General features: G+C 48.1%; 1 non-coding gene across 1 annotated transcript; it reads left to right on the plus strand.

Annotated features, from left to right (window-relative positions):
• The first annotated feature begins 384671 nt into the window (after positions 1-384671).
• Positions 384672-384743, plus strand: trnae-uuc (transfer RNA glutamic acid (anticodon UUC)). The gene has a single exon. It is a non-coding gene; the product is annotated as a tRNA-Glu (tRNA).
• The last annotated feature ends 191973 nt before the right edge of the window (positions 384744-576716 follow it).

Raw genomic sequence — 576716 nt, forward strand, 5'->3', positions numbered from 1 at the left:
GGTGAATGCTGATGAGCACGCACCTCAAAATGTTTGGTGCATGATCAGACCTGTCAAACAGCCTGTTGTCACTATCAAGAAACATGGAGGAGACCTGCTCCAAGTTGACACAGAGTTTCATGTGCAGCTTGGAACCCTTCCCTTCCATCGCGGAAATGGCGGCCAGCTATCTGAGAACAATTGCAGCCCTATCTATGAGGCACAGTATGATGGCCAATGTCTCAGCAGAGGCAGAAGCCACCCAATGTTCAAACGCTATAGTGAAGTCTCAGATTGAGATCACGAGTCTATGCTTGATGTAGTTCAGACTGCTGCCATCGGGGCTGCACAATCCAGTGTTCAAAGTGTCATGCCAGCTCTCACAGCATTTCGTAATCTGTCCCCCAAAAGATTACTCGGAGGTCCCTCCCACGGGAAAACCAGTTTCTCCATGGATCAACAACCTATTGTCTTTTTTCAGAATGACAATATCTCTGCTCTTACTATTGCCACTCTGCCCACCTTGCCAGTTCCTCTCAGCCAGCACAGCCTGCTGCTTACTGTGCTGAGGCGGTACAGTCTGGATCCAGGCCTAAAAGGCCCAGAGCTACCTAAGGTCATCTTTCTGAGGCTTTCTGCAGTCTCCACCAGGAAGGTCAGCAACTTTCCACTAGCCATGTTGCAGTCACTGAGGGTAGCACTGTGTCGGAGCAGGAGGACAGACAGTACTGTAAGAGGACATAGTTAATTTTTGTATGGATCATTAGATGAGTCTCAGGATAAAGCCAGAAAATGCTAAGAGGCTGTTGTGATGGTGTGCAGAAAATGGATTTAAAGATGAACGGGCCAGAACGTCCATGGAGTGGCAATCACTGACAGACTTTTACTGTCCCAGGTCGACAGCTGCACATTTCTCGCCCGATTTTACTGAGCCTGGGAGAGTCAGGAGGGCACTCAAGCGGTGGAGGTAGTTAGGATATTGGGGGTAGTTAGGGGTGCTTGGGGTAGGTGAGGCAGATTGGGAAGTTAGAATGGGTCTCGGGATAGTTGGTGGGTTGTGAGAATAGTCAGGGGTGTGGAAAATGGAGGAATTAGAAATATTGGCTTCTAAATATGGGGACAATTACACAACATGTGATGAAAAAAGATACGGATAAGAAATCAAAAATTTGTCATTTTGTTCGTGGGAAGAAAGAACTAGTCTTGTTACCAATGGTTGGTGAGCCATGAAAAGCATCATTTAGTTGGCCTTATCAAATTGAAAGAAAATTGAATGAGGTGAATTATTGATAAGCACACCAGGCAGAAGGAAAACTCACAGAGCGTGTCATGCTCATATGCTCAAAATGTGTTTTTATAGAGAAGGAAAGAAAGAGGAAGTGTTAGTCGTGCAGCTCTGGGAGAAGAGATAAATCCAGACGATTCTGAATCTGACATTCCTCAAGTTAAATTGAATAATGAGGAAGTATTAAAAAACTGGGATAAATTATTGAGTTACCTTCCAGAGAAAAATAAAAATGACCTAAAAGAGTTATTACAGTCACATAGAGCTGAATGTGGGAATAAATTGAGAAGTACAAAAGTAATTGTGCATGATATAGATGTAGCAAATGCTATTCCCATTAACCAGAATCCATACAAGCTCAATCTATTAAAGTTAGCACAGGTACAAAAGGAGATCAACAACATGCTTCAGGAGGGTATCATCGAAGTGAGTTGCAGCGATTGGAGCTCACCGATGGTCATGGTACCAAAACTGGATGGAACACAACGATTGTGTGTAGACTATAGAAAGGTAACACAGTTATTTTTTAAAAATAAATTTAGAGTACCCAATTCATTTTTTCCCAATTATGGGACAATTTAGAATGGCCAATCCGCCTACCCTGCACATCTTTGGGTTGTGGGGGCGAAACCCACGCAAACACCGGGAGAATGTGCAAACTTTACACGGACCGTGACCCAGAGCCGGGATCGAAATGTGCTTGTGGAACAAGCACATTTTATTACCAAACTTAACTTACTGGGAGGATATTGGCAAGTACCTTTATCAGACAGTGCAAAGGAAATTTTGGCTTTTGAGATGCCAAATGGTGCAGTATCAGAGTTGCCTATGTTAAAACGAAATCACTGGTGTGTCTTTAATGTGTTCCATGTAACACTTGAGGTAGTTTTTTCAGTGGAAAACTGGCAGGATTAGAATGACAATTATCGGGTTAGGGTCTGTAAGGGTTAATGCATGGGCCAATGTAAATAGCACACCCATAATGATGATCTGAGGGATTACATGATGCGGAGTTGAGGGGGAGAATGTTCATGCAGTCAGCAGTGTAGCACCTAGTCATGTACAGCTAGCTGCACATAGTTCAGTTGTATCAAATAAAACAATTATTGTTCAGACACACCAATATCTCTTGTTATGGGCCCCTGGGCGAATGCGTGGTCAATTCCAATCCCACAGACCCCGGAGTCCTAACATAAATGAATTAACCAATAATTCTTATATTTCCCAGAGATCTTTGACCCTTGACTACTCCAATAACGTAAGAGTACCATATTTGTAAGTAAAACATTTTTAGAAAACTTCATTTGTAATAGGAGAAGAGAGAAACGTGTAATGGAAATAGTAGTAGAACAATGGTGTACTAATCTAATTATTCCCTAAAGCCTGTCCCACCCTCTACCCTGATACACAGAAGAAAGGCACACAGTGGGCAGATAGGAAAGATTCAAAATAATAGGGATTAAACTGCTGAGGGTGTGGCATTTGTCGGCGATGATCTTTTCTGGACATGAAGGGCGGGATTCTACGATCCCCCACCGGGTCAGAGAATCGCCGGGGGTCGGCGTGAATCCCGCCCCCACCGGCTGCCGAATCCTCCGGCGCCAGGGATTTGGCGGGGGCGGGAATCACGCCACGCCAGTCGGCGGCCGCTGGCAGCGGCCCCCCGGCGATTCTCCAGCCCGCGACGGGCCGAGTGGCCGTCCGTTTTTTTGCCGGTCCCGCCGGCGTAAATTAGAGTAGGTTCATACCGGCGGGACCTGGCAGCGCGGGGGGATCTGGCCCCAGGGGGTGCCCCATGGTGGCCTGGCCCGCGATCGGGGCCCACCGATCCACGGGTGGGCCTGTGCCGTGGGAGCACTGTATTCCTCCGCGTCAGCTGCTATTCCTCCGCCATGGCCGACGCAGAGGTGAACCCCCCCTACGCATGCGCTGGGATGACGCCAGCACACGCTGGCACTCCAGCACATGCGCCAACTCGCGCTGGCCGGCAGAAGCCCTTCGGCGCCGGTTGGCGTGGCGCTAAGTCCCTTCCCCGCCGGCTGGCGCGACGCAAACCACTCCGGGGCCGGCCTAGCCCCTGAAGGGGCGGAGGATTCCGCACCTTTGGGGCGGGTCGACGCCGGAGTGGTTCACGCCACTCCTCGGCGCTGGGACCCCCCGCCCCGACGGGTAGGCAGAATCCCGCCCGAAGTGTTGAAAACCATCGGTTGGTTCGGATTTTTTTGTATCTGCCTTCAATTAGAGATCTCAGGCTGTAAGACTTCCTCTGGGAAGTTACTTTCACTTCCACTGACTTGGGCTTTCACAAGGAAGATTCCCCTCAGATCTGTGAAATTCTAGCTTCCTTCCACCAGATGGACTAGCAGTCTCACTGAGCTAAATCTACAATTCTCAACATGACGGGTTTAAATGGGTTTTCAAACAGTCCCTCTCTTAGTCCTGAACCTTCAGGAAGAACTCAACAGGTGAGAGAGAATTCAGAGCCTAGGCCTCACAGTTACCTAATCAGAACAGTAAAGGCGACTTGCCAACAGATCCCAAGTTGTGCAGAAAGACGAAGGTACTTGGCCAAAAGCCCTCCACTGAAAGAGATCTGCTTTAGCTTTCAGTGGACCTCTCACAAGCTGGCTGGAAGCATTTTAAAGCACCAGACAGAGATGACAGAGCTCAGACTTGCTGTGTGCTGTCTTCTAGGTCAAAGCAGAGACTGAAAGTCAAAGTGGAACTTACCTTCTTTTCCAGAGAAATTCCAGAAACTTCTGAAGGGCTCCACCAATCACAACCAAAAATCAAACAAGACCTGGAATTCCAGAAGAGCTGATTGGCTGCGGCCATGTCCATCAAAATGACATCATAGGACCCTGACACACAGCACACTGCACGGAGGGGAATTCTCTTGGGCCAGTTCAAATAGCAGCTTGCAGCGGGGCGGGGGTGGTTCAATTCAAAACCCAGTTTGCAGTTTAAAAGCAGCCAGCAAGACTGGAATTAAGAAAGAAAACCAGGATCAGGCAAGGATTTAAAACCAGTTCCTTGCACTCTGCAATTGTTCCTTAGCTAGACTAACCAACACATAATAACTACCACTCCCTTGCTGCAGTTTGATACTCCGTTCATTTACTTGACAATGGAAAATGAAATCAAACATCATGCAAATCGGGGAGTAATCCTCTCATGCCAGTTTCCAGATGACTAGGTGACCACATTGTTCATTTGCAATGTGTTATAAACAATGCATATGTGTATCCAAGTTTCGTCATGCAGATATCGCACTTTATTAAAAATACAAAACAATTTTGGAATTAACTGTAATTAGGAGTTGGAGCCTGAAACTGAAATGTGTTCCAATTTATAAAGTTCCTGATCAAACAATCATTAAGCTTTGATCAAGTTAAGAGTTGGTTTATTTAGCACAAAGATGGATGTTGTTCAAACTTGACAACAGAATAATATATTAAGCACTATATGTTTCACCACAGCCCTTCATTGCTTCTCAATCCATCAACATCTCACTTTTATAATTCTCATCCACATGTTCAAATCCCCTCCCACTCCCCCCACCATCCCCCCCATGGCCTTAAATCTCCTGTCCTCTGTAACATCCTCCAACTCCACAACCCTCTGAGAACTCTGCATTTCTTCCACTCTGGCCTCTGTTATCCCACCACCTCATTGTGCTTTTTTTCATTCATTCAGAAGATGTGGATGTTATTGGCAAAGTCCATCTCTAATTGTACTTGAGAAAGGTAGTGGTAAACCATGACGATCTTGATGATGATTATGCCTTCTCATGGTATCTTGCTAAACCGTTACAGAGGGCAGTTAAGAGTCAACCACATTGATACAGGGCTGGAGGCACATAGATAGGGATGGGAGGTGTTCTTCCTTTAATGCCATTAATGGACAAACCAGATTTTATACCAATTCAGTAGTTATATTATCACCACGAATGTCTTTTAATTCCAATTAAACAAAAACCTGAATTAAGTGAATTCAAATTCTCCGGAGTCCTGGAGGATTTGAACTCTTGTCTCTGGATTATCCGTCCACTATTAAAATTCCCTCTTCAAACCCCTCTACCTCTCCTCTTTAAGAGGTTGGTTAAAAGCCAAGTTTTTTGACCAAGGCTCTGGTCACCTGTTGTAATGGTTCCTTCTTTGCTTCAGTGTCAATTTTTGACTTATGCCTTGGAACATTTTAAAGATGCTATAGAATTGTAAATTGTTGGTGATATTTTGAAATCACCATCATCATCTACAAGTGGAATATTGAATGTGGCAAATGCATCTCTTTTTGCGAGCAAAGTAGCTTGGCCATCCAATATTGACCTAACTCAGACCCATTTCTCTGGGTCACCAATCATTGATTACAGTTACTGGTTTCCCAGACAGATTTCTACCATCAAATATCGCCCCTTACTGTCCAAAAGATTAGTAGGGGTTATCGGAATAAGGTAGGGTGCTCTTTCAAAGGGTTGGTTCAGACTTGATGGGCCAAATGGCCTCTTTCTGCACTGTAGGGATTCTATGATCATATCAAGGAGATCTGACTTTTATTCCAATATTCCAACGAAATTGTTTTTTTTGATCAAAGTACAAGTAGTAAATGGGTCGGTCTTTAAGGCGAAGAGCATTAAAAGTTGCTCCCCCGTAGTCACTATCAAGGAAAAACATCTGCATCCAGAGTGAAAATAGATTGCAAAATATTGGAGTATGTACAGTGAACTAGTTAAAAAAACATTAAATCTGCAAGTTGACACCGTCACAGAGCAGGATTTTTTAAAAATACAAACAACTGCTGCAGCATCTGTAATCCAGGAATTATAGTATTAAGGCTGTCATGGTGTTGGCAGTGTAGCTTCTGACTTGATTGTAAATCTATCAGTTACTGACTACATAAAAGTTAACAAGATGAGTGAGCGATCTAATTACAAGGTTATTATGAGGTTATGTCCTTTCTGGCTTAATAATTCAGAGATAAATTTGTGCCCCGGAGACCAATCTGGTAACTACAATTCTAAAAGATATCCCATTAGCATCTACAAAACATTTTATAATTTTCCAGGCAGAAAGGAATTGCTGGCATTATGCCTTCATGCCCATATCTCAGCTAGTTAGGGCTGCACAATCAGTCACAATCCACAATGGATATATCTTCTCAGTGTGAAGAAATATTCCATTAAATATGTACCCATCTGGACATGAATGTTGTGCTAAAAAAAATCCACATGACATGTAATCAGGGCTATATATGGTACTTCTAAATTAGGTAATGAATTAAGTATGTCTCCAATGCAACTGGAGTCTGCATGTGCATATAGAATCTGTGTATAATTCAGCAAAATCTGAATTATATTTATTTACATTATTAAACAATAATTACTACCAAAATTGTGTTTAAACTTTTTCACTTCACTGAAAAGCTAACAAACTTTAGCCATCAAATATTGTGTTCAAGCAAGCCCAAATAATGGGCTTGATTTTATTTTCCTTTCCTGACAGTAACAGTGATGTTGGTGCAAATTAGGAGCATCAGAAACATAATACAGTTTTTCCTCTCAGTGTAACACATGTTTTGTCCTGATTTTAACTTGCTATAACTGTTATTACACAGGTAGGGGGCTGGTAAAATGGGGTGAGTGGGGTCACGTGATGTAAGCGTGGAAGCGGCTGCGTTTTCGCAAGTTCTGGCTCTGCTTGTCTTTTAATCCTGTATTTTATCCAAATACACATCTCATAATTACTAGCTTTGTAGATATATGTACTATGCCCCTGGAAGATCCTGGCTGGATTTTGGCGATGAGGATCTGAGATAAATCAAAAAATCCTCATTTGATTGAGGCAGTTGGAAGTGGCAGGGGTGGGACCAACTTGCAGTGATGGTTTTATTGGTGAGCAGGCCTGTACCTCGGCAGTGCTATCATTCTCAAGATAATGATTGCCATTGCGAATGATGTTCGGGAAAATGATCTTGACTCTGTGAAGCATGTTTTTGGTGCTCACTTTGATGAACTGCACAATATATTTCAGGGAACAGTGGAGGTGCAGAAGATAATCCTGTTATTGGATTGAGCAATATTCACAGTGAGAGCCGGCCTTCGGTTCTTGGAAATCCTGTTACATGGTGTGTCATCGATCCTGACCGACTCGGGTAGTAGGGGCCAGAGAGGGAGTATTTGCGTACCCGGTCTCTAGCGAGGAGTGGAGCGGCGAGTTCCTGACTGGTTTTGAGAGTTGGGTGCCATGCTTACGCATCTCAATTTGAAGGCTGCACGTTTCAGGTTCGATGGAGCATATTGTACCAGTCTTCAAGGCCAGGGTCGGTCGGAGTCCCTGAACACTGGTTTTATGTTGTTCTCGATGTTCATTGTGAGGGGTTGGAGGCACTTAATGTATCGAGCCATCCCCCTGGCCAGGGCCTAGGTTCGTTGTTGTCTGGGTGACGGCGTGGTGGAGATGAAGGTGCTTTGTTTGATAGAACTTTGGAAGGATCCTGTGGTTTGCTTGATGATTCTGTCATTGCTTTTCCCTTACCAAGCACCATAGATTGTGTTATATTCCTACAGTTCATCAATAACTGGTCTTTATTCCCTTGTGAATATGCTGTGGATTTCAAGTTAAAGGACATGACTTAATGGAAAAAAGTTGCGTCTTGGGAACGTCTATCGGGGTGTTTCCCAGCACTTGCAATGCCCCGCTGCAGCTGCACTTTAACTTATATCCTGCACTATCGTACTCAGCACACCAGTGCAGGAAGAGATCAATGGCGCCACGATCTCTCGACCCTCCCCTACCCCATGACCTTTGGACTCCCTCCAATGCCTCAACTTACTGATTAGGGAGTCCTCAAGCCTTTGCACCCCATCTCGTAAGGGCAGTGCACCCCCGGCCCGATCTCCTGCACGGGCAAGATTCAACCTCTGAACCGCCAGCCTAGCACCCTGGCAATGCCCCTGCCAGCCTGGCAGTGCCATTTGGAAACCCTGGAATAGCCAGGGTGCCAGGCTGGCAGTGCCACGGTGCCCGGGTGTCAATGGGATTGCCAGAGTGCCAGGCAGCCCGACCACCCAGGGTCCCAGATTACCTGGGAGACCCACCAAGTGCCATTATGCCTGGTCCAAATTTGTGGTAACTGGTGCTAAATGGCCCAACAGCAGGGTCTCCAAGGCAAGGCAATTCGTTCACGCGCTTTGGGTAACTCTCTAGACATATTTAAGTGAATATTATGACAAGATTAACTACTCATTTGAATGTGCAAATCTGAATCATGCCCAGTGAGGACAAAATCCAGATCACGAAGTCTCATGAGATCTCGTTAAATTTCGCATGGCAAAACAAGTGTCACAAATCCCGCGAGAGGCCTCTCGTTGCATCCCGAATGTGACACGTCCTTTGTGCACAGTCTTGCCCTTTGTTTTTAGGTGCTGTAATCATTGCATATATGAAAAGGGAGTGCATTTTAGACACCCCTCAACTCGTTTGTAGAGATATTGGCTCGTAACCTCCAAGTATCGGCAGAAAGCCACTGCCCACCGATATTGGAAGAGAAAACTGAACACTTACCTGTGCTTAGAAATCGCAGCGAACCTTCCTGTTCCAGTGGAAGCCTCGGGCTTCCAGCACGACGGTCTGCGCTGGCTCCAGCTGCAAAGGTTCGATATAGCAATGCCCCCTTGTGACGCAGCAGCTGTGGGAACGCCAATTGAGGGCAGGCATTTAAACTACAGATTTATATTGAAGTCAAGAAGCAACAAGTTTTACAAGTGTTTTAACGGTATGCAGATGGTTTTTTTAACAGTTTGTTTTGCTTTGTCTTTTATACAGGATTGTTATTGCTATTTGTTCCTTTAAAGTAATTTTTTACTGAATAGTAACCTATTTCAATCTGCACTATATTATTATATAACCTTATGTGTGGTATGCTTAAAACTGTTTGTATGTTTTAATTTAGATTATGGCCTGAAGATTTTAAAAGCATCCCAGAGCTTTTGGCTTTTATTTGTGTTTATAGAATCATAGAATCCCGACAGTGCAGAAGGATGTCATTCGGCCCATCGAGTTTGCACCAAAGCTCTGAAAGAGCACCCTTCGCAGGCCACTGCCACTCTCCCTTTACCCATAATCCCACCTAACATGTGGACACTAAGGGGCAATTTAGCAAGGCTAATCCATCTAACACGCACATCTTTGGACAGTGGGAGGAAACTGAAGCACCTGGAGGAAACAACGGCGACATGGTGGCAAGTGATTAGCACTGCTGCCTCACAGTGCTAGGGACCCAGACTCACTTCTAGCTTTGGTGATTATCTGCATGGAGTTCGCACGTTATCCCCGTATCTGTCTAGACTTTCTCCGGGTGCTCCGGTTTCCTCTCACAGTCCAAAGATGTCCAGGTTAGGTGGAATGGCCATGCTACATTGCTCCTTTGTGTCCAGGAATGTACAGGTTAGGTTCTGGGGAAGGGGTGGTGGAGTTGGCCTAGGCAAGGTGCTCTTGAGGGTCAGTGCAGACTCGATTGGCCACATAGCCTCCTTCTGCATTGTAGAAATTCTATGATTCTATTCTATGGTCTAGGAAACCCATGTAGACATGGAGAGAATGTGCAAACACCACACAGTCACAGTCAACCAAGTTCCAAATTGAACACGGATTCCTGGTGTTGTGAGGCAGCAATGCTGACCAGTGTGCCACTATGTTATCCATGCTTTTATATTTCTGCCTTGTTTACTTCAACTATCTTATTCACTTATAATTATCTCATAATTAAATGTTATGTTTTGATGTTTCAGTAAGACATTTGTGGAAGCTTTTTAAGTTTAACACAAAACATTTATTAACAAAAATAATTTTATAAATATCAAACTTTGCAACCAGTTAACATTTAACTTAATGTTTAACTTTATCAGCTGAACAATGACATTTTGTGTAATAACAACCTCAACCGTTGCAAATTTCTTGCAATAAAATATATTTTCACACTTAAACACAGCGGTCAATAAAATATATTTTTTCCACATAAACACGTTTGTCTATTTGTAAAGGAGAGGGGAGGGGAGGGGTGAAAGGGAGGGAGGGGGAAGGAAGGGAAGGGGGAGGGTGGGAAGGGGAGAGAGGGAGTGGGTGAGATGAGGATGGAGAGAGATTTTTGACATATCAATTGTTAATTTTACAAGCTCAAACTCTGAAAGCAGTAGCTGCTGAAGCATACATCTCCTCTAACATCATTTTGGTATATCCTTTGCCTGTACAATCTTAGAAGTGGGTAATTGATTCACTTTCTCACCAGACGGGGATGTAGCCTGACTCTTCTCTCATGATCCCTGCGACGATGTTGAAGCCTCCAAAGACGTTCAGGGATTTTAAGAAGCAAAGCAATAAGTGTGATGCTCCAGCAGAGGTGAAGCATGATTACAGATTTTGATTCTGCAAAACTTGTCAGAGAGATAGTTCACATTAGCTTACAGGAGGCTTGCATACGCCATCTAATACAATGAACTTTGTTAAAGCTTTAAATTAATCACGGAGGCTTTTAAGGATGAACATTACATCAGGGAGACTCTTAAACAACTCAGCTTAAAATACATTGTAAAATCCAAATATACTTCAGTTCTGAATCAGCTGGGAGCACACGTGTACCTTGAAGAATTCCCGGGACCTAGCATCCAAGAACCTATCCCTCATTTTGGAAACCCTTGGCAAGTGAGTGGTTGAAGATGGAGCTCCACAGATCAGGTGCATCAGTCACGCAAGGAGCCATAGAATGCGTGACCAGTTACACAGAGTATCTTAGGTGGACAATCATACTCATTCGCAAGGGATCACTGAAGATTACATACACACCAAAACGATTGTATCCATTATAGTTTCTTCACTGGAATAACACCCTCGTGACAAAGCAAAGTTGAAAAAAAATCTTTCTTTCACTTTCTGTGACTCCAACCTCACTTTATACATTAAATACCTTTTTAATGGAATTATCAGCCTCATGACATACCAAGTTTTTAACAAATTAAAAATATAGCTTCCTTTCACTTTATTTGTATTTTAAACATATTTAAATGCTAAACACTAATAAATTAAAATATTAACCCGCTAAAAAAAATGTCTCCCAATATCTCCTGCCTCTTCTCGATGATTATGGACCGAGAAAAAAAGTGCAAATAAAAAAATGTAAAAATTCACCTGACATTGGAGCAAGCTGGCCAAGTTAGCGCCGTCCCTGTATTGTTCATCTGTCTCTTCAGCGCAGCGGTGGAAGGAAAGCAGGTGAAAAACACTACACTGGGATTTTAAACGTGGCGCGCACCCAGTGAGCACGACCGTGTATCTACACATTGGCTGATCGCGATGCGCATGTGCGGCGGACAATCACCTTAAGTCCGAATACAGACAAGAACTTACGGGCCGATGAGTAGAGCCACTGCAGAGTGGTGGGTGGTAGGGTTAGGCAAGTCCTCACTTCGTTTGAGGTTGGCATCTCTGGAGTTGTTGGAGTCAGGGGAAATGTGTGATGGCATACGCCTGGGTGTGGTTAGTTCGCTTGATTTGTTGGAGTGAGAGTCGGGATACTGTGGATCTGGTTTGAGGAAAGCCCCAGTTGGAGTTAGAACATAGAACATAGAACATAGAACAATACAGCGCAGTACAGGCCCTTCGGCCCACGATGTTGCACCAAAACAAAAGCCATCTAACCTACACTATGCCATTATCATCCATATGTTTATCCAATAAACTTTTAAATGCCCTCAATGTTGGCGAGTTCACTACTGTAGCAGGTAGGGCATTCCACGGCCTCACTACTCTTTGCGTAAAGAACCTACCTCTGACCTCTGTCCTATATCTATTACCCCTCAGTTTAAAGTTATGTCCCCTCGTGCCAGCCATATCCATCCGCGGGAGAAGGCTCTCACTGTCCACCCTATCCAACCCCCTGATCATTTTGTATGCCTCTATTAAGTCTCCTCTTAACCTTCTTCTCTCCAACGAAAACAACCTCAAGTCCATCAGCCTGTCCTCATAAGATTTTCCCTCCATACCAGGCAACATCCTGGTAAATCTCCTCTGCACCCGCTCCAAAGCCTCCACGTCCTTCCTATAATGCGGTGACCAGAACTGTACGCAATACTCCAAATGCGGCCGTACCAGAGTTCTGTACAGCTGCAACATGACCTCCCGACTCCGGAACTCAATCCCTCTACCAATAAAGGCCAACACTCCATAGGCCTTCTTCACCACCCTATCAACCTGGGTGGCAACTTTCAGGGATCTATGTACATGGACACCTAGATCCCTCTGCTCATCCACACTTCCAAGAACTTTACCATTAGCCAAATATTCCGCATTCCTGTTATTCCTTCCAAAGTGAATCACCTCACACTTCTCTACATTAAACTCCATTTGCCACCTCTCAGCCCAGCTCTGCAGCTTATCTATATCCCTCTGTAACCTGCTACATCCTTCCACAATATCGACAACACCACCGACTTTAGTATCGTCTTCAAATTTACTCACCCACCCTTCTGCGCCTTCCTCTAGGTCATTGATAAAAATGACAAACAGCAACGGCCCCAGAACAGATCCTTGTGGTACTCCACTTGTGACTGTACTCCATTCTGAACATTTCCCATCAACCACCACCCTCTGTCTTCTTTCAGCTAGCCAATTTCCGATCCACATCTCTAAATCACCCTCAATCCCCAGCCTCCGTATTTTTTGCAATAGCCTACCGTGGGGAACCTTATCAAACGCTTTGCTGAAATCCATATACACCACATCAACTGCTCTACCCTCGTCTACCTGTTCAGTCACCTTCTCAAAGAACTCAATAAGGTTTGTGAGGCATGACCTACCCTTCACAAAGCCATGCTGACTATCCCTGATCATATTATTCCTATCTAGATGATTATAAATCTTGTCTCTTATAATCCCCTCCAAGACTTTACCCACTACAGATGTGAGGCTCACCGGCCTATAGTTGCCGGGGTTGTCTCTGCTCCCCTTTTTGAACAAAGGGACCACATTTGCTGTCCTCCAGTCCTCTGGCACTATTCCTGTAGCCAATGATGACATAAAAATCAAAGCCAAAGGTCCAGCAATCTCTTCCCTGGCCTCCCATAGAATCCTAGGATAAATCCCATCAGGTCCCGGGGACTTATCTATTTTCAGCCTGTCCAGAATTGCCAACACCTCTTCCCTACGTACCTCAATGCCATCTATTCTATTAGCCTGGGGCTCAGCATTCTCCTCCACAACATTATCTTTTCCCTGAGTGAATACTGACGAAAAATATTCATTTAGTATCTCGCCTATCTCTTCAGACTCCACACACAATTTCCCATCCCTGTCCTTGACTGGTCCTACTCTTTCCCTAGTCATTCGCTTATTCCTGACATACCTATAGAAAGCTTTTGGGTTTTCCTTGATCCTTCCTGCCAAATACTTCTCATGTCCCCTCCTTGCTCGTCTTAGCTCTCTCTTTAGATCCTTCCTCGCTACCTTGTAACTATCCATCGCCCCAACCGAAACTTCACACTTCATCTTCACATAGGCCTCCTTCTTCCTCTTAACAAGAGATTCCACTTCCTTGGTAAACCACGGTTCCCTCGCTCGATGCCTTCCTCCCTGTCTGACCGGTACATACTTATCAAGAACACGCAGTAGCTGATCCTTGAACAAGCCCCACTTATCCAGTGTGCCCAACACTTGCAGCCTACTTCTCCACCTTATCCCCCCCAAGTCACGTCTAATGGCATCATAATTGCCCTTCCCCCAGCTATAACTCTTGCCCTGCGGTGTATACTTATCCCTTTCCATCATTAACGTAAATGTCACCGAATTGTGGTCACTGTCCCCAAAGTGCTCTCCTACCTCCAAATCCAACACCTGGCCTGGTTCATTACCCAAAACTAAATCCAACGTGGCCTCGCCTCTTGTTGGCCTGTCAACATATTGTTTCAGGAAACCCTCCTGCACACACGGTACAGTTATCTGTATCGGGTTTTTATTTTGTATTTTTGTTACTTCATGTCTTGAGAATCCATGCTTATCTCGTAGGATCTGCATTATTGGAGCCCTTCTTCAGTTTGAGGGTAGGCTAGATGGGAGGGATAGGCATCCTGCTATATGGTGGCTCCCTGAGTGCCCTCCAGGTTGTAGTTGGGTCTTCCATGGGGAGGCAGTGATTTTTGTTTCTGACGAGGAATCGCTGCTCTGCCCCTGGTATCCTCTTTGCAATGGCGCTCAGTGCTGGTCTGTGTTTGACGTTCTTTGGGTATTCTGGGCCTTCCTCCCTTATGGGGATTTTCCGCCTTTTCTGAGTAGTCAGCGTGCTGTTGCAGGTCCCGATATGCTCCCTTGGGATAAGAGGGGGCCCCTTCACCTATTGGTGGGGGGATAGAATCAGCCCGCTTACATGATGCCCAATTGGTGGGTATCTTGACGATTCTCACTGGTGGGGTCTCCTTGGTTGAGAGTGACGTGGCTTTTCTAGTGTCAATGGAGCTGCTGCACTCCCTTGGGTGCAGTTAGTGAGGGGTGAGGCCGGTTGGGTGGTGTGTCTTGGCATGTGCTGGGCATCCTTGGGGTACTAACGTAAGCGTGTGTGAAACTGGGGCAGGTCCGGTGCTGTGGCTGATATCCTGTTGCCCCCTTATGTTTGGAACGTCCCATCTCAAAGACACTTATTAAGGATATCCTGAGTGACCGAGTCGTTGAAATGTTCTGAGCATCCTTGGTTTGCAGAGTCCTTAGTGCACAATTATACAGGACCGAGCCAGGTCTTGTGCTGTGGTTGGTATCCAGATGTTTGGGAAGTTTCTTATTAGCCACGATGTCAAGAGGGGCTGAGTGAAATTTGAACAAGTCGCTTTTTTCTCTGTATAGTCAGTGGAGTGTGCCAGTGGATCATGAGCTTATGTCCGTATCCTGGTTCTTTTTATCCTATGCTCCTGGTAGTTTTTCCTTTTTATCCGGTCTCAGTTAGTTCATTGGAGGGAGCTGACCGCACTGACTATAATCTGAACCTGTTGTATGAATATTTTCTGGTCCTCTCTGCATAGGTATGTTGGAATGATGATCATTCTGCACAATGCCTGAGTTTGGGGTTTTGTTGCGTCTTATGGCACATGTAAAATATCCTCTTAGAACTGGTGTCTCCATGATTTTTCTCTGTAATTTTTTATTTCTGTTATTGTGGGGTTAAAGAATCCATGAATGGATCCTACGTGGGTACAGACAGGCCTGATATCCGACACAAGGATGTAACAGCATGTTATTTGTGCCTCTGGTATGGAGAGATGTTCTGGTGCGCGGCCGACCACGGCGCAGAAATCCAATTCTGAATTCTCGTGGTCATTGCGAGCGCAATCGCCACAGGGGAAGGTGTGCACCATTTTACCATGTTTTCATGGCGTTGTCCTTCTCTCCCTTGTTCTCTACAGGTGCATATAGAGGTGCCAAGTTAAGTTTCATGATTGTACGGGAGCAACTGTATTGCTGTTCTTCCATCTTCCTCTGTATATATGTATGTTGAGACTTTTTGATATGTTGTACTATTCCTGTCGTTTTGTTTCATTTTTTGTTAAAATGAAAAGAACTTCAATAAAAATATTTTAACAATTAATGTGATGAGGGTCCTATTCAGTTTTTTCCCAAGAACTTATGTCTGCAGTTTCAAACCAATGCGGCCCTCTTCAAGTATGCAAACATGGTTTGGATTACATCACTGGTAGCACTGGTCTACTATCTTAATTGGAAGCCTGATCAATGGTGCAGTGTCAGGGTCCCTGCTAGGCCAAACCCATCGAAAACTTAATTGTGAGTCAGAAGAGGGTAGTTTTTTTAAAAAATCTTTGTGTTTCCTTGTGGGTCAGGAAAGGATTGGAAAAATCTCATCTCACAATAAGATTGATATCTTTGACCCAGCATTGTGTTTGAAAATACGCCATTGTATAATGAATAAAGGCACTGTTCCATGAGTCTTTTAAACAAATACATTCCCAGGTTTCATTCCATAGTCTGCACTGAGTTAGCTGATCACAGCTTGTTTGGCTATGGGGCCTCTATAATTAGTCTCAGTGCCAAACTAAGGGAAGGGAGAAATTGACTTGGAGTCCTCCACTCGATTGCTCTTTTTGATGGACTTAGTCATGTAATTATGAGGATAGCTTGCATAAACCCAGCTTGGAAACCCTTGAGCGAAGAAGATTGAGGTGTGATCTGACCAAGTTGTTTAAAATGTTGAAAAGATTCAATAGAGTAGATTAACATAGAATTTACAGTGCAGAAGGAGGCCATTCGGCCCATCGAGACTGCACCGGCTCTTGGAAAGAGCACCCTACCCAAGGTCAACACCTCCACCCTATCCCCATAACCCAGTAATCCCACCCAACACGAAGGGCAATTTTGGACACTAAGGGCAATTTATCATGGCCAATCCACCTAACCTGCACATCTTTGGACTGTGGGAGGAAACCGGAGCACCCGGGGGAAACCCATGCATACACGGGGAGGATGTGCAGCCTCCGCACAGACAGTGACCCAAGCAGGAATCGAACCTGGGACCCTGGAGCTGTGAAGCAATTGTGCTATCCACAATGCTACCGTGCTGCCCCTAGATATTGAGAAACAACTTCTTGTGGGATAAATCAAGAGCAAGGAAATATAATCCTAAAATTAGAGCAAACCATTTGCAGGGAAATTCCAGAAAGTAACATTAGAAATCTGGAATTGTCTCCTTGAAAATGGCATGGGTGCAGAGACAATTGAAATTTTCAACATGGTGATTGATAGATTTTTGTTAGGCGGAGGGGAGGGAATTCCAAAGCTCAGGACGTGGAAGCTAATGACATGTCCGTCAAATGTGGAATATTTAAAACCAGCGGTGCACTAGAAACCAAAATTAAATGAGCACTGATATCGCAGAGGGTTGGAGGGTTGTGGGGCTGGAGGAGATAACAGAGATTGGAAGGAGTGAGGCATTTGAAGAATTTGAAAACAAGGCTGGGAATTTTAAAATCAAGGCGTGGCTTGACTGGCAGCCAGCATAGGTCAATGAGCATATTGATAGGTGATCTTGACTTGGCCTGTGCGCAACCAGTAGAGTTTTGAATGACCGCAATTTTAAGGAGGGTAGAATGTGAAAGACCAGGCAGGAGTGCATTCGAATAATCAAGTCATGAGGAAACAGAAGCATGAGTGAGGGTTTCATCAGCAGATGTTACAGAGATAAACATAAATGGCACAGATGTGTGGTTAGAAGCTCATATCAGGGTAAAAAATGACACCAAGGCTGTGAACAGTCTGGTTTAGTTTCAGACAGTTCTGATGAAGACGGATGGATTCAGTAACTAGGAAATGGAATTTGAATCAGTGACTGAGAGCCGAAAACGGGCTGAATTTTCTCTTGACGGTGTGGGCTACAGTGGCAGCACCAGAACCAGCTGCTATTTCCATTTAGGCTTTAGGCGGCCAGCCAATTAAGAAACAAAAGGCATACGGGTTGTCCAATTCCGGGACCGGAGCAGCAAGAGCTTCCGACCCCCACTTCACATGGATTCCACCAAGGTCAGCTCGGAGTGTATACCACGAGAGGCAAGGGTAAGGTTGATGTGCAATAAACTCAACTGCTTACCTCGGTCACAATCCCATTCCCCTTCCATGGTGACCAGGAGGTGGAGCCCATTTCATTTTACTCTAGCTTTGTTCCTGAAGCATAAAAGCATCAAAAAGTTTCATTAGTTTGCTCTGCTTCTTGGCGCTTTCTAAGTGATCATTTTTATTAATTTTGTTTCTTAAATTATCAATTTAGCCTCTTTGAAATTTTTTTTCAACATTTTTAAATTCATGTTTCATGTTGTGCAAAACCAGGTCTCGGGCAGCTGCTCCTGGGTTTCTTGCTGAAGGGAAATGAGAGGCTCACAAGAAGATTACTTTTTGGAGGGCCGGTAAAAGGGGTTATATTTTCTCCAATAGAAATGGGATGTGTTGGATGTCTGGCGGCAGCTGTGCAGAGAGAAACAGAGGTCAGCGACCCTTTATGAAAACTGCAGATCGTGGACCTAAAGCCTTGAGCCTGCTTCTCTCTCCACAGATGCTGCCTAACTTGCTGAGTATTTCCAGCAACACTATTATACGCTCCACGCTGGGCATTTCAAAGTGCGGTTAGTTTCAATTTAAAACAAGAAAGTATTTATCACTCAAGAAAAGTGTAATTTTTCTGTTAACAAAACCCATTTGTGTGGATAGTAATAGTACATTATTGCAGAAGCATTGGTTGATGCTAATTTACTGGAGGTTTTGCCATTTTTAAACTTGGAATGTGACATCCAAATAGGTCACTGTTAGGTCAAGATATTCTCATTTGTACATACATGATTGTTGTAATTGTAAAGTTCAAGTCTTTTGGATGTTACTGTCCAGATATTGCAAAGGACCAGATTCAAAGAAGCAGAGCTGGTTACATAATACGATCGACAAAGTTGTGGGTAATTGTCTGACAAAGCAATGGCGAGAAGTATATCACGCAGAAATCTGAGGTAGAATTCTCCACTCCGCTGTACCCGTTTTCTAGTGCGAGACGCCCCCGCCAGCAGCAGAGTACTCCGTCATGGCAGCCGGCCCACGGGATTTCCGCATTGTGGACACCTCCATGCCGTTGGCAAATCCGCGGGCGTGAGTGCGATGCCAGCGAAATGGGGGATCCCGCCAAAGGAGAATCCAGCCCCTGAGCTTTCAATGGGTTTTATAAATATAGGCACAAAGTTCAAAAGCCAAGGGGCATGAGTCTCCGAGCCCCGCGGCGGGCCGGAGAATCGCCGCAACCGCGCCACGACGCCGGCGCGCGATTCTCCGACGTGCGGAGAATCGGCGCCATTTGCGCCGGCGCGTTTGATGCGGCGCCAGCCGCGGGCCGCTGGAATCGGCGGGGCTGCCGATTCTCCGCGGCCGCGCTGAAAAAGCAGAGTCCCGCTGGCACCATTCACCCCTGGTCGCTGCCAGCGGGAACTCTGAGCAAAGGGTCGGGGGACGGCCTGTGGGGCGAGGAAAAGCGCTCCTTCACCGGGGGGGTCTGGCCCTCCGATGGGGTCTGGCCCGCGATCAGGGCCCACCAATTGGCGGGCCGGCCTCTCCTCCCCGGGCCTACTTTGTTGTGTGGCCGGCCCCTGAACCCCCACGCCATGTTGCGTTGGGGCCGGCGCGCTGAAGAAGTCCCCCGCGCATGCACAGGTTGGCACGGCCCAACTGCGCATGCGCGGGTTGGCGCAACGATCATTTGGTGCTGGGAGGGGAGGCTGGAGTGGTGTGAACCACTCCAGCACCATGCTGGCCCCCTGTGAGGGCCAAAATTGGTTGTCCCTGTGCCCATTTCGCTGCGTCGTGAAACGCAACGGCGTTCACGATGGCACGAACACTTTGTCTCCATTTTGGAGAATCGCCCCCAAGAGGTTTTGCTAAAATTACATAAACAGTTTGACCCCACGGTTCTCAATTCTGGGCACCAAAATGATGAGGGCAAGAGTTAAAGGAGGAGGGAAGGAGGGTGGAGGAAATGCGGAGCCCAGAAACCAGAGAGCCCATCATTTCTCTCTCTGTCCTTGATGATTACTCTCTACCTCATTTCCCGTTGGGGCTTGCTTGTAGTAATGTGAGGGGGATGGCTCAGTAAAGAGGGCTTCAACACATGGGGTTAAACAGCAGCATATCCTATCAAAGGCATGGCTGCATCTTGGCGAGAGATATCCATCTGTCATTGCTGACCACCACAAGGTACCTCAAGAGTGATTGTATATATGTGGCATTTGTGATTCCTCATCATGGACTGTTGGATCCCCACCAGCATAACTTGTGTTTGTCTCGACGGGGAAACTAACAGTCTCCTTTTTTGTGATTTCAGGAAAAGACAGCACATAACATTAAACAGAGGAACAGGGGCTGGTGAAAGGTATCGTACCTCCACATCCTTGCCCCCATGGAGCAGATGGCCTTGGAGTTGACCAGTCACCAAGATGGCCTTGCATTTGCTGATAGGGAGGTGTGAGTACAAAGTCATAAGCATGAGTTAATAAATGTGTGTATGCATGAGCTTTACCTCATGCACACAACGCGTAGTGCCCATGCAACCAACGCTTCACAGCAAGCATGGTCAAAATGAGGAAATGGGAAGGCCTTAAATGCCCTTATATGTTTCTCTGTTCTCATGCAGGTCAGAGTCAAGCTGAGGATGGACCTGGGGGCCAGCCAGCTATATCTGAGGAGGAAGAGGGATCCTAAGATTATGTAGCATCACATTATTGCCTCAAACCCCCCCCCCCCACCAGTGCAGATACCTCACATCAAAGGTTATACACACATGAGAAGAGTCAGGGTCATAAGCTAGTGAGCACAACGCAGACACACCTAATAAACTGACGAGGCTGTGACAGCCGAGGGCCTGGACCACCAGACTCATGCTGAGCCTTAAGCTGAGGGACACGTCTCAGGAGTCATTGGTAAAACAGCAACTGCTGAAGATTCAGCGAGAGGTTAGGGCTAAGGTGCCAGAGACCATGAGCATCCATTGCAGAGGAATCCATCCATCCATGCACTGAATGACACCATGTCATAAGCATGTGACCACTTGGCTTCCTTGACAGAGGGATTGGCAACTCACATGGAGAGTTTGATCCAGCAGATCAGTCAGTACATGCCATAGATACATGCAGACCTGCATGTCATCGTCTTATCAGTGATCATTTGACAGCAGTGCAAAGGGGAGTGGGGACGATGAGTCTGGAGTCTCCATCAGATCTTGGGAGGTACAAATGTCCCTTTCAAGGAAGGAGTAGCAGCCGACTACTGTTTCTGGTTGCTTGTATTAAGCTGCTCCGAGTGTGGACAGTGGCTCCTCAGCCCCACTGCCAATGACTCCAGTAGCCACAAAGACAGAGAGGTGAGTTGCACCTTTTCAGGAGTCGTTCAACATGCCAGTGCCCTCCAGGCCTCTTACAGCCAGAGGACAGCTACCAAAATCATCCCCACCAGCCACAGGACAGTCATATCTGCAGCCTTTCTTCATCTAAGATCAGTACAAGCTTGAGGTTCAAAGGTAATTAAAATATTTGAATGTTAATTTCCTTTCTGTTACGCGCATCGATAAATCTTGCGATCAAACTTTCTGCTTCTTATAATTCTTGCGGCACTCTGAATTCTTCTCTCTTGCCTTCCTCCCTCAATGGGCTTGCAGCCTTGGAACAAGGCATGTCCATTCTGCTTCTCAACCGTGCCACGATGTACTGTGTACTTGGGAAATGGGTGGTGAAGTGAAAAATGAAGGGCGGACAGAAGGATTGATTGAAGGTAAGACTTTTGGAATCTTTTTGAAAGGGTAAAGAGATCACTGGAATGGCTCTGCATTACTCATTAGACCTCAGCTCTTATCTATTGGATCCCTCCTCATTGACACTTAGTCAGGAGCCACCTCCACATCTTTGTCATCGGAGAAGGCATCACAATCAACAATATCCTCTTTGTTCAATGTCTCCCCCCCACACACCACACTGTCTCCGCCCCCCATCCTGCCTCCCCCCCCCCCCCCCCCCCCCACACACACACACCACACTGTCCCCGCCCCTCATCCCCCCCCCCGGTCCATTATAATACACAAGGCTCTCACTGGAACACTCTCAAAGGCTCCTCTGAACAGTCTTGGCACCTGAATCGCATCTTCAGAAGGCCATTGGCCTGCTCAATGGTCACTTAAGTTGACCCATGGTGGATGGGCAGGAAACAGCGAGTGGGGATATGGGGTTCTTTTTCAGATTGGCGGCCTGTAACCAGTCGAGTACCACAGGAATCAGGTCTGGGACTGCAATGTTTACAATGTATATTAATAACTTAGAGGAAGTGAATGTGCTGTAGTCAAACTTGCAGGCCACACAAAAGTAGGTAGAAAGGCAAGTTACGTGAGGGATATAAACAGTTTGCAAAGAGATATTGATAGGTTAAGTGGGTAAAAAGTTGGCAAATGCAGTATAATGAGGGAAAATGTGAAGTTGTTCATTTTGGAAGGCAGAACATAAGAACAGAGCATTATTTAAATAGTGAAAAGTGACAGAAAGCTGCAACACAAAGGTATTTGGGGATACTTGTGCATGGAGCACAGAAAGCTAGTACACAGGTGCAGCAGGTAATCAGGAAGGTGAATGAAAAATTGACCCTTATTTCAAAGGGGTCAGGGTATAAGTCTAGGGAGATCTTGCTGCAAAGTACTGGTGAGACCACTTCTGGAGTACTGTGAGCAGTTTTGGTCCCCTTATTTGAGGAAAGATATTGGGCCTGATTTAACCACCACATTGTGCCCAGCGTGGATCTGGTAGTGTGGATGGTTAAATAGTGGGAAAGGCCAAAATCAAGATTTGTGCCAGTTCAGTTTGCTAGCTAACCAGCCGGCTCCCGATGGTGAGTTCCAGGTCACATCCAAATATGGCGAGCATATCATTAACTCTCATTTGCATTAATTTCCATCTCATTCGCGAGATTGAAGTAAAATGCAACAGCTCCCTGGGAATTAACCGGCTCACCAGCGAGAAATCACGTGGATGTCGTTAAGTACTGCTTTTTAAAAACGCGGACCTGCCTCAAAGGCTGCTGAGGGGAACTGAGGAGGTGAGTAGCCACTTCCATTAGCAAAAAGAGAATGCAAATTATTATCTGAATAGCTATAAATTGAGAGAGGGGAATATGCAATGAGACCTAGGTGTCCTCGTACACCAATCGCTGAATGTAAGCATACAGATGCAGCAGGCAGCAAAGAAGGTAAATGGTCTGGTGGGCATCATAGCGAGAGAAATCAAGTACAGGAGCAGGAATGTCTTGCTGTAATTATACAGGGCCTTGGTGAGACCACACTTGGAATATTGTGTGTAGTTTTTGTTTACTTATCTGAGGAAGGATGTTCTTGTTGTGGAGGGAATGCAGCGAAAGTTACCAGTTTGATTCCTGGGATGGTGAGACTGATGTATGAGGAGAGATTGAATCAGTTAGGATTATATTCACTGGAGTTCAGAAGAATGAGAGAGGATCTCATAGAAACCTACAAATGTCTAACATGACTAGACAGGGCAGATGCAGAAAAACTGTTCTCGATGGTGGGGGAGTCCAGAACCAGGGGTCACAGTCTAAGGATTCTGAGTAAACCATTTCGGACTGAGATGAGGAGACATTTCTTCCCCCAGAGAGTGGTGAGTCTGTGGAATTCGCTACCACAGGAAGTAGTTGAGGCCAAACCATGGTATGTTTTCAAGAATCAGTTAGATATAGCTCTTGGGAGTTAAAAGAATCAAAGGATATCGGGGGAAGGCGGCGTCAGGCTAGTGAGTTGGATGATCGGCCATAATCATAATCCTATTTTCTATGTTTCTATATTTCTAAGATCAGTTTTGGTACTGCGGCAGGCTGAAACCATGATTGGAGGGAGGCAAACATAGCAATCCAAGAAGGGTAGGCACAGATTTGGGAGTCACCAACGCATTCAAGAACTTTGGTGGAAATAGCAATTAAATATCCTAACAATTGTAGGAAAAAGATTGAGGAAAATAGCAACTGTGATAAAGGAGGCATTAAGTTGTAAGCATGCGAATACCTGTAATGTGGATTGGTAAGTTGCAAGGGTACAAATTGCAGCATGGGATGTGACATGGTTGCACTAATAGACACATGGGATGAGATCTCACTGCTATTCATGCCGGCAGGATCCTATGGTCCTGCCGATGGCGCACCGCCACCATGGGTCTCCCAGCAGCTTGGGGTGGATTCAATGGGAAATTCCATTGACAGCAGCGGGACCAGAAGATCTCATTGTCGGGCAACGACAGGCTGTATCCCGCTGCTGAGAAACATGTTGCAGAGAGGCCAGAGAATCTCGCCCATGGTTCAAACAAGACCTGGAATGGTTTCTCAATATTTCAAATCACCAAATACTATGGAATGATAGAGAAAGGGGTATGGCAATATTGAGTAAAGATGATGTTACAGTTCATAACAGAAGGGATATATTCGATAATAGGACACATGGAGTTTGTTACAGAACGAGGTCACTGGACAACGGAGATGCATTTAGGGTAATTATGGAAAGAAACTAGAAAATATCTACGGTAAAAATGTTGAATTGTGAAAATGCTCATTTCACCGATTGAGGAAGGAACCTAGCACAGGTAGGTTGGAGAAGACAATTACAGGACATTCAGGGACGAGATTGCAGGGTCTGCGGTCCCATTCAATTGTGCTGTTATGTGTCAGAACAATGCCCTTGAGAGTGACAAGGCTGGCACTAAAGATCATTGTCATGAATATGTAGTGATATTACAGATTTTGTGAAAATGGACAAAAGGCAAGTCATCTGGCCTTTTACAACTGTAATGTTTGTCAAGCTATTAGGAGGCTCCAAGTAGATTGTCTGCAGGCATATCCAAAAATGTGAAGACATTTGAAATTCAATGTATTATTTTAAATTAATTTACAAGACGTGGGCGGTGCAGGCTAGGCCAGCATTTCTACCATTCCTAGCCACCCTTCAGAAGATGGTGGTGAGCTGTCTCCTTGAACTGCTGCAGTTCCTGAGGTTGTAGGCACATCCTCAGTGAGTTTAGGGAGGGAATTCCAGGATTTTGACTCAGTGAAGGATCAGAGATATATTTCCAAGTCAGGATGGTGAGTAACTTGGAGAGGAACCTCCAGGTGGTGGTGTTCCCATATATCTGTTGCCCTTGTCCTCTTAGATGACAGTGGTCTTGCATTTCAAAGGTATTTCCTAAGGAACCTTGGTGAGTTCCTGCAGTGCATCTTGTAGATGGTACACATGGCTGCTACTGTTCATTAGTGGTGGAGGGAGTGAATTCTTGTGGAAAGGGTAGCAATCAAGCAGGCTGCTTTGTCCTGGATGGTTCAAACTTCCTGATTGTTGTTGGAACTGTAGTCATTCAGGCCAGTGGAGAGTATTTCATTACACTCCCGACTTGTGCCTTGCAGATAGTGGACAGGTTTTGAGAAGTCAGGAGGTGTGTTACTCACCGCAGGATTCCTAGCCTATGACCTGTTTAGGTAGCCACAGTATTTATATGGCTAGTCCAGTTCAGTCTCTGATCAACGGTAATCCCCAGGATGTTGAAAATAGGGGATTCAGCGGTGGTAATACCACTGAATGTCATGGGGTAGTGGTTAGATATTCCCTCATTGGAGATGGTTCTTGCCTGGCACTTGTGTGGCACAAGTATTACGTGCCACTTATCAGTCCAAGGCTGGATATTGTCAGATATTGCTGCATTTGGACATGGACTGCTTCAGTATCTGAGGAGTCGTAAATGGTGCTGAACATTGTACTGTCATCAATGAACATCTCCACTTCTGACCTTATGATGGAAGGGAGGTAATTTATGAAGCAGTTGGGCCTAGGACACGACCCTGAGGAACTCCTGCAGTGATGTCCTGGAGCTGAGATGATTGACCTCCATATACCACAACTGTCTTCCTTTGTGCCAGGTATGACTCCAAACAGTTGCGAGTTTACCACTGATTCTAATTGACTCCAGTTTTTCTAGAGCTCCTTGATGCCATTCTCAGTCAAATGCTGCCTTGATGTCAAGGCCAGTCACTTTCACCTCACCTCTGGCATTCAGTTCTTTTTGAACCAAAGCAGTAGCGAGGTCAGGAGCTGAGTGACCCTGGCGGAATGCAAGTTGGGCCTCCATGAGCAGGTTATTGCTGAAGAAGTGCCACCTGATAGCGCTATTGATGACCCCGGCCATCACTTTTCTGATGATGGAGAGTAGACTGGTAGGGTGGGAATTGGCTGGGTTGAATTTGCCCTATTTCTTCTTCTGGATAGCACACACCTGGGAAATTTTCCATATTGCCGGGTAGATGCCAGTGTTGTAGCTGTATTGGACCAGCTTGGCTAGGGGTGCGGCAAATTCTGGAACATCAGTCTTCAGTACTATTGCAGGGATATTGTCAGGGCAAATGGCTTCCCTCGAGGTGTGAATAGCTATCTCCTATTACGCCAAACCAGAAGAATGGGAGCCATTCAAGTTAAAGGCTGAGATATTTAAAAGGTCCCCAGACCTAGGCAAATCCAATAAGTAAAAGTGAATTAGTCAACAGTTTGGGATAGCAACCATTTTGAGTTCTGAAATGTTTCAAGTCTGGCTGAGTACAGTTATTTGCCCAGTGATCTCCAGAAATCAATGCCAACCCACAACTCTCAGCTGAACTAACTGTGAACAGCATGTAAGAGCTGGGTTTCTCTCTGTCACGCGAAGTCACAGAGGAAGTTGTCCAGAAATCACATTGTTCTGCTGGTAACAGAATACAGACAGTCTTCAAGTGTCATACCAGAAGAATTAGTAAAGAAAAGGGACTTTCACTCACTCCCCAAGGACGCACTACCTGTTTTATTCACCTGAAAAGACAGACACCATATAATCGACCACAGAAGCTATCACAGCTGCTGAACACAACCCTTCACTCAAGGCAACCAATACTTCAACTGCAAATTATAAACCTACAATATCTTAAAGGACTGAACTGCATTTCATCTTTATCTTATCCTTATCTGCATTTAATCTTCATATCTGTATTTTAGTTTGTGACTTTATCGCTTTTATTTGAGCAACTTACAGCGGTAGTTTGTATTAAACAAACCTTTATCTTGTTTAGGACTAAAGCTTTGCTACTGGCTATTTTTAAATAGTTAGCTCATAGGCCACTTAGGGGAAATGCTTTCTTGCATGACTGCGACAACTTATAGAAATTGAAACATAAATAGTGTTTAGTGCAACTTGAGCTTCCAGAATATTTTGCACTGGTTTATTAAAACATCATATTGGAAGCAGTAGCACCGTCCACAAAACTGGCCATGCCCCAGAACATATTGATCACCAATGCGAGTTTCCACTAATTATATATTTTCGGAGGCTATTGAAGAGTCTCCAAATATTAAGCTGAATCTTTTCAGCTCAAGGACAACAAAAGGTCAGCTTTGAAAGGTTAAAAACACTACTGTACCCTGACCTAATTAGATAGTAATTGTGTATTTTTTTTTAAGAGCCATTTTTAGTAATTGGAAATGTAAGTTACTCACAGACACTGGATTAAACTAATTTAAAATGTGCATTTTCTGTGATAACCCATTTTTAGCTGCATTAGTTAAAGGTTATTAAGTTACTTTAATGTATCAAGGAATATTTTCAAAGGATTTATTTTCCTTCTAAATTACACATTAACATGCTGCCGACTGCTTTGCTTCACGGCAGATTTTACATTTGTTGGTGCATATTTGACTGGAAATCCAGGAAGATGGAGAAACGCTTTGCAAAAAGAGCAGATTTTTTGGTCCATGAATGCTAAATGGACATATATCATTACGTCGAGCAGGAGAAATTAGGAATTCAAAAGTTACAAAAGAGAACACTCTGCTAGCTTTGGGCAACAGAACTCAGACTTTGTGGCACCCGAGAGATGGAGTGGGACTCGGTTCGATTGTTATGCTTGTGGCCATTGAATTGGTCAAAAGGCCGTATTCTGCACATTAACAGGTGGTGATTGAATCCTACCTGAGTGGGATGATTTCCAGATACCTAAGGAAAGCAGCATTGAGACCTAGGCACACAGAAAAAAGGACCTGCGCTCTTTCTCTCTCTCGTGTTTTCTCCTGGAAATTTGCTGCATTTCTGAAACTGCAGAGACCTGGGCCAGGATTCTCCCTTCTGGGGACTAAGTCCCCATGCCAGAGGGAAGACCGGCGCCAACGACTCCGACATCAATGTGCCCCTGAGGTGAGGAATTCTCACCTGCCTCGGGGGCTAGGTGGATGCCGGAGGGGTTGGCACCACTCCAGCCGGAGCTAAAAGGACAGCGCGAGTTCGCACATGCGCCAAAGGGCCAGTGTGATCTCACGCATGCGCGGAACTGCCGGCATGTTTTGGCGCATGCGCTGGGGGTTCTCTTCTCTGCGCCAGCCATGGCGAAGCCCTATAGGGGCTGGCGCAGAAGGAAGGAGTGCCCCCACGGCACAGGCCCGCCCACAGATCGGTGGGCCCTGATCGCAGATTCCCCCCCCCACCCCACTCCCGAGGACCGCCCCTGCCGACTTACCTGCCAGGTTCCGCCGCGTGGGACCATACGTGACCCACGCCGGCGGGACTGGCCAAAAACGGACGGCCGCTCGGTCCATCGGGGCCCAGAGAATAGCCGAGGGGGGTGCTGCCAACGACCCCCGACTGGCGTGGCGTGAACTCTGCCTGAAAAACGGCATCAGGGCGGCGGGGCGGGATTCGCGCTACCCCCGGGGGGTTCTCCGACCTGGCAGTGGGTTGGAGAATTCCGCCCCTGAATGAATATCTCGTGAAAATCATTGCAGACTGGAAAGCAGAAATCTCGACCTGAAAGCCTGGTTTGTGGGAATGTACACTAAAAAAAAGATCTGAAACAAATACTTTTATCTTTTACTTATTACTTTCTCCCTTCTCTTCCCTCGGTGTTCGTCTAGTGTGTGTGTGCGTATATAGAGGGTGGGGTAAGTTAAAATGGGAGATCAGGAATCTGCTAAAAGTTATCCAGTTGTGTTTGCTGCATATTACATTCTAGTTCCTGTCATAAATAAAAAGTAATTGTATTTAAATTTACACACTGGTGACTGTAGTTATTGGGCAGTTAAGGGCCAATGTCTCTATGTCTCTAAGAATTATTTGTTCATTTAATTATGTTGCAACTCTGGGTCAAGGGGAGGGGGAGTTGACCCCGCTCTCGTCCAGGGTGTCATAACCATAGGGAAAGAAAAGCAAGGTTTTGTGTGAAGACTAGGAGGAAATATTAAATTGAATTCAAATATATTTTTAAACATATAAGATGCAATCCGAAGGGATAGCTTCTGTACAGGCAGGGGACAGGGCCAGAGTATTAATTGAGTACTTTGCATCGTAAAGGAAGTGGATAGGAGGGTCAAGGCTTGAGAGGGAAGTGCTGGGCAGGCCAGTAATGGAGAAGATATCTAAAGCGATTTGCATTACTGAAAGTTGATAAATAACCTGGTCCAGATATCTTGCATCCGAGTTGCTGAAGGAAGCAACGGTAGACAAAACAGAGATATTGGTCACAATCTTTCCAATCTCATTCAGTGTAAGATTAATGGTTCAGGGCTGGAGAGTTGTTCATGTTAGCCCCCTATTCAAGAAAGGGGAGAAGGATAAACCAGGAATCTATCAACCAGTCAGCCGAACATCAGTGGTGACAAAGTTATTGGAAACAGTTATCACGGACAAAGTAAACAATAATTTGGAAAGGTATAGATTAATCAAGGACAACCAGCATAGATATGTTAAAAGTGAATAATTTCTGACTAACTTGGTTGAATTATTTGACAAAGTAAGAAAGAAGATTAATCAAAGTAGTGTAGAAGATGCTGTATATATGGACCTTTGGAAACCAATTGATGAAGTACCATACTGGCGACTTGTTAGGAATATTGAAGAGGAAAGTAACTGTATTGATACAGAATTTTCTCAGTGACAGGAGGAAGAGGATGGTGGTTGTTGGATGTTTTTCAGACTGATTTGAAGTGGTGTTCAGTTTTGAAACTATTATGCTTCTGAAATATTATAAAACAATCTAGACTCGGGTATGAGGGAAACATGGTGAAGTTTGGAGTTGATGCAATACTTTGCAATGTAGCAGATAATGATGGAAATAGTTATCCAATTAAGGATGGCATAACCAGGATGGTGAAATGGACAGAAGCAATGGGGCAGATAAAATTCAATGAGGAGACGTTTGAGGTAATGCACTTTGGAAGGACTATTATGGAAAGACAGTGCACTATAAAAGGCATAATTGTGAAAAGTAGAGATAAGCAGAGAGATCTTAGTGCATGTTCACAAATCGATAAAAGGTGGCAGCGGTTTATGAAATGAGTTACTTGAGCTTATAAACATAAACTAAGCATTTGGGTCCAAATTAAGTCAGGAACAAAGGCAGACAAGGCACAAAAAATGTTGTGACCAGCCAGTGTTCTCCTGCGTGATTAGTTCAGTCAACGGGGGAACCCAAGAGTTGGAAGAATACCACCGACAATTGAAAGGGCAATTAAGTCCTTTAAGCACGAATCTTATGCAGCAGTGCACTTTTACGCTTTGTACACATGCCATTCGCCAGGCAGCATTCAAGTTTTTTCACTTTTCACAGAGCCCCCACAATGCAGAAGGAGGCCATTCGGCCAATCGAGTCTGATCTGACCGTCTGAAAGAGCACCCTACCTCAGCCCACACCCCCGCCCTATCCCTGTAATCCTGTAGCCTTACCTAACCTGTACATATTTGGACTGTGGGAGGAAACTGGAACACCCAGAGGAAACCCATGCAGACACAGGGAGAATGTGCAAGCTCCTCACAGACAGTCACCCAAGGCTGGAATCGAACCCGGGTCCATGGGGCTGTGAGGCAGCAGTGCCAACCACTGTGCCACAATGCTTCCCATTCCTGATCCAAGGCGGGATAAAATGTCTGGGAGATAATAAAATAAAATAAAATGTTTGAGGGTTGAGATGTTATGTATTAGGCTGCCAGTTGCTTGATTCAGCATGAGAAGTGAGAGCTGGAAGCATTGTTTTGGTGCAAATGTAATTGGAACAATACCGCAGCTCCTTGAAGCAGCAGTCAGCCTACAGAGAGCTTATTGAAAACACCCATCAGCACCCTCACTTCTCTCAGTGCCCGCCCTCTTCCTGGCCTTCCCGGCAAAATTTCAGAGTACGTGTTTCACACTGGCTTGCCGTTAACTGGCCAGCCAGTCTGAAATTGTGCTCCTGGTTGATCGTGGCTGGAAGCACATTTTGCTCCTGTTCCCAGGCCTGCCCAAGTGCACATGCCCAACGGATGAAAAATTCAGCTTCACGAAACCGCCATCACTGTAAAAATCCAACTGATTTGTTAATGTCTTTAGGGTAGGAAATCTGTTATCCTTACCTGGTCTGGCCTGTGTGTGACTCCAGACCGATTAACTGCCCTCTGAAATAACGCAGCAAGCCACTCAATTCGAGCGCAATTAGGGATGGGCAACAAGTACTGGCCTTACCAGTGACACTCTCATCCTATGAAAACATAAGTTTAAAAAAATTGGAGGCCAACGAAGATTTCCCAGTCGGCCTCCAGGTTCCCAGAGGCAGCAGGGGGAATGTATAACTGCCTGGAGGTGGCCACCTAGTGGCTGACCAGCAGGCGAGTGCTCCAGGCACTCCGAGAGGTCCTTCTAGCCTGCCAAGGTGCAGTAGCAGCCTCAGGCCACCAATAACTGGAGTTCCTCTTCCACAGTGGTAGTCCAGCTGTAAAGGCCATTTTTAATTTAAAGTTTGAAAATATATCTTCATTTTGAAGAGCCCTCTCACGTACCTATCAGCTCTTGCTTTAAGCTAGAAGGACCAGTTTAGCCCTCCAGCTTTGAGAGTGCTGTGTCATCCTTAATTGGACAGCGAGACCACTTCCTAGCCATTACTGATTACTCTGGGAAAAATCATACTCTGTGACTGCATCCCACAGATTCCAGGCCTCTGACGCCCATTACAGTCTCATGTGATGGTGTAGAAGCCTGCAAAGAAAATCCGGCTTTCAATGACTTTTAATTGAACACCAGTAGGATCATGAAAAGAATTCCTGAACATTTTTCATGACACATTTAAACTAATGGGTCTGCAATTCCTCATTTTGTGGAGCTCCCAAAATATTAACTGGAACATTGTTTCACTTGTTCAAAAGCAGGGGTTTGCTGGGTATGCAGTTAGATATCGTAGAGTTGCTGGGAAACATATAATCTGAACTGGAGGCAATTCAATCACCATAAAAGCTGAACTTGAACTTCTGTTGTCCACAATCTGGACTTCTGACCTTGACTTAAATCTAGATTACTTTAGATGCCAGCCTAAGCATCTACCGTGCTTAATTATAATTTCCTACGCTACAATAGTGACTGATGTGTTGGGTGTTCTGGATCACATACAGATCACCAACACTTGAAGTAGTGCAACACTATTTTATTATCAGGTTAACTATTTAAACATACTTGAACTGTGGGTAAATACGATACGAGCTTTAACTAAAGACCTTTGCCTTGTCCTAACCAGTTGATGCACTCAGCACATGGTGAATGTCTGTGTTGCAGGCTGTGAGCTCTGTGCTCCTTGCTAGCTGCTACATGAATGAGCGGGAACTCTGATGTCCCCTGTCTTTATAGTGCGTGTGCTCTCACTGGTGATTGGCTGCGGTGTTGTGTATGTTGATTGGTCCTACTGTGTGTCCAACAGTGTGTGTCTGCACCATGATATACTGGTGTATATTATGTCAGTGACTACATTTGAGAAGTGCTTCATTTGCTGTAAAGCACCTTGAAATATCCAGTGACCATGAAAAATGCTATATAAGTGCAATTCTTTCTTTCTTTCTTTTTCGATTTGTGGGCCTGAAAAATCCTACCATTCTGTGTAGATCCATGGGCTGGGATTCTGCAGAGGTGAACGGCAGGACTGGAGTCTCATTTTGTAAGAACCAGTCAGCTGTCACCAGCTCCGCCACACTATTACACATGATGGCCGACTTCCAAAACCTGTTGGCCCAATCTGAGGGTCAGCAGCATCAGCAGCACCAACAGTAGAGTGGGTTACACCTGGAAGATAAGGCTGCATTGACGGCCGTGAATATTTCAAGTCAAGCGGGGGGGGGGCACTGGGTACAAGATAAGTTGCACCCTGGGGAGGGGGAAGAGTGTGTGCCAGTGGACAGGTAGTGTTGATGACACAGGAGCAACCATTGCTGATGGGGGTGGGGGAGTGGGGGGGTCATCCTTGGGTCAAAATGGAATGGTGACGGGAAGGCATTGGGCATGTCACCTGACTCCTCCTCCTGTAATTCTCCCAGCCTGCCTCCTCCCAGCCCATCTCCAAAGGACTGGCAAAATTCAGCTCACAGTCTCAAAACTGACAATTTCTGACCTGTACTGAAATTTTTCAAAATGCTTTTGGACTTGGTCATTTGTAAGAGCAGGTCGCCTGGATAACCGTCAATCTTATACAAACATTGGCTGAATTTCCATGTCGCCAACCCTCCTTGCTGCTGCTAAGGAACCATTGAGGCGGCAGGGGTTTTAAGGAGAAAGATATACATCTGTCTTAATTGTATTTCAGTACAGAATCTTTGCACTGACTGCAAGGTTAGGCACTTAATCACGCCCTAGAAATTGTCCTATAAATTTAGCATTCGTCGGATATAAAAGGGAGTTCATTTCTGGGAACCAGCTGCTTTTAGGACAAGCTCAATGAGCAGAGACTGGGAATTGAGGAATTGTTTCTCATTAAGATCAGCTCTCATTTTCTTGGCTCGGTTATGAGCCTCCACGACCACATGCAGTTCGGCTGCCTGATTTTGAACTTAAATTAATCATTTCTTTTCAAGGTCAACCCTGACTTCATAATCAATGGCTGTATTTGGATTACACAACAGGGGAATACAGCAGATTTTAAGGACTAAAATGTCTCCATTTGTACTTATTTTAAAAATATTCAAACCTCATTTACATATTTCCTTGCATCGTTCTACTGTTGTCTTTGCTGAAGGATAATATTATCATTTAAGATGATGCTTGCTTCATTAAAATCAGCAATGATTTGATATAATTGAGGTCAGAGCTGAACACTGAGTGGGTAAAGAGAAGATGAAATAATGAGTGCCCCTTGATTAAAATATTCTTTGGATTAAGTGAGGCTGATTGATATGGCCTAAAATTGGATTAAAATATTAAGAGGTAATTTTGGAATGCAAGCAAGAATGGCATTAATGTGACATGTGGCAAATGTCCAAGTTGAACATTGAAGGATTGCACTGGCATTTTGGAATGGGGAGAATACCCCTTTCCATTGTCTTCTTCGTGCACATGAAGCCAAAACGTACTCTTAATCTAAGTCTGGGTGTTAGTTAATAGAGTCCAGACAGGTCATTTCAAATCTTGACTCATAATTAACTTCCATATTTGATTACTCTTTGGGCCTGATTTTCATCTCAGCCCAGGAAATGTGAGTCAGGCCGTTTCCCAACTTCTGAATTCTTAAGCCCATTGCATCTGCCAATATGCAAAATATGTTCGTTTCCTGGTGATGTGGGCGGGTAGACATCAATTTACCTGGGTCTCGAGGCAGCATTGGAGGAGTCCATGTCCTGCGGTGGACTGGTTAGAAGGCCCATCTCGCTTCGCTGGGACATTGGCAATGCAGTTCTTATGTCCTATGACCCTCAACACCCTCTCCCTCTACCCACACCTCATTCCCTTCCATAGCCTCCCATATTCCCTGTATCCTACCCTCTCATATTCCCTCTATCCTCTCCATGCAGCTGCAAAAAGTTGCAAAGTCCCAGTGTCCCTTCATGTACCCCGTGTATCCCTAATAGCCATTCACTCAGTTTATACTATGTACAGTCCTCATGAGCCATGTAACAGCAATGGGAATCCTTTGAAATGGAAATTAAAGAAGTGCACGTCTAACAATCTAATAGAGCTGCCTGTCAAATACACAACCATCATATTTATTAATAAAAATCCTGACCAAATGAAAATAATTAATCACGTGGTCAATCTGTCGTAAAACATTTACCCAGTAACCACGTGAAAGATAGAGAATCCTTTCCTAACCTCTTAAAACTATCAACCAAACTGAACACAGCTCCCTGCTGAGATACAATGTTATGTAACATTTGAAACCCAGCTGAGCATTCATAATGATATCAGCTGTCAAAGCAAACCATCAAAGCTCACAGACAATGAAGCCTATTAAAACTGCAAGAACAGATTACCCATTTTTTCCTCCGCTACACCAGATGTCGGTCAATCAAACAGTCTCGGAGTATGTGGTTGTTTCTTTCTCAAAAGGAAAGCTGTAGACCCATTTTTTTTCTCCAAGTGTTATAAGTGCATGGTTGATTACTTTTAAATCAATTCTGATCATGACTTTAGAGTTCTGAAGTACCATTTTCTCTCGTGCTCAATGCATAATCACACTTTTTCAAATGGGAAACATACGCTAATGTATTTCAGTACTCAAACAATGCTGATCAATGTAACTGTCAACTTACCTTTGCAGGGCAGAGTTCTATGGTCAAGTACTGTAGTAGAAGTCCATATAACTTATAAGACAGGTCTAATAATGACATTTGAGTCTTTCACACCATGTAACACTTACCTGTCAGAATGTTCTGGATTCCTCAGTAAGCTTTTCCCAATGTTCATGAACTGTCAAACAAGATAGGTTTTCAGAAACCTCCATAACTGACTCCGTGTAACCTGATGAAAATACCGTGGGATAAGGAAAAAAAATCCCCAAGGTCTGTCAATGACAACCTCACTGCCATAAAACATGCATGTGGGGTTACAACACAAACCTTTCCCAGCTGGCAGAAAGGCAACGTGATAATAGCTTGCAGTTGGGTGGTCACTGACAAGGCCACTTTACCAGGACCACGTAGTCTTCCCCATAATCCTTTTGGTAATATCTCATGGGCTAGTGGCATCATCGTGGAACACTAAAAAAGTTCCTGAAATAAAATGAACCAAATAAATATTACATGTGTGCTATTGTTCTCCTCATCAGTTCAGGTTAGTGCAATGAGAATGGTTGCTATATAGTTAACCATATTGGTCCTAGAAGTTAGTTACACCACTTGATCATAACATGCAGCTATTACTGAGGCTTAATTGGTCTTTCCGATTCCAAATCCCAAATGATCAACAGCAACCTATCTGTGAATTTCACTTGGATAAAACAGATTGCTTAAAGGAGACACCATGGGGAGTTTGTTCAATGTAATGTATTCCCATCTAACTGAGGACCAATAAATAAGTAAATATACCTCAGGCTATTCACCTTCAAGGGATTCTGCACTCTGAACAACGAGTTTTTAAAGTTTCAGCTCACGTATCATAACCAAAAAGAAACCCTAACATTCCAATAACAAAGATACCAAAGTGGTCACAAGAATTTTATTGCACTGTTGACTCTCACCAAGTTTCCTTCAACAGCACCCTCCAAAACAGCAAGGTCAAGGGCAGCAGATGCATGGGAACACCATTGCCTGCAAGTACCCCTCCAAGCCACGAGCCATCGTGACTTGGAAATATACCGTTGTTCCTGCACTGTCACTTGGTCAAAATCTTAGAATCCCCTCTCCCACAGCACTGTAGGTGCACATTCTAGAATCACAGAATAATACACTGCAGAAGAGGCTCTTCGGCCCATCGGGTCTGTACCGCCGCATGAAAGGCATCTGATCTGCCAATCCTAATCCCATTTGCCAGCACTTGGCGTGCCGGGTGCTGCTCATCCAGGTACTTTTTAAAGGATGTGAGGCAACCCGCCTCTACCACTCACTCAGGCAGTGCATTCCAGACCATCACCACCCTCTGGGTAAAAATGTTTTTCCTCAAATCCCCCCTAATCCTCTTGCCCCTGATTTTGAACTTGTGTTCCTTCATAACTGACCCTTCAACTAAGGGAAAAGCTGGTCCCTATCCACCCTGTCCATTCCCCTCATAATCTTGTACACCTCGGTCAGTTGTACATCGGTCTTCTCTGCTCCAAAGAAAACAACCCAAGCCCATCCAACCTCTCTTTATAACTTGAACGTTACGGGGGCGATTCTCCGATCGCGGGACTAAGAGCGTTTCGCGACGACATGAACAGGCTCCCGCCGGGACTGATTCAGTGCCAGAAAGGGGGCCAGCAGCGGCGCCGTGAGAAACGCGGTGTGCGTTGCGCAGGAACAGCGGCGTCATCGCGCGACGTCAGGATGACGCCGCGCCACGTATAAGGACGTGCACACACACACACCGGGGTCCGACATGGAAGAGCCCCGTTGCGCCACACCCCCGCTTCCAGGACAGCGACCTGGAGGCAATTTTGGAGGGAGTGGAGGAGCGCAGGGCCATCCTCTTCCTCCGACGTGGACACCGGCAGCCAAGCAGCACTGTAAGGCGTGGATGGCGAGAGGTGGGGGCGGCAGTCAGCGCTGTGGGGCACATCCCCCGCACGGGAGAACAGTGCAGGAAGAAGCTGCATGACCTCACAAGGGCAACGAGGGTAAGTACCCTGACACTCTCCCCAGGCAACGCCCCCCCTTGCCCCCCGCGGGGGTGGGGGTGGGGGCTGGGGCACCACATGTGAAACCCCCCACCCCTCCCATGGGCAGGTGCCATGGAGTGGGTCGCAGTGTCCCCACCTTGTGATAATGTTGCGTTCATGTGTGCGTCCTGCCAATGTCCGCCTAACCCTGTGCTTCATTTCCTTATCACCCTCCCCCCCAAGGGAAAGACAGCTCACAATTAAAGGGAGCATGCAAGAACAAGAGGGGGATCTCCTCAGCTGCACACCCTGACCTACTCTGAGCAAAGGGCACTGGACCTTGCTGAGGGAGCCGCCAGCCGGGAGGTAGCGCCGTACCAGGTCGGAGGCGAAGCTCCAAGTGAGAATCCACTGTATGCATACAATCCGTCATCCCATCACAGCTACCCACCATCACAGCTTCCGAAGTCAGATTGGCCTTCCTGAAAGTGAACCCTCAGAAGGCGACGGGCCCAGACGGGATCCCTGGTCGTGCACTCGGAGCCTGCGCGGACCAGCTGGCAGAGGTATTCACGGACATCTTTAATCTGTCCCTACTCCACTCCGAGGTCCCCACCTGCTTCAAGAAGACCACCATCATACCGGTACCAAAGAAGAACCAGGCAACGTGCCTCAATGACTACCGACCAGTGACCCTGACTTCAGTCGTAATGAAGTGCTTTGAGAGGTTGATCATGAAGCGCATCACCTCCATACTCCCAGAACGCCTTGATCCACTGCAATTCGCATACCGCTGCAACCGGTCCACATCAGACACCATTTCCCTGGCCCTACACTCATCCCTAGAGCATCTCGAAAACAAGGACTCCTACATTAGACTCCTATTTATTGACTACAGCTCCACCTTCAACACCATAATCCCAGGCAAGCTCATATCAAAGCTCCAAAACCTAGGACTTGGCTCCCCACTCTGCAACTGGATTCTCGATTTTCTGACCAACAGACCACAATCAGTAAGAATGAACAACAATACCTCCTCCACAATAGTCCTCAACACCGGCGCCCCACAAGGCTGCGTACTTAGCCCCCGACTCTACTCCCTGTACACACATGACTGCGTGGCAAAACTTGGTTCCAACTCCATCTACAAGTTTGCTGACGATACGACCATAGTGGGCCGGATCTCGAACAACGATGTGTCCGAATACAGGAGGGAGATAGAGAACCTAGTGGAGTGGTGTAGCGACAACAATCTCTCCCTCAATGCCAGCAAAACTAAAGAGCTGGTAATTGACTTCAGGAAGCAAAGTACTGTACACACCCCTGTCAGCATCAACGGGGCCGAGGTGGACTGGTCCACCCACGTCGACGCTACCACCAAGAAAGCACAACAACGCCTATACTTCCTCAGGAAACTAAGGAAATTCAGCATGTCCACATTGACTCTTACCAACTTTTACAGATGCACCATAGAAAGCATCCTATCAGGCTGCATCACAGCCTGGTATGGCAACTGCTCGGCCCAGGACCGCAAGAAACTTCAGAGAGTTGTGACCACCGCCCAGTCCATCACACGAACCTGCCTCCCATCCATTGACTCCATCTACACCTCCCGCTGCCTGGGGAAAGCGGGCAGTATAATCAAAGATCCCTCCCACCCGGCTTACTCACTCTTCCAACTTCTTCCATCGGGCAGGAGATACAGAAGTCTGAAAACACGCACGAACAGACTCAAATACAGCTTCTTCCCCACTGTCACCAGACTCCTAAATGACCCTTTTATGGACTGACTTCATTAACACTACACCCTGTATGCTTCATCCGATGCCAGTGCTTATGTAGTTACATTGTATATGTTGAGTTGCCCTATTATGTATTTTCTTTTATTCCCTTTTCTTCTCATGTACTCAATGATCTGTTGAGCTGCTCGCAGAAAAATACTTTTCACTGTACCCCGGTACACGTGACAATAAACAAATCCAATCCATCAGTGTCCCCAGCCCCCACTGCCTGACACTGCACCACCACCACAGTCCACACGCTCACACGACACCGCCTGACACTGCACCACCCCCACAGTCCACACCCTCACACGACACCACCTGTCATTGCACCACCCCCACAGTCCACACGCTCACACGACACCGCCTGACACTGCACCACCCCCACAGTCCACACCCTCACACGACACCACCTGTCATTGCACCACCTCCACAGTCCACACCCTCACAATGCCCCCCCACCCCCTCACATATGACCATGCAAGACTAACAAAACCTGCCTTACTGTGTTCTCCAGGCCCACACGAACAACGCCGTGGAACTGCCCGTTCACCACGCCGCCGTACAGCCCCAACCTCTTCCAGCCACAGGTTCGAACCGGACAGCGGGGAAGGATCACGGGCAGGAGGGCCATCCTCTGAGGCCGGGACATCGAAGCTGGGCACACAGAGGACAGACAGAGATGTCAGGACGGACGATAATGACTCTTAAGACAGTCTGATGGACGAGGAGGGGACAGCGTGCCCGGACAGTGACGCACAGAGGACGTCGCGACATTCGAGGCACAGGGGCACGGCACCTGGCATCGGCGTGGTCTCAATGCAATGGGCCACGGTTCCACACAGGAGACAGAGCTGGAGACAGACGAGGACCAAGCGGCTGCCACACTGCTGTCACCCACACACTCCAACATCGCAGATACACTCACCTCGGTTGGGCAAGTTAGTGACAAGGCTTCTGGTTCACAGACTGGTGCTCACCACACAGCCGAACCGGTACAGCAGGTGGAGGTAGGAACAGCCGAGGGGCTGGACGGTCGGAGGACAGGCCAGGCCCAGCACCCAGCTGCTGCCCAGACGGCTCCCGGGTTCCTGGACATTCCAGGCCCACCGACAGACTTGATGCATTCGCCACCCCAGGGACCAGACGACGGGATGATGGCTATCTTCCGGCAGCTGCAGACGCAGCTGGAGGAGTCTATCCGCGTCCACGAGCAGGGAGTGGTGCCGGTCTTGGCTGCAACCCAGGCCGACACCGCACGGGTGGCGTCCGCGATGGAGGCAATGGGGGAAACGGTTTTGGTCATGGGTCAGGTTCTTCAGGGCGTGGGGCTTAGTGCGCACGCGTCATCCGTGGCCCATGACAGGGCTGCCCTCTCACAGGCAGCCATGCTCTAGAGCCACATGGACATTGCCGCCATGCTCCGAGCTCTGGCCCAGTCTCAGCAGGCCATCGCTGAGAGCATCGACGGCCTTGTCCATGTGATGGACGGTGTCGCCCAGACCCAGCGGGAGGTAGTGCTGTCCCTGACAGGGATGTCGCACTCCCTCAGCTCCATCGCTGGGAATGTTCAGACCCTGGTCGATTCCACAGCGGGCCTCCAGGACTGGCAGCGCCAGGTGCCGGTGGTGCAATGGGCTTGCCTCCACGTGCACCACCTTCCCATAGAGAGGTCCAGGGGCCACCGGGCTCCCCGAGGGAGGAGGTGGTCCCGGTGCCTGTCCCAGTTACACCAGCAAGGGAGGGATCGGAACATTCGTACTCCCCTCGTCCTGTCCCTGATGCACCTGATGGGCAGCGGGCAGAGGAGAGTGGCATCATGCCATCCAGCATGCCCGCCGGGCCCATCCAGGCCGGGCTGCCCCAGGAAGCGTGCGCCGGCGGGGAGCCACGTCGAAGGGCAGAATTCTCAGCAGTCCGCCTCCACTCCTGATGTACCAACTGGGGAGACACCTAGACGTAGTGGTAGGGCCCGTAAGGCCAAACAGTTAGACATGTAGTAAGTTGGCACGGGTGCAGGGCACGGATTAGTTATAGGGGCTAGGGCACGTGTGTTTCAATGTCACAATAAAAGTAGCTGCACCAAACCTCCATACATCTGTCCTATTTCCGGTGCCTGGGGGGAGGGGGGGGGGGGGGAAAGGTGGGGGGGGGGGGGAGGTGAGGGTGCCCGCTGACAGTGGCTCTCGGGGATCATCGCAAGGGTGCGGCTGGGATGGACCCAATGGGCATTATCCTCTGCTATGACCTCTGTCCAGGTTGCCATGGTCAAAAGGGAGGAGGGCTTCTTGCTGCCATTCTGCCTTTGCTGGAGAGCCGGGAGGGAGAGTCTCTCGGGACACTTCACTGAATCATGGGGTCATAAGTTGTTTCTGTTTCTTTGACATCCTGGAAGAGTAATCTGGAGCTCCTGGTGGCCGGCAGTCAGTGAATGACTGTCCGGGTTCATTTTAAATGTGACATCCGAACCTTTCACTCATGAGGTAATAGAGGGGAGGATAGCTTCCTGCCTATCCCCGCTGTGAGAGTCACAGTGCTCTGCACAAATGCATAAATAATGAACTGAATAGCGCAAGATCACGTATGTTCAGTCGTCCTACCCTCCCTTGGATTCTACTCCTGTCAGCACACTTTAGGGTGGCACGGTGGCACAGTGGTTAGCACTGCTGTCTCACAGCACCAGGGGCCCAGGTTCAATTCCAGTCTTGGATGAGTGTCTGTGTGGAGTTTGCACTTTCTCCACGTGTCTGCATGGGTTTCCCCTGGGTGCTCTGGTTTCCTCCCACTGGTTAAAAATGTTAGGTGGGTTGGCCATGCTAAACTTTCCCTTAGGTGTCCAAAGATGTGTGAGTTAGGTGGAGTTATGGGGATAGGGTGGGGGGAATGTACCTTTCAGAGGGTACATGAAGACTCGGGCTAAATGGCCTTCTTCTACGCGATTGGAATTCAATTACTTCAGAAAGGAAGATTCCATTTGTAGTTACTGTTGCAGGGAATGTGGTAGCCGATTGCTCACAGAAGATCCCACAAATATCAGTGCGATAAAATCCAGATAATCTCTTTTAGTGCTGTTGGTTGAGAGGGATGAACTTTGGGGACTTCCCTGATTATTTGAAACGGTCCGTGGCTCTTTTGTGTCTAATTCCTAGTTTAACTTGAGGCAATCAGTAAAACACATCATACTGCTAAATCTTCCTGAAATCAAGTTTTATATTGAAAAGATCATCTTGTGACTCCTTTTCTAGTCCTTGTTTCCTTTTAATGCCTGTCCTGCTGGCTGGTTTTAAAATCACAAACTTTTGGTTTTGAACTGAAAACAGTCTAATGTACTGACCCAGGCCTCACCTTGATGCTCTGTGGCCTGGCATGTGATGTCATTTTGATGGACATGGCAAGCAGCCAATTGGCTCTCCTAGTGTTCCAGACAAACCCTGTTACCGATTGTGATTGGTGGAACCTTTCAGACGCTTCCAGATAAGCAGGCTGGCTCTCAGGTTTCAGTCTTGTTCCGGGGCAGAGGTGAAGAAGGCTTTAAGTTCTCACTTCCTGAATGGGGTGGATCTCTCTGGAAAACCCCAGTTGGAGGCTCTGTTTTCTCCTCAGCTGAGCTGGTAGGCATTCTCTGTGAGACTGTTTCTCCAAGTCAGGGTTTTATTTAGAGGTGCAGAGCTGAGCAGAATCCTTTAGAATCTCTTCCCCAGAAGGGGTGAAATTCTCTCTCAAATCTAAGCTGGAACTCTCTTCAGGTAAACAGCGCAGTTAGTGAGCATTCAAAGCCTAAAGACAGAGCTGGGGAAGGGGACCTTGCTGGATTATTCTTCCATTAAAGGTACCAGGCCACTCAAAGGTCTCACAAAAAGTCCTCTGATATTCTGTATAACTCAGACGAGCTATTGGTGATTCACCTGAAGCTGAATACATATCAGAGACTTTTGTGGGTAAGGCTCAGTTCAACATAAGTTGAAGCATTTTCCTAGAGAGGCTCCCACAGCCTGAGAATCCGGCCTGAGTGGCCCAGTTTGAAGATCTAAATCAACCTTGTTTCAACACCTTGCATTCTTGCCTACAAAGATCTCAACCTCAGCAGCGAATTTATCAGAGCCCTTAATCCCTGTTATTTTTGAACCTTTTCTACCCTTTCCACCATGTGTCTGTCTTATGTCTGTTTGGGTGGAGGGTGAGACGGGGTTTGGGGAATAGTTAGATGAGCAGACCATTGATCCATTCTTATCATTATATATTCATCTTTTTCCCTGTTATAAATAAACAGTTGTCTTATGTTTTACTTGTAAATCTGGTACCTGTAACTCACTGGAGCAGTCAAGTGTTAAAGATCTCAGGAAAATACACAAATTATTGGTTAATTCACTTGTGTTGGGAGTGTGGAATTTGACCGCGCACTCACCCAGGGTGTCGTAACCATATTCAGTGTTGGAGACTAGCCAGGTGTGCACTGGAAGTGACAAAAACCAGGATACAAGGCATTCACCTCCATACTGTGCTGAGCATGGCAAAACAGCAGCTTCACATTCAGAGAGTAGAACCTTTTCCAACTGCAGTACCACTCTGTATTCAGCTGTGGGATCTGCAAAGCCATATGCGTGCAGTCAATTGTGGGTTTATTTTGGGATTTGTTGGCTTCTGTCTTCAGAAGAGATTGTTGTAAGCAATGGTGGTTTCTTTAAATTTCTTGGCATTCTAACTATTCACAAAGGTTAAATGACACCAAGACATGGCTGGAGCTACTCTCTGAGATGTTTCACATTCACCTCCTCTCAACGGGTAACATCACTGTGATGTAGCTCCTTATTCACATGCTCAGTAACGATCATTAGAGTTGACCCTTTACTCTATGTGCACCGTTCTGGAGAAGCCGCATGTAAGACATAAGACAATGTACTCACCTAGAATGGCATTACGAGCATCATTAAGAGCCCCTTATATAATAGGATATATAATAGGATATGGTGAACTTGCAAATGTTACAGATGCTCCCTGTTTCAGCCCGGAAGGATTCAGACCAAAATTATAAAGGGCCTGGCCCTTCACAGCCATTGGCAACACCATCCTTGCACTGCTCTGAGGATATGGATCTATTAGAGATGGCAGATTTCTTCTTCATATAATACAGTCAATGTACACAAGAAGAAATGTTCCTTGAAAACCCTGAGATAATAACAGAGCACCTCTCCCAATCCTTCTCCTCTGCTGTGCGAGAGCAGTTTGGCATCTTCAGTGTTGGACTGCTTGATCTCCATGTCTTGCTGCGAGTCAAGGGGCTGGTTCTTGGAGCAGCAATGACTGGATGAAGTGGGTCCACTAGAACACTTGAAGTCCAATCCAAGGCCTTCTTCACGTACAACACAACTCCCTGTCAACATCATCAGCTTGAAACAACTCTGGAAACTACCATGCTTCCTATAAATTCAGACAGAGATAGAAGAAATTGAACAGCAACTAATTTGAGAATGGTTGATGATCTTTTAAAATAATGCCTTCCTGCCCCTCAATGCATGTTCAGCTGTATGTGATTAAAAAAGAGTGATAGCGATAGCGGTGTGAAAATGACACCGCTGGTGTTAAATCAGCATTAAACTCTGATCGACATTACGATCCATCTTAAATAATAACAAAAATGATGGGAAAACTCAGTAAGTCAGGCAGCACATGTGGCGGGAAACAGAGTTCACATTTCAGGTCCATGACCTCTGTTCAGAACTGTTCTGCTGAAAGGTCATCGACCTGAAACATTAACAACTGTCAGTCAAATAATGAAGAAGAAAGACATTTATTAAATAAAGCATTCGATTTGATGGCTGTTTAGGTTTCATCAATTTATTTCTTCCTGTCTTGTTAGAGACAGCAGTCACAACGATACAACAGTTTGCTTCCACTGACGCACTTAAGGAAACAAATAGCATTCATTGGTGCCTCTGAGTCTACCCACAGCCCTTTCAGTTCTGCTCGCGCATAGTTTGTTTTTACAATCAGTGCCTGCACTGCCTGAAATGATCGTAAGTAGGCACAGCTTTCCAACACCAAATATAAATATGTATATATATAAAACAAAGAAAAGGTTCTGAACCAAATTCATTTTTATGATAATTATTATCTGTGGTGTGATTGCAATATAATGTCTGACCCGAAAGATAGCACTACCAATGCAGCACTTCCTCATGATGGCATTGAAGTGTCAATCTATATATTTCTCAGGAGGAAAATTTGAACCTACAACTCTCTGATTTAGAGGCAATGAACCACAGTCTCTCACATGATATTGGCCATTCCGGCAGCCAGAGACACCTGGGACTGTTAACTGTGGATTCTGCCAGCCTTCCATTCGGGTTACACTGGGAGATTGGCAAAATTCCCACTGGAATTCAGGGCCAAAACGTCATACGCTACAGGTGGGATTCGCCAGCTTCTCCATGGCGTATTTTCTAGAGGCAGAGGTGGCATGCTATTTGCCGCCGGTGGGATCTTCTGGTCCCGCTGGAGTTTATGACGTTTTGCGTGGCTCATCCATCCGCCACTGGAAAACCTGCTGCAGTGTGGGGGTGGTGGGGATCATCTTCGACAGCACCAGAAGATCCCGCCAGGGATCCTGCAGGGCCGGAAAATCTGGCCTTATATCATTCCTATTTCTTGCACTGTCTCCTCTTTTATTTCTCTGCCATTTTAATTACTTTCACCTTGCATTCCTTTTATCTTCTTTGTATTGTTTGTCAATATATATTATCAATAAATACCAGATTTACATATTATTCTTTGTCTCCAGCATCCCAACCTACTTGTTTGATGTTGGATCCACCTTTTTCCAAAATGTTCCCTGGTTGGCTGAAATCAATCGCTCAAATTTATTGAAGCTTTCACTGAAATGTTTTGAAAGTCAGATGAGGAGAACTTCCATTTTTGTGCACAAGGAGGAGGTTGGCCAAGGCGACAGTTCAGGCACAACGGAACAAGTCGACCTGAGGAGGGAGTGCAAACCTCTCATCCATACAATGGCAGGAGATGTTAAATGTTTCAATCAGGTCAGGCAAGAAGAGATCTGATAAACTAAGCGCTGAACATTTTTGTCACTGAAAACTAAACCCCCCCCCCACGCTCACCCCTCAATATGTTAAAGAGCTTCAAGAGTTTACAACTGACATAACAAAAGATCCATGGGGCCTTTAATCAATATTAATCCCTACAGTGCAGAAGGAGGCCATTAATCTCTACAGTGCAGAAGGAGGCTATTCAACCCATCGAGTCTGAACCGACCCTCCGAAAGAGCACCCCACCTAGGCCCTTTCCCCCGCTCACCCAGCACTATCCCCAATAAGCCCATAACCTAACCTGCACACAAAGAGGCAATTAAGCATGGCCAATCCATAATAAATGATTAATAGGCATTTTGGACTGAATTAAGGAGTTTATCATAGATCATAGAATTTACAGTGCAGAAGTGGCCATTCGGCCCATCAAGTCTGCACCGGCTCTTGGAAAGAGCACCCTACCCAAGTTCAACACCTCCACTTTATACCCACAACCCAGGAACCCCACCCAACACTAAGGGCAATTTATCATGGCCAATCCACCTAACCTGCACATCTTTGGACTGTGGGAGGAAACCGGAGCACCCGAAGGAAACCCACGCACACACGTGGAGGATGTGCAGACTCCGCATAGACAGTGACCCAAGCCGGAATCGAACCTGGGACCCTGGAGCTGTGAAGCAATTGTGCTATCGACAATGCTACTGTGCTGCCCCATAGGAGGAATTTCTTCACTCAGTGGGTGGTGAATCATTTGGAATTCTCTGCCTTAGTCTGTGAGTATGTTCAAGATTCAGATCACTAGATTTCTACACGATCAAAACATTAAGAGGTATGGGGATAATGCAGGAAAATGGTGTTGAAGTAGTAGATCAGACATGATCTCATTGAATGGTGGAGTGGGCTCAAAGGGAAGAACGGTCTACTCCTGCTCCTAGTTCTCATCTTCTTAGCTTCTTAATGCTGCAGCCTTCACCTGCAAGTGTGCCTTCACTTGCATTCTGAGCTTTCCAAATCTCACAAAAAGCCTCATATTGTATGAAATGGCTTGCTTCAGGCACATATCAATACTCCCATTACAATCTCTTTCCTGACACCCGAGTTGAACTGCATGGCAACTAGGAAGTATTTACACGGCCTACATTCCTTTAAAATAAAAGCACAGCCCATAATGAGAGAGCGAGATTAACCACTGTAGGTGCCTGCTCCCCATTCACGAGCTCAACACAGCATAGAATGAGGAGGCCGTTGCGTATTTTGGGGTGGGCTGATACACAGAAACCGAAGACTGCAATGGGCAACAAAATTATTCCCACTTTTCATTGCACCCGGCAACACTTGATTGCCTTTTGCATACAAACCACCACAGAGACCTAATGAATTGAAATGCCATCACCTCGTTACTGAAGCTTTTAAATTCCTTTATTGGAACCAGTACTTCTGATGTCAAAAAATACAACTGCAAAGATGGATAATATCTGGTTAAATGTATTCTCACCCTTTTCATCCAATTTTCTATTTATATCCCTTGGAAATTTTTCCTAAGATTGACTGGTAAAACAAAACAAAAAGCTAGGCTTCTCGCTGTATTCCCAGCCCATCACTGTAAGTAGTGCACAGATAGGGCAACTTTTGGATAATATTTTAACTGCATCTGACTCCAATGTGTAAACTACATTGAAACATGGGAATCAATAAGTAGTGTTTAAAAACATCTACAGAGATACTCCAAGAAATGGTTTAGTTCTGTGCTGAAGTTAGAGCTTTAGGGCTAATTCCACTCTGAAGATTTGGATAGGAACCACAAATACAGCAGCATAATTTAATTTATTTGCTGTGTGCATGACTGGAATGATATTTTGTGCACTGTTGCTGCAGCGTTAACAGAAATAACTGATATCTAAAAGCTATAAAGCATTGCAATCGGAGAAAGAAACCTGAGTCACTAAGAGCCCAGGGGATGGATTACATCATAATGAGAATGAGAGAATGCACAATTTTTTTCAACTTGATTTTGAAATCAACACAAATTGCAGTCAAACACAAATTTAGTGCAGTATATATTTTTTGGTCGTTCCCAGGATGTGGGTGTCATTGACAAGCCCAACATTTATTGCCTAATCTTAATTGTTCCTGAGAAGGTGGTGGTTAACAACTGAATGGCTTGCCTTATTTCAAAGGGAAGTTAGAGTCAACCACTCTGGGGTCACATATCGGCCAGACCAGGTAAGCAATTTCCTTCCCTAAGAGAGATCAATGAATCAGGTAAGTTGTTAGAACAATCCATTAGTTGCATGACTCATAGCAGCCTTTTATTTCAGATGTAGTTAGGTAACTGAATTTAGATTGCACAGCTCTCATGGTGGAATTTGAACTCCGGTATGTGGATAACCAGTTCGGTAATATAACCACTATGTTGCGTATCCTACTAAATAATATGAAGACTTCATCTTCGTGCTCGTGTGATTTTTCTATCAAGTGCATTAGGAACTCGTATTAAATGCCAACCTTATTATTGGTTTGGCAGCTATCTTATATGGATCTTACATGCATACAGTGCCTTTCTATTCTTTCATGGGTTGCGGATGTCGGAGGTGAGGCCAGCATTTGTTTCCTATCCGTGGTTCTCCTTGAACCAAATGGCAGAGGGCGATTAAGAGTCAACCACGTTTCCATGGGTCTTGAGTCAATTATAGGCTGGAAAAGGATGGCAGATTTCCTTCCTCAAAGGGTATTCGTGAACCAGATGGGTTTTTACAACAATCAATGCCAATTTCATGTACACCATTATGAAGGCGAGCTTTCAATTCCAAATGTTCTTAATTCAATTTAAATTCCACCACCATCAATTGAAATCGAAGCCATGTCCCCAGAGGATTAGTCTGGGCCCCGAGATTACAGGCCAAATGACATTAATACTAAAGGCACCATCTTCCATTCAATTAGCCTTCATCTTAAACTTTTGTCTAAGCTTCGGTTCAAACATTACTCATGCTCGAGAGAAATCACAGGATGCAGCTCAACAGCACTGCGTTTGATCATTTAAAACCATTCCCTCCTGTGATTAATAGTTCTAAATAACTAATTTTCAATACTGATTTGCAACTTATACCTACCAATAACTGTTACCATGCAAATTGAGGCACAAAATCTATTCCTAGTGTAAATTACTTACGTTGTCTTTGATATATTTCCAGCAGGATATACCATTCGCGGCCATAAAATTCTGATTAGCCGTAACATAGGTACAGGGCATTACGGCACCTATTTGTTAATTTATTAATAAAGCACTTTACCAGCATTTGCTGCTGGAAATTTAGTAACGTTGGTTAAGCAAAATGCAATATCTTCCTGCAATAGAACACTCGACAACAGCATTTATCCAACTCCTGTAGTGAAGGTACTTGTAGCCCCACTTATGGGGCACAGGATAGATAACCCTTCAATAGTTGTTTAGGTTTCACCCATTTACCTGTTAAGTACTTTTTCTTCTTTGTTAGAGTACTCAATTCATTTATTTTCAATTGAAAGGCAATTTAGTGCGGCTAATCCACCTCCTCTGTACATCTTTGGGTTGTGGGAGTGAGGCCCGTGCAGACATGGGGAGAATGTGCAAATTCCACACGGACATCGACCCAGGGCCGGGATCGAACCTAGGTTCTCTACCCCATGAGTCAGCAGTGCTAACCACCATGTCCCCTCGATTTACTTGTTGAGTTTTGCTTAAAAAACACACACGCTGTTGAAGATTTTCAACTTGAACTGAAAAGAACAATTTGCAAGAATGCCTATTGTAAAGGGAACAACAATTTATACCACATGAGAAGAGAGTCCTGATTGGTTGGAAAGTGGACTCTCATTGGCAGACACATTGTCATGGAGAATGTATTAATCAACTGATAACTGAGAGTTAATTACCAAGCTTTGCGCTGGTCAAGGAGTCACAGCCTGAGTGAGTGAGACACAGACAGAGTGAGAATTTGGTAATTTGGTGCAGTGAGGTAATTCGGTGAAGAGTGGGAGAAGGTGCTTTTTCCCGACTGTTTTGTTCTCTCTCTTTCTTCGGGCATAATTTTGGGAGCCGTTCGGAGGAGGAGGAGCAGTCTCTGTGAGTATAAAAACCTAATGGTAACTTCCTGTTTTCCAGTTTTTTTTCAAAATGTGACATCAGAGGGAAGCTGTGATCTGATTGGTTGATAGCAAATCTGCCCAAAATTTTTTTAAAAACACAGCTAAACTCGTAAACTTAAATTAAACGAATTAATTAATTATTGATGGCTGGTCAGGTGATGGGCTTGAGCTGCTTGATGTGGGAGCTGGCAGATCCCATTGCGAGCTGCAGCGACCACATCTGCAGTAAGTGTTGTCTGCTCAAAGAGCTCCGGCTCAGAGTTGATGAGCTTCAAACACTGAGGCACATCCGCGAGGGGGAGACTTACCTGGACACTGTGTTTCAGGAGGCAGTCACACCTGTTAGAGTAAGTAGTTTAAATCCTGCCAGTGGCCAGGAACAGCAGGGTGTGACTGCAAGTCAGGCAGGTAAAGGGAACCAGCAGTCAGGAACTCAGGAGCCTCAGCCCTTGACCCTGTCCAACAGGTATGAGGCACTTGCTCCCTGTGTGGATGGCGAACAGGGCTGCAGGAAGGATGAGTCAGCTGACCAAGGCACCATGGTTCAGCAGGCCATTCAAGGGGAGGGAGTAAATAGGCAAGTTGTCGTTGTAGGGGATTGTATTATCAGGGGGATAGATAGTATCCTTTGTGAGCAGGATAAAGAGTCCCGCATGGTATGTTGCCTGCCCAGTGCTAGGGTGCGGGACATCTCTGACCGGCTTGAAAGGATACTGGAGAGGGAGAGGGAGGATCCAGTTGTTGTGGTCCATGTCGGTACCAACAACATCGGCAAGTCTAGAAAAGAGGACCTGTTTAGAGATTATAAAGAGCTAGGATTCAAATTAAAAAACAGGTCCTCAAGGGTCATAATCTCCGGATTACTGCCCGAGTCACGTACAAATTGGCATAGGGAGGCAAGAATAAGGGAAGTTAACACATCGCTGAAAGAGTGGTGTGGGAAAGAGGGGTTCCTTTTCATGGGACACTGGCATCAGTTATGGGACAGGGGTGACCTATACCGTTGGGATGGTCTCCACCTGAACTGAGCTGGGACCAGTGTTCTGGCGAAAAGAGTGAATAGGGTGGTCAATAGGACTTTCAACTAGAGATTGGGGGGGGAAGGGAAAGTCAGGGAACCAAGAGGTGAAGTAATCAGTGGGAAGCGTAGCTGCTGAGGAATACAAAAAAGCACGAAAAGACAGAACTCAGGAGAGGTTACGATAGTCCCCATCCCACAAAATATGACACAGTGTATGGAAAGGCTCAGTAAACCAAGGTCTACCACACTAAGAAAACAAAAAGGGACGGTCAATAGAGAATTAAAGGTGCTATATTTAAATGCGCGCAGTGTACGGAACCAGGTAGATGAGCTTGTGGCCCAGATTGTGACTGGCAGGTATGATGTGGTAGGCATCACAGAGACGTGGTTGCAGGGGGTTCTGGACTGGCATTTAAACATCCAGGGATTCACAACCTATCGAAAAGACAGAGGTGGGCAGAGGGGGCGGGGTGCCTTGTTAATTAGGAATGAAATTAATTCAATAGCACTAAACGATATAGGGTCAGATGATGTGGAGTCTGTGTGGGTAGAGTTGAGGAACCACAAAGGCAAAAAAACCATAATGGGAGTTATGTACAGGCCTCCTAACAGTGGTCAGGACCGGGGGCACAAAATGCACCACGAAATAGAAAGTGCATGTCAGAAAGGCAAGGTCACAGTGATCATGGGGGACTTCAATATGCCGGTGGACTGGGTAAATAATGCTGCCAGTGGACCCAAGGAAAGGGAATTCATTGAATGTTTACAGGAGGGCGTTTTGGAACAGCTTGTGATGGAGCCCACGAGGGGACAGGCTATTCTGGACTTAGTGTTATGTAATGAGCCAGACTTGATTAAAGATCTTAAAGTAAGGGAACACTTAGGAGGCAGTGATCATAATATGGTAGAATTCAATCTCCAATTTGAAAGAAAGAAGGTAGAATCAGATGTAAAGGTGTTACAGTTAAATAAAGGTAACTACAGGGGCATGAGGGAGGAACTGACGAAAATCGACTGGGAGCAGAGCCTAGTGGGAAAGACAGTAGAACAGCAATGGCAGGAGTTTCTGGGAGTAATTGAGGACACAGTACAGAGGTTCATCCCAAAGAAAAGAAAGGTTATCAGAGGGGGGATTAGGCAGCCATGGCTGACAAAGGAAGTTAGGGAATGCATCAAAGCAAAAGAGAAAGCCTATAATGTGGCAAAGAGTAGTGGGAAGTCAGAAGATTGGGAAGGCTACAAAAACAAACAGAGGATAACAAAGAGAGAAATAAGGAAAGAGAGGATCAATTGTGAAGGTAGGCTAGCCAGTAACATTAGGAATGATAGTAAAAGTTTCTTTAAATACATTAAAAACAAACGGGAGGCAAAAGTAGACATTGGGCCGCTCCAAAATGATGCTCGTAATCTAGTGATGGGAGCCAAGGAAATAGCTGAGGAACTAAATAAGTACTTTGCGTCAGTCTTCACAGTAGAAGACATGAGTAATATCCCAACAATTCAGGAGAGTCAGGGGGCAGAGTTGAAAATGGTAGCCATCACAAAGGAGAAAGTGCTAGAGAAACTAAGAGGTCTAAAAATTGATAAATCTCCTGGCCCAGATGGGCTACATCCTAGAGTTCTAAAGGATATAGCTGAAAAAATAGTGGAGGCGTTAGTTATGATCTTTCAAAAGTCACTGGAGTCAGGGAAAGTCCCAGGGGATTGGAAAACCACTGTTGTAACCCCCCTGTTCAAGAAGGGAACAAGGAAAAAGATGGAAAATTATAGGTCAATTAGCCTAACCTCGGTTGTTGGCAAGATTCTAGAATCCATTGTTAAGGATGAGATTTCTAAATTCTTGGAAGTGCAAGGTCGGATTAGGACAAGTCAGCATGGATTTAGTAAGGGGAGGTCGTGCCTGACAAACCTGTTAGAGTTCTTTGAAGAGATAACAAATAGGTTAGACCAAGGAGAGCCAATGGATGTTATCTATCTTGACTTCCAAAAGGCCTTTGATAAGGTGCCTCACGGGAGACTGCTGAGTAAAATAAGGGCCCATGGTATTTGAGGCAAGGTACTAACATAGATTGACGATTGGCTGTCAGGCAGAAGGCAGAGAGTTGGGATAAAAGGTTATTTTTCGGAATGGCAACTGGGGACAGTGGTGTCCCGCAGGGTTCAGTGTTGGGGCCACAGCTGCTCTCCTTATATATTAACGATCTAGATGACGGGACTAGGTGCATTCTGGCTAAGTTTGCCGATGATACAAAGATAGGTGGAGGGGCAGGTATTATGGAGGAGGTGGGGAGGCTGCAGAAAGATTTAGACAGTTTAGGAGAGTGGTCCAAGAAATGGCTGATGAAATTCAACGTGGGCAAGTGCGAGGTCTTGCACTTTGGAAAAAAGAATAGAGGCATGGACTATTTTCTAAACGGTGACAAAATTCATAATGCTGAAGTGCAAAGGGACTTGGGAGTCCTAGTCCAGGATTCTCTCAAGGTAAACTTGCAGGTTGTGTCCGTAATTAAGAAAGCAAATGCAATGTTGTCATTTATCTCAAGAGGCTTGGAATTTTAAAGCAGGGATGTTTTTCTGAAGCTTTATAAAGCATTAGTTAGGCCCCATTTAGAATACTGTGAGCAATTTTGGACCCCACACCTCAGGAATGACATACTGGCATTGGAGTGGGTCCAGCGGAGATTCACACGGATGATCCCAGGAATGGTAGGCCTAACATACGATGAACATCTGAGGATCCTGGGATTATATTCATTGGAGTTTAGGAGGTTGAGGGGAGATCTAATAGAAACTTACAAGATAATGAATGGCTTAGATAGGGTGGATGTAGGGAAGTTGTTTCCATTAGCAGGGGAGACTAGGACCCGGGGGCACAGCCTTAGAATAAAAGGGAGTCACTTTAGAACAGAGATGAGGAGAAATTTCTTCAGCCAGAGAGTGGTGGGTCTGTGGAATTCATTGCCACAGAGGGCGGTGGAGGCCGGGACGTTGAGTATCTTTAAGACAGAAGTTGATAAATTTTTGATTTCTCGAGGAATTAAGGGCTATGGAGAGAGAACGGGTAAATGGAGTTGAAATCAGCCATGATTGAATGGTGGAGTGGACTCGATGGGCCGAATGGCCTTACTTCCGCTCCGATGTCTTATGGTCTTATGGTCTTTGCTTAAATTCAAACCAGGCATGTTGACTCTGGTTGGTCAAGGCATTACCCTGGGGAATGAATCAGGGAATGGCAATTGCCTATTTTGTTTCGTTGAGAAAGGCACAATGTGTGCACATGCTCCTTCTGTGTGCGGAGGACAGGCCCCTGTTGTATTAATATATGTACCTTCCAGCATGGGTAAGTCAGCCACACTGCTAGCCAGTATAATTCTTGGCGCACTAAGGATTGTTTTGTAAATGTTGTACAATCGCGGAATCACATCTAATGTTGGACATTGTATTTTGAGTTTTGCAAGTACGGACTGGTTAGGTACGGTCAGAAATTGCCTATTGCGCACAGTTGAATACAATCCGCCAATCATTGGGACGCACGGCGTACGTACCCAGAATCAATCTGGCACTAAAATTCTTTCACCACATTATACATTTGTGGGTCAGGCAAAATGCATTTTTTGCTTGAAAGCAGCATCTTGTCTACAGCAAATACTACCCATGATGACACTGTCTACTAGCAATGCGAGACAGCTGGCTCCACCAATTGCTCAAAATTTTGAAGTATCTTACCTCCCAGGGTAATCTAAGATAGATTCACAAATTTAAAGGACTGAAAGTGGTGGCATTAAGCACATTCAAGAGTGTGCACGATACACAGTGAGCAATGCTCTGATCAGGCTAGGTATTATCCTACAGGGTGGCTTTGATGTGCCTTATTTCAGCACCAAACTTGCATGGTGAACAAATGGCTTGGGCCTTATTTGTGTGTTAGCTAATAGGCTAAACTTACGGCGTGAGCAACTATCGGAACCCCAATTCATATATCGACCAGAGAAGGTTGGCTTGTGGTAGGCAGTACCACCCACTAGCAGGTTTCTCAACTAGTGTGCCAAGGAAAGGGAATTCATTTGATTACCCCATTTCAAAGGTGAATTTGCGTGCAGGGTGGAGCCTATTAAAGTGTGTAAGGGAATTCTTACATGCAGCTGCAGATTCAATCAGCAACCAATGACCAGACTTTTCTCATGCAGCATAAATTTTTGTTCCTTTTGCAATTTAGTATTCTTGCAAATTGTTGTTGAGTACAGCATGAAAAGTTTCAAAAGCTTGGGCGAAATTCTCCCGAAACGGCGCGATGTCCGCCGACTGGCGCCCAAAACAGCGCCAATCAGATGGGCATCACGCCGCCCCAAAGGTCCGGAATGCTCCTCCGCATCTTTGGGGCCGAGCCCCAACATTGAGGGGATAGGCCGACGCCAGAGGAATTTGCGCCCCGCCAGCTGGCGGAAACGGCCTTTGGTGCCCCGCCAGCTGGCGCGGAAATGACATCTCAGGGTGGCGCATGCGCGGGAGCATCAGCGGCCGCTGACCGTTTCCCACGCATGCGCAGTGGAGGGAGTCTCTTCCGCCTCCGCCATGGTGGAGACCGTGGCGGAGGCGGAAGGGAAAGAATGCCCCCACGGCACAGGCCCGCCCGCGGATCGGTCGGCCCCAATCGCGGGCCAGGCCACCGTGGGGGCACACCCCGGGGTCAGATCGCCCCGCGCCCCCCCCAGGACCCCGGAGCCCGCCCGCGCCGCCTTGTCCCGCCGGTAAGGTAGGTGGTTTAATTTACGCCGGCGGGACAGGCAATTTATCGGTGGGACTTCGGCCCATCCGGGCCGGAGAATCCAGCGGGGGGGCCCGCCAATCGGCGCGGCCCGATTCCTGCCCCCGCCGAATATCCGGTGCCGGAGACTTTGGCAACCGGCGGGGGCGGGATTCACGGCAGCCCCCGGCGATTCTCCAACCCGGCGGGGGGGGTCGAGGAATGACGCCCCAGGTGTCTGTTTTCAACAATGCTCTAGTTCAGACGCACTAAACAACAATTTATTTCTTCCTATCTTGTTTTGTTTTTTATTTCAATAAAGTCCTGGTGTTACAAAGAACAAGGAAAGAAACCAAGAAAAGTACAGCACAGGAACAGGCCCTTCGGTACTCCAAACCAGTGCCGACCATGCTGCCTGTCTAAACTAAAATCTTCTACACTTCCTGGGTCCGTATCCCTCTATTCCCAACCTATTCATGTATTTGTCAAGATGCCCCTTAAATGTCACTATCGTCTCTGCTTCCACCACCTCCTCCGGTAGCGAGGTCCAGGCACCCACTACCCTCTGTGTAAAAAAAACTTGCCACGTACATCTCCTCTAAACCTTGCCCAACGCACCTTAAACCTATGCCCCCAAGTAATTGACCCCTCTACCCTGGGAAAAAGCATCTAACTATCCACTCTGTCTATACTCCTCATAATTTTGTAGACCTCTATCAGGTCGCCCCTCAACCTCTGTTGTTCCAGTGAGAACTAAGCAAGTTTATTCAACCTCTCCTTATAGGTAATGCCCTCCATGCCAGGCAACATCCTGGTAAATCTCTTCTGCACCCTCTCTAAAGCCTCCACATCCTTCTGGTAGTGTGGCGACCAGAATTGAACACTATACTCCCAAGTGTGGCCTAACTAAGGTTCTATACAGCTGCAACATGACTTGCTAATTTTTATACTCAATGCCCCGGCCAATGAAGTCAAGCATGCCGTATGCCTTCTTGACTACCTTCTCCACCTGTGTTGCCCCTTTCAGTGACCTGTGGACCTGTACACCAAAATCTCTCTGACTGTCAATACTCTTGAGGGTTCGACCATTCATTGTATATTCCCTACCTGCATTAGACCTTCCAAAATGCATTACCTCACATTTGTCCAGATTAAACTCCATCTGCCATCTCTCTGCCCAAGTTTCCAAATTATCTAAATCCTGCTGCATCCTCTTGACAGTCCTCATCGTTATCCGCAATTCCACCGACCTTTGTGTCGTCTGCAAACTTACTAATCAGACCAGTTGCATTTTCCTCCAAATCATTTATATATACTACGAACAGCAAAGATCCCAGCACTGATCCCTGCGGAACACCACTAGTCACAGCCCTCCAATCAGAAAAGCACCCTTCCATTGGTACTCTCTGCCTTCTATGACCTAGCCAGTTCTGTATCTATCTTGCCAGCTCACCTTTGATCCTGTGTGACTTCACCTTTTGTACCAGTCTGCCATGAGGGACCTTGTCAAAGGCCTTACTGAAGTCCATATAGACAACATCCACTGCCCTACCTGCATCAATCATCTTTGTGACCTCTTCGAAAAACTCTCTCAAGTTCGTGAGACACGACCTCCCCTTCACAAAACCGCACTGCCTCTCGCTAATACGTCCAGTTGTTTCCAAATGGGAGTAGATCATGTCTCGAAGAATTCTCTCCAGTAATTTCCCTACCACTGACGTAAGGCTCACCGGCCCGTCGTTCCCTAGATTATCCTTGCTACCCTTCTTAAACAAAGGAACAACATTGGATATTCTCCAGTCATCCGGGACATTATCTGAAGACAGTGAAGATCCAAAGATTTCTGTCAAGGCCTCAGCAATTTCCTCTCTTGTCTCCTTCAGTATTCTGGGGTAGATCCCATCAGGCCCTGGGGGACTTATCCACCTTAATACTTTTGAAGACGCCCAACACCTCGTCTTTTTGGATCTCAATGTGACCCAGGCGATCTATACACTCTTCTCCAGACTCAATATCCACCAATTCCTTCTCTTTGGTGAATACTGATGCAAAGTATTCATTTAGTACCTCGCCTATTTCCTTTGGCTCCACACATAGATTCCCTGGCCTATCCTTCAGTGGGTCAACCCTTTCCCTGGCTACCCTCTTGCTTTTTATGTACGTGTAAAAAGCCTTGGGATTTTCCTTAACCCTATTTACCAATGACTTTTTGTGACCCCTTTTAGCCCTCCTGACTCCTTGCTTAAGTTCCTTCCTACTTTCCTTATATTCCACACAGGCTTCGTCTGTTCCCAGCCTTCTCGCCCAGACAAATGCCTCCTTTTCCTTTTTGACGAGGCCTACAATATCTCTCGTTATCCAAGGTTCCCGAAATTTGCCGTATTTATCCTTCTTCCGCACAGGAACATGCCGGTCCTGAATTCCTTTCAACTGATATTTGAAAGCCTCCCACATGTCAGATGTTGATTTACCCTCAAACATCCGCCCCCAATCTAGGGTCTTCAGTTCCCACCTAATATTGTTACAATTAGCCTCCCCCCAATTTAGCACGTTCACCCTCGGACCACTCTTATCCTTGTTCACCAGCACTTTAAAACTTACTGAATTGTGGTCACTGTTCCCGAAATGCTCCCCACTGAAACTTCTACAATCTGGCCGGGCTCATTCCCCAATACCAAGTCCAGTACAGCCCCTTCCCTAGTTGGACTATCTGCATATTGTTTTCAGAAGCCCTCCTGGATGCTCCTTGCAAACTCTGCCCCGTCCAAGCCCCTAGCACTAAGTGAGTCCCAGCCAATATTGGGAAAGTTGAAGCCTCCCATCACAACAATCCTGTTGCTTTTACTCCTATCGAAAATCTGTCTGCCTATCTGCTCCTCTATCTCCCGCTGGCTGTTGGGAGGCCTGTAGAAAACCCCCAACATTGTGACTGCACCCTTCTTATTCCTGATCTCTACCCATATACCCTCGCTGCCCTCTGAGGTGTCCTCTCATAGTACAGCTGTGATATTCTCCCTAACCGGTAGCGCAACTCCGCCACTCCTTTTACATCCCTCTCTATCCCGCCTGAAACATCTAAATCCTGGAACGTTCAGCTGCCAATCCTGTCCTTCCCTCAACCAGGTCTCTGTAATCACAACAACATCATAGTTCCAAGTACTAATCCAAGCTCTAAGTTCATCTGCCTTACCCGTTATACTTCTTGCATTAAAACATACGCACTTCAGGCCACCAGTCCCGCTGCTTGCAGCAACATCTCCCTGTCTGCTCTTCCTCAGAGCCATACTGGCCCTATTCCCTAGTTCTCCCTCAATGTTTTCACCTTCTGACCTATTGCTCTGGTACCCACCCCCCTGCCATACTAGTTTAAACACTCCCATGTGACACTAGCAAACCTCGCGGCCAGGATATTTATGCCTCTCCAGTTTAGATGCAACCTGTCCTTCTTATACAGGTCACACCTGCCCCGGAAGAGCTCCCAGTGGTCAAGATAATGGAAACCCTCCCTCCTACACCAGCTATTTAGCCACGTGTTTAGCTGCTCTATCTTCCTCTATCTAGCCTCACTGGCACGTCGCACAGGGAGCAATCCCGAGATTACAACCCTAGAGGTCCTGTCTTTTAACTTTCTGCCTAGCTCCCTGAACTCCTGCCGCAGGACCTCATGCCCCTTCCTGCCTATGTCGTTAGTACCAATATGTACAATGTCCTCTGCCTGTTTGCTCTCCCCCTTCAGGATGCCCGCTACCCATTCTGAGACATCCTGGACCCTGGCACCAGGGAGGCAACATACCATCCTGGAGTCTCTTTCACGTCCACAGGAGCACCTATCTGTGCCCCTGACTATCGAGTCCCCTATGACTATTGCACGTCTGCGCTTTGACCCTCCCTGCTGAACATCAGAACCAGCCGTGGTGCCACTGCTCTGGCTGCTGATGTTTTCCCCTGATAGGCTATTCCCCCCAACATGATCCAAAGCAGTATACCTGTTCGAGAGGGGGACAACCACAGGAGATTCCTGCACTGACTGCCTGCCCCTTCTGGTGGTCACCCATCTCTCTGCCTGCACCTTGGGTGTGACCACGTCTCTATAACTCCTATCTATGATGCATTCCGCCACCTTTAATCTGTCCAAGTGCTTTACCAAGGCTCCTTCACGGCTTTCCTACACGACTCCCATAAAAATCAAAGCAATGTTTCCACAGTTCACCGAAATAGAACATGAGGTAGGCTATCTTGCCATAGACACTCATAACACAATGCACATAATGAGGCACTCACTGTTACGAAAGTAAACACTAATTACTTTACCAAATCCTTGGTTTACTTCATGTTTAGATGTACAATGGAGAGAAAGGTGTTCTTCTGTTAGTAACTTCCGTGAGCAGAGATAGGCGATCATTTTCAGATGATTACAAAAGTTACTTTGTTATAGTGCTGGGCTGCTGATGGAGGTCTGTGTTAGACTCCATTGAAAATTTCATTAAACTCTGCCTAACAAGGTTGGCTGAGCAAGTGATGAACTATGAACTCCATCCTTTGCTTAATTTCTCTGGGGCCAGTGCCCACCCATTGCAACAACTCTTGTCAGGGAAAGCTCCAGATGAGAGTGACAAACTGGAAGTATTTTTCCAAGTCCTCCCAAGCCCAGCACGAAAAATATATTTTAATATCACAAAGGGATAATTGATGGGCAGTATGATAGCATAGTGGTTTGCACTATGGCTTCACAGCGCCAGGGTCCCAGGTTCGATTCCTGGCTTGGATCACTGTCTGTGTGGAGTCTGCACATTCTCCCCTGTCTGCGTGGGTTCCCTCCGGGTACTCCGGTTTCCTCCCTTAAATCCTGAAAAATGTGCTATTAGGTAATTTGGACATTCTGAATTCTCCCTCTGTGTACCTGAAAAGGCGCCGGAATGTGGCGACTAGGGGCTTTTCACAGTAACTTCATTGCAGTGTTAATGTAAGCCTACTTGTGACAATAAAGATTATTATTATAATGGGGTACATTTGGAGTGTCCATGCCTGCTGGCAACAGCTTCAAAATGCGATATGTAATCGTGTCTGACAATGCGACTGGCTCCTTTTTGAAAGCAGCCACCAGGTTTTGTGGTATTTTTAAAGGGTAGGCTTTCAGACCACGAAGGTACAAACAAACAAGAGCTTTATTGGAAAGGTGTTTACTCTACAGTCTGTAAAGATCGACTGGCAGTTCGACTGCCCAAACTGCTGATGACATCATCAGTACATCACAAGATCGAGCTCTTAAAATGACCTTATTCCAACCAGGAACAAACATGAATATACAACACTTTCCTCCCTCTTTACATTAGAGGTTCTTGCAATGAAACACAATGTAACATTAACAATCAACATTTACAACATGTACAATTAATAAACACAACAGTCAATAAGTGAGACGTTTGAGGATGTTGATTCCTGTGTGGTTGTCGGCGAACCTCAGCTGTCTGCCTTTTCATGTTGAATGTAACCTCTGGTGTTTTGGGTTGAGTTTGGATATCGTCCATTGTTGTCTCACCCCATGTCGACATCGGAGATTGAGGTTGACTCGCTGTTGAAATGTCCTCAACTGAGATACTATCTCCCACAGTTGTGGCAGGCATTGCCAGGTTCTCAGCTATGTACAGACCTTCACTTGGCACAGTTTGTTCAGGATTCTCAGTTGACTCTGTCTCTGGCTACCTTCTCTAAAAGTTGTCCAGCTTATCTTCTCCAAACATCATCGGCCCGAGTTTGAATGGTGTAGGAGACCAGTCTTGTCGATTCCAATATGATGGCAGGTATCCACTTCTCACTGGTGGTATGGTTCCTTGCCAATAATTCTTGGCCTTTATGAAAAACATGGTGGTTAGACCTGTTCACATGCTGTGCAACCTGATTCTGTTGCTTATTCAGAGCGCTTCCACTTCAAAGACTACCTTCTTCTTCTTCTCTATCTCCCGGTCGTATTTCCTTTGCAGTTTTCAAGAATGTTTACACTGCTAAGCATGGTGCACGTAGGATAGATCTTAGCTGGAGTAAGGTGGATCTGGAATTCTGCAGGTGTTGGAGTTCTTCGACTTCGTTCAAGCTCCGTTTCCATTTTCTTTAGTTCTTGTCCCAGGCTGTTGATCTATGTTTTGATTGCCAGCTGCTGCCTCTCAAGCCTCCTTTATCTGAATCTCGTGGCATAGCCTCTGAAGTACCTTCTCGTGGCATGCCTCCATCAGACCTTGTGTCTCTCCCCTCGAGGTTTCATTCTCACCGCATTCATCCTCGTGTTTTAGGCCTTGTTTCTGAAATGCAACTTCTCGCCACTTCAGTTGAAGCTGTTGTTCCAAAGGATTTCCAAAAGGGTTTGTGCCCTTTTCATCATGTCGTTGTTTATGATCAGCAAACTTTTTAACTTGTTGCCCCTTGAAGCATGAAGGGAGTCAGCAGCCCTTTTTCCAAACTGAATGTTCTTTCCAATGAACTTGAGTGTTTCTTCGTCAGGCATTGAGAGATGCGCCTCAATTTCTTGTTCCTCTATGATCAGGAATTTACAAAGGAGCACATAAATGATGATGGACATCCTCGCCGAATTATTCAGTATTCTTTTGGCCTTCATTTTTCACAAAGCTTTCATCTTCCGTAAACTCTTCATTCTTTGTTTCTCAATACTGAACCACATTGTTACAGTATGCTGAGCCTTTGTCGTCTTGGTCCCAGCACTGATGGTCTGAGCTTTGACCACAGCTGCATTTAGAGCTTTTTCAGCAGCTTCTACTTTCTGTTAATTTAACATTTTGATAAACCTGCTTCAGACACTGACATGAGATTCATCTTGGCCCAGTTTAGCTTGATTCTCTCCAGCCAGTTTCTCCCTAATAGGGCTGAATAATTACCTTTAATAACATGCATAGACACGTCTGCAGGCTGCCCGTTTAGCTGCACTTTTGCATCGATACGGCCCCTCAATGGCACTACCTCCCCATTATATGTTTTCAATGTGAGCTTCGAAGGTTTTAAGGCAAAATGTCATAGTTTCTCTTAGTAAACAGTTTCCGATACCAATAAAATGGCTGCTCCAGTGATAACCTCCATTTTCACCGATTGTCCATCCAGTAAAGGAGTGACCCAGTAATGGTTTGTTGCACCCCCAACAGCCAGAACGTTCAACGACAATTTGTCATCGGACTGTGACTCTGGTCTTTTTTGTTTCATGTGGATCTTTTTGGCTCTATTTAGATTTCCAATTGATATTCTTGCTTTCTATAGTTTTTGTTCCAAACACGTACATTTGGTGTGCATCGCTTTTCATCACAATTCGTACATTTTGCATCTTTGCACCTGCAGTCTACTGCCGCGTGACAGGTTTTGCAAATCTGTGGAAATTTTGAATCTGTGTCTGTGTTCGGGTCTCAACTGACATTTCATGGATTTTAATATTCAAACTTAATTGTTGGGCTTCCTTGTCGGTTAATTCCATTGAGATTGAGATTTCTAAAGCCTTCTTTATGTTTCAGTTGCTTTCTGTTAACAGCCCTTTCTGGGTAGCTTCGGTTCTTAGCCCACACACTATTCTGTCTCTAATGGTGTCGTTCAAGGTATCTGCAAATTTACATAATTCAGATAATTTCTTGGAAGTAGCTACAAATTGTGCGATTAATTCACCACCTTGTTGGTTATGGTTTGGAACCTGAATCTCGTGGCAATGACCAAGGATTTAGGTGGGAAATGGCCCTGCAATATCTCCACAATCTCATCATAGGTTTTCAAACTTGGTTGTTCTGGCTGCACCATACTTCACAGGAGATTTTCCTCATTTGTCCTCAGGAAAGCTGGGATGACAATGTCTACCACAATTTTGTTCACTTGAACAAAATAATCAAACCTTTCAGCGTATAAGTTCCACCACTCGGTGTTCTCATCAGGAAGTCCCATGGTGTCAAATATTCCAGCCATTTTATTAAGGGAAGAACTTGTATAAGAGCTAAATTCCATAAAATGTTTAGCATGGCCTTGCTTCTTTGTTCAGACAAGGTAACCCTGAACTCAAGCCTGTTTTGGAACACCCCTCCCCCCCCCCCACGGTCTAAACTTTGTTGCAAGGTACTTTGTTACTCACTGTAGAGGGAATACTGTCCACAACTTTCTGGGCAGAGCACGTGGCCAGCTTTTTAATACTTTTTTCCCCAAAATCTTAATTTACATTTTGGTTTTGATGACTGCTGCTATTATTCGGCACCCGTCCATTGCTAGCTTTGGTGTTTCTTAATCCTTTTCAGATGTCTGCGCATGGATTGATATTTTTTCGATACTTTTTTCTTCTCTGGGCATCTGCCAGTCTGGTAATCACTTCCTCGTCACGAGTTTACTTTGTGGCATTTTTAAAGCATAGGCTTGCAGACCACAAAAGTACAAACAAGGGGCTGGATTCTCCGCTGGCGGGATTCTCCATTGCACCGGAAGTGCACCCACACTCGGCGGCGAGGGGCTGCCCACAATGGGAAACCCCATTGGCTGGATAGAGAATCCCACTGCCGGCGAGGGCATGCTGTACTAGAAAACTGGTGCCACGGGATGGAGAATCCCGACCAAGAGCTTTATTGAAAAGGTGTTTCCTCAATAGGCTGACTGTTAGTCTGCCCAAACAACCAATGGTGTCATCGGTATGACATGTGAGCGAACTCTTAATGTGATCTTGTTCCAACCAGAAACAATCATGACTATATAATATCCAAAGAAATTGGCTGATTCAATGATAAGCTCCTTTTAAAGTGAAGATTGGAGTCCTTTGATGGGATTCTGCGCTCCCTGAGCTTCCTCCTGATTAAACAATTTAAAAATTCTTATCCCTGTTTCCAAATCCTTCCACATTGCTTTATCGTCATAATTGCTTTTATTCCTACAATCTTCCAAGAATTCTGCTCTCCTCCAATTCTGGCCTCCTGAGAATCCATGATTTTAAATTTCTTCACAATTCGTGGATATGTCTTGGTTGCTTCGGCCCTAAGCTCTGAAACTCTCTCCCTATATCTCTCTGCTTCTCTACTTCACTTTAGACACTCCTTAAAATCTGCTGTTCCAACCAACCTTTTGGTCATCTGATTAAATATTTATTTATGTGCGTGTAAAGGTGTCTGGCAAGGCAAGAGTTACTGTGGGACTGGGGAACAGTACTGCCCACATTGTGATGTAAAGAGACACATGATCCGAAACAAGAATCTGGGGCGAAATTCTCCGGAAGCGGCGCGATGTCCGCCGACGGCCGCCCAAAACGGCGCAAATCAGATGGGCATCGCGCCGCCCCAAAGGTGCGGAATGCTCCGCATCTTTGGGGGCCGAGCCCCAACCTTGGGTCCCCAAGGGGCTAGGTCGGCGCCGGACGAATTTCCGCCCCGTCAGCTGGCGGAAAAGGCCTTTGGTGCCCCGCCAGCTGGCGCGGAAATGACATCTCCGGGCGGCGCATGCACAGGAGCGTCAGCGGCCGCTGACGGCATTCCCGCGCATGCGCAGTGGAGGGAGTCTCTTCTGCCTCCGCCATGGTGGAGACTGTGGCGGAGGCGGAAGGGAAAGAGTGCCCCCATGGCACAGGCCCGCCCGCGGATCGGTGGGCCCCGATCGTGGGCCATGCCGCCGTGGGGGAACCCCCCGGGGCCAGATCGCCCCACGCCCCACCCCAGGACCCCGGAGCCCGCCCGCGCCGCCTTGTCCGGCCTGTAAGGTAGGTGGTTTAATTTACGCCGGCGGGACAGGCATTTTAGCGGTGGGACCTCGGCCCATCCGGGCCGGAGAATCGAGCGGGGGGACCCGCCAACCGGCGCGGCGCGATACCCGCCCCCACCGAATCTCCAGTGCCGGAGACTTCGGCAACTGGCGGGGGCGGGATTCACGCCAGACCCCGGCGATTCTCTGACCCGGCGGGGGGTCGGAGAATCTCGCCCCAGTTGTGGACTGGACAGAGACCTGTGTAGAAGCAAACATGGGCTATACCCTGTATATGTGAACATTGGGCAGGCTTTTCCCATCTATGCTCAGCGTGGCAGGCGTCAAAATCACCAAAGTAAATCACTTCATCACTCTCACCTCACACACTCACCAGGCCATCAGACATTCATATGCTGCAAACTCAAGGGACCTCGCCACCCTTCTCACGCACACCTTCAAATCTTCACCTGGCCTCATAACCCCTGTAGCATGTGTCCTCATCCCATTGATGGATTCACTCAGCAACCACACATGCCTGGCATCCTTATCATCTGCCCTGGCATGTGGCCTGCTCACACTCTTTCCTTTTGTCTTCATGCAGGGCAAGCTGACACACAATTGGAGCGAATGATCTCAGCCCAGGGTTGGAGTGGCCGAGATCAAGGACCTCACTCCCTACAAGACATTATCCTTTGCACTGGCTGGAGAGGATGTGAATAGTTTCTGTGGTGACGCTGAGCTTGGTAACTATCACCCAAGCGGGGTCCTGCAATAGCTCATCCCTCAGACAGCCATATTATGAGTTGCCTGCCATGTACTACCATTTCTACTTTCTTGCACAGGCACTTCACAGCATTCATAGCCAACACCTAGCCCGGCCCACAGCTCAAGCCCCACAACAGCTCAGATGAAGATCGTGGGGACAGCACCATTGAAGACCCAACACAGTGCTCATCTCGATGCCCCCAGCACCACAGACACAGAGACACATTGTTTCCTAGTTCTAGAGCAACTTACGGGGTCAGAATCTGGTGATCACAGCACACAATCTGGTCCACAGCTGGCGGAGATATCCGAGCTTGCCAACACTTGGACGACTGCTGGAGACCAGGGATCTGCTGAGTCCAAGTCAAGTGACGAGACCACAGGCTCCGAACTTTCAACACACTTGGTGGCACTGCAGCGACAAATGTGCAAACTCCACACAGACAATCAAGGGAATGTCAGAAAGAGTTGTCATCTGCATTCCACAGGATGCCAAGCATGATGGAGGAGTCCGCTCATGTTCAGCCTGAGTTAATAGCGGTGGCATGCCAGCATCGGCCTTAGTAGCATCCAACAGTGGCAATGCAAGAGGGAGGCTGGGCAGCTCCATTTCACTCCATCTGCCACTTATCCTCAAGGAGTCAACCAGGGACATTCAAACACCCATAAGGAGGAGGACCAGCAGTTGGACACTGTGGGGCCATTTACCCAGGTGACTGGCAGTATACAGCCAGTTCCATTCCCATTTTCCTGCTACTCCATCAGGTTCAGCTCCACAGACCGAGGAGGGTGCAGCAGCCCCACAGCAGGAGACTCAAAGCCAGCTGGGACTCTCCAAGTCTCGGCCCTCCAAAGGACATCCACCAAATTCATCACAGACATCAGGGCATGACAGTCAGCTGGGTGCCTCCACCTCTACTGTGGATGTTGGGGAAGCACCCAAACGTAGCAGCAGGGTTGGGAAGGCAAAAGTATGTTAAGATCACATCAGTGGCATGGATGTTAAGCACCTGTATATAATGTTCACAAATGAAAATAGAATTGCACCCATTTCACATGCACACTGTGTACACCTCTTTGTGATCACCTGCGTTGTTGTCAGTCATGTGTGACATCGTAGTCCCTCCCCCCAAATGTTGCAGATGTCACTTTCATGTGCCTTTGGTCAATTAAAAAAAAAGAATTAATTTTTCTCAATTAAGGGGCAATTTAACATGTTCAATTCTCCTAGCCTGAACATCTTTGGGTTGTAGGGGCGAAACTCAGGCAAACAGGGGGGGAAATGTGCAAACTCCACACAGACAGTGACCCAGAGATGGGATCGAACCTGGGACCTCGGTGCCATGAGGCAGCAGTGCTAACCACTGCACCACCGTGCTGCCCCCTGTTAATTTTTAAATGCTTTGAACAGAGCACACCGTATGGCCCTTCTCAGATTATTCCCAGCATCCTTAAAGTAATAAGCACTTGTGGAAGGGAGCTTGTTCTTTCGCTTTACTGGGTCATGTAATGTTAGATATTGGCTGTGTGAGATTCAGGCTGAGATGTTCAGCCATCTCCTTAGCATTATTGAAAGGTCAAGTTTTGGTGTGCAAGGAAAGAGGCTGAGGCACATTGAGAAGGTTCACACATACAGGAACTCCCTGTTCTCTCTGTTATGGGGAAGGGTTTTCAATTAATGAGCCAAAAGTCACAGCCTGCTTGCGTTCCTGTTTGCCTTGAGTATTGTCCAATCTCCAAGTGTACATCTGATAAGCTCACCCATATGTCTGATCACCTTCCCAGCCCAATACGTTGGAACGTTGCCCCTCACAGCCATATTACAGGCATGGTGCGTGAAGCTATAACTTTGAGCATTTCCCACCTTGCAGTAGTCTGCACGGCACACACAAGACTCTCATCACAATGTAGGGAAGCAACATTGTGTCAGCCATTGTGCAGAATGTCCCCTCAGAGTTGCTGAAGTCAGCAATGGTAACTCTAAATGATGATATGTCATGGCCAATGGAGGCTTTCAGCATCCTCTGAATGCGTGTATATGACCTTGATAAGAAGACAATGTTGAGGGCAGCAATGGCCTCGGAGCCAGGATGCTCTTTAATGTGAACCAAGTCTCACCCTCAGATATCCAGACTGTTGCTGCTGTATCAAGGTCACAAGGGCCAGGGATGGACATTCGGCAAGATTGCCTGTGTTCAAGAGGAGGCATTTTAATGTCCAGCAGGCAAGTGTGTGATCCTGGTTATCCTCAGGTAGTCAATTTATATGGAAAGATCAGGCTAAATGTAGGCTCGCAGAGTGCTGGATATCAATGTTATGGAGATGAAGGAATCACAGCACTGAGTCATCTCAAAATGCATGAGGGCCTGCGTAACACCCTCAGCAGCTATTGCCCAAGTGCCATCTTTCAATATCAACTTTGAGGTGCTTCATAAAGCGCTCTGTTGCTGGACATAGATCTCCTTGAAGAGCTTTGACAGACTGAGACCATTCATCGATGGTCGCACTGAGGATTATAGAGTAGTTCCTGCCTCCACTAGGCTGCTGTAGTGAGTGGGATGATGGAAAGAAGCTTGACGAGGCAACACCTTCTGATGTCTGATACTGGGCCACCCGCCTACAGTTTGCACCTCATCTCAGCAAGGAGACGTTCTCGTGAGGCCTCATTAACATTTAAAACATCAGGCCGATGCAAGCCTGATGTTTCAGTGCTCACTCTCTGATTGAAGTGGGCGCTTGAACTGAGAGGGAGAGACATGCTGATGTTCATTTGGGTCCATGATGGAGGGCACTTGTCCAAGAGGCAACCCACTCTTAATCATTATCCTCCTTGCAAAATCTGGTTGCTATGAGGGCCTCATATGCACATCTGCCTTGTCTGGCCCATGCAATGCCATCTTCCCGTGCACCCTCAGCTTCTTCGACTTCATCGTCCTCGACCCTTTCAATGTCCTTCACATCTGAGGGGACGCGCAGCACCTCCATGTCGGCATCTAACAGGTCCCCCCACTTTGTAGTGCCAGGTTGTGCTACGATGATCCATGACACTCTCTGGCAACCATACTGGAGTGCTCTGCCACTTCTGCCCAGGCATCACAATCGCAACATTAACATGCCAATGTTGTATTCCAACATTGTTTGCATAGCAGTGTGAGCAGTACGAGTTGTACCTTCCCTCAGCTGACTTTTGTGGCCGCCACACAGGCAGTCATATCTGTGGCGAACACTCTTTATAACCGTGGAGCTAACCCTGGATCCTGAGTGGTCCCAAGAGTACGTCCAGGATCTGCGACCTACTAAAGATGGAGGAGTTGAGGCAGCTCCCTGGGTATCTGGCGCAAACCTACAGGATTTGTTCCTTGTGGTCGCAGACAAGTTGGACATTGATCGAGTGAAAGCCTTTCCCTTTTGTGCTTCAGTGTTGCTGCCAAGACAATTTTATAGCCACATGAGTCGACGACACCCTGCATCTGTTGGAAACTAGAAATCACAGTTCGGCCCAGTGCTCTGGCATCCTGGCTGGCTTGATCTCTATCAAAGTTACTGGAATTGTGGATCTTGGGGAAAAGAGGATGTGTTACCTCCTGTATGCACTTATGCATGGAAGCTTGAGAAATCCCACAGAAGTCCCCAATGGAGGTCAATGAGCCAGTCACATGGAAGATAAGAGCAGCAGTGACTTTCGCAGCAACTGGCGATGGATGACCTCACCAGTGGCATCCTCACTCACTAACTAGACACTTTGGAAAGGACAGAGGGATAAATGTTGAGTAAGAATGTGTGATTATTTGATGGGTAGGTGGTGTATCTGGTCAGTTGCCAGCCTCTGCATTTTGAACTCCTGTCTTTAAGGGACAGTTCTAGCTTGTCCAGTCGCCCAATAGACCTGCACTTTGTTCTGGCTCTGGGAAATGTCAGTGCTTGCATCAAGGGATTCATACAAGGAGTGCCTGGAATGGGGATTCATCGCACGCGAATGTGCCTCAGTGCTTAACTCTCCTGATTCTCTGCATTGTCACTGAGAGGCTTCTAAATTGTCTCCGGTGTGTATCTCCCCTCTTTTGGTGAAACACTATTCAGGTGGGTGCGGCCTCCCGGTGTAGTAAACCAGTTCTCCTATCGGCCCTCAGAGCCTCAACATTACTGTGTCATCGCTTTGTAATTTAGTGCTGCAACTTTGCTTCAGGTTGGAACATGGAGGTGCTGAGCTCTCACTATTAGGCCAGCTTGAATCCCCCTGTGTGACGTCAAAAAAACCCTCCGCAGAGCTGGCAAGAGATCATTTTCCAGGTTTCCTGCATCCAACAACGATCATTCCTGCCCCTCCAATCCTTGAATCCTTTTTGTTTGTGGTAGGACGGTGGGTGTACAGTGGTTAGCACTGCTGCCTCACAGCGCCAGGGACGCGGATTCAATTCCAACCTTGGGTGACTGTCTGTGTGGAGTTTGTACTGTCTCTCTGTGTCTATGTGAGTTGCCTCCAGGTTCTCCAATTTCCTACCGCAGTCCAAAGATGTGCAGGTTAAGTGGATTGACATAAGAACATAAGAACTAGGAACAGGAGTAGGCCATCTGGCCCCTCGAGCCTGCTCCGCCATTTAATGAGATCATGGCTGATCTTTGTGGACTCAGCTCCACTCTCCAGCCCGTACACCATATCCCCGAATCCCTTTATTCTTTAGAAAAGCATCTATCTTTTCCTTAAAAACGTTTAAAGAAGGAGCCTCAACTGCTTCACTGGGCAAGGAATTCCAGAGATTCACAACCCTTTGGGTGAAGAAGTTCCTCCTACACTCCGTCCTAAATTTACCTCCCGTTATTTTGAGGCAATGTCCCCTAGTTCTGCTTTCCCCGACCAGTGGAAACAACCTGCCCGCATCTATCCTATCTATTCCCTTCATAATTTTATATGTCTCAATAAGATCCCCCCGCATCCTTCTTAAACTCCAATGAGTACAGTCCCAGTCTACTCAACCTCTCGTCATAATCTATTCCCCTCAACTCTGGGATCAACCTAGTGAATCTCCTCTGCACTCCCTCCAGTGCCAATATGTCCTTTCTCAGGGAAGGAGACCAAAACTGAACACAATACTCCAGATGCTGCCTCACCAACACCCTACACAATTGCAGCATAACCTCACTAGTCTTGAACTCCATCCCTCTAGCAATGAAAGACAAAACTTGATTAGCCTTCTTAATCATCTGTTGCACCTGCACACCAACTTGTTGCGACTCGTGCACCAGCACACCCAGGTCCCTCTGCACAGCAGCATGTTTTAACATCTTACCGTTTAAATAATAATCCATTCTGCTGTTATTCCTCCCATTTTGAATTGTCCTGTGGTGCCCAAAGGTTAGGTTGGGTTATGGGGTTACAGGGAGAGGGCAGATGAATCGACCTAGGTAGGTGATAGAGTCTAGTTTCATTCATAGTTTTATTCATATAGGTGCTATTTGAATGCATGTAGCTAAGAGGCAAAAATATTAAAAATGTCTTGACTGTGGAAACATTGGATCCTCCAGCCTGTGGTGATATACATCACTGTAAGTACACAAAGGGTTAATGTACATACACTACACCTAGCTAGACACTAGAGAGAACACCAGAGACATGACACACAGACAATCAACCAATAGGTCAGTAAAATAGGGCACGACCAATGGGCAGTCACGATACACACAGAGGTGACACTACCACAAGAGGGCATTACACCAACCCATATAAAAGGACACAGCACACATGATCTTCCTCTTTCCAGTGGAGACACTCAGTGAGTACAGACTTAGGGTTGATTGAGCATCACACCCACCACGTGGATTGTAGCAGACTGGTTAGTCAGTCTGTGTGGCTATAGAAGGATTAACAGTAGCGTCGAATCCAAGTAGGAGAATTGTTAATAATTTAATAAATGTGTTAAAGCTATCTCCAAGTCTGAACCTTCCTTTGTTAGAGTGCACATCAAGGAAGCAGCTTATGCTACGACAAGAACATAACAAAACATGGTTCCAGGAGTGAGCTGTTTCAATCCATATAGTTAAAACTCAGCGAACAGTGACAACCAGCAACAACAGCCAGGCAAGATGATGTTCAGGATTCCGGTTCCACAACCACTCAAGTACCAAGGCAATCTCAGTGAAAACTGCCGTTGGTTCAGGCAGAGATTCGAGATCTACCTGGTAGGTCTGCCCTAGATGGCGTGGCGGATGCAGAGAAAATTAAGCTTCTACTTACCATCGCGGGTCCAGAAGCAGCTGAAATTTTCCAGACCTTCAAATACTCAAATGGGCAAAACAAGAGGGACTTCCAGGCAGTCCTGGACAAATTCCAAGAATTCTACGAGGAACATACAAGAGGAAAAGGTAAAAGGGGCGCCAAAACTCACCGCGAGGGAGGCTTGCAGCAACGAATGGCAGATTTGAATTGCAGCCACCTTGGAAAAGGTGCTGCACATGCGCAGTTGCATGAAGAGCGCACAGAACGGTAAAGTCCATTTGCGCATGCGCGAGAAGCTGCGCATGCGCAATTGCGAAAAAGGCCCCAAGTAAAGGAATAGCGATCTGCGCATGCGCAATCGCTTCCTACGCTCCACGTCACAAGCGTCGTGACGTCAGAGGCCCTGGACCACGCCCACTTAAAGAGGAAATGTCCCAAAACACGGGGAAAAAATTTAAAGCCTCAAAACCAGATTCTTTCACCTGGAACAACAGCACAATGCTGAACTTCGACCAGTAGCTGAAAGTAACCTCCGCAGAACCCTGCAACAAGCAGTTAGCACCGCCCAAAGAGATGATACAGTCCTTGAAGACTATGACTCAGACCTTGAATTCTTCTATGGACATCGCGAGCACAATGCCAGCTCCGACACAAAACGTGATGATATGGTCTTGGAAGACAACGACTCAGACAAAGCTTTCACCTTGGGAGGCTACCCCAGTACCAAATCCGAACCGCAACTAGACGTGTTGCACATTGACGACCCCGATGACGAGTTCTTCTCAATGCAATGCCACCATCAACATCACCAACTCACCAACCAAACAAGAAAGCCACTCAACCATAATAATTAATGAAGTTTGGACTCATGCATATGATTTGGACTTACTGTTTAATGATCACTGTTATCATAACTTGTACAGAGCATCACACATCTACCTAGTTTGTTCAATTTTCATTAACACTGTACAGAAAATATGTAACACGAAAAAAGGGGGGATGTGGTGATATACATCACTAAGTACACAAAGGGTTAATGTACATACACTACACCTAGCTAGACACTAGAGGGAACACCAGAGACATGACACACAGACAGTCAACCAATCGTTCAGTAAGATAGGACACAACCAATGGGCAGTCACGATACACACAGAGGTGACACTACCACAGGAGGGCATTACACAAACCCATGTTTAAGGACACTGCACACATGATCTTCCTCTTCCAGTGGAGACACTCAGTGAGTACAGACACAGGGTAGATTGAGCATCACTCCCATCACGTGGATTGTAGCAGACTGGTTAGTCAGTCTGAGTGGCTATAGAAGGATTAACAGTCGCATTGAATCTAAGTAGGAGAATTGTTAATAGTTTAATAAATGTGTTAAAGCCATCTCCAAGTCTGAACCATCCTTCGTCAGAGTGCACATCAAGGAAGCAGCTAATGCTACGTCAAGAGCATAACAAAACACAGCCAATGCACAAAGGTACAAGCCTATGCCAAGAGAAGTTCAACTCCAAGGAGCAGGAAAAGCATATCAGAAGAGGGCAATCAAGTGCCAGAAATACAGACTACAACACAAACTCCAAATCACAAAAGTTGCCCAAATCAACCGAGCCTACAACTCCTCTGAATGTGATCAGAATGAGATCTGGAGGAATTGTTAAAGCCTTCAGCATGTCTGAAATTATAAAGTCAGAGACGTAAACATGGTGATATGCCTGTGAATAATACTGCATTTTCCAGCAATGCGACCTCCCCACAAGCAGGTGGCGGTCAAGAAGAGTCATGTGACATCTGGCTAACGACAGTTGGTAGTAAGGCGTACACAAGGACCATCGCTCATCGGGTAGTTCCTGAGAAACCCACTCTGTATAGATTCTGCATGTTATGCTTCCACGCGTTAAACAATAAATCATCATTCTGAGTCAGTCACCAGTCGTTCTGTATGAAATTTTGCAAGGACAAAGACAACAGAACACAACATAAAAGACAGGAGAAGGGGTTGCATGATTGTAATACAAATACATTGAGTAAGGACTTAGAGAGAGGTGTAATATAAGGGCATCTAACATAGCGAGAGTTAATGTGGGACTGGGAAACCGTATCAGTTTGCATGATCTGAGATTAGAGTCAGTTGTGGACTGGACAGAGACCGGAGTCGAACCAAGACTGCAGTTAGCTCATAGCTTGGGCAATACCCTGTATGTGTACTGTTATAGACAGAAGGGGATTAATTTAAAAACACATATTTCTATACTCACCATCATCCATAAAAAGAGAGGTGATTTGATTTACTTCCCCCTTTTTAAGTGGTGGCGTATTTCCCAACGACTCAGTTTTGGTGTGATCCAATTTCTATTAATAATAGAACTAATAATGAGAAAATTTGCGATAGGATGGTCATAATATCCACTCATGTATATAATGAGATGTAGACACGCAGTGATTGACACACAGGATGACCAGTAAGCACACAACACAGTGCAGCCAATCACCGGACAGGACAATACCATTATAAAGCCAGGCGGCACTAGGTTTCCCACACTCTCGGGACCCAGCCACTGAGACAGTCAGAGTCCACGAGCTAGCAAGTGCAAACAACATGCGGTAGCTAGTAAGTCTGGTCAGGCTACTACAAGGTCTCCAGTCAGTTCAATCTAGTGTCGACCCACAGCTGAATATGTATATCAGTTCTATCGTTGAATAAAGCAGTGTTTGATCTTCTCCAGTGTTAGATGTCTGTTTCTAGCTTCCCTGCATCGAGTGCAGTCCACATCGAACCTACCTGCCTAACATATCATGGTACCAGAGTGATATTGATCTTGACGGACCTACCTCGAGTGAATCAGCATTGACCAGCAAGCAGCCATCCGGTGAAATGGAAAACATCCAGCCTCCTCCGCAGCTCCGCATCTCCAGCAACCTCGGTGCCAATTGGAAAATCTTCAAGCAAAAGTTCCTCTTGTACATCGAGGCCTCCGACCTCGAAGCAGCATCGGATGCCAGGAAGATCGCGCTATTTCACTCCACCGCGGGGGACCACGCCATCCACATCTACAACTCCCTTACGTTCGCTGACGGCGAAGACAAAACAAAATTCAAAACAGTCCTGCTGGAGTTTGACAGCCACTGTGACATTGAGGTGAATGAGAGCTTTGAACAGTACATTTTCCAGCAGAGGCTTCAAGGAAAGGATGAACCGTTTCAATCCTTCGTGACCCATCTCTGCATCCTAGCATGACTCGACGGCTGATTCCATAATCCTGGATCAGATAGTTTTCGGGGTCCACTCCGACTCCCTTCGGTAGCAGCTCCTGAAAGTCAAACAGTTGACCCTCTGTCACTATCGAGACATGCGTTGTCCATGAGCATGCTAAGAATCGTTACTCCCACATCAGGATGGCAGAAACTGCGAAGCTGGCCTCCCACGAGGCGGAACAGGTGCAGGCCATTGCACAAATGCAGGGCCTGAGCATCGAGGAGAGTGGCCGTTTCGCATGCTTTTCCCGGATCCCTGCGTATGCGCGCCATGACCGAGTGGACGACAAGCCCGACAACCCGACTTTCCAGGTGCGTACGTCGACCGACCGCACTGCGCATGTGCGATGACGCACGGAACGTGCTGACGTCGGAGTCATGGCGTGTCCAAATTGTGGCTCCACCCATTTAAAGCGGCAATGTCCGGCAAAAGGACGCCGGTGTCTACAGTGTGGCAAGCTTGGCAGCTATGCAGCCCTTTGCAGATCTGCTCAACCGCTCAGCAGCCAGCGATCCCAGCTGCGGTGCAGAAGTGTCCGCTCAATACAACAAGGCATGCCAGATTCCGATCCCGTCAGCCCAACGGACCCTGATGCTGAGTGCCTCAAGTCCCCATACCAGGTGGGCATCATAACTACACATGCGCTGCCTTCCACCACAACGGCGAAACGCCTCTCGATCCTCAGTGTTGGTCCCGACAACGAGTGGTGTGCTGTCCTCACAGTTAACAAGGCTCGCATCCGATTTAACCTGGACACCGGCGCATCAGCGAACCTCATCTCAAAATCCGACCTCGACACCATCCGCGCCAGACCAAGCATTCTTCCACCGGCCTGCCAGCTCCTTGACTACAATGGCAACGCCATAGCTGCCAGTGGCTCCTGTCAACTAGGAGTATCCAACAAGGTGAACAAGGCAACACTGCGGTTTGAAATCGTCGGGCATGACAGAGGGTCCCTGCTCGGTGCTCGAGCCTGCAAGCTCCTGAACCGGGTTCAGCGAGACCACACCATGTCATCATCACCGGCGACTGATTGAAACGGTTCATCCTTTCCTTGAAGCCTCTGCTGGAAAATGTACTGTTCAAAGCTCTCATTCATCCTGATGGAAACCTGCAAGCCGACATAGATGACATTATCACGCAGTACAACATCGTATTCGATGGAATGGGCACACTCCCATACAGAGATAAAATCTTGCTCAAGCCGAACGACACCCATGTAATTCATGCACCACGCCGTGTGCCAGCACCCCTCAAGGATTGTCTGAAGAAGCAATTACAGAACCTCCAAGACCAGGGCATCATATCGAAGGTCACAGAGCCAACAGACTGGGTCAGCTCCATGGTCTGCGTTAAGAAGCCGTCAGGGGAGCTTCGCATTTGCATTGACCCTAAGGATCTAAACCGCAACATTATGCGAGGGCATTACCCATGTGGAAGGGAAGTTAATGAGTTACCAATTTAGAAGCATGCTGGGAATATTAACTATATTTTAGCACTGCTTTTGAGCGAAAATAAGGAGGTCAAGTAATGTAAACCAAATACTGCTTAGTATGTGGTACTGGCCTTATTATGGTAAGTTGTTCTTCCGAAGGACAACAAAATGAGTACTCGAATTGTTTTTCAACCAAAGGCAAGACATTCATATTTCCTCTTGTGTATGTTCCCAAGCTTTATCTCTTCAAAGTTGTTTATTTCAACCTATAAATATAATGTTTTTTGACTGCATAATTCAGAGTGCAGTGCCTTGGCTTTGCAGCTAGATCACTCTCTCTCCACAAGTATATTTGTGAAAATAAATTTCCTTAAATCGAACCTCGAGGAATTTGTGTTTATTATGATTTCCACGACAAACCAATACCAAAACGTGAGGAGTTGACCAGTGAGATGGCTCCTGCCAGATTCTTTACTAAGCTGGATGTCTCCAAGGGTTTTTGGCAAATACAGCTGGACGTGTCCAGTCGCAAGCTGTGCACGTTCAACATCCCGTTTGGTCGCTACTGCTACAACCGGATGCCTTTTGGGATCATATCTGCCTCCGAAGTATTTCACTGCATCATGGAGCAGATGATGGAGGGCATCGAGGGGCTGCGAGTATACGTTTATGACGTAATTATCTGGTCCACAACTCCCCAGGAACACATCACTCGCCTTCAGAAGGTATTCCAGAGAATTCATGAACATGGTCTCCAGCTCAACAGGGCCAAGTGCTCATTTGGTCAATCGGATGTTAAGTTTCTTGGCGACCACATCTCGCGGCAGGGTGTGCGGCCAGACGCCGACAAGGTCTTGGCGATCAAAGCCATGAAGACCCCAGAGGACAAGAAGGCAGTCCTCCCCTTCCTCGGGATGGTCAACTTCCTCGCGAAATTCATTCCCAATATGGCATCCCACACCACGGCCCTCCGTCATCTCGTCAAGAAGTCGACGGAATTCCAGTGGCTGCCCACGGATGAATAGGAATGGCGTGAGCTGAAAGCAAAGCTCACCATGGCCCCGGTTCTGGCGTTCTTCGACGCAACCAAGGAAACCAAGATATCGACTGATGCAAGCCAGGACGGCATTGGGGTGGTGCTCCTTCAGCGAGATGACTCCTCGTCCTGGGCTCCAGTGGTGTATGCCTCCAGGGCCATGACGCCCACTGAGCAACGGTATGCTCAGATTGAGAAGGAGTGTCTGGGCCTCCTGACAGGGAGAGTCAAGTTTCACGGCTACGTTTACGGCCTGCCAAAATTCACGGTAGAAACGGACCACAGGCCTCTAGTCCATATAACCAGAAGGATTTAAATGACATGCCACCTCGGTTACAGTGAATTCTTCTTCAGCTACGCCGCTACGACTTCGAACTTGTCTACACGACAGGCAAAGAGCTGATCGTTGCAGATGCCCTATCCAGGTCCATTACCACACTGTGTCAACAAAGTGAATTCATCTGCCACATAGAAGCAAAAGTGCAGTTGTGTGCCACCAACCTTCCGGCCTCTGACGAACAGGTGGTCCAAATTCGTGAGGAGACGGCCAAGGATCCTCTGCTGCAGCGTGTGGTGCAGCACCTCAGCAATGGCTGGCAGAAGGGACAATCTCCCCAGTTCTATAACGTAAAATACGACCTGACGGTGGTGGAGGGAATCCTTCTGAAATTCGACAGGATCGTAATTCCTCAGAGCATGCGGGCAATGGTGCTGGGCCAACTGCATGAGGGTCACCTTGGGGTCGAGAAATGTCGACGCAGAGCTCGGGAGGCGGTCTATTGGCCGGGCATCAGCCAGGACATTGCCGAAACAGTCCTCAACTGCCCTACCTGTCAGACGTTTCAACCAGCTCAACCCAAGGAAACGCTGCAACAGCATGAAATCGTGACCTCTCCGTGGTCCAACGTAGGTGTAGACCTTTTCCATGCCAAGGGGCGTGACTACGTACTCCTGGTCGACTACTTCTCCAGTTACACAGAATTGGTGAAACTGTCCGACCTCACGTCGAAGGCGGAAATCAAAGCCTGCAAAGAAACATTAACCAGGCGTGGGATTCCGCTCACGGTAATGAGCGACAACGGTCCTTGATTTTACAGCCAGGAATGGTCTGATTTTGCACAGTCCTACAACTTCCGTCACATAACCTCAGTCCCCACTACCCGCAGTCAAACGGGAAAGCCGAGAAAGGGGTCCATATTGTAAAGCGGTTGCTTTGCAAAGCTGCAGACTCAGGCTCCGACTTCAACCTGTTGATGCTCGCATACCGGGCAACCCCACTGTCCACTGGGTTGTCTCCAGCGCAGATGCTCATGAATCGCACTCTGAGGACCACAGTTCCAGCCATCCACGTTCCAGACCTTGACCACCTCACGGTCTTCCAGAAAATGCAGCAGTCATGGGCCCAACAGAAGGCCATATACGATGCTCATGCCACGGATCTACCTGAGCTGGCCCCAACTGATCATGTCCGTGTCCAGTTGCCTGAGGTCGGCTGGTCAGCCACAGCTGTTGTGATGAAACAAGTGGCCCCAAGATCGTTCCTTGTCTGCATGGCTGATGGCTCCCTGCTATGGCGCAACAGACGTATGCCCGCTACCTGACCGAAGTGCCCCGCCGCCGATGATGCTTCCTCCGGACGTACCCTGCCATGAGGCCACCGATCTACCAGCAATCCTGCCGGACCATGCGACCACCGCGATGGCACGATCCCGCCTATCCACGTGCAGGCGGCTCCTGATTCACCTCTGCGGCGATCGACAAGAATTCGTCACCCACCACAAAGACCGAATCTGTAGACTGAACTTTTGTACATTTTGTGACTTCATCGATTTAACCTCTGTAAATATTGTTTCGTTTGCCATGTGTCTGCACTATCGACACTTTCCTATGTATATATGTTCATTTAGACATCTTTTGTATATAGTCAGGCATATATATATATATATACGCACGTACACCTTAATATTTATTTATCTTAAAAAAAAAAGGAAGATGTCATAATATCCACTCATGTATATAATGAGATGGAGACAGGCAGTGATTGACACACAGGATGACCAGTAAGCACACAGCACAGTGCAGCCAATCACCAGGCAGGACACCACCACTATAAAGCCAGAGGGTACTAGATTTCCCGCTCTCTAGGGACCCAGCCACTGAGACAGTCAGAGTCCACGAGCTAGCACAGTGCAAACACCATGCGGTAGCTAGTAAGTCTGGTCAGGCTACTACAAGGTCTCCAGTCAGTTCAGTATAGTGTCGACCCACAGCTGAATATGAATATCAGTTCTATCATTGAATAAAACAGCGTTGGATCTTCTCCAGTGTTAGATGTCTGTTTCTAGCTTCCCAACATCGAGTGCAGTCTACATCGAACCTACCTGCCTCACACATCAAGGATAAAATCAAAGTGTTAGCTTATTTGCACACACTTAAAGCACTGAGGTGGGGATGGTTTTCACAATAAAGTCCTCTTTGCATTTATCCAGTTGAAGAGGATTAGAGAAACAAAAGATTTGCAGAGAAAATAAATATTGTTCCAAGTCAAATGAGATATTCCTTCATGGAGGTTGGTGGGTCGACAATCAATGCTGTATAATTCACTGAGGGGCTGGTTTAGCACACTGGGCTAAATCGCTGGCTTTTAAAGCAGACCAAGGGAGGCTAGCAGCAGGGTTCGATTCCCGTACCAGCCTCCTCCAACAGGCGCCGGAATGTGGCGACTAGGGGCTTTTCACAGTAACTTCATTTGAAGCCTACTTGTGACAATAAGCGATTTTCATTTTCATTTCATGTTGACTTTACATGATGGTAGCATGGGTGGTTAGCGCTATTACTTCACAGCTCCAGGGTCCCAGGTTTGATTCCCGGCTTGGGTCACTGTCTGTGTGCAGTTTGCACGTACCCCTGGTGTCTGCGTGGGTTTCCTCCGGGTGCTCCGGTTTCCTCCCACAAATCCCGAAAGACGTGGTTGTTAAGTCATTTGGACATTCTGAATTCTCCCTCTGTGTACCCGAACAGGCACCAGAATGTGGCGACTGGGCGATTTTCACAGTACTTCATTGCAGTGTTAATGTAAGCCTACTTGTGACAATAAAGATGATAACATGACTTGTAACATCACATGAGATAGGCATGCAGAGATAACGTAGTCTTGTTAATGATAGTACAGATGTTCCATCCGAAATAGTGTAGATGGGCAGCACGGTGGCGCAGTGGTAGCACTGCAACCTCACGGAGCCGAGGTCCCAGGTTCGAATCCGGCTCCGGGTCACTGTCCATATGGAGTTTGCAGATTCTCTCCGTGTTTGCGTGTGTTTCGCCCTCACAACACAAAGATGTGCAGGTTAGGTGGATTGGCCACTCTAAATTGCCCCTTAATTGGAAAAAATGAATTGGGTACTCGCGTAGATGGGCCAAGAATCCCATCTGGGCAGAGCCTGGTTTTTTTTCAGGCTGATTGTAAGATGGTAAACAACGGATTGACTTTGCAATTCTACAGGTAACATCACTGGTTCCACAAGCTAGTGTTCCATGTCACATGACTCTCATCTCTCCACAGTGGCTTTGACAAAGGGTGTGTATCCCTCCTCTGGGTCCTTCAGATATTTAAATGTCTCAACCATTAAAAATTGAAAGGAAGGTGGTGGAGTTCTTTGTCCCAGCAGGCAAATAGACTCCAGGGGTCAGACTCGGTTATGAAATGCAGCTGGCCTTTGAATAGCTCTCCCTTTGACTTTGGTCTTTGCAGCCCACAATGTGTGTTAGTGTCACTTCAGAGATAACAATGCACAAGGATGTATTTATAAATGATTTAGAGGAAAATGTAACTGGTCTGATTAGTAAGTTTGCAGACGACACAAAGGTTGGTGGAATTGCGGATAGTGATGAGGACTGTCAGAGAATACAGCAGGATTTAGATCGTTTGGAGACTTGGGCGGCTAGATGGCAGATGGAGTTCAATCCAGGCAAATGTGAGGTAATGCATTTTGGAAGGTCTAATGCAGGTAGGGAATATTCAGTGGATGGTAGAACCCTCAAGAGTATTGACAGTCAGAGAGATGTTCGTGTACTGGTCCACAGGTCACTGAATGGGGCAACACAGGTGGAGAAGGTAGTCAAGAAGGCATATGGCATGCTTGCCTTCATTGGCCGGGGCAGTGAGTGTAAAAATTGGCAAGTCATGTTGCAGCTGTATAGAACCTTAGTTAGGCCACACTTGTAGTTCAATTCTGGTCGCCACACTACCAGAAGGATGTGGAGGCTTTAGAGAGGGTGCAGAAGAGATTTACCAGAATGTTGCCTGGTATGGAGGGCATTAGCTATGAGGAGCGGTTGAATAAACTCGGTTTATTCTCACTGGAACGAAGGAGGTTGAGGGGCGACCTGATAGAGGTCTACAAAATTATGAGGGGCATAGACAGAGTGGATAGGCAGAGACTTTTTCCCAGGGTAGAGGGGTCAATTACTAGGGGGCATAGGTTTAAGGTGCGAGGGGCAAGATTTTAGAGGATACGTACATGGTACGTTTTTTACACAGAGGGTAGTGGGTGCCTGGAACTCGTTACCGGAGGAGGTGGTGAAAGCAGAGACAATAGTGACGTTTAAAGGGCATCTTGACAAATACATGAATAGGATGGGAATAGAGGGATACGGACCCCGGAAATGTAGAAGATTTTAGTTTAGTCGGGCAGCATGGTCGGCGCAGGGTTGGAGGGCCGAAGGGCCTGTTCCTGTGCTGTACTTTTCTTTTAAAAAAAGGTTTTCTGATGCTTTCAGGTAGCTCCTTTTGTTTGAGGGTCACAATCATAGATTCAAACATTTTTAAGATCTTTATCCAGTTTTACATTTTTAGAGATAACAATTAGCACATCTCTATACACTTTATGAAAATATTCAAGGGGAGGTCTTAAGTCCCTCATATTACATAATTATATGTTATCAAATAAAATGTAATGTTTAGCCATACACGACTGAAAACCTCTTTGTGAAACCTACTAAACATACAATAATATGGCTCAGTGCATCATACTTTGATTTAACATACAATATTTTAGATTTAACATTCCCTAAAATGAATGGCTTGGATTGCAAACCTCTTTGTAAATACTTGACGCAACAATGCTTTGGCTTCAGCAGCTGTAAAACAGGAGGGGACATTGATTGTTCTGCTCCCTCACTTGCCTGCACTAAAGGCTCCCATTTGTGTTATCGTAGCCTGCTACTTCTAAATCCCCACTGCTTTAACTATATCATGGGCAATTGATGAGTTTGGATTTCTTCCAGTGCACTTCAGAGGTTTACTGAATCTTGCCTCACTGCTTTGATATTCTCCTGAAATATATTCCACTCCTTTACATTTTATTCACACAGTTTCCCTCTCCCATTGTTTGTGCCCTAATCTTGTCTGAGGTTTCATACTTTATTGAGAATAATTATGACCCAATATTTCATCAGACCTTCTCCCACTCAACACCACAACTTTAGCAGACGCGCAGTGAAAACACCGTTGCAGAGAAGGAAACTGAAAGAAAATAAATCACTCATCTTTTCCTGAAATGTCCGCTTGCCCCAGAGAGGTGCGCAGGAGTGCTGGGAGGAGGGGGAGCAACAGGCCAAATGTTAACATTGCATTTAAGCTGCAATAACATAATTGGAGTCCAATCTGCATTTTAATGAGGGGTTCTGCTGAGAGGCATCCCTCTCGCTTGCTAAAAAGAATAACTTAACATCGCAACCCATGGGAAGGCAATGGGTTCCGAATAGGTAAAAGGCATGAGTCACTTTAACTGCCCACCTGTCTGATTATGTTGGGATAAAAGCAAAATACTGTTGATGTTGGAATCATAGAAGAATCACAGTAGCTCTACATTACAAAAGGAGGCCATTACGCCCATTGAGTCTGCACCGACCCTCTGAAAGAGCACTCTATCGAGGCCCACTTCCCCCGCCCACGCTGCCCTATCCCCATAACCTAACCTGCACATCCTTGGACTGTGGGAGGAAACCGGAGCATCCGGAGGAAACCCTCGAGACATGGGGAGAATGTGCAAACTCCACACAGACCATCAACCAAGGCCGGAATGGAACCTGGGTCCCTGGCGATGTGATGCAGCAGTGCTAACCATTGTACCACTGTGCCACCAATCCGAAACAAAACAGCAAATTTCAAAACAGCGACCGGTGGCCCTGACATCTGTTACCATGAAATGCTTCAAGCGGCTAGTCATGAGATGAATCAACGCCAGCCTCCCAGAAGGCTGGCTGGCGGGCAGCACGGTAGCATTGTGGATAGCATAATTGCTTCACAGCTCCAGGGTCCCAGGTTCGATTCCGGCTTGGGTCACTGTCTGTGCGGAGTCTGCACATCCTCCCCGTGTGTGCGTGGGTTTCCTCCGGGTGCTCCGGTTTCCTCCCACAGTCCAAAGATGTGCAGGTTAGGTGGATTGGCCATAATGAATTGCCCTTATTGTCCAAAATTGCCGTTAGTGTTGGGTGGGGTTACTGGGTTATGGGGATAGGGTGGAGGTGTTGACATTGGATAGGGTGCTCTTTCCAAGAGCTGGTGCAGACTCGATGGGCCGAATGGCCTCCTTCTGCACTGTAAATTCTATGAAGGTCGCGATCCATTGCTGTTCACCTATCGCTGCAACCGGCCCACAGCAGATGCTATCTCTCTGGCCCTACAATCAACTCTCGAACATTTCGGCAACAAATACACCTACGCCAGACTGCTGTTTATAGACTGCAGCTCCGCCTTCAACACCATTGTCCCAACAAGACTAATAACCAAACTCTGCAACCTTGGACTTCACCCCTCCCTGTGCAGCTGGATCCTTGAATTCCTCACCAACAGACCGCAATCTGTCAGGATAGGTAACAACACCTCCTCCACAATAGTCCTCAAGACCGGGGCCACGCAAGAATGTGTGCTCAGTCCTCTACTGCAGACACACACGACTGTGTGGCGAGATTCAACTCCAATTCAATCTATCGTTTGAAGATGATATGACTATGGTGGGTCATATCTCAAACAACGACGAATCAGACTACAGAAGCGAGATAGATCACTTGGTTGCATGGTGTACCGAAAACTACCTTACTCTAAATGCTGGAAAGACCAAGGAACTAATCATTGACTTCAGGCAGAATAGCACGACACACGCCCCCATCTACATCAATGGCTCCGAAGTAGAGATGGTCGATAGCTTTAAGTTACTGGGGGTCTCCATTACCAACAGTCTGTCCTGGTCCACTCATGTTGATGCAACAGTCAAGAAAGCCAAACAACGTCTCTACTTCCTACGGAAGCTAAAGAAATTCAGCATGCCTGCATCGACTCTTACAAACTTCTACAGATGTGCCATAGAGAACATCCTATCTGGCTGCATTACAGCTTGGTATGGCAACTGCTTGCCCCAAGATCGCAAGAAACTGCAGACTGTGGTAAACTCAACCCAACACATCACACAAGCTTGCCATCCTCTCATTGATTCTATATACACCTTCCGCTGCCTCAGAAAGGCAGACAGCATTGTCAGAGACCCCTCACAACCAGGCTTTGCCCTCTTCCAGACCCTTCCAGCAGGCAGAAGATACAGAAGTCTGAAGACCCACACATCCAGACAAGAACAGCTTCTTCCCCACAGCTACAAGATTCCTGAACGACTCTCCCTCGACTGATCTGTTCCCTGTAAGAATACTATTCACGACACCCTATGCTGCTTTTATTTGGCCTTGTTCCGCACTGTAAACAATCACAATTTGTTGATGTACCACTGTCAATGTACTGTGTCGATTATTCTTTTGTCTACTATGTACATACTGTGTACGTTCCCTTGGCCGCAGAAAAATACTTTTCACTGTACTTCGGTACATGTGACAATAAATATCAATCAATCAATCAAATGCTGGAAAAACTTAGCAGGCCTGGCAGCATTTGTGGAGAGAGCAAATGGAGTTAATGTTTCAATTCCGTATAACTCTTCTTTAAAGCTAACTTTAGTTCTGAAGTAGTCATATAGACTCAAAAAGTTACATCTATTTTCTCTCTCCAGAGAGGCTGCCAGACCTGCTGAGTTCTTCCAACATTTTCTGTTGTGTGACCCCTTGAATTAATAATGATCCTATTTATACTAATCTGCCTAAGAGGGTATGAGTAACCTTGTATGACAGTACCAAATTAATATAACAGATTTTTATACTGTTCTGACCCCCATAGGTACTGACAGCTTGTCTTCAAGGAAAGGAATCTACACAAAGCCAACAGAAATAAATCCAATGGACGATATATTAAAAATTTTTTTTATCATAGACCAAATGAAAAAAAGCTCATACATTAATTAACAGGTGAAGGATATTTCAAATTAGAAAGTTAAAATTCACTTTGAATAGATGATACAACAAAGATATAACTCATATAGTTACAAGCACTCACATTGCTTCCTGCACACATCTGGCACTGCATGCAATATCATATTCATTCCAACTTTGCCACTGTTAGGTAAGATATTTCACTTTCCAGCCAATCATTTTGCCCCTTGAGCCACAATCACCGGCAGCTGTATTGCATCCAAAACCTCCATACACTGATAAAATGCACATCTATGAACCCTTTCTCAATCGGATCATGGCAGCCCCGATGGCACTGATATCCCCAGAGAATCCCTTCTCCGACCCCTTTAACCCACCTGGTGGGCTTTAGCAAAAATGAAATCGCAGCAGTGGGTGTTATCCAATCCATAACCCCCTGTTCCCCCCTGTCTACTGTTCTCTGTCCTTTCCAGATGTGCAACAAAAAAAATAACACAGCCCCTGCTCCATTCTCAGAGTCAGCACCATAATCTGTTCTGAACTGCATGCCACAAGGCAGGCTGGAGTAAAACACCATTGTCATTAGTTTTCTATTTACTTTTTGCATCAAATTTCATTACCACTACAACCTCAGGTCACATGGGCTTTTCTTGGAACCGGCTGATGTCATAACCAGAAACCAATTGCCCATCACCCAGAATATTCCCCAGTTTTGTTTCAATGGGGTAATGCACCAAAAGAAAATATAAACATCACACATGCCCCCTCATTTTAAAAAATACATTATTGAAGTAAGGACTTTTCACAACTCTTTCAAAATACAACACATTTTAATGACACTTTAACAGTCACCTTATTACACACTGCCCTGAGAACATTTTCCTTTTGTCACATTTTACAATCAAGTGTATCAGGTGAGATACTCCGGAAAGATTTCTAAGTATTGTAGCGAGTGAGAAGTGCCGCAAGCATTCCCGGCGCTCAGCTCAGCAAGGCCTGCAATGCTATTCAACGTTACTTAAGAGGCCGCACAGGCTTCTCGCCGCAAATGACGGCTCGCCAGCCGGTTCGCCGACACCGCACTCGACAGCCCCCCACTAACAAGGTCGAGCAGCACTAAAGCTGCACTTGCTCAGCCACGCCCAATCAGCTCGCTACAATGGCGCGGAGGAGACCAGCCCCAAGATACAGTGATACAGATCTGGGGAGGCTCCTGGATGCAGTCCGTCCAGGAGAGATGTCCTGTTTCCCCGAGGGTCTCGGAGAGTGAGCCACAAGGCAGCCAGTGCTGCCTGGGATGAGATGGCAGCGGCTGTGAGCACTGTGAGTGTGACCAGGAGGACTGGTCCAGTGCTGAAAAAAGATCAATGGCTTACAATGGGCAACACAAGTGAGTTGACACCAATGACACCCCCCCCCCACCACAGACCTTTTTGCCCCCCCACGCGACCATCCACCCTCCCAACACTCCATGCAGCCCCCAACCCTTCCTGGGATGTTACCCAGTACCAGGCTGACCTTGATGAGGTTCTGCGGGACATGAGCCTCTCTCAGATGAATAGCTGAGGCGCTGCACGTATCCCAGTCACAGGTGGGCATTGACAACTCACTGCAGAGCATGGTCCAATCACTGAGGAGCATCGCCGAGTGGGTCGACACCATGGTGCAGATATCGGGGAGTCGCCAGTACAGAGTCTGTTAAAATGAAATAAAGTTGTTCGTGGAAAAGGAGCAGAACCTTTGACTCTTTATACAACGGCAGCTAAACGTCTAACAAATGGTAGCAGAGGATGGTTTCTGTGAAATTGTGAAGGGTTGAAAGATACAACTTTTCGAGACCAAACCAAAGATTGAGTGAGAAAAAAAAAGGATCTATGGCTGAACCTAGAATAAAGATGGCCGGATATGACTCTCCCCCCTTATTTTCAAAAAGGGGATCGTAGTTATGTGGACTAAGTTAACTGCCTTGGGAAAGAGAAAACAAGGTATGGTATTGGCTCTTTCTCTACCTTATGACAGTAAAATCCAAAGCAACGTGTTTTCTGAGCTGGAATTGGAAGACTTAGACTCAGAAGAAGGTCTGGAGACTCTATTACGTTACATGGATAAGATTTATAAAAAGGATGACTTGTTAAGTGCGTTTGAAGCATGGTCGGATTTTGATTGGTTCTGGAAAATAAGAGGATTTCTCCATTGAAGACTACATAATGGAATCTGGCAGACTATATAAAAGGCTGCAGAAACACAACCTGGAATTTCCACAGTCTGTGTTGGCCTTTAAATTACTTGACTGTGCTAAAGTGAGCAACATGGATAGGCTCCTGGTTTTAACAGGAGTTCAGTTTGCGGATAAGGATACCTTTTCTATCAGATGACAGAAGCTTTGAAAAAGTTTCTGGGGAAACATTTGATTCCAATGGCTCTGATGACTCAAATAGGTCAGTCTGCAATAAAGCAGAATATGGAAGATACACTACTAACAGGATGGCAAAATCGTACGGTTACGAAAAGGTTCCAAGACTATAGAAGGAGATCGGGACCCAGAAATTATGAAGACAGAAACCCAGTTAGAACCTACAATAGGAAGATGAATCCCAGAAATGCACGGGGCATGATAAATCGATGTTTTCGATGTGACTCTCAACACCATTATGCTTTCAACTGTCCAACACGTTATAATAGAGTATTTGAAGCGACACATGAAGAGTCAGAAGAGGAAAAAGATAGTGACCAGAAAGAACGCATTGTCCTATTAACAAGCAGTTTTACGCCGGTAATGAGGGTGTTGGTTGCAGAATCGTTCAACTGTGCTGTATTGGACAGTGGCTGCACATCTACTGTGTGTGGAATTGACTGGTTAAAATGTTACCTGGACTCCTTGAATGCTGAAAATCGTAACAAGGTTAAGGAATTTGAAAGTTCCACAAGTTTCAGGTTTGGGGATGATAATACTCTGAAGTCGCTGAAAAGAGTGGTGATCCCTTGCAATATTGCCGGGGTGAATCATTTAATTAGCACGGATGTTGTATCAAGTGAGATACCTTTGCTTCTGAGCAGACCGTCGATGAAGAAAGCACACATGAAACTGGATATGGAACAGGATAAGGAAACAGTTTTTGGAAAGACGGTGAACTTACAATTTACACAGTCGGGACACTATTGTATTCCATTACTGACAAATAATATTTCAAGTACAGTTGTTAAGGATGTGTTAATGGCAGTTGAAATTGAGACTTTAGCTGATAAAAAGCTTGTTGTATTAAAACTGCATCGGCAATTTGCGCATCCGTCTCCTCGGAGGCTGAAAAATTTATTAAAGGATGCAGGGGTAAGGGATGACGACTATTCTAAACTGATAGAACAGGTTAGTGATCGCTGTGAAGTTTGTAGGAAGTACAGAAGGACACCAGTACAACCGATAGTCACCCTACCTTTGGCCAGGGATTTTAATGACATTGCGGCCATGGACCTTAAGATCTGGGATAAAGCCAATAATATATTTATTTTGCATTTTGTAGATTTAGCAACCAGATTTAGTCAATCAACGTTTGTACGAAGTAAAGAAAAGAGAGATATTCTGGATCAAATCATGGAAAAATGGATAGGTACAGGAATGGACCCACCGGCAAAATTCCTTACGGAAAATGGGGGAGAATTTGCTCATGATGAGTTTAGGGATATGTGTGAAAACGTGAATATCACAGTTATGAATACAGCTGCGGAAAGCCCATTGAGTAATGGTGTGTGTCAAAGAAACCATGCGGTAATCAATGACATGCTCCGGAAAATTTTGGCAGATCGACCGAATTGCAAGTTAAATTCAGCTTTAGCATGGGCGGTACATGCAATGAACATGAGAATTCATTGCAGATGGTTGGGGGCTATAGTCCCTATCAAATAGTGTTTGGTAGAAATGCTGAAATTCTGTCCATTTTGGATGACCAGCCTCCAGCTTGGCAAGGGACTACAATTATCTCTGCCTTTGCTGAGCATTTAAATGCATTACATAGCAGTAGAAAAGCTTTTCTGGAAGCAGAAGTCTCTGAAAGAATTCGCAGAGCTTGAAGGCATAATGTATGGCCATCAAATACCGTTTTCCAGCAAGGAAACATAGTATACTTTAAGAGAAACAATTTTAATGAATGGAAAGGCCCAGGGAAGATCATAGGCATAGATGGAAAAACAATTATTTTGCAATATGGCAATCAAACTGTTAGGGTACATTCATCAAGGATAATGGGTACAGATTACAAATTTTCAAATTCAGACAGAGCAGACAGACATGACGTGTTACAGAATTATGAGGACCAGTTAACTAATATAGACAGGGGGCACGGTTCTCCACTCCCACGCTGGTTGGGAGAATCGCCTGGGCCGCCAGAATTTCCGGGGACGCCGGTCCGACGCCCTCCCGCAGGCGGGAACGGCCCGGTCGAGTTTCACGGGCCACAGGCCGGAGAATCGCCGGAGATACCCAAAATGGCGATTCTCCGGCACCCCCGCTATTCTGAGGCCCGGATGGGCCGAGCTGCCAGGCCAAAACGGCGGGTTCCCCCCGGCACCGTCCACACCTGGTCACTGCAGTCGTGGGCGGTGCGTGAACGCTGGGGGGGGGGCGGCCTGCGGGGGGGCGAGGGGGGATCCTGCACCGGGGCGTACCTCAGATGTGGGGTGGCCCGCGATCGGTGCCCACTGATCGTCGGGCTGTCCTGTCTGAAGGAGGACCTCCTTCCTTCCGCGGCCCCGCAAGATCCGTCTGCCATCTTCTTGCGGGGCGGACTTAGAGAGGACGGCAACCACGCATGCGCGGGTTGGCGCCGGCCAACCCGCGCATGCGCGGATGACGTCCGTTATGCGGCGCCGGCCACGTCATCTATGCGGCGCCGCTTTTAAGCGGGCGATAAGGCCTGGCGCGGGTAGATGACGCGGCCCCGATACTGGCCCATTGTCAGGGCCTGAATCGGTCGGGACCGGGGCCGTTCCGCGCCATTGTGAACCTCGACGGCGTTCACAACGGCACGGCCACTTCGGCGTGGGGGTGGAGAATCCCGCCCAGGGTTTCTGTAGAGGAACACAACACTTCTGATGAATTAGAACAGGCCATTTTTCTGAAAGGAGAACTGCCAAAAGTTGGTGCAAAAGTGACATACTTGCCTGAAGGGTCTAGTCGATGGAAGGATGCAACTGTTATTAATAGAGCAGGGAAGGCCACTGGAAAGTATAAACATTGGTTGAATGTGTAGCATTCAGGAGAGAGAGTCAAGACAATGGATTGGGAACATGAAGTTCAAAAATGGAGGGCACAGAAATGCAATGCCAATTCAGATAGTCCATCGGATAGTGAACAGGTCCGCAGGAAAATGTCGATAACTATTGAAAGGACATCCCACAGCAGAAGGGAAAGATCAAGCAGTAGCAGTACAGAATGAGATACCAGGCGGGAAAGGGGACGTAGATTATCGAGGTCTCGGAACATGAGTAAGACTACGAATACTAATAGGAGTAGAAGCCCACATGCATGTGAGATTTTGATGGCTTCCAATAAATTAGATGAAAAAGTTATCAAAGATACCAAACAGTAAGACCTGCATAGTTGGAGTGAATTTGAGGTATACACGGAAGTACCGGATAGGGGACAAAGAGCTCTATCCCACAGATGGATTTGCACGGAAAAGTTTCTTCTGGATGGAACTTATAAGGCAAAGACCAGGCTTGTGGCAAGGGGATTTGAAGAAAACTTAGAAGATCACAATTTAAGGGTAGATTCACCTACGGCAGGAAAGGTTATTTTAAAGATCTTCTTGGCTCTATTAGCCACAAAGGCATGAAAATGCAAATCTATAGATATAAAAGCTGCTTTTTTGCAGGGGCATCAGCTCCAGAGAGACATTTTCTCCATCCTCCTAAAGAGGCAGCTAACACAGAAGGGGTACTCTGGAAGTTGAACCAATGTGCATATGGATTAAATGATGCGTCTAGAGTCTGGTATTTTTCGGTATGGTCAGTTTTGTTAAAGTTAAGCTGTTGCCAGTTGAAAGCAGATCCGGCAATGTTTTCCTGGCACTATAAAGGAAATCTTTCTGGCATCTTTATGATGCATGTCGATGATTTTTTGTGGGGTGGGACGAGTGATTTTGAAGCTATTGTAATCTGTGGTTTGAGGAAAGAATATAGTGTTGGAAGTCAGGCTTCCGGTGCATTTTAAGGATCGCGCCGGAGTGAAGCGACTCTCTGTGAGCTCTCCCCAACCGATTCACTTTTTACTTAACTTGTACTGTTCTAAACTTTAAAAATTAATTCTAAAACAAACATTATTACTCACCTCTCTCTTTTATCTTCTTTTGCAGGCTTGAACATCTTCCGAGGCCCTTGGAGACTTTTGAACCGACCCGACCTGACCTTCGCGACCTGGAAGAAGATTGGGCCCAAACCGGAAGTGAAGCCCCGACCTCGATTTGGAGCCGACCCGGACCTCAGAGCTCCCAACCCGGCCTAACTACCGACGCCAGTCCCCGGATCGCCCGGCCCAGTCCCCGGATCTCCCGACCCGATGGCAAGACCTGGCCCAACGCGACCCCGAGAGACCCGCCCAGCGACCCGACCCGTAGAGTCCCGCCCAACAACACGATCTACCTGGTGATGGAAGAAAGAAAAATCCACGTGGAGGCCCGACCGGGCCTACTTCAAGATCCGACCCCAGGAGCGCCCAGGGAAGGAACAGACCATGGGACCCAGCCCAACCTGCCTCAGGAAGCCCCTGCCCATGACCCAGGACCCCAGAAATGGCGGAGACCCCGCGCGAGGACACGAACGCACTGCAAGGTATTCCCATGCCCACAGAATGCCGGGACCCATCTGGATTGCAAACATGCCCGCCTAACAACCCCTCTACCTCAACCGGCGCCCAGGAACCTGCCAGATGCGACCACGGATATGTAACCAGCGCCCTGGTCCCCACCAGCGCCCTGGACTCCGCCAGACACAACCACCTACTTTCCACAAGGGTTGACGTCTCCCATCAGATCCTAGGATTATCCAGCAGCAGCCGCCGACTGAGGAAGCGAGTGAAACGCGGCGGTCTGCAGGTTAGACTGGAGGAACGCAGTTTCACGACCCCTCTCCCTAGCATACTCTTGGCAAACGTCCAAGCGATCGAAAACAAGCTGGATGAACTTAATGCCAGACTTACCTCTCAGAGGGAAGTAAGAGAGTGCTGTGTGCTCTGTTTCACAGAGACATGGCTCACCCCTGCCTCACCGGACTGTGCCATACAACCTGAAGGCTTCTCAATTCACCGGGCGGACCGCACGGCATCAGCAGGCAAAGTGAAGGGTGGAGGAGTGTGCTGCCTCATCAACTCCTCCTGGTGCTTAGATGTGGTGACCCTGGCGACCTACTGCTCCCAGACATGGAATACCTGACCGTGAAGTGCCGCCCATACTACCTTCCACGTGTGTTCACTTCAGCCATTATCACAGCGGTCTACATCCCACCCCAGGCAGAAGTGAGGAAGGCGCTGGACGAACTGTGCACAGTTATAAACAACTACGAAACAGAACACCCGGAGGCCTTGTTCATCGTGGCCCGAGACTTCAACAAGGCCAACCTCAAGAGTGTACTGCCAAAATTCCACCAGCACATCTCCTGTCCCACCAGGGGCAACAACACTCTTGAACACTGCTACTCAAAAATCAAGGGCTCCTACCGTTCCATCCCCCGACTGCACCTTGGGAAATTAGACCGTACGACGATGCTCCTTCTCCCGGCAGACAAGCAGAAAAGCGGGAGAATCCAGCTAAGAAGGTTGTGCAGTGCTGGTCCGAGGAGACAGAACAGCTCTTACGTGATTGCTTAGAGTCAGTGGACTGGTCCATATTTAAGAACTCAGCAACCAACTTAAATGAGTATGCCACCACCGTCACAGACTTCATCAGCAAATGTGTGGACGACTGCGTGCCAAAGAAAGCAGTACGTACGTTCCCCAACCGGAAACCATGGCTCAATCGCGAGATTGATTCCCTACTGAAGGACAGATCTGAGGCGTTCAAGGCAGACGACCCTGACCTATACAAGAAATCCAGGTACGACCTCCGCAAAGCCATTTGAGATGCCAAGAGAGAATATCAAACCAAGCTAGAGTCACAGACAGACTCTCGGCGGTTGTGGCAAGGACTAAACAACATAACGGGCTACAAAGCGAAGCCGAGCAGTACCTCTGGCAGCAGTGCACCCCTCCCCAATGAACTCAATGCATTCCATGCTCGGTTCCAGCAGCTAATCAACAATCCGCTGTCGAGTGCCCCAGCAGCCCATAATTCACCCATACCCACCATCACAGCTTCCAAAGTCAGATCGGTCTTCCTGAAAGTGAACCCTCGGAAGGTGACGGGCACGGACGGGATCCCTGTTCATGCACTCCGAGCCTGCGCGGACCAACTGGCAGAGGTATTCGCGGACATCTTTAACCTGTCCCTACACCACTCCGAGGTCCCCACCTGCTTCAAGAAGACCACCATAATACCGGTACCAAAGAAGAACCAGGCAACGTGCCTCAATGACTACCGACCGGTGGCCTTGACGTCAGTCGTAATGAAGTGCTTTGGGAGGTTGATCATGAAGCGCATCACTTCCATACTCCCAGAACGCCTTGGTCCACGGCAATTCGCATACCGCTGCAGCTGGTCCACATCAGACACCATTTCCCTGGCCCTACACTCATCCCTAGAGCATCTTGAAAACAAGGACTCCTACATCAGACTCCTATTTATTGACTACAGCTCCGCCTTCAACACCATAATCCCAGCCAAGCTCATATCAAAGCTCCAAAACCTAAGTCTTGGCACCCCTCTCTGCAACTGGATCCTCGATTTTCTGACCAACTGACCACAATCAGTAAGAATGAACAAAATCACCTCCTCCACAATAGTCCTCAATACCGGGGTCCCACAAGACTGCACACTTAGCCCCATACTCTACTCCCTGTACACACACGTCTGCGTTGCAAAATTTGGTTCCAACTCAATCTACAAATTTGCTGACGATACGGCCATAGTGGGCCGGATCTCGAATAACGACGAGTCAGAATACAGGAGGGAGATAGAGAATCTAGTGGAGTGGTGTAGCGACAACAATCTCTCCCTCAATGCCAGCAAAACTAAAGAGCTGGTCATTGACTTCAGGAAGCAAAGTACTGTACACACCCCTGTCAGCATCAATAGGGCCGAGGTGGAGATGGATAGCAGTTTCAAATTCCTACAGGTGCAAATCTCCAAAAATCTGTCCTAGTCCACCCACGTCGATGCTACCACCAAGAAAGCACAACAGCGCCTATACTTCCTCAGGAAACTAAGGAAATTCGGCATGTCCGCATTAATCCTTACCAACTTTTACAGATGCACCACAGAAAGCATCCTATCAGGCTGCATCACAGTCTGGTATGGCAACTGCTCGGCCCAACACCGGAAGAAACTTCAGAGAGTCGTGACCACCGCCAGTCCATCACACGAACCTACCTCCCATCCATTGACTCCATCTACACCTCCCGCTACCTGGGGAAAGCGGGCAGCATAATCATAGATCCCTCCCACCCGGCTTACTCACTCTTCCAACTTCTTCCATCGGGCAGGAGATACAGAAGTCTGAGAACCCGCACGAACAGACTCAAAAACAGCTTCTTCCCCACTGTCAACAGACTCCTAAATGACCCTCTTATGGACAGACCTCATTAACACTACACCCTGTATGCTTCATCCGATGCCAGTGCTTAAATAGTTACATTGTATATCTTGTGTTGCCCTATTATGTATTTTCTTTTCTTCCCTTTTCTTCCCATGTACTTAATGATCTGTTGAGCTCCTCGCAGAAAAATACTTTTCACTTTACCTCGGTACACATGACAATTAACAAATCCAATCCAATCCAATCCATTTAAATATATTGGACTGGAAACCGGACAGACTAAGTTAGGGGCAACTTTACGTCAGCAATCTTATTTGGAAAGCATCAGCCCAATAGCAATTAGTCGTGGCCGGGTTTCATAAAAAGACGCAATGAGTTCAAAGATGGAAAAAGAGCAACTGCAAAATTTAATTGGGCAACTGAATTGGTTAGGTAGACAGACTAGACTGGACGTGAATTTTGATGTCTTAGAGTTGAGTACAAAAATGAATGATCCCGAAGTGGAAGAAATAATAAGAGTAAATAAAGCATTGGCCAAACTAAAAATGCAGGAATGATGTTTTGAGATTCCCGGTTTTAGGTGACCTTTGTCACTTGAAACTCATAGTTTATAGTGATGCGTCCTATGCAAATTTATGTGATGGGGTTTCAAGCGCAGGAGGATTTATAATTTTCCTTTTGGGGAACAATGGTAAATGTTGCCCTCTTGTGTGGGAAACAAAGTTAATAAAGGAGAGTGGTCAAAATCACTTTGGCTGCTGAGACGTTAAGCCTTGTAGAGGCGGTGGATATGGCCTTTTAGATATCTCAAATATTGACAGAAATTTTGGGATTAGGGGATTTGGGTAATATACCTATTGAATGTGACAATGATAATAAATTCCTGTGGGAAAATGTGCACTCTACAAAAAGTGTCAATGATAAATGGTTAAGGATAGACATTGCAAGTTTGAAGCAGATGTTGGACAGAGGGGAAATAGCAAAAATTAAATGGGTCGACAGTAGCTATCAATTGTCAGACTGTTTTACAAAAAGAGGGGCTAGTTCACAGAAACTTTTGGCTATTGTTAATGAAGGGCGCTTGTTTCTGTGACTGTTTTTTTTTCTTCCAGAACAAAATGAAAAAAAGAAGGGTGGAAATTACGTGTGTGTTTTTGAGTTTCTTGTAATTTTGTTTTCACCTCATTATTATTTTTTCTCCAAGGAAGGGGGACTGTCAAGTAATGGTTTAAGAGACATTCCAATTAGTTGTCTCATTTATGTTAAGTATCCAATAATTGACACTGATATGTAAAGGGGCTTCAGGTGGACTTTGTGTCAGGTGATGTGATGATAGAGTTTTGTGCGGAGTCTGTTAAAGTGAAATAAAGGTGTTTGTGGAAAAGGAGCAAAAACTTTGACTCTTTATATACAACAGCAGCTAAATGTCTAACATCACTGAAGACACCGATGGAGGAAAACACCCTTGAACACAACCTGTATGACACCTCTGTCATTTGTTTTCGCAATGCAGGCCAACTTCCGAATCCTTGGCCCATCTCTCCAGGCATCTCCACCCACCCCACACCCCACCACTCCACCAACCCCGCTCTCCTCCTCCCGGACACACCGCGTGCAGGTGATAGGTGGATGCGCGCACTCAGAAGACCGACAGGGGTCAGACTATGGCATAGATTAAGGAGTACTGATGCTCACTCTCTGTGGGGTATCATCACACCGCCCCCCCCCCCCCTCGACAGTGATCCGCTTGACAGGGCCGACACAGTCCCAGCACCCTAAAGAGTGATAGGACACAGATCCTGGATGTTCGGATGTTGGCTGCTGCATGTGTAGTTTTGCCATCTGCAGTGCACAGTGTCCAGGCATCACAGCCTGATTGGAATGCAAAGCATTGATCCCACATGTTACATGGCCCGCCCACCCACGGGAATCCACTTGGGTTATGTGAAGCGCTCACTTAACCACGATTGCCAATTACCTATTAGCCATAGCTTTCAGCCGTATGGCCAGAGTCCTTAACAGTTGGTGGGGATTATAGGTGATTGGTGGGGCAGATGGGAAGGGACAAAGGTTGCTCCCTGAATGGATACACACAATCTAGGGGTTGGCATGGTGGTGCCAAATGTAGTTGCACCCCCCTCCCCCCCCCCAGCGCCTACCCCCCCCCTCCCTTGGCTGTTCATCACTGCAGAGGGCCCCCAGTCGGGGTCCCCCACCAACCATGGGCCCCCAAATCCCACCGCTAAGCACTGTGGTGGCAAGCCCAGCATCCCAGGATGCTTGCCTGTGAGCAATGATGGCTACTCACCTCTTCGGCTCCCCACTGAAGCTCTTCTGCTACATTCATGTCTTTCAAAAGGAGTACAAATCAGTGCCAGCGTGCCCGCTTGCTGGGGAGGCCAATGAATCACGGGAGGGTGTTGGATAAGGGGTAGCTCCCGTTAATTGTATGGAAATAGGGCTTAAGCGGTGACAATTGGGTTCTCGCCATGCTAAGCAGGATCTTGATATCACCTATGGGAGAGTCCCGGTCGTATTGCAAACTATTTGGCGCCTCGTGCGGTTCTCATTTTTGTCCTCTCCCGCCATTCACTGGCCTCGTTTCACTCGAGCGAGAGCGCAACGAGGCCGGAGAATCACACCCAGCATTTGTGATTGGTCCAAAGGTTTTACAATTTGTTTGATTTGGTTAACTTTGTCATGAACAGCTTGGCTAATGGCTGGTCATCCATCTGGCCTTTTGGTACTAGCTGTTATGAATGGAAACTTAATGATGTCATGTGAACTCACCAATTATCCATCCCTCTCAGAATACTCCCTAATTTCACTTTGGATTTAAAAGGGACATTGCACAAAATGAAAATACAGACATTACCCAAAGCACTTCAGTCATTCCAGTACTCTAAAATCGTACACTTCAAAAAAAATAAAGGTATTATTTTACTTTTATTCCACAAATGCCATTAAATCTAAAACACTAACTGCAGATTTAACGATCAGTTTTGCAACAGCGAAAACACTCTTGGATCTGAGGTAGAAGAGAGTGGGTTCAAGCCCCATTCCAGAGATTTAATCTAAGATGACACTCGAGTGCAGCGTCAAAGTGTTGCAATGTCAGAGGTTACATATTTTGAATGCAATGCAAATTTAAGGCATTGTCGGTAGATGTAAAATATTGCCTGGATAATTTGAAGAAAAATTGAGGCATTGCCCTGGTCTCCTGGACAATATTATATCCTTTAAACAACACAAAAGGCTGATAGGTTATTTATTTAATTGCTGTCTATGGAAACTTGCTGTGCGTAAATTGCCATGTTTGCTGCATTGCAAAAATGACTAAATGTCAAAAGTACTTAATTGTTAAAGTACTTTAGGAATTTATTGAGGTCATGAAAAACACTATATTAGTACAAGGTCTTTATTTACAATATTTAGGATGATGATGAGAAGTTTATCTGAAGCATTTTGCTGAATTACTTCCAACTCATCTGACGTATTTGTCACATATAATTCACACATTCAACAACAGAGAAAATTATAGTTGTATAGATGTTGAAGCTGTCAGAGAGAAGATGACTGATCATTTAAGTGTTACTAAAAAATACATTAATTTGCAATTATCTTGTCGAGGTTGTTGTCCCATTTCATCTTGTTATTAAGAATAAATTCATAAATGTGTATAATGGTTAACCATTCATTTCTTGACATGTATGGATTACAAATTTTCTGTAGAGAAAAAAGTGACAATATCAGAGTAAAAATATATATGCAATCTTCTTGACCAATACTTAGTTTGTTAATCCATCATGTGACATATCAGTAACACGGACAGGCAAAGATCAGTGAATTTCTTTTTTTTTTGTTCCTTTTTTTATTTTTAGAGTACCCAATTCATTTTTCCAATTAAGTGGCAATTTAGCGTGGCCAATCCACCTAGCTTGCACATTTTTGGGTTGTGGGGGCGAAACCCACGCAAACACGGGGAGAATGTGCAAACTCCACACGGACAGTGACCCAGAGCTGGGATCGAACCTGGGACCTTGGCTCCGTGAGGCCGCAGTGCTAACCCACTGCACCACCGTGCTGCCCTGATCAGTGAATTTCTGAGTGACGGACATAATCATGATGGCAAAGAATTGTTGCTGTCATTTAGTTCACTGAAGTACACTAATATTATCTCTTATCCACCAAGAAAGTTTTGTTCAATAACTTCACATGTTGTTTTCTGGTGATAATCATTCCACTTTTCTTTATAAAAGCAAATTACTGCGGATGCTGGAATCTGAAATGAAAGAGAAAATGCTGGAAAATCTCAGCAGGTCTGGCAGCATCTGTAAGGAGAGTAAAGAGCTAACGTTTCGAGCCCAATAACTCTTTGTCAAAGCTAACAGACAGAGAAAGTGGGAAATATTTATGCTGTGGAGTAAGAATGAGCTACAGAAACCCAGGGAAATGGGGTGCTAATAGCCACAGGAATCAAGGGAAAAGAGTGCGAATGACAGTCCCCAGAGAGAACAAAAGGTGTGAGGCCAAACAGCAGACTAACATCAGAGGCTAAACTGTGACAGATGGAGAAGTGGGGGGAGGGGGAGGGACAAGCAAAGGGGAGAAGAGGTCAGGAAAGGTGGATAAGATGGGGTGGGGGGTGGAAGTCTTCAGTACTATTGCTGGAATGTTGTCAGGGCCCATAGCCTTTGCAGTATCCAATGCCTTCAACCATTTCCCAGGTAATTTTCTGGCACTTACTCAGAACAATCAACATCCTGGGGGTTGCCATTGATCAAAAGCTGAACTGGACTAGCCATATTAATGCTTTGGCTACCAGGGCAGGTCAAAGGCCAGGAATCCTATGGCAAGTAACTCACCTCCTGACACCCCAAAAGCCTGTCCACCATCAACAAGGCACAAGTCAGGTATGTAATGGAATACTCTCCGCTTGCCTGGATGAGTGCAGCTCCAACAACACTCAAGGAGCTTTACACCATCCAGGACAAAGCAGCCCCTTCTACACACATGAAAGAAAACCTCCACCATCGATGAACAATGTCAGCCATGTATACCATCTACAAGATGCACTGCAGTAACTCGCCAAGGTTGCTTAGACAGCACCTTCAGTATCCACGACCACTACCACCTAGAAATACAAGGGCAGCAGATACCTGGGAACCGCAGTACCTGGAGGATATCCTCCAAATCATTCACCACCCTGAATTGGAAATATATCACTGTTCCTTCATTGTCACCGGGGCAAAATCCTGAAACTCCCTCCCTAACAGGACAGGTCCAACCACCTTCATCTTCTTCATCAATGACATTTCCTTCATCATAAGGTTGAAGTGGTGATGTTCCCTGATGATTGCAAATCATCTAGCACCATTCAGAACTTCCAAGATACTGAAGCAGCACATACGCAGAAAGGACTGGACAATATCCAGGCTTGGGCTGATTAGTGCCAGTAACATTCAGTAACATTCGAGCCACACAAGTGTCACACAATGACTATCTCCAACAAAAGAGAATCCAACATCTCTCCTTGACATTCGCAGAATCCCACACTAATCAACATTCTGGGTGTTCCCAGTGACCCGACACTGAACCGGATGAGCCATCTAAATACTGTGGCTAGAAGAGCAGGTCAGAGGCTGTGAATTCTGCGACGATTAACTCAACTTATGACTCTCCACCATTCACAAATCACAAGCCAGGAGTGTGTTGGAATACTGCCCACTTGCCTGGAAGGGTGCAGCTCTAACACTTAAGAAGCTCAACACCATCCAGGACAATTTGATTGGCACTCCATCCACAAACTATCACCAATGCACAGTGGCAGCTTGCGTGTACCACCTACAAGATGCACTGCATTAGCTCACCAAGGTTCCTTCGACAGCACCTTCCAAACGTACGACGTGTACCACATACAGGACTACCCGCAGCAGATACCCGGAAACATCACCACTTGCAAATTCTCCTCCAAGCCACCACATTTGGAAATATTTCATCATTCCTTCACTGTCGCTGTGTCAAAATCCTGGAATTTCTTCCCCAACAGCGCTGTCAGTGTAGCTACACCACATTGACTGCCGCATTTCAAGAAGGCAGCTCACCACCACCTCCTCGAGGGCAATGAGGGATGGACAATAAAAGTGCTGGCATAGCCAGTGATGCCCACGCCCTGTGAAATAAAGTTTTAAAAAGCTAAAAGAGAACAGGTCAGGAATTGTACCACATCAGTATGACTCGGCTGTTCCGTGGATATGCTCACTGAGGCATTGGGCAAACTTTGGCTCTAACAGCTTTAATCATGGAAGTAGTTGAGCCATTAGGCAGCTGGCCTGTTAAAGTTTGTATAAATAAGTCAAGTAATCACTCTCTGAGGAACATCATGCTATGACATATTGATCAGAAAGGCTATGATCCAAAGTATTCATTTATCCTGATGCTGTGCCAGTCATTGACGTTCCTGCCTATTGATGCTCTCCAGCACTGACCCTGCCATGAATCCTGAGGACAGTTTGACATTGCCAGAGCCGGACTCAAATGCATGTAATAATTCTGGGCTGGGTGAGAGGAATAGATATTTCAGACAAGAAGTCAATTGGCTACAACGTTCTGAAGTAGGGGGCGGCATGTCATTAATAAATGTGTTGCCAATCTGAAGTGAATGTCAAGGCTATGTAATCAAGGGAAACTGTGAGATTTTGTGGCATTTTCAGAAGGACATGGTCAAGGCACCCAAAAAAGAAAGCAGGGCATTGGGGATGAGGCTTAGAGGAAGGCCAAAAAGGGCCAAATTTTCCCCATTGAGTCTGGGTCTGGGGGTCGGGCCATTACTTGACATCGTATTTTTGCCACCAGAGTGTTTGTGCCGCATCCATTGTATTTTCACCCAGCAGATTCGGACATGGGCTGACGTTGGAGCAGCTGCCTCCCGAGTCAGGGCAGAGGCAGAAATGGAGGCAGGCAGATTCACACTAGGACTCCATAGCCCAGCTGTATAATCAAAACCTCTGGAGCGGAATATATTAATAATCTTTATTATCACACGTAGGCTTACATTAACACTGCAATGAAGTTACTGTGAAAAGCCCCTAGTCACCACACTCTGGCGCCTATTCGGGTACACAGAGGGAGAATTCAGAATGTCCAATTCACCTAACAGCGCGTCTTTCGGGACTTGTGGGAGGAAACCGGAGCGCCGGAGGAAACCCACACAGACACAAGGAGAACATGCAGACTCTGCACAGACAGTGACGCAAGCTGGGAATCGAACCTGGAACCCTGGCACTATGAACAGTGCTAACCACCGTGCTACCGTGCAGCCAATTAAATTAAAATAATTGAAAGTCATTGAGAAATATCAGCCATCTGTTTCAGCTATAAAGAAGGGAAACAGATATCTAAACTGCCATTCAATTAAAGGATGTAATCACAGGGGGCTTTGAATGTCACTTTCTTTCAATGCAGAGGAGCATTTTATTCATGCTGCAATGTACTCTAATGCATCTGGAGACTTTCCTCTTTCACAAGGCTGGTCAATTTAATGGCTCCTTATATTTGCAAAAGAAGTTCAATCATAAATGATTGCATTAAAACATATTTCACTTAAAATACAGCATTGCATTATGACATGAAAATTGTCAACACCGCTTACACTTCCAACTTCAGATTAGGATTCTCCCTGGGTTCAATGTGCCTCTGAGCTAGTATGAACCATGGCACCTTCAGAAGTCAGCTTGAGTCCACGGAATGGTGGTGGGGGTGGGATCTAAAATGCCCACTCCCACAATGGAGCCGGCAAGGTTGGGAGCGCTACATGTGACCTCATGACATGCCCCATTCACATGTCAAGTACCAGAAGCAGGAATGAGGGTGGGACGTCCACACACTTCCTTTTCTGCACACCTCAAGCAAAATTGCCCTGTTTTGGGATGGGAAAATCCAGCCCATAATGTCAGTGAGGTGACAAACATTTTCTGAAAGAGATATGGCAAAGACAAGAATAATGGCTGGCTGCACAGGGGAGGAAGCCAAATGAAAGTGCCCAATGTCCAGGGAAAGAACACAAATATGCTGCCTCTCTTACCTCATATCCGCTGATCAGTATTGGAAGACGTTTAATGGTCTGATCATTGCAGGCAGCCACAATGCCTTTTCTCTTACCCCATATCCGCTGATCGGTTTTGGAAGAACTTGAATGATCTGATGATAGCAAGCAGCCACCAAGCCTTTTCTCTTACCCAAGATCTGCTGATCGGTGTTGGAAGAAGTTGAATGATTTGATGATAGCAGGCAGCCGCAAAGCCTCTTCTCTCTTGAGCATCAATACAATAATCAACAGTTTCAGACGCAAGGCTTCACACTGCACTGTTGTTAAGGATTCACACACTCCATGAGACAATTTATGTCACCATCCAAATTAGCAGCAATTACCTTGTCATATATCTGGGAATACATTCTTGCTGGCGCTGCATTACGTGATATGTGGTCATGTCAGCAGAGTGTTTACGAGGGCTTTGGGAGATCGCCATCTTGGTTGTTTGAGCAACACCCTGAATAAACCGCTCATCATAAGACCATGAGACATAGGAGCAGAATTAGGCCACTCGGTCCATCGAGTCTGCTCCGCCATTCAATCATGGCTGATATTTTCTCATCCCCATTCTCCTGCCTTCTCCCCATAACCCCTGATCCTCTTATCAATCAAGAACCTAGCTATCTCTGTCTGAAAGACACTCAGTGATTTGGCCTCCACAGCCTTCTGCGGCAAAGAGTTCCACAGATTCACCACCCACTGGCTGAAGAAATTCCTCTTCATCTCGGTTTTAAAGGATCGTCCCTTTAGTCTGAGATGGTGTCCTCTGGTTCTAGTTTTTCCTACAAGTGGAAACATCCTCTCCATGTGCACTATATCCAGGTCACCCAGTATCCCATATGTTTCAATAAGATCCCCCCTCATCCTTCTAAATTCCAACGAGTACAGACCCAGAGTCCTCAACCATTCCTCATATGACAAGCTGTTCATTCTAGGCATCATTCTTGTGAACGTCCTCTGGACCCTTTCCAAGGCCAAGCACATCCTTCCTTAGATACGGGGCCCAAAACTGCTCACAATACTCCAAATGGGGTCTGACCAGAGCCTTATTCAGCCTCAGAAGTACATCCCTGGTCTTGTATTCTAGCCCTCTTGACATGAATGCTAACATTGCATTTGTCTTCCTAACTGCTGACTGAATCTGCACATTAACCTTAAGAGAATTGTAAACAAGGACTTCCAAGTCCCTTTATGTTTCTGATTTCCTAAGTATTTCCCCAGTTCAAAAATAGTCTATGCCTAATTTCCTCCTTCCAAAGTGCATAACCTCACGCTTTTCCGCATTGTATTTAATTTGCCACTTCATTGCCCACTCTCCTAGTTTGTCCAACTCCTTCTGCAGTCCCCTTGCTTCCTCAATATTACCTGTCCCTCTACTGATCTTTGTATCATCTGCAAACTTAGCAACAGTGCCTTCAGTACCTTCTTCCAGATCATGTTTTACAAGAATCCAGAGTATGGACACCTCCTTAACTTTTCTCTTTGCGGCAACAAAGAAATATATCAACACTCTTCTAGGTGCCTGCCAAACTGCTGTGGGTATATCCTTCATCACCAATACTCACTTTTCTTTATCCCTCTATTCCATTGATATCTCAACTTACCTTGCTCCCTCATCTCTCTATTCATCACCCTCCTGTTCCCCATAAACCCTCCATCCATATTACCATATTCACAGCCACCCCCTCAGCCTGGACATGTCTAGAAGATGGCGCCGGAGCGAGGCGACTCTCTGCGAGCTCTCCCCAACAGATCCACTTTTTACTTAACTTATACTCGTTCTAATCTTTTAAAATTTAATTCTAAGACTAACATTATTACTAACCGCTCTCTTTCATATGTTCTTGCAGGCTTGAACATCCTCCGAGGCCCGTGGAAACCTTTTGACCCGACCCGACCTGACCTCCACGACCTGGAAGTGGATCGGACCCAAACCGGAAGTGAAGCCCTGACCTCGATTTGGAGCCGACCCGGACCTCGGAGCTCCCAACTCGGCCTAACAACCGACGCCAGTCCCTGGATCGCCTGGCCCAGTCCCAGAGCTCCCTACCCGACCCCCGACGACGAGACCCAGCCCAACTCGACCCCTAGAGACCTGCTCAGCGACCCGACCCGGAGAGGCCTGCTCAGCAACCCGACCTACCTGGAGATGGAAGAAAGAAAACTCCGCGTGGAGGCCCGACCGGGCCTACTTCAAGACCCGACCCCAGGAGCACCCAGGGAGGGAACTGACCACAGGACTCAGCCCAACCTGCCTCAGAACGCCCCTGCCCACAGCCCAGGACCCCCAAAATGGCGGAGACCCCACGCGAGGATCCGAAAACGCTGCAAGGTGTTCGCGTGCCCGCAGAACGCCGGGACCCATCCGGATCGCAAACATGCCCCCTAGCAACCCCTCTACCTCAACCAGCGCCTGGGACCCTGGCAGATGTGACCCCGGAAACATAACCAGTGCCCTGGTCCTCGCCAGCACGCTGGACCCCGCCAGACGCAACCACTGTGTGGTAATCCACTGAAATAGGAGATGTAAGGTAGGACCTGCACTACAGATTTGCCGGTAGCTCCTGCTGGCTGGCTCCGCCCAGGGAGGACTGTATAAATATGCATGACCTCCAGTGCCCTGCCATTTCGCCAGCTGCAGCAGGAGGCCACGCATCTGACTGTAATAAAGCCACAGTTGTACCCAACTTTAGTCTTTGTGCAATTGATCGTGCATCAATTTATTACAGTCAGATTTTCCACAGAATGGATATCCGAATTAAGCCCGATCGCCTGCAGTTGGATCCTTACTCGCCCGACGCCAGGAAAGACTTTACTCACTGGCTAGCATGTTTTGAGGCCTACGTCAACGCGGCAGACCCTGCGCCAATGGAGGCTCAGAAGATCAACGTCCTGTACTCCAGACTGAGCTCCAGCGTGTTCCCGTTGATCCAAGACGCCACGACTTACACAAAAGCAATGGAACTCCTCAAAGAACACTACGCGCAGAAGGCGAACACGCTCTTCACCAGGCATGTACTTGCCACCTGCTCGCAACTAACTGGTGAGTTCATCGAAGACTTCTGGTGGGCCCTAATTCCACTCGTCCAGGACTGTGACTGTCAGGCCATCACGGCCACCGAACACGTGAATCTCCTCATGCGCGATGCCTTCGTGACTGGAATTGCGTCGGACCGCATCCGAGAATGATTACTGGAAGGGGCCATGCTCGAACTGGTGGAGACGAAAACCTTGCCGCTCTCCATGACGGTCGCATCCCGTAACGTACAATAGCACCTCTCCCGCCGCGCTGCCCACCCTTCTACCCCTTCCTACCCCTCCTGGACCACGCCGATGACCTCCTCAGCCGAGGCCATGCCTTCGCAATACGCCTGTGCCGCACGCTGATCCGCGCACCCCGGGAGTCCCAGCTGCTACTTCTGCAGTCAGCAGAAGCATCTCCGCCAACACTGCCCGGCCCGCACTGCAGTTTGTAAAGCCTGCAGTAAAAAGGGCCACTTCGCGGCTGTGTGCCAGGCTCGCGCAGTCGCTGCGATCGCCCCCTCCCCCACACCAGACGCACAATGGGAGCCGCCATCTTCTCCTCCCGGATCCATGTGCGACCAATGGGCGCCGCCATCTTGTCCCCCTTCGGCTATGTGTGCCCCATGGGCGCCGCCATCTTGTCCCGACCTCGCAATGTGCGCACCATGGGCGCCGCCAACTTGTCCCGACCCCGCAATGTGCGCTCCATGGGTGCCGCCATCTTGTTCCCCACAGGGTCGCCGGACATCCCGACATCGGAACCGCACACGCTCGCTACCCGAAGCATCCGATGGCTACCCGCAACTCGCTTCGATGACGCTGGACCAATCTCGCCCGCACAACCTGGCCACCGCATCGACGACGGTTAAAATCAACGGCCACGCGACCTCGTGCCTGTTGGACTCTGGGAGCACCGAAAGCTTTGTTCACCCAGATACGGTAAGGCACTGCTCCCTCGCGGTCCACCCTGCCAATCAAAGGATCTCCCTTGCCTCCGGATCCCACTCCGTCCCGATCCAAGGCTTTTGTACAGTCACCCTCACGGTCCAGGGCGTAGAATTTAGTAACTTCCGCCTCTATGTCCTTCCTAATCTCTGCGCTGCACTCCTGTTTGGCCTGGACTTCCAGTGCAACCTCCATAGCCTCGCCCTCAAATTCGGCCCTTACCCCCCCTTACCGTTTGCGGCCTCGCGACCCTCAAGGTCGATCCCCCTTCCCTTTTTGCCAATCTAACTGCGGATTGCAAGCCTGTTACCACTAGGAACAGACGGTACAGCACCCAGGACAAGACCTTCATCAGGTCCGAAGTCCAGCGGCTGCTTAAGGAGGGTATTATCGAACCCAGCAACAGTCCCTGGAGAGCACAAGTGGTAGTGGTTAAAACTGGGGAGAAACACAGGATGGTCGTGGACTACATCAATGTACACGCAGCTCAACGCGTACCCCCTCCCATGCATATCTGATATGGTCAATCAGATTGCGCAGTACCGGGTCTTCTCAACAATTGACCTGAAATCCGCCTACCACCAGCTCCCCATCCGGAAGTCGGACCGGCCATACACTGCCTTCGAGGCAGACGGTCGCCTCTACCACTTCTTTAGGGTCCCTTTCGGTGTCACAAATGGGGTCTCGGTCTTCCAAAGAGAGATGGACCGAATGGTCAACCAGTACGGTTTGCGGGCCACCTTTCTGTACTTAGATAATGTCACCATCTGCGGCCATGACCAGTAGGCCCACGATGCAAACCTTGCTAAATTCCTCCGCACTGCCATTCTTCTCAACCTGACCTACAACAAAGAGAAGTGTGTGTTCAGCATGACCCGGTTAGCCATTCTCGGCTATATAGTCCAAAACGGACTTCTCGGGCCTGACCCCGACCGCATGCGCCCCCCTCATGGAACTTCCCCTCCCCCACTGCCCCAAGGCCCTCAAACGCTGCCTGGGGTTCTTTTCCGACTACGTTCAGTGGGTCCCAAACTATGCGGACAAGGCCCGCCCACTCATCCAGTCCACCCAATTCCCCCTCGCGGCCGAGGCACAACACGCTTTCGCCCGCATCAGAGCAGACATCGCCAAGGCTGGGATGCACGCAGTGGACGAGTCACTGCCTTTCCAAGTAGAAAGCTACGCTTCAGACGTCGCCCTTGCCGCCACTCTAAACCAGGCAGGCAGCCCCGTGGCATTCTTTTCCCGCACCCTTTATGCCTCTGAAATTCGACACTCATCCGTCGAAAAGGAGGCCCAAGCTATCGTTGAAGCTGTGCGGCATTGGAGGCATTACCTGGCTGGTGAGAGATTCACTCTCCTTATGGACCAACGGTCGGTAGCCTTCATGTTCAATAACACACAGCGGAGCAAGATCAAAAATGATAAAATCTTGCAGTGGAGAGTCGAGCTCTCCACCTATAATTACGAGATCTTGTATCGCCCCGGTAAACTCAACGAGCCCCCAGATGCCCTCTCCCGAGTCACATGTGCCAGCGCACAAGTGGACCAACTCCGGAGGGCCTACACACCAGCCTTTGTCACCCAGGGGTCACTCGATTGTACCATCTGGTCAAAGCTCGCAATCTGCCCTACTCCGTCGAGGAAGTAAGGACAGTCACCAGGGACTGCCAGGTCTGTGCAGAGTGCAAGCCGCACTTCTACCGGCTGGGCCATGTGCGCCTGGTGAAGGCTTTCCACCCCTTTGAACGCCTCAGCATGGATTTCAAAGGGCCCCTCCCCTCCACCGACTGTAACACGTACATTCTCAGTGTGGTCGACAAGTACTCCAGATTCCCCTTCGCCATCCCATGCCCCGATATGATGTCTGCCACCGTCATCAAGGCCCTCAGCACCATCTTCGCCTTGTGCGCTTTCCCGCCTACATCCACTGTGATAGGGGATCCTCATTCATGAACGATGAGCTCCATCAGTTCCTGCTCAGCAGGGGTATAGCCTCCAGCAGGACAACCAGCTACAACCCCCGAGGAAACGGGCAAGACCTTCCCCTTTTTCGCACAAGAGGACGAAGAGGACTTCTGCACGCTCCCAGAGTTCCCCAATGACTGGCCAGCATCAGCATCGCCATCGCTGCCACCTCCACCACCGCCAGCACCGACTTCGCCGCCACCGTTACGCCGCTCCCAACGAAGCACCAAAGCATCGACCGGCTGAACCTTTGACGGACTCCGGACCGTCAACATGGACTTTTCTTTCCCTACCACTGTACATAATTACACTAATTGTATATAGTTTCACGTCACCCCCACCGGACTCATTTTTAACAGGGGGTGAATGTGGTGATCCACGGTAATAGGAGATGTAAGGTTGGACCTGCACTACAGGTTCGCCGGTAGCTCCTGCTGGCTGGCTCCGTCCAGGGAGAACTGTATAAATATGCATAACCTCCAGTGCCCTGCCATTTCGCCAGCTGCAGCAGGAGGCCACGTATCTGACTGTAATAAAGCCACAGTTGTACCCAACTTTAGTCTTTGTGCAATTGATCGTGCATCACACTGATTTGCCATCAATGAACACAGGACAAATGGTGAACGTAACTGAGGCTTTAATAAACTAAACGGAAAGCCTCCTGGACTTGGACCCCGAACTGAGGCAGCGGCAGAGACTTGCCACTTTTATACAGAGCCCGAGGGAGGCGGAGCCAGCAGGCAGTAATTTACCACATTACATATAATACAGTGGCAATTTACCACAATATACGTATTATATACTACAGTGGTTCGGACCCAGCAGGGACAAGCCCAGGCATGTAACAGTACAACAATACAATACAATACAGTGGTTTACCACAATCACCTGCCTTCCACAAGGTCAGACTTCTCCCATCGGATCCCAGGATCATCCCGCCGCAGCTGCCGACAGAGGAAGCGAGGGAAACGCGGTGGTCTGCAGGTTAGACTGAAGCAACGCGGTTTCAAGACCCCTCTCCCCAGCATACGCCTGGCAAACGTCCAAGCGATTCGAAAACAAGCTGGTTGAACTTAACGCTAGACTTACCTCTCGGAGTCAGTAAGAGACTGCTGTGGTCTCTGTTTCATAGAGACATGGCTCACCCCCGCCTCACCGGACTGTGCCATACAACCTGAAGGCTTCTCAATTCACCGGGCGGACTGCACCGCGTCATCAGGCAAAGCGAAGGGTGGAGGGGTTTGCCTCCTCATCAACTCATCCTAGTGCTTGGATGTGGCGACTCTGGCGACCGACTGCTCCCCGGATCTGGAATACCTGACTGTGAAGTGCCGCCCATACTATCTTCCATGTGAGTTCACTTCAGCCATTATCACAGCGGTCTACATCCCACCCCAGGCAGAAGCGAGGAAGGCGCTGGACGAACTGGACACAGTAATAATCAACTACGAAACGGAACACCCGGAGGCCTTGTTCATCGTGGCCAGAGACTTCAACAAGGCCAACCTCAAGAGTGTACTGCCAAAATTTCACCTGCACATCTCCTGTCCCACCAGGGGCAACAACACTCTTGACCACTGCTACTCAAAAATCAAGGGCTCCTACCGTTCCATCCCCCGACTGCACCTTGGGAAATCAGACCGTACGACGATGCTCCTTCTCCCCGCATACAAGCAGAAACTCAAGGGGGAGAATCCAGCTGAGAAGGTCGTGCAGTGCTCGTCTGAGGAAACAGAAGAGCTCTTACGTGACTGCTGAGAGAAAGTGGACTGGTCCATATTTAAGAACTCAGCAACAACTTAAAAGAGTATTCCACCACCGTCACAGACTTCACCAGTAAATGTGTGGACGACTGCGTGTCAAAGAAAGCAGTACGTACGTCCCCCAACCGGAAACCATGGCTCAGTCACGAGATTGATTTCCTCCTGAAGGACAGATCTGAGGCGTTCAAGTCGGACGACCCTGACCTATACAAGAAATCCAGGTACGACCTCCGCAAAGCCATCCGAGATGCTAAGAGAGAATATCAAACCAAGCTAGAGTCACAGACAGACTCTCAGCAATTGTGGCAAGGACTAAACAACATAACGGACTACAAAGCGAAGCCGAGCTGTTTCTCCGGCAGCAACGCAGCCCTCCCCGATGAACTCAATGCATTCTATGCTCGGTTCGAGCAGGTAACCAACAATCCACTGTCGAGTGACCCAGCAGTCTATAACTCACCCGTACCCACCATCACAGCTTCCGAAGTCAGATTGGCCTTCCTGAAAGTGAACCCTCGGAAGGTAACGGGCCCGGATGGGATCCCTTGTCGTGCACCCAGAGCCTGCGAGGACCAGCTGGCAGAGGTGTTCGCAAACATCTTTAACCTGTCCCTACTCCACTCCGAGGTCCCCACCTGCTTCAAGAAGACCACCATCATACCGGTGCCAAAGAAGAGCCAGGCAACGTGCCTCAATGATTGTCCGGTGGCGCTGACTTCAGACGTAATGAATTGCTTAGAGAGGTTGATCATGAAGCGCATCCCTCCAAAATCCCAGAATGCCTTGATACACTGCAATTCTCATACCGGCGCAACCAGTCCACAGCAGACGCCATTTCCCTGGCCCTACATTCATCCCGGGAGGATCTCGACAACAAGGACACCTGCATCAGACTCCTATTTATTGACTACAGCTCCACCTTCAACACCATAATCCCAGCCAAGCTCATATCAAAGCTCCAAAACCTAGGACTTGGCTCCCCACTCTGCAACTGGATCTTCGATTTTCTGACCAACAGACCACAATCAGTAAGAATGAACAACAACACCTCCTCCACAATAGTCCTCAATACCGGGGCCCCGCAAGGCTGCGTTCTTACCCCCCTACTCGACTCCCTGTGCACACACGACATGGCAAAACTTGGTTCCAACTCCATCTACAAGTTTGCTGACGATACGACCATAGTGGCCCGGATCGCGAATAACGACGAGTCAGAATACAGGAGGGAGATTGAGAAACTAGTGGAGTGGTGTAGCGACAACAATCTCTCCCTCAATGCCAGCAAAACTAAAGAGCTGGTTATTGACTTCAGGAAGCAAAGTACTGCACACACTCCTGTCAGCATCAACGAGGCCGAGGTGGAGATGGTTAGCAGTTTCAAATTCCTAGGAGTGCACATCTCCAAAGTTCTCTCCTGGTCCACCCACGTCGACGCTACCACCAAGAAAGCACAACAGCGCCTATACTTCCTCAGGAAACTAAGGAAATTTGTCATGTCCACATTAACCCTTACCAACTTTTACAGATGCACCATAGAAAGCATCCTATCTGGCTGCATCACAGCCTGGTATGGCAACTGCTCGGCCCAGGACCGCAAGAAACTTCAGAGAGCCTTGAACCACCCAGTCCATCACACGAACCTGCCTCCCATCCATTGACTTCATCTACACCTCCCGGTGACTGGGTAAAGCGGCAGCATAATCAAAGATCCCTCCCACCCGGCTTACTCACTCTTCCAAACTCTTCCATCGGGCAGGAGATACAGAAGTCTGAGAACATGCACGAACAGACTCAAAAACAGCTTCTTCCCCACTATCAACAGACTCCTAAATGACCCACTTATGGACTGACCTCATTAACACTACACCCTGTATGCTTCATCCGATGCCGGTGCTTATATAGTTACATTGTATACCTTGTGTTGCCCTATTATATATTTTCTTTTATTCCCTTTTCTTCCCATGTACTTAATGATCTGTTGAGCTGCTCGCAGAAAAATACTTTTCACTGTACCTCGGTACACGTGACAATAAACAAATCCAATCCAATCCAATCCAAGCCTTGCAATTTTACGTGGCTTCTCTATTCCCATCGTCTCAATCACTGATAAGATTATCTTTGATTTCTTCGTTCTTTCCATGAAAAATTAAGAGTCGACAATTTAACCCTTTGAACATGTCCCACCATTTAATTAGATCATGACTGACCTGAATCTGGACTCTGTTTATGCCTTTTGCCTGATAAAAATCTATCAAAATTAGTTTGAAATTTTCCATTGGGATGGCCTAGTTCTTAACTTCCACAATGCTTTGTCAATAAATTATTTCAGACTTCACCCGTTTTTGCGTCACTTTAATTTTAAGGTGATGCCCCTTGTTCTCCTGTCAGAGGAAATTGATTCTGTCCAACTGCCCTATCAGTTCCTTTCATTATCTTCAACACATCAATTAGATTATCAGTTAATCATTTATATTTGAGGGAATACAAGGTTAATCTATACAACCCGCCCTAACAATTTAACTTTGCAGCCCTTGTACAATTCTGGTTCTGGATCCTCTCCAAGGCCAGAATATCCTTCCTGAAGTGTAGTGCCTCGAAATTGATGCAGGTTTCTAGCTGTGATCTAACGATCTTTATATGACTGGAGCACAGCTTTCACCCCCATTGTAATCCAGATCAAGGTTAGAATTCAATTTGTTCAGTTCATTTTGTACCATTTCAGTTGGTTTTAGGGATGTCTTTCCATAGACCACGAAATCTCCCCCCATACTTCCTTGATTCTTATTAGTTAGTGAATAATTTGATCTATTTAGCCACAGGGATAACCTTGCACTTCTTCATGTAAACTCCATGTGCCACGGTTTTGCCCATTCATTTTTCTATTAATGTCTCTTTGCAACTTTATGACCCCACTTACCTTAGTTATTATGCCAACTTTAAGTCATTAATAACGTTGTTACATCACTTTCTGTTCCTTCATCTAAGTCATTTATAAACATAATTTTCCAGTACAGATCACTGTGGGAGATCTAGTCACATCCTGCCAATTCGAGTACATATCCCTTATCCACCCTCTATGTCTCCCACCTCTTAACTAATTGCCTATTCATGTCAAAAGGTTTACCACTAATTCTATGCACGTCCAATTTCGCTAGTAGTCTCTTGTCCGAAACCCTATAAAATGCCTTTTGGAACTCAATATAAATAACATTCATAGACACCATGTTATCAACCGTATCAAAAGAAAACTCAACTAGGTTAGTCTGACATGATTTAAACTTACCAAATCCATGCTGATGCTCTCTGATCAATTTCCATGTTCTGAAGTTACCAACAAAATCAAAAACATTTGTACGATTTCCAACTTCCCTTCCTGGCCCCCGTGCTTGCTAATATTGTAAATGGTTTCCTATCCTTCGGTATTATAAGCCATTCTTTCAAACCTGTTATCATCATTCCCCTCCTCAAAAACACACACTTAACTCTTCCATCCTTACGAACTACTACCCAATCTCCAACCTTCCTTTCCTTGCCCAAGTCATTGAACATACTGTTGTTTCCCAGATCATTGCCCATGTGCACCTCTCCAATCAGGTTTCCACCCTTGGTTAAAACCTGGAATATCCTTAATCAAATTACAAATAACATCCTTTATGCTCTACCCCTTCTCAGCCTCTCAACCATTCTGCACCCTTTTCACAGGTCACCACACCATCCTCTTCCAGTGTCTCCTCCTCCTGTTCTCCATTGGCCAGCTGAGTGGGCGATATCCTTGCCTGGTTCCATTCTTGCCTATTCAGTCATGACCAGGAAATCTGCAGGAAGACTCCTCTTCCTGATCCTACCCAGTTACCTCTATATCTATTCTTGACCCCCTCTGGTTTAGCTGGAGGGCCGATTTTGCTCAGTTGGCTGTTCAGCTGGTTTGTGATGCAGAGCCAGGCCAACAGCGTGGGTTCAATTCCAGTGCCAGCTGAGGTTATTCATGAAGGCCCAGCCTTCTCAACCTTGCCCCTCACTTGAAGTGTGGTGATCCTCAGGTTAAAACATCACCGGTCAGCTCTCCCCCTCAAAGGGGAAAGCAGCATCGGGTCATCTGGGACTATGGCGACTTTATCTTACCTCTTGACCCCCTCCTATTTCTCAGCTACATGTCGCTGCCAGAAGCAAGGAATATTGAATGCGAGACCCAGTAGACCAGCGGTGTTGTGGACGGAGCTGGGGAGTGGGAAGGCACACCGTGCACAGAGAGGATGTCATTATACACAGTGATGACATAATCAGGCATGGAGATGACACCATCCAGCGCACAAGCTTGTATCTAAAAGATGCTCCAAAAGCCACCTGTGAGTATAATGCATTAATTTTAAATGAAAAAGAAAACTGAATTGCACTTATTCCTGGCCGGTCATTGGCCTTTCGATGCCTGTATTTTCAGAAATGCCTTTAGTAACATGCCACTGTAAGTATTCTTCCCTCATAATTGAAGTAAACTGGACAGAAACGTATCTGGAACTGGACAAAGGACAGACTGGCTAAAATCCTGACTATTCTGTATAAAAACAGGGGGAATGGCCATCCTATGCATGCTGCCCCTTGACAACATCACCTGAAGACACAACATGTACAACGGCAATATCCAGCTCTACTTCACCACCTCCTCTCTCAACCCCAATATGTGTCTCACTCAACAGATGATGTGAGACCTGCTGGGGTTGTCCACCATTTTCTAGTTTTGATTCAAGTTGTGGTTGTTCTCACAATCACCAAAAAAAAGTATTACCTTGTTGCTTTGGCCGGCCTCATGTAAATGTTGAGGTGCTGTTAGGGCGGATCCTGTGGAAGTCTTAAGTTGTTAGTATTCATAAATGGTCGCTTTTACTTCGGCTGTGCTGGATTTGGACTCCTGCATCTGGAAAATGCAGAACTGGAGAGCTGTGAAGGCAATGCCAGCTGCAAATATACCCATAAAACTGTTCCTTATTGGGGGCAGAATAACACTCTCCATGAAATCAACTTTTTGGCTGCACGGTAGCACAAGTGGGTAGCACTGCGGCTTCACAGCGCCAGGGTCCCAGGTTCAATTTCCTGCTGGGTCACTGTCTGTGTGGAGTTTGCACGTTCTCCCCGTGTCTGCGTGGGTTTCCTCCGGATTCTCTGGTTTCCTCCCACAGTCCAAAGACGTGCAGGTTTGGTGGATTGGCCATGATAAATTGCCCTTAGAGACCAAAAAGGTTCGATGGGGTTATTATGGTATGGGGATAGGGTGGAAGTGGGCTTAAGTGGGTCGGTGCAGACTCGATGGGCCGAATGGCCTCCTTCTGCACTGTATGTTCTATGTAACTGAAGTTGATTTGGTTATCAGTGGTTCATAGAAATTTGGGCATTTTTGCTCCTGTCGAAAAAGGCTCACACAATTGTGCCCATCACCTCTTCCCTTCAGTGGTCCTAAGCTTCCCCTCCATGTGATTTTACAGAGTTTTATTGATTTGACGGTATAACAAATTTTAGTCATGAATTTGGAATTGATTATTGTAACCATTCAATCAGAATCAATCAATATAGGTCATTTGTTCTTCATGTGTGGTCTGATCTTGTCCTCTCGTGAGCCTTGCTGCTATCCCCCCTGACCCTTGCTGCTATCTCTAAGGTCTCTGAAAAAGTGGGAAGTTAAATTATGCTAATGTTAGATTTCTATCATATTTGGCACCTGTATTATAAGCTCTTGGATTCTTTCATAATGTCTTCCATAAATTCTCTTAGTGTGAGTGACAGAGAGTTGAGACATAAACGTCAGGGAATGGTACAATGATTATTTTCATATATCTGCTATATTATCAGTCACTTACCAGTAAAGCGTTCAAACAGTCAGTGCATGCGCAGCACCAGGGGCCTACAAGCTTCATGATTTTTAATTTTGTATTCCATTTCCAGGCAGCTATTATTTGCTTGACGTATTACAATGTCACATATATTCCAAATATTAAATAAGGTGATTTAGTTGAATTTCCATTTGAACTAAAGATTGCGTTTGGACGTTGACACGAGACAAGCCCCTGATCATGACAGATTTATTAAATACAAGTGATTTATTAGAATCAGCAATGTTATATTTTACACTACATGGGAATTAAAGCCATAAATTCAGAGTGAACTCAGATGAGATTGGACTTAGCAAACAATAAGCACTTGCATTTTAATTTCCTTCAGTAGATTGTTTCATCATGGCCGGCCTGGAGAAAGATTACAGCTGTCCTTAGTACCAACAACTGCCTGGCAATTTGTTCATTAGGGTCCAAGATTTTTGATTGCCACAACACAAGATAAACTGTTTTATTAAGAGGAAATGATAGCATTGGTCCTTCCATAATTGAATCTGGGATATGAATCTACTTTTCTTTGGAGTGACAGTTTCTGGAAGCTACATAATCAACCTCTGGGGAGTGAAGTGAATTCTTTCATGCTGCACCTCTTCTTCATGCCAAAGCATGAGTTTGCAGAGAAAAAGTCTGAATCTCTGACAGGAATATTCCATAAATAATCATATCATAAAGAGAAATGCATTCTTTGCAAACAGAAATTGAAAACACAATGTTGGAGGCGCGAAATTCAATATAATAGGGCAATATGTTATAGTCACAATAGTGACTTAAGGTAAACTACTAATATTAGCAGCGATGTATTATTAAAATTATTATTGAAGTCAACAAAACCACACAAACAGCTGATGAATTAAATTACTCTTTTTTAATAATAGCTGATGTGAAAAAACAATTTAGTCAAAAGGTTCAGCTATTCATTTTTGTGGCTGGTTCTCTATTCAGTGTAAGTAGACAGACTATGAATTTTGCATCATGTGGCTGGCTAGCCAGTGGGCACTAATCCCTGGTACGGTCCTGAATTCTAAGAGCTCTATTCAATGAATGCTCATTGAATTTGAAAGCAGCACAATGAGCAATCGGTTGTCTATTAAGGGTTACTGCAAAATCTTCAGCAGTTATTATTCTGAAATCAGAGGACTCAACAAGATTGAAACCTTCTGTCACTTAATTATTCTGCTGTCCCTTGTTCCAGTGCAGGAAATTGATCACACTATTTATTATTCATTTATAGAATGCGATATAATCACAAAATAAACTCATTGCAGGAATGGTGGTCATGTAATTTACGACTATTCTGTGTTGTTCCACAACTGTGCAGTGTTCTTTTCTATCAAATAATTACCCACTGCATGCATTCTGAATAGAGAAACCTTTCTTAATGGATGATGTAATGAAACCACATTCATGTTAAACCAGTTGTTTTGCAGGTATTATCTGCTGGAAACTTTAGGTTACAAAGAAAACTAAGAGACCCATTCTTTGAAAGAAAGAAAGATTTGAATTTATAAGTACTTCACAGCCAACTAAGTACTTTTAGAAGTGTAACCATTGTTGTAATGCACAAAACATTAAATGAGTTTGAATAACGAATAATGAAGCAAACCTACGGTTTCATTACTTAAAATGGCATTACATCACCAACAACAAAAACAAAATGGTTTAGGACCAATAAAAAAAGAAAAATGGTTGTGATAACTTTATTATGATGTCTGATTATAAAAGCGTGTGCAGACACAAGAGCTTGGATCACAATGCTCCTCTATCAGCTCCTGGAATTGTTTGTCCATTGTCACTTTTCTATTCAATATTTTTTCCCCCATGTCAAATTTCCACAATTGAACTATCTCAATATTGCGTTTGGAACCTCAGTCCATCACCTTCTCAACTACTTGCGAAGTTAAAGATTTTTTATGCCTGGGCACACAATTGCCTTGCTTATTTCAATTCTCATGCTTAACCGCCATTATTATGGTCTAACCCATCTTGTCATTATTTTACATTGATTTCTGCCTTCATCATTGTCAACACTCTGGATCATCTGTAAATGGTAATCGGGACTCTGACTCCACAAATTGTCCTTTATATATTTTACAGTAAAACACTCATCCCCAAAGTAGTTTCCAGCTACACGATTAAAGATCTTGGGCGGGATTCTCCGATCCACCTACTCTTCCCTGTACAGCATGCCCTCGCTGGCAGCGGGATCCTTCATTCAGGCAGCCGGCCAATGGGATTTCCCATTGTGGCCATCCCATGCTGCTGGTGGACTGGAGGATCCCACTGATGGAGAATTTCACTGCTTGTATCTCACACGTGTTCAAGGTTCCCCATCTCATAAAGGGGTCACACTTGAAGCATGTGTTATATATGTACAGTACATGCCAAAATTCATGATACATCTAGATAATCATTATCTGTTAAATTAATCATGCTGATAAGCTCCAGTATTATACTGGCCAAATTCAGTTATCAAAAACAAGTTTGCTCTACAAAACAGATCAAGAGCTTCAAACGACCAATGAACAAACACAAAAACACCCAAGTAAACTCTTTTCCCCAAAATTGAGAACCTGGAAAACAATTGTCACAAGCCAAGCAAATCAAAATTTTTACACATTTCCTCAAATTTTCAGCTCACATTTTCCTTTTTCAAACAAGTCGCAATGTACTGTCAATAGTAACATCTATATTAAAAAAAAATACAAGGCAAATTCCACCTTTCCAAAAATAGATGTTGAACTTACTCATAGCATTTAGTTCAGGAATGTCTCATGGAAGCTTTTCCCAACAAAGGTTTTCTCTATTATCTGTGGCCTGATACTCCAAAATGTCATCTGGGTCTTGGGCTTTTAGACAATTTCTAGGAGTATGGTATAAACTCTTCGGGAGTGAAATTGGTCTTTCATGGTAGGGCAAATTAGGTGATGATTTTACATCCTGCCTGATTTGACTTTTGAGTGACTTCATTGATTTTCTACTACCCGTGACCGATTTCATCCCATCTGTGTTTTCATGCTGCTTCTGTGGAATTACAATGCTAAGAGTGCAGCAGGGCCAACCCGGTACATGGACACCATGTAAAAAAGGACCAAGGAATTAAACTTTCTGTCAGGTATGGGAAGGAAATGCAATGGAGCAGTTGCTATTTTACTGTAGAGCAAAAATAGTGTACCATGACAACAAGGTCACCAGACAGAAAGAGAAAGAATGGCTGCGCTCTTTGCGGGATTTTAATTATTTAATTTTGTTCTTTTATTTATTCTTTTATTTTTCTTTCTTTTAATTTATTTTATGTGGGCATCGCTAGCCAGGCCAATATTTATTGTCCATCCTTAATTGCCCTCGAGAAGGCTGAGGAGATAATATCTCAGGCCTGACACAAGATACAAGGCACCAATTGCTCATAAATGAATGAGTAAACAAATTGTGGGTTTATTTATTAAGACCAGAGACACAAGAACAGTTATACATAGATATAAAGTTGAAGGCGCAGAGCAGTTTAAGTGCTCTGCTCAAAGTAAAAGTGAATATAGGACAGGATCACATGACACACTTCCTTTTTAGTCATGCAATGCTGATATCCCTTCACGGCAGACTAAAATAAACATTTACCCTTCCAAAGAAGTATAATTGTTTACAATAAAAGCAAATTACTGTGGATGCTGGAATCTGAAACGAAAGAGAAAATGCTGGAAAATCTCAGCAAGTCTGGCAGCATCTGTAGGGAGAGAAGAGAGCTAACGTTTCGAGTCCGATGACTCTTTGTCAAAGCTAACAGAGAGAGAAAGTGGGAAATATTTATACTGTGGAGTGAGAATGAAAGATGAGTCATAGCCACAAAAACCCAAGGAAACCGGGTGCTGATGGCTACAGAAACCATTGGGAAAGAATGCTAATGGGAGTCCCCAGAGAGGACAAAAGATGTGAAAGGTTAAACAGCAGGGAAACTAACATCAGAGGATGAACTGTAGGTATGGGGGGAGGGGAAGGGGGAAGCAAAGAGGAGAAAGGTGCAGGAAAGGTGGTAAAGATTGGGGGGGGGGGGGGAATTAAATGTATATTAAGAAAGAAAGAAATGGTAAAAGACAGTTAAAATGAAATGAAAACAAATGGGTCGAGATGGGGCTGATCATCTGAAGTTGTTGAATTCGATGTTCAAGCCGGAAGGCTGCAGTGTTCCTAACCGGAAGATGAGATGTTGTTCCTCCAGTTTGCGTTGCGCTTCACTGGAACATTGCAGCAGGCCAAGAACAGACATGTGGGCATGGGAGCAGGGTCTTTTGTTAAAATGGCAAGCAACAGGAATGCGCACAGACCGAAGATGCTCAGAAAAGCGATCACCCAGCCTGCGTTTGGTCTCTCCGATATAGAGGAGACCACATTGGGAGCAGTGAATGCAGTAGACCAAATTGGAAGAGATGCAAGTGAAACGCTGCTTAACCTGGAATGAGTGTTTTGGGCCTGGAATGTTAAGCATGGAAGAGGTAAAGGGGCAGGTGTTACACCTTCTGCGATTGCATGGGAAGGTGCCATGGGTGATGGGAGAGGTACTGGGTATGATGGAGGAGTGGACTAGATTGTCTCGGAGGGAATAGTCTCTGCAGAATGCTGACAGAGGGAGTGAAGGGAAGATGTGTTTGGTGGTGGCATCATGCTGGAGTTGGCGAAAATGGCGGAGAATTATGCTTTGCATACGGAGGCTGGTGGGAAATGTCAGAACGAGGGGGACTCTATCCTTGTTCTGGGAGGGGGCGAGGGTAGTGGCGCAGGAGATGGACCGCACACTGTTGAGGACCCTGTCCACAACTGTAGGTGGGAAATCACGGTCGAGGAAGAAGGAACACATTTTCGAAGCACCATTTTGGAAAGTGGCATCATCGAAACAAATGCGATGAGGCAACGGAGTTGAGAGAAAGGGATGGAGTCCTTACAGGGTGTAGGGTGCGAAGAGCTGTTGTCCAGATAGCTGTGGGAGTCAGTGGGCTTGTAGTGGATATTAGTGGATAGTCTATTGCTGGAAATGGAGGCAGAAAGACCAAGGAAGGGAAGGGAAGTGTCTGAGATGGACCAGGTGAAAGTGATGGAGTGGTGGAAACGAAGCGAAGTTGATGAATTTTTCCAGGTCCGGGTGAGAGCATGAAATGGCACCAAAATAGTCATCAATGCATCGGTAAAGGAGTTGTGGCAGGGGGCCGGGATAGGCCTGGAACAAGGAATGTTCCACATATCCCATAAAAAGGCAAGGGTAGCTAGGACCCATGCGGGTACCCATTGCTACACCTTTGATTTGGAGAAAGTGAGATGAGTTAAAGGAGAAGTTGTTGAGAGATAGAACGAGTTCAGCCAGGCGGAGGAGAGTGGTGGTGGATGGGAATTGTCCGGGCCTCTTTTCGAGAAAGAAGTGAAGAGCTCTCAGGTCATCCTGGTGTGGGATGGAGGTGTAGAGAGATTGCACATCCATGGTGAATAGAATGTGGTTAGGGCCCGTGAACTGGAAGCTGTAAATATGATGCAGGGCATCAGAGGAATCCCGGATGTAGGTGGGGAGGGAATGGACCAAAGAGGTGAGGATGGAGTCAAGATAAGAGGAATTCAGTTCGGTGGGGCAGGAGCTTGCTGACACAATGGGCCTGCCGGGACAGTCGGTTTTGTGGATTTTGGGAAGTAGGGCTGTCCAGGGTTGTGAGTTTATGAGGTTGGAAGCCATAGGGGAAGGCATCCGGAGGAAATGAGGTCACTAACGGTGTTGGAGATAATGGCTTGATGTTCAGTGGTTTGGTCATGGTCCAGGGGGAAGTAAGAGGAAGTATCTGAGAGTTGGCGCTCAGCCTCTGCAAGGTAGAGATCAGTGCACCAGATGACAACAGCACCCACTTTGTCGGCAGGTTTGATGACAAAGCTGGGGTTAGACCTGACGGAATAAAGAGCAGAAAATTCGGAAGGAGAGAGGTTGGAATGGGTGAGAGGGGCAGAAAAATTAAGACGGCCAATGGCCCATCGACAGTTCTCAATGAAAAGATCAAGGGCAGGTAATTGTCCCGGCGGGGGGTCCAGTTGGAGGCAGAAGGTTGGAGGAACATGAAAGGATCAGTGGAACGGGGGGAGGATTCTTGCCCAAAGAAGTGGGCACGGAGACGAAAGAAGAGTTCAACGTCATGTTAAGCCCGGAATTCATTGAGGTGGGGACGTAAGGGTAAGGTGAGAACAGCACGCTCAGCCCCTCTCGGTCAGTGGGTCTAGTGAACACGCGGCAAGGGCTGGGGTTGGGAGAAATGAGGTGAGAGGGATTGGGACGGTGGAGGGCCTGGGATGTGTAGTGGTGTTGATACTGGGAGAAATAGGGTACGAGGGATTGGGACTGGTGGAGGGCCTGGGATGTGTAGTGGTATTGATGAGTTGTTGAAGCTTGCGTTCCTTACCATCTGTAAGAAACAAGAAAAGATTCTTGTTTAGACGTCGAATGATGCGAAGGATGAAATGAAACTGGGGACAGAGACAGCTTTGAGAGAGAGTAAGATCAGTGTTCTTCAAACTTTTTTTCCGGGGACCCATTTTTACCAGCCGGCCAACCTTCGGGACCCAACCCGGCTGACTTTCGCGACCCACACCGGCTGACCTTCGTGACCCACGTCGGCCGACCTGCATGACCCACCATTTTCTCTTACCTTGTTTGCTGCTGACAAAAATGGAGGAAATGGTTTTGTGTCCCTTTGACCCTCGTACACGCTCCTCTAATGGAACACGTTAGATAAAGGGGAAGCCTTCCGGTATCGGAAAGTATGGAGACTCCATCTGTCCAAAGTTCTGCATTTTTTTCCTGTAAGATTTTATCAAATAAACCCCCCTCCCGAACTTATAAGAAATAAATTAAATTAAATTAATAAGATAAATGAAAAAAATAAAAATTAAATGAATAAAATACATGAATAAAATGAATAAAACCCCCCTGAACTTGTAAAACAAAATGCTGCAACCGTTTTTAAAAGACGGCCGCACTGCACATGCGTGCCCGAACATCGGCACGCATGCGCATAGTTTTGCGCATGCGCACCGATGATCAGGCTCGCATGTGCAATGCGGCCGATTTTTAAAAATGTGTTCGCGGCCATTTTGAAGGCTGCTTGCAGCCGGTGTTATTAAAAGCCGGCAGCTGCGGCTGATTCATGCGATCGGGAGTGCCGTGAAGGACGGCTCCGCGACCCTCCCGACACCCGCCCGCGACCAACCCGCGGGTCGCGCCCCCGAGTTTGAAGAACACGGAGTAAGACGGTGCTGCTGAAGAGAGATGTCGAGTGTTTTCATGTGGCGGCGCATGGCACCGAGTGTGGCATTCAGGATGCAGCGAGAGCAGCAGTTGGAATAATGTTGTATATCCTGGAGGTACCTGTAATCCTGGAGGTTACATGCAGAGTGGAATTTAAGTTGAAATCCCGTGAGGTAAGTCAGAGACAAAGACAGTCACTGAGGAAGGAAATATGGCTGTGGAAGCGAGTCTTGGTAAATACCTTGTCCAACACTAAGAGAGAAATAGAAAGCAGTGAAGTTGGATAGTGAGGGAGGGACTTACGGAAATACTGTCGGAGCGAAGAGCAATACTTCTTCAGGGTAGGCATTCCTGGAAGAGGTGGCAGTGAGTCTTTCTCGACCGTGATTTTCCACCTGCAGTTGTGGACAGGGCCCTCAACAGTGTGCGGTCCATCTCCCGCGCCACTACCCTCGCCCCTTCCACTCCCTCCCAGAATAAGGATAGAGTCCCCCTCGTTCTCACATTTCATCCCACAGCCTCCGTATGCAAAGCATAATCCTCCGCCATTTTTGTGAACTCCAGCGTGATGCCACCACCAAACATATCTTCCCTTCATTCCCTCGGTCAGCATTCCGCAGAGACTATTCCCTCCGAGACAATCTAGTCCACTCCTCCACCATACCCAGTGCCTCTCCCATCACCCATGCAATCGCAAAAGGTGTAACACCTGCCCCTTTACCTCTTCCATGCTTAACATTCCAGGCTCAAAACACTCATTCCAGGTTAAGCAGCGTTTCACTTGCATCTCTTCCAATTTGGTCTATTGCATTCGCTGCTCCCAATGTGGTCTCCTCTATATCGGAGAGACCAAATGCAGACTGGGTGATCGCTTTGCTGAGCATCTTCGGTCTGTGCGCATTCGGGACCCTGACCTTCTTGCTGCTTGCCATTTTAACAAAAGACCCTGCTCCCATGCCCACATGTCTGTTCTTGGCCTGCTGCAATGTTCCAGTGAAGCGCAACGCAAACTGGAGGAACAACATCTCATCTTCCGGTTCGGCACGCTACAGCCTTCCGGCCTGAACATCGAATTCAATAACTTACGATGATCAGCCCCACCTCGACCCATTTATTTTCATTTCATTTTAACTGTCTTTTACCATTTCTTTCTTTCTTAATATACATTTAATTTCCCCCCCCCCCCAATCTTATCCATCTTTCCAGCATCTTTCTCCTCGTTGCTTCCCCCTTTCCCTCCCCCCATACCTACAGTTCATCCTCTGATGTTAGTTTCCCTGCTGTTTCACCTTTCACATATTTTGTCCTCTCTGGGGACTGCCATTGGCACTCTTTCCCCTTCGTTTCTGTGGCCATTAGCACCCGGTTTCCCTGGGTTTTTGTGGCTTTGACTCATCTTTCATTCTCACTCCACAGTATAAATATTTCCCACTTTCTCTGTCTGTTATCTTTTACAAAGAGTCATCGGACTCGAAACGTTAGCTCTTTTCTCTCCCTACAGATGCTGTCAGACTTGCTGACATTTTCCAGCATTTTCTCTTTCGTAATTGTTTACAATTCATGTACAAACATGATATATGTTTTTGTAGACCACAAACAAGTCCGGACCGAGTCTCACCGGATTATACTAGTGAATTTATGAGTCTCTAAAAAATAAAAGTAATCTGTCTGTCAGGCAGTGAGAGTCCCTGATGTAGTGTCACTTATGTTTGGAGCCATATTCGGGATGTAACCGGAATGAGTGACAATGACAAGCAACATGATAAAACCACAATTTTACTAAATGTTGAATAATGATAATTGTAAAAACAAAATCGTGAGAAAACAATTATAATTGATCATATAAAAAGAATTTAAAATGTTGAAAGAAAAAAGGAATTTATATATTAAAAGAAGAACATTCTACTTGCAGACTATATTACAGACATGTGCTATATTGTAAATGTTGCCAACATCTTCTCAAAATGGATAATCCCAAATTAGTCTGTTGTGTGACAGGAGCCTAATTTGGTAAAGTTCCTCTGTGTCCATATATCACCAAGTCTCCGGATAACCTTTCACGGGTTAACACTTTAGTCAGCCACTCCGTTCCCGGACCTCCCTCCCGTAGTCTCCAGCGGTTGACTATTTCACTCCAGCTGCAGCAGCAAATCTTGGAAGCAGTGTACATCTTTAAGCCAGATTTCTGGCTCCATTCCAGCCTTTTAAGGGTTTACTCTTAGGGCAGCATGGTAGCACAAGTGGATAGCACTGTGGCTTCACAGCGCCAGGGTCCCAGGTTCGATTCCCCGCTGGGTCACTGTCTGTGCGGAGTCTGTACATCCTCCCCGTGTCTGCGTGGATTTCCTCCGGGTGCTCCGGTTTCCTCCCACAGTCCAAAGACGTGCAGGTTAGGTGGATTGGCCATGATAAATTGCCCTTAGTGACCAAAAAGGTTAGATGGGGTTATTGGGTTACGGGGATAGGGTGGAAGTGAGGGCTTAAGTGGGTCGGTGCAGACTCGATGGGCCGAATGGCCTCCTTCTGCACTGTATGTGCTATGTTCTATATTCTATGTACTCAGATTTTCTCAAACCAATGAGTCTGGAAAAACATGAATCCCTAATAATTCTCCTCACAAGCACTTCAAAGCTTTGCAATATTTAAGTTATTTACACATCCTTTGATTGTGTCTCCCATCTGACATCAGTCAGGTTGTCTGTTCATCGATCAAACACCCATCTCCTATGAATGCAGTAATTTGAATTTAAAAAAGCAACTTTAATTTCAATAGTTGATCTTAGAAAGGGAAAACAGAGATGGAGACCAAACACCAGCTATGAATGGTAATTATGGATAACAAAGTCACAAACAATTGGAAAACACATTGCTACTAATTGTTATTGATTACTTAGTTGACTTAATAAAAGCGCAAATAATAAAGGTCCACAAAAGTAACTTTAAATATTCAATACAGGCTTAAAATGCAAAAATACAAAATTGCAAAAATTAGTAGCGGCAAGCCTCAGGTCTGCAGTTGGCATGCCCTGATCTTCTGATGGGCACCTTGTCTGGATGTTTCCAAATTGCTTACAGTGATCTGTGGGGTTGCATTTCTTTGATATTGTTCCTGGTTACATTTGGGATCTTGTCCTCGATGCAAGAGGACTGTGCAGTGGTCAACAAACGTACTTGTCCTCAGTCATGCCAGACGATTGTGTATATTGACTTCATAGGAGCATGGTTATGAACAAATCTTTATCGCCTTGGCTGGGTGCCACATACATCCTGTGGGATCCTGGTTTCAGACTTGTCCCAACTTAAACTTGGCATTCCTGCACCTGCATTTTTATCATGCACGTTGGTCATTTTCTCATGTTGTTTAAAAGGTTGCTCTCTAGTTTTGGAGTAGAATGGGTAAAAGAAGGTAATTTGGTCTGCACTGGTCTGCCAAACATGAGCTCTGTTGGCAATGCAACAGTTTCACTTAAAGACATCGCCCCCAGGTGTAACATTGCAATGTACAGATCTTGTTTGTTCAGTCTAAATTGTAAAACTAGGAATTTCACCATGCAAATCATTTATTCAGCTCGGACATTAAGGTTGGGATTCTCCGGATCCAGTCGAGGACGGAGAATTTGGAGAATCCCACTGCCGTGAATGGATGGTGAATTCCGCCCTAGATCTAGAGTAACAAAGAGAAGTAGTAATATGATCAATATTCCATTTCTCACATATATCCTGAAATGGCTTACCAATAAATTGCGGACCATTTTACAAACTCCCTAGGCACACCAAATAAAATGAAAATAACTCCTAGGGTATACCCGACAATTGTTCTTGATCTATCGTTCAGGGTGCCTGGTTAAGTAATCGATGATTAGGATAAAGTTAGTGTCATGGACATGAAAAGAAGTCAGATCTTATTGTCTTTCAATGGTTTTTGCCAAACCATCGCCAGTGGCTTGTGTTTGTTGTTACCACAAATCTTTTGCGAACTAGATAAACAAGAGTTTTGTGGCATCATGCTCCCCGACATTTCTCTGAGGCATCTATCTCTAGGGTAGTTGTCTCCCTAGAATCATTAAATTGAAATGTTGATGCTTCTGAAAATGATTGTTCAGTGCTTCAAAATCGTATTGCTGGTCTTCATGCCACAAGAAGGGTACATCCTTTCTTAACAATTCCCTTTGCAATGAACATTTTTGAGCAAAATTAGGGTAGAGACTACTTGGATTGGGACATATGCCAGCACTGGAATAAATAGAACTGAAGAAATTGATGTGCTGCATGTTGATGCCACATTTCATCTTGTTGAACACTAATCCTTCCTTACATACTAGTTGCATCAATAAGTGCAGATTATAGTCATGTTCTTGCTGTGTTCATCCCACAACAGCTGTGTCATCTGTGATACCAATGCATCCTAATTCAATATATGTAATGCAGTCCATGTCAACTTGAAAGAGATCTTGGATAACTGATAGCCTGAAAGAAAGTTGTTGAAAACGGTATTTTCTGAATGGGATAGCAAAATGTAATAAGCTCTTGGGACTTCTCCGCATGATGTATGGCCAGTAACCATGCTTGACATCAAGATTAGTGAAGAATTTTGCAGATGCAAATCTCAGATTTAACTCTTCTAATGTGCGTATTTTACAAGACACATTTCAAAGTTGCATTTAAAATGTTGTGGAGCAGGCATGCTCCACCCTCCTTTATGATGCATTGAGCTGCACCAATGTGCTCTTGTACTCTTCTAATGGTTCCGTCTTTCTCCATTTTATCCAGTCGAACCTTAACATTTGTCTTATTTGTGGATCCTGCACTTACATGTTGGATCAATTACAGACTTGCATTCTCCTGCAAGTGCAATGATAAAACTTATTTGAAACTGCCAGTTTTGTTGAAACATTCTGGATACTTTGACATTGTTTTGTGAACTAAGGTGAAACAAGTAGTTTCTGAGATTGATCGGCCTTGTGATGTCTGACTTATTTCATGGATCGTTACTAGTATTCGGTCGTGAGATACAGGCAGATGTACCATCAGTGGGCCTTAAATTGCCATGTACAAAACATCTGTGACATCTAGGAGTATTGTTTGTGTTTGCACTCGAAGACTGTAGATCCTGGACATGGAATTAGTAACTCGCTGTACACTGAAGGTTTTACAACAGTAGGTTTCACCATGGTCTTCCCAGTCTGTGGGAACATGTATTTTAGAATTTGCAGAGGTAGCGTGTTGGCACTTGTTCTTGTTTCAATCTTGGCCAATAACTTTCTTAGGTCAGATATTTTGAATCTTGGCAAGTACTTCAGAAATTGTGATTGCATCTATATTTTCCAGATACTTATTATATGAAACATTTGTTGACCGGCCTTCATCTCATCATCATTTACTATTTTGTCAATTACCTAATGTATATGTTTCTGATGGGATGTCATATGGTCATTCTTAAAAAGGTACCCATTGCATATGGCCTTTTTAGATTGGTGCATGGCTCCCGTCTTTGCTCTAGTGCACTGCCAATGGATCTTTGACACATTTCTTTCAGAATTGATGAAATGCCGGGCATTTTCATGGACATATAAAAGCCCATACCTTACACCAGTCTTGCTGCAAGAAACAATCCTTAACACCATTTATTCAAAGCTTTATCCCTATTGCTTTATTAAAAAATGGATTTCCTGCATAATAAAGATGACTGCTACAAGTCACATGGCCACAGGTCTGGTCTGGGATTTATCTCCAGAATTTCAAAGAATTCTTGTCTCCGCTTCTGGAATCTCACACACCATTGTTCAAATCCACTTTCAAAGGGAACTACAAAGGATGTAACTTGCATTTGATAAGATATCCTAGCTGGTGGAGCCAATGGGTCTGCCTACATAATGGCTTTCCAAACACCAGAATCTCAACACAGATGGTACCTCTTTCAATGGCTAATTGACTAAGGTAGGATGAATCCTGAAATCAAAGCCAATTCCAGATGTTGGAGAAATATTCCTTTTCAAGTTGTGGGGAACAAAGTTCACATGACTTAAGTGACCATGCTGAAATCTCTAAATGCCTTTGAGGACAGATTCCTCCAGGCAGAAAAGGAACCTGCCCACCAAGCCTGCTTTTGCCAGAAGATTTTTAATTATTGCCTACAGAACTGACTCAGCCTCTGCATACTAACCTCATCTTGTCATATCAGCAACAACTTAAAAGTAAATCAGACAACTCCATTCGTTGACCAGTTGAATTTGAATGAGTCTGTGAAAGAATTCATCATTGGACTCTGGAACTCGCATGAAAAAATATTAATTTCTGTGATTTCTCATACTGAAAATCTCTTCTCGACAGCTTTGCTGACTGTGTGTGGGTGTGTGTACAAAGTATGCTTCAGCAAACACTTTTTCCTGGATTCTGAATGTGAAACCTTCTGAGTTGATCTTAACTCGCATTTGCTGTGGTTTATTAGTATATTAGTAAGTTTGAGCACAAAGATAGAGAGACTTGGAAAAGACAGCACCATCTCTTTTTAAAAACAAATTCAAAACATCTTCTGCGAACAGATATGTGGTCAGAGGAAATAAGTGCAGTTTGACTGTCTCTCTCCTGTTATATAACAATAGGTTGGGTGTTCTAGTGACTGTGCCAACAATTAGCGTTCTATCTGGCACCTGTAAGCTTTGTCGACGTGAGGATTGCTTCTGATTTACTTTCATCCTAAAGTACCTCATCGATACTACATGTTTTGTATTTGCTAGCATATATTTATGGAATGCTTTCATGGGAGTGGATGTGACCACTGACTCAACATTTCTGTCTGCTAGTTCTGTGTTTGAAAAATTGCACTCTGCATCTGCTGCCAAATTGGTTTATAACAGTAATCTTTATTGACATAAGTAGGCTTACATTAACACTGCAATGAAGTTACTGTGAAAAGCCCCTAGTTGCCACACTCCGGCACCTGTTCAGGTACGCAGAGGGAGAATTCAGAATGTCCAAATTGTCATGTGAGAGTACCTTTAAGAAATGGATGTTTATAAATGGGTGTGTATATATAAGTATCTGTAGTGAGAGTACCTTTAAGAAATGGGTGTTTATTACTGCAGTGATGTCAGAGAGTGGGTGGAGCCAGGCTGTCTGTCAGCTTTTTACTTTCGTTTTAGGCTGTTTGCTGCAGGGTGTGTTTTAGTTTCATTTTCAGAGCTGGATAGCTGCAGTCACAGCCAGAAGGTATATTAGAGTCTCTCTCTGTAATCTAAAGACTGTAAATCGATCCTGGTGATTTAAAACTAATAACAGTAGTGACTTTAACCTGATGTGCTTCTGGTAAAAGGTGTTTTAAGTCTTATGGATGTTAAAAGGAAAGGATTACTTAGTGTTGTATTCTTTGGGTGTTGTATTGGAATTAATGGTTGTTAAGATGTTCACTGTATGTTTTAAAAGGGTTAACTTGAGTTCATAGAATAAACATTGTTTTGCTTTAAAACATATTTTTCCATTTCTGTTGTACCACACCTGTAGAGTGGGCAGTGTGTTCCCAAAACCACAATCTAGTAAAAGTTGTAGGTCAGGTGAACTCCTATGATACACTTTGGGGTTCTCTAAACCCTGGCCCATAACAAAATTACCTAACAGCAAGTCTTTCGGGACATGTGGGAGGAAACCGCAACACCTGGAGGAAACCCATGCAGAAACAGGGAGAACGTGCAGACTCCGCACAGACAGTGACCCAAGCCTGGAAAAGAACCTGGGACCCTAGCGCTGTGAAGCAACAGTGTTAACCACTGTGCTACCGTGCTGCCCATTTATAGATTCTGTTGGCTGTTGTCAAAATGTCATGAACACTAATCAACGAATATGAAAGTTGAAACAGATTCTGAACTAGTCCCCCAATGTAGCCCTCGAGGGATCCTTTAGCCCTGCTTCTGTTCATCTGGACGTGTTGCGCCCATTTAGGCCTTCATTCCCAATTCTTATGCAAAACCTGATGGCTTGCCTGTCTGGTTCAGATGCACTTGAATCAAGAACCCAGAACTCTGTATATTGTTGAAACATTTTGAATTTGGATAGTAGGTCAACTGCATCCCGGTTCAAGCGGGGGAATTTTGTGGATATTGTGACAGTATCCCTTTGACCTTCCTTCTTCTGTAATACCTGGGTTGATTGTTACTTTTGCCCCTTTGACACGCTTTTTCAAAGCTCTGCCCACAAAGAGAAGTTCTGGTGGTAACGCACCATGTGGTAATGGTGTCTTTGCTTTATGTTCAATTGATTGTTGAACAACTCCTGAAGCCACCCCATTATAATTACAATCTTCTTCAGCCTGATTTTTGTGATGCATGTTTTTTGTTTGATTCTCCTGTGCTAACTATTTCCCAGCACACAACCTGGCCACTCACCTTTTCTGACTGAGTTATCCCAGTGCTGGTCCTCTCAACACACTGTCCCACACATGAAACTGACAGGCTATGCACTGAAATTCCTCGATGAGAGATCCATCTGCTGACCAGCTCTTTATTTGAGCATTAGCTCAATGCTGTATCTTCAAAACATTTCTACGCACCCACCATGCTCTATTTTTAATGATCCCCAATGCTGCGACTTCATTGCATCCTTATCATGACAGTCACATGATCTGAGGCTGTTCAGCATGTTTCACCTGCATTTAATCTTCCTGCAAACTATCTTACCACCGCTCACCCTGCTGTGTCATTACAATGATATAAACCTTGGGCTTAATTACTGTACAAGACACAAGGCACCAATCATTCATAAGGGATTGGTTAAACACGTGTTGGTTCATTTATTAAGACTACACACATGAGAACACATGTAGGTATAAAGCATGAAGAAATCAAAGCTATGTGGGTGTGCCCTGCTCAAAACAAAAATGGAACGAAGATGAATCAAAATGACCCATTTTCCTCCTTGCGATATCTTGTTGCTATCCCTGAAAGGTATATTGCAACAGTGGTCTTCAACTGCTGTAGCTCATCCATAGTGCTGTTGGGGAAGATAATCCAGGATTTTGAGCCAGCAACAATGAAGGAACAACCATATAGTTTCAAGTCAGGACGGTGTGTGGTTTGGAGGGGATCCAGCAAGTGGCGGTATTCCCATGCATCTGCTGTCATTATTTTAGGCGGTAGAGGCCGTGGGTTGAAAGGTACTGTTTAAGGAGACTTGGTGAGTTGCTGTAGTCTACCTTGTAGATGGTACACCCAGCTGCCACTGTGCATCAATGGTGGAGGGAATGGATGATAAAGGTGTGGTATGGGGTGCCAATCAAGCAGGCTGCTTTGTCCTAGATGATGTCAAGTTTGAGTGTCGTTGGCAAATGGAGAGTATTCCATTATATCCCTGACTTGTGCTTTGTCAATGGGAGACAGGCTTTGGGTAGTCAGGAGGTAACGTCCTGGCTGCAAAATACCCAACTTCTGTCCTGCTCTTGTAACCACAATATTTATTTGGTTGGTCCAGTTAAGTTCCTGGTCAATGGTAACCACCAGGATGCTGATAGTGGGAGATTCAGTGATAGTAATTCCTTGAATTTTAATGGGAGATGGTTGGATTTGTCTTTTTAGAGATGGTCATTGCCGGCACTTGTGAGGATGAATATTGCTTATCAGCTCAAGCCTGAACATTTTCCAGTTAATATGCGTATGTGCACAGACTGCTTCAGTATCTGAAAAGTCATGAATGGAGCTGAGCACTGTGCATTTATCAGCGAGCATGCCCACTTCTGAAATCATGTTCGAGGGAAGGTCAAAGAACAATACAGCAGTCGAACAAGCCCTTCAGCCCTCCGAGCCTGTACCGGTCATGATACTAACCTTGGCCAAAACTCTCAGCACTTCCTTGTGCCTTATAACATCGGTGAAAGATCAGAAAATGGTTGAGCCTCGGACACTACCCTGATGAACTCCTGAAGTGATGTTCTGAGACCGAGATGATTGACGTCCAATAATCACAACCATCTTTTTTTGTTTTGTTTTGATGTGCGTCTTTTCGCACATCTGAGAAGAACCAAACAGGATACAAGTCATCCATTTTTAAAGTATTTTTATTGGTTAGCTTGCATGTTGTGAGAGGAAGTAATTCAATGGAACAGGGTGTCTGCACCAGCTGCAAAATGTAGTATCTTTGGACAAATCAGGCAGTTAGTGTGAGATAAGCAGAAGTAAATGAAGCTGAAACAGTTACTGCTTAGCAATATTATAGACAAACTGCCAGAATGAACAATAGGATTGATGAGACTTATTTTTTTTTAATAAAGTAAGAATTAGTACAATTAACAGGAAGTAGACTAATTTAAGGATAATGGGAAAGTTGTGATAAAGAAGAGATAGGAGATTCTTCTTCGGTGATTACTCGCTAATGAGTATATTGTCCACCCATGAAACTTGGTGTTGCTGGTTATGGGTTCGCTGGGTTCTTGCATGGCTGTTGAGCCCGATCTTAGAGCTGTATCTTCGACCGCACTCTTGGCAGGTGTTGAAGAGAGGTGGGATCGGTCCTTGGACTCTGGATCACTGGTATTCCTTTCTCAGGCTCCTTGTCTGGGTCTCCTCGTTCCGTCAGATGTCGTCGAAGAATTGTGTCCCTTCAGTCAGGAGATTCTTCCAAGTAGGACTCTTCTGAGCAAGGGTAATCCACATACTGAAATTCCACGAGCGTCATTTTCTTCTTGGATTTCAACAGGTTGAGGTTTAACGTTTTCTGTCAATCCTGTTGATGATGTCCACTCCACTGAGAAGCTGGTGTCGACAAGATGAAGGATGGTGGTGATGAAGATCAAGATAAAGTTTGGGGTGATGACACATTCTTGCTTGAATCCAGTCTTAGCCTCAAAGGTTTCTGTCTAATTTCCATTGGTGAGGACTGTCACCGACTTCTTGCTGTGGAGAGGTTGGAGGATGTTGATGAATTTCTCGGGACACCCGGCCTTTGATAGGGTCCTCCATAGCACTTGTTGATTGACGGAGTCAAAAGCTTTGATCAGATCGATGAAGGCCATGTAGAGTGGTTGACGTTGCTTCTGGCATTTCTATTGAAGTTGTTGAGCAGTGAAAAATATGTCCATTGTTCCATGGTTTGGTAGGAAGCCACATTGGAATTCTGGAAGGATTTCTTCAGAGACTTGGAGATGGTGGTGAATGAGGATTCTGGCGATTATCTTCCCAGAGATGGAGAGTAGGGGGATCCCCTGGTAGTTTCCACAGTCCGCTTTGGCTCCTTTCTTGAAGATGGTGACAATGATGGCAGGAATTTCGTCTGCGTTCCAGTTTTCAGGAACAGCTGATGGAGATGACGGGTGATCGCTTCTCTTCCTAGCTTGAAACTCTCTACTGTAATCGAGTCCATTCCTGCAGATTTTCCATTCTTCATGTTTAATGACAGCTTCGACTTCGTCTATGGTGGGTGAGAGTCCAAGATCATCTTTGGTGGGGAGTTCGGGGATTTCCTCAAATGTGTCGTCACCTATGATTGTATCGTGGAGTTCTTTGAAATGTTCTCTCCATCAAAGACCGATGTTTTCTCTGTTTCTCCAGAGCGTCCGTCCTTAATTTGCACCGGTTTGAGGTCTAGGGTGTTGGAGCCATATATTGCCTTGGTGGCACTAAAGAAGCCCCATATTTTATTATTGTTATTAATATTTTTTTTTATATAAAAAATTTAATTTAGTTGTTAGCCAGATCTTGGTAGAAAGTTAGAGGGATGGCAGGGAAGGGAGTGCAATGTTCCTCCTGCAGGATGTTTGAGGTGAGGGATGCCGTTAGTGTCCCTGCTGATTTTACCTGCAGGAAGTGCTGCCATCTCCAGCTCCTCCAAGACCGAGTTAGGGAACTGGAGCTGGAGTTGGAAGAACTTCGGATCATTCGGGAGGCAGAGGGGGTCATAGATAGCAGCTTCAGGGAATTAGTTACACCAAAGATTGGAGATAGATGGGTAACTGTAAGAGGGACTGGGAAAAAACAGTCAGTGCAGGGATCCCCTGCGGTCGTTCCCCTGAGAAACAAGTATACCGCTTTGGATACTTGTGGGGGGGGGGACTTACCAGGGGTAAGCCATGGGGTACGGGCCTCTGGCACAGAGTCTGTCCCTGTTGCTCAGAAGGGAAGGGGGAGAGAAGCAGAGCATTAGTAATTTGGGACTCGATAGTCAGGGGCACAGATAGGAGATTTTGTGGGAGCGTGAGAGACTCACGTTTGGTATGTTGCCTCCCAGGTGCAAGGGTACGTGATGTCTCGGATCGTGTTTTCTGGGTCCTTAAGGGGGAGGGGGAGCAGCCCCAAGTCGTGGTCCACATTGGCACTAACGACATAGGTAGGAAAGGGGATAAGGATGTCAGGCAGGCTTTCAGGGAGCTAGGATGGAAGCTCAGAACTAGAACAAACAGAGTTGTTATCCCTGGGTTGTTGCCCATGCCACGTGATAGTGAGATGAGGAATAGGGAGAGAGAGCAATTAAACACGTGGCTACAGGGATGGTGCAGGCAGGAGGGATTCAGATTTCTGGATAACTGGGGCTCTTTCTGGGGAAGGTGGGACCTCTACAGACAGGATGGTCTACATCTGAACCTGCGGGGCACAAATATCCTGGGGGGGAGATTTGTTAGTGCTCTTTGGGGGGGTTTAAACTAATGCAGCAGGGGCATGGGAACCTGGATTGTAGTTTTAGGGTAAGGGAGAATGAGAGTATAGAGGTCAGGAGCTCAGATTTGACGTCGCAGGAGGGGGCCAGTGTTCAGGTAGGTGGTTTGAAGTGTGTCTATTTCAATGCCAGGAGCATACGAAATAAGGTAGGGGAACTGGCAGCATGGATTGGTACCTGGGACTTCGATGTTGTGGCCATTTCGGAGACATGGATAGAGCAGGGACAGGAATGGATGTTGCAGGTTCCGGGGTGTAGGTGTTTTAGTAAGCTCCGAGAAGGAGGCAAAAGAGGGGGAGGTGTGGCGCTGCTAGTCAAGAGCAGTATTACGGTGGCGGAGAGGATGCTAGATGGGGACTCATCTTCCGAGGTAGTATGGGCTGAGGTTAGAAACATGAAAGGAGAGGTCACACTGCTGGGAGTCTTCTCTAGGCCTCCAAATAGTTCTAGGGATGTAGAGGAAAGGATGGCGAGGATGATCCTGGATAAGAGCGAAAGTAACAGGGTAGTTATTATGGGAGACTTTAACTTTCCAAATATTGACTGGAAAAGATATAGTTCGAGTACATTAGATGGGTTGTTTTTTGTACAGTGTGTGCAGGAGGGTTTCCTGACACAGTTTGTTGACAGGCTAACAAGAGGCGAGGCCACATTGGATTTGGTTTTGGGTAATGAACCAGGCCAGGTGTTGGATTTGGAGGAAGGTGAGCACTTTGGGGACAGTGACCACAATTCGGTGACGTTTACGTTAAGGATGGAAAGGGATAAGTATACACCGCAGGGCAAGAGTTATAGCTGGGGGAAGGGAAATTATGATGCCATTAGACGTGACTTGAGGGGGATAAGGTGGAGAAGTAGGCTGCAAGTGTTGGACACCCTGGATAAGTGGAGCTTGTTCAAGGATCAGCTACTGCGTGTTCTTGATAAGTATGTACCGGTCAGGCAGGGAGGAAGGTGCCGAGCGAGGGAACCGTGGTTTACCAAAGAAGTGGAATCTCTTGTTAAGAGGAAGAAGGAGGCCTATGTGAAGATGAGGTGTGAAGTTTCAGTTGGGGCGATGGATAGTTACAAGGTAGCGAGGAAGGATCTAAAGAGAGAGCTAAGACGAGCAAGGAGGGGACATGAGAAGTATTTGGCAGGAAGGATCAAGGAAAACCCAAAAGCTTTCTATAGGTATGTCAGGAATAAGCGAATGACTAGAGAAAGAGTAGGACCAGTCAAGGACAGGGATGGGAAGTTGTGTGTAGAGTCTGAAGAGATAGGCGAGATACTAAATGAATATTTTTCGTCAGTATTCACTCAGGAAAAAGATAATGTTGTGGAAGAGAATGCTGAGCTCCAGGTAAATAGATTAGATGGCATTGAGGTACGTAGGGAAGAGGTGTTGGCAATTCTGGACAGGCTGAAAACAGATAAGTCCCCGGGACCTGATGGGATTTATCCTAGGATTCTCTGGGAGGCCAGGGAAGAGATTGCTGGACCATTGGCTTTGATTTTTATGTCATCATTGGCTACAGGAATAGTGCCAGAGGACTGGAGGATAGCAAATGTGGTCCCTTTGTTCAAAAAGGGGAGCAGAGACAACCCCGGCAACTATAGACCGGTGAGCCTCACGTCTGTAGTGGGTAAAGTCTTGGAGGGCATTATAAGAGACAAGATTTATAATCATCTAGATAGGAATAATATGATCAGGGATAGTCAGCATGGCTTTGTGAAGGGTAGGTCATGCCTCACAAACCTTATCGAGTTCTTTGAGAAGGTGACTGAACAGGTAGACGAGGGTAGAGCAGTTGATGTGGTGTATATGGATTTCAGCAAAGCGTTTGATAAGGTTCTCCACGGTAGGCTATTGCAGAAAATATGGAGGCTGGGGATTGAGGGTGATTTAGAGATGTGGATCAGAAATTGGCTAGCTGAAAGAAGACAGAGGGTGGTGGTTGATGGGAAATGTTCAGAATGGAGTTCAGTCACAAGTGGAGTACCACAAGGATCTGTTCTGGGGCCGTTGCTGTTTGTCATTTTTATCAATGACCTAGAGGAAGGCGCAGAAGGGTGGGTGAGTAAATTTGCAGACGATACTAAAGTCGGTGGTGTTGTCGATAGTGTGGAAGGAAGTAGCAGGTTACAGAGGTATATAGATAAGCTGCAGAGCTGGGCTGAGAGGTGGCAAATGGAGTTTAATGTAGAGAAGTGTGAGGTGATTCACTTTGGAAGGAATAACAGGAATGTGGAATATTTGGCTAATGGAAAAGTTCTTGAAAGTGTGGATGAGCAGAGGGATCTAGGTGTCCATGTACATAGATCCCTGAAAGTTGCCACCCAGGTTGATAGGGTGGTGAAGAAGGCCTATGGAGTGTTGGCCTTTATTGGTAGAGGGATTGAGTTCCGGAGTCAGGAGGTCATGTTGCAGCTGTACAGAACTCTGGTACGGCCGCATTTGGAGTATTGCGTACAGTTCTGGTCACCGCATTATAGGAAGGACGTGGAGGCTTTGGAGTGGGTGCAGAGGAGATTTACCAGGATGTTGCCTGGTATGGAGGGAAAATCTTATGAGGAAAGGCTGATGGACTTGAGGTTGTTTTCGTTGGAGAGAAGAAGGTTAAGAGGAGACTTAATAGAGGCATACAAAATGATTAGGGGGTTGGATAGGGTGGACAGTGAGAGCCTTCTCCCGCGGATGGAAATGGCTAGCACGAGGGGACATAACTTTAAACTGAGGGGTAATAGATATAGGACAGAGGTCAGAGGTAGGTTCTTTACGCAAAGAGTAGTGAGGCCGTGGAATGCCCTACCTGCTACAGTAGTGAACTCGCCAACATTGGGGGCATTTAAAAGTTTATTGGATAAACATATGGATGATAATGGTATAGTGCAGGTTAGATGGCTTTTGTTTCGGTGCAACATCGTGGGCCGAAGGGCCTGTACTGCGCTGTATTGTTCTATGTTCTATGTTCTAAGTGTTGTGCTTTCAGCAAGGAGTTGCAGGTCCTTCGTCCACCATTGGTTCTGGATTTCTCTAGTTCTTCTTTGTACCTCCACCTTGGCTGATTAATAAGCTCTCCTCTTTCCCTTGCTGGTTATGTCACGGTCCTTTCTTTGTATTCCCACCTTGACATGGTGGAGAGGCTTGAACGTCCCATTGATCACAAGAGCAATGCACTGGAGTGTCTTCTGGCAGATCACCTAAGACTTTAAAGTCAGAGGGAAGGAACTAGACAAAGCACAATCCAAGGCAAGTGCCAATGACAGATCAGGCAGAAGATACTCACATGGGGCGGTATTTTCCCTTCTGGGGATTAAGTCGCCATGCCTGCCGGAAAATGGGCGAGAATCACTCCAGATTTCTACCTCGAAGGTCCGGGGTGATTCTCCGTTATCCAAGGGGCTAGCAGAGACCTGGCTTGCGTCCCGCAGCTCTGGCTGCCGGTGGGCCCTGCAAGGGCCGAGCATGCGCGTGGCCCACCTCGGTGCGGGCACTGCCGATGTGGCAGAGCCAAACAGCGGGCCCGCGCGGTGTAAGGTAGGTCCCTCCCAGATCTCGATGGCCCGCCGATCGGTGGTCCCCGATCGCTGAGGCCCCCCAGAGTCAGATACCTTCCGACCCCCAACAGGACCGCCACCGCGGGTCCCAGCTCCCGCCGGGTGGTACCACGCCAGAGGGAGTTCGGCCGGTCGACCGTGGAGAATCGCCATAGGGGCCTATTTCAGTGGCCCCCGACCGGAGCCGTGTTGACCATGCGCGCGGTACTGGCGGGTCCGCGGAAGTGCCGTCGCGCCGGATTTCCGGCATGAACGGCTATTCTCTACCCTCGAGCCGGGGTCAATTCTGGCAGGGAGGGTCGGAGAATCCCACCCCTGGTATCAATGGGTGCAATGTGAAACAAAGGCTGCAGCAGTCGGGAGATCTCCAGTTATCAAGGTTCCCCTGCCAATGGCAGGAGACTGAACTATAAGGAATAGCATATAACAACCTTAATAGCTAAGAGTGGGGTCTTTTGTTTTCATTCATAACATTTATTTTTGTTTTCATTTATGAATCTAGTCACTTTCTTCTGAAATATTTCTCAATGACATCCTTATCTTGTGAGTAACATGGAACATACAGTGCAGAGGAGACCATTCGGCCCATCAAGTCTGCACTGACCCACTTTAAGCCCTCACTTCCCCCCTAGCCCCGTAACCCAATAACCCCTCCTAAACGTTTTGGACATGAAGTTATTTTGCATGTCCAATCCACCTAACCTGCACGCCTTTGGACTGTGGGAGAAAACCGGAGCACCCGGAGTAAACGCAGGTAGACATGGGGAGAACGTGCAGACTCCACACAGACAGTGACCCAGCGGGTAATCGAACCTGGGATCGTGGCGCTGTGAAGAATCTTTGCCTTAATCCTGGAGTGTTGTGAGATTTCCCTTCTTGGTCTATTTTGCACAAGCATACCCATTCACTAAGCATCTTGTTGTCACCAACCTTAATCAGGTTGATTTGATGCTCAGCACTGTGTGACTCTACCAACTTAATGTATTCTGCCTCATTACAATTGCCTGCCAGGACACACAAGTGAGCCTGGCGTATGTCCAGGATCTTGTTAGCTTCCTTGAAGACCACAACACAAGCTGTGGTGGATATCCGCAGTTTTAAGCAGTTATGTATTCCTCGGCTATTGTGCTGCTCATTGTCCCAGGACAGGACGGTTCCCTGCACAAGCTGACAGGTTGGAATTCTGCAACAATGGAGTGAATACTTTAAGTTTGTAATGAGAACAGCTGCCACCAACTGGGAAAAGGTGATGGAATTATTGCAAGTGTATAAAAACTAGTTCACAATGGGGGTTGGGAGAAATGAATAAATCTGTGCTTTCTCCCTATATTCTTGGAAATTAACCTGGATTAAGGAAAAGGCTGCTTCAGTTTCATCCTGTGCTCATACATTGAAGAGTGACTTGAATGGGGTCTCTTGTAATTTTAGTGTGAATGGACGTCTGTGAGGAGTTATTTACTTATGGACATAAAGCTTTGGGAGTGTGTTGCAGTCCATCTTGATTGTCCGAACCAATTGAATGTTCTGAATCTTGAGAATGATTTATGGCTTTATGGCATGTTCCAAATAGGTTGCACCTAGTGGTACCCAATACTTTGCCGATTCTTATGAAGACTTGATAAAAATATACACAATGCTAAAATTATTTGAACACCACACATTAGTCCAAGAGAAATGTCACAAAATGTGGAAGCATAGCTCCTTTTAAAAAAATGTTTTTGGGTGTTGTATCAGATCCAAAATAACATCTACTCTTTTATTCACTTTCTACACCAAGACCTCCAGTGCTCCATTTGGAGAGCCTTGGAGTCAAGTTGTGCAATTGTGATGTCTTTCTCAGGTCAAACTTGCCTCCAAAATGATTTTACCTGCATGCTTCAGTAAAAATGCACCTCCCCTTTAAGAAGTGCAGCCTACCTTTCAGGATTGTACACCTCCTGCTCAAGGAGCAGCCACTCAATGACATGTTTAGTGTTGGCTGCACACAGCAATTATAGGAAAGAGCAAGCAGAGCAAAATTTGTGTACTGTCTGCATTGGAAGGAACAGACCAGGATTAATCGTGATTTAGAATTATTCAATTTTCCTCCAAGGTATTTGAATTCTCTTGAAATAGGATACTTGGATGCAACACAATTGAAGTCAGTGCAGCTTAAGAAGCAGTTTGTTATGTTTCAGAGCTTCACAGAGAACTGAGGAGTGATGAGGTTAATAGAAAAATGTCTGGGCTTGTTCAATTAAGCAGGTATATGGCTCATTGCTGGATGAGAGAAAATGCTCTACTTACCAAGGGCTGGATTTTCCTGTGGGTTTCTGAACCCTGTCGTCAGGCTCAAATGGGCATCAACAGCCTGCAGCCAGGTGAGTCACTCATCTCTAATTTATCCTGAGGTTAGACAATTAGTAGCTACAGGGCAGGCTCAGTGTCCAATTAAAGATGGTAGGCAGGCTCTTGAAGTTGGACAGCCAATAGGAAGCCTTCTAGCTTGAACGCAACAGAATGCTCTGGCAAGTGTGGCAGAGGGCACACCAAAAGAGAGACACCCTTTCCCCAGCTTTATCAAATTTCAAACAAAAAGTGGTTTCTGTAACTGGGCCCTCGTCACCTGCAGAGACATGGAGGCCAAGTGGCTTTGGGGAAGAATAGAGCTTGGGAATTGGCATGCCAGTCAGCGGTGCTATTTTTAATGCCCACCCGCTTCTATTTCACCCACATTTGGGACCAAAATCCCTCCTCAACCTGTGTACTTACTGCATCTAGAAGTGTTTGAGGTAGGTTGAACTTAGGATGTATCAAATGCAAACTAGATGCTTGCATGAGCATAAAGAGAAGATCTATTGAAAGGCTATCATGACAGCAGTAAGAGGAAGTATTGGTCACAGGTAAAGCCTTAAATCTCACAACCTGTTTCTACCAGCAGGAAAACCACTAGCGCTCCCTCAAATATTTATCTTTCAAGTGAATCCGCAGAGCAATGGCAACTTGGAGGGAGGCCACAACTGTATTCATCCTTGCTACATGTAATTGCCAAAAGGTAGGCAGCACGGTGGCGCAGTGGGTTAGCCCTGTTGCCCCACAGCGCCGAGGTCCCAGGTTCGATCCCGGCTCTGGGTCACTGTCTGTGTGGAGTTTGCACATTCTCCCCGTGTTTGCGTGGGTTTCACCCCCACAACCCAAAGATGTGCAGCTAGGTGGATTGGCCATGCTAAATTGACCCTTAATTGGAAAAAATTAATTGGGTATTCTAAATTCATATTAAAAAAAATTTTTAAAAAGTAATTGCCAAAAGGAGGGGCCGGTAATGAATAAGGAAACCAAGTATATGGATTTCAGATAGTTTTACTCTGGACAGTCTTTGTACTGTCCAAAATATCTGATGAGGGAAGAACGACGAGAGCAAACTGATACAGATCACCTTACCCTTAACTGATGCAGAACACCTTTGCAGTGTTCAACCCTCTGGGCTGGTGCTGGATTCTGGACAATTGTGACCCTTGCTGTGACCCGGGCTGGGGTTTAGGGCCATCCGCCTCTCCTCCACATCATCCAACATGGTCTTCAGCTCAGTGTCTCTGAATCTTGGGGCTGCTCTCCTTACAGCCATCTTGTTGGCTGGGATGGTGTGCGTGGGGGAGAATCATTTATGTGCGGCTGCAGCTCATCAGCCTGGAGTATCAATCACGGCGAACCCGGCACAGTTTTTAGTGGAATTGATTGTGTTCCACATGGCGCCAGTGCTAGCCCATTAGTGGTATCGGAATCGAGGCAGGCGTGGCGCTGATTTTTCTGTTGTGAAAATCCATACATACTCCGCTGGTATCAATACTTAGTCTCTGAAATGGAGAATCCAGCCGATTGTGTTCTGACTAAGAAACCTGGTGACTGTAATTATTGGCCAGCCAAGGGCCAAAGATTTCAGGAATTTTTCTCAGAATTATTGGTTAATTCACTTGTGTTGTGACTCCGGGAACGTGGGGCTGGAATTAACCACACATTTGCCCAGAGTGGCATAACTTTTGACATTGACTGTGGAGAGGCGTGTTAAGAGTGTGTGCTGAGTGTGTGAAGTTAGTACGACAGTTGGAACTTGTCGGAAGCCAGCTAACTTCTTGCAGCACTGCAACCAAGTCATTGGGGCTAGAATAGTGACATTGACTGCTACGGCTACCTGGTCCCACTGCCTTCTCAAGAAGGGCCTTCGGGTCCACTCAGGGAAAAGACCCTCTTTTTTCTTGTCAACCCCCAAAGTCTCCAACATGTCATCAAAAATCCATTAGGCTCATCTCTGGTTTCTTGTTCTACTTTTATTCCTTCCTCAAGGTTTGAAGTCTCTAAGTAATTTCAGCCTCTGCTGCAGCCAAAATGTCCATTTTCCTTATGGATAGCAGCCTGGCTTTAAGTATTGCAGGTTACCTTTAAGTAATGCTAACTTTGTACGGACTTGGGTCCTGTGCTGAGACAGGCAGCCTCCGACAGCATAATCAGCGCTGGGCTCGAGGCCACAATATTCAAATATGCAGGCAGCACAAAGTTTGCTTGTTTCCTGCGTTCCTTTGAATTGGTATGGGATCATCATGCATCACGTTCGCTGCACCCAAGATTGAGGTCTATTCTATTTTGCTCCCAGTTGATCTAATTTCCTGGTACTAACCATGAAAACCTCCTGCTCCTCTTTGAATAATGCTGTGGACCCTTCAATTCCCACCTGAAATGGCAGACTGGGCCTTGGTACAACATCTCATCCCACAGATTGGTGGCTTTCTCCGTCCGTTCGCTGGTTGCAGGATTCTCTGGTCCCACCAGCAGCGCAACCCAGTCCGCAGGTTTCCTGACGATGTGTACTGGCATCAGTGGGAATTCTCATTGACAGTGGTGGCAGCAGAGAATCCCAACGCCGGTGAATAGCGCGCCTGTTGCCGAGAAACACGCAGCTGGGTGGTTGGAGAATCCCACCAACAGACCAATGTCTGTGAAACTTCAAAAATCTTCTATATAAACTAATTCTGTCATGAAGAGAATTTAACTACAGTAACATGTGCTACTTAACCTTGCGTGCAAACTATTAAATTACATATTAAATTCACATTCCAATTAACTGATGAGTGATATCATTGCTTTATTATAAGATAGAAACAAATTATTTTAATTATCACAATTGATCTGATTAATTGGTTGTAACTTGTTTTATTCAACATATTTTTTCAACATAAGTAAACAAATTAATGACTGAACACAATCTTTATCTGTTTATTAGTTGCTTTTGTTTGCTTTAAATGTGTTCTTTCCACACTTCATTATGTTACTGTTTCATGTTGGTCTGGGCTCTATGTCATTAGCCTATTTATCTTCCTCAGTTCAGTTCTTGTGATTCTATTTTAATAGCCCAGCAGTTTTGCCTTATTGATCGAATAATAAAGTTTATCCATTTTATCCCGCATTCTGCTTTTATTTACTGTGCATCTCCACCTTTTTTTTTATCTGTCCTTCACAACTTACCAACTAGACTTCTCATGTTTTATGTTCTGCTACTGAACTCTTCCAAAGATTTCACTTGCTGCCAATTCTTTAGTCAGCTATCGGGAAACCTTCACCACTCCCAATGGCCTTTCCTCAGCTCTTCTAACTGCTTATTTATATGCATCATTTATATTTATTTATCACTAATATAATCTAGATTTTTTTTCCCTTCAAGATTCTGCTCTCCTCTCCTGTCGGTGCTGACTAATTCTGGGGTTCATAGTAACTTAAGCATTGCTAGGTGATAAAGAAGACCAAGGTCCATCTAGTTTGCCTTCCACTATCCTGGTAGTAGCATGATACAACAATAACAGAGTTGTTGATGAATTATTGGAGTCAATCTTGATCGGCACCAAGTGATGGATTTTACAGCCACACCAACCTAAAATTTGGTTGGCACCTCGTGGAAGTGAAATCTGACTGCCCCACAGCAACAATGCACAGAGGGCGATCTTAATTAGTGCAGATTGGGACTTCTGCCCCTCAGGCCCACTGATTAGCACTGCTACCTCAGGCGGCAAGGAACTGGGTTCGATTGCGGCCCCGGATCACTGTCCATGCGGAGTTTGCACATTCTCCCTGTGTTTGTGTGGGTCTCACCCCCGCAACGCAAAGATGTACAGGGTAGGTGGATTGGCCACACTAAATTGCCCCTTAATTGGAAACAAAGGGAGAATTGTCTAAATGTTTTATTTATATCAAAAAAAGATCAAGGCTCAAGCAACAACCACAGTTCATCCAGGGGGACACAATAGCTAATCTCAATGGTGTCCTCACTAAACATAGTACTTTTCATTCAGCATTGCTGGATAGCAATTGAAAAGGTGGTTGTCATAACCTGGGCTTAAACAGGTCATGGGACACTTATGAGAGTGGGGGATTGATATTCCCAAATTGGGAATATGCACTCCGCCATTTGAGGGGTGAGGCATCCTGTGTAAAACCGGAGGGCCATGAACCGGGAGCTGTCTCTGGTAGTAGAGTAATTGCTCTGTACTCTTGTTCTGCTGCATTAAACTGTTTTTCCCTTTGATTCAAAGTGTTCAGTGTGGACTCTTTTCCAAACCTTATAGTAGTGGTCTTGGCTGATTTTTTCACACCACAGTCTAAGGGCATTGAAGCCAATTGGGACTTCTCCTGGCACTCTTGCTGTCTACAAGTAACAAAGCAAAATCCTGGAATCTACCAGGATCCGTAACTTGTAATTTTGAAGCTTGAATTATCAGTGTGCATTCTTTTTGTTTTTAACCAGCTGCACTGCTCCCCCATTCACAACTGATTTATTTGACTTTGCAACTTGAAAAGGTACATCAACAGCACACGTCAATGACCCTTTTCCATCTGTTTATCACAATTATTACTGGGTGAACTATAAAGGCAGAATGTGCAGCCTGGTTGGAATTTGCAAAACCTTTACTTATGATGATCAATGATTTAAAAGACCAATGCAACGTTTATTTATCAGCTGCCGGTTTATATTAATTTCCCTTTCACATATCATCTAAATTTTTTACCTCCTATTTGACGATTACTCTTCGATTCTACAGCATGGAATATTTATCCCAATTTACTTTGATTATATTTTATTTATTATTCTATTATATCCTCCGTTAGCACCTAACCAAAATCAGTTCAACGCATCAACCAACGACACTGAATATTTTTGTTCAATTCTGCTGCATCTCTATTTTTTATTTAATGCTTTGAATTTTCAAATTAATATTATAGTATTTTGTTATTTTGATAGATTAAAATTGTTCTTAAAATTGAATACAAAAGGAATTGTACGCTGGAGGTGTTTAAGGCAATTGGTAAAAGCTCTATCAAATTTGTAGAAGAAAATGTGCACCTTTGTCCTTTCCAACCTGTGCAGCTTGGGTTCAATTTTCAGTGCCTTCACCTTGGATTAAATGAGTGGCAATGGCTTTAAAATAGGATTGGTAACCTTCCCGCCTCATTACCTTGGTGATGAAGCAGGTTCCAACTTGAAAGGAGCCTACCTTGAGAAGGGATATTGTCACTGGACTAGTAAGCGAAAGACCCAGGGTACTGCTCTGACATTAAAACCATAACACATCGGAGCAGAATTAGGCCACTCGGCCCATCGAGTCTGCTCTGCCATTCAATCATGGCTGATATTTTCTCATCCCCATTCTCCTGCCTTCTCCCCATAACCCCTGATCCTCTTTTTAATCAAGAACCTAGCTATCTCTGTCTTAAAGACACTCAGTGATTTGGCCTCCACAACCTTCTGCAGCAAAGAGTTCCACAGATTCATCACCCTCTGGCTGAAGAAATTCCTCCTCATCTCTGTTTAAAAGGATCGTCCCTTTAGTCTGAGATGGTGTCCTCTGGTTCTAGTTTTTCCTACAAGTGGAAACATCCTCTCCACGTCCACTCTATCCAGGCCTCGCAGGATCCTGTAAGTTTCAATAAGATCCCCCCCTCATCCTTCTAAACTCCACGAGTACAGACCCAGAGTCCTCAACCGTTCCTCATCCGACAAGTTCTTCATTCCAGGGGACATAGTTTCAAACCCCACCATGGTAGATGGTGAAATGTGAATTCAATAAAAATTAAAGTCAAATGTTGACCATGAAATTGTTGTTGATTGGTCCAAAAATCCACCTGCTTCACTAATGTCCTTTAGGGAAGGACATTTGTTGTCCTTATGTGGTCTGGCCTACATGTGACTCTAGATCCACAGCAAGCCACTCAGTTCAAGTGCAATTGGGGATGGGCAGTAAATGCTGGCCCAGTCGGCGATGCTCACATCCCATAAATTAATAACATTTAGAAGCAATCAAGTTTCCAAGGCTTTGATCGGTTTGAGGCTATGGGCCCCATTTTGATTTGGAAATCTGAGTCCCATGACAAATAGAACAGTAAGTGCCATTTTAGATCAGAACTGTCCGGAATGTTTGCTGTGCATGGTGGAACTTGAGTCACCACAATCCCCGTTCGCATGGATCCAGTACGGTCCTGGAATTATCACAATCCTAACTCCGATAATTCTAGATTCATCCTGGTTCTATCAAAGTTCCAATTCTGAAAGAACTGCCAAAAAAACAGAATTATCACAATACCCCAAAAGAACAAGAATAAAACTCGTGTCTCGGATAAAGCCAGGATATAACTAGAATCATCATAATTTTATTTTTGATAGGTTATATTCTTGGAATTATGCCAATTGCCACCCACACTAGAACAGTGCAAACATATCAAGGAAGACGCTTTTTATCTGCACTATGAAATTGCCACTGACCCTGTTGGAGCAACGATCACAGCCCACTCAAACAATATCAGTGGCCGTTGTAACCTAACAAAGCATAACAAAATACAGGAAGCACCTTCGTTTTTTAAGCGTTTGATCTGTCAGTGGTAATCATTAACTTTGTTTTATCAACGGAAGGAACATGAGTTGTGATGGAGTTGAATGTTATGGAACTAGTTCAGTGTTGACATTGCTGTGGAGAGATTTAGCAAGTGTTTGTGTTCTAAGACCTCCCACACAGAATTGGTGCTTGCACTCATATACCAAAGTCAGGTGCAAAGTATATGAGGCAGAAATTCCATAGGAGGCCTCCCAACTGTTCTCTGTAGCTTGAGTGGAAAAGCCATGGTGCAGATTTGAGTAGCAGTAGCTACATATTTTTTATTAACATGATACAAAAGGCGACATCTCTGACCAACTCCATCCTGATGCCCACTGATAACCCCAACTTGGCCTCAACTCACCTGCCTAACATTTGCTGAAAGTATTGACTAGTACCAACTCAAGCTGGAACCCCAACCTGGATCATGGAGAAGTCAAAGAGTCATAGAGGTCTGCAGCACAGAAAAGGCCCCTCGGCTCATCGCATCTGCGCCGGTCAAAAACAGCCACCTAACTATTCTAATCCCATTTTCTAGCACATCGCCCATAGCCTTGTATGTCTTTGCATCGCAAATGCACATCTAAATACTTCTTAAAGTTATGAGGGTCTCTGCCTCCACCACTCTTTCAGGTAGTGAGTTCCAGATTCTCACCACCCTCTGGGTGAAAAGATTTTTCCTCACATCCCCACTAAACCTTCTGCCCCTTATCTTAATTCTATTCCCCCTGCACCCCCTCCTCCCCCCCCCCCCCCCCTCCCCGGTCATTGATCCCTCCACCAAGGGGAAAGATTTCTTCCTGCCCACTCTATCTGTGCCTCTCATCATTTTATACCAAGCGATTTCCTGATGGTGGCTCTGATTCAACACAGCTCATGGATGGGCTAACTCATACACTCAAATGATCCTTCAGCTAGCAAGTCAGCCATACATTCATTCATTTTAGCATGTACTTTCTTTCTAATTCCGTAGAATCGGAAATAGCTGAACCGTATAATTTCAGCTTTTGAAACTATTCATTCCCTGTATACGCCTTGCCTGCTACAAGTTCTTTTGAATGCGTGAAATGTCAGTATGATTCAGATTGAGTGAGATTGCAAATAGGAGATGGGTCAGGTTACATTTGCTGGGAGTACTAGCGGCTGCGCTAAATCAGGACTGCCAGTTAGAGTCGGCAAAAGAGAGACCTACAGACCTATTCCCTTAAATCGATCATAGCTTATAGTACATAGACATGTCAGTCAGAAAGATCTTCACAGTACATTTTGCTCGTATTATCTGATAGGTCCTCTATATCACAATCTATGTTTCCCCATTTCAATTAAGTTTAGTGCACTCTACGGTTGCATATACAAAACATTTGCCACTTGTGTTGCCATTTATAAAATTAGCAAGTGTGAAAGCAGCAACATTAAGTGGGTTTTGATTTGCCACTTTTCAGTTATTAGCTCTAATGGATTGAGACAGAAAGACAATTAAAATGACATGTGCCCAAAGTTTTGATTTCAGATTTTAATTTCCTACAATGCACTGACAATTGACCCTTAATTTATAAGATGAACAACAATTGCCCCTAGAAGTGTGTTTCAATTACCCAATGCAATAGAAGGTCACTGATTCAGGATATTGTTTAGTCAGTTGGTTTGATTTTGATTTGAGATTTCTTTGAAAGGTAATATAAACTACACAACATAATGGTTTACAACTAGAAATGTTAAGGATACAGATATATACAGTCAATGACTGTAAATACATTTGTTTTTATTCAGTCATTTGGTCGTACAGAACTTGAGTATCAAAGCTTTTCACCTTTCACTCAACAGTACAGATACGCAAGAATATCAATTGTAAAGGGGAACAACAATTTACACTGCATGAGAAGAGAGCACTGATTGGTTGGCATGTGAGCTCTGATTTGTCGAGGTATTGCTTTGGAGAATGCACCAAGGAATTGTTAACTGGCTAACTTTGTTTAAATTCAAACTCGGCAACTTGACTCTAATTGTCAAGGCATTGCCTCCATTGTTTATATTTCCTTGAGTTATAGAATATTGAGGGATGGTCTGATCCGTGTTTAAATTTTTAAAACATTTGATAGGCCAGGCAAAGAAAAACTACTTCTTCTAGTGCGGGATACAATAAGAACGCGACTGAATCTTAAAATTTGAGTTCAATTATTCATGAATGAAATCAGGAATCACTTTGTCACACAAAGGGTAATAGAAATCTGGAATTAGTTTCCCCAAAAGACTGAAATAGTTACATTTTTGTTAGGAATGGGTAAAAATAAAGGGAAATGGAACAAAAGTAGATGGAGTTGAGATGCAGATCAGCTGGGATATGTTTGAGTAGTGGAATAGGTTTGAGAATGGCCGATTCCTGTTTCTAATCTTCCTGCCTACTGATACATAATTCAAATTTCTGCTAAATAGCCATGTGGGTTATTTCCTGCCAATATCCTTCCAAACTGCTACCATTGTGATCACAATGCATAAATTCATAGCTAGTTTCAGTCTCTAAATTAATCACTACATTCCGACAGAATGTTACATTTTATAAACTGCATGCAACCTTTGGTTTTGCAGAAGAATTATTACTTGTAGCTTTGTGCAGCCAGCTGAGCGTAAAGTATTAACATTAGAACTGGTAGCTTTCAAATCCTGCCCCAAAATATTCACGTATTGCTAACCAAGCACAGAAAACATTTTGATAGCTGAACACACAAATTTGTGCATTTTATGCTAAATATAATCTGCCTTACTAGCACAATATGTCAAATAACAATCCATGCGTAAAGGATGCTGCATGCTCGATCATTTTATACTCTTATCGTTCAGCTATTTGCACTGGCCAACCTTGTGAAATAGAATCATGCAGCCCAGAAGACCATTCAGTCCACTGTGCCTTTGCTGGTTCTTTGAAAAAGCTATCCAATTAGTTCCACCCCTTGCTCTTACTCCATAGCCTTGCAAAATATTTCCTTTATTCAAACAAGTATTCAATTTCCCCTTGAAAGTTCCAATTGAATTTGTTTCCATCACTCTTTCAGGCAATGTATTCCCGATCACAGTGTAAAATAAAAACTCCTCACCAACCCTGTGATCCTATTGACAGTTATATGAACATACAAAAGTATGAATTAGGAGCAGGAGTAGGCCATTCAAGTCCCTCAAGCCTGCTCCACCATTCAACAAGCTCATGACTGACCTGACTGCGGCATCAACTCAACATTCCCTTGTTAGTCAAGAATTTACCTCCCGCTGCCTTAAATATATTCAATGACCCTGCCTCCACTGCTCTCCAGGGAAGAGCCTCCCGAAGATTCACGACCCTGTGGGAGAAATCATTCTTCCTGCCTCCATCTTAGATGGGCCACCCCTTACTTTTGAACAATTTTAAACAAGTTCCAGTCTCTCCATCAAGGAGCAACAACCTTTCAGCATCCATTCTGTCAAATCCACTCAGGATCTTATGTTTCAATAAGTTAATGTCTCATTCTTTTAAACTCCAATGCATATATGCCAAGCCTGTCCGACCTTGCTCGTAAGACAACACCCTCCCCCATCCCAGGTACCATTCGAGTGAATCTTCTCTGAACTGCTGCTGCCACATATATATCCTTTCTTAAATAAGGAGACCAAAACTGTGCTCTGTGCTCCAGATGTGGTCTCACCGACCCCCTGTACAACTGAAGCAAAATATTCCTACTCGTATATTCCATTCCCCTCACAAAAAATGATACATTCCATCTGCCGTCCTAATCACTTACTTATCTTAACACTGTGTCTTTTGTTTACAGATCCAAGTGCCATTGGAAACAGTTTTCTCTTATTTACTCTGAACTATCAAAACCTTTCATAATTTTGAACACTGCTATTAAATCTCTGCTGTAAAGCGGTTTCCTTAATATTTCCGATGGACATGGTGATTCTGTTGGTTGCCGAGGAAACCATGTCAAAGGACTACACACCTGACTGTGTTTTTAATACCGGCTCATGATTTAGAGCAGCAGATTATTTGTTTTCTCCATTGTCAATTGCATAGAGTTTTGACAATGTGTAAATGTATCTGCAAAATATTAGGATAAGCTTTGGGGTTGAATGTGGAGGTTCCAAAACTCCACAATCAGATCTTGCACCTAGGATTATGTGGGCTTGTTTTGGGTACCGGCAAGCGATGCTCTGGATGAAATCCAGCAGCTGGCAGCTTGAAAACACTCTGGAGTTCAGCAATAATATGCAGAGACAGTTCTGACACCATCTGCGCAGACGGTTTAATCTAATGGTACTGTGGTTAAGATGGTGAACTGGAGGCCTGGATGAGCACTTCAAAACATGTTAATCTTAATCCCCCCACGGTAATGGTGCAGTTAAGAAAAAACTAGATTACCTCAAAACAGGCAAAGGAACAGCAGGAGATGATGAGGGGCTGGATGGAGTGGTGGAAGGTAGTTTGTGTGGGACATAAACACAATTATTGTTGGACCAAAAGGCCTGCTTCAATGCAATAAACGTTGTGACAGTTTGAGAATTTGTATTTGGTTGAAAGCGTCCTCAAGGGTATTAAATTGCTGTAAAGATAAAAGAACAACTGATTCACTAATGTCCTTTGGTGAAGGATACTGGCTGCCTTTACCCCAGCTGCCATATGTGTGACTCCAGTCCCAGACTAGAACCGGAATTTCCTTTTAAATTGGCCAGTCAAGCAAGTTGTATCAAAAGACAGGAAGAAATTGCACCTCTTTTCGGAGAAGGTTCATCATCAGTTCCCCAATGCAATTAGAATTAAGCAACAAAGGCTGGCCTCTGGATTAATTGTTACAATTTGAATTTTTAAAAAAAAATCCATACTGAGCCACCATTCTCCATGAAGAGGTGTCTGTAGAACCTGAGTTTGATTCGATTGCCAAACATCACCAGAGAGGGGAGGATTAATTTAACCTGAACCTTCTGGGTTGGAAACTGATGGTGTCAGGTTGGCTGTCCTGCCAGGTCTTTACTCTCCATCGATTTTAATTAGAGTATAAAACTAGCATTCGACCCAATGCTGACAGTTTGCCAATGAACAGGTCAGGTTAAAATGACAAAAAAACAAAATACTGCAGAGGCTGGAAATCGGGGGTGCGATTTAATGGGAAAAAACAGAGTCCCGTTAAGCACCGAGAACGACCACACTATTAAAAGGGGCACTGTCTTTTTTTGCCATTGGCAAAGAATGCCCTGCCGAGGCTGCCCCTACTTTTATTTTCACACGCCGCCCTGATCTCTCAACCTCCCACCTTGGCCTCCGGACACTCCTAAGGCCCCAACTTGCTTGTTAAGAGATCATGAGCCCACCCTCACCCCTCCTCATAAGTGCAGGGCACCATCGAGCTTGATCCCTGGCATGGGCAACCTGCAACTGGGCACCTTGGCACTGCCATTCCAGCCTCGTTGTGACACCCAGGTGGCACTGCCAGATGGCAGGGGTACTGTCAAAGTGTCCGGTTGGCACTGTCAAAGTGCCAGGCTGGCAATGTCAGGGTGCCTGGTGTCACCAGCAGTGCAAGGGTACAATACTGGCCAACGGGCATCCACCTGGGGGCCTCCGATTCCCTGCGAGACCCAGATGTGCAGTTCCATCTGGTCCCCATTTGTGGAGACTAGTACTGAATGACACTCGCCCAAGTTCTCCGTTGCTAAGGGGATAGATCCCAACGGGTGGGGATGGGGTGGGGTGGGGGGGGGGCGGCGACCCTCCCATGGAGCGGGCCTGGGGACCCTCCCATAGTGCCTTGGGGTTTGGGGGAGCATTGGGGATCGCCTCAGGGCTCCAGATATCGGGACACCATTTAGAAATGGCGTCCCGATCGCACACTTCACTGAGGCATTTTGGCGAGCAGAGCTGCTCAGTGCACAAAACGGGGATAAGTGTGGTTTTGGCAAGGCGTTCCCCGCTGAAGCCCCCTATTTAACCCGGGTGCCATTTTATAGCATTGTGTTCTCAACGCTGCGAGCATCTGGAAACAAAAGGCCCGCTATTTGACTTTGTTCCCTTTTAATTAAAACCTGCTCTGCATTTCAGGCTACAATGACCCTGGTTTTCTGAAAGTCACCATGGCCTTGAATTTTCACACAGCTGATCCTTTCAAATTCCATCAGGGAACACCTGCCATGTCAGCCAGTCTGCAATGACCTGCGGCATACTCAGGATTGCTGATAACGTGTTTGGCAGAGTGCATGAATATATCACAGTTAATCCACCAAGTAAAGGATATGGAATGTAGGAATGGCTTTGTTTCGAAGAACGCCCAGCCTAATCAATAGTACCCATGAAGTAATATGGCTTCTTTTTTCAATGTTATGAAGAAGTTGTAAAACAAATCAATAATTTGTATTTATATAGTGCCATTCATGACCACAGAAGGCCTCAAAGCACTGAACAACCAATTAAGTACTCCTGAACAATAGTCACTGTTTCAAGTTAGAAAATGTTGCAGCCAATTTGCACACTGCTATGTCCCACAAACAGAATATAAGAATGATCAGGTCGTCTGTTTAAGGTGTAGCTTGAAGGATAACCATTGACCAGACACGGAGGACAACCTATAAGAACAGAAGAAGTAGAACAGGAGTATGCCATTCAGCCTTCTAACCTGCTCTGCCATCCAATAAAGACCATGGCTCAGCTGATTGTGGCCGTCACTCCACTTTCTTGCCTGCCCCCTCACCCTTGACTCACTGACAGATCAACAATCTGACTAATTGAGCCTTGAATCTTTCACTGATTCAGCTTCTACTGCACAACGGGGAAGAGGATTCCAAACACCAAAACCCTTTGACAGAATAAATTCCTTCTTATCTCTATCTTAAATGAGAGACTCTTTATTTAAAACTGTGCTCCCCAGTGAGGGAAAACATCCCCATTGCATTTCTTCTGTCATGCCTCCTCAAAATGTCATACGTTTCAGGATGTTGTTCCAGCGACAGTGAAGGTACAGCGATATATTTCCAAGTCAAAGTGGTGAGTGACTTGGAGGGGAAGCCCTCCAGGTGGTGGGGTTCCCAGATATCTGGTGCTCTTCTTCTTCTAGATAGTATTGGTCGTGGGTTTGGAAGGTGCTGTCCAAGGAGCCTTGGTGAGTTATTGCATTGCATCTTGCAGATGATACACATGGCTGCCACTGTTCGTCGGTGCTGGAGGGATTGAATGTTTGTTGAAGGGTAGCAATCAAGAGGGCTGCTTTGTCCTGAATGGTGTTGAGCTTCTTGAGTGTTGTTGGAGCTGCACTCATCCAGGCAAGTGGTGAGTATTCCATTACACCCCTGACTTGTGCCTTGTAGATGGTGGACAGGCTTTGAAGGGTCAGGATGTGAGTTACTCACCGCAAGATTCCTAGCCTTTGACCTGCCCTGGTAGCCATAGTATTAACATGGCTAGTCCAGTTCAGTGGTAACGAACAGGATGTTGATTGTGGGGGATTCAGTGACGGTAATGCCATTGAATATCAAGGGGCGGTGGTTAGATCCTCTCTTGTAGGGATGGTTATTGCCTTGCACTTGAATATAACTTGCCACTTGTCAACCTAAACCTGGATATTGTCCAAGTTTTGCTGCATTTGGACATGGACTGCTTCATTACAAGAGGAGTCGCGAATGGCGCTGAACATTGTGCAGCCATCCGCAAACATCCCCACTTCTGACCTTATGATGGAAGGGAGGTCAGTGATGAAGCAGCTGAAGATGGTTGGGCCGAGGACACTACCCTGCAGTGATGTCCTGGAACTGAGGTGATTGACCTCCAACCATGACAGCCATCTTCCTTTGTGCCAGGTATGACTCCAACCAGCGGAGAGTTTTCTCCTGATTCCCATTGACTTCAGTTTAGCTAAGGCTCCTTGATGCCATACTCGGTAAATTTTGCCTTGATGTTAAGGGAAGTCACTCTCACCTCACCTTTGGCATTCTGCTCTTTTTTCCATGTTTGACCCAAGACTGTAATGAGGTCAGGAGCTGAGTGATGCTGGTGGAACCCAAACTGAGTGTCTGTGAGCAGGTTATTACTGAGTAAGTGCTGCTTGATAGCACTGTTAATGACTCCTTCCATCACTTTGCTGATGATGGTGAGTAGACTGATAGGTTGGTAATTGGCTGGGTTGGATTTGTCCTGTTTGCACACATGGGCAATTTACCACATTGCCGGGTAGTTGCCAGTGTTGTAGCTGTACTGGAACAGCTTGGCGAGGAGTGTGGCAAGTTCTGGAGCACAAGTCTTCAGTACTATTGCCGCGATATTGTCAGGGCCCGTAACCTTTGCAATGCCCAGTGCCTTCAGCCATTTATTGATATCATGTGGCGTGAATCGAAATTGACTGAAGACTAACATCTGGTGGGGACATCTGGAGGAGACTGAGATGGATCATCCACACTGCACTTCTGGCTGAAGATTGTTGCAAATGCCTCAGTCTTGTCTTTTGCATATATGTGCTGGGCTCCTCCATCATTGAGAGTGGAAATATTTGTGGAGCCTGAGTTGTTTAATTGTCCACCATCATTCATGGCCCGATGTTACAGGACTGCAGAGCTTTGATCTGATGCATTCGATGTGGAATCGCTTAGCTCTGTCTATTACTTGCTGCTTGCGCAATTTGGCACACAAGTAGTCCTGTGTTTAGCTTCACCAGGTTGATACATCATTTTATGGATCTCTGATGTTGCTCCTGCCACACCCTCCTGTGCTTTTCATTGAACCAGGGCTGATCCCCGGCTTGGTGGTAATGGTAGAGTGTGTGATATGCCAGGCCATGAGGTTGTAGATTGTGGTTGAGTACAATTCTGCTGCTGATGGCTCACAGCTCCTCATGAGTGCCCAGTCTTGAGTTGCTAGATGTGTTCGAAGTCTATTCCATTTAGCAAGGTGGTAATGCCATACATCACGATGGAGGGTATCCTCAATGTGAAGATGGGACTTTGTGTCCCCCTTTAAGTCTCTCGCTTTCAACCTTTCCACACCCTGACGGTGCATAGGTCAGCTTATAGCTTGAGGAACATTACAACACATCAAACATAGCCACACTCAAACACAGGCAAACTAAGGGGCAATTTAGCATGGCTAATCCACCAAACCTGCACACCTTTGGACTGTGAGAGGAAAGTGGAGCACTCGGCAAAAACCCACAGAATCATGGAGAGAACGTTCAACCTCCACACAGACCGAATGCGGGCCGGAATCGAACCTGGGTCTCTGGCATTGGAGGCAGCAATGCTAACCACTATTCCATCTTGCTGTCCCCTTAAATAAGGTGGGCAAAACTATACACTCCAGGTGAGGCTTCACCAATGTCCTGTCCAGTTGTAGCAAGACTTCCCTACTTTTATATTCTACCCCCTTTGCAATAAAGACCGACATTCCATTTGCCTTCTTAATTACTTGCTGAAGCTGCATGCTGACTTTTGCAATTCATGGACAAGGTTCCCCAGGGCCCACTGTCCTACAGCATTTTGCAGTTGCTCTGCATTTAAATAGTATTCTGTTTTTCTATTCTTTCTGGCTAAGTGGATATTATATTCTATCTGCCAAATGTTAGCTCACTCACTTAACCCATCTGTACGCCATTGCAGATACTTTGTGTTGAATTTTAAACTGCTCAATGGTGAGTGAGATTCCCACCCGGAGGTGGTGGGTCACCAAATCCCACCACCACCACTGGAAGACACCCCAAAATGCAACTTTTATCCAATTAATGGCCATCCTGCGGGAAGGCTGGCAATCCCCTCGAGGAATGGTGAGCAGTATATCCAATCAGCAAGGGAAATGCCATCCTGGGGTCCAGGAGGCAGGCCGTCAACCCGAAGGCGGTGATGGTCAACCCCGCAAAGGCACTCTTGGCACAGAACTATGGCAACTGCATACTGCTCAAAGCAGTCTTTGGAGGTGGAAGGTTTCTCCGACCAAAACTTTAAATCTTTTGAATTATTATAGCAGATAAGAGCTTGTTGTTAAATGTGACTGACTTCTGTGCTAGTAATGAATCATTCAGGCCCCTTCAAATGTCGGAAAAGACATTTGAATTTCCCTGACCCATTCCCCTTATGAATAACAAGTGTATGTGAGAAGACTGAAATTCAGCTTTTTAACTCTCTTTATCTCTCCACAGATTGGGGAAAAACATTTAACCACCAGCTGGCCAGAGGTCCGAACCCAGGATGGCCTCACAGTTTGAAGATGACTCTGCAAGTCCTCTTCCAGGTTATATGTAATAGGTGGTAGGCCATCATGCCCCAAGATGGAAAGAGGAGACAGACCAGCCAAACAAAAACAACTTGGTTGCACATAGTAGCAGAGGCCAGTAGTGTGGGGTCATCTCTGGGGCATCTCTCAGGGCACTTCTGAGGCCTTTATCCCTCTGCCATTGACACAAATGTTTCTGGGTGCTTTGGCGACAGCTGTGCAGGAGACTTTCACCAAGGCCTTCACAGCCTCGGGTGACAATAGGACTGCAGCCAAGGTCACCGTAGGCAAAGGGGCATAAGAATCAGCAGCCTGTCTCTGCCACAACTGACAGTGAGGGAGGAGCACTCTGCCAAAGCACCAGCAAAGTATAAGAATCACATTGGACACATATGGGTTCACATTGATATTTGTCATTTTTGCTTTTTCATTAATGCTATTCAATTATGTTATGAAATGAGTTGTCTTTGTACATAATGTTCTGGCTGAACTGCCATTATCTGCGTGTGATGCAGTAATTTTCAACTGGATGGACTAGATTGGTATTTGTCAAACTTTCTTTCCCAGGACCCACTTTTGCCAACCGTGCAGCCATCTTTCGCGACCCAAGCCACCCGACCTTCATTTCCCAAGCCGACCTTCGCAACACATGTTACTTTTGCTTCCCTTTATTGTGAAAGGGGAGCCTGTTTGGTCCTCACCATCTCACTGGAATCAGGTTCACAGAGGGAGCGGGCAATGCGCATATCAGGTGCAGACTTCAGCCAGTTCCTTTGTGCCACCTTCATCTTTATGAAAATGGAAAATCCAACCTCACATGTAAGTCACCATGAAGGGCAATAGCAACAAAATGCTTGCTTTACTCAGCACTGGATACTCCTCGGAGATGCTACTCCAGAATGCTGACAGCCTCAAGGGCTTTTGGCATGTCTTTAATGTGGTGTCACAGGTCAGGTACAGCAGCGTCCTCTTTTAATTTGGAGTCAGCTGTTAAAAATTGATTCTGGGGTCTCAACCTCAAAAGACATTTTTCACCCACTGCTTATTTTTCAAAATTTTGAATCTTCTCCTCTCATTCATTAGTACTTCCCTGCATATAAAACACACTGGGTCTCCATCCTTCTTTGTATTGGCACAATTGACAAAACCATACCTCAAGAAATTATCTTTATACTGCCATGTTCCTGAGTTATGTTTCTTCTTTGTAGGCTGTTAACCAGAGGCCCTGAGCTCTGTACAGAGCTAATACCAGCACTCCTCTGTCCTGCCCGAGACACCAGATAGGTGGAGGGGCAGGTAGTATGGAGGAGGTGGGGAGGCTGCAGAAAGATTTAGACAGTTTAGGAGAGTGGTCCAAGAAATGGCTGATGAAATTCAACGTGGGCAAGTGTGAGGTCTTGCACTTTGGAAAAAAGAATAGAGGCATGGACTATTTTCTAAACGGTGACAAAATTCATAATGCTGAAGTGCAAAGGGACTTGGGAGTCCTAGTCCAGGATTCTCTAAAGGTAAACTTGCAGGTTGAGTCCGTAATTAAGAAAGCAAATGCAATGTTGTCATTCATCTCAAGAGGCTTGGAATATAAAAGCAGGGATGTACTTCTGAAGCTTTATAAAGCATTAATTAGGCCCCATTTAGAATACTGTGAGCAATTTTGGGCCCCACACCTCAGGAAGGATATACTGGCACTGGAGCGGGTCCAGCGGAGATTCACACGGATGATCCCAGGAATGGTAGGCCTAACATACGATGAACGTCTGAGGATCCTGGGATTATATTCATTGGAGTTTAGGAGGTTGAGGGGAGATCTAATAGAAACTTACAAGATAATGAATGGCTTAGATAGGGTGGATCTAGGGAAGTTGCTTCCATTAGCAGGGGAGACTAGGACCCGGGGGCACAGCCTTAGAATAAAAGGGAGTCACTTTAGAACAGAGATGAGGAGAAATTTCTTCAGCCAGAGTGGTGGGTCTGTGGAATTCATTGCCACAGAGGGCGGTGGAGGCCGGGACGTTGAGTGTCTTTAAGACAGAAGTTGATAAATTCTTGATTTCTCGAGGAATTAAGGGCTATGGAGAGAGAGCGGGTAAATGGCGTTGAAATCAGCCATGATTGAATGGCGGAGTGGACTCGATGGGCCGAATGACCTTACTTCCGCTCCTATGTCTTATGGTCTTATGGTCTTCTGTGCAGCTCGTTCCAGAAAATTCTGTTGTGAGATCCTGTCCAGTAAGTACACTGCCTATTTGTGTCTCTGGCCATATCTTATTTATAAGACAATGATTCATGTTCACAATCCTCTTGCCTTGCTTGCCAGCAGCTAGAAAGTGGAAGCAGTTCTCCTCGGTGATTTGGTGCCAAAAGAATGTTCAGGGTCCTTAGCATCAAGTGGACGTGCAGGGTGTGTGATCTTCTCACTGCTGCCTCTTCTGGCCGGAAGACTGCACACAGCCTAATTTATTTTCATTTGAAAGGTAGCAGCGACCACCATTTTCAATTTAAAAGCCGGTAGTGGCTGTTGGGCACTTCTCCCGTGATCAGGACCACAGCAGGAATGGCGCGACCGGTCGCTCCATGACCCGCCTGACACCCGTCTGCAACCCACCAACTGGTAGCGACTCGCACTTTGAAAAACCCTGGACTAGATGATGTTAAAGGAATTGGTATTCATGTAGGTTCCTCTGTGTGGCTTTATTTGTTGATTCATCATAATCCTTAGCAGTTACAGCCCTGTTTTTCATAAAGGAGACATAAGACAAGAGGTAGCACGGGCTAAGAAGGCGTTTCTGTGTTGCAGACACATTGCTCATAGTATCTATTCATAATGAGTGCATCTCCTATCTTTCTGACATTCAGACCCTCCTGCAGACCAGCATGCACACCTACCTCACCCTCCTCTTTGTACAGAATCATCATCAGAAGACAGGGCTGTCTCCAGGAGATCATTCTCAGCCAGTTAAGGCTTCCCCTCTCTTTAGGGTCAGGTTGTGAATGCCCAACAGAAACCAACCATTGGTGACACTCTCGTAGGTGCATATTGCAGACCACCACCTGATTGGTCCAGATAATGGAACTCCATTTTGATGGTCTGCTCAATGAGGGCACTTGCAGCTGAGTGATTCTCAGCCTTCATCCATGGAATTCGTACTGGTGCCATCATCCATCTCTTAAGAAGGTATCTTCAGTCCCCCAAATTCCAGCAATCCAAAGCTTGTCGACCATTGAAGAACTCTGGCACCTTGGCGTCCCTCAGTATGTAGCTATTGTGGCTGCTGTCCTGCGTAGCCCGGATGATGCATTGCATGTTATCAAATACCCAGCTGCACTTTTAAGGGAATGGTAATCCTTCATGTTTATGAATCCCCCTGGCTGTCCAGAGGTGTTTATGCATGCAGTGCATTATTCCCTATACCCTTGTATAATCGGCATTACTCTCTGGCTCTTTCAGCCTGGCTGGTGTTGTTTCAGCCTGGCTGGAATTGTCATCAGTTGAATAAAATAAATTCATGAGCATGCCTGAAGAGGATATCAGTCACTACCTTGATGCAGTGGCTGGCAGCTGACTCTGTTAAACCAGATAGGGCAAATTGGAGTGTTCATTCAATGAAAAATAAATGCACACACTATACCAAAGTGTCCCAGCCCTGTACTGGTAAATCCGATCATAGCCTCACTTGTAGCCTTTATATCCACATTTGCAGCACTTTGCATTGAAAAATGTAACTCCCACCAATTGTGTTTTCCACGCACCCGCCACATTATGGCAACAGCTTATTGGGTCAATTGCTTTGTTAACACGGTCAAGTACCCTTGACATCGTTTTTTTTTAATGGATGGCAGGCTGCTGATTCCCGTATTATATGAAGCTGGAGTGTTAAAATCAGGATGACCTGACATTATCACATCAGATTACACACATAGCGATCCTGACTTTCACATGTAAAATTCATCCCACTGTGTCAGCCTCATAACTTGCATTCCTGCCTATTACCATGCCATCAACTAATTTGGCTACAATTACGGTTGGTCCCTGAATCCAAGTCATTAAAATAGATTGTAAATAGTTGAAGCCTCGAGCATTGATCCATGCTGTGCTTCATTAGTTACATGTTTCCATTCTGAGAGTGATCAATTTATCCTGACTCTGTTTCCTGTTAGTTAGCCAGTCCTCTACCCATGCTAATATATTACATCCAACAATAAAACCTTTTACCTTGTGTAGTAAATTTTTATGTGGCACCTTATTCAAGATCAGGTCAGAACAGTTTGCTGATCAGATCCAGCAGAGCCATCAGAGACATCAGTTCAGCCAGTCTGTCAACCAGTCTCAGAAACTAATTGAAGCAAAATACTGCGGATGCTGTAAATCTGAAATAAAAACAGTAACTGCTGGAAACTGGTTGCAAGGTATCAGGCAACCAGAGTGTTTAACTGGGTTCCTGCTTTCAATGTTCAGCTGAGAACCTGGATGTTCAACTACAATAAGTCTCCCAACCTGCTGTGAATCCTTGACCATACAAACTCCTTACTCTAAATCATTGAAATAATTCAAGCAACCTTAAATCTGCAACATGGGAGACCAAAAATTGTAAATCATAGACTGAATTAACTATCATTATCTGTATTCAATCTTTCTCCGTATGTGCGCATGCTGAGATCGAGTGTGTGACATTGTGTAAATTTTGGGTAAGTGTGTGAGAATAAATAACCTTATTTATGTTAAACTCATGAAAGCTTGCTGCTGCATTATTTAATTGGAATACTCTCAGGATAAGAAAAGACACATCCCTTTCCTTGCAAACATACTAATTGAGGGCAGTAGGAGAACAAATACATTCTGTCAGTGACACCTATCTTCATCAGAGGTGTTACAATTGTGGTTTTCCAATTAGCTGGGATCTTTCCCAAATCTATGGAGGTTTGAAAGCTGACAAACAATGCATGCATTATCTCTGTAGTCACTTCTTCTAAGATCCTAGGATGCAGGTCAGCAGGTCCTGGGGACTTGTCAGCCTTTAGTTCCATTCATTTTCCCAGTCCATTTTCTCCATCGACAGTGATTATTTTCAGTTCCTTCCTTCCTTTGCCTCTTTATATCCTACTAACCTTGAGAGTACTCAGCAAACCAAGCCGCATAGGTGGAGAGAGAAACAGAGTTCTTGTCAGATGTCACTAACCTTCCATCAGGCCTGAAAATCAACCGTTTTGTTCTCTTGCTAGACCTGGCGAGTATTTCCAGCATTGAAAAAAACATCAAATTTCCAACAACTGTCATGCTTTGTTGCGGAGTTGGAGTTGAACCCACAATCTCTAACTCCGAGATATCAGTGCAATCACTGAACTATCATTGAGACATTTAGTATGCTGGCACGTGTGCAGCATATTTGACTGCTCTGTGGAACTTCCGTTCACTGGGAATGTGTTGCCACCTCAACACATGGCCGCAGCAGAACCTCCTTAATAAATGGTCAGAACACAATGTAGGTTCTCTTTGGAATGTTGAAATTTGTGTTTCAAAAATGCTGAGGTGCAATTGAGTGTGTTCTTGTTCTTGTTCTGGGCAGCAGCTCAACAAGGCAAGGTTTCATTGCAGCCCTGCAATCTGCTCCAAATGGAATTCTGGAAATGCTGAGGGAGTGCCAGACAACAGAGGCATGACAGGAGCAGGCTTGGATGAGGGAACAGTATCTCGGGTGATTTAATATCTCTCCTATCCACTGTCCTGCACAATGATCCATACCGAGTCAGGAAGAGGAATAGCTAAGATAGTAACAACAGCATCAGAGGTACCATTAGTAACTGCCAAGAAGAAGCAGTATGTTAGATAGTAGGACACATTCGCCATACACTGTAACAAAAGGGGAAGCACCAGGGAAAAAAACACTAATTTAAAGCACACTAAGTATCGGTAGGGTAATAAATTATTTTAACTGCACTTCTACTTTGTGCAGAGAAGTAATTTGTAATTGGGCGCATTACTGCAGCAGAAAATGAATGGATTGTCGTATGTAGTAGCTAGAGTCAACTTGCACTTCAGGGACCGAGTACATAATCTAAGACGACATGTCATTGCAATACTGATGGAGTGCTGCACTATCTGATGTACTTCCCTTTCAGATGAGACATTAAACCAGCCCTGCCTGTCCTCCAAGGCAGCTGTATAAAATTGCACAACACGATCCGAAGAAGAGGAGGCAGGGGTGTCCTGGCCAACATTTACTCTGTAACGAGCATTCCTGAAACAGGTTATCTGATCATATTATTTGATTGCTGTTTGTGATACTTTGCTCTTTGTAAATTGGCTGTTTTGTTTCCTACCTTAAGGCAGTGACCACATTTCCAAAAGCACTTCATTAGCTGAAAGTACTTTTGAACATCGAGATTATGAAAGGTGTTATATTAATGCAAGTTCTTTTTTCTTAATAAAACATTTCACATGCCCACGTATGGACAATGTTGAAGGAGAAAGGTTTATTTTGTATACACTTGGAGAGTGCCATCAATCACAGAACAAAGCATTTGAGAGTAACTCTGAGCAGGAGCTTTCGGATTGCTCCTGTTTCCACTCCCTTCTCCTCATTCAAGCTTTTGTAATCCACTCGGTTCTTCCACCTGCAAATCTAACCCAGATCATCATGGTGTGGATGTGCTGGTGCCTAGGAATAGTGTTGTGAGTAATGTTGGGCTGGCTGAAGAGCCAAACTCTGCTCTGGAGCTTTAGGGTGGGTGTTTCACTTCCTGTTGCTTGTATCTCGCGTCTGTAATGGGGCTCATGATTGAAAGGCCCTGAAGTAGCAACATATACAGAGATGGTGAGCTGAATTTTTCCACCCATTGGCAAATCCCGCCACTGGGGCTGAAAGCTTCAGGTGACCCCAGTTTGGTCAGTGGCAGAATTCTAGGTGGTATTTTGCCAACAGCACCCAAACAACAGGCCACCGCTGGCCACACATAAGATGTACTAGTCCAATCAGAGGACCAGAAGCTTGGCAGCCTCAGCAATGCCATCATCATTGGTGGCCATTGCTGAAGCTGCAACACCAGGGAGAAGGTGCTTCAATAGCGGGAAGTCTTCAAAGAGAAGTAAATTTGATTCATTGATTTCATTGAATTTACAGTGCAGGAGGCCATTCGGCCCATCGAATCTGCACCGGCCCCTGGAAAGAGCCCCCCACTCAAGCCCACACTCTACCCAATCCCCGTAACCCAGTAACCCCACCCAACATTTTTGGACATGAAGGGCAATTTAACATGACCAATCAATCTAACCTGCACATCTTTGGACTGTGGGAGGAAACCGGAGCACCTGGAAGAAACCCACGCAGACACGGGGAGAACGTGCAGACTCCGCACAGTCAGTGGGACAGTGACCCAGATGGGAATCAAACCAGGGACCCTGGAGCTGTGAAGCAACAGTGCTAACCATTGTGCTACCGTGCCGACCGGGGGAAGTCAAGAACTGCGATTGGGGCAAGGAGATGTGGGGGCTGTGGTGCATCAGTGGCATTATATCAAGCTGTGCCCAACCAGGTGGTCACCCTCACCAGAACTCACTGCGAAGCTGTTCAGCTTTACCTGGTGGTCTCACCACTTGTTAGCCCTTCAGAACCAGACAAAAGCCTGCAGAGGTGTGAAGTGACTCTTAATTGGCCACTGAGTAGCTCAATTGGCCATCACTGGCAATATGGCAATGCTGTGGGAAGACTACAGGCTTCCACACTGATGCCTTCCCCGACCAAATTGTCAGCCTTCCTGTCACCAAACTGTCTCCAATGGGCCTGGAAAATTCAGCTCATTATCCCCCAAACTTGAACTGAGATACTGAGTATGCTGCGTGCAAGTTACTGCCTTGTTAAATTATTAGCAGATTTACTTTGAAGAAACTGTTTGTTTTTATACAACTCCTTTCATGTCTTTGGGATGCTCAAAAATCATATCTCAGCCGATGAGATATCTTTGAACTGTAGGTATCTTTGATATTATGGTTGCCAACTTATACATAGCAAAGTTCCAAAAACAGCAATGAGGTCAATGAATTGATAAACGTTTTGTTCAGGCTGCAGGTTGACGGGTTAATGTTGGTCAGGACATTAGATTGTTCAAAAACTGTCATTGTTTCTTTTCCATCTACCTGAATAGACAGATGGAATCTCAGTTAATCACCTGATCGAATCTGCATAGTCTATCAATATGAAGTGTTTTGTGGTAGTGTGCTTTAAGAAATGTAGACATCAAAAGCCAAGGTTTGAAGTGAAAGTGTTTGTCGAAGGCCATCTCTTATAGTAACTTACTGGATTTGTTTGTTTCCACTCCCGAAGGGTGGAAGATTTCCTCCATATCTAAGTGACCATTCTCCCCACCAGCTCAGGACACTGCCTTGATCCATGATGCCCATGGATACCTTGTTGGATTCTTCACAGGAATCCCAAGATGACAACCTTCCTTTGCTGTACCACCCGGAACACGAACTGCAAGGCCCACTTTATAAACAGAACAGGACAGTGCGCAGTTTCGAACTTTTTACCCAAAAGAAGACCTGAGAGAAAGTGCAACAAAAACTTACCAGGCTGGTTTCCTGTGATGAGGTCATTGTCCTCTGAGGTGAAATTGGGCAGACAAGGTCTTAAGTTTAGAAGAATGAGATGTGATCTAATTGTAACATGTTAAGGGCTTAGGAACATGGAAATATAAAATGGTTGCAGCACAGGAGGACGCAACTAAGCAGATGCTGGAGGAACCATTTACTTAGTTTCACTTCCCAAGCCTCTCCCTATCGGCTGACAATTATTTTTCTTTCTTAGCCAATTCGCTTTTGTAAGCGACAATTGAAACTGCCTCCACCACACTTTTGAGGCAATGCTTTCAAATCAGGGTCATGGGGCGTCATTCTCCGACCCCCCAGCGGGTCGGAGAATGGCTGTTGGCCGCCGTGAATCCCGCCCCCGCCGGTTGCCGAAAATCTCCGGTACCAGAGATTGGGCGGGGGCGGGAATCGGGCCGTGCCGGTTGGCGGGCCCCCACCGCTCGAGTCTCCGGCCCGGATGGGCCGAAGTCCCGCCGAGAAATTGCCTGTCCCGCCGGCGTAAATTAAAGTAGGTATTTACCGGCGGGACAAGGCGGCGTGGGCGGGCTCCGGGGTCCTGGGGGGGGGGGGGGCGGGGGGCGGGGGGCGATCTGGCCCCGGGGGGTGCCCCCACGGTGGCCTGGCCCGCGATCGGGGCCCACCGATCCGCGGGCGGGCCTGTGCCGTGCGGGCACTCTTTCCCTTCCTACTCCGCAACGGCCTCCACCATGGCGGAGGCGGAAGAGACTCTCCCCACTGCGCATGCGCGGGAAACTGTCAGCGGCCGCTGACACTCCCGCGCATGCGCCGCCCGGGGATGTCATTTCCGCGCCAGCTGGCGGAGCAACAAACGCCGTTTCCGCCAGCTGGCGGGGCGGAAATCCCTCCGCCGCCGGCCTAGCCCCTCAATGTTGGGGCTCGGCCCCCAAAGATGCGGAGCATTCCGCATCTTTGGGGCGGCGCGATGCCCGTCTGATTGGTGCCATTTTGGGCGCCAGTCGGCGGACATCGCGCCGTTTCCGGAGAATTTCGCCCAAGGTTTCAAAATAAGGAGTTGGTTATTTTGGATTGCGATGAAGGGAAATTTCTTCATGCAGGATGACTCTTTGGAATTCTCTACCTCAAAGAACTGTGAGTGCTTAGTTATTGAATATATTCAACATGAAGATCAATAGTTTTTTTTGAAATGAAGAGATTAAGGGAAGTGGGATAGCATTGGAGGGTGGTGTTCAGTTAGAAGATCAGCCATGATCTTATTGAATGGTGGAGCTGGATCAAAGGTGCAGAGGCTTGCTTCTATTTCTTAAGGTCAGTCTTCGCTCTGCCTTAGTGTTCTGTTCACCTGTGCACTCTTCCTAAAGTGGTGATTCAACAGTTAAAACAAGAGTCAGTTCCCCGTTAAAGCACAGCAACCTTAAATCTGCACTTCTGCTTAGTATCCATCCCCATGTTCAACTGTGTACTGTGCACAATGTTCAATTCACATGCCCATGAATCATATTTACCCCAGCACATCCTGTCAGACACTATTAGACTTTGATTTATGACAATTGCATAAACTGCATTCATTTATCAAAAGCTGCAGTGGGACCAAATAATGTCGCCCATTATTTTGTTCCTTAGTGAAATTTGAATTCATCAAAGAGACGGAAATGGTTATCAGTACTAGAAGTCTCTCTACTGATTTGACCCGACCACTGTAACATTGTTGAGTGAAAATTCTTTGAACAAGTAATTCTGAGGAAATTCCTCAGCAAGGTGCTAGCATCAAGTACTTTTGTTAGTTGCCGAACAATATCCATTTAACTGTAGAAATAAAATACAAACTGTACCAGTGTGATACTGTTTTTGCACAGCTTTGCACACCAATTGTCACATGGAATTTCCTGTAGGGCCATAATTGGGAAGTTATGCCCCAAATCATGCCCATTCCAGCAACCACATTACTAATATTAATTTGCACTTAAATTTCCTGCCAATCTAATTTACATAAATCGATGTAAACAAGTGGAAGTCAGCTTAAGCAGTTGGGACCAAAGCAAGTGTTTGGAACTCACAACATGGGCGGGATTTTCCCAGTGGATGTGCGAATCGAGTGGTGGGTCAGATTCCGTATTGTGATCCCATCTCTGTCGCCTGCTTGCCAGAATGCAGGATTTTCCATAGAACTTAATTGGTCTGCAGGGGAATCTGTTATCCTGAAAGGTAGACCCATGTTGGGAGTGGAGGCAGGCCGCACTAAAGCAAACAAGTATAAAAGGACTGCTTCCATACCCATCTCTCCCCAAATACATCAGCTTATTCCTTCCAATGGAATTAGTAGTGAAAGTTGTTCTGCATCAGGAAGGCGAAAAAATGTATTTAAATTTATCTGATAGTCCGCTCCACTCCACCTCACTAATTTCTTTTAATCAGAAAAAAACTCCCATTTTGTAAGTTAGACTGCCAATATTCATATATTCCGACAGATAAGCAGCTGGCCTGGTATTGCTGTGTAATTGTCCAAAAAGGCGCATGCAAGCAACAAGGTTGCTGTTCATTGCTTTAGCATGCCTGATAACAACAGGTAATAATTTGGAAAAAGCATTGATTAATGGGTAGCTAAATCTTTGATTCACAACACTATCATAGCCTGAATGAACAAGGATGCATCATACTCTAACATTCAGGGTAAGTAGGATATATGTCTTAATCAACAGGTAAACTGGTCAAAGATACTACACTACAAAATAAATGCAAATGCAACCTAGACAGAGTCCATGGATTTCACAACAGCCCATCCAGATGTTACTAACATTGTGATTCAACCAACCACTTCACTTTCAAAGATCTAACATGGGAATTTTTCTCTAAATGTCAGTCCACCTCACACAGCAGCAACAACAATCCATCTCGCAAGGTTTCAATCTCCTCTCCCGAGATTCCATTCCACTAGATTCCAAAGTATGTACTCAAACATCAACTCACAGCACAACTTCAGCTAGGCCAAAGAAAATAGAGCTGCTCCTAAAGGGTATCTTAGACCTAATGATCTGCAGCATAGAATCAGTAAACTTCAGTTGCCTTCTTGGGTCTTCAGGCTATCTCCTGAGCCATCTTCAATTACCTGACTCAGATTGGCAGAAAGAACATCCTCCGACGGAAGGTTTCAATGTCGTCTCCCAAGGTTCCTGTCCCCGGTTTTCTCGGGTATGCACCCGGGCACCAACTTACAAGCACAACTTCAATCTTTGGCCATGCTGAGCAGAACATGACTGCCCATAGGAGTATCTTTGCCCCTACGGCCTGCAGCACAGAGTCACCAACCTTTCGCTGCCTACTTTCTTTAAAGTATACTCCTGCAGCCATATTCCTGTTTGGAGCCTATATCCCTGCTCCCCTATTTTTTTAACAGAACTCAATGTTTTCCTGTTCCTGGGCGGGATTCTCTGGTCGCTGATGCTGAAATTGCATTCGCCGATCAGCCGGAGACTCTCTGTTTCCGCCAATATCGGAGGCGGTGCCTCTTTTCCAATGCATCGCCCCCTCAAAAGCACGGCCTCAGGACGTTGCCGGAGGACCACCCCCCCGATGCTCCTCCCTGACCGGCCGAGTTCCCGACGTTGTGGGTCTCTCATGGTATTACTTGTCAGGAAGCCGGCTTGGCGGCTGCGGACACAGTCCAGCACCGCCACAGTCGGGAGAGAGCCGATCCGCGAGCAGGGGGAACTGTGGCAGGAGCTAGGGGCATTGTTGGGGAGTGGTCCGGGACTCGCCAGTTGGCAAAGGGGGGGGCACTATTTTGCAGGTGGGGTCCGCGCAGCCTGCGCCATGTTGCACGGCCCGGCTATTGCAGGCCGGGTGCTCTACGTTGACTGCATGCTAGCCCTCAGCCAAACAGAGGATCGGTGGCCGGTGTGCGCCAAACGTTTGGTCGTTAAACACCACCGTTCCCACACCGGCGTCAGGACATAGCCTGAAAATCGGAGAATCCAGCCCCTATCTCCTCTCTCGGATTTTTTATGGAACCTCTTTCGATTCCCTCTCACTTTCAGGAACTCTCCCAGTCCTCTATCCCTGTGTGGTACAATGGTATTCCGTTGTGCTCTAGGCCTGGTCAGCTGACCCGGGGCGCGATTCTCCGATGCCGCGCCGGTTGGTAGAATCGCCTGGCGCGCGTTTTTCCACGCGACGCCGGTCCGACGCCCTCCCGTGATTCACCCAAGCGGCGAGATCGGCTCCGTCGAGTTCTACGTGGCGCAGGCCGGAGAATCGCCCGAGACACCCAAAATGGCGATTCTGCGCTACCCCCGGCCCGGATGGACCGAAGTCCCGACGGCGTGAACCCAATTCACGCCGTCGATGTTCACACCTGGTAAATAAAGTCGTCAGCCAGTCATGCTGGCTGACGCTGAGCAGTGAGGAGGTGAGCGGACTGTTCCGGAGCTCCTGCAGACCGGGTCGGCTTAAGAACGCTACGGCCAACGGGGGAGTGGGGGGGGGGGCGGGGGGAGTGTGGAGGTGGCGGGGGGAGGGAGAGTGTGGAGCTGGGAGGGGGTGAGGGAGGGAGTGGAGGTGGGAGGGGGGTGAGGGAGAGTGTGGAGGTGGGAGGGGGGTGAGGGAGGGAGTGGAGGTGGGGGGGTGAGGGAGGGAGTGGAGGTGGGAGGGGTGTGAGGGAGAGTGTGGAGATGGGGGGGTGAGGGAGAGTGTGGAGGTGGGAGGGGGAGGGAGAGTGTGGAGAGGGAAGGGAGAGTGTGGAGGTGGGAGGGGGGTGAGGGAGGGAATGGAGGTGGGGGTGTGAGGGAGGGAGTGGAGGTGGGAGGGGGGTGAGGAAGAGTGTGGAGGTGGGGGGGATGAGGGAGAGTGTGGAGGTGGGAGGGGGAGGGAGAGTGTGGAGAGGGAAGGGAGAGTGTGGAGGTGGGAGGGGGTGAGGGAGGGAGTGGAGGTGGGAGGGGGGAGGGAGGGAGTGGAGGTGGGAGGGGGAGGGAGGGAGTGAAGGTGGGGGAGTGAGGGAGGGAGTGGAGGTGGGGGGGTGAAGGAGGGAGTGGAGGTGGGTGAGGGAGGGTGTCGTCCATCCGCGGATGCCCCATGTCAGCTGCCCTGATATGGCAGGACGGTGACGAGGACACCTCGTGTGGCTGATGGGCACAGGCGACTGGCACACTGGTGAGGAGGATGGTGTGAACTGACCGTTGGGCGCAGACAGTGACCAGGTGTTAGGCTGGCTGCGTATCTGCAGCGCGACCAGGCTACTGGGGCACCCAGGTATCCCATGCAACCCGGCTGGCGAGGTGTGGAAGAACCTCCGTGTAACATGTTGTTTCTCTGCCCCCCACCACCCTCCTGCAGGTCACCATGTATGGCAACCAGACAGCGATGTTCACTGCCGTTGTTGGAGCCGCAGCTCTGCAGGTGGCCATCTGGCAGCGTAGACTGCGATGACCCACAGTGGCTGCAGATGCAGCAGTTGCTGCTGCAGCAGAGGGGGTGGCCGCGCAGGCCGCAGGCGCTCAGGCCCGGAATGTCCAGGGGGATGCCGAGGGGAACATTGACCCCCCCCCCCCGACGGCGAGGAATGTACAGGAGGCGGGCACTGATATTGTGCTTGGGGCGGAGGAGGAGGAGGAGCCACTGATGGTGGTGCCAGAGCACCACAGGCGTCCAGCAAGGCCTAGGGTGTACCGTGACAGAATGTCGTTCGAGGCCCTACCAGACATCACATGCAGGAGGAGACTACGGTTCAGCAGGGAGACGGTCGCACATATATGCCACCTCGTGGCGCACCTCGCACCACTTGGAATGGGTGGAGGACATGCTATATCAGTTCCTGTCAAGGTAACTGTGGCCCGAAAGTTTTACGCTACCGGTTCCTTCCAGGCGCCAAGCGGCAACCTATCCGGGATCTCACAGGCATCGGCCCACAGGTGCATCAGGGCCGTGACCGACGCCTTGTACGCCATCGCGGACAGGTACATTCAATTCCCCGTGGACCGAGCACAGCAGGAAGCACGGGCACGTGGATTTGCCAAGGTGGCCGGGATACCGATGGTCCAGGGTGTCATCGATGGTGTGCAGATCCCCATGCGCCCGCCTGCAGACAACAGGGAAGTGTTCATGAATAGAAAGGGCGCATACTCCGTGAACATTCAGGTGGTGTGCGACCCCCCACATGAAGATCATGCACGTGTGTGCAAGGTACCCCGGGAGTGTGCATTCTGGCACAGTCGTTCATCCCCGCAATGTTCGATGGATGCCCCCCCTCGGCTGAGGGGCTGGTTGCTGAGCGACAGGGGCTATCCGTTGAGGTCATGGCTGCTGAAGCCAATACGGAGGCCTCAGACGCGGAGAGCCTATACAACAAGGCCCATGCAGCAACCAGGGGTACGGTGGAGCGGTGCTTCGGCCTGCTGAAGATGCGATTCAGATGCTTGGACCGCTCCAGAGGGGCCCTGCAGTACCAGCCCGACAGGGTCGGTCACATAGGTCTGGTCTGCTGTGCGCTGCACAACATTGCCATGCAGAGGGGAGATGCACTGGTGGAGGAGTCGGAGGGAGGACCCGACGGCACCGGAGCTAACGCAAGCGAAGGGGAGGAGGAAGAGGAGGAGGAGGAGGAGGAGGATGGTGTGCATCAGGGTGGGGGGAGTGGCGCAGGACGCAGACGATGCCCGGGTGCTGGTTACATCCAGGAGGCTGCACAACGGCACCGTCGAGGATAGCGGGCACGCGACGCGTTGGTGGCCGCATGGTTCACACACTGTGGGGGAGGGATCCGCTGAACACTGTCGCTTGCTCCGCCAGTCCTGCACACGGGCACCACACAGCAGCGTACACGGCACCAATTCCACATCACCTTACCACTGCGGCACTGCGGGATTGCACAACATTGATGATTGTGTAAGCGGGTGTGATCAGTGCCAGGTTGAATGATGACAGCCCGCTCTGCGATGAGCTGTGAGCTGAGATTCGCCAGCCAAGGTCTGACTCATGGCTATAGCTGAACCATGCACTCCGGTGGTCACAGCCTTCGTAACGGGCATTTCATCACGTGCCCGTGTGGAGTAGCTGGTGTCCGAGTGCCGAGGACTACGATTTTGGGAGGCAGGGGGGAAATGGACAGCATATCCGGGACCGACGTTGAACCGCTCGTTCACCCCAGCGCCACTCGGTCACCCTCACGAGCCCCCTGGCACCGGACATCGCACAGCGTCTTACAAGTTAAGTGCAACAGTGAGTTTAATTGTGACATTCACATACAGATGCCCTACCCCCTACAACTAAACTGTGCCCTGCACCCATGCCAACTTATTAGGTGCCTAACTTCTTTGCCTTACGGGCCCTACCACTACGTCTAGGTGTCTCCCCAGATGGTATAGCAAGAGTGGAGACGGACTGCTGAGAATCACGCCCTGCAACATGGCTCCCCGACGGCACGCGTTTCCTGTGGCGGCCCGGCCTCGATGAGCCAGGCTGCTCGGCGGGCGTGCTGGATGGCGTGGTGACACCATTTCCTGCCTGCTGCCCACGAGATGCGCCAGGGACAGAACGGGGGGAGGCCAAGTGTCCCGGGACGTTCCATGCTGGAGGTACGGAGATGGGCCCCAGAACCACCTCCTCCCTCGGGGAACCCGGTGGCCCCTGGGCCTCACTGTGGGACGGAGATGCGATCGGAGACATGCCCCGTCGCACCACCGACACCTGGCGCTGCCAGTCCTGGAGGTCTGCAGCGGTATCGACCACGGTCCGAATGCTCGCAGTGACGGAGCCCAGGGAGTGCGACATTCTTGCCAGGGACTGTGCTATCTCAACCTGTGAGTGCGCTACGCCATCCATCACGTGCGCCAGGCGGTCTATGCTCTCCGCGACTGACTGCTGGGACTGTGCCATCGCCTGCTGGGATTGGGCCATGGCATGGTGAGACTCGGCGAGGGCCCGGAGAGCGGCGGCAATGTCATGTTGGCTCTGTGAGATGGCTGCCTGTAAGAGGGCAGCCCTCTCCTGGGCCATGGATGACGCTTGCACGTGAAGCCCAACGCCTTGCAGAACCTGACCAATGGCCAAAACCGTTTCACCCGTTGCCTCCACCGCGGACGCCACCCGTGCGGTGTCAGCCTGGGTGGCTGCGATGAGCGGCACCACTCCCTGCTCCTGGACGTGAATGGACTCCTCCAACTGCATGTGCAGGTCCTGGAAGATGGCCCTCATCCCGTTATTCAGTCCCTCGGTGTCCACATGCATCGGTTTTCCGGGTGGGTCAAGTACATCCAGGAACCATCTGGGCGGCAGCTGTTTGCTGGGCCTGGGCTGCCCTCCGACCATCCAACCCCTTGGCTGCTCCAAACTCCACCTGCTGTACCTGCTCGGCTGAGTGGTGCGCACCAGACCGTGACCCGGGAGCCTCATCACTTATCTGCCCAACCGAGGTGAGTGTCTCTGCGATGGTGGATGGTGTGGGACACAGCAGTGCCGCTAGCTCAAAGTCATCGTCCGTTAGGAGGTCTGGTGTGTACTGGTTCCCCTCATGGCCCGGCGCAAGGTGCATGCAGCCCATGTCATGTTGCCCTCCAGGTGAATCCGTGGACTGTGTGGCCGTTCTCTGTGCGTCATCATCACTGTCCATCCTGTGCCCCTCAGTATTGTCTCTGTCCGTCGTATGTGCATCCCCGTCCAGCGTCCCAGACTGAGAGGATGGCCCTCCTGTCCGACCGACTGCCACCCTCTGGCGTGCGTCCCTGTGTGAGCTTGAGGTTGGAGATGGTCGGCTTTGTCTTGGCCGAGACGACCCTGGATGTTCGGCGGCTGTCCCTGGGAACACAACGATACTGGGTTCGTTAGACACGCTGGGCCGGGTGTATGGTGGTGGTGGGGGCAGTGTGTGAGGGGGGAGGGGATCGGGGGTGCAGTGGCATGAGTGTGAGGGGGGAGGGGATCGAGGGTGCGTGGCCAGTGTGAGGGGGGTGGAGATCGAGGGTGCAGTGGCCAGAGTGTGAGGGGGGCGATGACGGGTTGGGGGGGGGGGGGGGTGAGGGACATGCAGGGTTGTCTCACTTGGTTCTGCGCCTCCGACATGGCATGTCGCGACCTCCCGGGTGGAGGATCCCCCAGCGAGTTCCAGGGCCCTCTGCTCGTGAACATTTAGCGGGTGCAGCGCAGGAGAACCCCCTCCGGTTCTCATACGCTCACGTTGGTTGTGAGCTGTCTTGTCCTGGGGGGGGGGGGGGAGGGTTGGATTAAACATCACAATTAGGTGGGTATCAGCAGGGCGTGCAGATATAAGCTATATTAATGCTGGGTGAGGAGACAGTTGGAGCCACGCCATGGCATCTATCCAGGGGGGGTCCTGCTGCTCATGTGGGTCAAGTACAACGTTGTGCACCCTGAACCCCCCCACCCCTCCACCCCACTTCCCCCCTTCGTGCACGGGGGGGGGGGGGTGTTGGTTGTGACCCAAGGGCACCCTCATGGCACTTACCCTCGCAGCCCGAGTGAGGTCTTGCAGCTTCTTCCGATACTGCTCCCCGGACCGGGTGGGGGGGGGGGGGGGTGGGGGGGACTGTGCCCCATAGTGGTGCCAACTTCACACCAACCGCGCGCCTCACCATACTGGACAGCTGGCGATGTCCATGTCTTGGGCAAAGGGTGGCCCTTCGGCTTTCAACCTCATCGAGGAGGGTGTCCAGGTCCGTGCCCCGGAACCTTGGTGCGGCTCGTCGGGGCTCAGCCATCTCTCCTCCTTCTCCTCCTCCTGGGTCCTTCCGTGCGCGGATTGCGCCATTTATGGCGCAGTGCCGCGTCATTCGGGCGTTGCGCGCTTACGACGGTGCTTTCGCGCCACGCCCCCCTAAGTTCCTCGCAGCCCCGCTCCTAGCCCATTTTCGGGCCCTGAATCGATCGCGATCAGGGACGTTTTGTGCGCCGTCGTGAAACTCGATGGTGTTCACGACAGCGTGGGCATTTAATCGCAGGAGCGGAGAATCGCACCCCCGGTTTGTTCTTCAAGCCCAGGCACACTGGGCTCAAGGAATTTAAAAATTATGATCTGCGCATGTGTAATCTGCTCCCAATCTGTGCATGCCCAAAAGCTCTGAGTGCCATCGGGAGTTTAATTCCCCAACATCTGCTCTCAACGCCAAGATAGGACTGGTTTTCATAATATCTTATCCCTTTCCTTGGAAGAAATAAAGCTTCTCCACAGTGAAGATTTCTCTACAATTTCTTCATAAGTACTTAACATCATAAACATCTCACTAATGGCTCATCATGCAGGTAGCCTTTTAATATTTCTGCAAAATTATACGTCATAGTTAAAAGTTACAAACTTTTGTCCAAAACAAAAACCAGGCCATGTAATATGGATTTGCAGAATTTAGACATCATAGAATTATAACCCAGAATTTGTCTTTTCACCTACACCTTTTGGCCATAATCTTTTCATGGTCAACCAAAGGTAGGGACAATACATTAACAGTTTCTTTCGAAACATCTTGACTAGTTTGTCTCTATTTTGCATTGGAGATTTAAACCTTGCTGGTGTGACTGCAAACCAGTAATCTGGTCGTCTTTCCCTCTTCTTGTATGGATTCATTGTAGTCACACTCTGTGCTACAAGTGACTTTTGTGTAGGTTGCTCAACTTTGAATCAGAAGAACATGCTTTGGACCTTGTATGTCTGATTGACAACTAGCTTCAAAATGATCTTCTTCATTCACTTCCTCGAAACAACTTTTCTGTTTTCCTTGTTTTGGTGAATAAACTTGGCACGGAGGGAGTTCTCTCTTTACTCAAGTCATTTTCTCATTTATAGAAGAGTTATTCTACAGTCTTCTGCACACATTCAGTTTATTCTCATTGACATTTCAAAAATGGGACCCTCAATTCCATTTTTCTCTTTCACCATTTTAGCCAAATATTTGTTCATTCTCTTATTTTCCAAATTGTTTTCAAGCATATTTACCTTTTAATTCAGCTGAGGAACTGCTCTGGTCAGTTCAATTGCATTTATTTCCGAGTTATCTACATAACTTCCTGTGGGCACTCAATTCATTTTGGAATCTTTCTTTCATAGCTACTGACTGCTCTTTGGACCTTTTAATTCACTTGTTAGGTCCTCAAAACTGTTTCTTAGAATTTTCCTTATTTTCTTTCATTGTCTGGATTTGCTCTTTCATATCAAACATCTCCTCTTTCATGTTCTCCAGGTTGCACTGAAGTTCGAGACTGTCATTGCTCTTTTCACAATGAGCTTCCAACAGATCTTTAGTTTCGGTTTTTAATTCTGCATTCAACCAACTGATTCATCAGCACTTCCTTCTTTTCTCAAAGTGCACTTTTTCATTTATTTTTCTATTTCAAGCTGCTTCATTTGCAATTGAATTCTAGCCTGCTCAACTGAATTGCTATCTGGGTTTACATTCTCTTCTTCCAATTCCATATGGCTTGGGAATTCTTCTCCACAAGTCACTCCAACTCAGACATCAACAACAACAACTCATCTTGCAGGGTTTCAATCTCATCTTTCCTTCCCATGGTTTTCCAAGTGTGCATCCGAGCACCAATTCACAAGCACATCTTCAGATCTTCGGCTGAGCAGAACACTACTGATCAATAGGGCTATCTTTGCCGCAAAGGCCCAGAGTAGTGTATCGCCAACCTTTAACTGTCTTCTTCAATTAAAGTCTGCCCCCACAGCCCGCATCCTGTTTGGCAACTGTTTCTCTGCTCATCCCTTTTTAACACAACTGAGACCTTTTCCTGTCCCTGTCCCCTCGCTGGGACTCTATTTTTCTCACCTCTCCCTGTCCACCCTGCCTTTTGGGATCTCTTCATGTCCCCTCACCCTATCCCCTGCCTGGGACTTCCATGGCACTCTACTTCCGTTCACTTGTCCCGGGTTTTCAGCTTTTATCTTCTGCCACGGTAACACTAGGTCCAAAGAAATAGAAATGTCTATCTGCGCATGTGCAGCCCGTTCCAGGTCTGTGATTGCGCCACAGCTCCTCGGCTTGTCAGGAATTGAAGTTCTTATGCTGAACTGTAAAGAATGCAAAACCATTTTACCTTCTTTTTAAAACTCACTTCACCTCCATCTCAAGGTTCTCGCCTCTATGCATTTGACGTAAAACTTGAGAGTTGCTGAACCCCACAGTTCAGGTGGCAGAGGCAGTGCAATGCAGGGAAATGTGAAGTTATTAATTTCGGTACTTCGAAGTGAAAAGCAAAGTGTTTTTTAAAGGGTGTGAAAATTCTAAACGTTTGTGTTCAGAGAGATACATAAAAGAAACAAAAAGGTTATCATGCAGGTCCAGCAAACAATTTAGGAAGGCAATTGGCATTTTGACCGTTAACGCACAGGAATTGTAATACAAGAACAAGGAAGCCTTGCTACAATTGTACAGGTCTTTGGTGAGACCACACCAGGAATATTATGCACATTTTTGGTCTCAATATCTGAGGAAGGATACACTTGCGGTTACAGCAAAGATCCATTAGATCCTAGAATGAGAGAATGTTGTTGTAATGAGAGACTGAGTAAATTGTGCCTAGAATTTTTGGAATGAGCGGTTCTCATTGACACATATAAGATTCTTAATATGCATGATGGAGTAGATGCTGAAAGGTTGTTACCCCTTCCAGGGCAATCAAGAACTCTGAGGTGTCAGAACTCTCAGAATAGGGCATTCATTATTTAGGACTGAGATAAGGAGAAATTTCTTCTTTCAAAGGGTTGTGAATCTTCTGAATTGCCGACCCCAGAGCACTATGGATGCTACATCGTTGAATATATTAGGTTGATAGCTAGATTTTTATTTTTCTCAGGGAATCAAGGAATCTGAGGAATGGGCAGCAAAGTGGAATTCAGGCAGATGAGCCATAAATCACTTGAATAGCAGAAACGAGAGGGCCCGTATAATCTACTTCTGTTCCCATTTCTAAATGTCAACAGGAAGTGCCTAATTTTACTGACAGGGGCAACATTAATCAAGAGTCAGAAGCTAATGGTGATACAGCATCAGAAAGATTTCAGGGACTAGTTTGAGATTGCTGTCAATCATTGTTCCATTGAGGATCCTTATATCTACAGCATAAAGGAAACATTTATTCCATCGACTCATTCTGGATTCAAACTTGGATTTAAGAGGTGAAAGGCCTCATTTGAGTACAAAGTGCTTCCTAGTCTTGCTGAAGACCAATAGAGATATGTATATTTCTTTAAGCCCCAGAAAACTAGAAAATACAAGAGCCACCTTACTTTTGGATGAATATCCAACGTCATTTAAATCAAAAATGACAATGAAATCTTATATTAGATTTGAAAATTACAAGTAACATGCATCCTTGCTTTTCTGCAAGATCAGGTAAGGGCATTTTATTTCATTTTTCATTGAATGTAGGGATTGAGCTGCCTGATCCAAATGATTGCTGATGCAATGTTGAACATATCTCCCAAAGCGACCATTATAATGCTGATTTGCAGATTCAGAGGTCTTAGTTGGTGGATGAGTGTAATGGTAAAGTGGGAAGAGGATATATTCAGAACTGATATTTTAAATTCTTCACATGTTTCTCATAGGACACATTTTTTTTCTCTTCTTCTGATGGTAATTTAGCTTTCTGTCAAAATGTCAGTCCCTGACTTCAACTTGGGGTGCTAGTCTGATGTGTGGGGACTGGAGTGTCCGGGAAAGCATTATTGGATTCTGAATTTTGCATATTAATGAAGATTATCTGCCTCTGGTAACCACTTTCCCTACCACTGGAAACAGCATGGTTAAAATGGCAGCGAGTGAGAACATTCAGGAAGCAAGCGTCTGTCTTTTACCCATCTGTTCCAACTGGGCAAGCAGATTTAAAATTGATCCTTAAGTTTACGTGTTCTGCTAAATCTAAACAAAATTATTCACTGATGCACCTGACTTCTTTTTTCAAATACATTGTGGTTACAAGCAAACTTGTTGATTAGCCATCTGTTCTTGCTAACGGCCTCTCGTCTGACTCCATTATTAATATTAATGTGTTTTCACAGACTCTGCTTGTCATAGAGGTTCACTGGGTAGGAAATTATAGAATTAATAGAGGATAGATTTCCTCACCATTTTGGTGCACTTACTGAGCAGCTGAGTATTGCTACAGGTCTTTATGTTGCAGCTGATAAAGAAGTTCGATTACTTCTCTGAGGGATATAGAAATTGCTAGATGAAGAAAAGTTAAGGTGCATCTATTGCATCTTCAACCATCCAAGATAGAATGATAATTAAGTTCATGACTAATAATGGAAATCAATTTCTGTCAATAAGTTTATAACATATCTAAACAGGACATGAGGAAAAGCCCAGCGATGGAGAGTTTTTGGTAGCAATGTCAACGTTTGCCTACCAAGCATATTGCACTTGCTGCAATCATATCTCAAATTACTCATGTGCCATATCCGAAAATGTTTGGCCGTAACTTGTAACTTCCACGCTCCCCAGCATTAGGCCTGATCCCCCAACACCCGGAACCCCTCAACACAACCAGCAACCACTCCCCACCTGTCTGCCTGAACTGACCCAACCAACCTGCTCCCGCTGACCGATCCTACCCGACAACAACCCCCCCAACTTTGCGGTCCAACCTCTACCCCGATGTCCGACCACCAATATTCCTCCGAGGTTCAAGTCCCTGCCACCCCCAGCACCGAAGTTCAGCCCCACCCACCCCGAGGTACTATCCTCCCCCAACCTCTGACACCCTGCTCCAGATCTCCGATACCCTCCACCCGCCAAATGCTATCCAATTACCTTAGGCATTTAACCGTGTGCTCCTTCACTTCAACTGAGCAAGAGTTTGGCACTGGGCCTTGGGAACAAACTGCACTGACTGACCCTTGCCTAGCCTAAGTCAGAAGGTCGGGAAGAAAGAATCAGATGAAAAATCACATAAATAACTGGATACAGAATGGCATTCCAACACTTATTGCCACCCCGACAAAGTTACGGATTTGGGGGAACCCATCTTTCATGCCCAGAGGCTTCTAGACCTCACTCCATCTTCCCTGTCATCCTTTGCGCAGTTATGCCACCAATTTCACATTTCGAGATGCTGCAGTTTCAAGTATCAACAACTTAGATACCAATGAAGGCCAATCTCCACTCCAACAGAGAAAGGCCCCCACTCGAGCAGCCTCCTGCCATTTAACCGACTCCACAGTGAGCGGTCATGCGGGCACCCTTTAGCACAACTATTTAAAAATGTGAAGCTAGCATAATGGCTGCTGTATGGATCGTATGAGGTGAGTATGCATCATGGAAACCAAGCAATCAGCCCAGGGTCACACGGGGGGGGGGGGGGGGGGGGTGGGCGGGGGGGGGGAGAGAGGGGGGGGGCAGGGGGGGTGAGGTGGGAGGGGGTCGCCCCTGGGCTGGGTGGGGGTGGAGAATAATAATATTCTTTATTGTCACAAGAAGACTTACATTAACACTGCAATGAAGTTACTGTGAAAAGCCCACAGTTGCCACATTCTGGCACCTGTTCGGGTACACAGAGGGAGAATTCAGAATGTTCAAATTACCGAACAGCACATCCTTCAGGATTGTGGGAGGAAACCGGAGCACCCGGAGGAAACCCACGCAGACATGGGGAGAACGTGCAGACTGTACAGTCAATAACCCAAGCCTGGAATCAAACCTAGGACCCTGGTGCTGTTAAGCAACAGTGCTAATCATTGTGCTACCGTTCCACCCACATGTTCCTCAGCTGGTCCAATATGCCGCCACCAGGATTCTGTATACCCACAACAAGGACAACTTCAGCTCTTGCTTGTTCGGTCCCACAGAACACCCCCAGGACAGAGCCTCGTCCATGGTACTATGGTGAAGGTCACTTTAATTCCCACTGATCGTGGCGGCACAGCTGATGGCTATTGCCAATAGGGAATTGATATGGTTAGTGATGTGAGAACTCCACAGTTCCCAAGTGGATTCCCGTGGGTAGACATGCCATGTTGCAGGCGAGCTTTACTACCTAGCATCCCAATCAGGCTGCGAGGTCTGGACACTTTGCTGAACACTGAAGGTACCAACACCACGGAGGCAGCAGCCAACAGTCAAACACCCAAGAGCTGGCCTTCAGCACTGGTGATATACCTGCGACCAGAGGGTGGGTGAGCGGATCAGGGAAGGATCTGCACCTGGTCCAAGCAACGCTACTGGCGGGTGTCTGGGGTCTGGTGTCCAGGGGCCTCCACTGTGGCCTGAGGTGCACGGGCAGGGTGGAGTCCCCCAGCACCACTGGCTCATTACGTTTGGCCTGGGGAGAGGTTAGGGATCGTTTTAGCGGCCTCGGAGATCAGGATGCCTTAAAAATGGCTTCCCGATCTCGCGCTGCAATGGGGAGTTCTGGCGAGCAGAGCTCCCTGCTGTACAGAATGGGGCTATGTGCAGCCTCGGGCCCATTCCCCATTGACGCCCCTTATTCAAAGGGCATCGCATTGAATAGCCATGTGGTTCACGTCACTGCGAGTGACAAGAATCATGCGGCTCAACACGCTCGCGAGAGGACTTTGTTCCCTTTTGGGAGAATCGTGCCCTGTGTTTCGTGTCTTGAGGTAATAGATCATTTCATGCTGAATTTTGTAACATGTTTCTCTCATTTGCTATGAAGGAGACCATGGTCTTCAACTTTTATGAATGACAAATTTCTTAGAATTCTTTGCGGTGGTAATGAGCAGGATGGATAAGGGTGAACCAGTAGATGTAATATACTTGGATTTACAAAAAGCAATTGATAAGGACCTGCATAAAGGGTACTTAATAAGGTAAGGGTCCATTGTGCTCAGGGTAGTATATTAGCACGGATAGAGGCTTGTCTAACTAAAAGAAGACAGAGAGTTGGGATAAGAGGAACACTTTTAGGATGGCAACTGTAACTGGTGGATGCCTCAGGAATCAATGCTGAGGCCACAATTATCGACAATATATATTAATGACTGGGACGAGGGAAATGAATGTTTGATTGCCAAGTTTACTGATGACACAAAAGTAGGTGGGGGGGGGGTAATACCCCCAACTCTCCATACGACCACCAAACCTCCCTACACGCCCCTCTCCTTTCAAACACCCCCCACTCCAACTCTCCCTTCACACACCCCTTCCCACCACTGTGCACCACACATGTGGCTACTGATGCCCTCTCTATGTCTCCTCAGTAAAAGCTCTCCCATAATCATCGGGATAGGGCGCTGACTGGCAGAGTGGTGCCGGACTTAGGAATCCTTACCTCCTCGAAGGAGCATGCCTTGGAGGTGACTGGGGTGGCTGAGATAGGGGGTCACCCATGCGGAGGCTGGTGGACGCCGCAGGTATGAGAAACCACCAGGCTCCACCCGAGGGGGGTGGGGGGTGGTGGGAGCTGACAAACGTGAATTATTATTGCCTTACTGACTGATCCATCCCTCCGACTGACTGGTCCATTCTCAAACAGGTTCTCCAGCCAACGGCACCGGCTCACCCCGGCTGGCCCATTCTCCTGCCTCCCATGAGACCACCTCGGAGGAGAGCTCTGAGGAACCATTATAGTCATGTCACAGCTTACATCCACACCCTCCACCAACGCAGATACACAAGCCTCGGTGGGACATGTTAGTGTGCAGGCTTCAGGGGCACATTCTGGTGAGCATTACACTGCTGCTGATGCACATCAGCTGGAGGCAAGTGACCCCAGGAGAGATAGCAATTGGAGGCCTGCAGGATCCCAGGACCCAGCTGGGTCCCAGTCTGATGCTGAGCCCGTGGTACAGAGGCTCAGGAGATGTCGCCGGCAAGGCGTGGCACTGAGGCCAGCACTGGTAGGGTGATGACCACAGTGGAAAGCCTGGTGCACAATGTTGGCACCATGAGTGAAGGTCCAAGGCATGCGCAGTCGGCGTAGGCCATAGCCCAGAGTCTCAGCAGAATGTCCGACTCGCTGGGGATGTCACCCAGTACCCTGACCTTGATGAGGTTCTGCGGGACATGTCTCGCACTCAGATGGGAATGGCCGAGGGGCTGCGGAGCTTGTCACAGTCGCAGGTGGGCATTGCCGAGGCACTGCAAAGCATGGCCCAATCACTGACAAGCATCGCCAAGGCCGTCGACACAATGGTGCAGATCATGGGAAACCGCCAGGGCTGGCAGAGCCAGATGGTGCAGGGGCAGCCGGGATTTGAACAAGCTGCCCCTCTAACCCAAGGTGAACCCCAGGGCCCTATGGGCACTGGCTGGGATGGGGGGGTCAACAAGTGAGCCAGGGCCCTCCGGCCCCATAGCCCCCAGGGACACCTGCCAGAGGCATCGATGTGCTAAGCAGCTGGCTGTCTCCACCTCAGATGTGCATCCTGGGGAGACACCTAGACGTAGCAGTAGAGTTGGGCGGGCCAAGCAAGCTGAGCAGAGCTGAGGGCACTGGGGGAGGGGGGGGGGGAGTGGGTGGGGAGTTAGGTCGGTGGTGGGGTGGGTGGGTGGTAGGGTTTGAGGATTGGGGCGGCGACACCATCGGGAGAATGGGCAATTGTAAAACACATAAAATACCCTTGTACTCAACCATTATGACACCCCTGCCACTTTCTTCCATAATGTGGGCTGACCTTTGATCCCTTGGCCCATCTCTCCAGGGATCTCCCCCTCCCCATGACACCTCCGCGCCCTCCGGCCGTGGACATGTCTCTGGAGCTGTGTCCCATCCCCTGGGTGTTTGGATGTTGGCTGATGCTTGTGTGGTGTTGCCTCCCGCAGTGTTCAAGCACAGTGTCCAGGCATTACGGTGTGATTGGGTTGCTAGGCAATGACTCCCACATGTGATGTGGTCCACCCACCCACAGGAATCCACTTGACATCTGTGAAATGCTCACTTAACCATGATTGCCAATTCCTTCTTACCAGTAGCCTTCAGTTGCACAGCCAAAGGCCAGAGGTTCTAAGAGCAGTCGAGATCAGGTGTTTTCAGACTAGTATGGCCATAGGCAAGAGGCCAGAGGTGGGGGTTATGTGTAGTAGTTGGGGCAGATGAGCAGGGATAAGGGTTGCTTCCAGAATGGGTAAACAATCCAGGGGTTGACATGGTGGTTCTGCAAGTGGTTACCCAGTTGGTCCTCCAGCGCCTCCCACCGCCCCCCCCCCCCCCCCCCCCTGCCCCGCCACCCTCCCATGGAGACTACCCCTGCGGAGGGTCCCCTATTAATTATATGGAAATAGGACTTAGGTGGTGATAATGGGTTTTTCGCCACCCTACGGCGAGATCCCGATTTAGCCTACGGGAGTGGGCCGGTTGCATCGCAAACTGTTTGGCGCCTGGCGCGGTTCTCGTTTTTGGCCTCTCCCGCTATTCACCAACCTCGTTTCGCTTGAGTGAGTACGTAACGAACCCGGAGAATCACACCCAAAATTTCCAGCCTGCGCAGATGGCGAGTGCGCATTCAAGATCACGACCCATGTTTTACCGCTGTTTGACTTCAAAGTTTTTCACCAGTCCGGAAGCCATTCTGTTGCTGTTGTAATTCGTTACGTGCCATCCTCTCCCCATTTCAAATTACACTTCACTAAAATGCTACTTGCTTTGAATTGCAGATAATTCACAAGACCTTTCGGGAATTTATTAACAATCAGGAAAAATGTGAATTCCACTGCTTTGCCTCAGGAAGCTATTCAATTATCACTTCTTCTGCATTTATTCATGTTCCCTGGCCTCGTTGTTTTAAGTGTTCTTATTTTGCTTTCAAACAAAGTCTTGTGTTGCTGAATTCAGCATGAGTTATTGCAGATGTTGAGCAGACTTTAGCCCCAAGTTATCTGTCAAAGAATTACGACAAAGACCTGAAGGTAATAGATTCATATTTGTCTCCTGTTAGTGCTTTGAGATGAGAGTATAAATACCCTCTTGGTAAATAGGGAATATTATTTGTTTCTGACAAAGAACTGACATATACATTAACCTATCCTTCGGAGATCTTTATAAATTGTTCTCCTTGAGTTCCCAGCCTGAAGGTAAGTCCATGGTGATTATTTGCCAAACCACAACATATGGTGTGATTGTTACTACAGATAGGGCATGGGAGGCAGGTCCTGAATCTACCTCAGCCAGGACAGGGAGCGATGCTGTTGGCACAAACCTGTCCAGACACTGGCAATCTAGTCAAGTGAGCCAAATAGCCTCAGATTAATAAGTTCCAATATTTTATCCTTTAATTTCAGATTCATGTTTTATTTTTCTTCATGTGCCGCCTATTCACCTACTTTCATACAACAAAGTCTATGAGGGCTGAACTTTACATTTCTCTGAGGAAGAGTCGGCAAGCGGGCAGGGACTGTAGTGGCTTAATGGCATGAGCCAGCCTACCCGCCCACTCTGCATTTGGAGTCATTGTACCAATTGAGGCCCATAAGTAACCAATTAATGGCCAATGACAGGCTTTTCCGGCCCCCGCTGCAATTTTTCCCATTTTGGTCTGTGGCTGGCACCAACTTGGAAACCTTGCGGCTTTCATTGCACAGGTTGGTGGCGAGCAGGAAGGAGCAGCGGGTTCCATCAGAGGTCCTGCCCCAATGTCTAATATCCCCTCCAGGTTTCTTCGTCCCTCCCGACGCACCCTTGGTCTATTTATCCAGGTCCGCAACCTCTCATCCCCACAGGCAGCATACCACCCCGCCTTGCCTCAGTGTCAGACTTAAGAAATGACCTCTATTGGTAACTGCATGCAATTCCAGCACTGGCTACTGTTTCCAATCAGGCTGCTGGGATCAAAGGATTGCTTCCATTGATTGACTGGCAGCTCTCGGAGGAAGAACTTCCTCATCAGCTGGGGCAGCAAGTCCAGCTTGAGTTAATTAATGGCCTACCGCCGACTGTTCAACTGCTGAAGAGCAAGTTGCCAGAGCTGGAGTGGGTTCACCCCAATCATTATACCAGGAACGCTCTGGTAGAGTGTTAAATTCCACCCAATATTTCTAACTCTATTTATGTCTTTATCATCTGTGGCTACTTTAGGTGTAGTGGTTATGTAATAGGACTGGTTAAACAGGTTCTGAAACAATAGTCCAGAAATGGAGAGTTCATGTTCCACCATGGCAGTCTAAGAACGAATTTACATGAAAAATCTAAAAATAAAATGTTATATGAGTGAATATAGGGAGTGCTAGATGATTGAAGACAAAGATCCATTTAGTTTGCCTTCTACCATCCTGGTAGTCATATGATTAGACACTATTGTGTCCTAAAATGTTACTTTCAGAAAGAAATTGAACTAATTTGCAGAATGAACCAATTCTAACATCTTCTGCCATTTCCCGAGCGAGTCTATGCAATATATTGACCACTCACTCATTGCAAGTTGTAAGATGAGCTTGAATCTGTCAGATTGTTCACTAATGTCTTTCGGGAATGAAACCAATCATTCTTACCTGGTCTGGCTGTATATGCGATTCCAGTCTCATACCAATGTTGCTGACTCTTAGCTGACAAGAAACTCAGTTGTATCAAACTAGAGCAATTAGGAATGGACATTAAATGACGGCCTTGTCAGCAAGGCCCACATCCTGAAAATGAATAACCATTACTTGCGGAAAGTTTTCAACATTGTCAACACTGTAAGACCCTACAGACCATAATGTTGTGAAACAAATTTTTAGGCAACAGTTTATACTGCTGAAAATACAGATGATCTCAATACTATTGGTGTAACCATCATATAATGCTATTATTAATGCATAATTAAATCACCACATATGATCTTAATAGCACCAAGGAATCTGTTGAATTTGTCAATTGTGAATTGCTATATGGTTTCCAGCAATGATACGAAAACTGCTTATTCAATGGCACAACAAATAATGCCCATTTGTTCATGGATACAACAACCGTGGCAACATGGCCGAAAGCTTTGCCATAGCTTGCCACTAGAGACTGAGGAAATAAGGGACATAAACTCATAAACTCACAACAGTTTTGCTTCTCTGAATCGTCTGGCTCCAATGTTTCTGCTACGCCCAGTTCGCCAGATAGTTACCCGAGTAAAGTGGCAATGTAAAGATGACCTTGGAATCTGAGTTTCCCATAAAGCCAAAAGTTTACAGGAAATAGAGTGGGAGGTCATTCTGTGATTGGTCAGGTGCGAACTAATGGTGAAAGAGGCAGCAAGAGTTTGTTGGCAAAATTAGCTGATTCCTGGTGTGTCTTTAATGTTTCCTAATAATCCTCTGGTGAACTTACAGATAATTAGTAAACATAAACATGGACTTGCATCCTTCTCATCTCACTCATATTTGTTTGGAATGCAAAGCTGCTTATATTGTGCCAAGTTCTTGCAGATGAATAATATTTTATGGACTAAGTCTCGTCCTTTCTGAGCCAAAGCTTGAGGTTTTCTGCCAAGCAACAACATAGTAAGGCAATCAACAGGCCAGATGGTGATTAAAGCATGCTTGGCATCCTCAAAAAAGAGACCATTTCAAAAATCATTCAAAAGGTTCATGATCAAAGCTTAAAAACTGCCTACGCATGGAAACAAGGACATACCCGCGACCACCATGACAGGCACTATTAGAAGAACTACTGGATGCAGACATCCTAGGCAGAGGGAACTGTAGTGACATATACGATCGACTGCTAGAGAGGGCCGACGCCGAAGTGGACACGACAAGGAGGAAATGGGAGGAAGACTCGGGGTTCGAAATAGGGTGGGCATTCTGGAGCGAAGCACTGCACAGGGTCAACTCTACCTCCACATGCGCAAGGCACAACCTAACGCAGCTAAAAGTGGTACATAGAGCCCACTTGACCAGAACCCAAATGAGCAGGTTCTTCCCGAAGGTGGAGGATAGATGTGGATAGTGCCAAGGAGGCCTGGCCACCTACGCCCATATGTTCTGGTCTTGCCCCAGACCTGCTGGGTAGTGGACAGCCTTCTTCAAGACAATGTCCAAAGTGGTGGGGATGAGGGTGGAGCCATGTCCGAAAGTGATGGTCTTCGGGGTATCAAACTAGCCAGATCTCTTCATGGGGAGGAGGGCGGATGTCCTTGCCTTTGCCTCCCTGATAGCCCATCATAGATCCTGCTTGGTTGGCGATCAGTAGCACCACCTAAAACTGCAGACTGGCTGTCCAACTTATCAGAACTTCTCCAAATGGAGCTAATCAAATGCACCACCTGTGGGTCGGAAGAAGGCTTCCACAAAACATGGGAGCTATTCACCCAACTGTTCCGAGTCCTGTTTGTGGCCATCACATAAATAAATAAATAGCCAGTAGCCAGGGAGAAATAGCCAGGACAAGACTGAAAGAGGAAAGTGATGGAGGACCAGGGGTGGGGGGGGAGGAAGGTGAGGTAGCAAAACCCAGCAAGAAAGAATGGAGGGCAGCGGTGCAGAAGGGAGAAAAGGAGGGAGGCGGGGTCAGCGAGAGGGGAGCTGGAGGGGGTGGGGAGGATTGTACGCTGAGCCAGACGGCGACAGACTGTAAATAGAGAAACCTAAGAAGAAGCCTTTGTGTGCTGTGCAATAAATGAAAAAGAACGGCAATGTATATAATTTTGAAAATGCCAATAAAAAGATTTTTAAAAAAAAATCATGATTATGTTACCACCAAGAGGATCTGCTAGCTATGATGAAGATAATGTGTGTAACACAGCCATGTAACCAACCATGAGGGGTGAGTTGACCAGTAACTGGCTTACTGTGTGGAGAAGATGCAATAAGAGTCCATCACCTGTTAATGGGCATAGTCAATGAGGTTGCCACTTTCATTCGGAACTACTTCACATTCCCATGAGTATTTGTCATGGTGAGCCCATAGGTGGGGTGTTACCCATGTTTTTATGTTATCGCCGATTCAATTACTTATCAAAAAATTAATTTGCCATTTTATAAATAGGTACAGAAGTGTGTCTCAGTTAGACCAGGTAATCCAAGTAAGTAGTCACCAACTCCAAACCAGATTTGAATTCAGAGGGCAATGTTTCAAAATAAAATACTGCTGGAACTCTGAAATAAAATGAAAAAATATTGGAAGCACTCAACATGCCCAACAGCATCTGTGGAGATAGAGTCAGAGTTAATATTTCACAGTTTATGATCTTTCATCAAATATATTTAATGCTGCAGCAAGTATATGAAATGAAAATCGCTTATTGTCACAAGTAGGCTTCAAATGAAGTTACTGTGAAAAGCCCCGAGTCGCCACATTCCGGCGCCTGCTCGGGGAGGCTGGTACGGGAATTGAACCGTGCTGCTGGCCTGCCTTGGTCTGCTTTCAAAGCCAGTGATTTAGCCCGGTGCTAAATCATTTCTGTACTGATCATAAAGGATGATCATTTCTGTCCCAACCGATGATTGGATCATTCAGAAACACTCGCAATAATATTGGGTAGATTTTCTGCTTTCGGTTAGGACCCTGATGTCAGTGTCAAATGCAACCAACATTGTTCTTTGCTAGGTTGGAAAATGAGTGCCCAGAGGACGCACTTGGCATCCAAGTAAGGATGGTCATAAAGTGGAGTCATAAAGCTTGAGGATTAACAGGTGGTTCTCCAAACTATGACACATCAGCAGCTTCATTCTCCGACGTGGGGGTTGTCAATGCCAGAAGAGGGGGAGAGAGAGAGAGAGACAGGACCTAGCAATGGAGGAAACCTCTCAAAACTAGGCAAAAATAATGTGATCATAATGTGCATATATACATGACATAGGAATTCAATTAAGAACTTAGAAATCAAAATAAGAAGTGAAAACTGGTAATTTTATACATATATATATATATATGTGTGAATCATAAAATAGTAAGAACATAAAGTAGTAAAAAATACATTGGTCGTAGGGGTTGACAGTATAACTGCTAGTAAATCAGAGAATTGTTTTTCTTGAAGTTCAAGAAGTTTAATGAAATGATGACTTTTATCTCAATTAGATTAAGTTACAATGGGAGAAAATTATGTTTCATCTGTGCAGAGCATTGGTCAGGCCCACTTAGAGTGCTACATTCAGTTCCAGCCACTGTCATCATGGTTGTGTTATCCACCGACTGACCACTAGGAGTCTCATTGGTATATAAGTGAATGTTAGAGTCAGGTGACCTCAGACTGAACAGGGAGCTGGGAGAGAGATAGTGGTTTGTGCTTGTTCATACTGTTATTCATCTGTTGTTTAGTATATATTTGACCCACAGTTAATGTTAATAAATAATTTATAGCTTTAGCTACAAGTGTTCTTGGGATATAAATCAGGCCATCCGACAAGAACATTACAGCCACCATGTTTCAGGAAGGTTATATCAGCCTTTGAGTGCCACAGTACAGATTCAACAAAATAATACTGAGACTTAGAAAGTTAAATTATGTTGATAGGTTTCTTAAATATGGCTTGTATCCCCCTTCTATTCCCCAACTCTACCTCCTCTGTACCCGTCCCTGGATAAAACTCTTTCAATTCACTTACAACTACACTTCAAAGTCCCAGTTATCTCCCCTCTGTTCACCACATTACTGCAGCTACTGATTTACACAACCACACACCCTCACCTTTGATGTCCTAGCCTCCAATAAAATCATTACTCTCTCACCCTGGCTGTTCGCTTAGTATGGCCCTGATCTCTGCTTGCTTAAGTCTAAGGGGCGTAGAGCTGAAAGGTTATGGCAGACAGCTGATTTAACCATTCGGATGTTGTTCCTCTCTCTCTTTGCAATAATTTCTCCCCCCCAAAAAAATAATCCTTTGATTCCTCTGTGGTTGCAAACTATAGTCCCATCTCCAACATCCTTTCCCTGTCTAAAGTCCTTATACATGTTGTTGCTGACCAAATTTGTTCCCATTTTTCTCAGAACTCTATATCTGAATTCCTCACAGGTTTCAGCCTCTGCCACCGCATTGAAACAGCTCTTATCAAAGTCACAAATGATATCCTATGTGACTTTGACCAAGGTAAACGTTCTCTCATCTTCTTGATCTGTCTATGCAGGTTTTGACATGGTTGAGCACATCAGCTTCCTCCAATGCTTGTCCACTGCCCTCCAATTCGGTGGGACTACTCTCAGATATTCTTAACTATCTAATCATTGCCAGAGGCTCTTTTCCAATGACTTCTCTTCCTGTTCCTGTTCCTGTACCATTGCCTTTGGTATCCCCCAAGGATCAATCCTTGCTCTCCTATTATTCGTCTAACAAGTTGCCCACAGGTGATATAATCCAAAGGCACAATGTTAGTTTTCACGGGATGTTGATGACATTCAGCTCTATTTCACTACTGTCTGCCTCAACCCCTCCACTGCTGCTGAACTATCAGACTGTTTAACTCACATCCAGTACTGGATGAGCTAACATTTCTGCTAATTAAATATTAGGAACGCTGAAACTTACTTTTGGGCCCTATTCCAAACTCTGCTCCCTAATCACCGACTCCATCCCTCTCCCCGGCAAGAGTTCGAATAAACTAGTCTGCTTGCAACCTTGGTGTCACATCTAATGCCAAGATGAATTTTCAGTCTCATATTTAGGCAATCTCCTGCCTATTTCCATGTCCATTACATTGCTCGACTTCGCCCCTGTCTCAGTTCACCTGCTGCTGAGACCCACTTCCATGCCTTTGTTACCTTGAGACTCCACTATTCCAATGCACTCCTGGTTGGTCTCGCACATTCTACCCTCAATAAATTGAAGTCATTCAAAACTTTGCTGTACAGGACTAACTCGCAACAAATCTCATGCCCCACCCATGTGCTCACTGACCTTCATTGGCTCCTGGTCAAGCAATACCTCGATTCCTAAATACTCACCCTTGTTTCCAAATCCCTCCATAACCTAACCCCTTGCTATCTCTGTAATTCCCTCCAATCCATTGTGGTATCTGTGCTCCTCTAATTCTGCTCTCTTCTGAATTTCCAATCAGAACTGCTTCACCATTGGTCGTCATGCCTTCAGTTGCCTCGAATCCAAGTTCTGAGGTTGCCTCCGTATACCTCTCTGCATCTTTACTTTGCTTTCCTCCTTGGAGACATTTTGTCACACCTTCCATTATGACCAAGCTTTTGGTCATCGACCTCATATCTCCTTGCCTCGCTCTGTGTCATACCTTGTTCTCTAATGCTCCTGTGAAGTGTCTTGGGATGATTCATTACATTAAACGTACTGTATAAGTTATTATTGTGTATGAAAGATTGAGCAGAGCTTTAAGGTGTTAGAAGGATCCAATAGCATAGATCTGGAGGAATCCTGATGGGGAAATCAAGAACAAGGGAATATAGTGGTGGATTCTTCGCTGCCCGCCACTGATAGCAGAGTTATTAATGCAGCGGAGAATCGAATATTAGCCAAAATTAGAATTGGCGTCTTTTCGAAGCTCTAAACCCCCACCGGCAGCGGCAGTGAGCCACATGCTCTGCGTCGGTGGGATGATGCAAATGGGACATTTGAACCCATTTGCATCTGATTAACATGCTGAACACCAGATTCTCCATACCTCTGTGATGCTCCGGCCCTCTCGGCTGGAGTCTGTGCAGGCCTGGATTGATGCAGGTATTTTTAAGCGTGGCCCTGACGTGGTGGACCTCGCCGTGTGTCAAGGGAATAAGGGTGTCATGTATGTTCTTCCAAAGTCCATTGGAGAGCCCCTTCACAACACAAATCTTGCCCACTCCATGTTCCAGACCCCATTCAGTCCCCACACATCAGACACTCCCCATCAAAGACCCCCATCAGACCCCATATTGGATACCCCTCGTATTAGATACCTCCTCCACATAAGTGACCCGCCCCCCCATATAGGTGACCCCCCATGTCAAGAGACACCCCATAACAGAGAGCCCCCCATAACTAAGAACTCCCCCAGCAGAGGCCCCACCATAACAGAGAGACCACTATATCAGAGACCCCCTCCTATTAACAGAGAGCCCCCCCCCCCATCTCTGCTTGGAAGCTAAAGAGCAGTGCAAGCTGAAACAGTTAAAAAAAACACTGCTTGAATGCACCTCTGATATGCTGCAGTAAAGCTAACCAATTTTTAGAAATATCGAGGAGATAAGGGGCAGGATTCTCCGACCCCCCGCCGGTTCAGAGAAACCCCGGGGGGCGGCGTGAATCCCGCCCCGATGCCGGCTGCCGTATTCTCCGACGCCAGTTTTCGGGCGGGAGCGAGATTCACGCCAAGCCAGTCGGGGGCCGTTGACAGCAGCCTCCACGGTAATTCTCCAGGCCCTAATGGGCCACCTGTTTTTGGCCAGTCCTGCCTGCGTGGATTGGACATGGTCCCACATGGCGGGACCTGGCAGGTAAGTTGGCAGGTGTGGTCCTCGGGGGGGGGCGGGGGGGGGGGGGGCGGGGGGGGGATCCAACCTGGGGGGGGGGGGGTGGCCCTACGGTGGCCTTGCCCGCAATTGGGGCCCACCGATCTGTGGGTGGGCCTGTGCCATGGGGCACTTCTTCCTTCTGCGTCGGCCCCCGTAGGGCTGCGCCATGGCCGATGCGGAGAACACACCGGTGGTTCTGCACATGCGCTAACATGCGCAGTCCCTTCAGCTGGCACAGCGCCAAGCCCTCCAGCACCGGCCTAGCCCCCGGAAGTGTGGAGAATTCTGCTACTTCCAGTTGGCCTGACGCCGGAGTGGTTCGCGCCGTTTTTGACACCGCCGTCGGGCCATCGCGCCGATCACGGAGAAATCCGCATAAGTGCTTTCACTTCCTCTTTTTTCTCAGCAGAAAGCACTTAATTGCTTTTGATGTGGTTAAGTCCTGTCAATCATAGCTATTTGTTTATAAATATTGTGGTTAGATTAACCAAAGGGTACTTCAAATGCATTCAAGCATGAAGGGACATGAAAATAAACAATCCAGGCACCTGGCTGACTGGAAGCTATTATCCTGTGAATTACAGCTGAGTGAAAGTTATTTATCTTTGAAAGTTAATGGAAGACACTCGAATCAAAGGATCAGATTTAAAGCCTAGTGATGTCTCTTGGCTTTCTATGAAGTAACAGCAGCTGATTTTTGCACACCTGAGGCAGCAGGTGTAATTAAGAGAAAGAGCAGTGGTTTCTCACTGTTTCTGCCTGGACTGCTCTTTAGCTTCCAGACAGGAGTGAGTGATGGGGAATGGGGGGTCTCTCATATGGGGCGGATCTATAATATGAGGCAGTCTCTGACATGAGGGATCTCTGACATCGCGGGGTCTTTGATATCGGAGAGGTCACTGATATCAGGGCATCTCTGCTATAGAGGGTCTCTGATATGGAGAGTCTCTGATGGTGGGTTGGGTCACCATCATGCGTACATGCTGTGGGGGAAATGACCCACCAAAATGCTTGTGGTGGGCTAGGGAGGATCCCCTACTTATCAATGGAGGGGGGGGGGGGCAGGATTTGCATTGTGGGGAGGAAGGTGCCAGCTGCCAGAACTTGGTATCAGACCAACCGCTCAAAATGGTGGCCTGATAGCAGAATTCAGAACGGACTCCTAGGAGCTTCTGGCATGCATTAATTTGCATGACAAAGGAGAGTGAATCGCTCCGTGTGCCACTCCGTGCGCCAGCGCAGATCAGGAGCGATTCTATTCCAGCAGGAGAACCTAGTCTCCCAAATGGAGAATCCTGTCCGTAATCGTAAAATTAAAATAAGGCTATTTAAAAAGGAAATTTCAGGGCATCATGGTGTGGCACAGTGGTTAGCACTGCTGCCTCACGGCACTGAGTCCTAGGTTCGATCCCGGCCCAAGTTCACTGTCTGTGTGGAGTTTGCACATTCTCCCCATGTTTGCACGATTCCCACCGTCCCAACCCAAAAGATGTGCAGGCTAGGTGGATTGGCCATGGTAAATTGCCCCTTAATTGGAAAAATAAAATAATTCGGTACTCTAAATTTGTAGAAAAAGAAATAAAAATAAAAAGGACATTTGGAAGCACTTTTTCACAGATCGGGTAGTGATGTCTAGAATTCTCTGCCAAAAGACTGTGCATATCGAGATAATTTGAGCTTTTGTTGACCAAACCCTGCTCAATTTGCATACAGAGACACACTAAAGACACTTGACTTTAGTATAACTATAATTTAATCAAAAGAGCGAGTCTAATCGTGATTTCTGAGAAAACTCAGACTCACCACTGAGATCTAGGTATTACCCGCATGGGTGAGGGAGCTGGCCAGGCTTCAGTCACTCAATATGGATATCTTCTCCTTTGAGTTCCGAGCTCAGGGTTTTCTTTCCATAATGGTTGTCCTTCTTCTCTGAGCTCTGTGTTCAGGGTCCTCCTTCTGTAACAGTGGCTCCTGAGTTGTAACACTCTCATTTTTCTTCTTTCGTGCTCTGAGAGCCCTTCTTTTATACAGAGTCAGCAAAGTGATCAACTTCAGCATGCCCGCGACTTGCCTCTGTCAGGTTTCCGCTTTGGACTCACAAGACGTCCTTAGTTACCACTTTTCCTGCTATATGCCCTGTCCGCCTGTTACATTTTCAAGACTGAGATCATAAGATTTTTGTTATTTAGGGTATCAAGGAATATAGAGTCAAGGCAGATAAACTGAGAGATAGATCAGCCATGATCTAATTGCCGAGCACTGTAGGCTTGAGCAGATGAATGGTCACCAACTCTTTCTATGGTTGAAGGTTCTGTTTAAATGGGAAAAAATGTCTACAAGCCTACATTAGTGGTACCATACGTATGTTATTGGCCAAATATTATGTACCCACCTGTTATTATTTTTATTTATTTCACCTGTCCTCCTCCATTGGATTCATAGTTATACCAGAGAACACAGTTCTTTGTGTCCAAGTGTGATATTAGATGATCTCCATCTGGCAATTTAGAGTAGCACATAAATGACGTGTAAAAATTCTGAACTCACATTATTATTGGCACTGCGTCGTCTTCCTTGATCTGCGCAGCAAAATCATTCCTAAGAAAACCTCACAACCTGTCCATATGCACACATTAGCTGAAAGGCACAAACTGTTGTCAAGGATACAAGTGCAATTTCTTTTTACAGCAGAGAGAGATCATGGAACCAAATGCAAGAACTTATTGTAGTGCTTATTGTAGATTTAAGTAAAACTTATTTTTTTGAATGGACGAAATTTGAATAAAGTATAACACAATTTTCAAAAAATAAACTTCCCGGAAAAAGCATGTGGGAATGCCTAAATATATTGCATTTTATTCAAGATGTATTTCAATAGACTTAACAAGGCAAAGAGCATCTATCTGAAATGCAATTGATCATTCTGTAATATATGGGCGGCACGGTGGCACAGTGGTTAGCATTGTCGCTTCACAGCTCCAGGGTCCCAGGTTCGATTCCTGGTTTGGGTCACTGTCTGTGCGGAGTCTGCACGTTCTCTCCGTGTCAGCGTGGGTTTCCTCCGGGAGCTCCGTTTTCCTCCCACAGTCCAAAGACGTGCAGGTTAGGTGGATTGGCCATGCTAAATTGCCCTCAGTGTCCAAAAGGGTTGGGTGGGGTTGCTGGGTAACGGCAGTGGGGTGGAGTTGTGGGCTTAAGTGGGGTGCTCTTTCCAAGGGCCGATGCAGACTCGATGGGCTGAATGACCTCCTTCTGCACTGTAAATTCTATGTTCTATATGAGGAAAGGTAGGGGTGCTGAATGAATTGGATCACTCTTTCAGATATTGAGTATTGGTACAGTAGGTTGAATGATTTTATCAAACATGTCCAAAACACAGACATAAGTAAACATAAAATACCAGTTAAATTATTTAAAAATACTAATATTTTGACCCTTATCACATGGAAAATTGCCTCACCAATAATTCTAGTGTAGTTCAATCATTGTTGTGTAAGCAAATTGTTCAGTTGAATTGTGGGTACAGCATCAGAGTGGTTTTATCATCAGACTATGAGACCAAATGTCTGGACTAGTAATCCAGAGTTAAAATCAAACCATGCAGCTGGGGAATTTATATTCAGTTAACTTAGTAATGGTCATTATGTAGCTACCAGATAGTTAGAAAAACTCAGCTTGCTGTCTGACCTATATGTAACTCTGGACCTAGAGCAATGTGGCCGTGCCTTAACACCCTTCCGAAGTGGCCTAGCAAGTCGGTCAAATGTAATCGAAGTGCGATGAAAAGTCAAATAAGATTAAGACAGAAGCAAAATGGTGCAGATGCTGGAAATCTGAATTAAAAACAGAAAATGATGGAAATACTCAGTTTGTCTGGCAGCATCTATGGAGAGACAAACAGGGCGGAATTCTCTGGTCCGCCAGCCACGTTCTCCGGCACGCCACGCCCGCGCCGGCAGTGGGATCCTCTATTCCTGCAGCCAGATAATGGGCTTTCCGATTGTGGCCACTCCCACGCTGTCGGGAAACCCGCAGGCATGGGAATGTTGCCAGCGGACCGGAGGATCCCGCCGACGGAGAATTCTGCTGACAGTGTTCATAGGTTGGATTCTCCCATCCTGAAGTGGGTCGGAATAGGGACAACAAGGTTAGAAAAATGATTGCTCAGCCGCAGCTCCAGAGGTTCTGCTGGCCGTTTTCAGGGAAGGGCACAGTGTGCTGAAATTGGGCGCCTGCCCACCATATTTAAACAGATAATCAAGGGTTAATTAGGCTTGTTGGCAAGCAATTGAAGCTGATAATATGCTGGCCACTTCCTAAAATATTTGACATGGGAATTCGGCGGGAGTGAGCAGCCTAATTATTTTAAATAAATTCTTCAAAGGATGGGATGGAAGTGGAGTGGGGTCTATTTTGGGGGGGCTACCATTTGCAGTCCCGAGCCCCCTCCTCCACTAACCAACATAGAACTCCCCTTTTCTTCCAGCCACCTGTTGACTTTGAGAGACAACAGCCTTGCATAATCAGACTCACTGAAGAATAGCTTCAAGCCAAATTCTGAGTCTTCTCCATCCCCATCCCTGGATAAGCCCTGTCCCACTGGACAGACAGGCCAATCATAAGTAATGGCATAGAGGGAGAGTCCGGATCACTTAACATTGACTCGATGACCCCATAAAGTCTCATGGCATCAGGCCATATATGGCTAATGAAATCGCCTGCGAATTGCTAGCTACTGCTGCTGAATGAGCTGATCAAGTCCTAAAAGGTCTGGCTGCCAGAGTTGACCTGCAGAAGATGGTGGGGGAAAACATCATCATCTTGTCCTCAATCATCCTTCTGATTCAGATACATCTGTCCATGATAGTATTAATAGGAGAAACAAATTCTTCAAGAGCAGTCAGGGGCTGGAAATTCTGCAGTGAGTACCTCATCTCCTTTCTCTGCAAAATCTGTCTACCTTCTGCAAGGCACAAGTCAAGAGTGTGATAGAATATTCTTTGCTTGCTTGGATGAGTGCAGCTCCAACAACACTCAACAGGCTCAACAGCATCCAGGACAAGAATACAAGAACACAAGAAAAAGGAGTAGGAGTAGTCCATATGGCCCATCAAGGCTGCTCCATAATTTGGTGTGATCATGGCTGATCATGGGTTTCAATTCCAGTTGCATGGGGCTGGTTTAGCACAGGGCTAAATCGCTGGCTTTGAAAGCAGCCCAAGGCAGGCCAGCAGCACGGTTCAATTCCTGTACCAGCCTCCCCAAACAGGTGCCGGAATGTGGCGACTAGGGGCTTTTCACAGTAACTTCATTTGAAGCCTACTTGTGACAATAAGCGATTATCATTTCATTTTGTTTTCATGTCCACTCCCAATATTCTTTGATTTCCTGAAAGATCTCTCAATCCCAGTCTTAAATATATTCAACTCCATGACCTTATATTTGGTCTATTAACCTTTTGTAATGAACCTCATTGAATGAATTCTGGAAATTTAGCTATCTACACCGATTGGTTCCCCTTTATCTACCCTGTTAGTTACATTGCCGAAAAACTGTAAAGAATTTGTCTAGAAGGACTTTTCTTTTAGAAGATCATATTGACTTGTTCTAATCAGCTATTACTTTTTTAAGTGCAGTGTTAAGACCGCCTTAAAAATACATTCTCGCATTTGCCCAATGGCTGATGTTCGGCTAACTGGTCTGTGGTTCTCTGTTTTGTTCTTTCTCTCCTTCCTTGAAAAGTGACATTACATTTGTTAATTTCCAATTTAATAGGACTGTTCCCGAATCTAAGGAGTTTTGGCAAATCAAAGCTAGGTAATCCACAGTCTCTTTTTGAACCCCAGAGTGCAGGCCATCAGGTCCCGTGGTCATGATGGCTTTTAGTCCCTCAGGTGTCTCCAATATTTTGTTTCTGCTGATATAATTACCTAATTACCTCACTTTTGTTAGCCCATAGGTTATCCTCTATTTCTGTTGTGTAACTGATGTCTTATACTGTCCAAAGATGTGCAGGTTAAGTGGATTGGCTATGCTAAATTGCCCTTTGTGTCCAAAAAAAAGGTTAGATGGGGTTATTGGGTTTGGGGGATAGGGTGGAAGTGAGGGCTTAAGTGGGTCGGTGCAGTCTCGATGGGTTGCAAGGCCTCCTGCACTGTATGTTCTATGATCTATGAAAGCTAAAGATTTATTTACACTACTTAATTGGATTTGACACTTACTCCTATACAATAAACAGTTAATAATAAACATACAATCTACACTCATCTACTACTACTACTAATCTCTACACTGATACAATAACTATGATCTGCTTCCACTCATACTATCTTTCTGACAGTCTGTCTTCTCGCCTTCTCCTCAACCTTACACACAGAAGGCTTAGCATCGATGCCTTATATATTTTTGCATCTAGCTCCCTCTAGTGGTTGATTTAGAAGTAGCATTCACCCTTACAGTCCTGTACATTTATCATAATGTCACAAGACCAATAATGCCCGTACCCCTTAGGCCGTGGCTGGTGTCCGCCTCTGGATTCCTCCTCAACCTGATGGCGGCCGGGTTTTCAAGGTGTGCCATGGCCCCCTGCACATGGGGTGCCACCTCCAGCCTGCATCGTAGATGCTGCTGTCTTCTCCAGCATCTGGATGCCTGGACTGCCATCAGCACTGCGAGGGCCTCTGCGGGGCCAACATAATCAGCCACACTGTTATATCAGTAAGGAATTGGAGAAGGAGAGAGACCAATAATCAGTTAGGCATTCGACCCCTGGACCCTCAAATGCCACAAGCCTCCCCCCGCCCCCCCTTGTGTGCCCCACCTTCTGTCCGAGTACCATCCATCAAGCCAATTATGCTGGAAAGCTCATTCTGCACACTCTCCCCCGGCCACAGCCGGAGCCCCCTGTCCCCAGACCACTGCATGACCGTGCTCAGGTGCCCTCCCCTGATGCATTCACTTACCCTATGGTTGCAAAGATATTCCCAGTGCTGAAGCCCAGGTCCTGAGTGTTTTATTGTTGACTGCTGCCTCTATAGTGCTGATGCTTCTTGAGGTTAGGCAAACTGTTCAGGTTTCTAAGTTTGATTGAACTGCAATGCAATAATCATCGTCTGACGCATAGCATGTGTACCCGTGAGAAGTCACTTGAGAATATTTTATTGTCCAGAACCGTCAATCTTAATAAAGTTTTGAAAATCAATTACAATCATTAATCAACAAGGAAACATCACTGTTCCATATTGGTAGCAATATAAAGCTATATCAGTTCATTTTCACAAAGAAAATTGACACACGGTATCACCCCTCGCAGATTCCTCAACAGAAATGTAGGATAAGCCTGAGAATGTTCTGAACTCTGTCATGGAAATATCTGTCCATCAATGTTCCGTGTGTCAGTACCATTCTCTATCCAGGAGCTGCTGCTGTGCAGGCCCTTCCACATGACCAAATCTCACCAGAACATATTCCACTGATGCACAAGGTGCAGTTAAACATCCTTGACTTCCAGCGTGTGTAACCCGCGGTGACGTCCCAGTTAAATGTAGCGCGCACCACACCAGCAACAAAAGCATCAGCAACCTGTGAAAGCATTTCTTCAACATCATCATTAGATGGCCCATTTGGATCAATGTTGCACCTCAGGTCCCGTAGCAACTTCTTGCTACAAACTGATTACCTTCTGGACTTGTACGTCCCCTAAACCCAATGTTCTGGGTCCCGCTTATCTTAGAAAAATTGTCTTTCTTCCCGGTTACAGAAAAGTAAGGAGACAGCAGCCACCAATAGGAGCAAGTAGCAAACACAACCTGCAGCTGTGATGTATTCTCACAACTAACAAGGCCAATTCCTCACTAGCAAAAGCCTTCAGCTGTGAAGCTAGAGGCTGCTCACAGATGAAGAGAGTGAAAGTGATCATCAGCATAGAACCAAGAGCAGGGTACTCTCCTATGAGTGTCTGGTACGACAGACAGGCATCAGCTGTAGTTGCCGCTGTTATGGGTATTCTAAATATTTAAAGATGGCTTGAAGGCCTCACAGATGAAAAGTCACTACCCCCCACCCCCCGACGTCCCCATCCCAGGGGTGATTCCCAACTTGGAAGGGTTCAGCACTCGACCATGCCCTTGAGTTCCGTTCCCGCCCCCCTCCCAGACCGAGCACTGGGGGAGTAGCTACAGTGCCCTGGAGCTGCATGCTGGTAAATAGAAATGGCTATTCACCTCCTCAATTCCCCTCAGCAGCCATTGCTTTTAAAAAGGAGTACTAAATGATGCTCGTGTGATTTCTTTCTCGGGAGTCGATTAATTCCAGGGTGGCCATTTCATTCGACTTCAAACTCGTGACTGAGATGGAAATTAGTCCAAATAAGGATTACTGATATGCTCGTCATATTTGGGTGTGCTGCAGAACTCGCCATCAGGAATGGGCTAGTTAGATAACAAACTAATTTGCGTCCAGCACGATTCTCAATTTTGTCCGAAACCACTATTAAATCGATGCGCCCAGGCGCAACATGATGTTTAAATCAGCCCATAGTCCGTATGAAGGGACCTTTTAAAAAGTAAGTTAAAGGTCCTCCTTATGCCCCTCTATCAAATTATGCTGCCCTCCCAACCCAAGGCTCTTTATGCCCCCTCTGTAAACTATGCCCTTCCACCTACCCCCTGTTGCCTCTCATGTCCCCAATGCCAAACTATGGCACTTCCATTCCCATTGATATACCATACACTATATAGAATAAATGGACCATATAATGAGAGTAGGGTGCGCAAAAAAAGCTTTAAAAAAGTAATTCATTTAAAGTTTTCTACCATGTTAAAAAATGTCATTTTGGGCAGCATGGTGGCACAGTGGGTAGCATTGTGCCTCATGGCGCTGAGGTCCCAGGTTCGATCCCGGCTCTGGGTCACGGTCCATGTGGAGTTTGCACATTCTCCCAGTGTTTGCATGGGGTTTGCCCCCACAACCAAAAGATGTGCAGGTTAGGTGGATTGGCCACACTAAATTGCCCATTAATTGGAAAATATGAATTGGCTACACTAAATTTATATTTTAAGAAAATTTAAAAATAAAAACATTAATGTCATTCCGCCAGAAGGCAATGAATGTATCAATCATCTAAACTGTTAAAAGAATCTATAACAAAAAGCTTAAGCCCTTGAAACTGCTTAACCTTGTGTAAATAAACATCGTTAATGACCTCAAATTAAACGACATTGGGGACAATCCTATGGCTGCACTGTGGTGGGGGAGGAGCTAGAACAATATGGTTTGTCATTCAAGACTCCACTGATTTCAACAGAGCCAGAAGATCCAGCTGGAGGTGGAGCCACCAAATTCCACCTAATGGCTGGAAATGTGCCCCCACCACCTTACCCCCCAACCCCCACCCCACCACACACACACACACACAACCGCTGTTTATCGAATACCTAACATGGAAGCGTGAATCAACAGTTTGGGATAGTGTCATGTGAGAGTATCTTTAAGAAATGGGTGTTTTTCAATGGGTGTGTATATAAATATTTGTAGTGAGAGTACCTTGAAGAAATGGGTGTTTATTTCTGCAGTGATGTCAGAGTGTGGGTGGAGCTGGGCGTTTTACTTTTGTTTTAGGCTGTTTGCTGCAGGGTGTGTTTTAGTTTCATTTTCAGAGCTGGATAGCTGCAGTCACAGCCAGAAGGGGTATTAATCTTTCTCTCTGTAATCTAAAAATTGTAAATCGGTCCTTTGGTGATTTAAAACTAATAACTGCTCTCAGTAGTGACCTTAACCTGATGTGCTTTTGTTAAAAGTTATTTTTTAAGTTTATGGATGTTAGCAGGACAGCTTAAGGATTGCTTAGTGTTGTATTATTTGGGGGTTGTATTTCAATTAATGGTTGCTAAGATGTACACTGTATGTTTAAAAAGGTTAACTTGAGTTTATAGAATAAACATTGTTTTGCTTTAAAAAATAACTTTTCCATTTCTGCTGTACCACACCTGTATAGTGGGCCATGTGCTCCCCATACCACAATCTATTAAAAGTTGTGGGTCAGGTGAACTCCATGATACACTTTGGGATTCTCTAAACACTGGCCCATAACAAATTGGGGGCTCAAGGGGGATAAAAGTCTATCTATTGGATTGGCTTAGTAAACTTAAAGACAGTGAGGGGTAAGCATATTGTGATGCTTTTCAGGTGTGGTATTCTAGTTTAATAGGGAGTGTGTTGTGGACAATGGCTCTTTCAGAGACTCAGACGTTTTGGGGGGTGGAGACGGTCACATGCAGTTCCTTATGGACAGAGACTAAAAGCAGACTGTTAGATTTGGCAAAGACATTGCAGTTAACATTACCTGACAAAATGCGAAAAGGTGAGGTCATTATGGCGGTGGCTAAGCATTTAAAGTTGCCTGAGATACAATTTGACTCATTGGAAATGGCAAAACTTCAGTTACAAATTAAACAAATGGAACATGAGAAAGAATTAAAGCAGCTTGAATACGAAAGAGAGAGAGAGGAAAAAGAAACAGGGAGATACAGATCAGGGAAAAAGATAAAGAGAGAGAGTTTGAACTTCACGAAATGGCCATGAAACATGACAGTCAGTTAAAATTGGCAGGCGTAAATGGAAACGTACATTTGGATGATAGTGATGAGGATAGTGAGAAAGAGCGTCATAGTCGAAGGCTTGGTGTGGATCTATTTAAATATGTCAAAGCATTGCCAAGGTTTTACGAGAAGGAGGTAGAAGCCTGTTTCATTTCAATTGAGAAAGTAGCTAAACAAATGAAATGGCCACAGGACATGTGGGTATTATTGATTCAAACAAAGCTGGTACGTAGAGCTAGTGATGTGTTTGCATCACTACCGGAAGAGGTATCTGGGACGTACGAGGAGGTGAAAAAATCCATCTTAGGTGCATATGAACTAGTGCCTGAGGCCTACAGACAAAGGTTTAGAAATTTAAGGAAAGAACCTGATCAAACATGCATGGAATTTGAAAGGATCAAACAGAGTAATTTTGATAGGTGGATAAGGGCTTTGAAAATAGACCAAACGTACGAAGCTCTCAGAGAAATTATACTTTTGGAGGAGTTTAAAAGTTCAATTCCTGATGTAGTGAGAACTCGTGTGGAAGAGCAGAGGGTTAAAACTGCGAGATTAGCAGCAGAAATGGCAGATGATTATGAATTTGTTCATAAATCAAAGTGTGGTTTCCTACATCAGTTTCAGCCTGTGAGGGATAGAAACTGGGGACATGAACATAGAACATTCAGTGCAGAAGAAGGCCATTCGGCCCATCGAGTCTGCACCGACCCACTTAAGCACTATCACTGTAACTCAATAACCCCGCCTAACCTTTTTTATTGGTCACTAAGGGCAATTTATCATGGCCAATCCACCTAACCTGCGCGTCTTTGGACTGTGGGAGGACGGAGCACCTGGAGAAAACCCACGCAGACACGGGGAGAACGTGCAGTCTCCGCACAAGAGAGTGACCCAGCAGGGAATCGAACCTGGGACCCTGGTGCTGTGAAGCCACAGTGCTAATCACTTGTGCTACCGTGCTGCCCATGAGAAATACTCAAGTGGTAAAGGGCAAGGTGATCTGGTAGGAGATAATAAGGAGAGTGTACCTCAGATTAAAAAAGAAATCCAGGAGGGTGGAAAAGAAATGAAGTTTCAAATGTTTTCACTGTAACACACTAGGCCATGTAAAGCCACAGTGTTGGTGGTTGAATAAAAGCACTCGGAAGGCTGATGTGGTAAAACAGGATAAGACAGTGGGGTTTGTTAAAGTGGTCAAGGAAAGCCTAAGTGAAGCGAAGGAGGTGCAAAAGATTGTACAGCTTGATCAAGAGGTGATTGATAATAAGGTGCCAGATCTCTTTAAATAATTTACTTGTGTGGGTAAAGTTTACTTATGTGTATCAGGAGGAGCAGGTAAAGAAGTCACAATTTTAAGAGATACAGGAGCTAGTCAATCTTTAATGGTAAGGTATGAGGAGTTATGTAGTTTGGGAAGAATGTTGCCAGAAAAGGTGGTAATATATGGAATTCAGGGTGAGAGGAGCAGTGTTCCATTATATAAGGTAAGGTTGGAAAGTCCAGTGAAGAGTGGTGAAGTGGTAGTAGGAGTAATAGAGCAACAATCTTGTCCAGGAATACAATTTATCTTGGGTAATGATATAGCTGGATCGCAGGTGGGAGTGATGCCTACTGTGGTTGATAGGCCAGTGGAAAATCAGACAACTGAAGAGTTGAAGGACGAATATCCTGGGATTTTTCCGGATTGTGTAGTAACAAGGTCGCAAAATCACAGGTTAAGACAAGAGGAGAAATCAAAGAGTGAAGATGAAGTTGAAGCGCAATTATCAGAAGCGATTTTTGATCAGATGGTAGAACAGGTGGAGAATGAGGCAGATATTTTCAGTTCAGGAAAATTGGCAGAAGTTACAACAGAAAGATGTAGAAGTAAACCGGATGTATCAGAAAGCATACACAGAAGAGAAATCTGTGTGTATACCCGTGTGTTATTACCGTAAAAGTAATGGCTTGATGAGAAAATGGAGACCTTTACATATGCAGATGCATGAAAAGTGGGCAGAAGTTCATCAAGTAGTATTACCGGTAGGGTATAGAAAGGAGTTATTGCGAGTTGCACATGAGATACCAGTGGGAGGTCATTTGGGAATAAGGAAAAATCAAGCTAAAATCCAGAAACATTTTTATTGGCCTGGACTGCATAAAGATGTAGTTAAATTATGTCAATCATGTCACACATGTCAAGTGATAGGGAAACCTCCAGCAGTGATAAAACCAGCGCCCTTAATACCCATTCCAACATTTGAGGAACCTTTTACAAGGGTCCTAATTGATTGTGTAGGACCGTTTCCTAAAACAAAAAGTGGAAATCAATATCTTTGAACTAATTTTTGGTCATGAGGTAAGAGAACCACTTAAATTGATTAAGGAAGAATTGGTGAGTATGAAATCAGAAATTACATTATTGTATTACGTGTCAAATTTTAGGGAACGATTAAATTGAGCAGGTGAATTGGCTGGACAACATTTAAAAGTTGCACAAAATGTGATGAAACGGGCAGCGGACAAGAAATCCAAAGTTCGTTGTTTTGCCAGTGGAGATAACGTTTTAGTATTGTTACCAGTGGTAGGTGATCCTTTAAAATCTAGGTTTTGTGGACCTTATCAGGTTGAAAGGAAATTAAGTGAGGTGAATTATGTGGTAAAAACACGAGATAGAAGGAAGCCTCCCCGAGTGTGTCATGTAAATATGCTTAAAAGGTACTTTGAAAGGGAAGGAAAGGAAAAGGAGGCAGTTTTAATGATTCTAACTCAAAGTGACGAACCAAACCCAGATGACTGTGAATTTGACATACCTCAAATTAAATTGGAAAAGGAGGATGTTCTTAAAAATTGGGACAAATTGTTGAGTTACCTTCCAGAGGAAAAACGAACTGACCTGAAAGAGGTATTGATGTCATATGGGCAAGTTTGTAGAGATAAATTGGGATATACTAAAATGGCTATACATGATGTAGATGTGGGAAAAGCTGTTCCAATCAAACAACATCCAGATAGTCTTAACCCTTTAAAATTGGCACAGGTTAACAAAGAGATTGAGAGTATGCTTAAAATTGGCATAATTGAAGTGGGTTGCAGCCAATGGAGCTCACCCATAGTGATGGTACCAAAACCGGATGGTACCCAACGGTTGTGTGTGGACTATAGAAAGGTTAATGCAGTTACAAGAACGGACTCTTATCCTATCCCATGTTTGGAGGATTGCATTGAGAAAGTGGGACAATCAGCTTTTATTTCCAAACTGGATTTACTTAAAGGTTACTGGCAGGTACCTTTATCTGAAAGGGCGAAGGAGATTTCAGCTTTTGTGACACCAGATGGTACATACTAATTCAAAGTTATGCCAGTTGGCATGAAAAATGCCTCAGCCACATTTTAACGGTTAACTAACAAAGTTGTTTCAGGATTACTCAATTGTGCAGTACGCATCGACAATCTGGTAATTTTCAGCCAGACATGGAAAGAACATTTAAAACATTTGATGGAGTTATTCGATCGATTTCAGGAGGCGGGTTTGGTGATAAACCTAGCCAAAAGTGAATTTGGAAAAACCGAAGTCACTTCCCTTGACCATACAATTGGATAGGATTGAATGGTCACACAGAATGTGAAATCAACAGTTATTGAGGAGTTTCCGATACCCTCAAAACGAAGGGAAATAATGCGATTTCTTGGCATGAGTGGATTTGATCGAACATCGGTGAAAAACTTCTGAAGCGTGGTTGAAGTCACTGATGGACTAGCTGAAGAAACGTCAAAAATGTCAGTGGTTTGCAGACTTTCAACTGGCAGTTGACTGCCTGAAAGCGGTGATAACCAATGCGCATGTGTTGGAGAATTACAAGGGACTCTGTGATCAGATTGAACTAAAGTATCTGACTTTAAAGAGAAATGCCGAGGCGTAGAGAAAAGGACGGATCATGCAGAGACCTTCTTGTTCAAAGAGACTGTCAATTGAGAAGGATTCCAGTTGGAGGAAAAACAAAAAATGGACTATATTGTTGTACCTGTCAGTGTGTGTTTTTTTTTAACGAAAAAGTATATTTACTGTGTGCATTTGTTAAAGGATAGTGATAAGGTGAAAAATGAAACCATCTTGAAATTGATGGGTTGTTTTTTTTTCTTGGGGGGAGGTGTCATGTGAGAGTGCTTTTCAATGGGTATGTATATAAATATTTGTAGTGAGAGTACCTTGAAGAAATGGGTGTTTATTACTGCAGTGATGTCAGAGTGTGGGTGGAGCTGGGCTTTTTACTTTTGTTTTAGGCTGTTTGCTGCAGGATGTTTTTTAGTTTCATTTTCAGAGCTGGATAGCTGTAGTCACAGCCAGAAGGGGCATTAATCGTTCTCTCTGTAATCTAAAAATTGTAAATCGATCCTTTGATGATTTAAAACTAATAACTGCTCTCAGTAGTGACTTTAACCTGATGTGCTTCTGTTAAAAAATCTTTTTTAAGTCTTATGGATGTTAAAGATTACTTAGTGTTGTATTATTTGGGGGTTGTATTTGAATTAATGGTTGTTAAGATGTTCACTGGATGTTTTAAAAAGGTCAACTTGAGTTCATAGAATACACATTTTTTTGCTTTAAAAAAAACGTTTCCATATCTGCTGTACCACACCTGTAGAGTGAGCCGTGTGCTCCCCATATCACAATCTCTTGAAGTGTGTAAAGGAGGCTGTAAGGAGCCATGTTGTGTGACAGTGTGAGAGATATTAGTAGCACACAACTCTCAGTTGAAACAACCACATGAGAGCTGGCGATTCCTTGCCATGGGGAGTTACAGAGCAAGATATCCAGAAAAACATCCCTAGTCTGCTGAGAAAAAGAAATGGCAATCTGCAACTGTCAGTACCTCCAGTACTTTTCCTGCAAGGAAAGGAGCATAAACTCTTTCACTTCTCTACCTATCGAGTCCACCAATGAAGGAAAACTCCAACTCTTCAACTTCCAAATTTGTGGATCTACCTTTGTTGTTGTTTCTCACAAAGACCACAACAGTTGGATTATCACTCTCCCACTCCAAGTTCTGTGGGGAGCACAGTAGCACAGTGGTTAGCACAGTTGCTTGACAGCTCCAGGGACAAAGGTTTGATTCCCGGCTTGAGTGACTGTCTGTGTGTAGTCTGCACATTCTCCCCGTGTCTGCATGGGTTTCCTCCGGGTGCTCTGGTTTCCTCCCACAGTCGAAAGGTGTGCAGGTTATGTGGATTGGCCCTGCTAAATATTGCCCTTAGTGTACAAAAAGGTTGAGTGGGTTACTGGGTTACGAGGATAGGGTGGAGGTGTGTGCTTGTGGGGGGGGGGGGGGCTCAATGGTGCAGACTCGATGGGCCGAATGGCCTCCTTCTGCAGTGTAGATTCTATGATTCTTCTCCAGCTGCAAATAGATATTCTTAACCTTAACACAGGGCAGGCAACATAATCCTCAGAGATACAGATTACAGCTGCAGAGAACACTATGTTTTCCCCATACAGTACTGCCTCCTATCATTACCACATTCCATTTCTTCAGGCCGAAGGGCCTGTTACTGTGCTTTATTGTTCTCTGTTCAACCCCTGACCACCACTACCACTTGGATAGCACCTTGCACCATGGTCAGCCATTTATTCACTTGCAGTCCTTCGCTTCATCTGCATAAGTAATAACATTTCGTACCCTGACAAAATCAGGAACAGAACCTCTTGCATCATTACATACCAGGTCCCCATATCTTCCTTCTCTGACCATTGACCAACTCTAAATTTTTGCCTCACCCAAAGACTGCCACCTAGAGCAAAGTGTCGAGACAACTTTCCCTCTCCTTGATATCCCAGAATGTTTACAACTCAGACTCCAGTTCAGCAACTCTGAGCCAAAGGTGTTCAAGCTGCAGACACTTACTGTAAATCTGGTTGACTGGGATCACAGATTCCCACATGGTTACCGCGCACCACAAACCCTGCCAGGTCTGTCTAACTTTATCTATTTAATTAGTCAATTAGTTAGCCATTCACCTAGGCAAAAAAAACAATGTTACACTCGCCTAGCTATTGGAGGCTAACAACAGGTAGAAAAAAGAGCATCTTTTTCTCCCTCTGCACCAAATTTCCAATGTTGCACTCAGTCTACATTACTCTAAGCTGTTGTCTTCCCTCCGTGCTTCCCCTTACACATAGCTTGGCAGTGGTGTTTACTCTACAGCCCATCCACCACCTTAAACAGTCACTCCTTCCACTGCAGTGTCAGTGTCATCATTGTGTACCATCTGCAAGATCGACTGCAAAAATTTGCCAAGCCTCCTTCGCCGGTAACTACCAGACAGACAGCTTCTACAATGCACAAGGATAAGGGCAGCAGACACCACCAGCCATAAGCACCCCTCCAAACCACACACCATCTTCACTTGGAACGACACCACCCTGCCTTGACTGTTGCTGAATCGAAGATCTGGAACTTCCTTCCGAACAGTATTTTATGTGCATCTATACAGTAGGACAGCAGAAATACAAAAAGACAGTTCACCATCACCTTCTCAAGTTCAGTTAAGAATGGGCAACAATTTGTCATACTTTTTATGGAAAGGACATACCTCGGCAACTTTCCACATTGTTAGGTAGATGTTGTGTTGGAGTTGTTCAGGAACAGCTTATCTGTTGTTCCTGCTAGTTCTGGAGCAGGACAAACTGAAAATGAGGTGCCAGCTTGGTGAAACTACAGCAGAGAACTGCATGCATGCCAAGCAATGGAAGCAGCATGCAGTGGAGTGGTTCCACAAGCAACAGATCAGATCAAAGCTCTTCAGTCCTGCCATATCTAGTTGTAAATGTTGGTTGACAGTTAAACAATTAATCTGGAGGAGAAGATTACATAAAACCTACCCACTGTCCAGTGCTTTCAAGCATTTCTTGCATTCACATGAAGTGAAACAAATTGTTTGAAAACTGGCATCAATGATGGTGGGAATTTCCAGAGATGACTGAGATGGACAACCTACTCAGCACGTCTGGCTGAAGATTATCGCAAATGCTTCAGGCTTGCTTTTTGCACTGCTGTGCTGGGCTCCACCATCACTGAGGGTGCCAGTGTCGGTGTGACTGAACCTGTAGCTCCTTATGATTTGGATGCATAAACTGTTTGAATGTTGCAGTGAAGGCTGACAAAACTGAAGTTCAGATCAGGGTGAGTAAAGTCCAAGGTACATGAAACGACTTCCAACAAGTTGGAAATCCCAAGTGGGATGCAGTGAATCTTTACTAATGATTGTTGCCCATTCATAATAAACTGCACCATGCAGACTTTGCCAACTGGGGAATATGGACAAAATGAACCTGAATTACTGCAGGAAATCTATCTACTTCACATTAGACTTACTGTCCACAGAGTTTTAGCTCTGGTGGTTTTAAATATTCATTTGATCTTGTTACATAGAAAGCTGTAGAATTATTCAGACTGCAAGACCGTGGAAGACCTTGTGCTGCATCAGGTGCTTCAGGAGATCTCAGCGAGGCTGCAACATTCAACCAGCAAGGCATTGGTTACTCCTTCATTTTTGAGTCGGTTTGAAGAAACTTAATGTAAACACAACTGGTTTGTGCACCTTTTATGTTTTAGTCAAAGTTTGGTGGTTATTATTTCAGTAATTCACCAGTGATATTGTCCTCTGGGAATATGCTCCCTTTCCAAATGGCAGGCCTCTTAGAAATGTTGATAGTGTATTTTAATGAGTGTGCTGTCTAACATAATAGACTCAGTCGGTTTGCAGTTACCTGTGTATCTACTGACTGACAAGCAGACAGGGGCTGCATTTTAACTCTGCCTGCCCAGCAGAAGCCAAAGGGATGGACAATTAAAATGACCATTGCGACTTGCCCCCTCTGAACCCACTTCTTCCACCCTTTACCCATTCTACGTAACAGCTGAAAGGGACTCCTGCCCGAAGGTTACAGGCCCTTCTTCAAATATTCAGATGATTTCTGATAATGTTATCAGGGACTGACTGCAATTTTAACCAGAAGCTATTGTGACTTCCTCAGGTCAACAAGTTGGGAAGACGAGCTGAAGAGTCTGAGGGAAGGGAGTAATTTTTATTTATTCTTTTGTTCTGATATGAGCCAGAAGGAGCAGGACTGCATCAATATTCCAAAAATGAGGCGAAAACAACTGCTTGGCCTTATATAGAGCCATCAATGCAATAAAACATTGCAGAGATGGAAATTCAAACAGGAGTTGGGACAAGTTAAGGGAGATGGCTAAAGGTGTGTAGTACTTATCTGGGAAAGAATATGGAGCATGGCAGAGGTAATGGGGTGTTAGACATTTTAGTTGCTGTGAAAATGAAGAGTCTAAAGTTCTTGTTTCCTTCTCACCAAACACCATTTATTTCACTTCCACAGCCTCTGCACAAAACTCTTACCAACACACCACCAGACAGAGGCCACCTGAAGCCCCTTTACATATCAGTGTCAATTAATGGATACTTAACATAAATGAGACAACTAATTGCAATGTCTCTTCACCCATTACTTAACAGTCTCCCCTTCCTTGGAGAAAAAAAATAATTAGGTGAAAACAAAATTTTAAGAAACTCAAAAACACACACATGATGTCCCCCCCTTTTTTTTTGTTTGGACGAGGATGAAAAAAAAAAGACACAGAAACAAGCGCCCTTCATTAACAATATCCAAAAGTTTCTGTGAACTCGCCCCCTTTTCGTAAAACAGTCTGACAGTTGATAGCTCCTGTTGACCCATTTAATTTTTGTTATTTCCCCTCTGTCTAACATCTGCTTCAAACTTGTGATGTCTATCCGTAACCTCTTTTCATTGACACTTTTTGTAGAGTGCACATTTTCCCACAGGGATTTATTGTCAATGTGACAGTCAATAGGTATATTACCCAAATCCCCTAATCGCAACATTTCTGTCAATATCATACTTATATAAAAGGCCATGTCCACCGCCTCTACAAGGCTTAATGTCTCAGCAGCCAAAGTGCTTTTTACCACTCTCCTTATTTTCTTTGTTTCACACACAAGTGGGCAACATTTACCATTGTTCCCCAAAAGGAAAATTATAAAACCTCCTGCGCTTGAAACCCCATCACATAAATTTGCGTAGGCCGCATCACTATAAACTATGAGTTTCAAGTGCTTAAGGTCACCTAATACCGGGAACTTCAAAACACATTCCTGCATTTTTAGTTTGGCCAACGCTTTATTTGCTCTTATTATGTCTTCCACTTTGGGATCATTCATTTTTGTACTGAACTCTAAGACATCAAAACTCACGTCCGTTCTAGTCTGTCTACCTAACCAATTCAGTTGCCCAATTAAACTTCGCAATTGCTCTTTTTCTATCTTTGAAACCATCACGTCTTTTTGTGAAACTCGGCCACGACTAATTGCTATTGGGGTGATGCTTTCCAAATAAGATTGCTGACGTAAAGTTGCCCCTAACTTAGTCTGTCCAATTTCCAGTCCAATATATTTAAATGCACCGGAAGCCTGACTTCCAACCCTGAATTCTTTCCTCAAACCAGAGATTACAAATAGCTTCAAAATCACTAGTCCCACCCCATAAAAAATCATCGACATGCATCATAAAAATGCCAGAAAGATTTCCTTTATAGTGCCAGTAAAACATTGCAGGATCTGCTTTCAACTGGCAAAATCCTAACTTTAACAGAACTGACCTTACCGAAAAATACCAGACTCTAGATGCATCATTTAATCCATATACACATTTGTTCAACTTCCAGAGTACCCCTTCTGTGTTAGCTGCTTCTTTAGGAGGACGGAGAAAAATGTCTCTCTGGAGCTGATGCCCCTGCAAAAAGGTAGCTTTTATATCTATAGATTTGCATTCCCATGCCTTTGTGACTAATAGAGCCAAGAAGATCTTTAAAATAACCTTTCCTGCTGTAGGTGAATCTATCCTTAAATCCTGATCTTCTAAGTTTTCTTCAAATCCCCTTGCCATAAGCCTGGCCTTTGTCTTATAAGTTCCATCCGGAAGAACCTTTTCCGTGCAAATCCATCTGTGGGATAGAGCTCTTTGTCCCCTATCTGGTACTTCCGTGTATACCCCAAATTCACTCCAACTATGCAATTCTTGCTGTTTAGCTTCTTTAATAACTTCTTCATCTAATTTATTTGAAGCCACCAAAATCTCACATGCATGTGGGCTTCTACTCCTATTAGTATTCGTAGTCTTACTTATGTTCCGAGATCTTGACAAACTATGTCCCCTCTCCCGCCTGGTATCTCGTTCTGTACAGCTACTGCTTGATCTTTCCCTTCTGCTGTGGGATGTCCTTTCAATAGTTCTCGACCTTTTCCTGCGGACCTGTTCACTATCCGATGTACTATCTGAACTGGCACTGTGTTTCTGTGCCCTCCATTTTTGAACTTCGTTTTCCCAATCCATTGTCTTGACTCCTTCCCCTGAATGCTGTACATTCAACCAATGTTTATACTTTCCAGTGGGCTTCCGTGCTCTACTAATAAAAGTTGCATCCTTCCATTGACTAGACCCTTCAGGCAAGTATGTCACTATTGTACCAACTTTTGGTAGCTGCCCTTTCGGAAAAATGGCCTGTTTTAATACACCAGAAGTGTTGTGTTCCTCCACAGAAACCCGGTCTATATCAGTTAATTGATCCTCATAGTTCTGTAACACATGCGTACCAGATGACTCTGGTTCCTTTTCATGTCTGTCTGCTCTGTCTAAATTTGAAAATTTGTAATCTGTACCCATTATCCTTGATGAATGTACCCTAACAGTTTGATTACAATGTTGCAAATTAATTGTTTTGCCATCTATGCCTATGATCTTCGCTGGGCCTTTCCATTCATTAGAATTGTCTCTCTTATAGTATACCATGCCTCCTTGCTGAAAAACGGCATCTGATGGCCATACGTTATGTCTTAAAGCTCTGCAAATTCTTTCAGAGACTGCTGCTTCCAAAAAAGCTTTTCTCCTGCTATGTAATGCATTTAAATGTTCAGCAAAACCAGAGCTAATTGTAGTCCCCTCCCAAGCTGGAGGCTGGTCATCCAAAATGGACGGAATTTTAGGATTTCTACCAAACATTAATTGATTAGGACTATAGCCCCCAACCATCTGCAATGAATTCTTTGCATGTACTGCCCATGCTAAAGCTGAATTTAGCCAGCAATTTGGTCGATCTGCCAAAATTTTCCAAAGCATGTCATCGATGACAGCATGATTTCTTTCACAGACACCATTACTAAATGGGCTTTCTGCAGCCGTATTCATAACTCTGATATTCATGTTTTTACACATATCCCTAAACTCATCATTAGCAAATTCTCCCCTGTTGTCCGTCAGGAATTTTGCCGGTGGACCCATTCCTGTCCCTATCCATTTTTTCACGATTTGATCCAGAATTACTCTCTTTTCTTTACTTCGTACAATTGTTGATTGACTAAATCTGGTTGCTAAATCTACAAAATGCAAAATAGTATATTAATTGCTTTGTCCCAGATCTTAAGGTCCATAGCCACAATGTTGTTAAAATCCCTGGCCAAAGGTAGGGTTACTATCATTCGTGCTGGTGTCCTTCTGTACTTCCTACAAACTTCACAGTGGTCACTAACTTGTTCTATCAGTTTAGTATAGTCGTCATCCCTTACCCCTGCATCCTTTAATACATTTTCAGCCTCCGAGGAGACGGATGTGCAAATTGCCTATGCAATTTTAATACCACAAGTTTTTTATCAGTTAAAGTCCCATTTTCAACTGCCATTAACACATCCTCAACCACTCTACTTGACAAATTATTTGTCAGTAATGGAATACAAGTGTCCCGACTGTGTAAATTGTAAGTCCACCGTCTTTCCAAAAACTGTTGCCTTATCCTGTTCCATACCTGTTTAGCACACTGGGCTAAATCGCTGGCTTTGAAAGCAGACCAAGGCAGGCCAGCAGCACGGTTCAATTCCCGTAACAGCCTCCCCGAACAGGCGCCGGAATGTGGTGACTAGGGGCTTTTCACAGTAACTTCATTGAAGCCTACTTGTGACAATAAGCGATTTCCATTTCATTTCATTTCATATCCAGTTTCATGTGTGCTTTCTTCATTGACGGTCTGCTCAGAACCAAAGGTATCTCACTTGATACAACATCCGTGCTAATGAAATGATTCACTCCGGCAATATTGCAAGGGTTCACCACTCTTTTCAGCGACTTCAGAGTATTATCATCCCCAAACCTGAAACTTGTGGAACTTTCAAATTCCTTAACCTTGTTACGATTTTCAGCATTCAAGGAGTCCAGGTAACAGTTTAACCAGTCAATTCCACACACAGTAGATGTGCAGCCACTGTCCAATACAGCACAGTTGAACGATTCTGCAACCAACACCCTCATTACCGGCGTAAAACTGCTTGTCAATAGGACAATGCGTTCTTTCTGGTCACTATCTTTTTCCTCTTCTGACTCTTCCATGTCATGTGTCGCTTCAAACACTCTATCATAACGAGTTGGACAGTTGAAAGCATAATGGTATTGAGAGTCACATCGAAAACATCGATTTATCATGCCCCGTGCATTTCTGGGATTCATCTTCCAATTGTAGGTTCTAACTGGGTTTCTGTCTTCATAATTTCCTTGTCTCGGTCTCCGTCTATATTCTTGAGCCCTGTTCGTAGCCATACGATTTCGCCATCCTGTTACGAGTGTATCTTCCATATTCTGCCTTATTGCAGGCTGACCTATTTGGGTCATCAGAGCCATCGGAATTGAATGTTTCCCCAGAAACTTTTGTAAAGCTTTTTTCATCTGTTCGAATAAGGTATCCTTATCAGTAAACTGAACTCCTGTCAAAAACAGGAGCCTATCCATGTTGCTCACTCTAGCACAGTCAAGTAATTTAAAGGCCAACACAGACTGTGGAAATTCCAGATTGTGTTTCTGCAGCCTTTTATATAGTCTGCCAAATTCCATTATATAGTCTTCCGTGGAGATATCCTCCATTTTCCAGAACTTATCAAAATCCGACCATGCTTCATACGCACTTAACAAGTCACCTTTCTGATAAATCTTATCCATATAATGAAAAAAAAATGTAATAAAGTCTCCAGACCTTCTTCTGAGTCTAACTCTTCCAATTCCAGCTCAGAAAGTACTTTGTTTTGGATTTTACTGCCATATGGTAGAGAAAGAGCCAATGCCATACCTTGTTTTCTCTTTCCCAAAGCAGTTACTTTAGTCCACATAACTACTGCACTTCTCCATTGGTCGTATGATTCCCTTTCAGAAAATAAGGGAGGATAGTCATATCCAGCCATCTTTATCCTGGGTTCAGCCATGTATCTTTTTTTTTTCATTCTCACTCACTCCTTGGTTTGATCAGGAAAAGTATCTTTCAAACCTTCACATTTGCACAGCTACCATCCTCTGCTACCATTGTTAGACGTTTTAGTTGCTGTGAAAATGAAGAGTCTAAAGTTCTTGTTTCATTTTCACCAAACACCATTTATTTAACTTCTACAGCCTCTGCACAAAACTCTTAACAACACACCACCTGACAGAGGCCACCTGAAGCCCCTTTACATATCAGTGTCAATTAATGGATACTTAACATAAATGAGACAACTAATTGCAATGTCTCTTAACCCATTACTTAACATGGGGATGGGGTGCGGGAGTGGGCCTAGGTGGTGTTGCTCTTTTGGGGGTTGGTGCGGACTTGATGGGCTGAGTGGCCTCCTGCATTATGATTCTATGTTCAGTGCTGTGATGATGGAGCACTTGCTGATAATCTGGGCAGTGAGGGTGCAGGAAAAAATGTCAGATTCTAGTCTGGATTTGGCGAGTCTGAGGTGGGCAGTGGAGCTGGATAATGGAGCGAGGCATGGAATGATTTGTTATTAAGGATGAGGACACTGAAATTGATTCACTGAATATGTTTTGGTTTAGGATAGGAAATAAACATTGGAATCCTGGATGATATTACATAATAGGAGAAGGCCATTCAGCCCCTCAAGCCATTCATTCAGATCATGGCTGATAGGGCACCACGGTAGCATAGTGGTTAGCGCAATGGCTTCACAGCACCAGGTTCCCAGGTTCAATTCCTGTCTTGGGTCACTGTCTGTGCAGAGTCTGCACGTTCTCCCTGTGTGTATGTGGGTTTCTTCCAGGTGCTCCGGTTTCTGCCCAGAGTCCAAAGATGTGCAGGTTAGGTGGATTGGCCATGCTAAATTGCACTTAGTGTCCAAAATTGCCCTTAGTGTTGGGTGGGGTTACTGGGTTATGGGGAGAGGGTGGAGGAGGTGTGCACTTGAGTGGGGTGCTCTTTCCAAGGGCCGATGCAAACTCGATGGGCCGAATGGCCTCCTACTGCACTGTAAATTCTATGATTCCATGATGTATCTCAACTTCAGTTACCTTAATTCCATGTCCCTTGATATATTTTCCTCCCAAAAGCTTATTCTTTTCTTAAATGGCCAAAATCTAATTTTACGATTATTTTAATCCCTCATTCTTGATTCTCCCACCAGAAGGAGGAGTTTCTCTCTGCATCTACCATTTCAACTCTGATTATGATTGTAAACCTGTGCACTTCATCACTTCATTACTTCCAATACAAATAATAAATGACATTTTGCAAATACAATAAGATCAATATGCAACTGAGCTTTGTACATCTTTAGCCTCAGAGGTACAAATTAATTGCATATTCTCAGTGCAAAACCTTTCACCTAAATCCTTTTAACATTTAAGCAGCTCAATCAGACCACTCCACAGTCTTTGATATTCAAAGAAATACTAGCCCAGTTTGTATACCCTGGTCACATAATTTAACTCTCCAAATCATGGTATCATTCTGGTGAATCTATGATGCAGGACTAAACACAGTATGCCACACAGCCTGCCACATTCTTAGCCATTTACAATTGGAGTGTATGTAGGGTGAGATCAGAAAGCAAGATAGGAGTGTAGTTACAGCCTTGAGTCCGAACAAAGACGTGGATGGCAGCTTCAATGGGATGACGTAATAGCAGAGACATGTTATATATAGAGAGATGGAAAGAAGAAACCGGGGTGGTGGACAGGATATGGGGGTTGAGGCCCAAATCAGGGTAAGATAGAGCACTGAGACTGCGCATCAGATACAGCTGATGGTTGAATTGCTTTTCAGCAGATTTTTGGACAGGAGTCCTGTTCTCCAGTCTTGTGGGCTTCTTCATTATCAGTGATATAATGTGGTGCAGAGAGTTACAGAGGATAATGTGGTGCAGAGAGTTACAGAGGATGAAATTGCTCTTCATTCTGCAGCCAAGGGTGATAGCCAATCAGCCCATTGTAGAATCTGCTCGATGTTCTGTTCCACAACAACCTGGATATAAATGTGTTGTGGCTTTACCTGGTCTTATCCATTGAAAATGATCTTCACCCCATAGCATGTGGCCATCAAAAAAGTACCCAACAATATATTTTTACGGATGTTAATTTAGGCATGTTTACTCCCATTTACTGACAGCACTTCCTGAGTATCTGGTAACAGTGCCCTCTGTTGGTTAGTGACCCTGCTATTTGCACAGACTGAAATAACTTTGAAACTCAAAACCCACCATTACCAAGTCTAATGTGTGACAGGTTTTCCACAATCTACCTTGTGTCCAGCTTTGTTATTTTAGAAATTCAATTTGGTATATTTAATTCTCTTGCGATCAAAATAACATTACTATTGAAGAGCAAATGATCACATTGTGCAACTGTCTTTTTGTAGTTGTTGTGGACAGTTGTGTTCTATCACTAATTATATTTCTAGATGAGTAATCCAATAGGCTGAAATAATAATTATTAGTCCGGCATGACAGTTTGAGGATTTGATTTCAGTTTAAATCTGGAAATAAAATGCCTGTACCATTAATAATAAGCCTGTGGTTGTTGGATTGTTGGAAGAAACTCAACTGCTTCACCAATGCCCTTTAAAGGAGGAAAGTTGACATCCTTATTCAAACTGGCCGATACGCAACTCTAATATAAATTCAATGTGGTTGACTCGTAATTGCCCTCAGATGAGCTTGAAAAAGTCATTCTGTTGTAGATGGTAATTAGGGATGGGCAATAAATGATGTTTATATCCAGAGAATAATTTAACAAATAAGTAAATAAATGAATGGTGAAAACAGAATGCAGTTCAACTGTGATGCAGTCTACCCACGTTCACTGACTGCTGACACTTTAATACTTCCACAGCAATGAAGGCGCAAATAGTCTCCTTCTGTGCTGTACGATTCAATGGCTCTATGAAGAATGGACACTCAGACAAGAGAGCAGTGGGTGACCAGGCGATGAAACTATAGTCCAGCTCAAGCTGAAAGCTCTCAGAATGAAGAGGAGAGAATAAAAAGAAGAAATATATATTTTAAGGCATGGCTGGATAGATTCTTGATCAGCAAGGGGGTGAAAGGTTATCAGGGTTCGTGGGAGTGTGCAGTTGAGGTTACAATGAGATCAACCTTGATATTATTGAATAGCTCGAGGGACCGAATGGCCTATTCCTGCTCCTAATACATATGTCTGTCCATCTCAATTTTTTTCATTTTTGCAAATATGAAGTTTATAAGATTTTGTAACTGTCTCTCTAATTGAGGGTAAAACTGTGGGAGGAAGAAGGGATCACGTGCCCTGTTCTGAATTCTGTCCAACAACAAGCTTGGGTGACTTGGTTATTAAAGGTTTAAGGAGGACCCAGATGGTCTTACTGAGAAGATAGCTGAAACTGTAAACAATAAGAAGTCTTACAACACCAGGTTAAAGTCCAACAGGTTTGTTTCAAATCACTAGCTTTCGGAGCACTGCTCCTTCCTCAGGTGAATGGAGAGGTAGATTCCAGAAACATTTATATAGAAAAAGTCAAAGATGCAAGACAATACTTTGAATGTGAGAATTTGCAGGTAATTATGGGGGCGATTCTCCGATATGGCGGCCAAGTGTTCGCGCCGTCGTGAACGCCGTCGTGTTTCACAACGGCGCGAACAGGGCCCGGGCACGTCCTATTCTGGCCCCACAGGGGACCAGCACAGCGCTGGAGCGGTTCACACCACTCCAGCCTCTATACGCGGCGCCAAATGGGCGCTGCGCCAACTCGCGCATGTGCAGTTGGAACAGCTCAATCCTGCGCATGTGCAGTTGGGCCGCGCCATCCTGTGCATGCGTGGGAACGTCTTACGCGCGCCGGCCCCGACGCAATATGGAGTGGGTGTTCAGGGGCCAGCCACGGCGAAATGTAGGCTCGGTGGGGAGAGGCCGGGCCGCCGATCTGTGGGCCCCGATCGCGGGCCAGGCCCCTTCGGAGACAACCCCCCCCCCAGAGAGAGGGGTAACCCCAGGTTAAAGAGGGGTGAATTGTCTCAAACCAGGATAGTTGGTAGGATTTCGCAAGCCCAGGCCAGATGGTGGGGGGCTGAATGTAATGCCACATGAATCCAAGGTCCCAGTTGAGGTCATACTCATGTGTGCGGAACTTGGCTATAAGTTTCAGCTCTGTGATCCTGCGTTGTCGTGCTTCCTGAAGGCTGCCTTGGAGAAAGCTTACCCGAAGATCAGAGGCTGAATGCCCTTGACTGCTGAAGTGTTCCCCGACTGGAAGGGAACATTCCTGCCTGGCGATTGGCACGCGATGTCCGTTCATCCGTTTTCGCAGCCTCTGCATGGTCTCGCCAATGTATCACTGTAAACAATGACCAGGACATCTGAGCTGATGATGGATGGACTATCCAAATAACAAGGAGGTGTTAGGAATGTCTGGTTTATAAAAACATGGAAAATACAAGCAGCAGTAGGCCATTTGGGCCCTCAAGCCTACTCTACCATTCAACATGATCATGGCTGATCCTCTATCTCAGCACCATATTTCCGCTCTCTCGCATACCCCTTGACACTTTAATGTCTAGATATCTATTTATTTCTTAAATATATTCAGTGACTTGGCTCCCATGGCATTTTGTGGTAGAGAACTCCACAGCTTCACCACTTATGAGTGAAGAAATCTTTCCTTAACTCAGTTCTAAATGACTTACCCGTATCCTGAGATTGTGACGCCCTTGTTTTAGACCCCCAGCCAGAAGGAAATATTGTCCCTGCATCTAATCTGTCCGGCCCTGTCCGAACATTATACATTGTAATTAGATACCCTCTCATTCTTTTAAACTCCAGTGAATACCGACCGATCTAGTCAATCCAATCTCTCCTCATACAACAATCTTACCATCTCAGGAATCAATCTGATGAACCTTTATTGCATTCTCTCTGTGGCAAGTATATCTTTGCTTAGGTTAGGAGACCAAAAGTGCGTACTGTACACCAGGTGTAGTCTCACCAAGACCAAGCTGCAGTAACATATCTTTGCTTACCTGGTGCTCAAACAGTTGAACATTTAACTGTTGAATTAATTGCAAGATAGAATGGAGTTGATGAGCATTTCTACCAGATGCTAGACCCAAATACTTCACATTGACACGGAGATAGACTTTGAGAGGGGATGATCCATCGCAAGCCACTGTAGTATTGGGTTATTGGGTTTTCCTTAATATATCTCTGAACCTCACAGGTTTCGCTGCAAGAATCTGGACGAGAGCAGAAAGATAGAGGCAACAGTCTCTATTGTTCACCACATAGAATGCATGTGGCAACGTATGCCCAGATTGAAGAGTTTAGAAGGAGTTAAACTGGGCTGGATGATTTGCCTGGATTTGGCTGAGAGGGGAATCTCCATAATAACCTTTAATGTGAAAGTCAGTTTGGATATTATAAGTTATGCGGCTGGAAAAGGAAAAAGGGAAGCAAGCTTTCAGGAGCTGACTATAGCTTTGGACTGGTTCTCAGAGAATAAAATGTTCTTTACGGGATGGAGTAAAGTCGAAAAGTGGAGGGGGGGTTTTCAGTTGTTTATAAAAGTTAAATGGGACTGAATAGAGTTTACACATTTGCTTTTCGTTTGCTTATTATTGTAAACGTTTTAAAACTTGAAATCTTGCAGTGTGATGTTTTCAGTCAGTCATATTGAAATACCTTTGCAGAGTTATCGGTCTTTCCAGGGATTGTAATTTCAAACGCATGCAAAACATTTGTTATAGGCCTTTACATTTTAATATGTAAAATACACATTGGAAATAATTTAAATTCAAAATATTATCAAAATTACAAAATCCTGTAGTAACCCCAATCTGCCAGATAATCCCTCTGTAATTTCTATTGACGTGGATTGTTGTCTCCCCAGGAGGAGAGAAAATAATAATTTGAGAAATCAGCGACTGGAGACAATTAGAAGACTCTGACTGTATTTATCCAGCCATTGATTTTTGGAAGTGTTTCTTGATGATCTTCTCCTTTTCTTCTTCAACGCCTTCAAAGTAATGCTGCAGTCATGATTCTAACTTAGCATCACTTGTCGATGGGAGGAGGAACCTGTGGACCATTAAATTCCATTATGTCAGAAATGTTTCTCTCCCTATTCCAGTTGAAGATATCTTTCCTTTCAGCACTTTCACAAAATAATGTAAAGTAAGCAGATTCATACTTATCGCAGAAAATAGAATTAGCGAAATTGCATTTACATAGCATCTTTCACTTTTTCCAAAGTGCTTCACGGGTATTCTTAGATGATTTAGATGAAATTTAAAGAAAGATAATGTTTGCCAAACTGAAGGATTATTATCATAGAATGCTTTCCTCTCTGTTTTGGGATTGTTAGCACTGATGCAGCAGTTAGAAATGATTCAAAGCCTTTCACACAAGTAAACAGCCAAGTGAATGTTCAGCTTTGGCAATGTGTGATTTTAAGACCTAACTGGACTTGTTGCAGAACTCCATTTGATTTGAGAAAGTTTGACAGCGAAGGGTATGAATCTCAAGGAATGTTGCCATTGATCTGTACAGGAAGGGTGTCGTTAATGAGCAGAATCTTTACCAACTTAGAAGATTTTCTGAAGGTAGGATAAAACAAACGGGTAAGAACCCCACTGGTAATGCCTGACTGCCCACCTGTGCAATCTTAGCAGAGAGAGCCAATTAGGAGACTGCTTCCAGGTGTGCCATACAGTTAAGGATGATGGGCAGAACAGGCATCTTGCTGACCAACAGGAGGGGCCACTGCAAAGTCCTGCAGGCAGCTCCATTCAGGCAATGGAGACACCCTTGGAAGATGTATGAAATGATTCAAATTATTTGTGGCAGCAACTGCCAGACTATTAGTGTGGAGGGGTTACCCCTGCATAGGATGGACTGAGGCATCAGAAGTGACCTTGTGGTACAATAGTTACAAAAAGGGGGATAAATAAAGGGGAACTTGTTCATGTGACAAATCGCATGTAGGAAGCTGCCTGGGTCTTATCCACAGCTTGGGACTTGTCCCCTGCCACTGAGATCCTGATAGAGTCTCCAATCTAGTCCCAAATTGCCAGTTAATTTCCAGAAGTGTGAACACATTGACCTGCCGACCAGATGTTGATCCATCAGATTTCCTTCCTGGTCCACATTCCAATCTCATTCCACCCATTGTGCCAAGATCATGAAGGCCTTTTTGCTGGATGAGTGATTTTACATAGGAGGTAATACATATTTTACTAAGCAGATACTTTGTGCTGCCTAATGGCAGTTAATAGTGCGCAGTGCTGCCCAGTCAATATAATATTAATGACTTTCTTGCTGATGTCGATACGGTTCTGAACATTTTGAGGGGTGTTTGTTAGTGGCAATGTGAAACCACCACTCTCAACACTATCCCTGTACCAAAATATGGGGCGAATATGAGGTATTAGATTAAAAATAATACAAACACTCAGCAGCATTGTAAAAGGACTAGTGATCTGTCAGAGGGAGAAATATGATTATTACTTTCTGATGGCCATTTGGGGATTGACCAGGCAGAATGTCATGGGGTTCATTTTCAGCTCTGAGTGAGGAAACATAATAATAATCTTTATTATTGTCACAAGTAGGCTTATATTAACATTGCAATGAAGTTACTCTGAAAATCCCCTAGTCGCCTTACTCCAGCTCCTGTTCGGGTACATTGAGGAAGAATTCAGAATGTCCAAATTACCTAACTGTAGGGGCTGGATTCTCCATTTTGTGGATTATGTCCCCACGCCGTTGTGAAAATTGTGGGGCGGGATTCTCCGATAATGGGGCTAAGTGATGCCGCTGTCGTAAACGCCGGAGCATTTTATGAAGGCGTCATCTGGCCACTAGGAACAGCGATCCCCCAACCCACAGGGGGCCAGCACGGCATTGGTGCGCTCCGCGCAGATCCAGCTGCCGATACATGCCCCAGCACGGCCGGCGCGGGTCCGCTCATGCGCGCCATGGCCGGCGTGGGTCCGCGCATGCGCGTGGGTTACTATTTCCCCGCAACATGGCGGAGCCCTACAGGGGCCCGGCGCGGAGGAACATAGCCCCCTCCCGGAATTAGTGCGCCCACCAATCGGTAGCCCCCGATTGCGGGCCTGGCACGGTGGAGGCCCCCCGCGGAATCGGATCTCCCCTCCCCCCCACCAGGATGGCCCCCGCAGCCAGAACGCCTAGGACCCGCCGGGTACGACCACACGGGCGGGCACTTGGTCTGTCGAGAACAAAGAATCGCCATGTAGCCCCCGACCGGAGCCGCGGCTGCCGCGCCGGCACGATTTGCACCAATCCTCCGGTCACCGGAGAATCAGCGGCCCGGCATCAGAGCGGCGGCGGCGAACGCCCCCCGCGTTTCTCCGACCCAGCGCGGGATCAGAGAATCCCGCCCGTAGTCTTTTACACCAGGAAACCTGGTGTCAAAAGGCGACAGATTCACAGTCTTGAAGGCGGCTAGCAGGCAGCTGTCGTGGAGCTCGCAGCTCCAGCTACCGATACGGCCCCCCACACTTCCGGGTCAGAGGCTGTGCATGCGCATGACGATGGCCTCAGTGGCCGTACCGTGCTCCATGGCGGACTCAGCCCTCGGACCTGGACCGCCGAAGTAGTGCTCCCGATCGGCCACTCATTCCACCCAGACCATCCGCACACATACCCCCCCAGTCTCGAGCGAGGCCCCCACTGCCCTCCGATCGGCCCGCCCCCGATTGTGGCGGCCGCGGCCTGAGTTGGCAGCCGCCGCGCGAGATTCCCTAATGGCAGGACCACATTAGAAACACGCCATCGGGAATTTGGCCGGCCGGGGGCGGAGAATAGCAGGGCGGGCCTCAGGCAATGGCCTGAGGTGGTGGATACTCGGCGGGGCGAAAAATCGCGGGAACCGGCGCTGGTCCCGATTTTGTGCAGGATTACACATTCTCCACCCCATCGCCGAACGCGATTTCGGTATTGCGGTGTGGAGAATCCAGCCCCAAGTCTTTCGGGACTTGTGGGAGGAAACGGAGCACACCAAGGAAACCCATGCAGACACGGGGAGAATGTGCAGACTCCGCACAGACAGTGACCCAAGCCGAGAATCGAACTTGGGACTCTGGTGCTGTGAAGCAACAGTGCTAACCACTGTGCTATCGTGCAAGTACTCAGCTGGGTATTTTGTATTTAAAGGAAGGTAACATTGAATTAATCTGTATATATAAGGTACTGATTGGGCATTGATACACCAATGAAAATGCTAACGGAAAGCAACAAAAACAAACCAGATTTGGCCATGATTAAGGAGAACTATCAGGTTGCAACACACAAGTAAACTGATATAATGTAAGAAGATTAAGAAAGCTTAGAACTTTTATGAGAACAAATGAGAACAAAGACCTTTGTGCTGATAAAACAGGCCAAGCAAGTGAGAGCTTAGGAAAATGGTGTGCCATTTTTCTGGAATCGTGCTTCTTTTGGGAGAGTCAGCAGAGTCCAGTTGATTACTAATTAGTTTAGTGCCTAGTTTTAAAAAAAAACAGGGGCAGTGGCTTTTCATCTGTTAACTTAGATGGGATAGAATGAAAGATTCACATCGCCAGCATGAAACGATTAGTCTTTAATTAAATACCCGCGTATAAAAGCAGTAGTCTAGATATGGGGGTTCTCTGTGCATTCCCAAACTGTGTGCAACAAAGTTTAGAACAAGTTTACTCGACACTAATTAACAAATTGTTGGCACACAGCTATGTCCTGAGACCATGAGAATTTGATCCAGTGCCAACACTCACTATTCAACAGCTTCAAACAACCTCAGTTCTATTACATTTTGTTCTGAAGTGTCTTGAATGCCCAACACTTCAATGCATCAAGTAGAATCATTAAGAGACGGGCATTATTGTTCATAAAGAAAAACAAAGAGTACCTTTGTGACTTAGGTGGTATTTGCTAACACACAATGGGGCATCTGGGCTGCTGTGTACATGTTCACGTTGAATTTCTGCTTCGAACTCCAGTATACACAGGAACGGAAGTAGATCATTCAATCAGGTCATGACTGACCTGTACCTCAACTCCATTTACCCGCTTTGGTGCAAATCCCTTGATATCTGCTTTTTAAAAAAAAACACAATGCGAAGATCCTGGGCCAGACTCTCCATTTCTGAGTCGAAGTGTTGATGACGATGGAGAATCCGTGGGCCTTAACGTTAGACAAACTGGTGCCACACCTGCACCGGTGAAGGGCTGCGCCGGCGCCGCGTGGAGCACCATCAAAACACATGAAAAACGTTGCGGGAATCGCGGGGTCCCTGATGGATACCCGCAGGGCTGACGAGCTGCAGCTGTGCTTGAACAATACAACCCACACACACACACATTGATCGCATGAGAAAAGATGGGACAGGTTGTGCTGGAGCACCCAAAAAGCTGATGGGTCGGCTGGGGCCAGAGTGCACCCAGGGGCGGAGGGGGGGTGGGGGTGGTCACCTATAACCCCCAGTACACCCCCCCCCCCCCCCCCCCCCCAGCTCTGGCGGAAGCCCCCCTGGCCAGTGACACGGCTGTTGGCAAAGTATGGCAGTGCTGGACACTGTCCGTATGCTCTCTCTCTCTCGCTCAGCAGCCACCACGCCAGCACGATTTGTGAGAGCACAGGTAGACTGTGCCGTTGGGAACTCAGCCCATTGGTGGGCCCACGAATGATATGCAAACGCTGTTGCAACTACACGCAGCATGCGTCGCATTGATGCTGTTTTCGAGGAGACGGAGATCGCAATTGGTCGTCAAACTGGTGCCAGCCACAATTTCGGCATCGGGAACTATTCACTTCCCGATTGCACGCCTCGATTTCAGCGTTGGCCAACGGAGAATCCCGCTCCAAATTTTCCTGTGCAGCTAATGGACAATATTTATTAACAAAGCATACATTATGAAAAATCTATCTGACATATCAATCTACACTTGTCACAGATTATATGTACTCTACCCAAATTATTTAAACTTCTGAGTGTACCATCTGCGTAAATATTCCCTAATCACCAAACATAATTAAACAAAACATCAGCATATTTACCCATCCACATTAATTGGGTCTTACAGTCCTCCCCCAATATCTATTGTGCTCAATGGATTACTGTACTTGATCATCTCCCTCTCCTGTCAGCTTGAATTTAGTTCCCAGTCAAATACTTAGCCAGTTCCCTTTTGAAGAGCTTAATTGATATACTGATGCTGAGGAGAGAATGTTGTTTAATAGTGTCCAATCATTTCACACATTAGTTTGAAATTCCGTGCTCTGCTATTTTAATAGAGGCATTAATCCATTCATTTTAATGTGTTGATGCTGCTAAACAAAATGGAGAAATTACTAGTAGAAGAAAGCAGCAAGAATTAGTTTTGCTTGTTATTTTTTACCGTGTAGCTTCAGCATGCATATTAACGGGCAATCAAAGATTACAGAAAACAGTGAGGGTAATATTAAATTTAATTGACAGTGCAAGGTGAATGATTCTCAATCCTGTTATATATCTCTTCTCCTTTTCAGTCCAACAGAGAGTTTCTTAATGACAGGCTAATCTGATCCATTTTACATTACCGCTCAGTCTACTTTGCCCCGGTGGCTTTTATAATAATAATCGCTTATTGTTACAAGTAGGCTTCAGTGAAGTTACTGTGAAAAGCCCCTAGTCGCCATATTCCAGCCTCTGTTCGGGGAGGCCGGTACGGTTTCTGAGCTTATCAGAAGTGAGCTCAATTTATTTAGTTTGTTACACTTGCTTTATTTTCCCCTTTCATGTTAAAAAGACCTTGGGCCGGATTTTTGTCTCGATACTGAAGCACGTTTTGGTGAGCAAATAGCCACGCATTGATTTTAGAAAATCCGATTTTCCTCCACCTTCCCAAACTAGCGCTGATTTTGTGTGCCTTTTTCATGGGCCGGACATGCCTCCTATGTGAAGTAGATCAACCCCCACTGACATCGTGTTCCCCAGTATAAGAAGCAGTGATGCAACCAATCTCATGTTCTACAGAGCAGCAGAGCTCCCCGCCCTCCTGTATGCATCAGAAACATGGACAATGTACCACAGACACCTCAAATCCCTGGAGAGATATCACCAACATTGCCTCTGCAAAGTCCTGCAAATTCTCGGGCAGGATCGGCGTACCAACATGAGCGTCCTCTTCCAGACCAATGTCCCCAGTATCAAGGCACTGGTCATGCTTGACCAGCTGCGATGGGCGGGCCACATTGTGTGCATACTTGACACAAGACTCCTGAAACAAGTGCTCTACTCTGAGTTCCGCAATGGCAAACAATCTCCAGGAGGGCAGGGGAAATGCTACAAGGACACTCTGAAAGCCTCCCTAAATAAATGCAACATCCCCATTGACATGTGGGAATTGCTTGCCTTAGAACACACAAACTGGAGAAGAAGCATCCTCAAAGGCGCCTATCACTTCAAGCGACCCAGGGTGAAGCACGCGGAGGCCAAGGGCAAACAGTGGAAAGAGAGCATATAGTTCAGAGCGTCGCATCAACACACCTCATTAATCACCACCTGCAAAACCTGTGGCAGATTCTGCGGATCCAGGATTGGACTATTCAACCACCGCATAACCCCACCTGCCGGGTTTCCTCCGGGTGCTCTGGTTACCTCCCACAGTCCAAAGATGTGCAGGTTAGGTTGATTGGCCCTTAGTGTCCAAGGATGAGTAGGTTAGGTGGGTTACAGCGATAGGGTAGGGAAGTGGTCCTAGATAGGGTGATCCTTCAGAAGGTCGGTGCAAATCCGATGGGCCAAATGGCCTCATTCTGCACTGTAGGAATTCTATTTTCTGAAAATGGATCCCTCGCACTGCGAGGCAGCCGTGTTAACCACTGTGCCATTGTACCATATGTGCCCTTTGGTGCAAGGTATAGTGAACTGTACGCATGTGGTGATAAGGGAACTCCATGTGAATGCTGAGAGGCACATCAGCTGACTCCTTAATATGCAAATCCTCTGTGAGCATGACAAGAAGCTTTTATAAGTCTTTGCCTGCTATCTGGCAGTTGCCATGATTCGTTTATCCTCAAGGATTATGGACTGCCCACCCCATGGTGCATGGCTGAATACTTGGAGATAAGAGCTACTCCTCTGAACACATGACTTCTTAGACCCCTGCAACATCCCAGACCCAACTACAGAGAAGGTTCACTGAGAGCCACCTTCATATTCATTAAACAAGTCATTGCCCTTCTAAACATTAGGTGCCTGGATGCTCAAGGGACTCACCATGTCTGCACCTCACAGAGTTTCCAGACTCATTGTGGTCTGCTACATGCTCCACACCCGAGTACAGAGCGAACCCAGAAGATGAGGAAGAATGGGGCTTTTCCTTAGATGAGGAAGAGCAGGAGGAGGAAGCATTATGGATGTTTGAAAAATGTGAGGTGGAAGCCAACAGGAGGGATTCAGGAGCTGAGGGAAGGATTTTCCACACACATGCTCCATTATCATTATATGATTTTTTGGCACAATTATCATTGCCAAATACCTTTTCATACAATGGTGCTTCATGTGATACGACCATGCCATGATGTTGAAAGCTGACCAGGAGGTCCAAGATAGTACTTGACTACACCACGGCATCCTACGCTCCAACCTGATAGAGGTTTGATGAACCATTGGCGGACTTGCAACTCTGGCTAGCTGAAACAATAAAGTCTCGACTGCATCAACAGGTTTGAAAATCTGTAACAATATTGTACATAGTTATTATTTTCCACAGAAAAAATAATTTGTTTGTTCTCTTTATATATCCCTAGTTTTTTACTTAACACATCTAAACGTATCTAAACATCACAGTAATCCCATTAGTGCTGTACCAGATACATCCTCAACAATCTCCAATTTTCGATGTTCTTTAGTAGTGCAACCTTGTTGCCAAGGAAGAGGCTGACGGCTGCCCACATCCCTGACAGGATGGCAATGAGTTTCGTGGTGATTGGTCCCTTCATGCATGGACCCATTGTGTCATAACTCAGACTGTCTACATTTCTGCAGGGGCAGTCTCCCTCGCTTGGAACCATCTTGCACATGGAATGACAGAGGAACCAAAAGACACTGTGATTTCCTTCAAAAGCATGGAAGCCTTTGATGCACGATCAATGACCACTAAAGCGAGGTTGTAGTACAACTGAAGGCTTTAATAAGCTAGATGTTTCCCCCAGAAGCTCAGGTACAGAAAGAAGGCTGCTGGGGCAGCACGGGCTCTTATACCCCGCCTTGCAGGGCGGAGCTACCATACAGCTTGACCAATAGGAAACATACAATATCTACCAATGGTGTTCCAGCATTACCAGGTACCGTAATACCGCTACATAGACTACCACACCCTTGCTTCCTCTGTATGCTTTGTCGCTGAGGTAGTGTCCTGATGCTTGACAAGCTGTGCCCTGATGACTGGCCAGCTGTGTCCTGATGACTGACCAGCTTTTTCCTGATGACTGACCAGCTGTGTCCTGATGGCTGACCAGGCTGTGATACTGGAGTTCAGCTGCCAATTCTGCTAGCCACCGATCTGCCACCCTTGAAATAGACCCATTCAGTAACTGTAGCTCCTTGCCCATTACTCCAACAGAGCTATTGCTACTAAACAAGAGCTCTTGCATGTCCTTTGTGCACCTCATGTGCTGGTGCATGTGGCTCACCCACTCTCTCGTGGTTGCTTTTCATGCACCTCACAACCTGCGACATTGCCGAGGTCATCATAGAATTTACAGTGCAGAAGGAGGCCATTCGGCCCATCGAGTCTGCACCGGCTCTTGGAAAGAGCATCCTACCCTAGGTCAACACCTCCACCCTATCCCCATAACCCAGTAACCCCACCCAACAGTAAGGGCAATTTTGGACACTAAGGGCAATTTATCATGGCCAATCCACCTAACCTGCACATCTTTGGACTGTGGGAGGAAACCGGAGCACCCGGAGGAAACCCACGCACACACGGGGAGGATGTGCAGACTCCGCACAGACAGTGACCCAAGCCGGAATTGAACCTGGGACCCTGGAGCTGTGAAGCAATTGTGCTATCCACAATGCTACCGTGCTGCTCCCGACCGTCATGACCCAGAGTGCAGAATCTCACAATGCCTCGGGAAATAATTGCTGTGGTGTGAGAGGGTCTGAATTGGACTGAAAGCTGCCAAAGATTTAGTCTGCTGCTGTGGCAATTAGCTCAGTTTTGTGAGCTGCTGCATGCTTTTTGCTCAATGATCAAATCAAAGGTCAGAGACTAACAGAGGTATGCATCACAAGACTAGTGCAGAAGGAAAGTGATAAGAGTGGCAACATTGGCATAAAGCAATAAATGAGGGAATACAGCCAATGGTCCACAGGGCAACAATGCAAACAAATACTTGTAAGTACACATATGTCACCTCCAGCAATGTGTCAAGGCTGATCTGTGGGGATTTCCGGTGGCAGCCATGGAGTAGGAGGTCGTACATTTGGTAGCTCCCGCTCGTGACGGACCTATTGGACCTTTTTCCCTGACTTTTTTCGAATTTTATTTAAAAAATCGGGAGTGGATGGGATAGTGAGAAGGAATCCTACACCAGTGTATGGAGACGTGGACCAGAAGTGGTCGTATAAGAAGGAAAAATCGAGTAGAGAAGGCATGTGTAAAGCCCACAGCACAGAAAAACATGGTGGAGGTGCAGGGTACTGGCTCAGCGGCCCAGTGGTCAAAGGAGCAGCTGATGACATTTATTCAGGAGGTTTTGGCCATGCAAAAGGAGGAAATCTAGACCCGATCAAGGCATCGATCGACCAGGTGGAGCAGGGGCTGGAAGCCCAAGATTGGGCGATCCAGAAGGTTGAGGAGAAGGTGGTCGAACACGAGTAATACCTAACTGTGCTGGAATTACAGGTGGGACTGATGAGGGATCAGCAGAAAAGGCTGCAGGAGAAGGTGGAGGACCTGGAGAACAGGTACCGCCAACAGAACTTGAGGATCGTCGGACTTCCTGAGGGCTGAGAGGGAACGGAAGCAATGGCCTCTGTGGCGAATATGCTCAAGAAATTAATGAGTGATGGGACGTTTGCTTGACCCTTGGAAGTGGATAGAGCGCACAAAACGCTTGCGAGGAGACTGCGTGTGAACAAGCCACCGAGGGCGATGGTGGTGTGAATGCACCGGTTCCTGGATAAGGAACAGATTTTGCATTGGGCCAAGCAGACATGGAGCTGCAAGTGGGAGAACAGCATGTTGCGAATCTACCAGGACTGAGTGCGGATCTGGCCAAAAGAAGAACGGGATTCAACCGAGTAAAATTGGCCCTTTTCAAGAAGAATGTGAAGTTTGGGCTGCTATATCCAGCACGTTTATGGGTCCCTTTTGAAGATCAGGAACTTTATTTTGAGTCGCCAGACAAGGCGATGGACTTTATTAAAAGTAAAGGGCTGGCAGGTGACTGAGGAGACTGAACGCTTGGGACGGATAATGCTGTATCGATTTTGTTAAAGTTATTCTCGCTTTTGAGCTGTATGTGAAATGTTTTATATATTGAATCTTGGGCTATTGCTCAGTTTTGTAAGTTAACCAGGTGCTGGTGGGGGGAGGATGGATGGATCTTCTTTGTCTTTTCTTTGTGTTTGGTTGGAACTGTGCTTTTTGAATGTGTATGTCCGAGCGGGGGGAGGGGGGAACAACAATGTGTAGAATGTGTGGCACAATGGGGGGGAAGCTACCAGGCTAGCTGGGTGGGCTAGTTCACAGAAGCGCAGTGGGGGGTGAGCAGATGATAAGTTTGCTAAAGGGGATTGGAATTGTTGTTCTGTGTGCTGTTAATTGGGGGGGCGGGGGCTGGGGGAATTGCTCTGCTGACAGGGGAGGGATTGTTGCTGGGAGACAAATGGGAGGTCGAGGACAGAGGGTGCCAAAGGGCGGGCCTGGGGGGGAGGGGGGGGCGCGAGCTGGAGGCTGGCCTCAGAAGGGTGATGGTTGATCGGCAGGGTGGGGGTGGGTGCGAGATGCCTCCCAGTCAGGCTGATCACATGGAACGTTAGAAAGCTGAATGGGCCGGTTAAGAGGGCTCGCGTGTTCATGCATTTGAGGGGATTGAAGGCGAGTGTGGCAATGCTACAGGAGACACACCTGAGGGTAACAGATCAGACCAGATTGAGGAAGGGGTGGGTCGGGCAGGTATTTCACTCGGGGTTGGACTCTAAGACTAAGGGGGTCGCGATCCTGGGTGTCATTTGAGGTGGGAAAAATAGTTGCGGATACGGGGGGCAGGTATATCATGGTCAGCGTTAAGCTGGAGGGGATGCCATTGGTGCTTGTGAATGTCGATGCAGCAAACTGGGATAATGCGGAGTTTATAAGACGGGTGTTAGGGAATATCCCGGACCTGGATTCACACAAGCTTATCATGGCGGGGACGACGACTTTAATACGGTCATTGATCCAAGGTTGGACCGGTCGAGTTCAAAGACAGGGAGGGTTCCAGCAATGGCGAAGGAACTAAAGGGTTCATGGAGCAGATGGGAGGGGTAGACCCATGGAGGTTTGGTCGGCCAAGAGTGAAGGAGTTTTCTTTCTTTTCACATGTACATAAAGTATACTCCCGGATCGATTTTATTATCCTGAACAGGGCTCCACTGGTTAGGGTGTTTGATACCCAGTATTCGGTGATTGCTGTGTCGGACCATGGCTCACATTGGGTGGATTTACAGGTGTGCAAGGAGGGGGGGCCAGCGACTGCAATGGAGATTGGACGTAGGACTGTTAGCAGATGAGGGGATGTGCGGGCATGTGAGGGAGTCCATCCAGAACTATCTGGAAATAAACGGCACGGGAAGTCTCGGCAGCAATGGTTTGGGAAGCGCTGAAGACCAGTGGTTAGAGGGGAGCTACTATCGATACAGGCCCACAAGAGGAAGGTAGAGAGAGAAGAGATAAATAGGTTGGTTTTGGGAAATACTCCAGGTAGACAGGAGGTACGCGGAGGCAGGGTTATTGAAGGAGCGGCGGAAGCTGCAGATGGAGTTTGGTCTGTTGTCTATGGGGAAGGCGGTGGAGTGGCTGAGGAAGGCGAGGGGAGCAATGTATGAGCATGGAGAGAAGGCCAGAAGAATGCTTGCACACCAGCTAAGGAAAAGGGAGGCAGGTAGAGTGAAAGACAGAGCTGGGAACACGGTCTTGGACCCAGCAGGCGTGAACGGGTCGTTTAAGGAGTTTTACAGACGGCTATATGAGTCGGGACCCCCAGTTGGGATGGAAGAGATGAGGCAGTTTCTGGGAGGGCTGGAGTTTCCGAGAGTGGAGGAAGGGTTGGTGGATGGGCTGGGAGCCCCGAACGGGATTGAAGAAATAGCAGAAGGTCTAGAGGCCATGCAGTCGGCAAAGGCCCCGGGACTGGACGGCTACCCAGTGGAATTTTACAAAACCTTCTCTGAGATGCTGGGCCCAATGCTGGTGAGGACATTTAATGAGGCAAAGGAGTGAGGGTTCTTCCCCAACAATGTCACAGGCCTCGATCTCACTGATCCTGAAGCGGGAGAAGGACCCTGAGCTATGCAGGTCAGACAGGCCAATCTCCCTATTGAATGTTGATGCCAAACTATTGGCTAAAATCTTGGCCTCAAGGATAGAAGATTGTGTCCCAGAGGTGATAGGGAAGGACCAGGCGGGGTTTGTTAAGGGCAGGCAGCTAACGGCTAACGTTAGAAGGCTCTTAAATGTGATGATAATGCCCCCAGAGGGGAGGGAGGTGGAAGTAGAAAAGGCCTTTGACCAGGTGGAATGGAACTATTTGGGGCTGTTTGGGTTCGGGCGGGGCTTTATTTATTGGGCATGGTTGTTGTACCAGACACCGGTGGCGAGGGTCTGAACGAATCAGGTGACGTCGGACTATTTTAAATTGCACTGGGGGACTAGGCAGGGATGCCCCTCTTCCCACTGCTGTTCGCTTTGACCATAGAGGCACTGGTGATGGCGATGGCGCTCAGAGCTTCAAGGGACTGGAAGGGGTTGGTCCGAGGGGGGGGGGGGGGGGTAGAGCACAGGGTCTCGTGAAACACCGATGACCTGCTCCTGTATATTTCTGACCCGTTAGGGGGGATGGGAGAGATTTTGAGGATTTTAGGGGAATTTGGCAGTTTTCGGGGAACAAATTGAATATGGGGAAAAGCGAGATGGTTGCGATCCAGGCAAGGGGGCAGGAGAGGAGATTGGGAGAGCTGCCGTTCAGAGTGGTGGGAAGGAGCTTTCGTTATTTGGGAATCCAGGTGGCACGGGACCGGGGGCTGTGCATAAACTAAATTTGACCCGGGTAGTAGAACGGATGAAGGACGTATTTTGAAGGTGGGACATGCTCCCGCTGTCACTGGCAAGAAGAGTACAGACCGTGAAAATGACGGTCTTTCCGAGGTTTCTGTTTGTTTTTCAGTGCCTCCCCATCTTTATCCCAAGGGCCTTTTTTAAACGAGTAACAAGGTGATTTGGGGTTTTGTGTGGGTGGGCAATACCCCGCGAGAGAAAAAAATGTTTCTGGAGCGTGGTCGAGGGGAGGGTGAGTTGGCGCTGCCGAACTTAAGTAACTATTACTGGGTGGCAAATATAGCCATGATTAGGAAGTGGGCAGTGGCAGGGGGGTCGGTATGGGAGCGATTAGAAGCTGCATCATGCAAGAACACAAGTTTGGGGGCATTGATAACGGCACCTCTGCCGTTCTCACCGACCCGATACTCCACAAGCCCCGGTGGTAGTGGCAGCCCTGAGAGTCTGGGGGCAGTGGAGGAAGCATATGAGAGAGGAGGGAACATCAGTGTGGGCTCCAATTGGCAAAACCATCGGTTTGTACCGGGAAGGCTGGATGGGGGGGTTTCGGAGATGGCAGAGAGCAGGGATTGAGAGGATGGGGGATCTATTTATAGACGGGAGCTTCCCCTGTTTGAAGGATGCAAAGGAGAAATTTGAGCTGCCAGCTGGAAATGGATTCAGACATCTGCAGGTACGGGATTTTTTGCGAAGGCAGGTTTCGACCTTTCCGCTCCTACCGCCATGGGGGATACAGGACGGGGTAGTTTCCAGAACGGGGGTGGGAGAGGGGAAAGTTTCAGATATTGATAAAGAACTCATGTGGTCGGAGGAAACGCAGACAGAGGAGATAAAGCGCAAATAGGAAGATGAGCTGGGGGGGGGGGGTGGGTAGATAGAGGCAGGTCTTTGGGCGAATGCGTTGAGCAGAGTCAACACGTCCTCATCATGTGCCAGGCTCAGCTTGATTCAGTTTAAGGTCGTTCACTGGGCACACATGACGGTGGCCCGGATGAGCAAGTTTTTTGGGATAGAGGACAGGTGTGCGAGATGTGCGGGAGGGCCAGAAAACCATGTCCATGTCTTTTGGGCATGTCAGAAGCTTAGAGGATTTTGGCAGGGTTTTACAGATGTCATGTCCACGGTGTTAAAAACAAGGGCGGTGCCGAGTCCAGAGGTGGCGATTTCGGAGTGGCGGAAGATCCGGAAGTCCAGGGGGTGAGAGAGGCTGACATCTTGGCCTTTGCCTCCTTGGTAACCTGGAGACCATGGAGGGAAGCCCGCAAGTTCAGAGATCTGGCTTAGTGACATGGCTTGGTTCCTCAGACTGGAGAAAATAAAGTTCGCCCTAAGTGGGTCAATGCTGGGGTTCGTCCAGAGGTGGCAGCCATTTGTCGACTTCTTTGGAGAAAACTAATTGTCAGCAGAGGTGGGAGGGGTGGAGTTAGATTATTGTTTAGAGGAGGCGGGACTTGTGAGGGAGGGAGGCGGTCTTTTCACTATGTTTATATTTGTACTGTTTACTGCTGTTTTTATAAAATTATAAACGCCTTAATAAAAATTTTTTCAAAAAAAGAGGCTGATCTGTGGGTGTTGTGCCATTCGGTACTCTTTCATGGGCAGCACTCAGGAGGACCCCGCCTCTGACTTTGTAACGCTCTGACTCCGAACATGAGGTCGAACGTCAATGCGGCTCACAAAATGCACCCAGAATCAGCCTCCTGGCAAAATTCATGAAAATGGCAGGTGAAGTCAGACACAATTCATAGGTGCAGTTCGCGAGTTGCGAAATTAGCCAACTTGCGGCAGCCTCAAGACAAAAATTTAACCCCTTTTATCTCACATTTTCCTGACCGAGATGTTCAGGCAACCTACTCCTATGTTGCTGCTGATGTTGTTCTGGACTCAGGTTGACAACAAGTAGCTCTGAATGATTCATCTGTTTCTTATATTCCTCAGCCTCACTTAACGAGTTGCTTTACCTGCACTCATATCAGAGTATCTCCCTCTGCAATCCAGCCATAATTAAGAAAACACCACATGATTGGAGTCTAAATGCAAGTATTTGTTTGCATTGTTGCAGTCCATTGACTGTATTCCTTTAGCTATTCTTGTGCTCATTGTTTTATGCCAATGTTGCTACTTTATTGACTACAGCTCCGCCTTCAACACCATAATCCCAGCCAAGCTCATATCAAAGCTCCAAAACCGAGGCCTTCGCTCCTCCCTCTGCAAATGGATCCTCGGCTTTCTGACCCATAGACCTCAATCAGTAAGAATAAACAACAACCCCTCCTCCACGATAGTCCTCAATACTGGAGTCCTGCTAGGCTGCGTAATTAGCCCCTACTATACTCTCTATGCACACACAACTGCATGGCAAAACTTGGCTCCAACACCAGGTACAAGATTGCTGACAACCCGACCATAGTGGGTCCGATCTCGAACAACGACGAGTCAGAATATAGGAGGGAGATCGACTACCTAGTGGAGTGGAGTAACAACAATCTCTCCCTCAATGTAAGCAAAACTAAAGAGTTGGTCATTGACTTCAGGAAGCAAAGTATTGTACACACCCCTGCTTCACAGCCTGGTATGGCAACTGTTCGGCCCAAGACAGTAAGAAACTACAGAGAGTCGTGAACACCGCCCAGTCCATCACACAAACCCGCGCCCCATCCATTGACTCTGTCTATACCGCCCGCTGCCTTGGAAAAGCGGGCAGCATAATCAAAGACCCCTCCCACCCAGCTTACTCACTCTTCCAACTTCTTCCATCGGGTAGGAGATACAAAAGTCTGAGAACACGCACTAACAGATTCAAAAACAGCTTCTTCCTGCTGTTAGCAGACTCCTAAATGACCCTTTGATGGACTGAACTGATCTCTTCACACATCTTCTTTTCTTAGCTGTGCTACACTCCTGTATGCTTCACCCGATGCCTGTACCGATGCATTTACATTGTGTATTTTATGCTTGCCCTATTATGTAATTTATTTCATGTACAGAATGATCTGTCTGAGCTGCACGCAGAACAATACTTTTCACTGTACCTCGGTACACTTGACAATAAACAAATCCAAATCCAAGCCAATCGTAACGCTTCCCTGCTGCACTAGTCTTGTGATGCATACCTCTGTTAGTCTCTGACCTTTGATCTGAGCATTGAGCAAGAAGCATGCAGCAGCTCACAAATCTCCGCTAATTTCTACAACAGCAGACAAAACCTGTGGCAGCCCTCAGTCCAATTCAGACCCTCTCACACCACAGCAACTACAAAACCTGCGGCACAGCACATTGGTGAACCTGGGCAGGGCACCTCGATCTTGTGCTTTATTAATTGTACAAATGAATGATTACTCTGCTTTCCAGCCACAACACCATGTCATTAAGCATGTTGATGATAGTGTTATCCTGGGATTCATTAGTAAGAACAGTGGAAGGCCAAATAGGTACAAGATTGATAACTTGGTATTTACCGATGATAGATGCAATTTAACATTAAATACAAAGAAATGGATGTTTGACTTTTGCAGCTGGTGATATAACTTAACTTCTGTTGTGATGATCCAGGAAGATGTTATCTTCCTTGAGCACTTAGGAATGGTTCTCAGTTTGGGCTTAAAATGATGTGACAAAGAGTGCAGGAAGGTACTAAATCACCGCAATAGCTACATTTCCTGAGGATATTGAGACGAGATCAAGCTGACAGAAATGTCTCGCTTAACAGTATATTTGACGGATCAAATGTCTTTCACTAGAAAGGCAAGTGCATCTTGAGTCTCAACTTTGCATCATATTAAGGGTCTAAAATAAAATAAGCTTAAATTATCATCACTTTCATGCGTGTGAATCCAAAGTACATAATAGAGCTAATCCCGATTTTTCATGTTGGATGGTGTGAGAAATGGAAAATTTAAAATGAGTACCATAGGGTTTCTTCTTCTGAGCTTTAAGTATTATTATTCTTTATGGAGCCAGAGCTGTTTGTGACGTACAGCAAGAAGTGGAAATATTTCATCCTTCAGCAATGTCATTGTGCTTGATGAACAAAGCTTAAAACACACAAATTGTCTTTTCCCTAACACCCATTGAATTATATTTTGTAACCTAGGCATTTAAAAATTTAAACAAAATATTTCTAATATATTGCACATCTTCATATATCAATAACATTTATAAAAATAATTATCAGTGGTATCTCTGATACATTTCTTGATAAACATATGTTTGACCTTATTCACTATTATGTATACTCAGAGAGCAAGAAGAAAACTAATTGTGAATAAACTATGCAGGCGGCACGGTGTCGCAGTGGTTAGCACAGCTGCCTCATGACGCCGAGGACCCGGGTTCGATCTCGGCCCCGGGTCACTGTCCGTGTGGAGTTTGCACATTCTCCACATGTCTGCGTGGCTCTCAACCCCACAACCCATAAGATGTGCAGCGGAGGTGGGTTGGCCATGCTAAATTGCCCCTTAATTGGAAAAAAAGAATTGGGTATTCTCAATTTATTTTTCTTAAAGTGAATAAACTATGAAACATCCATGTCAGTTAATAGTTGTTATAAATAGTCAAACTAACATATTAAGAGGCAAAAGTATTAGGAATGTTGTTTGGCTGTAACCTACAGTAATCTGACAAATGAGAACAAGGATATTACGGTTTCCACCCACAGTCCAAAGATGTGCAAGTTAGGTGGATTGGATATGCTAAATTGTCCCTAGGTGGTGTTACAGGGATAAGATACTGGATTGGGCCTGGGTTGGGGTCCCCTTCCAGAGGGTCAGTGCAGACTCGATGGGCCGATTGGTCTCCTTCTGCACTGTTGGGATTCTATCCTTCTATGTGTCATGATATCCATATTAACATATCATGGTGCAATCACACACACACACTGATGGACAGGTAGTTGGACCAACCAACAAACACACATCGCAGCCAATCACCAGTGAGAGCACACGCACTATAAAACAGGGAACACCACAGTTCCCGCTCATTCTACCAGGAAATAGCTCAGAGCACAGAGGGACGGGATGCGCAGGCGCGCTCTACGAAGGATCGCACCGCGCATGCGCAGTGGCGCAACGAACGCCATGACATCACGACTTGCGGCAACTGTGGATCCACACACTTAAAGCGGCAATGTCCGGCCAAAGCGCGACAATGCCTCCGCTGTGGCAGGATGGGCCACTACGGTGCCTGCTGTCGAGCAGCTCAACCTGCCAACTCTCTGCAATTCCACCAGCCTCGCAGGGACGTGCGGGCCATTCAGCCCCCATACACCGAGTCATACCCTGACGACGTGCAGACCGGTGATACCGACGACCGGGAACCCTTCCGTGTTGCGGTAATAAACAAGAACCGGATGTCCCCATGTCGGACCCACCAGCCGATGCCAGTGCACAGCATTAATCCCGGCGATGAATGGTGTGCCACCCTAACGGTCAACCGATCACCAATCGCATTCCGCTTAGACACTGGTGCCTCTGCCAATCTCATTGCATGGTCAGCCTTCCACACCTTGAAGGTTAAACCACCGATTCGGCCATCCCACTGTCAGCTGGTTGATTATAACGGAAACGTTATCCCAGCCATCGGGTCCTGCCAGCTCGAGGTTGCACACAATTCACATACAGCTACAGCCACACTGTCTTTTGAGATAGTTGGATCCTCGAAGGACTCCCTGCTAGGCGCACAGGCATGCAAGGTTCTCCACCTCGTTCAGCGGGTACACACTTTGTCTCCAAACGGCAAGTCCGATTTCCCGGATGCAGACTTTAGGGCGCAGCTCCACTCGCTCCTCGCCCACAACCAGGAGGTTTTCGAGGGCATGGGCATACTGCCCTACACTTACAGAATACGGCTCAAACCGGACGCCACCCCGGTCATTCACGCACCTCGTAGAGTCCCAGCACCACTCAAGGACCGCCTCAAGCAGCAGCTGCAGGACCTGGAGGACCAAGGAGTGCTTTCCCGGGTCACGGAGCCAACGCCATGGGTCAGCTCCATGGTGTGCGTAAAAAAGCCCTCCGGCGAGCTCCGGATCTGCATCGACCCGAAAGACCTGAACAATAACATCATGAGGGAACACTACCCCATACCCAAACGGGAAGAAATCACGAGCGAAATGGCCCGGGCTAAAAGTTTCACCAAGCTTGATGCCTCAAAGGGTTTTTGGCAGATTCAACTGGATCAGTCCAGCAGGAAGCTGTGCACTTTCAACACTCCCTTTGGCAGATACTGCTACAATAGGATGCCGTTTGGCATAATCTCGGCATCCGAGGTGTTTCATCGCATCATGGAACAGATGATGGACGGCATCGAAGGGGTGCGCGTCTATGTTGACGACGTCATCATCTGGTCCACCACACCACAGGAGCACATCAGTCGTCTCCAGCGTGTCTTTGCATGGATACGAGAACACGGCCTGCGCCACAACGGAGCCAAGTGCTCTTTTGGCCAAACTGAGCTAAAGTTTCTGGGGGACCACATATCCCGGTCAGGGGTGCGGCCGGATGCCGACAAAATGGCAGCTATCTCAGCCATGCCGCAGCCGGCAGACAAGAAGGCAGTGTTACGCTTCCTCGGGATGGTCAACTTCCTAGGGAAGTTTATTCCCAACCTTGCCTCGCACACAACAGCTCTTCGCCACCTGGTCAAGAAGACTACGGAGTTCCAGTGGCTGCCCGCACACCAGAAGGAATGGGAGGAGCTCAAGATCAAGCTCACCACCGCCGCGGTATTGGAGTTCTTCGACACCACTCGGGACACAAAGATCTCGACTGATGCCAGCCAGTCCGGCATTGAGGCGGTACTCCTGCAACGGGACGACATTGCATCATGGGCCCCGGTCGCCTATGCCTCGTGGGCCATGACCCCCACAGAACAGCGCTATGCGCAGATTGAAAAGGAGTGCCTGGGTTTGTTGACCGGCATCGACAAATTCCACGATTATGTGTGTGGTCTTCCGCAGTTCACTGTGGAGAACGACCATCGCCCCCTGGTCGGCATCATTCAGAAGGACCTCAACGAGGTGACCCCTTGCCTCCAGCGCATTCGGCTCAAGCTCCGGAGGTACGACTTCCAACTTGTCTACACCCCAGGAAAGGACCTCATCATCGCAGATGCCCTGTCCAGAGCAGTGAACACACCGCCCGAATCGGAGGCGTTCGTTTGTCAGGTCGATGCACAAGTAGCCTTCACATCGGCCAATCTGCCGGCTACTGATGCACGTCTGGCCCACATTCGCCGTGAGACTGCGGCTGACTCCCTTCTACAACGTGTGATGCGCCACATGATGGAAGGGTGGCTCAAGGGGCAGTGCCCACAATTCTACAATGTCCGGGGCGACTTGGCCGTCATTGATGGTGTCCTCCTAAAGTTGGACCGGATTGTGATCCCACACAGCATGCACCGGCTTGTCCTCGAACAATTGCACGAAGGCCATCTCGGAGTTGAAATGTGCAGGCGGAGGGCCCGAGAAGCTGTGTACTGGCCGGGCATCAGCGACGACATCGCTAACATGGTGCTCAACTGCCCCACCTGCCAAAGGTTTCAGCCGGCTCAACCCCCTGAGCCACTTCAGCCCCATAAGTTGGTCACGTCCCCCTGGGCAAAGGTAGGTGTGGACCTCCTTCATGCGCTCGGCAGGGACTACGTCATTATAATTGACTATTTTTCAAATTATCCGGAGGTCATACGCCTGCACGACTTGACATCATCAGCTGTCATCAGAGCATGCAAAGAAACCTTCGCTCGCCATGGAATTCCGCTCACCGTCATGTCTGACAATGGGCCCTGTTTTGCGAGCCAAGAATGGTCTTCTTTTGCCGCTTCATACGACTTCACACATGTGACGTCCAGCCCTTTGCATCCCCAGTCGAATGGCAAGGCGGAAAAGGGCGTCCATATCGTGAAGTGGCTCCTCTGCAAGGCTGCTGATGCCGGATCTGACTTCTGTTTAGTCCTGCTGGCCTATCGCTCGGCCCCACTGTCCACGGACCTCTCGCCAGCCCAGCTGTTGATGGGTCGCACCCTCAGGACCACTGTGCCTTCCATTCATGTTCCTAAACCCGACCATGCTCCAGTACTGCAAAGGATGCGACAGTAGTGTGCTCAGCAGAAGGTGGCACATGACGCTCTTGCAACTGATCTTCCTGCCCTGGCACCTGGAGACAACGTCTGCATACACCTACCAGAGGGTGGCTGGTCGGCAACCGCCGAGGTTCTCTGCCGCGTGGTTCCCCGCTCGTTCCTGGTTTGCCTGCCTGATGGCTCCATTCGCCGGCGTAATCGGCGGGCCCTTCAGCTGCTTCCGCGCTCGCTACATGATCATGCACCGGTGCCACGCCCTCCTGTTGTCCCTGATGTCGACTTCGTTGAGCTTCCTGCCACTATGCCTATTCCTCTCTCGCCCGTGGCCAGGCCCATTCCTCAGCCGGTGGATCCTGACCCACCCTTGAGGCGGTCAACCCGAATTCGTCGCCCACCTAATAGACTGGACTTATGAGCCTGTTGGCACATTGGACTCACTGAATTGTTTTGAAATACTGTTAACGTGTTTCTTTCTTGTCGTTCCAGAAGTTCTCTTTCAATATTTGTTGATTGCACTTGTTTTGTTCGTGGTACAACCTCGTTGCTCTGTTGCACCTGACACCTTGCGATGTATATAGTTTAGCCTCATGTACATGTTGTAAATATTGCACACACATACTCAGATGCACTCAGTACACACCAATATTTATTACCATGTAGGCACATATCCTTGTGAAAAGGGAGGATGTCATGATATTCACATCAGCATATCATGGTGCAATCACACACACACTGATGGACAGGTAGTTGGACCAACCAACACACACACAACATCGCAGCCAATCACCAGTGAGAGCACACGCACTATAAAACAGGGAACACCACAGTTCTCGCTCATTCTACCAGGAGATAGCTCAGAGCACAGAGATCACAGCGTGCCACTCAGACATAGACCATGTGCTGAGTGCCTCACCAAGATAGTGCTAAGGCTGGGTCCACAGGTTAGCTGGTGAAGTACGAACCACAGCCAGAAGTTAATAGTTATTATTGTACAGAATAATAAAACAGAGTTGTACCATCCACAACCGTGTTGGTTCGTTTGTGTATCGGAACACCCAACACGACACTATGTTTCTAAAAGAAAGGGCAGCACGGTGGTGCAGTGGGTTAGCCCTGCAGCCTCACGGTGCCGAGGTCCCAGGTTCGATCACGGCTCTGGGTCACTGTCTGTGTGGAGTTTGCACATTCTCCCCGTGTTTGCGTGAGTTTCGCCCCCACAACCCAAAAATGTGCAAGGTAGGTGGATAGGCCACGCTAAATTGGCCCTTAATTGGAAAAAATGAATTGGGTGCTCTAAATTTATTTTAAAAATGAAAAAAAAAATGTTTCTACAAGTTTAAAGTGAATAAGTTATTGAAAAGCTAAGTACGTCCATCACCATTTCTCCACATGGTTTCAAAACAAAATATAAATTGAAGGAGCAGAAATGAAAACCACACACATAATAAAATGCAAGTTGCATTCTGTGAAACACGTAATCGGTGAGATGTCTAATAGTTCTGTGTTTACTGCTAGAAACTGGCAGTCTTGGTTGAACCGCGTAATCAGGACTACTAGGATATGAATGCTGGGTATGGTATGATCAGATCATGATGCATGATTGTCTGTATGGAGGAAAGGAAAACTTGCATTGTATTTCATTTTTCATGGCCACAGGATGTTGTAGAGTATTTTACAGCCAATTATGTTTTTGAAGTTTACTTACAGTCCTAATGTAGCAAACACATCAGCCAATCTGCAAAGAGGGTTGTTGGAAAAGAGTAGGGTGGCCCATTGGTTAAGGAGCATGTGTGTAATGAGACCGTGTGGAGCTTTGGATTTAGGATCGGTTAGGGTGATTATGAATCAGAAATGGTTCTGCATCGAAAAGAATGTTGCAGTGGTCACATGTCTCTATGTGAGATATCTGTTTCTGGCCATGGAGTTTGCAGATCTCAGCCAGCGCTGCCATCTCAAGGGAATTAAAATATAAAGTCATGCTCCCCCTCCAGCACTATGTCCTCTGCCACATGTTATGTGCTATTTTCTTTTCCTGGAAGAGAAATATTGGGCACAATCTACTGGCTGCATTGTGGCTGGAACGGGTCACGACGCAGCTGGTAAATGCCGGGAGAGGCCTCACCCAGTTTCCCAACAGCTGATACGCTTCGGGAGATCTGGTTAAATTTTACGGGATGTTGTGATCTGGATCCTGTACACAATGGATGGGATCCAGTCTTGCAGAGTGAAGTTGGCTTAGAAGCTGACTTATCTCTGCCTTCACTGGATCGAACGGCCACTGGGCATCTACCGGCCTCGACTGCCGGGCACCTTCAGTACTGGTCCCCACAAAGGGGGACCAAGCATAATGGTACCTGAGGGAGGGGTGGATCCCATGTGATCGAAGGTTCCCAGGCAGTTGCCCCCCAGGCAGAGTGGTACCCTGTCATGTCTGGTGCTACCAAGACACACTGGCATTGCCACCTGGGTACCAGCCTAGCACTGCCAGGGTGTCCAAGTCACTCTGCCAAGCTGGCAGGAGCACTGCCAAGCTATCAGGCTGACATTGTGCCCAACCATGGATCGGGCCCAGGGATGTCCTGCCCATATGTGGTGAGGTGGGTGAGGCCTGAGGACGCCCCGACAGGTGAGCTGGTACTTTGGTGAGAGTCCGGGGATGGGAGGTGGCCATGAGATCCGGGCACCATTTAAAAATGGCGCCCCGACCCCTTCCTGCACTAGGAGCTCCGCTCGACAGAACTCCGTTGTGCAGGAAATGCGGCTAAGTGGGGCTTCAGTGGGGCATTCCCCACCAGGGTACGAATAGAAGACAGAGTGCCAGTGTCATAATATGCACCCATGCACATCATGAGGTAAAAGCAGGCAGTGACAGACACCCAGGTGAGCCAATCAACATACAGAACAGAACACGACCAATCACCAGACAGAACACCAGAGGGGGGGCTTCCAACTATAAAATACACGAGGCATCAGCACTCTGCCTCTTTCCACTGGTGACAACTGTAGTGACAGTCAGGGTGTACAAATCATTCAACACCTTCTACACGTGGATCAGAGCTATCCTGGTCTAGATAGTTAGGTTAGTTTACTTAGAGTAGTAGAGAGTCAACCCATAGGCAGCTGTGTGCTTCGTTACTGAAGTTCAATAAATCTTATTGAACCAACGCCTAGGTTTGGTGTATGCTTGATCATTTAACTGCATCGTGTTGCAGTCCGTGTTACCCAGGATGAATAACACGACATGATACCAGGAGTGGCTACTGCTTCTAAGTAATTTACCTTCGAAAATTCACTGACGACCAGCAACTGCTTTCCAGCGGCATGGAAAAGATCCAGGCACCTCCACAGCTCCGGATCTCCGGGAACCTTGGCACCAACTGGTGGGTCTTCAAGTAGAAATTCAGTCAATACCTTGAGGCCTCGGGCCTCGAAAGTGCGTCCAATGCCCGAGAAATCGTGCTGCTATTGTCGACTGCGGGGGGCCAGTCCATCCAAATCTTAAATTCGCTCACTTTTGCCGACGGTGAGGACAAGACCAAGTTCCAGACCGTCTTAGCCATAATTCGACAGTCACTGTGAGGTCGAGACGAACGAAAGCTTCGAGCGTTATGTCTTCCAGCAGCGCCTTCAGGGAAAGATTGAGCCTTTCCAGTCTTTTCTCACTCATCTTCGCATTCTCGCGCAATCCTGTAACTACGGTGACACTGCTGACTCCCTCATCAGGGATCAGATCGTGTTTTACCTCCAACCCGACGCCATGCGGGCGCAGCTCCTAAAACTAAAAAATATGATCCTGCCAGTGGCCATCGAGACGTGCAAAGTCCACGAACAGGCAAAAAGTCGCTATTCCCGCCTTAGGCCGGCAGAGCAGGACCAACTTGCAAGGCTGAGAGTGTACAGGCCATCGCCGGAATGTGGCGCCTGAGCATCGATGCAGGAGCCCATTTTGCACGCTTTTCCAGGTCCCATGCATGTGCACCACGGTCGGGAGTACAAAGCAGCCGAAAACTACACTGCGCAGGTGCGAGCGGTGGTTGACCGCACTGCGCATGTGCGACGACGCACCGAGCGTCACGACGTTGACATGATGATGTGCCCCAACTGCGGCACCGCCCATTTAAAGTGGCAATGCCCTGCAAGAAGCAGGCGATGTCTCAACTGCAAGAAGCTTGGCCATTATGCGGCTTTGTGCAGGTCTGCATCTCCGATAGGGGACCAGCGATCCCAGTTCCAACGCAGACGCGTTCGAAGTGTGCAGCAAGGGCTGCTGGATTTGGAACCTGATCCCGTCACGGATCCATAGGACGACTGCCCGGAGTCCCCATCTCGAGTGGGCATCCTCGCCATGCATGACAAGGCCTCCTCGCATTCAGCAACACACACACCCATCCTCAATGTGGATTATGCGGACGAGTGGCGTGCCACAGTACAAGTCAATGATTGTAGCATCCGGTTCAAGCTGGACACCGGTACTTCGGCCTATCTAATATCCCGAGCAGATCTTGCTCGTATCCAAAAGCAGCCAACAATTCTTCCGCCGGCCTGCCAGTTGCTCGACAATGGAAATGCCATCACTGCATTAGGCATGTCACCTGCATGTATCCAACAAGGCCATCAAGGCCACTTTGCGGTTTGAGATCGTCAAGCCCAGCAAGGCTTCTCTGTTGGTGCCCATGCATGCAAGCTACTCCATCTCGTCCAGCGTGTACATGCCATGTCCTCTGCCAACAGCACTCTTCAGGCCGACACTGAGGAGCTACTATCGCAATACCCGGATGTGTTCAGTGGGATGGGTACGCTGCCCTACCGGTATAAAATTCTGCTCAGACCTGATGCCACACCTGGCATCCATGCGCCACGCCGGGTGCCGGTGCCCCTAAAAGACCGTTTAAAGGCACAGCTGCAGGAGCTCCAAGGTCAGGGAATAATATCCAAGGTGACGGAACCAACTGACTGGGTCAGCTCGATGGTCTGTGGCAAGAAGCTCTCTGGAGAACTGCGCATTTGTATCGATCCCAAGGATCTGGAGCGCAACATTATGAGGGAACACTACCCGATCCCGAAGCGGGAAGAGCTGACGAGTGAGATGGCACTTGCCAAATTCTTTACAAAGCTGGATGCATCACGTGGCTTCTGGCAGATACAACTGGATGAGTCCAGCAGGAAGCTCTGCACGTTTAATACACCCTTCGGCAGATATTGTTACAATCGCATGCTGTTTGGTATTGTTTCAGCCTCCGAAATCTTTCATCGAATAACGGAGCAAATGCGAGAGGTCATTGACGGTGTGCTGGTTTATGTTGACGACGCATCGTATGGTCCACGACCCCGGAGGAACATATTTCTCATCTGCAACAAGTCTTCAGGTGCATACATGCCAACGGCCTGAAATTAAATAAAACCAAATGCTCCGTTGGCATGTCGTCAATTAAGTTTCTGGGTGATCAGATCTCCCAGCAGGACGTGCAACCAGACTCAGACAAAGTCAAGGCCATCAACACAATGAAGACCCCAGAGGACAAGAAGGCAGTCCTCCGCTTCCTGGAGATGGTAAATTTTTTGGGGAAGTTCATTCCCAACCTCGCGTCACACACCACGGCCATCAGGCACCTGGTGAAGAAGTCCACCACTTTCCAGTGACTACCCGCACATCAAGCAGAGTGGCTTGAGTTGAAAGCGAAGCTAACCACCACTCCTGTTCTAGCTTTTTTTGACCCAGTGAGGGAGGCTAAAATCTCCACAGACGCCAGCCAGGACGGCATAGGGGCAGTGCTCCTCCAGAAGGACGACACCTCGTCCTGGGCCCCAGTGGCCTACGCGTCAAGGGCCATGACCCCCATTGAACAACAATATGCTCAAATAGAGAAAGAATGCCTGGGCCTTCTCACTGGCATTGTGAAATTCCACAATTATGTCTATGGTCTCCCGACCTTTACAGTAGAGACGGACCACAGACCTCTAGTGCACATTATACCCAAGGACTTAAATGACATGACACCCAGGCTCCAGCGCATTCTCCTTCGACTCCACAGGTATGATTTTGAAATGGTTTATATACCTGGAAAGGAACTAATCATCACGGATGCCCTGTCACGTGCCATCACCTCGCCATGTGAGCAAGTAGACTTCATACATGACATTGAGGCACAGGTGCAACTGTGTGCCAGCAGCCTCCCGACATCCGACGAACGACTCGTCATCATTCGAGAAGAGACCGCCAAGGAGCTTCTTCTGCAGCGGGTCATACATCACCTCACGAATGGCTGGCAGAAAGGGCAATTACCCCAATACTATAATGTAAAGGATGACCTGACTGTTATCGAGGGGATCCTCCTGAAATTGGATTGCGTCGTCATTCCGTGCAGCCTCCAGAGCTTGGTGCTCACGCAGATACACGAGGGACACCTCGGTATTCAGAAGTGCAGGTGCAGGGCCCGGCAGGTAGTCTATTGGCCTAGCATCAATGAGGATATATCAAACATGGTCCTCAATTGCGCGACCTGCCAGCGCTTCCAGCTTGCTCAGCCCAAAGAAACGCTCCAGCAGCACGAGATCGTGACCTCTCCGTGGTCTAAGGTCAGAGTTGACCTTTTTCACGCCAACGGGCGTGACTACATCCTGATAATTGATTACTTCTCCAGTTACCCCGTGGTAGTGAAACTGTCTGACCTAACATCCAGGACTGTCATAAAGGCCTGCAAGGAGGCATTTGCTAGGCATGGAATCCCGCTCACGGTTATGAGCAACAACGGTCCCTGTTTCTATAGTCAAGAATGGTCCAACTTCGCAAAGCAATACCACTTCCAGCACATCACCTCGAGCCCGCATTACCCACAATCTAATGAGAAGGTCGAAAAAGGGGTCCAATCGTGAAGCAGATGTTCTGTAAGGCTGCAGACACAGCTTCGGACTTTAATCTTGCTCTTCTGCGTACAGGGCAACACCTCTGTCCAAAGGTATGTCTCCGGCACAGCTCCTTATGAATCATAACCTGCAGACGACTGTTCCGGCCATTCATGTACCTGACCTGGATCACCTTCCAGTGCTGCAGAAGATGCAGCAGATCAGAACCCGGCAAAAGCTGACATATGATGCTCATGCTACTGATCTGCCCGTGCTCTCTCCGAAGGACACTGTTCGCGTCAAGTTGCCTGGTGGAGGCTGGTCAGCTCCAGCTATTGTTGTTCGACAGGCTGCTCCCAGGTCGTTTGTGGTTTGCATGGCTGATGGGTCTATTGTCTGGTGCAACAGAAGGGCACTACGGCCACTTGCCTGCCCACCACCGGATCTCACATTCCCAGATGTCATTCTGCCTTATCCGGACACCTCGCTCCACGAGGCCACCAATCTGGCTGCATGCCAACCTGTCAAGACACCATCATCCCCGACTTCCACCTCTCATGCGGTCCACAAGAATCCGACGACAGCCCCAATGACTGGACTTATAAATAGTTCCTTTGGAAATATACTGTTATGTTTCTGCACGCTAGACACCTTACATGTACATATCCATTCACTCACCAATTGCTGTAAATTGTTACTTGTGTAAATATGTTGTCTCTGCCCTAAGCAGCCGACAAATGCTTTAAAAAGGGGGAATGTCATAATATGCACCCATGCACATCATGAGGTAAAAGAAGGCAGTGACAGACACCCAGGTGAGCCAATCAACATATAGAACAGAACACGACCAATCACCAGACAGAACACGAGAGGGGGGCTTCCAACTATAAAACACATGAGGCATCAGCACTCTGCCTCTTTCCACTGGTGACAACTGTAGTGACAGTCAGGGTGTACAAATTATTCAACACCTTCTACATGTGGATCAGAGCTAGCCTGGTCTAGATAGTTAATGTTAGTTTACTTAGAGTAGTAGAGAGTCAACCCACAGGCAGCTGTGTGCTTTGTTACTGAAGTTCAATAAATCTTATTGAACCAACGCCTAGGTTTGGTGTATGCTTGATCATTTAACTGCATCGTGTTGCAGTCCGTGTTACCCCAGGGTGAATAACACGACAGCCAGTAGATATCTGGCACCAGGAATGACCCTGCTAATCCAACCCAAACGGAACTCTGTTTTATTTTGGTTAGATAGCGCCCTACATGAATGAGTATGTTTTCAGTTGTCTTTGTCTGCCCAAGCCGCACATAGTTGAAGAGCTGTGCGATGTGCCTGATGCGTAAATAGGTTGAGATGCTGGTGCTGGTGTAAATATTAAGAAGTGTTTTTGGGAAGGGATCTTACTTTGAGCACTTATGTCAAGCCATTAAATTTCTTACGGCCCTGGAACAGGGCCGCAAGCTCCTTGCTGTCACCTCCCAATGTTTTGGACTCTTAACTGCCTTCTTCAGTGGCCTAGCAAGCCACTTCATTCACGGAAAATTAAGGATGGCCAACAGATGCTGGCTCTGCTAGCGACTGTGGTAGTATGCATTGGGGGTCATGTGGGACTGGAAGCCCTAATGTCATTGGCTGACAGATCCCGGGTCCTGGTTGGCCGTTGACCTCAAGCTCCGCCCTGAAGGCGAAGTATAAGAAGCCGGAGTCTTCCCCCGCAGGCCAGTTTACTATCGAGCTGCGGGGGAACAGACACGCTTAATAAAGCCTCATCGACTTCACTCTATTCGTCTCACGGAGTCTTTGTGCGCTACAGCGACACCCACATCCCATCAAAGATTTAAAAAAAAGAAATAATCTCAATGTGTTGCAAAAAATACTTCTTTGGCCTCCTTCCCTCCTGCCCATAAAGGACATCCCACCTCCTCTTTAGGTGCTCCAGCGGGATTTGCATCACACCATCAGAGACTCTGGATGCCCCCTCTCTTGCTTCTTGAGGCACCCTTCTACTTTTAGCCATTGCACGCCGCACCTTCGTGGACGTGGCTGAGTGCAGCCAAGTTTACAGTTCCAGATAAACTGTGTTTCATCAGCTTTTTGAATGCTGAAAGCCAGTTGTCTATTCCAATGCCTGCAACCATGTTTAAACCATAATTATTATTATTTTTTTAAATAAATAATTTTTATTGGGGTTTTCACAAAATATCAACAACAGAATAAAAAGGGAACCCAATAGAATTAAACACAGAACAAAGTAAAACAACCCCCGTGCCCCCCTCCCCCTATACATAAATAATAAATTAACACCCCGAGTTCACACAAAGCAAACATAGCAAGTATATACACCCCCTCAGATCCCCCAGGGTAAATAAACAAAAATAAAATAGAACCCCCCCACTCCCCTCCCCCCGGGCTGCTGCTGCTGCTGGCCATTGTCTACCGTTCTGCCAGGAAGTCCAAGAACGGTTGCCACCACCTAAAGAGCCCTTGTGCCGATCCCTTTAAGGCGAATTTCACCCTCTTCAATTTAATAGACCCCGCCATATCGTTGATCCAGGATTCCACGCTTTGGGGCCTCGCATCCCTCCACTGAAGAAGAATCCGTCGCCGGGCTACCAGGGACGCAAAGGCCAGAATACCGGCCTCTTTCGCCTCCTGCACTCCCGGCTCCCCTGCAACCCCAAATATTGCGAGCCCCCAGCCCTGCTTGACCCTGGATCCTACCACCCCCGACACCGTCCTCGCTACGCCCTTCCAAAATTCCTCCAGCGCTGGGCATGCCCAGAACATATGGGTGTGACTTGCTGGGCTCCCTGAGCACCTAACATACCTGTCCTCTCCCCCAAAGAACCGGCTCATCCTTGTCCTGGTCATGTGTGCACTGTGCAGCACCTTAAACTGTATGAGGCTGAGCGTCGTGCACGAAGCGGAAGAGTTCACCCTCCCTCGGGTATCTGCCCACGTCCCCTCTTCGATCTCCTCTCCCAACTCCTCCTCCCACTTACCTGTCAACTCCACCACCGAGGCCTCCTCCTCCTCCTGCATCACCTGGTAAGTCCCCCCCCCCCCTCCCCCCCCGAGAGCACCCTGTCCTGTACTGTGCGTGGCAGCAGCCTCGGGAATTCCACCACTTGCCGCCTGGCAAACGCCTGACCTGTAAATATCTAAAGGTGTTCCCCAGGGGGAGCCTATACTTCTCCTCCAGCTCACCCAGGCACGCGAACTTCCCGTCCACAAACAGGTCCCCCAATTTATCCCTGCCCTGTGCCACCCCAAAAACCCTCCGTCTATTCTCCCTGGGACAAACCGGTGGTTCCCCCGTATTGGGGTCCACACCAAGGCACCAACTTCCCCCCTGTGCCGCCTCCACTGCCCCCAGATTTTGAGGGTAGCCGCCACTACCGGGCTCGTGGTATACCTCATTGGAGGGAGCGGCAGCGGCGCCGTTGCCAGCGCCTCCAGACTTGTACCCTCACAAGACTCCGTCCCCAGCCTCCCCCATGCAGCCCCCTCCCCCTCCATCACCCACTTGCACACCATCGCCGCATTGGTACCCACAGAGATTGGGCAGTGCCAGCCCCCCCCATCCCTACTCCGCTCCAGGAACACCCTTCTCACCCTTGGAGTCCCTCGTGCCCACACAAACCCCGTTATGCTCCTGTTGACCCGCCTAAAGAAGGCCTTCGGGATAAACATGGGGAGGCACTGGAACAGGAACAAAAACCTTGGGAGCACCGTCATCTTAACTGACTGCACCCTACCCGCGAGGGACAGCGGCAGCGCGTCCCACCTCTTGAACTCCTCCATTTGCTCCACCAGCCTCGTGTAATTAAGTCTATGCAGGGCCCGCCAACTCCTGGCCACCGGGACCCCCAAATACCTGAAGCTCCTCTCCGCCCTTTTTAGTGGGAGCTCACCAATCCCCCTCTCCTGGTCCCCTGGGTGCACCATGAACAACTCACTCTTCCCCATGTTGAGCTTGTACCCTGAGAAATCCCCGAACTCCCTGAGAATCCTCATTACCTCTGGCATTCCCCCCATCGGGTCAGCCACATATAGCAGCAAGTCGTCCGCATAGAGTGACACCCTACGCTCCTCCCCACCCCGCACCAACCCCCTCCAGTTCCTCAACTCCCTCAGTGCCATAACCAGGGGTTCAATCGCCAGTGTGAAGAGCAGGGGGGACAGGGGACACCCCTGCCTTGTCCCTCGATACAACCGAACGTACTCAGACCTCCTCTTGTTTGTGGCCACACTCGCCATCGGGACCTCGTACAACAGGCTAACCCACCTGACAAACCCATCCCCAAACCCGAACCTCTTCAGCACCTACCACAAGTACCCCCAATCTACCCTATCAAAGGCTTTCTCAGCGTCCATTGCCACCACTATCTCCGCCTCCCCTTACAATTCCTGATAAAAGTCCCTGAAGACCCCATTGATGCCAACCACACTCTGCACCACACTCCCTCCCCTATCCTTTACTCCACCGATCTCCCTAGCTGCATCCCGCTTCCAAAGCTGATGCGCCAGCATCCGACTTGCCTTTTCCCCATACTCATAAATCGCCCCCTGGGCCTTCCTCCACTGCACCTCTGACTTCCTGGTGGTCAACAGGTCGAATTCGGCCTGGAGGCTAAGCCTCTTCCTCAACAGTCCCTCCTCAGGCACCTCTGCATACCTCCTGTCTACCCTCACCATCTCCCCCACCAGCCTCTCCCTCTCCCTCTGCTCCCTCCGCTCCTTGTGGGCCCTGATGGAGATCAGCTCTCCCCTAACCACCGCCTTCAGCGCCTCCCATACCATCCCCACTTGGACCTCCCCGTTATCTTTGGCCTCCAGGTATCTCTCTATGCTTCCTCGGACCCGCTCACTCACCTCCTCGTCCGCCAACAGCCCCACCTCCAAGCGCCACAACGGGCGCTGGTCCCTCTCCTCTCCCAGCTCTAGGTCTACCCAATGCGGGGCGTGATCCGAAATAGCTATCGCCGAGTACTCGGTATCCTCTACTCTCACTATGAGCGCCCTACTCATAATAAAAAAGTTGATCTGGGAGAAGAATGAAAATTCCCTGCCCCCGGCCTTGCAAATCTCCAAGGGTCCACCCCTCCCATCTGATCCATAAACCCCCTCAGCACCTTAGCCGCCGCCGGCTTCCTACCCGTCCTAGACCTGGAGCGATCCAGTGCCGGATCCAACACCGTGTTAAAGTCCCCCCCCATTATCAGGTCCCCCACTTCCAAGTCCGGGATCCGACCCAACATGCGCCGCATAAAACCCGCATCGTCCCAGTTCGGGGCATACACATTGACCAGCACCACCCTCTCCCCTTGCAGCTTACCACTTACCTTTGCGTACCTGCCGCCATTGTCTGTCACAATGCTCGACGCCTCAAACGACACCCTCTTTCCCACCAAGATCGCCACCCCCCGATTTTTGGCATCCAGCCCTGAATGAAACACCTGACCTACCCACCCCTTCCTCAATCTTACCTGGTCTACCACCTTCAGGTGTGTCTCCTGGAGCATGACCACATCCGCCTTCAGCCCCTTCAGGTGCGCGAACACCCGGGCCCGCTTGACCGGCCCATTCAGTCCCCTTACATTCCAGGTTATCAGCCGGATCAGGGGGCTACCCGCCTCCCTACCCCGCCGACTAGCCATATCCCCTCCTTGGCCAGCCACGTGCACGCACCCCATTCCCGGCCCGTTCCCCGTGGCGGCAGACCCCCGTCCCAACCCCCTCTACTCGCTCCAGCTCCCCCTTGACAATAGCATCAGCAACCCGGTTCCCCCCCCCCCCCCCAACCAAACCCCCTCCCCCCCAGCTAGGACCCCTCCTAGCTGATTTACTCCACCCATTGCACTCCCGCAAGTCAGCCGACTCCTGCTGACCCCGGCTACTCCCGCCTCTCCTACGACTCCTGCCATTGTGGGACATACCCTCCTCCTCCATTACCCATCCACAGGCTCTCCGCCTCCCCCTTCCATCGCAAGCGCAGGAAACAACCCTCGCTTCCCCGCCCCGGCCCCGCCCCCTCCAGCCTTCAGCGCGGGAAAAAGCCCACGCTTTCCACCTGCCCGGCCCCGCCATCTCTGACGCCACTCCTTTTACAGGCCCAGTCCCCTCACCCCCGACTTGGGCCTCAGCCTCCCCCGCGGGGCCCCAACCCTCCTACCGGCCATCTACCCCTACTCCATTTACTTACCCCCCTCCACGAGCCTACCCGACAGACCCAACCAAAACAGTGCCCAACCCACCCTAACCACCCTCACCGAACCAAAAAGAAATAAGAGCAAAGAACCCCCCCATAAAATGTAACATCCCAACTGCAATCCCCGACCACCCATCCCGACCCTCAGTTTGTGTCCAGCTTCTCGGCCTGGCCAAAGGCCCACTCCTCCTCCGGAGACTCAAAATAATGGTGCCGGTCCTTGTAGGTGACCCATAGTCGCGCCGGCTGCAGCATGCCAAACTTCACCCCCTTCCTGTGCAGCACCGCCTTTGCCCGATTGTACCCGGCCCTCTTCTTCGCCACCTCCGCACTCCAGTCCTGGTATATTCGAACCTCCACATTCTCCCACCTGCTGCTCCTCTCTTTCTTGTCCCACCTGAGCATGCACTCCTGATCAGCGAACCGATGAAACTGCACCAGCACTGCCCGCGGCGGCTCGTTAGCCTTGGGCCTCCTCGCCAGCACTCTATGGGCCCCTTCCAGCACCAGGGGCCCCTGGAAGGACCCCACTCCCATCAGTGAGTTTAACATGGTGACCACATAAGCCCCCACGTCCGTCCCCTCCAGCCCCTCCGGGAGGCCCAGAATCCGCAAATTCTTCCGCCTCGACCGATTCTCCATCTCCTCGAACCGTTCCTGCCATTTCTTGTGGAGCGCATTGTGCGCCTCCACCTTTATTGCAAGGCCTAAGGTCTCGTCCTCGTTGTCGGAGATCTTTTGTCGGACCTCGCGGATCGCCACGCCCTGGGCCGTCTGGGTCTCCACCAGCTTGTCGATAGAAGCCTTCATCGGCTTCAGCAGGTCCGTTTGATCTCCCTGAAGCAGCGCTGGATAAACTCCTGTTGCTCCTGCGCCCACTGCATCCACACTGCCTGGTCCCCGCCCTGTTGAAACCATAATAATCCACCATCAATCCAAAACCTGCATGCTAAATCAAGACTTTTATATAGTCACCTCTTATTAGCACAGCCCTCACTTAATGCCTGTTTTCATCCTCTCGCTAAGGTTTTATTTTAAACCTCTTGTAAACTTAATGGACAGATAACTAAGTCGCATAATTTTTTTAAAAAAGTTTATTATTAATATGGTGACTACTCAATTTGTTAGAATTCCTGTACTTATTGATCTGGCCAATCATATGGGTAATAATAATAGCTATATACTTACTGATCAAGCTGATAAATTTATAGATTCCCAAAGCTGTGTTCATTTCTTGATATGGAGATGCCGGCATTGGACTGGGGTGAGCACAGTACGAAGTCTTACAACACCAGGTTAAAGTCCAACAGGTTTGTTTCGATGTCACTAGCTTTCGGAGCGCTGCTCCTTCCTCAGGTGACTGGAGTCACCTGAGGAAGGAGCAGCGCTCCGAAAGCTAGTGACATCGAAACAAACCTGTTGGACTTTAACCTGGTGTTGTAAGACTTCATTTCTTGAGGCATGTAAAAGTTGTCCAAACATCTATGATGTTTAATCATGAACATGTGGACATGTAGACAAAATAACTTTTGATGGTTTAAATCACAAATGGAATGTGATTATCTTTCTTTGTCTCGTTGGAAACTTGAGGAACCATGATCACTGGCCGTAATGTATTTGTACTTTGCAAAAATTGGCAGCTTGTTGAATGTCGTTGAAGCTAGTTAACTACTGCTAGCTTACATACCTTTAAGACTAAATAAGCCAGAAAGGCAAGATAACGTGGTTACTCTCCAAGCAAATGTCTGTGTGTGCACTAATGTTGTGATATTAGTTTATTATTTACTACTAATTAAAGTGAATTAAAGGCTTGTTCCGAGACTGCAATGATTGGAGCTGTATTCCACTGAATGTAATCAGGAGACTCCTTGTTCCGTTAACTGAATTGGAATATTTTTTCACCAGCCAAGTGAGGGGTTCGTCTGGTGAGTGTGGCTACTGTGATCACTGCCTCTCTTAGTCATACTCGAAATCATTACAAAAAAAACCCTCTGATACTTTTATCCTTAACTACCCTGTCATGATAACATTTATTGTAATAATGGAGTCAATGGGCTGCAAAGCCCTCACAATAGGATCAGCAGCCTTATCAGCCTGTTAACACCAGGCAATGCGCCAGTTGAAGGGGGCCTGTCACTGGGCATCCAAAGTGCCCACATGATTCACATAATAGGTCCCTTTCCATACAGATATCCAGGTCCTATGATGTAAATAGAAGATTGACTGCCATCTTAGGTTAGAACTGGTCAGAAGGTGTTCTGTACATGAGTGATGGAACCAAAGAGACCTTTAAAGATATGTTCTAAATTATTTCTGTGGGCCCCAGGAAAATAGAAGTACACCTGCGGGTCCCACAGAGAAAAATGGGCCATTTCCAACTCAAAACCCCTGCTTTCTACAGTTGTGCAATATTCCTGATTCACTTCTAAAAAAGAAAATATACTCAACACTGATGTAGCAGAAGCAAAAACCAGAAAGTCCTGGGAATACACAGCATCTGTCAAGAGAAATGTGACCATTTTGGGTTTTCTTCATTTGACAACATGATTAACTCCAGGAGCTGCGTGTGGCAACATCATCTAAACTTTGAAGGGGTCAGGAATATGTTTCATTCATGTTTATATCTGGGCTGTCTTTGCACAAAGCTGACACACGTCGCCCAGTGGGCTGAACCTGAATACCGTTTTGCAGAAACTGCTGAAGGCAGATCTGACGAAACACAGCAAATGAGAGGATAGCATCAAGAGAAGGTAAGCACACTGGTATGGGCAAATGGTCGACACAGTCTGCAGCCGCCATGCAAAGTCCCCGAACGTTGTGAGGACACGTGGCCCACGCCGTCAGGGACTCGGCTCATCGGGGGCGGAGCATCGGGGGAGGGCCTCAGGTGACGGCGTGCGGCGTACTCCTCACGTATGCCGTTTTGAAGGGGCGGAGCGTCACAAAAAATGGCACCGCCCCCGATTCCAGCGTAAAAGTGGATTCTATGGGCGTTCGGCAATTGGAGAATCCAGTCCAATGTGCTGCCAGTGGAGAATCGTGATAAATCCGTGCTTCTGCTAGGAACGCCAGCGAGGAACAATTCATGTCACGCAAATGGGCCAGCCCGCAGCCCTCATGTAGCCTACCCCAGTCCCGGTCCCTCAGGCGTCTAATTCACTGTGGTCAGGATTCGCGATCAGAGTCTGGCAAGTCGGAGCATCTTTTAAACATTGCACTTAGCACAGACTGTCTTTCCAGCCAAGAAGATGGCTGCACGAAGACCAGCATCAAGGTTCCTGGATGCTGCCAATGAACATGAGCTGGACACCTTTGAGGCGAGGAGGGACAAACTCTTGCCCAGGATAGAGCGCAGAAACAAAATTGCTATACGAAACACTGCTGCCAGCCTCACCAAGAAGATCAGCCTGCAATACCATAAGAAGATGAACAACCTTCTAAGAGCAGTTGGGTGCGTAACCAACTGTGTCCCTGGCATCACCCCCGTCCTTCATTCCTCAAAACGGCCCCCAATTCCCAAGAGGCCAATAACATCCCATATGCCTGCGTCTCTCTGACAAACCACCCCACACGAACCCCCAACACATGTATTGTCCTCTTTAATCAGGAGCCCTTCAAAAACATTCCACCAGTTACAAATCCCCCATTAAACTCCCATCCCAGCATCTCACTATGTCCTTTCTGTGTCTTCAATGGGTTAGAATCACTGGGTGTGCCAGAGTATGGGAGGGGGCATCTCAGATATTTGGGTCCACACCCCCTCTGAAGAAAGGGCTCTGCAACTCATGGGGATGTTGAGGAGAGGGCAGTGACTGCGATGGAATACGATGTGCGGCAAGCATATGAGAGTCCAATGCAACACAGAATTCTCTATAGCACGTGGGTCACACCTGTCCCACAGACCAGTCCTTCCCAAGATCTAGCACCATGTATTTTGTCTTGCAGGGTCACCATCAGATGAAGCCGGGCCGTCCGAGGTCGCTTCCCCTCATCCAGACCCTCAAACACCCCGGAGCGCGAAACCGGAGAAGACACCGATGTCTCGGCAATGCTTTCACCAGCACCATCCACCATCGCAAGGATTGGGTAGATACTGTTAGGGATCAGGCTCCTGGGTCACTCTCTAATGAGCACCACATATATACTGCAGCATATTAGGTGGAGGCAGGGACTCTCGTGTGTGCGGACAGTCGGAGAGCTGCCCAATCCCAGAGAACGATGTTGTCCAGACAGATCTTGCACTTCTGTAAAAGCTGGACCCATCACTGGTGCAGTTGCAGTAGAGCCAGAATTTACAGGAGAGGGTGTCAGCAACATTGCGGCACCTGCAAATCCATTTGGAGGAGACCGACTGCCTTCAGACACAGGAGACAACAATGCGTGGCACCCAGACCAGCACTGAGAGGGTGGCGTCTGCGTTGGAAGGCCTGGGAAAAGACGTCAGGGCCATGTGTCAGAACACCCAAGGCTTGGAGCTGTCCATGGCTTGGGATGCGGGACAGGAGAGCTCAGTGACAGGCACACATGCCCGAGGCGTGAATGGATATTGCTGCGGCGCTCTAGAGCTTGGCCCAGTCACAAAGGGTCATGGCTGAGTGCATCGAGCATATTGGCTGAGGGCTGACTAAAGCTAGCTAGTCACAGAGGTACATGTCGCAGGAAAAGAGGGACATGACCAAGGCTATGAGGAACATGGCTCACTCGCTGAGGGACATGACCCAGTCTCAATGCACCATGGCTGAGGGTATCAACACCATAGTTCAGCTGAGGGCGTCCGGCCAGGACTGGCAGCACCAGATGATGGTGGGGCCTCCGGAGCTCATTCCAGCCTTCCCTCTGTCCCATGGAGTAAGCGGAGGGCCAGTGAGCACATTGAGGGAGGAATGTGACGGAGCCTCCCGCAGGGGTGGTACTGGAATACCTCAGCCCTCCTGAATCCCCCCCACCTAACACTGGGGCATCTCATGGGCAGTGGACAGAACAGTCTGACATGTTATCACCTGTGACACTCAAAGGCTGGTGGGGCCCATCTAGGCCCCGGCCCTCCAGATTAAATTGGCAAGGGTGTAGTAGAGAGTAGACAGTAAGGGAGAAAGGCGCACATGTTGTAAGTCACACAATTGAACACCTTTTCTCTGCCAGTCTGATCTGCCTCTCACCTCTGTCTACGGGTGCAAAGGATGGGGTGGGGCAGGGTGTTGTGCGATGGCCAAGTGGGCTGAGGGGTTGGGGAGGAGGGGGCAGGGTGCCCATGACACATGCATGTCCCAGATGGTTACACCCTCATCGAGAAATGGCAGGGAATGGGGGCAGCAATGTGAGCCTGCCTTGTTTGACAGCATTTCCAGTGAGTGAGCTCTAACCATTCACCATCTCCAGCAAACCTCCACCCCTCCAACACATTTGGGCCCGCAATACGTACTCGCCAGCACATGTGCAGGGATCACCTGAGTGGACAGTGGTATGTTATCTCAAGGTCAGGAGTCAGACATTGTCAGAAAATGAGAAGCACCAAAGTTTATCTCACAGCGAGTCGTCATCATCCTCCATCCTGCAAACAAGACCCGCTGATACTGCCAACACCGGTCCATCACTCTGTGGTGATGCTAGTTTGAGCCTCAAAGGGAGGAGGGGGAGGTGTGGTGGTGGGGTGGGGTAATGGGCTAAGGCAGAGGGAAGGGTTAAGAGGCTCAGGGGAAGGTGGGTTGTGGGTGGTGAGGTGGATGTTGAAGTGGAGGAGGTGGACCACCTTTGGGCACAGGTGGCACAGTTTCCCTGGTGAGCTGCAGTTGTCGGCAGCACAAGTGGTCTGGCAGCTCTTCAGAGGACAAGGACCAGTGGCTTACGTGTGGTTTAATGTCACACTGCCTTTGCATCTCCTCCTTGGCCTGGTGGGCGGCCGGCACTTAGGCCTCACCGGCTGACCCCTGTTCTTTTCATGCAGGGTCTTCCCTAGGCTGGCCCTGGTGTTTGGCCACCGATCATCAACGTTGTCAATAGCGGCCAGGTAGGAAGCATTGCTGGCTGTAGTCTGAAATTCATGTCTCTGTGGGTGGAGGGGGGGAGAGACAGAGAATGTCAGTAAGATGAAGATTCCCTTGACCATCCAATGCCAGTTACATGGTTACCCTGAGTCATACTGCTGCGCCGCCCTCAACATGTTCTCCCCCTCCATGCCTCCCAACGCAGCCCCCCCCCCCCCCCCAACAACCGCCCCCCCCCCCCACCACCCTTTCAATGCAGTCCGCACTGCATCCCTGACCCCCATCAGTGACTGGCACCTGGCCTGTGATGTGGGAAGCCTCTATCCTCACCACCCGCCCCTGCCAACAGGAGTAACAGTCATGACTGTTGTCAGTGATGGGCTTTGTGGACCCTTTCCTGTTTCTCCCAGTGGGGTCTACAGTGGGTCTTCTGACTGGGTGGGCCTTTTGCTCTCCCACCAGAAGGGGGGACAACTGTTTGTATGATGGAGATGTTCATACTTTGCAAGCATGCGACTCTATGCTCAGAGACGGGTGTGCGGCAGGCTCTACAGATGGGGGGTGTATGAGGGATGTGTGCATTTGCTGAGACCTCAGCTGCAGTGTGATGTGGAGCTCGGGTTCTACACACAGATTGTGACAGGGAGGTGGTCAAGTTTTCTGGCCGGGGACGGGAGGATAGGATCAGGGTGGACAAACAGGGCTTGGAGACATCTCATGATCCTCACAGGTGGGCGAGCTGATTGTGTCGCTGATGATGCTTTTACTCTGAGACGGGCTTTGTGCCAGGGAGGGTTCCAGCGGCGTCAGTGCATGTATCCTTTGTTTGGGGTGAGCTCTGCTAATCCCTTGGTTCCTCTGCTGTGGGGCTGCACTTCTAAGGAGTGCCAACACCTGGTGGGCTGCGATTGAGCCTGGGAACGCCCATCCCCTTGTTGATACTGCTGAGACATGAGGGTGTCCTGAGGGGTGGGCTGGGTGGGTTGCCACATGCCCAGTAGCCTTCAGAATATTCTGTGAGCAGCAGTCTCAACAGCCAAGAGCCTGTAAGTTGCAGCTAATGGGGGGGTTAAATGAATTTATGCAGCAATGGCGATCTCAGCTAGGGCACCCCGATCTCGAGAGGGTCACTCCAATTCCATACACTTGCCAACAAGTCCCTCCCTGCTATTCCCTGAGGTCCAAGCTTCGATCCCCCTAGCAAACCCAAAAAATTTCAACGGTGCGCTTACCTCCTTGCTCCCCGTCAAAGTCCATGGCGCCTGGGCCCCACTTGTAAAATACTTGCACCAAATCACACCCATCTGATTCCCGGCTGTGAAGAGTGGAGCATGATGGGAGGGTGGAGAATTGGGCTTTCAGCCCGTTAATCAGATTTAAATACATACAAATCGCAGTTTCACGTGGTGCCGCCAGTGTGGGGCGGGTAGCTCGCTGCCTTCACCAACAGGGGACCGGAGCATTGAAATAGGGTTGGCAACCGGTGCCAATCACATTTTCAGGGATTTTCCATTCTCCAACCAATCAGAAAACCCAATATTGCTATCGGGCAATGGAGAGCCCACCCCAGACATTTTGATAGAGTAAGTAAGAGAAACTGCTTCCTTTTACAAGTAGGTTGGGAACCCAAGGTCAGAGATTTAAAACAATTGACAGAATAACTAGAGGGAAATGAGGAGAAATATATTCACACATTAAGTTGTTAACATCTGGGACACACTGACTAAAAGAATGGAGGAAATAGATTCTGCAAGACCTTTCAAAAGGACATTGAACATGGATGTGAAGAAGACCAATCGGGGGGAATCGGGGAAACCTGGGCATGGAGCTAGGTTTGCTGACAGGTCCTGATTTTCATATTTGGAATCTGTCTCCTGGCTGCAACTAACCAGATTGGTTGATGGGCTTGAAACTTGCAACCGCAGCTCACATCCTGGGAGTGTAGAAGAGGTCTGAAGGGATCGACACAAGGGATAGAAGATTGTCGAGGGCCCAGAATGGAAGTGCGTGGGGGAGGGGTTAGGAGGAGATAGTGGGCCATGGTGACTGGTGGGTGGATATCGGGTGGGGCAGGGGCAATGGGATTTCAAACTCTGAGGAGGCTAATAGATTTACCTGGTGGGCCAGAGGAGATACCCCTGCTGCTCCAAGCTGACAAATAGTGCTGGACTGAGAGCATTTAACTGTCCCATGCAATAGTCCTTCACTGCTTTTAGCTTTTGAGTTTCCCAAGTCTCGGGAAACCTGGTCAGCCAGCACTAAAGCTTGAACAGGGAAAGATATTTGAGGCGTTTGGCATCCTTAAAATATTTAAATGAGAGAGCTGTCTCCTGTCTCCCCATCACCATCCTTCGTTAAAAATGGGAAGTTTGAAGGCTGGTTGGCGTCAGGTTTGAATTTGTTTTTACATTTTAACATCCCATCCAACCCAAACCTACTTGATTTTTATTTTGTAGTCATAATTGCCCTCATTGAATTGTGTAGCACAAAACGAGGCAACTTGCCCCATCATGCCTATTCTGGATATTTGAAAGTACTATCCAATTAATCCCACTCCTCTGGGCTCTTTCCCCATAACTTTACAAATTTTTACCTCTCTAATATGTGTACAATTGCTTTTTGAAAGTTATTATTGAATCTGCTTCCAGTACCCTATCAGGCATTGCAGGCATTCCATATAATAATTTTCTGTGTAAAATTTAAACATCTCTTTAATTCCCATCTTTTTTGTCAACCAGTTCTATCAGAAACATCTTTAGAAACTATTATCAAGTTATTTCTGACTAATTCTGAAATCCTTTTTCTCAGTTTCCTTCGTCATCATCATGATGAAAGGTGCAAGAAGTAATTCAATTTCCATTCGTTTGGACTAACAAGCATTTATCATATTTCAATCCAGCGAGCAAAATTGTTAATAAGGTCGCTGAAATCAGTGAATAAATTGTTTGAGTAAATAGCTATTATTCCTTTTTTAATTGTGCTCACTAGGGTTAATCTGGGCTGTAAACTATAGCTGCTGAGCTGCACATTTCAGATACTTTCCAAAATGAAATTCTGCAGGTCTCTCACACTCTCAAAAACACATTGTGGACCCAAACAGCTCATGGCAAACAGAATACTGATATGAATGAATCAGCATTCTCACGAGGCATATGCAAGATTAGTTAAAGCTGCACGCAGCCCAAGATACAATGCAAATGTCATTGGCTGGAACCAGAAGATAAAAGTGGCAATAACAGTATCACAAGCTATTTGTTAAGGTGGAGTAATTTTGTGTGGAGCAGCCATTAGCTTTGGCTCATATTTCAAGTATTGTTCTTTGGAGTAAATTTATGCAATAAATCCTGATGCAGTGATCCTGCCCACTCCTGAGCAATTAATGGATTAGCCTCTGAATTTCCCTTTTCACTTTTAACCCAGAAAGGCATGCCAGCTCAGAGGTGACATTACAGCATCAGATGGTACTGGAGAGTGAACACATTGAACTGAATAAGGCAAAAGCAGGACAATAGAAATAAGTGCATTGTGAAAGATACGCACCAATTTCCAGAGTGAAATGGGCAGCTTGTCTAAAACATGCACCTGATGTTGAAAGTTCAAGACTTGCTGCAAATCGGCCTCTGGCTTTATCTCCATAATAGAGGTGACAAGCTCCCGGCGGTCCTGTCACCAGCTTCTATAGCCACATGTGGTGTGCATTGCATCCAGATCATGGCCTGGTTCAGGTACAATCCAATTTCTAGACCGTTGCCTACAGCAGACAATCAGGGTTTTAAAACAGTGACTGAAACATGGCTGCAGCTGTGTCAGGATTGGCAATTAAAAATCTTTATATGAAAAGGAGGACAGGTAAATCATAATACTGTTTACACTTTTCAGCGGCATGGTGGCGCAGTAGTTAGCACTGCTGCATCACGGCGCTGAGCACCTGGCCCAAGTTCAATGTTCATGTGGAATTTACACATTTTCCCCCTGTCTGTGTGGATCTCAACCCCACAACCCAAAGATGTGCAGGGTAGGTGGATTGGCCACGCTAAATTGCCCCTTAATTGGAAAAATTGAATTAGGTACTCTAAATTTAAGAAAATACTGGGTGAGATTCTCCGTTGCCCGATGCTAATATCATAATCGGTGATCGGGCGAAGAATCCATTCTGACGACCAGCCACGCTCCGGCCTCACAGAAGTGACGTCATGTGGCGCACGCCATAGGAACGGCATTGGAGCATCACCTGAAGGCCCCCCCGCGATGCTCCACCCCCGATGGGCCGAATTCCCGACTGTGCGGTTGGCGTTTTCTCTGAGTGATCTAAAACTTGGCGTGGCGGCTACGGACTGTGTCCAGAGCTGCCACACTCAGCCGGGAGCCGTGCCGGGTGGGGGGGTGGGGGCTTCTGCGAGGGCTGGGGGACTGGTGGAGGGGTGGTCAGGGGATGGCCAGGGGGTGGCCTGTGGGGTCGCGGATGGTGGGTCAGGTCCGTGTACTGACGGCGCCATGTTGTGCAGCGCGACCGCCATGTGCATGCGCAGCCAAAATTAAACAAACAGTGAGTCAGGGAGAAGCAAAGACACGTGGATTTACTGTGGAGTGGCCACATTGATAGGGAGACAATTAAAAAGTGATAATCAAGGGGTTGAGTTAAAAAACGAGCTTTTCCGTGTGCAAAGAGCAATTACAGGAGTGAGTTAAGGATAGTCTAAGCCAATTTATACATAAATCAATTGCCCTGAGTGATTGAGGGAACAGTTCTGAAATTTGTTGAAGTCACTAAATTAATGATGTGAAATATTATTATGACTGTGAAACACGATGAAAAGACATGGTGAAGATCACGAGACAGGCAGATAGGAAGCAAATGCATATCAATGTGGAAAAACGTGAACGAATCATTTTAAAACAAAGATTAGCGTGGAAATACACTTCCTAATGGTAAAACTTTCATGCTTTAGAGGGCCCATAGAACCTTGCTTTATTGATGGACAGGTCATTAATTCTGATAGCACAAGTCAATAAAGCCATCAAATAGTCTTACTGAATCTTTGGTTTTATATCCAGTGGCATTAAATCCAGGAGAACAGAGGTCATGTTGGGCAGCATAGTTCCATAAACGCTCAGAGCAAAGAAGAAGTCATTTAGACCATTGCACCGATGCCGGGTGTTTGCAGGAGCTAATTAGACCCATCGCCGTGACCCTTTCACATAGCCCTACAAATATTTTGTTTTCAATTATATATCCAATTCTCTTTTGAAAATGACTCACCTGCCACTGGAAACAGTTTTTTCCTGCTTGTTATATGGGTGGAATTGTATACTCTGGCACTAAGTCTGGTGATGAGAGCAGGGAGTCAGTGTGATTTTGGCTGGACAATGGGGCAGGTGAATATGTTGACTCTTTCGATGTTCAGATTATGTCGCCATGAGGGTCACCTTGAATCGTGTTGTGGGGCAGGCAGGAAATCACCTACCCTGCCGTCATGTCCGAATGGGCACCATATTTAAAAGGTACCCGGGCAGCCATTCAATCACTGTGCCAGAACTCTTGGATACTGGGAGAGAATGTCTATGAAAAGGCAGAAAACTGGCCCACAGTGCCGTGACGTCTCCCTGGAAAATCTCCTTGAGGTGGTCGAGGAAAGGAGGGTGGTTCTCCTTTCAAGTGAAGGGTGCAGGAGGCTCTCCTGTCTGAGCACAGCGACCCACAAGGATGTCACCAGGATGGCACAGTGGTTAGCATTGCTGCCTCACAGCCCCAGGGTCCCGGGTTCGATTCCAACCTTGGGTGGCTGTGTGGAGTTTGCATGTTCTCACCGCGTCTGCATGGGTTTCCTCCGGGTGCTCCGGTTTCTTCCGACAGTTCAAAGGGTTAGGTGGATTGGCCATGCTAAATTATCCATTAGTGTTCAAAGGTTAAGTAGGGTTCCTGGAATAGGGTGGGGCGTGGACCTGGGTTGGGGTGTTCTTTCAGAGGGTCGGTTTAGACTAAATGGGCACTGTAGGGATTCTATACATCTATGATCAGCAATTGTTGGGTCCAAAGGAGGACAGTCCTGCAGTGCTAGGATAAGTAAACCTCAACAAACTGCAAACTCGCACTCTCATAACTCTATGCGTTAGAGTCCATAAAGACATTGCATACTATTGGTCAGCAGATGGGATATTGGTGATGTATTTTTTGCATTTTTCCATGGGACATGGACATTGCTGGCTAGACCAACATTTTTGTCGCACATCCTTAATTGCTCTTAAAAAAGTGCAGGGAAGCTGCCTTCTTGAACCTCTGCAGTCCATGAGGCACACCCACAATGTTGTCAGGGAGAGGCTTTTGGATTATCGCTCAACAACAGTCGAGGGAATTTGTTGCAGTTCCAAGTCAGGATGGAGTATGGCTTGAAGGAGAACATTCAGGTGGTGGTATTACCATGCACCTGCTGCCCTTTTCCTTCTAGGTGGTAGAGTAGGTTTGGAAGATGTCATTGAAAGAGGCTTGGTGTGTTGTTGCACAAACTGCTGCTACTGTGCATCGGTGGTAGAGGGAGTGAACGTTGAAGGTGGTGGAATGGTTGCCAAACAAGCAGGCTGCTCGATCCTGGATGGTGGTGAGCTTCTTAAGTGTGTTGGTGTTACACTCATCCCGGCCAATGGGGAGTATTCACACCACACTCCTAACTTCTGCTTTGTAGATAGTGGGTAGGCTTTGGGGAGTCAGGTGATAAATTACTCACCAAAGAATTAATAGCCTCTGGCCCGCTCTTTCATCCAACTCGCATCTCTCTTTTTGCAGGAGAAGGTGGCCCACAACAGAGGGAGAGGGGGAAGATGGGAAGTGGAATGCCATAGCTAAGAAACTTGACACAATTTGAGCAGTAGGCTGTAGAGCAGGCAGGGAAGTCAAGGGTCACACCTGTGCTGAAGTGAAGTTGGCCTCTCCCAAGAACTCTGTGAGGAAGCATCCGTTATACAGCGAACTGCAGAAAATGAATATGAATGATGTGAGTGATGTTTGAACCAGCCTAGACAGTTAGTTACACATTCTCTCCTTTCTCTATTTGAGGTGTCAACAGGAAGATATGGAGGTCAACGTCCTCCTCAGAAGAAAACCCCAGCCCCAGACCACCTTGGAGGAGGAAGAAGAGGATTTCACACTTGTAGAACCATCACAGCATTCCTCTGCAGCTGGATCCGCACACAAGCGAGGCCAGAAAGGACTTCCAGCACTGGCTAGCTTGCTTCGGAACGTATATCAACGAAGCACCAACCCCTGTTCCGGAGGCTCAGAAGATTCAGATTTTATATTCTAGGTTGAGCTCCAGCGTCTTTCCGTTAATCCAGGACACGCCGAACTACGTCGAAGCCATGATTCTACTCAAGGACTACGCACAGAAAACGAACACGCTCTTCGTCAGGCACGCACTTGACACTCGCTCTCAACTCCCTGGTGAGTCCATAGAAGACCTGTGGCGGGCCCTAATCCCACTAGTCCGGGATTGTGACTGTCAGGCCGTTACGGCCACGGAATACTCAGACCTCTTTATGCGGGACGCTTTTGTGACTGGAATTGGGTTAGATCTCATACGCCAGCGACTTCTAGAAGGGGCCACGCGCGATCGCGCAGAGACTAAAATGCTAGTGCTCTTCATGACGGTCGCCCTGCGCAGCATCCAGTCTTACACCCCCAGCCGCGCGGCCCACCCCTCCTACGCTTCGTGGACCCCACAGACAGCCGCCCCAGCGGGGGCACTGCCCACCCAATACGCCTACGCTGCACGCCAGCCAGCGAACCCCGGGGGCCCCCGATGCTACTTTTGTGGCCAACAGAAGCACCCCCGCCAACTCTGTCCAGCCCGCGCTGCCCTTTGTAAAGCCTGCGGGAAGAAGGGCCACTTCGCCACGGTGTGCCAGGCTCAGTAGCCGCTATCGCCCCACCCCTCTCGGTCACGGACAATGGGCGCTGCCATCCCCCCCTCAGACCACGTGCGGCCAGTGGGCGCCGCCATCTTCCCCTCCACGCAACATGTGCGTTCCGTGGGCGCCGCCATCTTGTTCCACCCCGCAACATGCGTTCCATGGGCGCCGCCATTTTGTAATCCTCAAGATCTTCGGGCGCCGCCATCTTGTCTACACCTCAGCACATGGGCACCACCAGTGTTCCAGGATCCGTGCTCACCAGCCGCCCCATTACCCACGGACCAACCAAGACTCGCTTCCATGTCAATCGACCAGTCTCGTTCGCATAACCTGACCAACGGATCCACCAGCGTGAAAGTCGACGGACATGTAACCTCCTGCCTGCTGGACTCCGGGAGCACCGGAAGCTTCATATAACCGGATACGGTAAGGCGCTGCTCCCTCACGATACACCCCGCCAACCATAAAATCGCCCTGGCCTCCGGATCCCATTGCGTAGCGATCCGGGGGTACTGTATGGTCACGCTCTCACGGTCCGGGGCATAGAATTACGCAGCTTCCGCCTCTACGTCCCCCCTAACCTCTGCTCTGCACTAATCCTCGGCCTGGACTTCCAGTCCAACCTCCAGAGCCTAACTCTGAAATTCGGCGGGGTCTTACCACCCCTTACTGTGTGCGGCCTCGCGACCCTAAAGGTCGACCCACCTTCCCTCTTTGCCAATCTAACTCCAGATTGCAAAACCGTCGCCACCAGGAGCAGACGGTACAGCACCCAGGACAAGACCTTCATCAGGTCCGAAGTCCAGCGGCTGCTTCGGGAAGGCATCATCGAGGCCAGCAACAGCCCCTGGAGAGCTCAAGTGGTAGTAGTTAAAACTGTGGAGAAACACCGAATGGTCGTGGACTACAGCCAGACCATCAACCGGTACACGCAGCTCGACGCGTACCCCCTCCCACGCATATCTGACATGGTTAACCAGATTGTGCAGTACCGGGTCTTCTCAATGGTAGACCTGAAATCCGCCTTCCACCAGCTCCCCATCCGTAAATCGGACCGTCCATACACCGCCTTCGAGGCACACGGGCGCCTACACCACTTCCTTACTGTCCCCTTTGCCGTCACAAACGGGGTCACGGTCTTCCAAAGGGAGATGGAACGAATGGTCGACCGGTATGGGTTGCGGGCCACCTTTCCCTACCTAGACAACGCACCATCTGCGGCCATAATCAGCACGACCATGACGCCAACCTTGTTAAATTTCTCCACACCGCTACTCTCCTAAACCTCAGTTACAACAAAAAGTGCTTGTTCAGCACGAACCGCTTAGCCATCCTCGACTATGTGGTCCAGAACGGAGTTCTGGGGCCCGATCCCGACCGCATGCGCCCCCTCATGGAGCTCCCCCTCCCCCACTGCCCCAAGGCCCTCAAATGATGCCTGGGGCTCTTTCCGTACTACGCTCAGTGGGTCCCAAACTATGCGGACAAGGCCCGCCCACTCATACAGTCCATCCAGTTTCCCCTGATGGCCGAGGCCCAACAGGCCTTCGCCCAGATCAGAGCTGATATTGCCAAGGCCACAATGCATGCTGTAGATGAGACACTGCCTTTCCAAGTAGAAAAGGCACCCGCACCCTTCATGCCTCAGAAATTCGGCACTCATCCGTCGAAAAGGAGGCCCAAGCTATCGTTGAAGCTGTGCGGCATTGGAGGTATTACCTGACCGGCAGGAGATTCACTCTCCTCACTGACCAAAGGTCGGTAGCCTTCATGTTTAACAACACACAGCGGGGCAAGATCAAAAATGATAAAATCTTGCGGTGGAGAATCGAGCTCTCCACCAATAATTACGAGATTATGTATCGATCCGGCAAACTCAACGAACCTCCAGACGCCCTATCACGCGGTACATGTGCCAGCGCACAGGTAGACCGACTCCGGGCACTGCACGACAGCCTTTGTCACCCAGGAGTCACACGGTTGTACCACTTCATTAAGGCACAAAATCTGCCCTACTCCATCGAGGAAGTAAGGACAATCACCAGGGACTGCGAGGTCTGTGCGGATTGCAAGCCGCAATTCTACCAGCCGGACCGCGCGTGCCTGGTGAAGGCCTCCCGCCCCTTTGAATGCCTCAGCGTGGACTTCAAAGGCCCCCTCCCCACCACTGACCGTCACACATATTTTCTCAGTGTGATCGACGAATACTCCAGATTCCCCTTCGCCATTCTGATTTGTTATGTTGTTGGTGTAACATAAGCGGCTTCCTTGTGGTGCACTTGACAAAGGAAGGTTCAGATGTGGAGATGACTTCAACACGTTTATTAAACTATTTACACTTCTATTACTCAGGTTCGATACTACTGCCAATCCTACTATGGCTACCCAGATTGACCAACTAGTTGCTGCAATCCACGTGGTGGGTGTAATATTGAATCAACCCTGTGTCTGTACTCACTGACTGTCTCCACTGGAAAGAGGCAGATCATGTGTGTGGTGTCCTTTATATATGGGTTGGTGTAATGCCCCCCTGTGGTCGTGTCACCTCCTTGTGTATCGTGAATGTCTATTGGTCGTGTCCTATCTACTTGATCTGTTGGTTGAGTGTGTGTGTGTGATGTCTCTTGTGCTCCCTCTAGTGTCTAGCTAGCCTACATGTATTTACATTGATGCACATCACCACAATCCCATATCCCGAGATGACGTCTGCCACCGTCATTAAAGCCCTCAACACAATCTTCATTCTGTTTGGTTTCCCCGCCTGCATCCACAGTGACAGGGGATCCTCATTCATGAGTGATGAGCTGCGTCAGTTCCCGCTTAGCAGGGGTATCGCCTCCAGCAGGACAAGCTATAACCCCCTGGGAAATGGACAGGTAGAAAGGGAGAATGGGACGATATGGAGGGCCGTCCAGCTGGCCCTACGGTCCAGAAACCTCCCGGCCTCCCGCTGGCAGGAGGTCCTCCTTGATGCACTCCACTCCATTCGCTCATTACTCTGCACTGCCACTAACAATACACCCCATGAATGCCTTTTTGCCTTCCCCAGGAAGTCCACATCTGGGGTGTTGCTCCCAACTTGGCTCGCAGCTCCGGGAACCGTGCTTCTCCGTAAGCACGTTCGACTCCACAAGGCGGACCTGTTGGTGGAGAGGGTGCACTTGCTCCATGCAAACCCCCAGTACGCCTACGTGGCGATCCCCGATGGCTGCCAGGACACTGTCTCCCTCAGGGACCTGGCACCTGCAGGTTCCACCCCCACACCCCCTCCGCCCCCAGTGCCACCCTACCCTCCCCCATTGCTCCCAACAGCACCTCCCCCAGGACCAACCCCACCCCCCCACTCTCCCTTTCCCCACTCCCCCCCCCCCCCCCGCACCCCCCCACCCCCCACCCATGCCTGACGATGAAGAGGATTTTGGCACGCACCCGGAGTCACCATCGACCAGATCAGCACCAACATCGCAGACACCACTGCGTCGCTCCCAGAGGAACATCAAGGCCCCGGACCGGCTAAACCTCTGACCAGACACCGGACATCAAAGGGCATTTGTTTGCTCAAATCTTGTAAATATTAACTCATTGTTGTATGTAGTTATCCACCACCCCCGCCGGACTCAATTTTTAACAGAGGGTGAATGTGGTAAACCACTGTTGCACCTGTAGTAGGTGACGTACGGTAGGACCTGTACTACAGGTTCGCCGGTAGTCCCTGCCTGCTGGCTCCGCCCAGGAGGCAGGGTATAAATATGCGTGTCCTCCAGCCAGCAGCCATTTCGCCAACTGCTGTGGGAGGCCACACATCTGATAGCAATAAAGCCTCAGTTGGATCGTCTTTGTCCAATTGATCGTGCCTCACAGAGACAATGACTGAGTCAACGTACCAAAGAGCATCTAGTTCTAGACTAGTCAAATTTATTATTGTATAACAAACTGTGGGGTGGAAACCAATGCTAACAAACTGGAACACTCACAAACACAACTAACCACGACAAATTCTCCTCCAGACTCCCCCTAGACTACCATGTCACATGGTATTACTTGCCTGACACCTAGTGGTCGGAGGTCAAACATACTTACATGTACAATTGATTATGCATATCACTACATGAGGGCAACACGGTAGCATAGTGGTAAACACAATTGCTTCACAGCTCCAGGGTCCCGGGTTCGATTCCAGGCTTGGGTCACTGTCTGTGCGGAATCTGCACGTTCTCCGCATGTGTGCATGGGTTTCCTCCGGGTGCTCCGGTTTCCTCCCACAGTCCAAAGATGTGCAGGTTAGACGGATTGGCCATGCTAAATTGCTCTGAGTGTCCAAAATTACCCTTAATGTTGGGTGGAGTCACTGGGTTATGGGGAAAAGGTGGAGGTGTGGGCTTGGGTAGGGTGTTCTTTCCAACAACCGGTGCAGACTCAATGGGCCAAATGGCCTCGTTCTGCACTGTGAATTCTATGATTCTATGATACACCTGGGACACCCGAGGAGAGGATGAGCGTCAACTAGAAATCCTGGGACCATCCATCTAGGACACTCCAATGGCGCCATGATGCTCCAAATACCCTCTGTCTATGAGCCAATTAACTTTGCTGGTCAGGCTGTGGAGGGCACGCCACATTTGCCATTCACTAGCAAGCCCCTGTTCGGCATCCATCTCCCTCTCTCCCTGAACCCCGAACTCTGATTGCAACTGATGGCAAATGGTTCAGAATGAACAGCAGCTCAACACGTTGCTGTGATCTCGTTGTTATGAGAAGCCGCTAGCTGCCTTGTGGGTGCACCAGACAGTGAAAATTTCAATTGACCATACCCACCATCCAGTTTCCACATGTTTACTAGGGTGCCCCCTTCAGTTGTCCAGTTTTGCTGATCTTGTGCTCCACCCACCTGAGAAGATCTCCTCCCACCTCGATGTATCGCAGTTCGACATCGAGCAATGTTCAATGTTTCCTGCCAAACCCACTCCACCATCTTTTACCCTCCTCCTGTCACCCACCAACTTCCTGCCCATGACCATTGGCCCATCCAATGTGACCTCTACTCTTCCCTTTGGAACCCTAGAACCGCCATCATCCTGGACCCTATCACGATCAAACTTCACATCCTTCCCGCCCATCAGAACTCACACCAGTTACCATGCCCGTACCCACCTGATCCTGCCACCTTGTTTGTCCCCCTCAGTAACCCTTCTGATGAACGACACTTGCCAAATATTCACTCTGACCCTCCAACTTTACTGCATCCCACTTTTTCCCCTTCAATGTGACCATTCCTTCATAACATCAGTACTATCCGTTTTGGCCCCACCATCAATTCTACAGACTCTGCCGTATAAAACATTTTGACCAGCTGCCCCCGCCTACTGGGACACTGCAATCCCTGACAACCTTCCACAGCCCTTTGAGCCTTTCACCCCCACTTCATGGCTTCCCATGTGCATCATCTCCTATGTTGGCATGTCCTGAACCCCGGTCATTGTGAATGGAGATGGCAGAGTCGAGTGCCCGCTGAATCCTGGAATGCCCCCCGCTGGGTGCACGTCACACATGTTGAGCCATGAAACAGAATGGTCCAAATTCCCACTGGCAGGGCGGAAGATTTTATGGACAAATAAGATTCTGGTATGTTGGCCTGATAATGAGCATTCGTGAGATGCAAAACAGATTCACAATGTTCATTGGCGGGAAAGTTGACCCACCATTCACCCGCCAAGAAAGTCCAGGTTGTAAACTGCTTTTTATTGACTCTCGCCCACCACGATTCCCATTGCTGACGGAAGGGGACGATTCTGCCCAGTGAAGCTCCGCATAATTTTCAACATCTCTTTGCAATCTCCCCTTCACCTTCTTTGCCTCAAGGAGAACAATACCAGCTTCTCTAGTCTCATCACATGACTGAAATTCCTCATTGCTGGTATAATTTTAGAAAATCACCAATGCACCTTCTCAAAGCTCGACATCCTTTTTGAAGTGTGTTGCCTAGGATTGGACTAACACTCAAGTTGAGTCTGAGCCAGTGATTTATAAAGGATTAGCATTATTTGCTTGCTTTTCCACTCACTACCTCAGTTTATAAAAGCTTGGATTCTGTAACAGCTTCTGCAGGATCTTAGATCCTAGTTCAGTAGCATACTGTGTGTTCTGCGAGATAAGGACTTGCAGTTATGAAGAGAGCCTAGAGAAATTAGAGCCTTTTACACAGTAGCTGGGAAGGTTCAGAGAAATAACTGAATTAATCACTGAAATTGCAGTTGGAATTCAGAAAGACTCAGAGTCAGATTTCTGTGGAGGAGTCAAGAGGGTGCAACAGAGGCTGGCAAGCTAGAATGGCTATCTCCATTTACTGGGATACAGGCCACTTCTTAAAAATGAATGTCAGGTGCAATCCCTCACCCACCCAGATGTTCCCTCAATGGCCTCCCCATGATGCACATAATGACCAGGCCCCTCTATGCTCCCACATGAGTCCCTTGCCCCCTTGATGCTCCACCATATCACCATTCTCCCTTCATGCCCCCAATGCTTCCTCATACCCCCATTCCTCTTCCATGCCCATTCCATATCCTCCCCCATTATGGCCCTATAGCCCTCCATGTCTCCACATAATTACCACATCCCCTCATGCTCACTAATATCTTCTGGGCCCCTTCATCGCCCCTCTTATGCCCATACCTCCTCAAACCTCTCTATGCCACCACTGCCCTGCCCTCTCCCCATGTAGCCGCTGTAGCCACTAACCCAGTATCCACTATGGGAAGATCTCAGGAGCCATGAACTTGAAATTTGTTTTATTCGTTCATGGGATGTGGGCAAGACCAACATTTATTGACCATCCCTGAGGGCATTTAAGATCCTGTGGATCTTAATGAACAGTGCTGTGGATCTGGAGTCACATAGAAATATAGAAACATAGAAAATAGAAGCAGGTGGAAGCCACTTGGCCCTTCGAGCCTGCTCTGCCATTCATTATAATCATGGCTGATCATCAAGTTCAATACCCTGATCCTGCCTCCCCCCCCCTATCCCTTAGCCCCAAGAGCTATATCTAATTGCTTCTTGAAATTACACAACGTTTTGTCCTCAATTACTTTCTGTGGTAGCAGGTTCCACAGATTCACCACTCTCTGAGTGAAGAAATTTCTCCTCAAATCAATTCTAAAAGATTTACCCCTTACGTTCAAACTATGACCCCTAGTTTTGGACTCCCCAAAATCGGGAACATTCTTTCTGAATCTACCTTGCCAATCCTCTTAGAATTTTGTAAGTTTCTAGGAGATCCCCTCTCACTGTCCTAAACTCCAATTAATATAATCCTAACCAACTTAGTCTCTCCTCATATGACAGTTCCTCCATCCCAGGAATCTGCTTGGTAAACCTTTGCTGCACTCCCTCTATAGAAAGAACATCCTTCCTCAGATAAGGACATCAGAACTGCACTTAATACTCCAGTTGTGTCCTCACCAATGCCCCATACAACTTCAGTAAACCATCTCTATTCCTATTCTCAATCCTCTCGCTATGAAAGCCAACATACCATTTGCCTTTTTTCCAGCCTGCTGTACCTGCACGCTTACTTTCAGCATGAGGACACTAAACTAAGGTCTTGCTGAGTATCCACCTCTCTCAATTTACACCCATTCAAATAATAGCCTGCCTTCCTATTTTTGCTTTCGAAGTGGATAACCCCACATTTGTCCACATTATACTGCATCTGCCACGCATGTGCCCACTCACCCAGCCTGTCCAAATCCCGCTGCAGCATCTCTACATCCTCCTCACAGCTCACCCTACCAACCAACTTTGTATCATCTGAAAATTGGGAGATAATGCACTTAGTTCCCTTGTCCAAATCATTAATATATAATGTAAACAGTTGGGGTCCGAGTACAGATTCCTACGGTACCTTACTAATCACTGCCTGCCAATCAGAAAAATATTGCGAACTAGTTTTCCATCCATTTCAAGACACCACCCCATGCGCATTAACTTTACACATAGATTTGTCGAGCATGACTTTCCTTTTGTAAATCCATGCTGACTTTGTCTGATTACACGACTGCTTTCCAAATGCTTTGCTATGAAATCCTTGATAATGGACTCCAGCAACTTCCCTACGACCGACTTTAGGTTCACTGGTTTATAGTTCCATGTTTTTGCTCTACCTCCCTTTTTGAATAACAGGGTTACATTCGCTACCCTTCAATCTGTAGGAACCATTTCAGAGTTCAAAGAGTTTTGGAAAATGACCACCAATGGATCTATTATTTCTAGGGCCATTTCCTTAAGTACTCTGGGATGAAGATTATCAGGCTCTGGAAATTTGTCTGGCTTCAATCCCATTAAGAATAGCATAGAATAGAACATTACAATGCAGTTGCGCCGACCTGTGAAACCAATCTAAAGCCCATCTACACTATTCCATTATCATCCATATGTTTATCCAATGGCCATTTAAATGCCCTTAATGTTGGCGAGTAAACTACCGTTGCAGGAAGGGCATTCCACGCCCTTACTACTCTCTGAGTAAAGAACCGACCTTTGACATCTGTCCTATATCTATCTCCCCTCAATGTAAAGCTATGTCCCCTCGTGCTAGCCATCACCATCCAAGGGAAAAGGCTCTCACTGTCCACCCTATCTAATCCTCTGATCATCTTGGATGCCTCTATTAAGTCACCTCTTAAGCTTCTTCCAAAACAATTTCCCCAAAACAATTTCTTTACTCATACTAATTTCCTTCAGTTCCTCATTATAACCTGTGCTTCTCAGAACTTCTGGTACATTATTCATGTCTTCCTTTGTGAAGACAGAAGCAAAGTACAAATTTAGTTCCTCATAGGGACCCCCACATAGACCGCTTAACTAAAGGAAACTTCCAGAGAGACCCCCCCCCCCAACTAAAGGAACGTTCCATAGGGACCACCTCACTAAAGGAACCATGCTCTGGGACCCCCTAACTCGACTTACCCCCAGAGGGTCCCCCAAACTAGAGGGAACCCCCCATGGACACGCTAAATAGAGGGATCTCCCACAGATCCCCAGAAAAAAAACCTATCTGGGAGCTAGAGTAAGAAGTCTTGCAACACCAGGTTAAAGTCCAACAGGTTTGTTTCGAATCACTAGTTTTCAGAGCACTGCTCCTTCCTCAGGTGAATCGCCTGCAGAAGGAGCTGCACTTTGAAAGCTAGTGATTCGAAACAAACCTGTTGGACTTTAACCTGGTGTTGTAAGGCTTCTTACGGTGCCCACCCCAGTCCAACACCGGCATCTCCACATCATGGGAGCTAGAGAGCTGGTCAGACATGGGCAGTGACAGAAATTAAAGTTGTGACATCTACCTGGAGGTACCACGTGTTCTGGAAAGAGAACAGCTGTGACTTGTATTTAAACCCCTCTGATCCATTTGCTGCAAGCCATTCATTCATTTCTAGTAATGGGCTGTGATTGACAGCTCCCACAAAACAGCTGCAGCCTTGATTCATTCATCTCCCTTCATGGGTGAGTGACTTCAAGTGCTGAAACCCCAATGTTTACAAACATCGACCACATCAAAGAGAAGTAAGTGCATTCCAATCACTCAAGCCTGTTATTATGGTACAGTAGCAGTGTGAAACAGGCAGCTTCACCTGTTACTTAAACTTCCTTAAGGAGTTACCCCCTTGGCCTACCATTTGACAAAGCTTTGATGAGCTTTGACAAAGAGTCATGAGACTCGAAACGTTATCTCTTTTCTCTCCCTACAGATGCTGCCAGACTTACTGAGATTTTCCAGCATTTTCTCTTTCGTTTCAGATTCTAGCATCTGCAGTAATTTGCTTTTATTTATGAGGACTAGGATATCAGGCACACGTTTGGTGAGACCTGTAGTGATGCCCGCTCATGTGATTTCCGGCCCAGGGGATCGGAGAATCACAGAGAATCATTAAGACCCATATGCATTCATTCACATCCCCCCACTGACGTACGGGTGCGTACCCCGATCCTGCCGCCAGCAGGAGGTCAGAGCATCGTGATCAGACCGGCGGTCAGTGACAATGCCACTTTTCCGATTCTCCGCCACATCGGGGACCCCGCTACCGAAGGCGGGCAGCGGAGAATCCAGGCCAGCACTAACAATTGAGACTGAAAGAGATTTGATTTTTTATTTCAAAGCTTGTCAATGAAGGAATTCAAGGAGCAGGTAGCTAATTTTTTTTCTTTTTAGATTCCCACTTAAGATACGGTTCCCCTGACTCCTATGAACCACGTTTACTTTTAGAAGCAGCCCGGCTGCACATAAATTAAACAGAGGTTTAAACTGCCCACGACTCAATGAAACCAGCAAGGGTGGGAGTGCTCCGTGTGGGATGGCTGCCCACAATCTTATCCCACACCAGCAAAGATTGCCGGAAACAGGAATGTTGCGGGAATCCCTGGATTGATTTCTGCCCTCCATTTTTAAAAGGCTCTTGAGTAGGCCCAGCTTGGTGAAAATCTGGGCCTCAGCACTGAACAGGATCCACAAGCGGACATTAAATGGTTGGACATAATGTGCACGGATAAGGAACTGAAAATCTTCCACAATCAGCGTAATGAGTTGTTATGTGAACAGGGCTCCATCAAGTGGGCCACAGAATGGCAGTACTTAGTTCTTTGAGGGATAGGGTTCTGACAGAATTCAATACTGAACAAATAGTCAGTGTCAAATCCATAGCAAAAGGTTTTATTTACTGGTTTAGTCAGGACAGTGATCTAGAATTAATGGCATGTAAATGTACAATTTACTTAATTTATACATATAAGTCACCAAAATCTCCTTTGCAACCATGATCATGTAAATATCTCCAGAAGATTTTGTAGACCTGAGTGAAGAGGTAAACAAAAGATTGCAACTGGAATTGAACCAAGGAGAGGAGGAAGATTTAAATGACATGAAAGCTAATTATGAAAAGTAATTAACCAGGAACTGTGCACTCAAAACACAGGCTGTTAATAAACTTGATGAGATTATGAATTGCACAGACATAAAAGTGGATCGAAAAAGAGCAATTACAGCAGATGTCCAAAAGAAAAGAAAGAGGATCTTCTGTGAGTCCTGAGTGAGAGCCAAACAGTCCAAAACCCGATTCTGCAGCAAAACCTGGAAGGAGATCAACAGCTCTTTGTAAACTTCGTACTGCATTTGATTTTACAATTTGTAATCGCACCAAGTGTGTATCTTCACAAAGATTTGGTTTTCAGTGTTGAATTTGCATTGATAATGAAATTGGAAATGGTTTATTTTTTAAGGGGAAAGTAGTATAACGTATTCACCATCTGTTGAGAACATGCAGAGTGAGCAGTGACATAATTAAACATGTGAATGGACCACCTTCGTGCCTGTCTTTCTTTGTAAGTGCCTCTCTATATCTACCACCATCTGTACAAAGGGAGTAGAAATAAAGCAAAGTGGCCACCTTTCACTTCATATGGACATATTTTTCAGAGGCCTGATTATATCAGAAGTGTAATTATTGGTGATAAAGGAGACTTGCTGTTGAAGCTTTTCACCTTGTACTCATCCAGACCAGATTCACAAGAATATCAAGTCTCAAAGGGAGCAACAATTTATGCTGCATGAGAAGAGGGTGCTGATTGGTTGGCCAGTAGATGTGTTACCATGGAGAATGCCGACCTCAGATTACTTTGGAAGGATCAAGTGTCTCAAAAATTTAAGTAACAAGTGAAACTCCCTGCTTCACACCGCGACTGTACAGTAATCACATGAGTGGTATTCACCACTAATAGAACGTGGCCGTTCAGTCTGTCTACCATACAAATGAGTACTTGGTATCTAAATTTCAATGCCAGTGTGATGCCAAGTATGTATGTCGCAATGACTGGGAAATCATACCAAGCAGCACATCCCTTAGGCTTACAGCAGGGAAAATACTGACTCAACTAGCCTGGGTTTGCAAAACTCTTAACATAGTGACCAACATGAGCTGTGATTCCGAAATTAGACACTTATTGAACGATCCAGATTATGCTAAGAATTGCACTGACAACCAATTTAAGATTTTCAGTCAAGTTCACAGTGTGGCTCACTTAAGCAGGCTAGAAACTACATATATTTGCAAACAGAAAGGACATGTCCACCCATTGGGCCTTTTTCATCTAAACAAAAAATTTGGGGACGGCAATTCCCAGGTTCATTCGCTATGGCAATGCCTTGACCAATCAAATTCAATCTGCCAGGTTTTCATTTAAACAAAAGCTTGTCAGTTAACTATTCTAGGAGCATTCGCATGGCAATGCCTCAACCAATCTACCAAAGGGCAGCACGGTAGCATTGTGGTTAGTACAATTGCTTCACAGCTCCAGGGTCCCAGGTTCGATTCCTGGCTTGGGTCACTGTCTGTGCGGAGTCTGCACATTCTCCCCGTGTGTGCATGGGTTTCCTCAGGGTGCTCCGGTTTCCTCCCACAGTCCAAAGATGTGCAGGTTAGGTGGATTGGCCATGCTAAATTGCCCTTAGTGTCCAAAATTGCCCTTAGTGTTGGGTGGGGTTGCTGGGTTATGGAGAAAAGGGTGGAGGTGTGGACCTTGGGTAGGGTGCTCTTTCCAAGAGCCGGTGCAAACTCGATGGGCCGAATGGCCTCCTTCTGCACTGTAAATTTTATGAACCAGAGTCTGCTTGCCAACAAATCGGCCCTTTTTTCCCATTGTTCTTCCCTTTGAGATTCCTGCCTATGGGTCTTGATGAGCGCAATCTTGTCTCCTATTTTTCGACGATACTCATATTCTGTTCTACTAAGTGGTTAGAAGTGTAAGTATTTGGACACTGACAACATAACAACTACTTTAATCTCCTGTGCAAGTAGTTCTACTGGAGTCCACTGGGGGCAATATTGATTTTGGGCAGTTGACAGATGAACTGTGTCGCCATTAAGGTCAAGTCCGATCTGTATCCTAATGTTTACGCCTGTCTTGGTCCCATATCTCATAATACACATAGCTGGCAAAACTCCATCACTGGCAAAACCCTATCGATCTTAGACTTAAAATTATTAATTAGACGAGAACTTATTCCTTTTTGTGGAGCAGAGATCCACACTTCTACACTTGTGTAAGAAAATATTTCCCAATTTCTCTCCCAAATGACCTGGCTTCATTTTAAGGCTATTTCCCTTGTCCCAAAATTCCACTGGCAGAAGGAAAATCCATCTAACCTTTTAAATGCTTTCAAAATCCTAAATGCCTCAATCAAATCATCCCTTAACTTCCTAGATTTCAGAAAATACAAGCTTAGTTTCTATAATTTCGACTCCTAATTTAAATTTTGGAGGCCTTACATTCTGGTGAATTTGTGTCACATTCCTTCCAAGGCCAATGTATCCTTTCTGAAGAGCCATGCCCAGTGTTGTGTTTGGTCTTCTATAGCTTGCAAAGGAATCCACCAAACACCTTGACTTGTCCAAACCAGGATCTTTATTTAATCACACGTGGTAAGATAGCGATCTGTTACAGAGAAAGTTATCATGGAGTTTCCTTGTACTCCTCTGGAACTACACCTAACACGACTGTTCACCTGTATGTCTTACTGCCATCTCCTACAACCATCTGGTGATGGCCGGATGTGTCTCCACTTATATGGGAGTCCCCGATCACATGACCACAGTCTTGAGACTGCATGGTGTTTCTGCACCGCCACCTATTGTTTGGATGTTGCGCAACATCCATTTATGATATTGCTTACAGGCATATCACCACACCCAGTACTCCAGATTTGCTCTAAGCAGTGTTTTTTATAACTGTAGCAAAACCTCTTTATCATATATTCTTCCCTGTAATATTCCATTTGCCTTTTTGATTATTCTTGTACCTGACTACTCGATCTTAGTGATTCTATTAAAGGATCCTTAAACCCCTTTGGCTCTCAATCTTCCTAGCTTTTAACCAGTTAAAAAAAAAAAATTGTTGATCCAACATGGATGACCTTACACTTCGGCATTGAAATATTTCTGCCATTGGCTTGCTCTATTGATGTCTCTTTTTAATTTTATGGTTCCGTCACTATTCCTACTGCACCACCGATTTTTATTTCATTGGCAGACACGGATGTATGGCTCTCTATTGTGTTACCTGTGTCTTAATAATTAGAGTGAACAGTTGAGGCCCCAGCATAGATCCTTATAGGACATCACTTGTCATTTTTTTTGCCCATTTTAGAAACAATCTAATTCCTACTCTCTGTCTTCCAAGGCCAAAGCAACCTGCTAACCAGGCCAATAACATTCCTCCAACTCCATGAGATTTAATGATAGTTAATCATCTGGAACCTTATTGCGCGGCTCCTAGAATTCCATATAGATATATCCATATGTTACGAAGGTAGCAGACTATTATGACCCAAGCAATTGGTTATCATGCAAAGATACTGTTTTAACATGGCTGAATGAATCCCGGAGGACTCTGTAACCAGCTTTTTGACATGTCTCAGGAAACTGACTGAGTTTTGTGAGTATGGCCCTTCTCTGTCCAAAATTCTACGGCACAGATTAGTCTGTGGGGTGAGTAATAGGAAGACTCAATGGAGTTGCTCGCCAAGCCACTGCTGGACTTAAAGAAGGCAGGGAAATCTCTTTGTCGGGAGAGATTGCAGAGAAAGGAGTACAACTGGTGCAAGGAATGGAAGTCAATAGTGTGGGGCAAGCCCCTTCCCGGCTTCTGACGTCCCTTAAAATGGAAACCCCAGGAACCCCCACCCTGGACAGAACACTGCTGAGATCAGGGCCGAAGGTCTAGGACCTAGTCGACCAGACAGGACATGTCCCCCGAAACCAAAGTGGAAGACCATAGGCGATTGGGGCGTGCATCTGGAGAAACCGCAATGAGCGGAAAGCACAGGGAAAACAGGCAGCCCGTCACTCCACTAGACACTCCCCAAGAATGTCCAAAATGAAAATACTCACTCACAGCTATGTCTGGTGGCCAGGCCTGGATGTGGAGATAGAGCAACTGGCTCAAAAATGTGATCTGTACCAGGAACTGCAGAAGCTTCCACCTGCTGCACCTCTTTATCCCCGGGAATGGACAGTATGACTTTGGATATGGCTTCATGCTGACTTTGTCGGCCTCTTTCAAGGCTCCAGGTTCCTGATCATAATCTATGTGCATTCAAAATGGCTGGAGGTCTACAGGCTGTTGTCCACGACTTTGAGGCCCACTATAGAGAAACTGCACCTCTCATTTAGCACACACGGCATCCCAGAAATGTTAGCCACTGACGATGGGACATCATTGTGTGGAGTGAGGAATTTGGGGGTGGGGTTCATGCAAACTAATGAGGCATGACACATTCGCACAGCCATGTGTCATGTGAGAGTACCTTTAAGGAATGGGTGTTTATAAATGGATGTGTATATAAATATCTGTAGTGAGAGTACCTTTAAGAAATGGGTGTTTATTACTGCAGTGATGTCAGAGAGTGAGTGGAGCTGGGCTGTCTGTCAGCTTTTTACTTTCATTTTAGGCTGGTTGCTGCAGGATGTTCTTTAGTTTCGTTTTCAGAGCTGGACAGCTGCAGTCACAGCCAAAAGATGTATGAATCTCTCTCTGCAATCTAAAGACTGTAAATTGATCTTGGTGATTTAAAACTAATAACAGTAGTGACTTTAACCTGATGTGCTTCTGGTAAAAGGTGTTTTAAGTCGTATGGCTGTTAAAAGGAAAGCTTAAAGGGTTCCTTAGTGTTGTATTCTTTGGGGGTTGTATTTGAATTGATGGTTGCTAAGATGTTCACTGTATGTTTTAAAAAGGTTAACTTCAGTTCATAGAATAAACATTGTTTTGCTTTAAAAAATACTTTTCCATTTCTGCTGTACCACACCTGTAGAGTGGGCCGTGTGCTCCCCATACCACAATCTAGTAAAAGTTGTGGGTCAGGTGAACTCCATGCTACACTTTGGGGTTCTCTAAACCCTGGCCCATAACACGTGTCACCTGACTTCAAATGGGCTAGCCGAAAGAGCGATGCAAACGTTCAAGATAGGACTGAACAAGCAGACCATGGGATGCCTCGACACACACCTCACCAGATTCTTATTTTGTTATTGAACCACTCTATATGCCACAACTGGCATTGCACCGGAAGAACATCTGATGGACTACAGACTTTGGACCCGCCTCAGTCTTGCTTTTCCAGATATTGGCTGGAAAATACGCCATAGTCAAGAGCAACAATAGTGTTGCGCAGACAAGTGTAAACAGACAAGCGTAAACAGGGGATGTGGTTTATATTCGGAACTTAGGCGACGATGCCAAGTGGGTACCAGGCACAGTAGTTCGACAAACAGGATATCGTACCAGGGTCCGGGTACAGGACCGCAAAATGATGAGGCACCAGGAGACCAGCAATATGCAAATTAATCCAGAGGAATCAGCTTCGGCTCAGACAGTCTCGGCACCAGCAGCTTCGACGGTGTTGCTCCAAGGGGGACCCAATGCAGAAACGAAGGAGGTTGAGGGTTCCAACATGGAGATCTAGGCATTGGATGTTTCTGACGGTGAACAGACCAAAGAGCAATCACCAGAGGTTTTCTGACCATGGGAATCAGCAAGGAAACTATGCAAGGTAAGGTTGAAGAGTCTGGTGAAAAGTGGTGAAGTGGTAATAGGAGTAAGAGAAAAATTACCTTTTTCAGGAGTAGAACTTATCCTCGGAAATGATATAGCTGGATCACAGGTGGGAATGCAGCCTACAGTGGTTGAAAAGCAGAGAATGTTCAACCAATTAAATGTTGCAAGAAGTATATCTGGGCGTATTTCCTGACTGTGTGTTAACTAGATCACAAAGCCACAGGCAGAACAGGAGGAAGAGAACTTGAGGAGTGCCGAAGGGGGGCTGAGGTCCAGTTGTCAGAAACTAAATTTGATCAGATGGTTGGTAAAGAACAAGAGCAGGTGGTGTGTGAAGTGGATATCTTTAGTTCAATAAAATTGGTGGAGTTATAACAGAAGGATTCAGAGATAAAGCTGTTGTATCAGAAAGCATATACGGAAATAGAATCTGAGTGCATATCAGGCTAATCATGGGCGGAATTCTCCGGTTTCCCAGCTGTGTATTTCTCAGCAGCACAGCATTTGCTAGTGGAGGGATTCTCTCTTCCCGCTGCTTGTCAATGGCAATTTCCATTGAAACCACCCCATGCCGCTGGAAAACCCACAGATTGGGGTGCGCTGCCAGCAGGAATAGAGACTTGCAACAGCCGGAGAATTCTACCCCTAGAATCATAGAATTACAGTGCAGAAGGAACCCATTGGGCCCATATAGTCTGCACCGGTCCTTGGAAAGCGCACCCTAACTAAGCCCACACCTCCACCCTGATAGACGTTTAGCTGCTGTTGTACAAAGAGTCAAAGGTTCTGCTCCTTTTCACAAACACCTTTATTTCACTTTAACTGACTCTGCACAAAACTCTATCTTCACATCACCTGACACAAAGGCCACCTGAAGCCTCTTTACATATCAGTGTCAATTATTGGATATGTAACATAAATGAGACAACTAATTGGAATGTCTCTTAATCCATTACTTAACAGTTACCCCTTCCTTGGAGAAAAAAAATAATTAGGTGAAAACAAAATTACAAGAAACTCAAAAACACACACGTAATTCCCCCCCCCTCTCTTTTTTTTATTTTTGGAAGAAAAAAAAAGTCACAGAAATAGGCAGTTCACAATTAACAATATCCAAAAGTTTCTGTGAACTAGCCCCTCTTTTTGTAAAACAGTCTGACAATTGATAGCTACTGTCGACCCATTTAATTTTTGCTGTCTCCCCTCTGTCCAACATCTGCTACAATCTTGCGATGTCTATCCTTTTTTTTTCATTGACACTTTTTGTAGAGCGCACATTTCCCCACAGGGATTTATTGTCAATGTGACATTCAATAGGTATATTACCAAAATCCCCTAATCCCAAAATGTCTGTCAATATCTGACATATATAAAAGGCCATATCCACCACCTCTACATGGCTTAACATCTCAGCAGCCAAAGTGCTTTTGACCACTCTCCTTATTTTTTTTGTTTCCCACACAAGAGGGCAACATTTACCATTGTTCGGCAAAAGGAAAATTATTAAACCTCCTGCGCTTGAAACCCCATCACATAAATTTGCATAGGACGCATCACTATAAACTATGAGTTTCAAGTGCCCAAGGTCACCTAAAACTGGGAACCTCAAAACACACTCCTGCATTTTTAGTTTGACCAACGCTTTATTTTCTCTTATTATGTCTTCCACTTTGGGATCATTCATTTTTGTACTCAACTCTAAGACATCAAAACTCATGTCCGGTCTAGTCTGTCTACCTAACCAATTCAGTTGCCCAATTAAACTTCGCAGTTGCTCTTTTTCCATCCTTGAAACCATTGTCTATTTTTGTGAAACCTGGCCATGACTAATTGCTATTGGGCTGATGTTTTCCAAGTATGATTGCTGACGTAAAGTTGCCCCTAACTTAGTCTGTCCAATTTCCAGTCCAATATATTTAAATGCACCGGAAGCCTGCCTTCCAACCCTGAATTGGAAATCTCAAACCAGAGATTACAATAGCTTCGAAATCACTAGTCCCACTCCACAAAAAATCATCGAGATGCATCAGAAAGATGCCAGAAATATTTCCTTTATAGTGCCAGTAAAACATTGCCGGTTATGCTTTCAACTGGCAACAGCCTAACTGACCTTACCGAAAAGTACTAGACTCTAGACGCATCATTCAATCCATATACACATTTGTTCAACTTCCAGAGTACCCCTTCTGCGTTAGCTGCCTCTTTAGGAGGATGGAGAAAAATGCCTCTCTGGAGCTAATGCCCCTGCAAAAAGGCAGCTTTTTTATCTATAGATTTGCATTCCCATGCCTTTGTGGCTAATAGAGCCAAGAAGATCTTTAAAATAACCTTTCCTGCTGTAGGTGAATCTACCCTTAAATCCTGATCTTCTAAGTTTTCTTCAAATCCCCTTGCCACAAGCCTGGCCTTTGCCTTATAAGTTCCAACTGGATGAACCTGTTCTGTGCAAATCCATCTGTGGGATAGAGCTCTTTGTCCCCTATCTGGTACTTCCGTGTATACCCCAAATTCACTCCAACTAGGCAGTTCTTGCTATTTGGCATCTTTGATAACTTTTTCATCTAATTTATTGGAAGCCACCAAAATCTCACGTGCATGTGGGCTTCTACTCCTATTAGTATTTGTAGTCTTACTCATGTTCCGAGATCTTGATAAACAATGTCCCCTCTCCCACCTGGTATCTCATTCTGTACTGCTGCTGCTTGATCTTTCCCTTCTGCTGTGGGATGTCCTTTCAATAGTTCTCTACCTTTTCCTGCGGACCTGTTCACTATCCAATGTACTTTCTGAACTGGCACTGCGTTTCTGTGCCCTTCATTTTTGAACTTGGTGTTCCCAATCCATTGTCTTGACTCCCTCCACTGAATGCTGTAGATATAACCAATGTTTATACTTTCCAGTGCCCTTCCCTGCTCTACTAATAACAGTTGCATCCTTCCATTGACTAGACCCTTTTGGCAAGCATGTCAGTTTTGTACCAATTTTTGGCAGTTGTCCTTTCGGAAAAATGAACTGTTCTAATTCATCAGAAGTGTTGTGTGCCTCTACAGAAACCCTGTCTATATCAGTTAACTGGTCCTCAAGGTTCTGTAACACATGTGTACCAGATGACCCTGGTTCCTCGTCATGTCTGTCTGCTCTGTCTAAATTTGAAAATTTGTAATCTGTACCCATTATCCTTGATGAATGTACCCGAACAGTTTGATTGCCATGTTGCAAAATAATTGTTTTGCCATCTATGCCTATGATCCTCCCTGGGCCTTTCCATTCATTAAAATTGTCTCTCTTATAGTATACTATGTCTCCTTGCTGAAAAACGGTGTCTGATGGCCGTACATTGGGCAGGATTCTCCGACCCCCCGCTGGGGGGGCACTCTTTCCCTCCACGCCGGCCTCTGTAGAGCTCCGCTACAGCCGGCACGGAGAAGAAACCCCCAGAGCATGCGCAGGAACCACGCCGGTGGTTCTGCACATGCGCCAACTCGCGCCGGCCCACGGTGGCCCTTCAGCGCCGGTTGGCGTGGCGCAAACCACTCCAGCGCCACCTTAGCCCCCGGAAGTACGGAGGATTCTGCAACTTCCGGGCGGCCCAACGCTGGAGTGGTTCGGGCCGCTGTTGGCGCCGGCGTCGGGCCATCCGGCCAGTTGCGGGAGAAACCCACCCAGAATGTCTTAAAACTCTGCGAATTCTTTCAGAGACTTCTGCTTCCAAAAAAGGTTTTCTACTGCTATGTAATGCATTGAAATGCTCAGCAAAGGCAGAGCTAATTGTCGTCCCTTCCCAAGCTGGAGACTGGTCATCTAAAATGGACGCAATTTTAGGATTTCTACCAACCACTAATTGATAGGGGCTGTAGCCCCCAACCATCTGCAATTAATTCTTTGCATATACCGCCCATGCTAAAGCTGAATTTAGCTTGCAATTTGGTCTATCTGCCAAAATTTTCCGGAGCTTGTCATCTATTACCGCATGGTTTCTTTCACACACATCATTACTAAATGGGCTTTCCGCAGCCGTATTCATAACTGTGATATTCACGTTTTCACACATATCCCTTATCTCATCATTAGCAAATTCTCCCCCATTGTCCGTAAGGAATTTTGCCGTGCGCCCATTCCTGTCCCTATCCAATTTTCCACGATTTGATCCAGAATTACTCTCTTTTCTTTACTTCGTACAATCGTTGATTGACTAAATCTGGTTGCTAAATCTACAAAATGCAAAATAAATATATTATTGGCTTTATACCAGATCTTAAGGTCCATGGACACTGTTGTTAAAATCCCTGGCCAAAGTAGGGTTACTATCGCTCGTGCTGATGTCCTTCTGTACTTCCTACAAACTTCACAACGATCACTGACCTGTTCTATCAGTTTAGTATCGTCTTCATCCCTTACCCCTACATCCTTTAATAAATTTTTCAGCCTCCGAGGAGACGAATGCGCAAATTGCCTATGCAGTTTTAATACAACAAGCTTTTTATCAGCTAAAGTCCCATTTTCAACTGTCATTAACACATCCTTCACAACTGTACTTTAAATATTACATGTCAGTGATGGAATACAATAGTGTTCCGACTGTAAATTGTAAGTCCACCGTCTTTCCAAAAACTGTTGCCTTATCCTGTTCCATATCCAGTTTCATGTGTGCTTTCTTCATCGACGGTCTGCTCAGAAGCAAAGGTAAAACAACCGTGCTAATGAAATGATTCACTCCAGCAATTTTGCAAGGGATCACCACTCTTTTCAGCGACTTGTGGAACTTTCAAATTCCTTAATCTTGTTACAATTTTCAGCATTCAAGGAGTCCAGGTAACATTTTAACCAGTCAATTCCACACACAGTAGATGTGCAGTCACTGTCCAATACAGCACAATTGAAGGATTCTGCAACCAACACCCTCATTACCGGCGTAAAACTGCTTGTTAATAGGACAATGCATTCTTTCTGGTCACTACCTTTTTCCTCTTTTGACTCTTCCATGTCATGTGTCGCTTCAAACACTCTATTATAATGTGTTGGACAGTTGAAAGCATAATGGTGTTGAGAGTCACATCGAAAACATCGATTTATCATATCCCGGGCATTTCTGGGGTTCATCTTCCTATTGTAGGTTCTAATTGGGTTTCTATCTTCATAATTTCCGGGTCCCGATCTCCTTCTATAGTCTTGGAACCTGTTTGTAGCCGTGCGATTTCGCCATCCTGTTAGTAGTGTATCTTCCATATTCTGCTTTATTGCAGACTGAGAGGAGAGGAGCCACCTCCTCTAACTTAAGGGGTTGAGTGAATAGCAGGTAAGCTCTTTCTTTCTTTCTTTTTCTTGTTTCATCCGCAGGTTATCTAGAGAGGATGGCAGGGAAGGCAGTGCAATGTTCCTCCTTCAGAATGTTTGAGGTGAGGGACACTGTCAGTGTCCCTGCTGATTTCACCTGTGGGAAGTGCCCCCATCTCCAGCTCCACAAAAACCATGTTAGAACATAAGAACATAAGAATTAGGAACAGGAGTAGGCCATCTGGCCCCTCGAGCCTGCTCCGCCATTTAATGAGATCATGGCTGATCTTTGTGGACTCAGCTCCACTCTCCGGCCTGTACACCATAATCCCGAATCCCTTTATTCTTTAGAAAGGCATCTATCTTTTTCTTAAAAACGTTTAAAGAAGGAGCCTCAACTGCTTCACTGGGCAAGGAATTCCAGAGATTCACAACCGTTTGGGTGAAGAGGTTCCTCCTACACTCCGTCCTAAATCTATCTCCCCTTATTTTGAGGTTATGCCCCCTAGTTCTGCTTTCCCCGACCAGTGGAAACAACCTGCCCGCATCTATCCTATCTATTCCCTTCATAATTTTATATGTCTCAATAAGATCCCCCCGCATCCTTCTAAACTCCAATGAGTACAGTCCCAGTCTACTCAACCTCTCGCCACAATCTAATCCCCTCAACTCTGGGATCAACCTAGTGAATCTCCTCTGCACTCCCTCCAGTGCCAATATGTCCTTTCTCAGGTAAGGAGACCAAAACTGAACACAATACTCCAGATGCGGCCTCACCAACACCTTATACAATTGCAGCAGTTAGGGAACTGGAGCTGGAGCTGGATGAACTTCGGATCATTCAGGAGGCAGAGGTGGTCATAGATAGAAGCTTCAGGGATGTAGTTACTCCGAAGAATGAAGATAGATAGGTGATGGTGAGAGGGGCTGGGAGGAAGCAGTCAGTACAGGGATCCCCTGTTGTCGTTCCCCTTAGTAACAAGTATACTGCTTTGGATACGGGTGGGGGGGCCGACTTACCAGAGGTAAGCCACAGGGTACAGGTCTCTGGCACAGAGTCTGTCCCTGTTGCTCAGAAGGGAAGGGGGGAGAGGAGTAGAGCATTAGTCATTGGGGACTCCATATTTAGGGGGACAGATGGGAGATTTTGTGGGAACAAGAGAGACTCGCGGTTGGTGTGTTGCCTCCCAGGTGCCAGGGTCCGTGATGTTTTGGATCGTGTTTTCGGAATCCTTAAGGGGGAGGGGGAGCAGCCCCAAGTCGTGGTCCCCATAGGCACCAACGACATAGGTAGGAAAAGAGATGGGGATGTATGGCGGGTATTCAGGGAGCTAGGATGGAATCTTAGAGCTAGAACAAACAGAGTTATTATCTCTGGGTTGTTACCCGTGCCACGTGCTAGCGAGATGAGGAATAGGGAGAGAGAATGGTTGAACACGTGGCTACAGGGATGGTGCAGGAGGGAGGGATTCAGATATCTGGATAATTGGGGCTCATTCTGGGGTAGGTGGGACCTCTACAAACGGGATGGTCTACACCTGAACCAGAGGGGTACCAATATCCTGGGGGGGAAATTTGCTAATGCTCTTCAGGAGGGTTTAAACTAATTCAGCAGGGGGATGGTAACTTGAATTGTAGCTCCAGTGTACAGGAGGTTGAGAGTAGTGAGGTCATGAGTAAGGTTTCAAGGTCACAGGAGTGTACCGACAGGCAGGAAGGTGGTTTGAAGTGTGTCTACTTCAACGCCAGGAGCATCCGGAATAAGGTGGGTGAACTTGCAGCATGGGTTGGTACCTGGGACTTCGATGTTGTGGCCATTTCGGAGACATGGATAGAGCAGGGACAGGAATGGTTGCTGCAGGTTCAGGGGTTTAGATGTTTCAGTAAGCTCAGGGAAGGTGATAAAAGAGGGGGAGGTGTGGCATTGTTAGTCAAGATGTGGAGATGCCGGCGTTGGACTGGGGTGAGCACAGTAAGACGTCTTACAACACCAGGTTAAAGTCCAGCAGGTTTGTTTCAAACACTAGCTTTCGGAGCACTGCTCCTTGGTTTCACCTGAGGAAGGAGCAGTGCTCCGAAAGCTAGTGTTTGAAACAAACCTGTTGGACTTTAACCTGGTGTTGTAAGATTTCTTATTGTTAGTCAAGTACAGTATTACGGTGGCAGAAGGATGTTTGATGAGGACTCGTCTACTGAGGTACTATGGGCTGAGGTTAGAAACAGGAAAGGAGAGGCCACCCTGTTGGGAGTTTTCTATAGGCCTCCGAAAAGTTCCACAGATGTAGAGGAAAGGATTGCAAAGATGATTCTGGATAGGAGTCAAAGTAACAGGGTAGTTGTTATGGGGGACTTTAACTTTCCAAATATTGACTGGAAATGCTATAGTAATTTAGATGGGTCAGTTTTTGTCCAATGTGTGCAGGAGGGTTTCCTGACACAGTATGTAGATAGGCCAACAATAGGCGAGGCCACATTGGATTTGGTACTTGGTAGTGAACCAGGCCAGGTGTTAGATTTGGAGGTAGGTGAGCACTTTGGTGATGGTGACCACAATTCGGTTACGTTTACTTTAGCGATGGAAAGGGATAGGTATATACCGCAGGGCAAGAGTTATATCTAGGGGAAAGGCAATTACGATGCGATTAGGCAAGACTTAGGATGCATAGGATGGGGAAGGAAACTGCAGCGGATGGGTACAATTAAAATGTGGAGCTTGTTCAAGGAACAGCTACTGCGTGTCCTTGATAAGTATGTACCTGTCAGGTAGGGAGGAAGTGGTCGAGGGAAGGAACCGTGGTTTACTAAAGTAGTTGAATCACTTGTCAAGAGGAAGAAGGAGGCTTATGTAAAAATTAGACGTGAAGGTTCAGTTAGGCCGCTTGAGAGTTACAAGTTAGCCAGGAAGGACCTAAAGAGAGAGCTAAAAAGAGCCAGGAGGGGACGTGAGAAGTCCTTGGTAGGTAGGATCAAGGAAAACACTAAAGCTTTCTATAGGTATGAAAGGATGACTAGGATAAGAGTAGGGCCAGCCAGGGACAGTAGTGGGAAGTTGTGCGTGGAGTCCGAGGAGATTGGAGAGGCCCTAAATGAATATTTTTCGTCAGTATTCACACAGGAAAAAGACAATGTTGTCGAGGAGAATACTGAGAAACAGGCTATTAGATTAGACGGGATTGAGGTTCATAAGGAGGAGGTGTTACCAATTCTGGAAAGTGTGAAAATAGATAAGTCCCCTGGGCTGGATGGGATTTATCCTCGGATTCTCTGGGAAGCTAGGGTCGAGATTGAAGAGCCTTTGGCTTTGATCATTATGTTATCATTGTCTACAGGAATAGTGCCAGAAGACTGGAGGATAGCAAATGTTGTCCCCTTGTGCAAGAAGGGGAGTAGAGATAACCCCGGTAACTATAGACCAGTGAGCCTTACTTCTGTTGTGGAAAAAGTCTTGGAAAGGATTATAAGAGATAGGATTTATAATCATCTAGAAAGGAATAATTTGATTAGGGATAGTCTACACAGTTTTATGAAGGGTAGGTCATGCATCACAAACCTTATTGAGTTCTTTGAGAAGGTGACCAAACAGGTGGATGAGGGTAAAGCAGTTGATGTGGTGTATATGGATTTTGATGGGAAATGTTCAGCCTGGAGTTCAGTTACTAGTGGTGTACCACAAGGATCTATTTTGGGGCCACTGCTGTTTGTCATTTTTATAAATGACCTGGAGGAGGGCATATAAGGATGGGTGAGTAAATTTGCGGATGACACGAAAGTCGGTGGAGTTGTGGATAGTGCGGAAGGATGTTGCAGGTTACAGAGGGACATTGATAAGCTGCAGAGCTGGGCTGAGAAGTGGAAAATGGAGTTTAATGCAGAAAAGTGTGAGGTGATTCATTTTGGAAAGAGTAACAGGAACACAGAGTACTGGGCTAATGGTAAGATTCTTGGTAGTGTGGATGAGCAGAGAGATCTCGTTGTCCATGTACATAGATCCCTGAAAGTTGCCACCCAGGTTGATAGAGTTGTTAAGAAGGCGTACGGTGTGTTAGCTTTTATTAGTAGAGGGATTGAGTTTTGGAGCCATGAGGTTATGTTGCAGCTGTACAAAACTCTGGTGCGGCCGCATTTGGAGTATTGTGTGCAATTCTGGTCGCCGCATTATAGGGAGGATGTAGAAGCATTGGAAAGAGTGCAGAGGAGATTTACCAGGATGTTGCCTGGTACGGAGGGAAGATCTAATGAGGAAAGGCTGAGGGACTTGAGGCTGTTTTCGTTCGAGAGAAGAAGGTTAAGAGGTGACTTAATAGAGGCATACAAGATGATCAGAGGATTAGATAGGGTGGACAGTGAGAGCCTTTTTCCTTGGATGGTGATGGCTAGCATGAGGGGACATAGCTATAAATTGAGGGTAAATAGATATAGGACAGATGTCAGAGGTAGGTTCTTTACTCAGAGAGTAGGAGGGGCGTGGAATGCCCTGCCTGCAACAGTAGTGCACTTGCAAACATTACGGGCATTTAAATGGTCATGGATAAACATATGGATGATAATGGAATTGTGTAGATGGGCTTTAGATTGGTTTCACAGGTCGGCGCACCATCGAGGGCCGAAGGATGGTACTGCGCTGTAATGTTCTATTGTCTATTGTCTCTTGACCTATTTGGGTCATCAGAGCTATCAGAATCGAATGTTTCCCCAGAAACTTTTTTAAAGCTTCTGTCATCTGATCGAATAAGGTATCCTTATCCGCAAACTGAACTCCTGACAAAACCAGGAGCCTATCCATGTTGCTCACTTTAGCACAGTCAAGTAATTTAAGGGCCAACACAGACTGTGGAAATTCCAGGTTGTGTTTCTGCAGCCTTTTATATAGTCTTCTAAATTCCATTATATAGTCTTCCATGGAGAATTCCTCTATTTTCCGGAACTTAGCAAAATCCAACCATACTTCATACGCCCTTAACAAGTCATCCTTTTTATATAATGTAATAGAGTCTCCAGACCTTCTTCTGAGTCTAACTCTTCCAATTCAAGCTCAGAAAACACTTTGCCTCGGATATTACTATCATAATGTAGAGAACGAGCCAATGTCATGCCTTGTTTTCTCTTTCCCAAGGCAGTTACTTTAGTCCACATAATTCTGCACTTCTCCATTGGTCGTATGATCCCCTTTCAGAAAATAAGGGGGGGCTGGTAGACATATCCAGCCATCTTTATCCTAGGTTCAGCCATATATCTTTTTTTTTCTTCTTCTCACTCACTCCTTGGTTTGGTCTGGAAATGTTGGATCTTTCAATCCTTCACAATTTCACAGAAACCATCCTCTGCTACCATTTGTTAGACATTTAGCTGCTGTTGTATAAAGAGTCAAAGGTTCTGCTCCTTTTCCCAAACACCTTTATTTCACTTTAACAGACTCTGCACAAAACTCTATCTTCCCATCACCTGACACAAAGGCCACCTGAAGCCTCTTTACATAATCAGTGTCAATTATTGGATGCTTAACATAAATGAGACAACTAATTGGAATGTCTCTTAACCCATTACTTAACACACCCTATCACCACACCTCCACCCTATCCCTGTAACCTCACCTAACCTATTTTGGACACTAAGGGCAATTTAGCATAACCAATCCATCTAACCTGCACATCTTTGGTTGTGGGAGGAAACCGGAGCACCTGGAGAAAACTCAGGCAGACATGGGGAGAATGTGCAGACTCCGCACAGACAGTGACCCAAGTCAGGAATCGAACTTGGGACCCTGTAGCTGTAAAGCAACTGTGCTAACCACTGTGCTGCCCTAATTTTGACCTTTCATCTCAGATCCCTTCGACACATTTCAAGATGATAGAAACCAACAAGAGACGCGATTATTTTATTCCCCACGTGGGCTTTTGTGTATTTGTTGAGTGTATCTTGTTGGTTAGCAACTCCCATTATCTTAACAAAATTGCCATTGGTTCAGCACTTTGCATTTTAATGCCTTCCATTCAAGAATCCCTGTCTGAAGTGGACCTTGACACCCCAGCTCTGAAATTCAATGCAATATGTCAGGGCACACCTGCAGCGCAATCCATATAGGAACTTTCCAGAAAAGTGGTTAACTTGCAATACCATACAACAGATGACTAAAGGTAAGCATCTTTATTCAGTGTCTTTTCTTGTATTTTTTTAAACAGTTCAATATGTTTTTGGTTAGCCAGTGAAATTTGAGGTCGATCTTTTGCAGTCACTATTTCCTGTCCTCGTGACAATGCATAGAAAATAAGTCATGAATCTGACATGCTGACATCAGTGACTAATTGTCCAGTTTCACTCCTGTCAAGTAGAATCGTTTATGAAGAATGATGCATGTTGTGTATTTGAAAGGAAAGATGTTTCAGGCTAGGATATGGAAATGGTTGGTATATAGCCTGCATGCTGGTGAGATTCATCCTGGTGACAAGGAGCCCGATTTTACTTTTGATATTGGGAGTGACACCTCGTCTGGTTCCGGATCCTGTTACTGCTTGGCATGGGGATTCGAGAGGTTGGTTCTTCGTGAAGGAGGAAGAAGTCACAAGCCTGTTTTTTCACAGGTCTGGCCAGTTAATTGGTTGGAGGGTGTATTGGACAACCAATTGGACAATTGCAGGAGCCAGAATAAAGGTGAAATTGAGCGAGTGCAGGCCTGATTTAAACAGATTTTGGTAGCCATTATCGTGGCTGCCATTTTACTCATTAACTCACCTCTTGACCCCCCTCCCCCCCCTCAAAGCCTGTCCACTACACCCCGTCAATGAATTTTAAAAATGTAGTTGCAGAAGCAGACGTAAAGCAGGTTAGGCACAGGATTGCAACCAGAGACACAGCAGCCCCTAACTTCAGAGATATGGGCATGGAGGTCTTTTTTAGGCAGTCAGGGAAAATAGGGTGGTCCTCTTTGAAGACGGTGATAGGGGAAGGCCACATACCCTCTCAACCCAAGCATGTCTGGATAGGGGTGACTGAAAATATGAGCAGATGGCATGTGGTGAGGAGCAACTGGGTACTGTGGAGGGGATGGTTCAATGTTAGTGCACTCAGATCCTCAGTACAGGCCTCGGGTAACCTCCAACAGATACTGAGCAGCTGGAGGGTGCATGCTGCTCCTAAACATGGTAGGAATGTGTGGCCAGGGCGCTTACTGATCCCACAACATGACTCAGAGCTGCTGAGAACCTGCTTGCTGACACTCCAGTGGATTCGGAATCTGCTAAGAAAATGAGAAGGTGCAAACTCTATATTCAGCCCCACTGCAAAAGCAGGAAAGATCATCAACAGTGTCAGCAACATCACGAACCAGGGAGACAACATTAACAGCATCATCAACAAATAATGTAACATCAAAATCACTCTCAAATGACACAACATTAGGAGCAGTAAGCATGATGTGTACAACGCCAGGAGCAACATGTCAAACATCAGTTTTGTGGTGTACCAACTCATCACTGGGAGCGATGCCTGCCAAGTCTACAAGATGGAGGCACAACGTCCAAATACCTAAGCAATATACTGTGAATATTGACCCAGAACCTCCATGGCGCAGCAATCATCATCAAATTGCCACTCCATTCAAACATTGCCATGTCCGGACCTGCTCCACCACTCCTGCTGAGTCTTCCAAACTCCAGATATACGGAGCACAGTGTCCATCAAGGAGTTTCATTGCAGTGCTGTAGAGTTGGGAGTAAGATTGGATGTGTACCCTTTTCATGGCACTAACTTATCTATGGTAAGTTTGAAGGTCCAATTTAATGAGTGGGTAGATGAATGAGTGAACGGATAGGGTAGTAGGTGGGTGAAGTAAGTGGGTAAGTGGATAGGTAGGTAAGGTGGCAGCTGGATAGGGTGGCAGCTGGAGGAGTTGCTAAGTGCAGAGGGTGATATGTGGGTAGATTGGCAGGTGGGTAGGATGGCAGCCAGGGTGGTTAGCAGATGTACAGTGTGGCACCAGGATATGGTGGCAGGTGGGTGAGGTGGAAGTTGGGTAGGGTGACTGGCGTATGAGGTCAGTGAGATGTGTAGGTGGATGAGGTGAATGAGGTGGGTAGGTGAGTGAGTGGTTAAGTGGATCGGTGGTGTAGTCCGGTCAGGTCAGAATGGTCAGTCATGTCTCGGATGAGTCAGATCAGGTTGTGGGGGGGAGCGGCGGTGGTCAGGAGTTAGCATGGTCAGGAAGGGGAAGGGGATATTAGGGGAGAGTCAGGGGTCAAGTGAGGGATTGGTGAGAAGGGGGGGGGGGGGATCAGTGATTGGAAAGTTAGTGCCGAAGTTACCCAGGATTGTGACTAGGGTTTTTCTATCTACCATTTCCTGGGTAAGTACCCTGGTAAGTCCGATGGAACTGTTCGAAGTTTCAAACTCTAACTCAGAGTTGGAGACTTTAGCAGAGGGTGCTTGGGAGCAGGGGAATTGTCAGTTGGAAGATCAAACTTCCCGAGCATTTCCCACAGAGATCAGAGCATCATGACTCCGCAAGGTCCCGATGCACATCTTGCGTGGCATATTCGGTCTCTGATGATTCTGAAACCGGAAGATCTGGGCCAAGATCTTCAGGCTGCACATTGGCATAGTAGTTAGCACTGCTGCATCACAGCGCCAGGGTCCCGGGTTCAATTCCGATCTTGGGTGACTGTCTATTTGGAGTTTGCACTTCCTCCCGTGTCTGCGTGGGTTTCCTCCTGCTCCTCCGGTTTCCGTCCACAGCCTAAATATGTGCAAAAAGGTTAGGTGGGGTTACTGGGTTCCAGGGATAGGGTGGAGGCTCTTTCCAAGGGCCGGGGGCAGACTCGATGGGCCAAATGGCCTCCTTCTGCATTGTAAATTCTATGATTCTGTGAACTATAACAGACTCTAAAGTTGTTCAGTTTTTTAATGATAAACGTTGATTTTAGTGTGCTTTAATTTGTTTAAAAAGAGTACAGGATTGGAACAGTTATATTGATTTGGAGGCTTTATAGGCTGGATAATTGCGAGAAAGCTAAAATCGCGTTTTACGTCGGCATGAAAGATTGCCACCATTGTCCACGACCCCATAAGAGGCAGGTTGTGTTTCCCGTTGTTCAATGTTGGAACCTTATTTGAATACATCTGCATCTCAATATTGGACCCATATGGTGGAATCATGTGCACCCCCGCATCAAAAAATCCATCCATGGCAGTGTGATGTCAGAACGGTGCAAATTCTAGCTGGCTTCAAAAGGCATGTACCTGGCGAGCGCCCTTCCAAATAGAGCTCGGAGGTGAGCACAGCACTCAGGGAGCAACCTTAAACAAGGCGGACCAGCCTTTGTCTCGAGGGGGAACTGGGTAACACAGGAGTGAGACCAGGATAACAGTGGAAGGGTACTGGGGACCTAGTCACGAAGACAGGGGGTGGAGGAAGACTCCAAGGTGGGGAAAGGCTCCAAGGTAACAGGAAGCTAGTAGGGGGAGCTCGGGGTGGCAGACTTGGGAAGACCAGAGGATTAACTTGGGCGGGAGGAGGTGCTGGGGTGAAGACAGTCACATGTGAAAAGCACCGTTCCAGATATTGTCTTCTGCTGGTGGGCCGAGGGCTTCTTGGAAGGGCAGCACACAGAGAATAGAAGCCTAGAGCAGTGTGGTGGGTGGTTAGGAACATTGCATAAAGCACATGGAAGAACCCCTGGACAGAGGACTCTGCTATTTCTGGTGCAGGAATTTAGTTTTCAGGTCAGGACTACAAGAATGCAGCTCATCAGAACAAGGAGCCATAGAAAGGGTAAAATTAATCAGAGTTTATTTACTGAGGTGCAACCAGAGCGTCTTGACCTTTCTAATCCTGCTGCTATGTTTGTTGCATCCTCAACATCACAGCACAGGTGGAGGCAGCCCGCTGTCTGCCACACCCTGTTGTCTGTGATGACCTTGGCAGGAGTTCTCTGGAGAACCAAGACTTGGAGGGCTCCAACCCTGATTTTGGGGTGCTGCTGTGTGGCAGTGCCACCCTCCTTGTCCTGTATAGCTGGAGCTGAAGCGGTCACAGAAAGAGGGGATTCAGATGGGTGGGATTCTCTCAAAGTTATTGGGCAGATGGTCCCGGACTGTGCACCAGCTGATCCTCCTCCCTATGGGTGCCTTAGGGCCCCTGGCTTCTTCCTTGGGATAGATGGGCTGCTGGAGTGAGCTCAAAACCCTGCCATCCTCTGTCATTGGCACGCATGGAACCCAGTAAGTGCCTGCACCATGGATTGCATGTCCTGCACCATGGATTGCATGTCCTGCACCGTGGATTGCATGTCCTGCACCGTGGATTGCATGTTCTGCATTATGAATTGCATGTCTTGCAGCAGTGCAGGACAAAAGTTTTGCACTAAGGCCTCCACGGTGGACACCATCCTAGCTGTGATGACCTCATTGCTTTGCAGTGCTGGAACAATCACCTCCGATATAAGGTGGACGAACTGTGCCAAGCAGGCTTTCAATCCAAGGATGTACCAGACATCCCTTCCTGATATTCCAAATTTTCCTTTGGTGCTCCAGCAACTGAGGAATGACTGAGCCCAGAGGCTTATCATCTGACTGGGACTAAGCAGATTCCCGGCCTCCAGCAATCCTTTGAGTGCCAGCACCCTGGGATGCCCCTGCCTCTGCCTGCTCTGGTTATGAAAGTGTGCTGTGCTCACCAGATTGTAACCCCAAGGCTGCTCTAAAACTAGTTCCAAATGAGGTGTGTACCTCTGAAAGTGTGGGCGAGCCCTGTGATGGGTCTTCAATATCGGACTCTGTAAATTCTTCTTCTGCACTGCTCTCTGGGCTGTAGTTGAGGAACTGGCTGGTGGTCTCCCTGAGCTGCTTCCCAGATGTGCCTGCGACCGAAAGGAGACATCATGAGTGCATGACAGGGGCCTTTAGAAACAGGGAACATGACTCACAGCATTGTTGTTTGATGCAGTGCTGGATCCTCAGTTGGTTTATCGCAGCCAACCTCACCATCAGCAAAGGAGTTGTCAACATCCATCTGTCCAGCTGGATGGCTCCATCTTCAAAATCCATGAGGACCTTCAGCTCTGGCATCCCTCCACCTGTCTTGGATCTCTCCCTCTTGTGAGCCAACTTTTCACGCATGAAAACAGGTGGCGAGAGTGCAAGCAGACATGTGCTAGGGCAGATGATATGGATGCCTGGCATGTGTGCATGGTGAGGTGATGAGGGCCTGACCCACAGGGGAGATGAAGATGTGTGTGGGAGAGCGAGTGGTGGCATTCCTTGAACTGGCAGAGAGTGAGATCCTTGTGGATGTGCAAACGGTGCATAAGCGTGTGAGTTGTCAGTGATTTGAACAGTGATTTACCCTGGCAGAACAGAGGAGATCATTAATTCTCTTCCTGCACAGGATGGCTGCCTCCTGCTGTGGGGCATTATTTCTGACCACCGGTGCCACAGCCTCCCATGCTGGGTTGGTGACCTTGCTGGTTGGTTATCTTCCTGTGCGCAGGTAGAGGACATCATGTCAGGTCTCTACTGCATCGAGCATTCTCTCCAGGGAGGTTTCCGAATACACTCTCCGGCAACCTACAAAGCGTGGCTGATGTGCCCTGGGGTGGCCTTTCAATGTGGCACCCCAATGAGGTGATGGCGTTGAGGTGATGGTGGGGCGGGCAATTAAGCATGGAACCTGTGCATGAAAATCTTTGCCACCAAGTGCCGCACAATACGTCAGGAAAAACCGCCATTGCTGTCAGCAGGCTCAACACCGCCTCTCCCACGTCAGTCTTTTCCGATTTCTGGGAAAAGCTCGCCCATATGTATTTTAAGGAATTGAGATGTTACTTTGTTATATATTTGTAAAAGAGCAAGGAACTAATTGTTATGTGGATATTTGTCCAGCGTGCCATATTTACTGGTGCACTACAATTAGGTGCCGAGCAATAATGTATCAGTCACATAGAGAGCTGGGAGAAAAACACCCGAGTGTAGTAATATCATAACTATCAGCATTGCAAGTGTTAATCTAGTGTCGAGAATATCCACTAGATGGAGCTACAGATACAACTATATAAGGCAGTGATGATGGACCTTAGGGAAAGAGTGTATGCAGGAGACAGCTAGGGAAGGTCATAGGGCAGATTGTGTGAGCAAAGTTAGATTATAGTTTATACAAGTAGTGAGATTAGCAGTAGATGAGTGTAGTTAGATGTTGTTAATCAGTTCCGTATTCTTAAAGACTAAGTGTTGAATCCCAGTTTAGTAGTGTAAATAACATCATAACTTTGTTTAAGTAAAAGCTCTACTGTGGTCTTTGTGAATACTATGTCAACCATCCTGAAATAAGCAACACAAAGAACACCACACCCATTATCAGTCTAAAAATGTGACTATTTTGAAACTCTGAGAACTAGAAGACATAACAGTTTCTATCCTTCAACATACTCTTTCATTAACTTTCAACCACAAGGTGCAGATAACCAGTATCAACTATGCACAGACTTCAATTACTTTGCACAAAAGTTCATAATGCTGTTGCAAAACATATACACAAAGTATAGGGAAAGGAATAGTTCAGAACCACAGTGAGATCATTTAATCTGATCATTGATTGCCCAATTTGCTAGATTTGATGATGGCAGTGCGGCATCAATGACAGTGACCATGTTCAAATTCAGGATTCAGTGACCTTGCAGTGGGTATACAAACTGAGGTCTGCCTGTTTGTCCCTGAAGCAAAACTCAGAGCTAAAAGATTTTAATATAATGTAATAAATAAAATAAAACTTACTCCATAAGTTATGAAGTGATGTGACAGATTTGTGTTTAATAAGTTAATCACATGAAAAATCCTTCTGCATTTTTGACATCAATTATAAAGAGACTCAGTTTCTTTGGATATGGACACCCATTTGCTTGAATATATTTATCATACGGAACTCACTCAATCTATGTGAGCCGGGAGGGCAGTAACCCTTCGTTCTTCAGAATGACATGGCTGACCTGTAGCATAAAGCAAGTGGAGGCTTATGTAACACGTCCAGAGAGAAAATTGCTGTTAAGTGGTGCATCCCATTGTACTTAGAATCATTGATATCACTTTATAAATTACACTTATCTTACAAAGGGCTGACATTCCTCTCCAGGCTCCAGCTGGGCACTAGATGAGTGAAGTGTATGCATTCAAAATTAATTTTTAACATTAAAAAAAGACCACAGCTACCATAGCACCATATCGGTGCAGGTGGACTTATGATAAGGTAAAGGCAAAGCTGCAATAATCCCAGATGACTATAGGCTACTTTCCCCTTTGAGGGGGAGAGCTGACTGGTGGTCATTTAACCTGAGGATCACCTGAGGATTAACCTGAGGATCACCACACCACACCTCAGTAAGGTTGAGAAGGTTGAGAAGGCGGACTTTCATGAATAACTTCATGATAGGGTTATGCACATAGGTTAGGAAATAGGGCAGCAGTGGGAACACCATCACCTTTAGGTTCCCCTCCAAGTGAATCAGATCCAGACTTGGATATCTATCGTTATTCCTTCATGGTGGCTGGGTCAAATTTTGAACTGCAATAGTTGTCAGACCAACTGTTCAAGAAGAAGGTCCAGGTCCATTTCTCAAAGGCAACAAGAGATGGATAATAAATACTGGCCCTGCCAGCCATGACCATATGTCAAGGTGGAACTTTCTGCAGAGAAGCAGACAAGTAGATGTATGCTACACTCCTGAATACCAGTCTGTTGAGATCAAGCAGCCTGAAAATAATTCAAGTTGAGTTGCAGGGAAGGGTGGGGGCTGCAGTAGTGACGGAAAAATCAAAGTATTTGCTGCAGAGCTGGTCAGGTAGAATTGAGGTTGAGATTTGAGGGGCTGAATGGGCTGCTCCTGTTCTCATCTTAAAGTCAAGATCTTTTCCCAAAGGTAGGGGAGTCTAAAACTAGAGGGCATAGGTTTAAGGTGAGAGGGGAGAGTTTCAGAAGGGCCCAGAGGGGCAATTTCTTCACTCAGAGGGTAGTGAGTGTCTGGAATGGGCTGCCAGAGGTAGTAGTAGAGGCGGGTACAATTGTGTCTTTTAAAAAGCATTTAGATAGTTACATGGGTAAGATGGGTATAGAGGGTTATGGGCCAAGTGCGGGCAACTGGGACTAGCTTAATGGTAAAAACTGGGCGGCATGGACTGGTTGGGCCGAAGGGCCTGTTTCCATGCTGTAAACTTCTATGATTCTATACCTTGATATTTCTTTGTTTCCAGAAATCTCAGGGAACTTCCTGAGATCACGGCAGATTCTCTATTTAACAGAGGTTCCAGGTATAAGCCAAACAATGTAAAGGGATGATTTGGACAGACTTAGTGAGTGGACAAGGATAGATGGAATATAATGTGGAAAAATGTGAGGTAACCCACTTTGGTGATTCGGATGTATGGAGTATTTCCGAAAGGTAAGAAACTAGAAAGTGTAGATGTACAAAGGGACCTGGGTGTCCTTGTCCATAGTCACTGAAGGCTAGCATGCAGGTGCAGCAAGTATTAGGAAGGCTGATACCTAGGCCAAATCCAACACCCTATCCCCACAACCCCAACAAACCTTTGGACTTTGGTCCAATTTAGCATGGCCAATCCATCTAACCTGCACATCTTTGGACTTTGGACCAAGGTGAGGAGAAATTTCTTGACCCAGAGGGTTGTAAATCTTTGAAATTCTCTACCCCTGTGGACTGTGGAAGCTCAGTCATTGTGTATGTTTAAGGTGGAGGTTCATAAATTTCTGAAGGGTTATGGGGATAATGTGTGTGAAAGACATTGACAAGTCTGATCAGCCATGATCATATTGAAGTCGGAGCAGGCTTGACGGGCTAAATGGCCTACTTCTGTTCCTATTTTCCTAATAATAAGGTGGGAATTAAGGAACGCTCCCTCTCCTCCACTTCATTTGCATCCTGAACTGACCTTGTGCTAAATGGAAGTGCAGGTCCAATTACATTGAATTGGCGAATGTCTGGAATCAGCTTCAGCCCCAATCTCCACTTTCCTTCACCTGGGAACTGAGTGTTTTCCCAGGCACAACAAAGAACAAAGAACAAAGAAATGTACAGCACAGGAACAGGCCCTTCGGCCCTCCAAGCCTGTGCCGACCATGCTGCCCGACTAAACTAAAATCTTCTACACTTCCTGGGTCCGTATCCCTCTATTCCCAACCTATTCATGTATTTGTCAACAAAGTGGAAAATTTGTTCCATATAACTGGCCGGGATTTTCCGACCACACGCCAGCTCGGAGAATCGGAGGTGACGCTGAGGTGGCCCGCGACGCCGATCCGACGTCGGGACGCAATTATCCGGCGACTTGAGAATCGCTGCGAGTCGCGCGCGTGCGGTCGACACGGCGCCGGTCGGGGGCCGTTGAAAGAGGATGACCGGCCGAGTTCCAGCCGGTGTGGTTCTAACATGGTTCCACCCGGCAGGAGCTCGGACAGGCGGTGGCCGTCCTGTTGGGGGTGGGGAGGTGGGGTGGGGGGCGGGGGATCAGACCCCGGGGGGTCCTGCAAGACAGCCAGGCCTGCGATCGGGGGGGGGTGCCTATCTTCTTCCACGCCAGTCTGCTGTGTGGCTTCCCCACGTTGTGTGGGCCCGGTGCGGAAGCAGCCACTGCGCGCATGTGCGGACCCACGGCCGGCAGTGCAGGACTGTGTATCGGCACCGGCGCTGCGTGCAGCACTCCACCGCCATGCTGGCTCCCTGTGGGCCACGGAGTAGCTGGGCCAGGAGGCACGTTGATGCCGGCGTAAACACTTAACCGTGATTTTAGAGAATCCTGGCCATTATTGTTTCTTCCATGTCCGCATACACTACAATTTTTCACAATAGCCGTCAATGGCTTCTCTTCCCACTCCCCCCATTGTTTATTTCTTATGTCCCCCAAGGACCTATTCATGGAACCCTGTTATTTTTCATCTACATAACACCTCTTGCTAATATCCTCGTTAATCACATCAATTTCCACATGCACACTGACAACAGTCAGCTCTGCCTCATCACTGTCTCTCTCGACTCCTCCACTGTCTTTAGATCAGAAATGAGCTGGAATTTCCTCCATTTACATATTGGGAAGAATAAAGCCATGGTTGTGATTCTCCATTTCTGAGACTAAGTGCTGACGTCAACTCAGGATTCGTGGAGTTCCATGACAGCAAACCGGCGCCTCACCTGGACTGATTCAGCTACTGTTAAGAGCCAGTCACAGGCGCCATGTGGAACACAATCGATTCCAGTGAGAATTCATCGGTTTCACAATTGACACTCAGGAGGCTGATGAGCTGCAGCCACATATACACACTTCAGTCCCCACACACACCATCCCAGCCAACGAGATGGCAGTAAGACACGCGGCCCCACGTTTCACAAACGCGGAGCTTGACTCCTGTCATAATGTCCACTCATGTATATAATGAGATGCAGACAGGCAGTGATTGACACACAGGATAACCAATGAACACACACGATACAGAACAACCAATCACCAGACAGGACACTACCACTATAAAACACACAAGGCATTAAGACTCTCCCTCTTCTCACAGGATACAGCTACAGAGATAGTTAGAGTGCACAAGGCCATGAGCACCGTCTCCATGTGACAGAGAGCTAGTCTGGTCAAGCCAGTCAGAGGTTATCAGTTTAGATTAATAGAGTGTCAGCCCACAGCAGATTATGTACAGCAACCTGCAGGTTCAATAAAACAGTGTTGGACCATCTCCTGTGTCGAAAGCCTGTTGAATAGTCTCACTGCATCCAGTTGCAGTTAATGTTAAACCAACTCACATAACACATCATGGTACCAGGGAACTATTAATTCTAACAAACCTACCTCAAGTGAATCTGCATCGACCAGCAAGCAGCCATCCCGCGGCATGGAAAAGATCCAGCCTCCTCCGCAACTCCGGATCTCCGGTAACCTCGGCGCCAACTGGAAGGTCTTCAAACAGAAGTTCCTCCTGTACATCGAGGCCTCCGACCTCGAGGCAGCATCGGATGCCAGGAAGATCGTGCTGTTCCTGTCGACTGAGGGGGATCACGCCATCCTCATCTTTAACTCGCTCACGTTTGTCGATGGCGAAGACAAGACGAAGTTCAAGACAGTTCTGCTGAAATCCGACAGCCACTGCGAAGTCGAGGTGAATGAGAGCTTTGAACGGTACATCTTCCAACAGAGGTTTCAGGGTAAGGATGAACCTTTTCAGTTCTTCTTGACCCATCTCCGCATCCTAGCGCAGTCATGTAATTATGACTCGATGGCTGATTCCATGATCCGGGATCAGATCGTTTCCGGGGTCCAGTCCGACTCCCTGCGGGAGCAGCTCCTCAAAATCAATCAGTTGACCCTCTCCGTCGCCATCAAAACGTGCGAAGTCCATGAGCATTCCAGAAATCGCTACTCCTGCATCAGGGCGGCAGAAACTGCAAAACTGGCCTCCCACGAGGCAGAAAGGGTGCGGGCCATCGCAAAAATGCAAGGCCTGAGCATCAAGGAGAGTAGCCGTTTCGCACGCTTTTCCCAGGTCTCTACGCATGCACGCCACGGCCGGGAGGGCGATGAGGCCGAAGACCCTACTGCGTATGTGCGAACGTCGGCCGACCGCACTGAGCATGCACGACGGCGCACAGAACGCGCTGACGTCAGCGTCATGACGTGCCCACATTATTGCTCCGCCCATTTAAAGCGGCAATGTTCAGCCAAAGGCAGGCGATGTCTACAGTGTGGAAAGCCTGGGCATTGTGCGGCCCTCTGCAGGTCTGCTCCACCGAACAACAGCCAGCGATCCCAGCTGCAGCGCAGACGTGTCCGCTGCGTTCAACAAGGCATGCAGGATTCTGATCCCGACAGCCCAACAGACCCCGATGCTGACTGCCTCGAGTCTCTATATCGGGTGGGCATCATCACCACACGAGAGCTGGTCTCCACCGTGCCTGCAAACCGCCTTTCAATCCTAAGTGTGGATCCTGACAACGAATGGTGTGCTGTCATCACGGTCAACCAGTGTCACATCCGGTTCAAATTGGACACTGGCGCGTCTGCAAACCTCATTTCACAGTCGGACCTCGATAGCATCCGACACCAACCTAGCATTCTTCCACCAGCCTGCCAGCTCCTTGACTACAATGGCAATGCCATAGCTGCCAGTGGATCGTGTCAGCTAGGTGTATCTCACAAGGCAATCAAGGCGACGTTAAGATTCGAGATTGTCCGGCCTGACAGGGCATCGCTGCTCGGTGCTCGCACATGCAAACTCCTAAATCTGGTCCAGTAAGCCCATGCCATGTCCTCTACACCTGCGACTGCCTTGCCATTTTCGTGGACCTACAGGCTGAGATAGATGATATTCTCACGCAATACCACAATGTGTTTGATGGGATGGGCACGCTCCCATATCGCTACAAGATATTGCTCAAGCCGAATGCCACCCCAGTCATCCATTCACGACGCCAGGCGCCGGCTCCTCTCAAGGATCGTCTGAAAACGCAGCTCCGAGAGCTCCAAGACCAGGGCATCATTTCAAAGGTCACGGAACCAACAGACTGGGTCAGCTCCATGGTCTGCGTCAAGAAACCCTCTGGCGAACTCCGTATTTGCATCGATCCCAAAGACCTGAATCACAACATCATGCGAGAGCAATACCCGATCCCGAAGCGAGAAGAATTAACCTGTGAGATGGCTCATGCCAAATTCTTCACCAAGCTGTACGCCTCACATGGTTTCTGGCAGATACAGCTGAATGAGTCCAGCAGGAAGCTGTGCACGTTTAACATTCTTTTCGGCGGGTATTGCTACAACCACATGCCTTTCGGTATCATTTCAGCTTTCGAAGTATTTCATCGGATAATGGAGCAAATGATGGAGGGCATCGAGGGGGTGCGAGTCTCTGTGGACGACGTGATCATCTGGTCCACGATGCCCGAGGGTCACATCGCTCGCCTCAGACAGGTTTTCCAGAGGATCCACGAAAATGGCCTCCAGCTCAACAGGGCCAAATGCTCATTTGGTCGGTCTGCTATCAAGTTTCTGGGTGATCACATTTCACAGCAGGGTGTGCAACCTGATGCTGACAAGGTACTGGCAATCAATGCCATGAAGACCCCAGTGGACAAAAAGGCTGTCCTACGTTTCTTTGGGATGGTAAGTTTTCTCGGAAAATTCATTCCTAACATGGCATCCCACACCACCGCCCTCTGGCATCTCATAAAAAAGTCCACAGTGTTCCTGTGGCTTCCCGCACATCAAGCGGAGTGGCTTGAGTTGAAGGCGAAGCTCACCACAGCCTGAGTACTGCCGTTCTTTGACCCGACCAAGGAAACCAAGATATCCACAGATGCAAGCCAGGACGGCATTGGGGCGCTGCTCCTCCAGAGAGATGACTCCTTGTCCTGTGCTCCAGTGGCATATGCCTCCAGGGCCATGACTCCGACCGAATAACGGTATGCCCAGATTGAAAAAGAGTGCTTGGGTCTCCTGACAGGAATAGTCAAGTTTCATGACTACGTATACGGTCTGCCAAAGTTCACGGTGGAAACAGACCACAGGCCTTTAGTCCACATAATCCAGAAGGATTTAAATGATATGACACTCGGCTGCAGCAAATTCTTCTTTGCCTCCGCCGATATGACTTCGAACTCGTCTACACACCGGATAAGGAGCTGATCATCGCGGATGCCCTAACCCGATCCATCACCACGCCGTGTAAACAGGGCGACTTAATTCGCCACATTGAGGCACAGATACAGTTGTGTGCCAGCAATCTCCCAGCCACTGATGAACGAGTTGTCCAAATACGCGAAGAAACTGCCAAAGATCCTCTACTGCAGCATGTGATGCAACACCTCGCCCATGGCTGGCAAAAGGGGCAGTGCCCCCAGTTCTTCAACGTTAAGGACGAGTTAACGGTTGTTGAAGGGATCCTTCTTAAACTGGATAGAATCGTCAAAGCATTCCCCAAAGCATGCAAACCATGGTGCTCAGACAGATCCATGAGGGTCACCTTGGGGTCGAGAAATGTTGACGCAGAACTCGGCAGGCAGTTTACTGGCCTGGCATCAGCCAGGACATTGCCAACACTATCCTCAACTGCACAACATGCCAGAAATTCCAACCATCACAGCCCAAGGAAACACTGCAACAGCACGAGATCATGACCTCTCCGTTGTCCAAGGTGGGGATAGACCTCTTTCACGCAAATGGGCGTGATTACGTGCTTTCAGTCGACTACTTCTCCAGCTCCCGGAAATGGTGAAACTGTCGGACCTCACGTCCAAGTCAGTCATCAAAGCCTGCAAAGAGACGTTTGCCAGGCACGGGATACCACTCACAGTAATGAGTGACAACGGTCCATGTTTCTGCAGTCAAGAGTGGTCCAACTTTGCACAATCCTACCACTTCAGGCATATCACATCCAGTCCCCATTACCCGCAATCAAATGGGTAGGCCGAGAAGGGGGTCCTTATTGTCAAGCGGCTGCTTTGCAAGGCTGCAGACTCAGCATCTGACTTGCACCTTGCGCTGTTGGCATACAGGGTAATCCCTCTGTCGACTGGCTTGTCTCCAGCGCAGCTGCTCATGAACCGCAACCTGCGGACGACTTTTCCAGCCATCCATATTCCAGACCTTGACCACCTCACGATGCTGCAGAAAGTGCAGCGATCCAGGGACCAGCAGAAGATCACGTATGATGCTCATGCCACTGATCTGCCTGCGCTGGCTCCAGAAGATGTTTTTTGCGTCCAGTTGCCTGAGGGAGGCTGGTCAGCCCCAGCTGTCGTCGTCAGACAGGCTGTCCCCAGGTCTTTCATTGTTCAACTGGCTGATGGCTCCATTCTACGGCGCAACAGGAGGGCGCTGCGCAAAGTTCCCTGCCCACCACCTGGCCGCACTTCTCCGCATGTCATCATGCCGCCTCAGGACATCTCACCCCATGTGGCCACCAATCTGGCAGCAATCCCGCCTGTCCAGGTGCCGGCGTCTCCCCCTCCACCTCTGAGGCTATCAACAAGAATTTGTCACCCGCCACAAAGACTGAATCTATAGACTTAAATCTTGTAAATTTTGTTCAGTTTGCTCTGTATCTGCACGATAGACACCTTCCCATGTACATATGTTCATTCACTCACCACTTGTACGTAGTCATGCATGTAGATACAGCCACATTCTATAAAATTTACTTCAAAATGGGGAGGTGTCTTAATATCCACTCAAGTATATAATGAGATGCAGACAGGCAGTGATTGACACACAGGATAACCAATGAACACACACGACACAGAACAACCAATCACCAGACAGGACACCACCACTATAAAGCACACAAGGCATTAAGACTCTCCCTCTTCTCACAGGATACAGCTACAGAGATAGTTAGAGTGCACAAGGCCATGAGCACCGTCTCCATGTGACAGAGAGCTAGTCTGGTCAAGCCAGTCAGAGGTTATCAGTTTAGATTAATAGAGTGTCAACCCAGAGCAGATTATGTACAGCAACCAGCAGGTTCAATAAAACAGTGTTGGATCATCTCCTGTGTCGGAAGCCTGTTTCTTGTCTCACTGCATCCAGTTGCAGTCAACGTTAAACCAACTCAGATAACACATCAACACCCTCCTGGACGCCGTGGAGGAGAGGTGGATGGCCCTGTACCCCAGCCAGGGAAGGATGCTACCAGCCGCCGCCAATCACCGTTCCTGAGCGCAGGTGGCAGAGGCCGTGAGCGCCATTGGCAACCCCGTCCAGACCAGCCAGCAGTGCCGCAAAAAACTGCACGACCTCCTCAGGTCGGCCAGGGTGAGTAGGCAGCACTGTGCCCCTGGCACCAACCCCTAGTTTAGCACAGGGCTAAATCGCTGGCTTTTAAAGCAGACCAAGGCAGGCCAGCAGCGCGGGTTCAGTTCTCGTACCAGCCTCCCCGAACAGGCGCCGGACAGTGGCGACTAGGGGCTTTTCACAGTAACTTCATTTGAAGCCTACTTGTGACAATAAGCGATTTTCATTTCATTTCATTTCACATGCCCATAACACCCCCCCCCCCCCCCCCTCCCCCGCCCCACCCAGAGGGTGGCTGAACCTCCACCCTTCACCACATGCCAGCATCCTTACCGGTCGCCATGGCTGGCTGCCCTGGCCACTGAGGCCACCAGCTACCCACCCCCTGGGCTGCATGCGCCAGACTGTCTAACACTGTGTGTTTTCTGTCTCCCCCACCAGAAGGCTGACCACAACCGCCGGGAGCGTGAGAAGGTGAGAAGGCAGCAGGGGGACTGCCAGACTTGCAGCCCCTGACCATGGCAGAGGCCCCTGGACATGGTCAGCGGCCGAGAGTAAAGGGAGGTCACTGAGGTGGCGCTCAGCCACGGGTGAGGAAGTCAGACCCTGCTAAGTTGCGGTTCCCTGTGACACGTGTGTTAACACCCCACACACCACCCTCACCCCCACACCACCCTCACCCCTACACTACCTCACCCCTACCCTCACCCCCGCATAACTCTCACCCCCACAGCACCCTCACCCTCATAACCCCCACCCACAAACTCACCCCCACCGTCCCCCAGCCCATGGTCTGATCATGCATCTGGTCTTGTGTCTTGCAGGACCTGCCGGAGATGGGACGGGTCCATCTGGTGTCCCCGGCCCCCTGCCACTGCCACAGCCTGACACCCCCGTGAGCCGAGCACTCATGCTGAGAGCAGCTCGGATAGAAGCCCTCCATCCGAGACTCAGGAGACCCCGGAGCTCAACCCGAAGGATGACATGATTTTCCGTCTGTCACAGGTGGAGGTAGGAACTACCGAGGGGTGAAAGGTCAGAGGGCAGGCCATCCCAGGCACTAGCTGCCATCCAGATGGGTTTTGGGCTCCTGGAATGGACAGTCCCAACGATTGTAAAGATGTAGTAGAGCCAGGAACTGCATGAGGGGTTGTCGGTGAGCATCCAGCACCTGCAGGTAAGTTGGAGGAGTCCAAACGCGTGCATGAGCAGGAGGTGGTGTCGACCATGAGTGCCACCCAGGCCAAATCCACACAGTGGTGTCCGCAGTGGAGGCATTGGGGCGACGGTTTGGCTCTGGAACAGCATGTCCAAGACCTGGGGCATTCTGTGCAGGCACTGAACGAGAACCAGGGGCGCGATTCTCTGACCCCCCACTGGGTGCGTGCCGGGGAGGGGGACGGGAGGATGGCTGCCGGGGAGGGGGACGGGGAGGTGCATGCCGGGGAGGGGGACGGGAGGGTGACTGCCGGGGAGGGGGACGGGGAAGTGCTTGCCGGGGAGGGGGGGGGGGGTGCATGCCGGGGAGGGGGACGGGGAGGTGTTTGCCGGGGGGGAGACTGGGAGGTGCATGCCGGGGAGGGGGACGGGAGGATGACTGCCGGGGAGGGGGACGGGGAGGTGCGTGCCGGGGAGGGGGACGGGAGGATGACTGCCGGGGAGGGGGACGGGGAGGTGCGTGCCGGGGTGGGGGACGGGGAGGTGCGTGCAGGGGAGGGGGACGGGAGGATGACTGCCGGGGAGTTGGACGGTGAGGTGCGTGCCGAGGGAGCGGGACGGGAGCATGACTGTCGGGGAGGGGGACGGGGAGGTGCGTGCAGGGGAGGGGGAGGGGGACGGGAGGATGGCTGCCGGGGAGGGGGACGGTGGGGTGCGTGCCGGGGAGGGGGACGGGGAGGTGCGTGCCGGGGAGGGGGACGGGGGTGTGTGTTCCGGGGAGGGAGCGGGGAGTGTGCGTGCCGGGGAGGGGGACGAGGAGATGCGTGCCTGGGAGGGGGATGAGGTGATGCGTGCCGGGGAGGGGGACGGGGAGGTGCGTGCCGGGGAGGGGGACGGTGAGGTGTGTGCAGGGGAGGGGGATGGGAGGATGACTGTCGGGGAGGGGGACGGGGAGGTGCGTGCCGGGGAGGGGGACGGGAGGATGACTGCCGGGGAGGGGGACGGGGAGGTGCGTGCCGGGGGGGTGCGTGCCGGGGAAGGGGACGGGGAGGTGCATGCCGGGGAGGGGGACTGGGAGGTGCGTGCCGGGGAGGGGGATGAGGTGATGCGTGCCGGGGAGGGGGACGGGGGTGTGTGTTCCGGGGAGGGGGACGGGGAGGTGCGTGCCGGGGAGGGGGACGGGAGGATGACTGCCGGGGAGGGGGACGGGGAGGTGCGTGCCGGGGGGGTGCGTGCCGGGGAAGGGGATGGGGAGGTGCGTGCCGGGGAGGAGGACTGGGAGGTGCGTGCCGGGGAGGGGGCCGGGTGGGGTGCGTGCCGGGGGTGTGTGTTCCGGGAAGTGAGCGGGGGGGTGTGTGTGTCGGGGAGGGGGATGGGGGGGTGCGTGCCGGGGAGGGGGACGGGACGGTGCGTGCCGGGGAGGGGGGGTGCGAGTGCGAGGGAGTTTGTCCGCCTGGCCAGGTGCCATCCTCCAACAGTCACACCCATGCGGTCCTTGCCACCTGGCTGGGGGGAGGAGGGTGTACGGGCAATGATGACACGTCGTCGTTCCCCCCCCCCCCCCACCCCGCGCAGGCCGTCATGTTTTCCGATCAGCCAGCGATGTTGCCCGCCGTGGCGGCAGCCACTATTGTCCATGTTGCCCTGGAGGAGGAGGAGCGTGCCAGAGAGGCGGCGCAGGCTGCCGCAGAGGGGCAGGCGGCAGCCGCACATGCTGGAGGGACACGCGCCCGAAAGGACGAGGACGGGGAGGAGGACGTTGCGGCGCCAATGCAACGGAGGAACCCGAGGAGGCCCCGTGTGTACCGGTCCCGGCTGTTGTACCAGGACCACACGGACTGGGAATGCAGGAGGAGACTCCGGATGAGCCGGGAAACCGTGGCACACGTCAGCCACCTGCTGGCACACCTGGCACCGCGTGGCACTGGGGGGGGGGGCACCCTCTCCCCGTGTCCGTCAAGGTTACGGTGGCCCTGAACCTTTATGCCACGGGGTCATTCCAGACGCCAGATGGGGACCTGTCCGGCATCTCGCAGACATGGGTGCACCGGTGCATCCGAGCAGTGACAGACGCCCTATATTCCATTGCGGACCATTACATCCGCTTCCCTGTGGACCGGGCCAGCCAAGATGCCCGGGCCGTGGGCTTCTCTGCTGTGGCCGGGTTCCCCATGGTCCAGGGCGCGATCGATGGGATGCACGTCGTCGTGCGGCCACCTGCAGATAACAGGGCCGTGTTCACCAATAGGATGGGGACCTATTCCATGAACATACAGGTGGTCTGCGATCACCGCATGATTATCCTGCATGTCTGCGCCCGGTACGCGGGCAATGTACACGACTCATACGTGTTGTCGCGGTCATACATCACCGGCATGTACGAGGGACGCCATCCCCGGCTGAGGGGCTGGTTGCTGGGCGACAGGAACTACCCATTGCGGTCGTGGCTGATGACGCCTATACGGAGGCCACGGAATGACGTGGAGAACTGCTACAATGATGCCCATGCAGCGACAAGGGGAGTGATAGAGAGGTGCTTTGGCGTGCTGAAGATGCGTTCCAGGTGCCTAGACCTCTCTGGGGGCACCCTCCAGTATCGGTCAGATAGGGTCGGCCGCATCATTGTGGTGTGCTGCGTCCTGCACAACATAGCCCAGCAGAGGGGCGATGTGCCGCAGGCAGAGGAGGGCGGAGTGGAGGAGCAGCAGGAAGAGGCGCAGTCCTCCCCAGATGAGGGGGATGGGGGCAATGGTCAGGGCAGACGGTCTAGACATGGGCGGGTGGCTGTCCACCGTTACCAGCGGGGTCAGCGGGCACGGGACAGGCTGATAGACGCCCGCTTCACTGACTAGAGGGGAGTGGGAATTGGCTAGTATGGCCACATACCGCACATCATGGCAACAGCCGACCACCCACACCACCCACCCATCCACCCACCCATCCACCCATCCAGCACCCTCACCCCCCCCAACCCCACCCACCCCACCCGCATGCACACCACCCCCCCATTGCAGATCCACCTGCGGCACAACGGGCCGGGCTCTCACAGTTGCGGGTGGACGCGTGTCTATCGCAGGCCATGGAGGATGATGACAACCCGCTCTGCGATGAGCTCCTGGCTCCACATCGTTGGACTATGTCTGACCCATGGCCACAGTACCACCATCCACCCGGACCATCCCTGCATGCGGCTGTGACACTGCAGCGCACGGTCCCGTCCTCTGCCCAGGGGGATGGTGAGGGCGGCCCAGGGGGAAGGGGGCAGACTCACCTGGGGCTGAGGTAAGACCACCCCTCACACACACACTTGCGCTCAACGTACATGACACCCCCGCACGCTTTGGACAGAGCACAAAGGCAGCTTCCGAAGGTGTAACATTGACTTTAATATCAAATGCAGTGCATGCACGTGCCCTAGCCCCTAAAACTCATCTGTGCCCTGCACCCGTGCCAACTTACTCAGTGTCTAATTGTTTGGCCTTACGAGCTATTTGACTACGCCTAGGTGGTTCCCCAGATGGTACAGCAGAACTGGAGGTGGACTCCTGTGATTCCTGCCCTCTGACTCGGGATCCCTTTGGCGGCCGTTTCCTGGGGCGTCCTGGCCTAGATGGGCCAGGCTGCAGCCCGGGCGACTGGGATGGCGAGCTGCCAGCCTGTCCTGCCCGTTGCCCACCCGATGCACCTGGGACAGAAGGGGGGGAGCCAGAGGTGTTGAGGTGTTCCGGGACCTCCCCTACAGGGGGACCCGGGACGGGCCCCAGCACCTCCTCCTCCCTCGGGGTGCCCGATGGCCCCCGGGCCTCTACATGGGTGGGGGATGCGAACGGACTGGCCATCCGACGCCCCTCCGACACCTGGCGCTGCCAGTCCTGGAGGCCCGTGCTGGTATCAACAAAGGTCTGCATGTTTGCAGCCATGGAGCTCAGGGAGTTGGCAATCCCTGTCTGTGACTGTGTGACGCCGGCTAGCACATGGGCAATGGCACCGATGCCCTCAGCGATAGCCTTCAGGGATTGGGCCATTGCCTGCTGAGACTGGGCCATGGCATTGAGCGCCTCTGCCATCTGCCGCTGGCGCTGGCTCATGGCCTCCTGTGAGAGGGCAGCCATGTCCTGGGCCACAGATGCCGCCTGCACGGAAAGCCCCAGGCCTCGCAAACCACTCCCCATGTCTGACACCGTCGCACCCATTACCTCCACCGCGGACGTCACCCGTGCGGTGACGGCCTGGGTGGCATGCATGACCGGCACCACTCCCAGCTCCTGGACGCAGGTGCACTCCTCCACCTGCGACTGCAGCCGCTACAAGCCGGCCGTCACCCTCTTCGCTCGTCCCAGGTTCGGTGGTTGCATCGGGGCTATGTGTGGGTGTGGTAACTCCAGGAACCCGGGATCCATCTGGGCGGCAGATGTTCACTTGGGCTGGGCTGCCCTCCGACCGCCCGGCCCCTCTGCTGCTCCTACCTCCACCTGCTGCACCGGGACGGCTGTGTTGTGCGCACCAGTGAGTGTCGCAGACGCCTCATCAATAAAGTGCCCAACCGAAGTGAGCGTCTCTGCGATGGTGGAGGGTGTTGGAGACAGCAGTGGCGTTGTGTCGTGCGCATCGTCCCACTCTGAGTCCATGGCACTTTGGGGTGGCGGTTCGTCTCCACCCATCCACTCTGTGTCACCGTCCTGTATTTCAGTTTCCTGGGTAGGGGTGTCCTAGGTCGGGGTGTCCTGGGTAGGGGTGTCCTGGGTAGGGGTGTCCGGGGTAGGGGTGTCCTGGGTTGTGGTTCCGTGGCTCGGCTGCGACGGGGGCCTGTGGCTGCCCCCCTCGTCGCTGGGTGGCACACGCCTGCGTCGCCGCACCCGCATGAGACAGGGGTGTCGTCTCCCATGGTCTCCGTGGGGCATCCTGCGGGCGTCGCGTGCCAGAGGGTCCGGGTCTCTCCGTCTCCCGTGGTCTCCGAGGGGCATCCTGCGTGCGTCGCGTGCCAGAGGGTCCGGGTCTCTCCGTCTCTCCGTCTCCCGTGGTCTCCGAGGGGCATCATCCAGGCGGTCTGCAACTGCGGGGATGGGTGCCTCAACATTTGCTCCTGCGATACACAATAAAGCATGCATGGTTAGACACGCAGGCAGTGATCAGGTGATACGGGGGAGGGGGATATAGGGGAGGGGGGATATGGGGAAGGGGGATATGGGGAAGGGGTATATGTGGGAGGGGGATATGGGGACAGGCTGTCGGTGGCTCACTTGCCGGTGGGCCCCCGACCTCTGCATCAGCAACCTCCCGGTCCTCAGGTCTGCCAGCCAGTTCCACGGCCTTTTCCTCATTTTCGGTCAGTGGTCTCTCATCAGCGGGGCCTCCTCCAGTCCTCACATGCTCCCTATTGTTGTGTGCATGCTTCTCCTGTGGGGGGGGGGGGGGGGCAGGGGTAAAAGGCAACAGTGTTAGACAGGTATATGAATGCACACCATCGGTTGCGCGTGTATTGCAGAGGTTAAGGTTAGGGCTTGATTCACTTGGGGAATACGGGGGAGGGGGCATATGGGGGAGGGGGGATATGGGGAGGGGGGATTTGGCGGAGAGGGGAAGGGGGGTTATTGGGGAGGGGGGATATGGGGGATATGGGTGAGGGGGGATATAGGGGATATGGGGGAGGGGGGATATGGGGAGAGGGGGGATATGGAGGATATGGGAGGGGGATATGGGGAGATGGGATATGGGGAGGGGGGATATGGGGGAGGGGGAGCTGGGGGATATGGGGAGAGGGGATATGGGGGAGAGGGGATATGGGGGCGGGGAGATATGGGTGATATGGGGGAGGGGATATGGGGGATATGGGGATATGGGGAGGGGGATATGGGGGATGTGGGGGTTGTGGGGGGGAGGGGGGATATGGGGGATATGGATATCGGGCAGGGGGGGGGGGAGGCTCACCCTGGCTGCCCTGACAAGGTCGTTCACCTTCTTGTGGCACTGGGTGCCTGTCCGTGGTGTCAGAGCCACAGCACTGACGGCCTCTGCCACCTCCTTCCACAGACGCCGGCTGTGGCGTGGGGTGACCCTGCGGCCGTGTCCGGGATACAGGGACTTCCTCTTCTGCTCCACTGCGTCCAGGAGCGTCTCAATGTCACGGGACTGGAACCTCGGGGCTGCGCGGCGGGCGGCCATCCGGTCGGGTCTTCTGGTCGGGTGGGGGGAGCAGCGCGTCTTTTGAGCCGTCACGCCTTGGGGCGTGAATGATGCCACAAGGCGTAAGGCACGTGAGCCAGCGTGAATAGCGTCACGCTGCTGCTAGCCCATTCTGGGCCGGAGAATTAACGATGTTTGGGGCGGCGCGGTGCCGGACTGATTCGCGCTGTTTTTGGCGCCGGTCAGCGGACAGCGCGCCGTTTGCGGAGAATCCTGCTTCAGGACAGGGCTACCACCTCACAGGCAACCATGTGCCAGGACCACCTGTAAATTGCAGAAGCACATCTGATTGTGGCCCAGTCAAAGCAGGCCATGGCTGGGAACGTTGGCAGCATTGCCCAGGCACTAGATGCAGAGGGAGGTGGCACAGATGCAGATGGAGGTGGCCCAACCCCAGAGGGAGATGCCACAGTCACTGGCTGATGTGACACAAACCCAGAAGGTGGTGGCACTGTCAATGGGTGATGTGGCACAGACCCAGACGGAGATGGTCCACTCCTTGTGCTCCATGGCTGCAAGCATGCAGACCCTGGCCGAGGCCAGAGCGGGCCTCCAGGACTAGCAGCGACAGGTGGCAGGGTTGTCTCCATTTGCACCCCCATCCCATGGAGCAGACGGGGGCCATCGGGAACCCCGAGGGAGGAGAAGGTGATGGGGCCCATGCCGGTGACTCCCACAGGGGAGGTGCCGGAATATTGCAGCACATCGGACTCCCCCCTCCCCCACTTCCTGTCCCTGCTGCATCTGATGGGCAGCGGGCAACACCATGGCACTGGGACGCCGTCGCAGCAGATGGGCCCATCCTGGCCCTGTTGCCCCAAAAGACACCCGCCAAAGGGGACCCAGGTCGCCGGGCGGGAATCACAGTCGGTCACCTTCACTCCTGCTGTACTGTCTGGGGACTCACCTAGTTGTAGCATTAGGGCCTGTAAGTCCAGAAAGTTGGACACTAGTTAAGTTGGCACTGGTGCTGGGCACAGTTTAGTTATAGGTGCTAGGGCACAAAACTGTATACACGTTGTCACTGTAAACACCTGTTGCCACTATTACTACCTGTCTTGGTGCCCTGTCACATGAGTGTGATGGATGGGCTGATCTGGACTGGCAAGAAGGCAGATGCGGGGAGGAAATGGGTGGATATTGTGGCTGGCCTGCACTCCCCACCTCCCGACCGTCCCCACCACCATTGCCTCAGGGGTTTGATGGGACCATATGATGGAATGAGTATAGGTAAATATGGACCCACAGCCTGCTACCAGAATCAACAATGGGTTGGATCTTTAGCTGCCGATTTCTCACCAATGGCCAGCATACCAGTTTGTCAGCATGCTCCCACTTCCAGGCCATTTTAATTCCAAGAAAATTGGGGTGCAAGGTGATAGTGACAGCTACCCACCTATAAGCAGCGGCCGTCTATTTGTTAAAGTCGTATTAAGGCCATTCTCTACACACTGAATGCCCTCCACTGAACCAAAAACATGGCTAAGATGTTAGGGTGGACTCCTGGTGGCAGACAGAAGTGAGGGCAGTGCTCCATTCATCTATAGGACACCCCTAGCACTCGTCTTAGCAGTTGATGCTGCAGCTGTGGCCTCTGGTGACCCAATGGAGGGTTGCCCCAGCTGATGGCGGTGGCATTTTTAATGTTAAAAATGTTGAAACTCTCTCCGGAGAACCTTCATCTTGAGGTGGCATCCCTCTCTCTCTCTCTCAACGGCATCATCATATTGGCGCTCCAGCCTTATGAGCCTATCTACTGAATGGTGAGTGTTCACCCTGACCAATATTTGGCCTGCCAATCAAATATTTTGTGGGGCATTAGGCACTGACATGGCATTGGGTCAGTGCCCAGAAATTTACATGATATTGGGATTCTAACCCCAAAACAAAAATTCAGTCGAAGGCTACCTTGTCAGATTCCTGGCTGACACACTGAAGGTCACTGCCATGATATTACAATATGTGCTATGTGTAGCATTTTATAGCACTAATCCAACATGATTGGAGTGCTTTAAGAGGCTTCTCTTTGTCCAAATGTACATCAATAAACAACTATCTATCGGCAGAAAGAAAAGCCTGAAATATTGGCATCGCTATAGCCACGGTGATGTAATGCACACGTTTTGTTCTGGATGATCTGATGCTGCAGTCAATTTTCAACAGGTAGTTATCCATCTAAAGATGATGATAAGGGTGCTCGGACTGCTTCCAAAATTGGATTGCGGTTTCACTGTTCCTCCCTGGAAGTTGGCTCAACAGAACTTTGGGTCCTCTCTCTTGTTAGGTATCCAATGCATCTGCCTGAAACCATGACATTGAAGTACCGATTTAATATAGGCAAATGTGATTTTTGCAACTGTTTCAGAACCATTTTGAACAATGAGCCCACAAATCACAGATGTGAACAGTCAGGTGTGCAACATTACCATTGGTATTCAAAGAGATCAGCTACTGTTCTCAGGCTAATTTGCTCATTTTGACGGCTTGTGTGCTGCTGTATGCCTGTATGTACAGCAAAAATAATGATCGAGCACAATGCAGTTAAAGACATTCGATAAAGATTGATCCAGCGCATCTAAGGGCTTTCCATAAATTCCATCCATACCTTTCTCAAAGTCCATGGAAAATACAACAAAGGCAGGCTCCAAATGTCAGGCTCTGTCGATCAAGCTTTTACACCCATGAGCATTATCAAAGTTTGTTGTCCTTTCACAAACAGTGCATCAATTTTCAAGCAGCTTTTGTCAAAAGTAAGTGGATTTTTAATATTAGATATCAGGAAGCATTTCAGCAGCCATTAAAAGAAATACTGCAAAATACTTCAATAACATGCTTCCAGTTAGAATCACTCATATAGATTCCGACATCGATTCATGTTGTACCAGCCAAGCAAAGGCACGTTGGTATTTTAGTCTGAAAAGATCTGGTAGAAGAACAAAAAGATTCACAAATATGTTATGTCTATAGTGGTGGCGTTAATTAAGATTAATGTGCATTGTGTATATGTTGCGGGGTTTTCAGAAATTCATTATTGTCATACAATTTTCCTCGTGATGCCACTTAATGTTATGGCTGTTTGGAACACATTTGAATATCTAACTTGAAGTTTAAATGTCAACAGCAGACACTTTTAAAATTTAATTATTTTCTTATCGCTTGCATTATACAATGAAATGAGTGGGTTATAAACTACAATGGCAGTGACGGCAGAGATGACAATTTGCAATTTCATCAGGAATATAAACTCTCGCAGCTCAATGGTGGTAAACTGCCAATATCACTGGGTAGACTGATGAAAGCCTTTTAGTCTTGCACACTACTGCTGAGGCACTACTCTAACCACCGTGGCCAACCTATTCTGTAATGTGTTGGTATGCCAACGTGCTGTGATATAAAGCTGGGAGGACAATACATTTCAACACACTGCAACTTCCTGACCACTACAGGGTGTTACTGAGCATTCCCCCACAGAGACCTGGTTAATTATCTTATGAATTTGTATGTGGCCTGTTACAAAGTGGAAAGGTATATAGTGCAGAAGACTTGAAGTTGCATTTAAACTAGAGAAAAAATGTTTCTAAAATGATGAGGCAGTGGCGGAGTAGTATTGTCACTGGACTAGCAATCCACGTTTGAATCCCACAAGGCAGATGGTGGAATTTGATCAATAAAAATCTGGAATTAAAAGTCTAATAATGACCATGAAACCATTGTCGATTGTTGTAAAAACCCATCTGGTTCACTAATGTCCTTTCGCGAATTCAATCTATCATCCTTACCTGATCTGGTCGAAATGTGGCTCCAGACGCACAGCAATGTGGTTGACTGTCAAATGCTCTCAGGGATGGGCAACAAATGCTGACCCAGCCAGCGATGCCCACATCCCACAAAACAAATTTTTAAAAAATTAACAAGAGTATTGCAGAGGTAGGAGATCTTGTGGTACAGTGATAGCATTCCTGATGGTCAGGAAAAGTGCATACATAACGTGGCCAAACAGGTTGAGTATACAACTTGTAAATCCTTCCTATGCCAATGGTAGGTGGTAATTCCTGGTCAGCTGTGTGACCAGGCTGGTGTGACTCAACACAACTGGAATGCAATTGAACATCAAGGGGCAGTGGTTTGATTCCTTTCCTTGTTGGAGTCATTATCTGACTCTTGTGTGGCAAGAATGTCGCTTGTCAGATTTCAGGCACAGCTTGCATTAAGTCACAAATTATTTCATTTAACATGCAATCTAGATTTGAAACATTCGCCATTACAACTTTCCTTCTGTGGACAATAGATTAAAATGAAAGCTACAATTTCTACTTTGATATTATTTGTTTTTATCCGGTGGCTAGTGGACATGAATTAATGGCTGTGCTGTTATGATGCTCCTTAATGAGTAACCATTAATGTTTTGAAAACTATCCTATACCGGAACAAGGTGTGCAAGATTCCTAGGTCTCTGTACTTGTGTACTGTGATTCTAGATTTCTGTGATCTGTCTATCTCTGTAAGCCTCACCGTTCGACGTATGTACCAGGAATGGAAAACCCATGCTAGGTTGTGTCAGGCTACATGACCTCTTAATAATCTGCCACCTACTCAGGAATAATAGCTGTTGATTTCATTAGCACCAAAAACAGAGCATGCAACTAAGGTGTTTCAGAATGCACAGGCCAAAGGACCATGCTCCCAGGTCTCATAATTATAACTGTGATGAGTTGCGGGTGTCAATCAGTCCGTGCTCTTCAAATTTTAAGGTTATAATGTTGGCTGATTGGAATGTCGCCCTGCAGTGATTTTTGAGTACCCAATTATTTTTTTCCATGGCCAATCCACCTACCCTGCACATCTTTTGGGTTGTGGGGGTGAGACCCACGCAGACAAGGGGAGACTGTGCAAACTCCACATGGACAGTGACCCGGAGTCAGGATCGAACCTGGGTTCTCAGCGCCGTAAGAGAGCAGTGCTAACCACTGCGCCACCGTGCCGCCCTCAACCCTGCAGTGATGTTAACCAGCTTCACTCTCCAGTGGAGAGCGTTAAAGTCACCCCTTATATCAAAAGCAGCGAACACCAGAGCACCTTTTTTAATGGCCGGTTGCATAGCACAATAGAATTTGAAATATCTTGGGCTGGATTCTCTGGTCCTGAGGCTAAGTGTTGACGCCGTCGTAAACACCGTCGCGTTTCAACGTGGCCTCAGGACCAGAAATTCTGGCCCCTACAGGGGGCCAGCACGGCACTGGAGCATGCACGGTGGGACCGGCGCGCTTTCCGCGCATGCGCGGTGTCTTCCTTCTCCGCGCCAACCCCAATGCAACATGGCATAGGGCTACAGGGACCAACGCGGAACAAAGAAGACTCCAAGCCCGAGAGGCCGGCCCTCCGATCGGTGGGCCACGATCGTGGGCCAGGCCACAGCGGAGCCCCCCCCCCCCCCCGCCCCCCCCCCCCCCCCCCCCCCGTGGGGTCGGACCCCCCCTCCCCCCCCCCCACAGGCCACCCCCGGATCCTTCAACGCCGAGGTCCCGCCGGGTAAGACCAGGTTAGAATGGCGCCGGCGGGACTCGGGTTTTTTGGTACGGCCGCTCGGCCAATCCCGGGTGGAGAATCGCCGGGAGGGCCCCGTAGAGCGGACCCCGGCCAGCATCGCGCCGACCACGCAGCACCAATGGCGCCGATTTTCATCGCGTCCCGGCGGCGTGGCGCAACTTACGCCAGTCGCAGCAATTCTCCGGCCCGGCCCCCGGACTGAGAGAATCCCGCCCCATGGCAGAAGAAGTGCTAATCACTGACTGAGACGAGTTGGATTTGCAGACATGCAGAATGATGCTCAGTTCCACGGACATCTCCCGCCCTAACCCGCTTCAGTCTTTTTTGTCTTCATTTGTCTTCCACTAACATTCAACATTCCGTAATCCACAACTGATTTGTTTCTTATTCTGCACTTCCGGCACTAGATAAATGGCAATTTGGTCAGTTATTGAATCAGAAGATAGCATTGTTACAAGGACTAACTGGTTGCTTAACAGTGTTACATATAACACCTTCAGTCCCACTGAAGGCAATTGTATATTCTGAATGTTTTGAGAAAAACTGAATAAATTAACCATCATTTATTTAACTTTTAATTAATGAATTAAAATTAATTCCTGATTCTTGACTTTTCATGATCTGACACAATCTCTGTCCCTTGAGTTTTATAATCCTATTGAATTTCTAAACCAAAAGGGTCTACGCCCCAAATGTTTCTCCCTATTGACACTGACAGATCAACTGTTAATTCCAACATTTTGTGAATTTTGTCATGATTGCAACATTTGGATGTTTTTCTTGCCTTGATGTTTATTGTACTGCCTGTACTTAGAACAATTTCCCCCTCACTAAAGTCCTGTTACTGACTGGCTGACTACACTTAGCCTGAATACAAATAATAGTTTGCACAGGCACGAGCTCTTGTATGCATGGCACAGCTTCAGAGTTAACATGCTGCATATAAATCAGAAACTAAAGCAACCTGGGCATGGCATTTTCAATTAAAGCAGCCAATCTGTTTCTTTTTGCATGTGCACTGAACTGTACTAGCTCCAGATAATGCAATTGAATTTTTCAGATCGTTCAGTTGAATTTACTATAAAGAATGACAAGCAAGCACCATTGTATGCTGTTACATTACATTACACCAACTTAGAGTTGCACAAATACTCTGTTGTGTTATGTTATGGAGGTAACCTAATCAGGTCAAATAGATGGTCACATTTTTGTTGGAAACACAGTTTTAATATAAGCCATGTTTTTGGAGTTTAATAGTGTAATGCCTGTGGAAAAATCCATTGGTGCTTTGGGGTTGGTGATGTTCTTTGTGTATAGTGTCAGGACCAATATCCTCAAGGTTGGGTTTGGGATGGATGATATTTCATGCAACTTTACACCAGTTAAGTGAGACTTTATTGATCCTACTAATAGGAGTTCACTGAGACTGTAAATATTGCTATTATACTTGTGTGCATTTAATATGGACTCCGTAATGTAGTTTTCCAGATTCAGATCTTCAGGAAATATGTCAATTTTAACCGTTGCTTGGACTTGCATCACCAAGGTATCAATCCAGATCAGAGATCATAGAATTCTCCAGGGCAAAAGAAGGCCATTCGGCCCATCTGGTCTGCGCTGATCTTTGCTCCAACAGAGCACTTTGTCGAGGCCCAAATCCCCACTCCTAAACCCGTAATCCTACATAACGTTTTGGGCAATATTAGCATGGCAATTCATCTAACCTGCATATCTTAGAACTATGGGAGGAAACCGGAGCACCCGGAGGAAACCCACGCAGACACAGGGAGGAAGCGCAAACTCCACACAGACAGTTATCCGAGGTTGGAATCGAACCCGAGTCCCTGACGCTGTGAGATAGAGTGCTAACCACTGTGCCAAATCCCAGCAAACCAGAACAAGTTCAATGAGTAACCTAGATAGGATAGATCTTTGCAGTTTAGATCCTTCCTTAGAGAGTGAAGGAGTATCCCAAGGTGCTCAGCAGAAACTAAATGTGAGTTAATGGGAAAGTGCACTAGTCCAGGTTGCAATAATAGTTCTGGTTTGCTGGGATTTTCCTCAGAGATGTTCCCGTTCCAAAAGGTAACTTCACCAGATGTGAATCAGAAATTGGATGTGCATGTCAACAGGGTTTTCCATACATTTCCAGGTACAAAATGGGAGAACCTGGCCACACATGACTCAAATAAATAAACACCAACTTCACAAGCATAAACTATGGCTGCAGCTGAAGATAAAGAACTCAATACTGTTGATTCAACCTCCTCCCGCTGCTGGTTCTCAACAACATGCTTCAACACTTCTGTGGTAATAGCAACAACTTACCCTTATAGGGTGGATTTTGATTGCTTGATGTCGGTATCGGGATTCCCAATCAGGTGGAGAATGGTGTGCCCAAAAAACAGGGTTGGCATTGGGTGCCAGAACTGTTACAAAGCTTTGCTGCCCCTCCGCCAGCCGTGGCCTGCTACCCGCCCCGTGCCAGTGTGAAAATGCAAATTCAGGTATGCAATTAACGGTTGGAATTCTCCCCGATTCCCCGAGATTCCTTCCCACCCCAACCCATCATGATGCTCTGACCCACACTGCAGGAAATTCACCCGGAAGGCTTTGGTGTGAAGTTGGCCAAACACAGCTCTGGCACAATGGAATCTGGTGGGGGGTGGGGGTCAAGGTGGTCAGGGTACTGATAATGTGGCCCTCTGTCACTGCCAGGCTGCAGAGGGAATCCCCCAAGTGTCTTGGGGCTTGATGGGTGAGGACTTTAATAATTGGATGAGCGCTTGACTCCTGGCCCCCTAATGGATGGGGGTCCTGTGTCTGGTCTGCCCCTCCCATCCCTCGGCAACCTGAAGATCACTCTTGGTATGGTCAAAAGCACCCTTCTGGTTTGACATGGCCGATGTTATACACCAGATACATTGATTTTTTTTTTCCTTTGGACCCATGGTGACGAATCACTGAAACGACTACACAATGACATCAATAAGTTCCAACCCACCATCAGACTCACCATGGACTACTCTCCAGAATCAGTTGCATTCTTGGATACACTCATCTCCATCAAGGATGGTCACCTCAGCACTTCGCTTTACCACAAACCCACGGATAACCTCACAATGCTCCACTTCTCCAGCTTCCACCCGAAACACATTAAAGAAGCCATCCTCTATGGCCAAGCCCTCCGTATACACAGGATCTGCTCAGACGAGGAGGAGCATAACAGATATCTACAGACGCTGAAAGATGCTCTCGTATGAACGGGATATGGCGCTCGACTCATCGATCGACAGTTCCAACGCGCCACAGCAAAAAATCGCACCGACCTCCTCAGAAGACAAAAACGGGACACAACCAACAGAGTACCCTTCATCGTCCAGTACTTCCCCGGAGCGGAGAAACTATGACATCTTCTTTGCAGCCTTCAACACGTCATTGATGAAGATGAACATCTTGCCAAGGTCATCCCCACACCCCCACTACTTGCCTTCAAACAACCGCGCAACCTCAAACAAACCATTGTTTGCAGCAAACTACCCAGCCTTCAGAACAGCGACCACGACACCACACAACCCTGCCATGGCAATCTCTGCAAGACGTACGAGATCATCGACATAGGTACCACCATTACATGTGAGAACACCACCGACCAGGTACGGGGTACATACTCGTGCGACTCAGCCAACGTTGTCTACCTCATACGCTGCAGGAAAGGATGTCCCGAAGCGTGGTACATTGGGGAGTCCATGCAGACGCTGCGACAACGGATAAATGGGTATTGCGCGACAATCGCCAGGCAGGAATGTTCCCTTACAGTCGAGGAACACTTCAGTAGTCAAGGGCATTCAGCCTCTGATCTTCGGGTAAGCGTTCTCCAAAGCGGCCTTCAGGGTGCGCGACAACACAGAATCGGCAAGCAGAAACTGATAGCCAAGTTCCGCACCCATGAGTACGGCCTCAACCAGGACCTTGGATTCATGTCACATTACATTCACCCCCCCCCCCCCCCACCACCATCTGGCCTGGGCTTGTGAAATTCTAGCAACTGTCCAGGCTCTTTAACCTGTGATTATCCCTCTCTCCAGTTGCTCTGTTTTGACCTGTAAAGACTTAATTACCTGCAAAGACTCGCATTCAAAGTATCGTCTTGCATCTTTGACTTTGTCTATATATATGTTCCGGAACCTATCACTTCATTCACCCGAAGAAGGAGCAGTGCTCTGAAAGCTAGTGATTCGAAACAAACCTGTTGGACTTTAACCTTGTGTTGTAAGACTTATTATTGCTCTCAGACAAAAACCTTTCAAACAGCAGTTGTTAAAAGCGCCAGAGGTTTCCTCGAAATCCCACAACAGTTGAAAAAGCTTCAAATCTCCTAACAGCCTTTGAAATACAAAACATCCATTAAATTTCACAGAGTAATACCTCACTAGCTTGTAATTGACAGTTTCAATGTTCAGACACAGCTGCCAGGTTGATTGTTTATTTATTTTCCCTTCACGCTTGAATACATCTCAAGTACCTTCTTTGATGCTAACCACAATGTTGATAAAGACCCTTGTTATGATTGACACCCCTTTTATCACATTAAAAGCAGCTAAGTGCTTTCTGCTGTGAGAAAAGAGGAAGCAAAACCACTGAGCTCTTTTGATGTGGTGAAACAGCCAGTGTGGTTCTGACCACAATCTTCCCACACTTAGTCATTTTGTTTGGGGATCATTTGCACTGTTACTGAAATATGCGGGTCTGGTAAGGCCGGATTCTCAGAGATCAGTGCATCATTTTTGAAGGTCGTCCCAATCTCAGGATAACACATCAGAATCCTCCTCCCTTCTCACTGGCAAAACTCCCTCGCCAATCACCGGAAATGACCCACCCCCATCGCCAGGATCAGGCGCCGCCCAATCACCAGTATCAGGTTACCCCCTGCATTACCGGCACCAGCTGATGTCAGGTTGGCATTGCCAGGGTTCCTGCACTGTCCTGGGATATCCCTGGACACCCAGGAGCTACAATAGCTCCCGAGCCCCCCGTGTCATAATATACACCAGTATATCATGGTGCAGATACACACACACTGATAGACACACAGCAGGACCAATCAACACGCACAACACCGCAGCCAATCACCAGTTAGAGCACACGCACTATAAAGACAGGGGGCATCAGAGTTCCCGCTCATTCGAGATGCAGCCTGCTAGTAGGACAGAGCTTACAACTTGCAGCACAGATCTTCACCATGTGCTGAGTGCACAGACTGGTTAGGACAAGGCATAGGTCTTTAGTTCAATCTAATATCGTGTTAACCCACAGTGAAAGTATGTTCAACAGTTTTTGACTTAATAAAATAGTGTTGCACTATTTTAAGTGTTGGTGGCCTGTATGTGTTCCATGGATCCCGAGCACCCAACACATTATAATACCAGGAGTTGAGGGATTTTAGAACTTCTTAGACCCACCTGCAAGTGATCTGCCTGTAGTGTTGGGTGTTCTGATGTACAGATGAACCAACACGGTTGTATTTGGTACAACGCTGTTTTATTTCAACTTGTTATTTACAGTTGTCTTGATATTCTGCACGTGGTGACTCCCTGTGTGTGATGTTAATCAGGTCCAGTCCTTGTCCTGGTCTCCAGATCTACTGGCCACCAGGTGTTGTGTTTCTTCTCTTAAACTGTCTCTGTCCTTGTCTATGATTGGTTGTCGTGTTGTGTGTACTGATTTGTCTGTTGGTGTGTCTATCATGATGTGTGTGTTTGAATATCATAACATCCCCCCTTTTTTACAAAATTATGTGCCTATGTGGTTATAAATACGAATGTGTCGTGAGTGCATCTAAAAGTGTGTGTTCGTGATATTTACAGCAGGTGCATGCGGCGTAACTATATACATGGGGCGATGTCGGGTGTGTCATGCTAACGAGGTTGTACCATAACAAAACAGGAAGACGAAAAACTTTGAAGTGTGGTCCGGTCAAACGATATCTGTAATGATAAAACAGTAACATGTTACAATACAATAGTGTTTCAACTTTAACGTGTGAACAGTCTCATAAGTCCAATCTAGTAGGTGTGCGACGAATTCGGGTTGACCGTCTCAAGGGTGGGTCGAGAACCACCGGCTGAGGTGCGAGCCTGGCCACGGGTGGCGATGGAAGGAGCATGATCTGTGGCAGCTCCACAAAGTCATCCTCAGGAACCAGTGGAGGACCCGGCGTGTGTGCACTGTTCGGTTGCGAGCGTGGAAGGCGGCAAAGGGCTCGCCGATTGCGGCGACGCACTAATCCATCCGGCATGCGTACCAGGAACGAGCAGGGAGCCACACGTCGGAGAACTTCGGCAGGTGCTGACCAGCCACCATTTGGCAGATGAATGCGGACTTTATCCCCGGAGGACAGGGGGGGAAGATCAGTCGCCCTTGTATCGTACAGACTCTTCTGGCGATCACGCTGCAGTTGCATCTTGTGCAGTGCCTTAGCATGGTCCGTTGTTGGTGTCAGGATGGAAGGCACAGTTGTCCTGAGGGTGCGACCCATCAGTAGCTGTGCTGGCAAGAGACCCGTGGCTAGCGGGGCCAATCGATAGGCCAGCAGGGCGAGGTGAAAGTCCGATCCGGCAGCAGCAGCCTTGCAGAGGAGCCACTTGGCAATGTGAACGCCCTTTTCCGCCTTTCCATTTGACTGTGGATGTAGAGGGCTGGATGTTACGTGTGTGAAACCATATGATGCGGCAAAGGACGACCATTCACGGCTGGCGAAATAGGGCCCATTGTCCAACATGACAGTCATCGGAATGCCGTGGCGAGCAAAGGTGTCCTTGCAGGCCCTGATGACTGCAGACGACGTCAGATCGTGTAGGGGTATGACTTCTGGGTAATTGGAGAAGTAGTCTATGATGATAATATAGTCCATGCCAAGCGCGTGAAATAGGTCGACACCCACCTTCGCCCATGGGGACGTAACCAGCTCATGGGGCAGAAGCGTCTCAGGATGTTGCGCTGGCTGAAACCTCTGGCAGGTTGTGCAATTGAGTACCATGTTGGCAATATCATCATTAATGCCCGGCCAATATACCGCCTCTCGGGCCCTCCGTCTGCACTTCTCGACTCCCAAGTGGCCTTTGTGTATTTGATTGAGAATCATCTGGCGTATACTGTGCGGAATGACGATCCTGTCTAGCTTCAGAAGGATCCCATCAATGGTGGTTAGGTCATCTCGCACATTATAGAACTGCGGGCACTGCCCTTTGAGCCAACCTTCCGTCATGTGGCGCATCACTCGCTGTAGAAGGGGGTCGGCCGCTGTCTCTGCGCGTATGCGGGCCAGACTGGGGTCGTTAGCTGGCAGATTTGCCGCTGTCAAAGTCACGTGTGCCTCAACTTGACATACAAACCCCGCCGCATCTGGTGGTGTACTCACTGCTCGGGATAGGGTATCCGCCACGATGAGGTCCTTCCCTGGAGTGTAGATCAGTTGGAAATCATACCTCCTGAGTTTAAGTAAGATGCGCTGGAGGCGAGGGGTCATGTCGTTCAGGTCCTTGTTTATTATGTTGACCAGGGGGCGGTGGTCAGTTTCGACCGTGAATCGTGGAAGACCATATACATAATCGTGGAACTTGTCCAAACCAGTTAGCAAGCCCAGGCATTCTTTTTCAATTTGCGCGTAGCGCTGTTCCGTAGGGGTCATGGCCCATGATGCATAGGCAACCGGGGCCCATGACGACGTGTTATCTTTCTGCAGGAGCACTGCTCCAATACCAGATTGGCTGGCATCAGTTGAGATTTTGGTGGGACGAGACATGACGAAGAACGCCAACACTGGTGCCGTGGCAAGTTTGTGTTTGAGCATCTCCCATTCCAGCTGGTGTGTATGTTGCCACTGGAACTCTGTAGATTTCTTTACGAGATGGCGCAGAGCCCTTGTGTGGGAAGCAAGGTTGGGAATGAATTTCCCGAGGAATGTTGACCATGCCCAGGAATCGTAGTACAGCTTTCTTGTCGGCCGGCCGCGGCATGGCTGTGACGGCGCTTACCTTGTCCGCATCGGGACGGACCCCTGATCGGGAGATGTGGTCCCCCAGGAACTTCAATTCGGTCTGGCCAAAGGCACACTTGGCACAGTTGAGGCGCAGGCCATTGTTTCATATGCGGGTGAAAACGCGTTGGAGATGATGTATGTGCTCCTGCGGAGTGGTGGACCAGATGATGATATCGTCCACATCTACGCGTACCCCTTCGATGCCTTCCATCATCTGCTCCATTATTCTGTGGAAGACCTCGGATGCCGAGATGATGCCAAATGGCATCCGGTTGTAGCAGAATCTGCCGAAAGGGATGTTAAAAGTACATAGCTTTCGGCTGGACGGGTCCAGTTGGATCTGCCAAAATCCTTTGGAAGCATCCAGTTTGGTGAATATTTTGGTTTGGGCCATCTCACTGGTGATTTCCTCTCATTTAGGTATGGGATAGTGTTACCGCATAATGTTATTATTTAGGTCTTTAGGGTCTATACAGATGCGGAGCTCGCCAGAGGGCTTCTTGACACACACCATGGAGCTGACCCATGGCTTGGGCTCCGTGACCCTGGATAGGACCCCTTGGTCCTGGAGATCCTGCAGCTGCAACTTGAGGCGGTCTTTAAGTGGCGCAGGAACCCTGCGAGGTGCGTGAACGACCGGGATGGCGTCCGGTTTGAGGTGAATTTTGTATGTGTATGGCAGTGTCCCCATGCCTTCAAATACCTCCTGGTTGTGAGCAAGGAGGGATTGGAGATTTGCGTTGAAGTCAGCATCCAGGAAGTCGGATGTGTCGTCTGGAGAGAGAGACAAAATTTGCTGTACAAGGTGAAGAGCCTTGCATGCCTGTGAGCCCAGCAAGGAATCTTTCGATGATCCAACAATTTCAAAGGGGAGTGTGGCCGTGTGCGTTTTGTGTGTCACCTGGAGCTGGCAAGATCCCATGGCCGGGATGACGTTCCCGTTATAGTCAACCATCTTGCACCGGGATGGCTGGATAGGTGGTTTGACCTTCATGGCATGGAATGCTGAATATGCTATGAGGTTGGCGGATGCGCCAGTGTCCAGGCAGAAAGTGATCTGCGATCGGTTGACTGTCAGGTTGGCACTCCATTCATCGGCCGGATTGATGGTGTTGACCCTGTTCACATCAATGACTGAAACCCGGAAGCCATCTTGGTCATCTGTGTCATTTGGCTGGATGTCCTGATGTACGGGCTGGACGGTCCTGACGTGTCTGCGAGGTTGTCGGAGATGTGTAGGATCCATCGGTTGAACCGCTCGACAGTAGGCAGCGTAGTGGCCCATCTTGCCACATCGTAGGCATTGTCGGTTTTTAGCAGGACATTGCCCTTTTAAATGTACAGCTCCACAGTTGCCGCACGTCATGACGTCACGGCGTTCGTTACGCCACTGCGCATGCACAGTTCGGTCTTGCATCGGGCGCGCCTGCGCAGTGCGTCCCTCGATGTTGCTGTTGGTTTTGGCGCGCACAAGCGCGGGAGACCGCGAAAAGCGCGGGAAACGGCCACCCTCGTCCGGGCCGCGGGCTGGGAGACAATCAACTGCCTGGATGCGTTCGGCCTCGTGGGCGGCCTGGCTTGCCGATTCGACGGCTAGGGACCCCCTCCGTGCCGATTCGGCAGCCCGAAATTGGGCAAAACGGCTGATTGCATTTTCATGGAGGACACAGGCTTCCACCGCGGACGCCAAGGTCAGGCCTTTAATTTTAAGAAGCTGCTGGCGTAGGCCACTGGAGGCAACGCCAAAAACAATCTGGTCCCGGATCATGGACTCTGAGGTGTTGCCGTAACCGCAGGACTGCGCGAGTATGCGGAGGTGCGTCAGAAAGGGTTGAAAGAGCTCATCCTTACCTTGCAGGCGTTGCTGAAAGATATACCTTTCAAAACTTCCATTCACTTCAACGTTAAAGTGCTCGTCTAGCTTGAGGAGGATCGTGTCATACTTGGATTGGCTCTCGCCCTCCGCGAACACCAGTGAGTTGAATACATCGATGGTGTGCTGACCCGCGGTGGTAAGGAGCATCGCAATCTTTGTTTCGTCCGAGACACTCTGTTTCTCGTTGGCTCGCATGTACAGTTCAAATTGCTGCTTGAAAAGCCTCCAATTGGTGCCAAGGCTCCCAGCGACCTGCAATGACTGCGGTTTGTTGGTGATGTCCATATCTCAGGATGGCAGGTTTGCCGGCAGGTATCGATCCACTCCTGTACCATGTAGTGTTGGGTGTTCTGATGTACAGATGAACCAACACGGTTGTATTTGGTACAACGCTGTTTTATTTCAACTTGTTATTTACAGTTCTGTCTTGATACTCTGCACGTGGTGACTCCCTGTGTGTGATGTTAATCAGGTCCTGTCCTTGTCCTGGTCTCCAGATCTACTGGCCACCAGGTGTCGTGTTTCTTCTCTTATACTGTCTCTGTCCTTGTCTATCATTGGTTGTCGTGTTGTGTGTGCTGATTTGTCTGTTGGTGTGTCTATCATGATGTGTGTGTTTGAATATCATGACACTGCCTTCCACCAGCAAACTGTCATCCTGCAAAATGGGCAGGATCTGCCCGCCGCCGCCGCTCCGCATCACCGGTAACCTGGGGGCCAACTGGAAGATATTCAAATAACGCTTCCAGCTCTACCTTGAAGCCACAGACCGGGAGGATGCCTCGGACACCAGGAAGATCGCTCTCTTCCTATCCACGGCCGGGGACCATGCCATCCACATTTTCATTTCTCTCACCTTTGCTGATGGTGAAGATAAATCAAAATTCAAAACTGTCCTCCTCAAGTTTGACAGTCACTGCGACATCGAGGTGAATGAAAGTTTCGAGCGCTATGTATTCCAACAGCGTTTGCAGGGTAAGGATGAACCTTTCCAGTCCTTTCTCACCCACCTCCGCATCCTTGCGCAGTCCTGTAGCTACGGGCCCACCTCCGACTCCATGATACGCGACCAGATCGTTTTTGGTGTTCAGTCGGACCCCCTATGCCAGCAGCTTCTCAAGGTAAAACAGCTCACCCTGGCGACCGCCATCGAGACCTGCGTGCTACACGAAAACGCCACGAGTCGGTATGCCCACATCCAAGCGGCTGAAACGGCACGACAAGGTCGCCACGAGGCAGAACGGGTCCAATCAATCGAGCAACTCCAGGGCCTCAGCCTGGATGAGGGCGGCCATTTTGCACGCTTTTCGCAGACTCCCGCGCTTGTGCGCACCAATCGAGGGGATGGCGACGTCGACGAACGTAATGCGCAGGCGCGCACCATGTACGACCGCACCGCGCATGCGCGGTGGCGCAGCGAACGTATTGACACTTCGACGTGCGGCAACTGTGGCTCCGCCCACTTAAAGCGGCAATGCCCTGCCAAATGCCTGAGGTGTGGCAAACTTGACCACTATGCTGCTTTATGCAGAGCAGCTCAGCGTGCCAACTCTCGCCGTTCCAGCCAGCCTCGCAGAAATGTCTGGTCCATTGAACCCACGGTCACCGTGTCCGATGCGGACCTACTACCCAACATTGACACCGAGGACCCGAAGGCGCCTTTTCGAGTTGGCATCGTTACAAAAAACAGGGTGTCCCCGAAGTAAAGAATCCAGCCTCTATCGGTATACAGCATCGATCCAGACGATGAGTGGTGTGCCACCCTGACGGTCAACCGGTCCCAAATACGATTCCGCCTGGACACTGGTGCCTCCGCCAATCTCATTGCGTGGTCTGACCTCCAAAGCCTTTGTGTCAAACGAGCCATCCTTCCATCAGCCTGCCAGCTATTAGATTACAATGGCAATGCCATTGCTGCCAGTGGCTCGTGCCAACTTGAAGTGACGCACAGGTCACGCAAAGCCATCCTTCCCTTTGAAATCGTGGGCTCCTCGAAAGCTCCCTGCTTGGCGCGCAGAGTTCATTCTCTCTGTCTCCTGCTGACATGTCTGCCTTTAAGGACACCGACTTCAGGGCGCAGCTCGACGCCATTATCAACCAGTACCACGACGTCTTCGAGGGCATGGGCACGCTCCCAAACACTCACAAGATCTTATTAAAACCGAATGCCACGCCTGTGGTGCACGCACCTCGCAGGGTCCCAGCACCCTTTAAGGACCGCCTCAAGCAGCAGCTGCAGGACCTCCAGAACCAAGGAGTGATTTCCAAAGTAACGGAACCAATCGACTGGGTCAGTTCCATGGTATGTGTAAAAAAGCCTTCCGGCGAATTGAGAATTTGCATTGATCCCAAGGATCTAAATCGCAATATCATGAGGGAGCATTATCCAATTCCCCAGCCGAAGAGCTCACATGTGAGATGGCTCCTGCCAAGCTCCTCACTAAACTCGACACCTCAAAAGGATTCTGGCAAATCCAGCTCGACAAATCCAGCAGGAAACTTTGCACATTTAATACCCCCTTTGGCAGATATTGTTACAACAGGGTGCCGTTTGGGATCATATCTGCTTCAGAAGTGTTCCATAGGATTATGGAACAAATGATGGAAGGCATTGAAGGTGTTCACGTCTGTGTCGACGACATAAGCATTTGGTCCCCCACCCCGCAGGAACATGTTAGTCGCCTCCAGCGCGTATTCGAATGTATACATGGGCATGGCCTCTGCCTCAACAGGGCCAAATGCTCTTTTGGTCAGACGGAACTCAAGTTCCTCGGGGACCACATCTCCAAATTGGGTGTGCAGCCGGATGCGGACAAGGTAGCTGCTATCATAGCTATAAAAACACCAGAGGACAAGAAGGCGGTCCTCCGATTTCTGGGCATAGTCAATTTTTTAGGGAAATTTATCCCTAAACTCGCCTCTCATACCACGGCTCTCAGGAACCTGGTCCAGAAGACGACAGACTTCCAATGGCTCCCGGCGCACGAACGCGAATGGAGAGAACTCAAAACAAATCTGACCACGGCCCCGGTCTTAGCTTTCTTTGATCCAGCAAAGGAGACCAAAATTTCGACCGATGCCAGCCAATCTGGCATTGGGGCAGTGCTCCTGCAATGTGATGAGGCCTCATCATGGGCCCCCGTTGCATATGTGTCACGCGCCATGACCCCCATGGAGCAGCGCTACGTGCAGATAGAAAAGGAGTGCCTGGGCCTTCTGACCGGTGTGGTTAAGTTTCACGATTATGTCTACGGACTTCCTCAATTCACCGTCGAGACCGACCATCACCCGCTGGTCAATATAATACAAACAGACTTGAACGACATGACGCCTCGCCTCCAGCGTATTCTTCTCAAGCTCCGGCGATATGACTTCCAGTTGGTATACACCCCAGGAAAGACCTCATCATTGCTGATGCTCTCTCCAGGGCAGTCAACACTCCATGTGACCCAGCGGGATTTGTCTGCCAGGTTGACGCTCATGTGGCATTCGCGGCCTCCAATCTACCTGCCACGGATGAACACCTCATACAAATTCGCCGCGAGACGGTGGCTGACCCTTTGCTACAGCATGTCATGTGCCACCTAACAGACAGGTGGCTCAAGGGCTAATGCCCTCAGTTCTACAATGTCAGAGATGATCTGGCGGTAGTAGACGGGGTTCTTCTAAAACTGGACCGCATTGTCATCCCGCATAGCATGCGCCAGCTTGTCCTGGAGCAACTACACGAGGGACACATTAACGTGGAAAAGTGCTGTCGACAGGCCCGAGAGGCAGTGTACTGGCCCGGCATTAATGAGGACATAGCCAACACAGTGCTCAACTGCCCCACTTGTCAGCGCTTCCAGCCGGCCCAACCACATGAGATCCTGCAGCCCCATGAGTTAGTCACGTCACCATGGACCAAGGTGGGCATCGACCTTTTCCACGCGCTGGGTAGAGACTATGTCCTGATCGTGGACTACTTTTCAAATTACCCGGAGGTGAGTCAGTTGCACGACATCACCTCGTCTGCAGTCATTAGTGCCTGTAAAAAAACCTTTGCTCGACACGGCATCCCGCTCACGGTTATGTCAGACAATGGCCCCTGCTTCGCCAGCCAGGAATGGTCCAACTTTGCCAGGCGGTACAATTTTGCCCATGTGACATCCAGTCCCCTCTACCCCCAATCCAAAGGCAAAGCGGAGAAGGGAGTACATATAGTCAAACGGCTCCTCTGCAAGGCTGCCGATGCTGGGTCCGATTTCTACCTTGCCTTGCTGGCCTATCGCTCCGCCCCATTGTCCACTGGCCTGTCGCCAGCCCAGTTGCTTCTGGGTCATACCCTGAGGACGACGGTGCCGTCCATTCATGTCCCAGACCTCAACCACGATCCGGTCCTTCGCCGGATGCAGCTGCCTCGTGCACAGCACAAGGCGGCTCATGACTCCCATGCCGCTGATCTCCCTGCTCTGGCTCCAGATGACAATGTCCGCGTCCATCTTCCGGATGGTGGCTGGTCTGCAACCGCTGTTGTCCTTCGGCAGGTGGCCCCCCGCTTGTTCCTGGTTCGTCTACCGGATGGCTCCATTCTGTGCTGCAATCTCGTTCCACGTTCGCTACGTGATCCTCCACTGTCGCCCCGCCCTCCTGCTCACCCTGCCACGGACTATGCAGAGTTCCGTGTCACTCTGCCTCCCCCTGACTCTGACGCTCTTGAACCGGCGGCTCTCGACCCACCCTTGAGGCGTTCAACCAGAATTCGTCGCCCACCTCAGAGACTTAATTTATTAACTTTGCGGACTTATAGACTTTCTGAATTGTTTTGTTGCTTTGTTTGATCGTTTCCCTGGTTTGTATATAGTGTTGATCTTGTTATTCTTGTTGCATACTGCTTCTCTGCATCAGGCACCTTCCGATGTAAATAGCTTAATTCTCGTGTACGTAGTCCTGTAAATATGTCTTCGCACCCCACACGTAATTAGGAACATTCTCACCATACATTATTTATTGCCACACACATACATTCTTTTATAAAAGGAGGGATGTCATAATATACACCAGTATATCATGGTGCAGACACACACACTGATGGACACACAGCAGGACCAATCAACACACACAACACCGCAGCCAATCACCAGTTCGAGCACACGCACTATAAAGACAGGGGGTATCAGAGTTCCCGCTCATTCAAGATGCAGCCTGCTAGTAGGACAGAGCTCACAGCCTGCAGCACAGATCTTCACCATGTGCTGAGTGCATAGACTGGTTAGGACAATCTAATATCGTGTTAACCCACAGTGAAAGTATGTTCAACAGTTTCTGACTTAATAAAATAGTGTTGCACTATTTTAAGTGTTGGTGTCCTGTATGTGTTCCACGGATCCCGAGCACCCAACACATCAGCCCAGTGTATTCATCGCATCTGCTCTCCGTTTATGGAGACCAGTAGTGATTCATGTCAGTTTCACGTTGTGCCAATTCTGAATATTTAACTTGGATTTTTAATATGCTAATCTGGTTCATGCCCAAGGAGGGTGCGAACAAGATTATGTCTGCTGGGAAGGCGTAGGAACATCACGCATTGTTTGATGCCCTGCACAAATCGCGTTTCACGGCTCTTGCGGTATTTTCCCAACATAATGGGATTTGTGCTGGGAAATCCCCCCCGTTTGACCAAAGAGGTAGATTTAAAGAAGTGTCTTAAAGGAGGATGGTGAGAGGAGAAACGGTGGAGCGAGGGCATCCCAGAGCTTAGATCCGAAGTAACTGACGCTATGACCAACAAAGGTGGAGCAATTATGATTGAGAATTAACAAGAGGCCTGAATTAGAGGTGTAGAAGCATCTCGGTAGGTTGTACGTTGGAGGAGATCACAGAGATAGGGAGGGGTAAGGCTGTGGAGGGTGTTCAAAATATGGATGAGAATTATGATATCACGATGTTCCTTGACTGTAAGTCAACGAGCACAGTGGGGTGATTGGGGAACAGAGCTTTGCGTGAGTTAAGACACGGTTAGCAGAGTTACGGATGACCTCAAGTTTATGGAGGGAAGAATATGGGAAACTAAGAGTGCATTGCAATAGTTGAGTGTAATGGTATGAAGGCATGGATGAGGGTTTCGGCAGCAGGTGAGCTGAAACAGGGAGAAAGCCAAACAGTTTGGAGTGGAAAGCAAAAACAATGGCCGGAATTTTACAACCCCTCCTGCTGATGGCATCTTCTGGTCCCGTAAAACTCAATGAATGTTTGAATCCGCAGGGTATCCCATTGTGGCGGGCCTGGAAAATTCTGGTCACTGGCTATAGTCTTCCCAAAATCTAATTGGAAGAGAATGGTGTGGTCAGCTGTTGAAAAGCAAATGACAGGACAAGAAAGATGAGGAGGGAAAATTTACCTTTGTCACAATTGCGTAGGATCTCATTATGACTTAGATTTGGATTTGTTTTATTGTCACATGTCCCGAGGTACAGTGAAAAGTATTGCTCAGCATACAGTTCAGGCAGATCATTCCATACATGAAAAGAAAAACATAGGACACACATAAATATACAATGTAAATACATTGGCACAGTTAACGGTGAGCATACAGAGTGCAGTACTACGCAGTACAGAGGATGTTTGGCGAGATCAGTTCAGTCCATAAGAGAGCCATTCAGCACTCTGGTAACAGTGGGAAGAAGCTGTTTTTGATCCTCAAACTTTTGTATCTCCTGCCCGATGGAAGAAGTTGGAAGAATGAATAACCTGGGTGAGAGGGGTCTTTGATTATGTTGCCCACTTTCCCAAGGCGGTGAGAGGTGTAGACAGAGTCAATGGATGGGAGGTGGGTTCGCGTGATGGACTGGGCTGTGTTCAGAGTCAATCCGGTACTGTGGGAAGGGCTGAAACCTGAAGGAAATTAAATGTGGAATTCTGGAAAGATGGGAAGAGATTTGGGAGGTGAATGCAAATTCAAGAACTTTAGTGAGGAAATGGAGGTTGGAGATGGGATGATAGTTTTCAAGCATGGAGGGATAAAGGATTGGCTTTTTGAGGAGACAGGTGATGGCTGCAGATTTACAAGAGAGAGGGTCAACACTGAGGAGAGAGAGAGCCATTAATCACATCTGTTAACGTGGGGGCCAAGAAGGGAAGTTGGGTGGACAGCAGTTAGGTGGGCAGAGGAACGCAGGAACAAGAGGTGGGCCTCATGGACAAGATGAGCTCAGAGTGGGCATGAGGAGAGACAGGAGAGAAACTGGAGAAGGATGTGAGCTCAAAGCAGGGCCAAGGAGGAGCATGAAAGGAAGTTTGGCCAGATGGGCAAATGGAAGGGAGAAATGTGGCAGAGGCAGCTGATCAGACTAGCTCAATCTGAGTGGCAAAGAAGTCCATGAGCTCCTTGCACTTGTTTTTGGAAGTGAGCCAAATGGAACGGGGAGCCAGGTTTAAGGAGACCATCTGCAGTCGAGAAAAGAAACTAGGGATTAACTTTGCATTCCAGGATATTCCAGGAGTAGTGGGCAGTTTTAGCAGCTGAGAGTAGAACTCAGTGTTGTTTCAAATGGTCCAGTCAGATCTGGCAATGAATGATTAAAGCAATTGTCTGCCATATCCTTTCAATCCTAAATCCCTTTGAATAAGTGAGTGAAGGTGATGGGGAACAGCCAGGGTAATGGCGAGCAATGGTTTTAATGGGGATTAGGTTATCAAAGGTGGAGGTGAGAGTATGCATGAGTAAATCAGTAGGTGCAGAGATATTTTGGTGAGTTCGGATTTTGAAACTTCAGTTGTAAGTGAATTGAACGGTAGTTTTTTCCAGGGATGAGGCAGGGTTGGGGCACGGAATGGGGAATGTTATGGTGGGCAATGCAAGGAAGTGATCAATGATGTCCTTATCTGTGATTGAAACTAGGGAAGTAGCAAGATCACTTGAGATGATAAAGACAAGGAGGTGCCCATGAATATGGGTTGGGGTTTTCCAAGGAAGGAGAGATTTCAGGATTGGAGTGCAGGGAACTCAGAGGAGAACATGATGAGTCAAGATAGAAGTTGAAATCACCAATAATGAGAAGTCATTCAGTGCTGAGACTGAAGGTGGAAAGCGATGAAGAAATCTCAGTGATAAAACTTTTATCATACTTGGGAGGTCAATACAAACCAAAGATTTTGAAAGAGATGTAAGAAGGGTGGAATACGATGAGATGCTCAAAGGGGGAGAAATTGCCAGCGAAGTCGGAGGTCAGGTCAAAGTGAGACCGTGTTTTAAGTACTACACCACACTATGACGGTCTTGACAATATAGCCAGGTGAAAAGCTTCATTAAGGGCGAAGGTGTCATCACCCCTCAACCAGGTTTCTGTTAAGGCCATGATGTTGATACAGTCACCTATAAATAAGCTCATGGAAGGCAAAGACTTTGTTCATATCACAAGATATACGAGACAGCATGGTGCTGTTCGGAAGGAACTTGAAGAAAATAGTTCAATGGTTAGGAATGTAAAGGTTTGAGGAGATGGATTGGAAGAAGGACATTATGTATAACATAATAGAGAACCTCATGTCCAATGAAGAAGTCTAACAAGCCACCAAGCAATTATAATAAACACATTAACTTGATACTATAGCTATACAGTCTGCCCTTTGATCCTGGAACTAAAAAAAATGTCATAACACTTCCTGCTGATAATTTTGTCTTTCCTTCAACTACATTATCAATAAGATTATCAAGAGACATTATTCCCCAAAATAGTTGGAGCTATGCTTCAAGGGCATGCCAACCATTAACTTTTTAAGTCGGGGAAATTATTGCCTACAAGGCGTGCAAAGATAGAAAGGAGAGGGTTGCGAGGCAAGAGATGGTCAACTCCATACTGGAGGTGGACCGGCGATAGTCCATGGCCCCGACCGCAGAGCTACTGGCAGAGTGAAAGAAGCTACAAGTGGACTTTGACCTGCTCTCCACAAGGAAAGCTCTGCACCAACTCCACCAGACGTGGAGACAAAGCCACGAGGGAAATACGAGAGGCAAAGATTCCGGCAAAATCCTAACAAAGAGACTGGGGAGTGTGTGCCAGAGGTAGTCGCGGAAGATCAGACGGGCTTTGTCAAGGGCAGGCAGCTAACATCGAACATCAGGTGCCAGCTGAACATGATAATGACCTCATCCGGGGAGAAAGTACCAGAGGTGATCATGTCTCTGGACACAGAAAAGGCCTTTGACAGAGTCGAGTGGAAGTATCTCATAGAGGTACTGGAATGGTTTGGGTTTGGGCCAGGGTTTACCTCATGGGTGAAATTACCGTATAGTGCTCCCATGGTAAATGTGCAGACAAATACCACCAGCTCTGAATACTTCCAGTTGCACAGAGGCATGAGGCAGGGTTGTCCGCTGTCCCCGCTGTTTGTTCTGCAATCCAGCAACTGCCAATCGCCCTCAGAACGGCAAAGGGGTGGAGAGGTATTCAGAAGGGGAACAGAGAACATAGAATTTCACTCTACGTTGATGATCTGCTCCTCTACACCTCGAATGCCCGGGCCAGCATGGACGAGATGAGGAAACTTCTAAAGGAGTTCAGAGCCTTCTCGGGCTACAAACTAAACCTAAGCAAAAGTGAGACCTTCCCGGTGAACCTGCAGGGGGGAGAGACAGAGCTAGCGAGACTACCGTTCAAACAAGCCCAGACAGCGAAAGGTGGTGAGCACACCTAACCCGAACCCGCATAAACAGGTCTTTCTGGAGGTGAAGGCCCGGCCAACCACACCCACTTGTTCTGGACTTTCCCCAGACTTGTCGGGCTCTGGACGACCTTCTTTGAAACAATGTCCAAGGCTGTGGGAGTGAGGGTGGAGCCATGCCCATAGCTGGTGGTCTTCGGGGTATTAGATCAGCCACAACTCTTTATGGGGAGGTGGGGGGGGGGGGGGGGGGCGATGCCCTAGCCTTTGGCTCCCTGATCGCCCACCAGAGAATCCTGCTTGGCTGGCGATCGGCAGCACCACCCAAAGCTGCAGATTGGCTGACTGACCTGCCGGAATTTCTCAGGCTGGAGAAAAAAAAAAATTGCCACCCGGGGGTGGGAAGAGGGCATTCACTGGGCGTGGAAGTCATTCACCAAATTGTTCCAAGATCTGTTCGTAGTCAGCAACCGGTAGAGTAAGGGCGGGGTGGGGGGGGGGGGTGGGGGAAGACACAAAAGAGCCACAGGACAAAGAGGAAAAGGAGAGCGAGAGAGGGAGCGAAGGCACGCAAAGAAATCGAGAGAGACAAGGGTCAAAGCCACAGGGAACTGGTCGAAGGGCAAGCTGAAGCCCAAATTAAACTGTAAATAGACACCTGTAGATAGGTGCTGTGGCCCCGCTAGGGGTTATAACAGAGATATGCCAACTAAAGGGGGACCATTGCCATAACAGGAGGGAAGATAATTGCCTGTAAATACATGTGCTGATTTCTGATTGTCTTCTTTATTTTACCTTTTAGTACGGTTATGCAATATGTAACTTTTGAATTGTAAAATAAGATCTGAAAATCCAATAAAAGCACTTTAAAAAATTTAAAAATAAGTTATGCATTTTACCAGAAACATTTTCATTTTTTCCCTTTCCCACTGAGACTGGCGGTTGTATATATTGACCAATCAAATTGTGTATACAGCGAATTGCAAGGCCTTGAAATGCAATGAACCAGGTTTTACTTGTTCCCATTGTCAGTTGTAACTGGATCTGAACCAGAAATGTTTCCAAATCTGCTGATTGTGACATTATGATAAATGTACAGAACTGTAAGGGTTAATGTTATGTCCAAATCAACCACTGGAGGGAGCTAGATGCAGAACTAGCCTTCTGGGAGAGAGGTTGAGGAGAAGGCTGGAAGACAAAATGTAGGAAATATAGTATGAGTGAGGACAGATCATAGTTCTTGTATTAGTGTAGAGATTAGTAGTAGTAGAGTGTAGATTGTATGTTTGCTAGCAACTGTTTATTATACAGGAGTTTGTGTCGAATCAAATTAAATAGTGTAATAAATCTTTAGCTTTGTTCAATATAAAAGCCAGTTGTGGTCTTTGTGAACACTACGTCAACCATCCTCGGATTAGTAGCACAAAGATTAGTAGCACAAAGTACCACACTGATGTTTTCTGACAGCTGGAATTACAAATGCATTTGCTTTGTTTGTGTCTTTGATTGAATTATCTAGAACAAGGAAATTGATAATATTTTAAATATTTTTTTTCTCCAAGGAATTACCTGGAGCATGTTCAGATGTTGCTATACTTTAAAATTAAACAGAATGATTCTGTTTTCAGATGAGAAGGTTGTTCTGCTTTTTGAGCATGCCTGTCACTTGCAGAATTGCCATGGTTTGAAATTAAAATACAGAATGGGGTTGGACGGGCGATGAACTTTATTCCTCCTTGTGTCACAGGTCACATTCTTACAATACACCAGTGAGTGAAGCTGTCAACATTTACTAAGGAAAGGTGCAGTGTAGTACTAATCAATCAAGATAGTAGTTTGCAAATTGCAGTCAATTTGGGTCAGTCAGGCACACCTGCGAGACAGAAGTTACCCTTCAACCTCACTGTAGCAAACCGTGCAATTTACCTTTTTTAAGTGATTGCCGTATGCAGTGAATTTTATATCCAGGACAAGATAATAAACTTCCGTGATCAGGCCAAAAGATTAATGTAGGCCATAAATGAAGATAATGTAAAATGTATCCTTGCAAATGATCCTAACTCTCCTCTGTCCATTGCGTTGTGAAGGATCTATTTATTTTAAATTGATTAACCCCTCTATTCATAAAGCTCATAAGAGCCCATCGTGCCCCTGCCATTCAATATCATCATGGAAAATCTAATTTTGATCATAACTCCACTTTCCTGCCTGTGAAATGAAATGAAATGAAATGAAAATCGCTTATTGTCACAAGTAAGCTTCAAATGAAGTTACTGTGAAAAGCCCCTAGTCGCCACATTCCGGCGCCTGTTCGGGGAGGCTGATATGGGAATTGAACCGTGCTGCTGGCCTACCTTGGTCTGCTTTCAAAGCCAGCGATTTAGGCCTGTCCCTCATAATGTGTAAGTCCCTTGTCAAACTCCAATCTGTCTAACTCAGCCTTGAATGTATTTAATGACACCGCCTCCACTGCTTGCTGGCAGACAATTCCGAAGACCAACAAACCTCTGAGAGAAGAAATTTCTCCTCATCTCAGTTTTAAATCGGAGACTCCATGGGCGGGATTTTCCGCCGGCAGGATTCTCCATTCCATCGGCAGTGCGCCCACACTTGCAGGTTTGTCGGCGGTGCATCCCGTCCCTATTTTTAAACGGTGCACCTACTTCTAGCTTCCACCAAGGGAGGAAAGATTCTCTCAGCACCGACCTTCTCAAGCTCCTCAGAATCTGATATATTTGAATCAGATCATCTCTCATTCGTCTAAACCCCTTCATCCTACATACCGACCTATTTTATTTTTGGTTCCAATGCATGCACGGTAGCACAGTGGCTAGCACAGTTGCTTCCCAGCTCCAGAGTCCCAGGTTGGATTCCGGCTTAGGTCACTGTCTGTGTGGAGTCTGCACGTTCTCCCTGTGGCTGCGTGGGTTTCCTCCGGGTGCTCCGGTTTCCTCCCAGTCCAAAGATGTGCAAGTTAGGTGGATTGACCATGCTAAATTGCCCTTAGTGTCCAAAAAGGTTAAGTGGGGTTACTGGGTTACGGGGATAGGATGGAAGCATGGGCTTAAGTAGGGTGCTCTTTCCAAGGGCCGGTGCAGAACCGATGGGCCGAATGGCCTCCTTCTGCACTGTAAACTCTTTAATTCTAAGCTTATCCTTCCTGAAAGGAAGGAGGCCAGAACTTTATGCAAAAGTCCAGGTATGGTCTCAGCAATGCACTGTACAGTGTTACAAAATTTCATGACTTTTTTACTTCATTACCCTTGCAACAAAGGCCAACATTCCATTTTTCTTCCTAATTACATGCTGTACCTGCACACGAACCCTTTGTGATTCATGAAGAAGGACACCCAGCTTCTCTCTGATTAAAAAATATTCTGCTTTTCTATTCTTCTACTATAGTGGACAACCTCACAGTTTCTCACGTTATACGCTATCTGCCAACATCATCTACAAATTTGGCTACTACAGTTGGTCCTTTCATCCAAGTCATTAATATAGATGGTAAATAGTTGAGGCCATGCACTGATCCCTGTGGCCCTCCACTCGTTACATCTTGGCAACCTGAAAATTACCCATTTATCTTGACTCTGCTCTCTGTACGTTTGCCAATTCTTTATCCATGTTAATATATCACCCTAACACCATGAGCTTCAGCAATAACCTTTTGCTGTATCACTTTATCAAATGCCTTTTGGAAATACAAATTCAATACATCCACTGGGTCCCCTTTATCAAGCGCTTGCTACATCCTCAAAGAACTCTACTAAATTTGTCAAACATTATTTCCCTTTCAGAAAACCAAGTTGCCTCTGCCTGATTGTACCATGAATTTCTAAATATCCTGAATGGACCTGTGCATTTTCCATCGACAAAGGGTAGATGGCCTATAGTTACTTGCTTTCTGGTTCCGTCTTTTCTTGAATATTTGCGGCTTTCCAATCCACGGGGACCTTTCCAGAATCTAAGGAATTTTGGAAGCCAACAGACAAGCCATCCATTATACCTGCAGCCACTTCCTTGAAGACCCAGCATGCAGACCATCAGGCCCACTTTTTCTCTCTTTAGTCCCACTTTTTCTCTCTTGATCCTGATTTGTTTTAAGTTCCCCTATGCCTTTTGACCCCTGCTTTTCTACTATTCTTGGAATGTTTTATCTGTCTTCTACTGTGATGACAGATACAAAATATCTGTTCAAAGTCTCTGCCGTTTCCTATTATTAACTCCCCAATCTGGGCACTGCACGGTGGCACAGTGGTTAGCGCTGTTGTCTCACAGCACCGAGGGCCGGGTTCAATCTGGGTCACTGTCTGTGTGGAGTTTGCACATTCTCTCTGTGTCTGCAAATGATGACCAGACGGAACGGCATTCGTGGGATTCTCCCAGGGTATCAGAGGCCCTCAGCTGTATACCCTTTGGTGTCAGCTTGGCACTGACAAGGTGCTTCTATGGTGCTGCCAGCTAGAAGTGTCACACCCAGGGTGCCAGGGTGGCACTACAAATGTTCCAAGCTGGTATTTTTTGTGTGCTTGCGATCGGGCCGGAGGTGTCCTGCGTGGATGTGGGGGGTGCGGGCGACCCTCCTATTGTGTGTTGGGGCTTGGGGGGTCGGCGGTCACATTGAGGGCCTCGGAGAGCAGGACGGCATTTCAAAATGGCGCCCTGATCTCTCGCTGCACTGTGGTATTCCAATGAGCGGAGCTCGTCAGTGTACAAAACGGGGCTAAATGCGATCTTGGCCACACGTTCCCCACTGAGGCCCAATATCTAATGCCGGTGGCATTTTATAGCCATGTGTTTCTCGGCGCTGCGGGCACTGGGAAACATGTGGCTAAACGCCCTAGCTATGGAACTTTGTTCCCCTTTAGTTCAAACGTGCCCTATGTTTTTACCTTTTAACCTATTTTCCCACTCCACTACAGCTTACTTTGTCTTTATATCTTTGTAATTGTCTTTATTTTAAAACACTAGTTTCAGACAAAATTTCTCATTCTCAAACTAATCGTGGTATATATTACGATCACGCTTTCCGAGAGATTCTTTACTCTGACATCATTTCATAATCCCATCTCATTGCCACGTTGAAATTAACTTGGTTCCATAACCTCCTGAACCAAGAAATTGCCCGACTACACTCTATGAACTCATCCTCCAGATTACCTTTGCCAATTTGACTCTTCAATCTATATGTTTTTTAAAATTGCCAACGATTACTACAGTATCTTTCTTACTAGCCCCCATTATTTCCTGATTCATATGCAATCCTACAGTGTAGTTACTGTCAGGAGGCCTATCTCTTTTTCTTTTCTATGTTTCTCAGAGTAGAAGCTGACATAACGGTTTTAATGTTAAGTTCCCTAACCAGCCCAAAGCCCTGCTGGACAATAATTGTAGCACTGGGATCTAACCCTCAAACTTGGGTCAGAGCGAAATATTATTATGTGCTCCATAATTTGGTCATGGTTTCCACAGTTGCAGCCAGGCGAGGTTTTGAACTGCCTCTTAGACAACAGATGGCCACATCGGCCATGTCCAGTCAGTATACTGTTGAGGTTTGTCCACACGCTCTGGGGGAGAATTAAGCCTGGTTGTTGAAATGTTGGGTTGGAGCCAATGGCCTGGATTTTCATCCTCAAAGTGGGTAATGGAGTCAGAAAAGTATCCAGCTTGACTCAGCTGCCTTGGGAGAAAGTGTCTAAAAAGGTGGGATCGAAATTACCAGAGATGGCTTCAGGCTGCATTTGGGCCAGCAAACTGAGGAAAAGGTTTGGGAGCAACCATGGGGCGACTGGTGCAGAGACAGGGGGCTGGATTCTCCCAAAATGGGGCGAAGTCCCCACACCGGCGTAAAAACGCTGGTGTTTCACGTCAGACTTTCCTTAAAATAATTAGGAGCTATTCACCTCCCTGCAGGGGGTGGCAGGGCCCCAGAGTGCTTCTCACAGCTTTCGCTGCGCGAACGGCCCCCCGCACTTCCCGTCCCAGGTCCACGCATGCGCATACTGGCGGCCTCCAGCGGCCACGCCGAACGCGACGGCGGACTCAGCCGGCAGACCTGGACCAACAAAGAAGGCCCCAACGATCTTCCCCGTGCCGTTCCATCTGACCTGCCCGATCGCCGTCCCGGCCGCCCATAAGGCCCCCCCCGGTACTTAATTCCCCACGAGGGAGAGTCGAGCAAGAGTCCCGACTGGCCAGACGTGGTTAGAACAACGGGATCAGGAATTTGGCCAATCGGCACTGGATTATCGCTGGGAGGGCCTCTGGCAATGGCCCGCAGCTGCGCCACGTGAACCGCGCACGAGCGATTCTCCGGGGACCAGAGAATCATGGGAGCGGCGCCGAGCCCGATTCGGGCGTAAAAGTGGATTCTCTGCACCCACGCCAAAATTGATTTTGGCGGGGCTGCGGAGAATATAGCCCAGGCTGTTTAAAAAGCCCACCTTGGTGCCCTAGAACTTTGTCCAGTTCAAATATAAACACAAAGGCCCTCCAGCTCTCACTCTTCACACCTCTTCGCACTACAAATACTCACCATGCCCCATTCACACTACCTCATGCCCCACCCAAAACCCATGGTCCCACATGTCAAGTTCTGTCATTTGACACATCCCCTATGACTCCTCATGTCATCTATGCCAAGCTATGACACTTCCATGACCAGTGACTCACTATATCAGAACCAGTGAATAGTGTTTAATGGAATGTGTAAAGAAAAAGCTTGAAAAAGTAAATCATTCATAAATTTCTCCTGTGCTAAAAGTAAAGTCATTCCATTACAAGCTAATAAAAGTGTTAATCATCCAGACTCTTTAACGTGTCAAATAAACCTGCAAACCCTCAACACCACCTAACATGTAGAAACAAACATTATGAAATGGACAACAGAGATCGGAGAACCTGCACTGTCAATAAAACACTGTTTTCTTATAGACACAGCTGTTTCACCAAGCTTAATTGAAGAAGGGCTGGGCTTGGTTGAGAGCCCAGACATCCATTAGAGTACTAAAACACCCGGGTGGGTAGAATGGCAGAGCTTGGCTCAGGAGGCATAAGGAGGAACTTTTGAATTTGCCATTTAAGAGGTCACCTCATGTAAACACAGATTCATAACTTCTCTGAGGAGAACCACAATCCTTTAAAAACCAGGCCCGACTCCATGAAAGTTTCAGAGTATGACCTGCCTATATCTGCAATGGAGCTGGCGAGTTGGGAGTGCCAGATCTGGGCGTATGACAGGAACCAGTCAGTACCCTTTAAAGACACTCCCAAAAGTCAGACAGCCCATGAATGAGGGACGGAATCCCGGAAAGAAGAACCGCCCGCCATTTCTCGAGGGCTCCTGAGTCATCCTGACTCATTGCAAATCCAGGCCAATGTGTTTTTTTGGGAGGGTGTTTTCTGACAAGCTTTCCTCAAGGTTTTACCAGTGTCATAGAGTAAGAGATGTTCGATTCTTTTCGAGAGGGGATTGCACCGAGCCGGATGGCGGTGTGGAGGGCCGATGAACCACTTCCACAGGTGATTTTTTTTTGCCCTTACTATTCTTTCTCACCAACCAAACTGATTCCACATTATGATCATCTGAACTAAGATAATTGCTCATGCCTGCATTGATTTCATCCTTTATTTGTGAATGAAGGAACTTAAATGAGCTGTTAAACAACTGTCTTGCAGTAATAGTATTGCCTAGTCTTCTTTCAGAAAATATTTCAAATGTTTAGGAGGTTGATGATCATATAAATATTTGAATATGACCCTTCATCAGAACAAAGAACAAAGAACAAAGAAAAGTACAGCACAAGAACAGGCCCTTCAGCCTGCGCCGACCATGCTGTCCGTCTAAACTAAAATCTTCTACACTTCCGGGGTCCGCATCTCTCTATTCCCACCCTTTTCATGTATTTGTCAAGATGCCCCTTCAACATCACTATCGTCCCTGCTTCCACCACCTTCTCCTGCAGCGAGTTCCAGGCACCCACTACCCTCTGTGTAAAAAACTTGCCTCGCACATCTCCTCTAAACCTTACCCCTCTCACCTTAAACCTATGCCCCCTAGTAATTGACCCCTCTACCCTGGGAAAAAGTCTCTGACTATCCATTCTGTCTATGCCCCTCATAATTTTATAGACCTCTATCAGGTCGTCCCTCAACCTTCTTCGTTCCAGTGAGAACAAACCAAGTTTATTCAACCTCTCCTCATAGTTAATGCCCTCCATACCAGGCAACATCCTGGTAAATCTCTTCTGCACCCTCTCTAAAGCCTCCACATCCTTCTGGTAGTGTATCGACCAGAATTGAACACTATACTCCAAGTGAGGACCATGTTCAAGATGTCCTGGCTAATACCGGGCCAATAACAGCCTGCTTGGCTCTGCGTCTGCACTTCTCGACGCCCAGGTGTCCCTCATGGATTTGGCGGAGCACCAAGCTCTGGAGACTGAGTGGAATGACAATCCGGTCCAGGATACCATCAATCAACGTCAGGTCGTCCTTTACATTGTAAAATTGAGGGCACTGCCCTTTCTGCCAGCCATTGGCGAGGTGGTGCATGACATACTGCAAGAGGGGGTCTTTGGCTGTCTCCTCGCGGATACGAACCATCTTCTCATCAGACGCCAGGAGGGTGCCAGCACACAGCTGCACCTGTGATTCAATCTGCCGGATGAATTCCAGCGGTTCACTCGGCAAGGTGATGGAGCGGGACAATGCATCAGCGATGATGAGCTCCTTGGCAGGCGTGTATACTAAGTCAAAGTCGTACCTTCTGAGTTTGAGGAGGATGCGCTGCAACCGAGGCGTCATGTCGTTCAGATCCTTGTGGGTAATGTGGACCAGAGGCCTATGATCCGTCTCGACAGTGAATGTCGGCAGGCCGTAGACATAGTCGTGAAACTTGAGAATGCCAGTGAGAAGACCCAGGCATTCCTTCTCTATTTGTGCATACCTTGTTTCTGTGGGCGTCATGGCCCTCGATGCGTATGCTACCGTTGCCCAGGATGAATCATCATCGCGTTCAAGCAGCACTGCACCGATGCCATCCTGGCTCGCTTGTGTTGAGATCTTCGTCTCCCTGTCTGGGTCGAAAAATGCCAAGACGGATGCAGTGGTGAACTTGGCTTTCAGGTCCAGCCACTCTGCCTGATGTGCTGCCTTCCACTCAAAGGGAGTGGACTTTTACACCAGGTTTTGTAGGGCCGTGGTGTGTGAGGCCATGTTTGAGATGAACTTGCCCAGAAAATTGAGAAAAGCAACACCGCTGTGGTGTTGGGTGTTCTGACACACAGATGAGCCAACACGGTTGTATATGGTACAACGCTATTTTATTCAAACTTACTATGTACAGTTTTGTCTTGACACTCTGCACGTGGGGGTTCCCTGCTTGTGATGTTGTAACAGCTCTTCTCTGTTTCTTTGTCCCCAGACCTACTGAACACCAGGTGTCGTGCTCGTGCTTTTTATGTGGTTGGTGTTCTTGTCTGTGATTGGTTGTGGTGTTGTGTGCTCTGATTTGCCTGTTGGTGTGTCCATCATGATGTGTGTGTTTGAATATCATGACATCCCCCCTTTTTACAAAGATATGTGCCTACGTGGTAATAAATATGATCGTGTCGTGAGTGCATCTAAGAGTGTGTGTGTGTCGTGTGCAGCATGTGCATATGACGGAACTATGTACATGGGGCGATGTCGGGTGCGTCACATGAACCAAGTTGTACCATAACATAACATAAATGCGAACGAGAGAAGAAAAAAAAAAACTTGAACAGTTGTCCAGTCAGACGACATCTGGAACGATAAACAACAACAGGTTATCATGTAAAATTGTGCAACTTGTTAGACATATGAACGGTATTATAAGTCCAGTCTAATGGGCTTGCGACGAGTTCGGGTTGACCGCCTCAAGGGTGGATCAAGAACCACCGGCTGCTGTGCAGGCATGGCCATGGGTGGCGATGGAAAGGGCGTGATGTGCGGCAGCTCCACAAAGTCATCCTCGGAAGCCTGTTGAGGATCTGGCGTGTGCGTACTGTGTGGCTGTGAGCGTGGAAGTCGGCGAAGGGCGCGCCGATTGCGGCGACGCACTGAACCATCCGGCATGCGAACCAGGAACGAGCGGGGAGCCACTTGTCGGAGGACTTCGGCCGGTGCTGACCAGCCACCATACGGTTGATGGACGCGTACTTTGTCTCCGGAGGACAGGGGGGGCAGGTCCGTCGCTCGTGTGTCGTACCGACTTTTCTGGCGATCACGCTGCATTTGCATGTTCCGAAGAACCATCTCATGGTCTGTTGTTGGTGCCAGGATGGAAGGTACCGTCGTCCTGAGGGAGCGACCCATTAGTAGCTGCGCTGGCGAGAGACCCGTGGATAGCGGGGCCGATCGATAGGCCAGCAAGGCAAGGTTAAAGTCCGATCCGGCAGCAGCCGCCTTGCACAGGAGCCGCTTGGCGATGTGGACACCCTTTTCAGCCTTCCCGTTCGATTGTGGATGTAGAGGGCTGGATGTCACATGAGTGAAACCATATGCTACGGCAAAGGACGACCATTCACGGCTGGCGAAGCAGGGTCCATTGTCTGACATGACAGTCCTTGGAATGCCATAGCGAGCAAATGTTTCCTTGCAGGCCCCAATGACTGCGGACGACGTCAGATCATGGAGAGGCATGACTTCCGGGTAGTTTGAGAAGTAGTCTATAATAACGATGTAATCTCTGCCGAGCGCGTGAAATAGGTCAACACCCACCTTCGCCCAGGGGGACGTCACCATCTCGTGTGGTAGAAGTGTTTCCGGAGGTTGCGCCGGCTGAAACCTCTGACAGGTTGTGCAGTTGAGCACCATGTTGGCTATGTCTTCATTAATACCCGGCCAATATACCGCCTCCCGGGCCCTTCGTCTGCATTTTTCGACGCCCAAGTGGCCTTCGTGTAGTTGATGAAGAATCATCTGGCGCTCGCTGTGCGGAATAACGATCCTGTCTGATTTCATAAGGACCCCGTCTATGTTGGTAAGATCATCTCGCACATTATAAAACTGGGGGCACTGCCCTTTGAGCCACCCTTCCGTCATGTGGCGCATCACTCGCTGCAGAAGGGGGTCAGTCGCCGTCTCTGCGCGTATGTGGGCCAGACTAGGATCATCAGCTGGCAGATTTGCTGCTGTCAGAGTTACGTGTGCCTCAATTTGACGCACGAACCCCTCCGCATCTGGTGGTGTGCTCACTGCTCGGGAAAGAGTGTCCGCCACGATGAGATCCTTCCCCGGAGTGTAGATCAGTTCGAAATCGTACCTCCTGAGTTTAAGTAAGATGCGCTGGAGGCGAGGAGTCATGTCGTTCAGGTCTTTGTTAATGATGTTGACCAGGGGGCGGTGGTCAGTTTCGACCGTAAATCGTGGCAGGCCATACACATAGTCGTGGAACTTGTCCAGTCCAGTTAACAAGCCCAGGCATTCTTTTTCGATTTGCGCGTAGCGCTGTTCGGTAGGGGTCATGGCTCGTGAGGCATATGCAACCGGGGCCCATGACGACGTGCTGTCTTTTTGCAGGAGTACCGCTCCAATACCAGATTGGCTGGCGTCTGTTGAGATCTTTGTAGGGCGAGTCGTGTCAAAGAAGGCCAGCACTGGTGCCGTGACCAGTTTGTGCTTGAGCTCCTCCCATTCCCGCTGATGCGATTGGTGCCAGTTGAATTCTGTCGATTTTTTTACGAGATGGCGCATATTTGTTGTATGAGAAGCCAGGTTGGGAATGAACTTCCCAAGGAAGTTGACCATGCCCAGGAATCTTAGGACAGCCTTCTTGTCAGCCGGTCGTGGCATGGCTGTGATGGCGCTAACTTTGTCTGCATCGGGACGGACCCCTGACCTTGAGATGTGGTCCCCGAGGAATTTCAGCTCCGTCTGGCCGAAGGCACACTTCGCACGGTTGAGACGCAGGCCATTTTGTCGTATGCGGGTGAAGACACGTCGTAGACGATGCATGTGTTCCTGCGGAGTGGTGGACCAAATGATGATATCGTCCACATATACACGCACCCCTTCGATGCCTTCCATCATCTGCTCCATAATGCGGTGGAAAACTTCAGATGCTGAAATGATGCCGAATGGCATCCGGTTGTAGCAGAATCTGCCAAAAGGGGTGTTGAATGTGCATAGTCTTCGGCTGGCCGGGTCCAGTTGGATCTGCCAAAATCCTTTGGACGCATCCAATTTGGTGAATATTTTGGCTCGCGCCATCTCGCTGGTGAGGTCCTCTCGTTTCGGGATGGGATAGTGTTCCCGCATGATGTTGTTATTCAGATCTTTAGGATCTATACATATACGGAGCTCGCCAGAGGGCTTCTTTACACAGACCATGGAGCTGACCCATGGCGTGGGCTCCGTGACCCTGGATAGGACCCCTTGGTCCTGAAGAACCTGCAGTTGTACCTTGAGGCGGTCTTTGAGTGGCGCAGGAACCCTGCGAGGTGCGTGAACGACAGGGATGGCGTCCGGTTTGAGTCGAATCTTGTACGTGTATGGCAATGTCCCCATGCCTTCAAAAACCTCCTGGTTGTGAGCAAGGAGGGAATGGAGATTTGCGTGGAACTCAGCATCCGGGAAGTCGGATATCTCATCTGGAGAGAGAGACATAATGCGCTGTACCAGGTGAAGGACCTTACACGCCTGTGCGCCCAGTAACGAGTCCTTTGATGAGCCGACAACTTCGAAGGGGAGTGTGGCCGTGTGCATCTTGTGAGTTACCTGTAGCTGGCAAGATCCTATGGACGGGATGACGTTCCCGTTATAGTCAACCATCTTGAGCCGGGATGGCGTGATGGGTGGTTTGACCTTCATGGCCTGGACTGCAGAATATGCAATCAGGTTGGCGGATGCGCCGGTGTCCAGACGGAAGGCGGCGCGCGATCGGTTGACCGTCAGGGTGGCACACCACTCATCGGCTGGATTGATGGCATTGACCTTGTTGACATCGATGACGGAAACGCGGAAGGCATCCTGGTCATCTGCATCACTTAACTGGAAGTCTTGATGCGTGGGCTGGACGGTCCTGACTTGTCTGCGAGATTGTCGAGGATGCGCCGGATCCATGGGTTGAGCCGAACGACAGTGGGCTGCGTAGTGGCCCATCTTGCCACATCTGAGGCACTGTCAGTTTTTTGCAGGACATTGCCCTTTTAAATGTAGAGCTCCACAATTGCCGCACGTCATGACGTCACGGCGTTCGTTGCGCCACTGCGCATGCGCAGTGCGATCTTGCGGTGGGCGCGCCTGCGCAGTGCGTCCCTCGTTGTGGCCGTTATTTTTGGCGCGCACCTGCGCGGGACACCGATAAACGCGGGAAGCGGCCGCTGTCGTCCGGGCCGTGGGTCGGGAAGTAATCGACGGCCTGGATGCGTTCGACGTCGTGGGCGGCCTGGCTTGCCGATTCGACGGCTGGGGACCCCCTCCGTGCCAACTCGGACGCCTGAAATCGGGCAAAACGGCAGGTAGCATTTTCGTGGAGGACACAGGCTTCCACAGCAGACGCTAAGGTGAGGCTTTTTATTTTAAGAAGCTGCTGGCGTAGGCCACTAGAGGCAACGCCAAAAACAATCTGGTCCCTGATCATGGACTCTGTGGTGGTGCCGTAACCGCAGGACTGCGCTAGAATCCGGAGGTGCGTCAAGAAGGGTTGAAAAAGCTCCTCCTTACCTTGCAGGCGTTGCTGAAAGAGGTATCTTTCAAAACTTTCATTTACTTCAACTTGAAAGTGCTGGTCCAGTTTGAGGATGACCGTGTCATATTTGGATTGGTTTTCGCCTTCTTCGAACACCAGTGAGTTGAAGACGTCGACGGCGTGCTGACCTGCGTAGAAGAGGAGCATTGCAATCTTCGTTTCATCCGAGGCACTCTGTTTTTCGGTGGCACGGATGTACAGGTCAAATCGCTGCCTGAAGAGCTTCCAATTGGTACCTAGGTTCCCCGCGACTTGCAACGGCTGCGGTTTGTCGGTGCGGTCCATGTCCAGAATGGCAGGTTAGTAGGCAGGTATCGATCCACTCCTGTACCATGTGGTGTTGGGTGTTCTGACACACAGATGAGCCAACACGGTTGTATATGGTACAACGCTATTTTATTCAAACTTACTATGTACAGTTTTGTCTTGACACTCTGCACGTGGGGGTTCCCTGCTTGTGATGTTGTAACAGCTCTTCTCTGTTTCTTTGTCCCCAGACCTACTGAACACCAGGTGTCGTGCTCGTGCTTTTTATGTGGTTGGTGTTCTTGTCTGTGATTGGTTGTGGTGTTGTGTGCTCTGATTTGCCTGTTGGTGTGTCCATCATGATGTGTGTGTTTGAATATCATGACAACCGCCTTCTTGTCTTCAGGGACCTTCATGGCTGCGATGGCCTTGACCTTGTCTGTGTCCGGGTGCACGCCCTGCTGAGATATCTGGTCACCTAGGAACTTGAGTGTCGACATGCCAAAGCAACATTTGGACCTGTTCAGCTTCAGGCCATTGGCATGGACACAGCGGAATACCTGCTGGAGGTAGGAAACATGCTCTTCGGGATTCGTGGACCATATGATGATGTCGTCCACGTACACACGAACTCCTTCAATGCCCTCCATCATCTACTCCATGATGCGATGGAAGATCTCCGATGCAGAGACAATGCCAAACGGCATGCGATTATAGCAGTATCTGTCAAACGGTGTGTTGAAGGTGCAGAGCCTTCTGCTGGACTCGTCCAACAGGATTTGCCAAAATCCATGTGATTCATCAAACTTGGTGAAAACACATGCATGTGCCATCTCACTGGTGAGTTCCTCCTGCTTCGGGATGGGGTAGTGTTCACACATTATACTCTTATTGCGATCCTTGGGATCAATGCAGATGCGCAGGTCTCCCAAAGGCTTTCTAACACATACCATCGAGCTGACCCAGTCAGTCGGTTCGGTTACCTTGGAAATGATGCCCTGTTGCTGAAGATCCTTGAGCTGTGCCTTCAGGCACGCCCTCAGCGGAGCCGGGACCCGGCGTGGTGTGTGGACCACTGGCTTGGCATCAGGTCATAGCAGAATCTTGCATCGATATGGCAGCGTGCCCATCCCGTTGAACACATCCAGATAAGAGCGAGGATGTCGTCAATGCCGACCTGAAGATCCACATTGGAGGATGTCGTTGTGCGAACCCGTTGCATGAGGTTCAGCTGCGTGCAGGCATACGCGCCAATTAGGGATGCCCTGTCTGGCTTGACAATTTCAAAACGGTTGGAGACGAGTAGATGGCAGGATCCCAGTGCCGTGATGGCATTTCTGTTGCAGTCCAGGAGCCTGCAGGCTGCTGGAAGGACCTTGGGGGGCTTCTTGATGCGTTTGAAATCTGTCTGTGAGAGGAGGTTGGCAGAAGCATCTGTGTCCAGCTTAAACTGGATGGAGCAGTGATTGACCTGCATCACCGCACGCCATTCGTCCACAGAATCCACAGCGAGGATGGATTGAATTTGTGATGAGTTGGATGTGGAATATTCACATATGGTAATGATGCCCACACAGTAGGTGGCGTCCAGGCATTCTTCCTCTGGATCCGTTATGCTGCCAGGATCAGAATCCTGCAATCGTTATTGCACACTCTGAACGCGCCATCGTCAGAATTGGGAGTGTGGCCCCTGACTGGTGGTGCAGACCTGCACAAGGCTGCATAGTGTCCAGGCTTCCCGCAGTTTAAACATCGCCTGCCTCTTGCAGGGCAGTGTTTCTTTAAGTGGGCGTTGCTCCAATTCGAGCACGTCATGACGTCGGCGTCCTGACGCTCCGTGCATCATCGCACTTGCGCAGTGTGGGTGTCGGCCGCTTCGTTATCCCGTTCGCATCGCGCATGCGTGGGACCCCGGGAAAAGCTTGCGAAATGGCCGCTTTCATCAATGCTGAGGCGCTGCAGCCGGGAGATGGCCTGCACACACTCTGCCTCGTGGGAGGTAAGTTTGTCATTTTCAGCCGATTTGTACTGGGCATAATGATTTTTTGCATGCTCATGCACTGTGCATGTTTCAATCGTGACTGGCAGGGTCATATGCTTGATTTTCAGTAGCTGCTCTCTCAGAGGATCAGAGTGAACTCCAAAAACGATTTGGTCTCTGATCATGGAGTCAGCAATATCACCAAAGTTGCAGGACAGCGCTAGCAGGCGGAGGTTAGTTAAGAAGGAGTTGAAAGATTCATCTTTACCTTGAAGACGCTGTTTGAATATGTAGCCCTCGAAGATTTCATTGGTGTCCACTTCACAGTGACTGTCAAACTTGTCCAGGATGGTCTGAAACTTTGTCTTGTCCTGGCCTTCAGTGAATTGAAAAGAGTTGAAGAGTTTGATGGCTTGATCACCCGCTGTTGAGAGGAGAGGCGCAATATTCCTTGCATCAGACGCACCCACGAGGTCTGAAGCTTCGATGTACAGCAGAAACTTTTGCTTGAATGTCCGCCAGTTGGCACTGAGATAGCCGGAGGTCCTCAGCAGGTTAGGAGCCTGAATCTTCTCCATGGTGCCGTGATACATTCGCTGGTCGTCATGGAATGGACTGAGGTAAACCACCTAGATTAAGCAGTCTCCTGGTAGCATGATGTGTTATTAACTCTGGGATAACACAGGCTGCAACTGGATGCAGCTTTAACCAAAAGATACTCCAGACATTGAAGTTAGTTCAATCTGATTTATTGAACCAGTAGCACAGTTAGCACAGTTCTCTATGAGTTTGACTCTCTGCTAACCTAAGTGTGGTTACTCTGTCTGACTGAACCAGACTAGCTCTTAGCCACGTGCTGGAGATGTGATACTGTAAATACACCCTGACTCACTCTGTAGATGTTCATCAGTGGAAAGAGGTGGAGTGTGAGTGCCTCATGCCTTTTACAGTGAGATACCACCCCTGAGTGTCCTGCCTGCTCATTGGTCATGTCCTGTTCTCTGTGTTCATTAGCTGCCTGTCTGTGCCTGTCTGTATATCATTATCTGCATGTCTGCATATCTTGACAGGAGTATCTTCCAGTAGATTTGTTGTACCATACAGAGATATACTGAAGCTCCTTTCCCTTTCATCTCTACAATATTTGCAACAAGTAAAATAAGTTTTGGCTTTGAAGCCAGAATTACAGTTAACTCCCAAGATGACAGAAAATATACCAGTTTTAAATTGGAAAAATCGCAATTATCTGTGAGCATCCCAAGGTTTCTTGCAAACTAACTCTCATCCACTGGCAGCGCACCCCTACCCACGGGTTTCTCGACGGCATGGGGTGGCCACAATAGGAAACCCCAACGGCCGGCTGCGGGAACGCAGAATCCCGCTGCTGGTGGGGGCGCGCTGCGCTGGAAAATACTTCTGACGGACCGGACAATCCTGCCCACTGGGCTCAATCGCTGGCTTTTAAAGCAGACCAAGGCAGGCCAGCAGCACGGTTCAATTCCCGCACCAGCCTCCCCGAACAGGCGCCGGAATGTGGCGACTAGGGGCTTTCCACAGTAACTTCATTTGAAGCCTACTTGTGACAATAAATTATTTTCATTTCATTTCACATCTTTGGTGTTGTTATCTTCTTCTGCTAAGTTCAAAATCCATCACTGCTGTAAACTGAATTGATATTTTTAGATTTTATTCTCCAGTAAAACAATAGAATGTCGGGGTATGCTTGTAATTAAGGTTCTGAAAATGCCAATTTTACAACAGGCCTTTGTTTCAGTCTGTCACCGGTCAAATTTTACTGGGTTAGGCCTGCATTGAGAGTGAAGGATTTCAGATGACACCAGCAGCCATGTGATCTGTTTGGAGTTCTTCCCCAGCTCCTTTGTTTTAATCTCATTTCTGCCATTCTCACTTTCGACAGTGCAGCCAAAATGTGTGATAACAGCAATTATTCAGCAGTTCTTCTTTGGTCTCTACTATGTTTGAACTTTTGTGAAATTCATTCATTGAAAATACTTCTTTTAAAGTTCCACGTTTACACTTGAATTGAATATTTCATTGTGTTATGCATGTATTTGAGTTAAAAGATTAGCCCCCCTAATCATGTCAGGTTCAAGACATTGATGGCCTGAAAAATGAGAAAATTACATTTAACATACGAACTCAAATATGTGCACATACATCATGAAGTTTATCCTTAGCAAGTTATCATCCATTGGGAAAATCTCCAATGTCAGATTTCTATTCTGAAGCATTTTTCTCGGAGAATGATGAAATTGTGGCCGATGAAAGGAAAATGTTCTCTGTTTCTAAAGGTATGCTCACGCTCTGGAAATCTACAAACATACATATAGCTAATCCCTCATAGAAAGCTGGGACAGGCTAGAGAAACATGCACAGACTCTCCTTTGAAAAGGAAAGGCATAAAATAAAGAATTGTATTTATGTACACAGTAGTGGCCCGAGACTTACACTGGAGCCTTACAGCAGAAAACAATAAGGTTTATTGAAGAAAGGCAAAGGCAGTTAGATAACAGGCACAGGACACCATATAACAGGTCTTTACCCTTCAGTTCCCTGGTCTACACTGCCTGGGGTCCTGCTGCAGGGCCCTCCGCAAACCATCCATTGGCCAGGGTTCAGGCGCTCTATGTTGACTGGCCCTGAGCTGGCCACGTGGTCCGTGAAGCCTGCCCCTTAAAGGGGTCAGGCTACCACATCCCTCCCCTCTTAACTCCCTAAATACACTACTCCAAAACTGTGTACAGAAGTTAGAATGGTTAACAGGGTCAAACAATGAAAGAAAGACCAGCAAGGGTGGCACCATTGTTGTTATGACCCTCTTGGGGGCCAAGGACTGTGCTCGTTATGATTCCCCCCTTTCACCGCAGAGTATGAACTCCACCGGAAATTGGGAGTGGGGTTTCCCCTTAACAAGGGGGAACTTCTCAGTATAAAACCGTGGCCTGGGTGCAGGCCAGGGAGGGTCACCCTTCCAGGAGAGGAGTTGTGGCTTTGTGATTTTGTGTATACTGTAATAAACCTTTGTTCATTCCTATCCTATCGTATGTTCCTGCGTCTCTTCCATTGGACTCTACCGTTGGACTCATCCTTCAATGACTTTATCTATGCCTGGCCACCAGACGTAACTGCGCCAGAATCTTCATCTTTGTCTTACTTGGGTGGGTGCTGTGTAACTCTTGACAGAGAGGCCCGCTGGCCTGAGGCAGGATGACCAACCGTGATCCCTACAGAATCACGCTGTTTTCACATACCAACTCATCTTGCGAAGAAGGGCCTCAGCTATTTGTACTTCTCATATCGCCAGCCAGACTGTATCATTTGTTTGACCTTTGAAAGAATAGGGGGCTGGATTCTCCGTTTCAGCGGCTAAGTGGCAGCTCGTACAGAGCATTCGCGGGGGTTTTACGACCACAGAATCGACGCCGACCCTTTACTGATTCCGGGACCGGTGATGGGCTAGCAGCGGTATTGGGTGAAATTCCCGATTCCCGCGGCGAAAACAGCCGGAGAATGGCCGGTCCCTGGCCACGCATGTGCACGGCTGCCGATCTGCGGCTGCCGTGCGTGGAGCTGACTCGCCATCCGTGACTCCACAGGCCACACCCTGGCCACCCCCTGGCCACCCCCCACCAGTCCCCCCAACCCTCGCAGAAGCGCTCCCCCCTGCCAGCAGCACGGATACTGACTGAGTGTTGCAGCGCTGGGCACAGTCCGCAGCCACCACGCCGGGTTCCCGACCGCTGAGACCACGTGTCCCGCGCCATCGGGAACTCGGCCCATCGAGGCGGTGTTCCGCGGGAGGGCCTGCCGATGACCCACCAATCCTGTTGCAACGGAGCGTGCAACGCGATTATGCCATTTCTGAGTGGGCGGAGCATGGCTGACCGGCGTCAAACTGGCGCCAGTCCCAATTTGGGAGTCGGAGTCGATTGTCCGCCCGATCGCCGATTACAGTCAGCGTCGGGCAACGGAGAATCCAACCCAGGATTTCTTTGGGTCCAACTGCGAATGTGCCCCACGGACACCAGCAGTGTGTCTAGGAAGTTTAGGGCTAGAATGATCTCCTGTAGTACCGGTGGGGGCGGAATGGTCTTGGCTAGGGGCAGGCAACTTAATGCATCTGCACTTGTAATTTAAGTACCAGGTCGGTGCTGAAAGCATAGTTGTAGGCCGCCAACTGCAGGGCCTAACGCCGAGGCTCTGGGTGGTATGGGCTTATCTTCCATTAACAGGCCCAGCAATAGATTGTGGTCAGTCACTATGTTGAACCATCGACCGTACACATTCTGGTGGAATTTCTTCACACTGAATATCACTGCTAAGTCCTCCTTCTCAATCTGGGTGTAGTTTCGTTCTGCTTTAGAAAGGGGCCCTGAGGCAAAGGTGACAGGGCATTCCGAGCCATCTTCCATTTTGTGCAAATAAAAGCTCCTCTATTGTAAGGGGGCATGTCACATGTCAGCGTGATTGATTTCCCCGGATCAAAATGCACCAAATGGTTTGAAGACTGTAATTCTTGCGTCACAACTCGAAAGGCTTCCATTTGAGGCTCCCTCCATTCCGCTGCTGATTCTTCCTTAATAGCAGGTATAATGGTGCCAAAGCTGTGACTAGATTCAAAATAACCTTCCATAATAACTGACCAAAACAAGGAAAGACTTAAGCTCGCAGGCATTTTTGGATGCAGGGACGTCGCTTATGGCCTTGACTTTTTCTTTCAATGAGTGCAACCCTGTCATGCCAACGCAAAATCCTACTTATAAGACCATAAGACCATAAGACATAGGAGTGGAAGTAAGGCCATTCGGCCCATCGAGTCCACTCCACCAATCAATCATGGCTGATTTCAACTCCATTTACCCGCTCTCTCTCCATAGCTCTTACCCTATCTAAGCCATTATGTCACTTATGAGGCCTGAAAAGAACATTTTTTGCATTTTGGGATGATCCCTGCATCACAAAACCTCTTAAATACTTCCTCTAGACTGGCCATGTGTTCTTCTGGTGTAGTGCCGGTGACTAGTACGTCATCAAGATAAACCATCACCGTGGGAATCCTCTGTAGATTTTCCATCATGCACTGGAAGATAGCACAGGCTGAAGCAATGTCGAATGGTAGTCTGGTATACTGGAAGAGGCCTTAAGGGGATTAATTATAGTAAACGTCTGAGACTCCTTGTCCAACTCTACGTTTGGCTGATATCCAATTTTGATTTAATTTCGGGGATCGGATACCAATTGACCTGGGCAGCTTGATTTATTGTCAGGTTATAGTCCCCATAAAGCCTTATCAACCGATCAGGTTTAAGGACAGAGACCTTTGACGCCGCTCACTCTGAAAACTGAACTGGCTTGATTATGCCCAGATCTTCCAATCTCTTTTGCTTTGCTGCAACCTTCTGATGCTATGTGTAAGATATTGGTTTTACCCTGAAGAACTTGGGTGCCGAATCCAGATTGACAGAAATCTTGGGCGAGATTCTCCCCTCCCCGGCGGGGTGGGCCGTACCGGCGCCAAGGAGTGGCGTTAACCACTCTGGTGTCAGGCCGTCCAGAAGGTGCGGAATCCTCCGCACCTTTAGGGGCTAGGCCGGCGCCGGCGGTGTTGGCGCCGCGCCAGCCGGCGCTGAAGGGCTTGGCGCCGCGTCAACCGGTGTCGAAGGGCCTCCGCCGGCCGGCATGAGTTGGCGTATGCGCGGGAGCGCCAGCATGTGCTGGCGTCATTCCAGTGCATGCGCAGGGTGGTTCTTCTCCGCGCCAGCCATGGCCGACTGTTACACCAGCTGGCGCAGAGAGAAAGACTGTCCCCATGACACAGGCCCGCCCATGGATCGTTGGGCCCAGATCCCCCCGCACCCCCCAGAGGACTCCGCAGGCCGCTCGCAAAGCCAGGTCCCGCCGGTACGGACTTGGTGTATTTTACGCCGGCAGCACCCGCCGAAAACGGGCGGCCACTCGGCCATCGCGGGCCGGAGAATCGGCGGGGGGGCCGCTGCCAACGGTCCCCGACCGGCACGACACAATTCCTCGCCCCGCCGAAAAACCGGCGCCTGAGAATCTGGCAGCCGGCGTTGGAGCGGCGGGGCAGGAGTCACGCCACTCCTTGGCGATTCTCCGGCCAGGTGGGGGGTCGGAGAATCCCGCCCCATGTTTTTTATGCCTTTAGGGCAGCACAGTAGCATAGTGGTTAGCACATTTGCTGCACAGCTCCAGGGTCCCAGGTTCGATTCCCGGCTTGGTTCACTGTCTGTGCGGAGTCTGCACGTTCTCCCCGTGTGTGCGTGTGTTTCCTCCGGGTGCTCCGGTTTCCTCCCACAGTCCAAAGATGTGCAAGTTAGGTGGATTGGCCATGCTAAATTGCCCTTAGTGTCCAAAAGTGCCTTAGTGTTGGGTGGGGTTACTGGGTTAGGGGGATAGGGTGGAGGTGTGGGCTTGGCTCGGGTGCTCTTTCCAGGAGCCGATGCGGACTCGATGGACCGAGTGGCCTCCTTCTGCACTGTAAACTCTATTAATCTGGCCCAATTCTTTGTGGAAGATGTCTTCGTACCTCCTTAAGACATGTTTTAGGACGCCGTCAGATATTGTAAAGATTTGCAGCCAGTTGTAACCTGTCCGTTCCCAACAGATTGGATCTATGTCCTTCCATGCATCCAAAGACAGATTGATCGCATGCCCTCTAGAAGCCACTGGGGTCTTAGCTGTTCTGAAGATCTTCAAAATCTCCCTGGTATATGTCGAAAGCTTGGCTGTAGTACTCTTCAAGCTTAAAGACTGTGTGCCTTCGCGCAGATATACAAGCTCGTCTCCACTCCATTCAATGGTGCTGTGAACTGCTGTTGCTGCTTCTGTTGTTTTTTCATTGGCAAGCTCTTTTGCCTCACAAGACAACATGCTTGAAATTGGCTCCTTTGGTTGCAACAGAAGCACACAAAATCCAAAACATGACATGTCTCCTGGGGTTGCCCTTCAGTAGGTGGTGGTGAGCTGCCTGTTGAACCACCGCAGTCCATGAGGTGTAGGTACACCCATAGTGCTGTTAGAGAGGGAGTTCCAGGATTTTCATCCAGTGACAGTGAAGGAGCAGCAATATAATTCCAACTCAGGATGGCATGTGGTTTAGAGGGTAAGGTCCAGGTGATGGTGCTCCATCAAAATGATATCGATGATCACAGCAGCTCGGAGCTGAGAAGTACCTGGGACAGAGAAGGCGTGTGTTCTATTCAACCTCACTGGCTCCGACAGGAGGTAATTCACTGGTATATGACACTCCAAATTTCTTTCAGTTCCTCGTGCAGGTTGCACAGTGCCTGCTAATTAACTATAAACCTATACCAATATGTACCCTACCAGTCTAAGAAATGTAGCATTTGTCTGCAAATCCTCAGGGAATAGTGTCCCACTTTTGTAAATTCTGTGTCATGCTAGACAGAAGCATTCAGTCATTTGGGGTTTTCCAGATACTTGTTGTGACAGCTGGAATTTAAATCCAGCACCATTGATTAAGACTGCTAAAAAAAAGTCCCCTTAATAATAGCACAGAAGACAAATTATTCCAATATCTTAATTGATTCACGCTGTGTGTTCAACACACTACATATAATCTCAGCTATCTCGGTACAGACGTAGAAGGAAAGTACACTTTATCTGCTTTATCTGTTGTTTTTCAGCAGATTCCGCAAAATACTGGTTCTTACAACTGACAGAAACTAATCTAAATGCTTCACACAACATGTCGCAGAAGTATATAGTTAACCTAATTTTGCCATATATCTGATTGTAAATCCTTTCCCTCTTCCAAATCTGTGTAACATCATTTAACCATATTTATATAACTAACCTGAGAGAAGACAGCAGACATTATTATTTTTGTACTTTTGAGGCTTGCTGGAAACATTTCATAATGAGAATTCTGTGGTGTTTAATGCTAAACAGAGCTTGTTTGTAAAAGTACAGAGCGAGTATATTGATTCATGGAGGCTGAATTTGTGCACAGGTATTTGAATTTTTCCAATTATTAAACTGCAGCGTGAAGTCTGGGGATATGTTCTCGTCTTCAAGGGCTGGGCAGTAATGAAAGGAATGGAAATCAGTCTGATTTTCTAATAGGTGGGCAATCAGCCAACGAAACTTGAGGGGAAAGTGAAAATGTATCCATCAGTAAAAGGAGCTGTCAATCATACAATGTCACACACAATCCAAACATATATTTAAAGATATACACAGCCATGACGTTGACAGCAGGTTACTGACTATATTTGTTCAGCAGGATACAGAGAAGTCACAGTGGGCCTTGGCATTCCTTTGTTCAGTAAATTGAATAAAGAAGGGTACATATGAGCAAAGGTCAGTGTACTTTCGATGTAAAATGCGATCACGAAAGAATTTACTACTTTGAACAATGTTACTCATCCAAACTAGATTGATAAATATTGAAGAAACATTTTGTCATAGACGATTTAAATTGTTAAGACCTTAAGGTCCAATAGAACATACAGTGCAGAAGGAGGCCATTCGGCCCATCGCTTCTGCACTGACCCACTTAAGCCCTCACTTCCACCCTATCCCCCAAACCCAATAACCCCTCCTAACCTTTTTTGGACACTAAGGGCAATTTAGCATGGTCAACCTATGTGGGAGGACTGTGGGAGGAAACCGGAGAACCTGGAGGAAACCCATGCAGACACGGGGAGAACGTGCAGACTCCGCACAGACAGTGACCCAGTAGGGAATCGAACCTGGGACCCTGGTGCTGTGAAGCCACAGTGCTAGCCACTGTGCGACCATGTTACACCAAAATTGTGAGACTCCCATGCAGAATTCTAAACAGAGGAAGACTGTTTGAGAAGTGAGCATTTAGCATCATATCTGTCCGCAATTAGTATCGCTAGCATAGCAGATGATTTCCCCACATCAGCACAGACATGATGGGCTGAATGGCCTTCTCCTTCTGCGCCAGAACAATTCTGTGATTCCATGACAGGGTCAGGATGGAAATCTAATGGTTAAAATGTGGGAGTGTTAAAAGAGATGGCTAGGGAAATTGTAAACGCACTAGTGATAATTTATCAAAATTCACTAGACTCTGGGGTGGTCCCAAAGGATTGGAAAGTAGCAAACGTGACACCACTGTTTAAAAAAGGAGGTCGGCAGAAAGCGGGTAATTATAGGCCGGTAAGCTTAACTTCGGTTGTAGGGAAAATGCTGGAATCTATCATTAAGGAGGAAATAACGGGGCACCTGGAGGGAAATTATCCCATTGGGCAGACGCAGCATGGGTTCACAAAGGGTAGGTCATGTCTGACTAATTTGGTAGAATTTTTTGAGGACGCTACCAGTGCAGTAGATAACGGGGAGCCAATGGATGTGGTAGATCTGGATTTCCAGAAAGCTTTTGACAAGGTGCCACACAAAAGGTTGCTGCATAAACTAAAGATGCATGGCATTGAGGGTAAAGTGGTAGCATGGGTAGAGGATTGGTTAACTAACAGAAAGCAGAGAGTGGGGATAAATGGGTGTTTCTCTGGTTGGCAACCTGTAACTAGTGGGGTCCCTCAAGGATCAGTGTTGGGCCCGCAATTGTTCACAATTTACATAGATGATTTGGAGTGGGACCAAGTGCAATGTGTCAAAGTTTGCAGACGACACTAAGATGAGTGGTAAAGCAAAAAGTGCAGAGGATACCGGAAGTCTGCAGAAGGATTTGGATAGGTTAGATGAATGGGCTAGGATCTGGCAGATGGAATTCAGTGTTGCCAAGTGTGAGGCTATCCATTTTGGGAGGAATAACAGCAGAATGGATTATTATTTAAACGGTAAGATGTTAAAACATGATGCTGTGCAGAGGGACCTGGGTGTGCTGGTGGATGAGTCGCAAAAAGTTGGTGTGCAGGTGCAACAGGTGATTAAGAAGGTTAATCGAGTTTTGTCTTTCATTGCTAGAGGGATGGAGTTCAAGACTAGGGAGGTTATGCTGCAATTGTATAGGGTGTTGGTGAGGCCACATCTGGAGTCTTGTGTTCAGTTTTGGTCTCCTTACCTGAGAAAGGACATATTGGCACTGGAGGGAGTGCAGAGGAGATTCACTAGGTTGATCCCAGAGTTGAGGGGATTAGATTATGACGAGAGGTTGAGTAGACTGGGACTGTACTCGTTGGAATTTAGAAGGATGCGGGGGGATCTTATTGAAACATATAAAATTATGAAGGGAATAGATAGGATAGATGCGGGCAGGTTGTTTCCACTGGTCGGGGAAAGCAGAACTAGGGGACATAGCCTCAAAATAAGGGGAAGTAGATTTAGGACCGAGTTTAGGAGGAACTTCTTCACCCAAAGGGTTGTGAATCTCTGGAATTCCTTGCCCAGTGAAGCAGTTGAGGCTCCTTCTTTAAACGTTTTTAAGAAAAAGATAGATGCCTTTCTAAAGAATAAAGGGATTCGGGGATATGGTGTACGGGCCGGAGAGTGGAGCTGAGTCCACAAAGATCAGCCATGATCTCATTAAATGTCGGAGCAGGCTCGAGGGGCCAGATGGCCTACTCCTGTTCCTAGTTCTTATGTTCTTATGTATGTTCTTATGTTTGTTGGGATATGGAACTAGTGGTTAAAATGCTCAAGTCACAACCACAGAGCTAAATTTAAGATGAGCAAACAGTGGAAAAAGCAATAGAAGGAATTATGCCCATAAGGTTGGATGAAGAGGATGGGAGGAGTTGCTCATGTGGACCAGAAACACCAGTAAAGACCATCTGTGTCAAAGAACAAAGAACAATACAGCACAGGAATAGGCCCTATGGCCCTCCAAACCTATACCGGTCATGATAACAACCTTGGCCCAAACCCTAAAGAACAAGAACAATACAGCACAAGAACAGGCACTTTGGCCCTGCAAGCCTGCACCGGTCACGATACCAAACATGGTCAAAATCCTAAAGAATAAAGAACGATCAGCACAGGAAAAGGCCCTTCGGCCCTCCAAGCCTGTACCGGCCATGATACCAACCTTGGCCAAAACCCGAAAGACCTGCTGTACTTTCCATCTTCATGTAAAGTGTTATTGCCCGGTGAGAATGGGAATAGTGGCTATGGTATGTGGTGATGGTGATGGAGAACCCACGAAGTACTACACACTTGATTTCACATCCTTGAACTGTGAACTGCAGAAGCAATTTCTTCGAATAATTGATTTTGCTAAGGTCAAGGACAGCATCAATGTCATTAGCCATTTGTATGACCACTAATTCTTATATAGTTTACTTGAATGGGGTGGGGTACAATTTTAGTGATTGCACCAGAAAAGCATTCCGAGCCAACAACAAAATCTTGTATTTATGTAGCACTGTTAATGCAGTGAAACATAATGTTTCACGCAAACATCAAGTGTTATCAAACAAAATTTGACATTGAAACGCATAGGGCGCGATTTAATGGGATTATGCCGGCCTTTTTGGCCTCGGCAAGGAATGCGCCGGCGAGGCCGCACTCAGCTCATTTCCTACACTGACAAGCTCAGCATGGAATCCCAACAGCGCAGAAGGAGGCCATTCAGCCCATCGATTCTGCACCGGCCCTTGCTCCAACAACGCACTCTACCTGACAGCAATCCCTTGCACCTATCCCCGTAACCCCACCCAACCTTTGGGCAATATTAGTATGGCCAATTCACCTAACCTGCCCATCTTTGAACTGTGGGAGGAAACCGGAGCACCCAGAGGCAATCCACACAGACACAGGGAGAAAATTCCAGTGCAGGAAGAGTATTCAGGAATTGGGGCACTATTTTTTAAATTTCGCCCTGATCTTTCAAACCCCCTCAGCCACCCCACCGTTGCCTCTGGACCCCTCCACTGCACCCAACTTACCTCTTAGGTGGTCTACAAACCCTTCCTTACCCCACCTATTAAGGAAAAGGCACCCTGGGCCTGATCCCTGGCTTGGGCAACCTGGCACCCAGGCACCTTGGCACTACCAGCCTGGCACTGCCCCTGCCAGTCTGGCAATATAGCCTGAGCTCCCGGGAAGCGCCAGGATGGTACTGCCAGGGTGCCTGTGTGGCAGTGCCAAGTTGCCAGGCTGGAAGTTCCAAGGTGGTCAGGTGCCAATGGGAGTGCCATTGTGCCACTCTGTCCAGAGCCCGACCACCCAGGGATCCCTAATGACATGGGGACCCCTCCCACCACACACCCAGGTGCCATTATGATTGGTCCAAGTTTGTGTGGATCAGTGCTAAACAGAACCATGGCGAGTTCTCCCAGGTGAGGTTGTTAGTTCCCGGACCTCGGGAGATATGGCGCAGACAAAGTTAAATGAACCCAATGGCTCATTTAAATATGTTAATCTGGTTCTCGCCTAGCAAGGGCAAGATCCAAATCGGGATGTCCCGTGAGATCTCATTAAATCTCACGAGGCATTTCAAACATTGTGAAACTCATGAGAGCCCTCTCACGAGATTCAATGGCCTCATCATATCACCAAGTCAGGCGCGACGAGGCCAGTAAATCACGTCCATAAGAAAATATTAGGCCAAGTGTCCAAATTGATCAAAGCTAAATTTAAAGGTTCGCCTTAAAAGGGCAGGAGAGATCATAAGGCAGAGATTTAGAGAGGTAATTTTCGACGTTTAGGCCTTGACAGTTAAAGGCATGGCTATCAGTTGTGCAGAGATAAAAACAGGGATACGCAGAAGGGCAGATTTGGAGTGTAGCCATCTGGGATGGCCATGTCCCGATTACAAAATGGACACTTACAAAGAATGCAGGGAAAATTGGACAATACTGAAAAGCAAGCAGGTGCAAGGTCTGTCTGTTGATTAGAGTAGTGACTCTCAGACAGAACTGGTACTGCTAAGCCTCTACATACTAGTGAGCCATCTCCGGGGACAAAAGGGAAACATTTAGATACACAGTATTAAGCCAGACACCCCGGCGCCAGAGGAGACTCAAACAAAGCAAACCAACGGCCACCTAGGACACGCCCAGTAACCAGGGAACCCAACCCTCTATTGGAGGAAGATCGATAAGAATGATTGGGAAAGGCCCAATTAATTGACGCCAAGTTCAAGGCCCACCCAAAAGCGCGTGAAGTTCTTTCAGGTATAAAAAGTATTCCCCAAGAGAGAATCTTTCTTCTTTGGCCTTGGCTCTCAGCGAAGAGAGACCAGCCAAGCAGCTGCACCAGACCAAGTAAGTTCCAAGTCAACTCACGCTACGAGATAGATGCTCCTAGTTGCTATCCTGTAAACAGCTCAACCCAGCAGCCTTAGAACCGAGCAACGGCCATTGTTCCTCTGACTGAGTGGGCGCCCGAAGCTAAGTATAGGCTTTTAGTGATAGAGATAGTTTAGGTTGTCCAGTTTTATGCATGAGTAGATTTGACTGTGTGTAAATAAATGAGCATTGCTTTTGAACTGACTAACTGGTATATCACGTCTTTGATCAGTATTCGATCCTGAACCTTGTGGCGGTGTTGAAAGATACCTGGCGACTCTTGAGCAAACGTAATTAAACAGAGCCAAATTAAGAGACAACAGCAAGTTAGCAACAGGAGGAATGCAGATATCTCAGAGGTTTGGAGGCCTGGAGGAGATGGGGTGAGGCTTTGGAGAGATATGAAATCAAGGACAAGGATTTTAATATCGAACCATTGTTTAACTTGGAACCAATCTATGTTTGTGGGCATGAGGGATATCAAATGAATTGGACATGATGCCAGTGGCGATAAGATCAGTAGAAAGTTTTTGATGAACTTAAAATTCTGGAGGTCTGGAGATGGGAGACTGGCTAGTAGTGCATTGGAATAGGAACTATAATCAATTATTTGGAAGGCTGAATGCAGCTGCAAAGAATTCTTAATGAGTTGGACAAATATATTAAAAAAGTGGGAGATAGGATTCAATGTCTGTAAGTGCAAAATCTTAGGCAGGATTCTCCATCCAACTGTACCAGATTTGTGCGGTGCTCCCCTGGCATTCTCCATCCCGCCAGCCGAACAATGGGGTTTCCCATTGTGGGCAGCCACATGCCGTCGGTTAATCCCCGGGCTACTGCCGCAACGGGCAATCCGATAGCAGAGAATCCAGCCTATTGTTTTCGTTTAAAAATATAGGGGGAGGGATTCTCTGACCCCCAGGCCGGGTCGGAGAATCGGCGGGGGGGGCACACAATTCGTGCGACTCCGCCCCGACGCCGATCCGCCGATCCGTTGGCGCAGCGCCTGTCGGGGGCCGCTCTACACGGCAGCCCCCCCCCGGCGATGCTCGGCAGGGGATGGGCTGAATGGCCACTGAGATAGGCCGAGTCCCACCAGGGCCGTTCACATGGGGTCCTACGCGGTGGGACCTCAGGTCCACCCTGCGGGAGGCGGCCTAGTGGGGGGGAGGGGGGTTCCGACCCCGGGGGGGGGCCTACACCGTGGCCTGGCCCGCGGTCGGGGCCTACCGACCGGCGGACCAGCTTCTCCTGGTGGGGGCCTCTTTTACTCCGTGCCGGGCCCCTGTAGCTCTATGCCATGTTGGGTTGGGGCCGGCGCGGAGAAGGAAATTAGCGCGCATGTGCGAGTTCGCGCCAGTCTCAGCCCGCATGCGCAGACCCGCAGCGCCCATTTGACACCGGTATCGGCAGTTGGAGCTGCGTGAGTCGCTCCAGTGCCGTGCTGGCCCCCTGTAGGGCGCAGGATGGCTGATCCTGGGGGCCTGTTGACGCCGCCATAAAACGCAACAACGTTTATGATGGCGTCAACACTTGGCCTCAGGATCAGAGATTCCCATCCCAGGGCTGGATTCCCCGATCCTTTGGCGATGTTCACAGGATCCGTCTTAAGACCAGAAAGTTGGCACCGCCCCAGCACCGAGCCTCCGCCTGATGGGGGGCTAGCAGCAGCGCAGCGTAAACCCCCTGGCTTTATCTGCGGATACAGCCGGAGAATGGCTGGGCCCGTGGCCCCACATACGCATGGCGGCGGCCTGCGGCGGTCACGCCGTGCAACATGGCGCCAACCACGCGCGGACCCGGCCTGCCAAAAACTGCCCCCCTGGAACCAGCCTCGCCACCCCCGCACCAGCCCCCACCGGTACCCCCAGCTCCTGCTGAAGCCCCCCCTGCAACGGCACAGCTCCCCCTCCCCTCCCCACCCTCCCACCGACTGTGGCAGTGCTGGACACAGTCAGCAGCCACCATGCGAGGTCCCCGAACAGTGTGAGCACACTTGTCCCACGCCGTCGGGGACTCGGCCCATTGGGGTGGGCACATCGGGGGAGGGGCTCAGGTGATGTCCTGAAGCAGTCCATATGGTGTGCGCCGTACTCCACGTGTACGTCGTTTTTGAGGGGGCGGTACATCGCAAACACGCGCCACCCCCATTTCCGGCATAAACGGGGATTCTCCGGCCGATTGCCGAACACAATATCGCCGTCAGCGATCGGAGAATCCTGCCCAGATACTCTGAGTATACAGTGCCGTGGAAGATAGAGATATTGGAGGGGACAGTTTTACAGGATATTAAATGGAGCACCTCATATTGATAAAGCAGGAAAATAAATGAATTCATTCTAGAGTTTATCCCATTGTATTGGAGGTGAAATTGGTCTTCACCAGTAACATAACAGCCACTCGAATGAATCCACAGGCTGTTTATCCCACTGTTAATTCTTATTTCAATGGGCAAACAGTTTCATCCCCATGGAATATAAGAGGAAGAGGTAATGTTGACTCTGATAAAATTTTAATAAGCCTTCAGTTAGATTACTGGGTGCAGGGCTGAGCACTAAAGGAAGGTATTGAGGCTTTGCAAAGTATATTGCAAAGATTCATTAGGTTTCTCTCTATGTGGAAATACATAGAAGACTTGGAACAATGACCCTTTCTTTTAGAAGAACATGGATTATAAAGTGGTGTGATACAAGTGTTTACAACTGTAAAAGAAATGGAACAATGTTTGAGGGATTTAGAATGAGGGGCCATAAGTAAGAGATTCAGAATACAAAGAAAGTGAAATAGCATGTTGAATTTTAGTATGATGGGGTGAAGGAGGGTGTTTTTCTTGTTGCGGGTGGAGGATTAAATCTGACAAAATTATTGGCATGCAGGAAGCAAGTCCAATAACCCACCGGCTCCCTCATTTGACTGGATTGCATTAAGATCTGTGAGATCAACTCCTTTGGGACAGGCAGTTTGTCAATCTTCATGTAGTAAGCACTCAATTAGAGTGACATTGACAGATGGTACAGAATGCTTTGTTGTTGCCTCAGGTTGGAAAGTCCGATGAGAGCCTGCTTCTGCAGGGCTGGGAGGCCAGAGAGGATTTTAGGGTCATCATGTTGTTAAGTGGTTTAGGTCATGGCATCCACCCCCATGTGGGAGGATATGATCCCTACAATGCAGAAGGAGGCCATTCGGCCTATCGAATCTACACCAACCCTCTGGAAGAGCACCCGAACTAGGCCCAATCCTCCGCCCTATCCCTATAATCCCACCTAACCTTTTGACACTTAGGGGCAATTTAATATGGCCAATCCAGCTATGCTGCACATCTTTGGACTGTGGGAGGAAACCAGAGCACCCAACGGAAGCCCACGTAGACACGGGGAAAAGGTGCAAACTCGCCACAGACTCCCGAGGTCGAATTGAACCCTGGTTCCTCGCGTTGTGAGGCAGTAGGGCCATCGTGCCGCAGGGTGTTATGCCTTGAAGAGCTGCGAGATGGGTAGGATAACTATCTGTTATGTTCCCTAAGTGCCGCAAAGAAAAACGGTTTGGAGGTGCCACACACTTGGATTTCTTACAAACACGATGCAAGGTTTATTAGGAGATGTTTCCCTGGTGGTCCAGTGGTTGGGATTTGGCGCTTTCACCGCCACGGCCCGGGTTCGATTCCCGGTCAGAGAATGACACTTTAGTGGGGCTGCTTTAGAACAGTGGGCTGAACAGCTGGCTTGAAATGCAGAACAAGGCAGCAGCGCAGGTTCAATTCCCGTACCGGCCTCCCCAAACGGGCGCCGGAATGTGGCGACTAGGGGCTTTTCACAGTAACTTCATTGTAGCCTACTTGTGACAATAAATTATTACCGCAGGGCAAGAGTTATAGCTGGGGGAAAGGTAATTATGATGCGATAAGGCAAGACTTAGGATGCATAGGTTGGGAGGGAAACTGCAGGGGATGGGCACAATTGAAATGTGGAGCTGGTTCAAGGAACAGCTACTGCGTGTCCTTGATAAGTATGTCCCTGTCAGGCAGGGTGGAAGTGGTCGAGCGAGGGAACCATGGTTTACTAAAGTAGTTGAATCACTTGTGAAGAGGAAGAAGGAGGCTGATGTAAAGATGAGACGTGAAGGTTCAGTTAAGGCGCTCGAGAGTTACAAGTTAGCCAGGAAGGAGCTAAAGAGAGAGCTAAGAAGAGCCAGGAGGGGACATGAGAAGTCTTTGGCAGGTAGGATCAAGGATAACCCTAAAGCTTTCTATAGATATGTCAGGAATAAAAGAATGACGAGGGTAAGAGTGGGGCCAGTCAAGGACAGTAGTGGGAAGTTGTGCGTGGAGTCCGAGGAGATAGGAGAGGTGCTAAATGAATATTTTTCGTCAGTATTCACACAGGAAAAAGACAATGTTGTCGAGGAGAATACTGAGATACAGGCTACTAGACTAGAAGGGCTTGAGGTTCTTAAGGAGGAGTTGTTAGCAATTCTGGAAAGTGCGAAAATAGATAAGTCCCGTGGGCCGGATGGGAATAATCCTAGGATTCTATGAGAAGCTAGGGAGGAGATTGTTGAGCCTTTGGCTTTGATCTTTATGTCATCATTGTCGACAGGAATAGTGCCAGAAGACTGGAGGATAGCAAATGTTGTCCCCTTGTTCAAGAAGGGGAGTAGAGACAACCCCAATAACTATAGACCAGTGAGCCTTACTTCTGTTGTGGGCAAAGTCTTGGAAAGGTTGATAAGGGATAGGATGTACAATCATCTGGAATGGAACCAATTAATTAGAGATAGTCAACACGGTTTTGTGAAGGGTAGGTCGTGCCTCACAAACCTTATTGAGTTCTTTGAGAAGGTGACCAAACAGGTGGACGAGGGTAAAACAGTTGATGTGGTGTATATGGATTTCAGTAAAGCGTTTGATAAGGTTTCCATGGTAGGCTATTGCAGAAAATATTGAGGCATGGGATTCAGGGTGATTTAGCAGTTTGGATCAGAAATTGTCTAGCTGGAAGAAGGCAAAGGGTGGTGGTTGATGGGAAATGTTCAGCCTGGAGTCCAGTTACTAGTGGTGTACCACAAGGATCTGTTTTGCGGCCACTGCTGTTCATCATTTTTATAAATGACCTGGAGGATGGCGTGGAAGGATGGGTGAGTAAATTTGCCGATGACACTAAAGTCGGTGGAGTTGTGGACAGTGCGGAAGGATGTAATACGTTACAGAGGGACATAGATAAGCTGCAGCGCTGGGCTGAGAGGTGGCAAATGGAGTTTAATGCAGAAAAATGTGAGGTAATTCATTTTGGAAGGAATAACAGGAAGACAGAGTACTGGGCAAATGGTAAGATTCATGGTAGTGTGGATGAGCAGAGAGATCTTGGTGTCCATGTACATAGATCCCTGAAAGTTGCCACCCAGGTTGAGAGGGTTGTTAAGAAGGCATACGGTGTGTTAGCTTTTATTGGTAGAGGGATTGAGTTTCGGAGCCATGAGGTCATGTTGCAGCTGTACAAAACTCTGGTGCGGACGCATTTGGAGTATTGCGTGCAGTTCTGGTCGCCACATTATAGGAAGGATGTGGAAGCATTGGAAAGGGTGCAGAGGAGATTTACCAGGATGTTGCCTGGCCAGGAGGGTAGATCTTATGAGGGAAGGCGGAGGGACTTTAGGTTATTTTCTTTAGAAAGTAGAAGGTTAAGAGGTGACTTAATTGAGGCATACAAGATGATCAGAGGATTTGATAGGGTGGACAGTGAGAGCCTTTTTCCTCGGATGGTGATGTCGAACATGAGGGGACATAGCTTTAAATTGAGGGGTGATAGAGATAGGACAGATGTCAGAGGTAGGTTCTTTACTCAGAGAGTAGTAAGGGCATGGAATGCCCAGTCTGTAACAGTAGTGGACTTGCCAACATTAAGGGCATTTAAATGGTCATTGGATAAACATATGGATGATAAGGGAATAGTGTAGATGGGCTTTAGAGTGATTTCAAAGGTCGGCGCAACATCGAGGGCCGAAGGGCCTGTACTGCGCTGTAATGTTCTATGTTCTATGTTGTTCATACAGACTAAGATGGAGAACTGAAGCCCACGCAAAACACTCTGCTGGCATCACTACTGATCATGTGATCTTCCACCAGCAAGCATGTGTTTCTATTACATTATACTCCTCCCCCTTTACTAATTCAATACAACAACAACTTTCCTTAAGTTCAACAACAAACCCAACTATACATCAGATACATTACTTAACATTATTATCTTCTAACGTATATACAGCTTAATAAATCTGTCAGGAGGGTGACTATTTCTTTTGGGATGTGCTCGACATTCTGGAACCTGGCTGCTCAAGACTCTTCTTTTTCTTCAGTGGGTGGCACTTCCTGTGAAGTTACTCCATAGGTATCGAAAACAGAATCTGAATTTGTCTCTGGCTTTGGGTCTGTTCAGAAGTGTCACTGCTTAGATTTTCCATTGAAAATACTTCTTGAGACCTTTTAGCGATTTCACACTGTGAAGCCAGTCGTTGGTCAGTGCAACGTTGACAAACGCTTTCAACATCCGTCCGCACGGTCTTTGACATTGGACCTATTTTTGCTAGAATAACAGCAGTTACCCATTTCTCATACAATCATGAGGAATCCCTCAATTGGCCAGCGTAGTCATTGTGCATTCTCTGCCATCGCTGTGTCGGCCAGTCCCATGGGTGCAAGGGTTGCAGTGGTGCAATGTTTCTTAGTTTTGCACAGGATTGACATTGCCCCACTTTCTCTTCGATTTGACCATATAATCCTGGCCACCCGTTACTTCACCCTCACCACACCAGGATGTCCTTCATATACTTGATCAAGTATTTTCTTACATAAGCACGCAGGAATAATTACTTGGATCCCCAGAAAAAACTCCAGTCTGAACTATCATCTCAAGTCTTCTTATGATGTAGGGTTTGAGGCGATTTCTATGACGTACATCCGTCAACGTGCCTTTAAGATCATTTCCATAACTTTTTCCATCACTGGATCTTCTTGTGTGTATATCTATACTTAAGATGAAGTCACAGGTGCATTATCCATGTGTGAGAAATATAGGATATTGATGGAATTTTCTTAAGAATCATCCTTGGTCTGTAATGGTTAAGCATTTGTTGTTCCAATTTGTGATATTGCATATCGTAAGTATGTGCCGATAATTTCAAAGACCATCTACATAATGTACCAGCTGCAAAAGAAGGAATACCTTGATGAAGCCCAAAGATTGCCAGCAAGGATCAATGATCCGGCAAGAGAGAAAAATGAGATCCATAACGGTAGTGGTGAACCTTCTTACTCCAAATATGATACTCAAAGCATCCTTGGTGGGATTCTCTCAGCCCACGCCGGGTCCGAGAATCGCTGGGCCGGGCACGAATCGCGCGACACCGCCCCAACGTCGGTCCGCTGATTCTCCGCTTTCCGGAGAATCGGTGCTATTGGCGCCGGCGCAGTCGGCACAGCACCGGTTGAGGGCCGCTCTATGTGGCCTCCCTGCCAATTCTCCGCCCGAGTGGCTGCAAAAGAAATCCGAGTCCCACCGCCGCCGTCCATGTGTGGTCTTATCTGGCAGGACCTCAGCTTGCATCCTTCTGGGGGCAGCCTGGTGGGGGGGAGGGGGGATCCGACCCCAGGGGGGGCCTCCGCTTTGGCCTGGCCTGCGATTGGGGCCTACCGATCGGCAGGCCAGCCTCTCGGGCTCGGGGCCTCTTTTGCTCCGCGCTGGCCCCTGTAGCTCTACGCATGTTGTGTCGGGGCCGGCGCGGAGAAGGAAGCCACCACGCATGTGCGCAAATCGAGCCGGTCACAGTATTTGCGCTGGTCGCAGCATGCATGCACAGACCCGTGGTGCATATTTGAGGCCAGTATGGGCAGCTGGAGCAGCGTGGGTCGCTCCAGTGCCGTGCTGGACTCCTGAAGGGCTCAGAATCGCTGCTCCTGGCGACCTGTTGACATCATCGAGAAATGCGACGGCGTTTACGACGGCATCAACACTTAGCCTCAGGATCAGAGTATCCCGCCCCTATTCTAGCTGAGCATAATTTGTTTCTGTGCCTGTAAGAGTTTGTAAATAAAATGCTATCGGTCGCTCCTGCCCTGAAGGCATTATTTGCGAGACAACTGCACCAACCCCATAGGGTGAGACGTCGCAAGCAAGTTGTAACTTCAGCTTGGGTTTGAAGTGAACCAATATCTCTGACTTCTTTAAGGCTTCTTTTACCTCTTTATACACATTTTCACGTTCTTCAGTCCAGTGCCGTGCCTGTTTGGCACAGTGCTTCCTTGACTTTTGGCCTGATGGTATATGGTATGGTTCTGGCTATGAGACATTTAGGTGTACTGTTTGGATTAATTTTGAGTTGGACTTCGACTCCTGTCATTGAGCCCAGTGAATCTGCAAACACATTTTTATACTTCCCCAGCAGTTGTTGCAGAACATCCTTTGAATTGATCAGAAAATTCACCACTCGACAGTTAAGTTTGATTTTTCCCAGCCATGCTCTACCAAACAAAGCAGGAAAGCTTCCAATAACAACGTGGAAAGGTAACTCCACCGTTTCTTCTTTTACTTCTACTTTTACCATAATGAATCCTTTTAGTGGTACAACCTTTTCTGTGTAAATCTTTAGGATAACATTCCATGGTTTTTACAGCAGATGCTTTATCTTCGGTCTATAACTTGTCTCAGGTATCAATGATACAGATGCACTCCTATCCACTTCCAATTTGACTTGGTTACATCAAATTTAGGAATAGCCAGAAACTGTGTTGAGTGCCCTGTACTGACAAGACAACTAGTTTCATCTCTTGAAGTTCTTGTGATCGTCTCGTACATCGTCTCATGAGGGATCTTGAGCTTCTACTTCTGACAGACTTGTATGCTTGGATGTGTTTTTTTCTCAAACATTGTGGTGTTCGTGAAGTTTTCCATGTCCAGCGTGCTTCGGCAATATGATCTCTTTTGCCACAGTTCTTGCAATTATTTTCTCTATTCCAGCATTCCACTGCTGGAGGTCCAACTTGTGTACAGCGATGAGATGGTTCTGCCCATGCAGACCTGGGGCATCATTCTCCGACCCCCCAGCGGGTCGGAGAATGGCCGTTGGCCGCCGTGAATCCCGCCCCCGCCGGTTGCCGAAGTCTCCGGTACCGGATATTCGGTGGGGGCGGGAATCAGGCCGCGCCGGTTGGCGGGCCCCCCCGTTGGATTCTCCGGCCCGTATAGGCCGAAGTCCCGCCGATAAATTGCCTGTCCCGCCGGCGTGGATTAAACCACCTTTTGAACGGCGGGACAAGGCGGCGTGGGTGGGCTCCGGGGTCCTGGGGGGCGCGCGGGGCGATCTGACCCCGGGGGGTGCCCCCACGGTGGCCTGGCTCCCCAAACGGCACGATGTCCGCCGACTGGCGCCCAAAACAGCGCCAATCAGACGGGTATCGCGCCGCCACAAAGGTGCGGAATGCTCCGCATCTTTGAGGGCCGAGCCCCAACATTGAGGGGCTAGGCCGACGCCGGAGGGATTTCCGCCCCGCCAGCTGGCGGAAACGGCCTTTGTCGCCCCGCCAGCTGGCGCGGAAATGACATGTCAGGGCGGCGCATGCGCGGGAGCGTCAGCGGCCGCTGATAGTTTCCCGTGCATGCGCAGTGGGGAGAGTCTCTTCCACCTCCGCCATGGTGGAGACCGTTGCGGAGGCGGAAGGGAAAGAGTGCCCCACGGCATAGGCCCGCCCGCGGATCGGTGGGCCCCCCGGGGCGGGATTCACGGCAGCCCCCTGCGATTCTCCAACCCGGCGGGGGGTCGGAGAATGACGCCCAAGAGGTCTCCTGATCCACAATGCAAAACAAAAATGTCCTTCTTTTGCCTGGACTGTGGTTTATCTTATTTGGATAGTAGCTTGCATAGAAAGAGTTTTGAATACCTGCAATCCATTTCATTTCAACACATGCATGAGCCCTGCAGCTTGGAGTCTAGCCACTCCCAATACAAATGAATCTTCTTTAAACTACTGTTCTATTTTATCACGGTTGTGCTTCATTTATTTATTTTTAAACCCTTGACATTGGCAGCTTGTGTCCATTTGTGTCGACATTTGTGTCCAGTCCCAAGAAAGTACTCCGCTCTTTGCGCCATCTCTACTTTTTTTTGTCGACAGTTTTGTGTTGTTAGCATTGTTTTCTTGCCTCAGTCCTCGTCACCAGTTTTCATTTTTGTTATATTCTCTAACTGTTGCAAAGAGACAAGGCCTGGAGATGCCACACCCTTGCATTTCTTACAAACTCTATGTGAGGTTTATTGGGAATGTTGCTCATTCAGACTAAGATGGAGAACAGAAGCCCGTGCAAACACCCTGCTGACAGCACTACAGATCACGTGACATCCCCCCAGCAAGAATGTATTACCTAATACAAAACATGTACTTTCGGAGCATCAGGACCGTACCGGCAGCTGCCAACAATCAAACATTAAGGAGCAGAGTTTTACTACTGAGGATCTTCTCGCGGCCATTGGGTAAGTGTATGGATGAGCGGAGGGCAGCTGAGCACGGCCTCCCACATGTTCCCAGCAGAGGTTGGGGGTCTAGAGTCTTGGGTCTCCTGATGTGGCCAGGAGTGAGTGTGCCGACCAGCAACACTGACTCACTGACTCTGCGAGAAGGTGAGACAGTCATGGTAAGCACAGTAAGAAGTCTTACAACACCAGGTTAAAGTCCAACAGGTTTTTTCAAATCACTAGCTTTCGGAGCGCTGCGCCTTCCTCAATGAAGAGCTAGATTCCAGAAACATATATATAGACAAAGTCAAAGATGCAAGACGATACTTTGAATGTGAGCATTTGCAGGTAATTAAGTCTTTACAGATCCAGAGAGAGGGTAATCCCAGGTTAAAGAGGCTGAATTGTCTCAAACCAGGACAGTTGGAAGGATTTCGCAAGCCCAGGCCAGACGGTGGGGGGTGAATTTAATGCAACATGAATCCAAGGTCCCAGTTGTGGCCGTACTCATGTGTGCAGAGCTTGGTTATAAGTTTCTGCTCGGCCATTCTGGGTTGTCGCGCGTCCTGAAGGCTCACCGCAGTCCAACGCCGGCATCCCCACGTCATGGTAAGGGTGGAGGAGGCTTGGGGATTTAAAGATCCCCGGATGGAAGCCCTAATGGTTTGTCAGTCTCTTTCCTTCTCCAGTTCCTCCCAGATAAAACTATGTTTACTGGTGTGGATCCCGCGGAAGATGCCCAGGCTGTGCTTGTGGCAGCCAAGGATGGCAGACGCCATAGAAGGCAACATCAACAGCGTAGGCTGGATGTGGCACCACATGTGCAGGGGCCTGCCGCACATCCTGAAGACTGGGCTGCCCATCAGGCTGAGGAGGGAGCCAGCAGGGGAGGCCAGTGATGGCCCAATACACAGGCATCATTGGTCATTCAATGAGCTGACGGACACCATATGCCGCCGAAAACTCTGTCTTAGCAGATAGACAGTGCGACACATGAGCCACATATTCCCAGACATGGCATCCCTTGTAGTAGGAGGACACCATTCCTGGTGGCCATGAAGGTCACCACAGCCCTCAACTTCTATGCTACTGGGTCATTTCAGGGCTTGAGCGGAGACCTGTGTGGCATATCCCAATCTTCCTCCCAAAATGTCCAGGGTGCAGGATTTGATTCCATCGCCAGGATGCCACAGGTCCAGAGGGCTATAGATGGCGCACATATCGCCCTGTGAGCACCAGGCCATCTGGGAGTGTTCTATATTAACAAGAAAGGGTTCTACTCCCTGAATGTTCAGATCATGTGTGATCATCACCTCAGGACCATGTGTGTGTATGCCGACTACCCTGGGAGAGTACATAACAGCTGCAGCAAAGTTCCGGCATTCGAGGATTAACAGGGAGGCCCTCATCATCTCCATATTCTTCTAGAACGAGGTTGTGTCCGTCACTTCAACATCCATCCTCCTCTCCCACTTTCCCTCTCCCCCCTAATCTCCCTCCCCCCTTCCCACCAATCTACTTCCCCCTTCCCCTCTGAATTCCCTCCTCACTCCCCCCATTTCCCTCTCCCCATCCACTCACGTCTATCCCACCATAAAAATGCCCCCTCCCCAACCACCCTGTTTCTCCCTCCAAGGGCCTGTGTTGGCGCTGTCAGTAGGTCAGTATAAAAGGAAGGAGGGTGATGATCACTCATGTCAGGAAAGCTCTGGTGCTCCTCAGTTTCTGTTAAAGTCTGACTCCTGTCTTTCTGCTGACAGCGCGCGCTCATCCAACCCCTGAACAGGCTCTGCATCGGTGGCTTTTGATCTTTTTTTTATTCGTTCATGGGATGTGGGCGCCGCAGACTGTGCCAACATTTATTGCCCATCCCTAATTGCCCTTGAGGGGGCCATTAAAAGTCAATCACATTGCTGTGGGTTTGGAGTGACATATAGTCTAGACCAGGTGAGGACAGCAGATTTCCTTCCCTAATTATTCATTAGTGAACCAGGTGGGTTTTTACGATAATCGGCAATAGTTTCACGGTCATCACTGGACTTTTAATTTCAGATTTTATTGAATTCAAATTTCACTATCTGCAGTGGTGGGATTTGAACCCGGGTCCCCAGAGCATTGCTCTGGGTCTCTGGTAGACTAGTACAGTGACAATACCACTATGCCACCGCCTCCACTCTGCCCAGGGGGAGCAAAGAGGAACAAGGGGTGGGGGTGCGGGCTAGTCTGCTGTAAAGATTAACCTAACAGAGACTTCACATGCATGAGGTGTGACATGTTTTAATAGTGAACATTTTACAATGAAAAATTTCCATTCCCTCTAGCTACAGATAATGACCTCACCAGTGCCTACTCAGTGCTCCTCATTCTTCTTGATCTTTTGTGGTCTAGTGCTACTTCGAGATGTGCCCCTAGGATGCACATGAGAGGTGGAGGCAGCCTGCTGTTTTCTGAATCCTGTGCCACCAAAGATGTCAATCGGAATGTACGAGTGCTTGGTTTTGCAGTTCTGATTGTTTTCTCACAGATAAAGAGTGCGATCAACTGTGCACACCTCCAGAACAAACAGGAATATCTGAAAACTGCAAAGTCTTCCAATCCGTCAGTGTGCACCTGGCGTGCGACCACCAACGTGTTTTTTTGCAGGTGTGCCTAAGAATCAAAGGCAGCACCAGGGGTATTTACATCCTGTGACAGTCCAAGCTTCCTCATCACTTTAGACCTGCTGCTAGGTGACAAGGGATGGCCACAGCAATCCACCTTTGAAAAACGGAAGCAGTGAAGTCGAAAAGCACTACAATGAAAGTAATGCCACTTTTGGTGTGTCATTGAACAGGCCATTGGCATATTAAAGATATACATCAGCTTCCTTCACTGAATTCAAGAGCTGGGGTCGTGACAGCACCTTCATGGTGCTGACTCTCTCTGCTACCTTCAAGCTAGCCTTCTTGGTGTCAGCAGCTGGCTTCTTCCTGCTGTTAGTCGAGACAAGAACAATCAGCGGGATTCTCCCTTCTGGGGGACTAATCCCCATGCCGACAGGAGAACCGTCGCCAACCACTCCGGCGTCAACAGCCGCCGAAAGTGTGGAATTCTCTGCACTTTCGGGGGCTAGGTGGACGCCGGAGGGGTTGGCGCCGCTCCAGCTGGCGGTGAACGGAATGCGCGAGTTTGCGCATGCGGCGAAGGGCTGGCATGATCTCGTGCATGCGTGGAATCGCTGCCGCCGTATTCTGGCGCATGCGCGGGGGGTTCTCTTCCCTGCGCCGGCCATGGCAGAGCCCTACTGGGGCCAACGCGGAAGAAAGGATTGCCCCCACGGCATAGGCCCGCCCGCAGATCGGTGGACCCCGATCGCGGGCCAGGCCACCATGGGGACCCACCCCGGGGTCGGATCCCCCCCCCTCCTGAGAACCGCCCACACCAAATTACCTGCTAGGTCCCGTCGTGTGGGACCATACGTAACCCACGCCGGCCGGACATGCCAAAAAATGGACGGCCGCTCGGCCCATCAGGGCCCGGAGAATTGCCGGGGGGGCCGCTGCCAACGGCCCCCGACTGGCGTGGCGTGAACCCCGCCCCCACCCAAAAAAAGGCGCTGGAGAATACGTTGGTGCGGCGGGATTCACACCGTCCCCCGGGGATTCTCCGACCCGCCGGGGGGTTGGAGAATCCTGCCCAATATATCCCTGACTCCTTACAATCCAAGCAGCATACTTAGGGACAAGCTACTAAAACAATGCTCAGCCTTTTCCAGAGTGGACTCCAGGCTACCACATGCTTCCCTTTACTTCTCAGCTCCAAACGTCCTCAAATTACATGTTTGGATTGTCCCAATAATTACTGGAATGCAATTGTGTCCTGCAATTCTACATCACGTCCATTGCTGCTGATCGGACAGAAAATCTGGAAATGAAACGATAAAGAGGCCAGCATTGTAGCACAGGGATCCAGGTTTAAGACCGGCCTTGGGTCACTGTCTGCGTGGAGTTTGCAAGTTCTCCCGTATCTGTGTGGGTTTCCTCCGGATGCTCCGGTATCCTCCCACAGTCCAAAGATGTGCAGGTTAGGCAGATTGACCATGATAAAATTGCCTCTTGGTGTCCGGAGATGTGCAGGTTGGGTGGGGTTGCGGGGATGGGGCGGGGGAGTGGGCCTGTGTGGGGTGCTCTTTTGGAGGGTTGATGCAGACGCGATGGGCTGAATGGCCTCCTTCTGCACTGTACGGATTATATGGCGGTGCCTGAGTTCCAAACTACGCACTCCATTTACTTCCAGATTTTCCCAGTGCTTTGAGAAATTAAAGCAGGGACCAGCATTCAACATCTGAGATTAAATTGAAGGAGTGGATGAAGGAAATGGGATAAAGGGATATGTAGATTCACAAAAATGTAATTGGGATTCCGGAGAGTGATCACTGACTTGAACTGTAGGGGCTGAGTGGCATTTTTCCATTTTGTGAGTGGTATATATTTCTATGATCAAATGACATACATGCTCCAGAAGGAAATATCCATTGAGTGCACATAATGCTCTCATCTGAGGCTTTCAAAACAGCCCTCCATAAGCCGAAAAGCAAAATACTGCTGTTGCTGGACATACTGACCAGGTCTAGCAACATCTGTGGATAGAGAAGCAGAGCTAACATTTCAGGTAGATAACCTCTTTCGATCTTTCCCCTTCTGAGGTATGGGGGTTCTTTTAACCCATAGGAACAGGTTGCTTTGGGGCTGTGGTGGTGATTTTTTGATTACCATCTTAATCTAATTCCACAAACCTACTTCCACCTTTAACAGAGACATGTTTGAATACCTGCGGGAAACCTAGGGCTGGATTTTCCATTCGAAACTAAGTGTTGACGCCGGGGCAGGATTCATGGACTTTCATGACAGCAAAACTGGCACTGAACCTGGACCAATTCACCAACTGTGGAAGGGCTCGCACCAGCGCCACGTGGAACACAATCGATTCCAATGAAAAATGGTGCGAGATTTGCTGGGTCCGTGATTGACACTCGGGAGGCTGACAACCTGCAGCAGCATATACTTCACTGGACTTCACTCCCCACACACACCATCCCAGCCAACAAGATGGCACTGGTTGTGCCGGAGTGTGCCCATCCCACTGATGGGATGGCTGGAGCCAGAGGGCACCCAGAGAAGCGGCCTGGCAAGACACCCATACCACCTGTGGCCCTATGTTCACAGTGGGCATTCAGCAGCATGCGCAGTTGCATGGCCGCCTGACAGCCCACCTCTGGCCACTCCCGCTACACCCCCGGTGCTGGCAGAAGCCCCTGGCCATCGGTACAACTATCAGCAAACTATGGCGATGTTGGATGCTTTCCGTACCCCCCTCTCTCCCTCAGCAGCCACGATGCCGGTTCATCGGAGGCAGAGCATCGCGGAGGCCCCCGAAAATAATGGTCAGGCGCACTAATGGACGGGATTTTCCAGTGGGCGACGCCGAAATCACATTCGGCGATCGGCCGGAGAATCAAAGTTTCCGACCAAATCGCGATGCTACGCCCCCACAAAAGCTCGACTTATCGATGGCCTCAGGACGTTGCTTGAGGCCCGGCCCACGATGCTCCGGTCTTAACTGGCCGAGTTCCCGACGGCGTGGGTCTCTCCTGGTCTCATCCGTCGGGAACTCGGCATGGCGGCTGCGGACTCAGTCCAGTGCTGCCATAGTCGCAGGAGGGCCGATCCGCGGGCACGGGAGACTTTGCCAGTGGCTGGGGTCACTGTGGGGAGGTGGTACGGGGCGTGCGAACTGGCCCAAGGGGGGGCACTATTTTGCCGGCTGGGTCCGCGAGCGGCCGACGCCATGTTGCATGGCGCGGCCGTTGCAGACCGCCGCCGTGCGCATGCGCAGCTACGGACTCGGTAATTCTCTGGGCTGTATCGGCAGCCAGAGACGGGTGCTCTATTCTCCCTTGATGCTAGCCCCCAGCCAAACGGAGGATCGGTGGCTGTTTTACGCCATTTATTTATGTCGTAAAACGCCACTGTTCTCACGCCGCGTGGGGACATAGCCTCAAAATCGGAGAATCCAGCCCATGATAAATAAACAGTGTTTGCTGTACTTGTTTTGGAACAAGTTGACGCCACTGTCGAGACGACAGAAAATTCTGATTTGGCATGAAATTGCCACCTGCCACGATTTTGGCCTCGGAACCTATTCTCTGCCCAATCACGTTTGTCAATTTCAGCGTCTGCCCCTAATCTTTGGAAATTTAATTTCAATAGGCTGGCAATAATTACTAACAAAATTAATGTTTTTTTGGGAGATGTAAATGTGATCTTTCATCATTAAGTTTATGTTTGGCATGCCCAGCTCAGGTTCAACGGGGCTCAAGAAACTGACGAGAGAATAAGATACAGTTCAAGACAGTATTTGAATTTACGATTGTCGAAAGATGTGCGTGTTAGGTGGATTAGCCAAGATAATTGACCTGAGTGTCCAAAAAGTTTTTTAGGGTTCCTAGGTTACGGGATAAGGTGGAGGCGTGGGCTTAAGTAGGGTGCACTTTCCAAGGGGTGTTCCAGACTCGATGGGCCCAATAGCCTCCTTTTGCACTGTAGGGATTATCTGATTGTCCCTTTCTAAATAAGTCCTCATATTCAACAGCAGTGTCCTCTGGTAAACATTGAGCAGGAGGTCATGGAGTGGACACAGCATTTTCACAATTTTGAAGGTTCCCAAACTGACACGATTAAGATGGAGGTGCATTGGATTTTGTTTAACAGCATATCGGAAGAGGAGACCATCCATAGCAATGACAACATATTGTGGTGGGATCAGCACGTGGACAGGAGAAAGTAACACAGGAGCATCTGGAGTTGTGCCAGCCGAATGATAATGGTGTGCTGCATCCTTAACATCATTGAGCAGAAGTAAAGATTTCAGGTGAAGCACAAAGAGGTTCATTGTGCACATTCAAATGAGGAGGATGAAGATGGTGCACAATTTTACCTCTGTGTCAATGAATGGGTTTTGAGTGAATTGAAATCTGGCTCTGTTTTTGTGAAGAGATGCTTTGTTTCTGCTAGGTTCATCTACACAGTAATGGTGACTGTGTTTCAAGCTAACTTATTGCATATGAAGGACTTTGATTTGATAAGGTGCTATATAAATGCAATTGTCACTTTATTTTGGAGAAAATACCAACCAATAAATTATTTTAAAAAGGAAGTCAATTAATAGTTATACGTTTTGAAAATGCTTTGCACTCCTATTTCTCTGTGCTGAAAAACATCATAAAAACCTTAGTGTCAGTTTTCACATGTGCACTGACAACTCCCAGCTCTCTCTCTCTCCACCACATCTATTGATCTCCCTACTGTCTCTAAATGTCAGGTTGCTTGTCCAACATTCAGTACTGCATGAACAGAAATTTCTTCTAATTATATAGGCTGTGTCATTGTCTTCAGTCCCCATTATAAGCTTTGTTCCCTTGCTCCTGACTCCATCTCTCTTGCTGGCAACTGCCTGATACCGAATGAGGCAACCTTGCTGTCATATTTGACCCTGAAATGAGGTTCTTACCACATATGCGCCATCACTGATAATGCCTATTTCCACCATGGCATCACCCAACTCTGCCCCTGCCTCAGATCATTCACTGCCAAAATCCGCATTCCATGTCTTTGTTAATTCTGGATCAAAGTTGATCAATCTTAATTAATAAGGGGATCCGGGTTATAGAATTTACAGAATTTACAGTGCACAAGGAGGCCATTCGGCCCATCGATTCTGCATTGGCTCTTGGAAAGAGCACCCTACACAAGGTCCACACCCCCACACTATCCCCATAACCCAGTAACCCCACCCAACACTAAGGGCAATTTTGGACACTAAGGGCAATTTAGCATGGCCAATCCACCTAACCTGCACATCTTTTGACTATGGGAAGAAACCGGAGCACCCGGAGGAAACCCACACAGATGCGGGAGAACTTGCAAACTCTACACAGACAGTGACCCAAGGCCGGTCTTAAACCTGGATCCCTGTGCCACAATGCTGGCCTCTTTATCGTTTCATTTCCAGATTTTCTGTCCGCTCAGCAGCAATGGACGTGATGTAGAATTGCAGGACACAATTGCATTCCAGTAATTATTGGGACAATCCAAACATGTAATTTGAGGATGTTTGGAGCTGAGAAGTAAAGGAAAGCATGTGGTAGCCTGGAGTCCACTCTGGAAAAGGCTGTGCATTGTTTTAGTAGCTTGTCCCTAAGTATGCTGCTTGGATTGTAAGGATTTTGGACACTAAGGGCAATTTAGCATGGCTAATCCACCTAACCTGCACATCTTTGGACTGTGGGAGGAAACCGGAGCACCCGGAGGAAACCCACGCACACACGGGGAGAACGTGCAGACTCCACACAGACAGTGACCCAAGCCGGGAATCGGAACTGGGACCCTGGAGCTGTGAAGCAATTGTGCTAACCACTATGCTACCCTGCTGCTCATGTTATGGGGTTATGGGGAGAGGAAGGAGAATGGGGATTCAAAACATAACAACCATGATCGAATGGTGGACAGACTAGATGTGTCGAATGGCCTAATTCTGCTCCTATGTCTTATGGTCTTTATGTATCCTCTGATTTTTTTGAACATTTTTACATTTTGAATTGTTTAAGTGTGTGGTTTGTTAAGACATTTTGTGCAGCTGCGCACACAAGGTAATTTACAGGGGCTGATTTAATGATAATCTTTATTAGTGTCACAAATAGGCTTACATTAACACTGCAATGAAGTTACTGTGAAAATCGCCTAGTCGCCACATTCCGACGTCTGTTCGGGTACACCGAGGCAGAATTCAGAATATCCAATTGACCTAACAAGCACATCTTTCGGAGCTTGTGGGAGGAAACCAGAGCACCCAAAGGAAACCCATGCAGATAAGGGGAGAATGTGCAGACTCCGGACAGACAGTGACCCAAGACGAGATCAAACCCGGGTCCCTGGAGCTCTGAAGCAACTGTGCTAACCACTGTGCTACTGTGCCGCCCATACCATTTCGGTTTCAGGTTGCTGCACAACTCAGAAGAAACATTGCTCGAGATTGACTGTTCTGACACACTTGTTGTTAGCCACCTACATTTTACTCTCTGTAACCTTGAGGTCATCCAAAACTCTGTTCCTCTTGTCCTTACTCACACCAGGGGCGGAATTCTTCGCAATCGGCGCGATGTCCGCCGACCGGCGCCAAAAACGGCACGAATCAGACCGGCATCGCGCCGCCCCAAAGGTGCGGAAGTCTCCGCATCTTGAGCGGCCGAGCCCTAACCTTGAGGGGCTAGGCCCTCGCCGGACTGATTTCCTCCCCGCCACCTGGCGGGAAAGGCCTTTGGTGCCCCGCCAGCGGACGCAGAAATGACATTGCTGGGCGGCGCATGCACGGGAGCGTCAGCGGCCGCTCACGGCATCCCCACGCATGCGCAGTGAAGGGAGTCTCTTCCGCCTCCGCCATGGTGGAGACCGTGGCGAAGGCGGAAAGAAAAGAGTGCCCCCATGGCACAGGCCCGCCCGCGGATCGTTGGGCCCCTATCGCGGGCCAGGCCACCGTGGGGGCCCCCGCCGGGGCCAGATCGTCCCGCGCCCCAGGACCCTGAAGCCTGCCCGCGCCGCCTTGGCCCGCCGATAAGAGAGGTGGTTTAATCCACGCTGGCGGGACAGGCATTCTAGCAGCGGGACTTCGGCCCATCCGGGCCGGAGAATAGCTGGGGGGGGGCCCGCCAACCGGCACGGCGCGATTCCCGCCCCCGCCGAATATCCGGTGCCGGAGAATTCGGCAAGCAGCGGGGGCGAGATTCACTCCAGCCCCTGGCGATTCTCCGACCCGGCGGGGGGGTCGGAGAATCTCGCCCCAAGTCTTTGTTACCTGATGCAAGATCAATTGTACAAAGACTCAGGTTTGATACAACAGTGGCTTTATTGCAGTAAGATGTGTGGCCTCTCACAGCAGCTGGCGAAATGGCTGCTGAAGAGAGGACATGCATATTTATACTCCTCCTACTGGGCGGAGCCAGCAGGCAGGGGCTACCGGTGAACCTGTAGTACAGGTCCTACCTCACATCACCCTAATACAGGTTTAACAGTGGTTTACCACATTCACCCCCTGTTAAAAATGAATCCGGCGGGGGTGGTGGAGAACTATATACAGTAGTGAATTCATGTACAGTGTTTCATTAGGAGAGAAAAAAATGTCTTTTGCAAGTCCGGTGCCAGTTAGAGATTCAACCGGTCTGGTGCCTTGACGTTCCGCTGGGAGCGACGTAACGGTGGCGGTGATGTCGATGCTGGCGACATCGGTGCCGGCCTGATGTCGGGTAATCCCGGGAGCGTGCCAAAATCCTCTTCATCCTCTTGTGTGGGCAGGGGAAGGAGGGATGGTCCTGCTGGGGTTAATGTTGGGAGCGCTGGGGGAGGGGAGGGTGGTGCCGGGCCCGGGAAGTGTGTATGAGTGGAACCTGCTGGTACAAGGTCCCTGAGGGAGACAGTATCGTGGCGGCTGTCGGAGTACGCCACATAGGCATACTGGGGGTTGGCATGGAGCAAATGCACCCTATCCACCAACGGGGCTGCCTTGTGGAGTTGGGTGTGCCTACGGAGCAGGACCGGCCGTGGAGCTGAGAGCCAAGTCGGGAGCGACACCCCGGAAGTGGACTTCCTGGGGAAGGCAAAAACACGTTCATGGGGTGTGTTATTCGTAGCGGTGCACAGTAGCGACCGGATGGAGTGTAGTGCATCAGCGAGGACCTCCTACCAGCAACAGGCTGTGAGTTTCCTGGGCCGTAGGGCCAGTTGGACGGCCCTCCAAACCGTCCCGTTCTCCCTCTCTACCTGCCCGTTTCCCCGGGGGTTATAGTTGGTCGTCCTGCTGGAGGCGAGACCCCTGCTGAGCAGGAACTGATGTAGCTCATCGCTCATGAATGAGGATCCCCTGTCACAGTGGATGTAGGCGGGGAAGCCGAACAGAGCGAAGATTGTGTTGAGGGCCTTCATGACGGTGGCAGATGTCATAACGGGGCAGGGGATGGTGAAGGGGAACCTGGAGTACTCATCGACCACACTGAGAATACACGTGTTACGGTCGGTGGAGGGGAGGGGCCCTTTGAAATCCAGGCTGAGGTGTTCAAAGGGGCGGGAGGCTTTCACCAGGCGCGCACGGTCCGGCTGGTAGAAGTGCGGCTTGCACTTCGCACAGACCTGGCAGTCCCTGGTGACTGTCCGTACTTCCTCGACGGAGTAGGGCAGATTGCGAGCCTTGACAAGATGGTACAACCGTGTGACCCCTGGATGACAAAGGCTGCCGTGTAGGACCCGGAGTCGGTCTACTTGTGCGCTGGCACATGTACCTCGGGATGGGGCGTCTGGGGGCTCGTTGAGTTTGCCGGGGTGATACAAAATCTCATAATTATAGGTGGAGAGCTCGATTCTCCACCGCAAGCTTTTATCATTTTTGATCTTGCCCCGCTGCGTGTTGTTGAACATGAAGGCTACCGACCGTTGGTCAGTGAGAAGAGTGAATCTCCTGCCGGCCAGGTAATGCCTCCAATGCCGCACAGCTTCAACGATAGCTTGGGCCTTTTTCCGACGGACGAGTGCTGAATTTCTGAGGCATGAAGGGGGCGGGAAAACAATGCCATGGGTCTGCCTGCCTGGTTGAGGGTGGCGGCAAGTGCAACGTCTGATGCGTCGTTTTCTACTTGGAAGGGCAGTGTCTCGTCTACTGCGTGCATCCCGGCCTTGGCTATATCAGCTCTGATACGAGTGAAGGCCTGTTACGCCTCAGCCGTAAAGCCGTAAGGGGAAAGTGGGTGGACTGAATGAGTGGGCGGGCCTTCTCCGCGTAGTTTGGGACCCACTGGACGTAATAGGAGATGAACCCCAGTCAGCGTTTGAGGGCCTTGGGGCAGTGAGGGAGGGGAAGTTCCATTATGGCTCATGCAGTCGGAATCGGGCCCCAGAACTCCGTTCTGGACCACATCGCTGAGGGTGGCGAAGCGGGTTGTGCTAAACACGAACTTCACTTGTTATAGGTGAGTTTGAGGAGAGTGGCGGTGCGGAGGAATTTAGCAAGGTTGGCATCGTGGTCCTGCTGATCATGGCCGCAGATGATGACATTGTCTCGGTACGGAAAGGTGGCCCGCAAATCATACCGGTCGACCATTCGGTCCATCTCCCTTTGGAAGACCGAGACCCCGTTAGTGACGCCGAAGTGAACTCTGAGGAAGTGATAGAGATGACCGTCCGCCTCGAAAGCAGTGTATGGACGGTCCGATTTACGAATGGGAAGCTGGTGGTTGGCGGATTTTAGGTCTATCGTTGAGAAGACCCGGTACTGCGCAATCTGATTGACCATATCAGATATGCTTGGGATGGGGTACGTGTCGAGCTGCGTGTACCGATTTATGGTCTGGTCGTAGTCCAAGACCATTCTGTGCTTCTCCCCAGTTTTAACGACTACCACTTGAGCTCTCCAGGGGCTGTTGCTGGCCTCGATGATGCCCTCCCAAAGCAGCCGCTGAACCTCGGACCTGATGAAGGTCTTGGCCTGGGTGCTGTACTGTCTGCTCCTGGTGGCAACGGGTTTGCAATCCGAAGTTAGATTGGCAAAAAGGGAGGGTGGATCGACCTTGAGGCTCACGAGGCCACACCTAGTGAGGGGTGGTAGGGGCCCGCCGAATTTGAGGGTGAGGCTCTGGAAATTGCACTGGAAGTCCAGGCCTAGTAGTAGAGCAGCGCAGAGATTAGGAAGGACTTAGAGGAGGAAGCTGCTGAATTCTATGCCCTGGACCATGAGAGTGACCGTGCAGAACCCCCGGATCGGGACGGAATGAGATCCGGAGGCCAGGGAGATTCATTGGTTGGCGGGGTGGACCGCGAGGGAGCAGCGCCTTACTATATCCAGGCGGATGAAGCTTTTGGTGCTCCCGGAGTCCAGCAGGCAAGAGGTCACGTGGCCGTTGATTTTCACCATAGTCGAGGCGGTGGCCAGGTTGTGTGGACGAGACTGGTCGAGGGTCATTGAGACGAGCTGCGGTTTGTCGTCGCTGGCATCCGAAGATGGAGAGTGTGGGGGGCCCAGGTCGTGAAATGTTGTCGGCGTCCATGCCCCATGGGGAAGACAAGATGGCGGGGGACAAAATGGCAGCGCCCATGGGCTGCACGTTGCAGGGGCTGGACAAGATGGCGGCACCCATGGGCCCCACGTGGACTGCGGGGGTGGAGATGGCGGTGCCCACTGGCCGTGCGTGGCCCTGGGTGGTGAAGATGGTGGCGCCCACTGGCTGCACATGGTCCGGGGAGGTGAAGATGGCGGCGCCCACTGGCCACGCGTGGTCCGGGACGAAGATGGCGGCGCCCATTGTGTATGGGTCAGGGGGGAGGGGGCGATAGCGGCGACTGTGCGGGCTTGGCACAACGCGGCAAAGTGGCCCTTTTGGCTGCAAGCCTTGCAAATGACAGCGCAGGCCGGGCAGCATTGGCGAGGGTGCTTCTGCTGGCCACAGAAGTAACATTGGGGACCCCTGGGGTGCGCGGATTGGCGTGTGGCGCAGGCGCATTTGCTGGGTAAAGCCCCGGGTGGGGCGGGCGTTTGCGGGGTCCACGAGGGATAGGAGGGGTGGGCCGCGCGACCGGAGGGGTAGGCCTGAGCCTTACGTGAGGCGACCGCCATGGAGAGCGCTAGCGTCTTAATCCCCGCTAGGTCAAGCGTGGCCCCTTCAAGCAGCCTTTGGTGAATGAGGTCTGACCCAATCCCCGTTACAAAAGCATCACGCATAAGAAGATTAGAATATTCGGTGGCCGTAACGGCCTGACAGTCACAGTCCTGGATGAGTGGAATTAGGGCCCGCCAGAAGTCATCATCAGGGAGTTGAGAGCGAGTGGCGGGTATGTGCCTGGCGAAGAGTGTGTTCGCTTTCTGTGCGTAGGTTTCTTTGAGGAGCGCCATAGCGTCCGCGTAGTTCGGGGCGTCCTGGATCAGCACAAACACGCTGGAGCTCAACCTTGAGTACAGGATCTGTATCTTCTGAGCCTTCGTCAGAGGGGTGGCCGCTGAGTTGATATAGGCCTCGAAGCAGGCTAGCCAGTGATTAAAGTCCTTTCAGGCGCCGCTAGATTGCGGATCCAGCTGCAGGCGATGTGGTTTGATTCGGAGGTCCATCTTATAGAAAATCTTACTGCAATAAATTGAGGCACAATCAATTGTACAAAGACTCAGGTTGGATACAACTGTGGCTTTATTGCAGTAAGATGTGTGGCCTCCCACAGCAGCTGGCGAAATGGCTGCTGAATAGAGGACACGCATATTTATACTTCTACTGGGCGGAGCCAGCAGGCAGGGGCTACCACTGAACCTGTAGTACAGGTCCTACCTTACATCACCTAATACAGGTGTAACAGTGGTTTACCAAATTACCCATCACCCCTATATTCACTTCCCCTTCATCAGCTCCTGGTTAAATAATGTTTCCATTTTGATATTTTCATCCTTATTTTCGAAATTCTCCATGGCGTCACCCTTGACGATCTCTGTAATCTGCTCTTTTATAGAGTCAAAGAGGTTTGCAGCATGGAAACAGGCCCTTTGGCCCAACTTATCTATGCCGCTCAGTTTTTACCACTAAGTTAGTCAAATTGCCCGCATTTGGCTCATAACCCTCTATACCCAGCTCTCCCATATAACTGTCTAAATGCTTTTTAAAGGACAAAATTGGACCCGCTTCTACTACTGCCTCCGGCAGCTCGTTCCACACACTCACCACCCTCTGTGTGAAAAATTACCCCCCTGGACCCTTTTGTATCTCTCCCCTCTCACCTTAAACCTCTAGTTTTAGACTCCCTTTAGTATCCCCGATTTAATTTGCTGCATCATTGGGGGCTGTGCCTTCTGTTGTCTTGGCCATAAACCCTGGTATTCCCTCCCTAAACCCTTTACTCCCCTTCTCTCTTTCCTCCAATCAGACATTTCTTAAAACCTATTTTTTTCACCAAGCATTTGGCTATCAGCCTTAATATTGCCTTGTGTGGTTCTGCATCACATTTTGCTTTGTGAAATGTTTTGGAGCATTTTATTACATTTATGATACCACACACATACACATTGTTATTGTTGGTTTTCTCCCTTATTTTGAACCTTTAGGTGTATCCAATGACTATCACAAGTACCCGAGGGAGATTGCGAGCAGCAATTGACAACCATCTACATGTAGCGTTGTGAGGCATTCACAGAACCTATTGCATGTATCGGCGATGAAGCTTGATGATCAGAGCTAGGATTACTGCTGCTGTAATTACTGTGTGTTTATTCTTTCAGCTGTATTAGCTACGATCACTTCGTAACAATGTGGTGATATGAAACTGCCACTGACATGATTTTAACTGGCTGTGGTGGCTCATTCATTGCTTAGGAGGTTATCTCCTCATAATTTCATGTACTCTCTGTCAGAATAAAAGAATACCTGAGGTGTTGGAATTACGCCGTCAGTGTTCCTGTCCAATTCACATCTATCCTCACTTCAAGTTATATTGCCGATCTTTCACTGCCGTGGACCAAAATCTTGGACATCCCTTCCCAACAGCATTGTGGGTGTACCTGTACCACATGGACTGCAATGGTTCAAGAAAGTGGCTCACCACTACCTTCTCAAAAGCAATTAGGGATGAACGACAAATGCTGGCCTAGTTTGTGATGCCGACAATAAAAATAAAATTGGGGGGCCAGCATGGTGGTGCAGTGGTTAGCTTGGCTCCCTCACAGTGCTGAGGACTGTTGCTAACTTTTGGTTGGCTCTTAAATCGTAATTTGCTCTGTTTGTTTAACCTTTGCTCTAGAGTTGCCAGGTATCTTTATGATACTGCCACGAGGTTCAAGTTCAAGTAATGAGCAATAACTCAACACACCAATTAGTAAGATTCAAATCAAAACACATTTATTATACACAGTAAATCACTACTCGTGCATAAACTCTACTTTCTAGGCTATTCCTATCACTAAAAGGTCTATACTTAGCTTCGGACTGGCCCACCAGGTCAGGGGAACAAATGGCCTTTCGTTCGGGTTCTGAGTCTGCAGGATTCAAAAGCTGGTATGGACTGGTAGCTAGGAGCGCCTATCTCGTAGCGTGCGTTGACTTGAGACTTACTTGGTTGATGGCAGCGAGGCGGGTCACTGTCAAGGGTTGGTTCAAGTTGCTGAGTGACCCTGCCAAAGAAGAACAATTTGAACTTGGGGGCTTTACTTTATCATCCCCAGGGGCTTCCCGCCCTTTGCGTCGGACCCCGTACCTGGTTCCAAGTGATTGGACTACTTTCCGATCACTTGGATCGATTTCTCCAATGCTGGAGCGGTTTCCTGATCGCTGGGCGGTCCCTAAGTGTCCGTTGGCCTTCCTTTGCTTTGGCTCCTGCTGGCGCCGAGGAGTCTGGCTTGGCTTTATTTACCTTAACTGTTGCCATTGTGCCTGGGAATCGCACATTACTATTTGGATGGCTGCTGCATTACTATGTAGATGGCTGCTGGTTTCAGTGCTGTCTGGTTGTTTTGCAGGTTCCAATATACATGATTTCTGTATTTGCTAGTCTTTGCCTGTGTTGGCTGAATTTCCCTTCAGCCTTTGCGGTTCTCCATTTTAAGTCAGGAAGTGGCCAACTCAGGTGGCTACAGGACCCAGATTCGATCCCATCCCAGGTCATTGTCCGTGTGGAGTTTGCACATTTTCCCTGTGTCTGCGTGGCTCTCACCTCCACAAACTCAAAGATGTGCTGGTTAGGTGGATTGGCCACGCTAAATTGCCCCTTAATTGGAAAAAAGAATCGGGTACTCTGGGCGGGATTCTCCGACCCCCTGCCGGGTCAGAGAATCGCCGCGGGGCGGCGTGAATCCTGCCCCTGCCGGCTGCCAAATTCTCCGGCGCCGGGGATTTGGCGGGGGTGAGAATCGCACCGCGCCTGTCGGAACCCCCCCCCCCCCCAGCGATTCTCCGGTCCGCGATAGGCGAGTGGCCGCCTGTTTTCGACCGGTCCTGCCAGCGTAAATTAGAGTGGGTACTTACCAGTAGGACCTGGCTGTGCGGGCGGCCTCCGGTGTCCTTGAGGGGGCTTGGTGGGATCTTGTCCCAGGAGATGCCCCATGGTGGCCTGGCCTGCGATCGGTGCCCACCGATTCACGGGCGGGCCTGTGCTGTGGGGGCACTCTATTCCTCCGCGTCGGCTGCTGTGGTCCTCCACGAAGGCCGATGCGGAGATGAACCCCCCCCCCCCCGCATATGTGCTTGGATGACGCCACCACATGCAGGCTATCCCGCTTGCGCCAACATGCGCCAGCCGGCGGAGGCCCTTCGATGCCTATTGGCATGGCGCCAAGCCCCTTCCGCGCCGGCCGGCAGGGCGCAAACCACTCCAGCGCCGGCCTAGCCCCTGAAGGTGCGGAGGATTCCGCACCTTCGGGGTGGCCCGATGCCGGAGTGGTTCACGCCACTCCTCGGCGCCGGGACCGCCTGCCCTGCCGTGTATAGGAGAATCCTGCCCTCTAAGGACTGGATTCTCCGATTTTGAAGTGATGTCCGGATCATGGTCGGGATTCTCACTTTTGGGGACTAATCCCCACGCCCGCCGGAAAACCTGCGAGAATCACTTTGGACTTTTTCCTTGAAAGTCAGGGGTGATTCCCCGTTTTCCAGGGGGCTAGCAGAGTCTCGGGGTGTGTCCCGCAGCTCGCGGGGCCCTGCTGTCCGGACTGCGCGTCCGCACATGCGCACGGAGACAGCAAGCAGGTCCGCCCATGTGCGCGGCAGCCCACCTCAGCGCAGCCGCCGCCAACATGGCAGAGTCACACAGCGGGCCCACACGGAGCAAAGTCGGTCCCCCACAGACCGCGATGGCCTGCCGATTGGTGGCCCCCGACCGCGAGCCTGGCCACTGCTGAGGCCCCCCCCCCCCCCCGAAGTTGATTCCCCCCACTCTCCACCGGGATCGCCAACTCCCTGGGTCCCAGCTCCCGACGGGTGATACCAGATGTAAACCACGGTGGCAGGAGTTCGGCTGGTCACCTGCGGAGAATCACCCTGGGGGCCCGTTTCAGCAGCCCCCGACTGGCGCCATGGCGACCGCATGGGTGTGATTGGCGGTGATTCTCCAGTCGCCGGAGAATCGGCCGCCCGCCGTCAGAGCAGCATGGCGGGAATTTCCCACGTGCCCGGCGATTCTCTGACCTGGCGTGGGCTCGGAGAATCCCGGCCCATGTGTCTCGTCTTACGACGAAAATTGGGTGCCCCCTCTGCACTGATGCTCCGCCCTGGAGAGGGCTAGCAGCCGTCCAACGTATGGTTTTACCTGCAGATGTGGACAGAGAATTTCCTGGTCCGTGGCCACGCATGCACACCGCGGTGACCTGCGGCGGTCACGCTGTCTAACATGGCATTGGCGCGCGCGGACCCGGTTTGCCAGATAGTGCCCCTCTGAAACCCTCTAGCCACCCCCAGACCATTTCCCACCTGTCCCCCCTAGCCTCCACCAGAGTTCCCCTGGCCAGTGGAATGGCTCCCCTTCCCAACTGTGGCGGCACTGGACACAGTCCACAGCCGCCACGCGTGGTTGCCAAAACCTCAGACCACAAGTGACCCATGCCGTCGGGAAGTCGGCCCATCGGAGGCGGAACATCGGGGAAGTGCCTTCAGGTGACATCCTGAGGCCGTTCCAATGGCGTGCACCGTTCGCAGCGATGCCGCCGTTTTGGAGGAGGCGGATCGTCCGGAAAACGGCGCCGCCCCGATTTCGGCGTCAAAAGAGATTCTCCGGCCAATTGCCAAATGCAATTTCGACATTGGCAATCGGAGAATCCTGCCTGTAGTACTCCCGCCAGAGTAGGATCGCTCCTGGTCTGCGCTGACATAGAACATAGAACATAGAACAATACAGCGCAGTACAGGCCCTTCGGCCCACGATGTTGCACTGAAACAAAAGCCATCTAACCTACACTATGCCATTCATCCAGACCTTTGACCTCATGAGGTAACAATGGGGACTGAGACTTCCTGCCCGCTCCACCACGAGTTTTCCCATGCTTCTCGTGGATGCACAGGCAATGAGCTGAACAGCACAAGATCATGTGTGGTCAGCTATCCTGCCTCCAGTGGAAATCACTCCGACTTCCACTCCCACCATCAAAATCAGGGGCGAGATTCTCCGACCCCCTGCCGGGTCGGAGAATCGGCGGGCCTGCCGTGAATCCCGCCCCCGCCGTTTGCCGAAGGCTCCGGCACCTGAGATCCGGCGGGGGTGGGTATCGCGCCGCGCCGGTTGGCGGGCCCCACCGCTCGATTCTCCGGCCCGGACGGGCCGAAGTCCCGCCGCTAAAATGCCTGTCCCGCCGGCGTAAATTAAACCACCTACCTTACCGGCTGGACAAGGCGGCGCGGGCGGGCTCCGGGGTCCTGGGGGGGGCGCGGGGCGATCTGGCCCCGAGGGGTGCCCCCACGGTGTCCTGGCCCGCGATCGGGGCCCACCGATCCGCGGGCGGGCCTGTGCCGTGGGGACACTCTTTCCCTTCCGCCTTCGCCACGGTCTATACCATGGCTGAGGCGGAAGAGACTCCCTCCACTGCGCATGCGCGTGAATGTCGTCAGCGGCCGCTGACGCTCCTGCGCATGCGCCGCCCGGAGATGTCACTTCCACGCCAGCTGGCGGGGCACCAAAGGCCTTTTCCGCCAGTTGGCGGGGCGGAAATTCGTCTGCCGCCGACCTAGCCCCTCAATGTTGGGGCTCGGCCCCCAAAGATGCGGAGCATTCCGCACCTCGGGCGTTGCGATGCCCGTCTGATTGGCACCTTTTTGGGCGCCAGTCGGCGGACATCGCGCCGTTTCCGGAGAATTTTTGCCCTAGGTTCCAGAACAGAAGATTCAGGCTGATATCAAGAAACAGCTCAGTGGAACCAAAAGAGAAAATGCTGGAAAATCTCAGCAGTTCTGGCAGCATCTGTAGAGAGAGAAAAGAGCTTACGTTTCGAGTCCAGAAGACCCTTGGTCACAAAGGTGCTGCCAGACCTGCTGAGATTTTCCAGCAATTTCTCTTTTGGTTCCGATTCCAGCATCTGCAGTACTTTGCTTTTAACAGCTGAGTGTATTGGATATTGAAAAGGCTGTGGATTCTGACAGTATGCTAGCTGAGGAATTGAAGACCACGGGCAAGATTCTCTGATCCTGAGGCTAATTGTTGATGTCGTCGTAAACGGCATTGCGTTTTACGACAGCGTCAACAGGCCCCCAGGATCAGCGATCCTGCGCCTCACAGGGGGCCAGCACGACACTGGAGCGACCCACGCAGCTCCAACTGCCGATACCGGCATCAAGCAGGCGCCGCCGGTCTGCACATTCGCGCTGCAGCCAGCGCAAATTCGCTAGTTGCCTTCTCCACGCCAGCGCTGACGCAACATGGCGGAGAGCTTCCGGGTCCCGGCGTGGAGTAAAATCGGCCCCCACCAGGAGAAGCCGGCCCACCGATTGGTAGGCCCCGATCGCGGGCCAGGCCACGGTGGAGGCACCCCCCTGGGGTCGGATCCCCTCTCCCCACCACCAGGCCGCCCTCCCGCAGGATGAACGTCGATGTCCCACCGGATAGGACCACATGTGAACGGCGCTCGCTCGGCCCAACGCGCCTATCTTGGCGGCCCCTCGGCCCAACGTGCGCGGAGTATCGCCGGGGGTCTGCGTAGAGCGGCCCCCGACCAGCGATTCTCCGACCCGGCCCAGGGTCAGAGAATCCCGCCCCACAGCTCTAGCTCTTACCATGCCTCTAGATAAGCTGCTTCAGTACAGCTGCAACACTGGTATCTTCCCCACAGTGCGGAAAATTGCCCAGGTATGTCTACTCCACAAAGTGACAATTCAAATCCACCAATTACTACCCCAGCAATCCATTCTCAATCAACAGCAAATTGGTCGAAGTCATCGTCGACAGTATTATTCAGCATCACTTACACAGCAATAACCTGCTCATTGATTCTCAGTTTGGGTTCTGTCAAGGTCACTCAACTCTCCACCTCATTATATATAGGCTTGTGCCAGAGGAACGGGAGACAGTTAATATGATTACAATGTTTAAAAAAGGGAAAAGAGCAAGTCACAGGGACAAGGACAACTTAGTTTCACAAGAGTGGTTGGAGACTGTTGGAATCTTTACTCAAAGATGTCATAAAAACACATTCAAAAAACAAAGAAAAATAAAAGGTAGACAGCACAATTTTCAAAAAGGAAGGTAATGGTTGACCAACTTTATTGAATTCTTTAAATAAATAACATAAAGAATAGACAAGATTAATGTAGTCAGTGTAATATATTTGGATTTTCAAATGGTCTTTGGTAAGGTACCATGTAGCAGAAAATATTCAGTTAATCAGGTCTATGTCTCAGAAACAGGCCATTTGACCCACCTCTCTTCATCTCCACAAAGACCGGGGGTGGGATTCTCCGCGAACCGGCAGGGCGGGTCACTCCGGCGCCGAGGCGTGGCATGAACCACTCCGGCGTCGGGCCGCCCCAAAGATGCGGAATCCTCCGCACCTTCAGGGGCTAGGCCGGCACCGGAGTGGTTTGCGCCGCGCCGTTGGCGCCATGCCAACCGGCCCCGAAGAGCCTCCACCGACCAGCGCGAGTTGGCCCATGCGCGGGAGCGCCAGCGTGTGCTGCCGTCATCCCAGCGCATGCGCAGCAGGGATTCATCTCCGCGCCAGCCATCACGGGCTGTTACAGCAGCTGGCATGGAGGAATAGGGTGCCCCTACGGCACAGGCCCGCCCGCGGATCGCTGGGCCCTGATCGTAGGCCAGGCCACCATGGGGGCACCCCTGAGGCCAGATCCTCCCGCGCCCCCCTGAGGACCCTGGAGGCCGCCTGCGGAGCGTGGTAAGTACCTGTTGTAATTTACGGCGGCGGGACCGGCCAAAAACGGGCGGCCACTCAGACCATCGCCGGCCGGAGAATCGCCAGGGGTCTGCTGCCAACGGTCCCCGACCGGCCGAATCCCCCCCCCCCCCCCCCCCCCCCCGGGAATCTACTACAGAAAATACTTTCACGGGTGTTTGGTCAAAGATTTTATGTATTTCAATAAAAGAGTCTGCTGTCATATTTATCCCTCTGTGCAACGGCGAACATTTGCAGCAATTTTATTCCTAGGTCCATTTGCACCAAGTTAATTGTTTTAATATTGCCATTATAAAAAACAACCATTAACAGCTTGCAGAAAAACAGATGCATCCCCATCTCATGCACACCCACGGTTCTAATTTCAATATCTGATTCTCATTATTTCCGATAGATAAACACTGTAAGCAATAGCTGGTACAACCTGCTGAAGTGACCTCCATTAACACTTTGTGATATTGCAGAGATCTGAAACTTTAATTGTCAAAAAGATTATACATGAGTGAATAATTTTAAGTAACATTAAATGCCTGGGTGGTTAACTGAGTCATGTGGAAACTTGAATTATGCTGCCTCTTCTCACCGTTTGTATGACCAACATTTCAAATATGTCCAAATATGTTTAATAACAGAAACCCCGTACAGTGTTTAGCCTCTCAGCTGTTTCTCAAATTGCTCCTGAGGCATCATTAACAGGATCTTGATGATGGTGCAGTGCCAGGTATCGCTAGTCGAGATAGACAGGACTGAAGAAATATCTACATTGGAGGCATTCTGACATTTCACAAAAAAAACTCCTTCCTCGTTAAACAGAGGAATTTTCTGTCAGGTTATGGCCATGCTGCAGTCTCTTCAAAGAGAGAGAAAATGGACGGGTTTGAAGCTTCACTGGGAAATTTTGCTTTCCCATAGCTGAAGTTCAAATCTGCTCAGATGGGATGGGATTCTGCCTGCAGGCTGATGAGTGAAAGGTGAATGATTATGTACAGTTTCACAACACTCAAATAGATATGGGATCACGGTACAAATAAAAATAAAAGAAATTGCATTCTTTCGCACATGTGCAGAAGGTGTCAAAGCATTTTATAAAAACTTGGAATAGTTTACAAATACCAGACTCAAAATATTAGCTCCCTTCTCTCTCCACAGATGCTGTCATATCTGCTGAGATTGTCCAGCATTTTCTGTTTTTTTTTCAGATTCCAGCATCCGCAGGATTTGCTTTTACTTTACAAAAATGATTCGTTGGCCCAGCAAGCCTGCCCCACTCTCATGATGTCAGGAGCATAATGACTAGGCAAACGAACCACCACTACACATCCCGCACCACTCACCTCCCTCCTCCTGCCATCCTGCCCCACTATTCCCCATATCTGGACATAACACAATGCACAGAATAAAACGCAAAACCAATGTGGAGGATCAAAGCTTTGAGAATTTCTCTTCACCACTTTCAGCCAATCGAAATCTGTCGAGGAGATCAAATTGACCATCTGGCCATTGTTATATTTCTTTGCTGCCGCAAAGAGAAAAGATATGGAGGTGTCCACACTCTGGATTCTTGTAAAACCCAATGAGAGGTTTATAAAGGGTGTTGCTCATACAATCAAGATTGTGATCTGCTCAAAGGCCGCGCAAACATTCTGCTGACGTCACTACACATCACGTGATGCAAAGCCAGCAAGAATGTATTCCCAGATACATAACACCCATTAAGTGTGAAACTATTTATTTCTTATGAGATAGCATTTCTGCCCAAGTCAAGAACTGGTTCAGTTCCCCTTTGAAGGCATAACGAGGCTGCCATTAAGTTCCAAGAAGCTCACGACAGTGGGAAAAGAAAAATGACTGAACATCTTTAGAAGTACTGTCACTGTTCTATCAACTGAATCCACCAGGCAATCTGTAGATAGCAAATTTGTCAGCACATCGAGTTTACATCCTGCTCTTTTTTAGTAGCACTGTGACAGCTTCTGTCTTGAAATGAAGATCACATTACCACTAAAATCCAGAGCCCTAATCTGAATTAAAGAATGTTAAATAAGGACCTGCTTCCTCCTTACTCCTTTCACTTGAACAGGAGTGATCTTTTTTTAAAGTATGTAATCCTGGTAATCCTGAGATACACTTAACCATAACATTATTGTTCACTTATAATTTCTGGTATCCTTTGTGAAAATATAATTCAAATCCCACTCAGGCTAATGGAATAAAGGCCAATATTAAATCAGGAAGTGCTGTAAATATTCAGCAGGTCTGGCAGCATCTGTGGAGAGAGAGAGTGTTAACGTTTGAGTCTAATAAGACTTTTCTTCAGAACAGAAGAGGGTAATGTATAAAAGTCATACCTCTTACATTGTTTGCTTTCGGGAAGGGAATCTGCCATTCTTACCTGTTCTGGCTTACAAGTGATTCCAGACCAGCAGCAATGTAGTTGATCTCTACTACCCTCTGAAATGGCCCAGCAAGCCACTCAATCATTCCAATTTGTTACAGAAGAGACAAAAGGGAATTAAACCAGACAGACTCCCATCAGCTTCGGCACGAGAAACAACAGCAGTACACCTAACTCTGTCGACCCTGCAAAGTCCTCCTCAGTAACATTTGGGGCTTTTTGCCAAAATTGAGAACACTGACCTGTAGACTTATCAATCAACAACCTAACATAGTCATACTCATGGAATCCTATTTTACAGCCAATGTCCCAGACACCACCATCACCATCCCTCGGTATGCCTTGCACAGCAGAGGCTGTGGCACAGTGGTATACAGCAGGGATGATGTTGGGAGGTCTCAACATTGACTCTGGATGCCAGGTTTTATTGCATCAGGTCAAACATGGACAAGGAAACTACCTACTGATTGCTATCTACTGTCCTCCCTCAGCTGATGAAATCGGTACTCCTCCATGTTGAACACCACATTGAGAAAACACAAAGGGTGGCAAGGACACAGAATGTACTCTGGGTTGTGGGAGTGGTTGGGTGGTGGAATGCAATGACTGGCTCGGTAGCCACTACTGACTGAATGAACCGGCCAAGTCTTCAAGGACATATCTGCCAGAGTGGAGTAGTGACAGATGGTGAGGGACCCACAAGAGGGACATACCTACCAGGCCTCAAGCTCACCAATCAACCTGTCACAGATGCATCCGTCTGTGGCAAATATAGATAGGAGTGACCATTGCACAGTCCTTGTGAAGACAATATCATGTCTTCATAGTGAGCATAACCTTCATTATTTTGCAAGGCACGACCACCCTGTTAAATGGGATACATTCAGACAAGATCTAGCAGCTCAAATCTGGGTATCCATAAGGCACTGAGGGCCATTAGGATTTGGATTCAACCACAACCCGCAACCTCATGGCCCTTCATATCCCTCACTCTTCCATTACCAGCAAGCCACGGGATCAAACCTTAATTCAATGAATAGTGCAGGAGGGCATGCAGAAGTAGCACCAGGAATACCTAAAAAGGAGGTGCCAACATGGTGAAGCTATAACGCCGAACCGCCTCCGAGCCAAGCAGCGAAAATAGCATGCGATAGATTGAACTAAGCAATCTTACAACCAATAGATTTGACAAGATCTCTGGAGCCCTGCCACATCTAGTTGTTAATGGTGGTGGACAATTGGACAGCTAACAGTAGGAGGCAGTTCCACAAATATCCCCACCCTCAGTGGTGGGGGAGCTCAGCACATTAGTGCATCGGTTAAAACATTTGTAACCATCTTCAGCTACAAGTGTTGAGTGGATGAACCATCTCTGCCTCCTCCTGAAGTATCACAGTTGCCAAACTTCAGTCAATTCTATCCACTCTACATGGTATCAAGAAATGGCTGAAGGCACTGGACACTGCAATGCCTATGGGCTCTGACAACATCCTTTTAATACTACTAAAAACTTGTGCTCCAGAGCTAGCCATGCCCCTTGATAAGCTATTCCGGTACAGCTACAACATTGGTTGGTATTGTAATGTTCTTTGATTGGGCTGATGTGAACAAACAACATCAGACTTTGTTTTATAAGCAAAGCTATTTAGTACTAACACTGCATTAACGAATAACTAACATATCTAAGATGAATACAGTCTATCACTAACTTACACTAAGATACAACAGAGCTACTTTAAACTGCGACTGCTATCGACTCCTAACAAACACCTTCTGATGGAGCACATGGTGCGTCCCGGGTCCTGGGACTCTGTGCTCGCCCCACCTGCTGGTTGGATGGTAGAACTCCAACAATAAAACATATAACTTATAATACAGATCATAGAATTTACAGGGATGATAAACTACTCATATTATATTCAGATGATAGTCTGCCTATCATCACACGTATCTGATAATATAATAATAATCTTTATTGTCACAAGTAGGCTTGCATTAACACAGCAATGAAGAATTGTGAAAAGCCCCTAGTCGCCACATTCTGGCACCTGTTCGGGTACACAGAGGGAGAATTCAGAATGTCCAAATTACCTAATAACATGTCTTTCGAGACTTGTGGGAGGAAACCAGAGCGCCCGGAGTAAACCCATGCAGACGCGGGGAGAAAGTACAGACTGCACAGACAGTGACCCAAGCTGGGAATCAAATCTGGGACCGTGGCTCTGTGAAGCCATAGTGCTAACCACTATCTACTCAACAATGTGGAAAATTGCCAAGTATGTGCTGTCTGCAAAAAGCAGGATAAATCCAATCCAACCAATTACTGCCCAATCAACTTCCTCTCGATCATCAAAGTGATGGAAAGATTCATTGTGTCATCAAGTGTCACTTACATAACAATAATGTGCTCGCGTGCAATTTGGTTTTCGCCAGGGTCACTCGGTTCCTACCCAAACATGGATGGAAGAGATGAACTCAAGAGGTGAAGTGGGAGAGACTGCCCTTGATATCAAGGCAAATTTTGACCGAAGGTGGCATCAAGCAATCCTGGGAAAATTTACCTCAATGGGAATCAAGGGTAAAACCCTCTGCTTATTGGAATCATACCTAGCACCAAGATGGGTGTGATTGTCGGAGGTCATTCATCTCATTCCTGAGATAGGGGTTCTTTAGGGTGGTGTCCTCTTCCTAATCATCTTCAGCTGCTTTATCACTGACCTTCTCTCCATCATAGGGCCCAAAGTAGTGATGTTTCCTGATGTTGCACAATGATCAGCAAATTCATCACGCCTCAGATACTGAAATAGTTCGTATCCATGTACAGCATAACCCAGGCAATATTCAGACCTGGGTTTGATAAGTGACAGATAACGAGCGAGAGTCTCCATTGGCTGACGCTGAAATCGAGAAACGCGATTGGGCGGAGAATAAGTTCCGATGCCAAAATCGGGGCGCCAAATCGGAATTATCCATCACCTCGGCTGCGGCATCAATGTGGTCTGGATCGCACATAAAGTAAACACTATTTGCACATCATTAGCGGGCCTGTCCTGGTATATCCTGGGGCCTTCGTGATTCCCCGCCTCCGATGAGCGAGTTCCCGATGGCGCGGTTCGTATGTGCTTTTAAAAATTGTGAAACTGGCACCGTGGCTGCTGAAGGAGAGAGGGGGATATGGAAAAGTGCCCAACATAGCCACAGTTTGCTGACAGTTGTGCCACTGACCGGAGGGGGGTGGTGTTTCTGGCAGGTCTGGAGGGGGGGGGGGGGGGTGAGGGGATAGCGGGAGTTGATAGGAGGTGGGCTATGGGGTCGGGGTGGACGGGCACGGACCACCATTCCGTGCCACGATTCCGTGCTAGTTTTGCTGTCTTGAAAGTCCACAAATCCTGCTCCAGCATCAACACTTAGTCTCAGGAACGAAGAATCCAGCCCAACATTTGTGCCACCAAATACCAGGCAATGACTATCTCCAATAAGAGACAATATATCCATCTTCCCTTCACATTCAATGGCTGAATATCCCACTGTTGGGAAAAACGCTATGTACCATTCAACCATATTACACTTAACCTTTGTATTTTATGTACACTTATGTCTTTAATGGAAAACAGACTAAGTTACTAAAGCAGCATTTGTATTAATGAGACATGGGTCGGATTTTCAACCCCGATGGGAAAAAATGCGGAGGAGGAGTGGGCGAGAAAGATCATTTCGCTGATCAGCTTGTCAGTATGCATGTATCTTACCCCTTAGACTATTTTGCTGGAAGGTGGATGGGGGTTTTGTGGTTACCTGCCCGTAAGTAGCAGGTAGTCAATTAAAAAGGTTAAATGGCCACTCATGTTTACTGTCAGATGCCAATTGAATTTTTCCAGTCACCATTCAGGCCTGCTGAGGCATCAGAGTATATGCCAGCTGTCTGGAGATGGCCTGCTGGTGGCAGAATGGGGAATTAGAAATCATGGCAGGCTTTGAGGCCCTCTCCATCTGCCTAACCACAGCTGCGGCGACAAGCCTCACTGTAGAAAGGCTTCGTCTTTTATTGTAAAGCTTTTAGAAGATGAAGTGTGAGGATGCCTCTTTTACCTGAAAAGGCAACCATTAATCTTCAGATTTGCAGCGTCTCCTAGTGGTCACATGAATTGGATGGTGAGCTCACCTTTTACCACTAACTGGCCAATTTGTGGAAAACTACTGCCAGGTGATTTTTCTCCATAAAGTGTGGGGTTATGACACCTATTTGACTGCGACGATGGGGTCCTTACACAAATCCTGCCCATGTTCCCACCAAAAACATGGAACATAGTCGCAAAAGTTGAACAGTTAATGTAATACCTTGGGTGGAACTTTGCTAAGGTTTGGCTCAATTTTATCTCAGGTGAGAAAAACGAAAGGTATCCTGTGCTGTTGGATTTTCCAGACTTTTTTAAACACTTCGTCAATGAAAATTAAAGTGGCAGGTGCAACATTGTCATGTTGGTGGGACAGGCTCTGATTGAGGCCGCGCAACCAGTAACTTACACTGTGAGAACAAACCGAGTTTATCCAACCTCTCCTCATAGCTAATGACCTTCATACCATGCACCTTCCTGGTAAACTTCTTCTGTACACTCTCCAAAGCTTCCATAGCCTTCTGGTTGTGTGGCGACCCAGAATTGAACACCATGGGTGTGATTCTCCGACCCCACGCCGGGGGCTGGAATTGCGCCATGCCGGTCGGCGGGGGCGGGAAACACGCCGCGCCGTTCGGCGGGCCCACCCCCGCCGATTCTCCGACCCGCGATGGGCCGAAGTCCCGCTGCTGGAATGCCTGTCCCGCCAGTGTGGATTAAACCACCTTTTGAACGGCGGGACAAGGCGGCGCAGGCGGGCTCCGGGGTCCTGGGGGGGGGGCACGGGGCGGTCTGGCCCCGGGGGGTGCTCCCACGGTGGCCTGGCCCGTGATCGGGGCCCACTATGGTCTTCACTATGGCAGAGGTGGAAGAGACCCCCTCCCCAGCGCATGCGCGGGGATGTCGTCAGCAGCCGCTGACGCTCCCGCGCATGCGTCGCCCGGCGAAGACCTTTCGGCCCTGGCTGGCATGGCGCCAAAGGCCTTTCCCGCCAGCCGGCGTAGCGCAAACCACTCCGGCGCGGGCCTAGCCCCTCAAGGTGAGGGCTTGGCCCCTAAAGGTGCGGAGACTTCCGCACCTTTGGGGCGGCCCGACGCCCAAGTGGTTCCCGCCACTCCATTATGCCGGAACCCCCCGCCCCGCCGGGTTGGGGAGAATCCCGCCCATCATTCTAAGTTTGGCCTAACTAAGGTTCAATGCAGCTGCAGCATGACTTGTCAATTTTTATATTCAATGCCCCGTCCGATGACGGGCAAGCCGTTTGCCTTCTTGACTACCTTCTCTACCTACGTTGCCACTTTCAGTCCCTCTGCTACTTTCAGTCACTCTTAAGGGTTCTGCCATTTGCTGGATATTTCTCACCTGTATTAGACCTTCTAAAATGCATTACCTCACATTTGTCCGGATTAAGTACCGTCTATCTTTTATGACCGAGCCAGTTCTGTATCCATCTTGCCAGCTCACCGCTGATCCCATGTGATTTCACCTTCTGTACCAGTCTGTCATGAGGGACCTTGTCTGAATTCTCACTGCCTTACTCAAGTCCATGTAGACAACATCCACTGCCATATCTTCATTAATCATCTTCGTCACTTCGTCGAAAAACTTGATCAAGTTAGTGAGATACGACCTCCCCCTCACAAATCCGTGCTGCTTCTCACTAATACATCCACGTGCTTCCAAATGGGAGTAAATCCTGTCTCGAGGAATCGTTTCCAATAATTTCCTGACCACTGCCGTAAGGTTTACCGGCCTGTGATATCCTGGATTATTCGTGCTACCCTTCTGAAACAAAGGAACAACATTAGCTATTCTCCAGTCCTCTGGGACTTCACCTGTAATCAATGAGGATACAAAGATTCCTGTCAAGTACCCAGCAGTTTCCCCACTTGCCTCCCTCAGTATTCTGGGATAGATCCCATCAGGCCCTGGGGACTTATCTACCTTAATGTTTTTCAAAATGTCCAACACCTCCTCCTTTTTGATTTCAGTGCGACCCAGACTATCTATGCATCCTTCCCTAGGCTCATCATCCACCAAATCCTTCTCTTTGGCGAATATTGATGCAGGTACCTCACCTATTTCCTCTGGTTTCACGCATAGATTCCCTCCCCTGTCCTTGAGTGGGTCAACCATCTCCCTCGCTACCTTCTTGCTCTTTATATACGTTTAAAAAACCTTGGGATTTTCCTCAATCTTGTTTGCCATTGACTTTTCCTGACCTCTTTTAACCCTCCTGACTCCTTGTTCAAGTTCCTTCCTACTTTCCTTATATTCCTCACAGGCTTCATCTGTTCCCAACCTTCTCGCTCTTACAAATGCTTCCTTTTTCTTTTCGACTCGGTTTCATACAGCTTACAAGACTTGGCTGCCTTGGACCACCATATGCACCCAGTAACACTTTGTGGACCATGACCTGTTGTTCTGCATATTTCTGCTGGTTCTAGGTTCATACAACTGGTGCTCCTGGCAGCAGATGATATGTCCACTCACTGGTTGGTCATATTGTTATGACAACCTGGGCTAGTGCATGGTCAATTCCAATGCCACTTGATCCCGAATTGCTACATAGGTGAAATTAGATTTTATATTAATACCCATGGCGTTGATTAAGTTAAATTGACTACAGTCACCAGGTCTGTAAAATTTAAACACAAGTAACATTTTATTATTAACTATTAACAATAATTATAATTAAATAGGCAAAAAAAACAACTGGCTATTCACCATCTAATTCCCAACCCCACTTCCTTCCTAACTCCCCCATGTACATGCACACACACACACATAGACAAACTATACAGAGGGAAAAGAGTGGTTGAGAAGTAAAGGAAATGTAATAAAATAAAAGTATAAGGATCTTTGATCAGAGGGCAGCATGATGGTGCACTGGTTAGCAAGGGTGGCACGGTGGCGCAGTGGTTTGCACAGCTGCCTCATGGCGCTAAGATCTGGGTTCGATCCCAGGCCCATATCACTGTCCATGTGGAGTTTGCACTTCCCCCACCTGCCTGTATGGGTCTCACCCCCACAACCCACCTTCCATGGGAGTTCACTTCTGCCATCATCCCAACGGTCTACATCCCACCCCAGGTGGAAGTGACAAAGGCCCTTGATGAATTGTACACTGCTATAAACAACCTTGAAATGGAATACCCGAAGCCTTGATCATCATGGCTGGTGACTAAACCAGGCTAACCTCAAGCGTGTACTGCCAAAATTCCACCAACACACCTTCAGCCCAACTTGGCGCACTAATATCCTTGACCACTGCTACAGGACCATCAAGGGCACATACCGCTCCATTCCCCGAACACATTTTGGAAAATCGGACCACAAGACGGTGTCTTTCTCCTGGCATACAAGCAGAAACAGGGAGAATCCTGTTAAGATGGTCGTGCAATGCTGGTCCAAGGCAACGGAAGAGCTCCTAAGTGACTGGTTCCAGTCAGTGGACTGATCCATATTCAAGAACTCAGTGGCCAATCTAGATGAGTATGCTACCACCATCACAAACTTCATCAGTAAGTGTGTCGAGGACTGCGTGCAAAAGAAGGTAGTACGAGCGTTCCCCAACCAGAAACCATGGTTTAACCGGAACATCCACCGGAAGGCCAGGTCTGAGGCATTCAGGACGGGTAATCCTGAACCATACAAGAAATCTAGGTAGAACCTCCACAAAGACACCAGGGACGCCAAGAGTCAATACCCGACTAAGCTAGAGTCACAGACTAATACCAAGGACTCTCTTCGGTTGTGGCAAGGCTTACACAATATACCTATTGCTACAAAGCAAAGCTGACTAAAGATCTCTGGCAGCAGCGCACTTCTTTCCGATGAACTCAATGCAGTCTATGCTCGTTTTGGGCAGGAAGCCAACAAACCAATGTCACCTGCCCCAACAGCTTCTGACACACCCGTACCGACCGTCACAGCCTCAGAAGTTACATCATCCTTCTCAAAAGTAAATCGACGGAAAGCAATGGGTCCTTACGGAGTCCCCTGTCGTGTACTCAGATCCTCACTGACCAATTGGCGGGTGTGTTCACAGACATCTTTAACCCCTCCCTACTTCGTTCCGAGGTTCTCACCTGATTCAAGAAGACCACTATCATACCGGTGCCAAGAAGAACCAGGCAGCGTGCCTCAATGACTACCGACCGGTGGCATTGACATCTATTTTCTGAAGTGCTTTGAGAGGTTAGTCATGAGACACATCAAATCCAACCTTCCAGATTTCCTGGATCCACTGCAATTCGTCTACCATCACAGCGGTCTACAGCAGATGCCATGTCTCTGGTCTTCCATTCATCCCTGGAGCATCTCGACAACAAGGACACCTACAGCAGACTCCTATTCATTGATGACAGCTCTGCCTTCAACCACCATAATCCCAGCCAAGCTCATATCCAAACTCCAAAACCTAGGACTCGGCAACTCCCTCTGCAACTGGATCCTCGACTTCCTGATCCACATATCGGAATCAGCAAAGACACCTCCTCCATGGTAGTTCTCTATACCGAGCCCCCACAAGGCTGCCTGCTTAGCCCCCTACTATACTTCTGATGCACACACGACTGTGGGCAAACGACGGCTCCAACTCCATTTACAAGTTTGCTAATGACACGACCGCAGTGGGTCGGATCTCAAACAATGGCAATTCAGAATACAGGAGGGAGATAAAGAACTTAGAGGCATGGTGCAATGACAACAATCTCTCCCTCAATGTCAGCAAAACTAATGAGCTGGCCATCGACTTCAGGAAGTGAAGTGTCATACACACCCCTGTCTGCATCAGTGGTGCCGAGGTGGAGATAGTTGACAGTTTCAAATTCCTAGGTGTGCACATCATCAACAATCTGTCCTGGTCCACCCACGTCGCCGCTATAACCAAGAAAGCACAACAGTGCCTTTACTTCCTCAGGAAATTAAGAAAATTCGGCATGCCCACATTGACTCTTACTAATTTTTACCAATGCACCATAGAAAACATCCTGTCTGGCTGCATCACAGCCTAGAATGGCAACTGTTCAGCACAAGACCATAAGAAACTACAGAAAGTTGTGAACACAGCCCAGTCCATCACATGAACTCGCTTCCCATCCATTGACTGTGCCTGCACCTCCCACTGCCTTGGGAAAGCGAGCCGCATAATCAAAGACCCCTCCCACCCAGGTTATTCTCTCTCTCAACCTCGTCAATCAGGAAGAAGATACAAAACTTTGATAAAAGCACCAATAGATTCAAATACAGCTTCTTCCCCACTGTTACCAGACTCCTGAATGGCCCTCTTATGGACCAAACTGATCTTATGGACTGAACTGATCTTTCTACGCATCTTCACTCCAGTCGCGGCACTATATTCCGTATACTGCACCCGAAGTCAATGTTTATGTACTTAAATCGTGTATTTATCATATGCTTATATTTTTCATATATGAAGCAATCTGCCCGGACTGGATGCAGAACAATACTTTTCACTGTACCTCAGTACATGTGACAATAAATCTGAATCTAAATCTTAATAAAACAATCAGAGCCCATCAAGTTAGTGACTTCTTGCAAGTTGCTTGGTGTAACTTAAGACAGAGTTTATCTGAAAAAGCATATAAAAAATGTTTCTTTTATCAGTTATTATAATTCCATTGCACTTCAAAAGAAGATACACTTTGACATCAATCAGTGTTAATTTGTGTCAATTTCTGAAGCTTTCAAAACTCTGTGCAGCATTTAAGTTAGCTGAATTAATATTTTTTAAACATGTTTTGCCATTATCTCGGTGATTGAATTTTACAGACCTTTAGAGCAGTTACTGATTTCCATGTTCTTTGTCTACTTGTCATCACAAAGTTACAATAAGTAGACAAAGAACATTGTTGCCTTGGGAGGTCTCAACATTAACACTGGATTTATGAAGTCTCATGACATTAAGTCAAACAAGGAAACCTCCCGCTGATTAGCACACACTGAACACCCTCCGCTGATGAATCAGTTGCTATGGTCCCTGACCAGATCTCCAGGACTTTGGTAAGGTTCGGTTGGGAGCTATGATTTCTTCTTTATAGTAGGCAGAGTTTGAGATACAAGACACTTGCTATGAGAGTTAAGCCACAAAACTTCACAAGCAAAGGTAGATTTTCTGGACGAGGTCAAAAAGATCAAACAATTGCCAATATCTATCTTATACTCTGACATGAGCTACATGAAATTAACACTAAAACTTTGGCAAGCACTCAGCACATAAATAGTACATGCGACCAAAAATGTTCCCACAGTTTTCTCAGCAACCCACCCAGATATCAGCAACACTGTGAAGCAAGCAATCTTGTTGAAACTCTATCTCCCTCAGGAGGGACTCCAAATTTTTCACATTAAAAGATTAAACCTCTGAATTCCCTCCAAAGTCTGTCCAACATAGTCTGCCACAATGAGTATATATGAGATTTCAGTCTCATCTCCCAAGACTCCATTCCCCTAGATTTCCATCTCTGAACAGCCCCTGTGCTTCAGCAAGTTCCAGTCTCCCCAGCACCACCAAGCTATAATTGTCTCTCAGATCTTCTTCTGAGCCCAAACCCTTTCCAGCATGGAGCCAGTGATCTCTGCTACCTTCCAATCTCTCAAGGACTTCTCCTGAGCCCCAACTCTAGAAAGCCAACTTACAGCAACACTTATATTGCCTGTAGCCTGCTAACTTCAACACCTTTTTAATATGGTCCTTTACCCCTGCTGCAAAATACTCACTCCTTAGAAAACACATAGATAAATTGAACTCCTAGAACCTTCTTGAGCTCTACCATCTCCAGGGTGACATAGACTTCCAGGGTTCCCTGGATGCTTTTAAATTAATTGTGGTTTTAAGTCCCAAAACGAAACAATTCCCTGGGCTGCATTTATTTACAAGCCATATAGACACCTTGGGTGAGATCTTCTGGCTGTGCATGGGTGGATTACTTGGGAACTCCCATTGATAGCGACAGGACCAGAAAATCCCACTGCCAGCCAACAGCAGGCCGCCTCCCTCTGCCAAGAAACACGCTGCGGAGAGGCCAGAGAACCTCGCCTTCTGTCTCCAATTCTCCAGCTAAGTAAGCCCACCTGCTGTTTTACAATCTTACCTTTCTAGTTGTTAACCCCTTAAGTAAACATGGCCCTAACTATTTAAGTGTAATTATCGTCAAGCTGCTTTAGTTATCCCATTTTCTACAATTAATCTTCCCAGAATTAAAAATTACCTCTAAACTATCACTATAAACCATGAAATAGGTACTCATAATACAGCACTCCTCCATTCTGAACACTGCTTGAAAGAAACAATGAGGGCTGCAAAATCATAGAATGCTCTCGGTGGGGGGGAGAGGGGGGGGGGGGGGGGGGGGCTGATGAGGGACTTCAATGTCCATCACCAAGAGTGGCTGGGTTGCACCATTACTGACCAAGCTGGCCAAGTCCTAAAGGAAATGACTGTTAGACTGGGTTCCGTTCTAGGTGGTGAGGAAACCAGTAAGAGAGAAAGACCCACTTGACCTCACCTCACCAATCTGCTTCTCACAGATGCATCTATCCCTAACAGGAACTGGTGGGAGTGACCACTGCACAGTCCTTGTGGAGACAAAATCCAATCTTCATATTCATTTCATTGTGTTGTGTGGCCCTACCAACATGCTGAATGGATTCAATTTTGAACAGATCTAGCAACTCAAATCTGGGCATCTCTGAGGTGCTGTTCATTGTCAGCAGCAGCTGTTCAACCACATGGTCTAGCAAATCCCCCACTCTTCCATTACCAACATGCCAAAGGGTCAACCTTGATTAAATGAAGAATGCAGGATTGCATGCCAGGAGTAGAACCAAGGATAACTAAAAGGGAGGTGTCAATGTGGTGAAGCTTCAGCACGGGCTGTATTGCATGGCAAACATCAAAAATAGCAAGCAATAGACCAAGCTAAATGATTACACAACCAGATTAGAGCTCTGCAGTCCTGCCACACCCGGTTGTGAATGGTGGTGGACAAATAAATACCGAACAGGAGGAAACAGGTCCACCAATATTGCCGGCCTGAATGAAGGGCTACCCAGCACATTAGTGCAAAAGCAAGGCTGAAGCATTTGCAGACATCTTCAGCGAGAAGTGATCAGAGGATGATCCACCTCTGCCTCCTCCACAAGTCACCAGCACAATGGATGCCAGTCTTCAGCCAATTTTATTCACCCCATGTGAGATTAAAACATGACTGAAAACATGGGATACTGCAAAGGCAATGAGCCCTGACAAGATAGTGACAATAGCACTGAATACTTGTGCTCCAGAACCATCTGCAATCCAAGCCACATTGTTCCGGTATAACTGCAACACTGGCATCTACCAGGAAATGTGCATAATTGCTCAGGTATTTCCTGCACACAAAAAGCAGGACAAATCCAACCCCCTTCAGTTTACTCTCAATCATTAGTAAAATAATGGAAGGGGTCGTCAACAGTGCTGTTGAACAGCACCTGCTCAGCAATAACCTGCCACCGTTTTGGTTCTGCCTAAGCCACTCAACTCCTGACCTCATTACAGCCTTGCACCAAACATGGACCAAAAAACTTAATGCCAGAGTTGAGGTGAGACTGATTGCCCTTAACTTCAAGACACTCATCATTCAAAATTACCTTTCCTTCACTGTCACTGGGGCAAAATCCAGGAACATCCTTCCTAACAGCATTGTGGGTGCACCTACACCAGATGGACTGCAGCGGCTCAAGAAGGCAGCTCAGCACCACCTTCTTAAAGGCAAATAGGGATGAGCAATTAACACTGGCTCTGCCTATCCCCAGCCTATGCACAAATTTTAAAAAACATGAGTTTTACTAAAGTTATAACTTGACAAAACAAAGCACAGCTTTGAAGAATGACAGTTTGTTGCTTTCAACCCAACTTTATAACCTTTGTGCTTCTCGTTGAACACAATGACTTGAAAAAGTGTTGTTTTCCATCTCAGATCAATGACCACATTCATCTGTTAAAAAATACCTGACAGTTATCTGAACCAAAAAACACTCCACCTTTTATCTAAATCATCTTTTGTTATAACCTGCCTACTTACCATTGGCTGGGGACTAATGACTATCCCACAATCCTGTGGGAGTATGAGCTTCCCCAATGAGGGGGGGCGGAGAAACCACGAGTAAACTCCGAGTATAAATAAAGCTGGGCAGTTCAGGGACCAGCAGGAAGGAGTATGTAGCAAGGGAAGTTACTGCTACTGTTATGTATATATGTTATAGTAAATAAATGTTATTACTTTGTATCCTTAAAACTCGTGCTGGATTCTTCATGGCCCTTACAAAACTGGTGACGAAGGTTAAAGTGAATAGCTGTCTACACTGCTGAAGCCACCTCCCTGGATTTTTGTTGGATACAGGTTGGAAGTTGTTTTCTATTATACCATGCCTCTGTACGGACATTTGGATGTTTTTGATGCTGCGCTGGAAAGCTGGAACCAGTATGCACAACGGATGCGTTAGTATTTCCGGGCAAACAATATCACTGAAAACGAGCGCCAGGTGGTCATATTGCTCACCGCCTGCGGCCCGCATACGTTTGGGGTGATTAGGAGCCTTACGTACCCAGCTGCGCCGGACACCAAAACGTTTGATGAACTTGTGAATATAGTGGGGCAACATTTTAACCCAACCCCGTTCACGATAGTCCAGCGTTACCGGTTTAATACTGCTGAGAGGACCCCTGGAGAATCCCTTGCCGATTTTCTATCCAGGCTACGCAGGATTGTGGAGTACTGTGACTATGGTGAGACCTTGTCAGAAATGTTACGCGACCATTTGGTTTGCGGTATTAACAATGCGGCCACCCAGAGAAAGTTGTTAGCGGAGCCAACATTGATTTTTCAACAGGCCATTCAAATAGTATTGTCCCGAGAACGCGCAGAGCGAGGAGTACAGGAGCTACAAGGAATGGAAGTGCATGCCTTGGGGCGCAACCCCTTCCGTCCAAAAATGTCCCCCCGCACTCCTGTGGTACCTTGGGCGAGGCAACGTCCGGACCGACGCCAGTGGCCGTCAGACATTCCCCCCCGAAGGGAGCCTTCTCCATAGCCAATGGATGAGGAGCCATGTCTGTGTCAGACTTGTAGGTGCCGACCCCGTCGCGGACGGCGGCCCTGGGGGCGCCAGCCGTCGTTCCGACGCTGACCTGGGTTTGGGGTCAGCCGCAAGAAACCGCTTTCCGGCGGGCAAAGCAACAATTGTCGTCGTCTGGGTTACTAACCCACTATGATCCTGGAAAGCCTTTGCTCGTCACATGTGATGCATCCCCGTATGGTGCTGGGGCCGTCCTGTCCCACAAGATGGAGACCGATAGCTTTCGTCTCCTGCACATTGACTGCAGCAGAGAAAAAGTACGCGCAGATCGAGAAGGAGGGCCTGGCAGTGGTTTTTGCGGTGAAACGCTTCCACCAGTACGTGTACGGCCGCCATTTCACTATCGTGACTGATCATAAGCCCCTGCTGGGACTTTTCAGAGAGGATAAGCCAATACCGCCCATTGCTTCTGCACGGATCCAGCGCTGGGCTTTGTTGCTTGCTGCATACTAGTATTCTCTGGAGCACAAACCAGGTACGCAGATAGCAAATGCCGACGCACTGAGCCGATTGCCTTTATCGACCGGCCCCATGTCGACCCCCACCACCGGTGAGGTGGTTGCAACCCTAAATTTTATGGACACCTTGCCTGTCACGGCATCACAGATCCATGAGTGGACCCAGACGGAGCCAGTCCTGTCAAAGGTTCGGCACATAGTCCTGTATGGTGGGCAGCATAGACAGCTCCCAAGCGAGTTGCGGGCATTTTCCTCCAAGCTGTCAGAATTCAGCGTGGAAGACGGCATCCTCTTGTGGGGGACACGTGTGATTGTCCCGGATAAAGGCCAGGGGCTGATACTCTCAGACTTGCACAATGGGCATCCAGGCGTGACCAAAATGAAAATGTTGGCCCGGAGTTATGTCTGATGGCCAGGCCTCGACACCGACATTGAGAAGGTGGCCCAAAACTGCTCCATTTGCCAGGAGCATCAGAAGCTTCCGCCGGCCGCGCCCCTACATCACTGGGAATGGCCAGGGCGGCCTTGGGCACACTTGCATGCAGATTTCGCAGGCCCTTTTCAAGGATCCATGTTCCTTCTACTAATTGACGCCCAGTCCAAATGGCTAGAGGTGCATAAGATGCAGGGGACAACGTCCTGCGCAACAATTTAAAAGATGCGTTTATCGTTTAGTACGCCTGGCCTCCCCGAGGTGCTGGTCATGGATAACGGCACTCCATTCACGAGTGAGGAGTTTGCGAGGTTCACGAAGATGAACGGCATCCGCCATATCCGCACTGCCCCTTACCACCCGGCTTCAAATGGGTTGGCAGAGCGCACAGTGCAGACATTCAAAAGAGGCCTAAAGAAGCAGTCTTCCGGATCAATGGACACGAGACTGGCTCGCTTTTTGTTTACGTACAGGACCACCCCCCATGCAGTGACTGGGGTAGCTCCCGCAGAACTCCTAATGGGGTGGAGACTTCGCACCCGCCTTAGTATGGTTTTCCCGGACATTGGCGCAAAAGTACGCCGCACACAAGAACGGCAGGGACAGGGATTTTCTCGGCATCGGCCGATTCGGCAGTTTGCACCCGGTGACCCAGTGTTCGTTCGGAATTTTGCTGGTGGTGCCCAATGGGTTCCTGGTGTAATCTTTCGCCAAACAGGCCCTATATCTTACCAAGTGCAAGCCCAGGGTCGTCTCCAGCGAAAACATGTAGACACGTTCGGTTCAGAAGACCATCCCCTCAAAAGAGTCCCCGCCCCCGGAGCTCATTTCAACAGCCGCAGAGACCAGTGACAAGGGAAGGTAGTCCTCACAATCTTCCACTGGTGCGAAGGTAGTCCTCACAATCTTCCACTGGTGCCTCACTCGAAGCCTGCGCAGGTCGTTACGGGACCGAATGGAGATAGAGACGCTGACATGACGGAGGCAGCAGACTCTGACTCCTAGATGGAGACACAGGATGCATCAGAGGGGGAATCCTCGGGTCCATGGGCCGTGGATGTACAACCGCGCCGTTCATCACGGAAGCGCCGGTCTCCGTCTCGTTACACGCCGCCTGATCCAGCGCCACGTGCAAATGTGTCTGGCCTGCGGCCAAATGAGTCCGACGTCCTCCTTCACCAGGGTCTTCGGTGGATTCCTTGGACTTTGGGGGGGAGGGATGTTATAACCTGCCTACTTGCCATTGGCTGGGGACTAATGACTATCCCACAATCCTGTGGGAGTATGAGCTTCCCCAATGAGGGGGGGCGGAGAAACCACGAGTAAACTCCTAGTATAAATAAAGCTGGGCAGTTCAGGGACCAGCAGGAAGGAGTATGTAGCAAGGGAAGTTACTGCTACTGTTATGTATATATGTTATAGTAAATAAATGTTATTACTTTGTATCCTTAAAACTCGTGCTGGATTCTTCGTGGCCCTTACAAAACTTTGTTTCCCTGGGTTAAATAGCTATCATGTCAACCACAAATTTCACTTAAAATACAATGAAGTTAATGAATTATTTTACAGCTTCCTACATCACCAATAGAAACTTTAATATGTATTTTGGAAACTTACTCTCTTCCTTATTTTCCCACTCTCTCAAGAGCCTGCAAGGGTTCTTCCTGTTGATTCCCTTTTCACCCCTTTCGATCCATGGCTGCTGAATGGACATATATCTTGATGTCGAGCAGGGGAAATGTGGAACTCAAAAGTCACAAGGGAAAACCCACTGCTAGGTTTGGACAGCAGAACTCAGACCTTTCGGCACACAAGAGATCGGTGGGACTTGGTTCGATTGGTTGGCTGATGGCCAATATGTTGGCCAAAAGGCCGTATTCTGCCTGGTAACAGGTGGTGATTGGATTCCTTCCCGAGCAGGATGATTGTTTTCAGAGAACTAAAGAAGGACAGTTAGAGTCCTACATGCTCAGACGGAAGAAGTTGCTCTCTCATGTTTTCTCCAGAAAGGCTTCAGGGAATCTGAATTAATATACAGTGAAAACCATCAGAGACCGAAAGCTTCCAGTGAAAGCCTAAATTGAAAGAAGGTGTGCTATAAGACCACCATTTGCAACAAAGACTTTTATCCCTTTTAATTATTATTTTTCACTCCTCTTTTTCCCCTCTGCGTTTGTCTGTCGTGTACGTATGTAGAGGGCGGGGCATTTTTAAGTGGGGAGATTAAGAATTAGATAATAATTAACCCACTGTGGCTGCTGCATATTTAATCATAGTTCTTGTTATTTATAAAGTTAATTGTGTTTACATTTTACAAACCTGGTGACTGTAGTTATTGGGCAGCCAAGATCCAAAGAATTTGGGTATTTTTCTAAGAATTATTTATGCATCTCAATTGTGTTGTGACTCTGGTTCAAATGAAAGCGCAGAGTTAATGAGCTTTGGGTGCAACTAAAATTTCTAAGCTCCAAGCTCATTTACTAACGTGTGTGGGCACAATATCATTATCATTATCTATGGGCTACTGATAAAAAAACCATTCGATCAGTCTGGATGGGTGTCAAAATATTGCTGGAAGCAGACAAGATATAAACTGACCATGAGAAGATAAGAGGAAGGGGCAGAGTTAGGCCATTCAGTCCATCATGGCTGCTTCGCCATTCAATGAGATCATGACTGATTTGATACGATAATCCTCAACTACATTTTCCCACCAAGTGGAAGGACAAACAATGGTAGAGGATAGAAAGAACGCCAAGAAGAGGCAGCCATTCCTGTTTTACCCAGAATAGTGGGTAATATTGTTTATTTGATTCCTTGTGTACTGTTGCAAAAGTGGCAGGATTTACTTTACTCACTCCAGATCAATAAGGTCAACACACAACTAATGTGGAGTCTCCTCAAATGTTTACACAATTCCACCACTCGTTCTTTGTAAGTGATGTTTCAAACTTACCATTACATTTTAAATGTATGCTTCCATGCTTCTGACATTAGGTCAAAAGCAGCACAAGTTGTTAAGTTAAAGCATCAAGGTCTGTCCTGTGCATCTGGTGTGTTTGCAGAAACATACGAAGGGATTGAATTTTCATTGGGTTGATTCTGACCATTTGCTCTAATTTCAAAGTAATATAATTGGAAATCCCAGAGCAACAGCATAACTTCAGCCTTTAAGTGCTTTACCGACCCATCTATTTCACGCCATTCAAACATATAACCGAGAAATATTCTCTATTTTACACAGATTGAAAACTCTGTTATTGCACCAATACATAATACATGTGTGCACATCAGACAGATTTCTGGCTGTTTTTGTACTTTGTTTGAGTAAACGATAGGGGTTTAATTTTTCAACTAAGGTTGGGAAACCGATGCTCAGATCATTTCTGAGTCCTAACTTGACGAGTAATCTAAAGAGCCTGGATAGTGCTCTGAGGACACAGGTTTTGTTCAAACCCCGCCACAGCAGTTGGTGGAATTTAAATTCAAATAATGCATCTGATCGCTCACGCAATGCAATCTTCAAATGTAGATGCCCTAATTAAATCAGTGGTCAGTTTCGCATGCAGTTTGCAGTGCTGAACTCTGCCAGTGGGAGCTGCCTGCAGAGGAACAAAGATAGATGAAAGCCATGACCTGGCCTGCCATTGCCTTGTAGAAAAGAGAAGACAAGAAATCAGAGGGCTAGCAGCATGACTGTACAGAGAAATGGTAAAAGGGACTAGGCCCAATCTCTCTCAAAAATTCCGAACGGCAAAAAGCTTTCTTCATTTAAAAAAAATAATTAATTGGTCCTCATATTGAACCTGACAACTGTGCAGTTTAAAAAAATGTTGATGGCACTTCTAGTCCAACATTTGTTACTCCCCCCTAATATATTTTTTTTAAAAAAAATTTAGAGTACACAATTCATTTTTTCCAATGAAGAGACAATTTAGCATGGCCAAACACGGGGAGAATGTGCAAACTCCACACGGACAGTGACCCAAAGCCGGGCTCGAACCTGGGACCTCGGTGCCGTGAGGCACAGTGCTAACCACTGCGCCGCCATGCTGCCCTGTTACTCCTCCCTAATTGGTGTAATGGTACTATCACTAGACTGATAATCTAGAGGCCTTTTGGGGACATAGATTCAAATCGCACAATAACAGCTAGGTTACAAATTAAATCAATAAATCTTGAATTGAAAGCTCGTCTCAGTGGTGGTAACCATGACAACTATCATCAATTGTTCTCAAGATCCATCTGATTCACTAATGCCCTCTTGGGGAGAGAAATCTGCTATCCTTACCAAGCCTGGCCTATGTGTGATTCCACAAAAGCAATGTGGTTGACTGCCCCCTGCAATAGCCCAGCAAGACACTCAGTTCGGTTAGGGATGGGCAGCATATGCTGGCCTTGCCAGTGATATCCACATTCCATGAAACAAAAAATTGTCTTTGAGGGAAGTGGTAGCAAGACATCTCAAATCACCGCAGTCCATCTGATGTGTGTGCACACACTGTACTCTACTACCACCGCAATTACCTCTTTTCGTATTTTGTCAGGTAATGTTAACTGCAATGTTTTTGCCAAGTCTAAAAGCCTTTCTTTAGTCTCTGTTTGTAAGGTACTGCGTGTGACCTTCTCCACACCCAAAAACTTCTGAGCCCCTCTGAAAGAGCCATTGTCCACAACACCCCCCCCCTCTACTTAAACTGGAATACCACACCTGAAAAGCAAAGACAAATATGCTCACCCCTCACTGTTTTTAAGTTCACGAACCCAACCCAATCACGAAAGATAGACTTTTATCCCGGATGAGCCCCCAATTTGTTATGGGTCAGGGTTTAGAAAACATCCAAAGTATATCATGGAGTTCACCTGACCTACAACTGGTTATTAATTTTGGTTACGAGGAGCACAAGGGCCTGCCTTTCAGGTGTTGTCCAACAGAGGCGTTAAGCACTTTTAATCAAAAACAAAATGTATTCTACGAATTTAGTTAACATTTTTATAAACACACACAGTAAGCATTTTATCAACTACAAACATAAATACCCCACACAGCTACAGTACTCTATATATAACCTTAATAACTTTCCCTTTACTGCTTCAATTTAATAACAACATTCCATAAACCAGAAAACCCTTTTACCAAAACAGTAAGTTTGAATTCCTTCCAGAAAGCAGTTATCTCTTTTAAGTTATCTAGTTATGGAAACAGCTTTTAAAATGCAGAGAGAGAGAGAGAGAAGACATGACTTATCTGTCTGAATCAAGCATCCAAATGTGAAAACCAGAGCAAAAAAACTCAGATACACAAATCAGCCCAAACCAAAACAAAGGTAAAACCCAGAGCCACAGCCCAGCTCCACCCTACAATGACATCACTGAAGCCATTTGATAAGACAAAACATTTCTTAAAGGGACACTCCCATGACAATATGGATATAGTTCCATGTCAGGATGGTGCATAGCTTGGAACGAAGGAGGTTGAGGGGCGACCTGATAGAGGTCTACAAAATTATGAGGGGCATAGACAGAGTGGATAGTCAGAGGCTATTCCCCGGGGTAGAGGGGTCAATTACTAGGGGGCATAGGTTTAAGGTGAGAGGGGCAAGGTTTAGAGTAGATGTACGAGGCAAGTTTTTTACGCAGAGGGTAGTGGGTGCCTGGAACCCGCTACCGGAGGAGGTGGTGGAAGCAGGGACGATAGTGACATTTAAGGGACATCTTGACAAATGCATGAATAGGATGGGAATAGAGGGATACGGACCCAGGAAGTGTAGAAGATTGTAGTTTAGTCGGGCAGCATGGTCGGCACAGGCTTGGAGGGCCGAAGGGCCTGTTCCTGTGCTGTGCATTTCTTTGTTCTTTCTTCTTTGTTGGAGGGGAACATGCCAGCTGCCTTTGCTCTTCTAAGCAGTAGCGGTCACATGTTTGGAAGCTGCTGTCAAAGGAGACTTGGTAGGTTTCCGCAGTGCCATCTTGTGTTGTGTACAAATTGATGCTATTCTATGTATTGCAGGTGGAGGAAGTGAATGCTTAAGGTTTTGGTTTGGTTGGGTTCACAATCTGACACGACCAATCTATAAAGTCAAGCATGTCGCTTCTGTTTTCCAGGTACTAACCAGCCTATTAAATCCAAACATTGCTGACAAGAAGCTGGAAGTGGACCATGTGCAATATTGATATTCAATCACTTACTAACGTATGCAAAGAACGTAGCGCTTGTTTGAGGCTACCAGTGCTAGTCAATTGCTCTGAGGCAAGTGGAGGCAGCCCAGCACCAGCTGCAGTGAGAAACCAGACCTGCTACCCTTCAGGATAATTCTCTGAAATGTACTGACTTGAATGGAAAAATGAGAGCAGGAGGGCTCCCGCTAATGCCACTTTAAGAATGCAACTTCTGCTACCCCCACCTCCCAAATCATCTCTTTTCACCCCGACACAACTTTCAGTTTCTGTCTCTGGTCCACAATGCCCAAGCTCCCAGCCTCTGATTCTCTTTTCTGCCTTCAATTATATGTACCTTACCTCCCATTCCCCTCCCAACTTCTTAACACTTAAACTCGGTCCTCACTTAACTGAGGACAGCAATTGGAAATGCAACGGCCCAGCCTTGATTCCTTCTTCACGAGCTGACTTCTCACGACATACCAGCTCCATTGAGATAACGTCTAAATCTCAAGATCAGAGCACTTTGGAATGCACCATTCAGGTACAAGGAATCTATCAATAGATAGCACTCTCAAATTTCTACATCACCAATTTGGGGTATTTTACAATAATGGGAGCCTGGACAAATCCAGTGTCCTTTTACTGCTAGACTCATAAGAACACAAAGATTAGAAGCAGGAATAGGCTATTCGGCCCCTTGAGCATGTTCCACCATGCAATGAGATCATGGCTGATTATTGTGGGCTCAACACCACTTTCCTGTCTTCCCCCATCACATCCTTTGACTCCTTTTTCATTCATTAATCTGTCTAATTCAGCCTTGAATGTATTCAATGGCCCAGCCTCCACTGCTCTCTGAGGAAGATAACTGCCCAAACAAATGATCCTCAGAGAAAAAAAACTTCTCATCACCATCCTACATGGGAAATCCCTTATTTTTAAATGATGGTGATAGTTCCAGTCGCTCCCACATTGGGGAAATATTCCCTCAGCGTCCACCCTGTTATGTCCCCTGAGGATCGTGTTTGTTCCAATGAGTCGATTTCAGCGGGAGCGGAGCAGGTTAGTCAATTTCAGCGGGAGCAGTGAGCAAGTGATTGCTGGGAGGTAAGTTTCGCCTTTAAAAACACTTGTCTTTGCAGGAGCAGGCCAGTCGATTTCAGCGGGAGCGGAGCAGGTTAGTCAATTTCAGCGGTAAACACTTACCTGGTCCCGTTTTCGGTCCCTCTTTGCTGTTTTTAAAATTTTTTTAGTGTTTTAAGGCGGGAATAGGAAGTTCGACCCGCGGACTTCTGGGAAGACCCTCACCAATAAATTCTGGTGGAGAGGAAACCCGAGGCACTACACGTGTAGTGTCTCCCACCCGCCCTCCTCCTCTAACCTAATAATAAAACCCATTGGTGTGAGGTAAGTACCATATTTTATTATTATTATTTTTTTTTTTTAATTTAAGTTAGTTGTTAGCCAGATCTTGGTAGAAAGTTAGAGGGATGGCAGGGAAGGGAGTGCAATGTTCCTCCTGCAGGATGTTTGAGGTGAGGGATGCCGTTAGTGTCCCTGCTGATTTTACCTGCAGGAAGTGCTGCCATCTCCAGCTCCTCCAAGACCGAGTTAGGGAACTGGAGCTGGAGTTGGAAGAACTTCGGATCATTCGGGAGGCAGAGGGGGTCATAGATAGCAGCTTCAGGGAATTAGTTACACCAAAGATTGGAGATAGATGGGTAACTGTAAGGGGGACTGGGAAGAAGCAGTCAGTGCAGGGATCCCCTGCGGTCGTTCCCCTGAGAAACAAGTATACCGCTTTGGATACTTGTGGAGGGGACGACTTACCAGGGGTAAGCCATGGGGTACGGGCCTCTGGCACGGAGTCTGTCCCTGTTGCTCAGAAGGGAGCAGAGCATTAGTAATTGGGGACTCGATAGTCAGGGGCACAGATAGGAGATTTTGTGGGAGCGTGAGAGACTCACGTTTGGTATGTTGCCTCCCAGGTGCAAGGGTACGTGATGTCTCGGATCGTGTTTTCCGGGTCCTTAGGGGGAGGGGGAGCAGCCCCAAGTCCTGGTCCACATTGGCACTAACGACATAGGTAGGAAAGGGGACAAGGATGTCAGGCAGGCTTTCAGGGAGCTAGGATGGAAGCTCAGAACTAGAACAAACAGAGTTGTTATCTCTGGGTTGTTGCCCGTGCCACGTGATAGTAAGATGAGGAATAGGGAGAGAGAGCAATTAAACAGGTGGCTACAGGGATGGTGCAGGCGGGAGGGATTCCGATTTCTGGATAACTGGGGCTCTTTCTGGGGAAGGTGGGACCTCTACAGACAGGATGGTCTACACCTGAACCTGAGGGGCACAAATATCCTGGGGGGGAGATTTGTTAGTGCTCTTTGGAGGGGTTTAAACTAATGCAGCAGGGGCATAGGAACCTGGGTTGTAGTTTTAGGGTAAGGGAGAATAAGAGTATAGAGGTCAGGAGCACAGATTTGACGTCGCAGGAGGGGGCCAGTGTTCAGGTAGGTGGTTTGAAGTGTGTCTACTTCAATGCCAGGAGTATACGAAATAAGGTAGGGGAACTGGCAGCATGGGTTGGTACCTGGGACTTCGATGTTGTGGCCATTTCGGAGACATGGATAGAGCAGGGGCAGGAATGGATGTTGCAGGTTCCGGGGTTTAGGTGTTTTAGTAAGCTCCGAGAAGGAGGCAAAAGAGGGGGAGGTGTGGCGCTGCTAGTCAAGAGCAGTATTACGGTGGCGGAGAGGATGCTAGATGGGGACTCATCTTCCGAGGTAGTATGGGCTGAGGTTAGAAACATGAAAGGAGAGGTCACACTGTTGGGAGTCTTCTATAGGCCTCCAAATAGTTCTAGGGATGTAGAGGAAAGGATGGCGAGGATAATCCTGGATAAGAGCGAAAGTAACAGGGTAGTTATTATGGGAGACTTTAACTTTCCAAATATTGACTGGAAAAGATATAGTTCGAGTACATTAGATGGGTCGTTTTTTGTACAGTGTGTGCAGGAGGGTTTCCTGACACAATATGTTGACAGGCCAACAAGAGGCGAGGCCACGTTGGATTTGGTTTTGGGTAATGAACCAGGCCAGGTGTTGGATTTGGAGGTAGGAGAGCACTTTGGGGACAGTGACCACAATTCGGTGATGTTTACGTTAATGATGGAAAGGGATAAGTATACACCGCAGGGCAAGAGTTATAGCTGGGGGAAGGGCAATTATGATGCCATTAGACGTGACTTGGGAGGGATAAGTTGGAGAAGTAGGCTGCAAGTGTTGGGCACACTGGATAAGTGGAGCTTGTTCAAGGATCAGCTACTGCGTGTTCTTGATAAGTATGTACCGGTCAGGCAGGGAGGAAGGCGTCGAGCGAGTGAACCGTGGTTTACCAAAGAAGTGGAATCTCTTCTTAAGAGGAAGAAGGAGGCCTATGTGAAGATGTGGTGTGAAGTTTCAGTTGGGGCGATAGATAGTTACAAGGTAGCGAGGAAGGATCTAAAGAGAGAGATAAGACGAGCAAGGAGGGGACATGAGAAGTATTTGGCAGGTAGGATCAAGGAAAACCCAAAAGCTTTCTATAGGTATGTCAGGAATAAGCGAATGACTAGGGAAAGAGTAGGACCAGTCAAGGACAGGGATGGGAAGTTGTGTGTGGAGTCTGAAGAGATAGGCGAGATACTAAATGAATATTTTTCGTCAGTATTCACTCAGGAAAAAGATAATGTTGTGGAGGAGAATGCTGAGACCCAGGTTAATAGAATAGATGGCATTGAGGTACGTAGGGAAGAGGTGTTGGCAATTCTGGGCAGGCTGAAAATAGATAAGTCCCAGGGGCCTGATGGGATTTATCCAAGGATTCTCTGGGAGCCCAGGGAAGAGATTGCTGGACCTTTGGCTTTGATTTTTATGTCATCATTGGCTACAGGAATAGTGCCAGAGGACTGGAGGATAGCAAATGTGGTCCCTCTGTTCAAAAAGGGGAGCAGAGACAACCCCGACAACTATAGACCGGTGAGCCTCACGTCTGTAGTGGGTAAAGTCTTGGAGGGGATTATAAGAGACAAGATTTATAATCATCTAGATAGGAATAATATGATCAGGGATAGTCAGCATGGCTTTGTGAAGGGTAGGTCATGCCTCACAAACCTTATCGAGTTCTTTTAGAAGGTGACTGAACAAGTAGACGAGGGTAGAGCAGTTGATGCGGTGTATATGGATTTCAGCAAAGCGTTTGATAAGGTTCCCCATGGTAGGCTATTGCAGAAAATACGGAGTCTGGGGATTGAGGGTGATTTAGAGATGTGGATCAGAAATTGGCTAGCTGAAAGAAGACAGAGGGTGGTGGTTGATGGGAAATGTTCAGAATGGAGTTCAGTTACAAGTGGAGTACCACAAGGATCTGTTCTGGGGCCGTTGCTGTTTGTCATTTTTATCAATGACCTAGAGGAAGGCGCAGAAGGGTGGGTGAGTAAATTTGCAGACGATACTAAAGTCGGTGGTGTTGTCGATATTGTGGAAGGATGTAGCAGGTTACAGAGGGATATAGATAAGCTGCAGAGCTGGGCTGAGAGGTGGCAAATGGAGTTTAATGTAGAGAAGTGTGAGGTGATTCACTTTGGAAGGAATAACAGGAATGCGGAATATTTGGCTAATGGTAAAGTTCTTGGAAGTGTGGATGAGCAGAGGGATCTAGGTGTCCATGTACATAGATCCCTGAAAGTTGCCACCCAGGTTGATAGGGTGGTGAAGAAGGCCTATGGAGTGTTGGCCTTTATTGGTAGAGGGATTGAGTTCCGGAGTCAGGAGGTCATGTTGCAGCTGTACAGAACTCTGGTACGGCCGCATTTGGAGTATTGCGTACTTGGAGTTCTGGTCACCGCATTATAGGAAGGACGTGGAGGCTTTGGAGCGGGTGCAGAGGAGATTTACCAGGATGTTGCCTGGTATGGAGGGAAAATCTTATGAGGAAAGGCTGATGGACTTGAGGTTGTTTTCGTTGGAGAGAAGAAGGTTAAGAGGAGACTTAATAGAGGCATACAAAATGATCAGGGGGTTGGATAGGGTGGACAGTGAGAGCCTTCTCCCGCGGATGGAAATGGCTGGCATGAGGGGACATAGCTTTAAACTGAGGGGTAATAGATATAGGACAGAGGTCAGAGGTAGGTTCTTTACGCAAAGAGTAGTGAGGCCGTGGAATGCCCTACCTGCTACAGTAGTGAACTCGCCAACATTGAGGGCATTTAAAAGTTTATTGGATAAGCATATGGATGATAATGGTATAGTGTAGGTTAGATGGCTTTTGTTTCGGTGCAACATCGTGGGCCGAAGGACCTGTACTGCGCTGTATTGTTCTATGTTCTATGTTCTATGAGGTCACCTCTCATTTTTCTAAACTCCAATAGGCATTGGCCCAAACTACTCTGTAGAAGTACTGCATTCTCGAGACACCGACAATAAGGACATGTAACAAACAATACTTTATTCCCTGCCTGAACAGCAACTCCATGTTTGTGCTCTGCCTGTGCTCCGGTGAGAACTCACATGCTCCCGTCAGGAGAACCTCTTTTGTAGCCGTGTCATCATGTGACCACTTGGTCGACATGCTGAACCTTTCCGCATAAGATAACCCCTTCACCCTGGAATAAGACAGCTTGGGCGGGATTCTACGTCCCGCCGCACCAGACGGCCCCCCCCCCTTGAATTCTGACAGCGGAGAATCCAGCCCGTAAACTTTCCCTGAACAGCTTCTAATGCAATTATATCCTTTCTTAAAGAAGAAGATTAAAACTGTACTCGAGATGCAGTCTCACCACGGCCCCATACAGCAGCATCTTTACCATTCTTACTTTCTTGCTCAATTCTCTGTGGAGTGATTCCCCCTTGATCATAAGATCAGGGAAACCATAGGATGGTTCACGTGAAAACTTGGAAAATCCCACTGGTACAGTAAAGCGTCCTCTGCTGGAGCTGAGGCTGACCTGATTCTAAGGCTGTGTATAGTGAACTTTTAACCCCTGTGCTAGCCAGTACTATTCCTGAACTGGAACAGTGTATAATCAAGCATAAAGTCAAAAATTCAACAGTTTGCATGTACCTCATCTTGCTGACCACACATTTACCGAAACACTCACATCTAAAGAGTTAAATTTTAACATTTTATCAGGTTCCTAATCAACCAATTTATTTTGTGGTCTCACAAACCAGTTGGCTTGTTATCAAAGTGATCTCCTCTGAAGAGCTGAGTGAGTGTGATGAGTTTGGTGTGAACGTGGGGTAAAATAAAACCTCATCGTTATTTGACATGTAGCTGGCATGACAAAAGACAATTCAATAATAGGAGCTAGACATTGACGTTCTGCTATTAAATGTGAATTGTGCTGCAGCCTAAGGTTTTCCTTTCATGCGTCAATTGCAGTTATGACAAGAGCATACCTGAAGTATACTTGATAAGTTGTGTTACCAATGCATCAAGGACATCTGAGGGTATGTTGTGCCATGAAGCGCTGTGTGTGATTCATTTACATTCAATTTGATTTCGCAGTAACCCAACTGAAATGCTAAATCTGCATCAGGAATGAGCTGCTCTCAAGTGCGATTATATGCTTTCAATCAGTTCCTAGAGAAAGCTGGATTGCTATGAAGGCAGCAACTCTTGCCACAGTGGTCGAAAGCAGGTGAGGAGGATGTGGAGGCAGAGTTTGAGTATGATAGTATCAGGACTGGCAAACTCAGGAGGTGTCGAATGAAACTAGCACAGAAGGGGGCAAGGTTCTGATGTGTAAGTTGCTAGCACCACATTTGAAAATCAGGTATAAATCCAGGATAATACAGCAGCCCGAGAGAGTGTGATGAGATTGTCCTGGCAGCATTGCAAATCAAACGCATGGCCAAAGTTTGATCAAGGGTGGTGGTTCCACGATTCAATGATTCCTCCATGGGGTTGCTCTTCCAGGATGATAGGGAGTGGAGGGAAATCCTGCTTATTCAGGATGGCAGATGGGGAAGACTGGTGCAGCTGAACAGCTGGTTTGGATGGAGGTTACTGATGAGGTCAGGAGCTGTGGGGTGTCCCTCGTACTGGGCTGCAGTGCTGAAAGAGGGTCAATGACTTGAACGGCATGGTAAGGGGATTGCAGTGCAAAGCGTTCAGCTTAAATGTTACTGAAGGTGAACATGAATTTGAAGAAGGGGGTGTCTCCACCAAGTTAGTGGAGATGGCCAGAAATCAATATTGGCTGTCGGATGTTTGTTAGTCTATCTATGCTGGACATCGGTCAAGCAGAGGTGACTCCTGCATACAGTGCAGATTGACCACAGGCAGGAGGTATGGAAACCAGATTGGAAAACGGATAGGCACCATCGTAGGAGTCATGCCTCTCTTTGATGAGTAGCAAACAATGGGAATGTACCTACTTGCAGGAGAAGAGAGCTCAGTACTGAAGAGGTGTCCAAAGGTGGTGAGTCCCAAATGTCCATCCTAACCTCACCATGGAGGATACACTGCTGGAGTTGATTGGAATGCAGACAGACCAAGCAGTTGCACAAAATAAAATGGATGTGGAGTCCCAAGAAAGTGATTTGCTTAATGAATTTGTAATGGGCGGGATTCTCCAACCCGCTGCACAAGGTTTCTGGCCCGCACGCCCCAGGGATTCTCCGTCTCACCAGCCGGCCAATGGGATTTCCCATTGTGGGCAGCCCCACGCCGTGGGGAAATCCCTGGGCTGCCGGCACAATGGAGAATCCCGACAGCGGAGAATCAGCACAAAGCACAGTGTGCATGTATGCGCCACTGCGTTCATCGAGTTCCAGATGATAAGAATCAGAATTACATGTTGGAAAATGCTTGGCCTCCTATCATTTTTATTTCTCTTGCAGGTCTTAAGAACTGACAAAGCACAAAGTCTGAGGGAAAGCTCTCCTACTCCCCATACCCTCTACCCACATCTGAGGACAAGAAAGCAATCTCATAGGGTACACTAACACATCAGTCACCTGCACCATGCATCAGTGCAGATACTCTCAGGCCAGTGAGTATTCACGTGTGGTTAATAATGGGGTCATGCTCAGTTGAACATATTACAGATGTGCCATAACAGCTGACAGCTGAGATTACTCCTACTCGGAGGAGCCAGCGATGCTCAGTCAGCGGAAAGATCTGGGAGAGATTCCAGAGATTTTGCACGCACAAGCACGGATGGTGAAAGAGTTTATCCAGGTCATGTGTTCTGCCATGACTCCAGAATAATATCCTTCATTTAGAGATTGGCAACTCTCATAGTGAGTCATATCCAGGAAGCCAGCTAATAGATCTTGGAAATGCACATCGACCTACATCTTGTCATTACCTCCATGAGGCCTGTGGAGAAATGCCTAGGCAAAAGGGTGATGAGGTGCCTGTAGCTATTGTCAAGTTCTCAGACTCCTCCAGCGAACAAGGTGTGCCATGGAAAGGTTAAGGAGTGGCTGTCAGCAGTATCCGAGGACTCCTCTCAGGGGTTCCTATGTGAACAGCAACTCCTTGGCTTCTCTGACAGTAACCCCAGCATCTCAGGAAACCCGCCATGACAGAGACAGCTCCTGTACCGGCAGAGGAGGCTCTCAATATGGAAGGTGTCTCCAAGCCTTAGTCAACTAGAGGATGCTCACCAAGATCATTGAGACCCACAGAGCAAAATTGTCAGTTGCCTCATCAGTTGACAGTGTGGGACAGGGGGTAGTGGTGGGGAGGGGTGGGGTGTCGGTGAGAGTGGGAGATGGTGGGGCGCTATCATGCTGAAGTAGCTCTCTGCATGTGAAGAAGTTAGATCCTGATGTTAGAAGTCATCTTGCTGTGTATTTGCCTTCAATGAATTGTGATATTGTGCATCATTTAAAGAATCCTTCATGTATTTAAATACAGTTGGACCATTAACAGTTTACTGGCTGCCACAAAGGGTAATAATGGGAAAAATCACACTAAATTAGGTCACCACATTCACACACAGTTACTTCACATGATCATGGCTCCAAGAAAAAGGAAGGGAAATCAAGGACAGGACAGCAAATCCACAGAAGAAGGAAGATTCATTAGATTGACTGGATATGTAAGAAAGGTTCATGTGAAACTTGCCTGTATTAACACTGCCATACCTTCCTCACTGTGCCTGACCTGTTGGTTGTTCTTCCTGTTCCACCTAGGTAGCCCCAATCATCGAGCATCCAGCATAGAAGACATGAAAGGGGCCTTAAAAGGTCAGGTACCTGCGACTGCCTTAATACATAGATGTCCTGGCATATCAGAATCTTCCACCGTTGCCCGATTCTCCATGACACCATCGGTAAAACACGCTGGCCCAGAGCATGTCTGGAACAACATGGTATGCAGAAGTCGGGTTTCACCTGAACAATGTCTGAGGCTGCTTCCGGAGTTCAGCATGGAGGCCGCCAGCAACACTTGATGCTGAAATACCATAGCTGTGGGTGGCGGGAACACCTGTAGGTGAACCTCCCAGAATCAGTGTCAGTGAGGAGGTCCATCCTCCAGCCTTAGAATGTTCCTGGAGATCCATCTTCATTTTCAGGAGATCCATCTTCTTTCTTCAATTATGGATCAGTGATGTTGGAAGCCTTTTCAACATGGCGCCCAGATATGATGGCAGGACATGCTTCATCATGCCAGGGAATGGGGTGCTAAATGCCTGGGTACATAATAATGGTGTCAGGGCCCCAAAATATGGTGTGGTTTCCCGCCAGGCTCCTGCAGCAGGAAATACTCCTTCCCAACCCCGCGCTGGACTTAGTCCCAATTGGGAGAATTCCACCCTTATTTTTGTTGGGTCACTAAATTAACTAATGCCGTAGAGCTTAGAAACCTGATCCCAAATGAGAAGGATTTGGGTAATTAATTGCATACAGCGGTTGTATTTCCTTAGGGGACACGTTAGTTTAAGGGTAAACAGGTAGACCGTGGGGTAATAAGCTGTTGGAAAGTGTGTAGTAAAATAGGCGCATACCTTTGGACCGATAATTTTATTTGATTGGCACCTTAGCAGGACCAGATATCACAGTTGCTTAAAGCTTGTGCTCAGTAATAAGGCAGCATTTATAAGGTTCCTGGACTGGCTGAGGTGCTTCTTTTTAAGGCTTGTTTTTTCTGCTTGCCCCATTGTGATATCACCTAAGTCTGCCAGATATAGAGATGCGTGAAGAGCAATGATTAACAACCTTTGCACAACTGCGGGTGCTACATATAGAGAGTCTGGCACCTTTATATTTGATATTATTTTTTTAAAAAAGTAATATTCAAGCCTCAGCACAGATACACAGGACAAATACTTACCAGCCCAATGGAGACAATCAAGAAGGTGGGATGAGTGGTCCAATTGAGGTGGAAGGCATCGAGGTGGAAGCCCAATGAATTTACATTATGACAGATTAAATGGCAGACAGACTGGCTGGTGAGAGAATGCTGCACTGGAATGAGGTGGAGAGGTAATTAAGCCAATGAAACAGGCAAGAGTGATGATTAAACAATCTTTCCCCACTTTTTTTCATGGGTCTGCAGGAACAATGGTATTTCAGACCCTTGTCAGATATAACCAGGCAGAGGCTCGATGCAATGTCAGTGTTGGCTGCAACAGCAGGCATTGCAAATGATGGTGTGGCTTGGCAGGAAGTGTGGTGCTGATTGGACAGAGGAAATAGCAATCTGGAGTTTTGGCAAGCTTGCCCAGAATGAGGATGGGGTGCATTCTGCTTGAGTGTCTCTCAGACCTGGCATCTGTATGGACAAAGCAAGATTTGGGTGGAAGATGCTGAGATTGGAGGGTGTCTATTTGACATGGGCCTCATTCACTCAGCCTTCAAGACCTTGAGTAAGGAGGAGCAGCAGACAGGAATATAGAGAGCTACAGTCTCAGGCAATGAGGTAGCATCAACCAGAGAGACTCTTAGATCAGCAGCCTGGAAAGTGGAAGGGAGGAGGAGGATAGAGAGGAGGATGCAATCAGCAACCTGAGTACAGATGACAATCTCCCTCCTGAGAGGGTCTACCTTTAGAGGCTTAACTTGAGACAAAAGTCAGAGCAGCAGTGTCACCGAAGACTAAGGGCAGGATTCTCTGGCCTCGCCATGGCGTGTTTCTTGGCAGTGGGAGGTGGCCTGCTGTTGGTCAGCGGTGGGATCTTTGGGGCCCATTTGGGGCTCATTGAATCCACGCCACGCCACCAGGAAACACGCACCGGAGGTGTGCCTTCGGCGGGACCAGGAGATGCGAAGGGTTTAGGATTGCTGACCTGGATAATTAATCTTACTAATCTGTTTAGAGCTAAGCCACCAAAAGAGGGAACGCTATCTTCCAAGACATACAATAAGCGGCTCTCAGTATGGAGAGATAACTGTCAGGACCCTGAGCAGTCATTACTTCCTAATGGGGGGCTTTCAGATAAGTTGTTCAAACTAAATCGTTACTTTTTCAGTATAGGTTCTTGTCTCTAGGACTTCCTAATGAGCTTCCAAGAATTTAGGCTTAATCAATATAACATCAACAGATATACTTTTAGAAGGGTTTAATTATAAGCTCATAATTTCCACCTCAATTGGACCACTCATCCCACCTCCTTGATTGCCTCCATTGGGCTGGTAAGTATTTGCCCTGTGTATCTGTGCTGAGGCTTAAATATTACTTTAAATTTACAGAGTTTACAGAAAAAAAGTTCCGTTGTCATTACAAAAGGAGAAATATAATAATCATGGATGTCCCAAAGACTATCTTTACTACAACAACTTTTATCAAAGTAAGAAAGATATGTTTAGAAGTCTGAATGACTTGTTCGATGAACGAACAAGAAACAGAACCTTTGACTCCTCTCTTGTAAGGAGAGATACAGAAGTGCCACTCTGAATAAGCTTGTCTCTTTTTATACATTTTTTGGGGTAGCCTGCTACCTTTTAGCCCTAACGGTGCTGGCCTGAAGTGGGCTGCTTTTGAGACCGCTTTTTATATTTGTAGGTTTATTATTTTTAAGGTCAGTCGACCTTCACCGTACAGTTTATTTAATGACGGTTCTGATGTCAAGATATCTTGAAATATAACCAAACTAATGATCATTTGCACAATTTTTATACAATATTGTCTCTGTTACCTTGTAGGTCTTTTCATTTTGCTTTTGCTATTAATAGTTCAGAAGAATTTTATGCTTATCAACCCAAAATCCTGGAGTACAATTTATTCTCTTTGTATTACATTAGTCGCTTGGGGTAGTTTAAACTATTTAAGTCTTATCATAATTCTATTTGTTACATTTCTATCCCAATGGGCATTAGGGATGCATGAATGATAATTACATGATATCGGTTTCAGTGGTACTGTTTTGCCATCCAGAAACTGGTGGGGCACCTGCCTAAGTACACAGATACATATGCGCGCTGGTTTCTACCTTTGAGCTATGGGTTTTGTGCCAATGAAAGTTTTTACTTCATCTAATTCTGTGGTCAGTCTGATATTCATTACAGAGATCCCACCAGCATGAAAAAACAGAAGATCTCGGCCTACATCTCTCCAGGGAGATCATTAACGAGCTGTGTGCAACAATAATGGTGATGAGCTGAGGCCTATGGGGAAGTGTGGATAGCCAATACCTGTGGCATTGTACATCATCATGGTCTGAATTCTTATGCCTCAAGATCATTCCAGAGCTGTCCTGAAAACAGTTGTGGTATCTTCGAATATATAGCTCATTGTTCTATCAAGAGGGTCCAGTGTCATGTTCAAGAAGGCCAGTGCATACATGTACTTCCATCGTGATCCAGACAGTTAAACTGAAAGAGCTCTCATCGACTGCACAAATGTGGCAATTGAGTCTCCAACATTACAGCAGCAGCTTCAATCGGCAGGAAACACATCCATGTGCTCAATGTTCAACTGCTCTGGACCCTCACTGCAAATGGGCCTTCTGGTGTATGTTCAATTTCCTGGCCTCCTGATCTGCCATGGTGGGCATTAGCGGAAGATCCAGTGGGACATTTTCACCAGTGCAAAACTGATTTTTGGACTCCCGCCGAATTCTGCCTACTCACCATTGAATCTGCTGGCGAAGCCATGGGATAATTCAACCATTGGAGTGCATTATTTGTTTTGTAGCATGTTACAGCTTTCAGACCTGTTAGAGCTTGGAGAGTGTGCAATGACTGTTGAATTTTTAAATTGGTGATAATGACATTAAAGTCGACATTTTTGCTTTTGTTCGTTGAAACAAGTGAAAAATTCTGGCATCTCTGAGGCACTGAAGATAAAATGGGAAAATGTGCAAGGTATTTGAGCTATTTCTTAATTGAAGTTATTAAACCCAAGAATGGCATTGTTTTCTGCTACATCTGTGTGGAATCTATTTTCATTTCATTACCAGCATCAAAACATTTGTCTGTGGAATTTTAAAAAAACAGCAAAGAAGAAAGGGGAAACCTTTTTTCAAAATTTCTGGGTTGAATCAAATGAGATATCAATGAGCCTCTACCAATTTTTAAGTTCTGCTATATAAGCTCATTTTTTGACCTCTTAACTATATAGTAATATAATGATTCCGTCCATGTGAGGATGGCAAAAACATTTGCCCTTCCTCTGATTCAGGCAGAAGCAAACAGATTATTATTACTGTAATTTCACTCGTGTCGTCAGGAGACATTTGTTGGTTTTTATTGTAAAAAATATATATTTATGTTGCTCACACAGCTGCACAAATCCATAAAAATACACATCAAACATGATGATCTGAGAATAAGTGGCAGATTGTAAAAAGAAATAGCCATTCAAATGGTGTTTATATATTTGTACTCATTACAGTGATGAATGAGAGATGAAGCAAACTGATCATTTCTACATTTGCATCCACAGTGTTTTGCGATTCCACATTATGAATGAGATGCATCATGTTGTCATCTGTTGCAGCACTCATATCGCTGAGTTAGGTCATTGTGGGCAATGTTACCTCTAAACTGCCTGGATGTGCGACCCCAGCAAACAGGAGCATTTCATGCTGTGCAACAAATAGGCTGTACGAAGGCAGCAATCCCTTTCAGATGTGCCCATTTTCAGCTGTTCCACAATCTTAAAGGCAATACGCAGTTCAACAAAGAGGAGGTGCACAACAAATACAAACTGGAGAGAACATTGGTTGTTGGTTCAAAAGCTCTCTCCCGTGATTTAAGTGTATAATCCAGGCTGACACTTCAGTACAGTACTGAAGGAGTGCTGGCAGTGCCGAAGGTGCCACCTTTTCAATGAGAACTCAAACCTTTCTCCTTCTCAGGCAGACATGGAAGATGCCCCGGCACTGCTCTGAAGAAGAGCTCGTACATTTTCATTGATTTCTTTGCCAATACTGATCCATCAACCAACATCATTAAAAACAGATTATCAGGTCTTTAGCAAATTTCTGTTTGTGGGACATTACTGTCTACAATTGACAACAATATTTTCTACTTCATGAAAATGATTATACTTCAAAAGTACATTGTTGTCTTTAAAGTGCTATAAGGCACCCAGAGATCCTAAAATATGCTATATAAGTAAAGAAAAAATTATTTAATTGTTCAAGGTTTCAAGCATCAGCAATAGGAAACTTAACCAGTTTGATAACAAATTTTAATTATTTGCACTCAACCGAGAACCTCTAAGGTCTGAGATTGTAAAATGGGTCACTAACTTGAGACAGTTATATACAAAGAACAAAGAAAAGTACAGCACAGGAACAGGCCCTTCGGCCCTCCAAGCCTGCGCCGACCATGCTGCCAATCTAAACTAAAATCGTCTACACTTCCAGAGTCCGTATCCCTCTATTCCCATCCTATTCATGTATTTGTCAAGATACCCCTTAAACGTCACTATCGTCTCTGCTTCCACCACCTTCTCCGTCAGCGGGTTCCAGGCACCCACTACCCTCCGTGTAAAAAACTTGCCTCGTACATCTTCTCTAAACCTTGTCCCCTGCACTTTAAACCTATGCCCCCTCGTAATTGACCCTTCTACCCTGGGACAAAGTCTCTGACTATCCATCCTGTCTATGCCCTCATAATTTTGTAGACCTCTATCAGGTCACCCCTCAACCTCCTTGGTACCAGTGAGAAAAAAAACAAGTTTATTCAACCTGTCCTCCGTACCAGGCAACATGCTGGTAAATCTCTTCTGCACCCTCTCTAAAGCCTCCACATCCTTCTGGTAGTGTGGCGACCAGAATTGAACACTATACTCCAATTGTGGCCTAACTAAAGTTCTATACAGCTGCAACATGACTTGCCAATTTTTATACTCAATGCCCTGGCCAATGAAGGCAAGCATGCCGTATGCCTTCTTGACTACCTTCTCCACCTGTGTTGCCCCTTTCATTGACCTGTGGATCTGTACACCTAGATCTCTCTGACTGTCAATACTCTTGAGGGTTCAACCATTCACTGTATATTCCCTACCTGCATTAGATCTTCCAAAATGCATTATCTCACATTTATCCGGATTAAACTCCATCTGCTATCTCTCCGCCCAAGTCTCCAAACGATCTAAATCCTGCTGTATCCTCTGACAGTCATCATCGCTATCCGCAATTCCACCAACCTTTGTGTCGTCCGCAAACTTCCTAATCAGAGCAGTTATATTTTCCTACAAATCATTTATATATACTATGAACAGCAAAGTCCTCGCATTGAACCCTGCGGAACACCACTAGTCACAGCTCTCCAATCAGAAAAGCACCCTTCCATTGTTACTCTCTGCCTTCTATGACCTAGCCAGTTCTGTATCCAATAATAATAATCTTTATTGGTGTCACAAGTGTGGATGCAATAACTGAATTCCAGAGGTGAGACAAGATGTACTGTCTTTGACATCAAAGGAACATTAGATTGTGTGTGGCACCAAGGACATTAGCAAATTGAACTCAATGAGATCAAGGGAAAAACACTTTAGTGATTACTGTGTTGACTGGCCAATTCTCTCACCCCAAAATGATCGCTATAAGAGTTCAGTAGGGCTGTGTCCAAGGCCTAACTATCTTTAGCTGCTTCATCAATGAACCTCTGTCCTACATGAGGCCAGAAATGAGGCAGTCTGATGATTGCACAGAGTTTGGTTAAATTCCCAATTTCCCAATTGATAAAACAGTCCATGTTCACATGGAGCAAAGCCAATGAGCAGGTTTGGGCTGACGAGGGACAAGTATCATTGCTGATATCCTATTACCATTTTCGTAAGGGAAGCTGGGGAGGAGCAATAAATTATGGCTTTCTCAGTGACACCCATTCCTGAAAATGACTTTAAAATACCAACATCCATGCACGCCCTCAGCCATCTTCTAGCATCATCATGGGAGTCCAGCAGCAGATCTTCTGATTGACACTCAGAATTTCTTCTATTGGCTTCTATTCCTACCCTAACTTGTTATCTCTGGAATCTTTTATAGGTAGGTGAGAGAGGAAAACCGGAATTATTTTAGTTCTCACCACCTGTCCATAAATATTTTCATTTCTGAAATGGGCTATGGTGTGTTTCCCCAAACTCCCTGTTATGTGAGGTCAATTTTTAAAGTGACTCACAGCAAACTCTCGTTGGAGTTAAATCAGAAGTACAGTTTATTCACACATTCAAACCTGGGAAATTATTGCAATTTCATGTACACACACAATATGAATGTAGGAAAGAGGAATATTTGCAACTGGGAATAACCTGAAAGAAAAAATCACTACAGATATTGATATCAGTTCATCTGATTCTCAGCACCCAGAAAATCAGAGACCATTTGGGATTTGTTCATAGAGGAGCTATAGTATAGGTGGGTTCAACTCACTGAAGAAAGAGTTGCAGAATTTCTGTGGAGTTGATGGTACGCAGTGAGATGAGGTTGGTACACAGAGTCATGGCCTGTTCAGCAGGCGATGGCAGGAACCTTCCAGAGTAAACAGGCTTCGAGACTTGATACTATCTGTTGGTCAGCCTGAAATCCTGTTTTGATATTTGCAGACTAGAGTTTGAACAACAGACTAAGCTACATGCCTATAAAGGACATATTAAAACCTTCCAAAGGCCAGAAGTTTTCGACATGTAATATTGTTCATTAATGAGTCAGCTGCAGATTAACAAACAGTTTCTATGCCTCCAGTGTCCACCTTAGGAGATAGATGGTGGCTATTAGTGGCTCTGCAGGTATAATGGGCTGGATTCTCCGCCTCGCCTGCGCCATATTTCTGTTTCACCCCGCCGGCGGGATGCTCCGTTACACCGGCTGGTCAATGGGGTTTTCCATTGTGGGGCAGCCGCACGCCGTCGGAAACCGCTGGGCAAAACGGAGCATCCCGCCGACGGAGAATCCAGCCCAATGTGTTTTGATGTCTCTCCCTATGGTATATTTCCCCAAACTCTCTGTTTTGTGAGGTTAATCTTTTTTTTTAAATTTAGACTACCAAATTCATTTTTTCCAATTAAGGGGCAATTTAGTGTGGCCAATCCACCTAGCCTGCACATCTTTGGGTTGTGGGGGCGAAACCCACGCAAACACGGGGAGAATGTGCAAACTCCACACGGACAGTGACCCAGAGCCGGGATCGAACCAGGGACCTCGGCACCATGAGGCAGCAGGGCTAACCCACTGCACCACCGTGCTGCCCTTTGAGGCAGTCCTCCCAGATTTCATTGCGATAAACTTTAGCTCATATAAAACATGGTGTCCATGTCCTCACACCATGTTCCATTCACTTAGCATTGTGTTTATAATCTCCTTGACTCTTACAACATTCTGAGTAGAACGCCCTTCCTTCACTCTGGCCTTCCTGACTTTCATCACCTCGTCATTGGTAGCTGTGACATTACCTGTCCAGTGTCGAAAAAGGAGTTGCTTCCCTAATCTTCACCTATTTTAAGACTTCCCTTAAAAATGATCTGTAACCAAGATTTTAGTCATATCTTTGAATAGCGTAGCTCCTTTAATGTCTGAATGCCAACGTTTTCTCTGGCAATGAACCTCTCAGGTGCCTTGTGATCTTTTCCTACATTAAAAATGTTACATAAATGGGAGCAGTTGTTGTAATTTCAAGGCTTTTTGCACATAAAGCCTACTTTTACATATTTTTATTCAGTGTGGTTTTCATTATAGGCTTACTTATTGTGCTAAACATAATTGTGCAGTTGACTATTTCTTTTCATTTTCTTTCCAAGCAAAGAAAATCAAAACCCACAACTCATACCGAGTAACCGTAAGGCTGTTATTGAAGGACAATGCACCAAAGAATTAGAGGTTCTTACAAGACATCAACATGTTTAGTGAGAATAGGAGATAGATACAGCAAACAAAATGAAATCAGAGTGCTTTCAAAAGTACCGTGGAGGATTTTCCAAAGCTATCACGATGCATCCAGCTCCTTGACACTGGAGCGAGCAGTGTGTTAAATCACTTATGGCTTTTGTTCATAAATAATGTACTTAACTTATAAAATATTGACTTAGTTATTCCCAAATCCAAGAGCTGTTGCTGAACTTGCAAACATTCTCATTGTTGGAAACATAATAGACTGCAACAAAAAACTTCTCCCGTGGCATGTTTTCTGGCACCGAAGGTCTGGTGACAACATTCTGCATGACTCCCCCTTCCCGCCACCGAGCAACCCATTGCAGGGGGTCACCTTTCATGGGACCGGAAGAGCCCACTGACGGAAGGGACAGAAAATTCCACCCTTTGATTCCTTTATCATAATGTTTTCAAGATCATTCATCATCCAAAGTTCTGAAGGATGAGAGTGCTGAGGTTCGTGCTTGACTCTTTGGTTCTTGCCAGAAACAGAAATGTTTTCCCTACTCGTTCAAAATGAAATCTTTGTTTGAACAAAGAGAGAAGTTGGCCTTGGTTTTCCAACTAGAGGGGCATCAGATGGGCCCAATACAGAGGTGCACCGAGGACCTTGCTGTACATTCTGTTTCAGAGTTCAAATGCATTCTAGACATGGGTTCCTTGATTATGTGCCAAACTGGACCCAGAAAAGGTCTCAGTAGGAAACGACGAAATCGAAGACAAGGGTGGCACGGTGATGCAGTGGTTAGCACTTCTGCCTCACAGTGCCAGGGAACTGGGTTCAATTCCGGCATTGGGTGACTGTCTTTGTGGAGTTTGCACTTTCCCCTTTGTCTGTGTGGGTTTCCTCCAGGTTTTCCAGTTTTGTCCCAAGCCAAAGATGTGCAAGTTAGGTGTATTGGCCATGCTAAATTGCCCCTTAGTTTCCAGGGAGGCGCAGGTTAGGTGGGGTGAGGGGGATGGGGCGGGGCAGTGGGTCTAGGTAGGGCGCTCTTTCAGAGAGTTGGTGCAGACATGATGGGCTGAATGGCCTCCTTCTGCTCTGTAAGGATTCGATGGTTCTCTGTAAGCTGACTAAATCTTCACCAAGAGTCCCAGCTCCTGAGGCTTGTACATGGCAACTTTCTGAGAGTGATATCCTTCGTCTTTTTTTTTTGAGTAAATGGTTCTTTCCTCCTCTGCCATCCTTTAAACACTGGACACTAGCATCTAATACATGACGCTGACCTCTAGAAATCCAACAGGATAACTGATTAAGCACATGACATAGACTTTGCTTCTCTCATTATCAGGTGGATTGCACATCACACACATCTGTGCATAAGCAAGCATACTTCTACTACCGGCCTGTCTCCTGGAACATTGTCTCCTCAAACACAGTTCTGGACAATCATCCCATATCCACCATTACAACAAAAGGAGCTTTTATCTTTTTAGTGGCTTTAACTTAGACATTTCTTCTGATGTGCTTCAAAGAGATTTAATGGGAAAACAAGTGATGCTGATGCCTCCAAATCATCACTTGGAAAACAATGAGTCAAAGAGATGGGTATTGAGCGTTGTATTGTGGGAAAGGAAGGTGTAGGGGTGAAGAGAGAGAATTCAGATTATAGGACCTAGGTGCCTGCAGGCATGACCACCAATGGTGGGGTGAAGAAATGGAAAATTCACAAGAGATAGGAATAAATAAAATAGAAGTTTGGTGATCGTTGAACAGCTGGGTGAAGTTACAAAGAGGAGGAAAAAAAGACCAGAAAGGATGTAAGTGCAAAGATGGCAAATTTCAATTTCTTGAGTTGGGGAAGGGGGGAGGTAAAAATTGCCTTAGATCCGAGGAATAAGCAGGCAGCTCCAGACTGGTAGACAGCTGTATAGTTCACCCAACTTTCATTTCCATTGAATTTGATATGTTGCCAATGCACTCTATCAGTTTTGCAATCTATTCGAAATGAATTTCACCCTGGGCCATCAGGAAACAATGGTGTTCATTGAGAATCGAGGTAATGGGTGAACGGAATGTGGAGCAAGGTTACATTCAGCTCACAACATTTTGTATGAACTGATATTGATGGATAGGGAAGGCATGGGAGACAAGCCAGGAGAACATTTGTGTAATCAACTCTGGGGACTGACGGAAGCCGAGACAAGGGTAGCAGCAACAGATGGATTGAGGGAGTTGAAATGTTATGGAGGTGACAGAGAGCTTGAATTGTCATACGATATCAAGGTTGCAAGCAATTGTCCTTGCCTGAGTGACTACCCGGGGATGGAGTCAGTGGCGAGTATGAAGATTTTGTGGGGGGGGGGCTGTGGTTGGGGATCCCGAAAGTGATGGTTTTAGTCTTATCTAAGTTAAGTGGGAAGAAATTGTGGCTCATCCACCAGGAAAGTTGGTGGGGATGGGCCAGAAAACTTTGGTGCCACCTCCTTCAACAAAGCTCAACGATATTGGGATTCCATGCACTCGGGGCACCTCTGTTTTCTTAAACATTTCAGACATATTTGATCGGGTTAGATCATCATTCTGTTGTGCTTCTGTGAAGTGTAATAACTATTGTCAAGAATGATCATTTTAATAAGGCTCAATCAAGTATTCATTGTGTCAGCATCACTCCACAATGTTTTGTCACCTTAAATCAGTCAGCTGAAATTTCAAATCCCTTTCCGCCTGGCAATGTGCAACTGAGGAGAAAAAACCTGTTCTGATGAAAGGTCATCAGTTAGCAATGTTTATTTTCTCTCCACAAATGCTGCCTGACCCGAAGGTTGTTTTTCCCAATATTTTCTCTTTTTGTTTTAAAAATACTTGATTAATACAAGTGCAGCACCAAGCCCATCACAATGAATCAGGTATATCTGCAAGGATTTAGAAATAGCTAACATTTTGCAGAGATGTTAGTCCCAAAATCATCCAATCACCTAAAGAATTTTTCTTTGAATGCAGACTCTTAGCAGCATAAGCTGGGAAAGGAAATTTTAGCAAAATCCTGCTAATTTTCCCTTATTACTAATGTGACTGTATGGTTTCGCTGCTAAATTCAAGTGTTTGAGTGACAGATTTTCTGAAGTAACATTGTAATCTTAGTCGGTCGAGATAAAGTTCAAAGGAGGACATCCAAAAACATTTCAAAGTCAGGAAAAAAAGAAATAAGAGAATAAAGAAGTTAGTGAAAATATTAGCCCAATTTTTCCAGCCAGCTACATGTAGATCTACATGGGGATTAGCCAAATGCTTAAACTTCTGATGGGAAATTCCCTGTGGCCTTGGACCCTCTGCAAAAGATTCCAATGCTGAGCAATAATCAGGGATTTGAGACAGGTCCAAGAAAATTACCTGGATATAGTTACTGAGGAAATTTTAGTTTTAAACCTGGTCAAACAGCTGAGTAACTTCACAGCCAGCCATCCCAAGCAGCCCCCTGACTCTCTGAGCACCCACTCCATGAACCCACTTTCCTCCTGATTCTCCCGACAACTACTTCAACCACAGATAATCCTTCATGATCACCTGACATCCCACACCCCCGCAAACCCCACAACTAGACCCAATAACATCCCTCGCCAAGCAGCTATACCCCTGACCAAACCTGACTATCCATTCGACTGGACCTAACTATGCCCCAAAACCTGATTACCGCCCCACACAACTACCCCTCCCAACATCCCCCCCCCCCCCCCCACTGACTAGCTGACAATCCCCACCGAATGGGCCTGACTAGCCCCCTTCCAGACCCAACTGTACCCCGACAGCCTGACTATCTCTACACCTGACTACCCAATCAACTATCCACCTACCACAGCCAATCCCCCACCTCACCCACCTACCTATCCATTTATCCAACCACCTACTCAACAACTTAAAAAGCCTCATCCACATACCCACCTACTCACTCATCCACTCACGCACCAACCCCTACACACTCACCTACCTATACTGTCATAATCTACCTACCTGACAACTAATTTGCCCACCCATTCACTCACCCATCAACCCAGTCACCCAGGTACATGCCAACATGCTCACCAAATAACCTACCTACCTATCCACCCACAACCCACCTACTCCTTCACCTACTTACTCAGTCACTTACCTACAAATCTCACCCACTTCATCACCTACCCACCAAGACATTCACCTACTTACGCTACTCACTCACTCAACCACCTACCCATTCACTCATCCATTCACTAATGCACATTCAAAGACTGTACCTTTAAACTTAACTGAATAAGGCAGCTAGTGCTGAACTAGAAGGCTTGGCTATCTTCCCTTGACTGTAATCCACTTCAATGGAACTCCACAGAGAATGCAGTGCTGCTCATTTCTTCTTCAGCCGGATTCGGAAGATTCTGGAAAAAATGCGCTGTGGCATTGCGTCAGGAAAATTCTCGTGGGCAACAGCAATGTGCTGGAGTACTCCCACTGATCAGAGGATTCAGGCCACTGAAACTCAGTACAGGGAGAAGTGTCGGGCTATAATTTCCTTGGTAACTTGAAAATGAATTCTGAGGCAGCACCATGGGGAAATTTAGATATTTGCATATTTAGTTGCCACCTCAACACATTCCCTCCTCTGGAGGTGGGCTACCAGCAGCTGTCCCATCTGGCAGCAGTGGTAGCCAATTACAATGGTTAAAAATGCCTCCCTGCTGCTTCATCTGTGTGGTGCTCAGTAGTGGCCCCATGGGTCTCACAGTGGGGTCTGCCAAACTCCATTAGTGTTGACTGAAATGTTCTTTACTCCTGCCTCCAGAACATGGCCATTATCTTGAATTAGATGGTGAAAGTGGAACTATGGAATTCCTACAGTGCAGAAGAAGGCCATTCAGCCCATCGCGTCTGCACCAAACCTCTGAAAGAGCATCCTACCTCGGCCCACTGCCCCGCACTATCCCCGTAACCCCACCTAACTTGCGCATCCATGGACACTAAAGGGCAATGTATCATGGCCAATCCACTTAACGTGCACATATTTGGACTGTGGGAGGAAACCGGAGCACCCGGAGGAAACCCACGCAGAGACGGGGAGAAAGTGCAAACTCCACACAGAGAGTCACCGAAGGCTGGAATTGAACCTGGATTCCTGGCACTGTGAGGCAGCAGTGCTAACCGCTGTGCCACCGTACCGCCCCACGGTGCCTTACTTGGCCAGAAGAAATTGGCCCTAATTTCAGTTACAGAATAGTAGTGAAAATATGTGAAAGTTATTGTGAGGTGAGAAGAAGACAAATTAGATGACTACAGGCAATCAGATGAAGTTGCTCAACCAAAGGTATTATGGAAGATCATAAAATTACTTCAATAAGTTAATTATTGAACTGATATTTGATCAGAAGTTAAAGGTCTTTATGTTAACAATGGTTAACATACAGTACTGTTGTGTAGTGGTTATGCTTTCTTATTATGAATCAAGAGACATTGATTAAAAATCAAAAGAGCCTGCCAAGAAACCACGACCATTTGAGAATTTCTCTCAGCATAAAAATCTGAAAAGAGGAGGGGGGGATTCTCCGTTAGCTGAAGCCAAAATCACAAAACGCGAATGGGTGGAGAATCGGTTCCGACGGCAAAATCGTGGCAGGCGCTGATTTGACAGCAAATCGCAATTCTCCGTCACCTCGAGAGCGCAAATGCCTACAGGAACACACGTTTGTATATCATGAGCGGACTGGACCCGGTATTCTCCGGGGCCTCTGCGATTTTCCTCCTCCGAAGGGTCGAGTTCCCAACGGCGCAGTTCACTTGTGCTTTCCAAAATAGTGCAAGCGGCGTGGTGGCTGGTGACATGGAGGAGGTAGAACACAGAGAGGAGCGACAGCTGGCTACCGGGCCGGACACTGGCTGGGCTGACTGGGGTGGGGGAAACAGGCCGAGTGGCCGGGGTGAACCCCCCCCCCACGGGTCTGGAGCGGTGTACAGGCACAGACCGCCACTACCGAGGCCTGCAAGGCAGCCATCATGCTGCACACCCCACTAACCACCCACCCTGGTTCTGCAGAGTGCCACCGCCCATATGGGCGCCCTCACCCCCCCCCTCCCCCCACACACCCGCACGCTACGCTCCACCACACTATCCCACACCCAGCTGCCACCCGCTAACAGCCCACCCAGGGCAACACCCACAGCAGCCCCCATGCAGTGCCAACCTCCGGCAAGGGTAGAGCCAGCCAATGATACCCCAGGCATCAGGGACGGGCGCCAGGACCAGAAGTCCCCATGGTGCCGGCCACCGACAGGGCCAGGGGTGTGGGGATGAGGAGCGGGGAGGGGGAGGGACATGCGGGGGCGGAACCTGCAGTGCCAACCGGGGCCACCATGTAGCCTAGTGGACCTAGATAGGCACGGAGATATGCACCATGTTAACTAGTTGGCCTATCACACCCTGCAGACACTGGATATTGGAATTCAACCAGCAGTGGTGGCCTTCCTGCTAGTCGTCGCAGCCCTGAGGAAGGCCTGCGGCTGTACGAGCTGGAGCTACTCGAGGAGGAGGAAGTTGCAGCAGCGGAGTGGCAGCAGCAGATGGGCAAGCAACAGCTGCCCAGGTTGGAGAGCCGACAACCCAACAGGCTGAACAGGAGGAGGTGCCCCATGAAGCGCTGTGTGTACCAGGACCGTCATTCGAGGACCTGCCGGACCGGGCATGCAATCAAAGATTCTGGCTGAGCAGAGAGACAGTGCAACATATCTACCAGGTGATGGCACACCTGGCACCACGGGTGTATGGGTGAAGGACACCCGCTCCCGGTGGGCGTCAAGGCGACGGTTGCCTTGAACCTGATGGGGTGGTTCCATCTGGCGTCCACCGCCCCCAGCAGATGCCATAGCCGGGGGTCCCTGGTGAGCCAAGCACTAACGGGGAGAGCAGCCCGGGCACCAGCCCTCCACCTGAGACACAGGAGACCCCAGAGTCAGGATGACACTGACTTTCCCATCACAGCTGTCTCCAACACCCTCGACCATCCCGAGGGGGCGGACAGTTGGAGGGCAGGTTGACCCCAGGGATTAGCTGCCATTCGGATGGGTCTCGAGCTTCTGGAATAAACAGTCCTATCCATAATGGAGAAACAGTCGCAGAGCCAGGGACCACATGAAGGGTTGTTGGCGAGCATCCAGCACCTGGAGGTGCAGTTGCAGGAGTCCAACCACTTGCTGGAGCAGGAGGTGGTGCCGACAATGCGTGCCACCCAGGCCAACACCGTAAGGGTGGCGTCCGCAGTGGAGGCATTGGGGACGACGGTTTTGGCTATGGATCAGCACATCCAAGGCCTGGGGCATTCTGTGCAGGCACTGACCGAGGCCCAGGACAGGGTTTCCGCCTTAAAGGTGACCATGTCTCAGAGCCACCTGGAAATCGCAGCGGCTGGCGGCCCAGTCACAGCAGGTCTTGGCTGGGAACATCGACGGCATTGCTCAGGCTCTGGCCAATGTGGCGCAGGCACAGACGGATGTGGCCCAGTCACTGGCTGATGTGGAACAAATCCAGAAGGTGGTGGCACAGTCAATGGGTGATGTGGCGCAATCCCAGACTGGGATGGTCCACTCTCTGTGCTTCATGGCTGCGAGCGTGCAGACCTTGGTCGAGACGAGAGACAGGCTCCAGGGCTGGCAGTTCCAGGTGGCAGGAGAACCTTAAGGGATGGCTCCCCTCACACCCCCATTCCCTGGAATAGCCTGTGGGCCATCGGGCATGCCAAGGGAGGAAGAGGTGATGGAGCCCGTGCCGGTGACTCCCGCAGAGGAGGTGCCGGAACACTGCAGCACCTTGGACTCCCATCCTGTTCCTGGCTCATCTGGTGGACAGCGGTGACACCCGAGCAGCAACCGGGCTCATACAGGCCCGATAGCCCCAGAAGACGCACGCTAACAGGGATCCAGGTGCAAGGCAGGAATCACAGCAGACCTCCTCCACTCCTGCTGTACAAAAGGAGCTGCTCTCCCCGTTAGAGCTCGGCTCACCAGGGACACCCGGCTATGGCACTTGCTGGGGGCGGTGGACGCCAGATGGAACCACCCCATCACCAGCAGGCCCTGCAAGACACAAGACAAGGGTGGGCATGTGGGTAGGGGTTGAGGTGGGGGATAGTGGTGTTGGCGTGAAGGTGGTGTGGAGGTGAGGGTGGTTGGGGGGGGGGGGGATTGGTGGGTTGGCACACGTGTCACAGGGAACAGCAACTAAGCGGGGTCTCACTTCATCGCTACGGCCAAGCTCCACCTCGGTGACCTCCCATTCCTCTGCGCGGCCACGGTGAGGTGGTCCCCCTCATGTCTTCTCCCACTCCCGGCGGTTGTGCGCGGCCTTCTCCTGGGTGGAGGGGGGGGAGTGAGAACAGAAAACGACAATGTTAGTCAGTCCCACGCATGCTGCCCAGGGGTTGGGTAGCTCGTGGCCATGTGGCCCGAGCATCCGGCCATGGCGGCCGGTATGGTTACTGGCATGTGGGGTAAGGTCGGGGTTCGGCCGTCCTCCTGGTGGGGGGTGGATCAGTTTACGGGTGTGTGGGACTTGGATTACTGCCGGGGGCACAGTGCTGCCTATTCACCCTGACCACCCTGAGGAGGTCGTGCAGCTTTTTCCAGCACTGCTGCCCCGTCTGGACGGTGTTGCCCACGGCCTCTGCCACCTGCGCACAGGCACGGCGAATGGCGGCAGCTGGCATCCTCCTTCTCGGGCTGGGGTTCAGGGTCATCCTCCGCTCCTCCACCATGTCCAAGAGGGTCTCCAGCTCGGCATCTGTAAACCTCGGGGCTGAGCGTCACTGCCACCTTGTTTGCTGGGATGGTGTGTGTGGGGGGTGACGTGTGTATCTACGGCTGCAGCTTGTCAGCCTCCTAAGTGTGAATTGCGAAACTGGCGAATCTGACACCGTTTCTCATTAGAATTCATTTTGTTCCAAGTGCCGGTACTAGCTCCTTAGCGGTAGCAGAATCGGTTCAGGTGGGGCGCCAGTTTTTCTGTCGTGAAAGTCCACAAATTCTGGTTGCCGTCAACACATAAGGAATGGAGAATCCAGCCCAAAAAATGGCATCAGTAATCATGACCTGTTGGATTTCTGTAAAAGCTCAAGTAGTTTGTTCATGTCCATTATGGAAGGAAATCTGTTGTCATTAAAGATGTCTGGCCTACACGCAGCTCCAGTCTTATGCTGACTTGGTTGACTCTGAAATCACCACTTGGTTTCATCAAACCATTAGCGCTATAAGAAATACCACCACCATCTTCTCAGGGCAACTGTGTAGCCATCTGGGATGGCCACTTCCAGAATACAAAATGGGTGTTTACAAAGATTGCAGGGAACTATAGACAATGCTAAGAAAGCAGGCAGGCACAGAGTCTGTACGTGTATTGGGGCCGCAGCTCCCAGACGAGATTGAAACTGTAGGCCTATTAGCATATTGATGGCCCACCTCCGGGAACAAAGGGGAGATACTCAAGTAACCGATCTGGCCCCAGACCTCGCGGCGCCAGTTCCCCAAACCGAAAGCACAAACAAAGCCAGGCCAACGGTCACCTAGGACACGCCCAGCTATCAGGGCACCCACCCCTTTATTGGTCAAGATCAACACGAGTGATCAAGATATGGCCCAATTGATTGGGGCCAAGTTCAAGGCCCGCCCATAAGCGCGCGAAGCCCTTTCAGGTATAAGAAGAAGGCCCCGAGTGAGAATCGCTCTCTTGGACTTGGCTCTCAAAGCAGAGAGACCCTGACACCAGCTACACCAGAAGCAAGTAAGTCCAAGTCAACGCTCGCTACCAGACGGACACAAAGGGAGAGCACATTTCGCTTCTCGCTGAACTTTTAGGACTCCTACAACAAATTGGCTGTAAAGTGAACCCCAAGAAGGCCCAGATTTTGAAGGAAAAAGTGATTTCTTAGGTAATCACGTATTGCAAACGCGAGATCCAGCAGAAAAGAATCGGCTCGATCGTCAAATTACCCCTGCCCCATAACGTCTCGGCCCTCCGGTCGTTTCTGGGACTGGTTGGCTACTGCAGAAACCATATCGACGGTTTCACCACAAAAGAAGCGCCCCTATCCGAACTTCTCAAGAAGCAGGCACCTTGGGAATGGCTTCCACAGCACACAAATGCCGTGGATGATTTAAAAAGAGCCCTCAGCACCGCCCCTGCACTACAGGTCCCAGATCCACTTTCCACGTACGCAATCAAGGTTGCAACTACCGACCGAACCCTTTTGGCCGTGCTCCTCCAAGAACAACATGATCGATTAGGCCCCGTGACATACGCCTCACGCGTATTAGATCCAGTCGAGCAAGGATTTTCTGCCTGCGAAAGGCACCTGCTCACAGTTTTGGGGGCAGTACAATACTTCGCCTACATTACAGGACTCAAACCCATCACCAGACTCACTGAACACACCCCAACACAGCTCCTACTAGACGGTAGACTTAAGGATGGCACAGTCAGCCAGATCCGTGCGGCCTGTTGGACCCTTCTTTTACAGGGATGGGATATCACAGTTAAGAGAACAAAGACCCACACTTTCAAAGTCAGCTCTCCCGAAACCAGGTACTACACCCCAGAGACCCCAGCCCACAGACACATGCGCAGCCCTTATAATCTATGTGGATGGCTCCTCCACAGTTTTAAATGGGAAAAGAATGACCGGTTGCGGTATTTATGTAGAGGAAGCGCAGGGATGCGCTCTAGAAGAGATTTTGTTAAAATTGCCAGGACACTTAGGCTCGCAGGCAGCAGAACTGGCAGCCATAGCGTACGTTGTTGAACATCCCGACTTGTTTCCGACCCCAGCCGACATATATTCTGACAGTCTACATGTCTGCAACAGTTTAACCAAATTCCTACCCCTGTGGAAAACTAGAGGATTTGTTTCGGCAGACGGAAAGCCCCTACCCTCAACCCCATTACTCCAACATTTTCTAAAAATGGCCAAAGATAGGAAATATGGAATCATCAAAGTTCGTAGTCATCATCGTTCTTCCCCCATGGTAACGTTAAAGCAGACACCCTAGCAAAGGCAGGTTCCAGACATGGTCATTTTTGGAACCCCCCCGAAAGCGCCCCAGTACACACGGTTCAGCGGTGAAATTCTCCGGAATCGGCGCGATGTCCGCCGCCCGGCGCCAAAAACGGCTCAAATCAGTCCGGCATCGCGCCGCCTCAAAGGTGCGGAATCCTCCGCATCTTGAGGGGCCGAGCCCTAATCTTGAGGGGCTAGGCCCACGCCGGACTGATTTCCACCCCGTCACCTGGTGGGAAAGGCCTTTGGTGCCCCGCCAGCTGGCGCGAAAATGACATTGCCGGGCGGCGCATGCGCGGGAGCGTTAGCGGCCGCTCACGGCATTCCCGCGCATGCACAGTGGAGGGGGTCTCTTCCGCCTCTGCCATGGTGGAAACCGTGGCGAAGGCAGAAGGAAAAGAGTGCCCCCACAACACAGGCCCGCCCGCGGATCGGTGGGCCCCGATCGCAGGCCAGGCCACCATGGGGGCACCCCCCTGGGGCCAGATCGTCCCGCACCGCCCCCAGGACCCCGGAGCCTGCCCGCGCCGCCTTGTCCCATCGGTAAGAGAGGTGGTTTAATCCACGCCGGCGGGACAGGCATTCTAGCAGCGGGACTTCGGCCCATCCGGGCCGGAGAATCGCTGGGGGGGGCGGGGGGGTCCGCCAACCAGCGCGGCGCGATTCCTGCCCCCGCCGCATCTCCGTTGCCGGAGAATTCGGCACCCGGCAGGGGCAGGATTCACGCCAGCCCCCGGCGATTCTCCGACCCGGCGGGGGGTCGGAGAATCTCGCCCCTGGTTTCACAGACCAACATTCAAGATTTGGCAAAGGCTCAAAAGGAAGATGAGAAGCTCAGGGAAGGTTTAAAAGGCAACTTCCCAGCCCCTTACGATAAGTTTGAACATGCGTTAATCACGCATGACGGTGTGATTTTAAAAGACGGCATTTATGTAGTCCCCAGCCAGGACCAGATTCAAATTATTTGTCAGTTTAATGACAACCATGGACACCAGGGCATTGAACCCACCCGAGCCCACCTGAGACCTCTCTGCTGATGGCCTGATTTAAAATCCAATGTCACACATTACATCGAAAATTGCTTAATCTGTGTCCAGAACAATCCGGACAGATATGCAAGAAAAGCTCAGCTAAATCACACCCGCCCCATTAATGGCCCCTGGACGACTTTGCAAATCGACTATATAGGACCCCTACCCCCCTGCAGGAATGGCTTTAAGTATGTATTGGTGGTCATCAACACCTTCACAAAATTGGTGGAAGCTTTTCCATCCAGAACAAACACTGCCAAAACGACAGCTAAAATCCTCACTCAGCACATCTTTACAAAATGGGTACTCCCACGCAGCATAGAGTCCGGTCAAGGCTCCTAGTTTACAGGACGAGTGATGAAAAACATCCTTACAATTTTCGGCATAAAACAAAAGTTCCATATTGCATACCACCCCCAATCAAGCGGCATAGTAGAAAGAATTAACAGAGCTTTAAAAGCGACCCTCAGAAAAATGGTGCAACAACACAACAGCACCTGGGACACAGTCCTCCCATTTGCATTAATGTTCATTCGAAACACAGTATCCACATCCACAGGATACACCACCCCCCACACCCTCATGACCGGACGCCCCATGAAAGGGACAGAATATTTATTAGGACAGGATTTGGCCAGCCCCGCAGTCACCGCCCTCATGCATGAGAAAGCAGTACAACAGGTTATTGAAAATGTGCAAGCAGCCCAGCTTGCAGCAGCCGTCAGGCTTGGAACCCGCAAGAAGCAAAGCAAAGTTTGCTTCGATAAGATAGTACACACCACCAAGTTTGTAGTAGGGCAGCAAGTTATGCTATCCCTTTACAACCCCAGTTCATTCCTTTCCCCCAAATTTTCCGGACCGTACTCCATCTCTGATGAAGTCAGCCCCTCTGTGTATAAGATCACCTATCCGAATAGCAAGTCTGCGTGGTTCCACATAAACCAGCTTAAGGCTTATGGCTCGCAGAACAACCATTCACACCACATCTCGCTTGCAGCAGCAGATGAGCACGCCCCACCCACGAACAACGTATTCCTACCCTCCCCCAACCTGTCCAGCCCGTCCTCAGACACAACTTCGACTCCACCCCCAGAGGCATCTTCTTTCCTTCAACCAGCACCGACAGCGACAGCGATAGCGATAGCGACAGCCCCAGCACACCACGCTATGATTACACCCCTGCACCAGACTCCACTCCCAGTGACTCCGACCATGATTCCAGCGACCCCTTCGAGATAACGTACATTAAAGCCCCTGATCCAGACCCACCGCCCGATGATTATCGATTAACCCCTGGCAGCTCCAACCTCGATACAAAATTCTGGCACCGAGACAATTCGTTCAGGCTCATCCGGAATGATGAGATGGACCCCAATTCGTCCCAAGCAGCTTTAACGCACCTACTCCAGTCAAGAGTATGGCAGCCGGGAGAAGATTATGACATAGAGTCTGACTCCCACCAAACGAATCCCTTTGCGACTCTGTTCGCTTTAGAGCAATGAGCAATGATGGTAAAAAGGAACCGATGGAGAGTTACGGTGTCCTTTCTGAAGGAACCTGCACCATGTTTGTAATGTATGTTTGTTTGTTACTGTGAATGTTAAATGTTGTTGGTCCACTTAAAGTTTTCAAGGCCCCACGCCACCACCCTCTTAATGCCCAATGGCAGTTAGAGGAACTAGTTTGTCGGCAGATAACCAATCATATCTACTCTTCTGATTTGAAGGTAATCATAAGAGGAAGCCCCCACGACGACCACAAATTCTTACCATTCTTGCCGGTCACTCAGGCAGTGGAGAAACGGCACAGGTCCCCGCCCTGCCTGAGGACCCCCCCCCCCTCTGGTCAGCTACACTAGGGTAGAGCACATACGGCACTGGTCACCGTTCTACCCGGGGATTCCACCTATTCTTACCCACTGTGGCCCATACGCACCCCATTTGGCACTTTTGGTTCAAAACTCTTCTGTTTGTTTACGCTGACCCTTAGGTTGCTTCCAGGTGCTATTTACATCCTCAAACACTGGGATGGAAGATCGCACCGGCTGCGAGATGGCTCGCACTGTGTCAGCAGTTTTCTCGGATGTCTTATCCCAAATATTTGGTTTTTTAAAAAATGAGGGAGTCACAGATGGTGACCAATTATAATGGGTGATTGACACTAAAGGACAGACAGACAGACATACGAGATCTTAAACAAGATAATAACAGAAATTATGCTTGTATCCATAGAACCCTGGAACCACAGAAGCCTCAAGAGGAAGAAAGAAAGGAGAAAAGATGAAGACAACCATCATGCTCTACAGTTGGATCTTAGCGGGATCCCTCCAGTTGCACGCGGACGCTACCCCCCTGACACCTACCACACAGGCCGTGAATGTTTCCCACCCCGTCCATACACTGTACCCCGAGATAGTCACCGATACACCGACCTGGTGTGACAAGTTCATAACATGGTATTCCCTGTCCTACGTTGTGGAGGCACTGCTACTAATTGTGATACTCTGCAGTGTCGTTCAGACCCTTAGGCTCAGGAAATGGCGGAGGAAAGCCTCCCGCACCCCGGTATACACCTTCAGATCCCCTATTCTCGGGCTTCAACAAACTCCCCAACCCCTTTAAGTTTAGCACAGTGCTAATTAACTGGCTTTTGAAGCAGACCAAGGCAGGCCAGCAGCACGGTTTCCCGTACCAGCCTCCCTGAACAGGCGCCGGAATGTGGCGACTAGGGGCTTTTCACAGTAACTTCATTTGAAGCCTACTTGTGACAATAAGCTATTTTCATTTCATTTCAATTAAAGGTCATCTGGATTTTTTTGTGTTTGTTTCGCTCTAATAAAGAAATGTAAAACTCTGTGCTTGACTGCCAAGCCAGCGAGACCTGTGTTGCTGCTATTGTATAGTTTAAAATGTTGTAAATTCTTTTGATTGATTAAGGATAGCTTAGTTACGGACAGTTAGAGGTTCCAGTTTTTTTATTTTGTAATGCGTGCCTGAATGTCATCGCGCCCCATAGAATTTTATAATTATGTGTGTACATAAAATAATTTAGGTCAAAGAGTAATGTAGTGCCTGTCCTTGCTTATGGGTGCCCGACTTAGGAGGAGAACAAAGAAGATGCAGTAATTTGATCCTTCATGCTTCGCGTTGAGGATCACAAGGAGGGAGTATAGCCACCTGGGATGGTCACTTCCAGAATACAAAATGGATTGATGCAAAGATTGCAGGGAACTATAGACAATGCTAAGAAAACAAGCAGGCACAGAGCCTGTACGTGTATTGGGACCGCAGCTCCCAGACGAGACTGAAACTGTAGGTCTATTAGCATATTGATGGCCCATCTCCGGAACAAAGGGGAGATACTCAAGTAACCGATCTGGCTCCAGACCTCTTGGCGCCAGTTCCCCAAACCGAAAGCACAAACAAAGCCAGGCCAACGGCCACCTAGGACACGCCTAACCATCAGGGCACCCACCCCTTTATTGGTCAAGATCAATACGAGTGATCAAGATACGGCCCAATTGATTGGGGACAAGTTCAAGGCCTGCCCAAAAGCACGCAAAGCCATTTCAGGTATAAGAAGAAGGCCCCAGGAGGGAATCACTCTCTTGGAATCGGCTCTCAAAGCGGAGAGACCCTTACACCAGCTACACCAGAAGCAAGTAAGTCCAAGGTCAACGCTCGCTAGCAGACAGACGACCTTAGCCTCAGATCCAAACAACGGCATTGTTCCTCTGACTGAGTGGGCACCCGAAGCTAAGTATTGGCTTTAGTATTAGAGATAGTTTAGTCTGTAGTATTTCGTGCATGAGTAGATATTGATGTGTATGTAAATAAATAGGATTGACTTTGAACTAACTAACTGGTGTATCGGCTCTTTGATCAGTATTCGGGTTTGAACCTTGGCGACTCTAAAGCAAACGTAATTAGGATTAAGGAAGGCCACCATATTGACCGCCATATTTAGAACCAAATAAAGAGAGCAAACAACTGGGATGAGCATCAAATGCAGATTTTGCCAGTGATACACACACACACACACACACACACATTGATGGAATTCCTCCAATTTCTTGTTCACTACTTTGTCTGAGCATTATGCAGCATTGCACCAAAAGGACTATTACCAGAAAACAGGATTTTGTTTTGGCTATGCTCCAGCATAGCCAAAGCACTTAAAGCTGCATTATTGACCAGCAGGCCTGGGGCCTTTTGGTTGCCAGTGGTGAACATCTGTCCTAAACATTGTAAAGCACAGAGAGAATGTAAAAGAAGTGCTTCATAAACAGAGTGTTGAAGTCAGGAATCTGGTGCAAGTGAAGTTACCTGGCAAGTATTTCTCAAGCTGAAATTTAGTTTAACTTTTCGAATTTAACACAACAATATAGAGTCCGCATTAGCTGTCAGTGAGAAACATGACACGGGTTCAAAATCCAGGGAAATCGAAAAACCCGATTCTCTCTGGCGTGATTAGGATTTGTGATTTTCATCAGCCGTCCTCAATCCTCAACCACCCCCCCCATTGGAGTAGTGAGAATTGCGCCATGGGAGTCCGGGAATCTCATTTTAGTACATTAACATGTCATTAGCGGGCACTCACTCCGGAACATCTCCCCTCACAGAATGTTCACTGGGCACTAGAGTGACATCCTACCAGGGCCATTTACAACAGGTTTACATAAATGTGAACCTGGCTATCTCCCCTCCAAGGGGGATATCGGAGATGAGCGCTCAAGCAGCCATGATTCTCCAAGGTTGTCAAGGCTCAGGGTGCATCGGAGAGGTTGTGGGGGAACAGATAAGTTGAACTTGGGGTAAGGGCTGTGGTTCAGTCTTTCAACCTCAGGGGAGGGGTTGCTATCAGGCCTTAACTTCCATTCACTTTGGGTCACAATTTCCTTTAAGGGGATCTGAAGGCTGGCATGCAGGCATCGCTTCCTGTGTCCTCCTTGATGAGCTTGTGCTCAAATAGCCACTGAGGGAGTGCCATCCTTAGTGGGACTGGAAAGTGGATTGGGGGGGGGGGCAAATAGGAGGGGGGGGCAAATAGGAGGGGGGGGCAAGTAGGAGGGGGGGGGGCAAATAGGAGGGGGGCAAATAGGAGGGGGGCAAATAGGAGGGGGGGCCAAATAGGAGGGGGGGGCAAATAGGAGGGGGGGGCAAATAGGAGGGGGGCAAATAGGAGGGGGGGCAAATAGGAGGGGGGCAAATGGGGGGGCAAATGGGGGGGCAAATGGGGGGCAAATAGGGGGGCAAATAGGGGGGCCAAATAGGGGGGGGGGCAAATACTGTGGTTGACTGTGAAGTTTTTAGGTCGCGTTCCATGAGAGGCCAGGCTGCAAGGGTAGAGTGGAGACTCAGGAATGGGTTGCATCTCTGCCTCATGAGGAATGAAGACCATCTCACTGGGGGAAGCACGACTGCTGGGTGAGTAGATCTCCACACTCAGGCAGAACTGTGAGGAAAAGGGATTGATCTGTATGGAATTTCAATTCCACTTGTCTGGGACGTTTGACTGCCAGGAATTAGTATGTTGGACTGAGGGTGCCCTTCAGGTATGTGTTTGTCATGCTAATTGCAGGCTTCACTCGAATCAGCTGTGCCTGTCTGCCACAAGAGGCAGTCATTTCTCTGTTATGCCACCGCAACCTTCATTAACAACCAATTGTGCCAATTAAATAAGAAGAACTAAACAGCAGTGCCACTGATTAGAATTCCAAACATTGAACTCCAATGTTTATACAAGAGTTAACCTCACACAGATTACACTGCTATGTACCTCAATGCAAGGCTTCATGGTTAAGTCTATCAGCATTCACCTCGTTCTCAGTCAGGACTGGGGACATCTTTGAGGATACAGACACTGATTAAAAAAAGGATCCAAAGACAAGTAGAGCCAGAGCTCAAGAAACTGCAGCCGCTCCCACCCTCACATCACATGACCTCTCCAACAAAATATTATACAAAGCCCGTGATGGGGAATCAACAAGAGAAGATAAAGTAAAGAAATGTCAGATAACACCTCGGCAATAGCGACCACATGCTTTAACATGAACATAGAGAAAGAAAAAGGGCAGCATTTTACAGCCCCGCCATGGGGCCAGGGAGGGGGACGCGGTGGCATAAAGGGTGGCGTAAAATACGGCGGGCTGTTCGAACGTCCATTGACTTCGACGGGACTGTAAAACCCATCTGTGTAAAAGTCCGCCCGCAAGTATGCTGAAAACTAGGCTGATAGTTTGGAGAAAACTTATTTTTGCAGGTTTGAAAATAGAACTTGAAAAAGTAAAACAGACAGCAATATCTGCGAACAGCCATGTCGAATACCAAAGGGAAACATTTAAAATGGTGTTCGACAGAGTGCAGGAAACATATATTCTACCAAAAGGAAAAAACAAATTAAACACTAGCGAGATTCTATTGTTGAATAAAAACATTCGGGAACAATTGAGTTAGGCAAGAGGCATACATTATGTACATAGGCAGCAGAGGAGTGCATGATAAGAGAGAATACAAAGAGATTAGGAGAGAAATAAAAAAAATGGGAAGGCAAGAGGAACTAGGAAATTAAATTACCAAGGAACACAAAACAAAATAGTAATATATTTTACAGACACATCAATAAGAAAAAAAGGCTGTGATGGGAGTAGGGCCATTAAGGAACAGACAGGATAATGCCACATATAACAAAGTAGAGATGGCTGAAATATTATTCTGCTCTGGTATTTACCGGGAAGATAGAATCAAGGAGGTGCCAGGTAGACCTGACATTGAACGATGAAATGAGCAATGAGAAAAGTGCATTTGAAATTTTAAAAATGTAAATAATGAATAAACTAATCAAAATCAAAAATAAAGCACCTCGTCCGTATGGATTGCATCAACGTATTTTAAAATAATCCAGCCAATGGATTACAGAGGCATTATTACACATATTTAATAATTCATTCGAAAAATAGTGCTCAGCAGACTGGTGGGGAGCTAAGAAAGGGGACATAACGGGTGGGATTCTCCACTGGCGGGATTCTCCGTTGCTCCGGCAGCGCACCCATGCCTGCTGGTTTCCCGGCGGCGTGGGGTGGCCACAATGGGAAATCCCATTGGCCGATGGCGGGAATGGAGATTCCAGCTGCCGGTGAGCGCGCGCCGCCGAGGAACACGCGGCTAGCGGACCGGAGAATCCCGCCCAACATGTCCAGCAAATTATAAGCCAGTCGCTCTACATTAATAGCCATAAAAATAATGAAGTTGCCAATAAAGGAGAGAATAGAGAATCTAGAAACGAAAAGTATAACGCTGAACAGTCAGCGTGAGTTTCAAAAGGGAAAATCTTGCTTGACCAATTGTATTGAATTGTTTGAGGAGGTAACAGAGAGAGTAGACAATGGTAATGCAGTATTTACAATTTATCTGGATTTTCAAAAGCCCTTTGATCTGATTCCCCATAAAGTATTAATGGACAAGGTCTGAGAATGCGGAGTCAGAGGATAAGTGGTAGAATGGATTTTGATCTAACTTCAAGGCAAGAAGGAGAGAATGAGAGTTAAGGGGAGTTGTTTAGAGTGTCAGAGATAGGAAGTGGTTGCACAAGGATCAATGCTGGGACCACTGCAGTTTGGATATTTGGACACATTTTGTAAATCTACAGATGTTAACAAAATGAAGGATAGTCTATACTGCAGAGGACTGCAACAAGTTAGAGAGGTACACAAGTAAACTTCCAGAATGGGAAATAGTTGGCAAATGAAGACGAATGGGAGGTAGTACGTTTTGGAGGGAAGCATCGGGATGTCACTTATTCCTAAGAAGATGCAAGCCTGGGTGGGTTGGAGAAAGAAAAGAACCACAGCGCACAAGTACATCAATCATTAAAGGTTGTGCAATAGGTTAGGAAGGCCATAAAATAAGCAAACCAAATAAAGGTTTCATTTCTAGGGGGATAAAATTGAAAAATAGAGAAGTTATGCTGAACCTGTATCGAACCTTGCATCGACCTTTACTTAGAACACACTGTATGTGTGCAGTTCTGATTGACATATTACCCAAAAATAGATATTGAGGCAATGGAGAGGGTGCAGTGAAGATTTACAAGGATTACACCAGAAATACCAAGTGTACATATCAGGAAAAGATTGACAGACTTGCCCTCTTCCTCTTGAATGAAGCAGGCTGAGGCATGACACAGCAGAGGTTTTAAAAATTATGTATGTTTTTTTGATGAAGTAGATACTGAAAAAATGTTTCCTCTTGAGGGGAGGAGCATAACTAGAGATCATCAACATAAGGTAGTCACTGTCGTGAGGATGGAAGACAACCCTGATTTATGTACAGACATACAAAACTTTTAAATCAGACCTTTGGTTTTTAAAAATGGACACACAAGCCAAGATGGCTGAGGATGTAAATTCAGACAGTGACTGAAATGATGGTGGGTGATACTAAGACAGAGACAATGGAATCACACCCTATTTCCAGAGAAGGACACATCAAAAGCACGAAAGCCGCACCGAAATGTTATAACCCCCACAAGGACCACGGGGAAACCATTGTTGTTCGAGCTTCCCAGATAGGGGGCAGAGGCCGCTCTACTGGAGCTCGTTACAAGCAAACAAACATAAAAGCCGGCCCAAAGCGGGGCCTGGTGTGATTTGTTATGCCAGCAAAGACTGTACAGGGAGGGATTTGCTGCCTTGAGTAGAATGTTGTATGTATTTATATAAAGCTCTGTTCTCTTACCGTTGGCTTCCTCAAGTTACTGAACTGGTGAAGAGGGAAAAAGGAAACTCTGGACTCGCAAATGAAACCACCCAGCAATTTGCTGGCCCAGAACGAAGGGACATAACTGTGATGAACGGTCACTGCCTTATCATCATGTAAGGTGATGTCCCCTTTAAGACCGGGCTTGGAACCCTGGGGACTCCACCTCTGGCTCCGCCCATCTGTGAGCCAGATATAAAGGGCTGCCTCATGGGCTGTGTAGCAATCAGCACTTGTCTCAGCTCTAACAGAGTTCTTAGTCTAATAAAGCCTTCTTTACAGTTTAATCTCTAAGCTTCATTATTGAGGGTACCTCAATTTATTAGACTAAACTAGATTCAGGATGGACGCAGGCCTAAAACCAGAGAAGCTCCATCTGGAAGCACGAACACCAGAGGCGAAGGAAATTTTTTAATACTGGCTGCGGTACTTCGAGGCCTACCTGGACTCCACAGAGACTCCCATCCTAGGGCGACTCCCTATGGGTGACGGCCATTACTGTTCAATCACGTTTGCCTCCCGGACACTGACGGCTGCCAAGAAGAACTATGCGCAAATTGAGAAATAGGGCTTGGCTGTGGTTTTTGGCATCAATCTTTTTCATCAATATGTCTACGGTCGCCATTTTTTCATCATAACTGACCATAAGCCGCTACTCGGTATCTTTCGTCAGGACAAGGCGATCTCGCCAATAGTGTCCGCACGGACCCAGCACTGGGCTCTGCTGTTAGCCGCACATGAATATTCTTTTGAACACCGTCCAAGGACAAAAGTTGCGAATGCGGATGCATTGAATCGTGTTCCCCTGCCGGTGTGGCTGCTGACCTGCCCACCACAGACAAAATCATCGCAGCCCTCAATTTTATGGACGCTTTGTCTGTGACTGCTTCTTGTGTCTGCGAGTGAACGCAGACCGACCCTGTGTTGGCTAAGGTGCGTCAGCTGGTGTTGGACGGTGAGCAGTGTCACTGCTTCCATGAGAGTTAAAGGCGTTTTCTGGCAAGTTCTCAGAACTAACCATTGAGGATCGGGTCCTCTTATGCGGCACGAGGGTCGGCGCCCTGCAAAAGGGCAGGCTTTGGTTTTGAAGCATCTTATTGCGGGGTACCCTGGAGTATCCAAGATGAAAATGCTGGGCAGGAGCTACGTTTTATGGCCAGGGCTAGATGAGGCTTCTGAGGTGTCACTCCAGAACTGCTTTGTTTGTCAGAAACATCAGAAGATCCCCGCGGTGGGACCCTTATATCCCTGGGGATGGCTGGGTCGACCTTGGGCTTGCATTCATGTGGATTTTGCCGGTCCTTTTCTGGGCTTGATGTTTCTGATCATGGTGGCCCCCACTCAAAGTGGCTGGTGGTCCACTGGATGATGTCCATCATGCCCCGAGCGACCATAGAACACCTGTGTACATCCTTTTCGGTCCATGGCAAACCCAAGGTGCTCGTCACTGAAAATGTAGCCTCGTTTACGAGCGAAGAGTTTGCCGCTTTTGCAAAGCGCAACAGGATTTGCCATGTCCGCACCGCCCCTTATCATCCGCCATTGGACGGTTTAGCTGAGAGAACTGTAGAGACAATGAAGAGGGGGCTGAAGAAGCTGACTGTTGGCTCAATGGATACCCAGCCGGCAAGATTCCTGTTTTTGTACCGGACCACTCCTCATGCTACGACTGGGGTGGCTCCTGCCAGCTGTTAATGGATCGATGGCTTCTGACCCGATTGTATTTGCTGATGTCGGACATTGGCGCTATGGTGCGTCATAGCCAAGAATCGCAAGGGCATGACCTGCTCGACGTTGACCTCTTTGATGCTTCGGACCTGACAACGTGGTCTATGTTCATAATTTTGCCGAAGGCGATCGCTGGCTCTCTGGGATTACCGTTTATCAATCAGGTCCTGTGCTCTACCAGGTGTAGATTTGTGGGCAGTTTATGCGGCGACACTTGGATCATTTCCGCTCTTGATGGTTTCTTCTGTGTCCGGTACTGCAAAAGAGCGTTTCTTTGGATCCTCCGGTTCCAATGCTGGTGCATCTTGCTGCGCCACCTTCATCTTCGCACGACGCAGACATGTCTGACGTCCTGTCCTCTGACTTCGACATGGAGACCTGAAGGTATGAGATTTCCGATGCAGGTGTTGTGGTTCCGCCGCCCTCGACCGATGATCAGCTCAGACATTCTAACCTTAAATGCCGTTTACCAGCAAGGTACGCGCTGGCCGAACCAACTCCTCTGTTCGATGGCGAGCTGCTCGAGCCGAAATGTCTTTGTCATCCAACTGCTGTAAGGGCTGCACTGGTTTCTTCTTCTTCCTCGTCAACGATTTTTGCAATTTCGTCGTCTGCTCCTCATCATCATCCTTCGAAGGGTTCTTCGGACTTTGGGGGGGGGGTGCGGAGAAACCTGCCTGGGACATAGGGTATGGGGATGATTTGTTTTCCCTGTGCTTCCCTGTTAGGTGGATTGGCCATGATAAATTGCCCTTAGTGTCCAAAATTGCCCTTAGTGTTGGGTGGGGTTAATGGGTTATGGGGATAGGGTGGAGGTGTTGACCATGGGTAGGGTGCTCTTTCCAAGAGCTGGTGCAGACTCGATGGGCCGAATGGCCTCCTTCTGTACTGTAAATTCTATGAAATAAATCTGCGCTTCTCGAGGAATAGGAACTCCCCCGCTAGGGGCAGGATAGCTTACCCATACATATATAAAAGGTCAGCCAGTCTGGAACTGACCAATAGGTAAGTACCCGGTGAGGTTCTACTGGTACTCATATATATAACTGTTATAAAATAAATGTTGTTTATTTTTCACTTACTTTGGACTGCCCGTGCCTTATTAAATGGAGTTTGCTTATTCTCCCGGTACCTGCGTGGGTTTCCGCCGGTTACTCCGGTTTCCTCCCACAGCCCAAAGATGTGTAGGTTAGGTTATGGGGTTATTGCGATCGGGTGGGGAGTGAGCTTGGGTGGAATACTCTTTCAGAGGGTTGGCGCAGACTCGATTGGTCGACTGGCCTCCTTCTATGATTCGAAGTAGATGAGGATGAAAAGAAAAAAGAGTTACAATGATTTAGATGAGCAAAGATTGGAGGAGGCTTGAAAGATGCATAAACATCAGCATGGACTGATTGTGTTGAAAGGCACAACCTCTGCTGTATGTCTGATGTAATCTTTGCCACCCTGCTTGCCTAGCTTCCCCTTGCTTAATGAGTGCTCTTGTGCACATGTTGCTTCATGTGTATCTTTCCTCTGCATCAGTGACAGGGCTTCTCACAGTTGCCATCAGCCATGTCTAGAGAATAGCTTTTGTCTCTAAGGATCGACTTGTTGATTCTGCCTGGAGGTGAAAAGACCTGTGGGAAATATGACTCATACAGAATGAAGTCATAATACCAGCTTTCAAGATATCTTACACAGGCATAAGTGAAAATTCTCCTGTGGTCCCATGCCAGCTGAACCTTAATGGAGAGGAACCCTTTTGATTGACAAAGTCTGCTGATAAAGGTTAGGGTGCCTTTATTGCCTCATAGTTTATAACCCCCTGTACCTGTGAAAATCCAGCCACTATAGCAATTGTGAGATCCATCCTGATTCTGATGGCCTCATCAGTGGCCAAGTGGACGCAAGTCGAAACACCAGTAAATATGGTATCAGTCACTTGGGAGATGTGCTTGGGTGTTATAGACTGTGAAGTCCTACAGATGGCACCAATAGATCCCTTGTAGGTGCCAGAGGTGAGGAAATGGAAGGCTGTGGTCACCTTGATGGCCAGTGGTGTTGCACATCCACTTGGACAACTGGGACGGTAGTCTTGTTTCCGGAAACAGTAGATATGAGCAATGATCTGCTGCGAAAGTCCCAGCCTTCTGAAGCCCAGTCATTCAACCATGTATTAAAATAGCTGACCCTCAGTTGTACACCATATGCTGAGAGCATTGCATTCTTTGAGCTGGTGCTATGGTGCATGACTGAGAAGAAGAATGCTGCTGCAGATGTTGTCGGTGTGGTTACTGCTGCTGCAGATGTTAGTTATGTTGGTGTTGATACTCCTCTTCTTCCTCATCAGAGGTCCAAGGTAGTGTTTCGGAAACTAATGTTGTAGTAAAGGCTGATGCAGAGAAGAGCATATCAAAGTGAGTATATTCCAAAGTGCAGAAAAGTGGGGCACGGTGGCGCAGTGGGTAGCACTGCTACCTCACAGCGCCGAGGACCCAGGTTCGATACTGGCCCCAGGTCACTGCCCGTATGAAGTTTACACATTCTCCCTGTGTTTGCGTGGGTCTCACCCCCACAACCCAAAGATGTGCAGGGTAGGTGGATTGGCCACGCTAAATTGCCTCTTAAATGGAAAAATGAAAAAAGAAACAAAGTGGCAGAAATTACTGCCAAAGTGTAGGACATCACCTGCAGAGCAGTGAAAGCACATACTCAGATTAAATCTTGTGTACAAAGGACTTTTGTTTAAGGCAAGAAAGGACCTGTATTCCTTCAGTTTTAAACAGTGTCAATTTCAATCTCCGCTGTGCTCTCTTCTTTTTGCCGAGTTTCAAAGTGTGCAGGAAATCTTTCCACACGCTATTAAAGCCAGACTTTTGGCTTAAATTTCCAATTAATTACCTCCTAACATACACTAATGATGGTCCCAATATCCCAGGAGTTTCCTGAACTCTTCTCAATGCTTGCTGATTGTGGTGAATGTATTATACCAATAATCCACCATTGTATCTGTACCATGCTTTGCCCTTGTATTTGTATCTGTGCTATGCTGTTGTCCTGTGGGCTCCACCTATGGGCCATAGTATGGCATTATCCATCGGGGAACATGTTGGGGCATGTATGGGCTCCGCCCATGGCTCCTCCCATTGAAGGGAGGTATAAAGAGCAGTGGACATGTAGGCTCAGTATTGCATCAGTTGCAGGCAGGCTCTGTTCTAAGTTGGGGCAGTGGGGCAACGCACCCTCACCACCTCTGACATTCGGCACTCCTCAGTTGAAAAGGATGCCCAAGCCATCGTGGAAGCCGTACGGCACTGGAGGCACTACCTCGCCTGTTGGAGGTTTACCCTCGTCACTGCCTTCATGTTCGATAATACACAGCGGGGCAAAATCAAGACCGATAAGATCTTGAGGTGGAGGATCGAACTCTCCACCTATAATTACGATATAGTATATCGTCCTGGGAAGCTCAACGAGCCCCCAGATGCCCTGTCCCGCGGCACATGCACCAACGCGCAAGATGACCGACTATGGGCTATCCACGTTGACCTCTGTCACCCGGGGGTCACCCGGCTTGTCCACTATATCAAAGCCCGCAACCTGCCTTACTCCACCGAGGAGGTCAGAGCTATGACCAGGGACTGCCAGATCTGTGCGGAGTGTAAACCGCCTTCTATCGAGCAGATAAGGCCCACATGGTGAAGGCATCCCGGCCCTTTGAGCGCCTCAATATCGATTTCAAAGGGCCCCTCCCCTCCAATAACCGCAATTCATATTTCCTCAATATTATTGATGAGTTCTCCTGCTTCCCCTTTGTAATCCCTTGCCGACATGACCACGTTCACCGTCATTCCAGCCCTACATAATGTCTTCACCCTGTTTGGTTTCCCCAATTATGTCCACAGTGACCGGGGCTCGTCATTCATGAGCAACGAACTGCATCAGTACCTGCTCAGCAAGGGCATCGTCTCGAGCAGGACTACCAGTTATAACCCCAGGGGAAACGGACAGGTGGAGAGGGAGAACGCGACGATCTGGAAAACCGTCCGACTGACCCTGCGGTCCAGGAATCTCCCAGTTTCTCACTGGCAGGAGGTCCTCCCCAATGCGCTCCACTCTATTAGGTCCCTACTTTGCACGGCCACAAACGAGACCCCTCATGAACGCCTATTTGTTTTCCCCAAGAGGTCCACCTCAGGGGCCTCGCTCCCGGCCTGGCTGAAGACACCGGGCTTGGGCTACTCAGAAAACATGTCAGGAGCCATATGTCCGACCCTCTTTTAGAGAGGCTCCAGCTCCTACACTCCAACCCCCAGTACGCATATCGAACACCCTGATGGCAGACAGGATACGGTCTCCCTCCTGGACCTGGCGCCCGCAGGTTCCACCACCACCACCACCGCCCCTCCACCATATCCCGCCCAACCTACCATGACCAGCGTCCTTGCCCCGATATGGCTCCCGCCCGCCATCCCCCCTTCACCGATCCACAGGAATGAAGCTCCAGAAGAGACGCTCCCGGAGTCCATGTCTGTACCCGCACCGACGCCCTCACTACCGATGCCTGCACGGAAGAGTTCGACACCTGGGCCAGCAACAACGCCAGAGCTTCGGCGATCACGGCGCACGGAACTTATGAACCCGTCACCCCCGCCGGATTTCATTTTTTTAACAGGGGGTGAATGTGGTGAATGTATTATACCAATAACCCACCATTGTATCTGTACCATGCTTTGCCCTTGTATTTGTATCCGTGCTATGCTGTTGTCCATGAATTTGCAGCTTCAGTTTTACATAATAGCCTTTCGTATGGAACCTTATAAAAAGCCTTTTGGATGTTGATGTGCATTACATCATGGAATTTACTTAACACATTCCAATTGGGTTGGTACTTCCTCAAAAAGGGTGAGAGTATTGTCCTTCTGAATCTCTGCTGATTGTTATTATGATAGGTCATTAATGTATGGACCATCCTCAGATTTACTTGTGACAATAATTTCCTTTATTTTGCATGGATTAGAAGTGAGAAACATGGGTTTGTAATTGCGTGAAGGTGTTGATACTTCCTCTTTGAAAATGGGCTCCAGCTTAGCCTGTTTCCAATCCAATGGCACCTCCCCAGCCCATTGACTCTCTCATAATAGTTGTCAGAAGATCAAAATCACATTGACCGACACCCAACATCCTCACAGAGGGTCATCTATCCCAGAGGGCGTATTTGTTTTGAGCTTATTTAACCTGTCTAGAACTTTCATCTCGTTCCACGATTTTACTTTGGAATCTTTTTTGGGAGAGGGTGTGTTGTTCATATCTTCCATATACCTAAAGGAAGTATTTACCATTTTTGCTCATCCTCAGTTTCTTTTATGGTTTCACCCCTTCGCTGACTGCTGTGCCCCAGAAAAATATTTTTCCTGTCATGCTTAGTCTCAGCTGATGTCCTTTTTTCCCCTGGATCTCTCTTTACCCCTCTGACCATACCTTTGATGTCTTTCTGCATTTCCTGATGGCCACTCTCAACAGCTCCATTTTATTCTGCAGTATTTGAACAGGGCATTTTTTACCTCTTTAATTATTGTTACTTCTCCTATTCAGCCACTTAAGGTCATTGTTGATTCTAGTCGGAGGTTGTTTGGGAAATGCTTTTATCCTGCGTTATCAACATCTTGGGTGAAATTCTCCGTCGGCCGACACGGAATCGGGAAACGCGATTTGGAGGAGAATTGGTTCCGACACCGAAATTGCGGCCGATTGACACCAAATTGTCATTTTCCGTCGCCTCGACAGAATGCATGTACAGTAAACAGCGTTGATATATCATTCGAGGACCTGACCCAGTATTCTCCGGGGCCTCCGCAATTCTCCGACTCCAATGGGCCAAATTCCCAATGGCAAGGTTCACTTTAAAATTCGTGAAGCAGGAACCGTGGCTGCTGAGGGGAAGAGAAGGGTACAGAAAGTGTCCAACATCGTCATAGTTTGCTGACAGCTGGGACACTGGCCGGTGGGCTTCTGCCAGGGCCGGGGGGAGGGGGGAGTAGCAAGGGTAGCCATGAGGTGGGCTGTGGGGTTGGGGTTGACGGGCATGGAACATCATTGCCGCAGCCTGCAAGGCAGCCATGCAGCTGCACACGCCGTTGACTGCCCATTGTGAACTTTGGGCCACAGGTCGTATGGGTGTCCCCCAAGGCACCCCCTTCGGTGCCCTTTAGCCCCAGCCGACTCATCTGCCATATGGGCATGCTCCAGGCGCAACCAGTTGCATCTTGTTGGCTGAGATGGTGTGTGTTGGGAGTCAAGTGCGTATATACGGCAGCAGCTTGTTGGCCTCCTGAGTGCCAATCGCGAATCTGGCACCATTTCTTATTGGAATCGATTGTGTTCCATGTGATGCCGGTGCTAGCCCCTCAATGGTCGCTGAATCGGTCCAGGCGCGGCACCAGATTTGCTATCGTGGACGTCCACGAATCCTGCCCCGGCGTCAGCACTTAGTCTCACAGACTAATCAAGCAACAGCCTGAAACTTTCCATCTTCTTTCGTGGCTGGGATTTGCCAGTGCCGCTGAAAATGAATGGAGTTTTGGCTGGAATGCCTAATTTTTCGCTCTCGCCCACAACAGACCACGCCAAGGACAAGACCGTAGAATCCCTTCTTACGCACGGAACCATACATCACAGATAATATCCCAGACACTACCATCATTATTCCTGGGTATGCCCTGCCCCAGCAGAGGTGGTATACAGTTGGAAGGGAGATTGTCAACATCGACTGTGGACCCCATGAAGTCTCATGGCACCAGGTCAAACATGGGCAAGGAAACCGTCTGCTGACTCCAACGTGCCGTCCCCCTCAGCTGATGAATCAGTACTCTTCCATGTTTGACACAACGTGGATGAAGCACTGAGTGTGGCAAGGGTGCAGAATGTATTCTGGGCGGGGAACTTCAATGTCCATCATCAGGAGTGGCTCGGTAGTACCACCACAGACTGAGCTGGCCGGGTCCTAAAGGACATAACTGTCAAACTGGGATTGAAACAGGCGGTGAGGGAATTAACAAGAGGGAAAAACATACTTGATCTCATCCTCACCCAACCTGCCTGCCATTGATGCAATGGTCCATGAGAATATCTGTGGGAGTTACCACCACACCGTCCTTTTGGGGACAAAGCCCATTCTTCACATTGAGGATACCTTCCATCGCGTTGTGAGGCACTACCACTGTGCTAAATGGGATAGACTTTGAATAGACCTGGCAGCTTAAGACTGAGCATCCATGAGGTGTTTTGGGATGTCAGCAGCAGCGGAATTGTATTTAACCACCATCTGTAACCTCATGGTCTGGCATATCCTCCACTCTACCATTGCCACAAAGATCAACCCTGGTTCAATGAAGACTGCAGGAGGGAATGCCAGGAACAACACCAGGAATATTTTAAAATGAGGTGTCAACTTGGTGATGCTACAACACAGGTCTACTTGTGTGCCAAACAGCATAAGCAACAAGTAATAGACAGACCTAAGCAATTCCACAACAAACGGATCAGGTCTAAACTCTGTAATCTTGCCACATGCAGCTGTGAATGGTGGTGGACAATTAAGCAACTCACTGGAGGAGACTCCACCAATATGTTCATCCTCAATGTTGGACGAGCCTAGAACAGCAGTGCAAAAATGAAAGCTGAAACTTTCATAACAATGCCTGATGTGACGAGTGGATGATCCATCTCAGTTTCCTTCAGAGGTCACCAGCAACACAGATGTCACTCTTCAGCCAATACGATTCGCTGTATGTGATATCAAGAAACGACTGAAGGTACTGGATACTGCAAAGGAATGGGCCCTGACATTATTCCGACAATTGTACTGAAAATGTGTGCTCCAGAACTTTCTGCGCTCCTGGCCAATCTGTTTCAGTTCAGCTCCAACATTGGCATCTACCTGGCAATAAGGAATGTTTCCCAGGCATATCCTGTACACAAGAAACAGGACAAATCCAATCCGTCCATTTACCACCCTCGCAGTCCACTCTTGGTCATCAGCAAATTGACGGAAGAGGTCATCAACAGTGCTATCAAGCGGCACTTACTCAGCAATAGCCTGCTCACAGTTAGGATTCCGCGAGGTCACTCAGCTCCTGATCTCATTACAGCCTTGATTCATATATGGACAAAACGGCTGAACACCAGAGGTGAGGTGAGAGTGACTTTCCTTGACATCAAGGCAGCATTTGGCTGAGTATGGCATCAAGGAGCCCAAGCTAAACTGGAGTCAATGATGGGAGTCATACCTGGCACAAAGGAAGATAGTTGTGGTGTTTGGAAGTTAATTATCTCAACTCCAGGACATCACTGAAGGAGTTCCTCAGGGTAATGTCCTAGACCAAACCATCTTCAGCTGCTTCATCAATGACCTGCCTTCCATCATAAGGTCAGAAGTGGGGATGTTTGCGGATGACTGCACAATGTTAAGCACCGTTCATGACTCCTCAGATAATGAAACAGTCAATGCCCAAATGCAGCAAGACCTGAACAATATCCAGGATTGGGCTGACAAGTGACAAGTAACCTTTGTGCCACACAAATGCCAGACAATGGCCATCTCCAACAAGAGTGGATCTAACCATCACCCCTTGACAGTACCGATTCCTCCACTATCAACATCCTGGGGGTTACCATTGACCAGACACTGAACTGGACTAGCCACATAAATACTGTGGTTACAAGAGCAAGTCAGATGTTAGGAATCCTGTGGTGAATAACTCATCTCTTGACTCCCTAATGCCGATCCACCATCTATAAACCACAAGTCAGGAATGCAATGGAATACTCTCCACTTGTCTGGATGAGTGCAGCTCCAGCAACACTCAAGAAGCTTGACACATTCCAGGAAAAAGCAGCCCATTTGATTGCTCCCCCTTCCACAAACATTCACTCCTTCCACCATCGATAAACAGCCATGTGTACTATCTACGGGATGCAATGCAGGAACTCACCAGGTTCCTTAGACAGCACCTTCCAAACCCACGATGAAGAGGAAGGGCAGTAGATACCTGGGAATACCAACACCTGGAGGTACCCCTCCAAGTCACTCACTATCGCCTTGGTAATTTATCACTGATTCTTCACTAGCGCTGGGTCAAAATCCTGGAATTCCTCGCTTAACTCCGGGTGCAGCAGTCCAAGCATTCTACTAACCACCACCTTCTGAAGAGAAACTAGGAATGGGCAATAAATGCTGGCCTAGCCAGCAATGTCTCCATCCCATAAAGTAATTTGACAAAGTAAATGGGAAAGTAACTCAAGTGCTGTTTTGCATTACTACTAAAGTAAAATTTAACCTCCTTGGGATCTGCTTTCTGATTTTCAATGCCCTTTATCACAGCCAGCAGAGATCAAGAAAGTATTTCAACATCATGGGTGACTTTTGATATCATAGCTGAACATGAGTGAGGTTTAATCAATATCATGCCTTCCTGGCTTCCCTTACCTGATGAGGCTTTACTTCCATTCGACAGACTTGAGATAGTTCATATTGTTGAAGTTCAAACCTTTTATGAAGAACTATTTACAAAACCGCAGCTAAGCAAACATATGGCACTCAGGATACAGATTGTTCTGCTCCTAGCGGCCTTGAAGCGTCTCAGACATCTGACTACTTATGAAATAGTTACATCACTGAAATCATCATGGTCTCAATTGTGGCCATCTAAAATGGCCTCCCGCAAAGAGTGATGGGAAATGTGGTCAAGCTTGGGACACAGACAAGCTGCAGTTTGTATATTTGCAAACTGCAGCCCAGACTTTATGCAGAAACTCCTGCAAATTGTCCATTAAAAGGCAAATAAAGCAACAACAGGACAATCAGATCCATCACATCATCTCCCTACCAAAATGGCACCAAGCCCTTGCTCGGAGCCCTCCCAGGATTGGCCACTAGGTGCCCACCCCAAAAGTGATGTGGCAGCCCCTGATTGGATGTGACCGAACAGAGGGTGGAGCCCTGAGCAACTAATTTACAGTGACCCAGAAACCTCCCACAAAAGGGGCGGGGAAAACTCAAGCCGGTTAAAAGGCTGTCAGCCATCATTTCTTTCTCTTTTGAACCGCCTCTTGCACCTGACATCTGACTGCAGCACAGCTACCGACACCAGCCAAGTTCAAGGACCCGCGACATCTATCGAAGGACTACAATCAAGCACAGACAACCTACCCGAGTTCCAGCCGCCAGAAGTTAGGAAACAGAAAAGACCATTTCTACCCTATATCTGCGGTCATCTGGAAGTTAAGTTAAGGCCATTAAAGCATGGTAGTTACAGTGTGCATGAACGCTTGATTACTTAAGTAAATAACCTTGTGTTTAATAAATGAACTCTGATTGAACTAAAATACTTGTGTGATTATTTGTCCACCATACGGGCTGAAGCACACACTGTTGTTATGAAAGATCAACACAATGAAATATTCAAGGGCAGCACGGTAGCCTTGTGGATAGCACAATTGCTTCACAGCTCCAGGGTCCCAGGTTCGATTCCAGCTTGGGTCACTGTCTGTGCGGAGTCTGCACATCCTCCCCGTGTGTGCGTGGGTTTCCTCCGGGTGCTCCGGTTTCCTCCCACAGTCCAAAGATGTGCAGGTTAGGTGGATTGGCCATGATAAATTGCCCTTAGTGTCCAAAATTGCCCTTAGTGTTGGGTGGGGTTACTGGGTTATGGGGATAGGGTGGCGGTGTTGACCTTGGGTAGGGTGCTCTTTCCAAGAGCCGGTGCAGACTCGGGCCGAATGGCCTTCTTCTGCACTGTAAATTCTATGATTCTATGATTCATTAACCCTTTATTCCACACATCCAACCATGGAGCATCATGACTTGTCCAAGGAATTGCTCATTATTTGTCCTTCAAGATCATTTTAGACAAGCCTTTGCATAAGAAATTAATTTTAACATAGCTTGCATTGGACTCCTGTTCTGGCCAAAATGGTCAAAGAGGCTTGAATTAAATTATTTATAAAAACATTTGAAAGACCACTTTCTCCAAGTCTCCATTATTTAAGCTAATTCTGTGGGGATCTACAGCATATAATATGTTGTGTTCCACAATGCGATATGTCCCAGAAATTTACCCAGATGTTTCACCTCTCATCAAATGCCGTACATGAAAGGGTGGAATGAAATTATAATGGAACGATATTTTCATTGTACTTCAAAATATTTTGATTCACGCCGAAGTGTTTGTAGTAGAAAAGCTAGGGAGAAAGCAAGCTGTGTAATTACCATGCAGGTCTTGTGTTGCATCAGCGTAAAGCAAAACATAGCTAGATGAAGGCTGAATTTGCAAAATGAACAATCAACAAGCTATTATTTGCCTTCAATGAGAGTTGCTGAAAAAACACATCAGAAACATTTTAAAACAATAGCTCAGATTCACTGTATTGTTTGGAACATCAGAAAACGTTGACAGCGAATAAAGGAAGAACTTGCATTTGTGTGATGTCTTTCATAAGCTCAGGATAACCCACTTCATTTTTGTTGTTCTTTCAAGGGACGTGGGTGAGATTGGCAAGCCAACATTTGTTGCCGATCCCGAACTTGTTTTTTGCAAAATTATACTTTATTCGTGAAATATCCGAAAGAGCATTACAAAAATGTCAAAGTGGCCATCACACAAAGTGCAATAATGTTCAGGTTTTCGACGTACAAAAGCATGCCCTCTGAGATGGTTCAATACAGTCAAAGGAACGTCACAGACATTTCAAAATGCCATTACAAATGATGCAAAGATATTTACGGTGCCTACATATGTGGTGACTCAAGGCATACACTGGAGGCTTCCAGTAGTCAACAAGGGGGTTTATTGATGAAAGACAAAGGCAGTTTCATAACAGGCACCGAACACTTTACAACCGGTCTCAACATTGAGGCTTCCTGGACTACACTGCCTGGAGTCCTGCTCCCAGGGCTGTGCACAACTTGGATTCGATTTGTTTATTGTCACATCTACCGAGGTACAGTGAAAATTATTTTTCTGCGAGCAGCTCAAACAGATCATTAAGTACATGAAAATAAAATAAAATAAAAAGAAAATACATAATTGGGCAACGCAAGGTACACAATGTAAATACATAGACACCGGCATTGGGTGAAGCACACAGGAGTGTAGTATTAATCAGCTCAGTCTATAAGAGGGTCATTTAGGAGTCTAGTAAGAGCAGGGAAGAAGCTGTTTTTGAATCTGTTAGTGCGTGTTCTCAGACTTTTGCATCTTCTGCCCGATGGAAGAAGTTGGAAGAGTGGGTAAACCGTGTGGGAGGGGTCTTTGATTACTTCCCCATTGGCTGGGGTTCACATGCTCCTGTGTGATTGGCCCTGAGCTGATCATATGGTCCATGGAGCTTGCCCCTTAAAGGGCCAAGGCTACCACATCCCCCCCTTAAGTCCCCTATTACAACGACCCCCAAAAAACTATACCTAATTGTGGACTCCGCCAGATATTGCAATTATGGATCCCACAAACCAGCCAATCTCTCAACATATTACTAAGCTTGATCCCAAACTCACAGTGTTCAGCAAACTGCCGAAATCTGGCTGTGAAGGCTGAGACAGACTCTTCATGGTCCCTCAATGCCAAGTTAAACTTATAAGGTTGGAAGATAATCAAGTGCCTTGGGTTCAATATTCTTCAACCAATTTCACTATCTGGTCACAGGTCTTAAAGTCATGTGCCGCCAGGGATGTGAAGGTCCGGATAAAATTATGCACTTGGACCCTTAAACTGTTAAAGTATCATTTTCTGCTTGTCAGAAATATCACCTTATGAGATCTCGATCGCGGTAAAAAAGTAACACGATGTACTGACTCCAATCCTCAACCCCTTGGTCAAATGGCTCTTATTTCCCAATGATAGACATTTCCACCCATGGTGGGAATGATTCTGAATTTTGCTGGAGCTTCTCTACTTTCTCAATTGCTTCTTCCTTACCCCCTGTTGACTGGGATTGGAAACTTTGAACAAGGAGGTTTATTTCTGAAAGGCAAAGGCAGTTAAATAACAGGCACAGAACACTTTGAACGGGGTCTTAACACTTAGGCTTCCTAGTTCACACTGCCCAGGGTCTTGTTCCCAGGGCCCTATGCAAATTTGCTATTGGCTGATGTTCACACACTCCCACGAGATTGGCTCAGAGCTAGTGATGTGGTCTGTGGAGCCTGCCCCCTTCGATCAAGTTGCACTCTGTGATGCTTCAATACAATTATGAAATACATACTATTCACTGTATACATTCAACGTGAGTCACTCGGCCAAAGGGATCCCTCCCCTCAGTTCGCTATGCCTGTCTTTGACAGCGACCTTCCCCCATTGTGCCTCGATGGTGGATGCCCCAAGCTTTAGTGCATCCCTCACCACATAGTTCTGGGGCTGGATTCTGCCAAAATGGGACTATGCCCCCACACCGGCGTAGAAACGCTGGAGTTTTACTCTGGAGATTCCTGGGTAAAGTGGAGCTGATTCAATGACCTTCAGGGGGCTAGCAGGGACCCAGAGTAATTCACGCAGCTTTAGCTGCGGATACGGGCCCCCGCACATCCAGTTTTGAGTCCGCGCATGTGCACGGCGGCGGCCTCCAGCAACCGCGTCGAGCGCCATGGTGGACTCGGAGCTCGGAGGCAAACACAGATATTAGAGCCCCCTGATTGGCCGCACGCCTGAGGATATGACCACGTGGATATTAACCCCGGCTGCCAATAAGGCCCTGTAGCACAATCAATTACTCACGAGTCGAGAAGTGATGAAGTCAATCGAGGCTTTATTAAGCAAGACTTGTTCCCCAGCAGCTCAGTTACAGAATGCGGCTGCTGGGAGAACCCGGGCTCTTATACTCTGCCTTACTGGGTGGAGGCAGCAGGCGGCAGATCCAACCAAGACCCAGTGTCTGTCTACCAATAGCCTCTCGGCATGACAGGTACCGTACTACCCCTAATACATACCACCACATTCACCCCTTCTTAAAAAGGAACCCGGCGGGGTGGTGGGTCGCATGGCGGTAGGGGTTTACAAAGCTGATCCTGGAATTATTTTCCATACAGTGGTTATGCATTGATCTCAACAGTTAACTCTTTACAGGTTTTGTCAGAATTATTTACAGATTTTTGTTTTGTCACACGGATTCCACAAGTCGAGCGGGTGCCCTGGTCGTCCTCATCGATGGTCTCAGCCCCGGTGGTGGTGCAGGTGCTGGCTCGGGCACTGTCGTCTCTGGGAGCGTTGCGCTGTTTGTCCCTGTTTCCTTACTCCTGGGCGGGCATGGGAGGAGGACCGATCCACCCGGGAAGGGAGTGGCCGTGGGGTGCGCCGGTGGGAGGGAGGGGGTGATTGGTGTTGGGGGGGTGTGTGTGGTTCCGGCGGGCACCAGGTCCCGCAGGGAGACCATGTCCTGTCGGCCGTTGGGGTATGCCACGTAGGCGTACTGAGGGTTTGCGTGGAGAAGGTGAACCCTCTCGACCAACGGGTCCGATTTGTGCGCCCGCACATGCTTTCGGAGCAAGATGGGTCCTGGGGCTGCCAGCCAGGTCGGCAGCGACGTTCCGGAGGAGGACTTCCTAGGGAAGACCAGGAGGCGCTCGTGAGGTGTTGTGGTACACAGCAGCGACCGGATGGAGTGGAGGGTATCCGGGAGGACTTCCTGCCAACGGGAAACTGGGAGATTTCTGGACCGTAGGGCCAGTAGGACGGTCTTCCAGACCGTCCCGTTCTCCCTCTCTACCTGACCGTTCCCCCGGGGGCTGTAACTCGTCGTCCTGTTCGAGGCAATGCCCTTGCTGAGCAGGAACTGACGCAGTTCGTCGCTCATGAAGGAGGACCCCCTGTCGCTATGGATGTATGCGGGGAAACCGAACAGTGTAAAGATGGTGCCGAGAGCTTTAATAACTGTGGCTGCGGTCATGTCGGGGCAGGGGATGGCGAAAGGGAAACGGGAGTATTCGTCCACCACGTTTAAGACGTACGCGTTGCGGTCGGTGGAGGGGAGGAGGCCTTTGAAATCCAAACTGAGACGTTCAAACGGACGGGAAGCCTTTATCAGGTGCGCTCTACCTCTCCTAAAAAAATGCGGTTTGCGCTCTGCACAGATTTGGCAGTTCCTGGTGGCTGTTCGGACCTCCTCAACAGAGTAGGGGAGGTTGCGGGACTTCACAAAATGGTAGAATCGAGTGACCCCCGGGTGGCAGAGGTCCTCGTGGAGGGCTTGGAGGCGGTCTACTTGTGCGTTGGCACATGTGCCACGGGATAGGGCATCGGACGGCTCGTTCAGCTTTCCGGGACAATACAAGATCTCATAGTTATAGGTGGAGAGCTCAATCCTCCACCTCAAGATCTTGTCAATCTTGATTTTGCCCCGCTGTGCATTATCGAACATAAAGGCTACCGACCGTTGGTCAGTGAGGAGAGTGAATCTCCTGCCGGCCAGGTAATGACTCCAATGTCGCACAGCTTCCACTATGGCTTGGGTTTCCTTTTCCACTGAGGAGTGGCGGATTTCTGAGGCGTGGAGGGTCCGGGAGAAAAAGGCCACAGGTCTGCCCGCTTGGTTGAGAGTGGCCGCCAGAGCTACATCGGATGCGTCGCTCTCGACTTGGAAGGGGAGGGACTTGTCGATTGCGTGCATCGTGGCCTTTGCGATATCCGCTTTGATGCGGCTGAAAGCCTGGTGGGCCTCTGTCGACAGGGGGAAGGTAGTGGACTGGATAAACGGGCGGGCCTTGTCTGCGTATTGGGGAACCCACTGGGCATAGTACGAGAAGATCCCCAGGCAGCGTTTCAGGGCTTTGGAGCAGTGGGGGAGGGGAAATTCCATAAGGGAGCACATGCGCTCAGGGTCGGGGCCTATCACTCCATTACGCACTACGTATCCCAGGATGGCCAGACGGTTGGTGCTAAACACGCATTTTTCCTCGTTATAGGTGAGGTTCAAGGCATTAACCGTCTGGAGGAATTTGCGGAGGTTGGCGTCGTGGTCCTGCTGGTCATGGCCGCAGATGGTTACATTGTCGAGGTATGGGAACGTGGCTCGCAGACCGTGCTGGTCAACCATTTGGTCCATCTCCCGTTGGAAGACCGAGACTCCGTTAGTGACGCCAAATGGGACCCTTACAAAATGGTAGAGCCACCCATCTGCCTCGAAGGCAGTGTACTTGCGGTCACTCGGGCGGATGGGGAGCTGATGGTCTGCGGACTTGAGGTCCACGGTGGAAAAGACCTTGTATTGTGCAATCCGATTGACCATGTCGGATATGCGGGGGAGATGGTACGCATCTAACTGCGTGTACCTATTGATGGTCTGACTATAGTCTACGACCATCCTCTGCTTCTCCCCGGTCTTCACAACTACCACCTGAGCTCTCCAGGGACTATTGCTGGCCTGGATTATGCCTTCCTTCAGCAGACGCTGGACTTCAGACCGTATAAACGTTCGATCCTGGGCGCTCTATCTTCTTCTCCTAGTGGCGACGGGTTTGCAATCCGGGGTGAGGTTCGCAAACAAGGAAGGCGGTTCAACCTTGAGGGTCGCGAGGCTGCAGATAGTGAGTGGGGGTATTGGGCCGCCGAATTGGAACGTTAGGCTCTGGAGGTTGCATTGGAAATCTAACCCTAAGAGAGTGGGAGCGCAGAGTTGGGGAAGGGCATAAAGCCGATAATTCTTCCACTCCCTCCCTTGCACCATTAGGTTCGCGATGCAGAACCCTTTGATCGCTACAGAATGGGATCCCGCTGCCAGGAAAATATTTTGGGTGCTCGGACGAATGGAAAGAAAACAGCGTCTTACCGTATCCGGGTGGATAAAACCTTCCGTGCTCCCAGAGTCGATCAGGCATGGCGTCTCGTACCCATTGACCAACACCGTTGTTGTTGCCGTTTGGAGCGTCCGGGGCTGCGACTGGTCCAGGGTCACCGAAACCAGTCGTGGTTGTTGCATCGGGGCATTTTCTTCAGACCCCGTGGAGCCATCTATACTGGGGTCCTTGGCTATCAGCCAAGATAGCGGCGTCCATGGATCGCACGTGGTCGGGGGCGGACAAAATGGCCGCCCCCATTGATCGCACGTGGCCGGGGGGGTCACAAGATGGTGGCGCCCATCCACCCCGCGTGGTGTCCAGGACCCAAAATGGCGGCGCCCGCTGGCCGCACATGGATCGTGGGGGGGGTTGAGTCTGCTGTCCCCGTTCTCCCCCGGAGATAGCGGCGCCCCCCCGGGACTGGCACACCGCTCAGTAGTGCCCCTTTTTGCCGCAGCTTTTACAGATGGCTGAGCGGGCCGGGCAGCGCTGCCGGGGGTGTTTCGCCTGCCCGCAAAAATAGCAGCGGGGCCCACCCAGATGGTCTGGTGCTCTGGCCGCGCAGGCTTGCGGGGGGGTGGGGGTTGCCGGGGAGTCGGTCGCAACGGGGGTCCACTGAGCCTAAGGGGCTGCCGCGCGGTCGGGGACGTAGGCGCGGGCATTTTGTGAGGCCACGTCGAGGGAGGCCGCAAGGGCCCGTGCCTCTGTGAGCCCTAGTGAGTCTCTCTCTAGCAGTCTCTGGCGAATTTGAGAAGAAGTCATACCTGCCACAAAAGCATCCCTGATTAGGAGCTCCGTATGTTCGTTTGCGCTCACCGACGGGCAGTTGCAGTTCCTTCCCAATATCAACAGCGTGCTGTAGAACCCGTCCAGCGATTCTCCGGTGATTTGCCATCTCATCGCGAGTTGGTGGCGTGCGTAGACTTGGTTTATGGGCCGAATGTAGATCCCTTTCAGCATGGTGAGCGCAGTCGGGAAATCCTCCGCGTCTTCGATGAGCGTGTAGATCTCCGGGCTCACCCTGGAATGCAGGACCTGCATTTTCTGGTCTTCCGTTGTCCGGCCGGGGACCGTTCGAAGGTAACCTTCGAAGCATGCTAGCCAGTGTTTAAACATGGCCGCCGAGTTTGCTGCATGGGGGCTGATTCGTAGACACTCCGTCTTTTTAAGTCTGCTTAATAAATTGTAGCACAATCAATTGCTCATGAGTCGAGAAGTGATGAAGTCAATCGAGGCTTTATTAAGCAAGACTTGTTCCCCAGCAGCTCAGTTACAGAATGCGGCTGCTGGGAGAACCCGGGTTCTTATACTCCGTCTTACTGGGTGGAGCCAGCAGGTGGCAGATCCAACCAGGACCCAGTGTCTGTCTACCAATAGCCTCTCGGCATCACAGGTACCGTACTACCCCTAATACATACCACCACAGGCCCTCCCCCAATTCCCCCACCCCCCACCAGGGCGGCCACGGACTGAGTCAGCAGCCGCCACGTGAGCATCCTGACCGGCAATAGGAGGTTAGTTCTGTAGCCATCTAAGATGGCCACCTGCAAAGGACCATGGGAATTTAAAAAAAATCTTTTTATTGGCATTTCTCATATTTATAAACAGTTGTATATATGCATATCACATTTTTCTCACCTGCACTAATTTCCTTTATTGTACAGAGGTTTAGTTTGTCCCTCATTTAACTGACCCTACATGCCTTTCATTACCCTCTGGATTGGTCTTTGGTTCCTCCCCCTTCCCCGTTCACCCCCTCCCGGCTTCGGCTGTGCTTTTCTTTTATTTTCCGGACAGAGTGGGATCATATCTCGTGGTTTCCCTGCCTTCCTTCCGCCTCCCCCCACCCCCTCGTGTTGCGCAGTCTTTTGGTAACTCATCTATCTTGGTGTTTTAATAATAAAAATTAAAAAAATAAAATTCTTATTAGGTTACTCCTCATTGTTGGCCTCAAACAGGTTTTGGAACAGACCGACAAACTGCCCCCAAGTATCCAGGGAGCCTTCCTCTGACCCTCGGATGTCGTACTTAATCTTCTCCAGGTGGAGAAATTCCGAGAGGTCAGCGAGCCAGTCTGCAGCTGTGGGTGGTGCTGCCGATCGGCAGCCGAGCAGGATTCTCCGGCGTGTGATTATGGAAGTGAAAGCGAGGGCGTTGGCCCCCTTCCCCATGTGTAACTCTGGCTGCTCCGATACCCCTGAAGATTGCCACTATTGGGCATGGCTTCACCCTCACCCCCACAACCTTGGACATTGCCTCGGAGAAGGCTGCCCAGAACCCAGCAAGCTTGGGGCAAGCCCAAAACATGTGGGTGTAGTTGGCCGGGCCCCTCAGGCACCGTTCACATTTATCCTCCACCTCCAGGAAGAACCTGCTCATTTGGGTTCTGGTCAGGTGAGCTCTGTGCACCACTTTGAGCTGCATTAGGCTTACCCTTGCACAGGAGGAGGTGGAGCTCACCCTGCTCAGGGTTTCGCTCCAGAGTCCCCATCCTACCTCTGTCCCCAGTTCGTCCTCCCATTTTTGTCTGGTCCCGTCCAGCGGTGTTCGAGCTCTGTCCAGTAGCTGTCCGTATATTTTCCCACATAGTCCCCCTTCTCGCTGCTTGTGCCTATCAGGTCCTCTAGTAGTGTGCTTTCTGGGGCCCCAGGGTACCCCACAGTCTCTTTGCAGAGGAAGTGTTTTATTTGGAGGTGTCTCACATCCTGTCCTTTTGCTAGCCTCCACTTCCTCATCAGTTCATCTAGTGTCACCAGTCTGTGCCTTACGTAGAAGTCCCCGGCCGTCAATGTGCCCCGTCCCGCCTCCATCTTTTGAAGGTGGTATCTAGCATGACTGGGGGGAATCTGTGATTGCCGCAGATGGGGGCCATGGGGGCCATTTTAGTTATCCCGAAGTGTTGTCTCAGCTGGGTCCATGTTCTCAGCGTGGCCGCTACCACTGGGCTCATTGTGTATCTTGTTGAGGGGGATGGAAGTGCTGCTGTGGCCAGGGCCCTGAGGGTCATTCCTTTGCAGGAGACCCACTCCATTTGTACCCAACCTGTGCCAGGTTCTTGTACCCATCCCCTCACTCTTTCTGCTGTTGCTGCGCAGTGGTAGTATTGTAGGTTTGGTAAGGCCAAGCCCCGTTTGATTTTCCTTCTTTGCAGTGTCTGTTTCAGGATTCTCAGGTTCTTACCACCCCCCCCCCACACACACACACACACACAAACACCATGATTAGACTGTCTACGTTTTTGAAAAAGGCCTTGGGGATGAAGATCGGTCTGGATCTAAAGAAGAAGAGGAACCTTGGCAGTACGTTCATCTTGATCGTCTGCACTCTCCCCGCCAGGGAGAGTGGGAGTGAGCCCCACCTTTGAAGGTCTCTTCTTACTTCCTCCACCAGGCTGGTCAGGTTCCACTTGTGGATCTGTGTCCAGTCTCTGGCTATCTGGATCCCCAGGTACCAGAATCTGTTCTGGGCGTTTTGAACGGGAGTCCCTCCAGCTCTCTCCCTCCCCCGTTTGGGTTCACTGGGAATGCCTCGCTTTTGCCCAGGTTAGTTTGTAGCCCGAGAAGGTTCCAAACTCTTTCAGCATTTGCAGTATTGCCTTCAGTCCCACCTGTGGCTTCGAGACACAGAGGAGCAGGTCATCTGCATAGAGTGAGACTCTGTGCTCTCTGTCTCCTCTCCGGATTCCCTTCCAGCTTTTCGCGTCCCGCAGGGCTATCGCCAGGGGTTTGATGGCTAGCGCGAACAAGAGTGGGGACAGGGGGAAGCCCTGTCTTGTTCCTCTCTGCAGCTGGAGGTATTTAGAGCTGGTGGTGTTAGTTCGGACGCTCGCTTTGGGAGTGTTGTACAAGAGCCTCACCCAGGCGGTGAACCCCGCTCCTAGCCCAAACCGTTCCAGTACCTCGAGGAGGTATTTCCATTCGACTCTGTCGAAGGCCTTTTCTGCGTCCAGGGAGATGATCACCTCTGGTGTTCTCTCCCCAGAGGGGGTCATTATTACGTTCAGCAGCCGCCTGATGTTCGCTGTGAGCTGCCTACCCTTGACAAAGCCGGTTTGGTTCTCTGCGACCACCTCTGGTACACAGCCCTCCAGCCTTTTGGACAGGACCTTTGCGAGTATTTTCGCATCCACGTTCAGCAGTGAAATGGGTCTGTATGATCCGCATTCCGTCAGGTCTTTATCTTTTTTGGGTATCAGTGCAATTGTGGCCTGCACTAGCGTTGGGGGCAGGGTGCCCCTTGCCAGTGAGTCCGCGAACATGTCCCTTAGGTGTGGGGCCAGGACTGGTGCAAACTTTTTGTAGAAGTCCGCCGGGAACCCATCGGGTCCCGGTGCCTTCCCCGCCTGCATGGAGCTGATGCTCTCCATGATTTCTCCCAGGTCTATTGGTGCTTCCAGCTCTGCCCGTCTGTCTCCCCCCACAACTGGTAGTTCCAGTCCGTCTAGGAACTGTTTCATCCCCGCATCCCCGTTGGGGGGCTCGAAGGTGTACAGTCCCTGGTAGAAGGTCTCAAATGCCCGATTGACCTCCTTTGGTTCTGTTACCAGACTGCCTCTGCTATCCTTTACCTGCACTATTTCCCTTGTGGCTGCCTGTTTCTCAGCTAGTGAGCCAATAGGCGGCCAGCCTTGTCTCCGTGTTCGTAGAAGGTCCCCCGCGTCTGACGGAGTTGGTACACTGCTTTCCTAGTGGATAGCAGGTTAAAGTCCATTTGCAGCTTTTTCCTCTCCGCCAGCAGCCCTCGGAGTATTTTCTGTCGACTTCCAGGATGGAGTCCACCAGTTGTTTCCTGGCCACCCTTTCTTCCCTATCTCTGCTTGCCTTGTCGGCTATGATCTCTCCTTTTCTGCCCTGCCTCCCCCTTCTCTTTGTGCCAGGCGCTCCCTCTCCCCTGAGAAGCGTGCCGTGGCCCTCCTTTCTTCCTGCCCTCCCGTGTTAGCCCTCCTCGCTAGCACGGTGGCTCCCCTCCCAGCACTTGCCCTGTTCTGGTCCTGTTTTACCTTCCTTTCGCTAGCCCTTGTCTCGCCCTCCTGTCTGCCTTTTTCACCCTCATTCACCTTGCTTCGCTCCCCCCCATTGCATTGAGAGGTGGAACAAGCCCGGGAACGAGTCAGCACAGTCCCGCATGGTGCGCCAAACACGTGTGTACATTTCGTGATCGTATTGTCTCTGTTTGCCGTCTGCCCGCTGCTCTTTGTTCCGATTCGTCCTTTCTTTTCCATCCCCGTCGCTTTCATGATGGCCGTTGTGGCTGTCCCTCCCCCAGTTTGTTTGCTCTAACAAATTCGTCCGCTACCGCTGGGGTGTTAAAAAACAGCTCCTTCCCTTCGAATGTTACCCAGAGTTTGGCCGGGAATAACATCCCAAATTTCACATTACTTTTGTAGAGTGCTGATTTGGCCCTGTTGAATTCAGCCCTTCTTTTGGCCAGGTCCGCCCCAATGTCCTGGTACACCCTTATGGTCTTCCCTTCCCACGTGCTCGTTTTCATCTGCCGGGCCCACTTTAGGATTTTTTCCGTGTCTTGAAACCTGTGCAGCTTCACGATAATCGCTCTGGGCTGCTCCCCGGCTTTGGGCCTGGGTCGGAGCGACCTGTGCGCCCTGTCGATTTTTGGGGGGTTTGGAAACTTCTCCCTTCCCACTAGCTTTCCCAGCATTTGGGCGACGTAGCCTATTGGGTCTCTGCCCTCCATCCCCCTCTGGCGGACTCACTATTTTAACATTCTGCCATCTGGTCCTATTTTCCTGGTCCTCCACTTTCCCTCTTAGGCTCCCCTGGGTCATTACCAGCCTTTTCACCTCGGTTTCCTGAGTTACCATCCTGTCGCTCTGGTCCGAGGCGGCCCTCTCCAACTCCTGAATAGTTTTCTCCTGCACCTCCACCTTCCTTTCCAGGCCGTTGATGGTTCGCTGTATTTTTTCTGTTGTCTCCACCAGCATCTCCTTCATCATTGTGTGGAGCTCTGTCCTGAGTGCCTCCCTCATGGCATTTATCTCCGTTTTTATCTCCTCCTTTATGGCATTCATTTCCGTTTTCATCACGCTTCTCCATTCCTCCCCTTGTGCAGGGGGGGGGGGGGGGGGGTTGGGGGGGGGGGGGTGGTTGCCACGTCCTGTTCCTGCTCAGCTGCTCAGCTCGCCAGCTTTTCCGCTTCCTGATTTGCCTGAACATCCGCCTCGCCCCGTGGAGTCGTCTGCCTGCGCGGCCGCAGCTCCTGCTTTTTTCCTTCGCCTTTGCTGCTGTTCCTTCTTACATCTCGCCGTCCCCTCAATTTATTATTTGGAGGCATATTTCTGTCTGTGCCTTCCTTTTGAAAACAATTTTTTTAAATAAAAAGGGATTTTTTTTTTTGAGAGTTTTTTTTTCCTCTTTAAAAAAGTTTTACTTTTTAAAAAAAAAATTTCAGGAGAGGAACAAGTTATTAGTACAGTTTTGTTATCGCTTTGCCATCAAAACTCCAATTCGCAGCCAGTGAGTTACATTTGAAATGTAGGCCTAGATTTTCTCGACCCCCCACCACGGGAGTTGCAATGGGCCAGACCGAAAATTTGACTGACTAACAGATGGTCTGTGGTAAACCACTGTATTGTATTGTATTGTACTGTTGTATTCTTACATGCCTGGGCTTGTCCCTGCTGGCTCTGCCTGAGGCTCCTTCCCTCGGGCTCATGAATAAAGGTGGCCAACCTCCAGCCCTGCCCTCATTCTGGGACCGGCTGCCAGCAGGTGTCTTTAAGCTGATTAAAGCCACAGTTTTTCTCCCAACTCCTCGTCTGTCATCAATTGATGGTATATCATGGTCCACTGATGTCAAGCGGGAATTTCTGGTCCTGTGACGGGCGGGACTGGAAAATGCCGCCTGTAGTCAATCCTGCAACATACGGAGATGCTACCACAAATTTGTGTACAGCAAGCTCACATGGCTGGAGGTTGGCCACCTTTATTCATGAGCCCGAGGGAAGGAGCCTCAGGTGGAGCCAGCAGGGACAAGCCCAGGCATGTAAGAATACAACAGTACAAGCTCACATTTGGGGCAGCACGGTAGCCTTGTGGAAAGCACAATTGCTTCACAGCTCCAGGGTCCCAGGTTCGATTCTGGCTTGGGTCACTGTCTGTGCGGAGTCTGCACATCCTCCCCGTGTGTGCGTGGGTTTCCTCCGGGTGCTCCGGTTTCCTCCCACAGTCCAAAGATGTGCGGGTTAGGTGGATTGGCCATGATAAATTGCCCTTAGTGTCCAAAATTGCCCTTAGTGTTGGGTGGGGTTGACCTTGGGTAGGGTGCTCTTTCCAAGAGCCGGTGCAGACTCGATGGGCTGAATGGCCTCCTTCTGCACTGTAAATTCTATGATAAAGAGTAACAAATGGCGAATCAAACAATTGGTTGAAGGACATATGTTGACTAAGACACTGGGAAAAATTCCCATGCTCTTCTTTGAATAGAGCCATGAAATATTTTACAAAACCAGAGAGGGAAGAGGTTTAGAGGTTGGCATCTCCAACGGCGCAGAGCTCCCTCAGTACTATATTCTAGTGTCAGCCAAGATTTCATGTTCATGTCTTGACTGAATCTTGAACCCACAATCTTCTAAAAGCTAAGAACACCTACCATTGACTAAATAACAGTGTACCACCCACATATATATAAATATGTCTTAGGGGAGCAGAGAGATCCGAGGTTGTGGAGAGAGTGATCCGCCCTCAAAAAAGGAATGATTAGTTCACAGAGAAGGAGAGATCAGGTCTGAGGCTGAGGTGATCAGATGTTGTGGATTGTTTAATTTGGCCATATCCTGGAAGAGAGGGTGAACGGGCCTGAGCAAGGAGTTGATAATGCCTTGAGGAAGTGATCACGGGTCAGAGGTGTTGCACTTCATTTTCACTGGGGAGAGAAATTGGAGATCTCAGAAGGATGGAGTGGGGAGCTGTGAGGGTGAACAACACCAGGGATAGGAGCTAAAGCTGGGAGTTGAGAGTTTGGGGATCTTGACAGAGATAGCTGCAATGGTAGCACAATGGTTAGCACTATTGCTTCACAGCGCTAGTGACCCAGGCTCGACTCCCAGCTTGGGTCACTGTCTGTTCGGAGTCTGCACGTTCTCCCCGTGTCTGCGTGGGTTTCCTCCGGGTGCTCCGGTTTCTTCCCACAAGTCCCGAAAGACGTGCTTGTTAGGTGAATTGGACATTCCGAATTCTCCCACAGGGCACCCGAACAGGCGCTGGAGTGTGGCAACTGTAGGATTTTCACAGTAACTTCATTGCAGTGTTAATGTAAGTCTACTTGTGACACTAATAAAGATTCTTATTATTATTATGATGTGGAATAACTTACTTTTCTAATGTTGGTGATCTTTAGAATCCCTACAGTGCAGAAGGATGTCATTTGGGCTATCGATCCTGCTCCGACTCTCTGAAAGAGCACCCTACCTACAATCACTCCCCTTCCCTATTCCTATAAGCCCGTGCATTGATTATGGCCAATCCATCTACCCTTCGCATCTTGGACGGTAGAATTGGTTTCCCTAAGTGTAAAGTTTCTCACAGGATAAATCTGAGTTGGATGGGGAACCTGAAGCAGGTGAAAAGCTCTATCTTTGTATTTGCAAACGGCCTCATGCTTACTTCTGGCATGGTTAAAGGATCTCTTGTTTTCTCACATCTAATATGGTGGGCAATATTTTCAGTGACAAGTGTGCATGCTCTACCACGACCCAAGCCTCATTGTATGCAGCATTATCCAACAGGTGACAGCGAAGTCATTGGCAAATACATGCACCAATAAGCTTGCTTTACCCAGCGATAGTTTCTGCTACTATGTACAAGGAATATATTATAAGAAAACTATAGGGCAAAATATTCCACTGCACAGAGTGCTGGCTGAGGCAGGAAAACAGGCGAGTAGATCTCCAGCTGCACAGCTGAGCTTTCTCACCAGATATTATGGCACTCAGTGCACAGAATATCTGGAGGCATGGTGTTCGCTGTCACGTTGACAGGGGAGGCTCTGGATAGAGCCAGTAACGTGGCTCCACAGAGATCGGGGCATCCTTTTTAAAGAGCACCCTGATCTGTGCCCAAAAAAACCCACCCACAGATATGTACATGTCCCACTCCCCCAGGGGTTATAGTTACCTTTGCGCCATTTGCGAGTTCCCCTCGATTACTTCATGTTTTTAAAAACGTGTTGCAGAACTTGTCGACATGACGTCACTCAGCGAGGGGGGAATTCTAAATGTGGGGGAAACACATGGTGGGGAAGCTCTCTAATTATATTAAAATGTATTAAAAGGGATTGAAACGAGGGTCCAGCACGCTACGTCACCAGAGAGGGGCAGGGTAAATCAGAAATCAAGATCTCATCAAGGAGAATCTTGTTTTCCGATTCTCGGGAGATTTTGCACCCACGTCGCCATTTGCGCTCACGGATGATGCGGGTTCAAAATCATACCGTGTCTCTGAGGCAATTTCACTTTCAGGAAGACACTTGGCTGCACTTTACCTGGGCATTTAGGAAGAGATGTTGCTGCGGTCGACTCCTGAGGTGATTTTTATCTCTCTGCCGCCTCTTCTTTTAGTTGATACTTGGTGGAAACAAGTGAAAAATAAGAAAAGCTCATGTCTGACTTACTGCCTGAGGTTTATCTGATGTGTGGTGTTTGAGTGGACCTCGAGTGAGCAGGCCAAATCTCACACTGTAAATGGGTAAGAACCTTTGTGTGAAAATTGGCTGTATGGTCTTCCCATCACATCCGTGACTACATTTCAGAAGAATTTTGCATTTAAATTATAAACCTGACATAGTTATTTTTCTATTCATATTATTTATTTTTATATAATTTATATTATAAGCTTGGCATTGAGCGGAAAATGTGAAAGGTGCTGTTTTAGATTTTCTTTCGATGAGTCGAGTCAAAACAAATGCAATTTTAATGACAAATGGGTAGTGGACAAGCTGTGGGGGTTTCACCTCAGAGTCCAACATAAAAGGGCAAAATCATCCCACCTAATGTCAGAAACGTCGTGCCTTACCTTTAATTGAACGCCGCCATCTCGGCTATGCAGAGGATCTGACGGATTTTCTATTCCTCATCCCTCCGATTAGCCCCTGCCTGTTCACGCTTAAAGTGTTCTGACAGTTAGACACTCATTATTTAAATCAGCCTGATTGTCACAAGGAATTGGGATCCTGCCAACATCGTTAGAGGGCAGATCAGAAAACCTTTTAGTTTCTGTTATGGGAATGGAAATTTGGCTGATTTACCAACAACTGTACGGTGCTAAAGTCACAAGAGGATTGAAAGCCCAGTTGGAGCATTAGCATTTGGGGGAGGCGGTGGCGTAGTGGTATTGTCACTGGACTAGTAATCCAGAGACCTAGGATAATGATCTGGGAACCCGGGTTTGAATCCTGCCATGCCAGGTGATGGAATTACATTCAGATTAATTACAGTCAGATTTTCCACAGAATGGATATCAGAATTAAGCCCGATCTCCTGCAGCTGGATCCGCACTCGCCCGACGCCAGGAAAGACTTTGCTCACTGGCTAGCATGTTTTGAGGCCTACATCAACGCGGCGGACCCCGTCCAGAATGAGCTACAGCGTGTTCCCGTTGATCCAAGACGCCACGAATTCCACAAAAGCAATGGAACTCCTTAAGGAACACTACGCGCAGAAGGCGAACACTCTCTTCGCCAGGCATGTACTCGCCACCCGCTCGCAACAATCTGGTGAGTCCATCGAAGACTTCTGGTGGGCCCTAATTCCACTGGCCCGGGACTGGGACTGCCAGGCCGTTACGGCCGCCGAACACGCGAATCTCCTCATGCGCGATGCTTTCGTGACGGGGATTGCGTCGGACCGCATCCGAGAACGATTACTGGAAAGGGCCACGCTCAAACAGGCAGAGACAAAAAGCAAGGCACTCTCCATGACGGTCGCATCCTGTAACGCACAATCGTACCTCTCCCGCCGGGTTGCCCACCCTTCTACTCCTTCCTACCCCTCCTGGGCCCCGCCGACAACCTCCTCAGCCGGGGCCCTGCCTTCCCAATATGCCTGCACTGCATGCGCACCCCGGGGGTCCCAGCTGCTACTTCTGCGGTCAGCAGAAGAACCCCCGCCAAAACTGCCCGGCCCGCTCTGCCATTTGTAAAGCCTGCAGTAAAAAGGGCCACTTCGCGACTGTGTGCCAGGCCCACGCAGTCGCTGCGATTGCGCCCGCTATCGCCCCTTCCCCCACGCCAGACGCACAATGGGAGCCACCATCTTCTCCTCCCGGGTCCTTGTGCGACCAATGGGTGCTGCCATCTTGTCCCCCTTCGGCCACGTGCGCCCCATGGGCGCCGGCATCTTGGCCCGACCCCGCAATGTGCGCACCGTGGGCGCCGCCATCTTGTCCCGACCCCGCAATGTGCACACCATGGGCGCCGCCATCTTGTCCCCCAAAGGGTCTCCGGACATCCCGACATCAGAACCGCACACGCTCGCCACCCGAAGCATCCGACGACTACCCGCAGCTCGCTTCGATGATGCTGGACCAATCTCGCCTGCACAACCTGGCCACGGCGTCGACGACGGTGAAAATCAACGGCCACGCGACCTCGTGCCTGCTGGACTCCGGGAGCACCGAAAGCTTCGTTCACCCAGATACGGTAAGGCGCTGCTCCCTCGCGGTCCACCCTGCCATTCAAAGGATCTCCCTAGTGTCCGGATCCCACTCCGTCCTGATCCGAGGCTTTTGTACAGTCACCCTCACGGTCCAGGGCGTAGAATTTAGTAACTTCCGCCTCTCTGTCCTTCCTAATCTTTACGCTGCACTCCTGTTGGGCCTGGACTTCCAGTGCACCTCCAGAGCCACACCCTCAAATTCGGCAGGCCCTTACCCCACTTACCGTTTGCGGCCTAGCGACCCTCAAGGTCGATCCCCCCTCCCTTTTTGCCAATCTAACTGCGGATTGCAAGCCCGTTGCCACTAGGAACAGACGGCACAGCACCCAGGACAAGACCTTCATCTGGTCCGAAGTCCAGGGGCTGCTTAAGGACGGTATTATCGAGGCCAGCAACAGCCCCTGGAGAGCCCAAGTGGTAGTGGTTAAAACTGGGGAGAAACACAGGATGGTCGTGGACTACAGCCAGACCATCAATCGGTACACACAGTTCGACCCGTGCCCCCTCCCACGCATATCTGATATGGTCAATCAGATTGCGCAGTACCGGGTCTTCTCAACAATTGACCTGAAATCCGCCTACCACCAGCTCCCCATCCGGAAGTTGGACCAGCCATACATGGCCTTTGAGGCTGACGGTAGCCTCTACCACTTCCTTTGTGTCCCTTTCAGCGTCACAAATGGGGTCTCGGTCTTCCAAAGAGAGATGGACCAAATGGTCGACCAGTACGGTTTGCGGGCCACCTTTCCGTACTTAGATAATGTCACCATCTGCGGCCATGACCAGCAGGACCACGATGCCAACCTCGATAAATTCCTCCGCACTGCCACTCTTCTCAACCTGACCTATAACAAAGAGAAGTGTGTGTCCAGCACGACCCGGTTTGCCATTCTCGGCTATATAGCCCAAAACGGACTTCTCGAGCCCGACCCCGACCGCATTCACCCTCTCATGGAACTTCCCCTCCCCCACTGCCCCAAGGCCCTCATACGCTGCCTGGGGTTCTTTTCCTACTACGCCCAGTGGGTCCCAAACTATGCGGACAAGGCCCGCCCACTCATTCAGTCCACCCAATTCCCCCTCGCGGCCGAAGCACAACACGCTTTCGCCCGCATCAGAGCAGACATCGCCAAGGCTGGGATGCGCGCAGTGGACGAGTCACTACCTTTCCAAGTAGAAAGCGATGCTTCAGACATTGCCCTTGCCGCCACTCTAAACCAGGCAGGCAGACCCGTGGCATTCTTTTCCCGTACCCTTCACGCCTCTGACATTCGACACTCATCCGTCGAATAGGAGGCCCAAGCTATCGTTGAAACTGTGCGGCATTGGAGGCATTACCTGGCCGGTAAGAAATTGACTCTCCTTACAGACCAACGGTCGGTAGCCTTCATGTTCAATAACACACAGCGGGGCAAGATCAAAAATGATAAAGTCTTGCGGTGGAGAATCGAGCTCTCCACCTACAATTACGTTATTTTGTATCGCCCCGGTAAACTCAACGAGCCCCCAGACGCCCTCTCCCCAGGTACATGTGCCAGCGCACAAGTGGACCAACTCCGGGCCCTACACGACAGCATTTGTCACGCGGGGGTCACTCGATTGTACCATCTGGTCAAAGCTCGCAATGTGCCCTACTCCGTCGAGGAAGTAAGGACAGTCACCAGAGACTGCCAGGTTTGTGCAGAGTGCAAGCAGCCCTTCTACCGGCCAGACCGTGCGCACCTGGTGAAGGCTTCCCGCCCCTTTGAACGCCTCAGCGTGGATTTAAAAGGGCCCCTCCCCTCCACCGACCGTAACACGTACATTCACAGTGTGGTCGACGAGTACTCCAGATTCCCCTTCGCCATCCCATGCCCCGATATGACATCTGCCACCGTCATCAAGGCCCTCAGCACCATCTTCGCTCTGTTTGGTTTCCCCGCCTACATCCACAGTGACAGGGGATCCTCTTTCATGAGCGATGAGCTGTGTCAGTTCCTGCTCAGCAGGGGTATAGCCTCCAGCAGGACGACCAGCTACAACCCCCGGGGACACGACAAGTAGAACGGGAGAATGGGACGGTTTGGAGGGCCGTCCAGCTGGCCCTACGGTCCAGGAACCTCCCAGCCTCTCGCTGGTAGGAGGTCCTCCCTGAGGCTCTACACTCCAACCGGTCACTATTGTGCACCGCCACTAATAACACACCCCATGAACGTGTTTTTACCTTCCCCAGGAAGTTCACATCTGGGGTGTCACTCCCGACTTGGCTCGCAGCTCCAGGACCGGTCCTTCTCCGTAGGCACGTCCGACTCCACAAGGCGGACCCCTTGGTGAACAGGGTTCACCTGCTCCACGCCAACCCTCAATATGCCTACGTTGAGTTCCCCGATGGCCGCCAAGATACTGTCTCACTCAGGGACCTGGCACCATCAGGTTCCACCCCAACACCACCCCCCCTCCCACCGTGCCGCCAATATTGACCCCACCAGACCACCCCCCCTCCCCTTTTCCGCACAAGAGGACGAAGAGGACTTCGGCACGCTCCCGGAGTTCCCCGATGACTGGCCAGCATCAGCACCACCACCACTGCCATCGGTGCCACCTCCACCGCCGCCAGCACCAACTTCGCCGCCCCCGTTACGCCACTCCCAACGAAGCACCAAAACACCGGACCGGCTGAACCTTTGACGGACTCCAGACCATCAACATGGACTTTTCTTTCTCCTACCACTGTACATAATTGCACTAATTGTATATAGTTTCATGTCACCCCCGCCGGACTCATTTTTAACAGGGGGTGAATGTGGTGAACCACTGTATTAGGTGATGTAAGGTAGGACCTGCACTACAGGTTCACAGGTAGCCCCTGCTGGCTGGCTCCACCCAGGGAGAACTGTATAAATATGCATAACCTCCAGTGCCCTGCCATTTCGCCAGCTGCAGCAGGAGGCCACGCATCTGACTGTAATAAAGCCACAGTTGTACCCAAATTTAGTCTTTGTGCAATTGATCGTGCATCACTCTTAACTTCCCCTCAAAGGAATTAGAGGTGGGCAATAAATGCTGGCACAGCCAGCGACGCCCACGTCCCATGAATGGATACAAAAAAGTAGTGTATGACAGAGCGAAACCAATCCAGTTCTGTACATGGCACTGAATGGGTTTCTTCCCTATCTTTCCAAACTCTGAAGCAGTGTATAAATATCAGTGTAAATGTCTTGAAGACGTTACTATTTTAGCTAATGGGTACACGGTTCAAAGAATCTGAGTTGGAGGTTAATGCACCCAATTTGCAGCTCTCCTGACTGTTCAGTCATTAATATAAATGACAGCTCATTCACAACTGCTATGAATAAAGGATTCATCCAAATCTCTGTTGCGCAGTTCCGTTAAGGTAAGACTGCATGCTGAGAAAAGGACATCCAAAAAACCTACCCCATTGGCTGTGTGGAACGTATAGATTTTCATAGCCAACAGCAGCTATCGCATTATTGGCTATTCTAGTTATTTGTTAACATGTTTTTGTGTCGGGGTAGGTCTTTGGTATGATTACCAAAATAAAGACCATATGCTTGGAACTAAAAGGAGGTGTGTGCGAACAATAATCCTTTCTGTTCCGTAATTTGAATTTAACCGGAGAAAACAGAATATAGTAGCAACCTTGGAAAATGGTTTTGTGCAAATATATTTACGTAGAGCACTAAATCACAGAATCACAGAATTAGTAGGGCGCTGAAGGAGGCTATTTGGTCATTGTATCTGTGCCGGATCTCTGAATGATCAACTCACCTCGTTCCATTCTCCCACCTTCTGGAAGAATGGAACTAGGTGAGTTGCTCAATTCAGGCTCTGGAGCACACACGATGGGCCAAATGGCCTCCTTCTGCGCTGTACCAATTCCGTGATTCTGTCAAACCACCTAATGTAATTTCCTTCATAATTGGAAACTAAGCTGGAAAGCAATGAGAAGGACCTTGGATACAGGTGTGGAATCAGGGGTGAAATTCTCCGGTATCGGCACGATGTCCGCCGACTGGCGCCCAAAACGGCGCAAATCAGTCGGGCATCGCGCCGCCCCAAAGGTGCGGAATGCTCCGCCTCTTTGGGGGCCGAGCCCCAACCTTAAGGGGCTAGTTCGGCGCCGGACGAATTTCCGCCCCACCAGCTGGCGGAAAAGGCCTTTGGTGCCCCGCCAGCTGGCGCGGAAAAAACATCTCCGGATGGCGCATGCGCGGGAGCATTAGCGGCCACTGACGGCATTCCCACGCATGCGCAGTGGAGGGAGTCTCTTCCGCCTCCGCCATGGTGGAGACCGTGGCGAAGGCGGAAGGAAAAGAGTGCCCCCACGGCACAGGCCCGCCCGTGGATCGGTGGGCCCCAATCGCGGGCCAGGCCACCGCTGGGGCACCCCCCGGGGCCAGATCGCCCCGCCAGGACTCCGGAGCCCGCCTGCGCCGCCTTGTCCCACCGGTAAGGTAGGTGATTTAATCTACGCCGGCGGGGCAGGCATTTTAGCAGCGGCCGGAGAATCGCGGGGGCCATCCGGGCCGGAGAATCGCGGGGGAGGCCCGCCAACCGGCACGGCGCGATTCCCGCCCCCGCCGAATATCCGGTGCCGGAGAATTCGGCAACCGGCGGGGGCGGGATTCACGCCAGCCCCCGGCAATTCTCCGACCCGGCGGGGGGGTCGGAGAATCTCACCCCTTATCAGTATTGAAAATACAACCCGAAACAACCCACTATGGATCAATTAGAAAGAAAGGAGATGAAGAAATGATGATGGGTTGGAGATGAAGTGAGAAGTATATTCATGAGACCTACAAGATTTTGAGCAGTTTTATTTTTGAACTCACCAAATCTGCAAATCACAGGCTAATTGTTGGAGGGAATTATCGCCCTCTTACAAGACTAAAAGCTGTGTGGAAAAAAAAACAGAACTGATTATCTTTCACAATGCAGGCCAAACGGGATATCTGACAGGCATTTGACTGGTTTGGAAAATTACATTTATTTCCCACCAAACTGGCATCTCCAACAACACAAAATTTTTGACACCTCAAGTACGTTTCCCCACTGATTTATTTTGGCTCTGTACCGACTGAAATGTCTGTGAAATCTAGTGTATAACAAACGCACAGCAACTCCAACAGCTCCCAAGTGAAGGTTAGGGTTTTTCTTCCATGGATTAAAAATATCTATATATATATACATGTTTGTTAAAAAAAAATCATATGAATTAAAACAACCCAAAACAAACAAACAGAAATAAACAATAGAAGAAAAAAGTCAAAACAGCAAAAACACACTCAACACCTAATTAACTTTGATACAAAGGCTAACCTGAATCCCTAACAGCTGACGGTGACTAACTTCTTAAAAACGAGAATTAATGGTTGTCATCTGAGGTAGACCTTCTCCACTGACCCCCTGATCGTGTTTTTGACCTCCACATGCAGAAATGACATGAGGACACCCAGCCAAGGCACTGCGTAGAATAGGGGACCTCCACCCAAGCAGGATTCACCTTCGGGCTATTACCCTAGCCTGTTAATAGTATCTTTGTCCCACTGCAGTCCTACAAATCTTATTTAAATAATCCATTCATTACTTGTTCTCCCTTTGAGCAGGAGTTAAAGTGTTAAGACTGCAGCAAAGATCACTTCGGCAAAGTAGTTGAGATGGAGGTGCTGAATGATTCGGTTTACTTCTCACATGGGCTGGTGCCACCAGTTGCTACAATATCAACAAGTGTTGAAGACCATGTCAACAAAAGCAATGCCAAATTCAGAGTGATCAGTCAGCCATATTGAACCAAATGTTTAATTGCCTGGATCACTCATGAGGTAAGCACTAACGAGATAAGATGTCCAAGATTGCAAGGGTGTGTTGTCTGCTCCATAGTATCAAGGCAAGCATCATCGGACAAGAGATTGAACAAAGATGAAACCAAAGTGGCATTGCTGAAATGTCTGGCTTGGGCAATGATGACTCAATTTGCAGGGCTGATGCTGTTCTGCAGATAAAACTCCAGGCTCGTCCTTTATTGCTACTTGGTCTTTGAAAGCATTTGAAGGCAGTATTCACTGTGAAAGGTCAGTGCAATCATTGTCTGTGGCTTGCTTGTAAGATGCCAACTATTTTGCTTGATGTAAAGGCAAATGTGCCAGCTTCTGTCTTCCAAACAAGAAGATTTTTACTTCAAAACTGCCAAATACTGTTTTGTGAGCACCCTTATTATAACATGGTCCTTGCTGACATGGTCTTTCGTCCTTTTTTGATATCATAACAGAAGACAAATTAGCTAAACACTGGAAATACCCAGTACTCACTTTTACATGTTGCAATCTCTGTGAAAGTTGAACTATCGCAATGCTAGGAGCGTGAACAAAGACAAACTCATGCCGTTTTTCATGTTTGTGAAGCAATGACTCAGGTTTGGCTTCTCACTGAAGTAGTGTACTACTCAACAGCATCACAGAGGCTGTCGACATCACTGTCTGCTAAAGATGGGATAGATTTCCAGAGGCTATCCCCCACTTCTACATTGTAGCTTTAATGGCCTGAACAACCCAGAAATAGTTTTTTGGGTATCCCCAGTCCTTCACCAAACCTATGCCGGGTGATTGTGGAAAGCCCATACAAACCCCCCCCACCCACCAATAATTTGTAAGTAAAGGTTTTTTTCTGCTCACTTGTTCTATTTGGCCTTCATGGGGCTCGATTCTCCGATTTGAAGACTAAGTGCTGACGCCGGCGTGGGAACAGTGCCATTTTACTCCAGAAAAATGGTGCAAAAGCTGCACTGATCCTCTGTCTGGTGGGTGACTAGCAGCCACGCAGCGGCTTTACCTTTGGATACGGCCGGAGATTTGCCGGATCTGTGGCCGCGCCGTGCAACATGGCGCCGGCCGCGCGTGGACCAGCTTGCTACATACGGTCCCCCAGTAACCCCCTCGCCACCCCCAGACAATTCCCCACCAGTGCCCCCAGCCCCCGCTAAAGTGTCCCTGCCCGCGAAATGGCTCCTCCCCTCCCAGTGGACTCAGTCCGCAGTCGCCACGCCGTTCGCGGAAAAAAAAGTGTTTCACGCCATTGGGAACTCGGCCCATCGGAGTCGGAGCATCGGGGGAGGGCCTCAGCTAACGTTGTGATTCGCGCACTCGAAGAATATGGCATTTTTGAGGGGGCAGAAAATCGCAAAAGCAGCTTCGCCGCCGATTTTGGCGCAATGGGGATTCTCCGGCCGATCGCCGAATGCGATTTCGGTGTCGGCGACCGGAGAATCCCGCTGTCATGATATTCAAACACACACATCATGATGGACACACTAACAGGCAAATCAGAGTACACAACACCACAACCAATCACAGACAAGAACACCAACCACATAAAAAGCACGAGCACGACACCTGGAGGTCAGTAGGTCTGGGGAGAAGGAAACAAGAAAGAGCTGTTGAAACACCACAAGCAGGGAGCCCCCCACGTGCAGAGTGCAAAGACCAAGTTGTAAATAGTGAGTTTAAATAAAGAAGCGTTGTACCATATGCAACTGTGTTGGCTCTTCTGTGTGTCAGAACACCCAACACCACATGGTACAGGAGTGGATCGATACCTGCCTACCAACCTGCCATTCTGGACATGGACCACACCGGCAAACCGCAGCCGATGCAAGTCACAGGGAACCTAGGCACCAACTGGAAGCTCTACAGGCAGCGATTTGACCTGTACATCCGTGCCACCGAAAAACAGAATGTCTCGGATGATTCGAAGATTGCAATGCTCCTCTTCTACGCAGGCCCCCACCCAAACGATGTCTTTAATTCACTGGTGTTCGAGGAAGGCGAAAACCAGGCCAAATATGACACGGTCATCCTCAAAATGGACCAGCACTTTCAAACTGAAGTAAACGAAACTTTCGAAAGATACATCTTTCAGCAACGCCTGCAAGGTAAGGAGGAGCTTTTTCAACCCTTTTTGACGCACCTCCGGATTCTGGCGCAGTCCTGCGGTTACGGCACCACCACAGAGTCCATGATCAGGGACCAGATTGTTTTTGGCGTTGCCTCTAGTGGCCTACGCCAGCAGCTTCTTAAAATAAAGAGCCTCACCTTAGCGTCTGCTGTGGAAGCCTGTGTCCTCCATGAAAATGCTGCCTGCCGTTTTGCCCGATTTCAGGCGTCCGAGTTGGCACGGAGGGGGTCCCCAGCCGTCGAATCGGCAAGCCAGGCCGCCCACGACGTTGAACGCATCCAGGCCGTCGATTTCTTCCCGCCCCACGGCCCGGACGACAGCGGCCGCTTCCCGCGCTTTTCGCGGTCTCCCGCGCAGGTGCGCGCCAAGAATAACGGCCACAACGAGGGACGCACTGCGCAGGCGCGCCCACCGCAAGATCGCACTGCGCATGCGCAGTGGCGCAACGAACGTCGTGACGTCATGACGTGCAGCAAGTGTGGAGGTCTACACTTAAAAGGGCAATGTCCTGCAAAATACCGACAGTGCAACAGATGTGCCATGATAGGCCACTACGCAGCCCGCTGTCGTGCGGCTCAACCCATGGATCCGGCGCATCCTCGACAACCTCGCACACGAGTCAGGACCGTCCAGCCCACGCATCACGACTTCCAGTTAAGTGATGCAGATGACCAGGATGACTTCCGAGTTGCCGTCATTGATGTCAACAAGGTCAATGCCATCAATCCAGACGATGAGTGGTGTGCCACCCTGACGGTCAACCGATCGCGCGTCGCCTTCCGTCTGGACACCGGCGCATCCGCCAACCTGATTGCTTACTCTGCAGTCCAGGCCATGAAGGTCAAACCACCCATCACACCATCCCGGCTTAAGATGGTTGACTATAACGGGAACGTTATCCCGTCCGTAGGATCTTGCCAGCTACAGGTGACTCACAAGAGGTACACGGCCACACTCCCCTTCGAAGTTGTGGGCTCATCAAAGGACTCGTTACTGGGCGCACAAGCGTGTAAGGTCCTTCACCTGGTACAGCGCATCATGTCTCTCTCTCCAGATGAGATATCCGACTTCCCGGATGCTGAGTTCCACGCGAATCTCCATTCCCTCCTCGCTCACAACCAGGAGGTTTTTGAAGGCATGGGGACATTGCCACACACGTACAAGATTCGACTCAGACCGGACGCCATCCCTGTCGTTCACGCACCTCGCAGGGTTCCTGCGCCTCTCAAAGACCGCCTCAAGGCACAACTGCAGATTCTTCAGGACCAAGGGGTCCTATCCAAGGTCACGGAGCCCACGCCATGGGTCAGCTCCATGGTCTGTGTAAAGAAGCCCTCTGGCGAGCTCCGTATATGTATAGATCCAAAAGATCTGAACAACAACATCATGCGGGAACACTATCCCATCCCGAAACGAGAAGACCTCACCAGCGAGATGGCGCGAGCCAACATATTCACTAAATTGGATGCGTCCAAAGGATTCTGGCAGATCAAACTGGACCCGGCCAGCCGAAGACTATGCACATTCAACACCCCTTTTGGCAGATTCTGCTACAACCGGATGCCATTCGGCATCATTTCGGCATCTGAAGTATTCCACCGCATTATGGAGCAGATGATGGAAGGCATCGAAGGGGTACGTGTATATGTGGACGATATCATCATTTGGTCCACCACTCCGCAGGAACACATGCATCGTCTTCGACGTGTCTTCACCCGCATACGGCAAAATGGCCTGCGTCTCAACCGTGCGAAGTGTGCTTTCGGCCAGACGGAGCTGAAATTCCTCGGGGACCACATCTCAAGGTCCGGGGTCCGTCCCGATGCAGACAAGGTTAGCGCCATCACAGCCATGCCACGACCGGCTGACAAGAAGGCTGTCTTAAGATTCCTGGGCATGGTCAACTTCCTTGGGAAGTTCATTCCCAACCTGGCTTCTCATACAACAAACATGCGCCATCTCGTAAAAAAATCGACGGAATTCAACTGGCACCAGTCGCATCAGCGGGAATGGGAGGAGCTCAAGCACAAACTGGTCACGGCACCAGTGCTGGCCTTCTTTGACACGACTCGCCCTACAAAGATCTCAACAGACGCCAGCCAATCTGGTATTGGAGCGGTACTCCTGCAAAAAGACAGCACGTCATCATGGGCCCCGGTTGCGTATGCCTCACGAGCCATGACCCCTACCGAACAGCGCTACGCGCAAATCGAAAAAGAATGCCTGGGCTTGTTAACTGGACTGGACAAGTTCCACGACTATGTGTATGGCCTGCCACGATTCACGGTCGAAACTGACCACCGCCCCCTGGTCAACATCATTAACAAAGACCTGAACGACATGACTCCTCGCCTCCAGCGCATCTTACTTAAACTCAGGAGGTACGATTTTGAACTGATCTACACTCCGGGGAAGGAACTCATAGTGGCGGACACTCTTTCCCGAGCAGTGAGCACACCACCAGATGCGGAGGGGTTCGTGCGTCAAATTGAGGCACACGTGACTCTGACAGCAGCAAATATGCCAGCTGATGATCCTTGTCTGGCCCACATACGCGCAGAGACGGCGACTGACCCTCTGCTGCAGCGAGTGATGCGCCACATGACGGAAGGGTGGCTAAAAGGGCAGTGCCCCCAGTTTTATAATGTGCGAGATGATCTCACCAATATAGACGGGGTCCTTATGAAATCGCATAGGATCGTCATTCCACACAGTGTGCGCCAGATGATTCTTCGTCAACTACACGAAGGCCACTTGGGCGTCGAAAAATGCAGACGAAGGGCCCGGGAGGCGGTATATTGGCCGGGTATTAATGAAGACATAGCCAACATGGTGCTCAACTGCACAACCTGTCAGAGGTTTCAGCCAGCGCAACCTCCGGAAACACTTCTACCACACGAGATGGTGACGTCCCCCTGGGCGAAGGTGGGTGTTGACCTATTTCACGCGCTCGGCAGAGATTACATTGTTATTATAGACTACTTCTCAAACTACCCGGAAGTCATGCCTCTCCATGATCTGACGTCGTCCGCAGTCATTGGGGCCTGCAAGGAAACGTTTGCTCGCCACGGCATTCCAAGGACTGTCATGTCAGACAATGGACCTTGTTTTGCCAGCCGTGAATGGTCGTCCTTTGCCGCAGCATATGGTTTCACTCATGTGACATCCAGCCCTCTGCATCCACAATCGAACGGGAAGGCTGAAAAGGGTGTCCACATCGCAAAGCGGCTCCTGTGCAAGGCGGCTGATGACGGATCGGACTTTAACCTTGCCTTGCTGGCCTATCGATCGGCCCCGTTATCCACGGGCCTCTCGCCAGCGCAGCTACTAATGGGTCGCTCCCTCAGGACGACGGTACCTTCCGTCCTGGCACCGACAACAGACCATGAGGCGGTTCTTCGGAACATGCAACTGCAGCGTGATCGCCAGAAAGGTCGGTACGACACACGAGCGACGGACCTGCCCCCCCTGTCCTCCGGAGACAAAGTACGCGTCCATCAACCGTATGGTGGCTGGTCAGCACCGGCCGAAGTCCTCCGACAAGTGGCTCCCCGCTCGTTCCTGGTTCGCATGCCGGATGGTTCCGTGCGTCGCCGCAATCGGCGCGCCCTTCGCCGACTTCCACGCTCACAGCCACACAACACGCCAGATCCTCAACAGGCTTCCGAGGATGACTTTGTGGAGCTGCCGCACATCACGCCCTTTCCATCGCCACCCATGGCCATGCCTGCACAGCAGCCGGTGGTTCTTGATCCACCCTTAAGGCGGTCAACCCGAATTCGTCGCAAACCCATTAGAATGGACTTATAATACAGTTCATATGTTTAATAAGTTGGACAATTTTACATGATAACCTGTTGTTGTTTATCGTTCCAGATGTCGTCTGACTGGACAACTGTTCAAATTTTTTTTCTTCTTCTCTCGTTCGCATTTCTGTTATGTTATGGTACAACTGGATTCATGTGACGCACTCGACATCGCCCCATGTACATAGTTCCGTCATAGACACATGCTGCACACGACACACACACACTCTTAGATGCACTCACGTCACGATCATATTTATTACCACGTAGGCACATATCTTTGTAAAAAGGGGGGATGTCATGATATTCAAACACACACATCATGATGGACACACTAACAGGCAAATCAGAGTACACAACACCACAACCAATCACAGACAAGAACACCAACCACATAAAAAGCACGAGCACGACACCTGGAGGTCAGTAGGTCTGGGGAGAAGGAAACAAGAAAGAGCTGTTGAAACACCACAAGCAGGGAGCCCCCCACGTGCAGAGTGCAAAGACCAAGTTGTAAATAGTGAGTTTAAATAAAGAAGCGTTGTACCATATGCAACTGTGTTGGCTCTTCTGTGTGTCAGAACACCCAACACCACACCCGCCATGGTGTATAATCTAACCAGGTATTCTCTGGGCTCTGACACAAGCCTTCCAGACCTATTATGTTGGCCCAATAAACCTAAGAATGTACTTTTTACAGGAATAAAAGGCACCCTGATAAGAATAGTAGGTGTGCCGGTGTATGCTCTGGTATTATTTAATACCTTGGCCTGCAACAAATCAGCTGACGGTAAAGTGAGTTTTACATATATGATGACACATGTTAAACCTGCCTTCTGTTTAACAATGAGTCTGCTGCTCAACCTCTCATAAGATTCAATTTTCCAAATTATAAATTCTGCAAAAGGTTTACTGTTACTTAAACTTCAATTGTCCTTGTCCAGTTTAATAAAGAGAAGTCTAACCAGATATAGTGATAATTGACTTACAGGTTAACCAGATCATTACAGCTGACGTTGGAATAATTTCTTGGAACATTATGTGGCTCAAGGGCGGTTAGAGGTTTTATTACATGTGGAGTAACATTTTGTCTGCAGTGGGTTACAAGACAGGAGCATTTTGAGAAATGTTAATTTTGTTACAAAACCTGTGGGCAATCTGGGCCGGGATTCTCCCCTACCCGGCGGGGCGGGGGGTCCTGGCGGGAGGGAGTGGCGTGAACCACTCCGGCGTCAGGCCGCCCCAAAGGTGCGGATTTCTCTGTACCTTTAGGGGCCAAGCCCTCACCTTGAGGGGCTAGGCCCACGCTGGAGTGGTTGGCACGCCGCCGGCTGGCGGGAAAGGAATTTGGCGCCACGTCAGTCGGGGCCGAAGGGACTCCGCCGATCGGCAGAAGTCCGCGCAAGCGCGGGAGCATCAGCGGCTGCTGCGTCATTCCCGCGCATGCGTGGGGGGGGTCACTTCCGCATCGGCCATCGCGGACGCTATGGCCGAGGCTGAAGGAAAAGAGTCCCCCCACGGCACATGCCCACTCGCGGATCGGTGGGCCCCGATCGTGGGCCAGGCCACCATGGGAGCACCCCCTGGGGCCAGATCACCCCGCGCCTCCCCCCCCAGGATCCCAGAGCCCGCCCGCGCCGCTAGTCCCACCGGTAAGGTAGGTGGTTTGATTCACGCCGGCGGGACTGGCATGACAGCAGCGGGACTTCAGCCCATCGCGGGCCAGAGAATCGCCGGGGGCGGGGGGGGGGGCCTGCCAACTGGCGCGGCGCGATTCCCGCCCCCGGAGAATTCGGCGGCCATTGGGGGCGAGATTCACGCTGCCCCCCCCGTCGATCCTCCGACCCGGCGGGGTGTCGGAGAATCCCGCCCCTTAACTCCATTCAACCCCAAAATGTACTCCATTCTTGATGCACTCTGATCAATACAATGCTCCGCAATGGAAATGGAGGGAATTCAGACATTTTCTCCCAGATAAGAGAATCAAGGAACATAGAACAAATGTGGGTACAAATTGAATATAATTTAATTGTAAGGTAGAATATGTTCAAGAAGCTGAATGACCAAATTCCTGGAAACAAGAGGGAGCAATGGAGAAGGAATAGGCCATTTAGCCCTTTGAGCCTGATCCACTATTAAGTGAGATCATGATTGATCCGGCATCTTACTTCTTTTCAAGCATTACCCCATTTCCCTGAACACCTTTTCTATTCAACAAAATTCTATCAATTTCGAATTTCAAATTTAGTATCAATTCTGGCTTCTGGAAGGGAGTTTCAAATTTCTACTCGAGCCAATTAACAGACTGATGGCTGCAAATGTGCTGCGGGGCAGGCCAGCAAATCGAAGGTGAGCTCACTCCTGACTTTTCAAATGGTGGGTGGGCCACCACCTCCACTTAAAATTCCTGCCTTAGCTTCCATAATCTTATAACCCAACTACTGGAAATATTCAAGACAATCAATGATGCATTCACTCGAAGGGCAATATTTCCTTCCTGAAACAGGAACTGCCTGAATGGCTCACACTAGTTTAAATATGGTCTAAGAACACAAGGAGCATGAAAGTATAAGAATAAGAGCTGGAGTAAGCCATTTGGCCTTGCAAACCTGCTCTGCCATTCAACAAGATCATGCTAACCATTTACCTCAACTCTAGCTTTCCTCACTATCTCCATATATATCTGGTCCTATATATCTGGGCGGCACGGTAGCACAGTGGTTAGCACCATTGCTTCTGTGGTCCAGAGACCAGGGGCGAAATTCTCCGTTATCGGCGGAAAGTCCACCGATCGGCGCAAAAAACGGCGCAAATCCCACTTGCGTCACGTCACAAAAATGGGTCAATAGTCTCTGGCCCGAAATGGGCTAGCAGTGACGTAACGGGATCCGCGTTTGCGCAGTGGTTCACGCCGTGCAGCGTCATACGCGCTGCACGGCGTGACGGCTCATAAGGCTGCGCAGCTCCCCCCCACCCGACCGGAACACACGACCGCAACACCCGACTGGATGGCTGGCCGTCACTCAGCCCGAGGTTCGAGTCACGCGATGTGGAGGCGCTCCTGGACGCGGTGGAGCAGAGGAGGGACGCCCTGTATCCCGGGCACGGCCGCAGAGTTGCCCCACGCCACAGCCGGCGTCTGTGGAGGGAAGTGGCAGAGGCCGTCACCGCTGTGGCCCTGACACCACGGACAGGCACCCAGTCCCACAAGAAGGTGAACAACCTCGTCAGAGCAGGCAGGGTGAGCCTTCCCCATATCCCCCATATCCCCCCTCCCCCATATCCCCCCCTCCCCCATATCCCCCATATCCCCCCTCCCCCATATCCCCCCCTCCCCCATATCCCCTCTCCCCCATATCCCCCCTCCCCCATATCCCCCTCCCCCATATCCCCCCTCCCCCATATCCCCCCTCCCCCATATCCCCCCTCCCCCATATCCCCCATATCCCCCCCTCCCCCATATCCCCCCTCCCCCATACCCTCCCTCCCCCATATCCCCCATATCCCCAAGTGAATCCAGCCCTAACCTTAACCTCTGCAATGCACGCGCAACCGATGGCGTGCATTCATATACCTGCCTAACACTGTTGCCTTTTACCCCTGCCACCAGCCCCCCCCCCCCCCCCACAGGAGAAGCGCGCACACAACAATAGGGAGCATGTGAGGACTGGAGGAGGGCCCGCTGATGAGAGGCCACTGACCGTACACGAGGAAAGGGCTCTGGAACTGGCTGGCGGACCTGAGGACCGGGAGGTTGCTGATGCAGAGGTCGGGGGCCCACGAGCAAGTGAGCCACCGACAGCCCGTCCCCATATCCCCTTTCCCCTATATCCCCCTCCCCGTATCACCTAATCACTGCCTGATGTCTAACCATGCATGCTTCATTGTGTATCGCAGGACCAAACGTCCAGGCACCCATCCCCGCAGATGCAGACCGCCCGCAGGATGCCCCTCGGAGACCACAGGAGACGGAGAGACCCGGACCCTCCAGCATGCGACGCCCGCAGGATGCCCCTCGCACACCATGGGAGACGGAGAGACCTGGAGCAACAGGGAGACGACACCCCCGTCACGTCCGGGAGCGACCACCCAGCGATGAGGGGGGCAGCCACAGGCCCCCGTCACATCCGAGCCAGGACACCACTACCCAGGACACCCCTACCCGGGACACCACTACCCAGGACACCCCTACCCGGGACAGCACTACCCGGGACAGCACTACCCGGGACAGCACTACCCAGGAAGACGAAATACCGGACAGTGACTCAGAGTGGATGGGTGGAGACGAACGCCCACCCCAAAGTGCCATGGACTCAGAGTGGGACGAAGAGCACGACACAACGCCACTGCTGTCACCAACACCCTCCACCATCGCAGAAACACTCACCACGGTTGGGCACTTTAGTGATGAGGCGTCTGGTACACTCACTGGTGCGCACAACACAGCCGTCCCGGTACAGCAGGTGGAGGTAGGAGCAGCAGAGGGACCGGGCGGTAGGAGGGCAGCCCAGGCCAAGCGAACATCTGCCGCCCAGGTGGATCCCGGGTTCCTGCAGTTAACACACCCACACATAGATCCGATGCAACCACCGACCCGGAGACGAGCGAAGAGGGTGACGGGCGGCTTGCGGCGGCTGCAGTCGCAGGTGGAGGAGTCCACCCGCGTCCAGGAGCTGGGAGTGGTCCCGGTCATACGTGCCACCCAGGCTGACACCGCACGGGTGGCGTCCGCGGTGGAGGCAATGGTTGCGACGGTGTCAGACATGGGGAACGGTTTGCGAGGCCTGGGGCCTTCCGTGCAGGCGGCGTCTGTGGCCCAGGACATGGCTGCCCTCTCACAGGAGGCCATGAGCCAGTGCCAGCGACAGATGGCAGAGGCGCTCAACGCCATAGCCCAGTCTCTGCAGGCCATGGCCCAGTCTCAGCAGGCCATGGCCCAGTCTCACCAGGCCATGGCCCAGTCTCTGCAGGCCATGGCCCAGTCTCAGCAGGCCATCGCTGAGGGCATCGGCCCCAGTGGCCATGTGCGAGCCGGCATCGCACTGTCACAGACAGGGTTTGCCAACACCCTGGGCTCCATGGCTGCAAACCTGCAGACCCCTGTCGATACCAGCACGGGCCTCCAGGACTGGCAGCGCTAGATGTCGGGGGGGCGTCGGATGGCCAGTCCGTTCGCATCCCCCACCCATGTAGAGGCCTGGGGGCCATCGGGCACCCCGAGGGAGGAGGAGGTGGTGTGGTCCGTCCCGGCTCCCTCTGTAGGGGAGGTGCCGGTACACCGCGACACCTTGGACTCCCCCCCTTCCGTCCCAGGTGCATCGGGTGGGCAACGGGCAGGACAGGCTGGCAGCTCGCCATCCCAGTCGCCCGGGCCGCAGCCTGGCCCATCTAGGCCAGGATGCCCCAGGAAACGGCCGCCAAAGGGATCCAGTGTCAGAGGGCAGGAATCACAGGAGTCCACCTCCAGTTCTGCTGTACCGTCTGGGGAACCACGTAGACGTAGTCAAAGGGCCCGTAAGGCCAAACAATTAGACACTGAGTAAGTTGGCACGGGTGCAGGGCACAGATGAGTTTTAGGGGCTAGGGCATGTGCATGAACTCCTTTGGTTATTAAAGTCAATGTTACACCTACAGAAGCTGCCTTTGTGCTCTGTCCAAAGTGTGCGGGCGTGTCATGTACGTTGAGCGCAAGTGTGTGTGTGAGGGGTGGTCTTACCTCAGCCCCAGGTGAGTCTGCCCCCTTCCCCCTGGGCCGCCATCAACATCCCCCGGGCAGAGGACGGGACCGTGCGCTGCAGTGTCACAGCCGCATGCAGGGATGGTCCGGGTGGATGGTGGTACTATGGCCATGGGTCAGACATAGTCCAACGATGTAGAGCCAGGAGCTCATCGCAGGGCGGGTTGTCATCATCCTCCATGGCCTGCGATAGACACGCGTCCACCCGCAACTGTGTGAGCCCGGCCCGTTGTGCCGCAGGTGGATCGGCAATTGGGGGGGGGGGGGGGGGGGCGGTGGTGTGCATGCGGGTGGGGTGGGTGGGGTTGGGGAGGGGGGTGAGGGTGCTGGGTGGGTGGGTGGATGGGTGGGGGGTGTGGGTGGTCGGCTGTTGCCATGGTGTGCGGTCTGTGGCCATACTACCCGATTCCCACGCCCATCTAGTCAGTGAAGCGGGCGTCTATCAGTCTGTCCCGTGCCCGCTGGGCCAGCCGGTAATGGTGGACAGCCACCCGCCTGTGTCTACCCCGTCTGCCCTGACCATTGCCCCCATCCCCCTCATCTGGGGAGGACTGTGCCTCTTCCTGCTGCTCCTCCACTCCGCCCTCCTCTGCCTGCGGCACATGGCCCCTCTGCTGGGCTATGTTGTGCAGGACGCAGCACACCACAATGATGCGGCCGACCCTATCTGACCGATACTGGAGGGCGCCCCCAGAGAGGTCCAGGCACCTGAAATGCATCTTCAGCATGCCAAAGCACCTCTCGATCACTCCCCTTGTCGCTACATGGGCATCATTGTAGCGGTTCTCCGCCTCATTGCGTGGCCTCCGTATAGGCGTCATCAGCCACGATCGCAATGGGTAGCCCCTGTCGCCCAGCAACCAGCCCCTCAGCCGGGGATGGCGTCCCTCATACATGCAGGGGATGGATGACCGCGACAACACAAATGAGTCGTGTAACACTGCCTGAGTGACGGGCGCAGACGTGCAGGATCATCATGCGGTGGTCGCAGACCACCTGTACGTTCATCGAATAGGTCCCCTTCCTATTAGTGAACACGGCCCTGTTATCTGCAGGGGGCTGCACGGCGACGTGCATCCCATCGATCGCGCCCTGGACCATGGGGAACCCGGCCACGGCAGAGAAGCCCACGGCCCGGGCATCTTGGCTGGCCCGGTCCACGTGGAAGCGGATGTAGCGGTGCGCCATGGCATAAAGGGCATCTGTCACTGCCCGGATGCACCGGTGCACCGATGTCTGCGATATGCCGGACAGGTCCCCACTCGGTGCCTGGAATGACCCCGTTGCATAAAAGTTCAGGGCCACCGTAACCTTGACGGACACGGGGAGAGGGTGTCCCCCGCCAGTGCCACGCGGTGACAGGTGTGCCAGCAGGTGGCAGATGTGTGCCACGGTTTCCCGGCTCATCCGGAATCTCCTCCTGCATTCCCGGTCCGTGAGGTCCTGGTATGACTGCCGGGGCCGGTACACACGGGGCGCCCTCGGGTGCTTCCGTTGCCGTGGGGCCGCGATGTCCTCCTCCCCCTCCTCGTCCTGTCGGTCAGGTGTCCCTCCAGCCTGGGCGGCTGCCGCCTGCCCCTCTGCGGCAGCCTGCGCCGCCTCTCTGGCACGCTCCTCCTCCTCCTCCTCATCCAGGGCAACATAGACATGAGCGGCTGCCACCACGGCGGCCAACATCGCTGGATGATCTGAAAACATGATGGCCTGGTGGGGGGGAGGGGAACGACGACATGTCATCATTGCCCATATCACCTCCCCCCCCAGCCAGGTGGCATGGACCGCATGGGTCCAACTGTTGGAGGCTGGCACCTGGCCAGGTGGACCAACTCATTTGCCCTCCCATCACCCTCCTCGGCACGGACACCCCCCCAACCTCCACCCCAGCACGGACCACCCCCAACCCCCAACCTCCACCCCGGCACGGATCCCCCCCCCAAACCTCCACCCCGGCACGGACCCCCTCCCCAACCTCCACCCCAGCACGGACCCCCCCCAACCCCCAACCTCCACCCCGGCACGGACCCCCCCCCAACCTCCACCCCGGCACGGACCCCCTCCCCAACCTCCACCCCGGCACGGACCCCCCCCCCAACCTCCACCCCGGCACGGACCCCCTCCCCAACCTCCACCCCAGCACGGACCCCCCCCAACCTCCACCCCGGCACGGACCCCCCCCCCAACCTCCACCCCGGCACGGACCCCCTCCCGGCACTCCCCCGGAGCCCAGCCTACTCTAACCACCCCCCCCCCCCGCCGCACACACACACACACAAGCCGAGACACACCTCTCCTCACGCAATCAGTCTGCGGCCACGCCATTTCCTGCCCAGAGCCAACCCCCCAGGCCATCACTCACCTCCACGCTGGTCGGCGTGAGCCTGGAGCACCGGGTCACGCCGATGAAAAGGAGGTTTGATTCACGTCGACGTGAACGGTCATCACGTCGACGGGACTTCGGCCCATCCGGAAGGGAGAATATCGGCAGGCCGAAAATCGGCTGCCTTGCGCAGACCCATGACATTCTCCGCGGCAGCGGCGCCATTAACGCCCCGCCGACTTTTCTCCCTTCGGAGACTTCGGCGTGGGCGGGATTCACGGCGGCCAACGGCCATTCTCCGACCCTCTGTGGGGGGGCGGAGAATGACGCCCCAGGTTCGATTCGCGGCTTGGGTTACTGTCTGTGCGGAGTCTGCACATTCTCCCCGTGTCTGCGTGGGTTTCCGCCGGGTAGCTCCGATTTCGTCCCACAAGTCCCGAAAGATGTGCTTGTTAGGTGAATTGAACATTCTGAATTCTCCCTCAGTGTACCCGAACAGGCGCCGGAGTGTGGTGACTGGGGGATTTTCACAGTAACTTCATTGCAGTGTTAAGGTAGGCCTTCTTGTGACACGAATAAGGATTATTACTATTATGATTAATTCCCTTAATGCCCAAGAAGCTATCAACCTCTTTCCTCAACATACTGAACAATTGAGCATCCAAAACTTTCTGGGGTCAAGAATTCCAAAGACTCAGAATTCTTCGAGTGAAAGAATTTCACTTCATCTCAGATCTAAATGGCTAATCTCTTATCCTGATACTGTGACCCAATATTCGAGATCCACAGAGAGAAGGAACATTTTCTCAGCATCCACCCTGTCACACCCCTTCAGAAGTTTCAAATAGATTGTCCCTTGTTCTTTAAAACTCCAGGAATATAGGCCTTGTTTACTCAATCTCCCCTCATAGGATGATCTCCTCAACCCTGGAACCAGATTTGTGAACTTTTGTTGCACTCCCTCAAAGGTAAGCATGTCCTTCCATGGTAAGAAGGCCAGAGGGTGAAATTTATGCCCACCCCCTAACACTGCCAAGCTTGTTTTTTGTGGGAGGGTGGGTACATGACATATGCCGGGTGGCGAGTTCACTTCCTTCCTGACCACCCCAACTCGTTTCCTATAATATGGTTGGTGAGTAAGGTGTCCTTCGGCCTACTGGGGCCCTTAACTGTCCGATGAATTCTTCTTCTATATCCTTCTATTAATTAATTAATTGGGTAATTAAATATAACGGCTTGCATTCTGCTCGCTTTTTTGATTATTCTCTATATTTTTCATCACATTTTAATCATGTATTTGTCAATTTATAGGTTGTCAGGAGGATTGAAATTCCTTGAGGGAAGCCCGGAAATCAACAGGGTCACATATCAGGAAATTGGGCAAGAAAGAGTGGTCGTGGTGTTGGGGGGGGGCGGGGAGGGTGGGGTGCTTGTGCGCCTCCATCAAAAGCCCCATTCACAATGAGACATCTATTCTCCCTTCGTGCCCCTCAGATCTTCTCTACCCTCCCTGTCCTGAGACTCCTTGAACTTATCTGTGCTTCCGGTGTTCCAACATCTTCCTGAAGTTTATCTTTTGTCCACTTTTGTGAAGGGGATGTTGTGTCTCACTAACTTGATAGAGTTTTTCGAAGAGGTCACAAAGATGATTGATGCAGGTAGGGCAGTGGATGTTGTCTATATGGACTTCAGTAAGGCCTTTGACCAGGTCCCTCATGGTAGACTAGTACAAAAGGTGAAGTCACACAGGATCAGGGGTGAGCTGGCAAGGTGGATACAAAACTGGCTAGGTCATAGAAGGCAGAGAGTAGCAATGGAAGGATGCTTTTTTAATTGGAGGGCTGTGACTAGTGGTGTTCCGCAGGGATCACCAGGGATGACCTGCGGAACACCACTAGTCACAGCCCTCCAATTAAAAAAGCATCCTTCCATTGCTACTCTGGGACCTTTGCTGTTTGTAGTATATATAAATGATTTGGAGGAAAATGTAACTGGTCTGATTAGTAAGTTTGCAGATGACACAAAGGTTGGTGGAATTGCGGATAGCGATGAGGACTGTCAGAGGATACAGCAGGATTTAGATTGTTTGGAGACTTGGGCGGAGAGATGGCAGATGGAGTTTAATCTGGACAAATGTGAGGTAATGCATTTTGGAAGGTCTAATGCAGGTAGGGAATATACAGTGTATTGAAAGTCAGAGAGATCTAGGTGTACAGGTCCACAGGTCACTGAAAGGGGCAACACAGGTGGAGAAGGTAGTCAAGAAGGCATATGGCATGCTTGCCTTCATTGGCCGGGGCATTGAGTATAAGAATTGGCAAGTCATGTTGCAGCTGTATCGAACCTTGGTTAGGCCACACTTGGAGTATAGTGTTCAATTCTGGTCGCCACACTGCCAGAAGGATGTGGAGGCTTTAGAGAGGGTACAGAAGAGATTTACCAGAATGTTGCCTGGTATGGAGGGCATTAGCTATGAGGAGCGGTTGAATAAACTCGGTTTGTTCTCACTGGAACGACGGAGGTTGAGGGGCGACCTGATGGCAGTCTACAAAATTATGAGGGGCATAGACAGAGTAGATAGTCAGAGGCTTTTCCCCAGGGTAGAGGGATCAATTACTAGGGGGCATAGGTTTAACGTGCGAGGGGCAAGGTTTGGAGTAAATGTACGAGGCAAGTGTTTTACATAGAGGGTAGTGGGTGCCTGGAATTCGCTGCCGGAGGAGGTGGAGGAAGCAGGGCCGATAGTGACATTTACGGGGCATCTTGACAAATACATGAATAGGATGGGGAAGAGGGATATGGACCCAGGAAGTGTAGAAGATTGTAGTTTAGTCGGGCAGCATGGTTGGTACAGGCTTGGAGGGCCGAAGGGCCTGTTCCTGTGCTGTACTTTTCTTTGTTCTTTGTTCTTGTTCTCACTCCAGCCATGTCACTTCAGGGACTGGAGAGTTACCAACCAATTGGACTTTCTCATGAATGAGAGGTAGAGATCCTGCCTGCAGCCACTTAATGCTCATTCAAGAGTGAAATGGCTGAAAGCACTCGGAGTCACTGCAGATGTGTTCTTCGCCGACTCTTTGGATGGTGGAAAGTGAGACGCAACTATGTAAAAATTTTAAGGCCTATGTTTCTTTGGACCTCCACTGACTTTTCCATTTAGGAAGTACACTGTTCTATCATTTTCAGGTCCAAAGTAGATGAACCCACTTCTGTAAACATTGAACTCCATTTGCCACACTTTTGTCCCACTCAATCTCTGAATCTCTCTTTTATAATTTTACGCTTCCACCTACAGTGCTGACATTTCAGTGACTGCAGTTTAGTTGATGCCATGATGGTCTTCCATCTCAGCTTTGGGCAGCACCTGAGTACTGTCTACATCCGCAGAGTCAAGATGACGAGCAAAACAATGGCATGCATGTCACAACAAAACATCGCAATAACCTTGATACGTAATGCACTACCTACTTTTGAAGGCCATTTAAGTTCCATATCCTTGTAATGTACATTAAGACATAAACATTTGTGTGCCAGTAACCCCCATCCCAACCCATCCCATTTCTGTGTGCTAACTATAGAGACATTGCGAATCTTTGAAATTCTCTACCCTGAAGAGTTGAGTCCATGAAATGGGTTCCGCCTCTGACAAAGAATGCATTGGTATTATATAACATCCTGCCTGTAACAAGCAAACTGATGGTATTGCCAATGTCACACATAGTATGATACCTTCTATACCTGCCTTTATTGTTTAATTACAAGTCAGCTGCTGAACCTTTCACAGGATTCAATTTTTCAACTTATAATTCTGCCAAATCATACCCGCATTTATACCTCAGCTGTCCTTGCCAGATTTGATGATAACTTTATTCATTACATCAGGCTTTTTGTTCCCAGCTGTGGCTGTAAAATCTGACTCCATATTTGCTAAGAGCTGTTCAACAACTTTCAGTTCTGATGAAAGGTCCTGAAATGTTAACCCTGATTACCTCTTTGCAAATGCTGCTGACTTGCTTCTACTATTTTCCATTTATATTTTAATGGATAGTTGCAAGATTGCTAAATGAAGGTCATGTATGGAATCCCATTCTCTCTGACAATGGTTAACTTTCCTACTTACTCATAGTGTGCATGGCCAGTGTTGGCTACAGAAGTGAAGAACAAGACCCAGATCAGCACTGTTTGATAATTACCATCTTAACAAACTTAAGTAAATCATTTGACACTTAATCTCACTCCGCATAAAGAACACAAGATGGGATTTGTCGTATAAAGCGGTAACAGATGGGATATGCGAATATATAACGTATATGATGATGTACCAATGACATCAGTCAGTCGTGTGTTAGACTCGAGAGAGAGGTTGGAATCATGCCTAGAAGCTATGTACCAACTCTGTAACGTGTATAGGTGTAGTATTAATAAGCAAATGTTTGGAAGATACCACAGTATACCTGATGCACGATCAAGGTTTTATTACACTGAGATGTGTGGCCTCCTACAGCAGCTGATGAAATGGCTGCTGTACTGGGAGCACACATATTTATACTCCGCCTACTGGGTGGAGCCAGCAGGCAGGGATCTACCCCCATACCTGTAGTACAGGGGCCTTACCGTAAAGCACCAATATCAACATCCTTTCTGTACAATATATACATCAGTGGTGACTACCACATTCACACCCTGTTAAAAAATGAGTCCGGCGGAGGTGGTGGAGAATTATATACAGAAAGTTGTGTTTTAAATGTACAGATAATATTACAAATTCAGGCGTTCCAATACCTTGATCTGTCATTGAGAGCGCCGCAGTGCTGGTGGTGACTCCGGTGGCGGCTTGGTCTTCGGTGACTCCGGGAGCGTGTTGAAATCCTCTTCATCCCCGGGTGTGAGCAAGGCGAGGATGGATTGTCCCGGAGCAGGGGCTGCGATGGGGGGGGGGGGTGGCGTCGGGTCGGGGGGGTGGGGGGATGGAACCAGCTGGTGCCAGGTCGCTGAGGGAGACTGTGTCTTGGCGGCCATTGGGGTATGCTGCGTAGGTGTACTGCGGGTTAGCGTGAAGTAGCTGTACCCTCTCAACCAACGGTTCCGCCATGTGGAGTCGAACGTGTCGAACGTGTCTACGGAGGAGAATGGGTCCCGGAGCTGCCAGCCATGTTGAGAGCAAGACCCTGGAGGTGCAATTCCTAGGGAAGGTAAAGAGACGTTCATGGGGGGTTTCATTAGTCGCGGTGCACAGGAGCGACCGAATGGAGTGAAGTGCATCGGGAAGGACCTCCTGCCAGCGGGAGGCCGGGAGATGTCTGAACCGTAGGGCCAGCTGGACGCCCCTCCAGACCGTCCCATTCTCCCTCTCCACCTGCCCATTTCCCCTGGGGTTGCAGCTGTTCGCCCTGCTTGAGCAGGTACTGGCGCAGCTCATCGTTCATGAATGAGGATCCCCGGTTACTGTGGACGTAGGCGGGGGAGCTGAACAGAGCGAAGATGGTGTTGAGAGCTTTGATGATGGTGGCAGACGTCATGTCGGGGCATGGGACGGCAAAGGGGAATCGGGAATATTCATCGACCACACTGAGAAAGTACGTGTTGCGGTCGGTGGAGGGGAGGGGCCCTTTGAAGTCCAAGCTGAGGCGTTCAAAGGGGCGGGAGGCTTTCAACAGGAGCGCACGGTCTGGCCGGTAGAAGTGCGGTTTACACTCCGCACAGACCTGACAGTCTCTGGTGATCGCCCTGACTTCCTCGATGGAGTAGGGCAGGTTGCAGGCCTTGATGAAATGGTAAAAACGTGTGACCCCTGGGTGACAGAGGTTGTTGTGCAGGGTCCGGGGTCGGTCCACTTGTGCGCTGGCACATGTACCTCGGGATAGGGCATCGGGGGGCTCGTTGAACTTACCGGGGCGATACAAAATCTCGTAATTGTAGGTGGAGAGCTCGATTCTCCACCTCAAGATCTTATCATTTTTGATCTTGCCCCGCTGTGTGTTATTAAACATGAAGGTAACCAACCGTTGGTCAATGAGGAGAGTGAATCTCCTGCCAGTCAGGTAATGCCTCTAATGCTGCACAGCTTCAACGATGGCTTGGGCCTCTTTTTCGACGGAAGAGTGCCGAATTTCGGAGGCATGGAGGGTGCAGGAAAAGAATGCCATGGGCCTGCCTGCCTGATTGAGGGTGGCGGCCAGAACGACATCTGGTGCATCGGTCTCGACTTGGAAGGGGAGCGTCTCGTCGACCGCGTGCATCGCGGCCTTGGCGATGTCGGCCTTGATATGGTTGAAGGCCTGGTAAGCCTCGGCCGTCAGAAGAAAAACAGTGGATTGAATGACTGGGCGGGCCTTATCCACATAGTTTGGGACCCACTGGGCGTAATACGAAAAGAACCCCAGGCAACGTTTGAGGGCCTTGGGGCAGTGGGGAAGGGGGAGTTCCATGAGGGGGACACATGCGATTGGGGTCGGGCCCCTGAACTCCGTTCTGGACCACATAGCAGAGGATGGTTCGTGCTGAACACGCACTTCTCCTTGTTATACGTGAGGTTGAGGAGAGTGGCGGTGTGGAAAAATTTGGTAAGGTTAGTGTCATGGTCCTGCTGATCATGGCCGCAGGTGGTGACATTGTCCAGGGATGGGAAAGTGGCCCACAGCGCGTACTGGTCAACCATTCTGTCCATCTCCCGTTGGAAGACCGTTACCCCGTTGGTGACGCTGAAGGGAACCCTAAGAAAGTGATAAAGGCGGCCGTCTGCCTCGAACACAGTGTATGGGCGGTCCGCCTTGTGGATGGGGAGCTGGTGGTAGGCAGATTTCATGTCTACTGTCGAGAAGACCCGGTACTGTGCAATCTGATTGACCATATCAGATATGCGTGGGAGGGGGTACGCGTCGAGCTGTGTGTACCGATTGATGGTCTGACTGTAGTCAACGACCATCCTGTTTTTCTCCCCAGTTTTGACCACTGCCACTTGGGCTCTCCAGGGGCTGTTTCTGGCCTCGATGATGGCGTCCCGAAGCAGCCGCTAGACTTCAGACCTGATGAAGGCCCTGTCCTGGGCGCTGTGTCGTCTACTCCTGGAGGCGACGGGTTTGCAATCCGTGGTTAGGTTTGCAAAAAGTAAAGGCGAGTCGACCTTAAGGTTCACGAGGCCGCACACAGTAAGGGGTGGTGGGGACCCGCCGAATTTCAGGGTTAGGCTCTGGAGGTTGCACTGGAAGTCCAGGCCGAGTAGCAAGGCAGCGCAGTGGTTGGGGAGGACATAGAGGCGGAAGCCGTTGAACCCCATGCCCTGGACAGTGAGAGTGGCGATGCAGTACCCCCGGACCGCCACGGAGTGGGACCTGGAGGCCAGGGAGATTCTCTGGTTAGCGGGGTGTACCGCGAGGGAGCAGCGCCTTACCGTATCGGGGTGAATGAAGCTCTCAGTGCTCCCGGAATCCAGCAGGCAGGAGATCTCGTGCCCGTTGACCTTCACTTTAGTTGAAACAGTCGTGAGGTTATGTGGTCGAGACTGGTCAATCGTGACCGAGGCGAGACGCGGCTAGTCGTTGGCAGTTGCAGGCGATGAGCGGCGGATGGTGGGTGCTGGGACAATAGCGGCGATTGAGCGGGCCTGGCACACTGCAGCGAATTGTCCCTTCTTCCCACAGGCCTAGCAGACGGCGCTCCGTGCCGGACAGCGCTGTCGGGGGTGTGTTGACTGCCCACAGAAGTAGCATTTGGGCCCCCTGGGGTTGGTTGGCTGCCACGCGGCACAGGCGTGGGATTGGCTGAGGGCGGTCGCTGATGGGGTCCACAATGGGGTGACCGTCTGCGGAGTCCACGATGCACAGGGGGGGTGGGCCGCGCGGTCGGGGGCATAGGCCTGAATGTTGCGTGATGCAACCATAAGTGAAAGCGCTAGCTTTTTGGTCGCCGTGAGGTCGAGCGTGGCCCCCTCTAAGAGGTGTTGGCGGATGTAGTCAGACCCTATGCCCGTAACAAATGCGTCTCTCATTCGCAAATTCGAGTGTTCCGTGGCCGAAACGGCCTGGCAGTCACAGTCTCTAACTAGAGGGAGCAGGGCGTGGCAGAAATCTTCCACCGACTCACCTGGAGATTGACGCCGCGTGGAGAGGAGGTGCCTGGCGTAGAGTGTGTTAGTCCGCTGAGCGTAGTTTTCCTTCAGTAGCGCCATGACCTCTGCATAGGTCGGCACGTCCTGGATAAGTGGAAAGACGTTGGAGCTCAGCCGCATGTAAAGGATCTGGAGCTTCTGTGCTTCTGGAATTTCGTCTGGCGCAGACCCAATGTAGGCTTCAAAACAGGCTAGCCAATGTTCAAAGTCCTTTTTGGCGTTGTCTGCTTGCGGATGCAGCTGCAGGCGGTCCGGCTTGATGCGGAGGTCCATCTTCTGAAAAACCCAGTGTAATAAATTGATGCACGATCAATTACACAAAGACGAGAGTAGGATGTAATCGAGGTTTTATTACACTGAGATGTATGGCCTCCCACAGCAGCTGACAAAATGGCTGCTGTACTGGGAGCACACATATTTATACTGGGCGGAGCCAGCAGGCAGGGATCTACCCCCGTACCTGTAGTACACGGGCCTTACCGTAAAGCACCTATATCAACATCCTATATATACAATATATACATCAGTGGTGACTACCACAATACTTACTCTACATACTGTCTACGATTGATGTCCCATACCTAGAGGCCAAGACAAAAGGACCCAATCTCAGAAAAATTCCATTCAAGCTTTCTGCATGCTTATAAATCAATTTACAAAAGTACTGTGCCTATTTCTGTTACTGAACCGATCATTGTTTAAGTTGGAATATTACTCCCACTAAAGTCAACCAAGTTTCCTAAACGGCGCCAGCGTGACCACTTGCTGGGGAGGCCGCTGAATGGTGGGAGGCTGCTGGATATGCGGTGGCTCCCGTTACCTGTATGGAAATAGGGCTTAAGTGGTGATAACTCATTTTTCGCCACACTATGGCAGATCCTGAATTCACCTGCAGGAGCAGGCCAGTTGCATCGTAAGCTGTTTGGCGCCTGCCGCAGTTCTCATTTCCGGCTCTCCCACTATTTACCCGCCTCGTTTTGCTCGAGCGAGAGTGCAATGAGGCTGGAGAATCGCGCCCTTTGTTTTTCTCTCCACAGATGCGGCCAGAACTGCTCAGTATTTCCAGCACTTTCAGTCTTTATTCTAAAAGAGCACCTATGCCTTACGAGCATTAAAAGCTTATCAGTGCCAATCGATTACTCAACAAGAATAAAGTATAAAGTATATTAAACTGATCCTGGCTCAGTCCACCCAGTAAAATGTGGATAGTGCACTTCCTGTCACTCTTTTATGTCTCACATTGTTTTAGCAAACCAATGTTCCAACAATCTATTCAAAATTACTTAATTCAAATAATTATACAATTCATTTTTTGTATAATAACTGCCTGAGACTTATTAGAAGCAGCTGTGCTTCAGATTTGGCAGGATCAGCTATTTGTGTACAATCGAATAGTATGTGTCGAAATCCTTCAAAACTAATTAAACGTTTTTCATCATTTGGCTTTTACATCAGTCGGCATTACAATGCTCAAAATGTTTGCATAGAATCTAGTGCTTCAGTTCAAGCAGAGTGTGTTGTCAACCAAGCAACCTGTTTCTTTGACTCCCACTAATGGTTATTCCACATCAACATCCTCAAGGAGAGAAAAACAGAATGCATTCAGGAAATTTGAAGAAAAGGTTCTGCCCTTGGAGTGATTGAAAAAGGCATGACAATTGAAGTCCACAGATATGCCACACGTGTTGAGTATTTCCAGCTTTGTTCTGTCTTTAGTTAATAAGATCCCCATTTCTTATCAAGTTCTCCTCCACAGGAACAATACAACTAGGAAAGACATCGCTAACATCACTAAGCAGGGCCATCAAAATAAGAATGTAAACTTGCTGTGTCGTTGTTCTCTTCAACATGGTCTCTAAGTACACAGGAGGCAAAAGTTGGCTCAAATGATGCCTCAATTATGTGCATCAAATTATCACAAAAGTAATACATGTGCAATATTCTGTCTCCCAGTTCTCATACATCTATAACACTCGAATACCAGGTAAAAATGTGATCTTTCAGATCCTGTAGTCAGTTCAAGGAAAATGTCCGTGCACCATCCAGTAACAGTGTATCTTATGAGGGTGACCCTGTGTAGATAAGGTCCAATGAAGGTTCTTATCATATTTTACAGATGATTAGCATCAGTCATGACTCAGTGGTACCACTCTTGCATGTTAGTGAGACAGTTGAAGGCCCAAGCTCCCCTCCAGGGACTTCAGCACATAGTCCAGGTTGACAATTTTGTGCAGCCTTGAGGGAGTTCTGTTCTGTAGGAGGTGCCATCTGTCAGGTCAGATGCTAAACTAAGGCCATGCCTATTCCCTCAGGTGAAGGTGAAAGATCTCAAGGGCCAATTTTCAAAAGCAAGAGTTCTGTATGTAACCTGAAATAAAACCCACAACCTGCATCATTAAAATATAAATTGATCATTATCCCATTGCTGTTTGTTTGACTTTGCTGTATTACTTTGGTCCCGCAACATTACAACAGTGACTACTCTTCTAACGCAATTCAATGACAGAATTGTCCTCCACTTGTGAAAAGTCCCATGTAAACGCACCTTGTTTCTTTCTTGATGTCAAACTTATAAGCATAAAAATAATACATATTTGATATCGCTCAGTAATCTCAAAATTAAATAACAATTGAAACTATAGAATATGCTTTCAACTTTATTGCACCACATTTACACAGAAATACTTGCGTGCTTTAATATATGATGCTGATTTGGATAAACATTAACAAAACATTTAATAATTTATCTGTCTGACAATATTTACTTCCACATATCATATTCTATTCAATTTTTTGGTTGAGGAATTGAATCACATTGCAGCACTTCCCGAAGCACTATGAATGCTTTGGTAATACGACCCTTTAAGGCTTTGCAGTCCACGTGACCGATCCGCGATCAATGGCTCTGGACCAGTCTCCAAACTGGATGCAATGAATCGACTCCCATTGCCAAAGAACTTGCCATCACTGCCAATATCCCAAGAAATCATCTTGCCGCTGAACTTCTTCAACACTTTGCTGGTGTCATCTGGACATAGAATAAATTGGACCCAGCAAAACTCAATATTATCCAAGGTGAAACTAATGATACAAATGGTTTGGCACAACAAGAAGTCCGAATAGTTGATGCCCGACTTAACCCACAGGAACAAACATCCCCTACAAGGATGGATTAATAACTTGTGCCTCAAGTCATCATTCGACCCCCAGCGAGGGAACCCCTCTTACAGCAATTACACAGCGCCTTTCCAGGCCAAACAAAAATTAAGATACTGGCTCACAGTTATATATGGTGTCCAGGAATATCAATTAAGTTATTGGAGAAGTGGTACAGCAATGCATTCCCTGCCAGACTCAACAATGGTTACCTCCTTCGGCCAACCTCCATTCCTGGGAGTAGCCGGATCGCCCATGGACCAGAGCGCATCTCGACTATGCAGGCTCTTTCTTGTGCAGGAGGTTCTTTGCCTTGGTAAATGCTCATTCCAAATGGATATCCATACAAGAGATGGGAGCTCCGACCTCAGCGGCTACTATGGAAGCCATATACGGCCTCCCAGAAACCATTGCGTACGATAATGTCACCCCTTTTATTGGGGACTATTTCCAACACTTCGTTCAGACAAATGGGATCTACCAGAACGGTGTCATATCACCCTACATCCAACATAGAACATAGAACATAGAACGATACAGCGCAGTACAGGCCCTTCGGCCCACGATGTTGCACCGACATGGGAAGTCAAAAAACAAAAGCCATCTAACCTACACTATGCCATTATCATCCATATGCTTATCCAATAAACTTTTAAATGCCCTCAATGTTGGCGAGTTCACTACTGTTGCAGGTAGGGCATTCCACGTCCTCACCACTCTTTGCGTAAAGAACCTACCTCTGACCTCTGTCCTATATCTATTACCCCTCAGTTTAAGGCTATGTCCCCTCGTGCTAGCCATTTCCATCCGCGGGAGAAGGCTCTCACTGTCCTCCCTATCTAACCCTCTGATCATTTTGTATGCCTCTGTTAAGTCTCCTCTTAACCTTCTTCTCTCTAACGAAAACAACCTCAAGTCCATCAGCCTTTCCTCATCAGATTTTCCCTCCATACCAGGCAACATCCTGGTAAATCTCCTCTGCACCCGCTCCAAAGCTTCCACGTCCTTCCTATAATGAGGTGACCAGAACTGTACGCAATACTCCAGGTTGGTGAAAGGTCCTTTCACACTTTTAAAAATGCTCTGAGGAAGCATCAAATTGGCATTGTGTTGTCCACTAAGGGCTGGTTTAGCTCAGTGGGCTAGACAGCTGGTTTGTGATGCCGAGCAAGACCGGCAGCATGGGTTCAATTCCCGTGCCAGCTGAGAATTCTGAATTCTCCTTCTGTGTACCTGAACAGGAGCCGGAATGTGGCGACTAGGAGCTTTTCACAGTAACTTCATACTTGTGAGAATAAAAGGTTATTATTATTAACTTCCTTTTGTCCTAGAACATGACCCCTCATGCTACCACGGGGGTCATGCCAGATGAATTGCTTGTGTGCCATTGCCACAGAACTCGTTGGGACTTGATATTTCCAAATTTTGCGTGGAGGGTGGAGGCACACCAAGCCTCCCAGAAAAATCAACATACTTCACAAAAGGGTGAAAGATCATTCCAGATGGGTGACAGGTTCCAATTTCACCTGGGCCCACTCTGGCTAGTCGATCAGAACATGTCCCAATCTGGACCCGTATCATATGTGGTAAATGTCAATGGCAGGACTATGTGGAAGCATGTCGACCACTTGAGGAGCCAGTGGACGGTAGGCCATCTTCCAGAACAGATGGGTCCAACTAGTACCGCTGGCACTCCTGTGGCTGTATCTGAAAGGAGGGTGCTAGAAATATCAGAGCCAGCCCCGCCAGCAGTCCTGGACAGAGCTGGTGAGGTGAGCAGCCCTACAGGAGATGTGGAATTTCCTGAATTGTCGCCTTCTGCAGACAACAAGATTACCTTGGAACTGGCTGGGGGGGCTAAGGTGGTCCGTGAGACCTCGAAAGTCCCCGGACAGACTGACTCTGTGACGAATTACTTTACCTTGACCTTGGCACTTGTATATAGCTTACGTTGTAAAATACAATGATGGACCTAAGCGGGGAGGGATATGGTAGCGCAGCCTCTTTAAGGAGTGGGCTTTGCGGTCCACGTGACCGATGTGGGACCAATTATGCAGGATCACACAAACTCTGGTCAATAGAGAAAATGCTCAGTGCCCTGGGAGTAGGGACCTGGAACTGGAGAGTCAAGACCTATCCAGCATTGCTTTGTGCCTGCATATAGTTGTGTTTGCATACAGTTAATAAACACCTTTTAGCTGTTACTGGAAATCTCCAGTGTATTGTCTTGACCCACCACAGGTGTCTATCTTGCTTCCTCAAGGGCAGTTTGTGCCATGGGTTAATATCTACCTGGCTCATTCAGTTTCCTTCATTGATATGAGCCCATGCATTTCCATCCCTTGTATGCATTAGAACATTTTGAAGATTGGATGGTGCGTGGTGCCAGCCAGTGGATTGGGGGGTAGAAGGGGGGGTTTGGGAAATTGAGCGGTGGCAGGCGGAAACATGCCAGGAGAGAGGTGGCAACCTCCCCTTGTAGCTCTTTGGAGGTCACTTGTCTTCCTACATTGGACGGCAGTCCTCCGCGTCTTGCTGCCCACACTCACTGCAGCTGCCACTGCCTCTCTTGCTGACCCTGCTGCTGGTTCTCCGATTCACTTTGGGAATAGGATGTCCTGTCTCTCCTCCATAGCATCGAGAAGCCTGGCCAGTTCGGCATTCCCAAATGCCCACTGCCATTCTCTTTTCTTGACTGAGAGTGAGTGCTGAGGGAGAGTTTTAAAGCAGCTCTCCCCTTGATAGCAGTGAGCAGCTGAGGCGAGAATCATGCCAATGAGATCTCAAGGGATCAGGCTTGGCAAGATTCACATGGGGCCTCATTTTTGGAACGAAGTGCGGGTGAATACTGGTCACGATCTCCCCAATACGTTTTACGCGAAACACCCCTCCTAACTTGACCAAAATGACACTTTGATATTTTTGGGCTGAATCGTGCCCCAGATTTTTATTGGAGGTGAGAAAGAACGGTTGTGGAGAAAAGCAACTGATACAGTCTACTTTGTAGGGCATAGATATAACAGCACACCGAATCTAAAACAGAGGAAAAATGAAGAGGGTGTGGTAGATGCCATTGTTTAATGTTCTCAATGTGGCGGGAAAAGGTGGCATCGGCACAAAAATTACCCCACCAAAAATATGGAGTTGCCATTTCCACAAGAAGAGAGATCATTTTAAATCGACATGCAACAAGCTCCTAACACAAAAAGTGTAGGAGAGACACAACTAGGACCATATAGAAATCAAGAAGTAAAAGGTGAAAAAGATAATTGGCGGGATTTCGGGACCCCCTAACCCCGCCCCCCAACATGTTTTCCCATGGCAGAGGCGACTCGCCATTGGCTGCCGGGAGGATCTTCTGTTCCCGCAGAAGTCTATAGCTTTTTGCATGACTCTCCCTTCCCACCACCAAGGAACCTGTGGAGGGTGTGGACATCAGCGGGAATGAAAGACCCCACTGCCGAGAAGGGCCGGAAAATCCAACCATGTGAAGTGCCATTCTGAGGAGAAATTTCAAGATCTAATGGGAACTGTTGGAGTGCAGATTCTCTCAGAGGGTTGTGTCATTTAAGAATTCTAATTCTGGCAGCGGGGTCATTGAATATTTTTGAAGCGTATGTAGATAGATCCTTGTTATAAAGGGAATCAAAGAATATTGTGGTTGGCAATGCCTTAGTGGGATTGTCACTGGACTAATAAATCAGAGACCCAGAGTAATATTCGGGGGACCCAGGTTAAAATCCCGTCACTGCAGATGGTGAAATTTGAAATCAATAAAAGTCTGGAATTAAAAGTCTAATACCAATCATTAAACTAATGTTGATTGTCATAAAAACCCATCATCTGGTTCACTAATGTGAAGGAAGATCGAGAAAAGCTTTGGTGCAATGACACAGCCTTGCAAGAACCCAGTCCGAAGGTGATTTGGGTCTGTTGTGGATCAGATGGTCAGGATCATGGTTTACATGCCATTGTGGAGCAGGGGAGGATAGTGACAAACCTTCAGGGAAAGCCGAAACGGAGGAGGACACTACATAATCTCTCACGGTTGATAGTCTTTGTGAGGTCAAAGGCCATGTACAAAGGTTGGTTCTGTTTCCTGCATTTCTCATATAATTGCCATGCGGTGAAGATCGTTGTGCCCCTTATGACAAAGAAAGCAATAACCGAAACGCAGCAATTCTTTGGGATCCTGCTTTCCCCTATCGGGGTAGCTCTTGCAATGAAGGAAATAAGGAAGATAGCAAAAATCCTGGAAGAGGTATCAAACAACACCACTGAAGCATTGACTGAGATAAATAATGAAATGGTGGCAATAAGAACCGTAGCCCTACAAAACCGAATGGCCCTCGATTACCTCCTTGCAAACAAAGGTGGGACTTGTGTCATGATCGGTTTGGAATGTTGCACCTACATCCCCGATAGTTCGGAGAACATCACCCACCTCGTGGATCATATCCGCAAAGAAGTTAAGAAACTGCATGAAATATCAAGAGATGGGTGGTTAGATTGGTTGTTTGCCGGATCATGGGGGTCTTACCTAGTGCATGGATTGATAATCCTGGTAGTTGTAATACTTGTAATAATTATGCTTAGCTTCCTAATGAAATGCTTGTGTAAAAGTGTCAGTGCAGCAGTAATTTCTCAACAGTTAATGCAGCAACATGAAGTGCGCCTTGAAGAGTTAATGGATGTGAAAGAAAGTGCAGAGGAATATGAGGAAATGATCGAAATGCAAATAGAATGGGAAAGACTGAGACGATTGACTATGGATTAGAAGTTATCATGAAATGATAAAAGGGGGAAATGAGAGTTTTTGAGAGTTTGGCTCAAGATGGGATTGGAACTTTATGGGAAAAACAAAATGTTAGGTAAAGCTTTGTGTGAAGAAATGTCAAGACAGGCCTTTACAGGCTTCTGATAGCAAGCTGAGAAATGTCAAGATAGGCTCAAAGGCTTCAGATAACAAGCTGTAATTGTTGTTTTAGTACCAGACAAATTGCAGACGGCCTTGGGAAGGGTTGCGCTAGGCTTGAAAATAATCATAAATTAGCTAAAAGGCACAGATGGAATGCAAGGGAGCTGCCCTCAGAAATGAGTCAGAAACTGTATAAGAACTGCTGTTAGATGTATTGGCTTTGGCTTGCTGGTGTAACTCTCAAGAGATACAGTGGTTTTAGCCCCGGCCGAGAAATAAACATATGTTAAAGTAACGAGGTGTTCGACTGATCATTTCATCCGGACTGGCTACAAAAGAATCATCACCACCTCAGTCAACTCATCCAATTCTCAATGCACATCCTCAAATTGCATGGGCTGCATGGGCTCAATTGTGTGCCCGTGCCACTCATCATTCATTTCCCTGCTAGTCACCCTCACTGAATGCACTTCACCCATCGGGCTGAATATAGTGCTTGTGCCATGAGACAGGGAGGCAGTCCGGTAAGTAAGTCCCATTGCCAAATGGGAGAAATCTGGCTGGCCGACCACAATCACATGGTAGTTGGTGACCAGAATCTGTCCAGTGCTGACACAGAGCAATGAGGCACCAATCTCAGTGTAGCCTGATGCAGGGACAGGTGCGGGTGCCATTTTTAAAGGCCTGCCAAACCTGGAGTCAGTCCTGCTTGGCATACTTCAAACTGTGTGGCAGCACTCCACAAAGGGCACATCCTCAAGAGTGGAGACTAAACACAATGCATCCAAGAAACACAAAGGCTGTACACTGTAACATACAGGGAAAGGTTTGAGGCTCAACTGGGCACTCACTGAGGTGACCAGAAGGGTGCAGGAAACACGCTGGTGGGAAGACTTTGGGTGTCTTCATAATTTAGCAATGTCTTCCTGCAGGTTTTCCACCAGGCTACAAGGGTAAGGCAGGAGGTTCTCTTGCTGAGGAGCAACAAGAAGTCACCGCCTGCCTGACCAAGTAAACTGTTAAGGAAATGGCAGAGGAGGTCAGCAGCCATTGTGCTCATCCGCACCCCTGAATGGAGGGTTGCTAACAGACCAATGACCTTCTCTGCACCACCTGGGTGAGTCCGACCTACCGCATTGTCCGTTGGGGCTTACAATGCAAGATGTTGCACGACATAGACACAGCAGATGCTGCTAAGGCTGAGCCTGAGCACTAGTTTCTATATGATGCACTGCTGCTCCTTGACAACAATCAGGGGCGGGATTCTCCGCAATCGGCGCGATGTCCACCGACCGGCGCCAAAAACGGCGCGAATCAGTCCGGCATTGCGCCGCCCCAAAGGTGCGGAATTCTCCGCATCTTGAGGGGCCGAGCCCTCACCTTGAGGGGCTAGGCCCGCGCCGGGCTGATTTCCGACCCGCCAGCTGGCGGGAAAGGCCTTTGGTGCCCCGCCAGCTGGCGCGAAACTGACTTCGCCGGGCGGCGCATGCGCGGGAGCGTCAGCGGCTGCTCATGGCATCCCCGCGCATGCGCAGTGGAGGGGGTCTCTTCCGCCTCCGCCATAGTGGAAACCATGGCGAAGGCGGAAGGAAAAAAGTGCTCCCACGGCACAGGCCCGCCCGTGGATCGGTGGGCCCCGATCGTGGGCCAGGCCACTGTGGGGGCACCCCCCGGGGCCAGATCGCCCCGTGCCCCCCACAGGACCCCGGAGCCCGCCCACGCCGCTGTGTCCCGCCGGTAAGAGCGGTGGCTTGATTCTCGCCGGCGGGACAGGCATTCCAGCAGCGGGACTTCGGCCCATTGCGGGCCGGAGAATCGCCGGGGGGGGGGGGCCGCCAACCAGCGCGGTGCGATTCCCACCCCCGCCGAATATCCGGTGCCGGAGAATTCGGCAACCGGCGGGGGCGGGATTCACACCAGCCTCCGGCGATTCTCCGACCCGGCGGGGGGTCGGAGAATGCCGCCCCTGATGTCTATTTTTGTTCACACCAGCACTTCTCTTAAGAAAGGACATAAGGAAGAAGCATTTGGGAACCTCCATCATGGGCCTAAGGGATTCCAGCTGGAAAGGTGTTATGCTAGTTTTTGTTTGGGGACTCACAGTGTACCTCCTTCTGCCTGCAGGAAAAATGGGCCCAAAACAATAACAAAAGGTCAAAGAATGGTTAGGAGTCCCTGATCACAGATCACCGATGCCGGTAGAGGATGTGGAGGCCTTGGGTGTGGCTGGCTCCCAGACATGCTGGAGAATTTCCGATGGTGAGGCTGGAGTTACAACTCACGAGTGTGAGGAGGCATTGAGCTCATGCATCCACCATTGGCACATGGAAAAGAAAAGCAGATGTGAAGCCCATAGCCCCTAACTGCTTATGTTCTTTCATGTAGATGGGCAGCATGGTAGCATAGTGGTTAGCACTATGGCTTCACAGCGCCAAGGTCACAGGTTCGATTCCCGGCTTAGGTCACTGTCTGTGTGGAGTCTGCACGTTCTTCCTATGTCTACGTGGATTTCCTCCGGATGCTCCGGTTTCCTCCCACAAGTCCTGAAAGACGTTCTATTAGGTAATTTGGACATTCTGAACTCTCCCTTTGTGTACCCAAACAGGCACCAGAATGTAGTGGCAAGGGACTTTTCACAGTAACTTTGTTGCAGTGTTAATGTAAGCCTGCTTGTGACAATAAAGATGATTATTATTATTATTATTAATCTCAGCACACGGGAAGCACAGGCAGCCGCAGAGACCAATGGCCTGCTGACCACCTCTGAGGGCGAGGGGGAAGAATCCAAAAAAGATGCATTATCTCAAAATGCCCCCACACCCTTCACCAGCTGAGATACTCTCATGCAAGTGGGTAGGCATTTGAAATTAGATCAAAGGTTAAAAACAGGCTCACACATCGCAGAATCATCTTAGCAGCTGTTGGAAGCTGTGACAGCTGCCTATTGAAGGACTATGAGATGCCAGGCCCATGCTAGACCCCAGGCCGATTATGGGCCTTTGGGTTTGGACACACAGTGACTGATGAATTTGCGGTGAGATGTAAAGGAACATCTGGCGGAGCTGCCAGGACCAAGCAAAGCAATGTGTGAATAATAGTAGAGTCCATGCAAGCCCTGAGTGTTGCCATGCTTCAAGCCTATGCACACACGACTTCCTCCATCAAAAGGACTTCATGGAGACCCTGATCTCATAGGTTAGTCACTAGATGCTGTAAATGGGCGCAGCCCTGCAAGCCATTGCCTTATCCTTTAGCTCAGTGCAACGATGCCAATGTGAGAAAGGTCCACGAGTTGCTTATCCTTCTGTGATCAGCAAGGAGGTACAGGTATGTCTTGCAAGGGAGGAGTGGCTGGCTTCTGTTTCTTGGGCCTCCATTCAGGGCATTGTGCATGTGGGCAGTGACTCCTCAGTCCTGCTGCCAGTGACACCAGTGCCTCCAGTAGATGTGACACAGAGGGCTGTCCTGCACCTTGCCTGATCTTTGGACCATGCAGGTGCTCTCTAAGCCTACGAGAGAGGGCCAGCAAAATCATACAAGGGCATTGAACAACCTAATTAGTAGCCCGCATCCATTCTGGCTGCCCAGTGGCGGCAGTGTGTACCACCTACAAGATGCACTACAACAACTCAGCAAGGCTCCTTTGACATCACCTTCTAAAGCCATCACCTCTACCACCTAGAAGAACAAGGACAGCAGATGCATGGGAACATCACTTCCTGCAAATTCCCTTACAGTGCACATACCATCCTGACTTCTAACTATATTGCCATTCCTCCATTGTTGCTGGATTAAAATCCTAGAACTGCCTCCTCAACAGCACTGTAGGTGGACCTATATCACATGGACTGCAGCGGTTCAAGAAGGCAGCTCTTCATCACCTTCTCAAGGGCAAATAGGGATGGCCAATAACAGCTGACCTTTTCAATAATGTCCCCATCCCATGAAAGAATAAAAAGCACAAATAGTAATATTGCGGGAAAAAAAGACACACTATCAAAGCTTTTCATATTGCACTCATCAGGGTAGCTCACAAGAGTTTTACAACAGTAACAGTGGAATTTGTTGTTTCCCCATTACTGTAGAACCTCTTGCGGGCTTTGATAATATGTCTCTTGAAAACTTTGATAAAATATCCCTTTATTCAGCAAAATAAACCTCACTCATCCCTGATATCATCCTGGTAAACCTTCTCTGCATCTTTTCCTGAGCCTCGGCATTCTTCCTAAACTGTGGTGCCCAGAATTGTATAGAATACTCCACTGAGACCATAGCCAGTCATTTGTAAAGGCTAAACATGACTTCCTTTGATTTTATATTAAATACACTTCTTTACAAAACCACCTATCCCAGGCACTTTCTGAACAACTTTATCACTTCACTTTGCCATCAACCATCAATGGTTTGTTAATATAACACCAGGATTCCTCTGCTGTTGTAAGACCCTCCCCTGCCCTCAGTACAGGATCATTTAGACGTGTACTGTGGCCGCAATCTACTGGCCCCGATAGCCACAAGCCATATACTGTAACTGTTGCTAATTCTTGCAAGCGGCCAAAAACGGGATTTGCTCTTGCAAAATCTCAGTTTGAGATCTTCCCGGCCCTCCATCAGTGACGTGATCAGGTTCATGCCCAGCAAAGGTGTGAACCTTATTTCCACACATTATGATATATTAACATATTATTAAAGGTCTTGACGCTGTAGAGTTCGACCACGCACATCTTCCCCCATTGCCAGCGTAATGTGACAGTGGCCACTACTATTTTCAATAGCGGAAACCGGTCGTGATGACCACACCAGGCCATGGAAGTGCCTGTAGGCCTTGGGGGTTGAGGAATGGGGTTGGCTATTGTCCCCTGGCACCCTAACAGTGCCCCCAGATGTCCACCCTGATACTGGTAAGGGCACACATGCAGGGGGCACTGCCAAGGGTGCACAGGGCAGCATGGAAGCAGGGCGGCACGGTTGCATAGTGGCTAGCACCGTTGCTTCACAGCACCAGGGATCCGGGTTCAATTCCCGGCTTAGGTCACTGTCTGTGCGGAGTCTGTCTGTTCTCCCCATGTCTGCGTGACTTTGCTCCGGGTGCCCCGGTTTCCTCTCACAAGTCCTGAAAGGCGTGCTTGTTAGGTGAATTGGACATTCTGAATTCTCCCTCAGTGTACCCGAACAGGCGCCGGAGTGTGGCGACTAGGAGATTTTCACAGTAACTTCAGTGCAGTGTTAATGTAAGCCGACTTGTGACACTAATGAAGATAATAATAATAACATGCAGGACACTGCCAAGGGTGTACATGCAGGAGGGCACATGAAGGGGGCTCTAGCAGGGAGCTCTGGCAGGCACTTTACTTTCCTTCAAGGTGGGGGGGTTCCCCTCCTGCATGTCGGAGTTGGGGGGGTGATCACCTTGCCGCCGGTGGTCCTGATTTCTGTGGGGGGTAGTCCCGAGATCCCTGTTGGAGGTCCCGATGTCCATTTGGGGGAGGGATTTTAATTTACATTTTCTGATCTCCGAATCCTGGCGTTGCCAGCGTGTTTAGGACCTGCCCCTTTAACTGGCTGTGTGATCCGCGCCAGCACTTTGAATTTAAGTGTTAAATTAGGCAAGAAAAGGTGTCAGTGACGCCAGTGCATTTCACACAAATTCCCTTGCCAGATCCAACACTCTGCATTTTTGGGAAATTACATTCAGCATCTACCTTGTTGTTTCTTCCAAAGAGCAACACTTCACACTGAACCATGTAATCAAGGGGTACTTAAAAATAAATTAGGAGAGAGAAGAGCAGGCATGAAAAATCACTGGAGGGCAAAATAAAGAAAAATCCCAAGGTGTTTTAGAAGTCGATGAAGGGCAAGAGGGTAACCAGGGAGATAGTGTGGCCCAATAGGGACAAAACTGGTAACTTGTGTTTGGAGCAGAAAGATGTGGATAAGGTATTAAATTAATATTTTGCATCTGTGTTCACTATGGAGAAGGATGATGGAGATGTAGAAAGCAGGGAAGGCAACTGTGATACAATTGAACAGATTGGCATTGAGAGAGAGGAGGTGATTGTGGTTTTAGCAGGCTTAAAAATGGATACATTCTGAGGCCTGGATGAGATGTATCCTAGGCTGCTGTGTGCAATAAGTCGGGGATTGCAGGGGCTTTGACATTATTTTTCCAATTCTCTCTGGCCACAGGAGAGATGCCAGAGGACTGGAGCACAGTTAATGTGGCACCACTTTTCAAGAAGAAATAGGGAAAAAACAGGTAATTACAGGCCAGTGAGTCTTACATCAGTGGTAGGGAAATTATTGGAATGAATTCGAAGGGATAGAATGAATCTCCACTTGGAGAGGCCAGGATTAATCCAGGACAGTCAGCATGGCTTTGTCAGGGAGAGATAATGGCCGAAATTCTCAATTTGGGAGACTATGCTCTCCTGCCGGAGCTGAATTGCACCTGATTTGCACTCACGCTGGGTGCACAAATCAGGAAGCGATTCCCAATCCTTAGCCATGCAAATTTGTGCATGGCGAGCATTGCGAGGGATTTCCTACGGAATCCCGTTATTGGGTGGCCATTTTGAGCAATGCAATTCAGCCCCACTCTGGAATGCATTTCAGCCCCCCACCCCCGCCCCCACCTGGGATTTACTGCATGCGACTAACTGTAATGATTGTAACACCATGCTATGATTGACAGCGCCTGGACCACATCAAAGAGAGTTAAGTGCTTTCTGTTAGTTTCACAGCTAACTACTTAAATGCCATTCAAGGGTGAAGGAACAATGCAGACAGCTGGCTGTGTGCGGTGAAGGTAGGGTGGGCAGTTCTTGCATTGTGGAGGGAGGGTGGCCTTTCGATGCACTTTGGGAGCAATTCCCTTAATGAGTTACCCACTTGGCACCTCACGAGGTCCACCACATCAGGGCCATGCTTGTCAAGACCTGCACCAATTCACGTCCAAATGATTCCCGGCCCAGAGGACCGGAGAATCATGCGAGCCTAGAAAGTATGGTGCCCGACCTGTTGATAGGATGCAAATGGGTCTTAATGATTAATTTGCATCCTCCCGCTGGCATGGGGTGCAAACCTCAATCCTGACAGTCGAAGGTTGTTTTTGTGACTGGAAGCCTGTGCCCAGTGGTGTTGCACAGGAATCAATGCTTGGGTCCCTTGCTGTTCGTAGCGTACATTAATGATGTAGACATGAATGTGTGGGGTATGACCAGTAAGTTTGCAGATGACACGAAAATTGATGGTGTGATTGATGAAGCTCTGCATCATCCAAAACAAATAAGCCCATTTGATTGGCACCCATTCCACAAATAAACGCTCCCTCCACCACCGATGCACAGTAGTAGCAGTGTGTACCATCTACAAGATGCACTGCAGGAACTCACCAAGGCTCCTTAAGCAGCACCTTCAAAACCCACGATCACTACCACCTAGAAGGACAAGGGCAGCAGATGCATGAGAACCCAACCACCTGGAAGTTCCCCTCCAAGTCACTCACCATCCTGACTTGGAAATATATTGCTGTTCTTTCGCTGTCACTGGGTCAAAACCCTGGAACTCCCTCCCGAATAGCAGAGTGAACTGCAGCAGTTCAAGAGGCAGCTCGCTATCACCTTCTCAAGGGCAACTAGAGATCGGCAACAAATGCTGGCCAAGCCAGCAGAGTCCACATCCTGCAAAAATGAAGAAGTAAATCATAAAATATTGATAATAACAGTGGAAGTAGGTCATTCAGCTCTTCAAGCTTGCTCTGCCATTCAACATGATCATGGCTGATCCTCTATCTCAATGTCATATTCCAGCACTCTCCCCATTCTCATTGATGCCTTTAGAATCAGGAAATCTATCTATCGCCTTCTTAAATATATTCGGTGACTTGATCATTTGTGGTATAGAATTCCACAGGTTTAGCATACTTTGAGTGAAGAGGTTTCTCCTCATCTCAGTCCGAAATGGCCTATCCCGTATTCTGAGCCTGTGACCCCTTGTCCTCGACTACCCCTCTCTCCCACCCCTCTCCAGCCAGAGGAATCATCCCTGCAATCAGTCTGTCTATCCCTGTCTGAGTTTTATATGCCTCAGTGCAATCTCTCATTCTTCTGCACTTCTAAACTCCAGTGAATACAAGTCTAGTGGTCCCAATATTTCCTCATACAATAATCCTACTATCCCATGAATCAGCCTGTGAACCTTTGCTGCACTTGGTCTTTTGCAAATATATCTTTCCTTTGGTAAGGAGATCAAAACTACACACAATTCTCCAGGTGTGATCTCACCAAGGCCCAGTACACTTGTAGCAAGACATCCAAGTACTCTTACAATGATGGCCACTGTAGCATTTTTCTTCTAAACTGCTGACTGCATCTACATGCTTGCTTTCAATGAGTGGTGCACAAGGACACCCACCCTTTGTACATTAATCTTACTCAATCTATCATTATTTAAGTAATGCTCTGCTCCAGAGTCCCAGATTCAATTCCCGGCTTGGGTCACTGTCTGCACGTTCTCCCCGTGTCTGCGTGGGTTTCCTCCAGGTGCTCCGGTTTACTCCCACAGTCCAAAGTTGTGCGGGTTAGGTGGATTGGCCATGCTAAATTGCCCATAGTGTCCAAAAAGGTTAAGTGGGGGTTACTCGGTTACGGGGATAGGGTAGAGATGTGGGCTTGAGTAGGGTGCTCTTTGTAAGGGCCGTTGCAGACTCGATGGGCCGAATGGCCTTCTTAGATTTCATAGAATTTACAGTGCAGAAGGAGGCCATTCGGCCCATCGAGTCTGCACCGGCTCTTGGAAAGAGCACCCTACCCAAGCCCACACCTCCAGCCTATCCCCATAACCCAGTAACCCCATCCAACACTAAGGGCAATTTTGGACACGAAGGACAATTTAACATGGCCAATCCACCTAACCTGCACATCTTTGGACTGTGGGAGGAAACCGGAGCACCCGGAGGAAACCCACGCACACACGGGGAGGACGTGCAGACTCCGCACAGACAGTGACCCAAGCCGGAATCGAACCTGGGACCCTGGAGCTGTGAAGCAATTGTGCTATCCACTATGCTACCGTGCTGCCTCTTCTGCACAGTAAATTCTATGAATTCTGTTTTTCCTATCAAAGTGGATAATTACACATGTATCCACATTATACTACATCTACTATGTATTTGCCCACTCACTCCACCTGTCTAAACCACCTTGAAGCATCTCAACATCCTCCTCATCACTTACATTCACGCCAAATTTTGTGTCATCAGCAAATTTGGAAATGTTATATTTGGTTCCCTCGTCCAAATCATTGTGCATCTTGTGAATATCTGGGGCCCAAGCACAGTTCCCTGTGGGACTCCACTAATCACCGCCTACCATTCCAAAAATAATGTATTCCTACTCTCTATTTCCTACCTGCGAACTAATTCTTAATCCATGTGAACATATTACCAATATATTAGCACAGAAGATGGCCATTCAACTATTGTGTACGGACTGGGTCTCTGAAAGAACTATTCAATTAGTCCCATTCACCTGCACCAGCCGAATAAAGTTTCCCTGTCCAACTCTCTATTGAATGCTATTATTGAATCTGCCTCTGCCGTTCTTTCAGGCAGTGCATTACAAATCATAACAGCTAGCTGTATATAAATGTCACCTCATGTCTTCACAGGTTATTTTGAATATGGATTCATTTGCAATTTATGTATAAACTGTGATGGAATATAGGCATGAATAACAGATACATATCAAAAAAGGTATTTGGCATAAATAATGCTGGTTTAGGGGCTGGTTTAGCACAATGCTAAATCGCTGGCTTTAAAAGCAGACCAAGGCAGGCCAGCAGCACGGTTCAATTCCCGTACCAGCCTCCCCGAATAGGCGCCGGAATGTGGCGACTAGGGGCTTTTCACAGTAGCTTCATTTGAAGCCTACTTGTGACAATAAGCGATTTTCATTTTCATAATGCAGAAAACATTCATGCACCTTCACCACATGGACAGCTGGAGTTCAAGAAGAAGGCCCTGCACTAACCTCTCAAGGATAAATAAAGATAGGCGATAATGCCAGCAGCAATAAAACCTCTGAAGTCCATGGTGCAGATGGAAGCATCCTGGGCATTGGTCATGGGTGATTTCATATTATCTGGTGTTTATGCTAAAGCCTTATTCTGTGTTTAACATGAACAGCATTGCATAGTATTCGTCGCAAACACTGTTGTCTCATAGAACTTGTGTAAATGCCGTGACTAAGGTTCAATGAACTTTTATTCCTATTCTAAATAGGGGAAAGCGAGCTAGAACAACTAGAGTACTTGATGCTTGCCATATATTTATGATGGACAAGTCAAGGGTTACCTGCAAAAAAACAAAATGTTGGAACTGTTTGCTGACCATCTTCCATAAATCTGCCCATCCCGCTTTGTATGATGTCTTCCAATAACTGATGCATGAACAGGGGCAGGATTTCCCCTCTGGGGCAGAAAGAATTGTTTCTGCATTCTAATATCATAGCCCCACCTCCTGGGATGGGGGAAACAGTCTCTTTTCATGTAGGCAGACCAATCAGGGCAGGCTTAGCAACCAATTAGCATAGAACAGAGGTAGGACAAAAGAAAGAGTGGGTCTGATTGAAACCAACCACTGAATCCATGGCTCTGGCACTGATACTATTAAGACCATAGGACTTGGGGCAGAATTAGGCTATTCAGCCCATAGAGTCTGCTCCGCCATTCAATCATGGCTGATAAGTTTCTCATCCCCATTCTCCTGCCTTCTCCCCATAACCCCTGATTCCCTTATTAATCAAGAGCCTATCTATCTCTGTTTTAAAGACACTCAGTGACTTGGCCTCCACAGCCGTCTGCGGCAATGAGTTCTGCAGATTCACCACTTTTAGCTGAAGAAATACCTGCTCATTTCAGTTTTATAGGATTGTCCCTTCAGTCTGAGGCTATGCCCTCGGGTTCTAGTTTCTCCTACTAGTGGAAACATCCTCTCCATGTTCATTCTATCTAGGCCTCGCAGTATCCTGTAAGTTTCAATAAGATCCCTCCTCATCCTTCCAGATTCCAGTGAGTACAGACCCAGAGTCCTCAACTGCTCCTCATGTGAAAAGCTCTTCATTCCAAGCATCATTCTTGTGAATCTCCTCTGGACCCTTTCCAAGGCCAGCATATTCTTCCTTCGATGCACGGTCCAAAACTGCTCGCAATACTCTAAATGGGGTCTGACCAGATCCTTAATCAGCCTCAAAAGTGTATCCCTGCTCTTGTATTCTAGCCCTCTTGATATGAATGCTAACATTGCATTTGGCTTCCTAACTGCCGACTGAACTTGCACGTTATCCTTAAGAGAATCTTGAACCAGGACTCCGAAGTCCCTTTGTGCTTTTGATTTCCTAAGCTTTTTTTAATGGAGTAGAAGAGACAGAGGATTTGAACCTGGAGCAGGGCTGTCTTTGCCTTGTGGATGGTAACCTGGAGGTCCTCCTGATGGACTGGAGGGTAGTCCACTTTCCATGAAGTTGCAGGATGGTTGACCCTCATAAAGACAGAGCCAGTGAGCAGATGAAGTGTTGTCAGGCGGAACTAGCTCCAGTGAAGGAAGTGATTCAATGCCTTATTTGTTCCAGCAGGGTGAGTGCAATGCCTTACCTTCAAGACATGTCTCAGGGTCTGTCTGTCCAGTGGACACTGCAGCTGAGGAGCCTGAAGGCATATGTTGCTCCTCAACATGGGGGAATGTAACTCCTGGGCATTTACTAAATTTTGGATCTGTCGCACTGCTGAGGACTTCCTGGGATTGAAACACACAACTTCTCATGAAAAATGAACCAATTGCCACGGTCACGGAGGCCAGCAGTGTACTATCTCTGTCTCTTTTGTCCCTGTTGGAGAAATAGGCTCACAGTTCCCGCAAAAGTGCTCAGCCAAGAGGATGTGTTCTCTTCCTTGACATTATCACCAGAATGAAAGATAGATCTATGGAGATCAGCAGAATCGAGAAAGTGTGTGGTAAGATGGACATCCCTGGTGGAGAGGGTGGATACAAACTACAACGAGGTAGAAGGCACACTAATGTGTCTGACTGCATGCCAAAGACTCAGCTGCATTGGGATGCCTCAGCACTTCAGAGGCTTCTCCTGTCAAAAGCGAGTTCACATGATTTCTTCTCATGTGCCCCAGAGAGTCCAACATCAAGGCACAAAGACTGATTCCTGTAGCATCACCAGACATAGATCGCCAGACGAGACCTCTGAGCGAGCATGGTCACATCTTGCAAGCGCAGCCTCCACTGGAGCTCACACATTCCCCTTGTTTGGTCCTCACGTACACGTAGACGGAGTCACACTGGGTGAAGAGTACGCCATTATGTGCAGGAGGAGGTGTCAGAGACAGAGGCAGCTGTGACCAGTTTCCTCGGAGGAAGGAGTGCAGACACAACCATGCTCAGCTGCATATGGATGTAGTACCTCAGTAGTCTCAGGAAAGAGAAATTCCCTGAGGCAGGTGCGGGGGCCATTGCTGAGAAAGGAGGGCGTCCATTCATCTTATGTGCACAAACATGACTCATGCCTTTAAATAGATGAGTTCCTCCATTGAAAGAACATCCAACCTCATGGAGAGTCATGTGCAGCAGCACTTGGAGTGCATGCAGGAAGTGCAGAATGCCAGTCACAGTGTGCATGCCGCACTATCAGTCAGTGGTGTTAATGGTGCAATGTTGTTTGGAAGGGATGCAATCTGTGCCCCAGCTGGTGCTTCCCTGCCTCCATCTGGAAATAAAAAATATAGGGCGTAATTCCTGATGGCCCGGTGAGCGCAGGGCACAGAGGACATCATTAGTCACACGTGTGGTACACAGTGGTGAGGAGGAGGGGGGGGGGCGTTGAAGGAAGGGTTGGGGGGTGGTCGAAGGGAGAGGGGGTGGTGAATGGAGGGTTGTGGGCCGCATGGAGAGTTGGGTGGGGGGGTGTGGAAGGCTCTTGGGGTAGGGTGCGTTGGTGTCAACTCACCCGTGCTGCCTGGTGTAGGTCGTTGACCTTTTTATGGCCCTGCAGGCCAATCCTCATGGTCACGCTCCCAGAGCTTAAAGCCACCACCACCTCATCCCAGGCTGCCCTGTGGCTCATGCTCTGGGACCTCAGAGGAGCAGGAGGTCCCTCCTGACCTCCACAGCATCTAGGAGCCTGGCCAAGTCCACATCGCGGAATCTTGGGGCTGGTCTTCTCAGTGCAATGATTGCGAGCTGACTGGGGTTGGCTCTGCAAGAGCTGTTTAAGTGCTGTTTGACCGTATTAGCAGGGGGGCTGGCAAGCGCGGTCCCAGTGAATCAGCTGGTGAGCCTTCAATGCGACGAGAAGCCCGTGGGGCCTCGTTAAGTGGACAAATTAATGTTGAATAACCTTGTCGGCCTTACTGGGTCGAGCGCTGGGAAGCGCACGGCAGTTCCCTCTTGCTACCACACTTAGAAATCTTTCCGGAGAATCGCGTCCATAAAATCCCAAATGAGTAATGAAAATGGAAACCAAATGGGTGCAGGCAATTTTCCCGATGGCCTTCAACTCTCAATTGTCTCCCAATCACGAACAGTCTGCTTCTACATCCTTTCTATCTCAACAGCAGGACTGTCCCTGGTTAACTGATTGTTTCAGCTTGTTCCATTGAACTGATATCTTTCAATCTCAACTCTATTTATTCTCACTTGTCCAATTTACCCATCTACATCGGTGACTGTTCCGATGCCCTCTGTCGCTTTAACAGTTTCCAGTTTCCTGACTCTAACTTTTCCTTTTTCACCATGGACACCCAATCTCTCCATACCTCCATCCCCTCCAGGGTGACTCTCTGAGGGACTTCTGTTCTACCTTGAGCAGAGGCCCAGAAAATCTCTATTCACCACCATCATCGCTCTGCCTGGCTGAATTTTGCACTCCACTTTGCTATTTAAGGAAGGTGAGAATTATACATCTGCTCGTTGAACATCTCTTGTCAGGAAATTGCAAGGATCTATAATTAAAGATAAAGTGACTGAGCACCTTTACATTTTTCAACTGAGCAGAGAGAGTCAGAATAGAATTGTAAAGCATAGGTCATGCCTGATGAACCCGAATGAATTTTTGGAAGAGGTGTCTAAAGTAGTGGACAATGGAATATTTTTAGATGTCATCTATATGGGCTTCCAAAATGCATTTGATGACATCCTTCATAAGACACCATTAGCTAAAGTTAAAACCCATGGAATTGAAGACAAATTATTGACCAGGTTAGAAAGTGACAGGATGTGGCACCTTGGGAGCAAATTAATGATCTCGTTGCGCCTGGCTTGGTGTCGGGACGAGGCCGTTGAATCTCTCAAGAGACCTCTCGTGGGATTTGTGATGCTCAAAATGCCTCGCAAGATTTAACAAAATCTCGCGAGACGTTGTGGTCTGGATCTCACTCTCACTGGGCGTGATCCGGATCTACATATTTAAATTTGGCTCATTTACATTTACATTTGCAGTGTTCTACCGGCGACCGGTTACTAACGGCCCCGTATGGAAGACTTCACCAGAGTGCTGTTTCGTACTGGATTCCACAAATGTGGACCAGTTGTAACCACACCTGAGGGGTCTCCTAGGCTATTAGGGATCCCCGGGTGATCAGGGACAGGGCAGGGTGGCACTCTGGCACTCACTCTGGCACCATAGCACATTGGCACAGCCAGTATGGCACCTTGGCACCCTCGCAGGAATTTTGAGAATGAGGTTGACAAAAAAGTATATAACAAAGTTATAGAAATGTTCGACAGGCACTGTGAGCTTCAAATCAATGAAACTTTTGAACAATATATGTTCCGGAAAAGAGTCCAAAAAGCAGGTGAAACACTTGACTGTTTCATTCCAGATCCCAGGCTCAAAGACATAATAAAAGACCCCTCCCACACGGCTTACTCACTCTTCCAACTTCTCCCATCGGGCAGGAGATACAAAAGTCTGAGAACACGCACGAACAGACTCAAAAACAGCTTCTTCCCTGCTGTTACCAGACTCCTAAATGACCCTCTTATGGACTGAACTGATTAACACTACATGCTGTACGCTTCACCCGATGCTGGTGTTATCCAGTTACATTGTGTACCTTGTGTTGCCCTATTATGTATTTTCTTTTCTTTTCTTTTAATGTACTTAATGATCTGTGGAGCTGCACGCAGAAAAACACTTTTCACTGTACCTTGGTACACATGACAATAAACAAATCCAATCCAAAACAAATCCAATCCAAAGCGCAGACCTGTAATTTTTCAATATTCTTAGACTCCCTTCTGCGTGATCGAATTGTATTCGGAATAAAAAGTGTAAAGCTGCGTGAAAGATTGCTCAGGCAACAGAAGTTAACATGAGAAGATGTTATTAATATGTGTCATGCAAGCAAACTTGTTAAAAATCAATATTCCGAAATGTTGGTCCGTGAAAGTGGCGCGAAAACGAACAACAGGGCTGATGCCATTGTTGCTGTTGTTTGCGCTTGAAAAAACAGCGTGCTCAAGACGGCGGCCATTTTATGCATGACACAATGAGCATCATGACGTACAAATGTTGTGGCCATGCCCACCCAGTAGAAAAATGCCCAGCCTTCGTTAAAACCTGTGTGAAGTGTGACAGACTTCACCATTTTGCCTCACAATGTGGAACGGGAACTACTTTGCATCAATATAAAAAGAGGAGTATGGTTATTAAATACAGAACTGTACAAGAAGTAAATTCAAACAGATGTGAAATTAAAGCAAATAAATCCGACATTGTCCACAATGATTCCGACTTAGAAGACACTTTCTTTGTCGGCATTGTAGATAAAATAAAAATACTACGGGCAATTTCCAAAGCGGACAACTTAAAACCAACATCGATTGTTATTAATAAAGATGACTGGACAATTCCATTGAAGATTAATGGAACGGACATTCCATTCAAATCGGATACCGATGCTGGTGCTAATTTGATCAATTCACTGGACTTAGCCAAATTGAACACAAAGCATCAAATAGATGACAATGATTGTCAGTTAAGAGACGATAGTGGCAACATCATTAATATGGTGGGAACATGTTATCTCACAGTTCAAGTTAAAGACATCAAGATGTCAATACAGTTTGAGATTGTGGGACCAAAGCATTCGGCATTATTAGGTGCACAGGCATGCGAGCTACTGTACCTGGTGAAGCAAATTCACAGCATAGAAAAAATCTAAGTAAATGCAAAAGATGATTGATGAAGTAATTGACAAGTTTCCACACATATTTCATGGAATGGGCACATTACCATTCTAGTACAAAATACAGCTTAAGGAGAATGCCAAGTTGGTTATTCACCCACCAAGGAGGGTACCTGCTCCCTTGAGGGAACACCTGAAACTGGAACTTAACCGCATGCAGGAGCTGGCGATCATCATAAAAGTGATAGAACCCACTGACTTGGTTAGTTCAATGGTATGCGTCAAAAAATAAATGGAGATCTCAGAACCGGTATTGATCTGAAAGATCTCAATCAGAATATAAAATGGGAACATTACCCTATTACCAAGCATGAAGAGATCACAAGTGAAATGGCACACACCAGAATATTTAACAAACTACATGCCTCTGGAGGGTTTTAGCATTTGAAACTGAATGAAACCAGCAGAAAGTTACGTGTTTTCAACACTCCATATGGAAGCTACTGTTTTAACAGAATACCTTTTGGTATAATATCGGCCTCAGAGATATTTCATCAAGTGATGGAACAAATGATAGAAAGTATTGAAGGTGTCAGAGTATATGTTGACAATATCATTATTGGGTCAGCAGCTCAAGAAGAACACAATGCAAGACTTCTTCAAATAATGCAATGAATAGACAAGTTTGATTTAAAGCTCAATCAAACCAAATGTCAATTTGCTATATCCAAACTAACGCTTTTGGGTGACCAGATTTCAGCTCAAGTTGTGCAGCCAGACCCCGAGAAGGTTGCAGCAATCAACAAAATATTTTCACCCAAAGACAAGAAAGCGGTTCTCAGATTGCTAGGCGTCATGAACTTTCTTGGAAAGTTAATTCCGAACTTATCATCAAGAGCGGGATTCTCCGTTGCCTGACGCCGATATCGTAACCGGTGATCAGGCAGATAATCCCTGTTCATGACCGAATTGTGGGCGGTACCTGTTTTCAGATGCTCCACCTCCTCCAAAACGGCGTCATTGAAGAGTACGCCGCACACCATTGGGACGGCCTCAGGACGTTACCTGAAGGCCCTCCCCCGATGCTCGACGGCGTGGGACACATGTGTTCTCAGGTTTAGTGAACCCGGCGTGGCGGCTGCAGACTGTGACCAGCGTTGCCACAGTCGGGGGGAGCGGTGCTGCCGGGAGGGCTTCGGCGAGGGCTGGGGGACTAGTGGGGGGGTGGCGAAGGCCTGTCTAGGGGGGCACTATCTGGCAGGTCGGGTCTGTGCGCACAGCCAGAACCATGTTGTACAGTGCGATGGCTGCAGGCCATCGCCGTGTGAATGTGTGGCCACGGACCCAGCAATTCTCCAGGTGTTTATATCGGGAAGGCAGTATGTTTTATGTGGTGCAGCTGTTAGCCCCTCACCGGTTGGAGGACCAGTGCTGGGGCCTCACCGATGTTTTCGTTGTAAAACCAGATACTTCCTCCGGACATAGCTTCAAAATCGGAGAATCCAGCCCATCACCTCTCAGACAGCTGACACGAAAAAATGTTCTATTCACATGGACGGAAGAACACGAAAAGGAGTGGTCCGTCTTAAAGGCAGCACTCACAACAGCACCAGTTCTGTCATTCTTTAATCCAATGAGTAAAACAAAAAGATCAACAGATGCAAGCAAGGATGGCATAGGAGCTGTGCTACTTCAGAAAACATGTGATGGGCAATGGCAACTGATAGCCTATGCGTCAAGAACGATGACTCCGGCCAAACATTCTGCAATGCGCATACAGAAATTGAATATGTAGGTCTTCTCACAGGAATGGAGAAGTTCCACTGCTATCTATACAGGTTACCTGCCTTTACTGTAGAAACAGATCATCGTCCACTTGTATCAATCATCAAGAAAAATGTGAATGATATGTCCCCGAGACTACAACGTATAATAATGAAACTTCCACGTTATGACTTCGAGCTTGATACACACCGGGTAAAGACCTTATGGTAGCTGATGCACCACTGCGTGCAACTGAAGAAGATACTGGAATGAATGACATAGTCCATGCAATCGAAGCTTACGCTATCTTAATAGAAGAAAATCTACCTGACTCGGATGAAAAAATGAAATTAATAAAAGAAGAAACAATTAAGGATGACACATTGCAGCGTGTGATGCATTATATGAGAGATGGTTGGCCTAAAGGTAGTTGTTCTAGCTGTAGGAACATTCAAGCGGATCTGAGCTGCATTAACTGATTTCTGCTTAGGCAAGACAGGATAGCAATTCCAACTTCGTTAAGGAACATGATCCTCAGTAAGGTGCATGAAGGCCAGCTGGGGATTGAAAAGTGCAAATGAAGAGCTTGATAATCAGTGTATTGGCCAGGCATAAATCAAGACATCACTAACCTTGGAGCAGAATGTTAACGAAACCAGTCACAGCAACAAAAAAAACATTGATGATGCATCAACTAGTCAAGACTCCATGGTTCACATAGCAAAGCTACTGTTAAAGAAATCATTGGATTCAGGAAGCGACCCGTTCTTAGCTCTACTCAGCTACAGAGCTCCAGCATTAGCTATAGGTTTCTCACCAGCTCAACTACTGATGAATCAACAGCTATGTACAATGTTGCCATACTTACCAATAGCAGATCCTGATCGTGATGTTGCTGTCAAGAAAATGAAGCAGAACAAGCACACTCAACAGCATTACTGCAACAGGACAGCTAGGGATCTAGCAATGCTAGAACCAGGTGATAATGTGCGGGTTCAGATTCCAACTGGAGGATAGTCCTGCATGACACGTGATTTGTCAAGCAGCTCCACACTCCTATGTCGTTCTGACAAGTGAAGGTTCTATTCTATGGAGGAATCATAGAACGCTTCTCAAAGTGAAGACAGCTCAACCTCTTTTTTCACACATAGAGCTTGACACAGAGCTACTGAAGTCAACTACTATAACTTCTGCAAAACATTGAGATGTTGTCACACCAGAAAAGACAAAGACATCTGCTGAAAGACCACAATTGAGATGGTTCTCATCAAAAAGAAGCCAGACAGACTCAACTTGTGAACTGTAAAAATCAAAATTGTTAATAATTAACAATAATCATGCACATGAATAGAACTGCTAGAATTGCTTACCATGTATATGTTTGTACAGTCTCCAAATGTTGTCAAAGGAAGGAGGATATAACAATATGCATATTATATGGGATATAAAGGGTTAACAATTTCATGTAATTACTTCCTACCACCAGATGGTGATCAAGGGCAGTCACATATAAATCACGTGACGACTCTTGATTCTAGGAGAAGGTGTTTAGGCGTGAGATAGAGTAGTTGTGTATTTGTGAGTTCTGCAGTTAGAATTTAGCAACCTTATACTTAGGAATACGTTTGAATCTTATTTAAGTAGTGTTAATAAATCAGCTTTGTTAATTTGCTTCGTTTGATGTTCTTTTTTCAACACTACGCATTCAAAACATCCAGACAAACAAAACCACCTTTGTTTGCAAGGAGGTAATCGAGGGCCATTCGGTTTTGTAGGGCTACAGTTCTTATTGCCACTATTTCATTATTTATCTCAGTCAATGCTTCAGTGGTGTTGTTTGATACCTCTTCCAGGATTTTTGCTATCTTCCTTATTTCCTTCATTGCAAGAGCTACCCCGATAGGGGAAAGCAGGATCCCAAAGAATTGCTGCGTTTCGGTTATTGCTTTCTTTTGCCGCTTCAGGTGAGGGTGATTCCTTAAACTAGTGAGATGGTGCACGTAGGGAACAACGTATCCCAAATAACAGGATCCCGTCCAACTCTCTGGTAACCAGGGGTAAGCCTTGTGGCCACAAATAAAATACGTCCCATTGTACGAAGTGAGTTTTTCCACATCAAAACCTTCAGCCATCAAGGAGTACTTGAAGGTACCTGTCCCATTTGCGTATGGGACGTCCAGTGTACACCCATGAAACTGAGGAGACATAAACACGGGATAGACCTTGGATATGTTGGCCACCACAAATCTGTGCTCGCACAAATCACCTACAAATATCCCTTTAACCACATTCCTTACCAAATATTTTGTTCCCAGTGGTCTTCCCATGTTGGTGGTATTAGTGAGGGTAAGAAACGGAGGCTGGTGGGATTTGTTATAACTTGGTTGGTACCACACCTCAAAGGTGTTCATTGGATAGCCCCTCTCTTTCCAAGGTCTTGGGAATATGGGGAGAAATGACAAACTAGAAGCTGCCCCGCCATCTGGGTGTCTTACCAGCGATGCAATTCTTATAGTCCTGGGGGATTGACGAGTACCATCCTGGTAAATATACCATTCTACTGTTTCCGACAGGTTAAGGGGAACAGGTCTGAGGGGGATCCCTCCCTTAGCATGGGTCGGGATATGTGTACATACCCAGCCACCAGAAACATTCATATCCTTTGCGTACACATACGACATATACAAATACGTGTTTACATGTAATTCCCTTTTTCCCCGCAGCCTTACCCTTCCTTGGTCAACGCATCCCAAGGGTAAAGTCTTTTTTTTGTTTCTGCAGCTATAGTCCCATTTACAGTTGACCTGATGACAGGGTAGGTTGCCCTTCGTCACTCCACTGATGAGTATGGTCCGATTGCATCGTTGTACGTAGGCCGAACATCCGTCCGCAGGGGTCGCATTCCAAGGTCCTTCTCCTGGGCCTTGACTGGTGCATTGTAAGATGTCTCCTCGACAGAGGTGATGAGTCCGTCTTCCCTTGGGGCCACAGGTTCTTCGCTTGGCCTCTCCTCCAGTTTCCAAAAGTCCCAGCAGGGTTACGATAATAAGGCTGTCCTTCATCCTTTAAGTGATGTTGGAGATATTACCTAGGGCTCGAAACAGAGGGTTATTCTCTATTGCATTTTCACAACCTTACAATGGTGGATGTGGATCCAGGCATTTCTGTCTTTTACTTTTACAGCAGTGGGAGTAGTGAGTAGGACCTGGTGTGGTCCTTCCCATCGGGGTTCTAATCCTTTCCGAACCCAGTTCCATATCATAACGTACTCGCCTGGGTTAATGGTGACAGTACTGGATAAGGGGGGTATCTCCCCACGGGCTGCTCGGACCCGCGAGTGGAGACCTTTTAAAACCTTTGTTAGAGCTATAACGTAATTGGCCATTTCCGTGGTCATGTGGTGAAACTGTGCTTCCTTATGTTTCCCTTGATCCCAAGGAGTACGCAAGGGTCTTCCGTATAGAATTTTGGCGGGACTCAGTCGTGTCTTTCCGGCTGGGGTTGCACGTATCTGGAAGAGGGCAATAGGCAATAATTTGAGCCAAGTGGCTCCAGTCTCTGCCTGTAGTTTTGCCAGTTTTGTTTTTAATGTCTGATTAGCTCTTTCTACCATTCCCGCTGCTTGGGGTCGGTATGCACAATGTAATTGTTGTTTTATTCCCAGCTGAGTACAAAATTCCTCATTGATCTGTCCCACAAAATGAGGTCCATTATCAGAGCTTAATCGATATGGAATACCAAATCTAGGAACAATTTCTCGCATCAAAACTTTTACTACCGGAAGCTTTGTTATCTACAGTGGGGTAAGCTTCTATCCATTTACTAAATACATCAACAATAACTAATACATGTTTATAACATTGGCATCTTTCCAACTCAATGTAATCCACCTGGAGTGTCTCAAAGGGACCTTCCGGTAGCGGGGTTTTACCCATTTCACAGGGTATTGCTTTACCAGGATTATACTGCTGACATACCAGGCAACGGCTGCTAATATTTTGCGCTATATCCTGCAGTCTCAGATGCCACCAAGTTTTGAGCAACACCTCACCCGTAGCTCGCGCACCACAATGAGTTGCAAAGTGAACACATTCGGTAACCCAGGCTGCCAATGCATCGGGCATACAAGTCTGCCCTGCCGGGGTGACCCACAATTTATTTACAGGATCATAACAACATCCCAATTCTTCCCATAGTCTTTTTACACAGCAGGAGCGTCCTCCTGTAACTGAATGACGTCAGTGATGGTCGACATTGGCTTTTCAGAGGGAGACTGACCCTTAGAGCTTTTAGTCTGGCTCATCATTTTTGGTACCACCACGTCTTTTAAGCGAGAAGCCTCTTTGGCTTGGTGGTCCGCCTGCCGATTACCCACGTCCACCAGTGTTTTGCCTGTCGTATGGGCAGCGCACTTTATTACGGCTATTTGTTTATGGAGCATTAAAGCCTGTAGTAATTGTGTAACTAACTGGTTGTGGGATATCTGAGTGCCTGCAGATGTAAGAAATCCCCTGTTCTTCCATAATTGACCGAAGTCGTGTGTGACTCCAAATGCGTATCAGGAATCAGTGTAGATATTTACAATTTTAGCTTTCCCTAATACACAGGCTCGAATAAGTGCAAAAAGTTCAGCCTGTTGGGCGGAAAAGGGAGTTTTGAATGCTGCTGCTTCAAGCGTTTCTCCTTGTTGGTTAACAATTGCATACCCGGATAATCTATCCCCCCTTTCACCGATGGATGAACTACCATCGGTGAATAGGTTCAGATCAGCATTTGGTATTGGAGAATCAGTGAGATTATCGCGTAATGACGCATCGTCTTGTAAGAGAGAAAGACAGTCATGAGTCGGGGACTCAGTGGCGTTAGGCGGGTCGGAAAGGAAACTAGCGGGGTTAATAGTAGTGCAGTGCCGGAACTGAAGTTTCGGGTTATTGAGGAGATAAATCTCATATTTATTTTGACGCGCCATAGTTAGGTGCTGAGTCTGAAGTTGACCGAGCAGAGTGACTGAATGTGAACTATAAATAACAATATCCTACTGAAGAGTGAGATTAGCCGCTGACTGGAGACTGTTGTAAATAGAGGCTAAAATCTGAGTACATCCAGGATAGCCGAGTGCAACTGGGTCAAGTTTAGACGAGTAATAAGCTATAGGACGGTGGCGATCCCCATGTTCCTGGTTAAGTACCGCGGTGGCACAACCGGCTAAAACAGTACAATAAAGTTGGAAAGGTCGATCATAAAGGGGGCGTCCTAGTGCTGCCGCCCTCATTAAGGCATCTTTTAGCCGATGGAAGGCCTCTTGGGCTTCCGTACTTAACTGGAACTCTCCAGCGTTATTGGTGTATGGGGTCAATAGCCAGGTATCTAGGGCGATATTCGGAATCCATTGCCGACAATAATTAACCATTCCGAGCCATTTACGGACATCCTTAGCCATTGTGGGTGCAGGGTACTGACAAATGGGCTGAACTCGACTTGGTGATAGCGCCCGTGCATCGGCGGATAAAAGGATACCCAGAAACCGGACTGTTGGTTGGGCTACTACTACTTTGGCGGGTGACACAACATATCCTAAAATTGAAAGGTAATTTAATAATTGAGCCGTATCTTCTTTACAACTTTGTTCTGACGGGCTTGCGATCAGTAAATCGTCAACATACTGTACGAGGGTGGATCCCCCTTTTAATTCCAGGGGCTGTAATTGTTGTTGGAGACAGCGGGAGAAAAGAGTAGGCGAATGTATAAATCCTTGAGGCAACCGAGTCCATGTGTATTGTTGATTTTGATATGTAAAGGCAAAGAGATACTGTGAATCCGGGTGCAAGGTAAGGGTGAAAAAGGCATGCTGGAGATCCACCAGGGAAAATGTTGTCGCGATCGTGGGCTGCCAGGCCGGACACTGGCCAGGCTGGCTGGAGTGGGTGGGGGGGGTGGGGGATGGGGGTGGGGCCCTAACCGGGCACCCGGGCCAATACCTGGGCCAAGGGGGGCAGTGATGGGAAATGGGCCGTGACCTCCCCACAGAATTGAGGCAGGATCCAGGCATGGACCACCATTGCCGTGCCCTGTAAGGCAGCCATCTTGCTGCTCACCCCACTGACCACCCAACTTGGCCCCTGGTTCTGCAGCGTGACACCAGCGATATGGGTGTCCCCACACCCCCCAACCCCTACCCTGTGCCATATACCCCCCACCCAGCCGAAACCACCGGCGGAGCATCAGACGGCCTACCCAGAGCCTCCCCCACTGTAGTCCCTACGGGGGTGCGGTAAGGGGCTGTGGAGCATACCACTGGTAAGGGCAGTGTCAGCCGACGGTACCGCTGGCATAAATGACAGGCGCCAGGACCAGAGGCCCCCAGGGTGCCGTGAACCAACAGAGCCAGGGGTGCGGGGATGGGGGGGGGGGGGGGGAGTAAGGGTGGAGACCTCAATGCCAACCGGGGCCACCACGTAGCCCGGTGGACATGGTTGGGTATGAGGATACATACCATGCTATGTCGGCTTTAACCCACTGCAGACAATGGATATTGGAACTCAAGCAGCAATGGTGGCCTCGATGCTAGTCGCCACAGCCCTGGGGAATGCCCTGCGGCTGTACGAGCTGCCGCTGCTCGAAGAGGAAGAAGCTGCAGCAGCGGAGCATGCAGCAGTGGAGCATGCAGCAGCGGAGCATGCAGCAGCGGAGCATGCAGCAGTGGACCATGCAGCAGCGGAGCATGCAGCAGCGGAGCATGCAGCAGCGGAGCATGCCACAGAGGGACAGGAGTCAGCTGCCCAAGATGGAGGAGGCGGTGACAAAGAGGCGCCACATGATGCCTCGCGTGTACCGGCAGCATCTGCCATCCGGCTGAAATGGAGATAGTATGATATATTTGCCGGATCATGGCACACCGGCCAGGGCAGGGGTAGGGGGAGAACACCCGCACCCGGTGACCGTCAAGGTGACGGTCACCCTGAACGTCAAAGCCACAGGGTCCTTCCAGGCGCTGAGTGGAGACCTGACTGGGATCTCACAGACCTCGGTGCATAGGTGCATCTGTGCCGTCAAGGAGATCCTGGGCTGGACTCTCCACCTTTGGGATGCTCTGTTTTGCCGGCAGCCCATTGGTTTCCCGACGGTGTGGGGCTGCCCCACAATGGGAAACCCCATTGAGAAGCCGGCGAAATGGAGCACCCCGCCGGCGTGCTGAACCAGAAATCTGCCACGGCGGGACGGAGAATCCAGCCCCCTATGTGCCCAGCTGGCTCAATACATCCATTTCAATGTGGACAGAGCCCACCAGGATACCCGGGCAGCAGGGTTTGCCGGCATCGTCGACATTTCCCAGGTCCGGGGGTGATCGACGGGATACATGTCCCCGTCCGAGCACCTGCTAGACAGGCCGATCTTCCCAAACTGAAAGGGGTTCCACTCGATGAACATGCAGCTGATATGTGACCATGAGCTGCGCCCTGCGCCCTGTACCCGGCAGTGTGCACGACACCTTCATCCTGGCACACCTGACGATTCCTGACATGTTCGAGATGCCCCCTCGGCTATGGGTTTGGATGTTGGGCGACAAGGATTATCCACTATGGTCGTGGCTGATGACGCCTATCCGGAGGCAACAGGCCGATGTGGAGACCTGCTACGACGCCCATGCCGTGATTAGGTGTGTGATCGAGCGGTGCTTCAGCCCCCTCAAAATGTGGTTCAGGTGCCTGGACCACTCTTAAGGTGCCCTCCAGTAAAATGCTGAGAGGGTCGCCTGCATCTTGGGGGCCTGCTGCGTCCTTCATAACATTGCGCAGCAGAGAGGCGACGTTCTGGAGGAGGAGGATGAATGCCAGGCCTCCTCCAACGAGGAGGATACGGGGGAGGATGGGCTGGACATGGGGTCCGAGAAGGCATGGGAGGATGCACGACGTGTGCGCCTGGGCCAAGGCGCATGGAACAGTCTGATCGCCTCCTGGTTTGCCGGCTGGGGGTGGGGGGATGCTGGCCAGGGGCCCAGACATTGCATCCAACCCCCACACTCGCCCCCACCCCCAGGCCACCCCCCCCCCCCCACCTGCAACGCCCTCTGTGATACATACCTGCCACGCTACGGGTTGTGGGCCCTGGGTTGGCAGTAACATAAAATCCAACAAGCAGCCTGTCCACCACTCACTCACTCATCCACCCCTGCCCCCACCTCAATTTTACCAGTAGCAAGGGTGGCGTTGTGTGGTTCACCCACCAGTGAGCCAATTGAGGTCCTTATGTATGCAGTTAATGCCTACTTAAGGGGTTTAGCCTGCACCCACCATGATTTAACCCGCAGCAAGAAAAGCCCATTCCAAGCTCCCAGCCCAGCAGTTTTTGTGCAGGTTGGTAACAGGCAGTGGTGGGTGTGAATCCATTCTTAACAGGTCCATTGGAGCATCTGCCCCATGGAGCCCAACCCAGTCCCCTTTCCACTCTTGTTGGGGCCTGGGAACTTAGCACTGGGTGAGACCCTCAAACACTCACAAAGTCCTTATTCAGTTTTGAATGCCCCCTCAAGCCCTGTGTTCAGTACTGGCAATGGCAGCGCTCCCAGTGACACTGTCGGTACAGGATAATTCCCAGCCTCTGATGAGCCATCAGTCCTCTGGGGAAAGATTTCCAGTCTCTGAGAGGTGGAAATTCTGTCTCCAGTCTATTTAATTGGGAGTCAGGGGAGGCGGTGCGGGAGCAATCACATTACCCTGTAAAATCCAGCCCTAATGGATGTATAGTGGGTTAAACTCTTTAAGGTCAATGTTTTGTTGATAGAAAATACAGTGAATTATCAAACTTATTACTGCCTCTGGTTTTTTCAACCTATTTAAAAAAAATAAGGAAAGAATTATCCAAAAGGGATGTGCACAACAGAAACAAGGTGAACCTACAGCGGTGGTCACATTGTTTGCACTGGTTAGGTCATTAAAACTTCTCCTGCATTGAATCCACATCCTGAGCTCAAGATTCCTGCTGCTCACCTTTTCAGACACCAAAGCTATGTTTTAGAGGAACAGTTTTCTTTTTCCAGTGCTAGGTAATAGTGCTCGCTCACACTTTGGCAAATTTCAAAATTAAAATAAAAATGCTGGAAATGGTCAAGGAGCCACTGTGAAAACAGAAAGAGAGTTACTGTTTTCGTCCTGTGATTTCCATCTGTAATTTTAATCTGTGCACCGTCATTTAAACATTCAAGGTGAAAGATGCAGGTTCGCATCTGCCCTCTCCTACACATTGGAGGCAAGAAACATAGAAAGCAAATTGTAATGAGACATCTTCAGAGTTTCTCCACCAGTAATGCCCGCATTCCACATTCAGAGTCTGGTTCACTTTTCACAGTTTCACACACAAAGATTTAGATCTTGAATATTTAAGACAGTGTAAAAGATGTGCTGAGTTCTCCTCAGAATTGGGGAGATGCAAAGTGGGCTGCTGACTCACGGTCATTCTTTTTACCCTATTGTACAGTCAAGATCTACCCCCAAGAGGCAGAATAGGTCAAATGTTCTCCTTCCATGTTATAAGATTCTATCATTCAGATCGAATCAATGCAATGTGACTGTTGAAGGCTTTCTATAATATTGAGCCATAAAGTATAAATGAAAGACAGAAAAGTAGAAATCAAAGGAGAAGGCCGAGGAAACAAGGGCTAGCAGCAAATAGAGCCATATTACAAAATAATTATGTGTAAAAATATTAAAAAGACTCATCTAAAGGCACTGTTTCTGAATGCATGGAGCATTTGCAATAAGGTAGATGAATTAACAGTACTAATTGATATAAATGGGTAGGATATGATAGTGATCTCGGAGACATGGCTACAGGGTGACCAAAGCTGGAAACTGAATATCCAAGGATATTCAATATTTAGGAAGGACAGGCAGAAAGGAAAATGAGGTGGGGGTGAAAGCTGAAATCAGTGCAATGGCGAGAGAGGATATTGGCTCAGAAAATCTAGATGTAAAGTCAGTTTGGCTGGAAATAAGAAGCAACAAAGGGGGGAAAATATCAGTCGGAGCTGTCTATATGCTTCCAAACAGCAGTGGTAAGGTCGGGGATGGCATTAAACAGGAAATTGGAGATGCATGTAACAAGGGTGCTACTGTAATCTTGGTGACCTTGATCTATGTATAATAAAAGCAGAATATTGCAGGTTCTGGATATCTGAAGAAGAGTCATACAAACTCAAAACTTTTTGTGTGTTTCTCTCTCCACAGATGCTGCCAGACCTGCTGAATTTTTCCTGAATTTTTACCTAATCTACATATATATTGGGCAAACCAAATTAGCAATAATACTGTGACAGATGAGTTCTTGGAATGTATGCGAGATGTGTTTTTAGACCAGTATGTTGAGGAACCATGTAGGGAACATGCTACCCTAGATTTGGTATTATTACTTAATATTCTTGCTGTACAGGGTCTTTTAGGTTAGGGAAGAGTGACCATAATATGATGGAATCCTTCATTAGGATGGAACGTGAAGAAGTGTGATCTGAAACCAGGGTTCTAAATCTAAACTAAGGAAACTATGAACATATGTGACATGAATTGGCTAAGATTGACTGGGGAACCTCATTAAAAGACATGACGGTGGATGGGAAATATTTAAGGAACAAATGTATGCATTGCAACAGTTACACACTCATTTCTGGTGCAGCACAGCCATAGCTAACAAAAGAAACAAAGGATCGTATTAAATCCAAAGAGGAATCATATAAAGTTGCTAAAAAAAAGGTAGCAAGCCTGAGGATTGGGAGTAGTTCAGCATTCAGCAAGGGAGGATCAAGAGATTCATTAAGCAGGAAAAAATTGTGTATGAGAGTAAACTTTCAAGGAACATAAATGCAGGCTATAAATGCATCTATAAGTATGTAAAAACAAAAAGATTGGTGAAGACAAATATAGGTCCCTTTCAGTACAAACAGGTGAATTCACAATAGAGAACAAGGTCATGGCAGAGTAATTAAACAACTATTTTAGTTCTGTCTTTACAGAGCAAAACACAACTAACTTTCCAGAAATCCTTGGGAATCAAGTGTCCAGTGAGAAGGATGAATTAAAGGAAATTAGTATTACTAAAAAAAATAGTGCTGGAGAATTTAATGGGACTGAAGCCTGCTAAATCCCCAGGACCAGGTACTCTACATCCCTGGGTATTATAGGAGGTGACTATGGAAATATTGGATGCATTGGTTGTCATCTTCCAATATTCTATAGATTCTAGAACAGCCCCGGTAGATTGGATGGAAATTTAAACCCTGATATTCAAAAAATGAGGGAAGGAGAAAACAGGGAATTAGAGACTGGTTAGCTGAACATCAGTAGCATGGAAAGTGCTAGCGTCCATTATAAAGTATGTGATATCAGGACACTTAGGAAATATCAAAGGAATTAGACAAAGTCAACACAGATTTATGAAAGAAAAATCATGTTTGATAAAACTACTGAAGTTTTTTGAGGATGTAACTAGAAGAGTAGATAAGGGAGAACCAGTGGGCGTTGTCTATTTGGATTTTCAGAAAGCTTTTGATAAAATTCCACATAAGTGGTAAATGTGCAGCATTAAAGCTGGTTTGATGGCAATATATTGACATGGATTGGAATTGGTTAGCAGACAGGAAACAGAGAGTCAGAATAAATGGGTCTTTTTCAAGTGGCAGGCACTGACTGGTCCCCAACTATTCACAATATGCATATCAATGATTTGGATGAGGGAATGAAAATCAATATTTCCAAGTTCTCTGACGACATAAAATTTGATGTGAATGTCGATGGTGAGAAGGATGTGAAGAAGCTTCGAGGTGATTTAAATAAGTGGACTGAGTGGGCAGAAACATTATAACGTGGATTATTGGGAAGTTATCCACTTTGGATGGAGAAACAGGATGGCAGGGTATAATTTAAAAGGGTAGAGATTGGGAAATGTTGACGTCTGCAGGGACCTGGGTGCCCTTGTACACCAATCGCTGGAAGCAAGCATGCAGGTGCAACAAGCAGCTAGGAAGGCCAATGATATACTGGCATTCATTGAAAGAGGACTTGAGTATAAGAGAAAGGGGGCGGGATTTTCCGACCCCCCGGCGGGTCGGAGAATCGCAGGGGACGGCGTAAATCCCGCCCGGCCGGCCCGCGATATTCTGTGGCCCCCTAAAAATCCCGTCGACGTGAATCGCGCAGTGTGCCTTGGAGAATGTCGAGGACCTGCGCGACGCAACGGGCCCCGGGGCCGCCCCAATTCTCCGGGCCGGATGGGCCGAAGTCACGCCAGCGTATATCATACCACCTATTTAACGGCGCCGACCAGTCGTGCTGGTTGACGCCGGCCAGCGCGGAGGTCGGGGTCGGCGTCGGGCGGCCGCCGGAGAAGTGATGGCACGGCTGCAGGTATTGGGGGGGTCGCAGGAGCAGTTGGAATGTACGTGCTGGGGAGGGGAGGTGCTGGTGGGGAGGGGGGAGGGGCTGTGTGAGGGGGAGGGGCTGGGGGAGAGGGGGGGTTTGGGGAGGGTGCGTGCCGGGCAAAAGGGGCGTCTGGGGAGAGCGAGTGATGGACAGGGTGCATGCCAGGGAGGAGAGGGGGGGGCCGGGAGGGCGAGTGATGGAGAGGGTGCGAGCGGGGGGGGGGGGGGGGGATTGGGGAGGGTGCATGCTGGGGAGGGGGGGGGGTGGGGTGGGGAGGGCAAGTGATGGGGAGAGTGCGTGCCAGGGAGGAGGAGGGACTGGGGAAGGCGAGTGATGGAGACGGTGCGTGCCGGGGGGGAGAGGGGGGTGTTGGGAGGGCGAGTTATGGAGAGGGTGCGTGCTGGGGAGGAGGGGGGGCTGGGGAGGGTGAGTGATGGAGAGGGTGCGTGCTGGGGAGGAGGGGGGGGTCTGGGGAGGGCGATTGATGGAGAGGGTGCGTGCTGGGGAGGAGGGGGGGCTGGGGAGGAGGGGGTGGCTGGGGAGAGCGAGCGATGGAAAGGGTGCGTGCTGGGGAGGAGGGTGGAGGGGTTTGGGGACGGTGCGTGCCGGGCAGGTGTGTGGGTGGGGGTGTCCGCCTGGCCATGTGCCAGCTGGCAACAGTCGCGACCATACAGCCCATGGCACCTGGCTGCGGGGGGAGGGGGTGGGGTGGTATGGGCAATGATGAGAACCCCCCCCCACCCCCCACCCCCTGCAGGCCATTATGTTTGGTCATCACCCAGCGATGTTGGCTGCCGTGGTGGGAGCCGCACTTCTACATGTTGCCCTGGGGGAGCTGGAGCAGGTGCGTGCCAGGGAGGCGGCGGAGGCTGCCGCAGAGGAGCGGGCCGCAGGGAGGCAGGTGGCAGCCGCCCAGGCTGGAGGGCCACCCGCACGACAGGACGAGGAGGAGGAGGAGGAGGAGGTGGTGGTTTTGCCATGGCGACTGAGACGCCCGATGAGGCTCCTTGTGTACCGGCCCCGCTCATCGTACCAGGACGTCACGGACCGGGCATGCAAGAGGAGACTCCGGTTGATCCGGGAAACCGTGGCACACATCTGCCACCTGATTGCACATCTGGCACCTTGTGGCACTGGGGAAGGACACCCTCTCCCCGTGGCCATCAGGTTTACGGTGGCCCTGAACTTCTATGCCACGGGGCACTCCAGGTGCCGAGTGGGGACCTGTCCGGCATCTTGCAGGCATCGGTGCACCGGTGCATCCGTGCAGTGACAGATGCCCTATATGCCATTGCGGACCGCTACATCCAGTTCCCTGTGCACTGGGCCAGCCAGGATGCCCGGGTAGCGGGCTTCGCTGCCGTGGCCAGGATGCCCATGGTCCAGGGGGCGATCGATGGGATGTACATCGCCATGTGGCCGCCTGCGGATAACAGGGCCGTGTTCACGAATAGGAAGGGGACCTATTCCATGAACCTGCAGGTGGCCTGTGACCACCGCATGAGGATCCTGCACACCTGCGCCCGGTACCCGGGCAGTGTACATGATTCATTCGCATTGGCGCAACCTTTCATCCCCACCATGTTCGAGGGATGCCCCCCCCCCCGGCTGAGGGGCTGGTTGCTGGGCGACAGGGGTTACCCGTTGCGGTCGTGGCTGATGACGCCTATACGGAGGCCACAGACTGACGTGGAGAACCGCTACAACGATGCCCATGCAGCGACCAGGGGTGTGATAGAGAGGTGCTTTGGACTGCTAAAGATACACTTCAGGTGCCTGGACCGCTCTGGAGGGGTCCTCCAGTACCCATCGGATAGGGTCGGCCGCATCGTTGTGGTCTGCTGCGTCCTGCACAACAGAGCCCAGCAGAGGGGCGATGTGCTGCAGGCAGAGGAGGGGGAAGGGGAGGAGCAGTAGATGAGGCGCAGTCCTCCCCAGATGAGGAGGATGGGGCAATGGTCAGGACAGATGGGGTGGACATGGACGGGAGACTGCCCACCATTACTGCCTGGGCCAGCGGGCACGGGACAGGCTGATAGCCACCCGGTTCACGGGCTAGGGGGGGCGTGAGAATCGCGAGTCTGGGCACAGACTGCACACCACTGCACCAGCCTACCACCCTCACCCCACCCACCCATCACCAACCACCCTCACCCCACCCAACCACCACCAACCACCTGCACTCCACCCGCATGCACACCACCCCTGCATTGCACATCCACCTGCGGGACAACGGGCCGGGCTCACCCAGTTGCCAGTGGAAGCGTGTCTATTGCAGGCAATGGAGGATGATGACAACCCGCCCTGTGATGAGTTCTGGGCTCTACATCGTTGGACAATGTCTGTCCCATGGCCACAGTACCACCCTCCACCCGGGCCGTCCCTGCATGAGGCCGTGACACTGCAGCGCACGGTCCTGTCGTCTGCCCGGGGGGGGGGAATGGCGAGGGCGACTCGGGGGGAGGGGGGGCACACTCTGAGGCCGACGTTCTATCACCCCTCACATACCCACTGGCGCTCACCTCACACGACACCCCCGCACGCATCGGACACAGCACAAAGGCAGCTTCTGTCGGTGTGAAAGTGATTTTAATAACAAACAGTTCACACACGTGCCCTAGCCCCAGAACTAATCTGTGCCCTGCACCCGTGCCAACTTACTCAGTGTGTAATGTTTTGGCCTTACAGGCCCTATGACTGCGTCTAGGTGGTTCCCCAGATCCCAGATGGTGCAGCAGAACGGGAGGTGGACTCCTGTGATTTCTGCCCTGTGACTAGGGAACACTTTGGTGGCCGTTTCCTGGTGCGGCCCAGCCTAGTTGGGCCAGGCTGCGGCTCGGGCGACTGGGATGGCGAGCTGCCAGACTGTCCTGCCCGTTGCCCACCAGAGACGGAAGAGGGGAGATTCCAAGGTGTTGTGGTGTTCCGGCACCTCCCGTACAGGGGGACACGGAACGGGCCCCAGCACCTCCTCATCCCTCAGGGTGCCCAATGGCCCCCGGGCCTCTACATGGGTCGGGGATGCGAACGGACCGAGCACCCGACGCCTTCCCGACACCTGGCGCTGCAAGACCTGGAGGCCCGCCCTGGTATCAACAAGGGTCTGCAGGTTTGCAGCCATGGAGCTCAGGGAGTTGGCCGTCCCTGTCTGTGTCCGGGCGACGCCGGCCAGCACCTGGCGCCGATGCTTTCAGCGATGGCCTGCAGAGACTGGGCCATTGCCTGCTGGGACTGGGCCATTGCCTGCTGGGACTAGGCCATTGCCTGCTGGGACTGGGCCACGGTGTTGAGCGCCTCTGTGATCCACTGCTGGCTCTGGCTTATGGCTGCCTGTGAGAGGGTAGCCATGTCCTGGGCCACGGACGCCGCCTGCATGGAAAGCCCAACACCTTGCATACTGCGACCCATGTCTGACACCGTCGCACCCATTGCCTCCACCGTGAACGCCACCCGTACGGTGTCGGCCTGGGTGGCACGCATGACCGGCACCACTACCTGCTCCTGCACGCGGATGGACTCCTCCACCTGCGTCTGCAGCTGCCGCAAGCCAGCCATCACCCCCTTCGGGCGTCCCTTGGTCCGTGCCTGCATCGGGTCTATGGGTGGGTGTGGTAACTCCAGGAACCCGGGACCTGTCTGGGCGGCAGATGGTTGCCTGCACCGGCTGCCCTCTGACCGCCCGGCCCCTCGGCTGCTCCTGCCTCCACCTGCTGTACGGGACGGCTGTGTTGTGCGCACCTGTTAGTGTCCCAGATGCCTCACCGCTAAAGTGCCCAACCGAGGTGAGTGTCTCTGCGATGGTGGAGGTATAGGAGATAGCAGTGGTGTAATGGCGTGGTCCGAATTCCGGGG

Source organism: Scyliorhinus torazame, chromosome 15 (genome assembly GCF_047496885.1).
Source record: "Scyliorhinus torazame isolate Kashiwa2021f chromosome 15, sScyTor2.1, whole genome shotgun sequence".
NCBI lineage: Eukaryota > Metazoa > Chordata > Chondrichthyes > Carcharhiniformes > Scyliorhinidae > Scyliorhinus > Scyliorhinus torazame.